General features: G+C 41.8%; 4 protein-coding genes across 14 annotated transcripts; 2 read left to right on the top strand and 2 right to left on the bottom strand.

The window, feature by feature from the left end:
• Positions 1–28,631: 28,631 nt before the first annotated feature.
• Positions 28,632–132,236, top strand: TEK (TEK receptor tyrosine kinase). 3 transcript variants are annotated; one of them, XM_033858007.2, is made up of 23 exons: positions 28,637–29,124; positions 72,384–72,695; positions 79,694–79,804; positions 80,680–80,832; positions 84,097–84,228; positions 84,704–84,844; positions 87,545–87,673; positions 90,982–91,133; positions 93,097–93,241; positions 97,919–98,080; positions 99,888–100,022; positions 103,744–104,031; positions 105,837–106,136; positions 114,131–114,285; positions 115,821–116,031; positions 118,339–118,449; positions 120,789–120,979; positions 121,530–121,643; positions 126,689–126,759; positions 127,721–127,761; positions 128,638–128,734; positions 130,288–130,387; positions 131,230–132,236. In XM_033858007.2, the coding sequence occupies exons 1-23, from the start codon at positions 29,073–29,075 to the stop codon at positions 131,302–131,304; spliced, it is 3,378 nt and encodes a 1,125-aa protein (XP_033713898.1). In that variant the 5' UTR covers positions 28,637–29,072; the 3' UTR covers positions 131,305–132,236. The 3 variants fall into 3 exon arrangements, with proteins under 3 accessions (XP_073662158.1, XP_073662157.1, XP_033713898.1); XM_073806057.1 differs by lacking the exon at positions 99,888–100,022 and having other exon boundaries at positions 28,632–29,124; XM_073806056.1 differs by lacking the exon at positions 79,694–79,804 and having other exon boundaries at positions 28,635–29,124; positions 80,698–80,832.
• On the bottom strand, positions 128,201–421,720 carry MOB3B (MOB kinase activator 3B). 4 transcript variants are annotated; one of them, XM_073806058.1, is made up of 17 exons: positions 191,605–191,713; positions 190,493–190,606; positions 184,946–185,038; positions 183,572–183,622; positions 179,732–179,885; positions 177,305–177,435; positions 173,359–174,524; positions 172,842–172,931; positions 170,297–170,504; positions 169,700–169,818; positions 151,725–151,821; positions 146,708–146,808; positions 141,951–142,066; positions 139,273–139,411; positions 136,549–139,175; positions 133,623–135,124; positions 128,201–133,257 (listed from the first exon to the last, which is right to left on the bottom strand). In XM_073806058.1, the coding sequence occupies exons 1-15, from the start codon at positions 191,678–191,680 to the stop codon at positions 139,029–139,031; spliced, it is 2,802 nt and encodes a 933-aa protein (XP_073662159.1). In that variant the 5' UTR covers positions 191,681–191,713; the 3' UTR covers positions 128,201–133,257; positions 133,623–135,124; positions 136,549–139,028. The 4 variants fall into 4 exon arrangements, with proteins under 4 accessions (XP_073662159.1, XP_073662161.1, XP_019790484.1 ...); XM_073806060.1 differs by lacking the exons at positions 128,201–133,257; positions 133,623–135,124; positions 136,549–139,175; ... (11 more) ...; positions 184,946–185,038; positions 191,605–191,713 and adding exons at positions 251,412–251,614; positions 345,021–345,637; positions 421,584–421,720 and having other exon boundaries at positions 190,494–190,606; XM_019934925.3 differs by lacking the exons at positions 128,201–133,257; positions 133,623–135,124; positions 136,549–139,175; ... (12 more) ...; positions 190,493–190,606; positions 191,605–191,713 and adding exons at positions 214,474–219,673; positions 251,412–251,614; positions 345,021–345,637; positions 421,584–421,720.
• Positions 416,310–416,933, top strand: IFNK (interferon kappa). The gene has a single exon (XM_033858009.2). It carries the CDS (start codon positions 416,310–416,312, stop codon positions 416,931–416,933), a length of 624 nt encoding a protein of 207 aa, XP_033713900.1.
• C9orf72 (C9orf72-SMCR8 complex subunit) lies at positions 421,583–464,009 on the bottom strand. 6 transcript variants are annotated; one of them, XR_004526986.2, is made up of 12 exons: positions 463,880–464,009; positions 458,685–459,172; positions 457,496–457,555; positions 453,935–454,030; positions 453,151–453,215; positions 451,785–451,857; positions 449,906–450,022; positions 446,795–447,030; positions 444,387–444,444; positions 440,183–440,282; positions 431,873–431,971; positions 430,532–431,566 (listed from the first exon to the last, which is right to left on the bottom strand). XR_004526986.2 is itself a non-coding variant. In XM_004318999.4 (11 exons), exons 2-11 carry the CDS (start codon positions 459,126–459,128, stop codon positions 442,609–442,611), a joined length of 1,446 nt encoding a protein of 481 aa, XP_004319047.1. In that variant the 5' UTR covers positions 459,129–459,172; positions 463,880–464,008; the 3' UTR covers positions 440,976–442,608. The 6 variants fall into 6 exon arrangements, 3 of the variants coding, with proteins under 3 accessions (XP_033713897.1, XP_004319047.1, XP_073662162.1); XR_004526985.2 differs by having other exon boundaries at positions 430,531–431,971; XR_012332475.1 differs by lacking the exons at positions 430,532–431,566; positions 431,873–431,971 and adding an exon at positions 434,612–436,257.
• Positions 464,010–504,389: the final 40,380 nt, after the last annotated feature.

Raw genomic sequence — 504,389 nt, 5'->3', positions numbered from 1 at the left:
ATAGTTAAGACAACTCTGTAGTCATTGAACTAGAACTGAACCAGTCTTTACCCAGAAAGGAAGTAGGAGGAAAATTGCCTATTCATTAGATACATGCATTTGCATTATAACAATGTGAAGTTTGGCAGAAAAAAATTTTGAAAATTTCTTGAAAAAAGCAAGTTTCTCAACTTCCATTCTAAATTACTCATATATGATATTTGGGGAACATAATTGAGCAGGATTTCTTTAAACTAAAACGTGTTATCTGAGGGAAATTCTTGACTAATGTCTCTTCCTTCCTCTCAGAGCTTTTCAACAAATCCAACAAGAATATTCTCTCTGCTAGGATAGACCTGGAGGCTACTATCTGCATGAACCGGCTCTTCCTCAGTCAGTCACATTGCTCAGTGAGTTTCATTCCTGTTAAAATAACACCTTGTAAGTCATGTGGAAAGAAGCTGCAGACTGAACAAACATGCTGAATAGTCTTACTAATGAACGTCAACATGGGAAAGCTAGCAAGTCTTTGTTTTTCCCATCCTTATCTTTATCAGTAAATAAACATGAGTTCTTTATACTCTTTTTCACTAATGGGAGTCCCTGATTTGGACCATATTCTGGTTTGTGTTAATGTATAGAATTCAGGCAGGGTGAGAGGATTAGAGCATGGAGTAATGCTGTTCACACTAGAGATGAAAGAAGATAGACGATAATAGAAGCTCCAGGGGCTCTTGCTGTCCCCCTGCCCAATTTCTCTGTTGTTCTTTCCTTTAGCTATATGATTCCAGCATAAACAACCTTAATAAATTAGAATGCTTAGGCTTGAAGTAAGAAGAAATCAAGATGGACTACTAGAGAGTACCTTTTTAAATAAAAGCAGGTTGTGTCTTTAAATTGCAGATTCATAGTTTGAGAACTGAGATTAAACATCTTTAAAAAGACCGGTTTTAATACAAAGGTAGAAAAGTTAGGAAAGACAGATAAACAAAATGAAGAAAATAAATTACTTCTGATCACACTAGTCTCTAGATGTGCATCTATGTGTCTTGTCACACATATCTATTTTGCATTATATACTTATGTATTTTTAATGAAATTAATATACTGTTCTTAAACTTACTTTTGCTATTTATAGTTTTGCAAACATTTGTTTGTGTCATTATATATTCATGTACAACAACATGTTAAATTGCTGCGTATTATTTTATTATAGGAATACTTTCTGAAAACAAACGCCATGTTATTGAATGAAGTTTAAGGGGTGGGGTTAAGTGTAAGCTTTGACTAAGGTAACTGAGATTGAATCACAGCTCCACTACTAACTTGTCATATGACCTTGGGAAGTTACTTAGTCTCTGAATTTCAGTTTCTTCATCTATAGAATGAAGTAGTAGTGCTTAACTCATAGGATTGAGTCAAAGTGTATGCAGGGTCCAAGGCTTTTGACACAAAAGGCTCTCAGAAAGGTGGCGTGCTTAGCAGTGTGCAAGAGTGCTTGTTTTCCTGCACTCTCACCACTACCTGCGTTTTCCAGGTTGACGTTGCACTACCTCATTTGTTTTAGTTTTTTTAAGTAAACCAAACTGCCTCCATTACTACAACTAGAAACCTTGTGTTTTAATCAAGAAAGCACAATGCAGAATGTGTTTTCATACTAAAAAAAGAAAACAAAATATTTTAAAAACTATTAAAAATATTTATTCATTATAACTTTGTAATAACAAAAGCTTAATGCTTACTGCTTATATTTAGAAGATAATAGATTATACTTTGCTGCCTCAATATCTTCTTTCATAACATATTGTAATGAATTGCTGCTCTGAAACCTGACTGTATAACCTTAAGGGGCATAGGAATAACCTGTGTATAAATAACCTAATCAGTAAACAAGGCTGTTCTGCCTGGTCACTTTATCCTCCTCGAGGTCAGAGTGATTACACATAAGGAGAAGCTGTGTCATGGGAGGGAAAATAACACCCATTGGAGAGTCTAGTATAGAACAGAGTTTGGAGGAAGCATGAGTCAGAAGGATTTGAGTGGTCTCCTACCTAAAAGAGGCTTAGACACACTAGATGAGCACTTCACAAGAAAAATATAAAAACTAAAATGAGATTTTCAAAATTAACTTGTTTTATTTCAAAATCTTTTTGTAAAACGGTATTCTTACCATGATAACAACATAGTAATACCATGGAAGAAAGCAAACTTAATTGATTAGAATTGTATTTGGCATAGGGTCAAGAAAGAACTGCTACTAGCCAAACTGAAATATTATTTTTGTGTTGTCACTTTCAACAGATAAACTCACCCTATTAGAGGAAGTCTCAAATGACATGACGGTGAAAATATTTGGAAGGCAGCTATGCTCATCACTATACCACCAACGCTAAAGGTGAAAATATTTATCTGATACAGTCCATGAGCTCAACCTGAATTTTTTTTTTTATCAAAGGAAATCACAGTTCATTTTTAAAAGCCTCTCTCAATCTTTAAACAGCTTCTTGTTAAAATGAACTTTCCCTCTGTTTACTGGAGTGAGGGAGGGCCACCTTAGAGGCCAACGATTACCACTCCATCCCCGCCCCAGCCAAGGACAAAGCAAGGACCTTGTGTCTCAGGATTAGGGGAAATGGTTAAGAAGGAGAGGAAGAGAAAATTGCTTTTCCAGCCTCTCTGACTTCCCATGTAGCCTACAGAGAAAAGCAAGCATCCCTTGGGAGGAAATAACAAAAGTGCCAAACAGTAGATGGATGGATGAAGCCTAAATCCCTGCAGAGTACCAGAGCTCTTGCCTTTGTAAGCCACATAAGCTCTGTCCCTTGCTCATGGTGGTTATCAGAAGGCCAAATGGACATTTACTACCAATTGGCCCTACCTCCCTGGGGGCCTGTAGCCTTGAAGATGTTCCTTGGCTCAGTTCCTTTTTCTGCCAGAAATATCAAAGTCAGAGAAGGGGGGCTGGTGAAGCTGTAAAAGTCCAGTTGCCTTGTTTCCTTTGTCTGTGGCACACTTGAGGTAGCCAGTTAGACCATAAGAGGTATCCATAAGAGACCCTAAGAAACAGCTAATTGAAAGAGGTGTCAGGTAATAGATAAGCAAGCTTCTTACAAAAGCACTCACCACTGTATTATCTCTAAGGTGCCCCCACGTCAGCCAAAAAAAATGATAAAAGGCCTCCATAAAATAAACATTCAAAGTTTCTGTGATCCAGTATCTTTTTATTGAGCACAGATTAGATTTCCAGGACAGGTTTTCTGTATCACATACTCTGATTTGTCAGACTTTTGATTCCTAAGAAATTTCTTGACCTCACTGTGCACTGCCATCCCCCTCCCTAAACAATAAGCTCAACAAGCCATATCTCTTAATTATCTTCTCAGTAAGTATTAAGGTATGACCTGATGAAAAGAATTTTTTAAAGAGTATATTGGATTGATTGTCTGGAATTCCATACCAAGCTAATGTTTTGACATTATGTGATCACAGCCTCAGAAATGTAAACAGAAAGGACATTTCCAAATAAAGACTGGAGAGGAGATTTAGCACTAACACATGGCACCTCAGTAAGGAAAAATCGCTGGAATTTTGACTGCCACACGGGTCAGACCCTTTGTCCTGTCATCTGACTTTATCCCTGTTTCATCCATGGTGCTAAAGCATCCACCATATAAGCATAATAAGTCATTTCTTTAACTTTCCTCATTGAAGCAGCCGTCTGCAAAGATTTTCCTCACTTACTAGAAGAAATAATCCCCCTTCATATAACCCAAGCTAGTCATACACTTCCTGTGGATCTTTCCTTCACACCTTTCTCTTCTGCTTGTACATAATGATTGAGGAATGCAGCATAATGGAAAAGGCATGGGACTTTGAGTTTGAAGAAGCACCCATGCAGCTCACTAGCTGAAGGACTTTGGGCAACTCATTCAGTCTCCCTGAGCCTATTTCCAGGGTTATTATGAGACTCACATGTATCTAATATGTGTGAAATTACGTTAGTGTATAAAATACTATATAAATAAAGTAGTAGTTACTATATTCCTTTCACTTGTACCACTACCTGCATGCAAACATCTGCATCAGTACCCATTCTTCCCTCTCAGAAGCATAATTGTCCCTTCTCAGAAGCATGTCTTAGAAGCATAGTTTCTAAGTCTTTCTAGAAGTCCCCTCTCTATTCAAGACTAGTTCCTACACTGGTGCTCATCATATCCAGTCCAGATTCCTTATGAATCTTCCTTTATTTTCTATCTTTCATCCCCTTCCTCCTATGGCTTTAGCCTTTCCTCCATTGATTTCATCCTCTCAATGCAGAAACACGTTCATCTTCCGCCCATTATTTTCACATTTGAAGTTCTTAAAAGACTAGTTTACTTCATACCCCAAGCTTTTTTCCAAACACTACTCCCTCTACTCCACTGAAATTGCTTTTGTTAACGTAACCAATGCTATCTTTTTTTTAAAACATCTTTATTAGAGTATAATTGCTTTACAATGTTGTGTTAGTTTTTGCTGTATAACACAGTGAATCAGCTATATGTATACATACATCCCCATATCTCTTCCCTCTTGTGTCTCCCTCCCACCCTCCCTATCCCACCCCACTAGGTGGACACAAAGCACTGAGCTGATCTCTCTGTGCTATGCAGCTGCTTCCCACTAGCTATCTATTTTACATTTGGTAGTATATATATGTCCATGCCACTCTCTCACTTTGTCCCAGCTTACCCTTCCCCCTCCCCATGTCCTCAAGTCCATTCTCTACATCTGCGTATTTATTCCTGTCCTGCCCCTCGGTTCTTCAGAACCATTTTTGTTTGTTTTTTTTTTTAGATTCCATATATATGTGTTAGCTTACAGTATTTGTTTTTCTCTTTCTGACTTACTTCACTCTGTATGACAGACTCTAGGTCCATCCACCTCACTACAAATAACTCAATTTCATTTCTCTTTATGGCTGAGTAATATTCCATTGTATATATGTGCCACATCTTCTTTATACATTCGTCTGTCGATGGACGCTTAGGTTGCTTCCATGTCCTGCCTATTGTAAGTAGTGCTGCAATGAACATTGTGGTACATGACTCTTTTTGAATTATGGTTTTCTCAGGTTATATGCCTAGTAGTGGGATTGCTATCTTAATTACTAAAGTTAATGGACTCTTAGGTTTTATTCCAGTAAAACTTCTGTGTAGGGTTTAAAATTAGTAACCACTACCTTCTTGAAACTTTGTCTTCCTTTGCATTTTGTGACATCATTTTCACTTAATTCTTCTACCTTTTTGTCTACTCTTCATTCTTTTCCCAGGCATCTCTTCTGCTTCTACAGGAGGCTTAGAGAATTTTAACTTGCCAAATTGAATTCTTTCTTCTTGGCTATTGGAATTATCTCAAAGAGTCCTATGTGTCAGGCTGATTTCATACTTTGATAATGATTTTGTGAATAAGATAACTATATAATGAAAATTGGATCGTGACTACTTATTTCCCATAGACTTCTAAAGTGTCACTAGATGTAGATAAATTTTAGTACAACTAATGAGTTCAGTTGTGGCCTCATCTAAAGGTAAAAAAAGCTGCAGTAGCAGCAATGAAAACAACAAAAACACCATTATTAAACATTCCCTGAATGCTATTGTTATTGTAAAGTATTGCAGTCATTTGAGCATCTTGTCCTCATCTGGTACTATTGGGCCGCAAGTATTTTCTTCTCTCTTTAAGGTAGGCACCAGGTGGTAGGAAGAACTTCTCACTCATTTCTACTAAACTATGAGGTCTTTCACCAGGCTGTAAGCTCCCTGCAGACAGGGATTATGTCTTAGTCATCTGCATCCTCTCTGCCAAGTGGACCACTTGGCACATAAGCTCACAGTAAATGCTTATCGAATTGAATTAGTTTGGGTGGGTTACACTAAGCCAAATTGAGAAGGCATGAGAGTCGCTTTGGAAAGCAGTTTGAAAGTGTCTTAAAATGGTAAACATAGAGTTACCATGTGACCGAACAGTTCCACTCCTAGGTATATGTACCCGGGAGACTTGAAAACATACATTCACACAAAAACTTGTATACAAATGTTCTTAGCAGCATTATTCATAATAGTCTAAAAGTGGATACAACCCAAGTATCCATCAACTGATGAATGGATAAATAAATTGGGGTGTATAAATATACACAATGGAACATTATTCGGCCATAAAAAGAAGTGTAGGGGCTTCCCTGGTGGCGCGGTGGTTAAGAGTCTGCCTGCCAATGCAGGGCACACGGGTTCGTGCCCCTGTCTGGGAAGATCCCACATGCCGTGGAGCGGCTGGGCCCGTGAGCCATGGCCGCTGAGCCTGCGCGTCCGGAGCCTGTGCTCCGCAATGGGAGAGGCCACAACAGTGAGAGGCCCGCGTACCGCAAAAAAAAAAAAAAAAAAAGAAAGTTTAGATGAACTTATAGGCAGTTCTCAATAGGGATTTATTTTAACAGCATGATTTTTTGGACACTTAGCAAATTATCAAATATTGTTATTTAATAGTGTGTGAAATAGGCTGGGTTACACAAAAAAACTTACATTGCAGTCTGCTACCTCTTGAGCTCTGCATGAAGCTCTCCCTGCCCCCTTCCCGGCTATACTCTGGCTCCCCAGGCCTTCCTCTCAACCTCACAGATTTCTGGCACTAGTATCAGCAGAGGAAAGACTGAGGATGAAGGCAAGTGGATTAAAACAATGGGGAAGGGAAGAAGACAGAGTAGGCGAAGTACCTTGTGACCTTAAAATAACGAGCCACATTTTCCTGTGTGTCTGGTGAACTGTCTTTAAAGACAATTCCAAAAAAAAAAAGCTATAAAAATGTTTAAAGGCAACATCCTTCAGCTAGGAACCTGCCCTACCAAGTTGGCTGCTTTGAAGCTCAACACACATCTGAATTTAACTGAAAAGCAGATTTCAGTACGTTTGGAAGGTGAGGAATGGGAGTGAGGTGAGGATTAGTCTTACTGTTTGAAAATCATTGTTTATAACTCATATTACAATCTATTGAAATAATTGATAAAAGAAGTAGTGTTCCCCCTGCTCTCAGCTATTATAAAAAATAATCAGGTCTTCTTGGTTGAGATGGAAATAAATTTCCAATTTTGTTTATTCAGGGTAAAACTCTGCTGTGTGCCTCTAAACTTTTCAAAAATTTTCAGTTTTTTACACGGAAGCAACAACATAGTGAATGAGCAGAGAGTGAAAACTTCATTGCAAGTAAGATTTCTAAGTAGCTGTGGTACACAGAATTAAGATTTTGATATCCTAATCCCCAGAACCTGTGAATATGTTACCTTACATGGCAAAAGAGACATTGCAAGTGTGATTAAAGATTGAGATGGGAAGATTATTCTGGATTATCTGGGTGGACCCAGTGAAATCACAAATCTCCCTTTGAAAGGGAGGCAAGAAGGTCAAAGCCAGAGAAATAAAACATGAGGGTTAGAAACAAATGTTGGAATGATGTACTTTGAAGGTAGAGGAAGAATCTATGAGCCAAGAAATGCAGGCAGCCTCTGGAAGCTGGGAAAAGAAAGGAAACAGAATCTCCCCAGGGCCTCTAGAAGGATTTAAACCTAAGACTTCTCAGACTTCTGACTTCCAGAACTGTAAGATAATAAATTTGTGTTGCTGTAGGCCATTAAGCTTGTGGTAATTCACTACAGCCCAGATTTATGCAACATATACCACAACCCTCTGCAATTACTTTTTCACCAATTATAGTTTCCATCCTCATACTTATTTGTCATAATTTCATTGCCAATAGCAGGAACTTCTAATGGTGTGAAGTCCATCATATGCGGAAAGCAAAACGTATCTGTATATATAAAGCCAAACATACCAGCAAGTAAGGCTGCCTGTTTTCATTTATCAAATTCATTCAACTAATGCTTATTGAATAAAGAAGTGAACAAGACCAACAAAATTTCTGCCCAGATGGAACTTACATCCTAATGGAGGAATAAACAAACAATGCAAGTTCATGTGGTGATAACTTTTCTTGGTAAATGTCAATACTGGCTGATACTGGAAAATTAAAGTGTCTCTTTGTAAACCCAACTGCCAAGTTCATGAACCCTTTACTACCATAAAATATGTTTTTCCTGAGGCATTCAAGTAAAACCTCCAGGGGTTCTTCAAGACATCTCATCTATTTCATATCAACTTTCTCAAACTTTATGGGATAATCAATTTCTAAAGTGATTAAAGGCATAAGTGAATACCACAGCTTCTGTCCCTAGGATCCATCTCTAGCCTAAATGTGGTGTTCTGACCAACATCCCAGAATAACCCAGGACTGTTTAGTCTCACATTGGCTCCAGAATGTCTGTATGAGAGGGCCTTAAGGATTGTAATTTCATTGAAAGTGTGGCTAGGAGACTTGTCTTAAAGCTGTATTTGACTAGCAAGCACACTGTTTATTTGGGGAATAGTGATATAGATTGGGAGTGGAATTCAAAAGCTTCCCCTAAGCTATTCTTTGGTACTGCCACTACAACACAGGTAAATAGAGAGCTGAAGAAGATCTAGTTACTGCCATGGGCAACTTGGGAGAAGTTCTGGTCCAAATGAAGGGAAGGTTGAGTTCAAGGGAATCAAAAAGCACAGTTAGCTAGACATATGGCATGTACCAACCAAGTTCTCTTAATGTGCTGCCTTTGCATTACTTGGGAGTAGAGCACCTCCCAACAAAATGTGGAAGTATACTTTTCTTACCTTTATGCCTGAAATAATTAACCAGTAACTATCTCAAGTGACTATAAGTGATATTTAATGGAACTGCACAGGTAGTTTCATACTATCTATGTTTTTGCCCAACAAAATTAAACTCCAAGTAGGAAGTAAGTCTACATGCAAAAACAGATTTAAAATTAAGAGACATCGTTCAGGGACTTCCATGGTGGTCCAGTGATTAAGACTCCACGCTCCCAATGCAGGGGGCCCGGGTTTGAGCCCTGGTCAGGAAACTAGACCCCACATGACGCACCTAAGACCAGCGCAGCCAAATAAATAAATTAAAAAAAAAAAAAAAAAAAGAGACAGCCTTCATTCCTTTATTTCCCTTAACTTTTATATTCAATTTAACAGCAGCTTCTAAAACTTCATCTCCAAAATATCACCTGTTTAGTCTATTTATTTTCATTTCTTTTATTATAATCCCAGTTCAAGCCACCATCATGTTTTAGTTAGACCTTAACTTTGTTCAGTTAAGGTCTAAGCAAAAGTTAAGGTCCCTTGCCTCTCTACAATCCATTCTTTAAGAGCAGCCATGATAATACTTCTGATTTTGTTGAAAAAATTTTAAAACTCAGTAAATACAAAGAATTTTACAACAAATGCTAGTGTACTCACCACCTGGAATTAGTAAGTTATTAATATTTTGTCTTTACATATGAATGACATTACAAATATGATTAAAATAGGTATTACATGTATGGTGATGTCGTGTTTGTTTCTTTCTTCAGCCCCATAGCCCAGAACTAATCACCGCCTTAAATTTGGTGTTTATCCCTCAAGGCTGTTTTTATACCTTTACTTGATATATGTGTTTATAAACAAAATATAGAATTGTTTTGTATGCTTAAAACATCTATATAAAAGCTATCATTCTGCACCTTCTTTTTTTCGACTGAACATTACTTTGTTGAAAGCTATCCATGTTTATTCTTACAAATCTTGTTTATTCATTTTAATTGCTGTGTATTGTATTCCACTGTATGAATAAAATACAACCTACTCTTCAGTTTTGCTACTGATTGATGTTTAGGTTGCTTTATATTTTTCTCTATTACAGTGCTCCAGTGAACATCCTGGTATGTGACTTTCTGTGCTCATGCATACAACTTTCATTACTTGGGTGTAGAATTGCTAGATCATAGGGTATGCATGCACATTTTCAGTTAGCTCTTTCCAAAGTAGTTGTGCTGATTTACAGTCCCACCAATCAACTCCTGAACTTGGTATTTTCAAACTTTAAATTTTTTCAAATTGTTGTTTTAATGGGATTTCCATGATGACTAGTGAGGTGAAGTATCTTTTCACGTGACTCTTGGACATTAATTTTTCTTCTTCTGTGAATTATCTGTTCATATCTATTACTTATTACTGTTTTAGATCCTAATTATTTACACCATATATAGTTTAGTTATATCTATATCTATATATTGATATATATCTCCCAAATATCTTCTCTCAGTCTATGCCTTATCTTTTCACTTTATGTAAGATGTTATTTGTATTTCAAAATTTTTAATTAAAGTAATTTTTTAAATTATTTCATTTATTTTTTATTTTTGGCCATGTTGGGTCTTCATTGCTGCGCGTGGGCTTTCTCTAGTTGTGGCCAGCGGGGGCTCCTCTTCTTTGTGGTGTGCAGGCTTCTCACTGCGGTGGCTTCTCTTGTTGCGGAGCACAGGCTCTAGGCGCATGGGCTTCAGTAGTTGTGGCACACGGGCTCAGTAGTTGTGGCTCGCAGGCTCAGTAGTTGTGGCACATGGACTCAGTAATTGTGGTGCACGGGCTTAGTTGCACCGTGGCATGTGGGATCTTCCCAGACCAGGGCTCGAACCTGTGTCCCCTGCATTGGCAGGTGGACTCTTAACCACTGTGCCACCAGGGAAGCCCCTAAAGTAATATTTTTAAAACACAAATTAGATCACAGTCTTCCCCTGCTTAAAACCTCCAGTGACCTCCCACTGCTAAACATTTTGCCTTGACCCACAAATCTGTTCTTCGTGATCTTGGGGAAGCCTTTTCTGATCACCCAGTCGAACACAGCCCCCCTCCTCCCACCCGGCAACACTATTTACATCATCCTGTTTAATTCTCTTCCCGGCACGTATGTTTTTATCTCTTCATGGTATGTTCTTAAGTGTTTGATTAATTCCCCCCACCACCACGCCCCGCTAGCCTACTTCAACCCAACTAGAATTTGAGCTTCATAACAGACAGGACTTTGTCTTTTTTACTGTGGTACCCACCAGTGCCTTGAACAATGCTAGTGCACACTTAGGTTTTTATTAACAAAATGAAACAATGACCTTACCATAATTCTGTACAGTTTGTAGTATATATTGGTATATAATAGAATGTGGACCCATCCTCAATAATGCTTAGAATAATGCTTTGTATATGGTAGGTTCTCAACAGATATTTTTTGATAAATGGATGATTGTTTTTGTCATTCTCATAAAATTCTGAATTAAGAAACTTATGCTCAGTGTTAGATAATAAAAAAAAAGTGTTGCATAGTGAACAAAACTAGATAAGCAACACTCATCATAGCATTTTTCTTGATGGGATTTCCTTCTTTCCAGATATACTGCATATCATAGAAGCCCTACAACCAGACTTACATCAGCTAAGAGGTTTGGGATATCACTACAACAGCCTTTCCAGGAGAAGAAAGGGTTACAATACAGAGGAAATCTGGTTTCAGAACAATGGGGAACACATATAGAATAGTGGTTAAGAGCATGGGTTCTGGAGGTAGTCAAATCCGGGTTTTATTCCTGGGTCTGCCACTGGTTAGGGTAACCCAGGACCACCTACCTTCTCTAATCCTCAGTTTTAGCAACTGCAAAATAAGGAAAACAATGTCTTCTTTATAGCATATAGATGAAATGAACTGATACAGTAAAGCATCTGCACAGTGCCTGCCACCAAAGTGCTCAATAAATAGTAACAGTTAATATTATTAAATGGAAGTTATTATATATTCCCAGATGTTATATAATGGAAATACAGAGATTTTAACTTTTAATGACATTTTAAGACTACAGTCTGGTTATAATGTACTGAGGAATACTTTTTCACTGTAAGAACAAATTGCCTTAGATGATTTACTTCCTGTCTTGACTTCTAGTTTTCATGGATGAATTATTATAGATTTGTGCAAATTTCAAGCAATATTGACTAAGCTTTTTATTTTTAAAAGTTCATTACTTTACTGATACATTTATATAAATGTACATAACATTTTAGATAATGCATAAATGTGATCATATACATGTTTTCATAGTGAAGTTTTTTTTAAATATCTCTCTCGCCCTTCTTGAGCCTCTTTACACCCCATTCCCATAGTAGCCCGTGTTAATAGCCTAATATGTATCCATCCATTTTTTTCTCTTGATTTATACAATTCTGTGCAAACCTATTAATTAATATACTTATATACCTATGCAAATACAGGGTTTTTTGATTATTAATTTAAAAAATGAGACCATATTCTCAAGCATGTTGCTTTTCTCACCCAGCAATGCCCAGAGGAACAATTCACTTGGGTATAATGTGAATTCATATTTTAATGGCAATACAATATTCTATGATTTAGATATAACATTATGTATTCAGCAATCCCCCAACTGCTGAGCATTCATTTTGTTTCCATTTCTGGCACTACAAATTGTGCTACAATAAACATATTTATATGTCTTTATCTACTGATGTGTTTATTTCTTTGGGACAGATTCCGAGGAGAAGGATTGCTAGGTTGGAGGACATGTTTATTTTTAATTTTAATAGATACTGACAAATCTTTTCTACCAACAGTAAGAAATGTAAAAACATTTTGTGTCACTTTTACAGAAAATGGCACTTGTACATCGTAGTGTTGTAGCAATAAATGTGACATCTTTTTTTAAAAAAAGAACAATAAACTTCTGGTAAGGAAGTTTCAAACAAAAGAAGCATTCCATTGGGCTATGTCCTCCTTTTTTAATTACTGTAATTGGGAAGTCGAGTTGGGTAGGGGATGGGGGCAGGGAGCAGGAGACTTGAAGAAGAAAGGGTGGTGAAATAGAAATCCTTCCACGTTTACTTTCATCAATAGGTGACTTTCCCCTCCGCAAGTGGGCTGTCCTAAAACAGGATGTCTGAGCATCCTGGTAATACACGGTCATATGGCTGTTACACACTTTTTCTTGCAAGTTCAGTGGCTTCGTATTCTTTTGGCTAAATGTTTTGTGGTGTACAGAATGCTGAAATATAACACTTAAACATTTTTCACTAATTTCCTCTGGTAAGAAGATAGTCCATCATGTGAAAGTTTAGATGATGCTATCAAGTCCTTCAGGAAGTTCAAAGTTAATTGCTCAGTTCACTAAATTTATAGTGTATCTTTGTAGGGAGTAGAATAAAATACCATCATTTACTTATTGGAATGAAAAACATCTTGATAAATTTATCAAACTGTTCCTGTTAATAGGAAGAACACTAATAGACGCTAGTTAGCATTTTGAAAATTTCTCCTTTAGTAATTTCCATGAGGAAATGTGAGTTCTGTGCATAGTAGATATATAATGAGTACGAAATATTTATATACTTAATTTGCACATTTACTTTAAAAATATGATAGAAAGATGAAAATTGGCTAAAAAGGAAACTGGTCAAAATGGTAAAAACTTAAAACTGTAAAACCTCTTTCCTACATATCAGCAGGAAAAGAGCCTGATTAATTCATGGTCAAGTGAGCTAATGACAGAAGATAGCATGAAGATGAAATTTGAAACAAAGTAGATATAAAATTTAAATTATTGCAAGAATAAATCAAACGCTCCTACAAATATGTTTCATTAAACATGAAAATATAGTTTTCAACATAATTTTGTCGAAGTATTCTTAGCTTGCTTTCTCAACACATTGAGAAACTTAGATAATGAGAATACTACCTTAATTTCTTATCACTTTCGTTTTCTGGCTTCTTGCATTATTGTACTTAAGATGAGAGCATTCTGGAAAATATTTATATTTTACTGAGAAATTTGTCAACTTTTAAAAGGACTAAGAGTCGATTTTACAGTTTTTAAAAAATATAACATTAACTCATAATAAGTGGTGATATGTTCATGAAAAAAGCGAGAGATTCTTACTCTATTCCTGCAAAAAGGGGCAGGATATGTAATATTCTTTTTCAGTACCGTTGGGATTGTCTTTCTTCGTCAGCTCTAGGTTTGGATAAGCTCTAGGCCTGGTCTTCATCAGGTTTCCACTGAACTGAAGAGAAAGGAGTGAAGGTACAACCAGGCATATCTCACAGAGTGGGAGTGGCTAAGAAGTACCATATCTCTTCTTTTAAGTCTAAATCTTCAAAGAGGATAATGATTAGAGGGTAGTTTAAACTATCAAGCCAAGGAAATGCACACACCTAATACCTAACTGTCAAAGGGACGATTCACAACTTGGTTGCATAACTGGAGGAGAAAAAGAATATTTGGGATTAGAATAAACAAACATATATACAAACAGTTGTACGAGATCTGACAAAACTCCAAGCGGTTCTTCCCATAATTTGGAGGATTTTTTAAGAAGGGTGCCTAGACATCCAAAGCTTATCTAATAACAACTCAAATTCAACACAAATCAAGCAAATTATCTTCCTAACCTGCTCCTCTGCTTTTGACGCCTTTTCTGTATGACAGAGCCTATTATCTGTGTTCTATTTATAGTTTGTATTGTGTTATTCTATCTGTATTTTTAGAGAAATCAGAACAGGAAAACCTCACTGAATTAATTCTAACAAATTTTATGTAATATAACCTCTCCAGACTTCAGTTCCTCATTTGTAAATGAGGAATCAAGCCATGTAGGTCAAAAGAATATAGAACTTCAAAACCAGAAACATCTGTTCATACCCCAACTCTGCCACTTACCATGTGTGTTGTCTTGGAAAATTTTAGCAACTTATCTGCATCAGTCTCCTTGTTTTTACATTTTTTGACTTAATGATTTATCTGATAATGTTTCCATGTTTGCTGACATATTGAAGAAAGTTAAATATTAGCTTTAAGAGAGCCATAAAATTAGTAGACATAGATTGCATAGCTTGTATATATTGTAGTGTTTAAAAAAAAAATTAGAGTTGAAAGGCTCCTAGGAAAGTGCTTCAATCCACTTGACTCTCTCCACAACCATGTTCCTGACTGCCTCTAGCTGCCTCCACCTGAAATGTCCTCCTCCCCATGTCCGTTATCTATTTTCTAGCCTCACTTCAAAGCCCAACTCAAGTCTCATCCTCTCACTGAAACCATATCTGAATATTTCAGTGAAAATTAAACAATAATTGAAATTTCTGTAATAACAATACTTAAGTTCATTATGTATTTCCACCCTTAGCAATGTATAATAAACTATTTGTTATCCACGCATGACTTGTGCTTAAATTATTCATTCTCTTATTTACTTCCTGTAAACTGATTGAAAGTCTACTACATACTCTGAGATCTAGGACTTTATGTAATGTTTCTTTGTAAAATGGGAATGGAAATTCCTATTTCTTAAGGTTGTGGAAAATTGAATAAGATAACATATATGTAAGTGCCTGGCCTGTGTTATGATTTAAATGTCTTTTTTCTTTATTTTTTGTCAACAGCTATTTTCTGAAAATTTTTAAAAAATGGACTTCTTAACTTGTTCTCAAAAATTAAGGATACCCTATGAAGAAAGCAGGTTTCTTTCTTTGTCAAAGGAAACATATTGTAACTACCCCGTCATTTTTATTAGAGTATTTCGGTATCTACTTGGAGATGTCCCTTGAAAAGGTGTTCTAACTTTATACATTAATAGAATTCCATGATCTAATGTCTGGAATACTGGGACAAAAATAGTAAGGAGACTCCTTTTTCCCCACTTCCTTATGTGAGGTTGTTTCATACAATTGTAATACAGTTCGATTCTTTTGTTACATTCTGTATGCATTCTGAGATCCCCTGGCCTTCTAAACAATTTTTAAAAATTTGCATGCAGTAAGGTTCACTCTTGGTTCAGTAAAGTTCTATGGGTTTGACAAATGCACAATGTCATATATCTACCATTACTATATCATATGGAATAGTTTCACTGCCCTAAAAATCTCCTGTGCTACACATATTCATCACTCTCTCCAAACCCCTGGAAACCACTGATCTTTTAACTATCTTTATAGTTTTGCCCTTTCCAGAATGTCATGTGATTGGAATCATATAGTATATAGCCTTTTAAGACTGGCTTTTTTAATTTAGTAATTATGCATTTTAGATTCGTCCATATCTTTATGTGGCTTGAGAGCGCCTCCTTTTTATCACTTAATAGTATTCCACTGTATGGATGTATCTGAATGTTTAAAAAATAGCATCCTGCTCTTGCTTCATGCATGCAGTATCTTTTCATGTATTTCTTTTTTATTGAAATATAGTTGATGTACAATGTAATGTTACAGGTGTACAATATAGTGAGTCACAATTTTTAAAGGTTATACTCCATTTATAGTTATTATAAAATACTGGTTATAGGCTTCCCTGGTGGCACAGTGGTTGGGAGTCCGCCTGCCGATGCAGGGGACGCAGGTTCGTGCCCTAGTCTGGGAAGATCCCACATGCCGCGGAGCAGCTGGGCCCATAAGCCATGGCCGCTGGGTCTGCGGGTCCGGAGCCTGTGCTCTGCAACGGGAGAGGCCACAACAGTGAGAGGCCCGCGTACCACAAAAAAATAAAAAAATAATAAAAAATAAATTAAAAAATATATATATTGGTTATATTCTCTATGTTGTACAATATATCCATATAGCTTATTTTATACGTAGTAGTTTGTATCTCTTAATGCCCTACTCCTATATTGCCCCCCTGCCCCTTCTCCCCACTGGTAACCACTAGTTTGTTCTATATATCTGTGAATCTGCTTCTTTTTTGTTATATTCACTAGTTTGGAGTATTTTTTAGATTCCACATATAAGTGATATTGTACAGTATTTGTCTTTGTCTGTCTGACTTATTTCACTTAGCATAATACCCGCCTAGTCCACCCATGTTGTTGCAAGTAGCAAAATTTCTCTCTTTTTTATGGATGAGTAGTATTCATATATATATATATACATATATGTATATATAAAACACATCTTCTTTATCCATATATATTTCTGATATTCATATAATCCTTTAAAAATTTTTTGCCATTTCTTTCTTCCTTAGTAGTCTCTGTTTCTGCCAAGATGCTTTTCCTCTGGCCTTTCTGTAGGCCTGTACTTTTACATTAAAGGCTTTCTGCAAATATCTGTTTGTCCTGGCTGGCTGTTTAAGAGTGGGACGTCAAAAAACTGACTGGAAGCTCTGAGCATGAGTTCAGTGTGTTGCACCTCTCTGCAGCAAAACTAGCGGAATGGTTTTGTTGGAGGTGCCCTACTGATATATCCGTTGGAGAAATATCAACATCTTCAGACTTATTCACTAGGGCTGGTCAGATTTCCCAGAGATCTGATGAACTCCTGTGTGGAGAATAAACTTTTGCCAGCCTTCTGTGAGACAATGGGTGAAGAAAGCCCAAGGTCTAAATTCAGTTCAGAACTTTAGCTTAATCCTACCTGCTGTCTACAACTGTATGGTCCAGAGAACCTCTCTTTTATACCTCCTCCAGAGAAAAAGACCTCTTTGACACCCCTGCCCCAGTCTTCTATGTGGTGGAAAAGGTATGTTTACTCCACTGTGTGGAGAGGAAGAGGAAATGCGTCAAGGATCTAACTGTTGTGTGGGTTTTGGGGGGGGTTTTGGAACGGCTTTATTGAGATATCTATGTACTGTACAATTCACGTATTTAAAGTGTATGATTCAATGGTCTTTATTATATTCACAGAGTTGTGCAACCATTACCACATCAATTTCATTTCATTTATTATTTATTTGAAGTATAGTTGATTTATAATGTGTTCATTTCTGGTGTACAGCAAAGTGATTCAGTTACATATATATATTTTTTCATATTCTTTTCCATTATGGTTTACTACAGGACATTGAATATAGTTCCCTATACTATACAGTAGGACCTTGTTGTTTATCTATTTTATATATAATAGTTTGTATCTGCTAATTCCAAACTCCTACTTTATCCCTCCCCCACCCCCTTTCCCCTTTGGTAACCATAAGTTTGTTTTCTATGTCTGTGAGTCTTTCATAAATTCATTTGTGTCATATTTATTTAATTTTATTTATTTATTTATTTATTTATTTTTGTGGTACGCGGGCCTCCCACTGCTGGGGCCCCTCCCGTTGTGGAGCACAGGCTCCGGACGCGCAGCCTCAGCAGCCATGGCCCACGGGCCCAGCTGCTCCACAGCATGTGGGATCCTCCCGAACTGGGGCACGAACCCATGCCCCCTGCATCGGCAGGCGTACTCTCAACCACTGCGCCACCAGGGAAGCCCTGTGTCATATTTTAGATTCCACATATAAGTGATATCATATGGTATTCGTCTTTATCTTTCTGACTTACTTCACTTAGTATGATAATCTCTAGGTTCATCAATGTTGCTGCAAATGGCATGATTTCATTTTCATGGCTGAGTAATATTCCATTGCACCACATCAATTTTAGAATGTTTTCATCACCTCATAAACAAGCCTGAGTCCTTAGCAGTCACCTGCCCGACCATTCCTCTCATCCTCCACTGCCCCCACTACCCCAGACCTAGACAACCACTAATCTACTTTATTTTTCTATGGATCTGCCTAGTCTGGACATTTCATATAAATGGATTCATACAATATGTGGTATTTTGTGACTCGATGCTTTTATTCAGCATAATGTTTTCAAGGTCTGTGCATGTTCTAGCATGTATCAGTACGTCATTTTTTTTTTTGCCAAAAAATTCCATTTTATGGATATATCATATTTTATTCATTTGTCAGTTCATGGTTTGGGGTTGTTTCTACTTTTTGGCTATTATAGATAATGCTGTTATGAATAATCATGTACAAGTTTTTATATGGACATGTTTTTATTTCTCTTGGGTATATACCTAGGAGTAAATTGCTGGGTCACATGGTAACTCTGCAGTTAACCCTTTAAAGAACTGTCTGCCTGTTTTCCAAAGTGGCTGCACCATTTACATAATCACCAGCAATGTACAAGTGTTCCAATTCTCCACATCCTAGACAATACTTGTTATTATCTGACTTTTCCATTATAGCCACTCTAGTGTGTGTGAAGTGGTATCTCATTTTGTCTAACTGGCTTTTAAATATACATTCAACTAGTCCTAATTCCACCTTATCCTCACTTCCAGAGGTATAGGTAGTCACTAACTTACCATCTTTTAGAGGTTCTGCAGTGTATATTGCTTTCCCCTCCACCAATCACTAAGCAGTAGCATGTCTGTGCTTGTTATATCAGGTAACTCTGGCTCAACAGTTTTCCAGCTTCTGAAATGTTGTGGTTTCTGCCTTCTCTCCCATTTTCTTTGGCTGGTTGGCTTTATATCCTTGAAGAATTCATTTACTCTATTTTAATGATTTTGAGAGGGAGGAGTAGTTCTGCATATGATTAGTTCACCATCTCTAAACTGGAAATTCGTTTTCAATTCTATTTGCCTATTGAAGTTTTTGTTTGACGTTTTGAGGAGAATGAGGTTTAACAAACATTTCTTGTTTCTAAAAGAGGCAATCGAGGCATAAGCCACACTTGAGTAAGACATTACGTTTGGGAATAAATGAAAACAGAAGTATACTTGAAGTATTTATGATGGTTCTTTTCTCTTATGATCATTTAAAAATTATATGCACAATTACTTATATTGTTTCATCTTTTAAATGAATCACTGAGATGCATTATTTCAAGCTTCATATACATGATGGCTATTAACTTCCTTTTTAAAGCTTTAAGAATATTAATAGTAATATTTATTTTGTACATACTCTATCCCAGGCACTGTGCTAAGCATTGTATATACATTATCTCATACAGTCTTTATAACGACCCCATAAGGGGAGTACTTTCAAACTGCGGTTACAGATAAGGAAGCAGAGGCTGAAATATCTAGTGCAACATACTAGGAAATGGTGGGCTTAGTCCTTTATGCTTGTTTTTCTTATCTCGAGCCTTGTTCTCAACAATATGCTGTGCTGTACTGGGGAGACCCTTGCGTATTCAACTTATAGACAGTCTAGGTTGGTTAAATCTGCCATAGCATGAATTGTGCGTGGGTCTGTAGGTATTATTAATATGTATCTACATTTTAAATTAAACATGTATACATGATTAAATAAGTTTTTGGTTGAACAGGATTTTTTCCTGCTTTGGATTTTCTGTCCTTTAAGCCAGGTTAAAGTATAGACAATTATCATCAATTAATATTATTAACTTAATGTGATGCGGGAATGCCAGTTTCAGAAGTCATTTCAAATATGGGCTTTCCGGTGTCAAGAAATTTATAGCACAGACAGACTCTTATGTCCCTGACTTAAAGCGTGTTTTGCCAAATGCAGGGAAAAAAAGACCCCCTTACTTAAAAAAAAAAAAAAGTTTCTATTTTGAGTTGTTTTGTTAAATTCTTCATTACAATTTTTGTTTGTTTGTTTCTGTATCTGACAAGAAGGACTATGATTGCTATCTCAGTGGGTGGGTGTGACTGAAGAGATGATCTAAGATAATCTAAGGTTAATTTTGTTCTCTTTCTCCATCTCTTTCCCATTTCACTGAAGTGATTAAGAGAAAGAGCTTTCAAGACAAAGGGAAAACTTATTATAAAGGCCCCAAGGCGGGGAATGGCTTATGGGGCTATGAGTTTAGAATATTCCAGGAACAGTGAGGAGGCCATTGTGCCCAAGTGCAGAGGGCAAGGGGAGGGCGGCTCCTATAAAATTGGAGAGGTTGGCAGGATGGCTCATGCAGGGTATGGCAGGCCGCGCCAAGAGTCCACAATACAGAGCCGATGAGTAGTCATGAGTCACAAAAGGCAGGGGCCTTCCATGGGGCAATGCCAGGCAGAAGAGAGTGCCTCATGACCCCACTACTTCATCCCCAAGGAAGCAAAGCGAGAGATTTGGGCCTGAGTGTCTAGCAGTTTTCCAGGCAGTTTTAGAAGTCAAAGAATTACGATTTAGTTATTTTACAGTGAGATGCCTGTATTCCTGACTGGCCTGGTGTGGGTAACTTCAGTTTCATCTGTGGACACATATATGTGGACATTATAAATCTTATATGCAAAAAACAGACTTTTCAGAGACCTTTTCCTGGACATTTAACCCATCAGTGCTAATGGCACTGAATTGAACAAACTTCTGCTTATGTAGGAACTAGTTAAACCACCTTTATTTGGTTTTCAAATAAAGGTATCAAAATAAATTTCTCCAAACTGGAATGTCTCCTGAATAGAGTTTAAAGGCTCTGTATTTAATGTTTCAACTCTATAAACCTTTGTAAAAATAGCTGCTGGAGATACATAGGATATGATTCCTGTTCTCAGGGAGCCCAGAGTCTAGTATAAGAGAAAGATGGGCAGACAGTTTTCTACAATGAAGCATGGTAGATTTATTTCCCAGTAGAGGCCAATTCAGCTTTTTCTACAGTTGTCACATGTGGTTGTTGATGTTTTTAAACCTGTAAAAAGTGTGGGTTATATCTGATGATGATGATACCGATCATCATTTTCAGGCATTATGCTAGATGCTTTACACAGATTAAATGTTATTTCCAAAGAGAAGCCACTCCCCTACCTTCCCCCATTTAGCACATGAGGAAACTAAACTTCAGAGACCTGAGTTAGCCCAAGGTGAAACAGCTAGTGTGTGGGGTCTGTGTTGAGTCCTAGGTTGGCGATTCTAAAGCCCCATACTTCCTGCTTTTCTACCAACTCCTTAAAAATTGGTTTCTGTGATGTGTATATGGATTGAATCAGAGACAATTTGGTAAGTACTTTACCACCAACCCTCTAAGGACATTTGCACTGGTTTTGTTTTGAATGGTCAAACTGTTCTCTGAAACATGGACCCTTCTGTATTCATTTACCAAAACTTCATTAAGTATCTGTGAGTGAAGCACTGTGCTAAATACTGGAGATACAAAGATGACTACGACATGGTCCTTGCCTCTGAAGAACTCAGCCTAGAAGGGAAACAAGGAATTGTAAGGCAGATCGACAGTACTTTGCTAGAGTCATTGCAAAACCTCTCTTCCTGCCTCTCAGAGGCCTATCACACTCCTCTGCTCATCTCCTTTCTGCATCTACTCCTTATGGTCCAGGCTGCTCTGCATGCCATCTGGGTGAGCTCATTAATCCCCATGGCAATGCTCAGATTTCTCTCATGAGTTTCATACCAATGTATCCACTGCAAACAAAGCATCTATCTGGACTTGGCTATCCCATACCCAATCCAAGCCCACGTATCTATAATAGAATTCTATATTGAATATTTTGTATTTCCCCACAAAAGAACTTCATGTCCTCTGGCCCTTTCACAGTGAGTACTACCAGGTTCATATTGTTATGCAAAACAGCAACCTTGGACTTATCCTAGTCTCCCTCCTCTCAGTCAACCCCAAACAGTCATTAAAATTAATATTTCTATCACTTTAACACTTGTCATTCTTTCTACTTCTGATGCAATTATAGCCTTAATTCAGACTTAACGATCTTTAAATACCACACTGCAATAGTCATCTATCATGAGTTTTCCTGGCTTTAATCTCTGCAAATGTAACATGTCTATTGCTCTCAGAGTGATCATCCTAAAATGAAAATTTAGTCATAGCACTCCTTGATTTAAAACCTTCTATTTCCCTTTGTTATAGACCTTAGTAGGGTATATCAAACCTGGACCCAGTTTGTTTAATGCACCTCGTCTCAGGCTAAGCCCTTTCTCAGGCTTATTTCAGCCTTGCTCAATATTACATTTCCCCTAACATGGTATAGTATTTTATACCTTCATGTTTTGGCTCAGACTACCGGTCCATTTGTCAGAAATGCCTGTCCTGCCCTCCTCCATGCCATTGTCATGGTTCACCTGGTAAACACCTTAGCTTTCAGTACCTAGCTCAAAATTTCCTTCTTCTGTATGGCCCTTTTAGGCTATGAATAATTAAGTAACTGTGAAGAACAGAGAATAAGTCTACTGTGATAAATTTCAAAAATTACCACAATATCAAAGTAGATTTCAGAACAATATTATCAGAGATAGAGACAGACATTAATTAAATAAATAAAGATAAGTGAGTCAATTTACAAAGACACATACAATCCTAAATATGAATGAACCTAACAAATAACCTTTAAAATACGTGGAGAAAAATTGATGGAATTTAAAGCATAAGTACAAATCCATAATTATAGTTGGAACCTTTAACATTCTGCTTTCAGAAACTGACATAAGAGGTAGAAAAGAAATCAGTAGGGATAGAGAGGACCTAAACAACTCTATGAACCAACTGGACCTAACTGTAATTTTTGGAATAATCCAACCACCAAGAGTAGAATACATATTCTTTTCAAGTGCACGTGGAACACTCACCAAATATACCATATTCTGGGCCATAAAACAAACCTAAACAAATGTAAAAGACCTGAGCCCCTGCCTAAGGGGCTTATAGTCTATCTGGAAAGATGCCATGTGTGCCAAGGAAATATCAGGAGAAGAAAAAAAAGAAAAAAAAGCCATGAGAATTGGTGCGTCATGTCCTCAAGGATCCCAAAGCAAAGACTACTACAACTTTTACTGCCAGTACCACCCTTTGGTATTTAACCACACAGTGTCTGATTTTGTTATTTAACTTTTCCTGTTTTGAGGCATTGTCACCATGGCTGGGATTGTATAATTGTGAGCTTCCAGAGCAGAGACCACATCTTCTCTCTGTGTCTCTTCCTACAACAATTAGTACAGTGCTTGCCACTTCAATGCTCAAAAAAAAAAGGTTTAGAGTAAATGGGGTTCAGAGAGGGTCAGGTATTTTCCATGGCCATCAACTCCGCTCCAGACCAGAGTGGGTGTTGCCACTTTAACTGTGGTGTTCTGGCTGAAGACCAGGACTTAATTGTTGATGACCCTTCCTTTTCTTCTAGCCACCGTTAGGTGCAGTGGTTTCACGAAAAAAGTTCACGAAAGTCCTTAAGAAGACAGATGTGATGACTCTGGAGCTTCAGTGCCCACAGCCCTGCAAAAGGCAGAGCGCCAGCGCTGCACTGCCAGAAGTCAACACCCCACCCTGTTTGCTCACCTCCTGGAGGCTGTGGTTCACCTGCATTCTGTTTCGTATTTGCCAATGGGTGTTTTAAGGTACCTCCTACTGCCCTGGGTCCACTGTCTCAAGGATTTCCCCCTAATCATCTTCATTTGTACATATATATTCATTTCTATAATGCTGAAATTCTAGAAATTATAAAGAAAATAAAAAGGATCAGTTTTTCAATAACCCAGAAATAGTAACTTTTAACATTTTGTTGTATATTTTATACATATATAAGTATATAATATATAAATATATATATATAGAGAGAGAGAATGTATGCATGTGTATAAATTTCATGCTGTCCAAACTGTTGTTTTTCCCAATCAATAATACAGCATAAACATCCTTACATCTTTCCATGTCAGTATGCTTCCATCACAACATTTTGACATTTGTATGGGATTTCTCCGTGTACCATGATTTATATTAATAATCCATTTTTGTTGGCTATTTAGATTGTTTCCAGGTTTTGATTATTATCAACAATACTTCTGTAATGCCCTCATACATAAATGTTGGGCACATCTTTTATCTGGGCTTGGGTTATATCATAAAAGTGGATTTTCTGGGCCAAAGGATATGCATCTAAGACTTGCTACATATTTGTGATCGTGGCCTCTAGACAGGTGGTACCAGCTTATAGGAACATTGTATAAGTTATTTTCCACACCTCTTCACATTTTAAATTTATCCATTGCTATTTTGATTAATCCATCTCAAAGACTTTCAATGTTTTCTGTAGATTATTTTTTCACATATTAAGTACAAAGGGCAGAGACTAGAAAATGAAATATCAGCCAAGTGCCTTGTTTCTCTGAATATTTTGTTTGCTTGTATATTGGTTTGTTTTTCTTTTTTGTGCTGCTATAAGTGTGTCTGGAAAAATCAAATTAAAGTAAGCTGAGTAAGCTTGACTAACAAGGAAGCCCCTTTCACTTCCCTGGAGCATGGCAGTGGGGTGCCCCCAGATCCTGATGTTATTACCACTATTTCGGAAGCACAATGATAAATGTCTGCATTTATCAGTGTCATCAAACTTTTCCATTATCTGTCAAAGTTTCATTGCAAATACTTTCCTAAGGTCTGGGCATACCCTGTTGGTGTTTGTGATGTTTGCCACATTTCTCTTTATCTACTTTTTTGCACGTTGTGGTCTAAAGATGAACTATGAAAAAAAAGAGCCAACTTTGCAAAAATTGGAGGCCAAGAGACCAGGATTCTGATACTACCCAACACTAAGCAAGTTACTTAGCCTGTGTGGGACCTTGTTTCCTCATTGCAAATAGCTCTATATAACAATCCAGGGGTAGTGTGGTGGTTGTAGATGGGGAAGAAACCCATAGAAAGCCTTTATTAAATATGTACTTGTGCCAGATACTATGTATATATTATCTCATGAATTAGGCATTATTGTCTTCCATTTTAAAGATGGGGAATCTGAGGTTCAGAGATGTGAATTAAATTGCCCTGGTCATACAGAGAGTAAATTACAGCTATAACATGTAATCTAGGTTTGCCTGTCTCCAAAGCGTTCTCAAGGTATGAGTATATAAGTAACAATGGGAGTCTGTTCATTCATTTCTTTTTTTCTTTTTTTCTTTGCGGTACGTGGGCCTCTCACTGTTGTGGCCTCTGCCGTTGCGGAGCACAGGCTCCGGACGCACAGACTCAGCAGCCATGGCTCACGGGCCCAGCTGCTCCGCGGCATGTGGAATCTTCCCGGACCAGGGCACGAATCCATGTCCCCTGCATTGGCAGGCAGACTGTCAACAACTGCGCCACCAGGGAAGCCCTGTTCACTCATTTCTTAATTCATTAATTATCTATTCAAGACATACTATGACCTTCCAGGCACTGTGGTCAGATCTGGGAATTCAGTGGTGAATAAATTAGATATGTTTCCTGCCTCATGAAGATATCAGTCAGCTGGGGGAAAAGAGACATTAAAAAGATGAAGACACAAATATATGATTACCAATAGTGATTAGTACTGTGAAAAAAAAGGACAGAGTGTTGGGATGGAATAACAGGGAAGACCTGATTTGGATTGAATAGGTCAGGGAAGACCTTTCTGAAATTGAGACCCAGAAGATAACTAGGTGTTAATCAGGCAAGAATGGGAAGAGCCTTTCAATATTTCTGGGTGGATGGAGCTGCTGAGGATAAAGAGCTGATCCAGCTGGTCCCCACCAAGGCTCTTCAGGGGATGAAGATGCCCTGATGATGACCACAGCCAGCTTTGTAGAGAAGGGTTGTGGCCATGTCCAAGTGTGTGGTATTTCCTTAATACATTATGTATTGGGGAAAGTCCTGTCCAGACATGGAAATGGCCTCTCCCTTCCCTTGGAAATCCTGGCATGCCATCCAGTTGTGCAACTTCCCAACCTGTTGCCAATCAGCTCTGCTGACCTATTGGCCTTGCACTTGGTAGTGAAGCTCATATTGTTATTCCTCAATAGGTTCTCCATGTTCTAAGATCCATAGGGCAGAAAGCTGGAGCAGAGCATGTCTGGACACTTTTGTCCACAAGTTATCTTCGCTTTACACCTGGAATTTACATGCCAAAGATTCAGACCTCCCACATGAAAGTTGCTTAGCCTTTTGACTAGCTGTATAATCATAGGCTCAGGAAATCCAGCAGTACTTGTTATATGGCATCAATATTCTGGATAACAGTGAGAAGGATTACATGGAATAATATTTCTGGATCCTGGAAGATGAAGTTAAGCTACATGGATCTTTGGGATAATGAAGAAATAAATTAAACTGAGCAATATTTCTGGATTACAGAGAGAAGAGTGAAATTGAGTCACTCAACCTGGTTAATGGAGGGAGGAAGGACCTGACTCACAGTTCTGGGTAAGAGATCATTCTGGATGATGTGGAAGGATGAAGCTGGACTGCTTTTGTGGATAACAGAGGCAGGCAGTGCAGGAAAGGACGCAAGGTAACAACACATTCAGCCCACAAGAACCAGCAAAAAGGAGAGAGCGAGAGCAATGATGGCTTCCTTGTTTGCCCATCAAGCACAAACAGGGGAAGCTGTGCCTGGGAAGGCAGGTTCCCTGGGGTTGGTTTGTTTCCAAGGTCTTCCTTCCACAGCTGCTCCACATGGCCTGGGGCCGGTGGACCTCACAAAGTCCCAGATACAATGTGCTTAAGTAGATCACTTTGGTGACCCCTTCAGGCTTTCACAGTGACGGATATACAAAGCTAACATCTTCTTTGAACTGCCCAGATGAAAGGTCCTAGGAATCAACCTGGAGATGCTGAGAGTCGGACAGTTTAGTCATTTAGGCTATGAGGTGTTACAATCAGAAGGGAAATTAGTCATATCCAGTCTAAATCCTTCACTTTACAGTTGAGGAAAACGTGGCCTAGAGATGGGAAGTGAATGGTCCAAAGCCTCACAGGCAGATCATGGCAGAACTAAACTAGAACCCAGAATCCCTGACTCCTAGTCTGGTTCTTTACGGCCAAACTTGAAGCCATCTCATAGGAATAGAGAATGGCATTCTGGAGGAAGCTTTTAGGACTGAAATCAGAGACAGAATGGAAAGACGAAAGGAAGTGAATACGTTAACACAATTAATGAAAGCCTTCTATGAATTAGACACAGTGCCAGATGTTTTTACGGATTTTTAAACCTCATTTAATCCTCTCAAAAATCCCCTTGATGGAGAGATTTTTGTCATTTTATAGCTGTTGAAACTGAGACTCACACTTTCAGTAACTTTTCTCAGACCACACATGGCTGAGCCAGTATTTGAACCCAGGTGTGCATGAAAACGCAGCCTGAGCTTTTTTACCTCAGCTGCCATCAGTTGGTTCTTGAGATCATCACTGATGTGATAAAACATGGGACAGAAATCAGGCAAGACTAGGAGCATCTGCGTTTTCCTGTGGTGAGTAGGAAAAAGGATCAGACAACTCTTTCCTCCGGCATGAAGGCGAGGTGATGACTGAAGTATCGGCTCTCTATGCTAAAGTCAGAATTCGTATTTTGGTGAAATTGTCATCTGGATAAATTTAGGGCCTCCGATTTCATTGCAGGTATGGTTACCCCAGTGGTTATTTTCCTTTTGGCCTATGTACTCTCTCTGCTCTTATGAATAATATTTTTATCCCAATCTAATCACTTATAGTATTTGGTTTTTACACAGGTTATTTTTAAAATTTTGGATACAATTTTCTTCTGAAAGTAAGTTGGCCAGTAACCACGAAATCCCTCTTAGTATTACTAAAACCCTTGTCTGCCAATTCTTTAAGAAATTAGATCATCTTCAGATGAATTGTTAATAAAAAATTAACGCGATGGCCAGTAGCATGGATATCTTTGGGCTCTTGGCCAAAAGATAAGCCATCTGTGTGTAAGAAAACAGGCTAACAATTTTGGACTCTGGTCTCTGTGGCCACAGTGAGCATTGACCTCACTGTTAATTACCCAAATTAATTGTTTTTAGGGGTTGTGTTCTCTCATCACGAAAACTTCTCTTCCCAATTCAAACCATGTGGGTTAAAACAAGAAAACAAAAGCCAAAACTGCTCCCCACACCCAAAAACCCCTTCTGTCAGGGCTCCCAAGTAGACCCGGGAGAGCCGTTAGAGGGCTGAGAAGGGCCAGTCATCAGCGCATACCATACATAGGTGGAGGGCTTGTTATTCTCAGTTTCCCGCCTAGGAGAGGATACCCCTATTGTTTCTGAAAGTGCTGACCAGGACCCACACTTCCAACTAAAATTCCTCTATCCCTCCAACAGCAGCAAAAGCAGCAGCAGAAGCAACTGCAATAGATAAGTGTTTTGATGAATTGCAAGATGGATAGGGCTTACAGTGCCCCCAGCCTTGCTGATACCAAATGCCTTTAAGATACAGCTTTTCCCATCCTAATCTACAAAGGAAACAGGAAAAAGGAACTTAAAACTCCCTGTGCTCAGACAGAAATGAGACTGTTACAGCCCGCTTCTGTGCTGTTCCTTCTTGCCTCTGACTTGTAAACAAGACCTAGTAGGACATGCGAATGGAAAGTCACAAACCTCTGGGTGTTTGAAAGGATCCTTGGGACCTCATGCACATCTGTGGAAACTGGATGGAGAGATTTGGGGAAGCATGGATTCTTTAGCCGGCTTAGTTCTCTATGGAGTCAGCTTGCTCCTTTCTGGTAAGGTTTGGCTTTATTATCTTTAAAAACTATATTTTTAACAGAGTTAGTGATTCTGGGCTCTCTCACCAATGCTTAGTGCTGGTTAACAAGGGGCAGCTGTGGCACAGGGATTGTTTCTCCATGAGTCTCCGTTTAATATATGTAAGGATTGACATGGAAAGTCCTTGTAGCATGAACTGATTTTTCTAGAGTTTCTCTTCTGGATTATTGCCCGCTGTGTTACCACAGACTCTGTGAGGACTGATTAGGTCACTTTATTTGAAGAGACGCGCTTACCATAGTGCATTATTTTACTGTTCCTCATTCTAGATTGTTTCCTTACTCTATAGAAAAAGAAGAAACCTGGCTTTACCTGCTTCAAAGAAAATCTTCAGTCATTAAAAAAAATATCAAATTCATGCTGAGAATGATTCGGACTCACTTAAGGCATTGTACAGATTGACATTTTTAAATGAGAACAAAAATGCTTTTCTATAAAGATTTCGTATTTGTATCCTATTTCAATCAAAGCAGTCAAACGCTAGGCTTTTTGGTTTTTATCTTATAGTTGGGGTCAGGGAGATTAGGGCTATATAATTTTTGTTTTATTTAAAAAATATTTGGCACATAGTAATTTGTAAAGTCTTTATTGGCCCAATGAAATGAAAGTTTAAGCAATTACCCAGATCACTGGGCACAGGAGAGTAACAAAACCTATTGTGGGTTTAAGGAATGGTTGGCTTGAATGTTTTTAGATTTAGGTTGTCTGTTGTTCAGATTCTCTAGATGGCGGCGTGGCTTATAGTTCACTCACCCTATGAGATACCTATGAAAGTGGTATCAAATCACAAAATACAAATAACAACTATAATGGCCATCAATCTCTCCCCTTCAGTTTGAAAGCATTTGAATGATTGTAATGAAAATAGAATTGATATAGGAAATGAATTTGGGAAAATTTACTGAACTTAATGGTGTGGGCTATATTATATTAGTAGAATTTGATCCAAGTATCCATAAGTATCTGCTAATTATTTTATATTTTTCATATGTTTGCAATATTATATTATTAAATATTCAAAAAATTAAGCAAATAAGATAACAGAATTGCATGTTTGTTCATAGCTCTTCAGTTTGTTTTCAGTGATCAATTATATTGAGGATTTAATAATATTTTAAGACTAAGAATGTGTAAACTGCTGAAAATGAAAGATTATCTGAGATAGTTTCAGTATGTAGAAATTTTTTATATTCATGTAGAAATAATGTTGATTTCTCCAAAAATATGCATCTTGAAGCCAAATAGTTATCATAATTCCATTTTCGGTTTGCTTTTTTTCTGTGTGACATTTATCAGTAACATGAAATCTGGAACTGCTTCTACATCAGGGATTATAGTCATGCAAAGCCCAGGGGTCCACAGCTGCTCTGAGATACTTTTTAGGTTAAATAATATACACACACAGAGACACACACACTCTGTTCTAATTCATCTTTTTTCCCCATAGTGACCATGTTATGGCACTTTGCAATATAGGCTTAGAAAAGATGTCATAAAATCAAACAAAAAAGTTATGTGGCAAAATAGTTACTCTGTGTCTAAACCAAAAGCACAGCACTAACTTAAGCAGGGTGAAGCCCAAAGAGAGGGGTTTCGTGCTCTTGTTGAAAGGAAGGGTAACCCCGGCAAAGTTGGTTTCTGGAGTAGGTCTCTTGTGCTAAATCCTAACTTAGATTTTCCATCTAAGCCTCCATGAATATGAATACTGAAGGCCTGATAATTGCAACAACAAGAATCCAGCATGATTATGTCTACAGGCATAGGATCCCATTCTTCAAACCAAACTCCACTGGTAGACTACAGTAATGGAGCAAGGGGCTCATGACTTATGGATTTCTCTCTCTAGTCTAGTGGGTTGTTCGTCCTTCCTTTTTTCTGAACAAATAGAACTGAAAAAACTATCATATTTGCCTCAGTGAAGGTGACTCTGGGTGGTAGATGCTAACCTATAAAAGGGTTGGAGGAGGTGTATAGTTTTTAGAAGGCTTCCCTCAAATCCACCTAGATTCTGGTAGATTCCCTTCCCAAGAGCAGATCATGGCCAATACCACCTTAGAAACAAGTTCTAAGAAACGTACTAGATTTTCTCTACTCTCTCATTCTCACCAAACCAGGCTGCTCTCCCAAAGAGAAAAACAAAATAAAACGAGTCACTCTTTCTGCTTTATCATAATATGTCCTTTGTGATCAACACTGATCCAATGTGAAGCCTCAAGTAGCATGCCTTCATGCCTCTTTCCTGTCTCATGTGACATTTTAAGTAACAACCTGGGTTCAGAGATAGTGGATATCTTGTCTGGAGTGGCAGAGGAAATTCAGTTATAAGGTCAGGGAAGTGGTCCCAGATGGAACCTCCTGATTAGGGCTGGTCTTAGAAGGCTAGTTATCAAGTCTGAGTAATCAAGGGTGGAGGCATAGAAGCTGGGAACAGAGACACACCTGGGAATTATTCTCAGAAGGAGGAGTTTTGCTCCCTTCTCAGATGCTCCCTCCTAAACATTGTTTTTGTTGGGAGCTCTCAGCATTTCCCTTTCAGCCTTACCCTGGGAGAGCTTCCTTCGAGAGTCTAGTCCTTCTAAGACATCTCTCCAGGAGGGAAGAACTCTTCTAATTTCATCCAGAAGACTATGCTATATCCTCTGGGGGATTCAGATGGGTGAGGTCCAGTTTTTTCTGACATTATCAATTCATCTCCTGGAGCTCTGTGTGTGATTGTGTCACCAGCTTATTCCCTGTAGATGGCTTATTGGTAAGAGCACAGAATCAGGATTCAAATAGATTTGTCTAGGCTGGAAGGGTGAACCAAACCCAAAAGATAAACAGATAAATGTCAAAATAGATAAATGTCAAGTTATGCATTTGGATTCAATAAATAGATGACGTCTGTTCAATGTGAGAGAGACCTGGTTTGCTGAGAGTTCTAGTGAATGACATCCAAGTTTTGGTGATACACAAAATCTGATGAATTGCAAGGAGCCAATTTATAGGCGCCAAAACATGCTTTACTTGCTAAAAAGGTAACACGTAAGCTGTAACCGTTTGCATAGTAAAGATATAGGGTCAGAATTAGAGATGGTAATCACTTCAATCTGCTGCTCAAAGCACATCCATTAAACACTGAAGACACTGAAAAGCTTGACAGCAAACATTGTAGGCAAATGGGAAGGTAAGTGCTTTAGAAACTTTGTCATATGGGAACATTTAGTCAGGAGAGAAGAGATGAAGGAGCAGCATTTTCATGGGTTTCCACATAGTAGACACCATAGATTGACACTGTATTTTGTCAGGTCTAGGATCCAGGGGTGGAGGGAGTTGCACAAAAGACAGAGTTTAGCTTTGTTGATGGAAACCTTCTAAAAACTGGATCACTATCCCCCTGGGGAGTGAGTTCCCACACTGGGGAGGGTTCGGGCATGTGTTGGGTGATCGATAGTCTTTAGGAATGTGAAAAGAAAATCCTTTTCATTTCACTACCTGTGGCTCCTCACCGACCACTTAGCAGGTAGATAAAGGTCAGAAGAGCCACTAGATCTTTGCCCACTGAAATCAAACTGAGTTTGTTTTCTGAATGTGGACCCAGATATGGTCACTTTATGCTGAATTGTAACTCAGTTAACATGCCTTAGGAGAAGAAAAACCACATGCACCTGTGCTATTATGACTCACTTTTGAAGACACTGCTCTATGAGGCTGAGGTGGATCTCATCAAGAAGGCAGGAGAAGGAGTTAAGAGTATAGATTGTGAAGTCACACACCTGGGATTAAGCTCAAATTGGATGACCATGGGCCAGTTATTTGATTGTTCCAAAGCACAGTTTTCTCATCTTTTACATTTGAGAATACTTTTTTCCCAGAGTTGTTATAAGCATCAAGTGTGATAATGCATGTAAAGTACTCAGCCAGGAAGAACTCTCTTAGTAAGTGAAGCTAATGTAATCAAAAGAGAAGAGTTGCTGTGAGGACCATTGGGCTCATTCAAGACCAGTCTAATGTTTTCCAGGTGTGGGGGAGTCACTTACTACTCTTAGAAGCATTCTCCTAACAGACTTCAACATAAGACAGTTTCTCAAATTTTGTGCTGATCTCTCCCCACTCAACAAGCCAGAACACTTGGCCTACTCTCTAGTGCTTTCCTTCACGCATCCCTGCTCACGGCTCTTCTACTTCAACCAGGCCCATCTCCACCATCTATGCATACTTTCCCCTTGGCTCTTGTTCATGCTGTTCTATCCATTTGGAAATGACACCCACCATGTTCAGTCTGCAAACAAAATTCAACTTAGTTTGCCTAGGCCAACTCTTCCTCGTGTTCTTCCCCTAATTCTGAGTTCCCTTCCCACACAGGCTGTGCGTTTGAGCTTTAGACACATAGGTTTAGCCCAGTTAACCTCTAACATTGTTGACAACAGATATTATTTACTTCTTATTCTCCGTAGTGCATGGAGTTTGATATGCCATAGTAAGAAAATTTTGGTATACCATGGCAGACCTGACAAAAAGAGGGAAATCGATTGTTGTTGTACAAAGGGCTTTTAAACATTGAAAGGATAACAATAAGAATCAATTTCATATATATTGCAAGTAGTATTCACTCATATCTTAAAAGGTTGGCTTATGTTAAATATTTGATGTAAATAAGGTCAAAAGAAAATCCCTTATTTCCCTTAGGTGTGAAACGTAAAAGATATACTCACGAAAGTGGGTTTAACAAGATTTTACATAATATTAGGTATTGTATGATTGTTGAATATTACTTTAAAGATACACATAGTTTTATTCAATAGACATTTATTGAGTTATTGCCCACCTTTCATTCATTCATTCAGTCACTTAACTATCATTTCAATCAATGAAGACATACTGAGGACTTACTTTGCACCCAGTACTGTACTGGATACCAGGAATGAAAAAAAGGATGAATTATTTTTTCCCCTTGCTACACTCACATCTTAGTAGGAAGGATGACTATAGGCATATAAATTGTAAGATGCTATGATAAATAATGTAGTAGGGGTATATCAAAATCTAGCTTCTCAAGAGCTATAAAAAATGTTTATTGGCTTCAATAATAAAAGCAACTTTAAAATCCAAATTAAACATAAATGGCTAAAAACATATAATGTCAACTTCATTAATTGCTAAATTTAATATGAATAAAATTTATATTGAAAATAATCTGTATGATAGATTTTCCTCACTTTGCAAGAACTCCTAAAAATGAATATTGCCAAAAATTATGGCTAGTGTAGTTATCAGTTACTCATAGCCAAATGATTTTAAAACTAAGTAGATAAAAGGGAAAAGAGAAGAAAGAACTTCCCATCAGAGGGAGCAGGTGGTGTGAAATAGCTGGGCAAGCTCAGGGAAGTTGAGTAAGTCTGGAATGTAAGGAGGAGGTGGTGACTTAAGGTTGGGTTCAGATCAGGAAGGGCCTCATAGGCCATTTTAAGTCATTTGTACCTCTTTCTGTACACATGGAAATTTAGTATGGTGTTTGTTCTATCATATCTGATTTATGTCTTGGAAAATTCACTCTGATAATATTCTGAAGCATGTATCGACATGGCAGAGAATTAGGCCTGGACCAATCTGGCTTCCCAACACTCCACGCAAGGGAGGCTTAGATGAAGAAGGGGTTTGAAAGTGTTTAGGAGGTGAAACTGTAGGGACTGGTAATTGGTTATATATTGGAGGTTGTGGGAAGTGGGGTGAATAAGCACTGCTCCCGGCTTCTGGTTTGGGTAATGGTTCTGCCATTCTCTGTGTTGGGAAACATGGCAGAAGGAACTGCTTGGTGACAGGCTGGCATGAAGCAAATAATTATTTTGTACATGTTGATGTTGAATTTCCATGTTAAAGGTGGATATGTAGCAAAATTTGGCTCTCTGGGTCTGAAGCTCAGAAGAAGAGGGTCGGGCAAGGGATTGAAACATAGAAATCTTTGTTTATGGTAAGCGAAGACACGGGTCGTGTACCAAGACTTATGTGAAAGGAAGAGAAAGAGCAGATAGCCAAGGGTTCTACGAAGAAGCAGTCAGGGAGTTGCCAGGAGAGGCAAACCCAATCAGATTCCTTCCCTGGGATTTCAGAGAATTGGTGTTGTGGTAGCTAAGGAAGGAGAAAGTTTAAAGAAGGGGACAGTAAGATGGGGAGAGCAGAGTGATAGCCTCTGGGCTTGGCATGGGGGCACAAGACTGCAGGTGTGTTATTTTACAGAGAGCCAGCTGCACTGACAGCATTACCGTGCCAGAACTGGAAGGGTGTCAGAAGATCAGCTAGCATCACTCCCAGCCTTCAAGAAAGGGAATGTCTAACGTTGCCTCCCTTATTTCTGGAATTTTAAACTGATAACTCGATTCCCACCGGTCTAGCCAGACTGTTCCTCAACTCGCATCACACGTGCAGAATGTTTTTTAGATTGAGCCTTGTGTGCTTTCCTCTACATCCTTCCCCCACCGCCTCCTTTTGTCCCTTCAGGATTCTGACCATCCTTCTCCCTGTGTTTCTTCCCGAAGGCTGCAGGGGCAGGTGTGGAGACATGGATCTGCCAGATGGGCAGAGTCCTGACTCTTTTCAACACATCTGTTGATTAGAGGGAGTGCGTTCCCACTGCCTAGTGGTACCATGTCTAACGTGGTACGCACATTACGTAACAAAGAGAGGGAGAAAACCTAAAGATGAGCAAAAGGAGCCCATTAGGCAGCCAGCTGAGGGGCATGTGGGTGGCTGCTGTTTGCTCTGCCTGCCCAGGGCTTGACCAGTGAGGTGTGTGTGGTGGTCACACCCATCTCAGCAGATCTGTCAGCTTTCCCGCTTTTGTTAGAGGGTGATATCATGCTTCCTGGGGGGAGCGCTGGAAGACAATGCTCGGCCACTTTCCTCCAGATACAATAGGCGGAGTCAGGAAGGCAGTATTGACATTGCTGGGGCTGGGAAGGCACTCGCTGCTCCGTGGCCGTCAGATGGTGAACCAACTTAACCTTGGCACACAGAGCCTGGGTTGTGCAAGGCGTCTGGCTCCAGAGCCAAAGGGGACTCCACCCTGGTGACAGGAGTGCTTTAGACATCTGGGAATCTGGGATGGGCTTCGAATTCTGATCCCTGTGTCAAAAACAACCGCAAAACAATAATAGTACCAGGAATAACAAAAATGGCAACCATCTGCCGAACGTCGCTATGTGCCAAGTGTTTAATATGATTTTTCAAAATTCTTCTCCTTTATTTTATTTTTAGTTTTGTTATTATTATTTTTGGCCGCACTGCGCAGCATGCGGGATCTTAGTTTCCCAACCAGGGATCGAACCTGTGCTCCCTGCAGTGGAAGCATGGAGCCTTGACCACTGGACTGCCAGGGAAGTCCTAATATGATTTTTAATATCTCACTACAATCTCACACAACAGGTATTATTATTTGTTTGTTTTGTTTTAAAAATACATGGTGACACTGAGGCTCACACAGGTTGTAACTTGACTAAGGTTAAAATGTTGTGGACATTCATTATTTGGGACTGCCTAACATTCCTAGTTTTCAAAAGCCACCATGCTTTCCCTCCATTGATGGGACTGCCAATCACTGATCAGAGTGTCCTGTCCATCAGAAGACAGCGGTCGGTTCAGATGGAGGGTGCATGACCCAGTAGGGCCAGATAGACTCTTCTCTGGGAATTTATGAGCAAGATGTTCTCTTTCTTCAGTGAAGACACTGTTTACCTGGAGCCGCCAGCTTCCCTTGGCACTTGAAGCTAGTATTTGATAGGAAAGAATGATGACAGAGACAGAGAGAACAGAACCCAGACAGGCACTCTGAAATTATCTGAGCCCTGGATCCAATGTTTTTAGATTGGAGACCCATCTCTGCCCCTTCCAGTTATGGGAGCCAGCTGGCTTTATTTGCTAGTGCTATTTTGAGTTGTTTTCTGTCTCTTGAAGATGAATAGTACTGAGTGACCACACGATCTCAGTAGGAATGATGGCAGCAAGAATTAAACTGAGGGCTTCTCTGGTGGCACAGCTGTTAAGAATCCACCTGCCAATGCAGGAGACACAGGTTCGAGACTTGGTCTGGGAAGATCCCACATGCCGCGGAGCAACTAAGCCCATGTGACACAACTACTGAGCCTGCGCTCTAGAGCCTGCAAGCCACAACTACTGAAGCCTGTGCGCCTAGAGCCCATGCTCCACAACAAGAGAAGCCACCGCAATGAGAAGGCTGTGCACCACAACGAAGAGTAGCCCCGGCTCGCCGCAACTAGAGAAAGCCCACACACAGCAACGAAGACCCAACGCAGCCAAAAATAAGTTAATTAATTTATTAATTAAAAAAAAAGAGTTAAACTGAGAATGACCTGAACCCAAATCCTGGACTCTTTCAAACACTTCACTGTGTTCCAGCTAGTGCTTCATGGTCACCTCAGGCTGGTTTCCAGAAAACGAGACTGATAACAATACTTATTTGTGTAGTTTTAGGGGAAGATTTTAAAAGATACTACTTAAAATTACTTAGTATGGTGTGGGTACATGATGTGCACTCAATAAAAATCAGATGTTCTTAAATTGTTTACTTCTAAACAAAGCTGGAGGATCTTATGTCACTTTATGCCAATCTTTTCAAAGCACATCTCCATCCATGAGGGCAGGCAACTCCTATTCTATGCCAGATGGAGCTCCCTGGCTTCCCTTGGGATAACTCAGCATTGGTACCCTAAGCCTGGCCTTGTCTCAGGGACAAAGAGAGAAAAACTTAGAGCTGTGCGTTCTTGGGTTTTTGCTAAAAATCTGGAGTGCAGGTGAGGGAATTCCTTCCCATGGCCCTACCAGCTGGCAGGATGGTGCTCCCGACTTTTCTCCTGCCAGCCCTCAATTTCCTGTTTTCTCAGGTCTTGACTAAACAGAGGCTCTAGGATGCTTTGCCCTAGATTGTTCCCACCTCATTTATTCCAAACCTATTAATTCCTAGTCCTTGAAAATTTTCTGTGGCATTGTCAATTCCCAGTGCAGTGTGGTTCACTTCAAGCTTATTATTGAATTTTTGGACCCGTCCTGGAGTACCTGTGTGTATGTGCGTGTGTGCGTGATCATAGCTCTGCTCATATTCCACCACCATCTTGCCTTTAATTCCTCCTCCTCTTAGTCTCAATTCCTCTCTGTGTCCAGCACCTCTTGAATCTGGAAGGCACTTTCTAATCTTCCAGAGTTGATTGAAATACCCCCTATTTTGCTATTCATTGCTACCACTCCAGAATCAAAGAGCAAGGTGGCGGTGGTAGTTGGTTGTGGTCAGCAACTTTTCAGGAGCCAGTCTTGCCCACCTCACCAGGCTCTTGTGATTCTTAGTCCCTCAGGCTACACTGGGGGTGTATTCCAGTCATTCCAGGATCTTTGCAGTTTCTAAAACTACACCTTCAAGCATCCAGGCCTTTGTTCGAGCCCTGGTCTGGGAACACTGTGTACCCTGTGTACACTGTCCCTTCTGCCCAGAATATCCTCTTCACTTTCTTTTCTTCACCTGACTTATTCATGCTTTGAGATTTATATCAAGTGTCATTTCTTCTAAGAAGTCTTCCCTAACCTTCTTGCATGGATTAGGTCCCCGCCTTAGCCTGAATTCCACCAAAACAAACAAACAAAAAACCCGTGGACTGAGGCAAAGGCATATGTGCAGGTAGATTTTTGGGAAGTGATCCCAGGGAGCAAGAGTGAGGGACTAGGGGAATGGAAGTGTACAAGCATGTGTTATCAGGTTGGCCACTGCCTCAAATGCCTGGTGCTCCAGACCTTTTGAGGAGCCTTATGAAATGAGACTCAAGGGCATTCGTCCATTGCTCTCCTCCCCTTTATTCAAGGGTCATATAGATGCAAGAAGCTGATAAACTACTGCTGGGGTCCTATGCTGTTGTGCCAGAGAAAGTCCCAAGGGAGGAAGTGAGATATCCCCCCACGGGCTTTGTGTGAGTTACTTTGATATTACACCTGCTCAAAGCTTGTGGAGCTCTGTTTAGCTGCGGCTGCAGAAGCAGCTGAAGCAAGCCCTGGAATGGGGAAGATTTGCATTGGTGCCCAAGAGGTGCTGGATACAGGCACCCTTGTTCTTGTCTCTGCCATAGTGCTTAGAATATTAAATTACAATTTACAGTTTACTTGATGGTTTGCCCACTAAGCTATGGTCTGTGTTTGACATATCAGTAAGAGAAATGCTTTAATAACTTGTTTTGCATTGGATTAAATGTTCTGACCTAGTGCTTTCCTAAGTGTGCTACCTATACTACTGCTGGCCTGAAAGATCATTTAATGTGGTGCTTGGAAGAACATTTTTCATTATAAAAATTATTTGTCTATATAGATGTATGTGTGTATGTATCATATCAGTCATGTAATTTAATGAGTACTTTGGCATTATTTGAGGCTAAGGAAAAAAATAGATGAGTTAATTTAAAGAGAATGGTTAATAGAATAATTGTACAAGGCTCCTATAGACTCAGCAAAAATCATGAAAATGACATATTCATCAGTGCAGTTTAAGAGACACCGCTCTGTCACTGAATGACAGAGCCAATCCTTTTTAGGACTCTTTTGTGTGTGTATGTTCAAATAAAAAATAGAAAAGTAATTTGGGCACATAATTAATACTATCCTAGTGACATGGACTAAGTGGAAGAGAGTCTCTTGGTGATCAACCTGTCTCAAAAGACTGTCTTGGACTCTAATATTGCTCCTCTCAGGAAACCTGGAAAGTGGACATTTATTAATAAATTACAGACAAGACCTAGTTTACATGTTGGGCATACTGAGTGTTCCTCAGAAAAGGCCCAGGTGCTTCCCTGATGGCGCAGTGGTTGAGAGTCCGCCTGCCGATTCAGGGGACGCGGGTTCATGTCCCGGTGCGGGAAGATCCCACATGCCACGGAGCGGCTGGGCCCGTGAGCCATGGCCGCTGAGCCTGGCATCCGGAGCCTGTGCTCCGCAACGGGAGAGGCCGCGGCAGTGAGAGGCCCGCGTACCGCAAAAAAAAAAAAAAAAAAAAAAAAAAAAAAAAGGCCCAGTAGTCAGCCAGGAAAATAGTAGGCCATGCCCAAAGTAGAGGAATGGATAGGTCAGTTATATGCATTCATTCAAGCTAACATTTACTGAGCTCTTTCTATGTTCTGGGAATCTGCTGGGCATTAGAGTTACAAGCATGGTTAAGAGAGGGCTCTGACTTCAGGTGGCTTTTAGTCTGGTGGGTGAGAAGCTCTGCTCTGTTAGAGGCAGACAGTGCATGTTGGAAGCATCGAGGCTGGAGGGAGTCATTCTGGAAGAGAACAGGAGTCTCACTAAGAGGGTGACATTCGAGAAGAATTACGCTTTGTGGAAAAGCAGGAGCGGAAGTGAGGAGGAAAGGTATTCTGGGAAGAGGAAAAAGCATGAAAAATGAGGAATAAAAAGTTTAACAAATGTTTGTGCAGTGGTTCTATGTGGCTACCCTCTAAGGTACAGGGAATAAAGCTAGGGAGGTGGGCTGGGAAGAAGGTAACTTGGTTTGAGGTTGGCTGAGTGGGTAGGGCCAGAGTCAGTTATGGGAGTTGTCAGGATATAGGATGAAGCTGTGTGAGGGAATGACACTGCCCAAGAAGAGGAGAGAGGGTGGTTCTGGGAACACCTCTGTCAAGGGCTGATGCGGGTGGAGGAAGAGGAAACTGAAGGCATTCAAAGAGATAAGCCAAAGGAGGAGGGAGTTTCAACTACGTAAAAACTTACAGAGGCAGGAGCCAGCGTAAGGAGAGAGACTAGAGAATTTAGCAACTAGTTATTGTTGCAAGGCATTTTCAGTGGATGGCAGGGCTTGGGTTGAAGAGTAAGGGCGAGGTGAGGAAGTGGAGTAAGTAAGCATAGATTCCTTTCTGAGAGATGTCCCATGGCACGGCAGCTTCCTGTTTCCACGTGCTTTTCTGTAAGCCTGATTCTAGGGTGATTTGGCAGGAGAAGGGGTGAGGTCTTCTCTGCCATTGTTGGTTCAAGGTACTAGGAGAATATGCCAAGGTTTGAAGGAAGTAGAGAAAAACCTCTTCCATCACAGACATTCTCTCCTTCCCATGGATGTTGTCCCCAAGTTGCCTGAATTAGATAATTATTTTAATTTCACAAATACATGGTAATGGAGGTACATGGAGGTACCACACACTGTTACCTGGAATGAGAAATATTAGAACGGTCAAAGACTCAAAAGATGATCTAGTCCAGTGTTATTGAATTGTTTTCTCATAATACTAATTCCAAGAGAATCATTGAATCCCCCCCCTTTTTTTTTGAGTATCACATGGAGCTAATGTTTGATACCTTAAGAAATGCTGGTTTGATTCAACCTGCTCATTTTATAGATGCCGGCACTGAGGCCCAGGGAGTTCAGCACTTTGCTCAAGCTCACTCAGCTCATTAGAGGCTGTCTCTTCACTTTAACAGAGAGTGTGGAAGGCAATATAAATTAGAGCTTAATGCATGTACTGTTTGGTCAGACTGCCTGGGCTTGCATTCCAGTTTTATCATTGAATTGGTTAGCTATTGCCGTGTAACAAACTACTCCCAAAACCCAGTGGCTCAACCAACATTTATTATCCCTCATAAGTCTTTGTGTGATTCGCGGCTCGCCTCATCTGTGTTGAGCACAGCTCTGAGGTTCTGCTTCAGATTGCAGCAGCTGGTGCAGCTCTGCTTCTTGCTGCACGTATGTGGGTTGTCTGGGTGACTCTGCTCACATGTATCTCATCCTTCTTGGATCAGCCCAGGGGATGTTGTTCTGATTGGTGATATTAGAAACACATCACCATTAGAAACAAAACAGCAAATGAGTCTTCTTAAGGCCTAGGCTGTGATCCAACACACTGTCATTCCCAAAGTCAAGGTTCGGGAACTACACTCTGCCCATGATGAGGCCAAAGCAAGGGTTTGATACAAGGAGGGCTGAAGAGCTGGGGCCAACAATTTGATCTACTATAGCCGCTACTAGCTTTGTGCTGTGGTGCAAGTTACTTGACTTAACCTGTAAAATAAGCATCGTAATAGCACTTACCTCTTGAGATTTTTTCTGGGGGTGGGTGGGGATTAAATGAATTAGTTCATGTAAACCATTTAGAACAATACTTAAACTTAAATGCTAGGTAAATATTAAGATCGTTACTAATTTTATCCATCCACCCATCACCATCCATGGGTGATGGAGGATATTTGGGGTGTTTGCCACCGGAGCAGCTATGGAAGGGTTCGGGTTGACTTGATACACTGGCTCGCATCAGCCATTCTCCACTAGCAGAAGGGCTCAAAGGAGTGACCTTCTGAAGGTCCTCCAGATCACTCATCTATAAATTCCTTTCTTTTGCTTATAAGTGCTTAAAAGGCAGCGTGGGCTGGTTTTGTGCTGCTTCGTTCTCCTAGCCCCCTCCACCCTGTGTCTCTCACACCCAGAGTCAGCAGACCTTTTCACACAAACCATCTGCCAAGAGGTGTGGAACTGGAGCCAGAAACACACAACAGCTGCAGGAGCTCAGCCGTATTCAGAGGCCTGTAGTAATCTCACAACAGTCCTAGACACAGCCCTGACCACTGCCTGACTCTAGAGTACATAAACCATCAGCAGAGTGTAATTCCATCGTGAGTAATACGTGAATTCTGCCAGCTGCTTCTGGAATCAAACAAAAAACAGTGTTTTTGCCAGCTGGAGGGAAAAAAAATCACCATTAATTGCATCACTGTCTTCTCAGGAAGGCTGGGAGAGCCAGTGACTCAGGCTAACTTCGCTAGAGGCCCTCTTCCTCTCCTAGAGGTCCATGAGTTCAGAACCCTCACCAAGCCCCTCTTTCATCTTCACCAGGTGGTGTTATGAGCACCGACTCTGGGGGCAGATGAATCTGGGCTGGAGCCCCATTCAGCAATGTGATAGCTATGTGACCTCAGGCAAGTCATTTTCACCTTCCTGTGGAAGGGGGATAATAATGTTACCGCACTGAAAAGTTGTGAGGATTACATAATACATGTAGGTCAAATGCTTAGCCAAGCGCAGGTTCATAAGAAATGCTCAATGAATATTAGCTATCGTTATTTCTTCTGAATCTCTGTGCCACTAGCTCTTTGCTCCTAGGAGCATCCTGTCTCCAAGATGCTGTATAAACGTTACTATGTTCCATGCCATCCCATTTCAACCTATCTCATTTCTTCCTAACCCATTCTAGTCTTTAACAGTTTTTGAGCTCCTACTCTTTGCCCAACCCTAGGTCAGCAGATATAAAGTCCGTGCTGCTACGGAGGTTCCTGTTGGGATGTGAGTTGCAGATAGACATATAGTAGATTCTTGTTATTCGTAGTAGTTGTATTCTGTAAACCACCAAAACTGGGTTAGATTTCTACCAGCTGCAACATTTTTGTCACCTGATCAATACATAAACCAGTTTTGCATTTGTTTCTTCTGCCAAAAAAGCACAAAAATGTGAAAAAGTGGCACCAAATATACCATCCAAAGGACACTGGTTTACAGTATGAGAGCCCAGTAGAACGATGCGTTGTTTCACCTCAGTCTGGAACAGATGCATCTGAGGACTCAGGGTTTTCCCTGCTTTGCACATGTGTTCAAGTGACTGGGAAGGCACCGAGAGTGTGGATTTTGAGGCTGTAAATAAATTATAGGCAAATTCACAGATATGGAATCAACAAATGATGAGGATCCACGGTTGATACAAATGCCTAAACGGCTCAAACTGCAATAACATTTCCATGGAAGTACAGGGGAAGCACAGGAGGGAAAGCAAGCACAGATTCAGTCTGGGGCAATCAGGGTCCTCTGGCTGGAATCAGACTTTCAGACGCAGGAGGGTGTTTCTGACAGCAGGCAGTAGAGGTGGAGGTGTGACGGGATGGAACCATGTGGCAGGGTGCAGCCAGCTCAGCCAGACGGGCTCGTGGGGGCAGGATTTCTGCCCCTCCAGCACTGCACTGTGTAGCCCAGATTTGACTGGATGGCCTCAAGCCTTTTCTTACTCTCATCCTCTTAGAAGCAAGACTCAGCACTCTGAGACACCAAACAAGGTCCTGAAACGATCCAACTTTGTCGATCAGCAAGTAACAGAGAGCTTTTGGTGGGTCAAAGGAGAAGATGATTTGTGTTGTCTAGTGTGCAGAATAATAAATTCACGAGCAGATGACTCTCTGGTCCTCCGGCTAAATTCCTCTCCAGCTCCTAGCCTCCTCGTTTCTCCTCCTTACCTCCCTCTGCCTCTACTCTTCCAGGCAATTCCACTTTCACTGCCGTTTGCATACAGCACTGCAAAACAACAGCCAGCTAGCCGTCTGGCCCCTTCTCCTCTGGAATCTTAGCAGAGGCCCTGTATTGTTACTCAAGCCTGGCTTTCGGGAGTTTTTACTACCCTCCATTCCCTACTCCAAGGGGATTATCCAAGTATTCATCCAGTAAACTACTTCCTCCATATTTTGGCACAAGCAATAAAGTACAAGGTCCCAGATGAGTTACCACTCCCAAACACTGCCCCTGCCGGTCATTCCTGACAGAATAAGGATTTTCTTATTGTGGACATATGATTCATGGTTTCTGCAGTTTTTAAAGAGCCTAGTTCAGGTTGTAGCCACAGTAGATATTCAATAACTGAATAGATTTCTGCTAATCTGATGCTTTGGGGGAAAAGATACATTTTTGTCATGTTTTCTTCCACAAAACTGATATGTAATGTTAATTACTGTAGTTTTCTTATATATTTCACAGCAAGGTTTTGTAATGTTCATCACATTAAGTTCTAAACATTTCTTCCTAATAATTCTCATCAAAAGATATTGTTTTCTAGAACCTACAAAAGAACGGATATATGTATATATATAATGGATTCACTTTGCTGTACAGCAGAAACTAACACAACATTTTAAATCAACTATACTCCAATAAAATTTTTTTTAAAAAATGGGGTTAGCATATACTGGTCTACCCTGAGTTTGAGGACCAAATGGAACTATTTGTGAAGATACCTGTATATGATACGTACAATAAATATAAGGTAGAATTCAAAAAAAGAGATTGTTTTCAAAACTTAACAAAATAATTATGAATTTTATCATGAAGAATGAACAGGAGGAATAGTTGAGAAAGTTCTGGGGAAAAAAAGAATAAAGAGCTTGGGAATAGCTCTACTAGATCTTAAGGCAGAGTATAATAGTGTAATAACAGTGGGGTACAGGCCAAGGGTATAAGCACACAAATCAACAGACTGGATAGGTCAGAACCAAATCTGAGTTTATATAAATTTTTTAAAATAAATTTATTTTTATTTACTTACTTTTGGCTGCGTTGGGTCTTCGTTGCTGCACGCAGTCTTTCTCTAGTTGCGGGGAACAACTTGGTTGTGGCGAGCAACTTGGTTGTGGCGCGTAGGCTTCTCACTGTGGTGACTTCTCTTGTTGCGGAGCACAGGCTCTAGGCACGCGGGCTTCAGTAGTTGTGGTTCGCAGGCGCTAGAGCGCAGGCTCAGTAGTTGTGGCTCACAGGCTTAGTTGCTCCGCGGCATGTGGGATCTTCCTGGACCAGGGCTCGAACCCGTATCCCCTGCATTGGCAGGTGGATTCTTAACCACTGTGCCACCAGGGAAGCCCTATATAAAATTTTAATATCCTATAAAGGACACAGATCAGTGGAGAAAGGAATAATAGCTCTGGGAAAATTAGTTTTCTGTTTGGAAAAAAAGAATTGTTTAAAAAACCCATCTGTTACCATATACCAAATTCCAAATGGATTAAAGAGTAAATGTAAAACAAATCAAGCCATCAAAAGAAGAAGATGGAAGTGAATATTTGTTGACTTTTCATATGGGAAAGGCCTTTTTATGTTTAAAAACAATGGAAGAAACCACAAAAATAGAAATCAATACATATAGCTTCATAAATATGTAAACTGTTAATCCAACCATAAGCAAAATTAAAAGGCAAAGAACGAAAGAAAAATACTTGCAACAAATATGCTGTATAAGAGATTAAAATATTTCCATAAAAGAAGCTTATTGGAATTGATAGAAAAATATCAAAACATCAATAGAAAAAAGAGAGGAACAAATAATTCACAAAAGGAGGAAATGCAAATGGCTAATAAGCATGTGAAAAAGTTCACCCTCTAAATTAAAATAAAATCAAAGTAAGATACTATCTTTGTATATCAACTTAGCAAAGTTTAAAAAACAAAAGAGAATACTTAATAATACATGGCTGGGGTTGGTTAAGTGTTCACTCTCATACACTGTAGCTTTTTAGATAAAAATGTGGCACTGTAAAGCAAAATGTTGTAATAAGATCTAAAATATTATCATAGGAGTAAGTAAAAATTCAAGATAAATTGTATTTGGTTTTTACCATACAAAAAAATTATATATGTTGGTTTCTGCAATTTCTCTTTATATATGTTCTGGGAAAAAAAGAAAGGATGTATATCAAAATGTTAACAAGAGTAACAATGTTCCTTTCTAACCATTTCTCCTTTCTCACTATGTTTGGATAGGCCTGATCTGGTGTTTTAAGAAGGATTTCATAATAAGGAGATATATTTTAAAGTAATTTATATTCTGAATGGTCTAAAGGACCATTAAATATATTATTTTTGTGGTTTTAGAGATACTCTGTTGATTTTTATTATTAAATTGTTATCACCTAACAGGATAAAAATAAATATAAAAGGACCCATCTTTATCAGGACTGCAATCTATTTTGAGTCATAAAATGTTTGTGATTGTAAAGATGTTAATTAATGCTGAGTTATTACAGAAAAGGGATTCCAGAAACAATCTCTTCCTTGGACATTTTTATTGGGACATGCAGATGGCTTATTGAAATAAGGCCAGGAAAGACAATGAGAAATGTTTCTTTCACAGTATTCAGTTGATTTTTTTTTTAAGTTTATTTCTTTTATTTATTTTTGGCTGCGCTGTGTCTTTGTTGCTGTGCGCGGGCTTCCTCTAGTTGTGGCGAGCAGGGGTTACTCTTCGTTGCGGTGCGCATGCTTCTCATTGCAGTGGCTTCTCTTGTTGCAGAGCATGGGCTCTAGGCACTCAGGCTTCAGTAGTTGTAACACTGGGCTCAGTAGTTGTGGCTCTCGGGCTTTAGAGTGCAGGCTCAGTAATTGTGGCTCACAGGCTTAGTTGCTCCACAACACAGGGGATCTTCCCAGACCAGGGCTCGAACCTGTGTCCCCTGCATTGGCAGGTGAATTCTTAACCACTGCACCACCAGGGAAGCCCTATTCAGTTGATTTTTAAAGTTTGGGAATAAAAACTACTATACAGATTAAAACTCTGGGTAGTTATTCCAAATTATAGCATTTGCTTTAGCTTCCTTAAAGATACATATTTTTCTGATCACAAAAATAATTCATGTTCATGTAGAAAAATTCGGGGACACAGAAAAACATTTTAAAAATCCAGCCACTATAGTTAACTCAACACACTTCTTAATGATATAGGATATATATCATATCTCTCTGTGTATATATATGTATGTATACATGTGTGTTTGTATATACAGAGAGAGAGACAGAGAGACAGATTTGATTGTTTGGTTTTAACATCTGTTAATTATCACCTTTAAACATAAACCCAGTTGTGCAAACTCCCTTTTGTCATGGGGACTGAAAGAGAAAAATAAAGGTCTCAACCACGGGATCATTGACCATAAGCCGGAAGAGACCCCATGGAAAGTGAAGTCACAGAGCTAACCCAAGTCTTCTGATGCTGCCACATTACAATCAAGTAGTGTATGAAACAAATACTTTCCTCTTATCCCTGGACCTCTTCTCATTACTTGACTTAACCCTGAGAGATGGAGTGAGGATTCAGGGAAGTGTGAGGGATGAGGATTTAAGTATCGGAAATGGGATTTGAGTGTCACACACACACTCTTTGTTAGTAAAGAAAAGCTATTATTTGTTAATAGAGAAAAGAGTCATGGCTTGTTTTTAGGGTCATGAAATAGTTGGGAATGTCCAAGAATGCCTGGTGTCAAAGGGCATCTTTCAACGTGGTGTGACTTCTGGCTCTGTCTTTAGCTCTCCCGTCACCATCTTCCTTAACAACCTTGGGAGCCACCGTCAACTGAGATTGAGTAAGCTGAGGGATGCAGCCCACCACTGCTCTCCACAGTCTTCCACCATGGCTTCCTTTGTAATTTTAGTGGCCATGTGACATGTCCAAACCCGAGAGCCAGTATTCTCAGCTTATTGCTGCTCTTTGGTATTTATATCAAAACTAATTACCTGAGTACATCTGATTTTCTACCAATCTCCCACTAGGCTGTAGGCCAGTGGCTTTCACACTTGTGTTATAGAGCTCTGGGTGTTCCAAGGAGGGGCCATGCGGCTGCCATAGCTGGTGAGGGTGCAGACTGTGCCTGTCCGTCTCTGGGCCCTACGCCTCTCCTTTGCCCCACCTTCACCCAGAGTAACTCTACTCTATTTAGTTCACATATTATCTTCTCTATGATATGACATTTGTTAAAAGTATGTCTTACACAAAAGCACTTTAGGGAACCGCTGGCATAAGCTGTAGGATTTGCTCTGGCAAAACAGCCCAGAGCTGGGAGTGATAGACCGGTATCATGTATGAGGAATTATTGGCTAAATCAGTAGTGGCTCAAAGTACAGGTCTTGAAACTGAAGTATGAGCTGTGGCAAGCTAGTTTGTTTCTTCTATTTGTTGTAGACTGGAAACAGGATAATCATGCCTATGTAAAGGCTGGTAAGGTGTTGAATGGAGGTTTGAGACTCTTCTAGGAGTAAAAGGGATGCATCTTAAGTCATGAACTTTGTAACATTGATTTTTGTCAGTGTTATGTTGAAGTTTGTTTGCTAGAGAGCAGAGTTTTGGGTGGATGAACTGTTATTGCATAGATATTAATATTATGTATACTTGAATTAGAGAGTTAACATCGTCTCATTTACTCTGTGAGATGTACTGCCTATAAACCTGAAGTTTGGGAATTCCTTGGAGGTCCAGTGGTTAGGGCGCTTCCACTGCAGGGGGTCCGGGTTCGATCTCTGGTTGGAGTACTAAGATCCCGCAAGCCTTGTGGCAGGGCCAAAAAAAAAAAAAAGAAAAGAAAAACCTGAAGACTTTTGGGGGAGATTATTGAATGTGTGATTATTTCTTTTTAAGTTGACCATTGGAGCGTTCCTCCCTTTCAAACGTTAAAATTTTGAAATTAGCCACACTAGCCTCAGCAATCAGGTTTTAATTTCAAGTACACGCAATAGAGCAAACATTCTGGCTTCCTTTGAATACATTGTACGTTCTACCGTCCAAGAACTAAAGTCAGTTTAATCCAATTTTTGACTCCTCTAGCAGCCAAAATTAGGAGAATCAAAAATTCTATTTGAAACCTAGGACTTTAGCAGATTAGTCACATTTTAAAATCCTGAATCCAGGGATTTTGGACTTCAGTTTGTAGAACACATGATCAATCTTGTTTCCCACTGATGACTTTAGACTATAAATGTGTGTCATTTTTAGATGGAGTCAGATTTCATCATTAAAAAAAAACCACAGATTAAAATTTTATGGCCTCTACTAGAAGTCAAGTCCATTTGAAGAGCTAACAAATGAAGATGGGAGCTTTAGCAGTGCAGCCCAGAATGCCAGGACTTGGATGGAATGTAGTTCCCGGCGTCCAGAGACCAATCAGGCTAACTGAGCTCATTTCTTGCCCATGTTTGTGTTGCTTCTCTCATGTGTTACTACATGGAAAAAAGGATGTGAAATACATTTTAAAAAGGATCCTTGTGCTACTCCACCATTATTGTGCTGGGTAGTATTCATTAGCTCACTCTCGGGACCTCATTTCCTTTGGATATAAGATGAAAATAATACTAAAAATGTTAGCTTTTCCCTGTGATTAGCTCTGCAGGCAGGATCACACCTCAGGAGGATACAGTTGTGACTACTTTGCAGAGGAGCAAACGCCATTTCCTCTTCATTAGTCCCACAACTTTAGAAAATCGTAAATCATTATCTTCACTGTTTATTGACCGTTCCACTATTTGCCACACACATCATTCATAAAACTTACAAAAGATTTTTTCATAGTGTGTAGATCTATACATTTATTAATCCTCAGTGACGTGCTTAGAGGTAAGTATCATCACCTCCATTTTCCAGATGACCAACCCGAGGCACAGAAGGCTACGTAATTTGTATATGGTCCTGTGTTATACAAGTAATACGTGGCAGATCTGGGGTTCACACCCAAGGTGATTGATTCCCTAGCCTCTGACCACACACTGCATCTCTCTGCTGCTCAGCCATGCTAAGCTTCCCAGCGCTCCACTGCAATGTGATCTGCTCTGAGATAAATATAACCCTGTGCAGGGCACATGGACACACAGAAGGCAGTTCTGACACCTCAGCATGATGAAAGACACTACTGTAAATCCAAGGCTTAGTGTGTAGAGCACAAGTCACTTGCTTTCCTTTCAAAGAATTCAATTTTTTAAATGTTTATCTTTTAACTTTGTGTATACAATATACCACCATCCAGAGATAGCCACGGTTAACATTTTCTAGATAAGATTGAATTTTATATCTCTCCCTGGGGAATTCAAATGCCCTCCTCCAGGTTTCCCCTGGAATTCCCAGTGCACTTACATTCCCATGGTTGCCTCCTACACTGAGCTCTGGCTTCAGTTTTGATTTAAGTAAATGCATGCACTCCCTTGCTCGCTTCTACACGTGTGGTCTCTGTTGAACTTGGTGTCAGCCTCGACATGTAGCTCAGCCTTTTACTTCAATTAAAAATAAAAATGGCAACAATTTTTTCTGCATGCAGACAGACACACAGGTACAGACAGACATAATCACAAACACAGAGGCATGCAGACAGATAAGGCATTGTGAGTATAACGCATGTAACTCCTGAGTTGAGAAAAAGATGAGGTTTGCACTGTGGCAATCCAAACGACTCCACCACGAATATCACACTAGCCTATTTATTAAAGTCCTTCAGCTGCCCATCATGCTGCTTGGCCTTTATCTTTTCTTCTTCTCTTTCTCTTTGTGTCACTCATTGGGTTTATGTTAAATTTATAAATTAATTTAGGAAGAATTATCATCTTTCCAAGATTGTGCTTTTCCCCTGAAGGATACAGAACATCTCTCCATGTCTTTAAATCTTTTTTATCTTTGGTAAAATTTCATAGATATTTTCATATAAGTCCTATACATTTCACGTTGGGCTGTTAAGTAATAAGTGATATACTAAGGCAATTGTGATACACTAAACCATTCTTGCCTTCTGAGGATAAACCCATAGTATCTGTAGAAGATTCATTTAATAAACTGCTGAACTGATTTGCTAATATTTTGTTTGGGATTTTTTGCCTTTTCACAAGTGAGATAAGGAGTAGTTTTCTTTTTTCAGCTATTTTATGTTAGGTAATAGGATTTTACTAGCTGTAAAGAACTGGTAGCTTTCTATTAAAAAAATTTTTTTTTGCATTACATAAACTCATCAGCAAAACCAGCTGGCCCTGTGAATTTTTGATGAGATAATTCAGGCTTCATAAGTTTGAGTTTAAGGATTTATATTTCCTAATCATTATATATACATTTTTCAAATTTATTAGCTGAGAATTATACATGAGATTTTCTTATGATTTAAAGCATCTTTTCCACAAGAGCTATTTTACTTCTTGTTTTACTCTCAGTTTTAGTTTCTAAATAGATTTCAGAGGCTTGCTGTTGTAAATTTTACCCACACCAAGGACCAGCTCTCGGAATTCTCCTTTTTCTATTTTTAAGTTTATTAATATTCTTATTTAGCGTTAGTTTTTCTTTCTCCCTGACTTTCTTAAGTCTTGTTAGTTCTTTCACAAATGTTTCCTGAGTACATTTCTTGGTTTTTTAAATACTCATTAACAAGAAAAGTGTTTAAAGCTATAAATTTGTCTCCAAAAGTAGTTTTGGACTCATTGTAGCAGTTTTGAAAATAGGGTTCTTAACAAGTCATGTGCTTTTTTTTTTTTTTTTTTTTGTGGTATGCGGGCCTCTCACCGTTGTGGCCTCTCCCGTTGCGGAGCACAGGGTCCAGACACGCAGGCTCAGTGGCCATGGCTCACGGGTCCAGCCGCTCCGCAGCATGTGGGATCTTCTCGGACCGGGGCACGAACCCGTGTCCCCTGCATCGGCAGGCGGACTCTCAACCACTGCGCCACCAGGGAAGCCCCCCTCATGTGCTTTTCAGTTATTTTTTTTTGAGAATTAATGATTATTTAGAATACTGCTTTATGATTTTTAGCGGGTTGATTTTCTTTTTTGTTGTTCAGTGATATGTTGTTAAACTTGATTTATTGTGTGTGGTGTGGGATTGTTTTGTTGTGATTTGGGATTATTGCAAAGACAGTTTCCCTTTGTTGGACTTCACTGAGGGGTGTGTGTGTGTGTGTGTATGTGTGTGTGTGTGTCTAGGATAGCATGAGTTACAGCAGGGCTGATATTCCACTGGGTAGTACTGGTTCATCTGTACCAGCTGTTAGAAGAGTGAAATAATTCTGTGCCATCTGGTAAATAACTGCTGCTTGGGTCTCCTAAGTTCCCCTTGATCTGCCACTTTGGCTGCCTAAGTCACTCCCTCAGGACCTCTGGACCACTTCACAATTCAGCAACTAAAGTGTTAATATCTGGCCCATCAGGGTCTTTCAGAACCTTTTTCACTACCCAGATCAGTGTTCATGGGCCCAGGTTGGTAAATATTTTGAATATCACCTCTGAGCCATGCCAAGTTAAGTTAAGCAGGTTCAACTATACCTGTTTGGTCTAAAAGGTCTACAAATATAAAATAGTGCATGTGATTTCAGTTGCCCTTTCACTTCATAGACAGCTTGGTCCCTGTTCTGTGGCTTCTCATGCTCCAGTTGTGACCCCCGTGTTTGGAGGTAAATACTTTTTGTGCTGCCTGGTTCCTGAATTCCAGCCAACTGCTTTATCTGGTTCTTATCCAAAGCAACAGTGATCTGTCCCAGTGCTGGAGGAAAACCTAGCTGTTATATTTGTGCATAGAAGATATACTTCCACATTATCCTTCATGACCGATTTAAAGGATTGTCAAGAGTAGTGTCATGTATACACAACTTTTACCTTTGCCACTGATCTTTAGGACTCTCACTCCTATTAAATGTGTTGCTCCATTGGATATACTCAATTTTGATAAGTACTGCAGGGGTGATTGGGGAAGAAAAAGGCATATTCCATATTTTAATGTATAGAGTTATATATATCTGAAAGATACATATATAACTACACATATGTCTAATTATTACTAAATTGTAGTTTGATTTTTAGTCAACTTCATCAGTCAAAAAAATTTTGTTAATTAATTAATTTATTTATTTTTGGATGCGTTGGGTCTTCGTTTCTGTGTGAGGGCTTTCTCTAGTTATGGTCAGCGGGGGCCACACTTCATCGCGACGTGTGGGCTTCTCACTATCACGGCCTCTCTTGTTGCGGAGCACAGGCTCCAGATGCTCAGGCTCAGTAGTTGTGGCTCACAGGCCTAGTTGCTCCACAGCCTGTGGGATCTTCTCAGACCAGGGCTCGAACCCATGTCAGATTCTCAACCACTGCGCCACCAGGGAAGCCCCATTAGTCAAAATTTGAGAGAGGTATAAAGCACAGAACTATTGTGCTTTTCTCACATTCTTTTTGCTTTTACCAGTTTTTTTCTGTATTTGATTCTATATGATTTATAGCACAATGATGCATAACCACTATGCTTTCATTATGGTCTTTACTTTTTATCAGTCTATGTAATAGATTTTATCCCATTCCATGCCTTCTATCCACTTGTCTGAAACTAATACTGTTACCTTTGTTTTCTTCTCTTTCATCATTTTTTTTCTTTTCATTTCTTGATAAGTTCTTTGCCCATATCTTTGTTTTCAAGGTTTTGTTTTAAGCATCATCTTGGAAGGTTTCATTTTTTCTGAGAGTATTTGTCATTCTATAGGTGATTTTAAATATCTTTAAATCACAGATAATATGTTTAATCTTAACGTCTGACATTTGGTTTTGTACTTTGATTTTTTTATATACTTTCCTGCTGTTTCCTTTTAGTCTTTTATTTTTTCCTGTCGTTTGCTTACTGGGTCTACATTTTGTTTACATTTATCTTCTCTAGTCATTTTTGGCGTATGCCTCCTGTTTTTTATTTTATTAGTGGTTTACCCTTATGTTTTTCAAAAACACTCTTTAACCTATACTTCTCTGTTTATAACAGTAAATAGTGAAACCATACTTTGAACATCAGTGTATCAGTGAGGGACTCAGCACATGTTAACTTTCTCTCCTCCTGCCTTTTCCCTTCAAATTCTTTGCCACCTTAATCCGGAATTTAAGATCCAAGTTACTTTTTACAGCATATATTTTTAATTTTAAGAGGAATTTCTGACATTAAAAATATTTTAACAATGAAAATTCATTTTCTCTATCTAATCCTATTGGTCTTTGTGGTTACTAGGTGCTGACAATAGGTAGATTGACAATCTTGGTTCTCTCTCTCTTTTTTTTTTCCCCATGTCTTTAGGAGAAAGTTGAGAAAGCCTACATCAAAGGTGCTAGTCAGATGTCATTTTAAAGCTGAGATCCAGACTTCATTATTAAGATATACATTTCCATTTCACGATGTAATTAATTAAATATCACCTCACATTTGGGTACCTTAAATTCCTTTGTTTTCTTTAATTTTGTTCACTAAAAAAACAGGTGTAGTGGGTTTGAATTTTCAGTTACAACAGTCTGCCGACTTGAACTTTATTTTTTGAACTGTGCAAAATAATAGAAAATAAGTTCCTATTACCATTGAGATTTGAATTGAATCTTGGAAGAGATTGGAATTGAACAGACAAATATATGTAGGGAAGGTCATCCTCGGCAGAAGGAACAATGTCATCAACGGCTAGGAAAGGAAAGCCTGTAGAGCATTTGGGGCTAAAGAGACAATGGCACCAAAATTTTGCAGGAGTTCAAGTGAGAGAGAATGAGGGTGTGAAAAGGAGTTGCATGTGAGAGATAGTACTGAGCTAGAATGGGCAGAATATGGTGATTATCCAATCACTGTAAACAGTGAGGGAGAGAGAGTTGTTGAAAATAACTCACAGTTTTCAAGGATCTGTGGTTAGAAAGGTGGAGACTTAAGAGATCAGGAGAGAGAGAAGGTGAAGAGAGGGGAAGATGCCGAGTTCATTCTAGACATATCGCAGTTGAGACGCCTACCTAGGTGAACAGGAGGCCTGTTTATAACATGTTTTATAGCTGGGAAGAGGTTGGAACTAGAGACCGAGACTTGGAACAGGTGATAACTGAAGTCTTGGGAGTTGGTGAGATCACTGTGAAGATGGAAATGGAGTCTTCCATAGTGCTGGTCAAGCTATAATCTCTGGGCTAAGGCCATGGCCACTTGCTGAGTCTTGGCAAGAAGGATGAATGGGAAATTAGATCCAAAGGAAAACTGCTATTTAAGATTCATAGGCTTACACTTTTCTACTGGGATGATCAAGGTACTAAGGCAAATGTATACCCAGTCAAACAGTGCATACATATGAAGAACCTACTGTGTCAAGCTCTCTATCAAGGAAAAGGAAGACATGAGTTCTAACACTGTTCCGGATGTTTTACATTTAAGATCTCATTTAGTCATCACTGTTGCTTATTTTGTCTAAGTCAGTTTCCTCATCTGTGATATGAGATATAAATGACTAATGCACATGGTCATTGTGAAAATGAGGTACAACAATGTATTTAAAGTATCCACAAGGTGGTAGGTACTTAATAATTTATAGCTCTTACATTACGACTAATAATTTTAGGAATTATTTATGTGTAACTGACACACCGCTATTGCAAAGCAGAACTAGCAAATACTTGATAGCAGTCATTTGCGAACTGTGCTTCTTAAAGAAATAGCCTGTCTAGGGAGGTGCCTGAGGAGCTGTCAAGGGTGGGGGGAGCAGGTACCAAGCTGGGCTCCTGTCTCCCTGCCGAGACACAGGAAGCATGGTTTTATCTGGTTAATTCTCAGACCTCAACACAAAATTTCATTTACATAAAGGGAACGACTGAAACATGAGCGATTCTTGAAACGCGTATAGACCTGAAGGTACAAGAGGAAGGAGTGGTTCTCAAACCCTGATAGAGCAGTGGCATGAGAAGACCCCCCACCAAGTTGTGGCTTCTGTAGATGGCTCAGTGGGGTGGTGGAGACCTGGGAGAATAAACACCCTGATCACACTCGCCTACCACCCTCCTGTCTCCATCTGGATCCCCCTTGTAGCTGAACCCAGTGGGTCACAGGTAACCTCCACAGTCCCAGAGCTGGGTGGAGGAGGTTGGAGAGCAGCTGGTGAAGGGCACCCCTTGTCAAAATGAAGAGAAGAAACGGAGCATGTCTTGGGCTTAGAAAGCGAGACTCTTACCCGATGGCGTTTACATTTTATACTAACTTTGACTTGAAAATGGACCCAGCCTATGCCAAGAGTATCTGACTCAAACATGTAATGAAATTCCCTCTTGGCTTTCATGTTTTTGGACTGTTTTCCCTCAAATGACTGCACAGACAGGCTCTGTCTCCTTGCTGCCAGAAAAGTCTCAGTCGATCTTAGATTGTCTACTTGGGAAGATAAAGGAGGAGCTGTTTTCCTAAGCCATTAGTGATAAACTCCCAGGCAGCTGCTGTATGTAGGATCGTGGCCTGTCACACTGCCATGCCTACTAGATATCTGTGCAGTCTGTAAGACAACAGCCTCTGCCCTGTGGCATCTGGGAGGCTCCCCAGAGTGTGTGAGAGCATGAGCTAAGCCTTGGAGGCTAAGCAAGTGTTCGCCAGTTGATGGGGAAATAAAAGAAGCATTGGAGGAGGGCTCATGCAATGCAGTTAAGCAGTATGGCTTGTGCAGATTCCAAGGACGATTCCTTGAGAAGAGCTCCCAACATGTTTGGAATGATGTCATTGCCACTGTGGCCCAAGGAGATGACACTAACTATGATACTCAGGGTTTTTCAAGAAGCCTCTCTTAACAAAGACACATAGATTAGCACCTCTTGAGACATTCAGGCCTGCAGTTTGATAGGGGAAAAACTGACATAAATTTTATAGTTGGAATTCTACCTGGCAAATGAATCTGTACTTTGGAAGTACGCAAGATTTTTTTTTTTTTGATGGAGGGGAGGGAATATGGCCTCACAAGCTGCTTCCCAAATAGGAGACTTCCAGTCACAGAAATAATTCAGGTAACGCCCAGAGGACAGTAGATTCCAGAATTGTAATAAAGGAATTCCTAAACTAAATGAAATGAGGCTAGAGGGTCCCTGAGCCCTCTTTCACTACTGAGCTAAGATCATGACCCCATTGGTTAGTCAGTGGTGGGGGTGGTGCTTCAGAATACAGAGCTACTGTCCTGCTCTAAGAGTAAAGTGAAGCAAAGTAGAAGAGCTATAGACTGTGCAGAGGGTCACTTTAAAAAAAAAAATTTATCGGAGTATAGTTCTCACTTTTATTTATTTTTTTAATACATGTATTTATTTATTTATTTAATTTATTTTTGGCTGCGTCGGGTCTTTGTTGCTGTGCGCAGGCTTTCTCTTGTTGTGGTGAGCAGGAGCTACTCTTCCTTGTGGTGCACGGGCTTCTCATTGCGGTGGCTTCTTTTGTTACGGAGCACAGGCTCTAGGCATGCAGGCTTCAGCAGTTGTGGCTCGCGGGCTCTAGAGCACAGGCTCAGTAGTTGTGGTGCACGGGCTTAGTTGCTCCGCGGCATCTTTCTCAGTTGCTTTCGCAACTAGGGCTCGGACCCATGTCCCCTGCATTGGCAGGCTGATTCTTAACCACTGTGCCACCAGGGAAGTCCCTAGTTCTCACTTTTAAAGATGAGGAAGAAAATGTAAGGAAGTTTCTCTGGTCCAGGGACACGGTGGGAGGCCTTTGGGCTAGGTCAGTGGTCTTCCCGAGGGTTAGCTGGCAGAGGGCCATGGAGTGACAGCTTGTGTCCATCTCTGAGTAGCCCCCTCATCTCTCTCTCCAAGGCTCCCTCCACACCACCAAGCTGGTTGTGAAACTGCTTTTCCAGAATCACTTGCATGTGCAGAGATTTGGTTTCCTGTTAAGGTCAGTCCTGTAAGAAAGGGGGCAGCAATCAAAGGATTTTAGAAGGAAACACAGGGAATCTTCCTTAGCTCATGATCAGCCTGTTTCCTGCTCATGTGGGTTTGAAGTGTGTGGGAGGGTGGTCACACAGCAGGACACAAAGCCATTAGAAGTTCTTCCTTCTGTGGGTGACTTAGCTCCAAGATGACTTAAAAATTAAAACAAACAAACAAACAAAAAAAAAACCCTTCCTCTGGGGCTAACACAGACCATATTTTCATACAGATTAACTTGATCAAACTGGCTTCATGTCATGCTAATACAGATAGCTCTTTACACAAATGTCAATGATTTAGGGTTTCCCTGGTGGTGCAGTGGTTAAGAATCCGCCTGCCAATGCAGAGGACAAGGGTTTGATCCCTGGCCCGGGAAGATCCCACATGCCATGGAGCAACTAAGCCCGTGTGCCACAACTAATGAGCCTGTGCTCTAGAGCCTGTGAGACACAACTACTGAACCCGCGTGCCACAACTACTGAAGCTCACGTGTCTAGAGCCCGTGCTCTGCGACAAGAGAAGCCACCGCAGTGAGAAGCCTGCGCACCGCAACAAAGAGTAGCCCCCACTCGCCACAACTAGAGAAAGCCCACGTGCAGCAACGAAGACCCAACACAGCCAAAAATAAATAAATAAATATTTTAAAAAGTCAATGATTTAGAGGTTATTCTCCCATTTTACAGATGAGGAAAATGAGACAGAACGTCAAGACCAAAGCTCTTAACTACTCCACTATCCTGTTGATGGTGCCAGGCTAATAACAATTCACAGAATTGTCACCTGGGTTTAAGATGTACTACTTTCACTATATATAAAATAGATAATTAATAAGAACCTATTGTATAGCACAGGGAACTCTACTCAATACTCTGTAATGACCAGTGTGGGAAAAAAATCCAAAAAAGAGTGGATATATGTATATGTATAACTGATTCACTTTGCTGTGCACCTGAAACTAACACGACATTGTAAATCAACTATACTCCAATAAAAATTAATTTAAAAAAGAGTCAGTAAACAAAGATCTTTTCAAGATAATTTACATCAAAATTTAGTCAAAGGAGCATTCTTGGACTTATAATTAAAATTCCAAAAAGAAAAAAAAGATGTTCTACTTTCAATTACTGTTGATTTCTTCAAATTCAACTTAAATATATTAAAAATATGCACGGTCTGTCAAACACAGTGCTTGGTGCTAGGAGCTAGAGATGAACAAACTAGAGGTCTTTTCTTCAGGGAGCTCACTGTCTAAGGAAGGAGACAGATGTGTAAATAATTAAGCAAAAAACTGCCATTAGGTTGATTAGTTGCATGTGTTTTTATAATAAAAGTCTTCATTTTAATATTACAAAAGAGAGACAATACTAAATATGTAAAACAATAAGTGAACATCTGCCCTTCCTCCTCACCCCACCCCTGATCCCTGAGCCTGGCAATTTCATTAGCCAGAAGTACCACTACTGGTGTGTGACTTCTAGGCTTTTCTCAATATTTTGACAAAAATGAGATCAAACATACTGTTCTGCATCTTTTCTTCACTTAATATATCAAAGGTATAATTCCATGCAAACATAATATTCAATTAAATGTATGAACCATCATTTATTTAGCCGTGCTCTCATTCATGAACTTTGTGTTGCTTCCAGTTGAGGCTGTAGGCTGCAGTGAATATTCTTGCCGTATCTTTGCATATCTGTATTGGTAATTATGGAGGATACCTTTTTACTATAATTTTAAAAATTAAAATACAGTTAAGTTATGTTGTGTGTACAGCTTTATGAGTTTTTGTTTTTGTTTTTGTTTTTTTTTTTTTGCGGTACGCGGGCCTCTCACTGTTGTGGCCTCTCCCGTTGCGGAGCAACAGGCTCCGGACTGCGCAGGCTCAGCGGCCATGGCTCACGGGCCCAGCCGCTTCACGGCGTGTGGGATCATCCCGGGCCGGGGTACGAACCCGTGTCCCCTGTATCGGCAGGCGGACTCTCAACCACTGCGCCACCAGGGAAGCCCCAGCTTTATGAGTTTTAATGCAGCTGCCCCCAAGTTAGAATAGAGAACAATTCCATCACCCCCTGAAATCTTTTTTGTGCTGCCCTTTTCAGTCACATCTCTCCTACTCCTAATCCCTGGCAACCACTCATCTGCTCTTCATCCTATAGGCTTACCTTTTCCAGAATGTTATATAAAGGCATTCATACAGTATGTAGCCTTTTTATATTGGTTCTTTTACTCAGCATAATGCCATATTGTTGCAAGTATTAATAGTCTAACCCCTTTTTATTTCTGAGTAGTATTCCGTTGTCTGGATGTACAACGGCTGTTTATGCGTTTGTCTGTTGAAGAACATTTGAGTTTCTCCAGTTAGGGGTGATTATGAATAAATGGAGCTGCTATAAACATTCACTGTATGAACATAAATTTTCATTTCTGTAGGGTAAATACATAGGAGTGGGATTGCCGGGTGATGTGATAAATGTATAGTTAACTTTATAAAAAATGATTAAACCATTTTCCACAGTGACTGGACCATCCATTTTACATACCACCAGCAGTGATTGAGTTACAGTTGCTACATATTCTAGCTAGCACTTGGTATTGTCAGGGTTTTTCTGAGCCTTTCTAATGGGTGTGCAGTGGTGTCTCACATGGTTTTAATTAGCATTTTCCTAGTGGATAATGATACTGACCATCTTTCTGTGTACTTATTTGCCATCCACATATCTTCTTTGGTGAAGTGTCTCTAATCTTTTGCCCATTAAAAAAATTGAATTGTTTGTTTTCTTACTGTTAAGTTTTGAGAGTTTTAAGATATATTCTGGATGTAAGTTGTTTGTCAGCTATGTTTTCTCCCAGTCTGGAGTTTGTATTTTGATTTTAACAGTGTCTCTCATAGATCAAAGTTTGAAATCTTGATAAAATCCAATTTATCAATGTTTTTCTTTACAGATCACACTTTTGGTGTCATAGCTAACAACTCACTGCCTAACTCCAACATCATGAAGATTTTTCTCCCATATCCCAAAAGTTTTATAGTTTTACATTTTACATGATCCATTTTCATTTAATTTTTGTAGAAGGTGGGAGGTTTTAGTTTAGGGCTTTTTTTTTTCTGGCATATGGATGTCCAGTTGTTCTGACACTATTGTTGAAAAGACTAAACTTTCCTCACTGAATTGTTAGAAGATCCATTTTTGATATGAACCAGTGTAATATGTGTATAGTTTAATCATTAAAAGAGTGGGTTTTGAAATCAGTGTGCCTAAATTTGAATCTCAGTTCTACCACTAATTACCTGTATGACAATGACCAAGTATTTAACCTCTTTTTGTCTTAGTCTCCTTTTCTGTAAAATAATCTGTAAAAGATAATCATAGTGCCTATTCCATAAGGTTCCACGAGGATTAAGTTATTATGTTACACACATGGAAAAGTGCCTGACATATAATGTGATGAATTAGGGTTAGCTTTTATGTAACTTTACAACTATAGATTTGCAAGCATGTCCCAGAAATGCATTTCCAAGGAGTATTAGAAATATCGTGACCCTTTTTTCCAATTTACTACAGTTGCCTATTTGTGTATCTTCCTCTGTGAATTACTACTGATTTATTAATTTATAGAATTTACTTATGTATTATACATATTAACTCTTTAAGTTTTATCCATAACAATATTTTTCCCATTTGGCCTTTTTATCTATTACACCAATGGTGTAAACCTTCCTGTTTATCTGCTAGCACTAGATATTATGACCCTCTCTATTGTTAGTTAATTTGATAGACGAATGATGAGATGTCCTTTTAGTTTGTGTTTTGGGATTTGTAGTCAAGTTAATTATCATTTCATATGGTAATTATTGTATCAGTTAATTTTTGTTGAGTAACAGTCATCTGAAAACGTAATGGTGAAACAACAAACATTTATTATATCTTAGATTCTGTGGGTCAGCTGGAAAGTTCTTTGCTCTAGGGTGGATTGGCTGATATCTGTAGTCAGCTGATGGCTTGGCTGGGGCTGGATGGTCTAGGATGGTTAATGCACATATCTGGCATTTGGTCTATTGGGCCTCAGCTGGAATGGCTCATGTGTCTATCATGTGGTCTCTCATCCTCCAGTGGATTAGTCTGGGCTTTTCCTCATGGTGGTCTCAGGGTCCCATAGAGCAGTAGGAGGGGGCAGGCCCGGGGAAAAGCACTTTTTGTCACATTTGCTAATGTTTCATTGGTCAAGGATAGTCTCATGGCCGAGCCTAGATTCAAGGGGTAAAGAAGTAGATTTCACTTCTCAATGGAAGGAAATGCAAATTATTGTGACCATTATATTTCAATCTACTGCAGTTGGCTATTTATTTTAGAAAAGATTTTGGCATTTTCTATAGTGCAATCTGTCAGTGTTTTCCTTTGTGGATTTGTGTATATTCATGCCTTTGGATGGCCAGACTGTAAGCTTCTTAAAGGCAGAAACCATATTTTATTCTTTTCTTCGTCCACAGAAGGCAGCATAGGGCCCAGCTCATAGTACTTATTAAGTAAGTGCTTATTGAATAAATTCACTCATCGAAGGCCAGGCTTGCTTGCTTGCTTATTTATTTATTTATTTATTTATTCCTTCATCCGCGATTATTGAAGAGCTGTTATATGCCAGGCACGGTGCTAATTGCTAGAGATACAATAGTGGACAAAGGGCAAAATAGAATTCTCTTGTGGTGTTTGGAGTGAAGCATTGTGACGGGTTATGGAACTTAGTGAGACATGGGTTCAAATTCTATTTGTCTGTCGCTGGGCATATTACAGAACATCTGTGAGTTTCTTTTTTTAACCTATAGAATGGAATATAAATCCCTTCCTTCAAGTGCACAAAGAATTCAAGCGCACGAAGTTTGTAAAACACCTTGCATAGTACCTATTACGTAGTCTGTAATAAACAGTGTTATCTTTCTTCCCGACACGGTATAAGCTGAAGCCTGCTGAGAACGCTAGCCCTCTTTCTTTGTCCGTCTCTTCTTAGAAATGATCGTGGTCCTGAACTTCTCCCATTACAGACTCACTTCTTTGGTTTGCTCTTCTGATAGCTCTCAGAGTTGTCACTTTAAGCTATTCTTAAATTCTTCTTCTCTTTTTTGTGCAAGCAGATCAACCCAAATTGCCTTCCTTATTGGGATCTGGAGAACAGGGAACTTAGGAGTTAAAGAGCTTGTTGAATTCTGTCTTGGACGATAGAGATATTTGGTTGTGGGAGTGAGTATGTACGTCTGTGCACATCTTTTGGCAGCAGAAGGGAGAAGGGAAATTGGCAGGTGATTGAAGCAGAAGAACCCAGAAAGAGAAGGTGGCCTGGCTCCAAAGATGGATTCCTCTCACACCAGATAAATTTGCTGGCAATGGACGAATACGATTCAATTAGAGAGCATCCCTCTCTCGGGGCGAAATGACAGGAAAGATTATAAGGCAGCATTGTAAGGCTTGCGGGGATTTACGAGGTGGGCAAACCTCATTTCTGGGAATTCCCACTCTCTCTGTCCTGTACCCTTCCCAGCTTTTTGGCTGCCTCTCCTCAATGTCTTCTCTCTCTTGGCCCAGTTTCTGCCAAGCTCCAGGATTCTTCAGGTACCATCCTGTCAAAATGATGCACATTCCAAATTCCCTCACATTAAAGGTTTGTCCATTTACCCTGCTACCCCGGGGTGACAGAAAAGGCCCTGGGGAGAAATTCACACTTGAGGGCTGGCTTTGCCATTAGCCTTTGTGTGACCACTGGCCAGTCTCTTTTCCATGGGCCTCAGTTTGCCCTTTATAAAGTGGGAGGCTTGCACCAGGCAATCTCTAAAGTCTTTTCCAGTTTAAACAACCCTTGATTTGATGGTGCCATGCCTCCTCCAGCCCCGCCTTACAGAAATGGAGTTTTGCGTGTAAGTGTGCATGGGTGCTGGGCATTTAGTGAAGTCACACTCTGTGGATGCTGTGTCTACTCCTGTATAAAATAGAAACTTGCTTGCTGACTGGTGGCAATTCTGATGTTCTAACTAGAGCATGCGGTATTTATCCTGGATGGAAAATTTCTGGCGTTCACCGGGTGGTGGGGTGGGATGCTGTCTCCTCCGGCAGTCAGTCGACGAGGATCCTGTTTGTCAGGGAGGCGGGGATGGGAAATGGGCATGCCCTTGGGGCAAACAGGCTTGGAGCAACTCCTGAGTGAGAGCAGTTTGTTGTTAGAGAGACCCAGCCTAGTCATATCAAGGGTGTCCTTGCCTAACTCCCAACTGTGCATGTAAAAAGTTAGCAACTTCCTTTGGGTATTTCCAGGCTTGTGCATGTTGGTATCTTTTCGTTAATTGCCCACTATCTTCTCGGAAGGAAATTTGAGGATGAAGTTATTGCTCAGAGACTTATTACATACATAAAAGTATCCTAGAAACAAACAAACAAACAAACAAAAGATTAAAATATTGAAAACATGCCTGGGGACGGGATTTCTTCTGGGAACACAAGAAGGGAGAGGAGACGCGAAAACTACTTTAACATAGAGTTGACACATAGAAATGGTGCCAGTAGTTCTTAGAATCCGATAAAAAGAAATTAGTGTCAACTTTAGGATGTTGACATTAACCAAGAGAGAACATTCTAGTGGTGGGTCCTATTAAACACTTACTCATTCTTCAAATCCTGCTCAGTAGTTACCCTTTGGGGGAAAACTTTCCTGACTCTCTTCTCATATCCCTTTCGCTTTGTTCTGGTAATTCCAACTCTCCTTCAGGTGCCAAATGTCACTTCCTCAGGGAGCCTTACCTGATTCCTAAACCATTTCTCCACACCAGCCAAGTTTGATTAAGTTCACTGTTATGCTATCCCATAGCACCTTATAATCCTCTCTCATGGTACCTATCATGGTTCCAGTGTTATATTTATTTATGTGATTGGTTTGCCATATCTGTCTTCCACATTTGCCTGTAAATTACATACGGGTTGAGATCAGATCTGTTTTATTCATTGTTGTGTCTCCAGGGTCAAATACAGTACCTTAGCACATGGGAGGTGCTCAATAAATTTGTTAACAGATGAGTAGACATATGAGTAATTTAATGAGTTTCATTTTTTTAAACTGAAGAGAATTGTCCTTTTCTGGACACCATAAAAAATAACTAAACCAAAATCCAAACAGCTCCACCAAATAATCTTGGATAGTTTTGGGGATGTCTTTGCTTCTTTGCTCATTGTCAGGGCCTTGATTTCAGAAATGCTTTTGGCCAAGACCTTATCAGTTCATTGCCAATCCCCTGATTTCAAAAATACTTTTGGCCAAGGTGTAGTGCTCATTGCCATTTGACATATTGAGAACTCTAAGATATCTGCTGCTGTTAGGAAGCTGAGACAACCAAGGACACCTTGGAAAAATTTGAAACATAGTCAATGCCAAACTTCCAAGAAATCATACAGACAGTTGTTCCAAAGACGTGATACGTTGTTCCAAACACATATTAGTGAAACTCCACCTGACAGCACAATTCTGAGGTAATAAGAAGCGCAAGGGAATAGCCACACTCTGCAGTAATTTAACCTGCTTTTTCCGCTTGGCTGGCAAGTGCTTCAAAGGTTGGGGAGCTGTGTTAATCAGAACTTGCCTCTGCAGCTGTGCTGAACTTGAATGTGGAGGGAGGGGCACAGCAGACTAATTGGAGTCAGCACCTTGTGAGGCAGGGACATGTATTTTCATTGCTATTTATTCATTTAACCTTTCATTTTCTTCATCTGTAAAAGTAAAATTGTTAAAAGTGATGACCTTTGAGGTTTTATATGTTTTATTTAAGCAAATTCCTTTCTCCCAAATGAAAATTTATGTGGAGCTGAAATATAAAACAAACAGATGAAAGTTGAGCTGCTCAGTGAGAGTGTGTATGTATGTGGGGACATCTGGAATGCGCTCTGTTAATTTCACCTCCGTCACTCTCAGAAAGATCTGGAATACCTTTTTTAGAAAATGAGAAATAACAGCTCCTTGAAACACAGTTTGAAAAGCATGACTGTGTCTCTCATTTCTAATTCAGTTTGGTTCTAATTCTATTTGGTTCTATGGGTGTAGATTTAGGTCCAGAGTCCTTTCTATGACTGTTTTTAAAGAAAGATATTTCCATGTCTTAGATGATGGGTTATTATTCGAAGTGTCATCCTAAATTAGAAATCAATCCCAGGAAAGAATCAGGGTTATCTTGAAGCAAAAGGACAGTTTTTTTGTTTGTTTGTTTTTTTGCGGTACGCGGGCCTCTCACTGTTGTGGCCTCTCCCGTTGTGGAGCAACAGGCTCCGGACGCACAGACTCAGCGGCCATGGGTCACGGGTGCAGCCGCTCCGCGGCATGTGGAATCTTCCCGGACCGGGGCACAAACCCGTGTCCCCTGCATCGGCAGGCGGACTCTCAACCACGGCGCCACCAGGGAAGCCCTAAAGGACAGTTTTGTTGTTCTCAAGGTTTGCAAACCAGGGACGCTGCAGAAGCCACGGTTGGGAGAGTCATAAGGGAACTGGATGGCCCTTGCAGCCTGACCACAAGTTTTAGATGATTGGCTGTCATCCAAGCTTCTCATTAGGGGCTTTTCCAGGTAGGACCTTAGCAGAATCAGAAGTCCTTATAGGGTTTTTTTGTGTGTGGTTTTTCTAAGAAAGAATTACGTGACTCAGTCCCAGGTCTGTCGTGACTGCCTGGCTCCGTTTTATTTTTGGTCCCTGTCAGCCACACCTGGTCCATTTTCTGTATTCCTTCTTAAGGGATTTCTCTTATTTTTACGTTTCCTCAGGGGGTGTTATTTTATTTTTACAGAAGCAATACTGAGTATAAGGAAACCTATATGCAGGGACTTCCCTGGTGCTCCAGTGGTAAAGAATTCACCTTCCAGTGCAGGGGACGTGGGTTCGATCCCTGGTTAGGGAACTAAGATCCCACATGCTGTGGGGCAACTAAGTCCACGCAACACAACTACTGAGCTGGCGCGCCTCAATGAGAAAGAGAAAATCCACACACCACAACTAAAGAGAAGCCTGCGCGCCACAACTGGAGAGAAGCCTGTGCGCCTCAATGAAGATCCCGCGTGCCGCAACTAAGACCCAATGAAGCCAAAAAAAGAGAAAAAAAATTACTAAAATTAAAAAAAGAGAAAATCTATACGCAAAAAGAAGATTTAAGCAGCATTTTGTGTTCACCACAGTGAGATTTAGTGAGAAAATGTTACTGCAAAATGTTAGATGCTGTTCAGTACGGCACACAGAAAACATAATGAGCAGAACAATGTTGTAGGATATTGTGCTTCAACTGTGATGACCAGTCATTTGTTAACCCAATAGCTGCTGTGTTACATTGGCCAGTATCTCCTTACAAACAAGAGACACTTTTATGCAAATATTGAAAAGTGTTTGTGAGATCTTTGCTGAGGAAAAATAATATCAATCCCCAAAACACGTTAAGATGTGTGAAATTCCATATGCATCTTACTTACGGCAGACTCTTAGTCTTGATGTTGAAGTGTGAATTGAACTAATTAATGAATTTGATCCAAGCTCTTCAGGCTGTGGTTGTGGTGAAACAACTCAAAACCGGTCTGCAGTAGGACTTGGAGAGGATAGTTTTGTAGTGGAAGAAAAGGTGTTGGTGTGGGGACGGATAGCTGTGCCAGCCCAGGTGGGCTCTGTCTCTTGGCGTTTATTCTCAGGAAAATGTCACCAACAGCAGATTCCTGGGTAGCATCAGTCACACAGTAGCAGTTACACCTTTCACTATGCCAGTAGCAGAACCCTTTTGAGAAGCCACAGGCTACAATTGTACCTGTGGCAGTAGGGCCTCTGCTTCTCTCTTCTTTTTGAAAGGTGAAGTTTGGCCACTCTCCTCCTCCCTTTTCTTTTCTTTTAACCAATTTTTTTCTCAGCATTGTGGAGCGATGTCACATTTTCTATTACTAGTCCAAAGTTGAGAGGAAAAGAAAATGCGTTATATGGATGTGATCCAAAAAGATTTGGAGTGAGTGTAGGGATAAATGATGAGAGACATATATATTTCTCTGGTTCTAGGTTCCCTTGCAAATGCACCTTTTTAAGGGAAGAGCAGTTAACATTTACTTTTTTACATTTAATTTTTATGTGTAGATAATATTCCAATGGTTCAAAAACATTGTATACATTACGTATACAGTGAAAAGTGTCGTCCCCCCCCCCCCCCCCCGCCCCGGTCATTGTCCCCCCCAATGACCTCATTCTCCCCTATGGGTCACCCTTGTTCTTAGCTTCCTGTATCACCTTCCAGAAATTCCCTGGGGCATATGCAAACAAGAACAAATACTGATTCTTGTTTTAGGAAAGCAAAACAGATGATTTTTAAAATTCATTCCAGGAACGTGGTAAGTATTTCTTCCTGTATCTAAAACTCATGTACAAAATTCTTCTGATATTTTATTGTAAGTGGCAGTACAAAGGACAGAGAACTCATGGGTGGAAGAGTGCTTCCTGAAACTGACATGCTGAATAAGGGTAGCAAAGTGTAGTCAAATCCAGACTCTCAGAGTATACAGTTTCCCTTTCTATCCCTGAAAGCAAAGGGAGAGAGCTGGGAGGAACAAAAGGAAAAATAAACTAGACCCATACCTAGAAATAATTTACAGATGCAGTGTGGTTGTCTTTTCAAATCAACTGCTTTTTCTATTATTTCCTAAAGTCATTAAATAAACCACGGCCAGTGCTAATGCAGTTCGGTGAGTTCAGAGCAGAGCCCTTGGTTTTGGCAAATCACTCAGCTGGCCCTAGAAATGGGGGTGGATCCCACTGGAGCTGAAAGAATTACAGTGTTTCCTTCCTCTTGATGACTCTCTCTGGGAACATGCCTGGAAGGAGTGAGTGTGGGAGATGAGGTGGTACTTACTCAGAGGCAGGGCTGGATGTGTGTGTGTGTGTGTGTGTGTGGACGGGTAACTGTGCTCTGGTGTTATTTTTGGAGGCTGTAATTCCACAGCTAGGTTTCCTAGCTCATTCTCTCTTGCGATGCTTTTCTTATCCTAACCTCTGTTCCCTCTCTTGAAATCCTAAAGTTAAACCAATGAGGCTAGAAGCAAGATAGATTCTTGAGGGTCAGGCTTGGGAACCCATTCTACTCAAGATTTCTTCCCTCAGCGTACTGAGTTAATATTACAAGAAAAATATTGCAACACCAACTCCTACTTACATTAAGACTTGACTTTGAAATTCTTCCTAGTGAATCAGGTAAAATGTAGCTCCTAATAGGATCATCCTCAAAACATCACTGTATACATCAAACATTGGCAAATGCCGTCAAAAACAAATTGTATGAGGACTTCATGGCAGGCACAATGCTTGGCATAAGTAGGTCTGGTAAATGAATACCAGTCTGCTCCAAATCCTCAGCAACCACTGATCACCTTTCTATAGCATTTTGTAAAAGCGTAACATTTGCTTTCCCCCCCTCATAAATTCAGTAATTATCAAAACAGTCTTTTAAATATGGGCAAAGGGGTCAGTTTAGACTCAGAAGGGCACTTTCATTTTTTAAAAAAATTTTATTGAAGTATAGTTGATTTACAATGTTGTGTTAATTTCTGCTGTACAGCGAAGTGATTCGGTTATACATATATATATTATTTTTATTTATTTATTTATTTTTTGCGGTACGTGGGCCTCTCACCGTTGTGGCCTCTCCTGTTGTGGAGCACAGGCTCCGGACGCGCAGGCTCAGCAGCCATGTCTCACGGGCCCAGCTGCTCCGTGGCATGCGGGATCCTCCTGGACCAGGGCACGAACCCGCGTCCCCTGCATCCGCAGGCGGGCTCTCAACCACTGTGCCACCAGGGAAGCCCTATATATTCTTTTTCATATTCTTTTCCATTATGGTTTATCACAGGATATTGAATATAGATAGTTCCCTGTGCTATACAGTAGGACCTTGTTGTTTATTCATCCTGTATATAATAGTTTGCATCTGCTAACCTCAAACTCCCAATCCTTCCCTTCCCCACCGCCCCTCCCCCTTGGCAACCACAGGTCTGTTTCTGTTTCATAGACTGGTTCATTTGGGTCATATTTCAGATTCCACATATAAGTGATATCATATAGTATTTGTCTCTTTCTCACTTACTTCACTTAATATGATAATCTCTAGGTCTATCCATGTTGCTGTAAACGGCATTATTTCATTTTTTATGGCTGAGCAATATTCCATGGGGTGTGTGTATATATATACCACATCTTCTTTATCCATTCATCTGTCAATGGACATTTAGGTTGTTTCCATGTCTTGGCTATTGTAAATAGAAGAGAACTTTCATTTTTAACCTCATGTTTCAACAAGTGGGAGCCAAGTGAATCAGTGAAACTGAACTAGATCTGGTATAAAATTTGTCCATCTGTCCGTCCATCCATCCATCTAGCCAACAAATATTTATTAAGTCCTCTATATGCTGAGAATAGGTAGAATATTCCTATGTAAATCAATGCAAATAAAACAGCTTCAATTCTCATTCTAATGGAATGTATCATCTAGGAGGAGAGAGATCAAATAAAATAATCACAGACTGTGGTAATCTTTATGGGATGAGAGTGTGTAGATATTATAGATAAGATAAGTAAAGAAGATGTCCATGAGAAAGGCATTTAAGCTAAGACCCCAAAGGATGAGACAAATTAGCCATGAAAAGAGTGGAAAAGAGCATTCCAGGCACAGGGATCAGCATGTCCAAAGGTTTTGAGGTAGGAAAGGGCATGGTATAGCTAAGGAACTGAAAGATCAGTGAGAATTTGAATTCCAGCTCTGACTTCAATAGCTGTGGAAGATAGAATAAGCTACTCAATCTTTTGAGCCCTAATTTCTTTATATTTAAAAATGAGATCATGGCGCATACTCCCAGGAGAAAATTTGATGAATATTAAATAAGATAACATGGAACATACTTGAATCACTTTACATCTACATAAAGGTCCCTGAGACTCCAGTAGCCCTCATCACCCGCTGTGCTTGACCTTTCTAGTCTCCTGATCATTTTATGTAGACTTGAGAAGCAACCATCACTGGAGCCAGAAAACAACCTCCATCCCTGGTATTTCCACATTCACCAAGAGGAGAGAATAGGCACAGATTCCATTTGCTTATCTTCGAAACTTTGGAAATGAGAAGAGAAAGGGAAATAGGGAGAGGGAGAGAAAGAAAGTGAAATGAGAGGGTTTTCTTTTTGTAAATGTGCTTTATCACTTAGTAAATAAATCTTAAAAGTCAGGTAGGATTTTCTTTTTACATTTGGGAAGATTTGAGGTTTGGGGCTAGGTGTTCAGAAGCAGAATAAAGAGAAATGAAATAATGGTCATTGAGTATCCTGTATATTGCAGACACAGTGTTTGGCAGGTGATGTAGTTTAACTCATTTAATCTTTACAAGAATTCTGCAAGACAGGTCTTATTAGGCTCATTTCAAAGATGAGGGTCAGAGGGAAATATAGACTTCACTCAGTCCCTCCCTTAGCTTGCGGAATTTAATGTGGAATCAGGCAATACTTTGATAATGATGAGAGTCTATAAAGTTAGCATATGGTGTATGTCATTGACATATTTCTTTAGAATACATTATTATTGGGGTAGAACCACATTATCATTAATTGATCAATAATTAATGATAAATAATGATAATGCCATTATCATGAATTTGTCTCAATTCAGCAAACGCTTACTGAATACTTAACTATGTCTCAGGCACTGTAGTGCATAAAGACACCTAGTGCACATCTCGTTTTGGGAATGGAGAATAACCGATAGTCCATTACAGCTAGGGCGTGCAATGGGGCAGCAGTGGTTAGCAGGGTCTAGGTGATGAAGAGTCTTGATGCCATGGTAAAGAGTTTTGGATTTTGTCCAATGAGAGATAGGCACATGATCAGAGTAGCATTTTAGAAAGACCGCTCACACAGTTATTTTTAGACAAGGCTTTGTAAACACCAGCTTATCCTGTGGGGCCATGTTAATAACCTTCCTCATACATTATGTTCCGTCTTTTCCTTTTAGCAACAGTGGACGGTGCCATGGACCTGATCTTGATCAATTCCCTACCTCTCGTGTCTGACGCTGAGACATCCCTCACCTGCATCGCCTCTGGATGGCGCCCGCATGAGCCCATCATCATAGGAAGGGACTTTGAAGCCTTAATGAACCAGCACCAGGATCCACTGGAAGTTACTCAAGATGCAACCAGAGAATGGGCTAAAAAAGTTGTTTGGAAGAGAGAAAAGGCTAGTACAATCAATGGTGCTTATTTCTGTGAAGGGCGAGTTCGAGGAGAGGCAATAAGGATACGGACCATGAAGATGCGCCAACAAGGTAACGTGCCCCTTGGTTGTGGGCAGGTGAGGTCCACTGAGACCCACACCCGCCTCTTGTCTTGACGGCTGCTCACTCAGGCTGGGGATGAGCTTCCTGAGAGCATTAGAGATGAGAGATGATCTAGTCCAACTCCCTCACATACAATCCTTTCACTAGACCTTGTGCCTAGTTCATGAGATGAAATGAAATCTATCACATGTTCTCCTAAGGACTCCATGGTCCTGATGGAGATAGGAACATGTTACGTGTATATAATATGATTCACAGCAATGAAGACAAGTGTCCACCGCCAAACTATGGGCTATTTTGAGTTTTCTCATTGATTTTTCATTTGATTCCTTATTTGTTTTCTTGGCCTCTGAGTATTCTTAACAGAAGTTAATGTTTTCAGAGGAGAAATATGGTAGAAATAAAACATTAAGGGAAACATCTCTCAATAACTCAATTTAATTAGTTACTTGGTACAGTGGTTATCTATTGACATAGTAATGCTGTGTAACACACGACCAAAGCCACGGTGGCATAATGATAATGACTCATAGCTTGTGAGTCTGAGTCAGCTGGGTTGATAGGTGGCTGATCTTGACTGGGCAGCTCTCTCATGTGTGTGGATATTGGCTGGCTCTAGGCTTATTAGGCTGGCCCTGGTTGGGCTACCTTGGCTCTGTTCCACGTGACTGTTATCCGTTAGCAGGCTAATGTCGATATGTTCTCATGGAGACAGCAGGGGTGCAAGAGAGCAAGCGGAAACACACGAGGCTTCTTGAAACCTAGCCTTAGTACTGTATACTCTCACTTCTGCCTCACTTTTATTGCCCAAAGCAAGTCGAACAGCTGAGCCAAAAGTCAGAATGGGAGGGTATTACACAATTACATGGCCACGAGTATGGATACCGGGAGGGATGAAGAATTGGGGCCCTTTTTTTCAGGCTACATGATTTAATTTTAGAAGAGGAGTACCCAGGCCCAGCTCACAGAACACCAGAACTTTTGAAGGAGGACCTTGAGAGCCTTCTGCAAAGGAAGAGTATTACTCCTTTCGGTGCCTCAAAAAGCAGTGATGTGATGGAACCCTTCTCCCAAAATAGAAGTGGGTCCTAAGCTGTATCTTTGGGCCGGTCCACCAAACTCATGGCAGTTGGAGGAGATGTCATTGTAAACATTATTTAATGACTCTGTTCTGCCCTAAGGCTCCCAAGTTTGGACAGGCAGGTAGACTTCTGGTGCTCTTGATGCTATCTACTGGGATGAAGGTACAGATTCCAGCAGAAATGACCTCTCCTTGTTCTGATGGAAATGATCTGGCCCCTCACCCTCAGTCCCTTTCTCTGGGTTGGTTATTACTAAAATGAAGGGGTCCTCACCAAATTAACATCATCATAACCACACGAGACTGTGGACTGAGGATGTGTCATTTCATGAGACAATGACATTGTGAGCTCTTTAGGATTTGATTTTTAATTGTAAAATTGATCCAGATAAATTATGCACCTCTGCACATTTCTGACTGTCAGCTTTTTATACAGGAATCTGTAGGTTTTTTAGATTACTGCTTCTCAAGGTTAAAAATGCTTATAAAATCACCCTAAGGGTCTTGTTAAAATGCAGACTCTGAGTCAGTAGATCCTTGGGGAGAGTCCTGAGATTCTGCATTTCTAACAAGGTCCCAGGGGATAAGATGTTGCTGGGCTGAGGACCACACTTTGAGTAGCAAGGGGTTAGAGTCAGCCCCTAGCTGGGGTCTACCTGAAAATATTTCTTTGAATTTGCTAATGGTGGTAATTAAAAAATTTGAAGGCAGCAAGCTCGTTTTAAGATCAAAGTGATAAAATCATTATTCATCACAAATGAGGGAAAAGGCCCTCTTAGCAAAACTATAACATTCACCTTTAAATGGCATCAGGCGAGTGGGAAAAGTGCACAACAGAAATTCCCAGGAATGCAGCTCTCTGATGAGGGAAGAGAGGTTGAACAAAGGGATGTGAGGTGTGCCAAAGCTATCGTGGCTGAAAAGTCGGCTCTGTTATTTTTCACATGTGTCATTGGGATCTGACTTGTGTAAAGAGTTATGTCCTTCTGCTGATATGCCCACATTCTGAATGAAGATGATCTGAGATTTGTGCCCCAGTGATCTCACAGGTTTGACATGAGAAGTGCCCTTTCTGGGCTGTCCTGAAAATGTATAAATAAGAATCCGTAGAGCAAATTAAAACAGAATATTGGGAGTCAAAAACCAACCGTAGGGCTTCCCTGGTGGTGCAGTGGTTGAAAGGCCGCCTGCCGATGCGGGGGACGCGGGTTCGTGCCGTGGTCCGGGAGGATCTCACATGCCGCGGAGCGACTGGGCCCGTGAGCCATGGCCGCTGAACCTGCGCGGCCGGAGCCTGTGCTCCGCGACGGGGGAGGCCACGGCAGTGAGAGGCCTGCGTACCGCAAAAAAAAAAACCAAAACAAAACCAACCGTAATGATCCCGCCAAAGTGAGAGTCCAGGTCAGCACAGGTAAAGCATAGTTTAAGTTCAGTTAAATGAGGCTAAGGCAGGCATGGATAGTGAGGAACAGTGAAGAGAAGATGGCTTTTAGACTCAACTTCACCTGAGTTTAATTCTTTACCACTTACCAGCTGTATGGCCTTAAGCAAGTTATTCAACTTCTATTGGTCTCATTTTTCATCATCTGTGAAATGGGTATAATAATATCTTCAAAAGCGTCTTAGGTTTTAAATAAGAGTAAGATGGTATATACAAGAAGCCAGCTCCCATGAGTGTAAGATTTGATTTACACAGTAGATATGTTCCTGAAAGCTCACTGTAAAGTGAGACATTGCAGAACAATTTACATAATAATAACAATAGCAGTTTGTAAATGGTGGGAATAGGATTTAATGCCAAGCGGTCTGGCTTCAGAGTCTGTATTTATTGCACTACCCTCTCTATATCACTCTCACTTACTTTAACCACCCACCCCAATTCTGAGCACTTGTTTTATAAAGTACAACAAACTCTAGTTGAAACCCCAAAAAGCAACCTAGAGCACAGAGATACGGGAGTGGAGGTTAGTCAGACATGGGTTTGAGCCTAGCTCTGCAACTGCTGGTATAACCCAGCGCAAATTACTTACCTGAAATCATAGTTTGCTCATTTGAAAAAATAAATGGGGATAGAGACTTTACCACGTACATTTGAGAATCAAATGAAATCACCAACATTATCTGGCTCACAGTAAATGTTCAGTAATTGTCATTATTTAGTGCCTTGGAATGAGCAGTAATTTAGTGGGACTATTAATTTTGCTACTCAACTGTGGAAAATGTTAATATCATCTTTTAACATAATTATGGAGGTTTAGACAAAATAGAAAAATAGGAAGTACTTTCTCTCCTGTATTTGAATAACAACATCATCTCAAGCTGTTGAACTGATTTTCTTTTGTTGACCATCCAATGGCTGAAATACGGTGTAAGGAAAGTGATATCCTTTATGGTGAGTCAAGAAAACCTCCAACACTGTGTCTTCATGACGCTCTTAACTCCCTGGTAAAACATCACGGGAACTCAGGAGTGCCCGCCTAGGGACACAGCAGGATAGGATAAACATCACTATATCCCTGCTTTGCTGCTGACTCGTGCATCTGGGGAGGAAGTGGAAAATCCATTTGAGATGTGCCAAAACACAGCTTAAATTGGCTCACAGGCTCCAAATGGCCAAAGGGATTTTTATCAATGGCATCATCCAAAAAAGTCAAAAGCAGTTTTTTCAAACCTCCCTGCACATTGCATTTGGGGATAGGGAGGTATAAATGAAGTTTGGAATGTTTTCACATCCGAAGATCTATTACAGAGTGTTCCATCAGAAGAAACCTAGGTTATTTTTCTTCCTCTTTTCATTTGAGAAATGGCTTTGCTTTAAGAACATCCAATTTCCCAAACATGATTTGTGAAGTTGACCGAGAGGAGCCATTTGTATCTAAATAACTCAAATGAGCATGTTAAATGTATGAAGAAAATAGGAAAATTTGAAATCGGATTCATTCATCTATTCTTTCATTCCACAGTATTCTTTTTTTTTTTTTTTTAGAATATGTTGGGGGTAGGAGTTTATGAATTAATTAATTTAATTTTGCTGTGTTGGGTCTTCGTTTCTGTGCGAGGGCTTCCTCTAGTTGTGGCAAGCGGGGGCCACTCTTCATCGCGGTGCGCGGGCCTCTCACTATCGCGACCTCTCTTGTTGCGGAGCGCAGGCTCAGTATTTGTGGCTCATGGGCCTAGTTGCTCCACGGCATGTGGGATCCTCCCAGACCAGGGCTCGAAACCGTGTCCCCTGCATTAGCAGGCAGATTCTCAACCTCTGCGCCACCAGGGAAGCCCCCCACAAGTATTCTTAAACCTCTATTTGTGCCACACGTGGGAAACACAACAAAGTTAACATTTCCTGAATACTTATTATGTGCCTGACATCTCCCTAGCAATTTTCTACACATTGCTATGTAATTTAATCATTACCAAATGCATATCTGATGAGGATTATTATGATTTCATATTAGTAGGTAAGTCTTATAACTATTGTAACTAAAAGCATTCATATACCTGGTTTCCCGTGTTGGACCTGGGAAGGTAAACTTGGGTCTGATCCCTGTGTTGCCTTTCAAAACCGCCATGAGCCTACCCTCCTGGAATGCTCAGCCTAGTTTGAGTGGGGCTGTAATGGGGAAGGACAGGGTATATGGAGGGCAGTATGACGGCACTTAACCTGGATTCCAGGATTGCGTAAGGCCCCTGGAGAAAGTGACATCTAAATGGAGACCGATGAATGAGTAGGACTTGCTGAGACACAGGGGAAAGGAAGGAGCAGAAGAGAAGGGAGAAAGTTCATGACTTGGACGTGAGTGATCATGGGATCTGTTTGAGGGACTGAGTACAGTTGAGCATGGCTGGAAGTGAGAGGTAAGGGTGCCGGGCCCGGAGCAGGATGGGTCTGGAGGGCTGATGTCTGGAACAAGTGTGGAGCTCTTGAGTTTGTGTCTCAACTTTCACATTTATTGTTAGAAGGCCTTGGGAAGGGACTTGGTCACCCTTAACTCCATCTCCACACTGACAGACTGTGGATATCTGGTCTTCACAGGGCTGTTATGAAATTATACAAAATAACAACGGGCGTAAAATGACATTATTACTCTCAGTTTTTATTTATCATTAAATTAAAGGAGACAACTGAAATTTAGCTCAATTATTTTTCATCCATGAGAAGCGTCTTTGTTTATAACTTTTACTACCTTCTAGTTTCTTCTCCACCGCTTAAGGAATAAGTGAATTGTGTTCGTAGTTAAGGTCTGTGAGTTAATTAATCAATCCAAATGATCTCAAGCAAGTCATCCCATAACCTAGGCCTCAGCAATCTCATTTCTAAAAGAAGGTGTTATATGACCTATGAAGGGCCTCTGGAGCTGAGCTACCTGCTTCAAATCCTGGCTCTCCTGTGAGCTTGCTGTGTAACTTTGAACAGGTTACTTGACCTCTCTGGACCTTGATGTCCTCATTTGTAAAAGTAGGATAATTGTAGTACCTATCTCCTAGAGATATTATGAAAATTAAATATGTGTGAAGTGCTTAGAACAATGCCTGGTCAATAGGGGCTTATTGTTTTCATGATCCAGTCGAGTCACGTGACTATCAGTCTATGCGTACTGTGTACAGGTCGGACTCCTGTGTCATCAGGAAGCCCAAGGTGCAAGGCTGGCTTGTGGATGTACTTTCTTAGTCCTCAGCAAAGAACGATCCACCTAGAGCCATGAATGCGGGAGGTGGCCAGCTGGGTGGCAGGGGAACTCTGGTGCGACTGTGTTCCGACCCCCAAAACAGGGAGCTTAAGAGGCGCAAAGTCTGAAATAATAAAAAAAACCACAGAATGGGGAAAACGTAAAGCCACACTGGAGTTGAGCCGAGTGGAGAATCTCAGTTCCTTTTCAGAATACAATGCTGAGCGAGAAGTCCCACGGTCAGCTAAACAATCTTCACACAAAGGAGCAGAAAATATAAACAAACCGCAGAGAAAGGAACAACAGCCTGAAATGGTCAGATAGTTCTCACAGGAGCCTGAGGGCATGTCGTAGAGAGCAACAGCTGTTCGGTTAGATTGCTAAATGAAGCACCTCCTCAGGTGAGAGGGAGCCCCAGAAGGCGGCCCCGAGGTCCCCTGCCTGCCTTCCCTGCCACTCATGGCCACACTGCACGTGTCACCACAGCGGCGTGGCCTTTGTTTATATTTGGGAAGGATCCTGACCTCTTCTAAGCACCCAGGGGTTTGGCATACATCATTTACTATTCCTAACAACCGTTTAAGGTAAATACTTTTACTCCTAAATTACAGATGAGGAAGCTGAGGGGTTCAGAGGTGAAATAACTGGGTCAAAAAGGTTCAGTAGGGCTTCCCTGCTGGCGCAGTGGTTGAGAGTCCACCTGCCGATGCCGGGGACACGGGTTCGTGCCCCGGTCCGGGAAGATCCCACATGCCGCGGAGCCTGCACGTCTGGAGCCTGTGCTCCGCAACGGGAGAGGCCACAACGGTGAGAGGCCCGAGTACAGCAAAAAAAAAAAAAAAAAAAAAAAAAAAAAAGGTTCAGTAAGTGGCAGAGGGTGGCCTTAAGCCCAGGACTGTCTAATTCCAGGGCTCACGGTGCTCTTTGATCTCCACCACTCTCCCTCTGGGTCCACCCCATGTCACTATCTGCACCACGGTATCTGTGTGGGAGTCTTCCAGGGCACTGTGCCCAGGTCAGCAGGCGCTGAGGAAAACAAGCAGATGTACCCAAAGCTCAGGTCCTTCTGAGCATGGTTCAGAGGCATCTTCTGCCTTCACAGTGTGGCTCTCTAAGCTCTCATGAAAACCAGCTGACTCCTGCCAAGTCATAGGCCTCATCTTCTGAGTCAAGGTTCATTTGTTCCTGGAAAAGATATATAACCTCATTTTCTCATTTGTTTTTTCTCTCTCTTTTAAAAGCTTCCTTCCTACCAGCTACTTTAACTATGACTGTGGACAGGGGAGATAATGTGAACATATCTTTCAAAAAGGTATTGATTAAAGAAGAAGATGCAGTGATTTACAAAAACGGTGAGTATGTGTTTTGTGTCATTCTGACACTGTTGTGCGAGACATCAGATAGCATAAAACATACTGGGTCATTATCTTATTGCAGTCTTGGGGGCAGATGTTTGAAGTAAAGCTACTATGATGCAAGCTAATCAGATTCTATGATAGAAGCTGTCTTAGGTAACATGTTTGGTTACTTAAGTAAATTAAAGTAAAGATTTTTACACATTGTACATTTACAAATATACAGTATGAACTATGAACGTACAAGAACTATGAACGTACAAGAAAGTCCCATCATGATGTAATATGTGGGGTCTCAAATTCTGCCATGTAAAATGGGATGCTGTTTGGTTGCAAGGCTAAGGAAATGACCAGAGTGAGCCTGGAAAGCCAACTGGCAGGGGTTCTGGGGGTCCAAGTGCGCAACCCAAATCTGTCTGGGTCTGACTACGGTTTGGCGCCACCTGGTGGCAGTTTCCTGACGCCGCTGGAATATTGATGGAGACTTCTGAGTTCTGTGGATGAATGACTTACAGGTTGGAGTAGTGATTCTAGTTATCTCTTAATTGATTAGTTGGCAAGTTTACCTGACGTTTTCCCCAGCTTTGTCGGTGTGCCTCTCCCTGCAGAAGATGAGAAATTTAGGCTACCCTCATCTTCATGTGTTTGGTGGTAGATCCTATAGACTAACCTATGTGCTCCAACACCATACTTTTCTCAACGTTTGGGAGAGCATTCGATAGTTCAGCCTTTTCATTCTTCTCCCCCCCATCTAATACGCTAGAGCACATTTTCTGTATCAGGCCAGGGAAAGCTGATCAAGTGGAGGGGGCAGACAAGGAAACAGGAGTGTTTGAGTGAGACCCATTGTTCTCCACTTTTCTCCCTTACAGGTTCCTTCATCCATTCAGTGCCCCGGCATGAAGTACCTGATATTTTAGAAGTGCATCTGCCTCATGCTCAGCCCCAGGATGCTGGAGTGTACTCGGCCAGGTACATAGGAGGAAACCTCTTCACCTCGGCCTTCACCAGGCTAATAGTCCGGAGTAAGTGATGGTGTGGTTGTTAGGATTTTTAGTTGGAAGTAGCAGAAACTGACTCTGGCTACTTAAGCAAAAACCAGGGATTAGTTGAAAGTATACTGAAGACTTTAAAAAATCGATGGAAAAGCTGATAAGCAAATTCCAGAAAAGATCTTCCAGGGAAGATCTGGGGCTCAGCACCGGGGAGGGTGGGTGGACTTTAGGAGGCTACCATGACCCTAACTTAGCTTCAGTGATGTTTCTTTTACTTCTAAATGTTGAACTCTCAGGATGAACAATCAGATTGGCCTGACACGTGTCAGGTGTCTACTCGCCTAGACCAATGAGCTATAGACAAGGGTGGAGCCACATACTACATACAGAATGGTAATCACTGTGAGCTGGACAGTCTTCCCAAAAGGTGTCTGCTACAGGGAGATGAGTTGGGCCTTCTGGGTTGGCCTAGTATCTAGTGAAACCTTAAGTCTCCTGTAAATCCCAACTTTCCAGATCATTTAACTCTCAAATGTGATTTCTGTTTTCAGGTTTGAAAAATGCAAGAGTTAGAACTGGTGAAAACTTCTCCCCCATTATAACTATCAAAGTGGGTAGTAACTCTCACCAGTGGTTTTTACAAAAATTGATCTATAGAAAGCAAAAAATTTGCCCTGAATTTTCTCCGGTTATGTTAGGTATTCATGATATTAAATGTTCAGGCCTTCAGGTCTGAGTACTAGGGATGCCCTGTCATTCCTCTCATGATTAGCATCGCTAACTTGTGAAGAGCACTTATTTTGCTTTGCATTATATTTATGCATTCATTCATTCATGCAACAAATCCGTGTTGATTATAAGTCTCTGCCAGGCATTGTGCTGGTGTTGAGAATACAAGGATAATAAGATGAATCACTGTCCCTTGGGTAATTCCCAAGCAGAGCAGGTACATACATAAATAGATAAACAGATACTACGATATGAAAATAGACATATGAAAAGTGTGGTTCATCTAGTTTGGGCAGGTGAAATCCCCTTTCATTCCTCTCTACTCTCGGAGAGTCTGAATGGCAAGGACACAGGTTGCATTCATTTCATTAAGATGGTCTCTCCAGTGCGATATAGCACCATGTACCAGGGGCACTCATAGTCTGGGGTAAATTGGCAGATTTTCCAGCAATATCAAAAACATCAAATGTCGATATGTGGTAAAAGGTTTAAAGCTTTTTTTTTTAAATGACAAAACAAACGTGACTTATCATAGATTTGAATTTTAAATTTCCCTGAAATTTTAAGATAAAGCAAAAGACTTCAAACACATTTTGATCTGCAGGTTGTCTCCTTTTCAGATGGCTAGAAGCACATTCATTCTCTTTGGCTCTTATTTCAATAAAACTGTTTGAGAAGCTCTGCTAATATCCAAAATCATTCTAAGAAAGTTTGAGTTGGGCCACAACCATCCTATTTAAAAGTACTTCCTTCCCTTTGACCTCTTTGTTGTTTACCAAGAAATGCGGTACAGTTGAAGGCATTTTGTTCATTTCTCATAACTGTAAGGTATCTCTCCAGGTAGATTTGAACCCTAGGAATAGTCAGTGCTTAAAGATGTGTATTAAAAATCATACTGGTTATATGTGTAGGATTTCTTTTCGGCGTAAATTCTCTCCATGGCAAAAGATTTCTCGAAAACATTAAGTTTATAGAATTTCTCTCTGTATGCCACGGGTCTATGGTTTCCTAAAATACAAAACCACGAGGCTTTTGAAGAAAATAACAGAAGCCTAACTGCATACTTGTTGCTTATCAAGGAACTCTTTTCCTGTCTTCTGCATCCCTCTAAGAGATCACTTTAAGTATCTCCTTGAGCTTAATCCCTTCCTCTTTCCCAGGATTAGGAGTGAAGCTGGGACTGGTCTTCAGATCGGTGCAGGGTTAGAGACATACTTTAATGTAACAGGAGAACCCTTTTCATCTCCAGTGTCTGCCATCATTAGTTTTCATCATGTGAAGATAATCTGTGCTCTGGCTCTCCAGAAATCACTAATTGTGCAGAAGTAGTTTTCCCTTTATATATTAAGGCACGTAAAGAGTAGCTTTGAGACATTTTGTAGCTTTATCAATTAAGTGGTTGCCTGTAAGACTGGGTCTGTGTTGACAGTCTTCCTGATTATTTTAGAGAAAATACTGTTAACTAGGAGTTCTTGGCAAAAATATTATAAGCTGTAGGCACAGGTCCAGGTTTACCACCGCGAGACTAATATTCAGGGACAAAGACATTAGTTCCTTTCAGAAGAAAAATTAAACTAAATTCCTGACCACAAACAGTCACCCTACCCCGCTCCCCCTGAGCTTTCCTTATCAGAAGGTATCCTAAATAACAATCTGAAATCACCAAGTGCTGGAGAGAAAGAACCAGGAAATACGAATCTAGAAGCATTTTACCATTCTCGTACTTTCAATTTTGTATCTTGCTTCATTTCTTATATGTTTTCTACCTGAAAAATATTTGGGGGCTACTAGCTCCTGCTTCCCCTTTTAGCTGTCTTCTGTCTCCACATTCTTTATTTTTTTTAATCTTTATTTTATATTGAACTATTTACAATTTTGTGTTAGTTTCAGGTGTACAGCAAAGTGATTCAGTTACATATATACATGGATCTATTCTTTTTCAGATTCTTTTCCCATTTGGGTTATTCTCCACATTCTTTACACTGGAGGCTCCCAAACTCTGGCACGCCTCAGAATTATCTGAAACACGTGTGAAGCATAGGTTGCTAGGCTACCTCCAGAGTTTCTCATACAGTAGGTCATTGATGGGAGTCTGGGATTTGCATTTCTAACAGATTCCCAGGTAATAGTGATGCTACTCGTCAGGGGTCACACTTTGAAAACCACTGCTCTTGTCTCTAACCGTAACTGCAGCTCTCCAAACATGCCGTGTTTTCCTCCCAACCTAGCCTTTGCCCAGAACACGCTCTCCAGCCTTATCTTCTTTGTCACTTAGTGGGTCCTGCAGATTCAACGCACATACCACCTCCTCTGAGAAGCCCTCTTTTATGCCCTATTCCAACCCTAAGGCAGAATTAGGTACTTCTGTCTTTGTCGTTATCATTATTTTCTATCACATGTCTGTTTCCCACATTGGACTCTTAGCTTTTAGAGAGCAGAGATTGTGTTTTATTTATCTTCGTTCACCAGTGCCCACTCACATGACTAACATGTATCAGGTGCTCAATAAAGCTTTGGGGAATGAAGTTGCTCCACTCACCATAGTCTTGTTTTCCTTAAAAAAAGGATGTGAAGCTCAGAAGTGGGGACCTGAATGTAACCGTGTCTGCACTGCTTGTATGAACAATGGGATCTGCCACGAAGATACCGGGGAATGCATTTGCCCTCCTGGGTTCATGGGGAGAACATGTGAGAAAGGTAAGTCAAAAGTGCTTGATGAGTAACCTGTGGATTTAAAAAGCCATTGTTGCTGGATCTAGAATTTTAGATCTGGACCCATTTGGGAATGGAAGCTAAATGGCCTCTGTGAGCCCATATGGTACCTTTGAGTAAATTCAAAAAAAGTGCCCTTTCTTAAAGGCTCTTTATTGTCAACCACTGAAAAGTTGTAATAAGTATACAAATCTACGACATCTATGGTGTGAACGCCTCTCCCTAGGTTTGTGCAGTACGCAAACTGCACTACTGGGGGCTGTGCCTGGAGTATCCTCTCTGTGAGGCAGTTTCATTATCTATAAAATGGGCCACAAGGGTGTGTTTACACTGACAATTCCACAGCTTACGTTGGATTATTTTCCATGTTCACTGGTCTAGGAGAGACCCTTAAAAAGAAGAATCTGCATTTTCAAAGGGCTGCATATTTGCCTCTGAATCATCTTTTTCTCACCCACAGCTTGTGAACTGCACACGTTTGGCAGAACTTGTAAAGAAAGGTGTAGTGGACCAGAGGGATGCAAGTCCTACGTGTTCTGTCTCCCAGACCCCTATGGGTGTTCCTGTGCCACAGGCTGGAAGGGTCTGCAGTGCAATGAAGGTATGTACCAGTCACACCCCTAAAGAGAAAAGGTTCTAGCAGGTATACCAAGGAGATCCAGCTTGCTGGAAATCATCATGTAGGACATACCTGGACTGCTCACTCAACTGTCTATTGCTGAATTACAGGGTTTTGAATCAAAGATATCTTCATCCAAAGTTAATTATGCTTTCATGTTAAGACTCTGGACCTCATAGAAAGTGCTTCTCATATACATCACCTGGGGATCTTATTAAAACAGATTCTGATTTCATAGGTCTGGACTGGGGCGTGAGGGTCTGCATTTCTAACAAGCTCCGAGGTGATGCTCTTGGTTTTCAGACCACACTTTGAGTTGGAAACCCATAGAAGATTTGTTATCTTCAGTGCATCATAAATATCATTGCTTTTAGGTCAGATCCAGGTAAGATTTGGGATTTGAAAATCGAGGAAGTTAAGGTCTTATCTTCCGTGGACCTTACACAAGCAATACTAACTTCACCTACTCGAAGATTCCTTCTACCCTTTTAAATATATATTTTCCCATTTGGTGAAGCTCAGAGGTATGTGTTTCCCATCTACTTTCCAATAAGCTTTTCACATCAACTATCACACAGTAACTTAACATGAACCTGTGGCCAAATATGCTAGACCTTCCCTAATGGATGCTAACCTGGTGGATTAGGCAGAGCTCAATGGTGTTTCAGTATTTGCCTCACAAAATCAGCTTTTTCCACAACTGGCACTGTTGGGAGCTGTGATGGGGTCTCCAGCCACTTGATAACAGTGCTCTAGGACAGAGCAGTTCAGTAGAAATAGAAACAAACCACATATGTAATTTAAATTATTCTAGTATCCACATTAAAAAAGTAAGAGAAACAGGTGAAATAATTGTAATATTTCAGTTGAAATAATTGTAATATTTCAGTTAACCCAATATATCAAAAATATTACCATAGCAACACGTAATCAATAGAAAAAATATTAATGAGATGTTTTACATTCCTCTTTTCATACTGAGTCTTTGAAATCTCAATTTGGATTAGCCATATTTTAAGAGCTCAATAGCCCTCCATGGCTATCAGCTACCATACTGGACAGCATAGCTCTAGGGGCTTAGAGTAAGAGGACAAAGAGGAGAGTTACACAAAAGTAAGCTTCAACTACCTGCAAAACCTCAGTCAGTTCCCTCTAAATGCTGTATCTGCCCCCCGTGGAACACTGAGGGAGCCTTAGCCGTAGAGGAATCCCACATGGTCTCAGAAATGTACACTTTAAAGTAAAAGGTGCCGCCGAGTAGGGGTAGATCCAGTTCCTCCTTAAAGACTATTAAAAAATCATACACAAATTTTAAAAAACATGTGCATATATGAAAACTTTGCTAGGGCCCAGAAGGGTTACATGCATGTGAGGAGTCTAGAACATAAGCTTCATTAACTTCATGGTGAATATGTCTCTAGACCCAGATTTATAGGAATACCTTTATTAACATTCCAGCCCACATCTGGCTCAAGAAATCACTAAGATTTTATGAATTGAGATATTTTAGTGTTCTCCCAGACTCCTTCCTTGGACCTACAATTACACGTATGTTAGACCTTTTGATATTGTCCCTTAGGTCCCTGAGGCTCCAATCGTTTTTTTCTTTTTCCCTATCTGTATTCTTCAGACTGAATACCTATTGATCTAGCTTTAAGTTCATTGACTCTTCTGTCATCGCCATTCTGTTGCTACATCCATACAGTGAAATCTTTATTTCAAATATTATGTTTTTCAGTTCTAGAATGCCTTTTTGGTTATGTTTTATAGTTTATATTTCTCTGCTGAGATTTCTAATTGTTTCATTTGTTGTGAGCATATTTTCCTTTACTTCACTGAGCGTAGTTATTGTAGCTGCTATTTCCAACATCTGGGTCATCCAGGTTGGTCTCTGTCGATTTTCTTTTCCCTTGAGAATGGGTCAGAATTTTCCATTTCTTCTTATGTTGATTGTATTTTGGACATTGTGAATGTTACATTGAGGAGACTTGGAATATGATATATTTCTCTGAACAATGTTGATTTTGTTTCATTATGTCCTGTCAGGCAATCAGCTTGGTATGACTCAAACTGCAAACTCTGACTCTCAGGCATCAACTCAAACTCAGTTCATTCCTTTTAGCCGTAGCTGGGTTGCTTCAAGTCTGCACTTAACATGTGTGGTTCTGGGGTCAGCCAAAGATTTGGGACTTCCTCCCTCGGCTCTTCCTTTCTAGATTTCCCCTCCCACTTTCCAGAGGCTGTAGTTGCTTTGACTCTGTCCTCTAAGATTCCTCTGTCTGTAAGACTACAGGTTTTCTTTGGAGTCCTAGCTTCCCCACACAATGTCAACTGTACCAACCATTAGACTAAAAGCTGACAATGGGGAGCACACCATTCTCATCTTCCAAATTTCAGTTCCCCTCAGAACCTGTGTGGTCCCCTCTGTCCCTCCTCCCATCACTCTTCAGTGCTTTCAGGTAGTTGTTTTTAAAATAGAGTTGTTATTTTTGAGAAGGGTGACCTGGTAGGAGCTTATTCAACTCTCCTGGAAGCAGAATTCCTCAACCCTTTAACTTCTTGGTAATTCAGATAATTAATACTACTTGGTAGCTTGGAGAAAAAAAGTAAAACTAGCCACCTATAGCCTGAGTTTTCCTCCTTCCCTATCTTAACACTGGTTTTTGATGTCTTTGTTTACAGCATGCCAGCCTGGTTATTATGGACCAGACTGTAAGCTTAGGTGCAGTTGCACCAATGGGGAGATGTGTGATCGGTTCCAAGGATGCCTCTGCTCTCCGGGACACCAAGGGCTCCAGTGTGAGAAAGAAGGTAAAGCAAGGTAACACTGTAGTCAGGGTCAGGTTCAGCATGTCTGAACCAAGGTCTTCTGGCATAATTCTTGCCCCACTAGCCCAAGATTCTTAAACTCCTTCTGTTTCCACCCTGAAGTAGGGAAGAATATATCCCATGTTCTAAAGGACAGCTTTCTGAATCTTTTCTATGGACTCTCACACTGGCCTTTCCACTAAGGAATAAACCATGTGTTCTTTGTAGCACATTAAGTGATAACTGGCCAGCTGAGAACTCTGCCTACCTCTTTTGCTCTCTTCTCTAGGACCAGCCTTTTCCCTGGATATCCACAACAGTGGAAGAATTATGTGGAAGGGATTTGGATAAAAAATATTTTTTAAAAGAAAGATATAATGAAAGGAAAAAAATGAAAAGTATTATCCTCAAAATGAAGTTTTAAATAATTCTAGTTCAGAATTACCGTAGAGCAGAAGTCAGCAAACACCCACAAACCAAATCTGGTGTACTATTTTCTTAAAATAAATTTATTTATTTCATTTATTTATTTTTGGCCTTGCTGGGTCTTTGTTGCTGCGCACGGGCAGCGAGCGGGGGCTACTCTTTGTTGCGGTGCGCGGGCTTCTCATTGCAGTGGCTTCTCTGGTTGCAGAGCATGGGCTCTAGGCACGTGGGCTTCAGTAGTTGTGGCTCGCAGGCTCAGTAGTTGTGGCTCCTGGCTCTAGAGCTCAGGCTCAGTAGTTGTGGCGCATGGGCTTAGTTGCTCCGCAGCACGTGGGATCTTCCTGAACCAGGGCTCGAACCCATGTCCCCTGAATTGGCAGCCAGTTTCTTAACCACTGTGCCACCAGGGAAGTCCCTTGTGTACTTTTTTTTAAAAACAGTTTTATTGAGGTATAATTTTTATACCATGAAGTTCATCCCTTTAAAACGTATAATTGAATGCTTTTACAGAGTTGTGCAACCAGCACCATAATCTAGAATGTTTTCATTTTACCAAAAGAAAGTGTGTACCTATTAGCAGTAACTCCCATTCTTTCCTCCTCCCAGCGCCTGGCAACCAGTAATTTACTCTCTGCCTGTACAGATTTACTTATTCTTGATATTTCCTATTCTATAAATGGCATCATACAATACACGGTCTTTTGTGGCTGGCTTTTCTCACTTACCATACGGTTTTTGAGTTTTATCTGTATTGTAGCACATGTCAGTATGTATCTCATTCCTTTTTAGATAGATAGAACATCTATCTGTTCTCATAAAAAAAAAGTATTGGAATACAGCCATGCCCATTTGTTTACAATATATCGTGTAAGGTTGCTCTTACACAACAGGGTTGAGGAGTTACCACAGAGAACACAGGGCTTGCAAAGCTGAAAATATTTATTACCTAGTCCTTTCAAGAAAGTTTGCTAACGCTTACCCTAGAATATACTTTTTAAAATCCAAAGAAGCATATTTTCAAAATTTAAAAATAATAAACATATATTACTTTTTCAATCAAATATAAATAACATGTCCAGTGAAATCTACACTCAGAATAATAAGACATTTATGGACTTCTGCCTGTGAGTTTTAAAAATCAGAGCAAATATGTGGGGAAATACCAACTGTTTTCTCAAAGACTTTAGCTTGTCAGCTTTATACTTTCTCCTCTTCCCCAGCGTTTGGACTTTGTTACAGGGCGGGAATCTGGGAGGGTCTAGGAAGGGAAGGAAAGGCTGTGGGCCAGAACATGGATTGAAAGTGGGCAATGAACAAGCTTAACGATTTGAATTTTCTGCACCACTTCCTCCTTTCTGTTCTAAGGCTGATGTTACAAAAAGTGTGAGAATCTCAAACTTAGAACCAGGTTCCGGGCTTCTGGGGAGCAGCTCCCTTTCCCTCACACCCTCTTCCACCCTCTAGCTGTTCTTCCACCCCCATCCAGCTGCAGAAACTGCAAGGGGACAATGAAGGAAAGATATGGTTTGAAAATGTCAAAGCACTTTGAAGAATTCCGATGGCAGTAATTGTGTAGGCTGAACAGTCTGGCAAATTTTCTAATCACAATCTCTCCAAGTCTGCAGATATATCAAGGAATTATCTTTGTGGCTATTAGATCCTTTTCCCTCCTGTTCCATACACTTTACCTGTTTCATTCTAGGCCTGAGAAATAGGATATCAATATAAAATATCAATATTGATGTGTTTACCTTGACCCACCGCTGATGTGGAGCAGCATGTAGGTGACGGCTGTTCTTTTTTGCTGGAAAGGACTAAGCCACTTTTCCAATGTTTCCCTTATTTGCTTTAAGTGCATCTCCGTCTCCTACATTCTTTACTAAGTGTTGGACTGTTTTCAGTCATGTCTTACATTTAGTTACACATGTTCCAAAATTCTCTAAGACCTTACAGTTCAGAATAAAATTGTTACATTTCAGAATTATTCATTCTCTACTCTGCAGATAACAAGCAAGGGCTCCTGATACCTTTGTTGATACCAGAGACATTTTTTCCTTTCCGTATTGGCAGCAGTATTTTTTATTTGGCTATTGATGGGAAATTGATTTGGGGGAGTTTTATTCCACTTTACTTCTTCGATGTAAATGTGAATATAATTAATCATCGGCCACTTGCAGACTTCCCAATTAATGAGACATCTCTCAGATATCAAAACTTGACATACTGTTGATCGGCAGTATTGGGGGCTTGCAGAGTGAAAGAAGAACTTTTGTTTTTGTAAAAAAAATTCCCTTATAAAGCAAGAGAGGGAGTGGACAGTAAGATCTGCAGAGATGTGGTGCTGATGACCTTTTCAATATTGAGACTGTATCTCCTAGGTCCACTGAGAAAGTACATCATTATGGCCAAAGAGTGTGAATTCTGGAGTCATAAAGATCTGAGCTTGGGCTTCCTTGGTGGCGCAGTGGTTGAGAGTCCGCCTGCCGATGCAGGAGACATGGGTTCGTGCCCCGGTCCAGGAAGATCCCACATGCCGCGAAGCGGCTGGGCCCGTGAGCCATGGCAGCTGAGCCTGCGTGTCCGGAGCCTGTGCTCCACAACGGGAGAGGCCACAACAGTGAGAGGCCCGCGCACCGCAAAAAAAAAAAAAAAAAAAAAAAAAAAAGATCTGAGCTTCAACCTGAACTCAGAGCCTCAGTCTCCTCATCTTTAAAATGGGAACCACAATAGCACCCACCCCACAAGTTTATTACGTGATGATAAAACAATATAATATTTGCCAAGTTCTTGCCCAGTGCATGGCTTACTAAACGGTAGCTACTTTTATTATTTCTATTTCTCCTGTGTTAAAGATTAGATTTCACAGTGCTCTTTCCTTCATTCAGGCATGCCAAGGATGACCCCAAAGATAGAGGATTTGCCAGATCACATAGAAGTAAACAGTGGTAAATTTAACCCCATCTGCAAAGCATCTGGCTGGCCGCTACCTGCTAATGAAGAAATGACCCTGGTGAAGCCAGATGGGACAGTGCTCCATGTAAGAGTTATTCTTTTTCTTTTTTTTTTTTGTAGAACAAATTATAGCCTTTTTAAAAATTGAAGTATAGTTGGTTTACAATGTTGTGTTAGTTTCAGGTGTACAGCAAACTAATTCAGTTATACATATATATTTCTTTCAGATTCTTTTCCATTATAAGTTATTACAAGGTATTGAATGTAGTTCCCAACAACAACAAATCCTTGTTGTTTATCTATTTTATATATAGTAGTTTGTATCTGCTAGTCCCAAACTCCTTATTTATCCCTCCCCTTCCCCCTTTTCCCTTTGGTAACCATAAGTTTGCTTTCTAAACCATAAGTTTGTTTTCTATGTCTATGATTCTGTTTCTGCTTCATACATAAGTTCATTTGTGTCATATTTTAGATTCCACATATAAGGGATATCATACGATATTTGTATTTCTCTGATTTACTTCACTTAGTATGATAAACTCTAGGTCCATCCATGTTTCTGCGAATGGCATTATTTCATTTTTTTATGGCTGAGTAATATTCCATTGTATAAATATACCACATCTTCTTTACCATTCATCTGTCAATGGACATTTAGGTTGCTTCCGTGTCTTGGCTACTGTAAATAGTGCTGCAATGAACATTGGGGTGCATGTATCTTTTCGAATTGTAGTTTTCTCCAGATATATGCCCAGGAGTAAGATTGCAGGATCATATAGTAGCTCTGTTTTTAGTTTTCTAAGGAACCTCCATACTGTTCTCCATAGTGGCTGTATTCTTAATCTGACCTCCTTATACTACTAGATATTTTCAGTGTAGCACTCACCCTGCTAAAGGCTGGATTCCATTCATGGCTTGCATCCTCCTAAGCTAGGGTGTTGTTAGCTTTGACAAAAAGCAGAGGAGAGTTCAGCATAACCCGTTTGACTCTAGATAGACCTGATCCCACACCTCCAATCCAGAAACTGTGATCCACGGAATCCCTTAGGTCTGAATACATACCTTGGGTCTCTGCCTCTGCACTTTGTCCTCACTGTTGGTGTCTACCACTGGGTAGGGTGCTATCACAACGTTCTTCTTTGCTGGAAAGGAATAAGCTACTTTTCCGATATGTTTCCCTTCCCTGTTCCAACAATCCCAAATGCAGCAGAGACAGGAACTACCTCAAATTTCTCTGTGTCACAAGTGATCTTTGGGAAATTGATGTATTTTCTTACCTAAGATTTTGAAATAGTTATCTTATTTTTCTCTCAAAGGTGACTGAAAATCAACTTGACCAGAAGGCAGGTCCAAATGACCTCTTGGGGGCAGGATATGTAGAATGTTCACACGTCAGATGTCCCTGATTCCACTCCAACAATCCTTTCGGTAGCAGAAGCCAACTGACTGCTTCCAAAATCTTGTTGGAGTATCCATGAGTTAGTGGAAGTCACAGCTACCATCTAGTGAGGGCTGACCATACTATACACATCTTACTTTACATTACCTGTCCCCTTTTTGCAGAAGTGGAAACTGACTGCGTGAAGTTAAGTAACTAAGGAATTGGTCAAAAGTGGCAGAGCTGGGATGTGAACTCAGGTCCACGTGTCTTCGGAGCCCTGACTTTTTCCACAATACCATACTCGGCAGCCCCTCAAACACTGTAGGAAGCCATTTTGTCTTCTCACCCAGCCATCTCTGTATTGGACCAGAAAGGAACAAATGTTACCAGAAGCAGTTTAGAAGGACTTTGACTCTTTGCTTGGAAGTGTTTGCCCCACTCTCCCAAACACACAAATACAACAGCAGGATCTGCGAGGGCATCAATCCAACATAAACTTTCAGGGCTACTACAATAGCTTTGGAAATAAGCCAATGCTTATACAAGCATTGCAATGATCTTCTTAATCTCCCCTAGAAAACTCCTTATTTAACAATGCGATGGGGTTAGTGTTCAGAACCTTTGTGTTTATACCTATCTAGAAGCTTTTTTTTTTTGACCTTTCCAGCCAAAAGACTTTAACCACACGGGTCATCTCTCAGTGGCCACCTTCACAATCCACCGGATCCTGCCCCCTGACTCAGGAGTCTGGGTTTGCAGTGTGAACACAGTGGCTGGGATGGTGGAAAAGCCTTTCAACGTTTCTGTTAAAGGTAAGGTCCATTTTCCAGGGAAAGAGCTTGTAACCTTGATGGTGCTGTGTTTATGTATCACTGGGTGCTACTTCTAAATAGAAATGCTCTCTGACCACTAAAATACCTTTTGGATGTTCTCCAGGACACTAAGCCTTAAAAAAAAAAATTACGTGCATTACAATGGAAAGGAGGGATTAAGTTTATGACCTTTGGAGTTACATAGCCCTGGGTTTGGTTTTCATTGCTAACAGCTAGTAAACTTGGGTGTGGCCCTGAGCAAATGAATCTGACCTCTCTGAGCCTTTCTTTATTTGTAAACACAGCTTAGTTTATCTACCACTCAGGGTTATTGCGAAGATTTGTTAAATAGTGGAATTGTGTCTGGCATAAAGTGTCTGGTAGTGATTTTATTTTGTAAAAAGTTTAACTTTATCATTCTCGTGACTTCCTATTCGCTGTAGAGAATAATTTGGAGAATTTTCATTTTGAGGACTACTCACTTAATATGAAGCCCAGGCTATGCTATACAATTAACATGAATGATTTTCTCCCATATTCAGAGTTCTGAATATTCTTCCTACTATGAATTAGTATTTCAAAATTCAGAGTTAAGTGGATGTGTGTACCTTTGAGGCTTGCAGGGAAGAAATAAAGTGGAAGTAAATCCAAGTTAGCTTGGTTGGTGTACAGAGATACAACAGGGAATTTTAAATTTGGAAGTTACTTTTTAATTCATTTAGACAAAAACACCTAACAACTCTGTGGTGTATATTCTAGAAAGGCACTGAGCTAAGTGCTCATTCATCTTATTTAAATTTTATGAGTACAATGTACAGTAGTATTGTTATCCCCACTTTATCATTCAAGAAACAGGTTCAGAAGGTTTAGGTAACTCGTCTAAGGTAACACATCTGGCAAACAGCCAATCTTAGTTTTGAACCTGGTCTTGACTCCAAACCCTGCATCATCTTTTGTAGATCATTTTGCTTTCTGAGACTCTTGTGTTACAGATAAGGAAGCAAGATAACAGAAGCTGATTAGTATGTAAACTACTTCACTACCTGATTAGGAAGCTTTGGTTGTTCCCAGAGGTAATTTCTGTAAATGAACTGAATGTAATTACCCAGAATATATATATTTTTAAAAAAGGGCAAGAACAGTACGAGCATAAATACAGCCCCACAGAGTTGGATTCTCTGCCCTGAGAACCCATATAAAACACCTCAGAATCTTTAATGTTTTTTTGGATTACTGGAAAATCCCAGATCTATTTTATTCAGTAGGACATTAACACGATCAAAATAATTTCTTACATCATACATGTTCTTGGAAGAAAGGAAATGGTATACAGACAAGATAAATTATGTTATTTTTAAGCTTCTTGAAATGTTTGCTGCCCATGAGAAGTAAATAATTATAAGTAAAAAACCATGTTGCCAAGATTCAGAAGAGTTACTGATTCTAATTTTTATTTTTTAAATAAAAGACACAGCACACAACATCAGTGCACAGAAACCTCTCTAGTTCTAAGTCACTGGTGCCTCTTCACGGTCATATTGACAGATATAAGATGGAAATAGCCATTAGGTAAATTAAGCAGTGTCTTTAATCATAGTATTTAAAAAAAAAATAGATACAGAGATACAGTTGCCCTTCAGTATCTGTAGGGGATTGGTTCTAGGACCTCCCTGGATACCAAACTCCATTGATGCTCAAGTCCCTTATATAAAACGGCATAGTATTTGCGTTCAACCTACGCGCATCCTCCTGTATACTTTGAATCATCTCTAGATTACTTAAACAATAATCCCCCCTTATCTGTGGTTTCACTTTCCAAGGTTTAAGTTACCCACGGTCAACTGCAGCCAAAAAAATTAAATGGAAAATTCCAGAAATAAACAATTCATAAGTTTTAAATTGTGTACTGTTCTGAGCAGCATAATGAAATCTCACACTGTCCCACTCCATCCTGCCGGGGATGTGAATCCTCCCTTTGTCTCGTGCATACCACCCATTAGTCACTTAGACGATGTCTAAGTTACCATATCCTCTGTCATGGTATCACAGTGCTTACGTTCAAGTAACCTTTATTTAACTTAGTAATGTGATGCTGGCAATTTGAATATTCCCTTACTGTGCCTAATTTATAAATTAAATTTTACCATAGGTATGTATGTACAGGAAAAAGCATAGTGTATATAGGGTTTGGTACTGTCTGCAGTTTCAGGCATCCACTGGGGTCTTTGAATGTATCACCTGAAGATAAGGGGGACTATTGTAACACCTAATACAATGTAAATACTATGTAAATAGTAACTATAATGTGAATACTTTGTTAATAGTTGCTGGCACATGGCAAATTTCAAGTTTTGCTTTTTAGAACTTTCTGGAGTTTTTTAAAATTTTCCCCCGAATGTTGATCTGCTCTTGGTTGAATCTGCAGATGCAGAACCTGCATACAGAAGGCTGACTGTACTAGACTTTACTACCAGAGTACATACTGGAGCAACCACTTTGGAAAACTGGCAATATATATTAAAGCTAAGCATACACCTACCCTGTGACCTGATAATTCTACGCCTAGGTTTATGCTCAAAAGAAATGAGTTCATATGTTAAAAACAAATAATCTTCAGTAATGTTCTGAGGAGTTTTATTCCTAATAGTCCAAATATCCATCACCATTAGAAAGGATAAGTAAATTGTGTTATATTCATATGTAATAGTTTGCTAGGGCTGCTGTAGCAAAGTACCCTAGACTGAGTGGCTCAAACAACAGAAATTAATTTTCTCGATGTTCTGGAGGCTAGATGATCAAGGTAATCTCACCTTGATCTGAGATCAAGGTGTTGGCAGAGTTAGTTTCTTCTGAGGCCTTGCTCCTTAGCTTGTAGACAGCTGTTTTCTCCCTGTATCTTCTCATGGTCTTCCTTCTGTGTGTGTGTCCTAATTTAATCTCCTTATAAGGACAACAGTCATATTGGATTAGGAATGACTGTAGACCTCATTGTAACTTAATTTCTTCTTTAAAGACCCTATCTCCAAATACAGGTACTGTTTATAGAGTGCAAGGGAGAAAGGAACAAGTCAAAAGAGACAAATGATATTGGATGAGGTAGGAAGTATCTAACGTGTCCCTTCATGATCCCTGCCTTGTGGAATTCATGACCTTGTGTAATCCCTTCCCGTTGCATGTGAGCTGGACCCAGCAACCCTCCTCTCATACAGGAAAAGTGATGTGCAGGCCTGGCTTCATGGGTTTATGACCTGTCCACACAGGGCCCTGCACTTGGTTTAATGTTCTGTTGTCTTCAACTTGAAATTTTATCTTTGAATTTCGTAAGTGAAGTCCGGTGACACAATGGAGCGTGCGCATGAGCAGAAGAGATAGACTCACTCTCTGTCTTCTTTCTTGGCCACCCCATTCCCATAAGTGCTCTCGATGACCCAGGGCCCAGGATTCTGGTGGACCTCTGACTCACGGGAGCTCAGTAAGACTCAAAGCAAGTTGGGCTACTTCTACAGTTGAATAAATGGGGGTACTGACAGCCTGACAAGATGTCCTTTCCTTTCAAACCAGAACTTGCTTAATATTGTGGACATACTATAAATCTGTTTATATACTGTGGCCCTTAGGAAGGCCACAAACCATTGTAATATCCAAGAATTTTTCTTTCCCCAAGAACCAATTTTCACCTTGTTGGGAGTGCTCTTTCAGTCCCATTAGGAATACATCGTCTTTGACATGGGGAGATTATTCTGGATTATCTGGGCGAACCCACTCTAATCACAGGAGTCTTTAAAGACTGTCAGAAAGAGATATTACAATGGAAGAAGGGTCAGAGACACATGACTCTGTTGTCTTTGAAGTTGGAGGAAGGGACCATGAGTCAAGGAATACAGATGTTTTTTAGAAGCTGAAAAGAAGGAAACAAATTCGCCCTTAGAACCTCCAGAAAGGAACACAGCCCTTGTTAACACCTTAATCTTAGCCCGGTGAGACCCGAGAGACAGACAGACAGAAAGACAGACTTAGTCTGGTGGTCTAGTAGGAAGACTGGTATTCAATAATCACACCAAATTACTAAGAATAATAAATTCTGAAAATTGCAGTGAAGGAAAATATTCTGTGGAAGGGTATGACACGTGAGCCTAACCAAGGTTCTGGGATAGCCCCTGTGAGGAACTCACATGAGAGCTGAGAGATGAATGATGAGTAAGAATTAACTGCAGAATCATGGGAGGTCTACAGCATTCCTTGCAGGAGAACAGCCTCAACAAAGAACCAGAGACAGAAAGGAGCCTGGTGCATTGTTAGTTGAATGAACTGAAAGGTCACTAGGACTGGAGGGTATTAGGTGAGGGAACGAGGAAGTTGGAGAGGAGGCAGGGGCTCTATCATCCCTGGCAGGTCATGGTATGAATTTTAGATTTTATTCGAAACGTAGTGGGAACCCATTGAAAGGTCTTGAGCAGAGGAGTGCTTGTATTTTAAGAAAGTACTTTGTGGATAGTGAGTTGGAGGGGCAAGAGCAAACCAGGAGATCACAGAGACGGCAACTGCATGGAATCTGAGCAGAGAACTCTAAGAGGGCTTTGTTGGGAGTGTAAAGGCACTCATCCTCTACCCCCATCTCAGAACAGCAGTAAAACCCCAAAGTGTAAGGACTGATCTGATTCTTGACACTTTATTTAGTTCTTCCAAAGCCCTTGAATGCCCCAAACGTGATTGACACCGGACATAACTTTGCTGTCATCAACATCAGCTCTGAGCCTTACTTTGGGGATGGACCAATCAAATCCAAGAAGCTTCTCTACAAACCTGTTAATCATTATGAGGCTTGGCGGCATATTCAAGGTAAGGTTTGGAAAGGAAAGGCTCCAGCTGGAGATGGGGCACCAGGAAAAAAAAATTTTTCCCCAAATATAGAAATCCTCTCTCCCAGTCCCAACCCTCTACCCCCAGTTAGGGGCTGTAGCAGTGGATTCCATTTCAGAGTATTCAAGAAGGAGTTGGGGGGCGGGGGGTGGTCCTCTGAGTTCTGGGGCTATCTTTTTGGAAGTCATGATGTAAAATGGGACACAGAACACACCTGTGTCAGGAGTTACTATCTGCATCAATATTTCCTTTCCAGGCTTCTCTGGATCTCTAATCTCTTTTTGACTCTATCTTGCTTGGTCATGGTGAAAGATACAAGTTTATGCCATGAACAGGGTAACAGGAAAGTCCGGGGCCTGCAGGAAAGGCAGAGACTTAATTTGCTTACACCTGAGGGGTGATTGTTGCTGCTGTATCAAGTTGTTTATTCTTTTTTGTATTTGAGTCTTGCCCTGCCTGCAGGCTCCTAACTCACAGAGATTTTGAGAGGAATTTGGACCAGAAAGTTTGGGCTGTGGCAGGAAGAGGAGGGGATGTGGGCAAAGAGAGGTACATGCCCCTCCCCCAACTTTTGGGGAAAAAAACCCAAAATGTAATAAAATGTCAAAAGTTCATGAAAACAGTTAAATGTATTTATTTGTAAATTAAATTTATTTTGAAACACAAATGACAATTCTGTTTGTTGCATGATGATGCAAAAATCACATTTTTTAAAAAAAGAAAGCTGAGCGTCATCTATTGAACCAGAGGCTTTAATCGCACCATCTTATAGCGAGACCTGCCGCGGTCATGCTTGTAGGGAATGTGCAGCCCGCCACCAATACTTTAGTCTCACGATGGCTGTGATTTCCTAAAAAGCGCCCTCTACCCATGAGATGTCGATAATCAAAGTTACAGAAAAGGAGAAGAAAAAGAGGGGTTTGGGCTTAATTATACTAGCTGATTTGGGTATATTGAATAATGTCTTGGTATCATTACTGAGCTCTTCACATTCTTTTGAAGATTCAGCCAAAATTCAGAATCCCAGCAACATAAGGCTGATTTGCTGGACTGCTGTTTCTGTTGTGGATGGCTAGGTATTTTTAAAAAGCAGCTTTTTAAAAAAGCATGGTGTTCATAATCCATCCTCTCTTTGTGGACATCTACGAAGTGGTCTTCTAAAAACCCTTAAACACAGTCCAATACGTTTTCTTACCGACTAGGAATTTATCATATGGTAAGGCAAAAATCTACCTTTGCAATATCCACGGAGAAACAGAATGGCAAAATAGAATAGCTAAGGAGAAAAGAAGCATGTGTCATTTGCTTACGGGATCTATTTTCAAGTACTTCAGAATGCTTCATTTGTTAGGACATGACCATCACAAGTTCACTGTCTAGTCATTGTAAGCATACCCTCAAAGAGTCTCTTCTCTTGATAGGTTGATTGCCATCACTCTAGGTACTTGAAAACAGAGGTTATTTTATATTATTCTAATTGAGTTTTTCCCCTAAATCTGATGGGTATTCCATATAGCTGAAGATTTGCGTGGTTTTACTCTACAAATGAAAAGACAAACACACTAGAGCAGAGATGTGTAAGTGGCACAGAGATACTTACATGAAAAAGCCTTATTTTCCTTCTATTAGGAACACTGAGGCCCTGAAGATGGGATTGCCTCTCTGTTCTCCTCAGACATTGTATTTTTAAAAACCAAACATTAGTTCACCTCACAATAACAACATTCCAGTTTAAAGAATGTAAAAGATTGCCAACTTAAGTTTCCTGAACTTTCCCTCTTCTCAGTGACAAATGAGATTGTTACCCTCAACTATTTGGAACCTCGGACAGAATACGAGCTCTGCGTGCAGCTGGTCCGGCGTGGAGAGGGCGGGGAAGGGCATCCTGGACCCGTGAGGCGGTTCACAACAGCTTCTATCGGTCAGTTGAAGCAAACAGGCATTTATTCAGGAGCTGGGTGGGTGGGGGAGGAAGGGGAAAGAGGAAGGAAGACCAGGAAGGGTGGTGGTGGGTGAGTGGGATGGTGGTGGAAAGGGGTTTGCTTTTGAATGGGTGGGAAAGTGACAGGAAGGCTAGCAACTTGGAGCCAAACTGGTCCTTTATTTGGGCTGCACTCCTGGTCTGTCTCCCTGGGGGAGGGAGTCTGCAGCAATCCACCGGGACAGAGAAGGAAGCAGATGACCCTTCAGGAAGGCAGGGACATCCCTTAGGAGTTGGGATTTACTTAGCAGCAACTGTGCTCCGTCTTGGCTCCCGAGTTTTACCACCAGCTTCCTGTTTCCATCTTAAGGGCCCAAGACAGGCTCTTGCCGCATATGTACTCCAGAAATCCCAGTTTATTTACTTTCGAAAGTAATTTCTAGTTTTTCGAAGTCATTCACGCACATAGTGAAAACATCAAATAGAATGAAAGGCTTTTACCTATAGAACAGCAGTTCTGGGCTTCCCTGATGGCGCAGTAGTTAAGAATCCACCTGCCAATGCAGGGATCACAGCTTTGAGCCCTGGTCCTGGAAGATCCCACATGCTGTGGAACAACTAAGCCCGTGTGCCACAACTGCTGAGCCTGCGCTCTAGAGCCTGCAAGCCACAACTACTGAAGCCTGTGTGCCACAAATCCTGAGCCCACGTGCCACATCTCCTGAGCCCACATGCCACAACTACTGAAGCCCATGCACCTAGAGCCCGCGTTCCGCAACAAGAGAAGCCACTGCAATGAGAAGCCCACACACCGCAATGAAGAGTAGCTCCCCCCCTCGCCGCAACTGGAGAAAGTAGAGTCCCAGAGTGGTTAATAACTTGCCCATGGTAATGCGTCAGGTACATTGCCATACTAGATCTTCAGACTTGATATCTTTTTGTTTCTCCTGGGAGAAGCAAAATATCCAGGTATTTTTTACCTGGGAGTCCAAAGGCATGATGTCCTTATCCCAGTTGATGAGTTTTCCTATTTTTCGTCCATTTACTAAAAGCAGAAGGATATGGAATGATTTAGTGAGAAGCTAGGAAGAACATCAGGCTCTTCTGCAGGGGTTGTGCATCCCTAACAGAGACTCTCCCCTCCACACTCCCCACCTAGTGTTCATCTGACCAGCAGCATCCTTAAAGAACCAAATGAAACTCAGTAGCTACTCTGATGCTTGTAGAAACATTGCACAAGTAAGGAATGGCTTCCTGGGAACCCACCAGGTAGTAAATACCAAAAATAACACTGGAGACTACATATGACTTAGAGGATAAAGGAATCTCCATGACTGTGATCCAAGGGGCCCCTCATATGTCATCAGGTTGCTGCTAAAAGGCGAATGGTAGTTAATTCTCTCTTAGAGCGGTGCTGATGAATCAAAAGGGGAAGGCCATAATCTGACTCAGATGGAAAGTATTTATGGAACAGAACATAAAACACTGCACAGACCCGTACTGTGCTGTCTTCAGCTCTCAGAATATGTTCCAGCCAGGATGTATTTAGAGATGTCTTGGAATCTATTTCAAAGTAGTTCTCAGGGGTGGGCGGGAAGGGAATTCTTGAAGGTTCATCTTTTCCCAGCATTTGAATTTTGCTGATGTTTGTTTTTAAATTCATTTGGCAGCTGCACTATTTATAAGTGTGTTGGTTGAGTGATAAAGGCTGGGAAGGCCGGGAGGGGAGGGGAGAGAAGATACTCTGAACACACGGCAGAGAGAGGGCAGGTTGGGAGGGGTGAAGGGTAAGTCATGCTCCCAAAGGGAGGGAAAGGACCATTTATGGGGTTGCTCCTCTGTACCAGGCACAGGCTCAGAAGGTTTACATGTTTGCTGCACACCATCAGTCCTCCCTCTGTCTGCTGTCATCGTAAGCCTATCTACCCACTCCAGGTGGCTTATTTTGGAACTTAAACTTTAGAGAAGAGCAAAAGGAGGTGACATCACCTCTCTCAATTTGCAAAGGTTATGGAGAAAAGACCAATAAGACCTGGAGCATAATGCCCAGCAGGTGGCAGGACCTGATTTCTGGTTCTCCCTCATCTAAGGGTGGTCAGAACTGACCAGTGAGAGTTCCTCTCCCATTGGGTGGAAACAGACCCTTCCTCTCACCTCTAACCAAGTTTCTCAACCTTTTTATTTTATTTTTTAATTTTTTTAAACTTTTTTTTCATTTTATTGGAATATAGTTGATATACAATGTTGTGTTAGTTTCAGGTGTACAGCAAAGTGATTGTTATACGTATATTCATTCTTTTTCAGATTCTTTATCTTATTGTAATTTTTTAAATTATCACCCTCTAAAGAACTTCTTAGATAGTTTTGTCCTTAAGACAAAATCTCTGTTTTGTCTTAATGTCTCTTCTGCCATGGATTGTAATACCACAGATCTGTTTATATATTGTGGCCCTTCATAAACAATTGTCATTATCTAAAATTTTCTCATACCCCAAGAACCAATTTTTGCCCCCTTAGGGGCAATAATGTCCCCACCAAGAATGCATGAATAGAGGATCACTATTCTATGTTTTGAAAATACTTTATATCTGAAGTTTAAAATATCAATATACTATTATTAACTGAAAATTTACAGATTCCTCCACTGTCCATTGGCCCAATATATTTTATGAAGGAAGGAAGGAAGAGAGAGAGAAAACATTTACAGAGCCCCTAACACCTTCCAAGCATTTTCACCTTCACTATCTCATTTCTCCTCCTGAGTCTGGAAGATGAGTATTTTCATTTCATGCTACATGTGAACTCGGAGAGGTTATGAATTTTCCCAAGGTCACAAAACTAAAGGGGCATGCTCCTGCCTCTTTGATTTCAAAACCCGTATTGTTTCTATTCAGTTACCTCTCTGGTAGCCCAGGTTCTTGGGGTCAGAGTTGGCGTGTGGTCAGAGTCAAACCTTGACGTGATCAGAGCAGTGCGAGGCCTGGCCCAGCCATCACAGTGTTGTCATGTCTGAAATTGTCCTTGCTAAGGGGAAGTAACCCTGAAATTGCTTTAAAATATATTACTCAAAATGGGAACAGAAACACTGAACCTACAACCCCAGAACATTGGCAAATCCAGTGTTTCCATTTTTATCAGTTTCCTTCCTTTTTCGCCAGCTGTAGACATGGTTTTTACCAAGTGGTAAGCAGAGTTTTGTCTCGTGTGTTTTAAGTTTTGGAGGGGCTTTTGTACTTTTTCCAATAAACTTTTAATCCCTTGGATGGCTATATCATAATTTATTAAAACATTTTCCTATTTTGAGCATTTTGGTTTCTTATGATTGTCTGTTATTATAAATAATGTTGTAATGGACATCTTCATGCACCTAGCTTTTCGCTTCCTTTGAGTTGTTTCTTCAGGATAAATCCTTGGTAGTCAGACTATACTCCCAAAGTATATGATCATTTCTAGAGCTCTTGAAAAATATTTCCAAGTTGTCCTTCAAAGGGGTTGTATTCCTGTCTTACAATTACTCAAGCTACATACTAGAATATTTTAAAGCTTTGCTATTCTGGTAGGAAAAAGGAAAAGTATTACATGGCTGCTAGCATGTGTTTCTTTGATAGCTTGTGAAAGTGTATATTATTCTAGGAGCCAGGGTTATCCTATAATGCTGTCCTTTGGGGCTGTTGTTACCTTCACCCTATATAAAAACAATGATTATTCTGGTTTCTCCTAGGTCTTCCTCCTCCAAGAGGTCTCAGTCTCCTACCAAAAAGTCAGACCACTCTAAATTTGACCTGGCAACCCATATTTCCAAGCTCAGAAGATGACTTTTATGTTGAAGTTGAGAGGAGGTCTGTGCTAATGAATAGTGATCAGCAGAATATTAAAGTGCCAGGCAACCTGACTTCAGTGCTCCTTAACAATTTACAGCCCAGGGAGCAGTACATAGTCCGAGCCAGAGTCAACACCAAGGCCCAGGGGGAATGGAGCGAAAATCTCATCGCTTGGACCCTCAGCGACAGTAAGTACCTCATGATGCCCCAGCCTTGCCTGAATGACACTTGGCTGCTGCCATTTAGACTTAACTCCCGTCACTTCAAGTCTGCTTCTTAGAAACCAGAAAAGGTAGTTAGCTGTGAATGGAGGCTCATTAGCGCCCCCCACCAACACATCAAATCATTTTAGCAACCTGTAATATATACGAACGCTTCATGTGTTTGGATTTGTGATAATTCAGGCAGGACTGTGCTAAAATTTACCTTTCCTTTCCATAGAGTTACTTATTAAGTAAATTAATAACATGAATAAGGTTTTCTAGGGCTTGTTGAATCTGTTATATGACAGTTTTTAGGATTGTTGCACACAGATGATGATTCATCTAATTCATCTAATCTTAAAAGCCAAAGAACTCTGCTTGAAAAATCTTCAAAACAGACAATTCTTGGCATTACAGTATATATATATATATATATATATATATATATATATATATATATATATATATATATATATACTTGAGAGTAATATATATTTGAGAGTAATAAAACAACTTTTCTTTCAAAATATTCTTCAGTTCAGGCTTCTCTCAATCTCATATTGGTCATTAAAAATGAGTTGGAACTTCTAGGGTTTCTTTGTAGAATTGAAAGCTTTTTCGTCATGAGCCAGAGAGTTCTATTTTGATTCACTGCATTAGAACTGTCTGTGCATTTTGGAGTCCTTGGAAAGACTAGGTGTTTCTGGGTCACACCAACTGTCACTTATGCTAGGGTCCTGTGGTCTCTTGCCAAATCCCAAAGTCTAAGGTTCTTTTCTGCCCCTGAGTTGCTACCTCCCCAGTAACAGGTGTGTAAACTGGCTCTTGTTTTTCCAGGCACTCTCTTCTTGTATCCATAACATGTGGGAGTCTCAACGGTTTTGTCTGTGTTTAGGGATGTCTTCTTCATCTTTAAAAAATTCTGACATTTAGAAGTTATAGGACAATGCAGAGAATAATACAACAAAAACCTACATTTCTACCACACAGAATTAACAACTCTTAACATTTTGTCATATTTGCTTTCAGCCTTTTTGTGGAAGTAATTCCACAATACAGATATATCAAAATCCTCTTTGACCATCATCCCCAATCTAATTCTCTCCCCCTCTCCCCACAGACAACCAAAATTATGAGTTTATTATGTATCTTTCCATTCAATGTTGTATAATTTTAATACATTAAGTACATCCATAAGTGTGCACATGCATATATAGTCTCCATCTTGCTTTTTGAATATGTCTGCTAAGTGCTTAACATATTTTCTAACAAGTGCTTAATACGGATAGGCCCTATGGACCAGTGGCTAACTACAGACTAATAGGAATCTTATTTCTTCTACTTGAATCTATTTCTTAAAAGCTGTGTGACCTCAGCCAAGTCACGTAACCTCTCTGAGCCTCAATACTTACAGTAAGATTGTTATGAGGAGTCAATGAGTTACTATATGGAAGGGCCTATATAAATGTCAGCTATCAACATTTTTCTGTTTTCCTCAGTATCAAAAACAGTGTAATAGCAGTTTGTGGAGTAACAGAATTTCCGAGGTCTTAATTTAGTTTAAGGATGGCAAATATGTGATGTGTGTGTGTTGCCATTTTCCTGTCTGCAGCCACTTGTCAAGTCTGCGTCGAGTCCACTACCAACTGATTGGAGTTACCCTCTGAGATAACACTTACTGGCCATTCATGGTTTATGAGCTGATATTAACTCTCTCTCAGAAGCATAATAATCAAAGAGATGGTAATGTATCTTAAGTAATATGTTGTTTGTTTGTTTTAAATTTCTAGTTCTCCCTCCTCAACCAGAAAACATCAAGATTTCCAACATCACAGACTCCTCAGCTGTGATCTCTTGGACAATCCTGGATGGCTATTCTATTTCTTCTATTATCATCCGTTACAAGGTTCAGGGCAAGAATGAAGACCAGCACATTGATGTGAAGATCAAGAATGCCACCATCACCCAGTATCAGCTCAAGGGCCTGGAGCCCCAAACAGCTTACCAGGTGGACATCTTTGCAGAGAACAACATAGGGTCAAGCAATCCAACCTTTTCTCATGAACTGATGACTCTTTCTGAATCTCAAGGTTGGTAGAGTGGACAGGTATTTACATAGAATTATTTCTAGAGAGTATCAGAAAAGCCCCACTGTCTTACGATATTTACCCCATATTCGCATCATGTGACATAATGGGCTGGTAGGCGTCACCATCTCTAAAGAGGTCCTTGGAATGAAAATGCCCCTTGGAAGGATAACCCGTTGATCTGTTATCTATCACGAAAACTTAGGTGAACTTAGCCCATCAGCACTCCCCATGCAGCAACTGAAGCTCTGACGGATATGAATGTGATTCCATGCAGAAGGAAGACAGAGGACCCAGCTTAGTGGAGACAGCCCTGCGTGGTGCAGTGGGCGCTCCAGGAACCACACTCCACTCTTTCTCAGAACGAACCCTCTTTTACCTTGGATGACACTATGGTAGTCCGAGTTTTCTCTTACTTTTCAGATCCAGGTTATTATGTTTCCACATCCACCGTTAACCCCCACTCCAGAGAGAATAAGCCCTTTGAGATAGAGATCGCTCAGAGTGCCAAGCACACGAGGCCCAGTGTTTGAGACTTTTTGAAATTGAAATATAGTTGATGTAATGTACAATATTATGTTAGTTTCAAGAGCACTACATAGTGATTTGACATTTGCATATATTATGAAATGATCACCACAATAAGGCTAGTAGTCATCTGTCTCCATACAAAGTGATTACAATAATATTGACTACATTCCATATGCTGTATATTACATCCCCGTGGCTTATTTATTTCATAACTGGAGGGTTGTACCTCTTCATCCTCTCCAGTGTTTGTGATTGGTAAAACCTGTTGAATGTAATTAGTGAAAAAGGACCCCGGGGGTGGGAAGAACTGCAGCTCCTGGAGAGCCTTCCCTCTGAGGTCTGTCTGAAATTGCACTTCCTTGCCCTCTGTGCTATACAGCTTGTGCAAGGGAATGTAGCTAGAGGGACATTAGAGGGAAATGGTGATTTCTGCAAATTTATAATTCAGACCAGAGTATTTTTACAGAAAATGTTATAGCACTAAAAACTTCTTGGTTCTCTTGGGGCCTACCTAGGGCTTAAGAAATAAAATCAAGCAAGCCCTGTTCTCAGTGCTGATTCTTTGGAACATGTTTGAAATATGCAAGGAATGATGGGTCTGCCAATTATAGAGAATTGTATTCAATAGTTTTCACCTGACACTCCTAATAAATGCATAATTTCAATAGTTACTTGTGTTTCGGTAAAACATGTACAGGCCCTAAATCCAAGTTATAAATAAAATACTAAGAAAAATTTTAGAACAAGAGGTAACAAAACTAAACAACCCTCATCATCCCATTTCAGACATCTCTTTATGCACGTATAAAACGGAGATAGAAGGAAAGGTAGCTAATCACAAAAGAATAATTGTTAAAAGATAGGATCATGCTCTACATGCTGTTTCTCATAAAAATACATTGAATTTATCTTTATTTGAATTTAAATAAGGGAAAGAAGTGGAGGGGTTATACCATAGTCTTTAATAGTTATTTTGACCTGAGCCCAAAACTTAATGGTTTTTCCTCTCTCTCTCTTCTTTCCTTCCTTCTTTCTTTGTCCCATTGGTATCCTCAGGTTTTCTCTATCAGCTTTTTTTTTTAACATCTTTATTGTAGTATAATTGCTTTACAATGTTGTGTTAGTTTCTGCTGTATAACAAAGTGAATCAGTTATATGTATATATATATCTCCATATCGCCTCCCTCTTGTGTCTCCCTCCACCCTCCCTATCCCACCCCTCTAGGTGGTCACAAAGCACCAAGCTGATCTCCCTGTGCTATGCAGCTGCTTCCCACTAGCTATCTATTTCATATTTGGTAGTGTATATATGTCAAGGCTACTCTCTCATTTCGCCCCAGCTTACCCTTCCCCCTCCCTGTGTCCTCAAGTCCATTCTCTACATCTACATCTTTATTCCTGTCCTGCTCCTAGGTTCATCAAAACAATTTTGTTTTTAGATTCCATATATATGTGTTAGCATACGGTATTTGTTTTTCTCTTTCTGACTTACTTCACTCTGTATGACAGACTCTCGTTTGTTTGTTTTTATGGCTGAGTAATATTCCATTGCATATATGTGCCACATCTTCTTTATCCACTCATCTGTTGATGGACACTTAGGTTGCTTCCATGTCCTGGCTATTGTAAATAGTGCTTCAGTGAACATTGTGGTACATGACTCTTTTTGAATTATGGTTTTCTCAGGGTATATGCCCAGTAGTGGTATTGCCAGGTCATATGGTAGTTCTATTTTTCATTTTTTAAGGAACTTCCATACTATTCTCCATAGTGGCTGTATCAAGTTACATTCCCATCAACAGTGCAAGAGGGTTTCCTTTTCTCCACACCCTGTCCAGCATTTCTTGTTTCTAGATTTTTTGATGATGGCTATTCTGACCGGTGTGAGGTGATACCTCATTGCAGATCTGATTTGCATTTCTCTAATGATTAGTGATGTTGAGCATCCTTTCATGTATTTATTGGCAATCTGTATATCTTCTTTGGAGAAATGTCTACTTAGGTCTTCTGCCCATTTTTGGACTGGGTTGTTTGTTTTTTTGATATTGAGCACATGAGCTGCTTGTATATTTTGGAGATGAATCTTTTGTCAGTTGCTTCATCTGCAAATATTTTCTCCCATTCTGAGGGTTGTCTTTTCGTCTTGTTTATGGTTTCCTTTGCTGTGCAAAAGGTTTTAAGTTTCATTAGGTCCCATTTGTTTATTTTTGTTTTTATTTCCATTTCTCTAGGAGGTGGGTCAAAAAGGATCTTGCTGTGATTTATGTCATGGAGTGTTCTACCTATGTTTTCCTCTAAGAGTTTTATAGTGTCTGGCCTTACATTTAGGTCTTTAATCCATTTTGAGTTTATTTTTTGTATGGTGTTCTAATTTCATTCTTTTACGTGTACCTGTCCAGTTTTCCCAGTGCCACTTATTGAAGAGGGTATCTTTTCTCCATTTTATACTCTTGCTTCCTTTATTAAAGATAAGGTGACCATATGTGCATGGGTTAATCTCTGGGCTTTCTATTCTGTTCCATTGATCTATATTTCTGTTTTTGTGCCAGTACCATACTGTCTTGATTACTGTAGCTTTGTAGTATAGTCTGAAGTCAGGGAGCCTGATTGCTCCAGCTCCTTTTTTCCTTTCTCAAGATGGCTTTGGCTGTTAGGGGTCTTTTGTGGTTACATACAAATTGTGAAATTTTTTGTTCTAGATCTGTGAAAAATGCCATTGGTAGTTTGATAGGGATTGCACTGAATCTGTAGATTGCTTTGGGTAGTATAGTCATTTTCACAATGTTGATTTTTCCAATGAAAGAACATCGTATATCTCGCCATCTGTTTATATCATCTTGAATTTCTTTCATCAGTGTCTTATTGTATTCTGCATACGGGTCTTTTGTCTTCTTAAGTAGGTTTATTCCTAGTTATTTTATTCTTTTTGTTGTAATGGTAAATGGAAGTGCTTCCTTAATTTCCCTTTCAGATTTTTCATCATTAGTGTATAGGAGTCCAAGAGATTTCTGTGCATTAATTTTGTATCCTGCAACTTTACCAAATTCATTGATTAGCTCTCGTAGTTTTCTGGTAGCATCTTTAGGATTCTCTATGTATAGTATCATGTCATCTGCAAACAGTGACAGCTTTACTTCTTTTCTGATTTGGATTCCTTTAATTTCTTTTTCTTCTCGGATTGCTGTGGCTAAAACTTCCAAAACTATGTTGAATAATAGTGGTGAGAGTGGGCAACCTTGTCTTTTTCCTGATCTTAGTGGAAATGGTTTCAATTTTTCACCATTGAGGATGATATTGGCTGTGGGTTTGTCATATATGGCCTTTATTATGTTGAGGTAGGTTCCCTCTATGCCTACTTTATGGAGAGTTTTTATCATAAATAGGTGTTGAATTTTGTCAAAAGCTTTTTCTGCATCAATTGAGATGATCATATGGTTTTTCTCCTTCAATTTGTTAATATGGTGTATCACATTGATTGATTTGCATATATTGAAGAATCCTTGCATTCCTGGGATAAACCCCACTTGATCATGGTGTATGATCCTTTTAATGTGCTGTTGGATTCTGTTTGCTAGTATTTTGTTGAGGAGATTTGCATCTATTTTCATCAGTGATATTGGCTTGTAGTTTTCTTTTTTTGTGACATCTTTGTCTGGCTTTGGTATCAGGGTGATAGTGGCCTCATAGAATGAGTTTCAGAGTGTTCCTCCCTCTGCTATATTTTGGAATAGTTTGAGAAGGATAGGTGTTAGCTCTTCTCTAAATGTTTGATAGAATTTGCCTGTGAAGCCATCTGGTCCTGGGCATTTGTTTGTTGGAAGATTTTTAATCACAGTTTCAGTTTCAGTGCTTGTGATTGGTCTGTTCATATTTTCTATTTCTTCCTGGTTCAGTCTCGGAAGATTGTGCTTTTCTAAGAATTTGTCCATTTCTTCCAGGTTGTCCATTTTATTCACATAGTTGCTTGTAGTAATCTCTCATGATCCTTTGTATTTCTGCAGTGTCAGTTGTTACTTCTTTTTCATTTCTAATTCTGTTGATTTGAGTCTTCTCCCTTTTTTTCTTGATGAGTCTGGCTAATGGTTTATCTATTTTGTTTATCTTCTCAAAGAACCAGCTTTTAGTTTTATTGATCTTTGCTCTCGTTTCCTTCATTTCTTTTTCATTTATTTCTGGTCTGATCTTTATGATTTCTTTCCCTCTGCTAACTTTGAGGTTTTCTTGTTCTTCTTTCTCTCATTGCTTTAGTTGTAAGATTAGGTTGTTTATTTGAGATTTTTTTGTTTGTTTCTTCAGGTAGTATTGTATTGCTATAAACTTCCCTCTTAGAATTGCTTTTGCTGCATCCCATAGGTTTTGTGTCATCGTGTTTTCATTGTCATTTGTTCCTAGGTATTTTTTGATTTCCTCTTTGATTTCTTCAGTGATGTCTTGGTTATTTAGTAGTGTATTGTTTAGCCTCCATATGTTTGTATTTTTTACAGTTTTTTCCCTATAATTGATATCATAGCGTTGTGGTCAGAAAAGATACTTGATAGGATTTCAGTTTTCTTAAATTTACCAAGGCTCAATTTGTGACCCAAGATATGATCTATCCTGGAGAATGTTCCATGAGCCCTTGAAAAGAAAGTGTATTCTGTGTTTTTTGGATGGAATCTCTTATAAATATGAATTAAGTCCATCTTGTCTAATGTGTCATTTAAAGCGTGTGTTTCCTTATTTATTTTCATTTTGGATGACCTCTCCATTGGTGAAAGTGGGGTGTTAAAGTCCCCTACTATTATTGTGTGACTGTCCATTTCCCCTTTTATGGCTGTTAGCATTTGCCTTATGTATTGAGGTGCTCCTATGTTGGATGCATAAATATTTACAATTGTTATATCTTCTTCTTGGATTGATCCCTTGATCATTATGTAGTGTCCTTCTTGGTCTCTTGTAATAGTCTTTATTTTAAAGTCTATTTTGTCTGATATGAGAATTGCTTCTCTGGCTTTCTTTTGATTTCCATTTGCATGGAATATCTTTTTTCATCCCTTCACTTTCAGTCTGTATGTGTCCCTAGGTCTGAAGTAGGTCTCTTGTAGACAGCATACATACGGGTCTTGTTTTTGTATCCATTCAGCCAGCCTATGTCTTTTCGTTGGAGCATTTAATCCATTTACATTTAAGGTAATTATTGATAAGTAAGTTCCTATTACCATTTTCTTAATTGTTTTGAGTTTGTTTTTGTAGGTCTTTCCTTCTCTTGTATTTCCTGCCTAGAGAAGTTCCTTTAGCATTTGTTGCAAAGCTGGTTTGCTGGTTCTGAATTCTCTTAGCTTTTGCTTGTCTGTAAAGGTTTTAATTTCTCCGTGGAATCTGAATGAGATCCTTGCTGGGTAGAATAATCTTGGTTGTAGGTTTTTCCCTTTCATCACTTTAAATATGTCTTGCCACTCCCTGCTGGCCTGCAGAGTTTCTGCTGAAAGATCAGCTGTTAACCTTATGGGCATTCCCTCGTATATTATTTGTTGCTTTTCCCTTGCAGCTTTTAATAATTTTTCTTTGTATTTAACTTTTGATAGTTTGATTAATATGTGTCTTGGCATGTTTCTCCTTGGATTTATCCTGTATGGGACTCTCTGCACTTCCTGGACTTACTTTCTTTCCCATGTTAGGGAAGTTTTCAACTGTAATCTTTTCAAATATTTTCTCAGACCCTTTCTTTCTCTCTCCTTCTTCTGGGACCCCTATAATTCAAATGTTGGTGCATTTAATGTTATCCCAGAGGTCTCTGAGACTGTCCTCAATTCTTTTCATTCTTTTTTCTTTATTCTGCTCTGTGGTAGTTATTTCCACTATTTTATCTTCCAGGTCACTTATCCATTCTTCTGCCTCAGTTATTCTGCTATTGATTCCTTCTAGAGTATTTTTAATTTCACTTATTGTGTTGTTCAGTATTGTTTGTTTGCCCTTTAGTTCTTCTAGGTCCTTGTTAAACATTTCTTGTATTTTCTCCATTCTATTTCCTAGATTTTGGATCATCTTTACTATCACTATTCTGACTTCTTTTTCAGATAGACTGCCTATTTCCTCTTCATTTGTTTGGTCTGGTGGGTTTTTACCTTGCTCCTACATCTGCTGCATATTTCTCTGTCTTCTCATTTTGCTTAACTTACTGTGTTTGGGGTCTCCTTTTCACAGGCTGCAGGTTCGTAGTTCCCTTTTTTTTTGGTGTCTGCCCCCAGTGGGTGAGGTTGGGTCAGTGGGTTGTGTAGGCTTCCTGGTGGAGGGGACTGGTGCCTGTGTTCTGGTGGATGAGGCTGGATCTTTTCTTTCTGTTGTGCAGGGCCATGTCCAGCGGTTTGTTTTGTGGTGTCTGTGAACTTATTATGATTTTAGGCAGCCTCTCTGCTAATTGGTGGTGTTGTGTTCCTGTCTTGCTAGTTGTTTGGCATGGGGCGTCCAGCACTGGAGCTTGCTGGCTGTTGGGTGGAGCTGGGTCTTAGTGTTGAGATGGAGATCTCTGGGAGAGCTCTTGTCAATTGATATTATGTGGGGCTGGGCAGTCTCTGATGGTCCAATGTCCTGAACTCGGCTCTCCCACCTCAGAGGCTCAGGCCTGACACCAGGCCGGAGCACCAAGACCCTGTCAGCCATGTGGCCAGGTATGCAGGGGGGAGTTTCTTGCCTTTTGGGAAGTCTGAGGTCTTCTGCCAGCGTTCAGTAGGTGTTCTGTAGGAGTTGTTCCACATGTAGGTGTACTTTTGATGTATTTGTGGGGAGGAAGGTAATCTCTGGGTCTTACTCCACCATCTTGAAGGTCCCCCTGCAATAGGAGCCTCCATTGAAGATGCTAAACTCCACAAGAGCAACAGGTGCAGAGGCTTTTTTTTCAGAGGTTTTGCAGATTGTTTTTGTTTGTTTTCCTTTGTGCTTCGTCTAGTTTCAGTTTTTCACAGGGTGCTTCATGCAGAGGCCTTGCATCCGGCACTTCAGATCAGAGTGCGTAGTAAGAAAATCTCCATCAGCTCCTTAAAACAAGAAACAAGCCAAAGCAGACCCTATGCTCTTTAGAGTTGCAGAGCTTTAAAGCTTTTCTAGGTGGTTAAATTGTGCAGGGAGGTTTAGTCACTTACCCAAAGTCATAGATCTAATTAGCCATTCTCACTCTTGCTCGGTAATGTTCATCTGCTTGGGCCTGTACTTGGAAGTGAAAGTTGAACAAAGGACAACAATTAGTGATTAGCATGTTGCCATTTTAAAAAAATGCCTTTTGCACATTTCTCTGAACTTAGAACAGCCCTGTGAGTCATCTCCATTGAGTTCCAGAAAATAAATGAGTAGCCCAAGGTCACCTAGCAGGGCTCAGGCTGGGCTCAGGCTGCCATTACACTCCCATTACACTGTGACTTCTCCCGCAGATGGTCTTGGCCTCTCTCTCTACCTAGACTAACCTGCTCCTTCTCCTGTGTTCTCCGGCACAGCCCCAGCAGACCTCGGAGGTGGGAAGATGCTGCTGATCGCCATCCTTGGCTCAGCGGGAATGACCTGCCTGACGGTGCTGTTGGCCTTTCTGATCATGTTGCAGTTGAAGAGGGCAAACGTCCAAAGAAGAATGGCCCAAGCCTTCCAAAACGTGGTATGTCTCATCTTCCTAATAGTAATAAGTGCAAGTCCACATATATGCAGAACCTTCATTTTAAAGATGTGGGTCAAAAATTTTACCTGTAAAGCAAATATTTCCCTTAGGCAAGTTTCATCTTTTCTTTGTCTTCCATTATGAAATGGGAGATAAATAGCATGACTATATGATTTCTTGTCCAAATCAGAACAATTCTAAGAATGAAAAGGTTGCTCTTAATAAGTATGCAGGAGACCAAGCCTAAAGCAGGACTACTGCCCCATCAGAAAGAGAATACAGTCATACTAGTAATAAGTCACCAGCGAGGGTAATCTTGTAATAGAAGGAACTGAACATTTTTGGTAATGAAGGGCATAAGGGTAACCAGACCTCAGAGTGATAGGTGATGAAGATTTGCACTAGACCAGTTTTCCCCACATTTCCCTGTTTCCAGTTTCCATTTTGTACCTCTAATACCTCTTTCAATTCTATTATCCCTCCTATATGTATGGATTACATATACGTGTGTATCTCCATTCCTGTGCACCCTTCGGTCTGCAGCCATAGTTCGTGGTGCTTGGCATGGCCTCTTTCTTTCATCTAGGAATTTTGACCAGTAAAAAGTTTAGAAAATCCTACTTTACCTATAGGCACCCTAGTTGAGTCCTTTGCTCTACTACAGCCTGAACATTTCTCTAGTTCGTGGTTTCAAGCTCTGTAAAATTAATCTGTACCCAACTTTATTGATTCTGTATATGAAACATTGAGTACAATTACATATTCCAAATGAGGTATACCTTCCTGTACGTGAGTCCCTGAGATTCCCTTCAGTACAGAACAAGGGAGGCTCTGTAATCCGACTCCTTGCCAGAGCTGGCTCAACTCAGGCTGTCCCTGTAGAGGAAGGACCAGCAAGGGGGTAGAGAGTGCTAGAGCGCATCATGGTACTGATGCTTTGTCCTGATACCATCAGCAGCCACTGAAACTCAGGAGAAAGGGAGACACCCTGTTGGGTTTTGCTCTAAGCATCAGTCATCTTGGGGCCAGTGTCTGCGCCAGAGTGGGCTTGAGAGATTCTGAGCTTTAGGAAAAGTTGGAGAGAGTGAGTAAGAGCCAAGAATAGACCAAGATGACGCTAGGAAACAAAGCTCTCACAGAGGTGTGTGCTGTGACTGACCCAGATAGGTCTCTGAGCTCTTTTCCAGATCAGAACTCAACACCGGCTCATTCCACAGCAGAGTAGAAACTCAAGTGTGACTAACTCAGGGATGTGCTATTTCGTGGCATACATGTTGTTATCCTCCCCTCCCTCACCTCTGCAGACATAACTAATTGATTGTGGCGTGCTTTGCCACTGAGGCCTGTGGTTGTGCCCATGCAGCTCTATAGGCAGCCACTTCATCCGAGTGGGCCTGTTCAATGAACCCTATTTCCGTTTTCATTCTAGAATTGGATACAGTATTTCTTTTTTCACCCAGTGTGGGTACCAATCAGGAGGTATTATGTATCTTAAAATTATGAAAAGTCCTGACACAAAACCATTATTTTTCTAGCGGGAAGAACCAGCTGTGCAATTCAACTCAGGAACTCTGGCCCTGAACAGGAAGGCCAAAAACAACCCAGATCCTACAATTTATCCAGTGCTTGACTGGAATGACATCAAATTTCAAGATGTGATTGGGGAGGGTAATTTTGGCCAGGTTCTGAAAGCTCGCATCAAGAAGGATGGGTTACGGATGGACGCTGCCATAAAGAGAATGAAAGGTCAGTGCTTGGACTGCTCGAGTCAGCATTTTACTAGGGTGGGGGGACAGCTTGACTTCCTGTTGAATCTTTCCTCTAAGGTCTTACACTCTTTAAACAAAAAATTGGCGTGGCGTCAGGTAGAGCTGTTATGTGCAACTGAAGGTGATGTTTCCTTTGAGGGTCAGGATGTAAACATGAAGGCATAAGCTATTTAGATACCACTGTCATGATTCCTTGGGATGTGAGAATACAGATTCTCTGTCATACCCTGCTGACTCTGGGGGAGCATTATTTTTCTTAATCCAGTGGTTCTCAAAACATCCGAATCACCTGGAAGGCTTGTTAAAAAACCAGATTCTTCAGCTCCACCCCACAGTTTCTGATACAGCAAGTCTGGCGCAGGGCCACAGAACTTGGATTTCTAATTAGTTCCCATGTGATGCTGATTCTGAGGCTTGGGAGACCACACTTGGCAAACCACTATCTTCATGGATTAATTGCATCAACATTCCTAGAAATATGGTTAGAAATGCATCTACTTGGGTTTCTCCCCCTCATGGTTCTACTGTATTCTAATTTCTGGGATGGCGCATGAAAAATCTGTGTTTTTAAGCTTGCTCAGTGGCTCTTCTGCACACTCGAGTTTGAAAACCCTTGATGTATGGTCACAGGAACTAGATCTTTTCCAGTTGTGTTCAAGACTGCTTGGGGGAAGGAAAAAAAAAAAAAAGACTGCTTGGGGCCTATCCATTTCATCAGATCTTCTGAGAAAGCAGAAAGACTTGTTCCCTGGCAATACTAGCTGTCTTCTCTTCCGGGTGAAACGACAGTTTAGAAATGACTGCGAAGCTGCACTGTTGCTTTTACAGCACACAGGCTTGAAAAGTGGCGTATTAGAGCCAGCAATGTAGTTACTAGTTTCATTGGGCAGCTCCATAGTAAGGACTCTCTGAGGTTGCTGATGGGTTTTCCTTCTTTTTGACGGCAATATTAAGCCTAAGATGACAATTAACCCTAAATCTTTTCAAATCATCGTTGTTTTCCACATTGCTGGAAAACACTATGTCAGAAAATGAACAAAACAGAATAAACACAGTATCATTTATGCTTAGAGACAATAATGTTTCTAACCCCCCCCCCCCACACACACCTCTTGCTTAGCACCCAGAAATCCCTTTTTCATTTTGCTACTTTAGTTACAGGGAGCTTTAGGAAGCAGTAAAAATAGTGAGAGGAGAGAGGGTGCAGAACTTGGTACCATCAGTGTTTATTGGCATCTGACCTGAGCTGATTGTCTATCTCATGCCCATGTGAAGAGGTAGAATAGCTTAACAGGGCACCAGGGCAGACACTTTTTGCAGGAAAAGTCATGCATGCAAAGAGGGCAGCTACTGACAACCTTATTATAAAGAGCTTTGTTTTTTAAATGCTTCCAAGGTATTGACCCTCAGGTCCCTGTGGTATAAACAGGGTCCTTGACTTGGAATTGCCTACTTGTCAGCCTTATGGGTACCCTTAGCCCATATGAAACAATCCCATCATTTCCAAGCATGTTCAGGGATGCACATGGCTACCAGCTCCCTTCTCACCCTTTCCCCCAATGTTATTTCTTCAAAAAGCCATAATAGCATACTGTCACCGACTCAAGGCTGATCAGCCAGTTGTGCACTGGCCAAAGAGCTTTCTCTTCAGCCTGACTGGTGGTTCTCCCTCTGATCAAAGTGCTAGCGGACAGATGGAATGAAAGGAACAGAAATAAATGCAACCGTTTCCTGACTACCAAGCAACTTCTATGAAAATGTCATTGAGATTTGAGTTTTTTCAGTAGGACTGGTTTATGAAAAAAGTAAAGTTATCATAATAAAGCAAGGTGCGTACACTACTGGTGATGTTTCACTACAACTTTGTTTTTATCCCTGAGCATATTTGTCTCTGGACGGTAGAGTTAGCTGGGAGAGCCAGAGTCTAAGAGCCAGATCATTTCCCTGGGTATTTGAGAGCTTCAACAGGAAAACTTCAGAGCAGTGGTTCTCAAGCAGGGGTGATTTTGCCCCCGGGGGGACATTTGGTGATTTCCGGATACATTTTCAGTTGGGCTACTGGTATCTAGTGGGTCAGGTCAGAGGTGCAGCTACACATCCTACTTTGTACAGGACAGCCCCCAACAATAAAGAAGCATCTGCATTATAGTCATCTCTGATTTCTATACAGTTTTCCAGACCTAATGGTGGCTGAGTGTACCTGAAGGTTCTGGGAAGCAGAGGGGGGACAGTTGTTTCTGAAGAGGTGTAACAGAAAGGGATCAGTACTCTACTTTCTTCCCAGAATATGCTTCCAAAGACGACCACAGGGACTTCGCTGGGGAACTGGAGGTGCTTTGTAAACTTGGACACCACCCAAACATCATCAATCTCTTAGGAGCGTGTGAACATCGTGGTAAGATGCTCTTTTCCTGTCTTTCCTGCCAGATTGTTTTTTTTTTTAAAAAAAAAAACAGGCACATTCCATATTGAAATTAGGAAAGACAGTCATGTAAGATTGTTATCTATTTTTTTTTTAAGTTGCAGTTTCAGTCTGAATGTCTGGTCCCATTAATAGATCGTGCTGAGATTTAGTATCTTTTTGAAGGTAGATCCCAAGGCTGAATCTTTTGGCCTCTGATGTGGTTCAGCTATTACTGCCCCAAAAGATCCATGGCTCCTACATGCCTCTACCTTTGCTAATCCAGAGGTTTTCTCAGCTACTACTAAGTGGATGGAGGCAGCCCTCAGCACCAGGAAGAGTGAAGTCGATTGGTTCTTGTTAGTTGCCTACCTTTTCATTTTCCCTCCAAACCCAAGGAACTGATATTCTGAATGTTAAATCTGTGAATGCCGTTAATCTACTGTAATGTGAAAGCACTGGTGATGCTTAGGTTAAAATAATAATAAGCTTATATCTAATAGGATCAATACTTTGTTTTTATCCAAAACAATGTCCTGTGCAATAACACTGAAGTTTTACAACTGTCCTATGTCACACATACTCTTAAGTCCAACTTATATGATTAATTCAAGTATTTACTGAGTATTTCCTATTGTAATGCGTGTAATTAGCTGTGAGTGAGTAGGTAACAAGAAATCTTTCATGGCTTTACCTCTGCTTGCTACCTGGGTTTGTAGGTCTAAATCTATGCTTAATCTTAATTTCTCATGGAAAAATTTGCTCCAACAAAAAAGCTCCACACAGTAATTATTTACAAACTTGACAACCTCTTGTTGACTTTGCAGCACAAATACCAACAATGGAAAAGAGACTACTTCCTTTTCCTCAATTTATTAAACTAAAAATACTGGTACTTCAAACAATATATCATTCTGTGATCCAATAAGGGTGTAATTCTGAAAGCCAGATCATGTCTCTTAGGTTAAATAATGAAGTAATGTCATTTATTTTTGAGCTATTTCCTGAGAACAGTAATCAGCATGGGACAGCAGTAAATGAAAGTTAAAAAAAAAGAAAAAGAAACCGACAACAACAGAAGAATGTACATCTTTTAAAATTTTGCTCTCTCGTCACATTATTGGTTGGCTCTTAAAATTTATAATTCAGTAAAGAAGTGAGAAAGCGCATTCACACCAGAATTGAAGTATATCTTTCCTTATAGTACAACAAGATTCAGTGCTAGATTATTTTGTTGTTGAGAATTTCACTTTCTTAGAATATCTTTGAAGTTTGAATTCATTCAACATTAAAAAAAAAAACCAAATAATTCACCTTTAAAAGACAGTAAAACCACTTTACTTTTCATGGGCTCCAAAGATCAATGTTTTTATCAAAGCAGCTTACATTTTATTAAAAAGGAAAAAGGAGAAAGCAATTTGGAATAAAGATAAGACACCGCACCATAGTTTCCTCTAGGAACTATTTTGTTTTATTTTTTTCCTAAAAGGTTGAGTTTTCTGGTTTCTGTAAGCAAAAATGCAATCCCTGACACTAGACTCTGCTGACTAGTGACCTACTCAGCAATATAGTGACTTATTCCAGATTTTAGGGAGGAGCAGAAGGCAGGAGAGAGAGAAATTACCTGGTGTGGGTCCTTCTGCTATGGATATTGAATCATTGTTTTTTGATTAAAAAAAAAAATAACCTCGGGCTTCCCTGGTGGCGCAGTGGTTGCGAGTCCGCCTGCCTGCCGATGCAGGGGACACGGGTTCGCGCCCCGGTCCGGGAAGATCCCGCGTGCCGCGGAGCGGCTGGGCCCGTGAGCCGTGGCCGCTGAGCCTGCGCGTCTGGAGCCCATGCTCCGCAAAGCGAGAGGCCGCAGCGATGAGAGGCTCGCGTACCGCAAAACAACAACAACAACAACAACAACAAAACGTCAGGAAAAGCTAGATTCATATTGGAATAACATGCCTGGCTCATATTAGGTTATTGATATTCAATATTGATTGAATAAAAAAATGAAAGGTGATGTGGACTAGCTGTCTTCGATCGTCTGGAAGCAAATGCTTTGATTTCATTCTACTAGTGTCACCGAGTAGGTGACAGGAAGCCCTCTATGTTTGGTAGAGGTGGGGAGGGGAACCCCGAGAGCAAGCACTTTAAGTATTGCAGGAATGATGTCACTTGTCTTCCTCCTGGCCCCAGCATTACTGAGGTTGGTACCACTAGATGTGTAACTTTACGATAAAACAGAGGTTTATAAGCGTTTCCCGAGAATCATAGCACATCTTAGAAATATCACAGCAGCTTAGGGTTAACGATAAAGTGGTGCTCTCTCCCTTCCCGCACAGGCTACCTGTACCTGGCCATCGAGTATGCCCCCCACGGCAACCTCCTTGACTTCCTGCGCAAGAGCCGAGTGCTGGAGACGGACCCCGCGTTCGCCATCGCTAACAGCACCGCCTCCACGCTGTCCTCCCAGCAGCTCCTCCACTTTGCAGCAGATGTGGCCCGGGGAATGGACTACTTGAGCCAAAAACAGGTTCGTCCTGAGGACCTTGCTTTGGACATCTTTCCTCTGAAATTCTCTCTGGAATCAGAGTTTAGATAAGTTTGTATATTTGTTTTTGGTCGCTCTCTCTTCCTTAATTCCTTCTTACAATCTTCTAACTTTCATATCTTTGCTAATATTCCATCTGTTTATGTAGAAGTTCATGCCCAACACTGACGGTATGTTTATCTAGTGACTCTCATCATGTATATTTGGTGAGGTGCCTTCACCGATCTTAGCTTGGCATGGCTCTAAATAACGCACAGTAGCAGAGGCCATTCGTGGCAGCTGGAAGATTTCATGACCTGGTTTTTCTCCCAGGTTGCTCCTCCAGAGACGTGTGGATCATTTGGCAGAATCCACTCACTGAGCATTTAGGAGAGGAACTTTAAGGGAACTGGATTCTGGTGACTTTTGAAAACCCCTTTTCACACTGACCTCTCTGTTTCCCAAAGCTCTTGCCCCTAGGCAAGAAACAAAATCGAGTGAAAAAGCAAATGCGATGCTGAAAATACATGATTTTTTTTTTTTTAAATTTCAGTTTATTCACAGGGACCTGGCTGCCAGGAACATTTTAGTTGGTGAAAACTACGTAGCCAAAATAGCCGATTTTGGATTGTCCCGAGGTCAAGAAGTGTATGTGAAAAAGACGATGGTAAGTTCAGAACAGACGCCGATGAGATCCTTTCCGGATCACCCCTCCCTCTCCTGATGTCGTTTCTCTTAGAATACCATCTTTCTGTGACGACTGAGGCCTCTGACCGTTTTCCCCATTGGATAATGCCCTGGCCCAGCAAACATCCTTTCTCATTTTTGATTCCTAAAATATGGAGGGTCCACATTTACCAATGAAGAAGGCCCTGTCACATGTGGCCAAGTAATTGAACGTGCAAGCCTAGTGCTGCAGGGACCCAGGTCTACATCCAGCCCAGACCCTGAGGTCTGGTCTCACTCAGAAACCTCTGGAGAGTTCCCACAGTCCCCTTTTGCACAGCAAACGTAGGAGGGGGAAAAAGACACTTAATATACCTTCTAAAACATCAAGGAAATCAATGAATGAGGTTCCTAAATCCCAAGGATGCTCTAGAGAGAAACTCGTAACTTCTAAAGGCTCATATAAGATTTCCCTCTTTGCCAAAAGTTCTCTGCTCACTTTTCAAGCCCCGATCAGATCCACTTTCACCTAATGATACCTAGCCTCCTAAACATTCATATTTTATCTTCAAATACGAGCTCCCGGGAGAACCTCACCACAGTGTTAGAAAAGAGAAGCTGGACTCATTCTGCTACTTTTGTCCACCCTAGAATCATAAAGCCCTGGACGTGCCACATTCCTGGACATTAGTGCTGTGCCGACAACATGCCACCACCCTCTGCTTGCCCTGAGCGGGTGGGCAATGCAGGGTGTTGGGGGTGGCACACCCTGTAGTCTTTGCACGTGTTGGGTAGGTCCAGTCCACTGGCCTGGCTCTCCCAGCATTACCCGGGCTCAGCTTTCTTGGGATGACTCCAGTTCTTATAATATATAGAGGGTCCTTTTACTTTTGTGGGTACCAAATTGCCTCCTAGCAAGGCTCAGGCTTCTGTGTTTATCCTCAAGCTCAGGTTTCCTTTCTCTTCAATATCCTTATTTTAGTTACTGACAAGATAACACAGAAATAATACTCAAGAATGCTTTCGAGAGGAAATGGTCCACAGTTCACAACCTGGACACGATTAATTTATTTTATTCTTTACCTATTGCCTTCCACAGGCATACATTCTTCTCCATAGTTACAATCACAGTGAACCTAACCACTTTGGAACTTTCCATTCCCTTTTTGGATGAGGTTTCGAAGGTAGTCTTCTTTGGTTCTTAGAGACCACCATGCCCCTGGTCCTGTATACTTATTAACATCAGCACTTTTTGGAAGCCAGAGATGCCTCCCTGAGGGCTGGTTTCCAGGAAATATTTTTTTTTTCCCTAAACTCTTCAGATTTGCCCCACTCAAAGCAGACTTTTCTCTGGGAAGGAGCTGGGCTGGTCTTAAAGAAGCAGGACCTACCACCACTCACCCATCTACTCTGGCTCTCCCCACTCCTCCTTAGAATCCTCTTACCTCCATCACAGAATCCCTCTCCTTCCTTCACTCTGGCGTGGGTGGGGCGGGGGTTTGCCCCAGGTGAGGGGAAAGAGAGGTTAACACAGTTTAGCCCCGTAATCCACGCATCTTATTTGGTTGCTTTCCTTAGGCCCCCAAAGCTAAGGTTGGTTTTCTCGGCATTTCATCAAGGGTAGGGATTTCTGTATCTTGGGGAGCTTAGGAGGAGTGCTTAGAGGGGCAGAGCACTGGTAGGGCTCAAGTCTATCTCCCAGTGGAAGGGCAAAGTGTGCAGTGGCAGCATGGGGTCTGGGGAGGAAAAGGAGAGGGTGAGGGTAGGGGAAGGAAAGAGAAGGGATTGGAGAGGAGCAACCTCCCTGCAAGAAGGGTGCAGTATAGCAAGATACCACCTGAGGGCAGAGGAGCCACTTTCTCGGGCGTTTTTTTTTTTTTTTTTTTTTTCCGGTACGCGGGCCTCTCACTGTTGTGGCCTCTCCCGTTGCGGAGCAGAGGCTCCGGACGCGCAGGCTCAGCGGCCATGGCTCACGGGCCCAGCCGCTCCGCGGCATGTGGTATCTTCCCGGACCGGGGCACGAACCCGTGTCCCCTGCATCGGCAGGCGGACTCTCAACCACTGCGCTACCAGGGAAGCCCTGGCCTATTATTTAAGTCAGAGATTTTCAATTCCTATTGCGCCTAGAGTCGTCTGGGGAAATTAAAAAAAATACAGATGCTGAGTCCTACGGCTTAGGTATGCTGATTCAATTATTCTGGGGAGGGCATCCTGCATCAGTTTTTTTTTTTTTTTTTAATTCCCCCAGGCGATGCTAATACTGGAAGTGTTGCAAACTAATGTACTTAAGTGATTTGGGGTTTTACTATCGTTGATTAATATTATCGATGCCGTCAGCATGGATTTATCTATTACTATAATGTTTCATGCTTGTGCTGGGTTTGGGGATAATATTCAGACACAGTGTTCTCCTTCAAAGAGCTCAGAGACACATAATGAACAATCGTAACAGTGGATGAGGCTGAGGAAAGTGCAGGTGCCATGGGAACTCAGAGGAAGCACACTGAAGCTTTACAGTAAATGTCAAATAGATATCGGAGATGTAAGAATGAGGTGGGTGACCTGGAGGACGTGGTATATACAAAAATCGAGAGGCAAAGGAAAGCATGGAACCTTGGGCCATTAAGTAATTCAATATGGCTGGAGTGTGATGCAGAAAAGAGGAAGAGTTAAAATGCTAGGCTGGAAGTTTCCAAGGGAGTGGAAAGTTCCAAAACGGTTAGGTTCACTGTGATTGTAACTATGGAAAAGAGCGTATGCTTGTGGAAGGCAATAAGTAAAAACTAAAATGCAAGGTTGGAGTTAAAACGCAAGTGGGGATAAGGTCCTGAAGAGCTTTGGATGCCAGCTAAGGACTTGGGGACTCACCTAAGCATCGGGGATCTTGTGACAACAGGGACATTAAAGAACTTTAAGGAAAGGAACCACATGGTTGTACTTACCATTTAGAGTGATTGTGGTGTGGAGAACAGGTCATTAGGGGGTGAAACTAGAGGCTGGGAGGTCTGTGGAGAGGTGGTTTCATCAGGCAGGAGATGATGGTGGCCGGCACCAAGGTGATAGCAGTAGGGACAGACACATGTGGGCAGATCCAAAAGCAGTCAAATAAAAAAAAAAGGAAGAAGTGTGCATGGAAATCAGTCATTAGGAGGTCCGGGGTCTGAGGTCAGCTGGTTGGGAGTAAATGAGAGCAAAGACCAAACAGGAAACGGAGACAACTCTTTCCATTCCATAGCTGTGAAGGGGAAGGGAGAAAACCAGGTGACAGATGGGGTGGGGTGGACATAGAGAGAAGGGAGGCATGGATGTTGAGGAGAACACTGAAGATGTAGATGTGAGAAAGGATCCTTTTTTAAAAAAAGAGCAGTTTTAGGTTCACAACAAAATGGAGAGAAAGAGGTACAGCGATTTCCCATATACTCCCTACCCCACACATGCATACCCTCCCCCATCATCAACATCCTCTGCCACAGCGGTACCTTTGTTACAGCCAGTGGACCTGCACTGCCGCGCCATAATCACCCGAAGTTTATAGTTTACAGCAAAGCTCACTCCCGGTGTTGTACATTCTATGGGTTTGGAGAAATTTATAACGACATATGTCTTTAATGACGGCATCTTACACATTTTCACTGCCCTAAAAATCCTGTTTTCTGCCTATTCACACCCCAAACCCGACCCCACCCCTAGCAACCATGGATCTTTTTTTGAGAAAGGATACTTTTATATGTAAACCTTAAAGTACAGGACAACCATTTGGGATTTATGGTCAGAAAGAGCTTCAAAATAGTGCCAGTAAATAAAGAACTGGGAGAGAATTTCACATTCAGGAGTAATCCTTGGGATCCAGGTCAGGGCTGGTCTCATGGAAGGGGAGTCTGGGAGAATGCCTGCTCTGGTTTTGAGGGGGGCTAAGATCCCCTAAATACTCCTGATTTTGCCCCACCCACTGGCTAATGTAAGCTGAAATGCCACTGTTAGAGCTTGGACAGATCTCTGGGAGGGAGGGATCCATCTCTCAGTAGGGTTCATATATTCCTGGGGTGGGTCGAGAGGAAAGGAACTCAAATTCATAGCAAATTTGAGGAAACTAGGAATAAAACTCAGAAGTCAAACTTCACATTTTCCAGTCCACATCTCATTTTCCCCAGCCTGGACTCAGTAAGCCAAGAAAGGGGGCAAACCTGGAGGGAGTCGGGGCCAGGCACCCAAAGGGTGGGCAAGTGTCTCTCACCCTGTCTCCAAACCCAGTGCACGTGGCACTGGCTAGAAGTCATCACCTCCTCTGTGAGTCACAGGTACACTCTTCCCTTTGGCCTGAAATGCTCTTTCCTCCCCCATCCACCTGATGGTGCCTACACATCTTACAGAACCGAACTCATGTGTCCCCTCCTCGGGAAACTCCTGCACAATCCCCTCCAGGCACACGCGGTCTCCTGGCATCACTTTAGCCTTTCCTGCGTTATAGCTTACTTCTCAGTTCCTAGGCCCGTCTCTCCTTTCAGACCTCTGAGTGCCTCTGACAGCCACAAAGGGAATAACTGAGTGACTAGCAAAAGGACACACACTGGCTTCCCTGGTGGTGCAGTGGTTGAGAGTCTGCTTGCCAATGCAGGGGACATGGGTTCGTGCCCCGGTCCGGGAAGATCCCACATGCCACGGAGCAGCTGGGCCTGTGAGCCATGGCCGCTGAGCCTGTGCGTCCGGAGCCTGTGCTCTGCAATGGGAGAGGCCACAACAGTGAGAGGCCCGCGTACCGCAAAAAAAAAAAAAAAAAAAAAAAGGGTGCACACATCGTTATTTTTCTTTATATGAAACTGTGGTATTGGCCCCTTGAGGTAAGTGGGACACTCACACAATTTGCAGGTCTTTGAATTTAAAAGCACACTTGTGGGTGGGACATGGGCAAAACAGTTCCTGAGTCTGCCACGCCTTCTGTCTGGGGGCCTCCCCGTGGACTTGGGTGAGCCCCAGCTTCAGGCCAGTGGCGAGCCTTGGGAAGGGGCCCTGTCCAGCCTAAGCGGCATCTCACCTCGTTCTCTCCAGGGACGGCTCCCCGTGCGCTGGATGGCGATCGAGTCATTAAATTACAGCGTGTATACAACCAACAGTGACGTGTAAGTAAAGCCTCTCACTGCTGAGGGATTTTTTTTTTTTTTTTTTTGTCCCAGAAAAATACCCATTCGACAGAGGTTTTAAAGAGAAGCAGGAATATCGTATCCGTCTGGGGAATAAAGCTAATCACTAATCCCAGGAAATCCCAGACTAAATGAAGCCACAGAGGGGACAGTTTTCCCTGGTGGCAGGCTTTGGGTTTCTTTCTGCATGTCGAGGAGTGACCTCAAGTGGTGAATTCCTCACCTCCAGAGGAGCAAGGGGCATCCCAGCCTTCCCATGGCTCCACTCCCCAGACTGGCCTCAACACAAGGACCTAGATCAGAGGTGGCGGCCCACAGTAGCTGCTGGGGGTCAGAGGTGGCAGGGATGGAAAGCAGACAGACACAGTGGGCACCATCTCTGCTTGCAGCCTGCGTGACAAGTCTCAGGCTGGCGGGGGACGGAAGGGTTGGGATTGAGGCCTGAGCCCTCTTGCTCAGGCTTCCCCTTTTCAGGAGGAAGAACTGAGGCCCAGAGTGTTACTGTGTCTTCAGTGTGTGCCTTTATCTGTTCTCTCACATCATCTCTGCATAACTTTAAGAAATGGGTGTCCCCACTTTTGGAAGAATACACTAAGAGGCCTCAGGAGTTCTAGTCACTTGTCTCAGGTCACACGAGTATCAGGTGGCAGCGATGGGATCGGACACAGGTCTGTCTGGCTTAGAAGCTCCTGCTTTCCACCTTGCGTTCTCTACCTAAAGCGAGTGGGAGCTCTGGCAGAGTTAACACTGTTTCCCTGTCATAATCCTTCCATTGGCCGAAGAGGAGATAAATGCATGCTGTGTGCAAGGCCCTAGCCTAGGAAACGGACGTGTAACTTTTCCTTTTCTGACCTAGGCTTAGTTGCCCTGGCTTTCTGGGCAGAAAGTTGACTGGGCAACATGCGCGCTGATTATTGGTTTCCCTTTTGTCCCTCTGCAGATGGTCCTATGGCGTGTTACTCTGGGAGATTGTTAGCTTAGGTGAGTATCCACGTCTACCTACCGCGTGAGGCTCTAGGCAAAGGGAGTGGGCCCCTCCCGGACTCCTTTACCATATACTTTCATGGATATCGTGTACGCGGTGCCAACAGACGCCACTTGGGAAAAGAACCTTAAGGGTTTCCATGTTTGAGTGTGTTTATTCCCGTGGTTCTCTTTATGAAAGCCCTGTGTCTAATGTCATATTTAATACTAATAACCTGGTGGTCAAGAACTTCATTCTGAGTTGTCTCTGCTTGTGCACAGATGTCACAGAGCTGTCGTAAGTTTCCTTCTACAACTTGAAGACAGTATATTATGAAAAGACATTTTCTAAGGCCATTTAATACCATGTGAAAGTGCATGCCCAAAACCAGAAAAAATTCCCATAATCCGTTTTATGAATATTACACATGAAAAAAACTGGGAGGACTACACAGGATTTAAAAAATGTAGTTTTCTGCATTATTTTTTGTATTTTCCACAATAAACATGTATTGCTTTTCTAATTAACACTGATAGATAAAATAGGAATTGCATAACATAAATACAGACTTCCAATTAGGAAAAAGATCCATGTCATTGGTACAGTAGATGTGCTATGTGTAGACAGACTTGGGGAAGAGGAATAGCACGGGAAGGAAGGAGACTGTGGTGGATCCTCTGCACGAAGGAGACGCCGCCCGGGAGCACGGTCTGTAGCCGAAGTCCAGCTGTGACGTGCGGTAGGCTTGCCCCGGAGGAAGATCACACCGGGCGCTCCGCATTGCTTGACACACCCCGTCTTTCTCCCAGCCCCTTGGCTGTATAGCCTCAGGGCAGGAGATGCTGCCTTCTGCATCCAAGGGGGCTTAGGGCGCACCGTTTCCTGTCTTCCAGGTGGCACCCCTTACTGTGGGATGACGTGTGCAGAACTCTACGAGAAGCTGCCCCAGGGCTACAGATTGGAGAAGCCCCTAAACTGTGATGATGAGGTGTAAGTCAGGCCTCGCCCGGGGCCATTTTATCCTAACTTTCCCCCTGTACCTTTCTTGGACTAACTCTAATGAAGGAGCTATATCTGATACATGTACATATGTTTACCTATATGTACACACAGGCACGCACACACGCACACCCCAGAGAGTCAGAAACAAGGGGGTTCTTGAAATGAAGACTGTGATGCAATGGGCAGGGAATAACAGCTTTCTAGGCATAGAAGTCCAGGAGGAATTTAAGGTGATGATTCTTGGTTGAATCTTAAGGTTGAAATGAGAAAGGGCAACAAAGACAGAAAAGATCTGAAATAAATTCATAAAATTATCCACGAATAAATGTATGAAACCTTGAGACTAACTTTGGGGACAGAGATTTCAGAGCTGTTATATTAAGGAAGACAGATTTTTCTTCATAAAATCTTACTTCTATGAGGATTATTTTCCAGGAATAAGTATTCTTCTCAGGGGAATAATGATTATCTTTAGTGATGTTGCCATTCCCAGAGCTAACCAATGTAGTTGCTGCCTAACTGGCATGATTTGAAGAGTGCAAGGCTCTAGGCTGAGCAAATCATTTACCATCCAGACCAAGCCTTTTCTAAGAGTGAAATAGGGTGTTATTATTGTTATGGTACAAGAGATATAAAACTAGACCATCCTGGGAAAACCTGCATGTATTTGAACCATCATTGGACAAAGTCCCTAAAATCCCACGTTTTGAGATTCATTCCCTAAGGAGTGATATTTTCAGCCCTTATGAAACTTCTGTTAAAGTACAAACTGTGCTATTGATAGAATCTCTCACACCCCAGGCTGATGGCTGAGAGCGCTCTGGGCACTACAGTTCCCCTCAGTCACTTGGTCAGCATGTGAAATCTTGAGCCCCATTGCCAGACGTGATTCTGTACATCTAGGGTGGGTCCCAGGAATCTGCATTTTAACAGTACAAGTAGTTCTGGCCACATTTGAGAAAGTACTGACTTAGACCAGCACTCCCTAAACTATGTGGAAAGTGTGAGACGTAAATAAATGACACAAGAGTTCTGTGATCAGTTATGTCTGGGAAGCTTCTAGGTTAAACCTGGTTAAAAAGGTTGTTTGTTTTTAATGGATGACTTCTCACGATTTTCCTGGGTCGATCCCTAAGAGGAAGATGCAATGGGTGGCATTTTGCAAATTTACTTGAGCACGGGGCCATTTAAAAAAATAAAACACTGACATTTTGAGAGGTGTGGTATTCCAAGGGACATGCTGCCCTAGACATGTAACTCAGTTCTTTCCAGATAATCAGAATAGCTGAGACCAAGATCCTGTGGGAATGGTACCTAAAGCAGGCACTAGATCTACTGGGAGAAGAAAGGGGACTTGGATGGGGAGATGGGAGGCCTAACAGAACCTTCCTACGTGCCGTACTTTTGTCTTTTACTGGCTAAGCATGATGACCATGCGTTGGGTGGCTACATTCTCTTTTTTGCCATACCCTACACCTGCACCTGGCTGTGCCTAGGCCTGAAGCACAGTTGTAGACTTAACCCTTTCACTGTTTTCAAAGGTATGATCTCATGAGACAATGCTGGCGGGAGAAGCCTTATGAAAGGCCCTCATTTGCCCAGATCCTGGTGTCCTTAAACAGGATGTTAGAAGAACGAAAGGTGAGTATGGAGATCAAATTCTACATAAGTAGAATTCATGTGTCCACTGTGGTTAATAAAAAGTTGATACAAGTCAACAGGTTCCCCTGAGCATGACCCTAGGTGCTATAGGGACATAAAAGATGTGGACCCAACTTTGAGGAAGTTACAGTTTTGGAGGAAATAAGATTCCTATATAAGATACAGTCACACACAGTAGAACAACATATAGAACTGGCTTATTCGAGCTAGAAGGAATCTTAAATCTCATCAGTCATACAGCCTGACCCTTTAATTTTATAGAGGAAGAAACAGACTTAGAAGGGTGAAAAGTGACTTGCCCAAGGACAAACAGCAGGTAGACAACAGAGCGTGGTCTACAGGTTACTACGGGGAGGGTCAGGAATTCTATCAAAATTTCTAGAAAGTAGTTGTCTATACAGATCTGAGGTTCGAAAGACAAATCTAGGTCAGGGAAGTAGATGTTGAACGTCATCAAAACCCAGTTGGTAATTAAACCAAAGATGTGGGTGAGGTCACACAGCAGGAGATGAGAAGCAGACAGAGAAAGGGGCCTTAGAGGATGTGGGGCATGTCAGGAGGGACCAGTGAGAGACCATGAGAAAGAGAAGCCAGAGACTGAAACAAGTGAGAGGAAGCAATCTTACTTGCAGAAGGCAAGGGATGCTTTTCAGGAAGAAAGTTGTTAAACACAACAGAGGGAATGAGGACAGAAAACTACCCCCCCAAGTATCTGCATTTGTGTTGAAACAAGCTAAGGAAACCGGGGTATTACTGTAACTGCCCCTGGCGGAGGCAGGACTGAGCCAGTTTGTGTCTCTGAACCACTCTTGTTCTTCTAGACCTATGTGAATACCACGCTTTATGAGAAGTTTACCTACGCGGGAATCGACTGTTCTGCCGAAGAAGCAGCCTAGGACAGACCATCTTCAGCTGTATATTCTGTTTCCGCTTCACCGGCATGAGAGACCCTTGAGACCTTGATGCCAAGCAGGCAAGCCTCTGTCAAGAGAGGTGACATGGAATATGGACGTGTATATAGATTGCTGTCTGTCTGGGACATTCACCGTAAGACCCCTGTGTGTGAATCTATAGTACCCTCTATTAGGACTGTATATACTGTGTTGAGTAAGAATGTGCTGGAATCAGAATGCCTGTTTGTGGTTTCATATGCAATAATATATTTTTCTAAAAACATGGACTTTACAGGAAGGTGTGAGAGTACAATTACTGTAGTGCATAACTCATTGTCCCAGATATTTTTGATATTTTTGATATTTACCTATATATTGGATGTTATGTTTTGCTGTGTAGAAGAAAATATTGTAAACCTGACCCTGATAGCACAGGTGAGAAAAGTAGGGGAAACGTATGAGTTCTTACAGGACATGGATTTAAGTCTGTACCTAAGCGATATAAAAGAGCTTCTTCTATCTCTAAATTTTCCCCCTCACCTGTAGAAGCCACCCCAATTTCATTCCGTAATTTGACAACTTTGTCAGGTGTTTCCAGAGCCCACAAGTCAGTCCAGAATGCTAACACTGAAAAACAGATTTAAATCTCGTTCCTTAGAAGCCTAAGAACTTTGAGAGAAGTATAAGTTTGATAAATTAATAGGATTTAGTTTTAGTTTCTTTGATAACATTGATGTGTTTATTAAGAAATTAAAATAGGAAGCTTGGAGTTAGTTATATTTGGGAGACATGTGACATCATATCAGATTAACATCCCTACCTGTATTGCACATTGTAAAAAGTTTTAGTTTTGATCATTTGTGAGTTTACCGTTTATACTGTAGGCACATGCTACACTGAGATCATATAGTAAGTGAATAAATGTCTTGCCTACCCATTTTGTCCAGGAATGTGTCTCATAGGTATTGCCAAACGTCTGTATTATACTTTTGAGAAAAACACCTTAAACACCTTAAATTATCATCCTCTACCTTGTTGGTAATATGCAGAGAGCAGTTGGTGGGTATATGCCACCAGACATATCTCAAGCTCACAAGATTAGAAACGTCTTCCAGAAGTATCCTACTGTCTAATCTGTTTTCTTGCACCTCTGGTAGTATTCCAATGTGAACTGAGGGCTTAGAACTAGAATCCCTTTTAATTGTGCTGCAATGTTAATAGTTCACCATACCGCATAATGGTCCATATTCCTGCCATCTGCTCAACTTTATGCATCAGAAACAATGACCAGGAAACTGTATTTGTCCCAAACGCTCTTCATCCACAACAGCATATGCAGTGGAGACACAACAAAAGCAAGACTGCTGTCGCAGCATTTATTTCATCAACTAAGTAGGGGCTCAAATGAAGAGCCATTGAAAGTAGGTCCAAATATATACATATATATACTATTTATATATATATGTATATATATATACGTATATATGTGTATATATATATGTATATATACATAAATAGTTCCTTTTTGCTTTTTACCCAAATGTTGTGGAGATACTCCTGACAGCTCTTGGTTTGCAGGTACATGGAACTGAACAAGAACAAGGATGATCTGAAAAATGTAGATAATGTCTTCAAATTTTGCATGTGGCTTTGGAATACACAATAACAGCTGCTTTTTCTATAACAGCCTGACCTTCTTGATTACATATATTTAAAATACTTTAAATTTACATCATTACAAATTTACTTCATGTCAGGTGTAAGAGATGACTAAGGAAGTACTTACGGTATCAAGAAAAAGGAACTGGACTTCGCTGGTGGCACAGTGGATAAGAACATGCCTGCCAATGCAGGGGACACGGGTTCGAGCCCTGGTCTGGGAAGATCCCACATGCTGTGGAGCAACTAAGCCCATGCGCGACAACTACTGAAGCCCGCGTGCCTAGAGCCCATGCTCTGCAACAAGAGAAGCCGCAATGAGAAGCCCGCACACCGCAAACAACGAAGAGTAGCCCCCGCTCGCTGCAACTAAAGAAAACCCGCGCACAGCAACAAAGACCCAATGCAGCCAGAAGTAGATAATTAAAAAGAAAAAAGAGAAAGGAATTCAGTGATACTTAAGATTTACTTGTAAATTCAAAGTACCAGAGCAGCAAACCTGAGGTGTTTACTGAGGGCACGTCATCACCATCAACTTGAATTTACTCCTGGCCCAGAGACCATACGATTGACAGCTCTGGGTCTCACCCCTACCCTTGGCAGAGAAACCTTTGTAGCTTTGTAGCATGTTAACGGCATTGATATTAAAGATTCATACTTACTCAAAGGTCAGTAGTCAAATTGAATAAAGTCATGTCATTTCCATGGGCCAGTTTCCACATTATCAAAAAGCAATTAAGAAGGAAAGAACCAACGCTTAAAGGAAATTAGACAATTCCAGTACTGGGTATATCGATTAGATTTCAGTGTGTTTAGAAGAGCCGTAGGACACTGCCTTAAAAAAAAAAAAAAACTCAGTGAGTTGTTGATATCAAAATCAAGTAAGAATACAACAGTTAGATTAAAAACACATTACACAATAGCCAAATGACCAGAGCTTTTATGTTAATAGTACACTGAAAAGCTTACATTTACTTCCATAGCTTTTGTGAGGAAAATTTCCACTTCTATTTCTATATAGATGATCTAAAGAAAACTTACAATTTTGTTAGGTAAAGATGTTTCTATCTCCAAGCAGTATAATGGTTCTAAGTATTTAGAGAGAAAAAGGAATTTAAGTAACCTGAGAAATGACCTTTGTGAAAGTCCTGGACCCATTACTTCAACTTCAAACCATCTTCCACTGTTATTTGTACACTGCCTACGAAGATGAGTCAAATTCCAAAAAAACCTAATTCCTTCCCCCGCTCTTCCCCAGTCACAACTTTAGAAATCACTGTGGAAATTTAACCTTTAAAATGTAATAAATAGACCTCAACAGTGCTTTTCCTTCTCCTCTTCTCTTTGAAAGTGTGGAGAAACCTCATGTTATTGTAGACCAAACTCTACTGCCAGCAGTGAAGGCCAAGTAGTCACGGACGCAATGCAGAGGTTTAAGATATTCTTGGGCAAAGTGGTTACTTCTTTCCTTTCAGGTCGTCTTTTACCTTCCAGAGTTCCATGCAGGCGGTTGCATTTTCACTTGAATTGTGACCTCCAAATAGTATAGAATATAAAATAGCACATTAGACATAGACAACTCTGTGATGTTACCCACGGATAGTCTCAAAACGAAGTCTTGCGTTTGAAACAAAATTACCACTGGCCACTTATCAATATTTCATTATTTCGTACCTAGAACAACCCCTACTGGTTGCTTTAGAAATGTTTTACATAAATCCAGATGAACAAGCATCTCCCTTTTTCTATGTGACCTGTCCTCAGTCATGTGGTCACTACATTGCTATGACTGGATAGCACATCAGTACCTTCTCCATGAACCTCGTTTCCAGGGAGATACACCAACAAAGTGACAGGTACCACTGAACGACAGCGATCTGACAAGAAGCCAGAAATAAGAGATGCTAGAAAAAGTACACCTCTCTAGACAAGGAGTGACCTTAGATACAAAATGACATGGTTTTAAAAAGTAGGTGGGACTTCCCTGGTGGCACAGTGGTTGAGAGTCCGCCTGCCGATGCAGGGGTCACGGGTTCATGCCCCGGTCTGGGAAGATCCCACATGCCGCGCAACGGCTGGGCCCGTGAGCCATGGCCGCTGAGCCTGCGCGTCCGGAGCCTGTGCTCCGCAACAGGAGAGGTCACAACAGCGAGAGGCCCGCGTACTGCAATAAAAAAAAAAAAAGTAGATGAAATCTAGCCAAAATATCAAGCCTACAGTTCTGGTGAAAATAATAAATGACGTCTGAGATTAAATGAGAAAAATCATATGGACCACACTTCTAAAATGGTATATTATTGTTTATTTGTGTTATTCTGAGAGAACTGTGGTATTATATAACTTTTCGAAGATTTTGTTTTACATAGGGTATTTTTTGTTGTTAGGTGAAATATTTTTGTGTCCATGGTTCCAGACTGTTTTCAGTAGAACACACTACAAATTTTATAAGAGCATTTTCTGGGAATTTGAGATACGAATATTTTTAACAAAGCAGATAATGTAAATTAAAGATTCTCTGCAAGATGGTTTTGGTTAGTGTCTAATAGACAAAGAATGAAAGAGTAAAGACCATAAAGTAAAATCTGTATTTTGTACAATAAATGACATGATCAGCGGAGCATCTGTAGAAACATACAGCATTATAACATAATTTTAACATACTCAAAATTAACTTCCTTCTCCCTCTTGTGCAAAAGTGGGGCCTATGTGGGTATACATGAAATGTACAGAGTAACTAACCTCCATTCCAAGCCAGACATGTATCTCGTGCATATCACAATGCCACTAACAGGATAGTTGGTGGCTGTACTTGTTGTATTTGATTAACTTGTTTAATGTTGGGTATTTTTCATCAGAAAAACCAAAAAGGAAAAAAGTTCTGAGAGCAAAACCTCTGTACCAATCCACTACAGAGCAAGTGCACGCATGAATCTATTGAATTTGAGCTGTACTTCTTACGCAACGCACGCTATTTACCCTGGGTGAGATAACTTGGACCCAATCAATTTTCGAATCTCTTTAGGCTTAACGAAAATCACATATGAAAGGAGGTACAGAGCAAAATTTAGAATGGAATTAGATCTCTACACCAACAAAAGTGTTTTTTTTTGTGGTACGCAGGCCTCTCACTGTTGTGGCCTCTCCCGTTGCGGAGCACAGGCTCTGGACGCGCAGGCTCAGCGGCCATGGCTCACGGGCCCAGCCATTCCACGGCAATGTGGGACCTTCCCGGACCGGGGCACGAACCCGTGTCCCCTGCATCGGCAGGCAGACTCTCAACCACTGCGCCACCAGGGAAGCCCCAACAAAAGTTTTATGCATGAATTCCAAGGTCAGGCAACTTGGTGAACCATGATGCAGTCACCAGTCTCAGTTTAATTGCTGTTTTGATGCCTGTGGAACATCTAGGACCATACCAGGCAGTGAGCATGGAACACTTTTTACTTAAGCAGAAGCTTTAGGATTCTCTACCCAAGAAGAGAACCCACAGGGCAGCATTTCAAACAGCAGACCTTTACCATGAACCTCCTGATTTACTCTAGTCAGACTTAGGATCCCGATTTTTATCACGAACAAGCAGGCTCTTACCATCATCCTGAATGATTCTCCACAGGTAGTCGGCCACTAGACTTTTAAGGGATCTTTTGTGAGGCGAGCCTAGCCGATGAGGAAACATAACTGTCGTGTCCACAGCTGAAGTATGAATTAACTGTCAAATGAAAGAGGAAAACTCTTTAGACGTTCTTCCCAAGGAATAAGGAAACTGATGGCAGTAACTGTAGCAGCAGTAACTATGCTACAAAACCAAGTGACATGAGCAGTTACAACAGGCCAGTCACTAGGCACTTAACTTGGATTATTTCACTACAACCTGCAGAGTAACCTAGCAAGGTAGGTATGTTATTGTCCCTTTTTACAGCCAAGGAAACTGAGGCTTCGAGAGGTTAAGAAAGTTGCCTAAGCTGAGTCAGCAGGGTAGAAGGAAATCCAGTCTCAGCAGCCTGACTTCCAAGTCCACGTTCCTACCAAGAGAGCACCACCAGGGGGAAGCATGAGCTCAGAGGTGTTCCAATAATTACTGGCAGGGTGAGGGGCGGTAAAGGGTGAGCCAGGCCCCTCCCACCTTGTGACTCAGCGGAGGCACGGGGACACCTCACTCTAGTGCAAGTCCCATTTCAGTGGTTTCTCTGTCCCTGGGGAGGGAGCATGGACAAGGATTAGTCCCATCTAGGTCCAAATCCCCTCTGCTTACACATGGAAAAAGGTGAATAAATTTTTCCTGATATTTAATAAAGTAGGAAGTAGTGATACAATAAGAGAAGGGTCAGATAACTGAGAGCCTAGACTGTCAGGTACCAGTTTGGATTCCTTGTTAGAAGAGCTGTACTTTGAAAAAGGGTTGAAGAAGATTAGCCTCAGGACAAGAGTAATTTAAAGACTGATCAAGAAGAGAGGGGTTGGGGCTTCCCTGGGGGCACACTGGTTGGGAGTCTGCCTGCCAATGTAGGGGACACGGGTTCAAGCCCTGGTCCGGGAAGATCCCACACGCCACCGAGCAAATGGGCCTGTGCGCCACAACTACTGAGCCTGCAAGCCACAACTACTGAAGCCCGCGCACCTAGAGCCCATGCTCCGCAACAAGAGAAGCCACCGCAACAAGAAGGCCACGCATCGCAATGAAGAGTAGCCCCCATCTCAGCAACTAGAGAAAGCCCGTGCGCAGCAACAAAGGCCCAATGCAGCCAAAAATTAAATAAATGAATAAAAAATAAATTTATTAAAAAAAAAGAAGAAGAATGGAAGTTTAATGTTTAGCACCTACTACCCCCCATCCATAAACGCTTTAAATTCTCACTTTTAATGTGTCAGCCACCTCCTGGACACTGGTTCCTGGCTGCAGAATACTGAGCACATGAAAGAAGGTGGTGGGGGAAATAGAGAAAAATAGAGAAATCTACGAGTAATCTGGGTGAAAGAAACAGACTGATTACAAGGAATAAAAAAACACAGTGGTTTCAAATTTTCTGGTCTGGGAGATAAGTGAAATAGAACGGTTCCTGGAAAATGGGAGAAGGAAAGTCATGGTGAGAAACTGAGTCTGAGACAAGCTGTCGCTGAGGTGACAGAAGGCCATCCCTGTGAAGAGCTTTCTTACAAAAAGCTTACGTCCCCAACTCTCTTTGCTCACACTTGGGTGGGGTCTGGTGGAAGCACATTCCAGTCTCATCTGTCACATGCAGAGACAACAGTGCTGTGTGAAACAACTATCTATACTAGGGTACCAGCTTTGCAGGGAAAGAGGTGGATACTCAGGAAAATTAAATGGCCTTACTGACATTCTTACACTAAAGAAGAACTAGCCCTTCTCGGCATGAAGGTAAGTCCTAGGGGTGGCTGAAACAAATAGTCAAGGTCCCCAAAGTTCTAGAGTTGCGCTGTGCAATGTGGTAGCCACCGGCCACACGTAACTATTAAAATTAAGTAAACAAAATGAAAAAATCGTTTTCTCGGTCATATTAGACACATTTTAAGTGCTCACTGGCCACATGTGACTAGTGTCTACCATATCGGTGAGTGAACACGTAGAACGGAGAGTTCTGTTGCAGAGCACTGTTCTAGATCGGGGGTGGCCACCAAACTCTCTCTTCCGAGTTCTAAATAGTTTAGGCTTGCAGGCCATACCACTTCTGTTATAACTACTCAACAATGCCACTGTAGTATGAAAGCAGCGACAGAAAATACATCCATGAGTGGGTGTGGCGGCTCTGTTCCAATAAAAGTATTTGCAAGAACAGGTGGCTAACATGGACCATAGTGTGCTGACACCTGTTCTAGAACATGGAGCAAAGAACAGACCATTTTAACCTGGAGTATTAAGGGGGAGATTTTCAAGTCTATCATGCCAAGAAAAATGAACATGCCATTTGATTTTGAGCCTACCTTACAGGTAGGCTTTATAAATCTACCTGACCTAATATGAAAAAGTATCTTCCAGGACGTGACTATAACCTATGAGATAAACGTAGTTTTACCCACTTGAATATTAAAGACAATGATCTGAGACCACGTCAAAAGAACGATTTTGGTTTCATCACAATTGATAATGGACTTTCGTTCTGATCTTGTTTAGCCAGATGACTCGGGCATCTTATACTTCTTCTGGTTTGTAAGAGTTGGACAAAGTCATCAGCATAGTGATTCTTATCTTGTTTTGTCTAAAAGGGCAAATCAAGCATCAGTGATAACACAATGATAATGACTACCACATTAACGCATACAGTTTTATAAGAACATGAGCCTTTAACTCTTTACCTTAAGTGCATAGAGACTACCTTCAAAGCTATGTCCAATTAGTACAGTGTCAGTGCTGAACAGGTTCAACAAGGTGGCTTGCACATCACAGATTGAGGTTTTCGTGTCCTTCGAGTCATCTTCAACCACACCAGAAAACCTATCCCAAGAAGACACACAGTGCATGTAAGAGTACAACTAAGTAGATTTCATCCGTTATAGTTAGAACACATTACTGACTCAACGTGACAAACATTTGATGAACAGAACAAAGATCTTATTGTATGTCTGCCAACTATCCCTTTACTAGGTTATATTGATAAAACCTAGTAAAATTTATAATTTGGATCAATCATGTAAGGCAGGGGGAGACATTATTACAAGTTCATAAAGTTCCTTTGTGAACTCTCATCTCTGTATAATCTGAGTTTTGTCAGTTACAGTTAAGTAGTCTATCTCCCATTAAGGCAAAGCTAAAGATGAAATGTGAGAAGCATGGAAAAGCAGAAGGAGCCCTAAGCAGAGTCTAGACAACCTGAGTTTGAGCTATGCTATGACTCTGCCATTTACTTATTATATTTGATTTTCAACAAGTTGCTTAGCCTTCTGGTTTCAGTCTTCTCATCTGTAAAGTAGGGTCAATTACCAATCTTAATGGCTTATAAGGACCCAATGAAAATACATGCAAACAGTGAAAATACATGCAGAAAATGGACTATCCTAGTGGTTTTCATGAAGCACATACTAAAAGTAAGTGTTCAGAAATGTGGCTACTGCTGTGCTTTACTGCAAATTAGGAGAAAAGAGATAAAAATACTGCAAACGTATTTTCAATGTAAGCTGTATGTTCATAGTACTGTCTCCTGAACAAAAGATACCTGGCTCCATCATCTGGCTTAGTTAAGGAATGTGATGCATAATCAAATATTTGAATTAAGAGGACATTATCATGGATGGAGTACTTGGGTTCATTTTAAAAGAATGCAATGCATTGAATCCTTTTGACTTTTTTTTGTGTGTGTGCGGTACGCAGGCCTCTCACTGTCGTAGCCTCTCCCATTGCGGAGCACAGGCTCCAGACGCGCAGGCTCAGCAGCCATGGCTCACGGGCCCAGCCGCTCCGCGGCATGTGGGATCTTCCCGGACCGGGACACAAACCCGTGTCCCCGTGCATTGGCAGGTGGACTCTCAACCACTGCGCCACCAGGGAAGCCCCCTTTTGACTTTTTCTTTTAAGATTCAAGTTTTTAATTTTAAAGCAAGACCTTCAGTTCTCATTTTGCTGCTATGAGTATCAGTAATTAGCAAAGCATTTCCTGACTTGTTCCAAAAAGGAGTTAGAAAAGATTCCGCTAAACCCATGGAAAAACGAGAACCAATAAGAGTACAGTAACTTTAAATATAGTACAATTTTGTTTGTCAGTTATAGCTCAATAAAGTAAAAAAAAAAAAAAGTAAAATATAAAATAGATGGGGCTATTAGGATATGGCCAAAATGAGTACGAAAAGAAATCAAATGAGGTCAGGAGAGAGATTAGTAACAAAATGCATTATCTGATAACAGCAACTTTTACTGAGTTTTTATGTATACAACCATTTTTATGAACCATGAGGAAATTTAGGTTAAAAAATACTTGTTAGCAGAATTCTTTATAATTATTCTCAAAATTTATCACAACAACTTTTAATTCACTTGACCACCTTGCCTTACTGTGCTCCAACATTATGGACGTACACATATATAATATATATTATGTATACTATATATACTATAATACTATAAACTACGTACTATAGTATATAATGCATATAATATACACGTGTATATGTGTATCAAGTCATATTTGTTCATCTATACATATACAAATGTATGTATATATGTGGGCATGTATACACACACACACACACACGTCATATTAAGTACCATTGGAGAATTTGTTAAAGAAAATTGAATAAATACAATCACACCAGTAATTAACACTTCTAAATTTTCATTGTACAATAAGATCAATGTCTTCTATTTTATATTTAAATAGATATATTTAAATAAATATATAAATATGTCACGTCATATGGCTTATGTGCCTTTAGGAAATCCAATTCAATTAATCAATGATATTGTTCGGTATTTTATACGAGGTTTTTAAAAATAAAAGGCACATCTGTATCATACTATCTCAAGTTAGCATTGCATTTGGATCAGAAACATGTCCTACTTGAATAATAATAATAAAATAGAATTTGCACTGAACCAGTGTTCTGTATGCTATATCAAAGCTATGTATACTCAGTGACACGTCTACAGGATTATAGAAATTTTCATCTAATGGGAATAGTATGGTATTTTCAGAAGAAACTGATTAATGATTGAATGAATAAATGAATGAATAAATAACTTGTTCAATATTTTTGTCTGTCTCTCTAGCCTCCTACCTACCATTCCAACATGTAAACACCGTGAGTGCTGAGGCCGTATCTCTCATTTCGGGTTGTTACCCAGGGCCTAATACAGGGTCTGCATAATTTTAGCAAGGTACTCAACAGAACATGAATAGTTTTGAATAAACAAATTAATTAAAAGAAAACAGTGTTAACTCATGCTCTGAAGTTGAATCAAATAAAAGTACCTAGGCTAAAACTCAAAGTACATGTTGAATGTTCTATAATTTCAAAAACAAACCCCTGTGTATAATGCATACCTAGTGTTATAGTCAATGACTTCTTCATCTGGTTTCACAGATGTATCATAGCCCACCTGGAGGCTGGGATCAACCACTGTCACTTGAGTAAGTTCCAAACCTTTGGCTGTATAGCGCTATAAAGACGGAAATATCAAATTTAAACATCATATTGGGCAAACATATTTTAACATCTTAGATATCTTAAAGGAATATTTCTAACTGGAATATACAATCTAACCCAATCATTCAGTTTTGGTAACAAAAGCCAGTGTGTGGATCTGACGGTCATATAAAAGATGTTCCAAGCTTTAATTTTTTCCTTAATGTTGGTAATATTTCTGCTAATAAAAATAATTTCATTTTCTTGGCATAGGCTTTACAATTATTTTCATTAGAGATCAGTGCTATCCAAAAGAACCTTCTGTGAAGATGAAATGTTCTATTTCTGTCCTGTCCAATATGGTAGCCACCAGCCACAAGTGGGGATTGAGTATTTGAAATATGGCTAGTATGACTGACGAACTAAATTTTTAATTTAATTTAATTTTTTATTGAGGTAACATTGTTTTATAACATCATATAAGTTTCATGTGTACAACATTATATTTTGACTTCTATAAACACTACAGCACGCTGCACCACCAAAAATTTTGTTTTCATTCATCACCATACAGTTGACCCCCTTTACCCATTTTGCCCTCCCCTGCTTCCCCTCTGGTAACTGCTACTCTGTTCTCTATACTGACACGTTTGTTTGCTAGTGGATACCATATTGAACAATGCAGTTATAAACCTTGTTGAATGAAAAAAAAACATTTGATTTCTAAGCCAGAAACAGCTTTCATTGTCTGCAATTAAAAATCGAAGCTTAGGGCTTACCTGGTGGCGCCAGTGAGAGGCCCGCGTACCGCAAAAAACAAAAAAACAAAACAAAACAACAACAAAAATCTAAGCTTAAAAAGTGAACACTTCCCTTCTATATCTATTAAAATTAAACTCCACAAATCTGCTTTCCAAATATGTCACAGGGAACAAAAATTTAATTTTATGTTTTGTTAAAGATGACTGTTCACATGATGTTTGACACATACAAAGCACTTTGCCATATATTAGTGTATCTGATTCTCACCATCACTGTTGGGTTATTATTAACCTCATAATTTACATATTGGAGCATCCGGGAGACTTGCCTGATAAGCAGTGGAGCTTCCGAGGTCTCATGATTCCAAGTTCTGTTTTTCCCCTACTGTTTAGTATTGATTCTCATATGGAAGAAGGTAACTCCCTATAAACATTTTACTGTCTCTATAAAAACAATAGCTTTTTAAAAATGAAAGCTTTTATGCTGATTTGGGGGATAACAGTAGTATTCATAACATTTTCCACCCCTGTAATTTCAGCAACGTAATGAGTAGGACAAGCAGTGATTATATATAAATAAAAATTAATAAGTAAAAGAAAGAGGATCGTGGGCCAACTCCTGGCTCCATCACCAAGTGCAGGTATCCCACCAAGTCACTTAACTCTTTTCAGCTTCAGTTGCTTCATCTGAAAACGTGTGAACAACATCGCAGCACTGTGTGGGACTGAGAGAGAGAGCCTGGGAACGTTCCTTACACATGCATAAATAAGGCAAAACATACCACCAACGTACCACCTCACAATTCACGGCAAATACAACGTGATTCCCGCTGCGGGGTGGGAACTTGACAAAAGTCTTCACAAAGCCTTCTAGGTTTGCTTTTTGGTCCTGAACATGAAGCTGAAACGAACACTGCCAAATAAGTTACTGTATGTTTTGGCAAGAGCAACTAAGCTCATAAAAATTTCATCAACTGAAAATTAGTGGATTATACCAAATGCTTATGGTTTCCCAAGGTCTGCGCAGGAGGCAGCAACTCTGGTTCTGAAACAAGCAGCATTCTGGGGAACAAGCCCTACCTTGGCGACCTGACACCCGGGGGATCGAAGGACACCTTCACAACAGCTGTACCGCCTTTCTGAGCTACCAAAAACTGCAAACCACACGAAAAGTAAAAATCAAAACAAGCAAGCTTGACAAGGCGGAGTGGCTAACTCCCAGAGCGTCTCACGCACAAGGATCTTTAAGACTGCACCATGCAAGCGATCTGATGTAAAGTCTAAAACTCTGCATGGTTGCTTTTCTAGCTATTATGTAACAAACAGGAAACACTGACTCCTAGAAGCCGAGTTCTCAGAGGCTGCACTTTGAAGGTGAATTATAATTACCAGTGTCTTGAATGCCTTTCTCCCCTTCCTCCCTTTGCTTCCCCATAACGTGGCCGGGCCCCTCAGCTCCTCTCCTGATATCACTTCTTTATCTTGCTTTAACTCTACCTCAACCATCCTTTCAAAATATTCTCCTCCCTGACCTGCCCTCTGTGCTGAAGCCCCTGGATGATGGGCTCCGGCTACCACCCTCTCCCTTCCTGCATCTGACCCGAGGACATCACCCAGTTACATAGACTGAGACCGTAACAAAGATGTTGTCTCCAACCTTGGCTGGACCTCTGAAATCCCGACACCCTCTTCTTCCACTGCCTTGGCCAGACACTTCGCACATTTTCACAGCAACAAGCCTAAGCCTTCATCTCTCTTTTATCTCTCTCACATCTTCCATCTCACCCGTACCCTTACCTACCCCAAGCCCTTCCTCCCTCTGGCCCAAGGTAATGTTCTCCCAACTGTTCCCTAAAATCCCCTCTGCCTACAGCAGGTTTTGCACCAGTTTTCCCATAAAATGTGGTTAGATTAATCTTCCTCAAGCACATTTTTCATTACATCACTTTCCTCGAATGCTTCACTTCTACATTGCTAATCAAATGCAGATTTCTCAGGCTGGCACTGAAGACTCTTGCTTAACCAACCTTCTATTACCCATCCAATCTTGACATCTCACGCCTTTATCTTACCTTCTCCTGTGATGAGAAAGGGAGGCTGAGAACCAGTATTAACAGAGCATCTGTTAGAAGCCAGGAATTGGACATGTCAGCTCACTAAACTGCACACAAAGCTCATTCTATGAATGTGGAAACAAAAGCTCAGAGAGCTTCCGAAACCTGCTCAAGGTCTCAGAGAAAGTAAGTGGTGAAACAGCCCAAAATCTCAGGTCCGCCGGCTCCAAAGTCCCATTCTGTTCATTATGCTGTGTTGTCTAGTTATTCCACACAGTAGTTAATCTGCTACTTTTATTCTCCTTCAGTGTCTTCCTATTTTTCTTCCTTTTTGGAATTTACAGTCTCCCCACCCACTAAAACTAAGCCCTAAACACTTAAGTCAAACTTGTCTGATTTACTTTACTATTGATCCATTATTCTTATATTGATTCTATAATTCAACACATCCACTGTTCCTCTCTACTTCCTCTGCCCTGCTTTATTTTCTTCATAGCATTTATTATAATAGCTTTCATATTCATTTCCATATCTACATAAATAATTCATCTGTTCACCCATCTATCCACGCAGATACTGACAGCCTGTATGCGTTAGGTACCATGCTAAGTGCTGGGGAGACATTCGGTCCCTCCAAGAGCTTGCAGTCTTTTGAAGATGGCAGATAAATCACTAAATCATTACAAAATGCAGTTGGGTGCTGTCAAAGGCAGTGACAGTCAAAGGCCCTCAAAGGTTGTGATAGAAGAGGGAGGACCTATTTTAGGTCACGGGGTCACGAAAGAACCTTGAGTAGGTCACATTTAAGCAGAGACCCAAAGGATGAGAAGGAACCAGCTGCGTGAAAAGGGGACAGCAGGTTAGAAGGCTCCAGAAAGTTGGCCAGTGTGATAGGAAAGAAACTGTGGAAAGCGTACAAGATAGCGGGCAGAGGCCAAATTCGGCAGGGTTGACAAAGTTATTGAAGAATTTTCATTAAAGCAGGGGAGTGATGTAAACAGAACTGTGATTTAAAAATTATTCCGGGGGTTGTTGGGTGAGAAGTAGCTTGGGGCGGGGGAGTGTTAAGACTGGGAGGATGCTGCAGTAGCTTGGGAAGGAGATGAGGGTCTTGTGGCCCTGGTGGGGGGCAGCAGAGGTGGAGAAGAGACACTTTGGAGGTAACAGAACAAATGGGACCTGGAAACTGCTGAGATGAAAGGGCGCACCAGGGAGTTCCCTGGCGGTCCAGTGGTTAGGACTCGGTGCCCTCAACGCCGTGGCCCGGATTCAATCCTTGGTGGGGGAACTAAGGGCGCTGGCATAGGCAGAAAAAAAGAAAAAGGGAAAAACAAAACAAAGGCCTTGAATGGGGGGGTGTGCACCGAGGGGAGACAGTGATGACTGCACCCAGGTTTTTTGGTCTGAGTAGGGAAAAAAAAACATCTGAGTTGACTGTAGGGAATTTACTGTGCTGGAGAAGAAATGGGGGCTGGGCTGGGGGAGAGGAAGCAGTTGTTCATCCTCACTCAGTGCAGGGCAGGGGCCAAGGAACTGAAGCCGTAAGCAATTATTCTAACGCTGGCCCGTGAAAAGCAGGTGAAGTCAGGAGGTAGTTGATTGACCTGAGGTCTTAAACAGGCAGAAGAATCATCACAGCCATACTTCTTGAGCCAGCGAGCTCCAAAGTTAAGAAGTGATGGTCGGGAGTAAATGTTTGTAATGGAAACTTTTGAATCAATACAGTTTCTCTTTACTGGACTGTATTTAACAAATACACATTGAACTGAATACTTTATTCCACTTTTCTCCCCATCGCTTTGGCACCGGCTCATCAAGTAAATGAAATGGAACGACCAGACACCTGCCTTTATGACTCACCAGTCGGCCAAAGTGGTAGTGACATTCCTCTACGCTGCTGTGTTTGCCTGCAGGAGTCACGCCATAGATCTTCCCACATCGACAGCACATCCTCCTAGAAGCTAAAACAGAACATGAAGTAGGAGTTATTCATGAATAGATTCGGGGCGGGAAATGAGGACCTGCATGCAGAGACTTGCCTTTGCATTCCTGATCCTGTCGTGAGCACAGACTCAGTGTGATCTCCAAGTAACAGGAAAAGGAACAGAATTATGCAAAGGGGTACGTGCAGGTGAGCTGCTTCCGCATCCGGGCTGCCACTGCTCAAACAGGCATTCTCCCACCTGCTTCCAGAGTCAGCCCAATGCCAGGGGATTGTGGTTTTAGCACCACAAGTTGACTGTCACCGACTTGATCTGTCATCAACTCTAGTACATAGTAACTCCTGAATTAGGACCCATGTCTTCCTTTTAGACACATAGTGATCTGTTTATTGTCACTGAGAGTGTATCTGGGCTTTTCACTAGACCCGTTTATGAATACTTGTTTTTATTAATGACCCTCAAACTGGCTCTGATGACGATGATGACAGCAACTCTTTTATTTGGGTGTCTGTTATGCGATGACGAGGCAGGCACTGCACCAGGCACTTCAGATGCACTATTTTAACGGATTCTCATAGCTACTGATGGGGCAGCTACCATAATCTCATTGTTCAGAGTGGGGAAGCCGACACTGGGAGAGCGACTCATGACTTACCCAGCACCCAGACCCAGATTCGCCTTTCTCCTTCAGAGCACCGGTTCTTAACTGTTAAGTGTACTGCCTTCCAATGAGAGGATTTAAAGAAAGGCCAATGAAAAATATTTCTATAACTGCATTTCAAACTCTGATGGACCTAACATTTGACAGTTGTGTTAATGTTAAATATTCTCTTGCTATCTCTTTTCTGGGGGGAGAGGGAGTGGGATAAATATATTAACTAACTATGCCCAGTATTTGGAGAAAATGCAAAATAGTAAGACTAATTGGAAGTCTTTTTATAAGAATTCCTAGTGAAAGGGTATGAAGTATATGGAACACAGCACTGCCTACATATGTCTAGGGGTAAACGCAGAAGCTCCAGAGTCAGACTCCTTGGGTTCAAATCCTGGCTCTACCTCTTATTTTCTGAGTGACCTTTGATAAATTATTTGACCTCTCTGAACCTTAGTTTCTTCATTTGTATAAATGGAGGTGGTAACAGTACTTACCTGAAATGGCTGCTAAGATTTAATAAAACTGATTACATAAATAAAGCACTTAGATACTGGGACTAAAATGAAATGGAAAGGGAAAGAAAATGAGATGCAACCATGTTTTTACCTGTAGCCTAATGATGCGGCCATCATTTGTGGCCATGGCTGGCCACAAATCTTGTTTCGATTAGAAAATGTCAGAACACTGGGACTTTTATTTTTCATATTTATTTATTTGGCTGTGCTGGGTCTTAGTTGTGGCACGTGGGATCTTCATTGTCGCATGCAGCATCTTCAGTTGCAGCATGGGACTTAGTTGTGGCACATGGGCTCTAGTTCCCTGACCAGGGATCAAACCTGGACCCCCTGCATTGGAAGCGCAGAGTCTTAGCCACTGGACCACCAGGGAAGTCCCAGAACATTGGGACTTTAGGGCTCCAGTCTCAGCGTGTAGAAAGGATAATTTTTGGACCCATATGCTTATGATCATTTACAAGAGTTTTTGTCATGCCTGGGTTTAAAAGAATATTTCCTGGTTTGTCAGCGTTGGGTTGGGGGTAGTTATTTTCACAGAACTGTGCTTCAGTTAGAAGGGAGCCTTTAAGATGTCTGTAAAGAATAATTCCTGTGAGCGCTAAGAGAAAAAGAAAAGCTGTCCAATAAAATTTAAATTGCTTTTTTTCCCTTTTTAAGTAGTGGTAGGGTTAGAGTCCACTAACCCTTTTATGAAATGCTAGGATTCTGATTAACATTAAGTAAGACAGTAGTCTAAAAGAATCCAAGTCTTCGTGTCCTTCAGTAACAGCCACAACAAATCAATATTGTTCCCTGGACCACGTGATGTCCTAAGCTTTGGGTGAGAGATGGGAAAGTTAAAATTATATCAGTAATAGCTGGTGCATATTAAGCAGGCTGAAACCTGTTCTAAGCATGTTGATTTAAACTTTACATTAAGCCAGAATGGCAAGTGAACTGACTTCATTTTTACAGATGAGTTAGATGAGGCTCAGAAAAGTAAGGACATATGACCAAAGTCACACAGCACAGTTGATACATAAACCCAGGCCTTCTGGCTCGAAATCTTGCGTAACAGTTCTTAATACTCACTCAGATAAGAAAAGTACAAAAGCTTACAAGCAGGAGACAATGGGAACCCTGACGACTCTCACAAAGGCAAGATAGCTCAAGGATCTCTTCCCAACACCAGTAACCCAGTCCCAGATCCCCTCACTCTAATGAGCTCTCGAGAAAGTTTCTCTAATTTATTACTTTAGCAGAATTTACTAGACATGCTTTAGCAAACTCTTTTGTAAAATGAAAAACTGTGTTATGAGAAGTATTAAGAGATTCTAAAAGCATCTACGTTGTTTCAATTCTTACATGAGGCTTTTTTTTTTTTTTTTCGGTACACGGGCCTCTCACTGTTGTGGCCTCTCCCGTTGCGGAGCACAGGCTCCGGATGCGCAGGCTCAGCGGCCATGGCGCACGGGCCCAGCCGCTCCGCGTTATGTGGGATCCTCCCGGAATGGGGCACAAACCCGCGTCACCTGCATCGGCAGGCGGACTCTCAACCACTGCGCCACCAGGGAAGCCCCTGCATGTTCTGTTTCTATGTGCTATATTTAATATGGGAAAAAGTGGGGGGAAGCTAGAATGCCATGAAAATACTAATCTAAGAGATCTCATATATTTTAATACATGTATTTAAGTCTACTTAAAGTGCTGTACATTAAAAAAATGCCATAAAGGAATTACAGATGAACAGTTTTTACATTCTTGAGAATGGAACAGACTTTCAAAACATGACACAAAACCCAGAAACCAATAAAAAAGAGATTGATTACACTTTGAAAATAACCTCTATATTATAAAAAAAAAGTATAAATAAGGCTGATGCACAAGTGACAAACTAAAGAAAATATCTGCAGTATTATTAAAAGAGAATATGAATAGGACAAATGAATAGGACAATTTATAAAGGGAGGGCAGAAGGATACAAAGAGCAAATTTAAAAAGAGAGAGAAATAAACATCTTCAACTTCGTAGTAATAAAATATATTAAATTAACTTTATTTTTTTTAATATACCTTCACACTCTGAAATAGGATAAATAAGAAAGTTTGGCAGGGTGTGAGGAAAACCACACACTCCACCATTAGTGGGCGATGTAAATGGACAAACCCTTTCTGGGGTAGTTAACAATATTTACCAGGGCTTCCCTGGTGGCGCAGTGGTTAAGAATCTGCCTGCCAATGCAGGGGACACGGGTTCGAGCCCTGGTCCGGGAAGATCCCACATGCCGTGGAGCAACTAAGCCCATGCGCCACAATTACTAAGCCTGTGCTCTAGAGCCCGTGAGCCACAACTACTGAGCCCGCGTGCCACAATTATTGAAGCCCATTGCACCTGGGGCCTGTGCTCTGCAACAAGAGAAGCCACCGCGATAAGAAGCCCACGCACTGCAACGAAGAGTAGCCCCCACTTGCCGCAACTAGAGAAAAGCCCTCGCGCAGCAATGAAGACCCAATGCAGCCAAAAATAAATAAATAAATAAAATTGGAAAAAACCACAATATTTACCAATTTTAAACATGCAGACCCTTTCTGCTAGCTTCTCTGTGTATAGGAATTTATGCTAAAGATACATACGCTCGGGTTTAAGTAAATGTTAACGTGTTAACATCCTCACACATATTTATCACAGAATTTATACTCAAAAAAAATGTAAGCAATCTAAATACCCAAAGGCATTTAGTTCATCTACATTATAGATTCCATATAATGGAATATGTATACTATAGGTTCTATACAACAGAATTTCATGCAGTCTTTAAAAAGTACCATACAGATCTAGATATGAATGTGGATTCCAGGTTAACTGACAAAAGACTTCTATGATACCTTACTGAGTAAAAAAAGTTAGACACACTGTATATAAAATGATTGTATTCATGAATATTATATATATCTCTGTAGTCATGTAAAGGAGGGTCTATATAAGAGATCTGGAAGATAGCTGTCTTTGACTGTTTTTTTAAAAGATGTTTTTCTGGGGCTTCCCTGGTGGCGCAGTGGTTGAGAGTCCGCCTGCCGATACAGAGGACACAGGTTCATGCCCCGGTCCGGGAAGATCCCACATGCCCGGTGCGGCTGGGCCCGTGAGCCATGGCCACTGAGCCTGTGCGTCCGAAGCCTGTGCTCCGCAACGGCAGAGGCCACAGCAGTGAGAAGCCCGCGTACCGCAAAAAAAAAAAAAAAAAAAAAAAAAAGATGTTTTTCCGTATTATTTGAACTCATGCCACATATTCTCAACTGGGGTGGTACTGCCCCCAGAGGAGTAAAGTTGGCTTTTGAGGAGTGAAAAAAATCTTAGATATTACTATAGTATGTGGCTCTACAAAAACCCAATTTAACTGATAAAATATTATCCCTCAGTACTTCATTTTACTGGGGGTGAAGGAGGTAGAAAAAATAGGTTTATTAGGGGGACAATACTGATTTTTAAAAGGTTGAGAAGTACTGATACTGTTCCACATGGAGGTGAATTACTTTTATAACCAGAAATCAAATTTAAATATATCACTGATAACCTCCTTCAGTGAGGTTATATTCACAACTAAGTTCAAGGCTAACTTGTTACTTTCAACAAAAAAATGCCACCTGCACGTTCGACTCAACAGAATATTTAAAACATACATCTCATTGAATATCTAAAAACAACGCTGTTAATGAAGAAAACAAATTCAGTGTCAGGTGTTAATCACAACTTTTTATCTTATCACTTAATTGAAAAGACATTACCTTGGTCTCTCAGCTTCTTCAGAGTATTTCTTGCTATGTTCACATACATATTTCGACGGCTACAGCATTCATAAATGGCCTTTTCTTCTATTTTAGCCTAAATCACAAAGTGAACAATTAAATGAAAATATTAAATCCAAAGTCTATGAACAATAAATTTCATTTGCTACATAATGGATAAATATGGCAAAATACTTATCTAACTCAAAAGACGGGGGGAAATGGTGCCACAAATAATAAGCAACTTATTTTACATTCTACGTTTATGTTTTTTGAGAAGAAAAAAAAAGCAAACTTAATCCCATGAATGTAATCCAAGAACCAGACACTTATCTACACAAACTAGAGACCACTGTATGTTTGCAGACAGTGCATGGTGCAAAGCCTCCACAAGCCTACAGTGTCATGAACTCATTTGATTCTCAAAGCAAGGCCCTAACATATCAGAGGCACATACTAGTATTCTCATTTAAAAGGTGAGGACGCTAAGGCTCAAAGTGGCTAAATAATTTGCTTAAGATCACAGAACAAAGAAAAGACATGATTCTCTTTTCATTATCTTTCTTCTATAAGTTACTTTCCTAAACCCATTAACTACTATTTTTACACCAAAACTCATTAAGATAGGTCAGTAAAAAGGGATGAAATGAGAGAACTGAATAAATAATACGTATTATATTACTAATTTACTGTACACCTAGTATGTACAGGTCTGGAATAAGCTCGTTCAAAGTTTTCTCATTTAATCTTTATTGTGATTCTATGAGTATCACCAATTTATATGAGGAAACTGAGACCGCAGGAAAGTCAGTATCTTGCTTACTGTTGCAGAGCTAGAAATGGAATCTGGGTGTGCTCAAGTTCCGAAGCCAAGACTCTCCTCACTACACTAAACCATCACAGAGAGAACACCATAGGGAGGTTGGAAGACAGTACAGAAGACAAGACAGGGATACAGAAAAAGACAAAGCTGGAAGAAAAAGGGTAACATTTCTCTTTAAGAGGCTCCTTTTTTTGTTTCTTTGCTTTGCCATTATTCTGTAACTTATACAGAATCCTAGAGGAGACAGACTTCCGGAATGGTAGGACAAGAACCTTCACAAACTGTCCCACAAAAACAATACAAATACTGGCAAAACAACTAAAACCAACCATTTCAAAACTTGGAAAATTAACCAAAGCCACAGAAAAAAAAACTGAAAATTGTCTAAGAGAAACTACTGAACCTCGGTAAGACAGTGGTGTCTCTAACGTTTTAGCTTGAGGCTATTCCCACCCGCCTTTCTCCCCAGCTTACTGGCATCATAGCTGCAAAAAATTGGCAGCCTGATAGCCAACAGAAAGGACAGAACTCTTTTAGAGCTACATTAAAGGCATCATCCCCAGAGCACAGTCAGTATTTTGTCCGAACAAGCAGCTTCCTGGAAAAATCTCTATCCCCAGAGTGCCGTGGGTATTTGATTGGACTCAGAGCTCAGCTCATGGGAGGAAAAAAAAAAACCTATCCCCAGAGTACTATCAAAACAATAGTAAATGGGTGGCAATATGGCAGCTACCTAAGGCTATGATTTCAGGTGGGTAAACAAGAACCTGACTAGGAATTTAAAAGGAAATCTTGGAGAACTAGATTTTGAAACTTTGAAAAGCTCTGACATATTTTTAGGGTGTCAAAGGTGACCCAAGAAAGATCTGGGAAAAGAGAAGCTCCCAATAACTCACTAGTGGCTGACCTTGAAACCCTGCACAAACAGCAAGTAAGAGCTAAGGCTGTCTTATAAACTGCAACAAGTTTGAAGGCATGCCTTCTCACATAGATCCTCTAGTGGGAAGGGATAAAAAGGGTGGAAGACATACAGACAAGGCATTTAAGAAACTCTTCTAACCAGTCATTGGCTGACCACTAAATTGTACTGACACAGGATGACTCCTAAAATAAATAATAAAAGAACTGAAAAAAAAAATGCCACCAGAGGACTTAAGTGTCCATACGCTGGAAGCAATACAGAATCTACAGAATTAGTTCAGAAAAGTCAGTAAGCAAGTAAGTAGCAACAAGAAAAACAATTACAAAAACCTAGCAACAAAATAAATACCTATCTGACCCTAGAGTTATTATGATACATTATTTAACTGTATAGTTTTCTACAAAAAGTCATGAGACATGTAAAGAAACAGGAAGGTATGCCACTAACAGGAAGCAAAAAAGCAGTCAAGAGAAAATGCTCCTGAGAAAGCCCAGATTTGGGACTCAGTAGACACAGACTTTAAATTAGCTATTGTAAATATGTTTAAAAAATTAATGGAATGATGTCTAGAGAATTAAAGGAAAGTGTGAAAATGATGTTTCATCAAATAGTACCAATAAAGAGAAATAAAAATAGAAAAAAAATTGAAGTTCTGGAGTTAAAAAGTACAAAAATTACATGAACAATTCACCATAGGGGCTCAACCACAGATATGAGCTAGCAGAAGAAATAATCAGTGAACCTAAAGATAGACCAATAGAGATTATTCAGCTTCAGGAGAAGAAAAAAGAACAAGATAAAATGAACAAAGCCTCAGATGCCTGTGGGACGCCATCAAACAAACATACCTACATTCACATAATGTGAGTTCCACAGGAAAAGGAGAAAGAGAAAGGAGCAGAAAAAATATTGAAGAAATAATTGCCAAAAACTTCCCCAATATTATGTAAAATATTAACCCATACATCCATGAAGCTCAACAAACTCCAAGTAGAACTTATTCACAGAGAGCCACACTTAGACACGTCACAGTCAAACTGATGAAAGTCAAAGACAAAAAGAAAATCTTGAAAATATCAATAGTAAGAGAAAAATGACATTATGTACAAAGGATCTTTAATAAGATTAAAGCTGATTTCTCATCAGAAACCATGGAAGCAGTGGAATGACATCTCAAAGTGTTGAAAGAAAAAGACTGTTAACTAAGAATTCTGTACTCAACTAAACTCTTCCTTACAATGGAGGAGAAATGAAGACATTCCCAGATAAACTCTCAGGGAATTTGTCATTAGCAGATCTATCCTGCAAGAATTGCTAAAGGGATTCCTTCAGTCTGAGAAGGACACTAGATGGTAATTTGAATCCACATGAAGAAATAAAGAACACTGGTAAATGTAACTTCACAGGAAAATATATGAGAATAAATATGTATTTGTTTGTAATCTATTTCTTCTTCATCTATTTTAAGAGACAATAACATAAAGCAAGAATTACAAAATTGAATTACAGGTTTTATAATATATAACGATGTAATTTATATGACAGTAATGGTATAAAGGAGGGGTAGAAAGAAATATACTGGAGTAAATTTTTGAATACTATTGAAATTAAGTTAGTTTTAGTTTGAACCAGATTGTCACAAATTAAGATGGTAATTGTAATCCTTACTATAAACATTAAGAAAATAATTCAAAAGATATAGTCAAAGAAATGACATGGGCATTTAAATGGTATACTAGAAAATATTTAACCCAAAACAAAGCAATAATTGTAGAGGAAATAGAAAGACACAAGACATAAAAATCACATTGCAAAATGGATGATGTATCAATAAATCCTACTTTATTAGTTATGAGTCACTGCATTAAATGTGAATGGATTAAACACTCCATTTACATTTGGAAGAATGGGGGGAAATATGGGTCAACTGTATGCTGTCTACAAGACACACACTAAATTCAAAGACCAAATAGGTTGAAAGCAAAAGGAAGAAAAGAGAGATACTTTGTAAGCACTAATTAAAGATAGCTGGAGTGGCTGCACTAACGTCAGACAGTATAATCTTTAAAAGAGAAATTGTCACTAGAGACAAAGAGAGACATTTTATAATGAGAAGAGTGTTAATCTATCAGAAAGACATAATGACTATAAACAAATATGCATCTTATACCAGAGCACCAAAGTACACAAAACAAAAACTGATAGAATTGGAGAAACAACAATTCAACAATCAGAAACTTCAATGCCACACTTTCAATAATGGATACAAGTCAGAATATCAAGAAAAAAATGGAATACTTCAACAAAACTATGAAGCAATTATACCTAATAGACATCTATTGAATACGCCACACAACGAGAACAGAATACATATACTTTTCAAGTACACATGGGACATTTTCTAGGGCAGATCCTATGTTAGGTCATAAAACAATCCTCAATAAATTTAAAAGGACTGAAATCATACAACGTATGTTCTCTGACCACAATGGTACTATATTATAAATCAACAGCAGGATATTTTGGAAATTCATTAATATGTGAAAATTGAATTACACATTCCTAAATAATGAACAGGTCAAAGGAGGAATAAAAGGGAAACTTAGGGGAGAGACCTGCCAGATGGCGGAGAAGACATGGAGATCACCTTCCTCCCCACAAATACATCAAAAATACATCTACATGAATCCTGGTAGGGGACATTAGACTTCCAAAAAGGTGAGAAAATCCCCATGTAACTGGGTAGGGCAAAAGAAAAAAGAAAAAAAGAGACAATGAAATTGGGACAGGACCTGCCCCTCTGGAAGGGAGCTGTGAAGGATGAAAAGTTTCCACACACTAGGAAGCCCCCTCACTGGTGGGGACGGGACGGGGGAGCTTCAGAGCCTCGGAGGAGAGGCAACAACAGAGGTGTGGAGTGCCGAGGGAGAATCAGTGCTGACCAGCACTCACCAGCCTGAGACACTTGTCAGCTCACTTGCAGGGGAACGTGGGAGCTAGGTGCTGAGGCTTGGGCTTCGGAGGTCAGACCCCTGGGAGAGGACTGGGGTTGGCTGCGTGAGGACAGCCTTGGGGGGGCTGGTGCACCACAGCTAGCTGGGAGGGAGTCTGGGAAAAAACCTAGGCCTGCCAGAGAGGCAGGAGACCTTTGTTGTGGGGTGTGTGAGGAGAGGGGCAGCCCTGTCAGAAGAGCTTCTCTCTCTGTGTGCTCACAGATGGTAGGGCAAAGCCTACATGGGCACAAGCGTGAGCTGTGGCTGTTATCTCGGACCCCAGAGGCTGCTGCCACTGCCACCAAGGGTCCTGTGTGCAAGGCAGGTACCTGCCCACAACTTCCCGGCAGCCGGTGCAGCCTGCCACTGCTGAGGGTCCTGCGAACCAGGGCCAACGTCCCCGGGAGAATGCGTGGCGCACCTCCTTAGGCTCTTGCAACTTCACACCAGCCTCTGCCACTGCAGGCACTCCCCACACATCCCAATTATGACTGCTATATCCCTCTCCCCACAGCCTGAGCAAGTGAGCCCTAATCAGCTGCTGCTTTCACCCCCTCTTGCCTGGATGGGGAACAGACGCCTAAGGGCAGCTACATGCAGAGGCGGGGCCAAAACCAAAGCTGAACCCCAGGGGCAGTGTGACCAAAGAAGAGAAAGGGAAGTCTCCCCAGGCAGCTCAGGAGCAGTGATCAAATCCCCGCAATCAGCTGGGTAAATGCTGCATCTGTGGAGTACCTGAATAGACAATGAGTGTTCCCACAATTGAGGCTGTGGACTTTGGGGACAACTGTGGACTTTGGGGGCAAGTACACGCAGGACTAAGGCCAGGTCAGAGTCTGAGCTGGCCCCACAGTGCCCACAATAGGTCCAGAGACCCACCTAGAGGTACCAGAGGGCTTCCTGGGGAAGCAGGGATTGTCTGTGGCTCACTAGGCGGCCAAGGACACTGACAACTAAGGCCACAGGAAAATACCACTACTTTTTTTTTTGGTTCTGTTCTTCTTTTTTTATTATTATTTTTTTAATTTAACTTTTTAATTTACTTTTCTTTTTATGCTTTTATTTTTAAAATATATTTTACTTAATTGTTTTACCTAATTCTACTGTACTTTTATATTATATTGTGTTTTTTGCTTGTGTTTGTTATTTTCTTTCTTTTGCTTTGTTTTCTTTTTTAACTGTATTTTATATTTTTCTATTTTTACTTTACTACTCTGTCATTTTGTATTTTTTCCTTTTGTTTTCATCTTTCATCTTTACATTTTATCATTTTTGTATTTGTTTTATGTTTTCAGTGCCTTTTTTAGTTTGCTTTCTGCATTTGATTTGTTTCTGCTTTTATGTTTTTGTTAGTTTTTAGTGTTTGTTTTGGTTTTGGATTTGTTTATTGGTTTGGTTGCTCTCTTCTTTGTTTTCTCTTCTTTTGTTTTTCTTTTTGTGAGTGCCTGTGTGTATGTTTCTTTGTGTGATTTTGTCTGTTTAGCTTTGCTTTCACCATTTGTCTTGGGGTTTTGTCTGTTTGTTTGGGTTCTTTTTTGTTTTTTCTTTATGATTTTGTTTTTCTTCTTCCTTTTCTTCCACACCGTGTGGCTTGCAGGGTCTTGATGGTCTGGCTGGGGATCAGGCCAGAGCCTTGCGGGTGGGAGAGCCGAATGCAGGATGTCAGACCACCAGAGAATTCCCAGCCCCATGGAATATTAATCAGTGAGTGCTCTCCCAGAGGTCTCTGTCTCAATACAAAGACCCAGCTCCACCCAACGGCCAGCAAGCTCCAGTGCTGGATGCCTCACAGCAAACAACTAGCAAAACAGGAACACAACCCCACCCATTAGCAGACAGTCTACCTAAAGTCATACTAAGCTCAAAGACACCGCAAAACACACCACCAGATGCAGCCCTGCCCATCAGAGGAACAAGATCCAGCTTCACCCACCAGAACATAGGCTCCAGTCCCCCCAACCAGGGAGTCTACACAAGCCACTGAACCAAACTCACCCACTAGGCACAGACAACAGAAGTAAGAGGAAGTATGACCCTGCAGCCTTTAGAAAGGAGACCCCAGACACAGTAAGTTAAAATAAGACACAGAAATATGCAGCAGATGAAGGAGCAAGGTAAAAACCCACAAGACCAAACAAATGAAGAGGAGATAGGCAGTCAACCAGAAAAAGAATTCAGAGTGAGGACAGTAAAGATGATCCAAAATCTTGGAAATAGAATGGAGAAAATACAAGATATATTTAACAAGGACCTAGAAGAACTAAAGAACAAACAAGCCGTGATGAACAACACAATAACTGAAATTTAAAATACTCTAGAAGGAATCAATAGCAGAATAACTGAGGCAGAAGAATGGATAAGTGACCTGGAAGACAGAATGGTGGAAATAACTGCCGCAGAGCAGAATAAAGAAAGAAGAATGAAAAGAATTGAGTAAAGTCTCAGAGACCTCTGGGACAACAGTAAATGCACCAACATTACAATTGTAGAGGTCCCAGAAGAAGAAGAGAAAAAGAAGGGGTCTGAGAAAATATTTGAAGAGATTAGAGTTGAAAACTTCCCTAACATGGGGAAGGAAATAGTCAATCAAGTCCAGGAAGTGCAGAGAGTCCCATACAGGATAAATCCAAGGAGAAACACACTGAGACACATATTAATCAAACTATCAAAAATTAAATACAAAGAAAAAATATTAAAAGCAGCAAGGGAAAGGCAACAAATAACATACAAGGGAATCCCCATAAGGTTATCAGCTGATTTTTCAGCAGAAACTCTGTAAGTAAGAAGGGAGTGGCATGATATACTTAAAGTGATGAAAGGGAAAAACCTACAACCAAGATTACTCTACTCAGCAAGGATCTCATTCAGATTTGAAGGAGAAATCAAAAGCTTTACAGACAAGCAAAAGCTAAGAGAATTCAGCACCACCAAACCAGCTCTACAACACATGCTAAAGGAACTTCTCTAAGTGGGAAACACAAGAGAAGAAAAGGACCTACAAAAACAAACCCAAAACAATTAAGAAAATAGTAATAGGAACATACATATCAATAATTACCTTAAATGTGAATGGAGTAAATGCTCCAACCAAAAGACACAGGCTTGCTGAATGGATACAAAAACAAGACTCATATATATGCTGTCTACAAGAGACCCACTTCAGACCTAGGGAAACATACTGACTGAAAGTGAGTGGATGGAAAAAGATATTCCATTCAAATGGAAATCAAATGAAAGCTGGAGGAGCAATACTCGTATCAGATAAAATAGACTTTAAAATAAAGAAAGCTACAAGAGAAAAGGAGGGACACTACATAATGATCAAGGGATCAATCCAAGAAGAAGATATAACAATTATAAATATATATGCACCCAACATAGGAGCACCTCAATACATAAGGCAACTGTTAACAGCTATAAGAGAGGAAATAGACAGTAACATAGTAATAGTGGGGGACTTTAACACCTCACTTACACCAATGGACAGATCATCCAAACATAAAATTAATAAGGGAACACAAGCTTTAAATCAGATAGCTTTAAATCAGACAAAAGAGATCAGATAGATTTAACTGATATTTATAGGACATTCCATCCAAAAACATCAGATTACACTTTCTTCTCAAGTGTGCATGGAACATTCTCCAGGATAGTTCACATCCTGGGTCACAAATCAAGCCTCAGTAAATTTAAGAAAACTGAAATCATATCAAGCATCTTTTCTGACCACAATGCTGTGAGATTAGAAATTAATTACAGGGAAAAAAACCCGTGAAAAACACAAACACATGGAGGCTAAACAATACATTACTAAATAACCAAGAGACCACTGATGACCTCAAAGAGGAAATCCAAAAATATCTAGAAACAAATGACAATGAAAACATGATGACCCAAAACCTATGGGATGCAGCAAAAGCAGTTCTAAGAGGGAAATGTATAGCAATACAATCCTACCTCAAGAAACAAGAAAAATCTCAAATAAACAACCTAACCTTAAACCTAAAGCAATTAAAGAACCAAAAATACCCCAAAGTTAGCCGAAAGAAAGAAATCATAAAGATCGGATCAGAAATAAATGAAAAAGAAATGAAGGAAACAACAGCAAAGATCAATAAAACTAAAAGCTGGCTGGTTCTTTGAGAAGATAAACAAAATTGATAAACCATTAGCCAGACTCATCAGGAAAAAAAGGGAGAAGACTCAAATCAACAGAATTAGAAACAAAAAAGGAGAAGTAACAACTGACACTGCAGAAATACAAAGGCTCATGAGAGAGACTACTACAAGCAACTCTATGCCAATAAAATGGACAACCTGGAAGACATGGACAAATTCTTAGAAAAGTACAACCTTCTGAGACTGAACCAGGAAGAAATAGCAAATATGAACAGACTGATCACAAGCACTGAAATTGAAACTGTGATTAAAAATCTTCCAACAAACAAGCTCAGGGCCAGATGGCTTCACAGGTGAATTCTATCAAACATTTAAAGAGCTAACACCTATCCTTCTCAAACCCTTCCAAAATATAGCAGAGGGAGGAATGCTCCCAAACTCATTCTATGAGGCCACCATCACCCTGATACCAAAACCAGACAATGATGTCACAACAAAAGAAAATTACAGGGGCTTTCCTGGTGGTGCAGTGGTTGAGTCCGCCTGGCGATGCAGGGGACATGGGTTTGTGCCCTGGTCCGGGAAGATCCTACATGCCGCGGAGTGGCTGGGCCCGTGAGCCATGGCCACTGAGCCTGGGTGTCCAGAGCCTGTGCTCCGCAATGGGAGAGGCCACAATAGTGAGAGGCCCGTGTAACGCAAAAAAAAAAAAAAAGAAAAAGAAAAAAAAAAGAAAATTACAGGCCAATATCACTGATGAATATGGATGCAAAAATCCTCAACAAAATACCCGCAAACAGAATCCAACAGCACATTAAAAGGCTCATGCACCATGATCAACTGGGGTTTATCCCAGGAATGCAAGGATTCTTCAATATACGCAAATCAATCAATATGATACACCATAGTAACAAATTGAAGAATAAAATCCATATGATCACCTCAATAGATGCAGAAAAACCTTCTGACAAAATTCAACACCCATTTATGATAAAAACTCTCCAGAAAGTGCACATAGAGGGAACCTACCTCAACATACTAAAGGCCATATATGACAAACCCAAAGCCAACATCATTCTCAATGGTGGAAAACTGAAACCATTTTCTCTAAGATCAGGAGGAAGACAAGGATTTCCACTCTCACCATTATTCGACATAGTTTTGGAAGTTTTAGCCATGGCCATCAGAGAAGAAAAAGAAATAAAAGGAATCCAAAATGGAAAAGAAGTAAAGCTGTCACTGTTTGCAGATGACATGATACTATACATAGAAAACCCTAAAGGTGCCAGCAGAAAACTATTCGAGCTAACTGATGAATTGGTAAAGTAGCAGGACACAAAATGCACAGAAATCTCTTGCATTCCTACACACTAACAATGGAAAATGAGGAAGAGAAATTAAGGAGACACTCCCATTTACCACTGCAAAAAAAAGAATAAAATAAGTAGGAATAAACCTACCTAAGGTGCAAAAAACCTTTACTCAGAAAACTACAAGACAGTGATGCAAGAAATCAAAGATGATACAAACAGATGGAGATATATACCATGTTCTTGGATTAGAAGAATCCACATTGTGAAAATGACCCTACTACCCAAAGCAATCTACAGATTCAATGCAATCCCTATCAAATTACCAATGACATTTTTCACAGAACTAGAACAAAAAATTTTACAATTTGTATGGAAACACAAAAGACCCCAAATAGCCAAATCAATCTTGAGGGAAAAAAACGGAGCTGGAGTAATCAGGCTCCCAGACTTCAGACTATACTACAAAGCTACAGTAATCAAGACAATATGGTACTGGCACAAAAACAGAAATATAGATCAATGGAACAGGATAGAAAGTCCAGAAATAAATCCACACACATATGGTCACCTTATATTTGATAAAGGAGGCAAGACTATACAATGGAGAAAAGACAGTCTCTTCAATAAGTGGTGCTGAGAAAACTGAACAGTTACATGTAAAAGAATGAAATTAGAACACTCCCTAACATCATACACAAAAATAAACTCAAAATGGATTAAAGACCTAAATATAAGGCCAGACACTATAAAACTCTTAGAGGAAAACATAGGCAGAACACTCTATGACATAAATCACAGCAAGATCCTTTTTGACCCACCTCCTAGAGAAATGGAAATAAAAATAAACAAATGGGACCTAATGAAACTTAAAAGCTTTTGCACAGCAAAGGAAACCATAAACAAGAGAAAAGACAACCCTCAGAATGAGAGAAAATATTTGCAAATAAAGCAATGGACAAAGGATTAATCTCCAAAATATACAAGCAGCTCATGCAGCTCAATATCAGAAAAACAACCCAATCCAAAAATGGGCAGAAGACCTAAATAGATATTTCTCCAAAGAAGACATACAGATGGCCAACAAATACATGAAAAGATCCTCAACATCACTAATCATTAGAGAAATGTAAATCAAAACTACAATGAGGTATCACCTCACACCAGTCAGAATGGCCATCATCAAAAAATCTAGAAACAAGATGTGCTGGAGAGGGTGTGGAGAAAAGGGAACCCTCCTGCACTGCTGGTGGGAATATAAATTGATACTGCCACTATGGAGATCAGTATGGTGATTCCTTAAAAAACTAAAAATAGAAGTACCATATGACCCAGTAGGACCATATCCTACTACTGGACATATACCCTGAGAGAACCATAATTCTAAAAGAGACATGTACCACAATGTTCACTGCAGCACTATTTACAATAGCCAGGACATGGAAACAACCCAAATGTCCATCAACAGACAAATGGATAAAGAAGATATGGCACATATATACAATGGAATATCGCTCTGCCATAAAAAGGAATGAAACTGAATTATTTGTAGTGAGGTGGATGGACCCAGACTCTGCCATACAGAGTGAAGTAAGTCAAAAAGAGAAAAACAAATACCATATGCTAATGCATATATATGGAATCTAGAAAAATGGTACTGATGAACCTAGTGGTAGGGCAGGGATAACAATGCAGACGTTGAGAACAGACTTGAGGAGACGGGGGGAATGGGTGGTTGGGATGTAGTGAGAGTATCACTGACATAAATACACTACCAAATGTAAAACGGATGGCTGGTGGGAAGCTGCTGCATAGCACAGGGAGATCAGCTTGGTGCTTTCTGACCACCTAGAGGGGTGGGATAGGGAGGGTGGGAGGGAGGCTCAAGAGGGAGGGGATATGGGGATATGTGTGTGCATATAGCTGATTCACTTTGTTGTACGGCAGAAATTAACACAACATTGTGAAGCAATTATACTCCAATAAAGATGTATAAAAAAATAAAAGGGAAACTTAAAAGTTCTTTGAGATGAATGAAAATGGAAACACAACATAATGAAACATATAGGATGCACCTATAGTGCTTAGAGTAAAATTAATATTGTAAATCGCTATATTAAAAAGATCTCAAATCAGTAAATTTGCCTTCCACCTTAAGCAACTAGAATTTTAATGGGAAACTAAACCCAAAGAATGCAAAAGGAATCAAATAATAAAGATTAGAGTGGAAATAAGTAAAATAAAGAATTAAAAATGAGATAATCATAAAAACTAAAAGTTCATTCTTTGAAAAGATCAACCAAATAGATAAAACTTTAGCTAGATTGACCAAGAAAAGAGAAGGCTCAAATTATTAAAATAAATGAGGGCTTTCCTGGTGGCGCAGTGGTTAAGAATCCACCTGCCAATGCAGGAGACATGGGTTCAAGCTCTGTTCTGGGAAGATCACACATGCTGCAGAGCAACTAAGCCCATGTGCCACAGCTACTGAAGCCCGCATGCCCTAGAGCTTGTGCTCTACAACGAGATGTCACCGCAATGAGAAGGCTGTGCACCACAATGAAGAGTAGCCCCTGCTCACTGCAACTAGAGAAAGCCCACACACAGCAACGAAGACCCAATGCAGCCATAAAAAAAAATAAATAAATAATAAAATCAATAATGAAAGAAGACATCATTATAGAACTTTCAGAAATAAAAAGAATTATAAAGGAATACTATGAACAACTATATGCCAATAAATTAGAAAATTTAGATGAAACAGAAGGGACACGTATAAAAAACCCACAGTTACTATTGCACTTAATGAAGAAAGACTGAAAGTTTTTCTCCTAGAATGAGGAAAGAGATAAGCATGGCTCCTCTTATCACTTCTATTCAATATCATACTGGAGTTTATGCCTAGAGAAATTAGCCAAGAAAATGAAATAAAAGTACCCACATTGGAAAGAAAAAAATAAAACTCTATTTATAGAAGATATAATCTTTCATAAAGAAACTTCCAAGGAACTCAATAAAAATGATTAGAACTAATAAACAAGTACAGCAAAGTTGCAAGATACAAGATCAGAAATCAATTGTATTTTTCCACACTTGTAATGAATAATTTGAAAATAAAATTACAAAAACAATTCCATTTACAATAGCATTAAAAAGATTAAAACACCTAGGAATAAGTTTAACAAAAGCAGTTCAAGACTTGTACTCTGAAAAACTACAAAAACTGTTGAAAGGATCTAAAGATCTAAATAAATGCAAAGACATCCCATGTTCATGGCTCACAAGACCTAATATTGTTAAATGGTAATACTCCACAAATTGATCTACTGATTCAGAACAATCTCTATCAAAATCCTAACTTGATATTTTTGCAGAAAATACAAGCTGATCCTAAAAGTTATATGGATATGCCAGGGACCAAAACGTTCTTGAAAAAGAACAACAAATTTTAATAACTCACACTTCTAATTTCAATACTTACTACAAAGCTACAGTAATTAAGACTGTGTAGTACTGGCATGAGGACAGAAATAGAGATCAAAGCAAGAAAACCAGAGCTCAGAATTTATGGTCAGTTACTCTTATATTTACAACTGATTTCTAACAAAAATGACACAAAAATTTAATAAGGAAAAATAGTCTTTTCAACAAATGGTGGTATAACTGGATATCCACATTCAAAAGAATGAAGTTGGACCCACTACCTCACACATTATGCAAAACTCAGCTCAAAACAGATCATACACCTAAGTGTAAAAACTAAAACTTTCCATCTCTTAGGAAAAAAAAAGAAATAACTCTTTGTGACCTAGTTTTCTTACATATGATACCAAAAGCACAAGCAACAGAAGAAAAATAAATTGGAATACATCATGGTGAAAAACTTTGTGCTGCAACTGATACCATCAAGAAAGTGAGAAGACAACCCACAGAAAAGAAAAAATATTTGCCAATGTTTTATCTAAGAGATTTGTATCCAGAATACATAAACAACTCTTATAACTCAACAGTAAGAAGACAAATAACGCAAAATATGGGCAAAGGATTTGAATAGACATTTCTGCAAGAAGATATACAAATGGCCAACAGGTATATGAAAGTATGTTCAACATCGTTAGTTGGTAGGGAAATGCAATTCAAAACTACAAATGAGCTACCACTTCATACACACTAGGATAGCTAGAAAGAAGACAGATAATAACAAGTGCTGGCAAGGATGTGGAGAAACCAGAACCCCTGTATGTTGTTGGTGGGAATGTAGTGATATAGTCACTTTGGAAAACAGTTTGTTAGTTCCACAAAAAGCTAAATGTAGAACTAGCATATAACCCAGCAATTTTACTCCTAGAAATATGCTTAAGGGTAATGTTACTGTTTGTCCACACAAAAACTTGTACACAAATACAAATAAACATTCTGTACAAATGTTTGTTATTCATAATAGCCCCAAATGGAAATAATCCCAATGTCCATCAACTAGTGAATGGAGAAATAAAATGTGTATATCCATAAAACAGAATATTACTCAGCAGTGACACATGCTGTAACGTGGATGACCCTTGACAACATGATGCTAGGGGAAAACATTACGCCAGTCACAAAAGAACCACATATTATATGATTCCATTTCCATGAAATGTCTAGAATAGGCAAATAAATAGAAATAGAGAGTAAATTAGTAGTTTCCTAGGGCTGGGAGATATGGAGGAGTGGGGGAATGGCAGATGAAGGGTAAACGGTGTCTTTTGGGGGCGATGGAAATGTATTTAAATTAATTGTGGCAGTGATCGCACAACCCTGTGAATATACTGAAGTTACTGAACTATATATGTTAAATGGATGAATTGTAGGGTATGTGAATCATATCTCAATAAAGCTGTTAATCAAAAGAATCCTTAAATTGACCCTTCCTCACTCCTAATGCATGAATCTCCTGTTGTGATGACAAGTTAGCTTATATCCCAAACACTCTTAGCAACTGGCAGCTCACTGTTTTGTGAATCTGTTTTATGGACAGCATATCAGTTACAAAGGTCTTTTTCATGTCGATCTGAAATCTGCCTCTTGTTTCAACCACCCATGGTCTTTTAAAATAACCTCCAGAGTCATCTGAATTCACCTCAGTCAGAGGAAGGGCAGCACAAAGCCCAAATCTAGTGCTCAGACATGTATTTGTCTAACAGTGTTTTAAGTAGAGATTTTAAGATAAAAATTATTGGAAGATTAGAAATCTGTACATTTTGAACTTGAATTTCCAAACTGCAATAATCAGATGGAGCCGAGAGGTATCTGCCCACCTTTAGATGGAACTTATTCTATCTACTAAGCCACCATCCTCACCACTCCACATTGGATTTTGAAAATATGCATGGGGTGAGAGCTACAGCTATTGCCACTGATCTGAAAGGTTTCAATTTGGGAAAAAGGTTTTGAGTAGGAACTGCAAATACAGGTGCTGCCAAGAAACCAGGCATGGCTTATAAATGAGTGTAGCAGGTATGCCTAATAGGGAGTGGTGGGGACTGTGGCTCACTAGACAGTACATAAAGGGGGAGACACAACTCAGATTAATAAACTACTTGCTTTGATATGAAATCTCAGGACTAAGACAGTTTTACCACTAAAAGTAACCAGGGGCTTCCCTGATGGCACAGTGGTTAAGAATCTGCCTGCCAATGCAGGGGACATGGGTTCAATCCCTGGGCTGGGAAGATCCCACATGCTGGGGAGCAACTAAGCCCGTGCACCACAACTACTGAGCCTGTGCTCTAGAGTCCACGAGCCACAACTACTGAGCCCATGTGTCACAACTACTGAAGCCTGTGCACCTAGAGTCCATGCTCCACAAGAGAAGCCACCACAATGAGAAGCCCGCGCACCGCAACAAAGAGTAGCCACTGCTCGCTGCAACTAGAGAAAGCCTGCACATAGCAACAAAGACCCAATGCAACCAAAAATAAATAAATTAATTTTTAAAAAAACCTGATGAATCTCCAACATAAAGAGTTTAATTATTAAAAAAAAAAAAAAAGTAACCAGAGTACTTTTTACAAATTACCAAGACCAGAAAAGTAATTCAAGAGGGAGAAAAAAACTAGGTCCACAGCCTGGCTTCAAAAAAGTAGTGGAGAGAAACTGAATAAAATTGTTTGCTAGTTGTGCCTCATGAGTTCTTTAGTCAAAGTAATAGTTACTAAGAGTGTGTGTGTGTGTGTGTGTGTGTGTTTTCTGATAAATTACATTGTTTAGTATTGACCTTGTTAAAAGCCTCATCCTGTTTTATAAACTCCCAAATACTTCTCAAAAAAGAGGTTGACATAGCATTGTCTTACTTCATCAGGTACTTTGGACGAGGATTCTGATTCTCCTATGGCCCTTTTCTGATGAGCCACTTTATGTTTCAACATCTTGTTAAATATAAAATTGATTAGAGAAAAGAAGAATACATGTGTGTTCTGTTTAACATTCCTACTATGTGTATGAAAGTATAACTATCTTAGCTAAGTTTTATATCCAAAATTAAATTTAAAAATAATTTCAAGTTTTAAATTCATCAGAAGTAGAGTAAATGCAAGGCATAAATTATCTATACTCACAGAAGGGAGAAGGGGGACAGCTGCCTGTATGTCCACCATTATTAAGGCTGATCTGATTACTCATCTAATCCCTTTGCTGTTTCCATATCCAGATTCTTAGAACCATGGTTTGGTCCTCTGATCAGCGTATAAGAAGGTGTGCAGTTTACTATTCTTTTTTTTATAAATTTATTTATTTATTTTTGGCTGCATTGGGTCTTCGTTGCTGCGCGAGGGCTTTCTCTAGTTGCGGCGAGCGGGGGCTACTCTTTGTTGTGGTGCGCAGGCTTCTGATTGCGGTGGCTTCTCTCGTTGTGAAGCACAGGCTCTAGGCACGCGGGCTCAGTAGTTGTGGCGCACGGGCCTAGTTGCTCCGCAGCATGTGGGATCTTCCTGGACTAGGGCTCGAACCCGTGTTCCCTGCATTGGCAGGCGGATTCTTAACCACTGCACCACCAGGGAAGTCCCAGTTTACTATTCTTAAAACAAATATATGTCCCAATGCCTTTCAGTTACCTTTTCATTAAGAGAAATGTTTGGACTTAAATTTATGACAATCTTTGCATGTTCAATATTAAAACGATCCCAGCTAGAAACAAGGTGAGCATTCCTTTTGACGGACTTAAAAAGACTAAGAATTCTAGGATGAGTTAATCTACCTCACTTTTAGGAGGGACAAAGCCTTAAAACTGACCGGTAGTTTTCTGCTAAAGAATATTTGGTAAAAAGAAAAAAAAATCATTGCCACAAGTAGGGGAAAATTGACTAAAGAGGAAAGGTTGTATTATCATATTACTAGTGGGCATTATTTTCTAAAGGTCTGTCTCTCTGTCTCCTTGTCTCTCTCACATATGTACACATATACACCCCTCACTGGATGTGGCTTGAAAGGCATATTCCAATGTAAAACTTTTCTCTGAAAAACTCTGAGGCAGCTTAAATTAATCATAGCTACAGATATTTTAGGTCTGAAAAAATGCCTAATGTTTCCAAGGATAGGAAAACCAAATTAACCAAAAGTGACACACAGGCACACATCCCATGATAATATGAAAATAACTATATCTAAGGGTAACCAAAAAAGGTTGAAATTTCTCTTCAATAGGTTTGGCATTTATCTGAATTAGGGGTCTTCGGAGAGAAGAATATACCCACTCTCCAAGGGGCTCTATATACAGGTATATGATGGTAATTAGAAATAAAATTCTTATCTTCAGACTTAGTTTATAGTACCTTTACAGGAAAAGAAGCAATACTTTCCACAGGAATGTGTGATCTGTTTGGCTTTGCAGTTGGATTTTCCTTTGAAAGAGCTACATCCCCATGAAGGCTGTCTGATGTACATGAATTTTCTAAGAAGTTTAAAATGAATGAGAGAAAAAGGAAAAGGTAAATTTTAATGTCATTAGTCTCAGATGATGAGTTTATTTCAATCATCAACTCAAAGTTTCACAATGCTTCATTTATAGGCTTGATCTCTCTCTCTCTCTCTCTATATATATTTTTTTTTCTTGAAGAAAACAAAATGCAAACACAAAAGGGTCCCAATAACCACCTCCAGTATAACCTAGAACAAATTTAAATAATTTATAAAGCAACTTGCTCCATGTAAGAATGCATGCAAAATACTACCTTTTATTGCCTAGCGTACAGAGATAAACAATATAAATGATTTAGATATCAAGCTAATCGTATTATTTCACGTAAAGCTCTAGGTGATTGACTTAACTATAATGGGGAATATATGGACTTGATAAGAAACATTTTTAAAATAAGGTAAAACCTCATTTATTAAATAAGTGAGTTAAAAAAAAGAAGATTTTCTCATACCTCCTGAGGCTTTCCTTTGGGTCTGAGAGGCTGGACATGCAAATGTATTTTTTTTCTGTTCTGAAGTAGCAGCAACAAAAGCCTGCCCACCCTTAATGGCAGCCATTATCTGCACTGCCTGTTGCTGGGCCTGAAGGATTCCAGTGTGACTAATTAATGGTGGGACTGGTCCCCTGGATGGGCTAGTGATCTCTTTACTGGTTGGAACCTATAGAGCATCAACATAAAACAAAAAAATCCTGATTTTAAAAATGGATAATTTCACTTTCCTTTTGCACAAAAGCTCTTTGGAATTGACTACATTCACAATACTACATGTAGTCCGATACACACATAATTGGAATATTCCCAGAAATAAAAAAACTGAACAATTTAAGCATATAATTTAAGACATTTTTTTCTTGAAATAACAGAAAATTAAATCTTATAAGAAAATGACACTTTGTATGCAGGTAAAAGTGGTAATAAGACATATCCTAATGAAGTTATTGAAATTCAAAGTTAAGAAAAGAATCCATTAGGTAACCTGGCAGGCGTATCAGGTGACCCATACAGGGAGAAATAGCAGGCTAGCATCAGACTTCTCCACAGCAACGTTCATTATGAGAAAAGAAGGGAACATATGAAAAAATGTTCAGCTTCACTAGTAATCAAAGAAATGTAATATAAACTAAGGAAATAAAATTTCACTCAGATTTACAGGTTTAAAAAATGATAATACCCATTTTTTGTAAGGTTTGTGGGAAGGGAACCCTGGAACACTGTGTAGGACTGTAAATTGTCACAACTCTTCTAGAAGGCAATATGGTAACATTTTTGTTTTTTTTTTTTTCGGTACGCGGGCCTCTCACTCTTGTGGCCTCTCCCATTGCGGAGCACAGGCTCCGGACGCGCAGGCTCAGCGGCCATGGTTCACGGGCCCAGCCGCTCCGCGGCATGTGGGATCTTCCCGGACCGGGGCTCGAACCCGTGTCCCCTGCATCGGCAGGCGGACTCTCAACCACTGCGCCACCAGGGAAGCCCGGTAACATATTTTTAAAATCATAAAAATCTTTATCTTCTTTTGCCCAGTTACTTCTAGTTGTGAGAATGTATTCTTAAAAAATTGCTGATGAAACCGACAATCATTTAAATATAAGAATTTGGGGGGAAGTTATATAGCACAGTAATGTGAAAACTAACCACCACATCACTTGCAATTAAAGAGAAACAAGGTTACCCTCCTAAAAACCTGTTTCATAAGAGAGAAGGGGAGAGAAACTAGTTTAGTAAATATAGTATCTGACCCCGGGATGCGCAGGTATTCACTATCTCCATTTCACAGATATGGAAAATGAAATAGAGAAATTAAATAATTTGCTCAAGCATGTTCAACTATTCTGTAAAGAACTGGAATTCAGGGTCTTATTTGCGACTTGGAAGCATAAAGTCTTTTTATGCCATGCAGAAGATTCTGCTGTCAGTATGTACCAAGTAAAAATAATACAGACACTAGAGCAGAGAAATAAAGTTTGGGTTAAATAGCACTTTTTAACACAAAAGTGTTAAAGGAATAATACTCGCTGCAGTGTTTGTACAGTTTCTTTACATGTCATAAAAGAACTTCAGCATTTATAATATAAATTTACAAGAGGTTCAAATTGCTTTGAAAAACTACCGTCAATTCCCCTTACTCACGCTAGTTAAGTTCTATAGAGTCCCGCAAACAATGAACTAGCAAATACTGAACCATTACAGGTGAGTATCTGGTCACAGCAGTTTCATCAACCAATGTTTCATAACCTTGTTATATGCGTGTTGCTGTTTAAAGATACTTCATTTAGTATATAATGCTGATTCATCAACACTGAATTTGTGGTCAACAGCACTAATAACTCGTGCCTGAACAAAGTTGTTTAACACACATACATTTTCTCTGTAAGGCACAGCACAGCCTTCTTGCACCAAGGAACACTAGACAGCACTATACTTGGGGACCATTTTAAATAACAAAATCACCAACAAAACACACAATAATGCAGAAAACATGGCACCAGACAGACGCAGGTAAGGACCTTGGTTAACAGTATGACAGCTGAACAAGAAGTCAGTGTTGCCTTGTTCAAACTTAGTTGGGAACGTGCATGTTAGGCGATTCAATTCAATTTTTTTGGCCACTGCGCCTGTGTACAGAGGACCACAAAAGCATGAGTCTTGATTTTAAAGTTACAAATTAATTTTACTGAAGAGGCAAATTTGCAAATACAGAATCTGAAAATAATAAGGTTTAACCATATTAATTTATAGTTAAAAGGTTATACAAAAACAACATACCTTCTCTTAATGAAAACGTTAGATAATGGGGGAGAAAAATGAAGGTTTCAGAAAATGCTTACAAGTAGGCAAGAAATTTATTGACTGCCCACTTGCGCCCCCTAGTGGATAATAGGATAACAAGTACTGGAATATACTTAAAGCTTGAAATGACAAGGTAGGTAGTTCATAAACTACTGAGAGAGACCGGGAGGGTGGGAAGTGGGAGAGAAAGAGAAACAAAGTGACTCACATCAAACTTGGCAGTGTGTGCAATCCTCCTTTTCGGTCCAGAAATGTTTTGGTAATATTGCATATCTAATTCCATTTGCTTTCCTGAAGGCTAATGGGAAAAAGATAAGACTTATCCAATTTCAGGGTAGTAAAAGCAAAGATATGTTTCCTGAAGAGCCACAGGAATCCAAGCTACAAAATGCCAGGCAAATTATTAAAAAATAATTCAGAAAAAATAATTTAATTTGGATAATCTGACATGCATAGATTCCTATAAAAGATACCTCTAATTTGGGAAATCAACTGTAAGTTACTGTACATAATACCAGGGTCTCTGGAAAATGTCAAGTCTGCAAGACATGATGGCTGGCCAATTACCAAGGTTTTGCCTTATTTTAATACATTATTAATCATAAGTATTAGAAATATATATAATAGATGTTATATATATTCTATAGAGTTTAGAATATAGAGAATATATATTTAAGGGAAACTCCTTTAGATTTAGGAAAAGGATTTTTTAAAAAGTGACCAACCTGCTTAGCAGTCTCTCCCTTACGAGCTTTGCTTCGTGTGAACTTATTGAAAATTCGAAGACATTCCTTCACAGTGTCATCAGCCTCAGAGGGAGTGTCATCTTCAGTACATTCCTTACCAAAATCAAATTCAACTAATCTCTTGTCTTCAAAAGTAGTGAAGTCTTGACTGTCGTCTTGTACTCTCAGAACTTTGTCTTTCACATGATTGTCTGAATAAGAGAACTGGAGTTGGCTTGGTGAGTATCGCCATTCAGTTTCTTCTTTCTGAGTATCATCAATTGTATTTACATGTCTTCTGCTCTTTGGATAACTTTCATTATGACTTTCCTTCTGTATTTCTTTGTCACTGAGAGGTGCACAAGTTATACTTCCTCCTGAAATACAGACATGCTTTTCCTCACCACCAAAGCTTTCCATCTTAGAAATGTGGTCTTTAACACCCCACAAGTTTATGTTAGTTTTAGTATCTAGTGAGGTTTTCAGGTGTGATTTTGGTGGTTCGAACTTGTTACTGTCATCATCTGTTTGTGTGGTTAGCTGGGTTTCATCTATTTTTTCCTCTTCTATACCACTGATCTGAAGATTTCTCTCCTCCAGGGGCGATACTTGTATCTTTTCATCCATATTCTGATATTTAAAGCCTCTAAATGGTTTAGATTTCTTAGAAGTAGGAATGATTGGAGGTACATCCATTACAAGGTCATCTTCATCAGAATCTTGAAGATTTATTTTAATTCGTATTGGTGAAACATAAGGTCTTTGGCTCTCCAGGGACTTGTGGCAATTTCCACCCACAGATTTCTTCCAGAAGTGCTGCCTGTCAGTCTCACCCTGCTTTGCTTTAGATGCCCCAAGCAGCCCTGCAGAATAATTGAGCAAGGGATCATATTCAAGGTCAGTTGCTGGACATCTGTGGTCCATCACGTACTTTCTAGGCTGACTCTCTTTGCTCTTTGACGGTTCATTCCACTGTTCTTTTGGGAGCAGGCTATTTTCAGGAAAACCTTGTCTCACAATTGTGTCACTCAAGGAGGCCACGGGGCTTTGCGATAGCTCTTCAAGCGCTAAAGTAAACCTGGAGAGCCTCTTCCGCTTTTCTGCAACCTCAGCCTTGACTGACTCGATTTCTTTGTTGATTCTTTCCAATTCTTCCATAGTTGTGCCTAGTGTTGTTAATGGAAGATGAGTTTATCTTTAAACATCACTTAAGATGAAATGTGGACTCCAGAATATCCTGGACAATGAGTTTCCTATCACAAGGACATTAACTTTTCCAAACCCAGCCTTAAATGCAGGGAATTGTTGACTAACAGGTCAGTTCCTGGAATGAGAATGTCAACGGCTATCACTGATTAAGTCTTTCAAATGTCTAGCTCATTCCCATGACATTAAAGTACATTCGTGTCTCATTACTAGAGTAACTATACATCTGTGAGATAGGCCACGTGTATACATATTAAACTGTGTCAAACGTGACACGGTTTGGATATACACGATTCACCTTATTATTTACCAAGCAGTGACAATTTGGTAATAGTTCAAATAGTCGAATGCCTCTTACACAGAACTGTACATAGTCTCACACACCAATATATCTCCTCTGTCACAAGAAAGTTTTTTAAAAACATTAGTTTTCTTAATTTAGTGGTTCTTAACATTCTCACTAAGGTCCCTGATATTCTACAGAATGCCTCAAACACCAAATTAAGCAAAACACACCCTTCCACAACCAACCAACCGTTAAAAAAACCTTAAACAAAATCAAAAAAATAGAACTCCAGGCCAGTTGGATCCACACTCCTGAGGAAACCCAGGATAGCGACAAGAGATCAGGCTGCTAGTCACGGCTCTTCACAATACCTGGCAGCTCCTTTCCTGACTTTTCACTAAGGAAATCCCCACCTCTTCCCTCTCTCCAAGATATACTTTCCTATGGAAATTATGGGATAATTTACATACTTCTCTCTTCGCCCAAACAAGAAATTTCAGATATGAGATGTCCAAATTACACTCGTTAAAACTCTGAATTTATTTTAGATAACCTACATGTTTTGATAACACACATGTGCTTCCTCTTTACACAATGAGCTTTCTCCTGGCTCGCTAGCGTTTCAATTTACCATTTGTTTTCTATTAAGAAATCAACTCTATTGCAATCCAAAACAACGTGTGTAACAAAGGTGCGGGGCATTTTGATGGAGTAGGAAAAAGGCGAAGAGCCGGCACAAGAATGAGGACTATTCTATGTTCCAAACATAAACAAATGGCGCGAATTGCTTTTTAAATAAACTTGGAAAGGGGAGTAAACTCTGGGTAACCAGCTAGAACTGCATTTTGGCATAAGCTGGGTTTTATCTGGTTGCCATGATTCAGGAAAGGCTATTTAAGCAGTGCGTTGGGATGCTATTGAAAAAACAAACAAAAAGCTGTACTTTCCCTCCATGTCAGAAGTTTAAAACTTTTTTGCTCCATCAGAAGCTAGATTTGGAGGGCAAATTTTGAAGTCTGAGGCACACTTACAACCTTCGCTCAGGCTACAGGTGATTGGAAACAGCTCCTTCTGACTTGTAAATCCTCTTCGCCACAACCGGGGTCCCACCCCACCCATCACCTTTCCCCAGAGCCCAGGAAGCTCCTTAGAGTAATTCCATACTGCGGATGGGTGACAGGAAGCGAGGATAAAACCACACAAGACCACGCACGTGCATCTTACTGTGCATGCCTTTCTAGGATCCCGCGTTCCCAGGAGCTGGCATCACCGGTCCGCACACGCCGGTCCACAGCACACTCCTCGCCCTGCCTCCCTGGCCACGTGACTTTGGCCCCGCCCCGCTCCCCCCCTCCGGAGCCTTGGGGGCGGGGTGGCCACCCACGTAGAGCCGGCCTGGAAGCTGAGCTCTCTGTTACTGGGGCGGAGATTCTCTGCGGATGACCCGCCTAAGCCAACCATCTTCCCGAATGTCCCTGGGACGCCCCTGCTCCACGGTTTCAGGAACTGTGTGACCACCCAAAAGGCTCTCGAAGAACGTCCTCAAACAGGATCTTGCATAGCACCCTCACTGCTCGGTATATGTCGAACACACTTGACGTGGGAGGGGCGAAGTAAGAGGGACTAAGGACTAGCCCTTAAGGCTCCTGAACCTGGGTGTGCGATGCTGGGAAGATTTACTCTTGGGAACTCTTAACAACTTGGTTCCTCGTTCGAAGGCAAGTGCTTGTTTTCCTCTTGCCCATAATAGCCACTCTATAGGAATTGCCCTTAAGTAGGTAGGTGGGAGTAAACAGCCCTTTTTGAGGGCTGGGGAAGAGACAGATTATGGGCATCAGAGAAAGGAAATGCAAGGGTGTTTCGGAATGGGGGGAAACGAGTTAAAAAGGAACTGGTTTTATTTTGTCCTTTAAGAGGAAACAAACACATCAGAGGTCCAGACAACCTGTTTAGGAAATCCAGGTTTAGTCATGGGATGGAGGGTCAGCAGGGGACAAATGAAAAGACACTCCTCCTCCCAGCACACATACACACCAGCCTGGGCTGTATGACCCTCTCCTCGCTTCTAGGCTAGGGGAGGGGGCAGAAGAAAGCGAACTTCAGTAAGGACTACCTGACATTCTTCATGCCCTGCCCCCAACACCATGACTGCACTTTACAATGCTACCTACAATGGTATGTGCGAGTAACGCCAACTGAGGATGAGATACCAATTTAAAAAATATATATAGTTCACATCCCTTTTGGCCCTTTTAGGCATAGTAAAGCCGTATTGAGTAATTTTCTCAAGGTACAGTACATTAGTACTGGAGACAACAGCAACCCTTACACCTCTTTCCAAGCAAGAAAATTCGTGGTCCCTTCCAAGGGTGGGTGGAGTAAAAAGGTGGGAACGGTTCGTAGCCAACCCCTCCCCAAGCCCACCTGACATTCTACCCACAAGCCTTTTCTCACCTATGGATTCAACATGGCTCCGCTGCGCTCCGAGCACCTCCAAGCTGCTGCCACGAGCTGCCTCACTCAGTTCCCACCGCATTTCCCGGTGCCTGAACTGGCAGCACAAACGCTGGCACCGACCCCCGGGGCTGTCAAAAGGGCATGGAAAATGGCAGAAGTAACCCACGGAGGGCAGCATGGGCTACTGCTCAAGGCCACCTCCTCTGGCTTCGAAAATTGTGTGCACTGACGGCAAAAGCACGCAAAGCTTAACACACACCCTGCTGCCTCTTCTCCAGCCAGGGTACCGCCTTATATAGTCCGTTGCTACTCGAAGGCGGAGCTTCGTAGCTTTCCCAGCCAATGGGGAGGTTGGGGCTGGCGTCAGGGGAGAAAATAATAATGATCTAGAGAACAGATGGTAGGGCCGCATCAGGTGGGTGTAGTGTGTGTCTGTCCTCCATGGGGAAGAAGGTTCATAAAGACCTAACCTACAGGTAGAGAAAACAATTTCCCAAGAGCTGAAAGGACCCTTGGATTAAGGAATCTCCTGCCTTGTGGATGCCTACCTTGTTCCTAAACAACATCCTTTGACTTATAATAAGTTTGGCTATTAACCTTCATGGATCATGGAGAGAACCTCAGCTGTGAAGCACATCTAAACTTTGCCTCTCTCTAGCAGGTGATCTTAGGCAAGGTATCTGACTTACCCGAGTTCTCCTTTCTTGATCTGTAAAATAAACTTGTCTTTCATAGGGTAGTAGAATTCAGTGTTCTGTAGTGTACCAAAGTGCCTAGCATAAGGTAGGTGAGAATTTAGGAGGACAAGTTCTTTCCCTTCCCATCATCAACACATATCCACAAAGGACCTGGTACATGTCCCTAAAATCCTTCCAGTTGAAACTGATTCCTAAAAGGGAAACAGTTCCCTATTCCATTGTTCTTCTTTGTAAACTGAAATACTCCTAGGATAGATAGGCTCATAAGTCACTGATGACTTCAATTAGTCTTTGAGATGTTTGCTTTTCTTTCAATAGCACATACTGAGCCTGGGTGCTTGGGGGAAGACAGAAGGAAGGGTCCTCCAGTTCTAAAAAATTCAGGGTCCATGGATCCCCCTCTAGGAAATTACAGGCTGGGATCCCTCCTTCCTTTCTTTTCTTCTGAAAAACAATGTTATCTCAAATGGTTATGGATACTTTAGAAGGTCCTAAATCTTACTGTCCTATGAGAGGACCCTGATGACTTGGAAACAATTGAAGAATGCTAAGAGTCTCTAGTACTAGTTTTGTCTCTTGATACGGCGCACCTGTTTTGCCAGTAAAACATGAACAGGTGTGTTTTTTTTGCTTTGGTGGTGGGGAGGGGCATAGTTAGTAGTGATTAGCCTGAAAGTCCTCAAAATGCCCCCAAGTAAGGTAAAAAACTAAATGTTCTCATTTTAAAAACAACCAGCCTAGAATGAATACTTTCCTTAAGTCACTTTCCAGGATCAGTTTTACTTGATGAAGTTTTCCACACCTTATTTCCTTCTATTTCTTTCCATTAAATAGTTTTTATAGCTGAGAGATTTTTTATTGAATATGCCCTCCTTTTAAAACACCAGAAAGTTCGAAGGTCTCAGCAGAGTTTCCAAATCATAACATGAGTGTCACCAAGCTATTTTTTATGACAAAAAAATTAAAGTTGTCTATTCATCAGTGGGTTCCTCTCTCTGTTCCTCACTCTGAAGTCTGACTCATCATTCATGCCTGTCTCATCGGAGCCTGTGGATAACATGTCCATTGTCCTAGATTTTGACCTTGTGTCTGATTTCCTAATTCTGAAGAAGTGGTGCCCCAAAATGTGCTGCTCTCAGCAGTCTTAGAGAAAGGTGTGTCTGATACGCCTTCTAATGGATGAAAGTAAGAAAGAGTTGCCAGCTCTGGGTTGATAGAGTATTCACCACTCTGATAAGCTTTTTTATATCTGAAAAAAAAATACATACATCAAAAATTGTTTTTAATTGTGTACGTTTGCAGCTTGGCTTAGGAAAGCATCTTAAAGTGATATATGAATTCTATCCAATGTATTAGCTATTTATTATAACACTATATAAATGAATGAAAAATGTTAGACCCTACACAGATGTGCTATTTAGAACAGAGGTCATAGCCCTTTTGTTTCAAGGCTATTAAAAGAGAATGCATTTCTAGATTCTCTATATCCTTTCCAATTGACTAGGGTTGTTTCTATCTCTAGATGACCATTTAAAATATTGGGAAAAAGTCCAAGTGGGATATTCCCTGAGAGACAGCCCCATGCTCCTTTCCAAATAGGGGAAATGGAGCCAAAATGAATACCTTATGAACTTGGGAGTCACGTTTGCCTAGCACTCTACTAAAGAGAGCAGGTTGGGTGTTTCCTCTCATGTGTTTTAAAGACTCCAGAGGTCTGTAGACTTACTTCATTGTCTTCATTTTGTACATCACGGCACTACAGATTGCCAAGAGGATGACAAAAAGGAAGAGAGTCATCAACAAGAGGCCCAGCATTAACTTTAATTTGGCTTCCTGTAGTTCTGCCAGGTAGTCTTCATCTGTAGCATTCACATCAGAGTCTGAGAGGAAAGAAAGAAAATGCAATGGGAAAGAGTGACTCTGTTCGGCACGTTTTCCTGGAGGAATAAGGATCGCAAAGCAACTGAAGAGAAGCCTTCACCACCCGGAGTCTTCACTGAATTCTCCCCGCTACCCTCATGCAATGCAAAGGAGAAGGCTATAGGCCACTCCCTACGGCCAAGTACTCTTAACTTTTTTACCTTTCCCCTTCACAGCAATCTTGGGGGAGCTGTCCTTTGCTCCATTTTCCAGGATCACAGAAGTTTATGGATTTGCCCTTGGTACATAGCTAATAAGTGGCAAAATTTGGTATCAAACCCAGGTTACCAGATGTTAAAATATGTATCAGACTTCCTCCCTGAATAATATAAAAGAAAAACAATTCAAGACTCTGAAGAGATTGCTATTAAAAATGTGATGAAATTACACACAAGGGATTAGTCCTTCAAGAGAGGAAGATGCAATTCTACTGTTGGGACATACGTTGACTTTCTTTTAAGCTAAAAGGATGATGTACTACAATGCTTTCTCCACAAGGCTTAAGAACTGAATTTGCGGGCTTCCCTGGTGGCGCAGTGGTTAAGACTCTGCCTGCCAACACAGGGGACATGGGTTCAAGCCCTGGTCCCAGAAGATCCCACATGCCATGGAGCCACTAAGCCCGTGCACAACTACTGAGCCTGAGCTCTAGAGTCCGCGAGCCACAACTACTGAGCCCGCATGCCACAGCTACTGAAGCCCACGCGCCTAGAGCCCGTGCTCCACAACAGAAGCCACTGCAGTGAGAAGCCCGCGCACCACAACGAAGAGTAGCCCCCACTCACCGCAACTAGAGTAAGCCCGCATGCAGCAACAAAGACCCAACACAGCCAAAAATAAATAAGTTTATAAAAAAAATGAACTGAATTTGCCATTTTATTACTGTGATCAAATCTAGTGTACTTGATGTTAAAGAAATGGAAATTTAGTTAAATTTCTAAAATACATTATATAATAAAAATCATGTCTGGATCCAGAAACGTCAAAAGTCTTTTTACTAAAGTAATGAAAATATATCTTTACTGCCAAATTTTATATCTTCCTAAATATATGTCTGACTTAATAGGCATTTAATGGTGACTTTAAATAACCATGTTGCTATTTCTCTCCTTTCCCCCAACCTCCTACCACCCAAAAGTTCCAATGGTTTTCATGATTTTCTAGGTAATGATATTTTGGTAATAAGCAATGACAAGCTCCCATGTCTAACTCTCTGATATTTAAAAAACTTGTAATTGTCCAAGTGCAATCCTAGGCCAAGGGGAGTGAAATGTACACAGTTGTCAATGACTGATATCTTGACTTTGAGGGAGATTATTTTGGGAATAAACAAATTAGGTTAAAATGGACTGTGCTCCTGAATTGCTTTGCTATTCCTTAAAAGGGTGTTTGTAAATAGGTGTACTTATAGTACATTTTGTTTATCAAGGTGGTGGTCAAAACTAGAGAAGGGTTTGAAATTCCTAACCACTGGAAATTATAGAAAAGCGAATTACAAGTTTGGACAGCTTTTTTTTTTTTTTCCTCTAAGCCTCAGTTTCCTCATCAGTAAAATGGAGATAATACCAACTTTCATGGAGTTGCTGTGAGGGCTGACATAATAATGTATGTATAGTGTAGTATGTGCTCAATACGTAATAGAAAATCAGTGATGCTCATTTTAATTACTTGAAAAGACAAAATATTTCTAAAGCATTTGTCATTACTGTATATCACTTTTCTAAACAAAGAAGACTGACTCTGTTTTCTTGATGCACTGAAAGGCAAGTGGCTGTACTTGTCAAATAATCCAGTACAGAATTGAGGTGACAGGCCTTAGGTGTATTATCAGATGCTATTTCTTTTTCAATGTCTTTTTGTAGGACAGAGGTTTGGGGAAAATTAATATATTGCCTTGTTATGAAATGGAACACCAATGGAAGATATCAATAACAGGGGAAACTGAGCAGGGGGAATATATGAGAACTCTGTACTTTCTACTCAATGTTTCTATAAGCCTAAAACTGCTCTAAAAAAGTCTGTCAATTTAAGACAACTGCATCCTAAATATTGTTCACTTGCCTACTCCTTCATTTGGTTTACTGTTTCAGGAATATAAGTTACAAAACAGGAAGATGGAAATAGTCATCTGCAATGTGGTCATTGAAGAACACTGTTTAGGAACCATAACTTTCCTAAAACTGTAAATGTCCTCTCTGGTATGATGTCAGCCACCATGCTACCTTGTTACATATTCTATACCTTACTGAGGAAAACAGTATCACCATGTAGACACTAAAATGTGTGAAAGTATTTATGTATCCCTTTAATTGAAGTATTTTGTTCTCACTTGGAATTGGGTGAGAAAATTGATCTCGTTGGTTGTCCTCATTGGTGGTTGCATTTATAGCTGTTAAAACAATAAATTGGTGTTACGGTAAACAAACTTCACTTACTTTTGTGTGTGAATATGTGTGTGTGTATACAGCTTATTCTCATTGTTCATGGTAGTCATGGTTAAGCTATGTGAGCACTGAATTAGTGAATACTGAACCATCATTGTTCCTAAGGGAAATACAGGGTTAGGTTCCTGTGAGCCTCTGGTCACTACTTTTCATCAACCAATCAATATCTAACCTTGTTTTATGTGTGTGTTTCTGTTTAGAGACACTTTATTTAGTATATACTGCTGACTCATCAACACTGAGCTCACAATCAACAGCATTATAACTCACACCTACATGAAGCTTATATAATACACACACTTTTCTCCTAAGGTACATCACAGCCTTCTTGTGTTTAGGAACATTAAACAGCATTGTACTACTATACTTGGGGGGCATTTAAAATAGCAAAATCGCCAACAGAAAGCACAAAAATGCGAAACACCCAGCACTAAGTAGACCACAAAAAAGGAACTTGTTTAAAGCATGAGAGCTGAAAAAAGAAGTCCTTTGTTCTACCTCAGCTCGGAACAAGAGCATCAGGCAATTAAATTTTTTTTGCTACTCTGTGTGTGTCCACAAATGACTGTGAAAGTTCTGCAAGTGGAGGGTTCCAGATAAATTTTAGATACAGGTAAATTCACAAATACAGAATCTGCAAGTTAGAATCCACTGAATATGGTATATATTTCACATTTATAACACATGCATATATGTGTGTGATAAATGAATTCTATTTATACATGTATGTATATATAGATGATATGCATGTTACATTTATACATGCATACATACAAATGCTATGCATGTTACATTTATACATGCATGATTGTACCTTTATGGTTTATATATTACTTTTATGCATGCATATATTTTGATATATACCTTGCATTCATTCATGCCTCTCCATGTGCATACTGCTCCAAATACAAAGAGGGATTATATTGAGCAAGAGCCTTATTTAACATTTTTAATCATAAAGTAAATGACTAGATTGCAACATTTGTAGGAAAATAAGAGTTTGGGGGAGAGAATCAGAAAATGTGTGACACTGATCAGATTTCTGGGTTTGTTTTGCATTTGCTATTACATGTGATGATGGCAGCAAAATGTTGACTTATTAATTCTTAGTATTAGAACAATTTACACTGATCTTGGCTTTCTTACAGAAGACTTTAGAAAACCAAAACATTTTCCCAGCTACCTAACTACTATGAGTTTACCTTTAGCTAACATTGTCCAAAATGCAGGCTCATTTGGACTCTGGATTGGTTCTGTTTAAAAAACAAAATAGAACATGATAACAAAATAAGGTAATTTGGCTTCAGTAAATTTTTGATAGAACATTCATTCGTTTGTTACTTTAGTCATCTAAAAGTTATACCTTGAGTTCCTATCATGTGCCAGACCCTGTGGTTGGCATTAAAGTTACAGAAATGAACAAGGTCTTATGCACACTCTCAATTTGGGAGACAGACAAGAATCACTGTTAATTATGTTGCAGGGTAATGAGGGCTTTCATAGAGATGCACAGGTGGTATGCACAGAGGGATCTAATTCAACTTCCAAAAGCCAGAAACACTTTGAGAGGGAGACGATGTTCCTGTATAGGCTCAGAGGACTAGAAATTGTTTGCCAGACAAACTATGTAAGAGAGAGGTCATTCCACTGTGAGCAAACTCAGGTGTCATAAGCAGGTTCGGTAAGCTCTGAGAGCTTCAGGTATTCTGGAGTGGAGAATGTGGGTGAGGAATGTGACCAGAGATGATACTGGCAAGTTCTTCAATGGTCAGATCATTTCAGACTTGAATGCCTGGTTAAGAACTTATAATATGACCCCAAACCTAGTAGAAAATTACTGAAGATATTTAAGAAGGGGCCAACCAGGATGATCAGATTCCTATATTTAAATATATCAAGAAAGTGAATAATATTAGAGTAATCATATGAGAAACATACTTGGATTGCATGAACTGGAGAACATAGGGTTTCATGTAATAACAGTCCACTGTCTTCAATTAGACCACTCCTCTTTCAAGACCTGAGAGGAGAGCCATCCTGGGTTGTTATTTTTTCACAAGTATTTTATAAGGAACAATTTTCTTGTCAGAAAAAGTAAAATGATAATTTTGATTTTGTAAACTCTCACTCTGAACTTTCCCCCATTAATAATCTTAGGAAACACCAACAATTGACGCTAAGCAGAGGCAAGTTTACTTCTCAAGCATGTGATTGTTATATCATTATTTTAAAATTATATTAAAATGTATTAAATATATTTATATAAATATATATTTATACACACATGATATTTTAGATAAATATATATTTAATATAAATATAAATGTAATACATTTTACTAAAATAAAGTTGTATTTTAAAAAGAGCTCACTTCCTATCACTTGTCAAGTAAATCTGAAAATTGAGTCTTAGATTTTTTTACCATTTAAAAGATTTTAGAGTGACTTTAAATTGTAGTAGTACAAATTCTTTAAGCATGTTATTACTTTACGAAATACTCAGATTAATGAAAGTTAAATTTTTAAGTCATATAATGATAAGCTCCAGGTCTGACTACAGTATTGTAACTTTAATACCGTGAATAGTTTTTTCAATAGGTTCTTTACTTTCTTCTTCATTGCTGACTGTTTCAGGAGGTGGTAATGTCGTTGCTTCATTGACGAGTTCATCTACGAAAAGGCATAATGGATTATCAGCATATAAAAATAATGACTCAACATTTGTGATTAGGCAATTTTTAAGCTAAAAAAAATAGAAGAAAAGGAGACAAAAAATATCAAAACAAAAAAAACAAAGAGAAAGATGTTGACATTTTCCTGAGATACCTTAAAGGAGGGGAAAGAAGAAGGCTTTGAAGAATGATGTTTGTATGATAATGGGTTGCTTGAGGTGGGATTAATATGCCTCCAATTTGCAAGAGTGAGGAAAAACTGGGAGCGTGGAGCCACAGGCTTCCTTTGACAGTATGGAAGATCTATTGGATGAGAGACATTGGCTTCACATGGCTCCCTGAACAGGCCTTGAAGTGATACTGTCACTTCAGGACAAGTTGGTTGCTGGTCAGGGTGGTGACATGAAAGAGTTGTAACATAAATGTCCTTGCAAACTGGAAACACATGCATGTTAACTACTCAAAACAGAGTTTTGGCCCTAAAGATTTGGGGCTACAAATCAAGGATTTTCAGGCCTGATTTAGTATATATCTCAGTCTACAATGTTTCCATCTGGAGGTATGTCAGCAAGAGTGTATTTGGGAACAATTGTGACTGAAGGACCATTGTTCTCCCCACGAAGTTGGCACTTTCAGTTAAATTGCTTCATACAGGAGTCGATAAAGTTCCATATGAAGTACAGGCAACCCCACTTCTAGGAAGATTTCTACTGAGCCTACAAACAGCACAGGTATCTTGTTGGCAAGGAAGGATGGAAAAAAGAATCCGTTACCAGAGTTGACACAGATTCAGGCAGGGCTGGAACAATTGGTAAGTAATCCTTTAACTCTGCTATGCAACCTTCAGACTTGATTTTGGAGAAAAATGTCTGGATTGTCTCACTACTGCCTAGCTCTCATCGTTTTAGGGACTAAAAGAATTGTTAGTCAAAATTTTTCTGGAGATTTCCATCTCCTTGGGGAGCTTGCTCCTCCAGAATGTCCCCACCATGTCAACATGTCTCCCTCTGTTAGGGCCCCTTTTAAAATGGCCAAAATTTCTTATCCCAGTACAACTTTGACAATCCTTTGGGGACCTGAATTATAGGAAGACAAATTAGGGTTTTGGAATCTTTTCCATGGGTCCTGTGGTCTTCAATAATCCATTTCCTAAGGGAATTTGAGGTACCTGGTCTGTTTAAGAATTGGCTCTGTATGTCTTATCCCAAATGGCTCAAGATGTTGTCTGCTGTGTGCAAGCAAAATTCCCATGAGAGGTTTGTCTAATTAATGTATGCCCTTGAAATGTCCCTATCCATTTATGCCCCAAATTTTGGAATTGCTCAAAATATTTCGTTATTGTCAAGTAGCTTTATTAATAATTAGGCATTGCTGAGTCTGGCTTTTCCCAATATTGAATATTGTCATAGCCAGAAATATGCTCTCTTGCCTTATTTATTTTCATCCCCTTTTCCTTGTCTTCTTGTCTTTCATAGATATGAGCTATTGACACTTCAAGGTGAAAGATGTGGTATAGGTACTTTAGAGACTTTTAATGGCCTCCAGAGTCACATGCTGGCAACAGTTTTATCGATCAATAGTTACACTTGGTGGAAAGATGCAAAAAAGAAATAACATTTGAAGCTGAAAGTGCAAAGCAGAAAGAAGTAAAAATGTGGGTTTAAGAAAAAACAATTTTCTAGAGTCCTAAATTTAGTTATTTCATTTTTCTTTCCACACAAACCAAAAATATGAGGCTAAGAAATATAAGAACATCCTTGCCTTCTGAATTTATCAATGCAATGGCTATGGTGGAGTCTCCCTATTTTAGGAACTAAGACTCCCTGACGACATTAGCTCCACTAAGATCTTTTTCCTACCCAATACGCTGTAGTGCTATTTTGAAATCTTGCTTTAAGGGTGCTTCATATTTGCAATGGTACCTTTCAGTACATACAGTTTCTTAGAGAGAAATTCAGGTCAGTTGCTGCTCTCACAGATATTTCAGACCGTGTGTCATTTGGATTTTGTGTTGTAAACACATCTAAAAACATACGATCAAAAATTATCAGCAGCTTGCTAAGTCACTTCTTGTTCCTTTTACATTTTTCCTTACCAGATTTTTTTTTCTTAAAACGTATGCACTAACTAATTCCAAGAAAAGAATAATAAAAGTATTTGAGACATTCTTCAGCTACAAAATAACAAGTGGGGCAAGGGTCAAAAATAAAATTCATGGGGAAAAAAAGCCAAACTAGTATCCTTATGCTAACTGACTCTTTCTGAAAAGAAATTATTAAGGAAATTACAAAAAAACATATATAGATGTATAATAGGTCCCAAAGGATTTGTAGATGTGTAATATTATCACTGTTTGTATTAACATTGTCAAATTTTAGCCAAGTAAGAAGCATTCACTTGCCCTTGAACCTTCTGTTAGACTGTAATAGTTCAGCTTAAAAAGCACATACTTCAATAACAATCAAGATCTCCCCAATACATTCACATTTACATATGCACATAAAGAATCCTGCTCTTAAGAGGTGTCAGTGAGGCTGGTTGTAATTCAAAAATAATGGACCTACCCACCCAACCAGAGTCAAAGTAAATTGGATCAAGATGCCAGACTGAACATTCATATGCATGTCTCCCCTTTCTAAAATCTCGTGAAATGACAGAAAATTTTACACACATGAATGTATATGTGTGTTTAGTATATAAATAAATATATTCATTTCCCCAACACACACACACACACACACACACACACACACACACACACACACACACACACTGCCATTAATTTTGAAGAATTTCTGGGCTAGATCTATGGAGAAATAAAAGGAAATCACAGCTCAATATTCATGTTATGAGTTACGAAAGTATAAAAATTAAAACACTATGGTATTTTTGTAGGGAAAGACAGATCAAAGAAACAATAAAAAGGTAGCAACTGACCAATTTCAAATGGAATTTAGATTATATTAAATGTGAGTTTCATATCAGTAGGGAACTAGTGTTAGACAACTGGCAATCCTCTTTGAAAAATGTAAAATTTTATGCATATTTTATGCCATATACAAATAATTGGATTTAAGACCTAAGAGTTGGGCTTCCCTGGTGGCGCAGTAGTTGAGAGTCCGCCTGCCGATGCAGGGTACATGGGTTCATGCCCTGGTCCGGGAAGATCCCACATGCCGCAGAGCGGCTGGGCCCATGAGCCATGGCCGCTGAGCCTGCACGTCCGGACCCTGTGCTCCGCAACAGGAGAGGCCACAACAGTGAGAGGCCCGCGTACCTCAAAAAAAAAAAAAAGACCTAAGAGTTTTAACCAAAATATAAAATTATCCAAAAATTGGGAAATAATTTAATATCTTGGATTGGATAAGGCCTACCTAAATAAGATACAAAATGAAGAAGAAATTAATCAAGAATTGATCTCATAAAATTTTCTCTGTGATTAAGATACCTAAATAAGTTTAAAGATAAGCAACAGCTTGGGAGAAAATACTTGTTACTTTTACCATAGAGAAAAGATTAATATACTAAATATAAAAAGAGCCCCTACAAACAAATGAAAATACAACCTAATAGAAAAATGGGCCAAGGATATGAACAGGTAAATCACAGAAGTAGAAATAAAAATGCCCAATAAATACAGAGAAAAATTCTCAGGTTCAAAAGTAATCAGAGTGCAAATTAAAACAGTAATGAAAAATTCTCACTTATTCACAAAATACGATTAACAATATTCATTGTATGTGATGTGATATTGTGGCGCATTCTTGGGGGATGTAAATTGGTAGATAAGTTTTGGAGTACAATTTGTGGTATCTATCAATATTTTAAAAGATTTATCCTTGATTCAAAAATTCCAGTATTAGGTATCTATCCAAAGAGAGATACATCCAAGTGTACATGAGAAGAATGTACGAGGGAAAAAACTGCACATAATCTAATTCTTTAATAAGATAGTGGATAAATTATGGAACATATTTTATGGAATAGTATATATCCATTAAAAATAATGAGGTAGATGTGAAAAGAGCTCTGGAGTTGTTAAATGAAAAAAGCAAGTCATAATATAATCCTTTAGTGTAAATATATGTGTGTGTGTGTAAGAAAGATTTTTTTCTTTAATCAAAATAATCATCAGGCTCTTGATTTATTTACCCTCTGGTAATTCAAAATAGAGGTACATCCTGAAAAGGAAATAACTGCATCATTTTGCATACAGTAGAGGCAGCCTGTGGTGAACAGACTGGACACCACTCCTGACTCTGCTTCTTCGTAGCTATGAAACCTGGCAATTGACCTCTCTGAGCATCAGGGATTTTTTTAACCTACAAAAGAGGACAGTGATTCACCAAAGAACATACAGAAATACAACTTACATATTATAATTTTCAAAGTACTTGAGTGTATGTGTATATCTTAATTGTATTTCTATTTTTTTCTTTAATTAATATTATTAAAGATTCCAGGATAATTAGATTTAATCTCAATTATATTTAATTTTTAACAAGAGTTTCTTATGAATTTTTCACATTTTACAATGGTGGACCTTGTAAGGACATGGAAAGAAAGCCCCATACGATGAATGGTGAATAAATTGAAGTTCAGTGGACCTTCCAAACATCTCAAAGTCATCTTGTTATGGGTTGAATTTTGTTTGCCCCAAAAAGCTATGTTGAAGTCTTAACTTTCAGTACCTCAGAATGTGACCTAATTTGGAATTTAAGTCATTGAAGATTTAATTAGTTAAGACAAAGTCACATGCGAGTAGGTGGGCTCCTAATCCAAAACGGTGTCATTATTGAGAAGAGGGAAATTTGGACACGGAAACACAGAAAGAACTTGTGAAGACAGATGCAGCGATTGGAGTTCTGCTGCTACAAGCCAAGGAACTCCTGGGGCTACCAGAAGCTGGAAGATGCAAGGGAAGATAGTCTCCTAGAGGCTTTGGAGAGAGGCTGGCATGGCCAAAGCTTTGATTTTGCATTTCTGGCTTCTGTGAGAACTGTGAGAGAACAAATTTCTTTTGCTTTGAGCCCCAGTTTGTGGTATTTTGTTTCAAGAAGCCCTAGAAAGCTGACACACACCTCCAAATAAATTTTGGTTAACTCACCATAAAATTAGGTCAATTGTTACTAATGTGAACAAATAACGATACTGCTAATGATAAACCCTATGTTAATTATAGACAATTACCAAGAGAATCTTATTAAACTTCATAACACCTCATGGAAAAAGTTGTAGGAGATAAGGATTTCATCTCATACGCTGAAACGTCTATACGGTAAGTTAAAATTTAAGTAGGAAATAAAATGATTATAGGATTATACGGTAAGTTAAAATTTAAGTAGGAAATAAAATGATTATAGGAGTTTTAGAGTTAAAATAAATCCAACCAGTCCAATCGGCTTTTGTATATGTATTGCTATTAACTTGAAAAGCTTACATTGTTTTATACCTTTATAATAATTGTCAGTTTTCTCATTAGCAGGAACATTCTCCTTATTTTCTTCTTCTACTTTATGTGGTTGTTCAGCCACAGGCTGCTCAGGTAAGGGCGTCATCTCAGGCCCTGAAAAAAAGTATGACCAGAGATCAGAAATATGTTGATTTCTTTGACCACTTTCTTTTTCTAACTGCATTTTTTCACAAAGGATTTGAGTCAGAGATTTAAAATCTAAGTTATACCATATTTCCAACAATCAACTTTATATTATCCTATAGGAAATTGCCGCGGATTGTTGGAGAGGGTGTGGAGAAGAGGGAACCCTCCTACACTGTTGGTGGGAATGTAAATTGGTGAAACTGCTATGGAGAAAAGTATGGAGGTTCCTCAAAAAACTAAAAATAGAGTTGCCATATGATCCAGCAATCCCACTCCTGGGCATATACCCAGAGAAAACTATAATTCAAAAAGATGAATGCACCCCTATGTTCACAGCAGCACTATTTACAATAGCCAAGACATGTAAACAACCTAAATGTCCACTGACATATGAATGGATAAAGAAGATGTGGTATATATGTATACAATAGAATATTACTCAGCCATAAAAAAGCATGAAATAATGCCATTTGCAGCAACATGGATGGACCTAGAGATTATCATACTAAGTGAAGTAAGTCAGACAGAGAAAGACAAGTACCAGATGATATCACTGACATGTGGAATCTAAAATATGCCACAAATTAACATATCTATGAAATAGAAACAGACTCACAGACATAGAGAACAGATTGTGGTTGCCAAGCGGGTGGAGAGGAAAGGATTGGGAGTTTGGGATTAGCAGATGCAAACTAGTGTATATAGGATGGATAAACAACAAGGTCCTACTGTATAGCACAGGGAACTATATTTAATATCCTATGATAAACCATAATGGAAAAGAATATGAAAAAGAATATATATGGGTATAACTGAGCCACTTTGCTGTACAGCAGAAATTAACACCACATTGTAAATCAACTATACTTCAATAAATTTTAAAAAAAAATTGCTATGGACTAATTTTCTAAGATAATGGATCATGTTTCTTATCTGCTATTTTGATGAAAGTTTTATATGCTCACCTTCATCGGTGGGATCCGTACCGCTAATCTCTGGGTGAAAAGCCCCGCATAAAATAATAAACAATATAAAATTCATTGGGAAAATGATGTGATTTATCCAGTGATCTACTGTGTCTCAGAGTTTACTTTCTGTTGCCCAGCAGGTCCTATAACTAGCAGGGACATTATGATGTCACTGCCAAATGGAGATCAGAATGCTGGGGAGGAATTTCCAAAAGCTTTGTGATTCAGTCTGATGTCTTTATCTTTGGTCCTACAATAGTTTTTAGGTGTTTTTTTTTTTTTTAATAAACCACTATAAGATTTTCTTTGAAAATTAAGAGTTATGTTTTCATGAGGTAATGTAAATTTTTGGTTCCTGGATTTTAAAGAACAATTAATATTGCTGATAGAAAGATGAGAACAGACCTTTTTGGTTTTCAAAGCATTTACAATACCGTATGCTCTTTTGGATAACCACAAAGTATCTCCTAAAAAACTAATCACATACCAAAATGCAATCCAAATGCCCTGCAAATTCTGGTTCATGGTCTATCTTAACTGTAATTCTTTTTTTTTTTTTTTTTTTGCGGTACGCGGGCCTCTCACTGTTGTGGCCTCTCCCATTGCGGAGCACAGGCTCCGGACGCGCAGGCTCAGCGGCCATGGCTCACGGGCCCAGCCGCTCCGCAGCATGTGGGATCCTCCCGGACCAGGGCACGAACCCGTGTCCCCTGCATCGGCAGGCGGACTCTCAACCACTGCGCCACCAGGGAAGCCCTTAACTGTAATTCTTTAGGGGAAAGTTTTTTGAAACATCCTTTTGGGGGGGTTTAAGACCTATATTCTTTATAGAATATAAAATATTTGTTTTGCTAAAAACATTTTATCAGTGAAACCCATCTTTTACCTCACATCATACAGATTGAGAAAATTATCTAACAGTCAGAAGAGGACTTAGGCCTGGATAATATTATCCATACATTTTTCATATAATAACTCATATAATAAGCAATAAAGGCAAGAAATCAAATGGACAATACCACCAATATTGCTCTTCATATTAAAGGATCACCTAACATCCCCTTCCTCAATTGTAATTATTATTGATGGAGTCTCTCAGCTCTAGACAATATTCATAATTAAAATGACACAAGCATCAGGAGAAAAAGTGCACAAGTTTAAAAAGACTTGAACGTTTTTTCAGTATAATGAAGGCTCACAAATGAAGTCCAGCCAGTGTGGCACTGACTGGGCATACCTGAGGTACTAAAGAGGAAACTCGGCAGGAGTCTAATTGCTTAAGAGGGTGAGAGGAAGCAGAGTGGACTTGTCCTAAAGGAAAAGATGGTTAGGATCACAGCCTCAGTCCTCAGTCAACCAAAGGGAGGTGGTCCTGTGTGTAGTACTGTTTTTCTTTTAGGTCCTCCTGCCCATTCTTCCGTGGGTGCTGGGAAGTGGAGAAGAGATGTGAGTAAAGAGCTAGCAGGCTTCTGGAGTCCGTTACTTTGGCATCTCCCTAACAGGGTGCAACATAGAAAAGGGGAGGTACTTGGAGCAAGCATGCCCCTGGTTGCCCTGAACCACTGCACAGCTTTGGCTGATGGAGCTCAGCCATGATGAAACTCAGCAAAAGTCAGAAGTTCCAGGGTTGGGGAGGAGGTGGCATCCAGTGGAATTACCAGTTGTTCTCTCTGCAGAATCCTCTTATATCCCTAGAATAGTTATGCTTATTTTCAGATGGGACAAACCCTCTCTACGTGTAATGGAACTGGTAGAGTGAATTGGTAGATTTTTTTTTAAACATTCGATTTTATGAAACTAAGTTTGTTGAAAAATTGATTCTAATTTTCCTTTGTCCCATGACCAGTACTCTTTCTAGAGTATATCACTAGTGTTATGGGTTGAACTGTGGCTCCCCACCCCCAAGTTCATATGTTGAAGTCTTAACCCTCCAGTACCTCAGAACATGACCCTGTGTGAGATGGGGTCACTGCAGATGTAATTAGTTAAGATGAAGTCATACTAAAGTAGGGTGGGCCCCTAATACAACATGACTGCTATTCTTATAAAAAGGGGAAAGTTGAACACAGACAGACAGACAGTCAGACAGACAGACAGACAGACAGACAGACAGACAGACACACACACACACACACACACACACACACACACACACACAGGGAGAATGCCATGTGAAGATGAAGCAGAGATGGGGATGATGCAGCAAAAATCGAGGAACACTGAAGACTGCCAAGAAACTACCAAAAGCTAGAAGAGAGTCACAGGACAGATTTTCCCTTACAGCCCTCAGAAGGAACCAACCCTACTAACACCTTGGTCTCAGATGTCTAGACTCCAGAACTGTGAGTCAGCAAATTTCTGTTGTTTAAGCCACTCAGTTTGTGGTACTTCTTTATGGCAGCCCTAGCAAACAAACACTAGATAAACTCTTTGGGTTCTTGGGAAGAGATTATGGAAACTAAAATTGAATGTCTCCTCACTGTATATCATCAGTTTAGGCTGTAGTTATCATTTCCATGAATGTAAATATTCTATTACTCAATAGAGTAAAAACTTATCTTTAAAAAAAGTGTATGTTTACTTTCTATATATTAAACTATATTTTATGCCTTTGAAGAATGCCCTAAGAAGGATCCATTGCTAATACTAAGGATGTCATTAGATATACTTTCTAATCTATGATTTTATTTTATTTCCTGTTTCTTGACCATGTCTGGATCATAAGCCCCTTCCATTTCGGTGTCTTCTCCAACAAGAGCACTGGGCCAGGAGCAAGAAGGAATATATTTGGGTCTTAGCTCCATCACTTACTACCTATGTGATCATGAGCAAATCATCTCTCTAACCCTGAATTTCCTCATCTGGAAAATAAGTAAATTAGATATCATACCAAGTAGATATTCGAGGCATTTACTGGGTTGAATTTATTTCCTGAATTTATTTACTTCATAAAGAATTTATTTACTTTCTATACAGATAATTGTTTTTCATGCCTAAAAGGATTAGCGCTGGTGAGATTTTCATATACACAGCTTTTTAAGAGGCATGACACACCAGTACCCTACTAGGAAAGTAAATACAAGTAGAAAAAGTGATGTAATAGAAGACACACAAACATTAAGAAATGAGACCATGTTGTAAAATGACCCCAAACGTATTTTAAAGACTGTCAGTTGAGTCACCCTAATCTTCGAGAGACTCCATTAAACGCAGGTAGTTCCACAAAACGTACATTAGTTGTTGCAATCCATGAACATAAGCCTCCAACCTTGCTTAAAATATTAATTTGAATATTACTTTCCTTAAATCTAAATAGTAAGTTTACACACAACATAAAATAAAATAAATGATTGGTTATATCATTGTAATTTTGTAAAACCAAGAACAATGAACTCTGCTTCATCAGAATGGTTAGGGAACTGAGGTTCTTTTTAACAGACTCTCAAACTAAACAGAAGTTACCATTTCATTCAGGATTGCTAATTTTCAAAGAACTAGAATCTTTCAATAAAATATAAGAAAGTTCTTTTGAACAGAATGTAATCTCTTTTCTCTCTTTGTGGGACTGTCAAGAATTTATAGTGCCCTCTGGGTTAAGTGAGAACCTTGATTATCAATGTGTACTTTTGTGTATCATTTTGAGTATCTGAGCTTCTTTTCCCCAGGTCCAGATCCTTTTTATTTATATTATTATTTTTATTTATGTAAAGCTCTTTTTTAGCTTCTAGATAAATAGAAATATTGAAGTAATGGTATTTTACTAACATGGTGACTCATGTAGTAAAAGAGAAATATCTGCTGATATTAAAACGTTGGGTTTAAAACCAGATCCTTCATTCACAACTTAATAGAAGAGGCAAGGGAAGACTGCATGGAATCTGGCCAGGCTGAAGTTGTTTAATTAGGTTGCTATTTAAAAACTGCCACTTAACCTAAGTCTTAAGGAGGTTGCTAATTAATAGCTATCCAAAGATTCAGGATAACAGGGTGGATGCATTAGGACAGAGGGACAAGAACATTGAGGCTGCTAAGCAAAGAGTGGAAAAACTGATTTACAGTGAGGTCTGGAAGTTTAACACTTCAAAGCTCAACAGTGCTGTGTAATAACGAAGTCCAAAGGGCCTGGCTTCAGATTGCTAAATTAGATTAGAGGGGAAGAAGAACATTGGCATTGGGATGTAAATTAAGTAAAATGAGAGACCATGATGTGTTGTCTGGGGCCAATGAAGCTCCCTAGGACGTGTAAGACTTGGAAATGAGAGGAACTGTGGGAAAGTGGTACCTTGGTCTTTCGTGAATGAGACTGGTGTAGAGAATGACAAGAGATGATGGTGGTGGGCAGGGTGGTAGAGAGTGGTATTGTTAAATGGCATAAACCTGGGAGGATAGGTGGTTTTGAGAGCACAAAAGTCAAGATATTGAAGAGCAAGAATGCCAACCACACCTCAAGGCACTGATATACACTGGGGTACATGAGATATAGGAGAAGGGGTTCTAGAAGGCTGCAGGGAAGAACCAGATCTCGGTGAGAAGTTGTACTCATACTGAATCTAGATGTTGTATTTATAATTTAACATTATAATATAAGCATTCTGACACACTTAATTTTAATATCTGTATAACATCCAATTCAGTGAATATTTATTACTTTTTTGGGTCATTTACCTTATCGTTGGTTAGGTTGTTTCCAGTTTTCCTTATTACACACAGTAAAGTAATGAGCATATTTATAGCTAAATTTTTTTCAGCATTTATAATGATTTCATTTAGATTGTTTCCTAAATGAGGAATTTCTACCTTAAAGCATATGAACATTTCCAGGCTCTTGATACTCACTGTTCCACACTCATCTTGGATTTTCCCAGCCCCAGCCGTGGAACCAAAACGTCATCTCTAAGAATACCTGGTTCCTTTCAGGGGACAATAGTATCCACATGCCAAGATCTGGACACTAGATGTGTTCATTGAATCAGAACACCACTGTGGTCAGGTCCTCTCAGTGGACAGAGACAGGAATACAGTGTATGTACAAGTGTATATGTGTATGTAATATACGCATATATATACATACATATACTTACATCTATATTTATTTCTATATCTATCTATAGCAAAAACATGGGTTCAAACAGTTACTTTAATTTCAGACCAACACCTGTTTACATATTTATAACCCCCTTCTTTGATGGTGAGAAACCTGGCTTCCATTATACTTAATGCAGTATATTTACTTGTTTAACTTCTCCCTCCTCCCTGTGGTAGAGAATCAACCTTCCATTGCTGCTACCTCCCTCCCGCTGCCTAGATGCCCTTCACAACCCACACAGGCTCTGACACCCTCTGCCAGGCTGCTCTCCCAGATAGATGACCTCCTCACCCCACTGGCCTCTGCCACCTCATGGTAGGCAGCCCTCCTACATACATGCCTGCCTCATTTCACCTGGGCTCTAATACACCATGCCAGGCTACCTCCCACCTCACCCCTGCATGGATTCCCTCCCGATCCTGATTCGGTTCCAGTATTCCATACCGAGCATCCCTCCTCCTACTCAGATGCCCTTCTCATCCTGCTTGAGCTCTGACACCCCATTCTGGGCCACATGGCTCCCTCCACCCCACCCTGGCACATATCCTACTGTGAGTGACCCTACCTAAGGCTTTGGGATAGTAATTTTCAGGAAGGTGAAGGGGGAAGTGACAATGTACCTACTTTCAAATTTAGTTGACTCAGAAACATTCAGAACTACTGAACTGTTGTTTTTTCTTTCTTCTCAATGGTCACCCTTGCCCCAAATCCTGCTCTAATTCCTTTCTCTCTGATCTTATATCTTCTCATTCAACTTGAAGTGATGATCCATGTTCACATCTTCAAAAGGGAAATTTACACAGTAAAAAGATTAAAGACACCAGAATAGGGTTTTCCTGGTGGTGCAGTGGTTGAGAACCCACCTGCCAATGCAGGGAACACGGGTTCGAGCCCTTGTTCAGGAAGATCCCACATGCCACGGAGCAACTAAGACCATGTGCCACAACTACTGAGCCTGCGCTCCAGAGCGCACGAACCACAACTACTGAAGCCCATGAGCCACAACTATGGAAGCCGTGCGTCTAGAGCTTGTACTCTGCAACAAGAGAAACCACCGCAATGAGAAGCCTGCGCACCGCAACAAAGACCCAACACAGCCAAAAATAAATAAATAAAGACACCAGAATGAATGAAAACTTGGGGGCCTCTAAACATACACTGAAGTTAAATGATCTGCCCTCCACAAAAGTGAGAATGTGAAGTTCACCTTCAAATGCAACGGGAATTTGAGCAGTGACCAAGCCTGACTCAATGAACAAGTTACCATGATATTTACACTTATTTTATGTGAACTTCAGCACATCTTATCCCAGAAAGGATTTTAGAAAGTTTATAAGAGGTACAGAAAATAACGGCATAACATAAAAATAATAAAATATGGGGTGGGGGAGATAGAAAAGCAAGTTCAGGGACTCAGTTAAGCAGGAATCAGCTTTAAAAGGCAACTGTAAAGTCCCATGACCATGTTCAAGGTTGGCATAGAATTGGGTCTATCCTTCATAGAAAGAGATAATACAAAAAAGAGAATCTTGTCAATTATATGACCCATGGTGTTGAGAGAAATAAGAAACTATTTCTCAGAGAGTGGACCCCTATTCTTGGTGTTGGAATCAGACAGGCTCATTTTCTTTGTGATCTGGCCCCTGTTTACTTCTCTGGCTGTGTCTGTGCCACCCACCACCTCCCTCTCGGGGCCCCAGACACCCTAGTGTTCCTTCAGTGCTTCAAAGAACCTGTTCCTGCCCGAGGGTCTTTTTCCACGGGGCCCTTTTGCTTGGAGGGCTCTTTTCCTTCTATTTGCTTGGCTGGCTCCAGATAAGCCTTTGTCGGTTGATTTGTTTGAAAATAATTTCTCCCATTCTGAGGGTTGTCTTTTTGCCCTGTTTATAGTTTCCTTTGCTGTCAAAAGCTTTTAAGTTTCATTAGGTCCCATTTTCTTATTTTTGTTTTTATTTCCATTACTCAAGGAGGTGGGTCAAAAAAGATCTTACTGTGGTTTATGTCAAAGAGTGCTCTGCCTATATTTTCTTCTAAGAGTTTTGTAGTGTCTGGTCTTACATTAAGGTCTTTAATCCATTTTGAGTTTATTTTTGTGTATCATGTTAAGGAGTGTTCTAATTTTATTCTTTTACATGTAGCTGTCCAGTTTTCCCAGCACCACTGATTGAAGAGACTGTCTTTTCTCCATTGTATATCCTTGCCTCCTTTATCAAAGATAAGGTGACCATGTGTACGTGGGTTTATTTCTGGGGTTTCTATCCTGTTCCATTGATCTAATTTCTGTTTTTGTGCCAGTACCATACTATCTTGATTACTGTAGCTTTGTAGTATAGTCTGAAGTCAGGGAGCCTGATTCCTCCAACTTTGTTTTTCTTTCTCAAGATTGTTTTGGCTATTCGGGGTCTTTTGTGTCTCCATACAAATTTTAAGATTTTTTGTTCTAGTTCTGTAAAAAATGCCATTGGTAATTTGATCAAGATTGCATTGAATCTGTAGATTGCTTTGGGTAGTATAGTCATTTTGACAATATTGATTCTTCCAATCCAAGAACATGGTATATCTCTCCATCTGTTTGTGTCATCTTTGATTTCTTTCATCAGTGTCTTATAGTTTTCTGAGTACAGGTCTTTTACATCCATAGGTAGGTATATTCCTAGGTTTTTTATTCTTTTTGTTGCAGTGGTGAATGAGATTGTTTCCTTAATTTCTCTTTCTGATCTTTCATTGTTAGTGTATAGGAATGCAATAGATTTCTGTGCATTAATTTTGTATCCTGTAACTTTATCAAATTCACTGATTAGCTCTAGTAGTTTTATGGTGGCATATTTAGGATTCTCTATGTATAGTATCATGTCATCTGCAAACAGTGACAGTTTTACTTCTTCTTTTCCAATTTGTATTCCTTTTATTTCTTTTTCTTCTCTGATGGCCATGGCTATGACTTCCAGAACTATGTTGAAAAATAGTAGTGAGAGTGGACATCCTTGTATTGTTCCTGATCTTAGAGGAAATGCTTTCAGTTTTTCAGCATTGAGAATGATGTTTGCTGTGGGCTTGTCATATATGGCCTTTATTATGTTGAGGTAGGTTCCCTCTATGCCCACTTTCTGGAGAGTTTTTATCATAAATGGGTGTTGAATTTTGTCAAAAGCTTTTTCTGCATCTATTGGGATCATATGGTTTTTATTCTTCAATTTGTTAATATAGTGTATCACATTGATTGATTTGCATATATTGAAGGATCCTTGCATCTCTGGGATAAATCCCACTTGATCATGGTGCATGATCCTTTTAATGTGTTGTTGGATTCTGTTTGCTAGTATTTTGCTGAGGATTTTTGCATCTATATTCATCAGTGATATTGTTCTGTAACTTTCTTTTTTTGTAGTATCTTTGCCTGGTTTGGGTATCAGGGTGATGGTGGCCTTGTAGAATGAGCTTGTGAGTGTTCCTTCCTCTGCAATTTTTTGGAAGAGTTTGAAAAGGATGGGTGTTAACTCTTCTCTAAATGTTTGATAGAATTCACCTGTGAAGCCATCTGGTCCTGGGCTTTTGTTTGTTGGAAGATTTTTAATCACAGTTTCAATTTCATCCCTTGTGACTGGTCTGCTCATATTTTCTATTTCTTCCTGGTTCAGTCTCGGAAGGTTACCCCTTTCTAAGAATTTGTCCATTTCTTCCAGGTTGTCCATTTTATTGGCATAGAATTGCTTGTAGTAGTCTCTTATGATGCTTTGTATTTCTGCGGTGTCCGTTGTAACTTCTCGTTTTTCATTTCTAATTTTATTGATTTGAGTCCTCTCCCTCTTCTTCTTGATGAATCTGGCTAAAGGTTTACCAATTATGTTTATCTTCTCAAAGAACCAGCTTTTAGTTTTACTGATCTTTGCTATTGCTTTCTTTGTTTCTGTTTCATTTATTTCTGCTCTGATCTTTATGATTTCTTTCCTTCTACTAACTTTGGGATTTTGTTGTTGTTCTTCTTCTTTCTCTAGTTTCTTTAGATTTAAGGTTAGGTTGTTTATTTGAGATTTTTCTTGTTTCTTGAGGTAGGATTGTATTGCTATAAACTTCCCTCTTAGAACTGCTTTTGCTGCGTCCCATAGGTTTTGGGTCATCATGCTTTCGTTGTCATTTGTTTCTATGTTTTTTTTTTTTTTACTTCTTTGATTTCTTCAGTGATCTCTTGGTTATTTAGTAGTGCACTGTTTAGTCTCCATGTATTTGTGTTTTTTACATTTTTTTTCCTGTAATTGATTTCCAGTCTCATAGCATTGGGGTCAGAAAAGATGTTTGATACAACTTCAATTTTCTTAAATTTACAGAGGTTTGATTTGTGACCCAAGATGTGATCTATCCTGGAGAATGTTCCATGTGCACTTGAGAAGAAAGTGTAATCTGCTGTTTTCAGATGGAATGTCCTATAAATATCAATTAAATCTATCTGGTCTCTTGTGTCATTTAAAGCTTGTGTTTCCTTATTTTCTGTCTGGATGATCTGCCCATTGGTGTAAGTGAGGTGTTAAAGTCCCACACTATTATTGTGTTACTGTTGATTTCCGCTTTTATAGCTGTTAGCACTTGCCTTATGTATTGAGGTGCTCCTATGTTGGGTGCATATATATTTATAGTTGTTATATCTTCTTCTTGGATTGATTCTTTGATCATTATAGAGTGTCCTTCCTTGTCTCTTGTAACATTCTTTATTTTAAAATCTATTTTATCTGCTATGAGTATTACTACTCCAACTTTCTTTTGATTTCCATTTGCATAGAATATCTTTTTCCATCTCCTCACTTTCAGTCTGTATGTGTCCCTAGGTCTGAAGTGGGTCTCTTGTAGACAGCAAATATATGGGTCTTGTTTTTGTATCCATTCAGCGAGCCTGTGTCTTTTGGTTGGAGTATTTAATCCATTCACATTTAAGGTAATTATCAATATGTATGTTCCTATTACCATTTTCTTAATTGCTTTGGGTTTTGGTGGGTCCTTTTCTTCTCTTGTGTTTCCCACTTAGAGAAGTTCCTTTAGCATTTGTTGTAGAACTGGTTTGGTGGTGCTGAATTCTCTTAGCTTTTGCTTATTTGTAAAGCTTTATATTTTTCCATCAAATCTGAATGAGACCCTTGCTGGGTAGAGTAATCTTGATTGTAGTTTCTTCCCTTTCATCACTTTAAATATATCATGCCACTCCCTTCTGGCTTGTAGAGTTTCTGCTGAGAAATCAGCTGTTAACCTTATGGGAATTCCTCTTTATGTTATTTGTTGTTTTTCCCTTGTTGGTTTTAATAATTTTTCTTTGTCTTTAATTTTTGTCAATTTGATTACTATGTGTCTTGGTATGTTTCTCCTTGGGTTTATCCTGTTTGAGACTTTCTGTGCTTCCTGGACTTGGGTGGCTATTTCCTTTCTCACGTTAGGAAAGTTTTTGACTATAATCCTTCAAATATTTTTCAGGTCCTTTCTCTCTATCTTCTCCTTCTGGGACCCCTACAATGCAAATGTTGGTGCATTTAATGTTGTCCCAGATGTCTCTTAGGCTGTCTTCATTTCTTTTCATTCTGTTTTCTTTATTCTGTTCCATGGCAGTGACTCCCACCATTCTGTCTTCCAGGTCACTTATTCATTCTTCTGCCTCAGTTATTCTGCTATTGATTCCTTCTAGTGTATTTTTCATTTCAGTTATTGTATTGTTCATCTCTCTTTGTTCTTTATTTCTTCTAGGTCTTTGTCAAACATTTCTTCCATCTTTTCAATCTTTGCCTCCATTCTTTTTCCAAGGCTCTGGATCATCTTCACTATCATTATTCTGAATTCTTTTTCTGGAAGGTTGCCTATCTCCACTTCATTTAGTTTTTTTTTCTGGGGTTTTATATTGTCTCTTCATCTGGTACACAGTCCTCTGCCTTTTCATTTTGTCTATCTTTCTGTGAATGTGGTTTTAATTCCACAGTCTGCAGGACTGTAGTTCTTCTTGCTTCTGCTGTCTGCCCTCTGGTGGATGAGGCTATCTAAGAGGCTTGTGCATGCTTCCTGATAGGAGGAACTGGTGGTGGGTAGAGCTGGGTGTTGCTCTCGTGGGCAGAGCTCAGTAAAACTTTAATCCACTTGTCTGCTGATGGGTGGGGCTGAGTTCCCTCCCTGTTGGTTGTTTGGCCTGAGGTGACTCAGCACTGGAGGCTAGAGGCTCTTTGGTGGGGCTAATGGTGGACTCCAGGAGGGCTCATGCCAAGGAGTACTTCCCAGAACTTCTGCTGCCAGTTTCCTTGTCTCCATGGTGAGCCACAGCCATCCCCTGCCTCTGCAGGAGACCCTCCAACACTAGCAGGTAGGTCTGGTTCAGTCTCTATGGGGTCACTGCTCCTTCCCCCTCGGTCCTAATGTGCACACTACTTTGTGTGTGCCCTCCAAGAGTGGAGTCTCTGTTTCCCCCAGTCCTGTCAAAGTCCTGCAATCAAATCCCACTTGCCTTCAACGTCTGATTCTCTGGGGATTCCTCTTCCCGTTGCTGGACCCCAGTTTGGGAACCCTGACGTGGGGCTCAGAACCTTCACTCCAGTGGGTGGACTTCTGTGGTATAATTGTTCTCCAGTTCGTGAGTCACCCACCCAGCAGTTATGGGATTTGATTTTATTGTGATTGCATCCCTCCTACTGTCTCATTGTGGCTTCTCCTTTGTCTTTGGATGTGGGGCATCTTTTTTGGTGAGTTCCAGTGTCTTCCTGTCATGATTATTCAGCAGTTAGTTGTGATTCCAGTTCTCTCGCAAGAGGGAGTGAGCACACGTTCTTCTACTCCACCATCTTGAGCCAAATCCAGGTTCTCCTGTTCTTATATAATGCCTTGAGCTTACCCTTGGAGGATTCATCCTGATGATAAGGAGTTATTTGCATGCAAATAATGTTTCCTGATAATCTCCCCTTGCTAGAATATAAGCTCTGTGAGACCCAGTGTATCTTATTTACTGCTGTATCTGCAGACCCTTGCACATAGTAGGTGCTAAAATAAATGCTGAAAAAAAACTTCTGTGAGGCTCATTAATGAATTTCATAGGACTGTTTTTTATAACAAACCATTTTATAAGCTGAAGGACTGAGTGATTTGGAGACTAAGTTGGGGATATTGGCAAAAGGCCATCCTAATAAAAACTCATGGAGAACGTGCTACAGGCCCGGTAGGATTGTGCTGCCCTGTCCTTTGTCCAATGGAACAAAGAGAGCCTGGAAATGGACCCTGGTGCATGGTTCTTACAGACCTGCCCACTCTGCTTCCTAGGGTTGTCCTTCCGTACAGTGAGGGCATCAGGCAGGAGAGGTGAGGCAGCACAAAACTGCAGGTGTATAGCTTATTGTTTACGTGGACAGTATCCTGCACAACAGGTCTGCAGAACCCAAGCCATCCTGAGAAACATCAACTTCTTAATACATAAGTGAAATTCTTTCCCTTAAGGTCTGATCCTCTATCTGTTACACAAACTCCTCCCAAACTCCTCCCTGACACTTTTGCTCTGCACCGAATTACTGTTTACTTTGTATGCATGTGTCTTTCCACATCATAATAACATTTTAATGGAAGGAGGTCCCATTGTCAGGGCAACCAAGGGGAGCACTTGCTCAGTTCAGGCTCTACTGTGACTTAGATTCCTGCTTGCTCTTGGCTCACCTCACTTGTGTGGTTGCAAGGAGGTCAATATTCTGCAGTTTCCTGTTCTTTTCTCCTGTGTCCTGATGACAAACACTCATGCCTCTGAATTAATTTACTTTATTACTCCTACTAACATTAATGCATTCCCTTCCTCCAGATGAATACTGCAGAATAGTGTGCCAGCTGCCTACAGGAAAGCCTGGCCAACACTTACCTTGTCCTGGTTCCATTCCAGGAGCTCAGAATGAGCATCTATCTACTCACAAGCTGCCATATCCTTTCTCTGATACCATGAAAAGGCCAATACCAGGAGAAATATATAGTGGTTAAGAGTCCTGGCATTGAGTCTGGTGATCTGGGTTCACATCTCTGCTCCTTTACTTACTATCAGTTGGACCTTGAGCAAAATATTTCATCTCTTTGAGACTCAGTTTTTTCATCAGTAAAGTGGGGGAAATGATGGCACTCACCCCATGGAGTTGTTATAATCACTGAATGAGATGTGGCATGTCAATCCCTTGGCACAGTGACTGGCACACAGTAAACAAAGCTTAGTTGTAAAGTCTAATGTCTTATTAGAAGTTTGTAAAGTAAGATGTGCCTTGAGAGAGGTCTCATAAAGAGACCACGAAAAGGGAATACAAAATACTACATAATACGATACAGTGTAAAACTTCCTTAAAATATTCTTTATCCAAATTTCTCCCCAACCCTCCTTTAGTGTTTCCTAAAATAACTCTCTTCTTTATCATCCCACAAGCTGCATCCAATCAGCCTTCCTCCACTCTTTAGTTTATTTCCCCTTCCACCTTCCCTCCCTCCCCTCAATTCATACCTATTTATTTTTTTGTAAGAAGTACCATGCCATTTCTTATTTAAATTAGTTTATCCCTCCCCACTCTGAGGTTATTTTAAAAATAAACCTTTTTGTCCTAGTTCTTTCACGATTCTTTTTTTCACACTTAAAGCTATGGTCTAGAGCATAGATTGGTAAATATTCTGTAAAGACCAAACAGTAAATATGTAGGTGCTTTTACTAAACCTGTACCAGAGGTGCTGTTTAGTGCAATAAGGCAAGAAAACAAAATAGAAAACGTAAGGATTGGAAAGGAAGAAACAAAACTGTCATTATTCACAGATGGCAAGATGGTTTACTCAGAAAATTTAAGAGTCTACTCAGTATTAGAACTAAGAAGAAAATTTGACCCAGGCCTTAAGGGGCTGGCAGTTTCACTCCTGTCTCTTGGAATATTAGCTCTGAAGCCTGGAGCTGCCACGTAAGGGGTACCTTACTGGAGACAATCCACGGTGAGGACCTGAGACTACATGCGGAAGGAGAGGGGCCCGGCTGAGCCCAGTCTTCTGGCCGTCCCTGCAAAGCATCAGGCACCTGAGTGACACCACCTTGGCTCTACCCATCAGCCCAGCCACCAGCTGAACCTCATCACGTGCCTGCCATCAGTGGAGCAGAATTGCCCAGCTGGGCCCTGCCTGAGTCCATGACCCACAAAATCATGAGACAGGATAAGAGAGGTGTTGCTTTTACATCACTGTGTTGGTGTATTTAGTTATTCAGTAACTAAATATTCCAATAAATAAAATTGGAACCTTAAATTCAAAGAGATCACTCTCTGAGCACAACCTTTTCTCCCGGCCATGCTCTAATTCAAATGCTCCCGCCCTCCTTGTTCTTCCACCCGATGGGACTCTCTCATTTCCTGTCCTCTCTGCTTCCTCTGTATCTGGCAGCCCTCTACCCTCTCAACTTCTTCAATATCCAGCTTAGATCCTATGAGTTTTATTCTGATCAAGGATTCAGTTCCAGGGATGGAGCCAATAATAGTTCCTCTGGAAACATTTAGAGAGAAACCCAGACCCAGACTCTGGCTAGCATGCAAACTATCCTTTTTTAAAATAAACTTATTTATTTATTTATTTTTGACTGCGTTGGGTCTTCGTTGCTGCGCACAGGCTTTCTCTAGTTGCGGTGAGCGGGGGCTGCTCTTCGTTGCGGTGCGCCGGCTTCCCATAATGGTGGCTTCTCTTGTTGCAGAGCACGGGCTCTAGGCGGGCGGGCTTCAGTAGTTGTGGCACATGGGATCAGTAGTTGTGGCTTGCGGGCTCTAGTGCGCAGGCTCAGTAGTTGTGGCGCACGGGCTTAGTTGCTCCGCGGCATGTGAGATCTTCCCGGAGCAGGGCTCGAACCTGTATCCCCTGCATTGGCAGGCAGATTCTTAACCACTGCGCCACCAGGGAAGCCCCCAAACTACCTTTATTGCTGCCTGTCTCCTACCTGAGATCACCTAGGGGTGTGGGTGGGGCGTACGGAGGCTCCTTAGCCATAGAGGAGGCTTGATTCCAGTTCTTGGTCCTCTAGGCAGGGGTGGGCTAGTGGCAGGGAAGGGAGGGTGAGGCAATCTCAGTAATCTTGAGGGTCTCAGGTAAAGGGAGCCATTTCCCACCTCTGGGGGCGGCCACAGCAGTTCTGTCCTTCAGGTCATGTGGAAGCAGTGGTAGCAGGTAGGGCGGGCTGTGTGCTCGTCCCCAGGCTGTCCTGGAAGGCAGGCTCCCTGTACTTCTTCTTACAGATGGTCAGGCCGGCAGGATCACAGGCGGAGTGGCCAGGCATTGAAAGGTTGTGCTACCCAAGCAATCAAGTGCCTCTAGGCATTCAGGTCTCGCCAGGAAAACCTGCCACCATCAGCACCAAACAAACTCACAAAAACAGCACGTGGCTATTTCAAACACCTGCGTTACAACCCCAGCGCATCAGCCAGCATGCCGCTGCAGGTGTAGACGCTTTCACTACGCTAGGGAAACCTGAAGGATGGGCTTTTATTCCCAGATCTACTCTTTCTCCTCTTTGGGTGTTGAAATGTTCTTTCTTCTATGAAATAAGGGTGAGGAGAGATGGTGAGGAGAGCATCCCTAAATCACTCTGTTGTTTCATATTAAACTTTCTAGGCTACGAAATCCAAAAAACGGAGGATGAGTGCAAGGGTTGTTGGCCATTCTTTCTAACTTGTGAGAAGACTGCCTCGGGGCCTCGCTAAAGAGTCTGGTTCCTGCTGGTGGTGGTGGGCTGCCAGGGAAGAGCACTGAGGGGTGGGGGGAAGGGGCACAGGTCTGGGATTTAGAAAGAGCAGCCTGGCTTCAGTTTGTGAAGAGTGGGAGGGGAGAGGGGATTTGGAGGCAAGGAGAGTGTCTCCTGGCTTTTGTAGTGTTTGGGGCACGAGGAAGGGGAGCCTAGGGACAGGCAGAGGCCGTGCCAGTGGAGGAAGAGGGGCCTCTGTGACTCTGAGGCTAATTCTCTTTTTTTAATTAATTGATTAATTAATTAATTTAGGCTGTGCTGAGCTGCATGCGGGATCTTAGTTCCCTGACCAACGATCAAACCCGCGCCCCCTGCAGTGGAAGCACGGATTCTCAACCACTGGACAGCCAGGGAAGTCCCTAATTTTCTAATAAGAGTTTGGTCAAATCTTTCCCCTAAGTTGCTGAATCTTATCTGCTATTTTGTCTTTCCATAATCTCATTGAAATAAATCTCCCCTTCAGGACAATCTAAGCGTGGTAGAGAAAAGGGCACAGTTTGGTTTCCAATTTTTCTGAATGAACACTTGCCGTTTCTGCTAGCCAGACTACATAGTCTGTTTTGGCAAAAGCTTTCCATTGGAACTAGCTGCTTTGTCCACTCCGTATTCACGGATCGGCTGTATTTGAACTCTAGCAGTTATCAGATGTCTCCTTCGTGTCCATAGATCTCTCCCAGCTGGCCTTAAGGCAAATCACATCTTAGTAGTTATCAGACGCGATTGGTACAAGGATGGATGCTGAAGAAGTGCACATAAATGGGGAAAATTATTTCTTCTCTAAGGGCGTCTGAACCCAGGGATGGGAAAAAGCAAAGACAGATGAGGGCACCCAGCCCAAAGCAAAGGAGCTGAGGCTTCCGTTCTCCTGCCCCAGTGAAATCTGCAAAATGACAGCATCTGTGAGTCCGTTACTAGGTTGACGAAGGGCCCTTGAGAGCGCTCAGCACTAGCAGGGAGGTGCTCGCCTGATGACTTGGGCTGAATTTCCCTATTTTCCAGTCTTGCCTGTTCCTTGGTATGTACTAGTCATCCCTGCAAGACTAAGTCTGATCAGAAAGGAAACTGTTTGGGGGACAACTGGAAGGTGTGAACCCCTCTGGATCAGAGGGGCGATTGTACCCCTGGCTGCTCTTCTGAAGCTGGCAGAGGCTGGGCTTCCGAAGCCAGGTTTTCTTCCCCAGGCAGCAGCTGGCTGCGCATCGGCAGCCGCTTGGGCATTAAGCCCACTTGTTTCCTCCCTTTGACCCATCGGTTTGACGATCTTAACTTTCAGGGGCATTTTCATCAGATTCACCCTTTCTGTTCTGTGCAGCAGGCATTCATCTCACCTGTGTAACTTCCTCATCGCTGCTTCCCCAGATTCCTCTGGGCTTTTCAGGGGTGACTCATGTTTTGACCCTCATGGTGAAAGAAGCTTTGTCACCAGGGTAGCAAGTGAACAAGGGAAAAGGAGGAATAACTTTTTAATAGCTGAAGTGTGTGTGTTGGAGCGATGTAACCTAGTGATGAAGAGCCGGGGGTCTGGAGACAGACTGCCTGGTTTCAAATCCCAGCTCCACCACTAACTAGCTGCATGACCTTGAAAAAGATTCTTGCCCCTCAACCTCAGTTTCCTCATCTGTAAAATGGGAATAATAACAATAGTATCTACCCCAAGGACTGGAGTGAGGATTAATTCAGATAATCAGAGTAAAATGCTTGGCACGATGCCTAGCACTGGATGAGAGCAAGGCCTCATCCCAGCTCCCCAGCCACTGCGCACATCTGCAACAGATTACGGATAGCTGTTGTCACCAATAGTTCCCTCAGGGAACAGTTGTGAGAAGGGGATGGGAGGAGATATGTCAAGTACCAAACACAGTGCTTGGCACAAAGTAGATTCTCAGTAAATTAATTCCTAGCCCTTCTTCCCCCCAAAATGTCCTCCTAACTCCCTTGAAAGCACTCAGCACACCCATTTGTTTCTAGTCCTTTCCCACACGTAACAGGAATCTATGAGCACCAGAGAATGTTCATGTAAAAATTCCCTTGTTTATTTTCTCTTCCTCTCGGCAGTGGGTGAGGGGCTTGGGTACCTTCCCTTCACGTGTCTCTATCTGAGTCGCTCCGAAGTCCTTTTTCAGTCACTTAGGAGAGAGAACGCAAATTTCAATGCAATGCCACGAGCCCAAGGGCAGCACAATCTTTTTTCCTGAATGTTAACGTGGCAATAACTTACAGCTTACAGCTCTTAGGAACTTTCTGGACTTGCAATTGCTTATTTCTTTTATTTCAAATCCATATGCTCACAGGGTTTTACTGAATTCAATGTCTAGATAATGCCCTGTTAGTACTTAATACCAAAGCTACACCCGGTGTTTTCTGCACAACCTCAGGAAGCCCACGCTAAGGTTGGAAATGTGTTAAAAATTCTTCCTAGGAGTGTGAAATGGGGTTCACCTTTTGAATGAATTTTCTTTTCCTTGGTTCAATTATTGCTGAATCTAATGATTTACTATTAAAAAAAAATACTCCCACTACTCACTCTTTTGACAAATGCTGCTATGTTTGGAGGTTGAATCATTTCACGGATAATATCCACGGAGCCCTAGGAACGGCAAGGTAAACGTCATTCATCTCATCGCAGCATACTAATTTCATCCAGCCTTAAAACATAGGCCAGCATTATGTCCTGACATATTAAAGATCTCCCGGTGGAACCAGGAACTTGTAAACATTAATGCTCTGCACGACTCCTGGTGACCTCAGAGGAAGCTGCATAAGTCAGGTGGATGGAATGGAGGCTGCTTTTCAAATTCAGTGTGTTTCCTATTCATTTCTAAATTAGCCCATGGAATACATGCATAAATAAATCCCTCAGCCGCTCTTTGCTCTAGCCTCTCGGCTGTATATTTCTAATAGTTCCTGTAACCACATATTTTACATTATGGCTGGAGAATTAATGCATTAATTTTTTTCATAGAGAAGAAAAAGCAAAAATTAACTGTGATAGTTTCTCAAATTTCTTATTGTCAAAGCTAATCTTCTGCGTTGGGTGTTTCTGTTTATTAACTCTTTTTTAAAATTTATTTATTTTTGGCTGTGTTGGGTCTTTGTTGCTGCACGCAGGCTTTCTCTAGTTGCGGCGAGCGGGGGCTACTCTTCGTTGCAGTGCGCGGGCTTCTCACTGCGGTGGCTTCTCTTGTTGCGGAGCACGGGCTCTAGGCGCGCGGACTTCAGTAGTTGTGGCGCACCGGCCCAGTTGCCCTGTGGCACGTGGGATCTTCCCGGACCAGGGTTCAAACCGGCATCCCCTGCACTGGCAGGCGGATTCCCAACCACTGAGCCACCAGGGAAGTCCTGTTTATTAATTCTTAAAAGTCTTTTTGTTTTCCTCTAAGGATGAGTGAAATGCATGCTTTTATTCTTCCCATTTCACAGCAGGGAGCAAGACCTAGAAGTTTCTTATGTACCATTTCAATTGATCATAGGAACACCCTGCTCCCAACCTGGGCGATTCCTCCTGGACTTGTGTCCCCTGCCCACTCAGGGACCTCATCGTGGCCTCTGGTCTTGGCCTCACACCACTCAACACTCTGTGGACCAGTTATTCTGATCTTCTTGGTGTCCCCGTTAGATCTGTTGTCCCACCTGATCTCTGACTAAGGGTCCACTCTGTACGTGTGAATGAACATCTTGTGAATAGAAATGCTTTCTGACCACAGCTGGACTGGTCACAGAAGCACTGCTACAATCACATTAACAATGGCCAGGAAAGAAACTGAAGGCTGAAGTGCTATATGACGTGGCCACGGTATCTATAGAGAGGAAGACCATGATGCCTCACGGTGGGGGGGGGGTGACTCCTTTAGTGCAGAGTGTGGGCTCTGGAGCAGCCCTGTGTGACGTCACTCTCTTGCTTGTGATCTCAAGCAAATTACTTAGGTAACTCTGACTTTAAAATGGGGATACACATAGATAACCCACCTCATGGTGGCATAGCTCATCATAACCCACCTCATCATGACCATTAAATGAGATAATCCAAGTAAAACGCTTAGCGTGTGCTAAGAGTATGCACTCAAATGTATACGTTTGGTGTTAGTAGCATCTAATATTACCATTATTATACATTGCTGTTAATTAATCTCCCTCTGACATCAGATCTTAATTAGGCACTTGTCTTCCATGTGAATTCATTCATTCATTCATTCATTCATCAAGGATCTATTGAGCATCTACTATGTGCCAGACACTCTCCTCTAGGTGCTAGGTATACATCAATCAACAAAACAGAGATCCCTGATGACATGGAATTTGTACTCTAGTTGGGGGAGACAGACAATACACAATAAACCTAGTAAATAAATTACACAACATAGATGCTATGGGAAAAAGAAAATTTGCCCAGAGAAAGGGGGACTGTGAGTCTTGGTGGGCAGGTGTGACCAGCAGAGGCCCCAGTGAGAAGGTGACATTCAAGCAAAGACTTGAGGGGAGAAGGAATTAGACATGAGGGTATTTGGGGGCAGAGCATCTAGGCAGGGGAATGGCCAGCGCAGAGGCCATAAGTATGAATGTGACCAGCATGTGTGACACCAGCAAGGAGTGGAGGGAGAGAGGGGAACTGAAGGCTTTTAATCCGAGGCTTTGAGCAAAGAAGGGACTATATTCTCATCCACAGACTGGGCAGGGGTGGGCGGCCCAGTTCCTCATGTCCAGCCAATGTTAACTTCTCCCACCAAACTTCATCCTGTCTAAAAGACCTCAGCATCTTTGCCCTAAGTGAAATAATTAGCCTTTAGATAAATAAACAAGCCACAATGTACGATTTTTCTAAATGCTGCTGCCTCTTATGGATGGATGTCCGCATGTAGTTTTTAGCAATACTAAATATATCATTGTAGAGATATTATATGCACAGTTATGGAGAAACAGTTATCCAAAATATTGTTTCTGGGTTAATAAGCAGGATTCTGTTGATACCTTTGTGCCTCTATGTTCTATATATTTCTTGAAAATGCTTACACTCTTATCCTTTGCTGATTTGGTTATAGGTGAGGTCACATCTCAGTGATATGATACGATTTCCTCCGGAGCAGTTATTCAACTTAATCTACTATGCAGTAATATTTATAAGCTCAATCAAAGTTTAATTAGATTGAATTGGATGTCCTCATTTGGGTTTTAGTTTATTAAGTACTGGGATTTTTTTTTTTTGTCTTCATTAAAACTCAGTTAGATGATGAATGCTGCATTAAAATAAGAAGTTTCCGTTAAAATAACGTGTTCTGTTAAAATCTACTTCACCATGAAATAGAAAACTCAGATAAAATATGTAGTTGTTATAAATGACACTACGATTGCTTCCCAATGACAGTTCTTTATCATTTTGGTCACTGTAGCAATGAAGTCTGCTTGGAAGCAAAGTTGAAATTTAAGAATTTAGGATATTGAAAGACTGCATAGATTTAATGATCAGCTTAGCTTCCACGGGAAGCAAACTTCTTATGGGAGTATCAATTTTGCTGTTGTTGGGTGGAAGGACTGAAGGCATCTGGTTTGAATTTATTGTCTTCTAAGACAGTTTTCCATTTATTATCATTAGACAGTTTTCCATTTATTATCATTAATACAATGTAGGTTACTAGGGAGAATATGATAATACACCAGGTATTCAATGTGTTTGGGGATACATTTGAAAATTAAAATAGTGGTTTCCTCAGGGGCCTCTCTAGACATGGTAAAGCAGGGGCTGTGACCTGACATGCCTTAGGGGAGTGGCAAGAAATGTACATGAGTGAAGCATCCCAGCGTAAGAGGACAGTGGTACATTAGAGAGAAACTCCATCAAAATGGGTCCGCCACTTCGCAGCCGATTCCTGAAAACAAAAGCCTTGTGTGGCCAGATTTTCTGATTTTGTGAGAGAAGCCAGAAATTTTCATGTGTCAAATTTTCCGATTTTTTTTTTTTTTTTTTTTTTTGTGGTACGCGGGCCTCTCACTGTTGTGGCCTCTCCCTTTGCGGAGCACAGGCTCCGTACACGCAGGCTCAGCAGCCATGGCTCACGGGCCCAGCCACTCCGCGGCATGTGGGATCTTCCCAGACCGGGGCACGAACCCGTATCGCCTGCATCGGCAGGCGGACTCTCAACCACTGCGCCACCAGGGAAGCCCAAATTTTCCGATTTTTAAACGTCGGTACTAGTTAAACAACAACAACAACTACAATCTTCGTAGGTCCAACAAAACACGCCTGCAGGACAAATTCCGTCCATAGCCCGCCTCTCTGTCACTTCTTGGGATACATTTCAGACAGTGGAACTGAGAAACAGAGAAACCCTTATGTGTGTGATTGAGTTCCAGAAATCTCGTTCCTCACTGCCCTGTGTCTAGAAATCACCTCGTCACAAACAGCTTTCGTCAGACATAGTATTCTATTGTTGCTATTAGGAACAGGGGCTACTTTTGGACTCATTTACAATGATTACACAGTGACTGTAAATGTACTAATATCAATAATATAGAAGTATATAGAATTTACATGTTTCTGCTTTTCCAAATATGTTAATATTTTAATCGTACATCAGTGTCCAAAAATAATTATAAGCTACGTAGGAACAAATCTAGGACCCCAGTTGCAGTTCATAACAATTCAATATACTACCCAAGGTCATACAGATAAGGTAGTGGCAAACCTGAGATTAAACCTCAGGTCTGTTTACTCTGCTTGATGAGTTTTTTCTATAATCTAGACTTATTACCTTTATATGTCAGGCTGTTACCAAACTTAATACTGAATCCTACTGCCAGAAAAAAGATGTACAACATTAATCTGTTGAGAAGCTACACGATAGGCATGACACCCTCCCGGGAAAATTTGTGATAGAATAAAGGAACTTCTGCTAAAATACGAATATGGGCATGTGTTCTAAAATAAATTTTGAATTAGTTTTGTGTAGAGTGAACCTTTCTTTTCATTTATTTGTTCCAGGATCATTGCAGGATGAAGAATATGCTTGTTAAAGAAATAAAACAAACACATAAAAAAGACAAAATAGAAGATGGTTATGTGTCTTTTATTTGTAACATTTGAATTCCTAAGCTCACATAAAACTGATTTCATAAATATCCTTTAGTTTTATCTTGCATTTTAATTGTTTTTCATTGTTAGTCTGTTCTTAGAACCAAACCCTTAATTTAATCACAAATGGAACTAAAAATATGCTAAATCTTTTTTCTGATGCAATTAGAAAAGATACTGAAAAACTTTGAAATTAGAACATTAAAAGCTAGTAAAACAGCTTAACTGTCAGATTAGAAATGGACTCTTCCCTCTAAAAGTTACAAAAATCCTTATTTATTCATTGAAAACTGCTTACCCAGAATTAATAACTGCCCAGAGGGAAACAACGTGTTATAAGTTTTTTTGTTGATATATTTTTAAAAGCAGGGAAAAAAACCCCATTAGTTCCAAAACACGCTTTGTTTCACTAATTCTAGGAGAGAATCACCTATTTCATTAAGAACGAAAATGATCAAAGCACAAAGGACAACAGTATTAACCAAGTGACACATCAGATTCCTTTTAGTGATTTTGCCTTTGTACACATTCCTTGGTGGCTGTACTTTTCCTATGATATTTCTTGTTCTCACAGTGTGATACCCATAGGGTGTGGAAGCGGTGTAAGGTTAGATACCATAGGAAGTGATGTGCTTCCATTAATGACCAGAATGACATAATCACCACAAAAAGATAAGAGAAATTCTACCCACGTCCCCTAATGCTTTGCCAATTAAAGAGGGGATTAAAACAAAATAACTCAGTGTGATCTTACAGGGAACGCTAAAGGTAGGAAGGAAGGAAGCTAAAGAAGAAAAGCAAAATGGCGGAACAGAATATAGATAAGGATTTAGTGCGGGCAAATACAATAGAAAAGAACATTTATAAGTGTATAAAATCAAGTCAAGAGTGAGCAAAGACACAACATAGTTTGGAGACAGCGTGCAGTAATTTCTTAATGTTCACTGCTAGGTACATCCATAACGCACAGTGACATGGAGAGCTTTGGGAAGGTTTCAGGCTCAAGTACAGCAATGTTAGCAGTGGGGCAACGAGACTTCCAAGAGAATTCCACCATTGGGAGATGATAAATGGAGGAAGGCTGAAAGACAACTGGTAACAGTCTTCAAATATTTAGTGGCCATGCAAATAAAGCTCTCATTTAGTATGTTTTTACTTATACAGTCTTTGGATCTTAATGTGGGATACTAAAAAAGGTGAGCTGAAACGCATAGATGATAGTTTAACTCAAGTTGAATGGAAGGATTTCAGATTGAATCTGGTCTGTGGGTTATACCAGAGGATGCTGCAGAATTTCTGTGCCTGAAGATCGTTGAGAGGAGAATTGGTTTTTCACCTGGAATATTATTGATGTGGTTTGGGAGGGTAGAAGGAATAGCTTAAGAAATCTCTCGAAGTTGCTTCCATTCATCCTGGCGCTCAGAAATGAGCAAACACCGCAGGAAGAGAAAATGAGAAATCTCAGAAGTAGAAACTGACTCCAGATGGGTATTTCTCAATTTTTTAAAATTATCATCCTCCTACAGAGCCTTTTTAGACATTTTATTCCTAATCATCTCCCTATCCCTACGGAAATTTAATACGACATATATACTTCACATCTGTATATGTACTATGGTCAGGCCATGACCCAGTGTAATATATAAGATTTCCTCCCCACCCAAATCAATTGTTGCACCCTTGGGCAATCACCATCAATGAAAATGCACGCTCTCTAAAATAAACCATCGGTCTGAATGGGAGGTCACTGAGGATGGGAGAAAAAAAAGTTATATATGTCTTAACTCTGGCTTCAGGGACCGCACAAATTCTCATTAGTCAGCATACTCATGCATTACCTGCAGAGGGAAACTTTTTGTGTCCTCTTCTGTTAAATGGGAAAAGATGAATTCTCTGTCACTGATATCATCTAACTGCAATGGCTGTAATCTTTTGGAGATCCTGGACCTCTTTGTGAATGTTAGGAAAGGAAAGCACATACGTACAGTCTCACACTCTATAAAATGTATGCACACGGAACTTCAGATCTTTATAATGAATTATGGGACTTTATAATGAATAGATCAGGCAGACAACACCTCAACCCACTGATCAAGCTTAATATTTATCATAAAAAGAGACAACTAGACATTATATGCTTCCTGATATGATGCAAAAGGAAAGAAACACATCACTTACATAGTATTCATGCTAAAAAATGTTTAACCTGAATCTAACAATGAGGAAACAATCAGAAAAAAATGCCAGATTGGGGAACATTCTACAAACAAACCAGCCAGAACTCTTTACTAACGTCAGTGTCATAAAAGACGCACATACGCGCACGCGCACACACACACACACACGTACACACACACCTCACACATACATAAAAGAAGGACTCTAATCCATTAACTAAAGAGAATGACAACTACGGGTATATGGATGTCATTGTAATCTTTCCTTTTTGAAATTTCCACTTTGACATTTCTCAAAAAAAAAAAAAAATCATCGATACATGTATTACTCAACTAAAAAAAAAAAAAGTGGGAAATGAGGGAGAGCGAGCCAGGTTAGGAGGAAGAAGCAAGATGTCAGTCTCAGACCCAGAGAGTAGGAGATGCCTGAAGAGATGCCAGGAGCTCAGATCTCCATTTGCCAGGAGAGGTACTTAGGATGTAGTCAGGCCAAAGAGATAAAAGATCGTCTGTAATGATTTTCTTCAGAATTTGCCAAACAAAGTTCTACGGGAATAGGAACAGTCTGTAATTAAAACCTAAGAGTGGTTTGCCAGCACTTACCCTAGCAGTGCCGATTAGCGCAGCGAGCAATACAACCAGGGGGAAATTGTTCCAAGAAGTTTTAAAAAACTCTGAATTTTTTTTTAATTGAGTGGAAATTGCATATGCACAAACAGTTAACAGAAAATAACCTTCAAAAGACTTCATAACAGAAGTCTTCAGAGTCCAGCATCCTACTTGATCAGGCATTATTGAAATACCGGAACTTAGTCCACTTTTTTTTTTTTTTTTTTTTTTTTTTTTTTGCGGTACGCGGGCCTCTCACTGTTGTGGCCTCTCCCGTTGCGGAGCACAGGCTCCGGACGGGCAGGCTCAGCGGCCATGGCTCACGGGCCCAGCCGCTCCGCGGCATGTGGGATCTTCCCGGACCGGGGCACGAGCCCGTGTGCCCTGCATCGGCAGGCGGACTCTCAACCACTGCGCCACCAGGGAAGCCCAACTTAGTCAACTTTTTAATGCAAAACTCCTGTGTTTTCCATTGTGCAGAGCTTCAGAGTTCCTCCCAGGGCCTGGGCTCCATGCTGTCATTTCTCTGTCTCACTGCTCAACACTCCCACGTGGCACTAACTGCATCGTGCACGGGTCGGGAAGACGGGCTCATTTGTCTGATCTCCAGATGCTCAGGACAGTCAGATATCCTTTCAGCCAAAAATGATGCTGAGAAAAATCTTCGCCTATCTTGTCCTCTCGAAGTTACTTAGGAAGCAAAAAAACAAAAAGCAAAAAAGGTACGTTTGTTGTTGATCAGAGCGCAACAATATGGAGAGAGGTAGCAGCACTTGGATTCCATGAGACAACTTTGACGAGATACAAAGCAAGGGTCGGTTTGCCGGGTTAGGTCAACACAGAATGCCACGGTGCCCAGACAGTTCACCCTTTCTGTTTGGACCAAGAAAGACGTCATGCCTTTCTAGGCTCTCGCAGCAGCTCCAAATGGTTTTAACACATTACATGCAATGAAACAAAATCAGAGCTGTTGAGTTATTCTTTAATCAGTATTACATTGAAATGCCCTAATACATTCTTATCTACATCCCTCCACCAACTGCTATTTTGTCGAATTCAAATGCTCACTGGAAGTATCATCACCCCCTAGTCATAGGCTCTCATGACCACCACGGTTTTGCGAATGAATCAGAGAAGGCAACATTGCTTCAGCTAAAAGTCACTTAGCTTTCAAAAGGCAGGATGTAGCACAGAATGATTCTGTCTACTGGGATAGAAACACTGGGAAGGATGGGAGAAGGAAGTTGGCTCCAGCTCCACCGTTACCTTGGCAACTGTGGCCCCAGCATCCTCCGGGCAGAAATTAACTTTGTGCCATAATATCATAAGGCAGAGGAAGGGAGAGCGCAGAGGAAGAGGAAGAAAACATCGGCTGGATCTAGAAGCTCAGAGGGCTGTCTGGGGCGATTAAGAATCAGTGGGCGGGGCATTTGAGCTACAGGCACCAAATGACCCATTGTACTTTTGTTGGGTTTTTTTTTTCCACTGAAATTTCAGTATTGTTCGAAGATAGCCACCACACCCTTTAATAATGAACAAACACTGCACTAATTTGGCTCAGGGCGTCTGCTGATCATTCTTGGTCATTTATAACTTCCTTTTATTTCTCTCTTCGGGGAAATCAGGGGAAAAAAAATATCTTGAACGGAAGAGACAAGGAATGGTGTGGTTATAAAAAGCACATTCTGTTGAGGGTGAACTGGTAACTAGTTAGCCTTAGGCTAGAGACCAGTCTCCTCCCTGCAATGAAAGTGTGCAGACCCTATCTGGGGCAAGACAAGCCGCCCCGTGGAGTGGTCCCTGGTCAAACTGCTTATGGGGGAAACTGCACTGATGCTGTGGGACGGACCTCCCAGCCAAGACCACGGCATCAGGGCCAGAGCCTGCAGGGACCGCACAGGAAGGCTTGTTAGAGAAAAACTGGCTGTGCGTCCAGAGCTCCAAAATTCACTGGGTACTCAGAAAACACGTTACAGAAAAGGCAGCCGGCTGACGAGACAGGTAAGTGGAAAAGTACAGGTAAGTATCTCAGTCTCAAAACCTGAATTCCAGTAAAGCTTAGGTGGCAGGTCACAGGCAGAACTGCGACACGCATGTAAGTGCAGAGGCTTCCTTCCTCCAGGATGGGTGAGGGGCCGTCCTTCTCTCCTGGCCAGGTCCACAGGTCACGGCTAGCAGCGCTCAGACGGTTAAGAGCACACGAGGTGAGCGGGGAACATCTCTCAGGAGTCACCGCCGGTCTCCAGCATGCCTGCTCCCGGAAGTAGGTGCGCCTTTTCAGCCAGGGAGGTCTCCCTCCTGCCGGCCCGGGACTCCAGGAGGAAACAGCTTTTCCTCTTTCTTCCGTAGGGTAAGATGGGGCGTTAGTGACACATCCTGCTCGTCATCTCTTTCTGGAAAGCAGGGGGAGAAGGATGGTTAGGAGTAACTATAAGCAGAGCAATGACTTGTTGAAGGATTCTGAAAATACCCTGGCAACCTCTGGAGCCTTTAAGCCAGAGGTTGCAAGCATGGCCCAGGAATAAGGCTCTGCATACAGATGTGTTCCACTGGCTGCAGGCTTTTTTTTTTTTTAAATCAAAGCAATGTTTAAAAACCTCAGCTAACTTGCCAAAATTCCAGGTTGCTCTGTGTTTTGGAAAAATTGCAAGATCTGGAGCCACTGGGCAGCTGAGTTGAGAATTGCTGTCCTCTTCAGATGCAGAATACACTCTCCAGTTTGCCCTAGTCTCCACCACTCCCAGCAGTCTCCCCATCAGGAGTGAAGTATCACTTACTGGTTGATATGATCATTGGATTTAGACGGCTGTTTTTCTTACAGTAGAGCACAATTTCTCTTTACGTAAGTTTCAATCAAAGATGAAAAAATGAAGGATAGGTACAAGTCGAGAAAAGTGGGAGGAAGGACATTTCTTAATAGAAATGAAGACTATCCCAATGTGTCTGACAGTCAACCACAACCAGCTGGCCTTTCTATAAATGCTCTTGTGGGCATTTATAGATCCCAAATGTGCCATCTGTTCTCCTTCTCTGGGGCTCTGCACAGGCGAGACCCTTGCCCGTGGCCTGCTCCTACCACGCCCTGCTCTCTGGGCTAATTGCCATTCATTTTCCCAACTCCAGCAAGATGACTCTGATCTGCCTGGGAGGCCTTCAGGCACTCCCGCCCCTCCCACTGTGCATCAGCCACGCCCCCCACCTGTGCCCACCCGGAGGCCTGCGTGCAAGGAGCCAGTTTGTACACCTGTGTGTGTGTGTGTGTGTGTGCGCGTGCACACACATGGGCGACGGGCATGTGGGTTAGCTCTACTTGTGAGCTCCAAGGTGTCAGGAAGAAGAAACCCTCACTAGCACAGTGCCTGGCACAGGGCAGCAGCTCCTCTTTCATCCTTAAGAATGTCCTGGATCGCAGGCTGGGAAGGAGACTTGTGCCTTGTGGCATTTAGGAGGACACGTTTCATATATTTTAGTTAGATGAATGAGCCGCTTCTGAGGTCCACCTGCTGCAGAGCTGACGCCAGCTGCTACCTCTCTTGCACGCTGACCCCAGCTCACCCTCCAGCGCCCCCTATCAAATAGGAAACATCTGAGTAACAGGAGCTTGCGAATAGGCGTGCCAGCTGCTCAGAGACTCGATTAGAAAACGATACCAATGTGCTGGCTAAAAAAATAACCAAATATACAGAACAGAATCTAGGTACTTTTGCACCCTTATAATATTAAGCAAGGCAATTATGTAGAGATACGTATATTGAAAAATTAAGTGACCATTTACTTATGCTCCGTACTTGTGCTATGGACCAGGTGCCTGGGAGATGAGGTCACTGTTCTCAAGGAACTACAGTCTATCAGGGAGAAAACAGTATAAAATACAATGACATAAATGTTAATATCTAGAGGAGGAGATGAGGCATGGTAGAACCCAATCCACCCATCCCACTCTGCCCTCACTACCACCCTGCGTGACCTCCCTGAGCCTTTGGGTCTTAGCTGAAGTGGCCCCTTTCTAGGGATACCCTTCCGAACCTCCAGGATAGGGCATCACCTCCTCTTCTGCTCTTCCATAGCACCCTTCTCCACAACCAGGATAGTCTTTCTGTTTCACTCCTGCCTCCTGGATTCATCCCTTGTAAGAGCCTGTAAGACCCACGGAGAAAAGGGCTGTGTCTGTGGTCTGTGCTGTGTCCCCAGTGCCTGGCAAGTGATGATGGATAAAATGTTTGTGCAATCCAGCAATGAATGGGCTCCCAGTGTCCTCATCTGTGAAGCAGACCAGTGATGCCTACTTGAGGTGAGTGGGAAGGTTAAAAAGTATTCATGGACAGAGTATGCATTCATTCCCTTTCCTGATCTCTCCAGAAGCACAAACATGGCAGCAGCCACTGTGTGCTGGGAAGACAGAGCCTTGAGAAGACTTCTCTGATAACGTACCCACTGAGATGGACTCCACAACCTAGAGGAGGAAGAGTCTGACAGGTGAGGGTGGGAGAAGGGGGACTGGAGAACAGGGGCTGTGGCTGGAGGGAAGCACAGTCGAGGTGGAGACCGCCAGGGATCTGATGCTGCTGTGGCTGGAGCAGGGGGGCCGGGACAGGATGGGGACGCAGGGGTGGGGAGACAGGTAAGCGCACAACTATTTGAAAAAGGACCCACGCACCTGGTGTGGGGGGATGGAAATAGATGATGACAACCTGAAAAGGAATTTGCTGTTCCTCTGTTAAGCTTCCAAAGGTTCTTGTGTTTTTGGTTAACTTTTTGTGACAGAGATGGGAAAAATTAGGTGGGAATTAGGTGGGAATACAAAGTGTGTGTGTGTGTGTGTGTGTGTGTGTGTGTGTGTGCGCGCGCGCGGGGGTGTGTGGGTGTGTTTGAAAGAGTGAGAGCAAGAGAGTGAAGGAGAGATCATGGGATGAAGACAACTTTGCCTTCATAACTAATTCTCATCATTATTTGCAATGGGTCAGGATTACAGAAAGAAAGGAACTAGCATTTGTTAAGCCCCTATGAGTTGCAGGTGCTTCAGGTGGTTATATTACTATCATTGCCTCTGTAAAACTTTGACAGAAGAGGAATTCAGGCCTCAGAGCAGAAGTGATGTGCTCAGGGTGAACAGGTATGGTGGACAGTGAGCTGCCGAGCTTAAATGGTAACAGTCGCTTCCATCAAACCAAGGTTTGCTGTTGTTTAGTCTCGGTGTCCCTCATGGCTCTACAGATAACACTTCATGTAACCCTTACCTGATCCCGTGAAGTAAGCTTTGCCATCCCCATTGGTCTGATGAGGAAACAGGCACAGAGACAGAGAATAACTTATCAAAGTCACACAGAAAGTGGCAGAAGTAGAGATTTAAATTCAGATCTATCTGGATGCAAAGGCCAGCTCTTTCCACTACACCACATGACCATGGTTTAAGCCTCTGAGACATTCTTATGAATATGCATCTGAGTGATATTGACTTATATTAATTAACAATTAATTGCAATCGTTCCTGAATTTTCAAAATGCCAAAGAGATAGGTTTTCTTTATCCAGACTGATGCCACTTTGAGTTACAAGTGCAATCGGTAAATACTAAAACAATTATGCCACTAAAAGACTATAGACACAAGAAATATGGAAGGCTTTTTTTTTTTTTTTTAAGGAAAGCAGAAGAGGGAAAAGATTGAGAGAGGATATGGGACTTAAGCAAAGCCACTGAGTTAGTCTGTGAAAAGCCAGGACCAGTGCTTTCCTCACCACACCGTGCAGCCTCAAATGCAGGAGAAAAACTGTTTACTATGAGGCCTCTTAACATTCTTACAGGGAATGAATGGTTGAAATAGGTCTGAAACTTGAGGAAGGACGGCTCAGTTGGATCCGCCCTGCAAAAGCCCACAAGCCTTCACAGCTGCATTCTAGCGATTTCCCACTGGGTGGCGCCAATGGGCTGGCTAAAAACCAACTGGTTCTGAGGAAAAAAACCCAAACCAAAAAAAAAAAACCAGACAGGACTTCCCTGGTGGCGCAGTGGTTGGGAGTCCGCCTGCCAATGCAGGGGACACGGCTTCGTGCCCCGGTCCCGGAAGATCCCACATGCCGCGGAGCGGCTGGGCCCGTGAGCCATGGCCGCTGAGCCTGCGCTCCACAACGGGAGAGGCCGCAACAGTGAGAGGCCCGCGTACCGTAATAAAACCCAAAACCAAACAAAAACCAGACAATATTGGGTTCCATGGCTTTCCTCTTCATCACAGCCCTCCTGCAGGCATCCAGCAGTGCCAACACACGTTCCTTCCTATCGGGGAGAGTGGCTTAAACAACTCCTATGCAGTTTGCTCTGTAGGGATGAATTTGCCATTGCAGGAGTTATCTGAACCCACCATGTATTAAGTCCACTAAAGAACTCCAGCAGGCGCTTAAGAGGTTTCTGCAGAGGTAGTGTGAATTTTCTGAGAAATGTTCCTAAAGGCTGTATTTGGCTTGTACGTGAAGACTTTTCAAGCACCCAGATTTTTAAAAATCCATTCTTAAGGAAAGAGTAAGGTCAGGTTTTGGTTGTGCTCAGTCGGTACCATTGCGGCAGAACTCGATTCTGCAAAGTCCCTGATTCCCGACTCTCAGCAGAACAAAGTCCACACTCTGCAGCCTGGCAAACAAAGCTGTTCTTAACTGGATCCACCCACCCTGCTCACCTCCTGTTGAAGCCCGGCCCACTCACCACACCCATCAGGCAAACTAGACTCCTCCCCGTTCTCCAACAGCTCCGGTCTGTAACGTTTCTAGTAGCTTCTCATCGGCTGTTTCTTCCATCTGGCAAATGTTTTCTGCCCTTCTATGCCTGGCAAACTTTGATATCCTTCAAGGTCAGAAAGGGTTAATTAGCTCCCTTCCCGAGTTCCTCCATCACTTTGCACACACCTGCATCACACTGCTTTCTACCAGCACAGGAACTCACCATTTCATCTTGCCTGAATCTGAACAGACCCTTAAAACTTTGTTATATAGTAATATACGATGAGGGATATGTTGGTCAAGTCACATAACAGTATGTATGGTTTGATCCAATTATATTAGGAAAAAATATAAAGTATGAGTCCAGCATGATAAGTTTACCTCTGGGTGAATGGAATAATATATGTTTTCTATTTCTGACATTTGCCTTTTACATATTCTCTAGCTTTTTAGATATTTTTAATATACATGTAATTTTTCCTAAAAAATAAGCTTCAGTCATTTAAAAAAAAAGAGAGAAGTAGGGGCTTCCCTGGTGGCGCAGTGGTTGAGAGTCCGCCTGCCGATGCAGGGGACACGGGTTCGTGCCCCGGTCCGGGAAGATCCCACATGCCGCGGAGCGGCTGCGCCCGTGAGCCTGCGCGTCCAGAGCCTGTTGCTCCGCAACGGGAGAGGCCACAACAGTGAGAGGCCCGCGTACCGCAAAAAAAAAAAAAAAAAAAAAAAAAGAGAGAAGTAGACCAAATCTCCACATTGAAATCATAGTTTTGGAAATGAAGTTAAAATGATTTTGCCTAGTCTTTGTGGGGAACGGTGGTGGTGGATGAAATCAGCATATCTTCTGCATAAGATACTCAGCCACTTCTGATCTAAAACATTTAAAATTAAAATAGAGATCTTTGCTAGCATTTGAAAGTTTTATTTGTTCGTTTGTTTGTTTTAATATACATGGAACAAACTTGTGTGAATTCTACGAGTCAAATCTTCCTCTTATCTCTCAGTGTAGCCATTTTGAGAACTGGCCACGGAGGGAATAAACCGTCCAGAGAAGTAAAATGATTTATTCCGTGTCACGCAAATAATTTCTGACCCGACCAAGACTACAAAGAAACCAACTGACTTAGCTTACTACACCATACCATCACACATCCCAGTAATCGAATTTTCACATGGAAGAAAGAAAGAAATGTGATGTCTGCTAGGTGTCAGTCATCATGCTAGCATAACCATATGAATAAGTTAACATTAGGAATGATAAAATGAGCTCCAAAAAGGAGTGACAAGATCACAGGATCACGGACTATACTGTTCAAGCTGGGATGACACCTGGATGTGATCTAGTCCAAGACCTTCATTCCAGAGATGTGAAGACCCGGCTGTGAGGGAGGAAGTGACTTGCCGAGGGTGGGACCACTGATAAATGGCGGCGCCAGGACTCCTGACCTGTGGACCCTGCACTCCATGTTGATTTCAGAGAGGCAACCTGTGTACACAAGGATTTCTTAAGAGTCACCTCAGTGTGCTTCAGGAAAATCCCTCTTGCATTACTGGCTCTCCTCCACGTAGACCTAAAACCTAAATGCCTCTCCACAGCTTTCAAACTAAGTCCCAACTCTAGCATCTAGCATTGGTGTAGACTACTCAACCACTCGGCCGTCACTCCCCAACTCTCCTTCTCTACCGTTGAGCCCACAGCAATGCCCCTCTATACGCTTTCCTTTGCTCCTCTCTTCCCAAAACACCCTTCTCCCAACTCCAGCATCCTTCGAGACCCTTGACCATTTCCCCCCCTCAGGAACACCATCTCCTACTCTCCCCACCCCGTCCCCAAGAAGTCTCAGGTAGTCCTCTTCTGCTTTCCCTTTGTGCCCATAGTACCTCTCACATTGTTCTATGACACTTTATCAATTCCTGGTTCCAGCAAGAGATTGCTCTGGAAGAGATGAACCATATCTTGTTTCTGTTTGGACCCTGGTGCACAAGGCCTGCCACATACAAGGGGCTGTAAAAATATTTGCTAATTAGACAAAAATCCAATGAAGATGAACAATTATTAGGTCTTAAAGGCCCAGTAAAACGAGAGGTAGAGGAAAATACAAACTGAATACCTACTATGGTGGAGGCACCTATATTTATTGTGTGTACTTCTTGCTCAAAACTCTGTGAAGTAGGCATTGCTCCTTCAAATTTACAGATGAGGAAACAGGCTCAGAGAACTGAAGTAACGTGTCCAAGTTCACGCGGCTAGCCAAGTGGAAGGATAAGGGTCAGATCTGGTTGCCTCAAAAACAAAAACGAGTAAGCAGACTAAATAAATCCTGTTTCTATTACTCCACTGGGAGGAGAAATAAAGAAAGGACTGAGGTTCTTAGTTTTTCTAGTGTTTTAACATATATTGGGCACAGAAGTGCTACAGCAACAGCATTTTAAAGCCAATTTCTTGTTTTTAATTCACCAACTTTCTGCTAATTCTGAGAAACAAGAAGGAGAAAGGGGAGGAGGAAATATTGGAAATAAAGCAATGATTTAGGAAGAACAGGACACAAAGGGACGAAAGGAAGGTGGGTATAGAAGGCGCAGCAGTGTGATAAGAATGAGAACACTGGGCCCAGTGCTTCGTGAAAATAACCTTTGTGTAAGCGGGTCCTTCCCACCACCAGCCACCATGAAAACAGGGTAGCTTGAAACACACAGCATATCGTTAGATGTGGCAGAAAGGGGGAAGTATTCAATCAACAGCCTCTCATCTAACAGAACATAGGTACACACACACACACACACACACACACACACACTTTCCTTCTCCAGTAATGGAGCTCCACCAACACATTTTAAAGGCACTATGTTAAGGTGATAGTTGCCAAAAAGACAAAGGAAAACGGTGAGTCCACCAAAAAGGGCCAAGGTGCGGGGCAGGGAGAGGGGGGCCGGGGGGAGGGGTGCTCCTTTTCTAATGTGCTTCCTCGTGACCAACCAGCAGCACAGCCTCAGGGCCCCCCAGTTCCCGGCAGCCCCCTAAGCTGGAGCACGGCCACCCCTCACCTCTCCTCAGCCTCCTCTCAGATGAAGACAGATTTGGGAAAGTGCGTTTGAACTGCAGCGTGAATTACAGGGACCACATTTCTGGCTGGGCTGGGGGGATGGGATATGAGTAAACCCTGTAACTGAGAAGACGTCTTCATTCCCGACAACTTGGTTAGGCCCCCGGGGGGGTTGGCAGCCAGGTCAGCAAAATGACTTTCTGCGCAGCCTTGCATCCTACAGATTCCACTTCTTAAAGACTTTAAAACCTCCAAGTTGTATCCATATTATCCATTTGTTTCTTTTGCTATTGGCTCTTTTCCCCTCCCCTAACAAGTGTGTGGATGGAAAATGTTGACCATCTCGAAAATTCCATTTCTCAAGGGTCTGCTCTCCCCACCACCCCATTCCAAACAAAGAGCTGCCGATGCCCATGCTAGGATTTCACCAGAACTACCCCTAACCCACCCGCCCCCTGGGGTCCTCAGCTCCTGACCATACCCATTTCCCTCTGGCCATCTTTCTACACCAGAGGTCAAGCAGATATTTTGCTATTTCCTTATCTCGGGATCTAACCCACGGGTAGCAAAGCAAGTCCCTTTGGAAACGGCAGTTTTCCTGGAGGAGCAGGGAGGATGAGAACCAAAAGAAAAGCGAGCTGGCATCAGCAAGGACGCTATGATGGTCAGCTGAGCCTCATGGGGCAACGTGGGGTGATTCCTGAGTGCAGGCAGGGACCAGGGTTCAACGAGGACTCTTCTAGCATCATGGCGCTGTGAGAAGCAGGGCCACACCAGTGTCAGAAGGACTCGAGGAACCGGCACGGGTGGCTTTAGGGAGGAAGTGATGCTGTGCAAGGTACTTGATGACGGGGATCAAAATCAGTTGTTGTCTTCGAATCATCCAGTTTGGAGGACTCAGAATTTCCCATGATACCATGCTGCCTTGTGATTCCAACGTGTAGACAAGGCCAAAGGCCTACACTCTCTAATCTCTGCTGGTATCATCAGCAGCGCAGGCTGGAAAGCTGCTGCTGAACATCCAGAAACGCACAAAACTTGTTTCCACTTCCCTCCATCTCCTACCAGAAAAAGTCTCAGCAAATTAAGTGACTGCAGGACTCTGGGACCTGCCCCCCTCCAGCCTTGCACACACCTTGCTTCTGTTTGTTTCTGCACGAGAGCCCCGTTTCCTTAGCCTGCCCAGAACACGCCCTGTGTAAGTGTCTCCGGATGGGAGACAGAGAACTCAGGGAAAGGGAACAGGCCTCAGGGGAAAAGGAAAGAGAGAAAGACGATCCCGGACGGCCCCAGGGCTGGGTGCTAAGAATGTGGCCTGGTGGTTAGCTCTCCCTCAGAGAGTGTCTGCCTTAGCTCTGAAGGGCAGTATTTCACTTCAAGGGGGAGCCCAGTAAAATACCAGGCTGTTTGCTGCAGGGAAATCCCTGGAACAAGAGAGAGGAGGAGAAAAGAAAAGCAAACAAGCAGGTACAAAACATCCCCAGCCACTCTCCTGCCCAATCCCTGTGGGACAGCTAGTCTTCAGAAGGTAGAAACAGGGGGGCAGCTCCTGCCACCCTTGGGCACAGGGCGGCCATGCATCTCACCCACCCAGAGGAGGCCAGCTCTCCCCTGCTGCAGTGTTTCTCCTCTCGCTTTCTAGAATCCACAAAGCTGCACCTATGACATTGACCTTTTCCCAAGTGCCTTGACAATTGCGGGGGGGGGGGGGGTGGGGGGGAGAGCAGGTAATTCCATGGGTGGGGCCTCCCAGGGCAGGACTCTGTAAGGAGCCCTCGGTTCTGCCCACACTGTGGGGCAGAGCCAGTGAGGATGATTAAGCCTTTGCCTACAGCAGGGCCACCCAACACGCTCCCCAGAAACGTGAGCCCAGTGCAATCTCCTTGGGTGAACTGGACCATTCAGAGCTGGTTCCAGAGATCGAGATCGCTGAGGGTCTTCGCTTGTGAGCTGCCCAGGAGTCTGCGTGGTCCCACCCCTGGGTGCAGAGCACTTCCTTCTGCCCTCAGGGCCTCAAAGCCCTGAGGGTGCTGCTCTCCCCTGTGATCCTGTGGGCCAGGCTTCTGGGCCCGGAAGCTTCTGTTCCTAAGAACAGACAGAGCACGGAGCAAAGACCAGGTGCCTTGGGCGAGAGTTGCGCACCTGGCCTGAACATTTTTAAAAACTTTTTTTCTTAACGTCGTTGTGTCTGTTAGACGGAGAAAGAATTCCAGGGGGAGACTGACACCAGCCACCTTAAATGATTTTTGGAACAAGGCTTTATACATATGAATAACTTGATGAATGAATAAATGAAGTAGTGCCAGGTCACCAAAGATGGGGCAGTAGTATCCCAGCCTTAATGAATCAACGAAAGTGTATTGTGCAGCTCACAGAGCAGTAGCTACACTTCCGGCCCTTCTTTCTATGCGCCAAACTGTGCTCAACGCTTTATACTCACGACTTCATTCAGTCCCTACAGCAGTCTCATGGGGTGAGTGGTACTATCCTCATTTTACAGACGACAGAACTGGGGTTAAGTACCTTGGTCAAAGTCACATCATTCATTAGGGTAGCCAAGGTTGAAACTTGCAAACCTGTCTTCCTAACCAGTCTGCTATGACCCAAGGCATCGCCCTGAACGGATCTTCACTCGTATCTGCGTGTGCTTTCAGCTGAGTCTTCGGGTTGGCAGCCTTATAAAACCAGCCCCTGCCGCCGGGGTGGCGGAGGGCAGTGTGGACGGGCCGGGGCCATGACCGGTGGAGCCGTCCGTGGGAGGCCCACGGCCAGGGCTGCGGACTTCCCTTGCTGGCATCCCCAGGTCTGAAGTCCTTTAAGGCAGGCAGGGCAGCCAGACTGCAAACGTTTAAAAAAATTCTCCCCGATTCAAGTATACACGTGATCCAACCATCACACAGAAATTAAAAATGTGCCTTCTGCATTCTCTTAGGAATGTGGGTGGCACGTAAGCCAAAAGAAATAAAAATAGAAACATGGCAGGCCAGACCACCCTACACAGGAAAGAAAAATATTTATTTGATTAATTCTGTTCCTCAACAGCAGCCCACATCACTGCCACAGAGGGCGGACCCCACGCGGGGGTGTGTGCACACGTATGCACGCCCCCACATACATGTATACACATGTATGGATGGATAAACACAGAGACCTGCCACCCACAGAGAATATTTATTCATACTCATGCAAGAATCAAACTGCTCTTCTTTCCCCAAATCCTGCAAACATTAAAAATAAGTCACATTATGTAAACACATTCAGTCTCTTGATTTACGCTTGTTCTTACAAGGGCAGAGCTGCACAGTTTTGGAGTTCTCTCCTTTAACCACAGGAGATGGGATACGGACGCACGGCGGGCTGCCTCATGGCGTATCATGAAAGCAAGAGAATGAATCGAAAACATTTCGTCATCACTGCATTTCTTGAGATCAACTCGGCAGACTGCTGCCAGCCCCCGATCTGCCACTCCGTGCTTTTTAACATCCTGATTTCTCTGCAGATCTACCAACCACGTCTTCCCCCATCCCATCCCGTCCCATCCCATCCCTCTCGCTGGTGCAGTGTTAGTTAACACTTGACCATGGCAGTGCATGGATCCAGCCTGATTTCTGCTCAAAGCGATGCTACCTATAGCCCAACAAGGCACAGTATTGGCCCTCTCTGGTGGTCTGCTGCTTCTCCCTCCTCCTTTCCATCTCTGCCTGCCCACCTCCTCCACAGCCTGGCTTGGGGTCCGACTCCCTGCCTCCCATACCCTGCATCTGTCAGCACAGCTGGACTGGTTTCTGGTAGATGCTACTTAAGCCCCTTGTTTTGGGATGAGCCACGGGTAACTCAATGCACGCACGCCCTTGGAGGGATGGGACAGATTTCAGCGTGGCCCAGTGCCCACCTCTCGGGTTGCCCGGTTCTCTGAGGACTGTTTGTGGGAAGGCAGGTAAGGAACTCCCCCCGCTTTGCTTCTGTCACTTGGCCTTTTCATGGGAGGCAGGGGTGGGGAGGGAAGAACACAGGCTGGGAAAGCATTCCCAGTCTAGGTTAGGCTGCAGGCACAGACTTTAGTTATCCTGAGAGAAGCTAAACGCGTCCAGCTCTGGACGACATTCAAAACGCCCTGACGAAGCATCATTTGTCATTTCGGGTGTAACCTGAAGTTCAAGGGCATGAGTCCTGGGAGGAAGAATGTACCGCCCCTGGGGAAAACAAAGGATTCCATAGAAGAGGGTCAGCCTGGCTGAATTCACCACAGGACAGAGCTTGCCATCGCTTAATAAGACCTCTACTGTGTGTCTGATGAAAACATACGGAGATTTTTCTTCCTCAGTCAGCCTGTAATTTAGGAAATTTGTAGTTTCTTAGCAATCTCATACTTTTGGTAGAAACAAAGTATTATGTGGATGGGGTAAATAGACATGAAACAAACTTAATTTTCATTTTAATAGAATAAGACCTATTGCTAGGAGTTTGACTACCACCAACTGGAACATGTTCTCAAGCTCCCGAAGAGAGAAATGTAGCCTCCCCAGAGCTTTAGGGCCTGATCGCCATTTTGTGCCCCACTTTGTAACTTTCGTCTCTATGGGGTGGTCATTGTGCTTCCCCTATGGAGAAACCGAAACTTGCAGAGGTTAGTGACGTGCCCGAGGTTACATGGTTAATACCTGGCAGAGCGGGAACTTAAACCAGTATCTGTCATTGACATCTTGTCCATGGGCCTTGGAATCCTGTTTTTCCTCTACTTCAGGGACCTGGAAATTGCAGTCCTTGGCCCCAATCCAATCCACACCTGTTATGTATGGTCCATAAGCTAAGAATGACTTTTACACTTTTAAACAGTTGAAAAAAAATCAAAAGAAGAGTAATACTTCCTGATGCATGAACATTACATGACATTTAAATTTCAATCCTCATCAATAAAGGTGAAGTTGGAACCCAGCGACACCCTCTGTTTAATGTGTTGTCCAGGGCTGCTTTCCCATGTCAATGGCGGAGCTGAGTAGATGTGGCCCACAGGCCAAAACACTCGATATCTGGATCTTTTCAGAAAAAGTTTGCTAGCACTGGTCTGCACCCCATGGGTACCTCGAGCAGTGGGACTCTATTGTTTTAAAGCCCATGTGGTTATAAACGGTCCCCCAGCTGCCTTTCCAAAATCGACCTGGTCATAAATACCTCTCCTATCCTGGGACAGCAGTGATGGTACATCAGTAAGACAATATATAAAATAGATAACTAATAAGTATAACACAGGGAACTCTTCTCAATACTCCATAATGACCTGTATGGGAAAAGAATCTAAAAAAGAGTGTATATAGGTATATGCATAACTGATTCACTTTGCTGTACAGTAGAAAGTAACACAACACTGTAAATCAACTATACTCCAATAAAAATTAAAAAAAAAGGAAACGCACGTGAGATAAGAATGGAGTAAACTCTGCACGTGCCTGACACCCTGATAACTAAACTTCGATAGCTATCAGCGTATGAGAGGAGGAAAAGGGCTTTTTTTCTTATTCTCAGATTCCCAATTAATGAACCATGAAAACAACATGAATTTTACATAAAGGGAATGTGCTTTATAGGAATAAAGTAATTTTTACTTCTTAGGCCTCCTTCCTCACTTGGTCTTGATATTTGATTATGAAGCTGCAATTTTAGACATTTTAGCAACAGAGGTCATGATGTGCTATTGTCCTCCCAATGTGTTTTGCTCTCAGTATAAGAGGAAGTTGCCCAATGTATTGAAAGGTGGTAGGTAGTACCACTGCTTCAGCTGAGGAGAAATGAAAGCAGATATCTTCTTCCTTTGCATACTTTTTGTTCCCCTTTCTGGCCTCTACTGCACATACTAAAGACCTGGCTTATATGTGAAAACAAAATAAAATAAAACAAAAATGAAAAACCATACCTATCAAGATGAAGATTTCTGGAGATGGATGGTGGTGAGGGTCGCACAACAAAGTGGGTTACTTAGTGCCCATGAACTATACACTCGAAGACAGTTACGATGGTAAACTTTATATTATGTGCATTTTACCATAATTTAAAGTAAAACCAACCAAACAACAACAAAAAAGACCCCACAGATATCAGTTTTAGAAAAAAACAATTTCAAAAGCTTCAAGGAAGATTTTTATAGACAATTCCATTAAGAAAATGGAAAATAAAAAATCCCCAGGGAAGGGGTTTTGAAAGATTTGAAGTTTTTTCAGGAAAAAATGAGCATTAGTGTGTGTGTGATTGCACACTTATGCTTGTGTGTGTGTGCTTTCAAGAAAACATTCATGTCAAAAGATGCTCAACATCATTAGTTATTAGAGAAATGCAAAGCAAAACTACAGTGAGGTACCACTTCACACCAGTCAGAATGGCCATCATCAAGAAATCTACACACAATAAATGCTGGAGAGGGTGTGGAGAAAAGGGAACCCTCTTGCACTGTTGGTGGGAATGTAAATTGATACAGCCACTATGGAAAACAGTATGACGGTTCCTCAAAAAACTAAAAATAGAGTTTTCATATCCAGCAACCCAACTCTTGGGCATATATGTGGAGAAAACTATAATTTGAAAGGATACATGCACCCCAGTGTTAATAGCAGTACTACTTACAATAGCCAAGATGTGGAAGCAACCTAAGTGTTCATCAACAGATCACTGAATAAAGAAGATGTGGTATACACACACACACACACACTGGAATACTACTCAGCCATAAAAAAAGAATAAAATAATGCCATTTGTAGCAACATGGATGGACCTAGAGATTATCATCCTAAGTGAAGTCAGCCGGACAGAGAAAGACAAATACCATATGATATCACTTCTATGTGGGATCTAAAATATGCCACAAATGAACTTATTTACGAAACAGAAACAGACACACAGATATAGAAAACGAACCTATGGTTACCCAAGGGGAAGGGGGGGAGGGGTATAAATTAGGAGTTTGGGATTAGCAGATATAAATCACTATATATAAAATAGATAAACAACAAGGTCCTACTGTATAGCACAGGGAACTATATTTAATATCCTGCAATAAACCATAATGGAAAAGAATATATCAATATATATATAATATACATATATTATATATATATATAACCGAATCACTTTGCTGTACACCAGGAACTAACACAACATTGAAAATCAACTATACTTCAATAAAAAATAAACTAAAAAAAAGAAAACATTTATGTCCAATTAATTATATTCCCTCTGTTATTGCTATCAATATTGGAAATCAAAATGTTTTCAAGAGTCCTTCTATGTAGAATAATCTCAATCTATTAATGCAAAATACCAAGCATCCTTGCACCAGAAACAGAAATCAGAATAAGGAGTAACTATGTCTGGGAACCTCTTAGAGCTCGAACATCTTTCACCAGTGACACCAAAGGAAAGAAACCACACCCAGTGAACACCTATTAAGATTCTCCTGTCGTGTATGTACAAAGGCTGTTGTACCCGCCAGGGAGAGAGTGAGCTCCAGAAAAACAGCAAACCACAACAGAAACCTTATCCTAAAAATGGAATTGAGATCTGAGTAGGAGTGCCAACCTTAATAAAAAAGTCTTCCTCTTCAATCATTAGGTCGTAAAACTAAAACCAGCCTATGTTAGATGTGGGCAAACTTCGTATTTGACTCCTGTGCATTTGCCAATGTTTTTCAAAGATTAATAAGATAAAATCCTTTGAGCGTGTGCTGTGAGTACTGTGGGACTTTCTGCCAGTTCCCCACGCTGAGGTGGTGCGTGGCGGAGTTTCTGAAGGCTCTACTGTTTGGAGGAAGCACATACAATAACAATAGCTGCTTACGGCCCGGGCCTGGCAGCGACAGAGTCAATGAGCTAAATGCCAACTGGAGATGACACTGGTCACGTCAAGTGAAGCCAGCGACAAAGGGACAGATGTGCTCTGTGTCCTTGCTGCCTGCTGCAGTGCAGTTGCTGCCAACCAGCCATGGTGATGGGGCTCAGAGCAGCATGGTGTGATGCTGACACCAACTCAGTCAGATGCCCACTGTCTCGTCTGCTTCAGACAAACCCTGTACACCCCCCAACACACACACACACACGCATGCACGCACACACGCACGCACACGCACGCACGCACTGATGCTTCACTTCCTATGGTTGGAAGTGCTGGGCTTTCAAGATAAGGGAAAACTCTAAAAATAACTCTGTAAGTGTAGACACTGCCGATGTGTGTGTGGCCAGGTTGTAATGGGCCAGACCCCTCCTGCCCACTGCAGAATCTATATAAGGCAGGAAGGCAAAAAGATGGCGCCTAGGCAAATGGCACTCGTAGAAAGAGCTTGTTAGGTCTGTAGATATAAAAATAAATAAAATAGGGGCTTCCCTGGTGGTGCAGTGGTTGAGGGTCCGCCTGCCGATGCAGGGGACACGGGTTTGTGCTCCGGTCCACGGGGATCCCACACGCCGCGGAGCGGCTGGGCCCGTGAGCCATGGCTGCTGAGCCTGCGCGTCCGGAGACTGTTGCTGCACAACGGGAGAGGCCACAGCAGTGAGAGGCCCGCGTACCGCAAAATAAATAAATAAATAAATTAAATAAAATACAAGAACTGTTTGAATCAGTTGCCACCGTTTAAAATCCTGGTGAGGGACTTCCCTCGTGGTGCAGTGGTTAAGAATCCGCCTGCCAATGCAGGGGACACGGGTTCGAGCCCTGGTCCGGGAAGATTCCACATGCCGCGGAGCAACTAAGCCCACGTGCCGCCAACTACTGAGCTTGCGTTCTAGAGTCCGCGAGCCACAACTACTGAGCTCATGAGCCACAACTACTGAAGCCCAGATGCTTAGAGCCCATGCTCCGCAACAAGAGAAGCCACCGCAATGAGAAGCCTGCACGCCTCAATGAAGAGTAGCCCCCGCTCGCCGCAACTAGAGAAAGCCCATGTGCAGCAACAAGACCCAACACAGCCATAAATAAATAAATAAATAAATAAATAAATAAATAAATAAAATCCTGGCGAGTTCACTAGGTTCTTTTGATTTGGAAACAACGGGTTTTTACCCTCCACACACCCCGTACTCTCCAGGGAAACCATTAGCTGGCGTTGCGTGGTGGCTCCTCCCACAACTTGCTTTTTCTCACTACCTGCTTGTTAACTCATCTTTGCTACCTGCCTGGCCTCTGAAGGCTTTGGGTTTGGGTCATCTAGAGATATGAAACTTCCTGAGGCAAGGGTGGTGTCTTTTGAGCTGCGCCAACACTCAGCACCACCTCTTCATGCACTGTCATCTCATTTGAGTCATTCAGCAAAGCACGTTCCTCGGGCTCAGAGAGCTGAGGTATCATGACATTGGTCTCACAGCTGGATGCTGTTGAAAGATGGACAGAAGCTTGGGAATCATCCCGCTGCTGCAGATCATCAGAACCCATTTGAGTCAGTGAGACCTCCTTAAGCAAAAATCCACCTCGAAAGGATTTCCTCAGCAGAGGCTGTGTCTGGGATTGGAAGTCAGACTGCATACGTTCAACCCCTGCCTCCCCAGACCTGTGTGACATTGGACAAGTTGCTTCACCTCCTTGCCTGACGTTCCTTCTCTCTTGAGTGGAGATAAAAACAGTATTTATCTCATAGGACTGTGTGCAGATTAAACGAGGTAATATATAAACATATCTCCTACAGCACCTGGGTCATAGCTTTACCCAAAATATTTCCCTATTATTATACCTTCAGAAGCTGAACATACCAAATTTTAAAAGTATATAGTTATTACAGACCATTACAGCATTCTTCTACGCTGAAATACTTTCATAAGACATAGACATAAATCACTACCGTAAATCTCTGTTTTAAAATAATTATACTATTAGAAATAAATGAAGTAAAGGGAAGGGCCGTGACAATCTATGTCATTCTGGATCCACAATGTGCCAGAACTGGAAGGAAAGCTAAGCCTTCCCTAATCCAGTGGATTAACAACTTCTTTTAGCAGCAGAAACCATTTCTTCAAATGCAGTCTCACACCGAAGCCATTAATGAGAGCAGTGTGGCAGCTCTGAGACCAAGACTGGCCTGTGACTGTATCCCCAGCACCTAGCCACGTGCCTGGAGCACAGGACCCTAGTAGCACTAAGGCTTGCGTGATGGGGGCTCTAACACAGGTGAGGTGCCAGGCTGAAAAGGTGAAGTCTGGAGGGATAGGCTTCTAGGGTACGGTGACGATTGCTGCCAGTACGGGGTGACAAAAACGCCACTGTGGTCTAGACAGGGTACCGGGTGTGGGGTTGATTCTGGGGGAAGGAATGGGGTGGGGAATAAGTAAGCCTGACTTAAGTAAACAAAAGTAGCAGGGCTAGATGCCATCTAAAAAACCCAAGATGAAGGAGCCCCTTTTCAGCCAAGCATCTTGTTGAACTCCAATCCTGCCCAGAAATCTGGGAACAGATAATGTTCGTTTCAAAGTGTGATGCCTGGACCACTTGCATCAGAACCGCCTGGAAGCTTATTAAAAATGCAAATTCATGACCCCCAAGAAGAATTACTCCATCAGAATTTCCAGTAGTAGAATCCATGCATTTACATCCTCCACGAGCTTCCCAGATGTTCTTGTGCAAAAAAAAATGTTTGAGAAGCACCATACTCCATCTCACTGGGGCTCCGCCACGGTGTCACCGAGAGCCATCGGGAGAGCTCTACTCTGCTTGGGCCCTACCCTTGGAGATTCGGATTTAATAGGTCTGAGGTGGGGCCTGAGAATTGAGGTGCTTTCTGAAATCCACCTTCCCCCCACCCCGCCCCTGGGTTGTAGGGCAGAGTGGTTTATAATCATTCACAACTGATTGCCAGAGGGGAGGGAGAGCCTCCTGTCTCCGTGACATGAATCACTTCCGTTATTACAACCAATGAAAATTGCCGATATTCTAATTGGCCCTTAGAGATAAGTTGCTACTTTTCCCTTCGGTTTGTCTCTTTAACCACTCAGGCAGCAGGAAGACAAAAGTTTTCAGCAAAGACCTGTCAAAACATTGCTCTCACAAACACCGAAGTTGCTTTTAAAATATGCTGGGGATGCATTTACCAAGCATACTTTAAAGTTTATCAAGGTATATTTTGTTTTTAATAAAATGCTTTATTTAAATGCACAGTTTGATGAGTTTTGATGGATATATGCTTCCAGGTACCACCTCAATTAAGATACGTAATATTTCTACCACCTCCGAGAAAATTCCCTCTTTACTCCTTTGCGATCAATCTCCCAACCCCACCCTTGGCCCAGGCAACCAATGATCTGCTTTCTAACACTGGATTAGTTTAGACTGTTCTAGAATTTGATATAAATGGCATCAAACAGTATCTACTTTATGCTGGGTTTCTTTTGCTCAGCAAAATGTTTTTAAGATTCATCCATAACATGAATTATTAGTGAATTATATTGTTCATTGTTTCTTCTCTGTTTTAAAAATAAGTGCATAGGGCTTCTGGGTACTACTTCCAGAGAAAGAGCAGGTTTCCGGAACAAATTGAAAGGGAAGTGAGAAAGTAAAGACCATGGGCTTCCCTGGTGGCACAGTGGTTAAGAATCCACCTGCCAATGCAGGGGACACGGGTTTGACCCCTGGTCCGGGAAGATCCCACATGCCGCGGAGCAACTAAGCCTGTGCGCCACAACTACTGAGCCTGTGCTCTAAAGCCCGAGAGCCACAACTACTGAAGCCTGCGCGCCTACAGCCCGTGCTCCGCAACAAGAGAAGCCACCACAATGAGAAGCCCGCGCACCGCAACGAAGAGTAGCCCCCGCTCGCCGCAACTAGAGGAAGCCCGTGTGCAGCAAAGAAGAGCCAATGCAGCCAAAGATAAATGAAAGTAAAGACCATCGGCTAGATCGCCTTCTTCAAGGAGCTTGGCCAGGAAGGCGAGGAGGAAATGACCACACTGAAGTAAGGGGAGTTTTCACCTGGGCAGGTGATGTCTGGAGGAAGGAGCATGTGGGGGAGGTGGCAGTCCTGAGCTGCAGGATGTGGGAAATGAGAGAAGAAAGGGAAATAAACTCAAGTGTCAAAGACAAACATCACCAGTTAAAAAAAATGTTGGTCTCTGTGGTGGTTTAAAAATATGTCCATTTTTAAAAAAATTTTTATTGGAGTATAGTTGCTTTACACTGTTGTGTTAGTTTCTGCTGCACAGAAAAGTGAATCAGCTATATGTATATATATATTCCCTGTTTTTTAGATTTCCTACCCATTTAGGTCACCATAGAGCATTGAGTAGAGTTCCCTGTGCTATACAGTAGGTTCTCATTGGTTATCTATTTTATACATAGTAGTATGCCCACAAATTCTTTTCTTTTTAAAATAAATAAATAAATAAATTTATTGGCTGCGTTGGGTCTTCGTTGCTGCACGCAAGCTTTCTCTAGTTGTGGTGAGCAGGGGATACTCTTTGTTGCGGTGCGCGGGCTTCTCATTGCGGTGGCTTCTTGTGTTGCAGAGCATGCGCTCTAGGTATGCAGGCTCAGTAGTTGTGGCTCGCAGGCTCTAGAGTGCAGGCTCAGTAGTTGTGGCGCACAGGCTTAGTTGCTCCGTGGCATGTGGTATCTTCCCCGACCAGGCCTGGAACCTGTGTTCCCTGCATTGGCAGGCAGATTCTTAACCACTGCGTCACCAGGGAAGTCCCATAAATTCTTAGATATTCCTCTTTTCAAGAGAGAGAAAACTTAATTTTCTTCCCCTTTCAGTGTGGGCTGGACTTAGTGACTCACTTCTGATGAATGGCAAGTGGTGGAAGGGTGGTTTGTCACTTTTGACACTAAGCCTTAGAGATACTGTAGCTTCCATCGTGGTTGCCCTCTTTGGGGTCAGGGAGCTCTGGGAGCAACTGGCAGGGACCTAACGTGGTGAACAGTGAAGGGACATCATCTCTCAAGGAGAGGAGGCTTGCAGGACGAGCAGGACTTAGGAGATGTGGAGGCCGAGAGACTGGCATGTACTTATAACCTGGAGGTGAAGGGACATGGCTCTTTCAGGGAACTCTAGGAAGCTCCCTTTTGAAGCCATCTGTGTCTCTCTCTTCATCCAGATCTACCTGTATGCATTTATTCTAAATTACTGGTCCAGTTACACTCAGATTCACAACACAGTAGGAATCTACTAGCACTAACCTCATGAAACTCATACTGATTAGTACCGTGTTCTAGTTTGACATTATGGCCTAACTGGCCTTGTTGGTGGCTTGGATAGCTAACCTTTATGCACAAAATTATCTCATGGTAAGAGATGTCCTGAAGACCACACAGTGACTACAGAAGTCCTTAGGATAAGGACTGCTTATAACCTTATCCTCATGCTTTTATTGTGGTAAGAGAAGATATATTGTTATATTTCAGTAAGTAAAACCTTCCTGAATTCAAATCCCAAGCTAATACTCATTTGACAAAGAATCTACTCTTGTCTGCCGGGAAATTTGAACTAGTCTAGACCACACATAGCAGACAAAATTTGGCAGGCTTATTTATATATGGGCATCAAGCCATACTGACTGTTCACACGTTTATTCAAATGCTCACGAAGATAAATTAATTCCTGCTGTGACTGACATTCTGCAGCAATTTCCAAAAATGCAGACACAGTGAAATGTAATTATGATTTGTAATTGATTTGTAATTTACGAGCGTTCCTGAGGCGCTGAGCAGCCCGAGATGGAGACTCCGACATGAGACCTAGTGAGAAACACTGAGCATACCGTTTTGAGTTTTATCTGTTTTTCATCTGTAAACTGGGAGAGAAGTGGTCTAGCAAAGAGAAGCAGACCATAATCAACGCTTAAAGAGCTAAATGGCAATGCCTCATTGAGGCAGCAGGGGGACAATTCTGAACACATCTGGCAGCCACTGGTGGGACAGGGTATTAACAGAGTATTGTAGGAGGTAACACGTGAGGCTGGAACCTCTTAGTCAGTGGTGTCCGACAGAACATTCCATGACGATGGAGAGGCTCATTATCCAATACAATACCCACTAGACATACGTGGCTTTCGAGCTCTTGAAAAGTGACTAGTAAGATTAAGAAACTAATTTTAGTTTTTATTTAATTTTAATTAATTTAAATGTAAATAGCCACAGGTGACCAGTGACTACTGTATTGGACAGTGCAGCTCTAATGAATGTGGTTTCATGGATTCTTTAAAACCAGGAGCTTCTTGAAGAATGGAAATGTATCTTACACTGGTGCTCAGCACATGTCTGACATATAGTAGGTTTTCAATAAATGCTTATTAACAGATCCTCAGTAGCTAGAAGAGGGCTGCCTTTATAATACGGAACGTAGATTGTTTAAGACTGTTTAGTTAGTATTTCCCAAAGGGTATTTCAAAGCCTTAGACCCACAAAATGCTCTGGAAAGAAAGAACTCCCTGATCAAATGTATCTGTATGTTCTATATCTTGCTTGGGGGATTAGGATACATGACAGGGTACTAAAGAAACTGGAGGGCTTCCCTGGTGGCGCAGTAGTTGAGACTCCACCTGCCAATGCAGAGGACACGGGTTTGTGCCCTGGTCCGGGAAGATCCCACATGCCGTGGAGCGGCTGGGCCCATGAGCCATGGCCGCTGAGCCTGCACTCCGCAACGGGAGAGGTCACAACAGTGAGAGGCCCGCGTACCGGAAAAAAAAAAAAAAAAAGAAACTGGAATAGCTTTATTAACTCACTGTTTCCCCTAGTCATTTGACCATGAAACCCCATTTTCACATAATACCTTTGACATCCCCTAGAACTAGTAGATTCTGGGAAAAATACTTTGGAGGATGCTGAAATAATGACAGGGTAAGAGGAAGACTTCCAATGAATTCCTTGAAAAGTAGGGACCCCGATTTCTAGCACATGGTCAGCAGATAATAAATATTTATTGAATGGTCTAGAAATGTCTCACTTCCAATCAAAATCAGAAGCAGTCTACAAACCATTCCCACTCAGCAAAGGTAAAGAAAGAAGGCAGAGTGTGGCTGGCAAACCTAGGTATTCTCAGGCGGCCGTATTGGGTACCTGCCGAACTAGAAGATAATCTGACATGTATGAATTAGGGGTATGTAATAGCAAATTGGAACAGAAATAATAAGAGTTATTGAAATATACTAATATTTTAAGATCCTGTACTTTAAAAATTTAAACCAAGCAGCTAAACACTGAGAATTTGCTGTGATTTAGAATATCAACCCCCATAGAAAGGAATGACCAATCCAGAGATACAGGTGGTGTAAACGAGGATGAAGCATGGGTCCCTGGGGATAGGAGAAGAGAATGGTCCTCTCTGAGAAGAACAATGATGAAACAAGAACCTGACTGAGACCAGGACAGAAACATTTTCCTTAGTCACTTCTGGTCTTTAGTTTTGCTAGTGCCTTAGTAAGAAGGGATTGGAATTAACTCTAGACCCACACCATAGTTTCAGCTAAAAATTATTTGTAGTTATCGTACATACACTTACGCTTAAGTTTAGTAAATTTTATATATAGGGCTTCCCTGGTGGCGCAGTGGTTAAGAATCCGCCTGCCAATGCAGGGGACACGAGTTTGAGCCCTGGTCTGGAAGATCCCACATGCCGCGGAGCAAGTAAGCCCGTGTGCCACAACTACTGACCCTGAGCTCTACAGCCTGTGAGCCACAACTACTGAGCCCACGTGCTGCAACCACTGAAGCCTGCGTGCCTAGCGCCCATGCTCCGCAACAAGAGAAGCCACCACAATGAGAATTTCGTGCACTGCAACTAAGAGTAGCCCCTGCACGCTGCAACTAGAGAAAGACTGCGCGCAGCAACGAAGACCCAACGCAGCCAAAAATAAATAATAATTTTTTTTTAAAAAAAACACTGTATATAGACCATTCTTATGGTATGGGTTAATCTCTTTTCAATAAATCCTTCCTATTCTCTTTTGAAACTTGAAGTTAGAAAAAAACAAGAATCTCTTCAGATCTAGTTAGGTAAAGGAATCTAGATGGGAGAAACTCCAACCAAAACCGTCAGTCAAGATCATGGTACCCTCTGCAGTGAGGTGCCCAGACAAAGCCTGTCCCTGCAGGGCTGGATGCGTTCCATGTGTGTGATCCACAGACTTCGTCATGTGCTTTAGATCTGCCCACTTAAAACAGAGGCTTCAAAATGAAAAAAGTGTACCTATTATAAAGATAACGTCACCTCAGTGTTTACAAAGATGCTGAACTCCCCACTCCAGGAGCGATCACCCCACATCCAGGGAAAGCTTAATTGTTTAGCCCATGTGATTGTGCACATCCGCCTCCAACTACATTCACAGAAGGGATGCACCAACGCTAGCCTGTTCCTCTGAGCATCTCTGTCACCTGCGGACCGCCTTGCTCCTCTGAGCATCTCTGTCACCTGTGGACCACCTTGTTCCTTTAAGCATCTCTGTCACCACAGCTCTGAGAAGGGGGAGGAGAGGGCACAGCCAGAGACGGGAAAGAGCTCACTCAAAACCCTTGGTCCTGGGCACACAGGCCACTTGTCATGTTTAGCTTTGGTCTTTGTTGGTAAGGCCTTTTAAAGCATAAGGTTTGATTTTTCTGATTATTATAAAAGTGATGCATGTTTGTTACAGAAAACTTGAAAAGTCCTAGTAGACACATATACAAAAGTATCACCCAAGAGAGTACTCTTGACTCTTTTTGCCATATTTCCTTTCTCTATGATTAGATGATTCTAGTAGACATACTAATAGACAGACATATGATTAGAGTGATTTTCCAATACGGTTTTGAATCTTGTTTTTAATTACTTAATATTATGTGTTGTGATTTTCCCATGGGCATCGTATTCAACTCTAATTGATTATATTTTAGGCCCTGAAATAAAGCAGACCACATCTCACCCCTGACCCAGTTAAAAAACAAAACCAAACCAAAAACCAAAACCCCAAAACCAACCATCTCCCATCGTACAAACCAGAAGCGAAAGCTCACTGGACATCAGCAAAAGATGAATAAGTAGAACTCACAAAGACATGCAGCTGACCTTGCTCCATTCCCGCTAAGGCAGCACAATGCCATTCATTGAAAATAATCCCACATTCCTTTGCTATTTTTCAAACTGACACTTTAAAATATGTCTGCCAAAGCTCCTAAAATGGTCTCTGGCAGGCTCTCCCATTCAGCTCTGGGCGTTTCGGTTGCCCTGAACGACCACCCCCAGCTGATGCCATGCTGGAGACAGACAGACAGATACACACACACGCACCACCTCACTTGACAAAGTCCCACGAATGCAAACTCAAGTCCAGCGACCCTCTGTGCCAGGTATACCCACTCTGCTGGCGTGGCGGGCTTTCATTCATGAAACTTCACTAAGCAAAAAGGAAAGTCACCTTGGACCAAAGACAATAAGGCTGTTGACATACCGTGTCAAAGATCATAGTCTCAGTAAGTCAAGCCGGGGGGGGACTCTTGATACGATCTCGTGGATCTCGTGGAAGACTGAGGTCCAGAGATATTAAGTGCCTTGCTCAGCATCAGACAACGCATGTGGTAACATAATAGTGGAAGCATCCTTGCAAAGGCCAAACTGCCAGGCTTCAGACTCCCAGGCTGAAGCTCTTTCTTCTTCAATGCCTGGGTCCATGTTGGAACCATCTGGCTGAAAGTGAAAGAACCCGCCTGACAAGAAGCAGCCCAGAGGCCTTTGCACAGATGGTGTTTCAAAAGAAAAGATCCTTTCAAAAGCCCCACAATGGCTCTTCATTGCTGGCTATTTGGGGGAGCAGCTCTGGCTCATGTGACAGGCTCTGCTTCTTTTCACCGTCCTGACCTGATCTGGCCAATCCTGGCTACTGCACTCACCCAAGCAGCTCCAAGGGAAGCGTGGGCACGACCTGGCCACCTCATACGGGAACGCAAGGTCATCACATGCCTGGGCTTAGATGGGCTGTGCTGGGTCTTTATGAGACAAGGCTTTCCAAGTCTTTGGTCTGCAAACTGTTGTTCATCCATCTGGCCCTGAAGTACCCATTTTTGAAGCAGTGGTTTTGGTGCTGAAGCCTAAGATCATTTGGTGTGTGAACCTCAGTCATTAGCCAGCAGGCACTGCCTACAAACTGGGGGGGGTGGGGGAAGCTTGGGCGTGATAACATGGCAGTAACGAGAATAACGAGGGAGGTTGAGAAACTGCCCACCACACCTGTTTGAAGTAAAGGTAATAAGTGTGGGGAACAGAGGAAACAATTTACGTGAAGAATGTAAGGGAACACCTGGAACTCAAGAAATGGAGCTATCGTTTATTTCCACAGCCACATGGTAAAAACTCAGTGATGGGGTGTCATACAGGGAAGTGGGAGGGCTGAGGAGTGAAGATGAATGAGGCTGAGTTACTTTTCTTTCCGTGAAGCCCTCCCGTATGAGGAGTCTCACTTCCTTCCCATCTCCCTCTCCAAGGCTTCTTTCTTCCTTACCCCATGCAGCAGTGGGGAGTGTACGGCTGGGGCCAGGGTGGAGGCACGGAGGGAAAACTCAAAATTCAGAAACACATCACAGAGCTGAACAGTGTTGTCCCCGCTTTGTTCCACAGATCACAGTCTCCATATGATGTCAATGAGTGATGACAAAAGAAAAAAAGATTTCAGCAGCTAAATGGGGGGCAGGGGGCGCTACACAAAACCGAACCAGTTTCTTCACTGGATGACTTCGCAAGGCCTTTGATCTACGATTGTCCGTCGTGAGTCTTCAGGGGTGGAGATGATGTAGCATTTCGAAAACTCATTTGATCAGGAAAAGAAAAACTTGTTTTCACTGGTTATTACTCGGGACTGACATTTTGAGGAATACTCTTGGCCAGTGCTGGTCCTTAGATCTTTCTTCTTTGCTTTACTTTCCCACCTCACTGAGCTGACCCCACCCCCCATCCTAGAGACTAAGAAGGGATGATGTGCTAACAATAGTAATTTTCAAATTTGAGAGTAATTGTCATCTAGAGTCGCGCCCCTCAGAGAGTGGTCTGGGAACCAGCAACACTGACATCACCTGGGAGCAAAATGAATTGCGCTGCAATCAGGGGTACCGGATCAGAATCTGCAGTTTGGCGAGATGCCGAGGTGATTCATACGCACACTGAAGTTTGCGATGCAGACCGAGGGTGCTTGGTACTGGGCACTAACCTCAATAATTCTGATTTGGGGTATCCAGGGTGAGGCCCGGGTACGCACATTTTAAAATACCACTTCCAGGACATTCTGATGCAGCTTGGTGTGTGGACCCCTAATGAGAAACACTGACTTAATTAAAAAGCTCCTATGGCCCAAGTGCCCTGCTACAGGGTAACCGAACAGCCCTGTGCTGCAGCACCTCTCAAGCTAGGTGATGGTATAATCACTTTCATTGTTAGAAATAAGGAAATGGATCCCTGGAGAGAGAAGGTGAAACTGCTGGACCAAGGTCACCCAGGGGTCAGCAGGTGCCTTAGGGTGAACAAGGACTCTCCTGTCTTTCCCCCCCTGCCTCACCAGGCTCTCTCGTCTTCCTCCTCCCTCATCTGCTCTGTATTTGCCAGCTTCTGTGTCGCTAACAGCCCTCTGAATCTGCTTTTGTTTTCAGTGAAAGGCTAACAAAATACTGCTGCTCTCTGTGCTTGCTAATGATAATCCTGATTAGCTCCATTCTGTCAGCTGACTCCCAGGCTGCCCAGGGCCAACAGCAGCCTGCTTATTCAATCAGGGCCTGGCCCATTTGCTAATTATCATTTGGGCTCCTTTTCTCCAACTGTGAACTTGCTCGAGTTCAAGTCATCTTCAGCTGTTGCATTTACATGAAAAATAGATCATTTGTCACGTCTATGCCTGTCAATGCTCCAGCCTCCCCCTCGCTGTTGGAGACCAAATGAAATCATGTATTTCTCTGGGTTCCCAGGCTGCTGCTGACCAGCAGGTCCCAACGGGAGCCATGAGGCAAACCCTGTGGACAGATGGACGTGCTGGCCTTCCTCACTGGGCTGCCAGGGTGACCTCTTCCCAGCTTCTGAATTCCAAGCTGTATTTCCCCTCAGAGGCCTGATAGGGTGACCAACTGTCCCCCTTTGCCAGGGACAGAGTTTTCCCAAGACATGGGATTCTTCTGTGCTAAATCTGGGAGGCTTGGTCACTGTACACCTGGTCCACCAGGACACAGTGTGAGAGCATTCAACATCCTCCTAGGTGATATAGTTGGAATCTGGATCGGGGAACTGACGGAGCTGGGGTCCCAGCTTTCTCTGTCAGGCCTGAGGCTGCACCCCTTTACTGCTCTGCACCTTATTTTGCTTTTAATCTCTACTGCTAATCCGCTAGCACGAAGCTTTATTTCCAACTGTGGATACGTGGAGGTCTGCAGGCATGTTCTGAGATGAGGGTGGCACCAAAGAAGGAATGACTAGTGTGTAATCCCTTTGAACGGGGATCATCCTCAAAGTACTCTTCCGGATTCAAAAACACCTAAGCATTTATTAGGTGCTTGGCAACACAGGCAATACAAGCGTATGTCCCGTTTACTCCCAGCCCTCAAAGAGTTGACAATCCTGTGGGAGACACTAATACAAATACAATGAACTATATCTGCTACAAGACTACCTAGGGGATCCCCAAGATGGCAAAAGGCCATGGGAGCTGGGGAAGGGAGAATTAGGGTACCTCTGCTTACTATATGACAGCCACTGTACATGCGTTATCTCATTTAACAGCCAACACTTCTTAAGCACCTATCGTGTGACTAACCCATTTAGTTTTTACAATTCTATTATTATACCTATTCTACAAATGAGTAAAATGAGGCTTTGGAAAACCGTGCTCGAAATTGCGAGTTAGTGAATGAAGGGTCCAGGGTTTGAACCCAGAGAGTCTGAGCCTTGTGGTAAGCACTGTCTGAGACTGAATCTCCTACCCCTGTGGGGTGCTGTACCCTCAACACAACCAGTGCGTTGGGCACTCAGCCAACATCAGACAAAAGTAACAGGGCCGGCTGAGGAGCATGGCTGTGCGTGGCGGGAACATGGCGGAGAGAAACATGAGGGGGGGCTTCTGCATCCTACACTGCGGAATCCCGAGGCATGACATCGGGAATGTCCCACTGGAGGTGTGGCGACTCTGGAGCTGCTGAGGAAACTGGCCTGACAAGTGCTGCCCTTCTGACCCCTAGCTGCATTAGATTCTAAAGAAGGTACTAGAACATGAAGCCAAATGCCTGACTTTCATCATCCTTCAAGGACCAAAGATGAGTGACAGTCATTATTTTATATTTTTTTAGACTGCATTTGTCAATTCTCAAAAGCTTATCCTTCTTATACAATTAGAACATCTGAGCAACTTGCCTTGCATATATAGGGTACTTGATATATGCAAATCAAATACATATGTATTGATTTGATATAACAGGACTGATTTTAATACTACAGCATTGCAATAGTAGACTTGGAAGTTAGGTATTCCAGCACTTTCAATATTCTTAGTGGACATTGAACTGTGGTAAGATAATGACTGTCTTCGGAAACATTCTCAATCTTTTTCTGTTACTTTATAGGTATTGATTTGTGTAAAATGAATACATAATTTCAGACAGTTAAGCATTAAAAGCACTTGTTATTAATACGTACAAGCATTGAAATGAATCTCCCTGTAATTAAAATGAACAAAACATAAAAGTAGGCTGTTTCAAGCAAAATTTAAAGAACTATAAGCTTCTGGGAAAAAAATTGATATCCCTTCTTGCTCACACCTACTGTTAATAATTCCTGGTTAATCCAATCATAGTTTGTTCCCCATTCCCCAAAATAGGCTCTTATCTCTTGATAGAGTAAATGGGTTGTTCCAGCCCTTTCTGTGACTCAGACTTCAAGTCAGTTCCCGGCACTGCCAGGTGTTAGAATCCCTGGGGCCCTTCTTCAGTTGTAGAGAATACAGTTGACCCTTGAACAACGTGGGGGTAAGGGGCCCCGAACCCCCATGCCATTGACAATCTGAGTATAATTTATAGTTGGGCCCTCCATGACTGAGTTTCCTCTGTATCTATGGGTCCGCATCCACAGATTCAACTAACCTTGGATGCAGTATACAGCGTATAAGTGGACCTGTGCAGTTCAAACCCATGTTGTTCAAGGGTCCGCTGTAACTGAGAGTGCTCTGATGGCAAAGGAAGGCTTTATCTACTTGTTAACTTACACTCGGCTTTGTCCTCCAATGGCCTTCTTGCTTCCGTACGTAGATAAGAAATTAACATTCAGCTCTCTCCATCAGATGTTTCTGCTCCTTTAACTCAGAGAAACCCAAACTTGAGTGCTGAGGAGAGCCTCTTCCTTCCAGTGGACCTTTAGGGAAGGTGTCCCCCCTCCACCTGAACATGTCAACTGAAAGCAACTGAACCAAACTCCCCAGAATGAGACCCATGTTCTCCTGGAGATCAGAGTGTTTGCTCCACCCTCTTCATTCACCTGCCCCTATCCACTCTGTCCTTAACATTTTCTGAAATTAGCTTTATCAACTCCTTTCAGGCCTTTAACTCCCTTTTGCTGTTTGCACAACCTTTTCTGTTTACCCACAACAGCCTTTATACAAGACAAATGAGCAAAACCTCACCATGATTATGTTCTAGTTTCTTTCCACACTACTCGTCCAACTGAATTCAGAGACAACTTAGTTCTTGCCAAGAGCTTTCTAGAAAGTGGTTGTGAAAGAAAATGAAGAAAATAAATGCTTTAGCCAATGATATATCTCACTTGTACCCAGCGAGTCTTGCTTTGTTCCACAACTCTTGAGTGACACACAGAAAAAATGGGTTTTTTGCCATGTATTCGCAAAGCGTAATTATAGATTTCAAGTTGAGAAACTCTAAAGGTGATATGTAAAATTCCCCAACATCTTCTTTGCCAGATACAGGCACTCTACTGTATTAAACATGTCTTTTGGTTTTTGCGTTTTGATTCTTGAATGCCCCTTCCAGGGCTAACCAATTTCTAGAGATAGTAGACAACTCATCCTTGAGCTGTTTACTCACCAATCAACACAAACCAACCAATCCAGAACCCACTTTCCCAACCACCTCTGCTATGGCCTCTTAGGGCTAAAATCCCTTTGGCCTAATCACCATAGCACCAGGTGATCAGCTAGGGGTAGCCCCCCTGCCCCAGAACCTGCTGAAATTACTCAAATTAGTCCATGTTTAGCCTTCTTACCCTGCCTCGCCCATTCCTTCCCAGGGAAACCACAAGAAAGGCTCCTGCCCGTGTTGTCCCTGACTAGTCTGCGTCCTTCCCCATGTGGTCCTCATACCGTGGTATATACCCCCTTCTCTTGGGATCTGTCAGTAAAACAAACTATCTTTTCAATGGCAGTCATGTCTTTTTTTTTTTTTAATTAGTTTTTATTGAGTAGAGCTGCTTTGGCAGTCATCTCTTGACCTGTTGGCCTCACCATACATAAACAATTTAGAAAACCTATATTTTAAAAACATGTACTTCAAGAGAAAGGAAGACAGGCTAGCAAAAGACCGGTCTGGCCCCTGTGCTCAGGCCGTTGTTCAAATGGAGTTGGATGAAATTTAGTTGTTCTGTCAGTTATATTTAGCAAAACTGCCACTTTTAACTGTTTCAGGAAAAAAGCATGATTTTACGATAAAGCACTGATTATACTGGATAAGACGGTACTAGATAGAGTTGCTAGGGAGAGCTGTGATGAGGGTACCATAGTATGATATATGTCACAAAAGATGTAGGGTTTCTAGGGGCCCTTGACTTCCAAAGCACAGTTTGAGTCCTACTGTAAAGATAGTCTATAAAGAAAATGAAAGGACTCCCCACTCACTTAAACAATAATAGTAAAGTTTTTTTAACCAAGTGTTCTAGATTCTCATATATTCCATTAAAACTGCATTGCAGGAGATTCAGTATGAAAAGCAAAGTCCCCATGATACTGTATTCTCATCTCGGGCTCACCTCTCTCTATATCTCTGGAGTAAAAGCTACTCAAAAATAGTTTAACTTGACTTTATGTATCTAGAAGGTGCCTCCCAGTAGGTACTGAATATTTATTCACTGACTGAAGAAACGTTTCTTACTTTCTTTGGAAAACAGTGTAAGAGATGACATAGAGCTCAAAGATGCCCATTTAAGGGGTTAAGTGAATAGGTGACTGGTTTTGGAGCTGAGAATTAAAGCTACTTCCTCCGGCCCAAACCATGACAACCCCAGGGAGAAATGTAAGACCTCCGTTTGATGGCCGCGCACATCTTGGCATCTCCTGCCCTTTAGCTGGCCTCTAACTCCTGTCCAATTCTGCAATCCTCTGGTTAGGAGCTGGCCATCAGTTTGCACGGGCGAGGCAGTGTTCTGTGACAAGTGGCTGAGCTCCTGGGGTGACCTGGGTGCCGCCACTGCACAGTGACACTTACCAAGGGCTCCAGCTCCTTGCGGTCTATGAGGTTCATCTCAGTGACGAAGTAATAGAAGTGTTTGTAGCAGGTGTTGACGTGGGCCTCCGCGCCCATCACAATGACCCGGTCGAAGTGGTGGATGTAGACGTGTACGAAGACCCGGAAGAGGCGACACAGGATCTTCTTGCAGATCTGCAGGAAGTTCTTTGGGAAGGGAACACCTAGAGAAAGGGAAAAAGGGAACAAAACCATGATGGGGAAGCTCTGGCAGGCCCCGAGCACACGTGTGAGGCTGGAGAACAGTCCTGGACCCGGGCTTCTGGGCCAGCCTGCAAATGCCCAGCTGCATTGGACATTGTCTGAAAAAGTGGCTAAAATGGTGTTAAATTCAAACACCAACAACCACGAAAAGACCAAAAAAATGAACAAAGAGGGCCAGGTTTGTTTCTTTGGTTATATCTTTTTTGGTGCAGATAAACGCACAGAAATATTTATTTTTAGATAGAAACAGGCACTCTCGCTTCTTGCTTTTTTACTTTTCCCACTTTTTAGAGCCCAGGGAAGTTCCTTTTCCTCTTATCTCTAATGTAAGAAAACTGGTAGAAGGAGGGCGATGATCCAGGGAGACTGGCACTCCTTGACACAGAGTAATAGGGAGCAGTGAGGACTGCAGCAAATTAGAAAGCCGTTTCTCATCAAAGGAAGCAGCCGCTGCACAACTCAGTCAGTGGTGGCCAGATGGCGACAGAGGTCCGGGGCTACGAGATCTGGTTTTGCAAGATGATTCAGAAATCTGGGGTTCTATATGAACTATCTGGAGTTCTTTTTTTTTTTTTTTTTTTGCAGTACACGGGCCTCTCACTGTTGTGGCCTCTCCCGTTGCGGAGCACAGGCTCCGGACGCGCAGGCTCAGCGGCTATGGCTCACGGGCCCAGCCGCTCCACGTCACATGGGATCTTCCCGGACCGGGGCACGAACCCGTGTCCCCTGCATCGGCAGGCGGACTCTCAACCACTGTGCCACCAGGGAAGCCCTGGAGTTCTATTTTTAAAATGATAGCAATTAACCTGACATTTAAAAAAGAAAAAATACAGCAGGTCAAAACAAAACATCTTCCTAGGATAACTCGGCCTGCAGACTACCAGTTTGCAAATTCGGATCCAAACGTTTTCTGAGATACACTGTTTCTGAGGTGCGCAAATGCAACAAAACTTCATGGAAACTTCGCATTATACTTATTGTCCCCTCATCTCCTTGAGGGAAGGTAAGAGTTGGGGGTTGTTTTTCATAACACAGACTGGGTGAGGGGGCAGAGGAATCTCCCAGATTTCCTGTCTGATGACCACTACTCCCAGCTTGGTCAGAGCAACAAATAGGAGAATCCCAAGCCCACTTCCTTTCTGCCTCTCAGATACGGCTTAAACTCCTGGTCTTTACTCTGTTCTTAAGTAGTGACGTCATGGATTCCAAAGTTAAATACCTTTGAATTCCTATTCCGCTCCTTTTCCAGCCGTAGGACCACAGACAAGTTATTTACCCTCTCTGAGCTTCAGTTTCTCCATATGTAGGATGCAAGTAAAATTGCCAATTGTCCTGAGGATTAGAAGTGACACCCCTGTGACTTTTGTTTTTTTGTCAGTTAAGGAGGAGTCAAAACAAGGCCTTTTTTGCATGGCCAGGAGTGTCAGCATGACTAAAACCCTCCTACAGCGCCCAGGACAGAGTAAGCGCTTGCTAAAGGGAATGACACCTCCCCGGCCCCCGCTCTCTGCTTTGTAGATCTGGAACATCTAGCCGTTGTTATAAGGCAAGTAATTACCCTTATCAGGAAAAGGCAGACATGACCACCAGCCTCTTGGCAGAATTGCAGAGCTGCGCTCAGGGCATGTCCCTGGTCCCCAGCAAGCCTGGAGTTTTGCTGTCCGTGCCTCCACAGGGTCCCAGTGGCAGCTGTCTGGTGAGAGACATTCTGTAACGGGATCACCTGGGACACCGAGGACAGGATGAGCGACGGAACACAGCTGGCAGCTGGCAGAGGCAGGAATCTGCCTCCCCAGGGTCCGGCACTGATATTGGCTTTTCTTCCAAAACAAAGTGGCAACATATCAAATGAACCCAGGGAGAGACTTGCGCACAGCTTGGCAGCTGGCTGTCTGGGCAACAGATGCTGGGGGTTGGGGGTGGGGTGATGTAAAGCTGGCCAAAGGTGGAGGGCAGCTCCCCCCAGAGCGGATAGGTGTTTTCTCTGCTGAAGGAGGGGCCAGTGAAAACCACTGCTGCCAGCCTGGGAGACGGTCTAGAGGCTTCAAAGAAGCCTGAGATCCAGAGGTGATGGAATCCCCCATTATCCATATTCAAGTGTTGATTATGTTCCCATCAGAAGGGGAGTCCTGGAACCACACGGACGCAACAGCAGAGGTTGACATGTGTTACTTTTGCAACCTGTCCGTGATGTAGGTTTTACTAGTCCTGTATCACAGATTAACTCGCTCCAGGCCACTTAGGTAAACAGTGGCAGGGCTGGGATTTGGACCAAGTCAGCCTGATTCTAAAATCTAACAGATCTGGTTATGTTTGGAGTGTGACTCTCTCTGCCAAGGATAAAAGCACAGCTTAGTGCTAAATGCAACGAGGCATCTAGAGATTACTCTTTGGTGGCACAGAAACATAATTTTAAAAAAGGAAAGGGGTGAGGAGAGAAGGGTGAAAGAAGTCCAAACCCTTGGGAGCCACAGATGCGAGGTACTAAGCGGTCAGCTAATACTCTGAGGCCCCCAAGCAGAGATGTGTTTTCTCTGCTGGTGCCTTAGACCATGGACCTGGGACTAAGGGTAAAAGCCAACATTTACTGAGCGCGTAACAAGTCTAGGTACTATTATTGTTTCCATCTCATAAATGAGGAAACAGACTCAGAAAATTAAGTAGCTTACCCGGGTCACGCAGCTGGCAAATGGTGGAGGGGTTTGGACCCAGGATTGTCTAACTCCAAAGCCCATGAGTACCCGCTACTCTGAAATCTGGAGATGTTGCTCTGGGACTCTGCACACACTTCCAGCTCCCAAGCCCTTCCTTCCTGGGTGGCCTGAATCCCCCCAGGGGCGTTCACCTTTCACGTCACCAGCTGCTAGGGGACATCGGGGTGGGGGGTTTCAGCTGTGCCCTTTCGTCTGCTTGACCTTTAAAGCCGGTGCCCACACCCCACACACACTGACTGAAGGTAAGGCAAGATCTTGGACACACCAAGGATGTTCATGGCACTTGTTGGGTCCCTCTAGAGTGTCCCCAATCTGCATCCCCCTACACCCCTCAAGTCCCTACGTCTGACCAGCTTTGAGCTCTTGGCTCTGCCCTCCATTCCACACCTGGTCTCTGGCCTTGCCTTTGACCTTGAACTTGGTTTGCTCTTGCCCCTCGCATTTGGGCTCTGGCTGGGAATGATCTTCACGGTATAGAGAAGAGCTGGTTTTAGAGTCTGGAAGACCTAGATTAAAATCCTAGCCCTGTAACTTACTAGCTGTGTAGGCAAGTGACTTGATCACTCTATTTCATTACAAAATGGAGAAAAACATTTACTCTCTAGGGTTCTTATAATAGCATCTGTAATGTGTCTGGCACGTGGTGGGAACTTTGAGATGAAGTCCTACTTTTGTTATTTCCCACTTGAACTCCTTGGGTAGGTAGGACCCCAGCCTCAGATCTCTTGTCTCTGGCTGCTAAGTTGGCCCTGACTCTTCCACCATCCCCTTCCTTACATGTAATTCATTCTTCAAAAGTGAACATTGCAGGGCTTCCCTGGTGGCACAGTGGTTGAGGGTCCACCTGCCAATGCAGGGGACACGGGTTCGTGCCCCGGTCCGGGAAGATCCCACATGCTGCAGAGCGGCTGGGCCCGTGAGCCATGGCCGCTGAGCCTGCGTGTCCAGAGCCTGTGCTCCGCAACGGGAGAGGCCACAACCGTGAGAGGTCCGCGTACCGCAAAAAAAAAAAAGTGAACATTGCAAATGGTTCAAGTAAGGACGTGCTCAGCATGCACCACAGTCACCCCCAGGCCAACTTGGGAAGCTGAGAAGTCCTAGGCTGGATTCGTAGGGAGCCTAAGAACCCTGGTGGGTTCTCTGCTAAGCCAGAGATAAAATCGCAGCTCATAGAGTGTGGGGTTAAGAATAAGACAGCTATGTGGCATTTGGGAAATTCATTCAATATTATTGATGGTTCAGGGTCCAATTCTACAGTTTGTATACTATCTTAGTCCTTTTCTCCCTTTCTCTCCTGCCTTCCAAGTGTTCAGATTTGTGTGTGTGTGTGAAAACTTTAAATAAACCATCAGAAGGTGGGAAGTGGAAGAGATCACCCCTCTGGATGTCCACCACTTTGGTGGACCCTGGAACTCTCATCCTGTGTAACTGGCCTCACGGAAGCAAGACAGGGTAAGACTCAGTGCTGATCTACTCCTTTCCCTGACAGGCTCCAGAGGGACCAGTTCATGAAAATTAATTTATCTGAGGGTTTCTTGTCTTCATGGTGCCGGTAAGGAGTATCTAATCTCCATTAAATAGCCACAGAAAAATGAACCCTGAGAGAGGCCAGATATGTGTATGTGTGATGTCATTTATTCCCAGTGAAATCCTGAGCAGTGATGTTATTATTTTATTTATTTATTTATTTATTTATTTATTTAATGTAACTGTGGCTTAGTTCAGCTAAAGTGTTTGCCTGTCCCCACAGATAAAAGGATGTAGGGTAGAGGTTTGGCTCCGACAACTCAGGCCCTTTCTTTGGTGTCCTGCAGTTACAGCTCCATGGCACAGCAAACCTCACTGTTAAGATGACCATTTTTTGACCTCCACTGAGCTCAGTACCTGGCTTGCAGAAGAAGCTCAAAAAAAATGTTTGCTTGTTTTCGATAAATCCAGGCTAACGGTAGGAAGAACGATAGGCTGATGAACCATCTCAAATGGACACTGGGCTTGTTATCACGGCAGCCTGAACCTGAGGAGAACATGCAAGGCTCTGGGCAGAGGGCAGCCTATGTGTTCCAAGGGGCACCAATGACGCAGCTCAGGACTGTATCCAACCCCGTCCTTTTGTCCCTCCTGTTTCTTTGAATACATAAGACACTGGGGACCCTCCACTTTTGTACTTCCCAAGGTCTGTGTTAAAAGTGACTAATTCTGGGAGGTCCTTAGCTAAGAAAAAGAGGATCGTGAGGTCAGGTATACTTGTCAAAATGCTGCTTTTATAAATGTTTGCAATACACCTAAGCATAGTAAAGGATCTGAGCATTCCTGTAGCCAAAAGTCCTATTTAACTCTGGAAGCTCCTTTTTCCTGTAATAGCTATTGGTTTAAAAGAGTCTGTAATCAGACTTCCCAGGTTTCATTTCTGGCTCTACTACCTATTAACAAGGTAGCCATAGGCAAACGGCTTAGTATCTCTAAGCTGCAGTTTCCGCAACTGGAAAGAAACAGGGATATTTATGTTATCTGTAGCTCAGGGGGTTGTCATGAGGATTAACTACACACACGTAAAAGGCTTTGCTAATACTTTGCAGATAGGAAGCACTCCGGTGCACTGTTAGTTTTAGTATCTCATTGACCAAATGTTCTTTGTAACATACTTTGGGATTAAATTCCTCCTGCATATTTTTCTTCAGGAGGGCAGTCTTGGTATTAATCCATCAGTCCTGAACGTGCAAAGAATTTAGAGTGGTAGGTACTCAATTAAGCCCTGGATGATATTTGGCTTTGCATTATTTTCTACAAATTTCTCATATTTATGTCTTGTATTACTGTAAGTTCCCTGAACAAAGGGACTGTTTTATACTTTGATTCTATCTTTAAAAGCACCTGGCACAGGGCTAGGTAGGGAACACTCATCATTCAAAGTTGAATCATAAGAGAGCAGTGATCTTATTTAGTCAAGATGTGAATCCATCATCACCTATTTGGGGGAGGAAAAAAGCCTACAGCAGAAATGATAGCTTTTGCCAGAGTCTTGATATGGTCCTGGCTTGCAAGGCTACACAATGCTCTTCTATGGAGGGGAGCTCTGAGATGAAGAACATTTTCATCTAGCCTAGGGGGCGGGATGAAAGAATCTGAAACTCCTTTTTTTTATCATTAAAACCTCCCTTTTTTACCTTTCAATATAGTTCTTCGGGGGGGTGAGAGTTAATTTTCAGTCACTGTACTCAATTAGAAAGTTAATGCCAGACAATATTAACCAGAGTCATAACTGAAATAGATGGCATATCTGAAGGGTTTGGAGTTAAACTTTGACTAGTCTTATAATAACCCAGACAAACCTTCCGACAATAATCTCAGACAGATATGTATTGATCATATAGAAAACAACCTTTAGGATAGGTTAGAGAGGCTTTTTTTTTTTTTTTTTGGCCATGCCATGCAGCATGCGGAACTTGCCAGACTAGGGATCGAACCCGTGCCCCCTCCATGGAAGCGTGGAGTCTTAACCACTGGACCGCCAGGGAAATCCCTATAGAAAACAACCTTTGAACAGAAGGTCTCGACATGATTTGCAAGCACGATTGATCTCAGAGCCTCCCCTTCCTCTACCCTACCCTGAGCCACAGCCCCTGACTCTCAGATTCAAGCTGGGAAATTTCAGACTCCAACAAGCTGGCTCGAGATGAGAAGACGTGTTCAGATGAGCTTCACAAAGAGGTGATAGACATCTGGGTGCTCAAGGATAGATCTGGATGGCTCGGGGCAGGCTGTGTGGCTTGGTCTCTGCAAATGGGATCAGTGTGCTGAAAACGGGACCAGGCTGAACTCAGATTCCAGAATGAGCCCAGGGAAGATGCCTGGGCAGAGGTCAGAATCCCAAACCAATCACTCACATGTTCCAGCAGGAATTTGCTCAACAATTAGACTCAAAGCAAGACTAGAGTTTGCTAAGTTATCGGGCCAAGGAGGAGGCCAGCCAGAGAGTTGGGGTGAAGGCGGAGGGTGCAGTGAGCTTGTGGGGCTTGGAGCCCCTCTTGAAGGCCCGACCAGGCAGCTTCACGGCTCTGTTTCTGCTGCTGGGGAGGACCTGGTACTCAGCCGGGAACCAGCATCTGACAGAGCCCTGCTGAGTTTATGAATGTGTCTAACCACAAACTTTCTCATCTCCAAGCCACATTGAGTGCGAGAGCTAAATTGAGCATGGAATATAATCATTTCTCTGGGGCCCCATGCGGATTTGCCTTTCATCTCTGACTCGGTAACTATCCTTTCTCCCAAACAGAACTGAATAAAAATTCCAGTAATTTCTGAGCTTCAATCCATTTTCTTTCTTCCTCATCCCCTCCCCTCCCCTCCCTTTCACTTAGCCCCCAAATGCCCCATTCAATCCTTCCTTTTCAGGCACCTCTGGAAAAAAAAAACAACAAGAAGTTGTCTAAATGGCTTGTGTTTTTTTCTTTTATCCTGTTATGGAAGCTGCAAAAGGAGAGAGTCCCTCAGAGAATGCAGAGATGCTATGACAGGGCCACAGTTGGGAGATGGAGGTCCCAAAGTCAAACAAGACCCAGGCGGCAGTTTCCAAGCTAGCTGCTGCCCATTCTTGTTTTCATGGTTTTTCTCTGTTTTCTTCTGCAGAGAAAGCCAGATGCTTAGGGCTGAGCACCTGGTCTCTGACGACACTGGGTTGAACCTGGGCTGTGGAGCTCTGGAGAGCACGGCCTCAAAGCCTGTCTACAGGGACACCAGAGGACCGGCCCCAGAACATCCCAGGTTCCACAAGCAGCTGGCAGACATTCCCGCCTGTCGTTCACCTAGCTAAGGCCTCTTCCTTCTGTACAGCTCAGCTGAAAGCCTCCCATCATCCCCAGACTCAGGTTGCCTGGCATGTGCCATCTGCTCCTGTAACTCTCCTGACGGCAACTGCACACTGATGTGTGTGGGTACCGGCTCAGGTCTGCCACCCCCTCCAGACTGTACGCTCCCCGAGGGCAGGGAGTGCATCCATGCTCCTCCCAGAAGGAGGCTTAGTGCCCAGAGCGGAGGTACACCAAAATCAAAGCTCAGAAAGGTGCGGGGACTGACTGGCCCGGGGTTTAGAGCTAGTCTGTGATGGAAAGGGGTCTGAATTCAAGTCTGTCTGATTCCAGAGCCTATGCTCTTTCCACTCTGCCAGGAAACTGGATGGGATTCTTACGGCTCGTTTCATCTCTTGCCAATCCAATCGGCAGAATTGGAGAAGCCAAATCTGTTAAAAGACGAAGGTGGAAAAGGGCATATTGGCTCTTACTTCCCCAAGGGCATGTGTCATTCGTGGACACTGGTTAAGCGTCTGGCTCTGGTGTCAATCACTGGTTTCAGATTCCAGCTGTGGAACTCCCCTGACACTTGCCCGGGAGTGAGTTTGCTAACTTCTAATTGGCTCGGTTTCCTTATCTGAGGAATGAGGATAATTATACCTGGTATTTGGTGAGACTGGGAGGATTAAACACGGAGCCCAGGGCCAGCAGGCTTTCAGAGGCATTCGGCAAAAGGCCGCTGATGTTATTACTGCTTTAAAAGGTGAGACTCTTCCTCATTAGAGTCCAGGGTGGGGGAGGGCTAATGAAACGGCACAGATGGAGCTGCCTTTTCTCTAAAGGACAAACTCTTCCTGGAAAGCAGATTTGGACCCAAGGTGATATATGGAAACAACGTGTGAACTGTCCGAGGAGCTTCCACGTGACACGGGATGAAGCCTAATGCCTTGGCTAATCTAATCCCTTGGGGACCTCAATGGCATGTCAGTAACAACAACCAGAAATGCCTATCTTGAGCTCCTTCACACTGTCACTCCTGTCTGAGAGCATGTGTGCTGTCCTTTTGGTCTTTGGACGCCAGTACCAGGAGTGTGCATGTGAAAATCCCTCTACAAGTCATAAAAACCACTCATTCTCAATAGCTCATGAATAAAAACAACATCCCACACACGTGGGAAAAGAAAACAGGCCTCCTCCGGCAGCGTGGCTGAGAACATACCATTTCCAAAATACTTGCAAAACAAAACACAATTGGATCACAATGAAGAAAGAAAAAGAAAGAAAAGAAACCTTAACAACATAGACCCATTTCTTAAAAATCCTCTGCTCATAGTTTATTCTCTTGACCATTCCATCCACAGTCTCCTGCCTCCTGCAAAACGTATATATATATATTTATCTAAAGAAGCCTCATACTCTTGCTGATGAAAATTCAGCTTTGGAGGACCGATCCTTCTAAGCAGATGTTTTGTGTTATCTCAGTGCATTCCTCAAGAAAGTGTCTGTACACCATGCCAAGGAAAACAATCCTGTGTAGCAAGACTTTGTTCCTCTGCCTGAAAAAAAAAAAAAAGTCCCCAAACAAGCTGACAGCTGCAAATGGTTAGAAATAAACTGGCTACTACTCTCTTCCCCAGCTCCGTCTGCCCAGTCCCAGCTGCCCCTCGCCCCAACCCCGAGTTACCCTCGGACCCATTATCACACTGGCTGGACCAAAAGGAGGGAAAACAGAATAGCAAGTGATGATACGTTCTAAACAGACTGTTAATTCTTTCAGACGTGCCATTTGCGAGGCGGAGGAAGTGCTGTTTCAGCCAGCCAAAGGAGCCTGCCTGTCACCTGCCCCTTCTTGTCCCCAGTGCCACTTCTCTGCTGCTGGAAGCTCCTTCATTTTTTTTTTTTTTTTTTTGCGGTACGCGGGCCTCTCACTGTTGTGGCCTCTCCCGTTGCGGAGCACAGGCTCCGGACGCGCAGGCTCAGCGGCCATGGCTCACGGGCCCAGCCGCTGCGCGGCATGTGGGATCCTCCCGGACCGGGGCACGAACCCACGTCCCCTGCATCGGCAGGCGAACTCTCAACCACTGCGCCACCAGGGAAGCCCTGGAAGCTCCTTCTTATTCGCATCCCCATCTCCAGGTTGGCTGGCTGCCTTCCCTCGCTCTGTCCTGGCGTGGAGGTGGAAGTACATCAAGAGAGACCCAAGAAGACCTGAGAAAGGCATTCATTCACTATGGATTGGCAATAAAAGCCATTAAAGATGAACTCTAGCTAGTTCAGACCTGCCGCGTTTGCTGAAAATCAAATGGCCCAAATGAGACAGAGTGAGCTGAGAACATGGTATTAATGAACCTCATTAGAACTGGAAAGTCAGACAGAAGCACCAGCACTTTGATCATGAGCCCCAGTCAGAGCTTGCAAATGACTCAGCCTCCTGGTCGTGGATGATCTGTTGTGAGTATTTTCACAAATAAAACTTTTCTTTATTCACCAGCAGAATCTTTCTTCCATTATGTGCAGGGCAATGAAAACCCAGCCTTGTCTGAGATGTGGTGTATATGTATATATGTACGTGTATATACACATACGTATACACAATGGAATATTACTCAGCCATAAAAAAGAATGAAATAATGCCATCTGCAGCAACATGGATGGACCTAGAGATTATCATCCTAAGTAAGTCAGACAAAGACAAATACCATATGACATCACTTATATGTGGAATCTAAAAAATAATACAAGTCAACTTACTTACAAAACAGAAATAGACTCAGACATAGGAAATAAACTTATGGTTACTAAAGGGGAAAGCAGGGGAGGGATAAATTAGGAGTACGGGATTAACAGATACACACCACTATATGTATAATAGACAACAAGGATTTACAACAAGGATTTATTTATTTATATTGAATATAGCCCAGGGAACTATATTCAGTATCTTCTAATAACCTATAATGGAAAAGAATCTGAAGCTGTACACCTGAAACTAACACAATATTGTAAATCAACTCAGGTTAATTTTTTTTAAATACAGAAAAATACACACAAAAAATACACACACACACACACACACACACAGAATACCAAGTCTTGTCCAAATAGTTTCTAATCTATAAACTTCTCTCCAGCCCCACTGCCGCTTCCCTAGCTCAAGCCACCATCACCTCCTGCCTGGTTGGCTGTGGCTCCCCCTTAATGGAGCTTCCTTTCTTTACTCTTGGATTTCTTCTCCTGTCCCCAGGCAGTGGCCTCTGAAAACCACTGTGCTATGGAAAGATCCCCCAGGGAACTGCTATTGGCCCACGTTTAACCTTGTCAAGTCCAAGGCCATAAGGCTGCAGTGAAAATTAATACCCATTTAACTCTTCACACCTAGCAGATCTCAGATGCATCTTTCTATTAACTTTTCACCCATACTGGGAAAGAACACCTCCTCAAATTGTATTTTATGTTTATATCGAAGCACCTATTTTCATATAAATAAAAAACTATCAGGTAGGTCATTTTCCAGAGTTACTAAAGTTTGAAATAAGCCAGGATTGATTGAGAAACAAACAATCCTGGGATACATGATTGGGGAAGGCAGGGGAGAGGAAAAAGATAGCAAAAGTAATCCATCCTTTTGAGAAACGCCGGATCCAGAAAGAACAATGATTGGATCCAACTTGAGGGGTGCTTTGCAGAGCCAAAAGGGAACAGGAAGAAATTGATCTGAGGCAGGGATGTAACTGTTGGGGGATCTTCTCCAGACAGAAAAGGTGTAAGAAAGGAAAACTTGCCAAAGAAGTTCAGAGCAGACTCTGGATGCAAAGACCCACCCTGCATGAGGCTGAAGGGGATGAAAGTGGATGCAGATGACTCTTTGCATCTGAGCTCGAAGGGTTCTGGCAGGGACTGAGAAAAATTGGTGAGTCATCGCATTTGCATGTAAGACCCAATGAAGTTACGTTAGTGGGTTAGGGATGAAACCAGAAACGTAGCTTTTAAATCTGATCACTGCGTCAAAGTAGAGCTAAATTCATGGTCTGAACTGTATATCTGTAAAGTACTTACTTGAATATGGTCTTAACCAGAAATCACTTATTCAAATGCCTTCAAGGGTCAGAAAGGGACATAAAAGCGTCAAGTAGGCTGGCTGTAATACAATAGGGAATGGCACAGACTGTGACAACCTGGACAGTGCTTTATGCAGGAAAGAAAAAGTGTCTCAGCCTCAGCTAACTGTGTTGAGCAGGAATATGGGCCCAGGATTGCCAGAACTTCTGGTCTTTCAAGAGAATCGGAAGTCTAGATTCTAATGTGAACTCTCTTCATAGTTAAATGTTGGTAGTTTAAAAACATGAAAAATTTTTAAAAAACATTTTATTTTTAGTGTAATTTATTTTTACATAGTTAACTCAGCCTGGAAAAGTTGACTGTCTATGACAGCTTAATTTTTAAATTTTACGGTTAAAAATTTTTAAATTTTACATTACATTTTTAATTTACATTAAATTTTTTTTAATTTAAAAAATTTTTAAATTAAAAAATGTCTTGGTAGGAACGCGCACCTGCAACCTCCAGATCTTAGTGTCCAATACCATTCTTCAAAAAGGGGAATCAGGGCCCCTTGGAGAAACAGCTGATTCTAGGGCTGGGGCAGGAAATGCAACAGAACACTTTGTAGCGCCAGAAAGAAAGGGAGTCCTCGATAAAAACACAACAATGGAGGTGTGTCCAAGGGACCCTGGAGGCAACCTGAAAGAGCTCCTGCAAGGCCAAAGCTGGAATTTGAGCAAGAAAATAAATGGAGTAGTACTAGATTATAACCGAAGGTATAAAATAAATACCCACGAGTCCAGACTGATAGAAATAAATGATTGAATAAATAAGTGGGGAACAGACAAATTGCAGCGGAATTCCGAAAAATTTACGTAGTTACTTTCCCCTGAAGAAGGTGGAACTCCTTTCCGTAGCCTTGACTGTGGGGTATGCCAGGTGACTTGCTTCCAAAGAGTGCAGTTTGGAAAGGGAGGTGGGAAGAGTAACTTTAAAATGGAGAAACCTGGCAGACACAACGTTGGCCAGGTAACTAAGGTCAATGCCATCACTGATTAGTTTCTTGGCATATACCTTTGATATGATGTGAGGAAAATGTCACTTCGGCTCTGTGGACTTCTGACCCAAAACCCATAACCCCAATGGAACCATGAGAAAAATATTAGACAAACCTAAATTCAGGGACGTTCTACAAAACATTTACCAGCACTCCTTTAAATTGTTGAAGTCCTCAAAAACAAGTAAAGTTTGAGAAAACGTCAGCTCAGAAGGGTGTAAGGAGACCTGACAACGAAATGTAATGTGGTATCCTAGATGGAATCCAGGAACAGGAAAAGGGCATTAGGGAAAAACTTCTAAAATCTGAATACTGTGTGGAGTTTAGTTAATGAAAATGCACTGATGTTAGTTCCTCATTTGTGACAAATGTCTTATACATGTAACATAAGATGTTCCTGACAAGGGAAACTGGATGAGTTATATGTGGAACTCTGTCTTATCTTTGCAACTTTTCTGCAGATATAAAACTCTTCTAAATACAAAGTTTATTTATATTAAAAAAAGATAACCACTCTGTGGGCCAAAAAATATTCAATAGGGTCCAGGGGCCATGAGTTTGTACCCTTTGGTTTATGCACTGACAATTCTACGTTTCCTGATAACACTCTCCGATCAGAACTGGCTACAAAATTTGCGGAGGCCCTTTTTCAAAAATTATAAAGAATTTCAAGATGGCGACAGCAAATATTAAACCAAGCATGGGGCTCTTCTGCGGGCAGGTCCTGTGTGACCATACAGGTTCCATGTCTGGGAAGCCAACCATTTCTGATACACAGCATAGCCCAAACAGAGCTATCCAGTTAGTAGTTATCCTTGCCAGATAAAACTCCCAGCACGTACTCTATTTGTCCATTAACTGATGTTAAAAATTAACAAACACATATATTTGGGGATGTGCTAGATATTAGAAATTTAGCAATAATCAGAGGAGCTAAATTAGACTGATAAATTATAAGGTCCCCTTATAATATATAAGTGAACCCTGGCACTGATCGGACACTCTTGAGGTTCCTCCCCTCACTCTCTCTAATTTCTCCTGTTTCAACTGCAACACTATTTACTATAATGGGACTTCTGAAGAAAGTGCATTTTTAAAATTATAAAAATGTGGAAAAGCTTCATGAGGTTATTTTATAACATTTGCAATTAAAAGTTTCCAGTAAGTTGGCTCCTGAGAGAAACTTAATTTCCTGAGCACCTAACGGCACCAGATATTAACATATGTTAACATCATTCATTACCAATCAAACAAGCCAACAAACTCAGGAGTTGTTTCCCCTACTTTGCAGATGAGAAAGTGGGAATCACCTGTAGCCAAGTGACACAGGTACTAGGTGATGGAGCTGGAATCTCAACCCAGATCCGTCCCACCGCAAAGCATATAACACACCCTCAAATAATACAACTAATACACCCTCTACCTTCATAATTCCTTTAAAATTATTTTAAAAAATTAACCTCACCTTCAAGAACGTACCTCTGAATAGTTTTACAAATCCTCAACTGAAATAAATTACTGTAAGGCCATTAGCCAATTTTAAGGTCCTTAATGAAACATGACTTTTGAGAAGAAAAGTCTGAGAGTTCAGGACATTTGTCTTTTGGAATTTGGTGGAGGTGGACAGGAAGAGGATGCAGGTGACTAAAGCAATTGCCTCTCTTGGACTTGAGATTCTGAAGCAGAGGTGAGAAACTGTCGGCTGCAGGCCAACCTTAGCCAGAAGGCATGTTTTCTTTGGACTACATAGTATTTTTGAAATGCTGCCAACATTTAGAAATTGGGAACTATGATGCAAATATTAAGAAGTCTGGCTTCTCTTGGAAAAACTCGAAAGACCTGGCACTAGTGGACTGAAATTCTCACACGGCAATAACTAAGTGATGTCTGCTCCCTGTAAACTGGAGATGCTGTACTTCCCTGGGCAGCTCCATTCATTTCATTCATTTACTTTGCCAGCCTAGACCCTTTAAAGAAAACATTGTGTTTCTCTATGTGGAAGCAGGTAGTTAATACACTTTGTTTTGTTTTGTGAGGCCAGGTGAGGCTTGGTTGCATAGAAAATATCTATTGGCTATACTAGAAAACCATTACCCTAGGAACACCATCCTAGGGTACATAATACTTACGTACACCGTCCTAGGGTACGTAATACGTCCCTGAGTACGTAATACTTTCAGATTCCATCTTCCTTCCAGGCCCCTCGGAGCCCTGCAGTGGGACCGTCCTCTTTCTAAAGTGCTCCATTTGACACAAATGTGCAGAAGGTATCATTTGCTTTTTTTCTGAAGGCAACACCACTGGGCACATTGATAGACAGACTCCTGGGGGTGATGGAAGCAAATGGGTTTGTGTTTTGCAACCCTACATCTTTTCTTTGGTAACCTTCCTAGGTGGTCCTCAAATTATGCAGGCTTGACTTTCTTACTGCCTGCATATTTACACAATACATGGACACCGCTAAACCCCCTTGGCATGGCACATTTGGTCTATTCTACATTTACTACCTACTGTGGTACCTTGGTGATGTCACACAGAAACACTGTCAGCCAGCTGTCACTGGAGGAGAGAACAAAAGCCCCACCCCATGCATCCTGAGAGGATCCTAGAAGCTCCCCCCGCCCGACCACCGCTGCCCATCCCCATGACAACCTTGCAGAGCAAGTGTCCCCTTGTCCAACGGCACCTCTCCCCATTCCTAGGAAGGTTCTCACATGTCCTGGCCCCAAAGGCATTAGCACTCTTTGGGACTGTAATTAGCAATTCTTATATGTTTTCGAGTTCTCTGAAAAAATCTCCTAACTTATAAACCTATGGTTTGTGTTTCAGACAGGTATTTGGGAACATAAATTTATAAAAGTAGGTGACTGCCTCATTTCTTTTGCTCTAATCATATGAGTAATGTTTAAGAAAATTTAGAAAATGCTGTCAAGTAAAGATACCATTACGACCCATAATCCCACCAAGAAATAACCACTGGTAATATTTGGTATGTAACCTTCCATTCTTGTCTCTTTGCATATATATAATATATAGTTTTTAAAAAGTAAGATTAGGGCTTCCCTGGTGGCACAGTGGTTGAGAGTCCGCTTGCCGATGCAGGGGACGCGGGTTCGTGCCCCGGTCCGGGAAGATCCCACATGCCGCAGAGCGGCTGGGCCCGTGAGCCATGGCCGCTGAGCCTGCGCATCCGGAGCCTGTGCTCCGCAACGGGAGAGGCCACGGCAGCGAGAGGCCCGCGTACCGCAAAAAAATAATTGTGGTCCCTGGACCAGCAGCACCGGCAGTCACTGGGAACTTGTTAGAAATGCACATTCCCAGACCCCAAGTTAGAGACACTAAATCTGAATCTTTGGGACTAGGGCCCAGCCATCTGTGTTTTAAGATGCCATCCAGATAATCCTGATCTGTGCCGATGTTTAAAGAGCACTAGCCTAGAATATTCCTTTGTGCATATTCCTGGCTCAAGGATACACAGCCTGCTTAACCAAACAGGGAGGCTCGCTGAAGAGTCACAGAATCTGGTTTCAGACTGGAGTCTAAGTCTCTTGCCTGCCACTTGCTAGCTACGTGATTTTGGGCAAGGGAATTAGCCTCTCTGAGGCTCAGTCTCACCTCATTAGGTTGTTGTGAGGATTAAATCGGGGGAAAAAAAAAAAAAGAAAGGTGTTTTCCAACATAGGTACAGCTTGATAAATATTTGCTATGATCATTGCCCATCAGAAATACCATGATAGTTTTCAGGAGGTCAGGAAGGCAGCTTTGGAGGTAGAGGAAGCCAAATGATCTGGAGGTTGACCATCCAAAACAGATGTTTATTCCCCGACTTTTCTCTAGTACAGTCTTGGATTTAGATCACACCAGCTGTTGGTGTGAACAGATGAGTCTCCCAAGATGAGACAATAAATCATTCTCCCAGGAGATGTCTTCAAACCGTGGAAGTGCTGAAGATATATGGCTAGAGACGTGGGCTTGTGGACCTGAAAACTGCCAGGGGTGGGAGGAGGGGCACAGGAAGGGGACCCCGCCACCACCTAAGCAATGTTTTCAAATGGCAGCCATAAAAGCATCTGAAGGGCTTGTTAAAACACACATTGCTGGGCTGCACCCCAGAGTTTCAGCGTGTTTGGAGTGGAGTCCGAGGTTTCGTGCTTCTAATAAGTTTCCCGGTGATGGTCATGCAGCTGGTCGGACCACACCTTCACAGCTAAATTGAAACCTAATGGAAGTGAAAGGCAACACTGAACTCTGCCCTATAAAAGTTTAAGAAAGGAAGTAATGTTCTCCAAGACTTTCACATTTCCTCTGTAAAATTTAAACTCCCCTGATGTACTATTTAGATTTGCCTCGGACAACTTTACAGACATGCTGATGGCCACGTTTTCATTTGAACGCTAGGTCCTTCGCAGGGGATTGGAGAGGTGGATGCACGGGCAGCCTCAGCCTTTGGTCCACCCTCATAGGCAGTGGGAGGGTGAAAAATCAATCATTCAGTTGTACCTCCTCCTCCCAAGAAGCCGACACATATTAATCACTTAGTATATACTAAGTGCTTGTATGCACATGTCATCTAGTCCTTTCTCCAATCCCGTGAGGTAGGTATTACTTGTATCTCAGTTTTACAGATGAGGAACTGAAGCTCAAGAGAAGTTAAATGTTGGACTTCCCTGGTGGCGCAGTGGTTAAGAATCCACCTGCCAATGCACGGGACACAAATTCGAGCCCTGGTCCAGGAAGATCCCACATGTCACGGAGCAACTAAGCCCGTGAGCCACAACTACCGAACCTGTGTTCTAGAGCCCACAAGCCACAACTACTGAGCCCGCATGCTGCAACTACTGAAGCCTGAGCACCTAGAGCCCGTGCTCCACAACAAGAGAAGCCAACACAATGAGAAGCCTGAGCACTGCAACAAAGAGTAGCCCCCGCTCGCTGCAACTAGAGAAAGCCCACGCGCAGCGACGAAGACCCAATGCAGCCAAAAATAAATAAAATAAATAAATTTTTTAAAAAAAGAGAGAGAGGTTAAATGTTCTGAACACACACAGTACTAAAGATTTGCAGAACTCAAATCTAAAAACCTTTGCTTTTCTCTTTCTGACCCACACAATGGGTAGAAGAGTCCTTGCTTGTAGGCTGAAAACCACGTGCACGGTTGGGAACGAACCAGGCATTGTTGGATCTGAGCTGGAGTGGGGCTGAGGTCATGGGAATGGACTTAGCATCAGGAAGTGGGTAAAGGGTGCACAGCCTAGATTCCTGCTCACCTGCCCTCCAGCAAGCTCTGGTCGCAGCCTCTGGAAAACTGAACAGGAGGGAGAGGTGGCCTTGACCCCATCCAGTTCCTCACACACTACCCTCAAGGATGTGGCTAGGATGATAACATCCATCCCCAGTGCCACCTCCAAAGGGACACTGCCAGGGTTTAGTTCCAGGAGCATCAGAACCACGGGTCAGCTTAGGTGAATGACTAGGGGGATGAGGGCTGGGGATCTGGTGTGCCAGAGTCTCTTCCCCTCTCACCCTGCTGGCTCACTCCCTGGTTTTCTGGTCCATTCCTCCAGCCGCTGCCAGTCCTGATTCACTCTCTGACCCAGAACCACACCTGGGGACCCACGTGCGTCTTTGGGGATTATATGATTGGGTAGGGACGGAGCCTGGTCATAAAGTGATAAGGGAAACTGAGGTCTTATCATATCGGGAGGCCAGGAGAAAACTGGAAAGATCAGGTTCAAACACTGAAAGGCTGTCATTTGGAAAATGAATGGGAGAAGAAAACAGCAAGCCACTCACCCAGGGCCACAAAGCTAACAAGTGCGGGAGAGGAATTCAAGCCCATTTCTTTCCGACTTCAAAGTCTGTTCTCTTTCCACTACTCTATTCTCTTTTGATGGCTGAAGGCAGTCCCTTTCTTCTTCCCTTCCTTCTTAAGATCAACAGGAAGACACACTGTTGTACTGCCAGAGGTGTCCAAAAGGGGGATTCATTGCCTGGGGTGGTGGTGAGTTCCCCACTCAGGGAGATGTTCAAGTAGAGGCCACTTGCTCGTGTTGTTAGAGGGGATCCAGGTTAAGAGAAGGTGGTTTCCACTACTGGTTGCATATGACAATCACCTGTGTTTGTTAATAGGCCAGATTCCCAGTCCCCCGTCTAGTCCCCTGGGTCTCAGGTGCAGCTCAGTTATAGCTAATTTTTCAAAGCACCTTCGGGGACTCCAATGCAGCTTTTGGGAATCGTTGGGGTCTCCTTCAACTCTGAGATACTATGACCATAGTGACCGTGGTCTAAGAGAGGGCCAGCTGTGAGGTGTCAGTGCTGGTGTTAACGGCGACAACTATACTAGCTAAGTGTTGAGTGTTGACTCTGGTCCAGGGCTGGTGCATTACTTCATTAAATACCCCACGAGGCAGGCACTACCTTCATGCCCATTTCACAGATCAGGAAGATTAAGTTTCCTGCCCAAGGTCACACCACAAGTGGGTGGAGGAGCTGGGCTGTGAGTTCAGGCAGGCTGGCTCTAGATCTTCTCCTCTTAATCAGAGGAGGGGAAGGCACCAAAGGTGACCTGATCCAAAGCCATCCAGTCCACAGGTTCCATCCAGTCCGCAGGTTCTGAATAAAACCCACCAGCAGCTAATCTCCCAAATCACAAAAGTTCCAGAGCACAGAAATGACCAAGAGAGTGAAACAGACTCTCAGACTATGAAATGACTATAACAGCTAAAAGTGTTGCAAAACTCTCAACGTATAAATGATAGGCATTTCTTTGGTCTTTGGTGTTGTATTCGACTTTTAACATTTAAACTTTTCAACACAGCACGAGTGCACCCCAGTAATTCCTACTGCTATTCCTTCACTCAAAAACAAAACATGCTCCTTAAAAATGGTTTTATTGGGTCCTGGAATGTTCAAACAAAATGACATTAAGTATATTGACACGGTTAAAACATTAACCCTAGTGAAACTCCTGATGTGCTAATTCAACAGAGCCTGCCCAAGCCTTTCTGGGAAAAGCTGGGTCACCTGCTGTACCTTGGCCAAATCCTCACCCACCACGTGGCCTGGAGGCCAGCTTTAGCACCAGGAGTGCGACTTTAGTGCAGGGACTTTCTCAACCAAATATGTTCTATTTCCTCCCTCAGGGTCATCTCAGTCTTAGGAGAGTCAAGGGCAAAAAAAGGAGATGTGATGTCTATACTCTGAGTGCTGAACTCACAGGGGACTTTCCAGGTTACATGCCCTATTAAACTAACCCTCTCATTAAAGTTGACTCTGGGCAAAACTTTGGGAGGAACAGAGGAGGTCTTCTTACTGCCAAGCTCCTCTCCCCGCAGCATGGCTAATTACCCTTGTTCTTGCTTCCAGCCTAAGGTCCTTAAGCTATTCTTGCTTTTTTTTTTTATTTTTCTTTGTGGTACGCGGGCCTCTCACTGTTGTGGCCTCTCCTGTTGCGGAGCACAGGCTCCGGACGCGCAGGCTCAGCGGCCATGGCTCACGGGCCCAGCCGCTCCGAGGCATGTGGGATCCTCCCGGACCGGGGCACGAACCCGCGTCCCCTGCATCGGCAGGCGGATTCTCAACCACTGCGCCACCAGGGAAGCCCCTATTCTTGCTTTTTAATGATCCTCTCTCTCAAAGTTCCTAGCGCTTTGTGAGAAAGGTTAAAACTCACTGGAAAGAGTTGTAACAGCTTGAATGGAGTCAACCGGTCGGAGACGTCTGGGACTTTCCCCTCTGCCTAAGGAAGCTCAATTTATCCTGGGGCTGGGAAGAGGCAGAGCCGAGGTCACCTTTTCAGACCCAGAAATCACCTGGGAAACCAAGTCACAACCTCTCACCAGGCTCCTGCTCAATCGGGGTGACCTTTGGAGAGGCTCCTCAGCTGACATCCACGAGGTGTGGCTGAGATCAGTGTGTCTCAAACTCTTCACTGCGGGCACTGAGGTGCTGCCGAGCTAGCGGAAGGAATAAGAGATCTCTTCTCCCACCTATCCATCCCTGTCGATGTTCAAATTCTATGTAGGATTTCACTGGACAAAATTGGGTGACTTTCAAGGTCCCTTCCAGACCTAACATTCTATCATTCTGAGACTCTATTTCCCACTGAAATAGACAGCTGTCTCCCCAGCCCATGCTGATCTGAGGACTGCTAAAGGGTGGACACCTCTTCCCTGGAGTCCTGGGGGTATAAGTCTGTCCCTGCCAAGTGACTAGGAAGATGCCTCATTTTCTGCACATCCTGGCATCACACGGGACCCTCAAAGTCCCTGGAATTCTGCCAAGTGCCTATGAAAACCAAGCCAGATGCAGACAGCTGGGGTCTGGGTGGAAAAGCCACTTCAAGCAGCATACCCCAGGCTGGGCGCCTCAGGGCACTGGCTGATTTGTGATGGAATTAAAGACGTTTTCCAAAATTTCAGCTATGGCCCCAGAATGTTCCAAGCCCATGAGAAGGTCATGTGAAATTGGTGAGGGTTGGGCATAACCTGATAAGAGTGGATGTTCTCTAGTCTGAAGCCTTGGAGTCAGAAAGCTCTGAGTTCATAATTCTGATGCCCCTCATTCCAGCTCTGTGGCCTTGAGCACATGATTTCATCCTTCTGAACCTCAGCTTTTTCATAGGTCCAATGGACAATGAGACAGTTTGGCACAGTGTCTGGCACTGTAAATGTTCTTACCAGGTCAATGCCTGGGCTGCCTTAAAATGTGATGACTAATAAAATAAGCCAAAAAATTAAGGGGCTCAAAGTTACCCAGCTGTGTGGATGGATACCCATTGCTTAAGGTATCAGATCAATTCTCTTTCTACGTGGGCTTCTCTGCCTAAAGTCCCAGGCTCCCCATAACACGTGACACAGATTCAAATGTTTCTAGCTATTCCCAGGGGCCTGATTCACTCTTTGCACCCAGAAACTGGAAAGCGTGTGTATTGTTCAGAAGATCAAGACTAACCATCCCCCAAGTCCCCCACCCTCACTCCTGTGACTCAGGGCGAGACAACCGCCTAATAAATCAAGGCCCGTTATGAGCTCCTTCAAGCTGATTCACGCACATAGCTCCTTGGCTCCTACCTGGGCAGAGAAAAGACAAGACTGAGAATTCCCTGGACCTTGCCCTCCCAGGACGTGATAAAAACCTGACACGTGAGAACTTGCCGTGATCTGTGGTTCTCCAGTGTGCCATGAGAGATGAAGGGACCACTCATAATGTTATTCACTACAGGGCAGAACTGGCAGAAAGAAGGGTGCTTCCTGACGTTCCCCAGGGATGTGACATGACCAGTGACCCTATCACCCCCCAAACCTATTCAAAGCCCCCAAACAATATCATAGACTTCTAGGGCTTGGTGCTGTGTGGTCTTTATGTGTTAAACATACAATTAAACGGGTAAAACTTTAGTAAGGAAGGTACTGGGGGAGGGGAGAATACATTGATGAATAAGACAATAAGAGAACAGTGGAGCAGATGGAACAGATGTGGAGGGAGAAGAAAACGTCCATCAATTTCACCTACATGTGCCCGGAACCATTCAGGTCCTTTACAGCAGCGATCCTCAACCTTTTTGGCACCAGGCACCGGTTTCGCGGAAGACAATTTTTCCACGGAAGGGGGGTGGGTGGGCGAGGGGAGGGTTGGTTTCGGGAAGATTCATGGGCATCACGTTTATGGTGCACTTTATGTCTATTATTATTACATTGTAATATATAAGAAAATAACTATACAACTCACCATAATGCAGAAGCAGTGGGAACCCTGAGCTTGTTTTCACTTGCCACTCACTGATAGGGCTGTGATATGAGTCTGCGAGCAATTGATTTATTATGGTGTCTGTGCAGTCAAACCTCTCTGCTGATGATAATCTGTATTTGCAGCCGCTCCCCAGCGCTAGCATAACCCCTCAGCTCTACCTCAGATCATCAGGCATTAGATTCTCATAAGGAGCGCGCAACCTAGATCCCTCGCGTGCACGGTACACAGTAGGGTTCGAGCTCCTATGAGAATCTAATGCCGCCGCTGATCTGACAGGAGGCGGAGCTCAGGCGGTGATGCAAGTGATGGGGAACGGCTGTAAATACAGATGAAGCTTGGCTTGCCGGCGCTCGTTCACCTCCTGCTGTGTGGCCCAGTTCCTAACAGGCCACAGACCGCGACCTGTCCGTGGCCTGGGGGTTGGGGACCCCTGCTTTACAGGAAAGGCGGGAAGGTGAAGCCGTAAGAGTGTGGATCTGGGACCCAGCCTGCCCACATTCACATCCCAGCACATGGTCACTTGGACGAGTTATGTGATCTCTCGGCGCTTCGGAGGTAATAAAAGAACCTCTCCCACAGGACTTCATGAGGATGAAACAAATTCATATATGCTGGCGCTCTCACTACAGAGCCTGGTGGGTAAGCTTTCTTGTTTCATCTCTCCATCTCATTTTGATCTTCATGAGGCCGGCGGGGTCCAAATTTTACAGTTGGAGAAACTGGAACACAAATAATGTATCTAGGGTCACGGGGCAGTAAGTGGAGGTTTGCGAATTCAAACTCGGGCTCCAATGATTCCAAGTCCCTTAGACAAACAACAGTGATTGACGAGGGTTTTGTGACAGAAGTGAGACAGCCTGTCAAAGGGGTGGACACAATGGGCCGCGGAGTCTCCAGAGTCAGGTCCAGAAAGGCAAGCAGGTCATTTACATGTGGGTGGGGGTGTAGAAGGACACCTAACCGTGGAAGCCGATTATTCTCCTTTTTAATCAGGACAGAGCACCTCTGTAAAGCTAGTAAGCTGGTACCTTTAAAGAGTATCTGGGAAATAGGTACCTAGGTACCTCTCTTGCTCAGGTGCTGGCGGACTGCATTCTTGATTTGCTATTGGGTTGGCCGAAAAGTTCGTTCGGGTTTTTCCGTAATGGAACTTTTCGGCCAACCCAATATTTATACTGTACTCTACCCCAAACATAGTGGGCATCTAGCAAATTGTTATGATTACCCATATTTGTTACCTTATGCTGGCCTGAGCTTAAATTTACATGTACTGCCCAGCCTTCCTTAAAGTTTGTCCTCATGGGGTTAGATGCTCCTTAAAACGATAATGTAAAGCAGGGGTCCCCAACCCCCGGGCCGAGGACCGGTACCTGTCCGCGGCCTGTTAGGACCCGGGGACGCACAGCAGGAGGTGAGTGGCAGGCGAGCGAGCAAAGCTTCATCTGTATTTACAGCCGCTCCCCATTGCTGCCCATCACATTACTGCGTGAACTATTCCCCCCACCGTCACCCCTGCCGCTCCATGGAAAAATTGCCTTCCACGAAAGCGGTCCCTGGTGCCAAAATGGTTGGGGACCGCTGATTTACAGGACACCAAAGTTAAAGGAAATGCTGTGTATTCTATCCCTTTCCAGGAAAATTTCCAGTGTACATAAGCACCATAAAGGCTCTGAGAAATTCAACACTAAAGAAACCTGCTCTTTTTAATGCAGGGTTTCCTAAACCTACTTGGCCACAGAACCCTTTCCTAGATAATAGAAGATTTGGGGCATACTGAAATTGCTCAACTGAATTTTGACTTTCCTGCAAGCAGGGGATAATTATTCTCACTTTCCAGGTAAGGAAACAGAAACTCATCCAGTGGCTGGCAGAGCCACTGACACAAGCCCAAGTCTTTGCCTCTAAAATGAGAACACTCACATTTCCAAAACACCACACTGGAAAAGTCACCATCCCAGACACCATGTCTTTTGCTTTTCAGTTTTTAAGTCTATAGGTAAAACTTAATGTTAGAAATAAGTGACTTGGCCAAAACCACAGAGCTGCTTAGGAGTGGAAAAGGGACTACGCCTACGTTTGCTAACTTCTTAAAAATCTCTAAACATAGAAACAAGCTACCATCAGTTGCCATGAATGGTTTGAGTGCACCCCTGCCTGAGCTAAGACATGGACCAGCAGCTGACATGCTGGCATTCAGGGTTAGTTCCAGGAATGGAACTGGGAGATCCTGTCCTTTCAGAGTTCAACAGCACAGATGATATCAGTCCATTCTTCTTGGCAATCAGCTGCTCACACTGGACTGATGAAAAAAAAATCTGGTCATTGGGTAATAAAATCATCCTCATTAAAACGATTGTTCTGCCTTCTTCCATAGGAAAAAACAGTGGAAGCCAACGTGCTTTAGCACTGGAACTCACCCACAGCAACGCTCTCTCCATCAACACCTCCCTCCAGCATTTCCCTGGCACAGCTGAGCATGGGACAGAAGCCTCCCCCAGGCCTGCCAAGTTCCTCCTAGCAGAGCCCGCCCCCAGAATTCTGCCCAGAAGTAGCGTCTGAAACAGAGGTGAGTCCTTCGGGCCATACTGCACAGCCTGTGCCCGGGAAGGGGAGCTTTGGTGAAGGAGGGAAGCTGACCCTGGTCCTCAGCTAGCAGCCCCCAGCCTCCAGCCCCTCTGCCAGATGATGTGTCACAAGATACGAAGGTTAATCAGGCAGCCCCTGTTAAGAGCAAGCGGGATGAGCATCTGTGGACCGCTAAGGGATGGAGACAGGCATCTTGCCCTAGAAATTACCATCAAGCCAAGACCGTTTAATTTCTGCTGCACAGACCTGCCACAGGGCAGGAAGCAGGACGTGAAGGGGAGGAGAAGGGAGAAAAGGGAGAGTCTTTAGAATATGTTTCCCTGAAGGTGTTTTCTAGCTGAGTTTCGTCCATGGGGTTTACCACACTCCTCTGAATTCTTACGTTCACATTACATTTTTTACTTTTTTAAAAAAATTTTTTCGCCATGACACTTGGCACGTGGGATCTTAGTTCCCTGACCAGGGAACGAACCCAGGCCCCTGGGTTAACCACTGGACTGCCAGGGAAGTCCCTCACATAACATTTTTTTAAAGCAAAGTAGGACATACAAAAGGACAGTGATTATTTTTTTCCCAGTTCATGTTAACTCAATAAAAAATGTACTCATCACTTCCAGAGTGTCAGGCTCTGCGTTAAGGACCGTGAGACAGTGACAATAAGATGAAGAAGGTAGGCCAGGACTGACATGGTTTTGAAACTGTATTCTGCAAGTGTTACAAAGGTGCCTGAGGGGCCGCAATGGGGTGTGTGGTGGTAAGATGCTGAGAAGCAGGGTCCTCTCGGGCTCACCCGCCCTCTGGCCTCATTCATCCTCTCCCCAAATTAGGTAGCTCCACTTTGATCTGTTCTCTACGTTTCTTTGCAGGGAGAGCTGTTGGGAGACCTCATTTCCTGATGTTTAGAAGCCCTTGGGAATATGTGAAGGCCCTTCCTGCAGGACCAGTCCGGGACCAGACTCTTATTAAGCATGCAAAGACAGATGCCAATGTTGATTGCCCTAAGGGGTTTCTGGCAGAGGAAACATACTTATGGTTCAGGGTTTGCTGAGCTAGGAGCAAGCTCAAGTGCTGGCTGGCCAGGTCTGGCACGGCCTTAAGCACCTAATTGCTTCCCTAGACAGTCTGCTGTGGCAGCTGTTGGGATAAGCCCCAGGGCACCGTGAGGTTTGGGTGCTTCTGGTGTCAACCATTTAATGAAGGGTGTCTCGGGCCTAGTAAGGTTTTCAACCTTGCAAGCTCCAGACACCTAACTGCTGTACAGACAAGCGCAAGAAGTAAGTACACGGACAGTCCATCCTGCCGCTGCGTTTCCTTAGGCACGTGATGGTCACGGGCGGAAGACAGCACGTAGCGGGTGTTAGGGGCCCAGCAGAGTGTGGGAAATTCAAGTCCTGGCCCCGCTAGTGCCTCACTTGTGACCTGGGGCAGGTGACTTCTCTCTTTAAGCCTGTATTTTCTCAACCGTAAATCAGGGGGCAGTGATTGTTCCCATCTCATGGGATCTAGGTGTTAGATTATCCATGTAAAGTGATAACATAGTAGCTAAGTACCCGATACATCTTGGACATTTTTAGTATTATTATCATTATCATTGACACATCTGAGAGGAACAGCTCAACAACGCCCAAGGAAATGTCCCTTCACAGCCATAGCCCATTTGATGGACAGGATCCGCAAGCAATGCTTGTCAAAATGAAAACGAAAGCAGATTGAAGCAACTGCTGTGTTGATGGGAATTCTCTGTCTTCTCAAGAACAGCATGAAGATTTTTTTTTTTTTCTGATCCTAAGATGCATAAATGCAAGAAACTCCTCTCCTTAGAGAAATTCACCAGATGGAAGTTCTTTCCCAAGGAATTTCAGAATCTATCAATGTAGCACAAACGGGGTCAGGTGTTAACCCTGTATCAACTGTCATCACAAACTGTCATCACATTCTTGATGGCCCCGAAGGCCCAGTCAGCCCGAGTTTCACTGATGTTTTATTAGTTACAGGAATTGCATTTCAGAACATGTTTTGAAGGGAAATGTCATGAGCTTATCTTTCCAGGGACCAAGGCAGCAGTGAAAGAATCCGCTCATGACTCGTGTTACATCCTTCATCTAAGTGCATTTCCCTCTGCTATTGACGTGCTCCTGGAGGAGTTTTGGGAAAGAGTGTGAGCACTCATCCCTACTACATCACGAAAACTCAGCACACCTGTAATTTCACAGCTGCCTGCAGTTGCTACAGTGACGGAAATGTTTGTGTTGGCCTCTCCAGGCAGTTTGGAAATAGCAGCAAAAAGTGGAGGAGTTACTTCTGGGTACCAAAAATAAAGTTACAAGCCTGTGAAAATGAATCCCTGTGACTTAATGAAATCTGTGGCTTAAAGGTGTGTTTGCTAAGAAAATTGAAGTTAGATGCCTTCTTTAAACAGAACGAAAGGGGGTAAATGGATGAATAAATGAATGACTGTTTACTTGCGGTATTTATCATTGGTGGAAATTATAATTTCTCAAATACTTGAAACTATGGGAATTTTCTACCAAAGAGACTTTGTAAATTTAAAAGTCTAATTAATAATAAATATTAAAGATGATGCATCTTAGCAGGCAGATCATTTTACACCCACCTGACCCCGTGTTCTCTCCCATCAGATCCCCCATCCCCATTCCTTTGGAAAAACAGTCAAGTTATGAGGATGGACTTGGGTGGGGGTTAGAGTTCCTGGGTCTGAACCCAGCTGTTACTTAACTATCTGTGTGATCTTGGCTAAACCTTTACACCTCAGTTTCCTCATCTATAAAATGGGGATGATAATAATACTGCCAAAGTCACAGTGTTGCTGTGAGGATTAAGTGAGTTAATATTTTTAAAATCTATAGATCTGTGTGTATGGCACATTTCTGTATATAAGTTAGCTGCTATTACCATTATATTTATCATTATCATAATTTCCATCAGATTCTCCCATCCTTCCTCCTACAGGCTGCCCTAAAGTTCCCTACGTCAGCAACATTTACAGGAACATTTTCAGGCCAGAGGCGTCCTCTCCAGAAGATCATTACAGCAGCTCCTTAACCAATGACCTGTATTAACATTTCAGATTGATTGAAAGTCACCTGGAAAGACAGGGAGTTCTGAGAGGCTGGGATAGAAAAAAGTCCTATTCAATTAGGAATACAGTTTGTCCTGTGGCAAGAGGAACCACAAAGTGGTTAATATGTTGAAGGAGGGTCTTCTTAGGGGAGTGCTTCTCAACTGAGGATGATTTTACACCCGGGGTGACATCTGGCAATGTCTGAAGGTATTTTTGGTTGTCACCATTGCGAGGCCAGAGATGCTGCCTAACTCTCTACAGTGCTCAGGACAGCCCCGTAGCCCCAGCAAAAAGTTATCCTACCCGAATGTCAATAGTGCCAAAGTTGAGAAACCCTAAACTTTGGTAGATCTTGGATCGAAAAGCACCTTGGCCGCCCAGAAGCTTCCATCTTGGTTGGATATACTGTGAACCTCCAGCTACCCAAGAGGTAGTCTAGTTTCCAAAGGCACCTGACCTACTTTAAAATGGTTTACAGGGGATGGTGCTCCTATAGTGCAGGAGTAATTTATTACCAAGCACTCCGGGTTCCCGGAGAGAGAAGGCTGAGGAGTGGGCTGCGTTCCTGAGCACCTAGAGAGTTTTCATTTCAGCACCGACCAGGAGGCTGTGGCCTTCAGTCATTTTAGTTCAAGCACTGAAGCATCTGCACGTAGTAAGTCCTGAGCCTTCAGAGATGGTTCTTCTTCAAATTTAACATGTCTAAAGCATGTCCAACTAATTCCTTTTCTCTCCCTCCCAAACATGCTCCTGCCCCAATCCTCCCCATTTTCGTAAATGCCTTGACCACCTTCCCTGCCTCTCAAAAGAGAAACTCCAACAACATCCTTCACTTCTCTTTCCCTCGCCCATCCATTCAATCTTCAGGCAGATCCCACTGCTGCCACCTCGATACAGACCTTGAACGCTTCCTCGCCTCTTGACTGCCACTGCCCTTGCCTGACCACTGTGAATAACTCCCTACATGGCCTCCCCATTTTCATCCTTGACAATTTCTAATTAATCCTCCATACAATGGCCTGAGTAATCACTTAAAAAATAATAATTAAGGGCTATGACTCTTGACATCCTTTGATAGCTTATCACTAATGCTTCAAATAAAATTCAAACCCCTGACCATGGCCTGAAAAAGCCTTATAGGAGGGGTTCTCAAAGAGTGGTCCCCAGACCAGCAGCATCGGCACCTGGAACTTGTTTGGAAATGCACATTCCCAGGTGCCACCCCAGACCTACTGGATCAGAAACTCTGGGGGTGGGGCCCAGCGATCAGGGTTTTAACAAGCTCTCTGGGGGACTGGGATGCGTGCTGGAGTTTGAGAATCATTGCTCTATGTGATCCGGCTCCTGCCTACGTCTCCCACCTCATCTCGTTCGCTTTCCTCCTTCCTGATTACACTCTGTCAAATGGGCATCTTGTCAATTCCTTGACCGTGCCAAGGTCTTTTCTCCTTCAGGTCCTTACATAGCCTGCTCTTGCTGCCTGGAACACATTTCCCATCCCTCTTTTCATATCTCCTACTCCGGTACTTCCTCTGACCACTCTTTCTAATGCAGATTTCTGTTTCCACCTTTAATTCTCTGTGGCTCAGACCTAATGGTTTTCTTCCCAGTACTCCCTATCACTAGTTGTTTCCTATTTTTATTTTCTGGTTTACTTGTTTTTGTTTTTTGGTTGTTTTTTGTTTTTGGCTGCATCCCATGGCCTGTGGGATCTTAGTTCCCCGACCAGGGATCGAACCTGTGTCCCCTGCAGTGGAAGCGTGGAGTCCTAAGCACTGGACCGCTGGGGAAGTGCCCTGGTTTACTTGTTTTTATTTGGCTCCTCCACTAGTTGTAACCACCACGAGGACAGGGCATGTCTGTTTTGTTTGTTAATGTATACACAGTGGATACTGTAGTGCTTGGTACATAGTAGATGATCGATATGTTAGAGGCTTGAATTCACGCATTACCACCCTTAAGGTCTTTCCAGCAGAGTACAGGAAAAGAAAATATGTGGCATCTGTCCTCACTCCACCATCTGAATGAGGCAGACATGGCTATGTGGTCTCCAGAGTTTTTCCCTCTTACACCTGGATATGGCCTCAGAATTTTTTATGATACCTTACTCTAAGCATCCAGTAAAAAAAAAAAAAAAAATCAAAGTTGTTACTTTCAATAGAAGTGGAAGAGACAAGTATATCAAATCTCTAAACAATATTTCAAATAATTTAATTACTAGTATTATTTATGTACCAGACACTGCACTAACATTTCACAAGCACTATCTTAAGTCACATGAACACTACGTAGAATAATTATTATTCCCACTTACAGACGAGAAAATTGAGTTGTAAGATAACGTCATGTGCCCAAGTTCCCACAGTAAGTGGTAAAGAGAGGCTTTAAACACAGGACGGTCTGATTGTGACACCTGAACTCATTGCGGAATCCTTTCCCTACGGTGAGCATAATAGATGGTACAGGGCATGATATACCATACAGGACTGAGGGCAAGCACTGCAGCCAGGTTAAGGTAAAGGTGTCAAAGGGGGTCCAGGGGGACTTCTGAGGCATGCGTGAGTCAAAGGTGTGGAAAACAAAGAAGCAGGGAAGCAAAGACTCACCCTGTTCTCACTTACTCCTTTCCTAGAAGATGTCTGAGCTGGGAAGAGAAGGACTCCAGTGAAATGTGCTCAGATCACAGGAAGACGTTCAGCTGAGCATGTTCTGTTCAGAGCTGCTGCTGCTATCCTCTCTCATCTCGGCCAATTCTTCAACAATAATCTGTTTTGACTATTGACAGGATACGTGCTCTCTGGAAAGTTTATTTGTACACATGCCTACTGGAGTGTGGTGGGCAGTGCTTATAAATTCTCCTGGGGAAGGAGGCAGGGCTCTTTTAGCTACACTCGAGCCCCAGCTAATCTGATTCATCTCTCCTGGGTCAGTAATCGCTTCATGTAATGAGCTAGGTTACTGTTAAGAAGTCTGAGTTCATATGAAAAATGGGATGGCAAGAAAACGTTTGGAAACCATAAATTATTAAAGTATTTTGAGAAAAGTAAGTTTATACTAAATATCCTCTCTGAGTGTGATCCAAACAAAAAAGAAAAAGAGAGAGAGAGAGAGTTTCTCAGCTGATTTGCACTGAAGGGAAACCTGCATCGAAGTAGAATTTATAGCACAACTTTTAGTTCCATGGTAACTGACTGATGTCACATACAGGATGGAGACTTCCCCGATGGGCCCAGGATTCAGCTTTGGACGTATCATATGTTTAGTTAAGCATAAAAGTGATTTCAAATTTAGGAAATGAGTCTTTTTTTTTTAAGATTAATTTTACTTAAATTGATTTTGGAAGGAAGTGCTTGAAGCAAATCAGATGGTTCTTTTCCAACACTGTAATCAGAAATGGATGTAGAAATCTCATATGATTCACAAAATTGAGCTTGACAGGATGCCATGTCTCTATGGAAAGAACAAAGAATTCTCAGCGCGGAGAAGAGATAATTTCATATGATCCAGTGCCTTTATATGAGAGTTCCTGCAAGTATTATTCCCAGATGAGTAGAATCAGCGTCCCCTCAAAGGCTGTTAAAAACTCAAATTTGGGTCCTATCCAGCACTACTGAGTCAATCTTTCGGGGCAGGGCTCTGGAATCTGCAATTTTAATGTTTCCCAAAGAATTCTTAATAGAAACCATTTCTGGTGGAATCTGAACAAAGAAACAGGAAATATTCCTTTATCATATCTGGGAGCACGTCATGGGAGCATCATTACAGCCTGATGAGAAATAAAGGCCATAATCACATACGGCCTAATGGCCCATAGCCTATGAGGAGTATAACAGGGTGCAAACAGGGGCATTTAAAATATTTGCACGTTTTACTTTAAGGGAAGCAAAATGGTGTAGCTAAACTTCTGGGTGTCAAAATCCAGCAAAATTGTAAAAATTGGGCAAGGGGAAATCAACATAAATTGTCTCCTTTATTTTGTCAACAAGAGCAATTTGAAAAGCCCCACCAACTCTATAATTTCATAAAAGAAAAGGCGCTTTTAACACCAAAAAAGAAATAAGCAGGAAAGACGTAATCTCAGAACAAAGGACAGCATGAGGCATTTGATACGATGTCCTTATTTTCTTCATTCTCATTTTGTCACAGAGAACACTGACTCTGGCACTGACATTTGGGAAGCTCTCAGGTAGTGGAGAGACCAGGGTTTCATAAAGACAAATACCAGTGCTAAGCTCTGCCCCTTGCTAACTGTGATTTGGGCATCACGTGCATGACCAATTTGTCTTTTGTCTTTGTTTGTTCATCTATAAAACAAGGATGAACATCATTGTGACCATTGCTGACCTAACATGGATTAATCAGCTGCCGCATGGAAAGGATGGAAGGGACTCAAAGCTGCCCTCCTCCCTTGGATTTCTCTTCCTATGGCTTTGCAATCTACCAAGAAGCCTGTTGGATGTGAGATAAAAAGACTTGAGATAAAGACTTGCTTGAGATAAAAGGGAGGAAAAAGGGCTGCTTCATTAATTGTTCCCAGCTTTTATGTCCCTTTTTTCTTTTTTAGCTTCTCTTGCTTTCGATTATGACGGAATTTCACATTAGACAGATGCTCTGTTACTTGACTGTTACCAACAATCTGAAACTGCAGTTCTCTGCTTGGTTTGTCACAAAATGCAAGGGATGCAAGTAAATCCCTGCCAAACATCTCTGAAGTGTCTTTTTCCTTTTTTGTTTCTGTTATGCCTATTTATGAGTAAATTATTTCTCCAAAGCAAATACAGTCTCTGTGTCTATCTAGAAAGTGTGCAGAGGTGTGTGTGCTGAGAGACAGCGAGAGCGAGAGAGAGAGAGACAGAGAGAGAGACAGAGATAGAGACAGAGAGAAGTGGAGGGTGAGAAGGAGGGCTGATGTGCTGCATGACTCCAGGACCCCAGTCACATTGTATCCTCTATAAATGATGTCCCATTGTCAATCACGTCCCAAGGGGTTGTACAAAATGATGGACCCAGACAGCGAGAGCGAGAGAGAGAGCAGAGAGAGAGAGAGAGAGAGAGAGAAGTGGAGGGTTAGAAGGAGGGCTGATGTGCTGCATGACTCCAGGACCCCAGTCACACTGTATCCTCTATAAATGATGTCCCATTGTCAATCACGTCCCAAGAGGTTGTACAAAATGATGGACCCAGGCAGGGGGACACACACAGATAAATATTATTCCACCAACAGCTCAAACACAGCCCTCCAAAGAATTTAGTAAAATAGTTTCATAGCTAATGCTTTTTGAGTGCTTTCGTACCAAGCATTGTGCTAAACACTTGACCTGCACTATCACATTTTATCCCTCACGATAACCCTGTGATTATGATCCCCACTTTCTCTGTGAGGAGACCAAGTCTTAAGTGGTCTCCTGCCTACGATCACCCAGTTAGCTGGTCAATGGCAGAGGAAGAAATGGAGTCCATGTCTGGAAATCCAGAGCTTAAACTCCATACCAGTTTGCTAAACCACCCCTCCAAGCAGGAGAAAACAGAGAACGGAGATCTTGTTTAAAACTTGCAAATCTGAAAGGAGGGTTGTTTCCTCTTCTTTCCTTCCTGTTAAGAAGCAGTTGGCCAGGGCTTCCCTGGTGGCACAGTGGTTAAGAATCCGCCTGCCAATGCGGGGGACACGGGTTCGAGCCCTGGGCCGGAAAGATCCCACATGCCACGGAGCAACTAAGCCCGTGCGCCACAACTACTGAGCCTTCGCTCTAGAGCCCACGAGCCACAACTACTGAGCCCACATGCCACAACTAATGAAGCCCATGTGCCTAGAGCCCGTGCTCCACAACAAGAGAAGCCCGCACACCACAATGAAGAGTAGCCCCTGCTCGCCGCCCGTGCACAGCAACAAAGACCCAACGTAGCCAAAAATAAATAAATAAGTAAGTAAGTAAATAAAAAGCAGTTGGTCAGCTTTGGCTTATGGTTTACCTCCATGAACACAGAAAACAAAAGCTTTTTGGTTGTTTTTTTTTTAGGTAATTAGTGAGCATTTAACACATGTCAGCTGTAATTATAGCAGAGTGTACCAATTTATATTTCCCACAACAGTGCACCCATTTTTCTGTGCTCTTGTCTATGTCTGGTATTATCACTCTAACAAAAGCTTTTTGGAATAGCTCGTTCCTCAGTCCCCAGAGCAATGATGTCTCTGTTTTCCGTGCAGGGGCCTTTCGTACTTGAGGCTCTCTCAGAATAAGTTAGTCATTGTATTTCCTAAAGGGATGACCTCTCTTTCTTCAAGAAGTAATCGCTCCTGCCCTGCTGAACTGGACAGAGGGCAGTAGCCAAATATCCTGTCGTCAAGCGTCCTCCAGGGCAACGCTGGTGCGTGGTCCTTGTGGAAGTGGCTCTAATCTGTCACCGTATGCAGCTTTGCTAAGACTCACTTTATGAGCTACCACCAAGAGCTAATAAAACATGTCAGGAAGTCCCTGTAAGCTGTAAAAACATTTCCAAAGGTCACTGCCAACACTCTGGACTTCAATGACTTTTGAAAGGAAAAGAAAACAGAGGCAGAGGCGTAGAGTTCCAAAAGACAGAACTACCAAAAGAAGTGGCCCCAAATGGACCGTAAAGGCCGACATCTCCACGCTACATTGGCCATTGAATAAACTCTGCCCAGAAGGTGTCTCGATGAAAAGGTTCCAAAGCCAGCAAAGGGTGGTGGGGATAACGACAAGGAAGGAAAGCAGGACATCCCAGGCTTGATCTCACAAGAGGGGACTTTCCTTTCCTTCGTTATTTAGATTCAGTGCGTGGGGCATCTAACAGCCAGATTTACTTACATTTCCGGCACCTACAATAGACTCCTTTATAAGTAATGGTGTAAGTGACAGAAAAGTGATGAATTTTAGATTAACCCTAGCATATCAGGCATTTTTCTTAATAAATGCTTTTTTCTATTATAAAAGTAAACATACTTTTAAATGAAAATACTAAAAAAAATTAAAAAGGAGCAATAATCATGTCATGTTAAAAGTTTCACATTTTATGTTTTGGGAGCCATGCTTTGACATTTGGGATGACCAAGAGTCAGTGGTTCTCCTAGTCTAGAAATATTAACCATCATCAAGCATTCCATTTACAGCTGATGAACAGGGCCAGGCCCAGAGGAGACAATAATATTTTTATCCTGGCTTAGGAAATTTTAGACTTGAAATCTGAACTCAGTTTGGGGGGAAAAGGTCATCCGTGGAGTCAGTAAGTCAGGGCGTCATCTTGTAGAAGCTCAGCACAAGAAGACCGTCGATTTGCTAGTCGCCCCAGAGTGAGGGGCAGGTTCTGTCCTGCTTCGGAGTGGCAGCCAGCCTGCTCTCGTGCACAGACTGTAGGTGGCTGTCCTTAATATTTTATGACAGGTTTCAATAGGGAGTGAACGGGAGTCAATTTCCTAAACATTACGACAGCTCAGGGAACTAGTCAATAACCGGAGATACCAAAGGGCTGAGCTGATCCTTCCCATTTGTCTTACTCTGTTTTCTTTCTTCTCTCTTATTTGCTAAGACAGGTAACATAGACCAGTAACAGGACTCCAGGCCCTGCAGCCAAATTGAGCAGAGCCGACTCCTGCTCTGCCCTACCTGCTTCCTGACTTCAGGCTGGTTCTCCTGCTCCTCTTAGTAGCACCTACACAGTGGAGGTAATGATAGGACTGGCCTCAAAGTGCACTTGGACAGTTCAAGGAGATACGTTTTTAAAGCTCTCAGCAAGCAGCTTGGGACCCAGTGAGCATTCAGTAAATGAGGGGTTCACCACATTGGGTGGCTGAAATGGGAGCTCTTGGAGCACAGGGGTCATGTCTCTTATTTCAGTTCCTGAGCACCAGGTGACGGGCACCCAAGGCGGGCATGGGAGGTGGGGGACTTGGGCTCAAGCAGGAGTGAATTCGGTTTGATTTAGTTCACTTTCATTTCCTGGTATAGTCTCCCTATTTTTTTCTTTTCCAAAATAGTAAATCACGTTTTCCCTTGATTCAAGCAGCTGTATTGTTGACAGCTAGTTGAGGCTGTCCAATTCTTTTATTTTCTTACTTGTTCTAGAAGTATTTATCTTTCTTATATTAGTTTTGAGAAGCAGCATTCCTTTCTCTCTTCCTCTTTTCATAGCTTTCCTCCCGGGGAGAACTGCTCTCCCCTCAGTTACTGGGGTTCTGGTGAGTCTGTCAATCTGTGACCCCCCAACCCCATGCCTACCCACCCCAATTGTCATATACGCAGGATCATCATTTCGCACTAGGGTTACCTGTTTCCTAATAAATCCTTTTTCCTACTCTGGTTCATCAGAGTCCGTTTCTGTGGCTTGTAACTAAAGGGCCCTAACTGATAGCTATCTTGTTCCTTCCTTTCTACTCAGGTTTCCTTTCTACTTCATGGATGGTTTCCCATATGTCTCCTTGACCATCTACCAACCAACTTAATCTCCTTCCGTGCCGAACATGGCAGCATTTAATCCATACAGTGATAAGGGTGACATCACCCCTCTTCTAGTAAGTTCAGCCTTCCTCTTAACTAGCACAGTGGCTCCATGAAGTTCAGTTACCCTCAAGCAAACCTGAGTTTTTGCTGCACAAGATGTTAATGTTGGCATCCTAAGCACGCTAAGATGTAACTATTATCAACTTAACATGGTAATGCACAAGGAGAAGTAGCCGTCAGCTGCTCTATTCATTTTATAGTGGCAGAAAAGGAGGAGAGCCTTTTGTCCAAGGCCAAACTACCAGAGAGAGGACAGATGAGAATGCAGTCTCCCGATACTTGGTAAGGTGCTGTCGTCATCTTATTGGGCCACCTATAAGGAAATACTATTTTGGACCCAATCCAAATAAATGTTCTTTGTGAAGTAGAAAAGGCCTTTGTCACAGGACAATAACATCTACAAACCAGTCTCATAATAAAGACGTCTAAGAATGGTTCAAAAGAAACGGCAGGTAGGGAAGAAAGGAATGCAGGAAGAAGGGAGAGGGGTGTTAAGGAAAAACGCCTGATACTATTTCTTCTACAGGGTCCTCCAAAACGGAATCACTCCAAGTTGTCTGCCAGCCAACACATAGTGAACTTTTATGTGCAGTGAGCTGTTTTAAATTTGAGGGTTCTCTGCACACACAAAAGTAAGCATTGGATAATTGACCCAGAGCAATGAACCAATCAAAGAGTTCTTTATTTTAAATTCATATATGAAAAGTATTTAATTTTCTTTTATCCCCAAGGAACAAAAAATCATAGTCTCTGAAAACTCCCTGAATGATCAAGTGAAGGAAGTGGGAAGGGATATACACAGGCTTTAGAAATGCTGTGCATAACACATGCATAGTTCCGCAAATTGTTTGTTGATAACATTGTAGAAATGTCATTATCCCCAAGTGTGACCACTGAAGGCACATGGAAATGATATGTGTCTTTAAATTTCTATGATCTAAAAATCTGTTCTGTTGCAAATATTTTCTAGACAGAAGTGTTGGTCATCATAGCATCTAGTGTATTAATTAGCCTAAAAATGAATGAAATTAGATCTGTACACTTGACTTCAACCACAAAATTAAATGTCTGTACAAGACAGTTGTAATTGACAAAAGGTAGGGCAGATACAGCTCTCTGAATTTTTTTGTTATAGGATCTAACTCAGAGAACTTCTAAATTCAGGGCTTTGAGAGATGTGGTTAACTGTTAAACACATAAACCAGGCTGGCTGTCAAAGACATGTCACCAGGCTCCCACCACACTTCCAAAGCAGACATCACCAACTGACCGCAGTGCTCATTTCCACTTAAGCCAGAGTCCCAGAATCTTCTCAACACAGTAGAACAAACAGCCATAGCGAACAGGGAAACACAAAGAATCCTACTTACCATTTCTCTATTAAACTACGCTGGTACTCATGCCTGCTTATTCAGTAGCTGGAATTTCCATAGTTGTTATTTAGTAAGTTCATTAATTATGAACTTACTAAATGTATAATGAAGAACCACATGCATCAGTTACAAATGGCTCTAAAAATGTGCAGAATGCCTGGGCCATTCATTTCCTCTGATTCTCAAGAGTACACAGCTGGGCTCTGAGGCTCCCCAAACACTTCAATTATCTACCCTAGCACTTTCCATAACATCTCACCCAACCCCACGTCTACAACTGGAGTAAAAATATCATCAAGTAAGAGAGAGTAATCGTTTTTTACATTTTCCAGCTCAGAAATGGATTTCTTTTCCTCTGTTCAAGACATAGCCCCTGACCTCTCCAATTTCATATCCTCCCCGAAATAAAACCCGCATGGCTGGTCTAGGATGAGACACTATGATTATGAGTCTTATAGGATTATTCAGCCTCCTCCACCCCAAAAGGTAAAGATTGATATCTTAACAATCTCATTTAATTCAAGGCTTTTCTTGCATTGAACCACAGCACATTTGGAGCTAATATATGCATTAGAAAGCAATAACCAAATAAATGAAAATCAATAGGATCTCCACTGATTATTACGTAAAGCAATACATTACAAGGGAATAAACCAATAACGCTTCAATATTTTGAATTTTCACTAATTCTGAGTGATTATCTCCTCTCCTTGCTCTGATGAGTATAAGTGTGTAAAATTTGACTACATCCTTTTTCTTGTTAAAATACACTTTTTAAAAAGTTTATAGAACCCTCAGAAGAAAATAATAATAATAGAAGCCTCCTGCTGAGAATTGCTTTTTATGACCAGATATTTTATAATTTATAGTAATTCTTTATGTGCAGGTAAGGGCTTCCGAAAGACTTGATATTTCATGAAATTAACTTGTTCTTTTAGAGCAGTTTAAATGTTTTCCCAGCAAGTGTACTTTATACCAGAGTTTCTCAGACTCGGCACCATTCACACGTGGGGCTGGATAACTGTCGCGAGAGGCTGTCCTGTGCACTGTGTGGACCATTTAGCAGAATCTACTTACTAAATGACAGAGCAGCCTCCCAGATGTGACAACCAAAAACTGTCTCTAGACATTGCTAACTGTCCCCTGGGGTGCAGAATCACTCCCAGTTGAGAACTCCTGCTTTAGGGTATTCATCTATTGCTTACTAACCTCCCCCATTTTTTGATAGATGATCCAAAGATAAATGTTATGGCATACCTCCTCCCTATTCAAAAGATTACCCTCCTGGATTATCTGAGTACAAAGCAAAGCAATTTTACATTCAATCACACAGCATCCCTGGGAGGAGTTCGTGTGTTATCTTCAATTCATTGTTGAGGAACAGAGTCCAAAGTCATACAGTGAGACAGGGACATGAGGTGTCTCCTGAAATGTATTCCCCTCCCATCCTCCCTCCCAGTATGGGCAGAGGGATCATCACCTCATCTATTGCCTTCTTTCCTGGGGGAGGCAACATGTGCGCTGGAGGATTTAATAGTTCAGAGCAAGAACTAACAACAGCAATCAAGTCCTAGGTAATTTGGGGCAAGTTATCTCAGCTCTGAGAGCCTCAGTTTTCCTGTTCATAAAAACGAAGATAGTAATTCCTGGTTCTCGAAGCTGTTGCTCAGACTTGAAGAAAATAGTGCACATAAAGCATTTAGCACAGAATCTGGTATACAGGTGTGCATGACAAAAGCTAGGTCTTTCATTCCCTATTTATGAGGAATCTCAAACCAAGGCCACCACATGGTCCCATCTGGAAGCCACGATGGAGACCAGAAGAGCTGGGTGCAAGGGCACATGTGCCCCCCTCCACGGATTTGGATGAACTGGGGAGGCTCAACATGTCTGAGAGGCAGAAGACATCTTTGAAGCGGAAATACTCACTGTGTAACACTGCCAAGTCTTTCTACAAATAAATAATTGCGTGTCACTAAATGTTCCGAGGACTTTTTAAAGTCATGTACAATCTGAATTAAGGAAAAGAGACACCTCACATAAAATTTCTCTTATTGGGCTTCCCTGGTGGCGCAGTGGTTGAGAGTCCGCCTGCCGAAGCAGGGGACATGGGTTCGTGTCCTGGTCCGGGAAGATCCCACATGCCGCGGAGCGGCTGGGCCCGTGAGCCATGGCCACTGAGCCTGCGCATCCGGAGCCTGTGCTCCGCAACGGGAGAGGCCACAACAGTGAGAGCCCCGCGTACCACAAAAAAAAGAAAAAAAGAAAGAAAAAAAAAATTTCTCTTATTTTCACCTCGCCATCCCCATCCCTGATGCCAGTAGGTTGAACCGCATGGAAATTGCTGATATTCGACTATTTTTTATCTGCCAAATGGCACTTTCTTAGGGATGAGTCTAAATTTTTGGAGCGGGGGGAACAGACTACTTCAAATACCTAAAATGTTAGGTTCTCAAGTGGAGCTCAAAGAACTCATTCTTGGTTACGTTTGGAAAATTCCGAAGACGCCAAGCCCACGTGAGGTGTACTATTATTACGGGTGAACATTCTATTCTTCATCTTTCTTTCATAAACCCAAGAGGCTAATTTACAGAGCTTTCAAAAGACCCTCCAATAAAAGAGGCAGGTGCTTGATCCCAAATCCCAGCAAGGCTCTGAATTAATCAGAAGAAGAAGGAAGAACTCACCTGAAACTAATGCTAGGCTGTGACATAAAAGAGATGGCATATGTATGCTATCCTAGGGCAGGACAGGGAAGGGGTCACACGGCACACGACGGCAGGCAGAAATACAGTTCAGACCATTATGGGTTTGGGAGTAGTGAGCATCCCATCCTCCAGCTCACCCCTACCTGGATGCCCACGAAGGGGCAGAAAGTGCTGGAAAGTAGGATTAGAGCTCCAGGGAGTTGGCTGAAGGAGGCAAGTCACCGGATGGTCGTTCGAGAGTACTGCATATGCCGACGGTACCATGACTGATGTGGTCTGGAGACCCTTCCAGTAATACAAACCTTGAGAACGGTCTTGCACACCAGTCAGGAGGACAGAGTGATAGAAATGCAAACCTGTATATTCCATCCTAGTCCTTTTTCCAAGCCTCACTCCCTTACCTGACTGCCCGCAGATCTTCACCTTGATCTCGTATCAGGATCTGAAACTGAATATGTCCCTAGGTGAAATCATGCCCTCCTGCCCATTCCTGCCCCTGTATCATCTATCTTGATCAGTGCTATCACTACTGACTCCACCTCTAAAGTGGAAAACTTTCAAATCGAGCTCCAGGTTCTTTTTCATTCTCTGCACACATTTAAATAATTTTGTTCCAAGCGTGGCTTCGGCTCAGCCGCTTCTCTGGCTCCCAGAGCCACCACCCTGCATCAGGTACTTACGGCTCACCTGGACAACTGCGGCTGCCTCCCGCCTACCCTCTTCATCTCCCCTCACACCAGCCTCTGCTCCAAACTGCCTCGAGTCCTCGTCCCCAAAAATGAGCCTTAAAAACTTTACATTGGTTGCACGTTGTCCACAACACGTTTCCTTGGCTTTTTTTTTTTTTTTTTGGCCACTCCACACGGCACGTGGGATCTTAGTTCCAGGGGTCGAACCCATGCCCCCTGCAGTGGAAACGCAGAGTCCTAACCGCTGGACTTCCAGGGAATTCCTGTTTCCTTGGCTTTTAATTAAATGAGAATAATACATATAGATGACTGACTTTGTCTCTGGTAGAGAATAATGAATAATACTTATAATAATTATCAATTACACTGTTAATTGTAGACACAGATATTCAAAATCTGGCCCCAACCTAGTCTTATTACTGCTGCTCACCCAAGACATTCACTTCCCCAACTGTACCGACTTCTAGTTCCATGAACTCAACAGACCAGTTTTCAATGCCATGATTTGCACATTCTGTTCCCTCAGCCTGGAATGCCTGCCTCCCTCCCCACTTTCTTCCTGAAATGCCAGGCAAATAGTTACTCATCTTTCAAGACTCAGCTCAAAAATCACCTCCGAGGTGAAACCTTCTCCAAAATCCTCAGGTGAAATTAGTCATTCCCTTTTCAGAGGAACACTTTCATGTCTCTGTTATAGTAACTCCCACATCTTACGGTGATGCATTGGTTTGCTGTTCTGTCCACGGTACAGTGTGCTGCTCATCTTCATATACCCAGGACCTGGCACGGAGCCCGAGTTTGAGAAGGTCCATGTAATGCTGGGTGAAAGGGATGGCCAGTGGCTTGAGCATAATGATGGTTCTTCTGGTGGTACATTAACTGTAGAAAGACAATTACTTAACGGGGGCAGCTCTTCTTGTATGCTTTCTATTCCCTCTTTCAGTGTTTCTTTAAGGATAGAATGACATGAAATATCTAGCTTAGCCTTCTGTGGAGAGGGCAGATGAATCTGAGGCCTAGAAGTAGGACTTCATGGGGTTCCTCTGTTCCCTTTAGCTGTGATACAAATTACCTGCTTTGAGAACTTGTGTTTTGATCTGTCCATTACAAGGAAGAGAAACCTATTCAAGCGACTTAAGTAAATGAGGCACACAAGTCACACAGCACAGGCCAACCATTGGTGGGTCTGGCTCAGGTCAGGTGTCCATCCTGGTCCAATCATCTGTGTCAAGGAGGGATGGGAGTCACATGGGCAGATGCCCTCTCATCTGGGGCTTTGAGCAGGGATGCATGATCTGAGAAGAGTCACAGGCATTATAGCCGTCTCCAAAGGTATATATCCCCAGGCCCCCTCTTGCCCTACACCCTCATCCTCGATACCTGCGGTCTACTAGCATCCACAGTGCCAGACAGAGCACAATTAGGTGCAAAAAGTTAAACCCTCTTAGTACAATAATGAGGAATTAAAAGCATGAAAGAACATCAAAGCAAGGAAAGCAAAAGAAAAACATACTGGTAAGCCGAAAGTTAAAAACGCACGTTGAATTTAGCGATCTATCTCTTATCTGATAGCAGATTTTGAAACATGGCAACCACAGTGATGCTGGGGGCTAAACTTTATTCCATCTCTCCTCCACGTAACAGGTGGGCATCATGCTCTACCGCCCCCCTCCAATGGCCTGGCACACAATATACAGTATTTCTATACCATAGAGAATACAGCACGAAAACTAGAGTCAGACAGACTGAATTCTGCCACTTCTCTGTGACCAAGAGAAAATCACCTAACCTCTTTATGTCAATGTATACAATGGATATAATAAAATCTATACAATGGATACAATCTATACAATGGATATAATAAAACCTACTTTGCAGGGTTCTTTTGAATATTAATGTTGATACTTACAAAGTACATCTTCCTATGCTTGGTATATAGGGAACAATCAATAAACAGTATTATGGTGAATCATACGAAGTTGACATTTTGGTAGATCAAACTGATATTATACGCTTCCTCTCTCAGAGGACTTTTTTCATAATTATTGTGTAATGGTATGTTTCCAACGTTAAACTACGAGCTCTTTGAGAGCACAGACTCTGCCCATCTCACTTCCCACATAAGCACTTGCCAGACAGTAGGTGTTTCATCTCTATTTTTTTAATGAATGAATATTGGTGACGATTGTTAAGACTGCCTCTATCTGGGACAATATAGTTCTTTATTCCATTGCCTGGCAAACAGTAGGGACACAATAAATGTTCATTAAAGGAGTGAATGGGCGAACAAGCAAATGAATTTCAAGCCTAAATATAGAAAGTCCAAAGAGACTATCAATCAAGTAAAACTGCTAGGAAGCAGGGTGCTGGTCGTGGCCGTCACAAAATACCAAGCGCCTTGACTTCCTTTCCACCTTTCCAGCAGGCTGTTTGGTGCTGTGGAGACACCGTCAGCATTCACTTGGTCCCCTGGGCCTCCAGGCAGTGAGAGAGGCAAAGTGCTGAGCTGCAGCCTGACAAGCAGGAAAGTTTAGGACCGTCGTGTGCAGCTTCCAGAAGCCTGCTGGCTTCAGTCTGCCCAGAGACAGCCAACAGCTCGCAGTTGTGCGATAAGCCTTTGTAGACAGAGGAAAGCCCCCCAGCCCCTCCACCCAGGCACTCTGTGTGGCTCATGCTACCTAAGGCAGTTTTTTGTCCGAAGAACATGCTTAGTTGATTCCCTGTACCCCTCATCCAACATTTAATCTTCTCTAGAGGAAAACAGATTAGAAGGGAGAATAGTCCGGGAAGAAAAACAAAAGAAAAGAACTGGTGTGTGGCCCTAGTGACAACCAGGAGAGCAAGAAAGAGCCTGGATTGATTGAGAAGAAAGGAAGGAGGGAAGGGAAGGAGGAAAAGGAAAAGAAAAGAAAGGAAAGGAAAAAAAGGGGAGGAAAGGAAAAGGAAAAGAAGAGGGAAGAAAAGAAAAAAGAAAACTAGTTACAGTGAAAACAGAAGATTTCACCCAGCCATACATCCACCTTTAAAATGTCAAGTTATATCTCTGGATTTTAGAATGAAGTCACTTTTAGAAGAGAGGAATGTTCTTCCTGGTTTTGACAACAAATAAAGGAGGAACAATATATGAAAGGTAGAATGTAGTTACATTTGGAAGAAAATCAGTCACTTTCAATTATTTAAACTTCAGGAAACCACAAATACACAAGCGTGGGGAGAAGGCAAGAAGTGAAGAATAGCCAAGGTCCACAAAGACAAACACACCAACGTTATCTCGAAGGTTCTCCAACACGCTTACTGCCTGATCCGCACTTTGTGTCATCTGGCAGGTCTGGGGAAGACAGAAGTGCCCGGCATTTCACATCTGAGATTAGAAGAAAGCCTAGAGCAGAACATCAGGGAACCCTGCCCAGATGAGGTTAAGGATTGTTGCTGTTTCTCAGGATTCGGGAGCTGGTCTTTTCAGCTCAAGCTACTGTTAACAGAAGTGTTACCACAGGATTATAATGATGGGTTTTGTTTGGTTATAAAGAGGGTCTGAGTCGTCCATCAGAAGAAGAGGAAACAACTCCCTGAGAGGTGTGGAGTGACTCACGCTCCCGTCTCGCTGGAATTCCAGTGGTCCATGGATGCAGGCCAAAGCGGGGCCCTGGAGGCCTGGAGAGCTTTGAGATCCTGGAGGGCAGGAGGGCCAGTGTTGGACCCTGCCTCTCCCTCTTCTTGGAGAAGCGCTGGGGGTGGGGAAGGCAAGGACGTCTTGTGCTCCCCTGGCTGCTCTCCCACCCTGGCAGACTTCCTTCAGCTCCAGAAGCACTGGTCACTTTCCCCTCTCCTGCAGAGCATGAAACCGGAAGTGCTCAGCTGCACAGAATGGGGACTGACTGGGCAAGGGGAATGTGGGGAAGGGCCCCAGGGACTATCTCTGGCAAGACACTGGGACCCTGGGGATGCTTACTTGCTTCCAATATTGCTTCCTCTCAACTTCTTTCCTCGTCTTTTCTCCCATTCTTGGCTCTGATCCTGAAACGTGAGCTCTATATTCTTTGACAACCTGTCATACCTACTTCTGGCTCCAGGGCCCCAAGCCCTGCTGCTGCCAGCCCTAGCTGGTACCCTCGCTGAGTGCTCACAGGCTTCCCCATCTCTAGAGGCTGTTTCTGGGCATTGAGCATGGTGCCTGGAAGGCCGACAGCTGACCAGTGCCCCAGGGCGTCCGGGTGATCTCTGGTCAGGGTTTACACAGCAGGCTTGAGTCTGAGCTTCTGAAAGAATGTGGTAAGCACAGAGTAGGACTTGTTAACCTTCTACCCCACGACAGCTGTACAGATCAATACAGAGGTGACTCGGCCGCTGGAATAATGCATGCATCACTTCTGAAACATCCCAGCAGGCTCCAAGTCGATAAGACAAACCACGCCGGGGGGAAAGCAAAAGTTCTCCTCCTCCTAAGAGAAATCTGCTTGACACTAGCCAGCATCCATTCACTAGACACGTAACAGAACAAACAGGATGTAGACTCCAGCCTGCCTGAATTCCCAGGAATCTACATTTCTGCCCCCAGATGGAGATGCATTTTCTATCAACACCTGAGCAAAAGGGGAAATGCCCAGCTTTCCCCTCCTTCAGTCTACTTACTCCTGGACCTGGGATGTTAGGGTTCCGTTAGCATCTGGTTACATGAAGCTGCATTTTCCCAATGTGTTATTATGCGTCGTGAAAGCATGTGGGAGCGCTAGCTGCAAGACCCACTGTCAGTCATGGGTCATTAATCTCCACTGAGTGTTCCTCCTGCTGTGAACTCTCTGTGCCTGTTCTGGCTTAAGGTCCTGCTGGATGGGAGGCATCGAGAGGATGCCTCCCGGTTCTTCTCCCTCTGCCTGGCCCCCCAGCATCGCTGCCGGGGTGCGCATCTGCTCTGGGGAGCTCTGGGCTTAATGGAGTTTTGCAGCGCTTCCCCTTCCTTCCTGCTACAAAGCTTTGGCTTAGCACCAAAGCTGCCCAGATCCCTGAAGACATGGCACCCTACCTGCCTCTTGAAACTCATCACCATGCTGCAGGCAGTGCTCAGCACTGGCCTATGTATGAAGCCCCCTGCTTAGTCATAACAAGCATCTTACTACCATTTACAGAGTGTCTACTTTGTGCTAGGCAGCGTGCAAGTGCTCTCTAGGCATTGCTGCATTTAATCCTCACATAACCCTGGCAGAGGGCACTATCTTTCTTCCCATATTATGGTTGAGGAAACAGAGATCTAGGTTATTAACTTCAGTCAGGTCACATAGCTAGTAAGTGATGGAGGTAGAATTCGTCCATTCATCAGGTAACATTAAGCTCTTATTATGTGCCAGTCACCGTTGTAGGGACCAGGGATATATTATTGAACAAAACAGCCTAAAATTCCGGTCCTCATGGAACTGATTTCCTGCTGGGGTTTAAGCTCAAAGCTGTTTGATCTCAGAGCTGGGGTCAAGCTAGGGTTAAATTACACGACACTAGTTCAGAGGTGGTCACAACCACACAGAAAGAGTTGCTTTAAAAGGTTTGATCATAACCACAATGAGATAACACTTCACACCCATTAGGATGGCTATTATCAAAAAAATGGAAAATAACAAGTGTTGGCAAGGATGTAGGGAAATTGGAACCCTTGTGCACTGTTGGTGGAAATGTAAGATGGTGCAGCCATTGTGGAAAAGAGTTTAGCAGTCCCTCAAAAAGTTAGACAGAATTATCACATGGTCCAGCAATTCCACTTCTAGGTATATCCCTCAAAGAATTGAAAGCAGGTACTTGGACAGATACCTGCACATCAGATACCTGTACACAAATGTTCATAGTAGCATTATTTGCAGTAACCCAAAGGTGGAAATAACCCAAATGTCCAGCAGCAGATGAACAGATAAACAAAACGTGGTATTTACATGCAATGGACTATTATTCAGCCTAAAAAAGGAATGAAATTCTGATACATGCTACAACAACATGGAAGAAGCTTGAAAACATTAGGCTAAGTGAAATATACCAGATGCAAAGGAACAAATATTAGATAATTCCACTTATATGAGGTACCTAGAATTGGCCAATTCATAGAGACAGAAAGTAGAGTAGAAGTTACCAGGGGTTGAGGGGAGGGAGGAATGGGGAGTTAATGTATAATGGGTACAGGGTTTATGTTTGGGGTGATAAAAAGTTCTGGAAGTGGATAGTGGTGACGGTTGAATCACACTGTGAATGCACAACACAGTGAACGCACTGATTTGTACAATTAAAAATAGTGAAAATGGTAATTTTTATGTTATGTGTATTTTACCACAGTAAAAGAAATATCAATAGATTTTTTAAAAAATTTTGATCATGAAAGAAATCAGCCTAAGAACGAGAAGACATCCGCCAATTATTGGGGGTTCTCAGGGTCTGGAGCACATGCCTATTCATTTCGTCATTTGATTTCAAAGTCAACAAACATTTCTACCCCAAGACACGTAGGAAAGAAAAGATGCCAGCTTCCCGCAAGGCCTCACTCACCTCATCCTTTATCCAGCGGGGGCCATTTATCCCTAAACGTACAGGCAGTATAGGGCAAATGTAATAAATACAGTTCGACGAAGATGACAGCAAGGGAATACTGGAAACGGGCAAATTCGAGTCATCCGGTTCAAAAGAGTTTTTAGAGGCACCTGGCTAGGCAACTGCGTAGAAAAGAGGATTTTTGAATTTCTGGAAATTCTTTCTTTTTTAAGAGCACATTTGCTCTTGTGATAAATGCATATTTTGCATCTTTCTGGAAATAAGTACAGGCAAGCTGACTACTCAGGGGTTAACACTCTGACCCCAGCTTTGCACCTCCATTGTTGCCTGGTTGGTCTCTGGGCCAGGCACATCTACAAATAACACACAGATGTTTCCAAATCTTCCACATTTTCTAAGGTGAACATCACTAATCTGTAACCAGGAAAGAAACATAATAGCTTCATTTTAAAAGAAAGCCTACTGGCTTGGAGGAAGGGATACTACTGCAGTGGAGAAATCCAGCTCTATCTTGGTCCCAAAGAAGGTTCAAAATTTCTAGAAAGGAGCATTTAAGTGGTGAAATCAGCACCCTCTAATTTTTCTAGCAAAGCGCTTGCAGATTTGAACTAAACTTTTGGGATTAAAGTGTGGAGATCAGAAGCCAGTGTGAGGCCTTGAATGGGCAAGGGAGGCTGGAGGCGCAGGACAGTCATCATCAGAGTACACACTGTACCTATTTTTACCTATTTTTAGACTTTAAAAAAAATTATTTATTTATTAATTTTGGCTGTGTTGGGTCTTTGTTGCTGCGCACGGGCTTTCTCTAGCTGTGGTGAGCGGGGGCTACTCTTCATTGTGGTGCACAGGCTTCTCACTGCAGTGGCTTCTCTTGTTGCGGAGCACGGGCTCTAGGTGCATGGGCTTCAGTACTTGTGGCACGTGGGCTCAGCGGTTGTGGCTTGCGGGCTCTAGAGCGCAGGCTCAGTAGTTGTGGCACACGGGCTTTGTTGCTCCGTGGCATGTGGGATCTTCTTGGACCAGGGATTGAACCCATGTCCCCTGAGTTGGCAGGCAGGTTCTAAACCACTGCGCCACCAGGGAAGTCCTTATTTTTAGACTTTTAAAATGTCTGTGTATACTTCCTCGCTGATCGCCCTCAGGATTTGGCAGAGTCTTTTGAAAGTTTGAAACCATGCCAGTTGTATTAAATGAACCCACAGGAGGGGCCTTGCTCACACTTGAGGTGTGACAAATATAAATCAGTAAGTAAGTAAAGGAGAAGGATGAAAAGGCAGAGTACAGGGGAGTTTCAGGGCAGTGAAACCATTCTGTTTGCTACTGTAACGGTAGATACACGCACTATGCCTTTATCAAAAACCATAGAACTATAACATAGTGAACCCCAATGTAAACTATGGACTTTAATTAACAGTAACAAATCAATTTTAGTTCATCAATTATAACAAATGTAGCACACGAATCCGGATATTAACAATGGGATAAATTGTGAGGCGGGGAAAGGGTCAGACCAGAACGCCCCGTATTATCTGCTTAATTTTCTGTGAGCCTAAAACTGCTCTAAAAAAAAAAGTGTTATTAATTAAGGGGGGAAAAGGCTGCCTATTAGCCCCAAGTAATTTACTATTCATGGTGTTTTATGCAATCTAACAAAGTAATATGAAACAATTCAGATAGTATGTGGCAGGATACCATGGAGTAAAGGTTATGAAAAAAAGTCAGCTTTGCCTTGAAATCTGCCTTTTTGATTAAAAATAAATAAAAACAATCAAATAAAACCAAGGAGGAGCAGAACCCTTATCCATGTCTAGTAACTCAGAATCCCAGGGAGCAGAGACAGGCTGCTTGGCCAGGTTCCTTTCCTCACTTTTTCCAAAGCAACGTCTTAAAAAATCCTAGTTGGGCTTCCCTGGTGGCGCAGCGGTTGAGAGTCCGCCTGCCGATGCAGGGGACACGGGTTCGTGCCCCGGTCCAGGAAGATCCCACATGCCGCGGATCGGCTGGGCCCGTGAGCCATGGCCGCTGAGCCTGCGCGTCCAGAGCCTGTGCTCCGCAAGGGGAGAGGCCACAACAGTGAGAGGCCCGCGTACCGCAAGAAAAGAAAAAAAAAAGTAAAAACTCCTAGTTAATGTCTAATAAGTGAGGGGACGGCTTCCTGATGAAGCCCCCATCTTCCCAGATTTAAAAGCATTATCACCACACAACAACCCCTTCTTGACATGTATTCTTTTTATATACTTCAGTGCCATGAGGAAACGTTCAGCACCACGAGTCAATTTTCTTTCTGTTTCTACAGCTTTTAGGGCTTCTTTCTTTACCTTTCCTCTGTTTCCTCTCCTTTCCTTCTTTCCTTTCCTCTAAGTTAAAGTACCAACTTCCACTTTCCCCAGAGCAAGTCTTATGGACTTACAGCCATTAATCAAAAAGGAAGGCAAAGTTTTTATTTCTGTCACAGGAAGAGAATGAGGACGATCAGTCCTGAGGGCTAATGCAGCATCACCTCAGGATAAAAGTGAGGGTTACAGCCATCCTGCTTTAAACAGAAACGGTAACCCTGGCAGGTTACCTTAGCTTATTACAGCCAGACACTAAGTCATTAGCCTGCAGCTGTCTATTCCTTAGTTAGATTCTGAGGACGCACATACACAGCCCATTGGTATATATACTCTATGGCAGCCCTACTTTTGGGGAAATCACCCCTCTGTGGCTACAGTTGATTGAACCACGTACAGCAAAGAATGTTGCTCACAACCTAGTTCATTAAGTCATTAGCCACTGCAGTCACTAACCGACAGTGCACCCGAAAAGGAATTCAGGATGAAAAACAGGATGAGGTACTCTGTGCTTTGGAAAAATAGACCCCTCAGACAGGTGTATGTATATCTCAGGAACAAGTTTTTTTTAATAAATTTATTTTATTTATTTATTGTTGGCTGTGCTGGGTCTTCGTTGCTGTGCGCGGGCTTTCTCTAGTTGCGGCAAGCGGGGGCTACTCTTCGTTGTGGTATGCAGGCTTCTCACTGCGGTGGCTTCTCTCGTTGCGGGGCACGGGCTTCAGCAATTGTGGCTCGAGGGCTCTAGAGCACAGGCTCAGTAGTTGTGGTGCACCAGCTTAGTTGTTCCGCGGCATGTGGGATCTTCCCAGACCAGGGCTCGAACCCGTGTTCCCTGCATGGGCAGGCAGATTCTTTTTTATTATTTATTTTTATTTCTATTTAACATCTTTATTGGAGTATAATTGCTTTACAATGGTGTGTTAGTTTCTGCTTTATAACAAAGTGAATCAGTTATACATATACATATATCCCCATATCTCTTCCCTCTTGTGTCCCCCTCCCACCCTCCCTATCCCACCCCTCTAGGTGGTCACAAAGCACCGAGTGGATCTCCCTGTGCTATACGGCTGCTTCCCACTAGCTCTCTATTTTACATTTGGTAGTGTATATATGTCCATGCCACTCTCTCACTTCGTCCCAGCTTACCCTTCCCCTTCCCGGTGTCCTCAAGATCATTCTATAGTAGGTTTGTGTCTTTATTCCCATCTTGCCCCTAGGTTCTTTATGACCATTTTTTTTTTTTTTTAGATTCCACATATATGTGTTAGCATATGGTATTTGTTTTTCTCTTTCTGACTTACTTTGCTCTGTATGATAGACTCTAGGTCCATCCACCTCACTAAAAATAACTCAATTTTGTTTCTTTTTATGGCTCAGTAATATTCCATTGTATATATGTGCCACATCTTCTTTATCCATTCATCTGATGATGGACACTTAGGTTGCTTCCATGTCCTGGCTATTGTAAATAGAGCTGCAATGAACATTGGGTACATGACTCTATTTGAATTATGGTTTTCTCAGGGCATATGCCTAGTAGTGGGATTGCTGGGTCCTATGGTAGTTCTATTTTTAGTTTTTTGAGAAAACCTCCATACCGTTCTCCATAGTGGCTGTATCAATTTACGTTCCCACCAGCAGTGCAAGAGTGTTCCCTTTTCTCCACACCCTCTCCAGCATTTATTGTTTCTAGATTTTTTGATGATGGCCATTCTGACCACTGTGAGATGATATCTCATTGTAGTTTTGATTTGCATTTCTCAAATGATTAGTGATGTTGAGCATCCTTTCGTGTGTTTGTTGGCAATCTGTATAACTTCTTTGGAGAAATGTCTATTTAGGTCTTCTGCCCATTTTTGGATTGGGTTGTTTGTTTTTTTGATATTGAGCTACATGAGCCGCTTGTAAATTTTGGAGATTAATCCTTTGTCAGTCGCTTCATTTGCAAATATTTTCTCCCATTCTGAGGGTTGTCTTTTCATCTTGTTTATGGTTTCCTTTGCTGTGCAAAAGCTTTTAAGTTTCATTAGGGCCCATTTGTTTATTTTTGTTTTTATTTCCATTTCTCTAGGAGGTGGGTCAAAAAGGATCTTGCTGTGATTTATGTCTTACAGCGTTCTGCTTATGTTTTCCTCTAAGAGTTTGATAGTGTCTGGCCTTACATTTAGGTCTTTAATCCATTTTGAGTTTATTTTTGTGTATGGTGTTAGGGAGTGTTCTAATTTCATTTTTTTTTTACATGTAGCTGTCCAGTTTTCCCAGCACCACTTATTGAAGAGGCTAACTTTTCTCCATTGTATATTCTTGCCTCCTTTATCAAAGATAAGTTGACCATATGTGTGTGGGTTTATCTTGGGCTTTCTATACTGTTCCACTGATCTATATTTCTGTTTTTGTGCCAGGACCATACTGTCTTGATTACTGTAGCTTTGTAGTATAGTGTGAAGTCAGGGAGCCTGATTCCTCCAGCTCTGTTTTTCTTTCTCAAGATTCCTTTGGCTATTCGGGGTCTTTTGTGTTTCCATACAAATTGTACAATTTTTTGTTCTAGATCTGTGAAAAATGCCAGTAGTAGTTTGATAGGGATTGCACTGAATCTGTAGATTGCTTTGGGTAGTAGAGTCATTTTCACAATGTTGATTCTTCCAATGAAAGAACATCGTATATCTCTCCATCTGTTTGTATCATCTTCAATTTCTTTCATCAGTGTCTTTTTGTTTTCTGCATACAGGTCTTTTGTCTTCTTACGTAGGTTTACTCCTAGTTATTTTATTCTTTTTGTTGCAATAGTAAATGGAAGTGTTTTCTTAATTTCACTTTCAGATTTTTCATCATTAGTGTATAGGAATGCAAGAGATTTCTGTGCATTAATTTTGTATCCTGCTACTTTACCAGATTCATTGATTAGCTCTCGTAGTTTTCTGGTAGCATCTTTAGGATTCTCTATGTATAGTATCATATCATCTGCAAACAGTGACAGCTTTACTTCTTTTCCTATTTGGATTCCTTTTAATTCTTTTTCTTCCCTGATTGCTGTGGCTAAAACTTCCAAAACTATGTTGAATGAGAGTGGTGAGAGTGGACAACCTCGTCTTGTTCCTGATCTTAGTGGAAATGGTTTCAGGTTTTCACCATTGAGGATGATACTGGCTGTGGGTTTGTCATATATGGCCTTTATTATGTTGAGGAAAGTTCCCTCTATGCCTACTTTCTGGAGGGCTTTTATCATAAATGGGTGTTCAATTTTGTCAAAAGCTTTCTCTGCATCTATTGAGGTGATCATATGGTTTTTCTCCTTCAATTTGTTAATATGGTTTATCACATTGATTGATTTCCGTATATTGAAGAATCCTTGCATTCCTGGGATAAACCCCACTTGATCATGGTGTATGATCCTTTTAATGTGCTGTTGGATTCTGTCTGCTAGTATTTTGTTGAGGAGTTTTGCGTCTATGTTCATCAGTGATATTGGCCTGTAGTTTTCTTTCTTTGTGACATCCTTGTCTGGTTTTGGTATCAGGGTGATGGTGGCCTCGTAGAATGAGTTTGGGAGTGTTCCTCCCTCTGCTGCATTTTGGGAAAGTTTGAGAAGGATAGGTGTTAGCTCTTCTCTAAATGTTTGATAGAATTTGCCTGTGAAGCCATCTGGTCCTGGGCTTTTGTTTCTTAGAAGACTTTTAATCATAGTTTCAATTTCAGAGCTTGTGATCAGTCTGTTTAATTTTCTATTTCTTCCTGGTTCAGTCTCGGAAGGTTGTGCATTTCTAAGAATTTGTCCATTTCTTCAAGGTTGTCCATGTTATTGGCATATAGTTGCTTGTAGTAATCTCTCACGATCCTTTGTATTTCTGCAGTGTTAGTGGTTACTTCTTTTAAATTTCTAATTTTATTGATTTGAGTCTTCTCCCTTTTTTTCTTGATGAGTCTGGCAAATGGTTTATCAATTTTGTTTATCTTCTCAAAGAACCAGCTTTTAGTTTTATTGATCTTTGCTCTCGTTTCCTTCATTTCTTTTTCATTTATTTCTGATCTGATCTTTATGATTTCTTTCCGTCTGCTAACTTTGGGGTTTCTTTGTTCTTCTTTCTCTAATTGCTTTAGGTGTAAGGTTAGGTTATTTGAGATGTTTCTTATTTCTTAAGGTAGGATTGTATTGCTATAAACTTCCCTCTTAGAACTGTTTTTGCTGCATCCCATAGGTTTTGGGTTGTCGTGTTTTCATTGTCATTTGTTTCTAGGTATTTTTTTATTTCCTCTTTGATTTCTTCAGTGATCTCTTGGTTATTAAGTAGTGTATTGTTTAGCCTCCATGTGTTTGTATCTTTTACAGACTTTTTCCTGTAACTAATATCTAGTCTCATAGCGTTGTGGTCAGAAAATATACTTGATACGATTTCAATTTTCTTAAATTTACCAAGGCTTGATTTGTGACCCAAGATATGATCTATCCTGGAGAATGTTCCATGAGCACTTGAGAAGAAAGTGCAATCTGTTGTTTTTGGATAGAATATCCTATAAATATCAATTAAGTCCATCTTGTTTAATGTATCATTTAAAGCTTGTGTTTCCTTATTTATTTTCATTTTGGATGATCTGTCCATTGGTGAAAGTGGGGTGTTAAAGTCCCCTACCATGGTTGTGTTATTGTCGATTTCCCCTTTTATAGCTGTTAGTATTTGCCTTATGTATTGAGGTGCTCCTATGTTGGGTGCATAAATATTTACAATTGTTATATCTTCTTCTTGGATTGATCCCTTGATCATTATGTAGTGTCCTTCTTTGTCTCTTGTAATAGTCTTTGTTTTAAAGTCTATTTTGTCTGATATGAGAATTGCTACTCCAGGTTTCTTTCGATTTCCATTTGCATGGAATATCTTTTTCCATGCCCTCACTTTCAGTCTGTATGTGTCCCTAGGTCTGAAGTGGGTCTCTTGTAGACAGCATATATATGGTTCTTGTTTTTGTATCCATTCAGCCAGTCTATGTCTTTTGGTGGGAGCATTTAATCCATTTACATTTAAGGTAATTATCCATATGTATATTCTTATTACCATTTTCTTAATTGTTTTGGGTTTGTTATTGTAGGTCTTTTCCTTCTCTTGTGTTTCCTGCCTAGAGAAGTTCCTTTAGCATTTGTTGTAGAGCTGGTTTGGTGGTGCTGAATTCTCTTAGCTTTTGCTTGACTGTAAAGGTTTTAATTTCTCCATCAAAGGTGAATGAGATCCTTGCTGGGTAGAGAAATCTTGGTTGTAGGTTTTTCTCTTTCATCACTTTAAATATGTCTTGCCACTCTCTTCTGGCTTGCAGAGTTTCTGTTGAAAGATCAGCTGTTAACCTTATGGGGTTCCTTTGTATGTTATTTATTGTTTTTCCCTTGCTGCTGTTAATATTTTTTCTTTGTATTTAATTTTTGATAGTTTGATTAATATGTGTCTTGGAGTGTTTCTCCTGGATTTATCCTGTATGGGACTCTGTGCTTCCTGGACTTGATTATCTATTTCCTTTCCTATATTAGGGAAGTTTTCAACTATAATCTCTTCAAGTATTTTCTCAGTTTCTTTCTTTTTCTCTTCTTCTTCTGGGACCCCTATAATTTGAGGGTTGGTGCATTTAATGTTGTCCCAGAGGTCTCTGACACTGTCCTCAATTCTTTTCATTCTTTTTTCTTTATTCTGCTCTGCAATAGTTATTTCCACTATTTTATCTTCCAGGTCACTTATCCGTTCTTCCGCCTCAGTTATTCTGCTATTGATCCCTTCTAGAGAATTTTAAATGTCATTTATTGTGTTGTTCATCATTGTTTGTTTGCTCTTTAGTTCTTGTAGGTCCTTGTTAAATGTTTCTTGTATTTTCTTCTTTCTATTTCCAAGATTTTGGATCATATCTACTATCATTACTCTGAATTATTTTTCAGGTCGACTGCCTATTTACTCTTCATTTGTTAGGTCTGGTGGGTTTTTACCTTGCTCTTTCATCTGCTGTGTGTTTCTCTGTCTTCTCAGTTTGCTTAACTTACTGTGTTTGGGGTCTCCTTTTCGCATGCTGGAGGTTCGTAGCTCCTGTTGTTTTTGGCGTCTGCCCTCAGTGGCTAAGGTTGATTCAGTGGATTGTGTAGGCTTCCTGGTGGAAGGGACTAGTGCCTGTGTTCTGGTGGATGAGGCTGGATCTTGCCTTTCCGGTGGGCAGGTCCGCATCTGGTGGTGTGTTTTGGGGTGTCTGTGACCTTATTATGATTTTAGGCAGCCTCTCTGCTAATGGGTGTGGTTGTGTTCCTGTCTTGCTAGTTGTTTGGCATAGGGTGTCCAGCACAGTAGCTTGTTGGTCATTGAGTGGAGCTGTGTCTTGGAGTTGAGATGGAGAACTCTGGGAGATTTTTGGGCAGGCAGATTCTTAACCACTGTGCCACCAGGGAAGTCCCAGGAAGAATTTTAGTGAACCCAGATCCTTACATCTTCCCATACATAGAAAAGGACTAAAATCATTAATTGAGATATCTGTTCCTTGTGACTAGCAATCATCTTTTATTGAAATGTGTGCTTGACTGCAAGTATTCTGTGGCCAAAAATTGTATATATACTAGCTTCTCATCCTACCTCTTTGGAGCAATTCTCTCAGAAGCTACTGAAAGGCTGTTTCCTGGGCTATTGTCCTCAGCAAGGACCCTGAATAAAACTGAAACTCACAACTCTTATACTGTGTGTTTTCCTTTCGGTTGACAGCCATGAGTGGACCAAGATGGACCGTCCATTCATGGTTCCTCCTTTGAAAGGGTCACTCTGAAGAGTTAGCTTTATCCATTTGTAGGGCCAAATAGCAAGAGTCTATTGGCCTTCTAACTAAGTGATAACATTCCTATCTTCTGTCTCCTGTTCCCTTCCTGTGCTTTGACCCTGGCAGGGTCCCAAATGGCAGTCAGTAGTGGGAGAAGAAGTAAATGCCGGAACAGGAGTGGAATCCTGCTTTATTTCTATTGATCCACTCCCCTGAGGCAAACAGCTCAATTGTAACTACCTTAGCATGGCAGAGAGGTGGGGGCAAAGCTAGGGGCAGAAGTCTTATCTTTGCATGTTATGATTACCTTGGATTGGACTCATTCTCATTACAGAATTGGGACTTTTTTGTGTGTGATCTAAACTGATGTAAGATTCTTATCACCTGAGAGAGACTAGAAAAGCCACGGCCTGTAAGAATTTTATCCAGGAACAATGGGAGGACCACCATACCGAATATATTTTTTTCAAAGGTGAAAAAGAATAAAGTCACATTTGGGTTACAGCATGAGTTATACCCACTAGAGAACCAGTTATGTACATGGCTTTGGTTTGTTTTAAAAAACTTACTCTTGGCTATTTTGAAGAGAATGGATTGGAGAGGGGGCAAGAGTGGAGTTGGGAGACTTAAAATTGGAGGGCACTGTAGTATTCTGGTTGAGAGATGATTACAGAAATGGCAATAAGGAGAGAGAAAGAAACCCGACACACATCGGAAGGTACAAGCAGTAGGACTGGAGGATAGATTCAAAGTGGGGGCAAGGGAGAGGGAGGCATCAAGGATTTGTCTAGGTTTCTGAGCAACTGGGGAGAAGATCTTGGCCGAACTGTGAGCTGGAGAACCCTGCAGGAGAAGCAGGTTTGGCAAAGGAAGGAGAGGAGGGCCCCCTAATAAATCCAAACTTTAGCAAGTTGCTGAGGCTAGTTTAGAACAGTCTTCCAAAGAGCTCTGGTTTCTTTGAGGTGTCTCAATGAACAGAAGGCCAATGCTGGAACCTGAGATGCATTTTTAAAACTGACATATGTGTTGGCTAGAGTCAAGCTTTCATTTAGCTTGGGAGCCACAAAGTATGCTGTGACATCTCTGCACCCTGCTTTGCTCTATAAATCTGGGCTGGGTTCTGATGGAGAAATACATATGGTCTCTCTCACTGCTGCTTCCCAAGGGAAGGTCTTGCTTTTCAAAGCATCAAATGTTGGCTTACGCTTGCCGACAGAGGCCAACATCTACAGGTACCATTTAATGGCTTCAGAGGACCTCAGAGCATGACTGGGAATAACCATCATCCCTGGCAACAGGCAGAGAAACTGTACATTCATTTCCCAGTGTTCAGGGCAGAAACAACTGTCTAAAGCTACAAGGTCTCGGTGGATGCAAGCAGCTGGGAACCCGTGGGGCTCATTCATCTTAACACCACATCGTTACAGATGCTTGCAGCTGCTGAGAGCCCAGTCCGACACTCATGGCCTCCATTCATCTAGCACTGGGCAGTGGGATGACCCTGAAGATTCCCCACATGAGGCAAGACCCACCTCCAGCCTCAGCAAAGCTAACATGGGGATTAGGTTTAAAACATCATTCTTGAACGAAGGGCAGTTTTTCTTGGCTCCTCTACTGAGGTTATACTCCCTATGGCCTTGGATTTGGCGATAAAGAACCAGTTACACATGGTGTGATTTTCAAAGTGCTGCCTCACTACTTAAATCAGCAACATAAACATGAGATGACCTAGTCACAAGTTTTCTTCCTCCTCAATAAGTCAAATGCATGTAGGCCTTCCAAGCATCTGTTTGTAGGAACTGCTGTTCAGATCTCCAAAATTCTTAACCAAAATGAGGAAAAACAACAACAACAACAACAAAAACCTGCGAGAGACTGAACCAGTCTGACTGCCAAGGCTGAACAGTCCTCTAAGTATGGTTTTTAAGTCCTTTAGAATGAAGGAATTTTTATAAGACTGCTTTATGTGTACGCACAATCTGTAAAGACAAAATACCAGTTTTTTCTCAAACCTAGGCAAAAAGTGAAATTTTACCATTTGCTTTCAGAAAAATTATGACTTCACTAATGTCAATTTCCTTGGTTTGAAAATTGCTCTAAGGTTATGAATATGTCAACATTAGGAGAAGCTGGGTGAATGGTATATGGAAACTCTATGTCCTATTTTTGCAACTTATCTGTAAGTCTAAAGTAATTTCACATTAGAAAACAAAATTTTAAAAATTAGAACTTGGTTCTGTAGTCTCTGAATTTTCCCAACTATGACTTCTTACTCGAAAAGTGTTCTAACCCATCGGTAAATATATATTTATATATGACCATCTTTGGACGGGATCATGAAAAAATAAATGAGGTGGGCACATACATTTTACGTCAGTCTAAAGTTTGCAATAATTGACCCAACATGCCAGCAGAGCATCATCAGCTAACTGTGTAAGAAAAAGCCTCATTTTTCACTTTCAGATGGAAAAGGTCCTGGCTGATTCCAATGGATTTGGCTTTAGATCTGAAAACCACTGCATCCTCTGGGGAAAACCAAGCAGATGTGTGTCTGCTTTGCTGAAGTGCTGCCTTGCTGAGAAAAATACAGTTTCATCACATCTGGTTCTAAATCGCAAGATGAGTGGATTCTATCACTCATAAAGATTTTAATCTTCCGTTTCATGCACTTATTTATTTAGCTAACTCATGATACAAATATAGGATCAGATTTACTTTTCATATGCTGTCACCACTGAGTTATCTATATTTAAACTTGGTTGATATTTGGACTTGCAATATGTTTTTATCCTCTAATTATATGACAAAAATGTATTTTGTGTTAATACGCTATACTGATAGATAAAACTATTATGTAGCATATACAAATATTATTGGATTCTGAATAAATTTAATAAACTGTACTCACAGAAAAAAAATCAAAGATTTCTATTAAGAATTAAGATTTCCCTTCATGACCCTGAAGGACCTCAAGACTTATTCTAGGTATGCTTAAGAATCAGTTAATAAGAGAAATACAGTAAGTGGCATATCAGAGAAAAATGCTTTTCTTGGACTTGAATACAAGCAAATTTGGTGAAATGGCAATAACAGAGGGACCTCAGAGAACATTTGGTCTAATCTCCATGTTTGGGGATTTTAGGAAATTTAAATGACAGATGCTGAAAATCTGGGGCTGGTGTAGGTTACTAGACTTCTTTGACAATCTGATAAAGCTATAGACATTCTACCTAGAAAGTGCATTCTTAAACACTTTGGATATAATTTGGAGGGGTTTGTGGAACCCATGGAGTATTTTTTTTCTTTATTTTTGCAAAACAAAACAAAAGACAAGCACCACCATAAATCTGTAAATGTGTTTTTGACTGAATAGGCAAGGGAAAACTAAAGAAAGATATACACTAAATTGTTATCTTCAGTTACATCTGGAGTTTGGGATTGGGGTGGGTTGGAGAGAAAGAAAGAAACTTAATTTTATTGGAACTTTAGACACTGCTATTGGTTAACTTATTAGTACCAGGACATATTACTTTTGAAACACAAAAGCAGGAAATGAAGGAGTGAAGCAGGGAAGGAGGGGTGGGTGGAGGTTGGAGGGAGGGAGGGAGGGAGAGAGAGACCCTCTTTGGAATGAAATGATAAAGTAAGGTTTGAGTGATCTGATTGCAGCTCCTCTGCTGAAAGCCTTGTACCCCAGGCTCCAGGACCCAATAGCTCTTTTCTTTGGGAATTTACAAAACACCCTCTAAGCCTCTAGACTCCCTCTCAGAGTCCCCAGTGAGAAGGAAGAAGCCAGTACTTTGGACTCTCTTTACTATTAAAGAGATGGTGAAGGGAGCCATGTGTACTGAGCTCCAGCCAGGCACTTCGCATATATGATCTCCTGTGATCCTTACACAGACCCTTTGGGGAGAGAAAATAGGAAGGTCAACAACATACATCACTGACCCAGAGCCTGACGACAATAATAATCTCATCTATTCTGGGAGGCCTTTACCATACATGAGGGGTAACCTTGCACCCATTTTCCCTTCACAGGAACTAGAGGTATTCTCAGCTCCATTTTATAGGTGAGAAGTTGAGATTGCAGTCAAAGAGCTAGTTGAGAGCAGGAGAAATCACGCCCATCTTTTTGCTCACACCCACTGCTCCTCTCAAAACATGCTTGTTCCCCACGCAGCAGCTGGAGTGGTTCTTTTAAAAATCAAGGGAGATTACTTCACATCTCTGCTTAAAACCCTTCACTGACTCCCCATTGCCCTTAGAATAAAATTCGAAAACCTTACTGAGGCCTTAGATAATCTGACTTCCTTCAACTCTCCCCATCTCGTCACTGTAGCCACGCCTTCTTGCTGTTCCTCAAACTTTCCAAGCATGGTCCCACCTCAGGGCCTGGGCACTTGCTCTTCCCCCTGCTTGGAGCGTGCTTTCCCCAATGTCCAAGGACTCTGTCTCTCATGCCATTCAGATGTTGTTCCAATATCACTTTGCCGGAGTGGCCCTTCTGCCATTATAAAGCAGCATTCTGTCACTCTCTAGTTACTGTTCTTCACAGCACTGATCACCAGCTGACATATTATAAATGTGATTACAGTGTGCCTCTCTCTTCCACTCAGCTATAAGCTCAAGGAGAGTGAAAACTTAGTGTTCATTATTCTCTGAATATTTATTTATTTATTTAGCTGCGCCAAGGTCTTAGTTACGGCACGAGGGATCTTCGCTGTCACATGCGAGATCTAGTTTTCTGACCGGGGATCGAACCCAGGCCTCTTGCATTGGGAAGCGCGGAGTCTTAACCACCGGACCACCAGGGAAGTCTCATGGGACCCTTTACTGCAGTGCTTGCACCTGGATAAATGTCCCCTCGAGCAACAGAATGCAAAGAAACTGTAAGGGCGTAGAAATAACTGCACGCATGCACAGTTGGGCCAAATTATGAACAAGATACAAAAAGGCCAAAATCCAACTGCCACTTCTGAGGTGCCAGGAGAAAAGCCGGGTACCACGCACGATCCCTGTACACAGCACCACCAGGGGGGTGAGCAGACCACCAAGCCACCCCTCCAGTCTTACCCATTGATCCGCGCCACCCCCAACCCCATTTAAGGCACCAGCTCACCCCAGCTCCAGGAGTGAGCAAGGGAACCCGTTACACGTTTTCACTCCCTCCTGCTGCAGCATGAGTCTCAACAAAGCCTTGTCTGAATTCCTCATTTGGCCTTTTATCCATTTCTATTGATTAAAGAGTCCAAGAACCCAGGTCGGTAACATCCCCAGTAAAAGTCAAAAAAGTGCCTGGAACCTGACAGGGGCTCAATCAATATCTGCCGAGTGATTGAATGAATAAATGCATAAATCAGTGAATGAACGCTACCTCTCCTCGGGGCAGTAAGTTACAAATGGAAAATGGTGGGACTGAATATTCAATTCAGCTTCAAAAACCTAAGCCTGAGCCTGCTCTCCAAATAGACGGCTGGCTGAGCGATTTACACTTAGCTTTCATTTCCCAACATTTCCTGAGTTCATTCATTTAATCTTTTCTGCATTAAAATAAATCAAGTGCCCGTCATTTCACGCATAAATTAAATTCAGTCCAACTCTACTACTTACTTATAGAGACTTTTACAACAGAGGTATTTGGTGAATGAGAAATACGCTGCACACTTATCTTGGTGTCGTTTCTCTAATTCTGCTGATGTAGTCTGACCTAGGTTAAAATTGGGCACCCTGAGAAGTTAAAGATATTGGTGGAATAGAACCAAGGCATCATATTTAATCAAGACAGCTGAAGACAGATTTTATCTTTTTGTTTTCACGCTTTTGCAATATGTAGTTTTATATTTTGCCAAAAAATTCAGGGGGAGTGATGCACTTCTTAAGCTTTTTGTATGACAATCCTTGTGAGATCAGCCTCTGATGAATATTAATAGCTTTGAAAAGATTGGATCTAGAAGAGATAATCCTAGGACTGGTTGAAGGATTCAACCGAGGACTTCACTAATTCTACTTTGTACATCACTAATTCTACTTTGCCTGTAAATTGCAGTTACAGAAACAATTTGTCAAGAAACACTGTACATGATTTTTTTTTAATTATTAAATGTACTTATAAAATTTTAAAAGATGTACCTTGAAAATTAGTTTTCTATGTCTTGAATCTCTAGATAGAAAAAAGATGGAGGTAAACTGCTGCTGGGTGTTGACAGGGTCAAGAAAACAGTGCTGTTCAATTACCATCTGCAAAGAAGTAGTATAAATAATCCTAATACTACTAAATAAGCATGAAATCTGAAAATACTACAGAGTTGACGTCTTGCTTGTGTTATGCATAGAACCAGAGAGACGACATAGGGAGTCAGAATGCCTGGATGCTATTCAGTCCAACAAATACTACCGGAGCTAATCACGTGTCAGGCACTGACCCTGCCTGTGACTTGGGGTCAGTCATTTTACTGCTGTGGGCAGTTTCCTCATCTGTAAATTGGGCGTAAATCCTGCTCTACTGACTTTACATCTTAGTGATGAGAATCAAGGGTGAAGAATGAACTGCTAAGCATGACAAGTCTTCTGGCTGTCGTTGTTATTATTACGATTACAAGTAAATACAATTTCACCTGTTCTGTAGATATCTTTGGTTCTTACACATAAGATAGTAAGGACAATAATTTTTTTTTCTTTTCTTTTTTGTTTTGGTTTATCATAGATTTAAATCACTTCGTGTTCCAAGCAAGCAACAATTGATCTGACTATTGCTTGAAGACACTCTCACCTCTACTTATGCCCTGATCTTTGGAGAATATATGAAGTACTTAGTACGCAATATTTAAAGAGAAAAGACAATAAAGTTGGATTTATTATTACTGATTTCTGTTCTTCTTTTTAGAAAGCATAATGCTTGGGTCATAATATTCATCACATGTGTAATATCTTGTTTAACATCTGTCTTCACCACTGAGACTAGAAGATACGTGAATTGTTCACCAGCTCAAACACAGGGGCTTCACAAGGTAGACACAAAATACACACAATAAATACTTGTTTAACGAATGAGTAAGAATCTAACTCAGACTCTGTGCTTATAAAAGGAAAGTATCAAATATGAATCTAGAACTTACTACATGCCACCTACTTTCTAAGTGTTTTTGTATATATTAACTCACTTAATCCTTACAACAAATATATGAAGTACGTGCCAGGATGGCCACTTTACAGGTGAAGAAGTGAGGACCCAGAGAGGTTAAGTAACTTTCCTAACGTCCTATAGCTAGTAAGTGGTAGAACTAGGACACAGATCTAGAAGGCTGCTTCCAGAATCTGTACGCTTTACTCACTGCACTGATACAGGGTGAATGTCTGTGGACACTGTCTGTGTATGTGTCTCAAAGCTCCAGCTTCCTGACAGCTGATCATCACCCACATTGATTTAGCCTCTTGACATTCCCTATGTCTATGTATGAATGTCCTCTTAGATAAGAGAAGGAAAATGGGAAAAGAACACTTAGAAAGGTTTTTGTGGCTTATCAAAGACGCTAAGACTAAAGGAAAATGAGTAGGCTGATTTAGAGCTTCATCCCAAACAGTCATGACCATGTAAAGCCAGGTCCCAGGGCATGATGGCCAGGGAAAGACAGTTAATGTGGGGTGAGCTTAAACTGAAGGTCCAAAAACAATACTGAGGAACATGTTAAGTCCTGAGTGAGTCCTTCTTTCAAATGGCTTTTTGCCATCTTTCTCCCATTCTGCTTCATTTCTCATAGATTCTGATGTGAATCAAACCCCACAACTCTAGGAAGATGAACTCCGAGTGATTTCTGCCATTGCCAAACCCACAGAAGGAACCACCAGGGATTGGTCACAAACTGCTTTGGAACCCAGGACTGCAGCTCAGAAGGCTGGGAGCACAGCAGAGTCTTGGAAGATCATCATATGGAAACCTACAAAAGTCAAATTCTGATTATGGGCTTAGTAAGAACGTGCAATCTGGGTTGGCCACCAAGCAAGGCACATATCAGACTGGAAAGCCAATCTGTGAATTGATACGTACATGTTAAGTTCCTACCACTTGCCACAGATTGGGCCTCCAGGGTTATAACTGGTATATCCATGGCAGCCATCCATGTTCATGCCCATGAGAACCAGAATTCTAGAGAGGGCATCCTAGGCTTCCCAGGCCTGCTTCCTGCCGCGCTTCTCACTACAGCTGCATTTCTGCCCTGAGGTTCTGCTCACCAGCCTTGAAATAAATTTCTCCCCCACCACCTCCAACTTATTGTTTGTTGGCTTAAACTGCTTCAGGATAGTGTTTCTTGTTACAAAAAAAAAAAAAAAAAAAAATCCCTATTCAAAGTCACTGGGGACAGATTTGGTTCTAGAAGTCAAAATTTTTCAGAATTTAGAATGGTAACATGGTACATATACTGCCTGTTACATAACACCCCCGGCAGGGCCAGGGACAGCATCTTGGAATCAAACATGTTAATATCTTCACAGTGAAACATAAGAATGTTCATGCTAAGTTAAATAAATAAAGAATATAAGTAGCCTCATGCCAGATGAAAACACTTGTGGTTTTCAGACCTTTTCTGGATTCCAGAATGGCTGATAATGGGTTGTAGACCCATATTTATAACCCGAAGTCCAATACAGTGGGCTTTACAAACCTGGAAGTGGTCAGGGTGGAGTGGAAGACAGGGTTCAGTGTGTCTGTCAGAAAGCCTGCGGGCTTTTTCATCAGCCCTCTCCTCACTTCATTTCCCTTTCCTCAGCATCCTCCCCCCAAGGTATTCTCAAACTTGATGGATTTCAAGCATATATCTTACCATCTGTTCATCAGTCAAACTGCAGCTCAAAATGTGGGACTAGAAAAGGCACAGAATAAGGAAGGAAGACTGATGGGAAACTGACTTGTCCATTAGACAGCAGAGCACTGGTACATCCAGCAGGAGGAAGAGGCTGATCTGTTTCTTTATGAACATCTTTTAAAAGTCTGATATTTACTCAGTGCTTACCGTAGCAAAGGACCACGTTAAGCCCTTAAATATAAAGTCTCATTTCATCTGTTCAGTAAATTTTAGGGGGTAGGTGTTATTATTACCCCATGTGATCTGTGAGGACACAGTGACTTAGTAAGTTTAAATAACTTGCCTGTAAGCGGCAGAACTGGGATTCCAACCTAGACTGTGTGGACACCGGATCCCACACTCATCATCTGTTTAATGTTGTGTAAATAAAGTCATCTACACTGAGTGGGTACTCAAATCCAGTTTCCTCAGTTACAAGCATCACTTAGGGAGGAAAGAAGAGTCATATACTTTGTTGTTGTTTTGTTTTCATTTTTGCTTGGTATGAACAGGACAGGAAGGTGTGTGTGTGTGTGTGTGTGTGTGTGTGTGTGTGTGTGTGTGTGTTTGTGTGTGTTCATAGGTGGGGAGGAATCTCATGGAGAAATAGTTTTTCAAACCCTCATTGGTTGACATACCACATATACTGGCAGCACTTGTGCACAGAGATCCAGGCAGGTGACCAGGATGCTGTGAAGTGAATCTCTCATTTGGGCACATAATTCCACTCCTGCGGGGTTCGTGAAGCTGACTTGAGAACATCAATGCCATTGCCCATCACGGACCTCTAGTTCATGTCTAGGCAACAGCTGCTGCTTCTTCAAAAGAAATCCAGGCTCAGCTGAATTCCGATCTCAGAATAATACATGACACTTTCCACTCCCAACTCAGAATTCAAGGGGAAAATGAGCTGCTCCAGGATCCCTAAGATTCATTTCCCAGCGTGCACTATTTCCTCTTCTGCAGCCTCCTACACCTAGAAGGGAGGCCTGGCTTCAATCAGAATAGTCTCCCCTCCCCCAAGAGTGCTTTGGAAACAAGCTCTCCAAGTTCATTACAAGCTCAGAGAGGTGGAGGGGAATGGGCAGGGACACTTGATTTTTCTTGCAGAATCCCATGCCTGTGTAGGCAAGACAGAATCTGCAAGCACACACTGGATTATCCTAGATGCCAATTTCAGCAGAGGAGTATCCAAGTTTGCCACAAGCAAGGGCAGAGTGAGTGCTACATGCTCCCCTACAAGCACATCTGGGCATTCCAGGGCAAGGAGAGCAGAAAGCCTCCAAGGTTTGACTTCTTGCCCATCTGGAAGAGTGGGTAGGGCAAGGAGTGGTGGAGTTCAAGGTCACTTGATGCAGCCCTGAGACATTGCTGCTTCCTTTTTTTTTTCCTAGATCCAAAGCTAAGCCTCTTTGGTACAATCCACAGACTTCATGTTCCACAAAAGAAGAAACTTCAGTAACTGATAAGGCACCAATGTGCCAGCATCCCAAAAGAGCACCTGGTTATCTCCTAGGTAAAAGAAAACGCCAGTAAGAGTGAACACCTCACCTGCCAGACAATTCCTAGGTGGCCAGCGTCAGACATTCCCTCAGAGTGACTGATTTGAAGAGAGATGTCTACACAGACAAGCATGACCTTTTCACAGGCAGCTGCCTTTCTGCCCCAGCTCCTCAAATGGTGCCTTAATGTCAGTCTAGGAGTCGTGTCTTCCATAATTAGGTGTGTAAAAGACACTAATAGGGACTTCCCTGGTGGCGCAGTGGTTAAGAATCCGCCTGCCAATGCAGGGGACCCGGGTTTGAGCCCTGGTCCGGGAAGATCCCACATGCTGCAGAGCAACAAAGCCCGTGCGCCGCAACTACTGAGCCTGCGCTCTAGAGCCCGCAGGCCACAACTACTGAGCCCACGTGCTGCAACTACTGAAGCCTGCGCTTCACAGGGCAGGAGCCCATGCTCCACCACGAGAAGCCACTGCAATGAGAAGCCTGCGCAACGCAACAAAGAGTAGCCCCCCACTAGCCACAACTAGAGAAAGGCCGTGTGCAGCAACGAAGACCCAACGCAGCCAAAAAAAAAGTCGCTAATAAAATCTCAGGTTTCCTAGCTAACTTGAGAGATGAATTTAATCCATTTGCTGGCTCTTATCCCTCTACCCTCAAGTTCAAATGCATAAAAGGAATGCAGAGAACAATAAAGATTCTGTTCATATTTTTTGCCTTGTCTTTGATCTAGTTGGGAATCTGTGTTCCAACACTGGGTGGGAAATGAATGCCACTGGAATTTCAATCTACCTGTCCAAACTTATTTCCCGTCATGCCTTTCAGGAACACTCACAGAGGTTGCCCTACCCACTCTTCTGCTTCGTTGGTTCAGTCTTTGCCCTCCCTCCTGGGGTCAGGCTCTCCAGCGGCCTTCCCAACCTAGCCCACCTGGCCCCATGTGGCCTAATAAGTTGGTTATTACATCTGTGGGTGTGGCCACCTAGCCTTAGCCCAGCCCACCATTTCTGGCTCACAGAGTCGTACCCCAACCCACCTCCAGTTTAGTAGCTCCATGTCACACTTTAGGTAAAATCCATCCTTTAATAGCAGCCACTGCAAACTGAATGTTTGGTCTCTATCCTTCTTAAGGGCTATCTATGCATTCAGCAGCTATTTATTGAGGGGGCCATAGAGTAGGCACTGTGAAAGGAGACATCGTGATGGAAAAACAGTGACCTTGTGATCAAGGAGCTCATGACCCAGTAGGTCTGTGCCTCTCACTCTTTGATGTGCACAGGAGCCACCTGGGGATATTGTGAAAATGAAGATTCTGTTCTAGCAATTTGATATGGGATGGGGTCTGAGATTCTGCATTTTTAACGAGTTCCCACGTGACCCCAAAGCAAATCATACTTGGAATACAAGGTAACAGGAAAGTGAATGGGCAGGCAGAGGGGGTGCCCACATGGATACCTCTAACTTGGTCAGTGATATTGCAGCTGAGATTCAGGGGATGAATAGGAGTTGGCCCGAAATAGATGGGTTTGGTCTGTGTGGGGAAATGAGGGGTGGCAGAGGCAAAAGATAAAGTAAAAATGTCCAGTTTCCATTCACTGCAGTCCTAAAGGCTGAACAGAAGGAAGTGTTTCAAGATGATTTATCGATATGACTTATTGTCAGGGGAGATGCAACCTATCAAAGGTGATGGCTTCGGGGCATGTCTAAAATGACTGGGTCGTAGGCTCCAGGGCTCCCGGCCCTGCCGAAGATTCCTGTGCCCCAGTATTGCCACATATGTAGCATACTCAAGGGCACCGTGTGTGCTGGGACAATGGGCATAGCAGGGTAGATAAAGGACTGGCTGGGCTGACTTTGGCCCTGAGTCAAATCCTGGAAGCTTTGCCAAGCTCTGAGGAAGGATAGAAAGTCTCAAGAATGTCTGCGGCTAGGTTTCCCACCACCTGGTAGAACGGGGACTGTACTCAGATATAATTAAATTAAGGAAAATAAACATGACATTCCATGGATACTCCATTCACACTGAAGTCTGTGATTCACACACACTTCAGAAGTTTAAGGAATTCAAAATGGTTTAATCTGTAGGTGACACCATAAGCCGTTAGGAGACACTCTGGCTTTAGGTTCACACTACGGATGCCAGGGCACAAAGGGAAAGGCCCAGAGTAACACTCTGAGTGATTCTCACCAGCCCTAGGAACACCTCTGCTACACTCCCTTCAACTAACAGGTCTTGGTTGAGTTTACAACTTCAGAACAACGTTCTAAAATGAACCACTTGGAAAGTCCAGCTCGACACAGAGGTCAACACACCAATGAACTGCATAGGCCCTCAATGAGATGTGAGATCTTTGAAAATACCCCCATGGGAGGAGGTGGTATACACAGAATGACCAGCAGTCATTCTGGTCACTGTAGACATCCGCTGAAACCTGGTCTCTGAAGTCATCGGAGAGGCAAATAAGGGGGGAAACTCTTCTGTAATATTCTAAGCCCACTCAGAGCAATTCAGAACGGGAAACAGTTAAGAGAACGATATATCTTAAAACAATGAAAACCAACAGAAAACATACTCTTGGCAGCCAGAACATGATCCGTTTTCTCAGTCCGCCGTGGCAGTCTGTTAAGGGCAGGAGAGGGCTGGCTCTGGAGGGTTAGGACTCTGGGAAAAGGTGCACTCAGATGGATGTGGTGTCTGTTTCATGGATTCAAGCTTAAGCCAGCTCACCAGTGTTGCCCCTTCGCTGCAACAGGATTCCCTGCGGGGCCCCAAGAGTGTCACTTGACTTGTAGGAGCTCTGCAGAGCTGTTCCTTAAACTACCCCACCTGATCAACCTTTCTGGCTGTAGGGAAACATCCCTACTTACTCCCTGACTAGGTACCCTCACCATCCTCATCTTCAGCCAGGCACACCTTCTCAGGGTAGATGGTGAGGCTTGGAGAACGTGCTGAGACCACAGACCATGAAGGGCTGGATCTGAGCCCCCCCCACCCCCGGCCTCTTCTTTCCTTCTCAAGCAGCCTCTCTTGGTCTGTGACTCCTTCCTGACTCCCAAACAACAAGAAGGAAAGCAGGCCCTAGGGGAAATTATAGGCGGCAAGTGTTTACGGAGCATTTCAAACTGTGTTTCTTGAAGCTTTAAGGTTCCACTTCATGAGTGAAAGAAGCTACTTCATCTTGGAGGAGTGGGGGTGAGACTCTGAGCCTTTCACCCACCACGGCAGCCAACGCAGATCCAATTTTACTCATCTTATTTAAGGTTCAAGGCCTTTTGTTGGTTGGTTTGAAAAATATAAAAAGGCTTGAAACCAAGAAAACGGTGTGTCCCTATCAGTAACATCACACCATATGTTTTGTAGTTACAACAACTAAAGGGTTGAAGTCAAGACAAAAGCAAAGTGGGTCCAAGGTGGAATTCAAAGGAGATGGAAAATGTCTACAAGAGGTCATCACTAATTACAAAAGCTCATTGGACCAATGATTTTGCCTATTAAGTGAGGGGTTTTGTGGTAGCTGTTCTTAAGTATTTTGTGTGAAAGTAGGCACAATGACTCCTGGTTCCTGCCACGATAATGTTAGCTTTCGGAACCCCTCCCCACTTCAGAACAGTAACCACATGGGTTCTGTCCCACAGTTTGTTAAGCTGCCGTCCTGCCTGCCAGAAAAAAAAATTTCCCAAAGATCAGATTTCACCTGAGACTCTTAGGCCCCAAGAATTTGGCCCCTGCTAATTCAGCAGTCATTTCTTCAATAGGTTCCTCCAGTTGAAAATGGCTGGGATTTTGTGCATGGCTAGCAAAACTGACTTCCGGGATAAGGGGAAAATTCAACTTTTTTTTTTTTTTTTTTAAAGAGAGAAATTTTCATTTTTTAAGATGACTTTTCCACCCCGGAAAGGACATTCTCTATATTCCCAAAGGAGCAGATGCTGGATCACCCAACAATGAGAAGATAAACAAACAAATGCCAGGAATCACGTCCAAAGAATCAAAAGTTAAACAAACAACATTATTTTCCTCACTTTACTAGAGATTTGTGGTTTTATTTCAGTTGTGAAATCGAACTCCTGATCTCCTTAGAGATCTAAGTGATTTAATCACCACGTTTGCAGAGAGATCCCAGAAAGAACATGGAGACGGGGAAGGGGACAGACTAATCCTCCTGGCCGCTCCTTCCCCAGGCTTCACAGAATTCAGAGGGAGTGCAACCCCGTAAAGAGGACAGTACTTTCTAGAAAGACAAGACTTCCCTTGGGAAGGAAAGCTTGACCTCGAGTGGCAACAGGAGCTGACTACTGTGGAGAGAACATGAGGGCTAGTGATGTAAATCTTCCTTGCACACCAAAGTGCAACACCAATGACTGACAGCCACACAGCCCCTGGGCCTCTCCTCCCCACTCGCATCTTCTCTCGGGCCCCCTTCTAGTCTGGTGACATTCGTGGCGGTGACTGGGGGAGGTGTGAAGCTGGAAATGTAGTGATTTTGAAATGCAAAACTCTTGAGGCAGCCCCAGAGGAAGAGAAAGAACATTCTTTTCCAAATGACACCAAGCAGCCTGAAGTCAATTTATTTGCTCGGAAAAGGTCAGTAAAGTCAGGCTTTTCCCATTCAAAACTGTACACAACCGATCAACATGAGAGATAAACACAGTTCCATGTACCAAGAGACCCAAAACATGCACAAAATTCCCCCCAACTCTCTAGGGTACCAGGCATGTGTCACACACACAGAAGAGATGAGTCTTTGGGCATCACAGTGCAGGGCAGTTTAAAACCGAGCTAAATCAGTTTTTTAGGACTGGAATAAATGAGCCCTAGACTGGAAAGAAAAGGTAACATTAGGAACAGTCCAACATCCTTTAGGTAATGTGCTTCACAAAAGCAAAAGACATCAGGCAATCAGCTGCCGTTTTCAGAAAAATAATGCTAGGAATTGCACAGCTAAGAGAGAAATTAATTAAGGGTGGAAGGCAGTCTATTCATAAAAACCGGTCCCAGAAGAAAGCAGTGGAACGAAGCTTTTACTCCCAGTCATTTCTGTAAAACTTATTTTGATCAACCAGCCAGATAGGAGCCCTCCTTCCGTTGCAATTCTATAAGATTTCTTTCTCTCTGTGAACTGAATTTCTTCCCCTGTAATGCAGAGGGAGTCATAATTGCATAACAGGATTGTTGCCTCATGATATACTAGAATAACCTGTACACCGAAGAGTTCTATTTAGTATTGTCATATTGGTACAGCTTTTATTTTTAATTTTCACTTTAAAGTGGTTAAGTTCAAGGGCAGGGAGCGCTTGGGGCAGTTCTGTCTGTGCCCTGCAATGCCTCACCCGGGCCCGGCCCATCGTAGGCATTCAATGCCTCTTTTGAAATGAACTGAATCCCAGCCAGGGTTGCACACCCCTGACCCTTGTCATGCCCTCAGAGCAGGCACTGTCATTGGCAATCCTTTTCCATAATCGAATGTCAGCACTTGAGAGGACCCTGGAAGTCGTCTAGTTTCATCCCTTTCTACCTAACAATACTGAGAAAAATACAGAGTTCCCAACTTTTAAATAAGGGTGGGATTCAATTCTAAGCTATGCATTAACTGTTGTCCCTGGAGGATAACCTTCCTCCGCCCTCTCGACTTTATACTCTTTTGTGCAGGAAAAGGGGGTATCTCCAATTAAGGCTTCAAGGAGATGAGGGAGGAAAAGGAGAAAGGAGGCTAGTTTCCAACCTGTGCCCAAAACGCAAAAAAAATTCCCGATTATAACGAATGCTCAATTCATCTGGGAGACAGAGAATAATGCTAGGGAACAGGACCAGGGACATCCTTTTCTCTTCTCTGAGAATATTATCTTTCCTTTAAGAAAAATCAACACTTTCCTTTCCTTTCAGAATTTTTTTTTCTAAGTCACATTTGCTCTACAGACATAGAAAACAAAGCGATGGTTACCAAAGGGTTTGGGATTAACATATATACACTACTATATATAAAATAGATAAACAATAAGGACCTACTGTATAGCACAGGGAACTACACTGAATATTTTGTAATAACCTATAAGGGAAAAGAATCTGAAAAAAATATATATATATGTATAACTGAATCACTTTGCTGCACACCTGAAACTAACACATCATTGTAAATCAACTACACTTCAATAAAAAAATAGATAAATAAAATTAAAAAAAAAATCAGATTTGCTGATTTTTCAACCAGGCTTCTCCAAAATTTTAAATCAGAAATGGTTCCAGTCCCTCTCTCCCTTCTTTTCTAGCTCTAAACGCATTTTCCACACACGTCTATCCCATTGCTGTGCCCCTCACCTGTCTTGAGCGGCAAGATGATTTTAAACTGAGAGGCAGCCACACATCTGGACACATAGCGGTGAAATCTCTGTCAGCTGTTCAGTGGGAATGGGGGTGCAAAGCCCACTGACTGTCACAGAAGTCAGAGATGCGAAAAGTCTCTCAGAAAAACCAACCTTATGCCTTCTGCCTTAAAAAAAGAGAATCATTCCTCTCACCTCATCATACAGCCAAGGATACCAAAAAAAGCCTGCAAAGCCCCATCTCCACCCTTCCAGTTAATCAAGTCTGAAAAAATTCCTGGAAGCAGAACAACTAAGGGAGGTTGCACTATGAATTGTCAAGGGCTTTAGAATTCCTGTGATTTACAGGGGAGAATGAAGCCGTTCTGCGCATGTTGAAGGTGCACGGGGTTCTTAATTTATGGTTTAGGAGTTGCAGGCTGTACTACAGCAGTAAGCCTACTACGCTACTGAATCACTGCCAAAGGTGACCTTTACTGGAGCCTCCAGAGGTCAGGCAGTCTTTTCTCTGCGAGGCAAAGAGTTCTTGGCTTCCCAAGGCTCTTTTCGTTGAACACAAAAGAAAACCACTTGAATGAGCACAAACTAATGCAGGCAGTTTGATGGAAGGAAACAAGGGCAGGAAATGTCATCCAGCATCACGAGGGAACGGCAATGGAACTGGCAAGTCAAAGCCCATAGTGTTTTCTTTTGTAAATAAATTTATTTATTTGCTTTTGGCTGCGTTGGGACTTCGTTGCTGCACGCGGGCTTCCTCTAATTGCAGGGAGCGGGGGCTACTCTTTGTTGAGGTGCGCCGGCTTCTCATTGCAGTGGCTTCTCTTGTTGCAGAGCACCGGCTCTAGGCGCGCACACTTCAGTAGTTGCGGCACGTGGGCTCAGTAGTTGTGGCTCACGGGCTCTAGAGCGCAGGCGCAGTAGTTGTGGCGCACAGGCTTAGTTGCTCCGCGGCATGTGGGATCTTCCCGGACCAGGGCTCGAACCCATGTCCCATGCATTGGCAGGCGGATTCTTAACCACCGCGCCACCAGGGAAGCCCAAGGCCCATAAGATTGATCCATCCTCTCTGAAGACGCATGGTAGCTTCCCGTCTGCTCGCTCCTTCTCCTTCTGTAGACGGATGATGAAATAAAAATTCCTATTCTAAGGCAAGTCCAGGAAAATGTAAAACATAAAAATTTTTCTCTGCCCTTTGGCCTCCTCTCTCCCCTCAACTGTGCCATGTGTGTCTGCATTATGCATTGACCGGACCCTCCCACTGGCAGAAACACCTGCTCAGCCATAAAGAACAACCTTCTCGTAGCACCACCAAGATAACTCCTTAGAAGGGAACCTTTCATAATCTAGTAAGGAGCCACGATGACCCAAGACTCACTACTCACTTTGTACACATAGACCTGGATTGTGCAAACTATCTGTGTCATTTAATGCACAGCCCTCTGTCTCTAAAACCTATGTAGATAACCGTGTGTTGACCTCTAACAGGCAGAACAGTTCTCGGGGCTTTCTGAGAAGCTGTTCCTGGGTTATAATCCCCAATTGGGCTCCAATACAATTTTCTATTTCTTTCTTAGATCGACTGATTAAATTTTTGTCGACTCCGACCTTCTCTGCTTTGGGAACTAGGAATCATGGGAGCTGGCTGGGCTCCGTGGGCCCAGACGTAGATCTGAATGTCTGTGGGAGGACAATGCTGCCTTACAAGTGTTTCTGACTCCCCTGGACTGTGGCCTGCGCCTCTCACTACGTTGATCTACGAAGTGCTTGTCTTTTCTGCGCTGAACTCACTTAGCCTTTCAGCACCCTACTCTCTGCAGCACTCTCTTTCCTCTGCTCCTGTGACACCACTCTCTCCGGATTTCCCTCCTAACGCTGACTTCTCCCCAGACTCCTTTATCAACATGCCCCCCCCACTGAGTGTGATGTCCCTCAGGGCACTGTCCTAGACCTTTGCTCTTTAGACTTTAGACTCCCCGCCCTAAGTGATCTCAGCCACACCTACAGCTTCAATACCCTTTACTTGCTTCACCTCTTTCCTAAGTTCCAGACCTGTACATCCAACTTGCCCGGTCCATATTCCTACTTGGATGTCTCAGAGGCACCTCAGAATCAACTCAGCCAAACTTCCCAGCCCCTCAAAACTCCTCGTCCAACATTCTCCACTCAGAAAACGGCTCTACTTAGTTGTTCAAGCCAGAAACCTAGGAGTTACCCTCTATTGCTCCTGTTCCCTGCTTTGCCTCCATCACCCATTCTCCCTCCTACACCTCTCCAATCCATATAACCTCACACTTGCGTTTAAGCCCTCACCATCTCTTATCTGGACCGCTGCAATGAGCTCCTGGCCGGTTTCTCTACATCCATTCTGCCCCTCCCTCGTTCACTACTTTGAAATTTTGAGTCTTACCACGTCACTCAGCTGACTTCAGAGGCTTCCTACATCAGTAAAATGAAGTCCAGAGCTCTTCTCGGGACCTCCATGATTTCTTGCATGGTCTCCAAGGCCCCACTACCTATGTGAACGCATCACGTGTCACTCCTGCCTCACTCACTGGGCAGCCCTCACATTTCCCTTCTTTCAGTTCTTCAGAGATACCAGGCTTTTCTCACCTCAGAGCCTTTGCACGTGTTGCTCTCTCCTTCTGCCCACACCACCTCCCTACCCTGCCCTTTCCACCTTGCTGAGTCCCACTCACCCCTCCAGTCCCATCTTAAATGCCCCCTCCCTCTAACAGCTCCCCCGTTAGAGATGCCGTATGTGTGTTCGAGAGTATTTGTATGCCTTCGTATTTTGTATATTTGGCACACTGCATTTCCCTCTGCCAAACTTTCACACTTGTAATGATTCATTTCACTCGTTCATTCATCAACTTACACAGAGTCCCTGCTTGTGCCAGGCACTGTTGTAGGCACTGGGGTTGCAGCATAGAATGGGAGAGATTCCTGCACTCAGGGAGCTTCCATCCTTTGTAATGTTTCCCTCCACTATGTGAGTTTTAGTTCCTCCAGGAGAAGGTCATGCTTGTTTTGCTGGCCGCTATGTTCCAGTGTTCAGCACACTAGCACACTGTCATGTGAATATTCAGTAGACATTAGCCAACTGTCGGATTGGCTTACTGAAGATACTACTGGGCACATAGTAAACAAATACATGTTGAATCAGACAAGTTCATTCAAGCAATCATGTCCACAGAAAAAGGTAATATTTCAGATTTATCGTGATGGTTTTCATTGTATCATTTTATTTTTAGTAAAAAATTATTGGTTCTCTTATTCCTGTTAACCAACATAAATGAATAAATGAATAAGACAAATTATTTCAGAATGAAAATAAAGTTAAGAAAAGCTAGGATGGCTGGAGTCCAGTGGGCAGGGTAAATGGTGCAAGAGGAGGTGGTCAGAAGCCTGCTCACAAAGCAATGATTTAGGACTTTTTTGTGGTTTCAGTGGGGAGATATTGGGGGTTTTTGTTTGTTTGTTTGTTTGTTTTGCGGTACGCGGGCCTCTCACTGTTGTGGCCTCTCCCGTTGCGGAGCACAGGGTCCGGACGCGCAGGCTCAGCGGCCATGGCTCACGGGCCTAGCCGCTCCGCGGCATGTGGGATCTTCCCGGACCGGGGCACGAACCTGCGTCCCCTGCATCGGCAGGCGGACTCTCAACCACTGCGCCACCAGGGAAGCCCAATATCGGGGTTTTTAAAGGAGACAATAAACATGATCTGATTTATGGTTTTTGAGAAAATGACCCTCTGCTATGTGAAAAACAGGCCAAATACTTTTGGCCCTCTTGGCATTAAGACCTCTTAGAAGACCAAAGACCACTATAGGAAAAAATAAAATTGTTTTGCTGTTCACAAATCTGACTTCATTTGGGATTATTACATAATTTAAAAGGTATATGTTGACTTTAGTCCTTTTTGGTGAGTTTCAAGTCCTCACCTCCAGCAAGGGGACAAGTCTCTCATTTTACTGGACATTAGCCAGTTAAGGGGCCATAACTCTTATCAAGTCTGTTTGTTTATTAACATGAGATCTATTTATTTACTAATCATTGATAAATATGATCCGTTTGATGGACACGTAAAAAGAAAAAAAAAAACAGTAGGCTCATTTCTGATAAACATCTCCCTTCAACGGCTACAAAGTACGTAATATTGTCACCAGAGCCTTCCTTCTGAAATTCACCGATGCATCTGACATTTGTCACACTCATTATTTATGAGCAGTGATCTATGCAATAGAAGTGAGAGTCATCCTTAGGGACACATCTGCCAGTCTTATATTTGAAACTGCTTCTCTCCAAGGAAAAAGAAGATTTCTGTTTTCTTATGTCATTAAAAAAAAATGTATTGAGGTAGTTTTAGTCCGGAGCCTTCTTAAAGCATGGGATAATGACTCTGCTAAATCCTACTGGAAATAAAAACACATCTAGAAGCTATGGAAGAACAGAAGTCACAAGTCTGTTTCTTAAATTAAGGAGATGGCCTGCTGGACCAGATGAATAGGGGCCTCTTGATAAGATGAAAGATATACCAGATGCATTCTCCTTTTCTTATTTAGTTGCAACACCATTAAGACATTGTGATGCAAGTCAGTTTACCTTCTAGAAGCCACATCCATAGACAGCAGTTAGCAGTAACTGAGTACATAGCCAAGAGCACTGAAAATTCTTTTAAGTTGGTGCTTTTAAGGCACCAACTCTTAGCCCCTCAGCCTTTTGACTCCGCTTCAGTTTGGGCAAAGGAGCAGGCCATTAACCTTAGAAAACACCTAAGCAGTAAGTTCAGGGCATTAGTGGCTAGAAGGGAATGGGATTCAAAGCCCTCTTCCTGCTGGAGTCTGGGAGCCCTCACTTGCTCCCTGCTAAAAGCCTCCCAGCCGGAGGCTGCAGCTGCAGAACTTCTGCTGCTGCGTTGGTGGGAGGAGGCCCTCTTCAGTGGCAGGAGGTTGAGGAGCACTGATAGACCCACGGAGACGAGGCAGGTGCTTGAGGCAAACTCAGGAGGAGGTAACCCAGGGAGCCCTGGCAGATGGCAGGGTGCTGGGGCAAGAGGGGGACTGGAAGAGGAATTAGGGGCTGGCAAATGGTCTGCATGGAAGGGGCTAGGATCAAATAGTGGGGACGCTGTTCCTGGTCTGGACACCAGAAGTAAGACTCTAATACGGCACAGCTGGGCGACAACGTGGGACACCAGTTTACAAATATTGGGATACCAGGCAGAGCCCTAGGTAAGAATCCACTTCCCAGTCTTGGAATTCGGGGTATGGGGTTGGCCCAATAAATAATACTGGGAGAGTCCATCTTGCCACTAAAACCTGTGAAGAAGGTCAGAGCCTCTGGTGGGTCCGAGCCTGTGGATGGGGTTAAACACTCCAGCTGTGGGAGCAGAGCACTCTGAGGGGTGTGGAGGGGCCCCCAAGGGGCAGGCACAAGGACCAGGCAGACCAGTCTTTGTATCCCACCCCTTAATACAGTACTTGGAATAGGCAGATGCTTAATAAGTAGTTATTGCATTATAAGCCCGAACCTAGTTCTGAAACGTAGCTTTTTCAAGAAACTCATCCTTATGGATCTATTTATTGGGTCATTAAAAAGGTTCACTTTGGGGCTTCCCTGGTGGCGCAGTGGTTGAGAGTCCGCCTGCCAATGCAGGGGACACGGGTTCGTGCCCCGGTCCGGGAAGATCCCACATGCCGCAGAGCGGCTGGGCCCGTGAGCCATGGCCGCTGAGCCTGCGCGTCCGGAGCCTGTGCTCTGCAACGGGAGAGGCCACAGCAGTGAGAGGCCCGCGTACCGCAAAAAAAAAAAAAAAAAAAAGGTTCACTTTGATAACATCCCCTTTTCAAACTGTCCTGGAAAAGGTGACACTGTTTTATCTGAAAAACTTGAGCCCCACATTTGGCCGTATTTCTCGCGAGCCTACAGTGCCCCATGGGCCTTCCTCAAAGGCCAGCTGCTGGGGAACACGGCGGGGAAGAGGTGAGATGTACACCTGTGGCACCTGAAACAACATTGAGCCCAGTCAACCCTGTGAGTCATCACAGACTGATAAGGGCAGCCAGATTCCATGACTATTTTAAGAGTCAACATGTTTTACAGCTAAAACAATTTCATGGGCCCCAAAGTGTCAACTGTCTGAGGGATGGCAGAGAAACCATGGCTGAAAAGTCCACCCCTGCAGCAAGTCCAGAAACCTGCCTCTGACCCTGCCTGTCGAGGGCTCAGGGCCTCCAGGGTCCTAATTTCTGAGAGCCTCAATCACTTACTGGTATGTGCAGCTTCTCATATGGGAGAAAAAACATAGTAACTACTATGCAGAAATACAGTATTGACAATATTGTTAGTAATCATGTTAGCTGATATTAATCAAACGTTTTCGACATGCCGAGCCCCATGTATTACTGAGTCCTCACAGCAACCTTATGACCTAGGTCTCGTGGTGTTACAGGAGAGAAATAGGGTTAACAGACCAAGGAGTGGAAAGGGAAGGCAGTAAAAAGGGTCAGAGGGACTGCACACTGGACTGAAAGGTAGAAGTTGAAGACAATTATATTGTTCTGCTCATTTTCTCAATGTGGAACCCTAGGGCATTATAGGTAGCTAGCAGGCATACCCTCATATTCTTTTATTTTTTCCTTCTTTTCTTCCTAACCAGTGAGATTTTCACCTTGGGCGCACACACACACACACACACACACAATCAGTCCTCACTACACACATGAAAATTATTGAACCACCTTATCTGTCTCACCTTATTTCTTTTTTTTTGGCTACGCATGGGCTTTCTCTAATTGTGGCGAGCAGGGGCTACTCTTCATTGCAGTGCATGGGCTTCTCATTGTGGTGGCTTCTCTTGTTGCGGAGCACAGGCTCTAGGTGCGTGGGCTTCAGTAGTTGTGGCACGCAGGCTCCGTAGCTGTGGCTCGCAGGCTCTAGAGCGCAGGCTCAGTAGTTGTGGTGCATGGGCCTAGCTACTCTGGGGCATGTGGGATCTTCCCAGACCATGGGCTCAAACCCATGTCCCCTGCATTGGCAGGCGGATTCTTAACCACTGCGCCACCAGGGAAGTCCCTGTCTCACCTTATTAATGGGAGCGTTTGTCCCAGTGACAGTCTCCCTAGTTTCAGCAGACCATGAGTCAAACCCACATATTTAAGGCACAATGAGAAAGGAGCAAAGCCATGACTTGAAATATCTTATTTCATCCAGGCAGGATTTCTTCTGCAAAGGTCTCATGCATTGGTGTCATACAGAAGTCAAACGTTTTCCTTCTTCCAATTTATCCTTTCGTTTTTCTCCTCTCTCAGTCAGTCTTTGAATATATTTCTGTCTTTGTGTTTATGCAAAGACATGCATGCACATGCCTAGAATGTGATATCTCAGAGGTCCCTGGTGTAGGGAAAAAACACAGTGGAGCCAGAAAGACTTGCTACAGGTCTTTATAAGCTATATGACCTGGGCCTCTCTGAGACTCAGTTTCCTCCTTTGGAAAAGAGGTAAAAAACACCTTTCTAAAGTGGTTGTAATGCACCTAACATATTATAGATACTCAGTAAATGGTAGACATCATTATTACATCAACTGCATAATATCAAAGCAGGATATGATATAATTTGCTCAGAAAGGCAGGTATGAGATTTGCCTCTGACAATCAGCAATAAAAACACATTTCATTTGGCCTAAGATGTTGTATAAACCCCATTCAAAAACTAGTCTGTCCACGGAGGGTAATTATATTTGTCCATTGGGGGTCGAAGCAATGTGGCCATGTCCATCTAAAGCTGACGGGTGGTCATCTCCATCAGTGTCCCTTGTCATGGAACTCAGTTAATGCTGAATTCAATTATTCACACTGATGGAAAGAGCAGAATCACAGATAATCCAAAAGAGCAACTACTGTCTAAATCATTCATTTGCTTTCTTTTTCGTAACAGCTACCTTACATTATTACTTAGATCTTGGCTAATGTCAGCATTCTATAAGAATATGTATCAGGTGATGGTGAAAAGAAACTCATAACCTCTGTCACCCAGACAGAAAGCTCTCCTTAACTTAAACAGTACCGCATAAAATTTGCAAGGCAACTGGTGGTGTTCTACCACCTGGTATTGTATAGCACAATAATTATATCACAGCAATTCCACTCAAATTTTAAAATACTTCCTATGTACACATCAAGGACCACCAGTTAAGTCTAGTCTAGTCTGAACTAGCTCATTAGGTTAGTGTGGTCACAATGTTAAGGAAATCAGAGGGTGCGTTTTTTTTTTCAGAGACTAATTACCATCTTTCTTTTGGTGGTCCTACAAAAGTCTGTGACAGGGCGCCTGCATGACTCTGAACACTAAGGTGAAAAGCCATCAGTACTGCTGGGTAAATGCCACAGAGACATGTGTCCTACCGATCAATGTGCCCTAAGAATCATCTTGTCTAACTGTCTTATACTATCACAATGTCACCAATGATACAATCATGATACAATGCTGTACAAGGGACACTGTGAAACCCTCAATGCAATCTTAATTTGTGTTCATTCAACCAAAATCGTCAAATGCCTACTAGGTACAAAGGACTGGCCTCCTCATTGCTTTATCTACAACAGTGGTTCTCAAAGGATTGTATGCGTCCCTGGGGGTCCTTTCACAGGTACACAAAGTCCTCCCCTTCCCAACTACATATCTGTGCAAAGCTGGACTTGAACCACAGATTGAAATGCAGAAGCAGATAAGAGAGTCCAATTGTTTTCTATTAACTTAGACATTAAAGAGATTTGCAGGGACTTCCCTGGCGGCTCAGTGGTTAAGAATCCACCTGCCAGTGCAGGGGACACGGGTTCGAGCCCTGGTCTGGGAAGATCCCACGTGCCGCGGAGCAACTAGGCCCATATGCCACAACCACTGAGCCCACATGTCATAACTACTGAAGCCCACGTGCCTAGAGCCTGTGCTCCGCAACAAGAGAAGCCACCATGATGAGAAGCTCTTGCACCGCAACGAAGAGCAGTCCCCGCTCACCGCAACTAGAGAAAGCCCGCACGCAGCAATGAAGACCCAACGCAGCCAAAAAAACAAATTAATTAATTTTAAAAATAAATAAATAAATAAAGAGATTTGCAAAAAGTAAAACAATGCCACTCTTCTTACTCATTTTTTTGTTTGTTTTGGGAAACAGTTATTTCTCATTAAAATGTTATTTATGTTAATATGTGGTGCATTTATTATTTTTTTAATGAATTAATAAATATTTTAAAACTTCCCTAGTTTTAATTTCTAATATGATAACAATTGATAGCTATAACCCACATAAAACAAAAGATCTTTAGAATTTTCAATAATGTTTAAGAGTATGAAGGAGTTCAAAGGCCAAAAAAATTTGAGGCCACTATTCTACATCTATCTTACTTAAATCTTACAGCATCCCAATTCCCTTTCCCAACGTTGTCTTTACAGAACTCATCACTACCTAAAATTATTTCATACGTTTATTTGTTATTTATCTGTTTTCTCCATATGCCAGTCATTCACTTATTTGCTCTCAGATCCATTCCCTACATAGGTTTCCCAGGCCCCTTTACCCCGGCAGGAGACTGGAGGAGGGAAGCAGACACCCAGGTATTTCTCGCATGGTCCTCCTTGGCCTCCAGCAGTGCTGCATCTTCTCCTTGGTTCCAATTCTGCTGAACAGGCCATGCTCCCAGCTCCTGCGGCACAGCCCCAGCTCCCAGGTGCTAGTCATCTCCTCCCCTCTCTTGGTCTGTCCAATCCTAGGGAGTAGGAACTTGCAGCTCTTGTGATTACACTGGTACCTCACCATCCCACTTTGACATTTCGGCTCTCCCCACACTTTGGGGAAAGGAACTTACCTCAGTTTCTTCATTTGAAAATAGGGAAAATGATAATGTCGACTGGGGCTGCTTTGGGGATTAGAACTAACATACACACAGGGAATGACCTCAGAGTCCAGTGGTTAGGAATCGGTGCTCACTTCCAGGGCCCAGGTTCAGTCCCTGGTCGGGGAACTAAGATCCCGCAAGCTGCACAGTGCGGCCAAAAAAAAAAGAAAAACACATAAAGGACCTCGCATGCTGTTGGGCCCAGAATAAGTAATAAACGTTAGCTAATGTTATTATTATTACTGTACTTAAACTTTGGAATTACTGCCTGACATAAAATATGGAATCTATTGATCTCAGCGAGGTATTCAAGTCTTGATTATTAACTGGCATTCTAATGGATGTGAAAGATTATTCTTTTTCCAAGATAACTACTGTAATTATGACATGATCAATAGCTTTTCTCAATTTTTATTCCAGTTGGAAAAGAAATTTACAGCGAATACTGCAGGAGAAATTCTCCTATGTCATGAAGCATTACAAACTGCAATAAATCAGTGGTCTTCCCTTTTTATATCACCATGAAAAGTAATAAAGCCCAAATGTATTCAGCACTTAATTCTCGACCAGGAACTCACTAAGAGCCTTGTGTGCATTATGACACTTAATTCTCACAACATTACAAAGTGGGTATAATTATTAATACCCCTACTTTCCACATGAGGAGACAGGCTCAGAGAGGGTCAGGGCTTCCCAAGGTCCCAAAGCCATGAGAGGAACAGATTTGAACCCAGGCTGATGATGAAACCTTACCTGTATACTATTTTTAGAAAGCAAAATAAAGCCATCGTAACACAGTCCATGTGTTGTGACAGTTACTGCTCACAGGGACTCTGGTACATATCATTAACATATTTGCTCACACTTCTTTTCAAAGACACAGAAAGACAGATGCCCTCAGCTGTAGGCTTGCCCCCACCCCCCACTTCGGGATGGTGAAATATGAATGGTTTATCTGAAGGCTGAAACTCGTAAATCCCCAACGTTCAACAACTTTCTTCCCTCTGTTCCTGGAGGCCATGGTAGGATTCCCTGGCTGGGCCAGGCGACCAAGAAATGTTGAAGGAAGTCACCCACAAGTAATTCTTGGTGGTCCTAAGATGCTGAGGTTCCACTGCACTGCCACACCAGGCATTAGGGCTCTCTCGCTTCAGCTGGCCCAAAAACCAGGCAGGAGCCAGCTGTTGCTGGCAGAATCCCGGGGGTGACGGCAGAATGAACGCTTGACTATCAACTGGAGATTCTCCCTTAATTCACCACTGCTCTCCAGTCCTAGGATCCCGGGCCAGACAATATAGAAACACTGAAAACCTATTGCTTAATGTGAAGAATGTTTCCTTTCCCTGAGAGAGAACTAACAACTCCAGTTCGTCTCTCCATGAAGACAAACATTTTAACTTCCAAAGGCCTGCTCTAAAGATCAATTAGACATATCACTAAGGAGGTATTCACACACTAAAAGGATTCTTTGCCAAGCTGTCTTTAAAATTCTCTCTGAGAAATGAAAATATCAGCCAAATGACAGAAATTCAACTGCCTCACAATTTTCAGGAAGCTTCTGTTCTGTAATATGAACTATACAGCATGAGTCAATCAATTTACACTTACGTAGTAGTAATTAGTTCACCATGTGTCTACTTGATGCAGAGCGTTATGCTGGGTGCTGCACCCCGTAGCAGAAACAAGAAGGTGGGATTGGCTTTGTGCAGGCCTCATATGCTATTCATGTGAACATCTTCTCAAGTTCCATCCGGGACCCACCTGGTTCCAGCCGTCAAGGCCAAGCTAAACATCCCATGAATGTTTACTATTTCTTCTAAAGGTTCCATAAGATATAGCAGAAGATGAAGGGCATGTGAATCGACTCCACGGCCAAATACTTGAAAGAAGTATGGGTTTTCATCCTACCTTCTTTCCTTTCTTACCTTAATTCACCTGACGAGTCTAATTCATCACACTGATACCATGTGATACTGAGGGGATAACATCGAAAGCATACCTAGTCTCTGTCTCCACACTGTGCTAAGTATTTTAAATGTAGCACGTTATTTAATTATCTCAACAGTCCTATGAAGTAGATCCTTTTATATGCATTGTACAGATGAGCAAACGGGCCCAGAGAGTGAAAATTTTCTACTAAAAGTTGATAACTGGGATTCAAACTCAGGTCTAACAGAGACTAATGCTTTTGATCCTTTTTACCAACACCCCACCTTCCCAAACTGGCTCATCTTCCCACAGCATCCATTTTACCAGAAGACTTAAGAGAAAGACATGATTACATGAAGGAAAACATGGATAGAATTATCATTCAGAATATGAATTTAGCATGAGTTTTTTTAAGATGAAACACCAAAACGTTCTTATATGCAGAGGCCTTAACAGATACTACATGTCCTAAAACCTACAAAGGTCTTTTAAAAGAAAAGCTTGAGATTCACTCTCCACACGTGGAGATCTAGGGCAGGACAAAAACTCAACCTCTCTTCAAAATGACACTGTTTAAGGGTACCTTCTCTATCTAGAGGAGAGGCAGAGACTGGTGGGGAGGGCAGAGAGAGAAGGCCTCTGGTGTCAGGGCCGTGCTGATACGCCCTACTCAGATAAACAAAAACCTGTGCTCTTTAAATGTCAGCTGGCACGTCAGTGATAATCCAGCGTGCTCTTGGGCATCTCATCCTCACTTCAAGTGGCTTATGCAACTGTTCCTTCCAACTCCATGTCTGTTCTGGACAACAGTTCTGGTTAACTCATTTTTCTCCATCCCACTGCATTGCCGGATGCGTTTCCACATCCCCTAAGGCTTAGGTGCTGAGCTGGCTTGCCTATCCACGCAGCACTGACCTCCGCAAGGCAGCCTTCGTTGACTAAGGTAGGGCACCATGTCCACAAGCACCAACCGAGAGAAAGCAGCATATACCCCCCAACCCCCATTACAGCCTTTATTTTTCATCTCTGTTTTCCACTGAGTATCATATAGCCCAGTTCCCTTCCCAGCTGATGCTGAGATGTAACGACTTGTCATTTGAGATATGGCTCATAAAATTACACAGCACGAGTAATGGAGACCTCAGTGCAGGTGGGGACAGCAGGTAACTAGCCTTAACTTACAGGGCAGTCTCTAGGCCCTCTGGGCTCCCCTCTCCACTCCTTTTCTCTACTGCTTCTTAGCACACTGGTGGCCCTCACCATTTTCCAGAGGTGTCTCTTGGGATTTGTTGAGTGGGGTGGTTATTTACCAGTGTTCTTATTAACTCAGCCACCAAGTCACTGCAGTATTGGGTTAACAAGGCGGAAGTAGGGAACTGTGTCCCTCCACAAGACCATCAATTCGCCGGCGGCCAGCGGGGCTGAGGAAGAGTGGAGTCAGCTGTTTCTGCATGGTTTCCATGAATAGACGACTGAATACACTAGGGTAGCATCAGAATCTAGAGAAGGCAAGTTCTTACCGCGAGCAGAACTTTAAGAGTTCCCATCAGGGCTTCCCTGGTGGCGCAGTGGTTGGGAGTCCGCCTGCCGATGCAGGGGACACGGGTTCGTGCCTCGGTCCGGGAGGATCCCACATGCCGCAGAGCGGCTGGGCCCGTGAGCCATGGCCGCTGAGCCTGCGCGTCCGGAGGCTGTGCTCCGCAACGGGAGAGGCCACAACAGTGAGAAGCCCACGTACCGCAAAAAACAAAAAACAAACAAACAAAAAAAGAGTTCCCATCAGTAAGGACCCAGTTTGCATCGGATGCACCGCCCTGTCTGTTTTCACATCCTTCCCTGTGAATGCTGGGTTTATCGTAGGACATTTCCTAAAGAAGATTTAACATGTGATGCAACAGGTAGGGGTAAATCAAGGGTATTGTTGATTCTGAGCGAAGAACATCACAGACACAAGATGTTGGAGTAGCTGAGAGCACAGCCTGTAGAGTTGGGCTACTTTGGGTCTGAACCCTAGCTCTGCTTGTGTGACCCTAGGCACGTTACTTCATCTTTTTCATCTGCGAAATGGACCTCATAATACCTGCCTTACGGGGTTATTTTACAGATTAAACGATATGATGCAGGTAAAGCGTGGAGGGTAGTATGTATTCAGAAAATTGTAGCTTTATTATGATGCCTTCCCAACGAGTAAATTCTTAGGGGGCCAGTTTATCAGATCCCAAAGGCAAAACATGTTTCCAGAGTCTTAGAAAAACTTGCCAGTTCAAAAGGCGATCTTGGAGGCTTCATTCCTGGGCACTGAGAACTATTTCCCCAACCTCTTGAGAGGTCAAATCCAGGGCAGCTCACCCAGCACTGATTTTAATGAATGGCTTGTGTCAGATGTGACTAGTAAGCTCTCTCCCCTCTTCCCCAGCTAACCTGCACCCAGTCTCTGCTGAGGTTTGCCGGACTGACACTGGACGTGGGCACATTCAGTACGCAGTCTTCTGAAAACCAAGCAAAACGATCCTTCCCAGTAGCTTTCTGTCTAAAGGGTTAAGTGTTCATCCCTGACACCAGGAGTTGGTCTAGCTCCTAGAGAAACACTGAAATTTCCCAAAGTCTTGGAAGGTATTTATGACCCCCCTCAGAGAGCAATTCAGCAACGATTTTTTAAAAATCATGTTGATTCTCTTACAATGTGTCTTGCTTTTTTCTGGGGATACCGTTCAGAAATCATCTAGTGGGATCCAAGAGTTTTGGTTGACAGTTAAGTAGAAACGTATGCAGAGAGAGGCAGCTGACACACGTTTGTTTTTTAGCACCTCTTATAGGGGCTTATGGCTCTGGGCTGGGTGTTTTTACTCACACTGCCTCATTTAATCTTTACAACAGTCCTGTGAGATCAGAATCTTTACACAGAGAAACGCAAGCTCAGAGGTTACGTGTTTACCAATGTCACACAGTATCTTGTAATAGCAGAGCTAGTCTCTGTCTACAAGCCCAGGGCTAGTCCTACCACACTGTAAATATATTTTGTTGACGTACATGCTGTCTTACCAGTGTTACATAGATTTATATAAAAATAAAAAACCAGGAGGGAGACAATAGGAAAAAAAAGTTAAAATTTAAAGGCTAATTATAGACTCGGTTCCCCAACATCCCATGTCTGAAAAGCTCATCCCTATGGACATTTTTATAGCCTTATGTTTCCTGCCACAATATTTTGAGAGGATGAAACTCAGCTGTAGTCTCATGGACACACTCCTCAGGCATTTCAGGGGTGATTATTTAAAATAGGGGCAGGGCTTCCCTGGTGGCCCAGTGGCCCAGTGGTTAAGAATCCGCCTGCCAATGCAGGGGACAAGGGTTCAAGCCCTGGTCCCAGAAGATCCTACATGCTGCAGAGCAACTAAGCCCGTGCGCCACAACTACTGAGCCTGCACTCTAGAGCCCGCGAGCCACAACTACTGAAGCCCACGTGCCGCAACTACTGAAGCCCATGCCCCTAGAGCCCGTGCTCCACAACAAGAGAAGCCACCGCAATGAGAAGCGTGCGTACCACAACGAAGAGTAGCCCCCGCTCACCGCAACTAGAGAAAGCCCACGTACAGCAACGAAGACCCAACACAGCCAAAAATAAATAAATAAATAAATTTATTTTAAAAAAGAATCTTATTTAAAAAAAATAATAAAATAGGGACAAACAGAAACAAAGAAAAGAATCAGTTCTTTAAAATTTATACCGAAAATCAGCTTTTCTGAATTTTTTCCCACCCTAGACAACCTCCTAAAACCATGATTGAGAAGCCTTTCACCACGTGAAGGAAATTTGCAGAATACCGATTCATGCTATAAATGGTAGTGGGTGACAAGGGCATAGATTTTTGGCCACTTGAGCTCAAACCCTGACTTCTAAATGACTGATTAGCTGTACAACCTTGGGAAACGCTTTGCTTGTTTAAATGTCAGCTTCCTAACTGGTAAAATGGCATATTTAATTCATTCAGTTATTAAAAGAATTAAGAAAGATTAACGGTAGCATGTATAGCGCCTGGCACTTAGCAAACTCAATACATGTGAGTTCCCTCCTGGCTTCTCTCCCTTCCTTTGCTTCCTCTGCTTGCTCTCCCCTTCCCTGACACCCATTTATTCTAAAACCATAGAGGTAGGTGAGATCATGTCATTATTTTTTAAATTCCTCCTGCTCAAAGACTTTTTAAAAACATGAGTTGGAGGAGCGCTAAGTTTTCCACTCCTTTTTTTCTGTCAGATGTGAGATTTAAGTCCTATTATATAACAGAAAAACAGGGAACCTGGGGGCTAGAACATAAAAATTATTGTAATTAGACAGGCAATGGAATTTGAAAAAGTGGGTGGCTGTGCTTTCTATTTTTCAAACGTTACCTCTAAAAGTGGCTAAAGAGATACAATCAAAGAGGAGGTGGCCCTTGCTTCTGAAGTTACTTCTGTCTTGGGAGGGTTTGCAGGAACATCTGTTGGCTTTTTAACAAAGGAAGCTGGGAAGGATCAAGGGAGACTGGAGGAGACTCTGGTTCACGAGGGAGCCACATCTGTTTGGTATTCTCCCAACTGAGAAGGCTCGACTTCTGAAATAGCCCGGGTATCCGAGTTAAACCAGAATCCAGAAACAGATGAAAGTTTTTCTTTCCTCCATGTTTCAATGGTAGAGATCAACAGCTGTTTATATCCTTTAATACCTAACTAAGGGTGAAGCCTTCACATCTGTCTGTATTTTCCGGTTCTAGTTCCTCGGATCACAGTGGGGAGGAGGGGAAGTTTCAAACCCTCCCAATTCCCAGGCAAGAAGACAGAAATATGCCCAGGATTCAACGCCGTAATGTGAAGCAGAACTCCCAAATTTCTCATCCACCCAGGGTCTGCTGTTGGCTGGGAATTCCTCTTTTACTTTATCCTGACAGACATCTTGATCATTTCCATGATAATGACTCATGGCAGCAGGAAGATCAAAAAGAAGGAAAGTAGGCTGGAATCAGGGGGAGGAAGAAGAGGAGGAAATGAATTCTCATAGAGAAAGCGGCTCCTACAAGGCAAGTTCTTGCAAAGACAGCAACAGTATTATTGTCTGAGGACGAATAGCAGAGGTGAGCAGGATACGAATGAAGACCCTCAGGGTGATGGTGGATGGTGGTGGTTTTTACTGACCCCTAACATTTTAACCTTGGAAAAGTTAAACAGACAAAATTAAACCCTGTGGAAGGCAAGGTACGGGAAATACCCAGGAATGGTGATAAAGAGATTCAGAGACATTTGTTTAACTTCACTTTGATCACCAGCACCATACACTTTATAAAGATTATTTTTCCATCCATCCATCCATCCATCCATCCATCCATCCATCCATCCAACAACTTATAAGGCACCAGGACAGGACTTAGTGCTGGGATATTCAAATGCATAAGACACATTCTATAATTTGAAGGGGCTTATATTCTAAAAGATGGCAGTCTTCACAGAGGAGATGGTATAAAGTTCATTTTTTTAAAAAAATTTTTGGTCATGCCACACAGCATGTGGGATCTTAGTTCCCTAACCAGGGATCGAACTCGCGCCTCCTGCATTGGAAGCACGGAGCAGTCTTAACCACAGGACCACCAGGGAAGTCTGAGATGGTATAAAGCACGCATAAGAATTCACTAGAAGGGGATTCCAAAGGAGAGAATGACACGGATAAAACCGGAGAGGTAAGAAACAAACTGTTCCTGGGGAGGATGAAAAGCATTCTGGGTGGTTACAATAAACAAGAGGGGTGGGAGGAGCTTACCAAAAGTACAGATTCTTAGGCCTCACCTAAGAGATTCTGATTTAGTTGTTGAGGGGGAGGACCAAGGAATCTGCATTTTGAGAAGAAGGTCCAAGTAATTCTGATACAAAGAAAAGTTTGACAACTCTATATAGATGAACATTTCCCAAAAGATGCTAATAGTGTTCCATTAAAAAAAAAAAAAGAAGAAGAAGGTACCAGGTTCAAATTAAGATACACTACTTACTAACATATTCTTTTCTTGGAGATGTATAATGTACATTAGTATATTTAAAGTCCTGCAGTAAAGAAATCAATTTCACTCTGCATTTCCCAAATTTATTTTTCCATGGGAGAAAAAAGAAAATCACAGTGCACCTATTAAGAGCTCCCAAAACACTTTTGTACTGTGCGGCACAGATTGGGAAGAGCTGAAATAGAGGATTCTGATCAGGTGAGTGTTCCCCAAGCACGCTGAATGGCTAAGGAAACCACCTAGAAAAAGAAAGCAAAGTCAATCGCTCTGGGGGATCTGGCGGCATCCCGTGATTTCCTCCAAGCGAAGTCTAAAATCACCTATGATGTTCTATTTTCCAGGGAGATGGCCAGAAGCTTCCTCACTCTTAAGTAACACACCAGGCTCTGTGATGTTATTTCTGGTCAGCAACTCTATGTGGTAACCACAACTGCCAGAGAGAACAGAAGTGCCCAGAGTTCAAAGCGTCAAAGAAACAGAAGGGGAAGGGCAGCAAGGAGGGATCCTTGCCCACATTTATTTACCTTTACTGCTGTCGTATGTTCTGCAGAGTCATTGGCAGTTGCCTGTAATGCTTTTGGAAAAGACAAATTCCTCCCAGCTCCAGAGGAAGCCTCTGACAGTCAATGAAAGTGCAAAAAGACATGAACCTAGGAAACTGCTACTCCTCCAAGGCGCCAATTATACAGCCAGGGGAGTTTCTGAAACCTTCCTTCTTCCTCATATGCTGGTGAGCCAACCAAGGGGGGTTGTGCGGCCATACACCCCAGTCCCTGCCCTAACAAGGGCAGCAGAAAGTATGTGAGGAAACTGGACAGGTCAACACGAGGATTCTGAGCAGATTGGTTTGTGTGCTGAATGTTTCAAGATGGACTTACTGCCCTAATCAATTTATATACATTTTTTTTCTGGTATAAACATAATTACTTCCATACAGCCCACTTCAACTTTCCATATGCCACATGGGGACACACATGCCCCATCTAAAAGTGATTTCACCAATGTGTTTCAAACGCTTCTTTCTTTTAATACCCCAACTATCTCAGAGCTTTTCAATAATATTTTCCAGCAGCATAAGTATTTTTTCAACCATTCCACAAATAGTTCCTGAATGCCTAAAAGGTTCCAGGGCACCATGCTAGGTATCACAGGTACATCAGTGCAAAGAAGAGAATGCTCACCCTTAGTGAACCTAAGGCCCTAAAAACTGAATTCTGAATTCAACCTGCCAGGCTTGCAGATTCAATGATCAGCAGCATAAAGAAATATAAGAGATAGGAAAGGTCTGGTCTCTCCCCTTGAAGAATTTTATGGCTCAGAGCACAAAGCAAACAAAAGCATTTGCATTTCAGGTGTCCGGGTTGGTCTATCAGCTACACAAGGGTCCAGAGTTAATAGTACAGACTGAAATTAATACCTATGATCAGGAGAGGGGAGAAAAGAATGCCAGGATCTTATTTCTCCAAAATGCTAACTGCCTGTTTGCTTGATTCCCAAACAAATCCACGGATTCTCACACTGGGATTTCTTACCCTGAGAGACGAGTACCAATAATTGCACCAGAGTTAATGTAACTAGCTAGTTAATTAGCTCCAAATTAAAAATTTTACCAGGAGCTCTGGGTGGGTTCGGAGTCTAATCCTAATGAAGCCAATAAGATCAAATCCAACTTTTCATCAAGCCAGTGTTTCCCACTATTTAGGTCTACAAAATAATTCTAAGTGGTCTACGAATGATTTTTTTTTTTCAATAAGGTCCTTAGATCCAGAAAAGGAAATTGCTGCTATGTGAGTGATGGAATTTAGGGAAACACTGATATAGGTGCTATCCGGCATTCAAAGGCAGTCCCAGAAGAAGCCCCTGCAAACCTTCCAAGCTTGGGTGGGAAGTGACAAAATAACCAGGAAGCTGGTCATGGACTTACCCACACACGTTGGAAATATGTCCTCATTGTTGATCTGGACTTCAATCCAATCCATGAGAAGGTTCATGTACTGGGGGGCTGGCAGTGCAGTCGGCTTCTTGTACTTGAGGTCATCCTGCCACCGATACTCGTATTTGGGGCCCCCTGACATCACAGGGCAGGTCCGCTCAGTGCAGAACTCACAGATGGTACCGTAGATGAGGTTGATCCGATTGAAGAAGTCCACCACGTGCACCGCCACCCAGTCATTCTGGTCCTCCCCGCTGGGCAGCTGCACAGCTGCCCTCAGGTCCACGCCTGAGTTGAGGGATGCCTGAGCCCGTTTGTGGAGTTCAAACCTCTGCGTGCCAGGTTCAAATTTCCTCTTCGGCCGGAAGGTCTTGTCCTTGTTGAACACCTGCTTCAAGGCTATGGACATGGCCTTCTCCTTCTCTTCCTTCCCCCTGCAGGAAGCAAAAAGGCAACTGGGACTTTTCAATGAGAGATCACAACCCAACAGGGTTTTCCACTGCCAGCCCTCTGGCCCCAGTCTTGCGGTCTGCAGCTTTCAATCTCTTTTTAGACAGCCCCTTCCATCTTCCTCTTGAATGATTTCCAGGGGAACCTCATGTTTCTTCCTAAAGGCAGGAGAGAAAAGGGTCTCATTAGTGTCCCGTTTGCATTTAAGAAATGACAAAGGCTTAGACCTGACTTCCATCTCACTTCTAGCTGTGCCCACTTCCATCCAGGTATAAGGACATGGAAGTGAAGCCAAACCCCTGAGAATCCAGATTGGTGATCAAATCATATGACCAAATAGCCAAAGGAGGAAAAGTATCACACCCTTTTTCTTCATGGCCTTGATCAAATCTCTGGAACTTTTCCCTGTGTGATCATAGTTTCAATGGACTGCTCCAAGGTGTTAAGGATGAGCATGTTAGTCAATGACACATCCCCATATGCTCCTTTTTAGAGCATCTGCCCCACCCTGCCACTTGCCCCTATTGAGTAAGCATAAGGACACTACCCCCATCCTCCTGGATACAGCTGATTGGAGCAGGGGTGGCTATCACACCCAGCGGGCTTCCCCGGGAATTTCGAATCAGGATCCAGCCTTTGTTAGGCTTTATCCCTGAGAAGTGATGAAAACTGGGTCTGCCTGACGCTATTTGCAATAGCCAAGACATGGAGACACGGAATCAACCTAAATGTCTATCGACAGATGAATGGATAAAGAAAATGTGATATACACATACACACATATATACAATGGAATACTACTCAGCCATAAAAAAGAATGAAATAATGCCATTTGCAGCAACATGGATGGACCTGGAGTTTATTGTACCAACGGAAGTCAGTCAGACAGAGAAAGACAAATACCATATGATATCACTTATATGTGGAATCTAAAATATGACACAAATGAACTTATTTACAAAACAGAAACAGACTCACAGACATAGACAGCAGACTTGTGGTTGCCAAGGGGGAGGAGGGATGGGATTGGGAGTTTGGGATTAACAAATGCTAACTATTATACATGTATAACTGAATCACTTTGCTGTACACCAGAAACTAATACAACATTGTAAATCAATGATACTTAAAACAAATTTTTTACAAAATTGGGTCTGCTTGAGCCCTATTTGGACCATGTGTAGTACAGTTGAGAAAGCTGGTCTGCAGAGAGGGGAGGGAGGAAAGGGGGAGGTGTTGAGGAGAAGAGGGGGAAGAAGTGAAGGAGGAAGAGGAGAGAAAGAAAGATGCCATACGCACAGACAGAGAAACAGAGCCAAGGGCACAAGTGACCACAGGCAGAGGAAGACAAAAGAAAGAGAGACAGTGGGGAGAGAGTAGCTTCTTTTGTTCTTGATAGCCTTATAGGAACTGGTTCCATTTCCTCTTGAAGCCTAGTTGTGTTTCCAACCCTTGGGACATATACATTTTTCTTGAATTAGTCAAATATCCCATTTTACTCCAGCTAACTTGAGTGGGTTGTTTCTTTCTAAGACCCCTAACTATGACAGCACTTATCACCCTTACAACATGCCATCCTTTATATCCTAAATAGTGCTTTGAGGCACTATCTGATACAACTTTCTGTGATAACGCAAATGTTCTGCATCTTTTTTGTCCAGTATGGTACCCACTAGCCACATGTGGCTACTGAGTACTTAAAGGGTGGCTAGTGTGACTGAGAAACTGAATTTTTCCTTTTATTTCATTCTAATTAAATAATTGATTGACTTAATTAATTAATAATCCAAAAAGCCACATGCAGCTAGTGGCTACTATACTGGACAGGGCAGCTTTGAAGTCTTCAGTGCTCTCTTCTCCATCACCTCATTTGACCCTTTTAAAATTCTGGTGTGATTTATAGCAGATTCAGAATACGTGTAGTAGATTTGTAGTAGGTATCATTATCCCTGGGTCTCCAAGAGATAAAATTACTTGCTGGACAAGGTCCCATAGTGAGTAGGGACACGGCTAGGATCGAAATTCACTTTTTGATTGCTAGCAAATGCTCTTTCCACGTAGCCTTACGTTCTAAAAAGTGATGCTCTTCAACCTGTCCCTCCTGCTGGTTCATGAAGCCCCTTTACCTACAGCTTCCATCCACGTATTCCCCAAAGACCACAATTATCGACTGGCTGGAAGTGCAGACGATGTCCTGTGGCCTGGAAACAGAGAGGAGATCACTGATCCATTCATGCGTCAAACCCTAGCAAAATGAGCCAACAGCTGTGGCCGGAGTCAGAAGAGTCCATCGTGGCATCAGTTAAAATGGACTTGAAGCAGGATCCACTGATCCACTCCTCTGCTACGCCACACTCAGACACGGCTCAGTGATGCATTCAACCTTAAGTTATTCCGGCAAAACAAAAACCAAAACCAGCTAAGACATTCCGACTGCCTCTCACAGGCTCTGCGCTTCACTCAGAACTGCTGATTATTCAGCTGAATGCCTCTTCTGGCCACTCCCTGCAGCCTTGGTCGGCTCCCTCCCTCCCTCTTAAGCCCACCCTTCTTCCTATTAGGTTTTCACTGCAAGGCCATATTATCAGTGAGGTGTTCTTGTCCCTCCTCACCTGGCCTCGAGTGTACACACCCTCTCAAAGAGATCGGAAAAGCGGGTCATGTGACACCCTGCCTTTGGCTGTCTGTGAAATCACATTCATGGTACTTCAGAAGATCACCAGGAAGGTTATCACCACACAAACTCTGCACACTGTAGCAATCTCTTCTTCAAAAGAATACCATCCCAGGGGCTTCCCTGGTGGCACAGTGGTTGAGAGTCCGCCTGCCGATCCAGGGGACACGGGTTCGTGCCTCGGTCCGGGAAGATCCCACATGCCGAGAAGCGGCTGGGCCCGTGAGCCATGGCCACTGAGCCTGCGCGTCCGGAGCCTGTGCTCCGCAACAGGAGAGGCCACAACAGTGAGAGGCCCGCGTACCGCAAAAAAAAAAAAAAAAAAAGAATACCATCCCAAAGCCTTAGCCTGCCTGAAAAGAGACTTAAGAAAGCCGAGGGCCCTCAAAGAGCATTTCCAAAATAAAAATATAAGCTAGAGGTTGGGAAGATAGGGAAAGGAGGACGAGAACGTTTATTTTCTCTTAAAAGAGACAAGTCCCTCTGTATCGCAAATGTTTAATTACCCAACAGCCACCCCCTCATGTCTCCAGTAAACAAGACTTGCTGTTCTGTTATTCTGATAATGAGGGTACCATCAATCAATTCCCACGGTGCTCAGAGCAATCTCATCACCTTACATGACCCTCGTTATCACTAATTCTGCTGTTTCCCCGGGACCTGGCACGTCTGGGTGCACGGACACCAAAGTGGAAACCTTCCTCTGTACCAGTGCCAGGCTCTCATGGACACTACCAAGTCCCTCTGGCACCTCTGTTGAGAGCGTGTGAATGAGACAGATAATCATAGCAAATCCCCCTAATCCCAAAACCCACCAGTGGCTGGTACTCACTAATATTTAAATGTAAAAAAAACCTTGTTTGAGCTTTGGGAATTTTTCTTCCAGAGATACTTAGAAAACAAACTTCAAGACATCAATCTCTTGAGATGGATGGGTGTTTATTCAAACTTTTAACCAGCTTTAAAGTCACTCTTCCTTTTTGCTCCTGTATAACAGGCTTACCTGAGGGAACAGTCATCTTTGTAAGTTTATTTCTCAACAAAGTCCCTTAATGTGCTGCTCTTGGCTACCATTTATTAAACTCTACTATGCACCAGATTTTTACGTATATTATTAACATTTTAATCCTCACTACAACTTTGCATGATGGATGATTTTATGACCGTTTTATATAAAAAGAAATTGAGGCTCAATCATATGAAATAATTTTGCAGAAATCACAAAATTAGTAGATGGTAAGGCTAAGTGTTGAATCCAGACCTCTCCAGTACTGAAATATATATGATTTTTTTCTCACTAAAGTTGCTTTAAAATCTCATGAACATCCTTATGTTTTCAAAGCCCCTTCACAGGTAGATGTCAAAGCCCCTCACAAGCCTGTGAAGGAAGCTAGAACAGGTGGTATTATTATCTGCATTTTACAGATGAGGAAACAGAAACTCCCATCTCCTAACGCTGTCCCCAATGTGTTCATCATTCTAACATGCTCAGACACGTCTCTCCCGGTCACACTTTTCTGTCTAGAATAACGTTTTCTGGAGAAGGGATAGGTTGGTCAGTGGGCCCCTGTGTTTAAAGACAATGGCACTCCAGGATGGATAAAAACAAATTCATCACACCACTGAATGACTGAACAAAGAGGCATGTGTCTTTATCTGAGCGTCCGACGCCCTACTGAGGCAGGTACACAAAAGAGTTTTGAAGTAAAAAGGCAACAAGAAATCCATCTATATGGGGATATATACGTATACATATAGCTGATTCACTTTGTCATACAACAGAAACTAACACAACATTGTAAAGCAATTATATTCCAATAAAGATGTTTAAAAACAAAAAAAGAAATCCATCTAACCTTACTTTCAACCCAGAGCCCCAGCAGGACCCTTGCCCATAATTGACACTGTAGGCTTATTACATGGTTAGAGCAGTGCTTCTCAAATGTGAACATGGGATCTTGTTAAAATGCAGGTTCTGGTCCAGTAGGTCTGGAGTGGCGCCTAAGAGTCTGCGGGCCTAACAAGTTCCCAAGTGATGCCAAATCTATTGGCCCACGGATGACACTTTAAGTATCAAGGCCTGATCTAACTAAGAGAGCTTGCTAGAAATGCAGACTCTCAGGCTTCTCCCGAAACCTAGTACATCTGAACCTGAATTTCAACAAAATCTCAGAAGTATATGCTTTAAGGAGTACTGGGTTAGTGGGCTGCCCTACTGGCTGGGAAAGGGGATGACTAAATAAACTTCCGTTTGTTGTTTTGTCAACAGTTTGCTTCATAAACCTAGTTATCAGCTGAGTGTGCCTGCGTGTATGTGACAAAAACAATGAGAGACTCAGTGTTTTGAATACAATTGCCTTGACAGATAGTGACAGTGACCAGGTCTCTTGATCTGCATTGATTTGGAGAGCACAGCCCCAGAACCCAGGAGCTTCCCAGCGAAGACCTTGTCATAAATGCCAGGTGAACTGTGGCTGCTGCTCCTGCCATGGCAGCCTCAGGCACAAAAGCTGCTTTGGCTAAAGAAAACGTGGGACTAGCAACGGCACTGTCGTTATTCTCTGTCTTTGTCCAGTCTCCAGAAAGAAAAGAACAAGTCACCAGCTTTGCCCTGTGGCTAAAAACTATAGCAAATTCTATGTTATGAATAACACCCACTACAATGCTGGTTCTTAAGAAATGTTTGAAGCTAACTGCTCATTCAACCAATAAACCTTCACTAAAGGGCCAGGCATCAAGGACACAAAGTTAATTAAAACTTGGGCCCTGCCTTTGAAAAGTCCACAGCTTGCTGTCTAGTTTTGAGGTCAGTTCATGGGCTTTTGCTTTTTTAGCTGCAAAATTAAATGCCCCAACATGGATCATGATGGGATTCCTTCACGGTATTACTCAGGTTAGGAATGAAAAAGACAGTGAAGAGAAAAATTCTCTTAGATTTCAAGTAAACAGCATACATTTATTCAAATAAACAGCATAAAATTGACAGGCGCTCCATGTGTTCTCCATATTTTCTGCTAAATAGATCAATTATAGCAATAAAACATGTGCACTATAAAAATATGCAGAAAGCATTCAGCTGGGCTGCAAGGGAATGTTGACAAGGTAACTAAGCAACACTGGCAAGAAAAGTTCTTATTTTTCTTTTCCTACTGATGTCTTCTGACTTATTAGTTGAAAAATCAAAGACTCCTCACCAAGGATAAGGAAGAAATGAAACAGCTCTCCCATCCACTCCTGAGAGGTGCGTCCTCTTCAGCTGTGACCACCTCTAGAGACGTTGGAGGTACAGAAGGGCAGGCAGGACAGAAAGTAGAGGGCCCAGAGAGATATTAGTGGGGGAAAGGAGGTTTAATGTCTCCTCTGTGGGATGAAGCACTCCTCCTGGCAGGGCAATTCACTACAGGAAGGCCATGAGGAAAATGGGGGCCCCAGAAGGACCCCACATGAGGCAGTCCATGCCATCTTCATTGCTGGGGTCCCAGGAGCTAGGATGGTGCCTGGAACAGAGCCGACTTCACTGAATGTTTGCTGAATGAATGAATAAATGACAGTGAATGAAGAACCCTTTGCATCAAAGTGAAAGGACAAAAGTGAAACCACATTGGACCTCCTACCTTTCATTATTTGGGGACTCCACCTCAAACTGTAAGTTCACTGCCTACGCACTGAGGTCAGATATTACCAACTGCTGGGCTGTCCTGAAAAGTCAAGACATCTGTCCAACTTCTCTCTCAAATGGGCTGTTCTTTCCCATGTGTTACCTAAAATTCCAGCTCTTCAGAATTAAAGAATAACTCACCTGATTTATTATCTTCCCACTATTTTTTTCTCTTTATGGCTAGAATAGTCCATGGAACCCTCCTCTCACACTCCAAATATTGAATAAAAGTAGATTAGGTTTTTATTTTAGAGGAGTGTGTGTGTATGTGTGTGTGTGAAAATAAATTCAATATCATCTAACCTTCTCAGGCTCCAATAAAAGGACTGTGCCTAAAAAGTGACTCTATCAACCTTTATGTAGTGTTTTACTCCTTCCTAGTCATTAGGTACTGTCTTTGCTCACAAAACAATCCAAAAATTGGAGAGATTCCTGCCTGAGAAGCCGTCTTGCCTTTTTCCTTTTTTTGGTCCAACTAATCTACTTCCTCAACTTTGAGCTGCCGTACTGTTGCATTTTAGACTAGTTGGGAGAGATAGCGCTGCCTCATTTTAAACTTCAAAGGCATGTATGATTTCAGAGCTTTAAAATGCCCAGGTTATTTCTGAACACAGATGAAATCAGTACAAACAGGTGCAGCCTTACAGAAGTCTGTTGCATAACCATCACTCCCTATCAATTTCTAGCTCTTCAATATCCATTCAAGTTGCATTCTCATTGTTTCATTTGCATATTTTAGTCACCAGGGTGGACAGTCTAGCATTAAAAATAGTAGTAAATATTCCAAAGATGAAAATATTGCATGCAAGCTGGTATACTGCAGTGGCAGCAACAACAGTGATTGATCAATGCACAGGTGTTTACAGCAGAGACCCACAAGGATTCTTCATTTCACAGACTCAGAAACATCACCATTCAGAAGAGGACATTTGGTGGTAAGAAAGAGTAAAAAGAGTGGAAGGATAGAAAAGGGTGGGATTTAGGGAATTTCCCGGTGGTGCAGTGGTTAAGAATTCACCTGCCAAAGCAGGGGACATGGGCTCGAGCCCTGGTCCGGGAAGATCCCACATGCTGAGGAGCAACTAAGCCCGTGCGCCACAACTACTTAAGCCTGCGTACCCAGATCCCGTGCGCTGCAACAGGAGAAGCCACCACAATGAGAAGCCCGCGCACTGCAACAAAGAGTAGTCTCCGCTTGCTGCAGCTAGAGAAAGACTGTGCACAGCAATTAAGACCCAACGCAGCCAAAAATAAATAAATAAATTTCTAAAAAAGAAAAAAGAAAGACCTATTTGCTTAGTTCACAGTTTTTTAAAAAAAAAAAGAAAGAAAGAGAAGAAAAGGGTGGGGTTTACTTGGTGTGGTTAAATTTACCATATACTCACACTGTGCTGAAGAAAAGACAGACTTTTAAAAATATATTTTCTTAAAGAGAATAAAGGTCTCTTAAATAAAGTCCTTCCTGAGCCCAGCAGAGACTGGCTTAGATTCCCAGTAATGAGGGAGATGGCAAATCTCTGGTTCTACCTTGCATAGGGTTGATTCAATTTTACCACAGTTTTAAAAATAAATAGTGAAAGCAAAATTATTGCAAGATAAATGCTCAGTTGACCCATTTAATATTCATGAAAGGCATCCTAATTATTTTAATAATTTTTAAAGAAAAAAACTTCTCCAAGTTAGTAACCACTTGCTCTCTATTATTTCCAAATCTTTCGGCTAGCTAGAGAATACTTTTGTGGTTAGAAAAAAAATCTTATGATTTGAGACCATAATACTTAGGCAGGTGGCAGTAGAGAAATGGAGGATGAGGCGGTAACTACAGATAGAGTTAATTTAATTGCTGAAGTAAAAAAATAAGGCAGATAAAACATGTATTTTTACTTTGTAAAGCAAAGGTGTATACCAGCTGGTGTGATGTCACTCAGAACCTCCATCGGATACTGGGATAAAGGTCATTGTCAATTATCATTTCCTTCTTTCTCTTTGAGACAGGATATGCCAATTCTTTCTTGGAAAAGTCTTGCTTTAAAGGAAAAACATTCAAATTCAAGGAAGTTGGTTCCTGTAACTATCAACAGACTTATTTACTTTTAGGCACTCTAAGTGAATTTGAGTCTCAGGGTCTGGAAAATTTTTATCCCTGGCACTATGGAAATTTATGTATGCCATCTGGAACCACTGCAAGAGATCTTTGAAGGGGGTTAGAGAACACAAAATGCGCTAGAAGACTGGAAATTGGAAAATCCATTTCTAATTTTCAAAAGAATACTATTTTAAGCTTGGTGGGATGGGTAAAACTAACACCAACTGCAGGCAAAATTTGGAGGCAATATAGCCCAGTAGCTAAGAACATAGCATCTGCAGGGTTGCTGTGGGAATTCCAGAGGGCACATTAGTTAAATGTTTGGAACACAGCAGGCACTGAGTAACGTGGTTGCTGCTATCATCGTCATCATCCTTTGAATCATATTATGACTCAAGTTTTAACAGAGTCAGATTCTAGAGATAGCAAACAGCCAATGAGAATGTTAGAATGGTTAAAATTCTACTCAACCTAATTACGTAAGAGTAACAATAACTAACATTTATTTATTGTGCAATTTATTTAAATAGAAAATTATGAGTTAGGTATTATTGTCCCCATTTTATACTCAGGGAAACTTGAGATACAGTGAGAGTAAAACTTGTCCCAGGTCATAGAAACAGTAAGTGGCCAAGCTGACTCCAAAACTCTCAACCCTAATTTAGACTGCCTCTCTAGACAGGTAGCTCACAAAAAAGACCAGAGGAACTTCTACGGCACATCTAAGGGGTTAGGGAAGAGGATGGGAGAAACACAGACCTAGCCCTATGTAAACGGTCATGTGCCAACCCCAATGATACATATTTCTTGAACTTTTGTGGTCTGGAGTCAGGTCCTGGCAATGACTCTGACTGGCTACATCTTTGGACAAGACACCCTTTATGAACCTCAGTTTTGTTTTCTTTAAAAATAAAGGTAAGGGCTTCCCTGGTGGCGCAGTGGTTAAGAATCCGCCTGCCAATACAGCGGACATGGGTTCGAGCCCTGGTCTGGGAAGATCCCACATGCCACAGAGCAACTAAGCCTGTGCACCACAACTACGGATCCTGCGCTCTAGAGCCCTCAAGCCACAACTACTGAGCCCACACGCTGCACCTACTGAAGCCCGCACGCCTAGAACCCGTTCTCCGCAACAAGAGAAGCCACCGCAATGAGAAGCCCGCGAGCCGCAACAAAGAGTAGCCCCCGCTCGTGGCAACTAAAGAAAGCCGGCGCACAGCAACGAAGACCCAACGCAGCCAAAAGTCAATAAATAAAATAAATTAAAAAAAATAAAGTTGTGCACCACAACTACTGAGCCTGCGCTCTAGAGCCCCCAAGCCACAACTACTGAAGCCCGCGCACCTAGACCCCGTGCTCTGCAACAAGAAAAGCTACTGCAATGAGAAGCCTGTGCACCGCAACGAAGGGCAGCCCCTGCTCGCTGCAACTAGAAGCAAGCCGTGCACAGCTAAGGAGACCCGACGCAGCCAAAAATAAAACAAATAAAACATTAAAAAAAGATTCCCTAATACTTATAACACACTTAGCTTAATATTGTGAAGAAGTTCTTGTATTTCTGCATGTAATAAAATTTAGTGCAATATTATTTCATGAATTTTGATATACCAGGGCAAATTACATGCTGCATGCCCTCCCAATAATCTCTCAAACACTTGTTTTGAATGGAATATAAAAGTTTCTCCTTTAAAATTTTTAAATGCTTTACATTTAATACAATACGTTCGGTTTTAACCCAGCTATCATCTCTGTGTTGGTAACAGAATAACTTTCTCAACTGATTAGAACGTTACTCTTGTTATCAAACAGTGATCCAGCTGGAGGATTTAGGCTGCATCCCCTGAAACTCTCGAGAGGGAAAAGACAAACATCTACCTGGGAGCTTTTCAACTCGAGAGGGGAAACAGATGGACAGGAGGATAATGCTGCGATAAAACTGAGACAAATAATTAATGATGCTATCCTCTCTACGTTCTTGAACACATCCACAGCTAAAAAAGAGGCTTGAAATAAAACGGAATCAAACAAGTAATTGTAAACGATGTGGCCACCTGGAGGACTGCACAGAGCCCTACCTTTAGAGTCAGAAAGAGGTGGGCTTGAGTCCAGACTCTGCCCCTTAACGAGTTACTCTCCTGGGCTAAACCCTCCCTCTTTGAGCTTCAATTTCTTCTTTGGTTAAATGAGGGTACTAACGCAATATCACAGTGTGTTTGGGGGATAAGTGAGACAGTGTGAGTAAAGATAGACAAATTTCAAATGTTACATTTATTAACCCAGATTTCTCATAGTATTGGATTTCAAGTGGCTTCATGATCAATAGGGGTCCCAAGTATAACCTGGGCTGTTCTTTGACATCTTCTCCATAAGACGTGACCCTCAAAACTGTACAAAATCTTGGAAAGTTTGAAGGAGAGATCCATTTCCCCATTCTTGGTTTTTATCAGGAAGAAGTTCCCCTAAGGATACAACTGGCCTTTCTCTGTCCTTGTACTAACGTTACCCCAGGGGAAGTGGAGGTACTAACTCATGTAACTGGTGAATTTGAGAAGAATCAACCGGCCACATGCTCAGCTGGCTCAGCCTTCCCTCCTGAGAGATGCCTGCCCTCAGGGAGTGTGCTATTTACTGCTTCCCCAAAGCCCCTTGTCTCCAGTGCTGCATGGGAAAAGGGGGGTAAATCTAGGGTTTTGATGTGAGCAAACAAAGTTCACTAACAGACCTACAGCTACGTCCTATAAGCAGTAAGGCTGATCTGTTGTTACTTCAATCAATTTCTACAGAAGCCATTTAGAGAAGACTGGTATTTGTTTCGAGGGCCCTTATGGAGATCCCAATGTCATGTTGTGCCCACAGGCTTGCCTATGCAAACGTAGCTTTTTTTAGTAGAGCTGCACTACGACATCAATTCGAGGACGGCCCTGTTTAAGACATACCTTATTTATCTGCAGAAGGTCTGTGTCTGCACACCAGGCATCCACAGTCTCCTCAAGGGTTGACTCAGACAAGAGAGACCACCCATCACAGGGCTCATCTCTCCCACATACTGTGCAGCCACAGCTGTGGACAGTGAGAATGCTAACAGAGGAACCTCTCATCTGCGAGGTGTTTCTAAACATTCCACAACAGTCAGTGAGTACCGGGCGTGACAGCCCCAGGTCGAAGGTGGCTACCATCCAGGAACAGTATACGGCCAGCCTTCTCCACGGGGAATCTAAACACCTCCACCCAGATAAGGCTTCTCCCTTGTCCAGCCTCATGGCCTCAAGCTTCTCTCTGGATTAACTTCAACCTCTGGTATAGTAAAGGGAAAGAGGTAGAGAGGAAGGAAGAAAGGGACGGCTCACCATCTCTGTCCTGTGACTTCTACATCTTGTACCCACCTCTCTCTCACACTCACACGGTAACCTCACACTACACTGCATCCCTGTGCTCACACATCTGGCCCCTCCATCGGTCTGGGAGGGCTGGGATCCCACCCTAGACTTCATCACAGCACGAGGACCTAGCGCAGGACGGGGCACAAACAGAAACTCAGTAAGTTGTGTGGTTGAACTGTGTGTCTAAATTATTGCTAATCGAATGGTGCACAGATACAACAGTTCCTTCTCCAGGTGAGAGGGCCACGCTCCCAGAATCATGATGAGAGGATGATCAACAAGAGAAACCTTTTCAGAAAACAGATACTTCATTCGAAGATCAATAGCAGCTACCAGATGTGCAGTTCCCCAGGCCAATCTAAACTGTGCCCACGTTTTCATTTTCCAGCATCTACTGAAAAGTCAGCTCCTTTGGAAGGATGCCCAGCCTTAAAAGAATGTTTCAAAACTCATTGTAGATCTCTGTAACCATCTTTGCATGGTGCTGCAAAGTCCTTTACCTGTGTGCTTTGTTTAAAAACTAAGTTTAAAAAATATACCTCAAAGGAAAAATAATGGGGAAGAGAGGAGAGCAAGCAGCTTGGGGAATTTTTTTTTTTAAATATAAGAAGAAAACGTATCACATCACCTCCTTTAGTGCCAACTCTACTTCTGTGACTTTGGTGACCATCCCCAAGCTTCTGCCTCTGCTGCATCCACCCTTTGCTGCCCTTCCCAGTGGGACGTGGAAGCAGGCATCCTGGCCCCTAAACTGTCTCCTTAGATCATCCTGCACAATACCTTAAACTCACGCTCCTCAAGCCATGACCCTGCCACCCACCCCACGCATATGCTGGGGAGGCCTGCGAGCGAGATCACTGCTGGGAGGTTTCATAGCGGGAAGAAGTCTCGAAAACCACTTAACTCAATTCAACCTCTTAATGTATTAAACACAAAAACAGAAACAAACACACCTAATGCCCAGAAAGGTGCCAGGGTTCTTTCCACTAAGGCAGGAATCTCTTAAATGTTTATGCAGACCTGACACCTAGCTGCCCTTCCAAACTGCCCCCAAGTTCACAATAACTATCTCTTTCAACACTTCAACACAAACCATATATATATATATATATATACACACACACACACATATTATATATACATATACACCCACACACGTGTATATGCTTTTATGTATAGAAAGTATATATACATGTGTGTATATATAATATATACATGTGTATCTATATATTATACATACAGTTTTTTTAATTCCCCTGGTAGTTATTAAGTCTTTGTTTTCTTTAGCAACATAGACGTTTTTCCCCACATGAAGTCTTATGCAGGACACAATTATATAAAAATAGAGAAAAACTCTCTCTTCTTCAGCTGAAGCAGGGAAAAGGGCCCTCACTCTTAGTCTACCCACCCTCAACAGGCGCTGAAGGACCTTCAGGTGTGGCTCTATGAATCAGATGACTCACCTGACCCCTAATGCCCACCGCACTTGTCAGGGACTAAATTTCTGCCCCAGGCCTCTCCTAGGCTTGCCCACCTGCAGTCAGCCTTCAGCCTGCAAGGCCCGGACATCTGTCACCCCTCCAAGCAGCCTCTCCTGACTATGCTGTTAGAACTGACTGTTGTTACTCCTTTGCTCCCAAAGTTTTGAATGTGTAACTGTTCCTCTGTGCCAAACAGTCTGGACCATTCTTTATTCTCACACCTCACCCCCACCTCCCTGCCCATCTACCATGAGGGCCCACCCATCCATCTGGCAGCCCCTGCAGGTTCATCAGGACAAGTTTCAAACCCAAGCTGCCACGCCGGGGAAGGCTCAGCCCACCCCTTTGCCTCCTCTCCTGACCCTTCCCAGATCTGACTTTTGTTTCTGCTCATCCTTTTTCTTTTGCTGTGGGAATTTTTTCCCCTTTATTTATGTATTTATTTTTTATTGAAGTAAAGTTGCTGTACAATATTACATAAGTTACAGATGTATAAAATAGTGATTCACAATTTTTAAGGGTTATACTCCATTTATAGTTATTATAAAATATTGGCTATATTCCCCATGTGGTACAATATATCCTTATAGCTTATTTTATACCTAATAATTTGTACCTCTTACTCCCCTCCCTCTGTATTGCCCCTCCCCCTCGATTGCACTCATTTTGAACACTTGATTCTCAACAAATGTTTATGGATTTGACTGGCTTTTCTGTATTCTCCACTGTTCCCCTGCACTGCCTCCCATTTGTTCTTTTTCTCTTTCATTTTTCCCCTCTTGAGCCCTGGGGACTCTGGTAGAGGTGGGTGACTGCTGAAGAAGAAAATACGACCCCTACTTGCCCAGAACCGTCTGTCCACTGACTATTCAGTTCTCCCTGGGCCTCCTGGGCACCCTCGGAAAAAAAAAACAGGAAGACCAAAATAACCCTGGGTGCTTGTTTAAAATGCAGACCCTGGGGTCCCACCCCTCACTTTGCATATACTGACTGATGCACTTCAGTGTTTGAGAACTCCCTGAACTGGAGAGTTTCACACACTAGGCCTGGCTTACCATGGAGTCCACATGGGTCAACAGCCATTTATTGAGGAGAATGGGTAGGACAGAAATGTGTTCACCTGAAGCACTGAAGGTCCAGCAATAAGAACGACAGAAAAAGTCCTTAGGGGAAAGGAGGGCTAGCTGAAATCACACTGAGCATGGAGAGTGCGGCCCTCCCCCTGATTGGTCCACCAGCTACACCACTGATGGCGAGCCTGGTTAGATTCACCACCTCCTGTGTTCTGCGTCTGTGGGCCCCCGTATGGTGCAGAACGGTGGTGAAGTCAGTGAGTCTGAGATCAGACTGCTGGGTTTGACTCCCAGGGCTCTTGAACTTATTATATAACATTGCTAAACTTTAGTTCCATATGAGAGCTAAGCGACATTATCCAAAGAAAGCATTTGACCCAGCACGAGGCACAAGGTAAGTTTGTAATAAGCACTAGCTTTTCATTCCTATCATTAACATAACGCTTTCTTGACCTTATGCATATAGACATGTGTCCCCACTTCTGGACAGCAAACTCCATAGGCTTTCCACCTTCCTTCTCTTATAAACACACTCTTACTAGATTACACCTCGAAGGATCGCGGTGGTAATGGAATAAGACAGGAGGTGAAAAGATGTCGGCAGTGGGTCTAGCGCACCGTAGGCTCTCAGTAATGGCAGTGGCTGTTGAAGAGGCTGACCTACCTCGACCAGTTCTGGAAGTGAGGAACAGCAGGAACTTCCTCCTCGGGTCTGATGCTCTGACACCTCCTTCCACTCACTAGGCACAGGAGCCTTTCAGGAGGGCAGGAGCCCTGTTCAGGAGGCTTCTCCAGGGACCACATGGAGAAAAGCGGCCAGAAAGCCTGTGTTGATTGGACATTTATGCCTATTATGATAGGAATTCGAACTCTCTCAGGGCAGTACCAGAAAAACTCATCCTGAGTCCAGGGGTGCTGTTTCAATACCAAATATCTTAATTCTGACTTTCTTATGTAACCACAATGTGTAGACTTGCCAACAATATAAAAATAGAAGACAACCCAAAAAAAACTCAAAAGAAAAAAATCTTCTTGAAGTTTCTAAACCAACTTGCATGGAAACATTTACCCCACAAAAGGGTGACGGGTATAAATTTTTTCATTCATTTAGGGGAGTGGTTTTTGTTCTTCCGGTTTTATTTTTTGGGTAGGTTTATTTATTTATCCCACACTATTCTTTAATGACAAGTGAGGGTGACACCACTCTTCTTAAAAACAATGAAAGCGCAGATTTAAAAAAAAAAAAAAAAGCCCTTAAAAACCTCCAAAGGCGTGGGGGAACTTTTGCTCTGAGACGTGTGCTGCTCAGGCCAACGGCGGAAAACAAAGGCCTTCAGCCAAATGCCTGCGGTGAGGACTTGCTTTATTTCTGGTCCAAGCACAGAGGCCAAGAAGCCACATCCACTGACTCCTTTTTCATTTAAGATTCTACATTCACCAGTATGTCTCGTTGAGAAACCCTCCATTAGAGATTTCCTCTATTTGTTCAAAGAAAGAAGAGGAAAAACAGAAACACAGCCACCACTCCTAGAAAAACAGCACCCGCCTACCGCCCTGCAAGAGACCAAAACAGGTGTTTGATACTATTGCCTTAGACTGCATTTTATTTTCTTTAAACTGCGTTTTATACTTAAGGAAAAAAAAAAAAAACAGTCGAAAGCAACTCCCTGAGTTTAAACAGTTTTTGATTTTACATAAGAGCTAAATGACTCAAATTCCTTTTGGAAGAAGGTGATGTAGCAATCTATAAAAACCCTGATAAGCATAACCACAAACATTTCTCCCACCAATTTTAGCCAATTAAAAAATATATAGTAAGTCTTGAATCCTCTTCAATAAGTGGTGCTGGGAAAACTGGACAGCTACATGTAAAACAATGAAATTAGAACACTCCCTAACACCTTACACAAAAATAAACTCAAAATGGATTAAAGACCTAAATAAAGCCAGACACGATAAAACTCTTAGAGGAAAACATAGGCAGAACACCCTATGACATAAATCACAGCAAGATCCTTTTTGACCCACCTCCTAGAGAAATGGAAATAAAAAAAAAAACAAAAAAGACAAATGGGACCTAATGAAACTTCAAAGCTTTTGCACAGCAAAGGAAACCAAAAACAAGACGAAAAGACAACCCTCAGAATGGGAGAAAATATTTGCAAATAAAGCAACTGACAAAGGATTAACCTCCAAAATTTACAAGCAGCTCATGGAGCTCAATACCAAAAAAACAAAAAACCCAATCCAAAAATGGGCAGAAGACCTAAATAGACATTTCTCCAAAGAAGACATACAGATTGCCAACAAACACATGAAAGAATGCTCAACATCATTAATCATTAGAGAAATGCAAATCAAAACTACAATGAGATATCATCTCACACTGGTCAGAACGGCCATCATCAAAAAATTTAGAAACAATACATGCTGGAGAGGGTGTGGAGAAAAGGGAACCCTCTTGCACTGTTGGTAGGAATGTAAATTGATACAGTCACTACGGAGAACAGTATGGAGGTTCCTCAAAAAACTAAAAATAGAACTACCATATGACCCAGCAATCCCACTACTGGGCATATACCCTGAGAAAACCATAATTCAAAAAGAGTCATGTACCACAATCTTCATTGTAGCTCTATTTACAATAGCCAGGACACGGAAGCAACCTAAGTGCCCATCCACAGATGAATGGATAAAGAAGATGTGGCACATGTATACAATGGAATATTACTCAGCCATAAAAAGAAACGAAATTGAGTTATTTGTAGTGAGGCGGATGGACATAGAGTCTGTCATACAGAGTGAAGTAAGTCAGAAACAGAAAAATAAATACCATATGCTAACACATATATCTGGAATCTAAAAAAAAAAAAGGTTCTGATGAACCTAGGGGCAGGACAGGAATAAAGACACAGATGTAGAGAATGGACTTGAGGACACGAGGAGGTGGAAGGTTAAGCTAGGATGAAGTGAGAGAGTGGCATGGACATATACACACTACCAAATGTAAAACAGATAGCTAGTGGGAAGCAGCTGCATAGCACAGGGAGATCAGCTCGGTGCTTTGTGACCACCTAGAGGGGTGGGATAGGGAGGGTGGGAGGGAGACACAAGAGGGAAGAGATATGGGGATATATGTATATATGTATAACTGATTCACTTTGTTGTAAAGCAGAAAGTAACACACCATTGTAAAGCAATTATACTCTAATAAAGATGTTAAATATATATATATATAAATATATATAGTCAAAGACTGAAAAACAGAGTTCCACAAAAAGAAGACTGTCACATTAAAAAAGGAAACACATCTGATAGCCACTTCAGCACATCTTAAACGCAGATTTTTACATAACTGATCAAGATAGAAACCGTTTGCAAGTATTTAGATTTTAAATCACAAGATGGCTGGTCCCAGACCCTAGAAATTGAGAGTGATTATGCAATGAGCCGGACCGAATTTCCTCTCCCCTAATTTGCCTGAACCCGGCAGGGTTTCTAGAAAAAGACAAAACCTGACAGAGCAGGGCAAGGATGGCCAAGGAGCCCTGATTTACTGCAGTTTGAAAGGCCGCTCCACTCGGGTTCTCATTTCTGCAGGGAGTGCAATCCACAGGACTGGGCTCGCTGTACCGAGTCAGCCACACGTTTTTCTCATCTAGCGGAGTGATCTTGTGAAATGTGATCACAGCCTGCGCAGGCGCCTGAGGGGAGGGCAGAGGGGCAGGGCAGTGTTGCCCCAGCACGAGGAATCACTCCAAGTTTGTTAAGCTTTGCTCATGCAGCACCGGGCTCGCAGGAGGGCCCAGACAGGAAGGAGGCAGGGCCTTGGCTCTCAATTTGTCCAGTATGAGAAGCTTTCCAAGCGGGCAGCACAAGCAGAGGTGGAGTTGCTGCCCTGAGAGCTAGGCCCCTAAACTGTTCTACATCCAAAGAGGGCCTCGTGGCTTGTGGGGACCTGAAAGTGGAAAATCAGGCCGGAGCATGGGGAATTCCAGTCCCTTCTCCAGCCAAGGGGCTAGCCACAAACAGGGAAGGTCCATGACGGCCCCATCAAGATGTTCCCTAACATCATCAGAGGTCTGGTACTCCCCCCAGCTCCGCACCCAAGCCCACCCTGCTCACAGGAGGAAGGCACCTGCGCCTGCATTTGGGAAGCTGTCAAGAGAGCCTAAGCTTTCCGCGGGGGCACCCGCCCTGATGGCAGCCATCCACACTTGGCACACCTTTGTTTGGTCTTTATAATAGTCTCAATTTAGAATGTACTTAATTTTATAAAGCCAGCTAAAATTGTGTGGGAAGGAGATAAAGCAATTCTCCTGATATCGGCTTTCCCTCCAACCTATCCAAGTAAACATGAGGGTCCTTTTTTTTTTTTTTTTTTTGCGGTACGCGGGCCTCTCACTGTTGTGGCCTCTCCCGTTGCGGAGCACAGGCTCCGGACGCGCAGGCTCAGCGGCCATGGCTCACGGGCCCAGCCACTCCGCGGCATGTGGGATCCTCCCGGACCAGGGAACGAACCCGCGTCCCCTGCATCGGCAGGTGGACTCTCAACCACTGCGCCACCAGGGAAGCCCGAGGGTCCTTTTAAGTAAAGGTGCTTTCGGACTAATGAAGAAATAAATGTACACATCATCATTCCATGGCCTACCAGAAACTCCTGAGGACAGAGGATTTAGAAGAAATGATTCAAGTGGAGTTTCCGTAGTCCTCATTGGCCCCATCTACCCTCCCCTGGTCTATCACTCTTTCATCTCTCTCACCAAGGCTGGCTCACTCAAGCCAGCAAACAAGTGAAGGCAATGACGTTTCTCAATGGCAGCATACCCAGGGCAGCATACCCTAGACTAGTTGCCATGATGATGAGAATGGCATGTATCTGCTGGTTAGAACCTTCCTATCATTTATGTGACAAGACACACAGCTATTTCCTGTTGTGGGAAATTTTGGAGGGGTGAGAAAAAGGAAGACAGGAAGGGAAGAGAGACTCCTGACAAAATCTGGCAAAGGCTCTTTGAGGATTTACAACCTGTCCCTCTCAGGCAATAGCAAATAGTCCCATCAAAATGAACTTTGGAGTAACACTTTTGAAAAGAAGTCTTATAGTGTTTTGGAATTTTATTTTATTTTATTTTTATTATTATTTTTGGCCACGCCATGCGGCTTGCAGGAATCTCATTACCCGACCAGGGATCGACCCTGGCCACGGCAGTGGAAGCCTGGAATCCTAACCACTAGGTCACCAGGGAACTCCCTATACTTGGAATTTTAAAATATGCATACTTCTTCATTCAGCAAACCCACCTTTAACAATCTTTCAAAAGACAAATATGGGGGCTGTTGCGGTAGGCAGACTTCTAAGGTGGCCCCCAACGATCTAAGTAAGCCTCATGGTATCGACAGCACTTGAATAATCCTCTTTGCCTGAGTAAGGGACCTACTGACTTACTTCTAGTGAATAGAATACAGCAAAAGGGATGGGGAATGCTGCTGAGATTAGGTTATAAAAGACTGTGACTTCCGTCTTGCTTGCAAATTCTTCCACTCTCTTCTGCCTGCCTACCTTGACGAAGCCAGCTGCCATGCTGTGAGCTCTCTTTTGGAGAGGACCACAAGGCAAGGAACTGAGGGTGGCTTCCAGTCAATAGCCAGTGAGGAGTGAAGGCCCTCAGGCCAACATTCCATCAGGAACTGAATCCTCCCCACAACCACTGAGTCAGCGGAGAAGCAGATCGTTCCCCAGTGTATCCTTGAGATGACTAGCCCCAGCCTACACCTTGCTTACAGCCTTGAGAGACATCTTGAACTGGAGAGCTCAGCTAGGCTGTGCTCTGACTCCTGACCCAGATATACTGGGAGATAATATACGTAGTTGTTTTTAAGCCACCAAGTTATGGGGTGTCTTGTTACGCGGCAAGAGATAAATAATATGACTTTTAAGCATCACCGTTTACAATCACACACAAAAAAGGGAAACAACCCAAAAGTCCATCCTGAGGGAGCTAGTTCAGTCAAGAATGAAACATCCATACAAGAAATACTGGGCAGCCCTCAAAATGTAATGAGGCAATATATCTGTATTGAAATGGAAAGAAGTCCACGAAAAGGAAAAAGCAAGTTGCAAAACAACATGGAACTTTTAAAACATAGCAGAGATCTAGATTTTGATTCCTGGAATCTCCAGACAAGCTCCTCATGCAGTGTTCCCATCTCAGAAAATAACAACTGTAGTTATCTAGTCGCTATAGGCAAACAAACAAAAGCAAAAAAGAAAGGCGAGATCATTCTTGACTCTTCTCTTTCCCTCTAACTGCTTATCTAATCCATCAGTAAATTACACAGTTTACCTTCAAATTTCCACCCCTCCCACACTTCTCACCACCTCCACAGTGACTTCTCCCATCCAAGCCACCATCCTCTCTTTCTCAGGCAGCTGCAATGGACCTGACTCGTAGCCCTTGCTCTTCTGCAATCTATTTCCAGATAATAGCCAGAGTGATACTTAAAAAAGATGAATGACATTAGGCCACTCCCCTCTCTGAAGCCTGTAAAGTTCCCTATCACAGTCAAAATAAAAACCAGAGTTGCTATGTTGGTTCACAAAGTCATGATCTACAGATCTGGGCCCTGGATATTTCTCCTTCCTCTACAAGTCTCCCTCTCACTTATCTGCTGGGTCCCCACTGGCATCCTTGATGTTCCTACAACACACCAAGTTCATTTCAGGGCTGTATTAGTTGGCTAGGGCTGCCATAACAGAGTACCACAAGCTGGATGGCTTAAATAACAGAAATTTATTGTCTCATGGGTTTGGAGGCTAGAAGTCTGAAATCCAGACGTTGGCAGGGCCATGCTCCTTTTGAAGGCACTAGGGAAGGGTCTCATCTATGCCTCTCTCCTTTCTTCTATGGTTTGCTGGCAATCTTTGGTGGTCCATGGCTTGCAGACACCATCACTCCGATCTCTGCCTTCACCTTCACATGGTGTTCTTGTCATGGGCGTGTCTGTCTCCAAATTTCCTCTTTTTATGAGGACACCAGTCTTAATGAAGTAGGGGCCCACCCTAGTCCAGTATGACCTCATCTTAACCAACTGTATCAGCAATGACTTTATTTCCAAAGTAGGACACATTCTGAGGTGCTGGGGGCTTAGAACTTCTACATATGAGTTTTGGGGGCATACAATTCAACCCATAACAAAGAGCCTTTGCAATCGCTGTTCCCTTTTCCTGGAAAGCTCTTTACTCATTGTGGTTGCCATGAGGACGTGCTTCACAGCCATCCAAATTACAAGGAGCATAACTGACCAGGAGTCATGGCCACCATGCTCTGAAATCCATCTCTGCATTTGTGATAAAGTCATACTGTCCACAAGCTACTCCTGGTCAGTGACTGGGCAGGGCAAGATTGCCAAGGCAAGCCTATTCCTGGGAGATGAAAAATTCACCTGATAGGGAACTTTGGCTCAAGCGCTCTCCCCCAGCCTTGCCAAACTCTCTCAGAACAGCATAGAACTCTAGGAGGCTTCCCCTCAACCTTCTGTCCTCCCTGGTCTCAGACTTGCATCATAATCTGACACCTGGTCTCAGACTTGCATCATAATCTGACAGCGCTCCCAGATTCTTGCCAGGGCTCTCCCCATTTTCCCTCCTAGTCTGAACAGAGCGCTCAGAAAGGCCCTGAACTTGACTGAATGCTTTGCTGTACCTGACTTGAAATCCTTAATCAGTTAGTTTTTGAAAAAGAAGACTCACATTTGCACTTTGTACTGGACACTGGTCTTGTTCACAGGGGTTGCTTTAATAAATCTCTTGCACGGCTAATCCTGCGTTAGTGTCTACTTCTTGGAGGACCCAGACTGACACCCCAGATATCAGCATGACTCTTTACCACTTCATGTAAGCCTCTGCTCAAATGTCACCTCCTCAGAGAGGCTTCCTTTGCTGTCCTAAATATAGCACACTCCACCCAACCCAGTCTCTCTTTCTCTCTCATTATCCTGCTTTTATTTTCTTCACCTCCCTCTGATTTTACTGTATCTTCTTATTTATTGTTTGTTTTGTCTTCCCCTTGAGAATGTAAACCACACAAAGACTTGTTTTGTTTAGTGTTGTACCCCAACACCTATAACAAAGCCAGGCTCATAATAGTAGCCAAAATTGTTTGTGATAAATTAATAGAGTTTAAAAATCATATAAAAATCACCTAGATCTTCTTTCAGTTCCAAACATATATAAAATATAACCTAGTGTGACCATCTTGAGAATGTACTTCACAGACCTATAAAATATAACTTTTTAAAAACACAGGCCATAAATGAAGAGAGAATCCGAAGCCAAAGCAGGAGGCATGAGAGCAAATGCTGCACTCACCCATAGGGGGGCTGAATCTGGATACAGCTGCATAGGGGCCTGGGGCTGGAATTTTAATGCTCAGGTGAGGACAGGTAATGTGGCCTGGGCCCAAGCAAGGTAAGGGACTGGAACCGACATAACTGCATACAGTCAGAATTCTTGAAAACCTGCCTCTACATGAAAGTAGGAGCAGAAAAACTACCACCACTCCCTAGTAACTCAGGAAAGAGGCCAGTAAGTGTGTATTCTGCCCTAGTCTCAGGGTGAAAAAAACGTATCTCATGAAAAAACAAAACATCAAGCGTGTGCCATGTACAAGTGTGCTACCCAGATATACACTGTTTAAATCGTGCAAGAATCCTGAGCTGATAAATTACGATAAAAATGTTCCCAGGACCAGAGAAACCTTTGCAGGAGCAAACTCAAATTGCCCTGTAGAAATGTCTTCATAACTCAGGACTCGTAAGATTCCTTCAGAATAAACAAGTCCTGATGAACAAACCAGACAAAGAAACAAACCAGTCAGAGGGAGAGGCCACATACATAACAAGCAGAATGATTAGCACCTCAAGAACTGATGGTAATAGAATAATCTGATGGAACTATAAACTAAATACGTTTAAAGGTATTTTTAAAGTAAAAGAAGGAATAAAAACTATACTGAAGGAACCAGCCTCTATGAAAAAAGAAAGGACAGCTTTGGGGAAAAAAAAGAACTAAATAGAATTTTTTTTTTTTTTTTTTTTTTTTTTTTTTGCGGTACACGGGCCTCTCGCTGTTGTGGCCTCTCCCGTTGCGGAGCCCAGGCTCCAGACGCGCAGGCTCAGCGGCCATGGCTCACGGGCCCAGCCGCTCCGCAGCATGTGGGATCTTCCCGGACCGGGCATGAACCTGCATCCCCTGCATCGGTAGGCGGACTCTCAGCCACTGCGCCACCAGGGAAGCCCCTAAATAGAATTTTTAAAATGAAAAATACAGTGCTAGGTTGAATGTTAGTTACAGCTAAAAAGAGAACCAGTATCATGGAAGATGGGTCTGAGGAAAGTACTGATAATGTAGTAGAGAGAGAGAAAAAAGAAATAGAAAAATGTGAAAGAGAGTAATAAGACATGGGGAGTATAAGACATGGAGAGCATTTTATTTGAGAAAATAAAATATCCTTTTAATTGGAGTTCCAGGAAGAAGAAGTAGGATAGGCAATATTAAAAAGATAATGGCTGGGAATTTAATAGAAAAAGTAATACATGTGATGTTCATTGGAACCATCACAAGTCCCAGGTAGGATTCAAAAGAAACACACACACGCATACACACACACACACCTCAGAACCAAAGAGAAAGTCATGAAAGCAGCCAGATAGAAAAAGAGGTTACCAACCTAATAATGGCAATTAGATTAGCACAGGAGTTTTCATCAGTGACACAGAAGCAAGAAGATACTGGAATAACATACTCAAAGTGGCAAAAGAAAATAAATACCAAACTAATATTCTATAACTAAATTCCTGCTCAAAAATGGGGGTGAAATAAAGACATATCTATACAAAGAAAAGAATATCCAATTCACAGAGGCTCCCTGAAAGAAAATATTAAATAATAATAATACATTTCAATTTAAAGTAAATTAAACTAAGAACAAAGTAAGATAAACAATGAGCAAAGAAGATAATAAAAATAATAATAAATTTATAAACACCCATACTATTTAAATTTTTTAAAGATTAATGGAGGAGAGAAGTTATAAACACCTTGGAACTAAAATATTAGATAGCAATCATATGGAAGTATGGTTACCTTAAAGTATTTTAAGGTCCTTGTGTTGTTTGGTAGAAGAATAGCAATTTTGAAGAATAAAAGATTTTAAAGCTAAGCATCAGATTATAATTTTAGGGGAGATGAGAGTGGGGATGGGGAAGAAGAAATGTAATGTATAACTTCCAAAGTAAAAGTGGGGAGGAAAAGGAAAAAAAAGAACACTCATATGAGATGTGTACAGATACATAAAATCAGAAAGAATTTGCCATGGGCAGATCCTCATTAAAGGAAATTTAAAGACTGTAGTTCAAGCCAAGGAAATTGATCACAGATGAAAGACATATAAAAGAAGCTAGAAGAAGGAACTGAGCGGATACAAGAAGATACAAGATATAAGATCCCAAGCTATAAGGAAGTTAAGAGGACAGAAAGTGGTCAATATATAGGCAAATCGATACAAGCATTGACTCTATAGAAGAATAAAAGAAGCAATACCTTGTGGGATTTTTAAAAGAAAAGAAATATATAGACTCAAAATATACAAAACAACTAGCATACAAGGGGGCAGAAATGGGAAAGGTGTTGTTCAGAGTACTGATCGCTTTAGATTTTGGTAAGTAAAAGATACAAGCTATAATTACTAGGTTAACCACTAAAAGGATAAAAAACAGATGGTATAATTTTCAAAGTGGTACAGAAAAAAAAAAAAGTGGAGTGAGACAACAAACTCAGTCAACCCAAAAGAAGACTGGAAAAGAGAAAAGAAACATAGAACTTGGGGGACAAATAGAAAGCACAAAAGACTCTGGCAGACATGAATTAAAATATATCAGTAACGACGACAAATGCAAGGCCATTACATTTTCCAGTTAAAAAAATGGTAAATTTGAATAACTCCTGGGGCAGGCGAAGTCACATAAATGAGTAAACAGCAGGTACAGGAAAGCCACAGCTCAAATGAAAGGGTAACTGATACCTCCTCAGGGCAGGGGAGACAACAGAGTATAGTAGGGCCTGCGGTAAACTGGTGAGAGAATATCTGTCTGAAGAAGGCTGTTCTCCCGGATTGCTGCCATGTGGGAATATAGCCCAGTGCTATGTATGTCAACTTTCAAACAAAGCTGGAAATTCTGAGTTTTATGGGAAATCTGATTTTTAAACATAGGCTATTACTTTTTTAACAAAGCAATCCTTGAAAAAAAAAAAGAATATCCTATTAATTCAGTGAATGGAAGAACAGGAAATAAAATGAAACAAGCAACCAAGCAAAGAAAAAGCACAATAAATAAAATGAAGAAACAAAAACATAAAACAAAAGAAAAAAAGGGCCACCTCTGGAAGCCTTTGCAGCACAAATGGAAGTGATGGCTTCTACTAAACACCCACTGTGATCCACACCCTGTAATTTCCATCCTGTTCAACCTTATCATTTGGCTGAAGAGACCTAACATTAAAGGATGGGAAAAACACTGAATAATCCAAACATAAAGTACACGGAGCACCAGTGGTGACTGAAAACTCCAAATAATGTCTAGATGTTTATTCCATCAGTTCTGCTTACACCAAGTCTCCTCTGGGGCTTACTGGATACCTGGGCTCATCTATCTGTTAATAAAAATAGTGATGTTAAAAGATACCTGAAAGGATGGAGGAGGAAGCAGAGAAGGGAAAAGAAGAATCAAGGACGTTCACCTTATGTGACTCTGAGTCTGCTATTTGAACCAGTTCCTGGAATGTCAGTTCTTCCCCATGGCCTGTGAGGTAAGGGCCCAAATGTCCAGCGTGGCTTCCAAGGCCTTTCAGACCTGGCTTATTGCAGCCCCTGTCTCCACACCTCTGCCCAGGCAGCTGCCCCTGCCAGGATTCCTGTAGTCTCCCCGTTCACACATCAGACCAAACCCACTCCCAAGTGAAGCATTCTCTAAAGGTTGCTTAAGGTGCCTGATGAAATCCCTGCATGAGGAATACATCGCATGGCTATTTTTTTTTTTTTTTTGCGGTACGCGGGCCTCTCACTGCTGTGGCCTCTCCCGTTGCGGAGCACAGGCTCCGGACGCGCAGGCTCAGCGGCCATGGCTCACGGGCCCAGCCGCCCCGCGGCATGTGGGATCCTCCCGGACCGGGGCACGAACCCGCGTCCCCTGCATCGGCAGGCGGACTCTCAACCACTGTACCACCAGGGAAGCCCCTCATGGCTATTTTTAAACTTAGTCGGGCTCTGCAAAAATATGTGGAATGAGGCAAAGACAATTGTGTTCATCATAATTCCAGAAGGCCTGAGGGTAAATGCATTGGCCTGATGGGGCTGCTCCCAGCAAGGGATGCCGCTACGGTTGGGACTGGACTCTTTTCCTGGAGGTTCTTGCCTGTGGACAGGCCTCCTGCTGAAGCTGTCTCACCAACCGGAAAGCAGAGCTACAGTGCCTATGGTCTAATCTCTATGGGCTGTACCTAAATATTCTAAGGCTTAGAAGAGAATACAGGCCTTCCCTCATGGCGCAGTGGTTAAGAATCCGCCTGCCAATGCAGGGGACGCGGGTTCGATCCCTGGTCCGGGAAGATCCCACATGCCACAGAGCAACTAAGCCCGTGCGCCACAACTACTGAGCCTGCGCACCACAACGAAGAGTAGCCCCCGCTCGCTGCAACTAGAGAAAGCCCATGTGCAGCAATGAAGACCCAACGCAGCCAAAAAAAATAGATAGATAGATAGAAATTCACCAAGACCTAAATAAAAAAAAAGAATACAAAAAGAAAAGCATACAAATTAGCAAATGCTTAAGTAAATGTCTATAAATATATGATTTTTAGTTGTTAATTTTTAAATCTAATATTCAAAGATACTTTATTCTATATGGTAAATTACATTGTCTCACTTTTTTTTTTTTTTTTGCGGTACGCAGGCCCCTCACTGTTGTGGTCCCTCCCCTTGTGGAGCACAGGCTCTGTATGCGCAGGCTCAGCGGCCATGGCTCACGGGCCCAGCCGCTCCGTGGCATGTGGGATCTTCCTGGACCAGGGCATGAACCCGTGTCCCCTGCATCGGCAGGCGGACTCTCAACCACTGCGCCACCAGGGAAGCCCCATTGTCTCACTTTTTAAAAACACGTGAATGCGTAACTCCTGAGAAATCAGAGCAATCATGAATTGAATGACTTAATTATAGTCAGCTTCAAAAGCCAAATTATAAGAACGCTTTTCATTTCTTGCAGCAGAAACTACACTTAACGTGGGCTGTGGGCACACGTTGAAATGTTCGGCATGTGTGTGGGCAGAAGAGGACTCAGGGCCTCAGAAAGAAGGCCATGAAGACCTGGTCCCGTGCACAGTTGGAAGGGACGCGGAGGGCTGATGGGACATGAAGCAGGGCAGGGGGCATGGCAGAAGGCTGGTCATGGCTGAGGTGGGTCCCTCCTCTGCCCCCCACCTCTCATGAAATCATTAATAAAACTACAGGCCCAGGAAAATGCTGATTTCCATTGGATTTCTTGCAGAAATGGAACAAGGGTAAGGCTCAGAATCCAGGTAGGATTCTGGGTAAAAGTGAGGAGCCTGCATGATTCAGCAGCAGGGGCAGAGAAGGAAAAGGGGGGGCAGAGGAGGGGTGAGGGGGGCAGAGAAGGAAAAGGGGGCCAGAGCAGGGGTGAGGGGGGCAGAGAAGGAAAAGAGGGGGCAGAGGAGGGGTGAGGGGGGGCAGAGAAGGAAAAGGGGGGCCAGAGCAGGGGTGGAGGGCCATGTTGAACTCACAGTACCAGGAACTGGGGTTCAGGCCAAGTTCCCCCTAAGCCTTTGAGGGGCAGGAGTGCTCCAATGAGACATGTTACCTGCATTTCATGATGGACGCTCTTCTGAAAAAGCGCCACCAGTCAAGATTGTCTGGTGCTAAAGACAGATTGGAAATAAAAGTGATCAGGCGTCCTTCATAAGGGCTCACCTTCAGAGTCAAGCTAATGAAGAGAGAAGGGGGAGGGGCTAGACAGCAGAGAAGCTCTTGATCCAACAAGGTCTCCCAGGGCTTCCACGAGGCCTGCTGCCTACCAGGTGCGGGCTGAGGAGGCGGCCTTCATGTTTCCAGTTAGAATGGACCAATATTAAAACCAAAGTGGAACAAAAAACCTGGGTGGGGCAGGAAACCATAGGAAGTGCATGTTTCTCCCTGTGCAAAGCTGATGGGTGGGAAGCAGAAAACAGAGCAGACTAAAGTCCATTATTGTGAGCTTATTTTTACTTTAAATAAAAAACATAAAGAACTTGGAAACTATTTGCTGTCAGCCTCCAACTTCGAAGTCACTCTAACCCATCCACATTAAAGGGCCACCCTAAAGGCTCCCCTGCAGCAGTCCCAGGAGGATTCCCTTTTGTTTGGTCCAGAGGTTGTTCCTGCTGCATTTCAGGCCTGCCCACCTCCTGAGCCCTGTACCTGCCCTGTGGGCTCGATACCTGCACAAATCAATCCCTATGCCCCGTCCATACATTTCTTCTCTTGCTCTCTCAGAACTCAGGATCCCATGCATCCTGGGGCTTTGTCTGCAGGCACTCATATCCAGGTATTGGGCTCACGAGGGGACCAGCCAGGTGGTCCCCTATCAATACATCCACACAGCCAGGTCCAGGTGCCCACCTTGGAAGGGCTAGCCTGGGACTCTGAGACATACAGTGACAGTGACCATACACCTCAGCCCATGAAAACTTGACTCAGCCTTTAACAACACATGAACCACCCTGGAAAGTCAGCCTTGCTGCTGTGTTTTTGAACAGAACACTCATCCAAGCTCTAGACTGGCATTTTCCATTGCCAGGTGGACAGTTTCAGCGGGATGTCTCGTTGGCATCCGGTCCGCATGTTGATAACATGCCAATAACAATAAGGACCATAGTCAATACTCCTATATATCACTTACTCTATATTATTAACTATTGTTAACCATAAAAGTACAAACTCCCTGAGCTGTTATTCAAGCCTCTTTACAATAAAAGGGTCCAAAACCTACACTTAACCTGTCTAATCAGTATTTCTTGAGCACCTGCTACGTCAGGCTGGGTTTGCTGGGGTGAACAAAACAAACATAATTCTTATCTTAATGGAGCTTATAATCTGGTGAGGGAAAAGCCATTAAACACACACACACACACACACACACACACACACACACACACACGATATATAATTACAACTTGTGCTGTGTGCTAAGAATAGCAGAGCAAGTGTTACAAGAGAGTACAGTGGGGCAAGGGCTAGTTTAGATGCTGGGCCTAGAACTCTGGTTTCCAAGTCAATGCTCCACTAAGCATCCTGGAAGCAATGAAGAGAAATAATTTCCTGTATCATGGGCAGTCACGTCCCAGAGGAACAGAAGCAGAACTGGATCAAGCATAATTGATGCTAGTCCCGTGGCATCCAAGCATCAGGGTTTCATGTTTGATTATACCTTTCACCTGGCCTTCAAGGTCCCACATTCTGACTACAACCTAGTTTTCCAGCTTTGTGCCGGTTCTGCAGTTCTAAAGGCGAGGAGTAGAAAGCCAACGGGGCTAGTGGAAGAGGAGAGTGGTGCTTTTAAGAATATAACAGCAGTAAGGAAAACGTAGCACTTGGTCTGTTTGAATTGGAATGAGAGCCAAGGCAGCTTGAGAGTCCTCAGTGTAGGGAGACAATTCTCCATGTTGTTTCTGCAAGTCTGATCCCCAGACTATCTCTTCTGGAATGTTCCCCTTAGCAAACGACCTAGGAAGCTAGAGACAGTGTCCCCCTGCAGATCAGAGGGCACATTTGTTTCCTGATCAGCAGAGTAAAGACGGGGAACAACCCCAGCCCAGAGAAGATCTGTCTACACTCCAGGGTAATAAAGATAATGGCACTGTCTCTGGAGGGGAGGATGGGTGGGTCCCCCTATAAAATTGGGGGTTTCCTAAGTTCAGTGCTGCTGAGCTGGGGAATAGGCCCCTGTGTGCACAGCACCCACCTGGGCCCACATCCGCATCACCCCCATGGGACCTGAGGGGCAAGGGGAACTCATGTGAACAGGAAGTTCACACTGCCTGAGGGACCACGAGTCGTCAACTACCTAGATGCTCGTGATCTAGTAGCTCCCCTCTCTAGTCTGCTACTTAGGGACTTTTTGGTCTCTTGACCCTTAGGAGCACGAGTTTGAAGATCTCCACTCTTGTGTTTGCTGTTGATGACTCAACTATTTCCACAGGTTCTCCACGTACATCTTTCTCACTTCGATGCTGTGTATCTTTTCTCTGCCTTATAACGTGGTTTCTGCCAAATCACGGTTTCTGTCTTCTCTGATTTGGTTTGCTTATGGCCTTTTAGGTGCATCCTTTCAGCTTTCACTGCTGTCTGATAATCTTCATTTCCAAGGTCAAATTCCTGAGGAAAATAACCTCTTGCGCCAACCTGTCTCTGATGGGACAGAGATTTTCAAGCCAGGCCAGTCCATAGGTCTGTTAACATGCAAACTGGCTCCCCTTGAGTCAGGGGATGATTATTTATCTGTTGTCTTTCAGCCTCACAACCGCCCTCCTTTACTCTGCTCTGTATCACCCCTGGGGCTGGAAGTCTGCAAATGACTTTCCCAAAGTTCCTTACCAACTGGTTTCCTATTATGTTGTAAGCATGGGAGGAGAGGAGGGAGAGCATCAGGTAGAATAAAGACAAAGTCTTCCTGAATTTAGTTCTTACAGGATCCTAACCATCCCACCTAACTCGGCTCAACATTCAGCCCAGCAGTTATCAGGGTACCGTGCAAACATGATTTTTTACACAGAGATTCAAGATTGCTGTCACATCTACAGAGAGTTCATAATACACCCACTGAGTGGCACTGACTTAATCACACAGGGCGCTCTTTTGCATACCCAGCAGAACTGCATGACATCGTGGTGGGCACACTGGGGGAAGCCCAGCTTACAGAACGCACGTTTCAAGGCTGCCAGTGTCCGCTTACTCGCGCCAGGGTTAGGAGGAGGACTGGCCTAGGGTCGTAGCCATCCTATGGCAGGGGCTCAAAATCATTCCTACTTATTCTGGAAAGACTGGTAACTTGCACAGACTAAAGGGGCGAGCCATGATGTTTCAAACGTCTGGTGGGGATTTCAGATAATTTTGATTCCCATCTTCATTTTGGAAAATTTAGATGCTGCCACCAGGTTTTCTTTCCAGCCATCTTGGGCGTGTTTTTCAGTTCTTCTCTGCTGTTTCACACTCACATGTATCTTTCTGCCCTAGCACAGCCTTTTGTCAACAGTATTCCCTTTTACTCCTCCTGGTCTGTCCTCCTCTTTCACTTGTGAGTTTCCTCCCTTGTCATTTAAGCTTTCTCAGCTAAGCACAGAAACCCAACAGAAGCCTTTTGTGTGTGGGGATTCCCTCCCTCCCAGGCAGTTCTGAAAGCAACAGGTGCCCCTGCAGAGGCTTCGGTTGGACCTTAGACCTATACCCAGCAGCTGCTAATCCTGGGCTCTCACTCTTTTTTAAAAGCAGTAAAATGGACTTCCGTCAAAACCAAGTGTGCTGGAGGTTAACTCTCTCATCTTGAACTCAGGCCACTCTTGCCTCGAAATTTTCCAAAAACACTAAGCTCATTTCTCTCACCACGGGAGGAGAAAGACTATGCCGCTGGTACAGAACACTGCTTACGTTGGAGGTGGCATGGATTTCCCTAATCAGCAGATACATGCAAAGGGCATGTGTGGGTGGGGTGGGAGTTGGAGGGTTCTTTGCAGGGTGCCAGAGCTGCAGGTAAAAGCATACATTTCCCTAGCTGGGAACAGGCCCTGGAGAGGGAACAACGCCACACCAGATGAGAATCTATTTCCCCTTTGTCCATGAAGGCATTAAGGCTCAATATCATAAGAGTAATGTCCACCTGTAAAAGAATACACAAACTAGATTCTCTATACTATCAACACAGATGTATCTCCAAAACAATCATGAAAATTAAAAAAAATATATAAAACTTGATTTTATGTTGTTTATGGACTCATTCATATATACAGTAAAAGTAAAAAAAAAAAAAAAAAAAATGCAGGGGATCGATGCTTACCAAGTGCAAGAGTTGCTACTCTGGAGAGGAGTAATAAAGAATGGGGGTGCAGCTTTAGATGTATCTGTAATGGTTCATTTCTTTAATAAAAAGAGAGATCTAAGCTTTTGCAGCAAACTGTTTACGTCTGTAGATGTAGGCTGTGTGCATTTAGGTGTGTACCATATTATTTTCTGCATATTTCGGTTTGTTTGAAATACTTCAAGACATAAATAATTAAAACATGAGAAACGAGGATTGTACAGTGGCATTCCCCAAATTACACACCTCCCGTTACGCTCTGGATGATGAGACTGATAGAGAAAGTCATGAAATCACATTCACTGAAATGTAATAGAGAACAAAAGACAGAAGTAGGCACACATCTGTTTCAAAAATTATTTAGGATCCACAGATTCAATGCAATCCCTATCAAACTACCAATGGCATTCTTCACAGAATTAGAACAAAAAATTTTACAATTCGTACGGAAAGACAAAAGACACCGAATAGCAAAGCAATCTTGAGAAAGAAAAACAAAGCTGGAGGAATCAGGCTCCCTGACTTCAAACTATACCACAAAGCTACAGTAATCAAGACAGTATGGCACTGAAACAAAAACAGAAATATAGATCAATGGAACAGGATAGAATGCCCAGAGATAAACCCATGCACATATGGGCACCTAATTTACGACAAAGGAGGCAAGAACATACAATGGAGAAAAGACAGCCTCTTCAATAGTGGTGCTGGGAAAACTGGACAGCTACATGTAGAAGAATGAAATTAGAACACTACCTAACACCATACACAAAACTAAACTCCAAATGGATTAAAGACTTAAATGTAAGACCAGATACTATAAAAATCTTAGAGGAAAATATAAGAAAAACACTCTTTGACATAAATCACAGCAAGATCTTTTTTGACCCACCTCCTAGAGTAACGGAAATAAAAACAAAAATAAACAAATGGAGCATTTTTATCATAAATGGGTGTTGAATTTTGTCAAAAGCTTTTTCTGCCTCTATTGAGATGATCACATGATTTTTATTCCTTAATTTATTAATGTGGTGTATCACATTGATTGATTTGCATATATTGAAGAATCCTTGCATACTTGGGATAAATCCCACTTGATTATGGTGTATGATCCTTTTAATGTGTTGTTGGATTCTGTTTGCTAGTATTTTGTTCAGGATTTTTGCATCTATGTTCATTGGTGATATTGGTCTATAATTTTCTTTTTTTGTGATATCTTTTTTTGGTTTTGGTATCAGGGTGATGGTGGCTTCATAGAATGAATTTGGGAGTGTTTCTCCCTCTGCAAATTTTTGGAAGAGTCTGAGAAGGATTGGTGTTAACTCTTCTCTAAATGTTTGATAGAATTCGCCTGTGAAGCCATCTTGTCATGGACTTCTGTCTATTGGTAGATTTTTAATTATAGTTTCAATTTCATTAGTTGTGATAGGTCTGTTTATATTTTATAATTCTTCCTGGTTCAGTCTTGGAAAATTCTACCTTTCCAAGAATTTGTCCATTTCTTTGTGGTTGTCCATTTTATTGGCATATAGTTGTTTGTAGCAGTCTCTTATAATCCTTTGTGTTTCTGCAGTGTCAGTTGTGATTCCTCCTTTTTCATTTCTAATTTTATTGATTTGCATCCTCTCCCATCTTTTCTTGAGGAGTCTGGCTAAGTGTTTACCAATTTTGTTTATCTTCTCAAAGAACCAGCTTTTAGTTTTATTGATCTTTGCTATTGTTTTCTTCATTTCTATTTCATTTATTTCTGCCCTGATTTTTATGATTTCTTTCCTTCTATTGACTTTGGGTTTTCTTTGTTCTTCTTTCTCTAGTTGTTTTAAGTATAGGGTTAGATTGTTTATTTGAGATTTTTCTTGTTTCTTGAGGTGAGACTGAATTGCTATAAGCTTCCCTCTTAGAACTGCTTTTGCTGGGAACTGTGTCCCATAGGTCTTGGGTTGTCCTGTTTTCATTGTCATTTGTTTCTATGTATTTTTTTTACTTCTTCTTTGATTTCTTCAGTGATCTCTTGGTTATTTAGTAGCGCACTGTTTAACCTCCAAGTATTTGTGTTTTTTACAGTTTTTTTCCTGTAATTGATTTCCAATCTTCAGCACTGTGGTCAGAAAAGATGCTTGATACAATTTCAATTTTCTTAAATTTACCAAGGTTTGATTTGTGACCCAAGATGTGTTCTATCCTGGAGATGTTCCATGTGCACTTGAGAACAAAGTGTAATCTGCTGTTTTTGGATGGAATGTCCTATAAATATCAATTAAATCTATCTGGTCTATTGGGTCATTTAAAGCTTGTGTTTCCTTATTTATTTTCTGCTTGGATGATCTGTCCATTGGTGTAAGTGGGGTGTTCAGGTCCCCTACTATTATTGTGTTACTGTCAGTTTCTCCTTTCATGGCTGTTTGCATTTGCCTTATGTAGTGAGGTGCTCCTATGTTGGGTGCATAAACATTTATAATTGTTATATCTTCTTCTTGGATTTATCCTTTGATCACTATGTAGTGTCCCTCCTTATCTCTTGTAACAGGCTTTATTTTAAAGTCTATTTTATGGAGCTCAATATTAAAAAAACAAACAACCCAATTAAAAAATGGGCAGAAGACCTAAATAGACATTTCACCAAGGAAGACATACAGATGGCCAATAGGCACATGAAAAGATGCTCAACATCACTAATTATCAGAGAAATGCAAATCAAAATTACAATGAGGTATCACCTCACACAGGTCAGAATGGCCATTATCAAAAAATAAATGCTGGAAAGGGTGTGGTGAAGAGGGAACCCTCCTGCACTGTTGGTGGGAATGTAAATTGATACAACCACTATGGAGAACATTATGGAGGTTCCTTAAAAAACTAAAAATAAAACTATCATATGATCCAGCAATCCCACTACTGGGCATATACCCTGAGAAACCCATAATTCAAAAAGAGTCATGTACCACAATGTTCACTGCAGCACTATTTACAACAGCCAGGACATGGAAGCAACCTAAGTATCCATCGACAGCTGAGTGGATAAAGAAGATGTGGCTCATATATACAAGGGAATATTACTCAGCCATAAAAACAAACAAACTAGAGTCTGTCATACAGAGTGAAGTAAGTCAGAAAGAGAAAAACAAATACCGTATGCTAACGCATACATATGGAATCTAAAAAGAAAAAGAAAAAAAAAATGGTACTGATGAACCTAGTTGCAGGGCAGGAGTAAAGATATAGACATAGAGAATGGACTTGAGGACACGGGGTGGGAGGGGGAAGCTGGGGCAAAATGAGAGTAGTATCCACCTATATACACTACCGAATGTAAAACAGTTAGCTAGTGGGAAGCAGCAGCATAGCACAGGGAGATCAGCTCGGTGCTTTGTGATGACCTAGAGGGGTGGGATAGGGAGGATGGGAGGGAAGCCCAAGAGGGAGGGGATATGGGGACATATGTATGCATATGGCTGATTCACATTGTTGTACAACAGAAACTAATAATTGCTTCACAGTATTGTGAAGCAATTATACTCCGGTAAAGATCTATTTTTAAAAAAATTATTTAGGAATGGTCTGAGCCATCCTGCACACAGAGTACCCAGAGTGCTCTTTCTCAAGCCCAGATCTGATCAGGATCCCATGCTCAGGGTCCTCAAGGGCTCTCTATTGCCTTCCAAAGCATGTCGCCATGGCCTAGAGGACCCCTTCTGATCTGGACCCTGCTCACCCCTCCTTGAACTCAATGCCACCATATCCATTCCTTTGAACTCAACACCCAGTCAGAATATACTTCTCAGGTGCCCCCAGAGCACCACTGTCTGATTCCTGGGTGTTTGAGCATGCAGCATCCTCTGTCTGCCTTGAGCACTGTCCCCCTTTGGCACTCCCTGACCCCTGCCCTTGGCTGCCTCCCACCCACTCTTCGGTTCTGACATAAGACCCACTTCTGGGAAGCTACCCCTGCCTCCCCAAATCTGAATTAGGTAACTTTATTCTGTACTTCCCAAATCATAACTCTTATCACGATGGAAGCCAACTGCCTGGCGGTCTCCTTTCCCACTAGAGAGAGAGCTCCACCTCAACAGGGACTGTATTCTGCTGTCCTCTGTATGCCTCGCACATGGCGTAATGCCTGGCACCCAGGAGCTGTCCGTAAATATTTGTCGGTGAGTGGGAGAGTGCATGAGTGACTGGATGAATGAATGGATCTAGAAATGGGACTAATTAGCTTTCCTAGTCACTTCCAACCCAGTGTCAAAGGGCCCAATAATCGGTTCATTTTCTAACAAACATAATAATCTTAGTGAAAATCTTTCCACCATTTTTTGTTTTCTTAAAATGATCACGTTTTAGTTCATCAAATCTCGCAGGCCAGATTAAAAGCTATCACGGGATTATTCAAAGCAAAGGCTATTCAAAACTGGTAGACATTGGGGCAAAGAATAAGATAACATTTTACAAATTTATTATAATAATAACCTCCCAGTGATTACTCTATTAATTCTTTACGGTAATGTAACAAGACATCAGGACCAACAGCACAGCTAAAGCTCGAAAGAGGGAATGTGTGTCTTGTGCTCACCATTATGAAACAGGAATGCAGCCAAACTTATGCCACTGACACACTTTCCCTCTGTGCTGTACATAAAAAGTATCACCTGGCTGGGCCTCTGCAGACCGGGGTCCTCTTATTTAAGGTCTCTGACCAACATAGAATTCCATGGCATTGCTTTGACACCATCTGGTCCAATCCCCCTACTGCAAGTGACGAAACTGAGGCCCATGTCTTAGTGAATAAACAGGTAAAGAAGACCTACTATGTGTCAGGAGACGTTCTAGGCCCAAGGGAGACAGGATGAATGAGACACACAATCTCTGCCCTGAAGATGCTCGTGGTTTAGTGAGGGTGGTTCAAACACAAACACATACACACACGTGCACAATCACAATCACAATGACATATTGAAAGTATTATCTTGTGTGTTTGCAGAATTATGAGTTTGCTCAAAGAGGAAGAAGCAACTAAGAGTATTTAAGAGGACTCAAGAAAAGCTTCCCAAAGGCGATGAGATTTGAACTTGGTCATTTAAAGATGAGTAGGAGTTTGGTAGGAGAAAAGAAAGGGCATTCAGGGCAGAAGAAAAAGCATATAGACAAAGACATAGTGTGAAAGCACTTGATCTGCTGGGGGAGAAGCTAGTGGACTTACCGGATGGCAGTACAGAGTGGGGAGAGGAGGTTTAGAGAGATTACATTATGGCCCTAAGGTTTCATAGTAGAATAGCTCCAAGGCCCACCTAACCTGGTTTCTTGACTCTCCTTCTAGGGGTCTTTTCACTGGACCTTGAGGCCTTTACTGCCAATGAAATGTAGCCATCTGAAACTACGGTCATATTTAATAAATACCATCAGATGCTGTGGGCACAATGGGAAGCTCAAGGGGAGGCCAGATGGAAGCACAGAAAGTGAAATAGGAGGAGGATTATAACAACAATGACAACAACCAGCACAAAAAGATTATTTATCGAAGCCCCAAATAGCACATCATATAGCAATTTTTTTTAATTTAGAAAATTAAGAATACCTGGGCAGAGGAAGATGATAATAATAATGATAATAATTGCAACAAATATTCCTTGTACTTTACACTTTTAAAATCCTCTTTTACCTATATTATTTCATCACAAGAATAAGCTCATTATATAGTATGAACAAAATTAATATGTGGTCCATGTAAAAAGAAGATATATTAGATATATTATTTGTAACTGTTCATTTGAGGCTGTCACTGCTGTGAAAATATAAAACGGATGCCTTTATGCTGAGAGATTTGGCACCAACTCCCAGTAAACCAGAAGGTTAGAAAAACAGAAAACAGAAGTGTATCTATGCTCTTTATTAAGGAAGAGAATGTTTTCTTCTCAAATGATGAAGTTGTGCAAGAGAGCACAGCAACAGGCTCAGAAAAATAACTGCAGCATCTTTTTAGGACACTTTAGGTCCCACTATAATTTTGCCAGAGTAAAAGGCATATTTTCTTTCTAAGAATAGTCACTGCCCATCAACCTGCTTTTGGAGAGTGGGGGAAAAGACATGTATCAGGATGAACCATTCTTTTTCTATATGCCAGATTAGAAAGGTAATTCCTTAAAGATCAATATAAGCATTTTTATATTTTATAAGTATCTTTTTTTGTTTGTTTGTTTGTTTTGTTTTTTTGCGGTACGCGGGCCTCTCACTGTTGTGGCCTCTCCCGCTGCGGAGCACAGGCTCCGGACGCGCAGGCTCAGCGGCCATGGCTCACGGGCCTAGCCGCTCCGTGGCATGTGGGATCTTCCCGGACCGGGGCACGAACCCCCGTCCCCTGCATCAGCAGGCGGACTCTCAACCACTGTGCCACCAGGGAAGCCCCCAAGGGAACCCCCTATAAGTACCTTTTATTTCACATCATCACTTTTATAGGCATACCTCCTTAAACTCCAGTCTGAGATACCTAAACTGAACATAGTCTTCTCATCCCCCTGCCCCTCACCACCCCGACTCAAATTGAGAATCCCTGCAGCGAAGAAAAAAGAACTTCGCAAATGAGATTTGAGAGCGGAGGAAGGGAAGCCCATGACCTATCAAAGGCACATTGCAGAGTGTTTTTTTGTAAAACTGAAAACACTGCATGTGCGCATATCTGTTTGTGTATGTTTGCATGAGGAAGGAGAAAGGTGTGGAACAATTCGGGCCAGTCCATGGAGGAAATGGGAGGAAGGAAGTGGGAAAGAAAATTAGAGGAGAGATTATTAACTTTTCTTCTTGTATCCTCATAATGTTCACACTTGTTACAATGGTCATAAAATGTCATACTTTTCTTTTAATTGAATAGAAAAAAACTGAAAAGAAAAATAGAGCCCATGGATTTTTTTAAAAGTCTTTAAAAAGTTGATTCACTAAGCATTCCCTGAGTAAAATGTATCCCATAGCAAACAGTCTCTTAAGGCCCAGGTATCTGACAGGTAATCTGCCAGCCAAATACCACCCAAATGACCCCCAAGGTGGAGCCTACCAGAAGATTTTCGGAGACATAGTTCATCTACTATCTAGCCCCGTAAGTAAGCAGACCAGTGGGGTTCGACCACTGACCCAAACTGCATTTGAGAACTGCAAGTTTAGAGTACTTATTAATTGTATTTGGAGTGGAAGAGTATTAACTCCAGTTTTAGACTGTTTGGGTTAAGTGTACCAAATTTCTCTTATGAAACTGAAGTGACAGATTAAAAAAACGAAGTGTAACACAAGCTTTCAGGGAGGTGTGTCTACAGTACTGGGGAGTCTGTGTGGGTCCTGCCGGGGAAGGAGCAAGCCTTTGGAACCAAGCAGTCCTTGGTTTGCGTTACTACTTGCTGCGTGGCCTTGGACACATCCCTTGGCCTCATGAGCTTCTGTTTCTAATGTGCAAAACAGGGATAAGTATTCCTTTCTTGTGGGTTGTAGAGAGAAGTAAGATCGTATACTTAAGTCACTTAACAGTCACACTGGCAAGCCACAGACACAAAAGAAAGGGAGCTATATTACTAAATTATTTCATCACTCACTGAGCTCGTGTGGGCTCTCTCTGCTCAGACTTTTAAGAATATACATTTGTAATGGTTCCCCTTCCCCATTCACATACCAGTTTAAATCATGTGACAAAATTTGGATCCTGGAGATCTTGTTAAAATGCAAAATATTGGGTTGGCCAAAAAGTTCATTTGGGTTTTTCCATAAGATGTTATGGAACATTTCCATAAGATGTTATGTGTTTCCGTAACATCTTATGGAAAAACCCAGATGAAATTTTTGGCCAACCCAATACTATTCAATAGGTCTGGATGGGGTCTGAGATGCTGCATTGCTAACAGACTGCTAGGGATGTGAATGCTGCTGGTCTGGGTACCACAATTGGAGTAGCAAGGCTCTAGGGTGAAGCAGTTATAAACTGAAATAAAATAAATTAAGCTGAGGGAGATGGGATAGACTTTGAGGCAGTATTAGCTACTCTATCCATGTGCCTGTACACATGGAGCACACTTCCACTGCAGCACTGAGCACACTATCGGGATTCTCCCGTCTGCTCTATGGGTCGAGAGCACCCATCCTTACGGCCTCAAGTGTTGCTGCACTCAGTTCAGATATTCAATCCAGTTATGCATCAATAAGTGAATGGATCCATGAATGTGGTGAATGAATGAAATTCAAGGAAATTGCTGTTGGTTAATATATAAAAGTCTATATGAGTCTGAACTTCATACTTCTTAACTGCTGGGCTAACTTCACTTAAAACTAATGTTGTTGGGATTAAGTACTTTATCTAGTTTGATAGTCATGCAAAAGAACCACCAGGAAAGGTTAATCCTGTGCATTCACCCTAGAAATATAAAGTTGAAAGAGTTTCCTTTATGGTAGAAAAGAAAAATCCAGAACTCCCCTCTCTCAAGGGAAGTCTCCTGTCCTCCGGGAACAGTAACTACAATTCCAAGTACCTCAATGGGACAACATCTCTTACAAAACCATCATGCTGGTAACACATTATATTATAATGAGCCTAGATTCTCTTTTAAGTCATGTGATAGCTTTATACCTCTACTACTCTAGGTTATAGGTTTTCTAAGTAATTAAGGATCACTAAAAACAAACAAAAAGCCTGCATTGCTTTTATTACAAAATACAACAAGTTTTCCAACTGGGGCTTCACATCAGTATCAGCTTGTACAATCAAGTCATGTAGTCTTTACATTGTTTATCTTACTGCACAGATAACTGGAGATTAGATTTGCCAAGGAAACGACTGTAGCAAAATCTGGTTTTCTTGCTAGGAGTTAGAAACCTCATTAAACCAGAAGGACCACTAAAAATTTAAGTTTCATTAGACAACACTTGGAAGCACTTGCCCAAATTTGATGTATTTATATAACTGATTTTTGTTTTTGTTTTTGTTTTTGTTTTGTGGTACGTGGGCCTCTCACTGCCGTGGCCTCTCCCATTGCGGAGCACAGGTTCCGGACGCGCAGGCCCAGCGGCCATGGCCCACGGGCCCAGCCGCTCCGCAGCATGCGGGATCCTCCCGGACCGGGGCACAAACCGGCGTCCCGTGCATCGGCAGGCGAACTCCCAACCACTGCGCCACCAGGGAAGCCCTGATTTTTGTGTTTTTTTTAATCAGAGCCTCAAGTTCTAATTCAATTGGTCAGCTCAGGCCTGTCTTCTTAGGGCTCTTTTGTTGCAAATTGGGACATTGTGTGTGTGTGTGTACAGTCGGTACAATATCTACTTCTAAACGTCTCCAGATATGTTTAAAATTTTAGTTCTACAGCCAAAATGTTCAAAAAATTGGGTGTGGTAAGCTGTGAGTCATCTTCTCAATAGAATAATGGGATTTCTATAAATATGGTACATTACATTTACAATAGGGAAAACTGTAATTACGCGCATCTTTAAAATTTAGCTCTGACGTAATCAACTCACTCCAGGTTGTCAGAGGTACTAGTTTTTGTCAGTACAGGAATCCACCTATTCTAAACTGAATCTTTCTCCTGGGGAGCCTACAGCACACACTCTCCCTAAGCTTACTGGAGAACTTTTAAGTCATTCTTTAATTAATGCTTTCAGCACCCCTGTGACCTCATTATGCCGTTGTTATTAAGCATTTGATTTTCTTGGTCCCAAGAGTTCTCAAAGCAAATACATGCTCCCCAGCAGACATCTATCTTTTCTTACAGAAGAGTTGGTTTCCCATGCACAATATAAAACAAATGCTAAATAGCATGATGGTTAAGAGGTCCCAGACTTTTTCCAAACATTTTCATAGTTGGCAGCATTCCCCTTTCCTTTTCCTGAAAGCCGAGAAACCTAAGTGGTTATTCTTCTTCATGGGGTAAAAATATCTAGGTAAAAGCAGTCAAAGGATATTCAGAGCAGCCTCCCCATACGGCATCCTTAGAAAAGCTCCCTATTTGGGGCTCCCATAAAATGCCACTGGGAGATTAAATTCCTACAACCTTTCTGGAGGTCACCATAAGCCCAGCTATACCCTTTGACTCCCAAGTCACTTTTGGGTATTTTTCCACAGAAAAAATCATAGATGTGCAGAGAGCTTGGATGTGAAAGCTTATGAATGTCTGTATCACAACACTGTTTATCACTCAAATTTGGAAAAACTTATCTTTCCAAAAATAGATCAGTCATAGGGTATCCATATAGTGTAATTCTATAAAGATTTTAAAAAGCTTTAATGTAATACGTGATATGAAAATATGTATGATTTAGTATTACACATAAACAAGTAGATAATGAAATAGCATATCTAGAGTTATCTCCATTTCCTAAAAAAATATACATATGTATATGACTGAAAAGGAATAAATGCAAAAGTTAACAATAATTAAACAGTAAGGTAGGGTGATGTTAAATTTCTTTGTATTTTCATGAATTTTTGTAGTTCAACATTTACACTAAATATGTATTATTGTATAATACTTTTGTAATTAAAATATAAAATGTTTTCCTCATTTTGTTCTCTTATCAGCATGACTATAGCCTTCATACATGTGAAATAAATTAATCACTAGATTCGTAGGAAATAAACGGGAATAAATAAAAGTCAGTGAAATGAAGTTAATGTACTATATAGATTTGGCATTCGCTTCTTATATTTATTTATTTTTTATTTTTTTAACATCTTTATTGGAGTATGATTGCTTTACAATGGTGTGTTAGTTTCTGCTTTATAACAAAGTGAATCAGCTATACATATACATATATCCCCATATCTCCTCCCTCTTGTGTCTCCCTCCCACCCTCCCTATCCCACCCCTCTAGGTGGTCACAAAGCACCGAGCTGATCTCCCTGTGCTATGCGGCTGCTTCCCACTAGCTATCTATTTCACATTTGGTAGTGTATATATGTCCATGCCATTCTCTCACTTCGTCCCAGCTTACCCTTCCCCCTTCCCGTGTCCTCAAGTCCATTCTCTACGTCTTTGTCTTTATTCCTGTCCTGTCCCTAGGTTCTTCAGAACCTTTTTTTTTTTTTTAGATTCCATATATATGTGTTAGCATACGGTATTTGTTTTTCTGTTTCTGACTTTCTTCATTCTGTACGACAGACTCTATGTCCATCCACCTCATTACAAATAATTCAATTTCGTTTCTTTTTATGGCTGAGTAATATTCCATTGTATATATGTGCCACATCTTCTTTATCCATTCATCTGTTGATGGACACTTAGGTTGCTTCCATGTCCTGGCGATTGTAAATAGTGCTGCATTGCCAACACACACATGAAAGGATGCTCAACATCATTAATCATTAGAGAAATGCAAATCAAAACTACAATGAGGTATCACCTCACACCAGTCAGAATGGCCATCATCAAAAAATCCACAAACAATAAATGCTGGAGAGGGTGTGGAGAAAAGGGAACCCTCTTGCACCGTTAGTGGGAATGTAAATTGATACAGCCACTATGGAGAACATTATGGAGGTTCCTTAAAAAACTAAAAATAGAACTACCATACGACCCAGCAATCCCACTATTGGGCATACACCCTGAGAAAACCATAATTCAAAAAGAGTCATGTACCGCTTCTTATATTTAAACAAATTTCTCCCTGTAGATTCTCTACCAACTAGCTCCAATTTCTAACAGCTCATCCTTTTTCTGAAGCAGTTCAAGGATTCTTCGTAAATCCAAGACAGTCAAGGAAGTAAAATGTGCAAAGGAAGCTGGCCTTGGCACAACGGAGAGGGGTGGAAACCATGAATATGAATGGACGGAGCTTTCTGACAACAGGATAATGGGAGGAGGGAAATGCTATTCAGATGCCAGCTGCCAGCTCCCTCTCCCTGCCTGTCACTCCCCTGCTGCCCACCGTCTCCTCCCAGCCTTGATTCTCAGCCCATAAGTACGCTGCGGTGCTTGTAGCCTTTGTGGCGTTCTCACACTCCAAAAGCACAGAGGATAAAAAGCCACAGTGTTGAAAGCTTGTGCTTCAGGGAGTAACAACAGTGCTAAAAGTGCTTAAGAATACCTTGCTACTTTTCATATCAATCACAGCATTTGCCACGCTACTCCCCAACCTACTGGGAGGTACAAGGGTGAGCTCTGTTTAATTAGCTTCGGGAATCTTACGAGCTGTGCTAGACCATTAATTAGCGGAGTTGTAGGAATAAGTGTGTGATTTGTGTGATGTGTGTGTTGGGGAGGAGAGGGCGAGTTAGGCCACGGTCTTGGGAGACCATTTGCAAACGCACCTTTGGACAACTTAAGAGAAAGTAGGAAGTTAGGAGAATTCGCTTCTTACTAAAAAATGTTGAAGGCAGCAGTACCCTAAGTTTTTGTTCTGGTACTCAATCTCTTTGAATACAAATACCACTTAATGATGCTTAAATTATTTATTCTCAATGCCAGAATTTTCTCATCTAAGCCAACAGAGAAAACTGTGATTTGTACGAGCAGGGTCTCATACTCAAATGCTTTTAGCTGTCAGGCAGATAAAGGACAAACAGGGCCAGGGCTCATGTGCCAGTTAAAAGTGGTCAGGGACTCAGTACCAGCAGCAGTTGCTAATGTGGGCATAAAGACCTAGAATTGCTGGATCTTCTGATTTTCCAAGAGTAACTGGAAATTCAAATGTTTATGGAAAATCTGTGTATTTTTACAAGTTGACAACTAAAAAGAAAAATCAATGCTTTCTAAGCACAGACAAAACATCTCTGAGGACCAAAATAGGCCTGTGGACTGCCAGTTTGCAATTTCTGATTCCAAAGAACAAGATCTTCACATAGGATTTTTAAAGTGTATATTACTAAATTTCTCTGTATATGTATAAATGACCATCCAATGAACAGACTAGAAAAGAATCACGAGGGAATGTCCCTGGTGGTCCAGGGTTAAGACTCTGTGCTTCCAATGCAGGGGACACAGGTTTGATCCCTGGTCAAGAACTAAGATCCCACATGCTGTGCAGTGCGGCCATAAAAAGAAAATTAAAAAAAAAAAATCATAAAAAAAAAAATCATGAACTTAAATTCTAAACTGCCTGACCAACTTACCCTAATCAACTTCCTAAATTCCTCTGGTGTGTGTTTTCCTCCTTTTGTTAAAATAGGAGTAATGGGGTTTCCCTGGTGGCGCAGTGGTTGAGAGTCCGCCTGCCGATGCAGGGGACATGGGTTCGTACCCTGGTCCGGGAAGACCCCACATGCCGCGGAGCGGCTGGGCCCGTGCCTCATGGCCGTTGAGCCTGCGCATCCGGAGCCTGTGCTCCGCAACGGGAGAGGCCACAACAGTGAGAGGCCCGCGCACCGCAAAAAAAAAAAAAAAAAGGAGTAACGTACTAAGGTTTTACAATTTAAATATTTTACCCGAGAACTTACAAGAGCAAATGCATTTATTTTTACACCTCAGAGCTACTAATGACTTATTTCTTTGGGGCATTTAAAAAAAAAAAAGGAGGAAAAAAGGAAAATCACACAGAAGCCAAGGGATGAGACTGGAGTTCTGTCTCCTCACAATTCAACAATTAAGAACCTTCTCTAGGGCTTCCCTGGTGGCGCGGTGGTTAAGAATCCGCCTGCCAATGCAGGGGACATGGGTTCGAGCTCTAGTCCAGGAAGATCCCACATGCTGTGGAGCAACTAAGCCCATGCGCCACAACTACTGAGCCCGTGAGCCACAACTACTGAGCCCGCATGCCACAACTACTGAAGCCCACGCACCTAGAGCCCATGCTCCGCAACGAGAGAAGTCACCGCAATAAGAAGCCTGCGCACCATAACCAAGAGTAGCCCCCGCTTGCCACAACTAGAGAAAGCCCGCGCGCAGCAAAGAAGACCCAACGCAGACAAAAATAAATAAATAAAATAAATTTTAAAAAAAGAAAGTAAAATTTAAAAAAAAAAGAACCTTCTCTAAAGGGATGAGTAAGAAAGCAAGCCTATTAACCCTCTAGGTTCATGAAGCAAGTCATCATGTCAACCAAGTACTATTCTAATTGTCTTGGCAAGACAAACTCAGGTCCTTACTTAAAACACATGGAAAGGAAATGTGTCAGGTTAAGACATTTTTATCTCTTTAATAACTGGAATATTAATCACATCTAATCCAAAGTGCATATTAAGATGAGTAACTCAAACACTGTCCAATTTAATAAACATTCTCAGTTTCCTAGGACAGACACGTTATTATTTACAAATTTGCTTTCCACTCATGCCATTTCTCATTAGAAAGGCGACGTCCGGTCTGTGAGGGAAATGAGTCATACTGGGCCACTATCCCACCTTCTGAGGGACAAGTCAAAGCAGGAAACGATTGGCTTTCTGTGTGTGTGTTGGTGTCAGTACAGGAAAACTGTGTATTCTAATACTGAACGATCTCAACATTGGGGCATCATTGTTTTCTAAATATTGTTTGCAACTTTCAGAACCATCTTATATTGGACAGAATTATAATTTGCCCTTAAGTTTGATATTGAAGTGATTCATAACATACAGCTATCACTGAATGTTGATGATGAATTTTTCATCGAAAGTCAAGCTTTTAAGATAGTCTCATGTTAGATTTCTGTTTATTTACACCTAACTTAACTTCATCTTGTTCTGAAATGCTGTGGCATACTTGACCTGACCTCAGGATTGTGGAGAACTTCCAATGATTGAAAAATCACCATTAAAGGGAGTATACCAGAAACCAGACATCCAGCACTGAGTTGCCAATTCCCTTTAACTGAGTCTGGTTCACCTTCTTTAGTTTCTGCCTTTCTGTGTCTCAAGTTCTCTGTACTGGGAACAAAACTGTGACTTTTTACCTATAAGGTATCTTGCGAGGAATGCCAAGTTCTTTGCAAAGCTGCCTTATTATGCAATCCAAATAACAGAAAGCACAAACAGGAGTCTTACTGAACACATGGAAAGAGTCCTCATTTAAAACTCCAATTACAGCAATAGGACCTTTCTATTAAAAAGGCACTATTGGGACTTCCCTGGTGGTACCGTGGTTAAGAATCCGCCTGCCAGTGCAGGGGACACTGGTTCGAGCCCTGGTCCGGGAAGATCCCACATGCCACGGAGCAACTAAGCCCCTGCCCCACAGCTACTGAGCCTGCGCTCTAGAGCCCGCGAGCCACAGCTACTGAGCCCGCGTGCCACAACTACTGAAACCCACGTGCTTAGAGCCCCTGCTCCACAACAAGAGAAGCCACCACAATGAGAAGCCCGCACACTGCAACAAAGAGTAGCCCCCACTCGCCGCAACTAGAGAAAGCCCGCATGTAGCAACAAAGACCCAATGCAGCCAAAAATAAATAAATAAATAAATTTATTAAAAAAGAAAAAAAGTCACTATTTATGAGATGAGGACTCCACGTTGAGCAAAGTAATGTACTTCCAGCAAGGGAAAGTGTCAGAGAATTGATTGCTTTAGGGCAGCCTTTCATTTTTTGCTTTATAAAAAGAGATGCTGCTAGACAAAACGAAATTGTAAAATTGCAGTTCAAGTTTTACCTTTAGCCCCCAAGGCTCTTTCAGGAAATGCACACCCTCAACCAAAAGGACAAAGACTGGAATCTAACCCTGTTTGCCTTCTACTCGTCTGCCACCAGTTCAGCTCTCTTGTTTCTTCCAAACATACACCATCCCTCCCCTACCAAGTCGGTAGATCTCTGGTTTCCAATCATTTGCTAAGCATTTTGTTGTAAGCTCTTCTTTCATACTTCACTGCCTGCCATCAGGTCAAATGAGGTAATGAGAGAATTCTCCACTTCAAACCCAAAACAACCTTTATATCAGCAGGTCTAGCCATATAGGACCTAGACCTACCTTGGTGGAGTCACTGGTCTGTGTCTCCTATACAATATCAAAACCAAAGAATATTTACACATTCTAATTCCACCATCTCTTACCCATTCAAGAATATGCTTGTTTGAAGATTTAACTGTCCTTCATTTTCTTCCTGAAGTATAGGGTCTGGACAGACAATTACCTCTTTAACTTGCCATGTTACATTCAGCCTGAATAACTCAGTACATCCCACTGGATTAAAGGTAACTATTGAATATCTTCTAAAAACAACAAACAAACAAACAAACAAAAACCACCCTTCAGACAAATGAGGGCTATTGGTGGAAACTCTAGTCCAGAGATGGCCAAACACACACCTTCCCCGGTGCACAGCCATCAGCCAATCAGACAGAGGCTCTTTCAGAATCTTCCCTAACTCAGCATCTCCAGGTCACTGCTCCTGATGGGTCAGACTTGGTTCTCTGGATGAAAAGCCTTTGTCAGGTGGCCTCCAAACCCTCAGTCCACCAGGATGCAAAAACTAAATCCTTATTACAGCCAGGAACATCTTTAGTCTTTTAAGGAGAACATCACAAGGAAGTAAGCACAGATCTTTTTCTTTTTTTTTCTCTCTTTCTTTTATTAAAAGTGAGTGATGTTGGGTTTTTAAAATTTATTTAAATTTTGGCTGCACTGGGTCTTTGTTGCTGCACTTGGGCTTTTCTCTATTTGAGGTGAGCAGTGGCTACTCTTTGCCGTGGTGTGCAGGCTTCTCATTGTGATGGCTTCTCTTGTTGCGGAGCATGGGCTCTAGGCACGTGGGCTCTAGAGCGCAGGCTCAGCAGTTGTGGCTCACGGACTTAGTTGTTCCGCGGCACATGGGATCTTCCCAGACCAGGAATCGAACCCGTGTCCCCTGCATTGGCAGGCAGATTCTTAACCACTGCACCATCAGGGAAGCCCCTTTTTCTTTTTTTAATCTAGTATTTAAGCCTAAGCATTGAGATCAGCAAGTATAAAACATGCTGACAGCCCTTTGTGACAAAGTCCTCTATTATCCTGTTCATCTCTCTGCTGATTTCTTAGCAGCCTCCCTCAGAGATCTGCCGACCTTTTTTTTTTTTTTTTGGAAGGGGTGGGGTGTCTCAAAGCCCCTAAGTGTGAGCTGATCAGTTATTTCAGAGAATGACAGGTGCTGACCCCACTGTTTCCCAATTCAGGGAAGTGGGAGCCAAACTCCAGGCATCTAATGGTTTATGAATAAAGAGCTAGGGGTGACTAAACTGGAGAGAGAACCTGATGTATGTGTGGGGCCTAAGAATCAAAAGGAAAAAGGAGGGCAGGGGAGGAGCAGGGAGTTGACCAAATTTCACTTTTCTTTACAAGGTACCTACATTTTACTAGAGGGAAAACTGACCACAAAATGTCAGACCCAGCAACTTTTTATTTCATGTTTTTGTCATTTTCTCCATCTGCTCCAATTCAGAGTCCAAGTGCCCTAAAAGGCCAAAGCAAGACTAGAACAAGACTTCAACTTCTCTCAAATTGGCAAGTTACCATAAATGAACATGCAAGTGGAGGCAAACTGGGCCCAGCAGCCTGCTGCCCTTCACTCTGGGAAAAGGGGGGTCCTGGCTCAGAAGGGGCCCCGCCTGCCCCCTCCAGCAGTCCCAACCTGGCTCAGCAGCCTGAGAGCTCTCCCGTGCTTCGGTCTCTTCTTCCTGATTACTTTGCCCCAGATTCCGACTTGAGCATTGCTAAAAATAGTGATCAGACTCCTCTAGAGTTTGGCCGTCTGGTGGTACCAGAATCGTAGGCTAATCATTTAGTGGACCCTATAATGTGCTGCCCAGATGCCTTTAGGGCAGGAGCATTTATTCCCACAGTTGCAGGGAGTGTTGGAGGCTGCCAGCTCTCAGCCTCTTCAGGAATTACAGGTAGTTAGAGCCACCTTGCTGGAGGGAGTTGCTGGCTAGGGTCTGAGCAGAGCACATCCAGTGGCTAGTTGGCGGAGGGACATAAGGCCTGGCCCCCTGCCTTCGTGCAGCCCAGTTCCAGAACCCCCATGCATCTCAGTCAACCTCTCCCTCTGCCCAGTTCTGCTGTTCTCACTTCTCTGCCAGGCGTTGTTGTCATAAGCAGTTCCCCATAAATCCCCTACATGCAAATCGCAGGTCTCAGAATCTGTTTACTGGAGAACTGACCTGTGGTCATCAGAAATGAGGTACAAAAAGTTCCTCGCTAGCCTCTGCTGCAATTTAAATGCATACATTGTTTACTGACAGCCCTAACCCTGTATCAGCCACATTCAGTGGATGAATGAAGGCACGGCCAGGCTGACCGCCAGTCCAGCTGTAACAACTACACTGCAGAATTTGTGCTATAAGAGCAACAAATGCAGTCCTCATTTTTGCACAGTTCTGATATGCATGCATTTCAATGACTACGGTTTGGTTAAACAATACCAGTCCCACAATAACCCAGTTCAGATTTCAGTTACCACAGTATCTTATAGCAGTAATTGCATTAAGGACAGAGAGGGCTGCTTGCTTTTCCATCCACAAATCACAATGTAAATAACAGGTGCACATCATGACCAGTGAGCCATCACATCATTTCATCCAAAGCTTGTCGGTGATTGGTCACTGGACATCTAAGCAGGACAAGCAAGAGCTGGAGTGATGTTTGGGCCCAGGGGGTTGGGGAGGTGGAGGAAGGACAGCAAGAAAGCAGGGCCCCCTGGCCAGAGGGTGGCTACTTACAGGCCTCTCCCTTGAGTGTTAGTGTCCTGAAGGTCTGAGAAGGGTAAGGCAGTATGTTAATCCATCCACCTTCAAGCACAGGAAGGGTGGGCCCAATATCAAATCCCAAGTATTAGTGTCCTATTGTTGCTATAACAAATTTCCACAAACCTAGTTGCTTAAGACAACACAAATTTATTATATTATAATTTGGAGGTCAGAAATCTAAAATGGGCGGCAAGGCTGTGTTCCTTCCAAAGGCTCCAGGGGAGAATCCATTTCCTTGTCTTTTCCAGTTTCTAGAGACTGCCCACATTCCCTGACTCACTGCCCCACATCACCCTGACTTCTGATTCTGTCCTTGAATCTCCTCAGACTCTCAGCCACCTGCATCCCTCTTATAAAGCCTCCTGTAACTACCTTGGGCCCATCCTGATAAATCCAGGATAATGCCCTTTCTCAATATCTTTAATTTAACCACACGTGCAAAGTCCCTTCTGACATGTAAGGTAACATATTCACCAGTTCTAGGGATTAGAATGTGAAAGACCTTAGGGGGCCATTATGTGGCCTACCACACCCCATCAGGCTTTTCCAAACGATGGGTGCTCTCATGAACAGTGACCCCCATTTGGCTCCTGGAAAGGCAAAGCTGCCTGCAAACATCTGTGTCTGGAGCTGGACCCCCTGGGAGAGGGCAAGAACAAAGAAATGATTTAGCCTGGTATTTTGGTCCTGAATCAGCTTTGCTCAAAGACCTGCTCAAGCCACTAGTCCCTAGATACCTTCTACATCAAAAGGTTCCCCTTTTTTTTTCCTGAGGTATAATTTATTTAAAATATACTCATTCAGAATGCATAGTTAAGGGTATTTAGACAACTATATACACCATGTAGTCATTCCACATCAAGATATAGAACATTTCATTTTATAATTTGTATGGAAACACAAAAGACCCCAAATAGCCAAAGCAATCTTGAGAAAGAAGAATAGAGCTGGAGGAATCAGGCTCCCTGACTTCAAACTATACCACAAAGCTACAGTAATCAAGACAGTATGGTACTGGCACAAAAACAGAAATATAGATCAATGGAACAGGATAGAAAGCCCAGAGATAAACCCACACACTTATGGCCACCTAATCTATGACAAAGGAGGCAAGAATATACAATGGAGAAAAGACAATCTCTTCGATAAGTGGTGCTGGTAAAATTGGACAGCTTCATGTAAAAGAATGAAATTAGAACACTCCCTAACACCATACACAAAAATGGATTAAAGACCTAAATGTAAAGCTGGACACTATAAAACTCTCTGAGGAAAACATAGGCAGAACACTCTTTGATATAAATTGCAGCAAAATCTTTTTTGATCCACCACCTAGAGTAATGAAAATAAAAACAAAAATAAACAAATGGGACCTAATTAAACTTTTGCACAGCAAAGAAAACCATAAACAAAACAAAAAGACAACCCTCAGAATGGGAGAAAATATTTCCAAAAGAAGCAACCAACAAGGGCTAATCTCCAAAATATACAAACAGCTCATGCAGCTCAATATCAAAAAAACAAACAACCCAATCAAAAAATGGGCAGAAGATCTAAATAGACATTACTCCAAAGAAGACATACAGATGGCCAAAAAATACATGAAAATATGCTCAACATCACTAATTATTAGAGCAATACAAATCAAAACTACAATGAGGTATCACCTCACACTGGTCAGAATGGCCATTATCAAAAAAATCTACAAATAATAAATGTTAGAGAAGGTGTGGAGAAAAGGGAACCCTCCTACATTGTTGGTGGGAATGTAAATTGGTGGAGCCACTATGGAGAACAGTATGGAGGTTCCTTAAAAAACTAAAAACAGAGCTACTATTTGATCCAGCAATCCCACTCCTGGGCATATATCCAGAGAAAACCATAATTCGAAAGGATGCATGCACCCTGACGTTCACTGCAGCACTATTTACAATAGCCAGGACATGGAAGCAACCTAAATGTCCATTGACAGAGGAATGGATAAAGAAGATGTGGTACATATATACAGTGGAATATTACTTAGCTGTAAAAAGAAATGAAATAATGCCATTTGCAGCAACATGGATGGACCTAGAGACTGTCATACAGAGTGAAGTTAAGTCAGAAAGAGAAAGACAAATATCATATAATATCACTTATATGTGGAATCTAGAAAAATGGTACAGATGAACTTATTTGCAAAGCAGAAATAGTCACAGATGTAGAAAACAAACTTATGGTTACCAAGGGGAGAAGGGGGGCAGGTAGGATGGATTGGGAGATGGGAAGACTCATTTCCTGGAGAGCTGAGTTGTTGTGGGGCTTTTCCCCCTTCCTCTCCTTTCCCTCTCCTTGACTTGGCTCTCAAAACTGAAGGGAAGAAAAATGACCAGGAAATAACGTGTCACCAAATATACTCATGAGCTTTGCTTCCCTCTGTTACCTGTCAAATCAAAGACTTGGGCAGATTGCCACATGAAAACTACAACGCTTTCTCCTTCTGGCAAATGGGTTGTTATCATCAAAGCAGACAAAAGGGTAGTCATTGCCTCGTTATTCGTGTGCTCCAGGCTGTAGTTCTGGAGCTCTACTGCCTGGGCTTTTTGAGTCACTGCGGTCTGTCTCAGGAATCACTGGAACTTTTGGGGGAATCACAGAAGGAGAGTCAGAAGGAAACGTGGCCATCACCCATTTGATTTTCTCCCAGAATCCTGGAATCTTCCTTTAATAGCTCTAATTAAGAGACTCTTCCTTTAAATGTCACGTATTTTACAACCAGCATCTACCTTTCAACCATTACTCACCTGAACAAATCTTCTGTCCAAGAGGACTGAGTAACTCGCCAAGCCCAGACCAGGCTATGTGCCTCCTCCATGTGCCTGAGATGCCTTCTCTCATCTATCACATTTTCCAATAATAATAACAGGAGACATTTACTGCACGCCTACAGCATGGTACGCACTGTGCCGGGTCATCCTACTGCATCTTGACCACCGTCCTATGACGTAATACTGCTACTCTGTAGACAAACGCACCAAACTATCTACCGGGCGTCTGTATTTACTGATATCATTTACCGAGTGTTCTCCGTATTTCAGACACTGAAATGCCAAGCACTTTACATTTTTATTACCGCATCTAGGAGTAGAAGTTATGGTTACTCTTTTACAGGTAAAGAAACTGAGCCTTTTCATCTATTAAGCTAAGGAATCCAAGTGTAAGGATTGACCAAGAAGCCTTAGCAGGACTGTAGGGGAGACTAAAGGGGTACGTTCCCTGGGAATATGGCCTAGACACGTCTAGAAGAGTAAATTCATAGAGGGGGCCTGCATCATGAAGAGCAGGAAATCAAAACTTTTATTATTTCATGTTGAAGGCCATTTTTCTAAAAATAAATAAATAATAAAGATATATTAAACTATTGACACATACAGAAAACAATAGAGAGATAAGGCATTAGATACTCCTCACTAATGCATAGAAGATATCAAATGGGGTCTCAGATGAGCAGGCAGAAAACTGTGCTGAGTTTAAATTGAATTTGCCACCAGGATAGCTCTTTGTAGGCAGAAGAATAATACTAATATAAATCTTAAAACCATACAGTATGGCGCAGTGGTTAAGAATCCGCCTGCCAATGCAGGGGACACAGGTTCGAGCCCTGGTCCGGGAAGATCCCACATGAAGCGGAGCAACTAAGCCCGTGCACCACAACTACTGAGCCTGTGCACTAGAGTCCACAAGCCACAACTACTGAGCGGGCGTGCTGCAACTACTGAAGCCCACATGCCTAGAGCCCATGCTCCGCAACAAGAGAAGCCACCACAATGAGAAGCCCATGCACCGCAACGAAGAGTAGCCCCCGCTCGCCACGGGGGAAAGCCAATGTGCAGCAACAAAGACCCAACACGGCCATAAATAAATAAAATAAAATTCAAAAATTAAAAAAAAAATCTAAGTCTACACAATCAAAACTGTCGAGTGACTAATACAAATGTCTTTAGTTTTTTGGGTTTTTAAAAAATTTTTATTTATTTTATTTTTGGCTGTGTTGGGTCTTCGTTGCTGCACGCAGGCTTTTCTCTGGTTGCAGTGAGCGGGGGCTACTCTTCATTGTGGTGCACGGGCTTCTCATTGCAGTGGCTTCTCTTCTTGCAGAGCACAGGCTCTTGGTGCCCAGGCTTCAGTAGTTGCGGCACGTGGGCTCAGTAGTTGTGGCTCGCAGGCTCTAGAGTGCAGGCTCAGTAGTTGTGGCTCACAAGCTTAGCTGCTCTGTGACATGTGGGATCTTCCTGGGCCAGGGCTTGAACCCGTGTCCCCTGCATTGGCATGCGGATTCCCAACCACTGTGCCACCAGGGAAGCCCTTCAGCTTTCTTAATGTTCATTATTCACATAAAAGATACATTTATTCATCCAATTAAAAATACATATACACACACACTAAGAGATATTGAGTTTTGTAGTTCTAATGCCAAGCCTTAATATCAATATATATTTGCTACACACAGGCAGGCAGGAAGGAAGGAAGGAAGCGGGGATAATTTCTAGTTCCCCCAATTTAAAGAAACATCAAATAAAATTATCAGCCCAATAAATTTATGAAACACCTTTTAGTGACAATATGTACTTTATTAATACCTTTATCCTCCCTTCAATGGGATTTTAACACATCTTGTGAAAAGAATAAACATGAAAATTTCAAGTGACTTACTTGAGGACAGCAAGAAGTTTATGTAATAATAGAAAAAGAAAAGGGAGAAGAAAACAAAAAATGAGGGGCAAAAAGCATTTTACAATATAAAAGATATGAGTTTTTCATACTCCTGTTTAAAACGAAAGAAACCACTGGGGTTATGATGCGATCATTGTCACTGTCTATGTTGCCTAATAAAAGAGTAATCTTATAATCCTCCACAGATACAATGTTTCACTGGAATTTGGGCATTAGATTTACATATTTTCTAGTATTATCTTCTTCTTTTTTTTTTTTTTTTTTTTGCAGTACGCGGACCTTTCACTGTAGTGGCCTCTTCCGTTGCGGAGCACAGGCTCTGGATGTGCAGGCTCAGTGGCCATGGCTCACGGGCCCAGCCACTCCGCGGCATGTGGGATCTTCCCGGACCAGGGCACGAACCCGTGTCCCCTGCGTCGGCAGGCGGACTCTCAACCACTGCGCCACCAGGGAAGCCCGTATTATCTTCTTTTTATGCCCAATTTAAATCACAAAGTACATTCCCCTAAACACTGGCTCCTCAGGATATTAATAAGTGTGACATATTTTTTTTAAGTACGTGGTCAAATAAGTTTGTTATGCCATGGGTTAAACAAGCTTAACAGGTGTCTTGCTGTAAGACTGTAGAGACTTTTAATATGCTCATGTACACTGTGAGTCTACATTGAACATACAAAGTTTCCTAAATTTCTTGAACCACAGTACTTCTTGTAAAATTAGTGTTTCATGGAACCAACTTTGGGAAAACAGATTTGAGTCCTTTCTGCACCTGAAGATGCTGTGTTGAAATTGCTCCAGCCCGTCTTCTAACAGCAGGATGCTCTGGGCCGACGCAGAGCCTGTCTCTGCATCAGGACCCCTCTAGCTGACTTGAGCTAGGAGCCTAGCTTGCTTGGTGCAGCCCCAGGACGCTCGTCATAGTCTGCTTCTCTGCGGAGACCCTGCCGGGCCCCAGCTCTCGCCCCTTCTCACAGGGCCAGCAGCGCTTTTCCCTCCCTCTGTCACAGAAGCCAGAAGTGCATTCCAGCCACACCCTAGAATCATACTTGCCTGGTCTTCCACGTCCAGTCAAGTTGCAGGGACTCATAAACAGCATCCAGAATCTACACTGACCACATGGAGAGGGAAAAGGTCTTGCCCTCCACAGGCAGGAAAAGGGACCCGAGTGTGTTCGACTTATTTTGTCAGAAGTCAGGAGCCTTGCAAAGTCTTTTCTCAAAGAAGCCTTTAAGACGTTAAGGCTATGACAAATTTTCTTCTCTATTAAAAAAAAGAAAGAGGGCTTCCCTGGTGGCGCAGTGGTTGAGAGTCTGTCTGCCGATGCAGGGGACACGGGTTTGTGGCCCGGTCCAGGAAGATCCCACATGCCGCGGAGTGCGCTCCGCAACGGGAGAGGCCACGACAGTGAGAGGCCCGCATACCGCAAAAAAAAAAAGAAAGAAAGAAAGAAAGAAAAACATGATATACTCAAGACACTTATTTTCACTTAAATACAGTCTAACAGAAAATCAGGCAGACCTTAGTTTTGTGTGGCCCTTGCCAATTATGTAACTTTTTGTAGCGTGGGTTCCTCAAAACTATAAAATGGGATCCTGTTGGATTCTTTTGATGTTAAAATGAAATAATGTATGCAAACACGGTAATACCATGCTTGATGGATGGTTAATGCCCAGTGTAGTGTTAGCTGTGGATAGTACTGAAGGATTGTCTTCTACATGTTGGCCCCCATGGGAAATAAGCTCCATTTGCTTTTTTTTTTTTTTGGCTGCATTGGGTCTTCGTTGCTGAGTGCGGGCTTTCTCTAGTTGAGGCAAGCGGGGGCTACTCTTCATTGTGGTGCATGGGCTTCTCATTGCAGTGGCTTCTCTTGTTGCAAAGCACGGGCTCTAGGTGAGCAGGCTCGGTAGTTGTGGCACATGGGCTTAGCTGCTCCGCAGCATGTGGGATCTTCCTGGACCAGGGCTCGAACCCGTGTCCCCTGCATTGGCAGGTGGAATCTTAACCACTGCGCCACCAGGGAAGCCCTGTTTTTTTTTTAAAAAAAGCAAATGACAGTATCTTTCTACAAAAATAGATTTCTTGTAAGGAAAGCATGCTTTTTTTAAAGACACAAATTAATCATTTTTCTTCTTCTTTGTATAAGCCTTAGGGGAAAAAATGAAAATCTTCTATTTCAACAGTACTTCTTCTACTCTTCAGAAAATAAATAAATAAATAAATAAATAAATAAATAAAAATAGAATAATAAAATAGAAAAATAGAAAATAAAAAATAGAAAATAAATAAAAAAATAAATAACAGATTAGAATCTCTTTCTTAACTTCAGAATTGTATGATTATATTGATTATATTCCATTATGATTTGACTCTAGATAGTAATCCATGATTTAAATTGATCATGAAACACATGATTTTATCTAAAAATGTTAAAACGTACAGGGATATGTATTTGTTTTGTGTATCAAGGGACACTCAGAAACTTAAGCCTCAAGCTAAACCTGCGAAATTCAAGCTTCAATCCCAACCCAGGTCTAATTAAGTAAATTATTTATTTTGTTGTCTGAAGTATAAGGGACTTACCCTAGTTTAAGGCCATCCAGTTAAAGATGTAATGCCAAATGAGATTACTTACTGGTTATCAAAAACCTACCGGTGTTATTTCAGTAAGGACCTTATAATGGCGTTTCTGGAAAACGGCCTTTGGTGATCACAGATGTTAGCCTGGACCCAAATACCTCATAAGCAGCTTCTCTCAAATCATCTTATTCTCTGGAAAGATGAATGGCGTTTCTGGAAAATGGCCTTTGGTGATCACAGATGTTAGCCTGGACCCAAATACCTCATAAGCAGCTTCTCTCAAATCATCTTATTCTCTGGAAAGATGAATGGCGTTTCTGGAAAATGGCCTTTGGTGATCACAGATGTTAGCCTGGACCCAGATACCTCATAAGCAGCTTCTCTCAAATCATCTTTTCTCTCCATCTCCACTGCTTCTACCTTTATTCGGCCACCACAACTCTCACCCAGCCTGCTAAAATATCTACTCTCCACCCGGGTTCCCTGCTTCCATTCTTGCCCCTTCTCCAAACTGCTCCCAACAAGGAGGCCCCAGAGTGATCTCTTTAAAGCACAAGTCATATGACACCACTCTCTTGCTTAAAATTCTTTCATGTGTCTTCACTAGTCTTAGAATAAAATTGGAACTCCATCATGGCCTGCCATGTCCTACCCAATCCCAACATATCCTAGGACCAACCTCCCCACTCCCTTCACTCCAACACAACCAGTCTCCTCTGTGTTCCTTGAATATCCCAAGCTCTTTCCCATGAGAGCTTTTGAACCTCCTGTTCTCACTGCCTGAAATGCTCTCCCCTCCAGCTCTTTACATTGCTGATTTTTCCTCACCCTTCAAGTCTCAATTCAGTCATCACCTCCCCAGTTACCCTCTTACCCTGTTTATTTCCTTCATAACACTTATAACACCCTGAAATTTTATTCTTTATTGTCTGAAAATCTGGACACTCTATGAGGACACGAACCGCTTCACCTCTTTTTCTTTTTTACTATCTTGTTTCAGTCATCTTATCCTCAAAGATGAATAGATGGATGGGTGGATGAATGGATGGATGGATGAAATTATAGGCAATAGATAATTACAGCATGCTTTGTCCCATGGACCATTCATGAGAAACTGTTTTATCACATTTGGCAATGAGCATTACTGCACTCTCCCAATGGGGATGGGTATAGGGCAATGCCAATTTCTGCTCTCTTAACGGTATCACTCCTGGAAATACAAAGTTTTAGCTCTGAGACCACCCATATGTGAGTTCTTTTCTTAAATAAAAAATGCTTGAGTTTGCAAAATTAATAGTCCCAAGAGGATGTCTTAACGTTTAATTATCTATAATATTTGGGGACACAAGGCTGTCTTCACTTTGAATGTTAAGCTATCCAACTTACGAAGAAGCTCTTTCAGGAGAGAAAAAAGTCCCCGCAATGCAGAGTAAAAACCACAGGCTGCTTGCTTGGATTCCCACATCCAGAACGAGCTCCCTGAGAGGAGTGCAGCAAACCAAGCCCACGACCATGTGGAAGCCCAGCGCACACTTCACTTTTGTTTATGGCACTGGGTCAATCTGACAAAATAGTTGTTTTCCCAGTTCTGACTAAATGGAGGAGAGTCAGGCCTGGAAATAGTTTTCCCCAAAGTTCCTCTGTACATATAATAGGAATTGGATCTGGGCAGGGACTCTGGAAATGTCAGGGCAGTCTCTCCACACTGAATGCCCTGAGAATGCCAACATGTGTGACTATCCTTTTCCGTCCTTTGAGCCCTGATGAAGAAACACTGTCCCAATCCAGAACTAATGAACTCCTTCTGCAGCTCAACATGAGAAAACTCAACAAGCCCCTGCAGAAAGCCTGCAAGAACTGTGGCCTGGCAATGTGACATCTGCCTACACGGAGGGAGGTTACAAGACTCAGCCCTGCAATACACGTGGTGGTGATGGTGGTGATGGTCACTCCCGTAAGGAAGTTGCTGGGGTCTTTGCCCAGGATGTCCCACAGCATTCTCTTCCAGAAGGCCTGCAGGACAACTTCCCCCCAGGACTCAGTATCAAGAAAAGCTTTGCTTCTACTGAGGATTTAGCTTTGTTTCTAGTTTGTTTTATCTTTTGGATACTGTGGTTACTTTAACAGGTCTTCTTTCCCCTTTGCTTCTAGAAAGCCCAGGGACAGATTTGCAACTCTCTGCCATAATGACACTAGACAAGCATGCTTATGTTCAGACTGTACCCCTGATTTCATCTTGTTTTCTTGCTCTTGTTTTCTCTCAACTCTAATTTCTTTAACCATTTTTCTTTTTTTTTTTTTTTTTGCTGTACGCGGGCCTCTCACCGTTGTGTCCTCTCCTGTTGCGGAGCACAGGCTCCGGACGCGCAGGCCCAGCGGCCATGGCTCACGGGCCCAGCCGCTCCGCGGCATGTGGGATCTTCCCAGACCGGGGCACGAACCCGCATCCCCTGCATCGGCAGGCGGACTCTCAACCACTGCGCTACCAGGGAAGCCCTAACCATTTTTATTCTCTTGTATTATATATATTTATAAGCTGCTTCAAATCCTTGTGGGAATGAAATACATACAGACGGTGGATTTTACACCAAAACTTTTACAACCCTAGACCTCGTAAAAATACAGTGTGGCCTCAGACAGACCTGGGTTTGAAACCTAATTCTGTGGATTTCTAGATATGTGATCTCAGGCAAGTCATCTAATACTTCCAAGCTTCCATTTCCTCCTCTTTAAAATAAGGGTAATAATACCTACATTGTGTAGTGGCTATGAGAATTAAAGGTAAATTATATAAAGAGTTGGTACTTAGTAACTGCTACATAAATAGTTTCCTTTATTATTATTAATAACTATGCAGACTGTTACCGAAGAATACCTAAAGGCAACGTCTGGAAGACATAGGGACAGACAAAAACATGGTGAATGTCATGGGACTATGGAGGCAGACACTGGAGTGATGCTTCTCCAAGACATGGAACACCAAGGATTTCCAGCAACAACCAGAAGCTAGAAGAAGCAGGGAAAGATTTGTCCCTAGAATGTTTGGAGGGAACCCGGCCCTGATGACACTTTGATCTTGGACTTCTAGACTCCAGAACTATTAGAGAATAAATTTCTGTGTTGTAAGCACATTGTTGTTTTGTTTGTTTGTTTTTTTGTTTTGGGGATTTTTTTGGCCACACCACGCAGCACGTGGGATCTTAGTTCCCTGACCAGGGATCCAACCTGTGCTTCTTGCAGTGGAAGTGTGGAGTCTTAACCACTGGGCTGCCAGGGACATCCCAGCCACGTTGTTCCTGGAAATTTACTACAGCAGTCCTAGGAAACGAATACATTCTCCAACTCCTGTAGCCCCAAATGGCAGAAGTGAAAAAACCAAGCCAACTTTCAACGCAGTTGACATCTGCCGAGAACTTACAGATACACACCTGGCAAGTTCCATGGGGGCATATGCTAGAAAAGAACAAAGGGGGGAAAGCGGGAGGGAGAGGCTTTGGTTTCAGGCTTAAATGAATGAATTCCCCTCTCTGAGCTTCAAGTATCTCATCTATAAGATGGGGTTAGGTCTAGATTAATGATGGCAAATACAGTTGAGTTGAGAATGGCTGTCTTAGAGAGCCATTATGAGGAATTATCTAGGTAGAGAGGCAGATAAAGAGTCAAAATACTCCATCCTCATTCTCCTCATGCCTCTGTGACCATCCTCTTCAGTTTCTCCTTCCACTGCCCACTCTTTAAATGCAGGCTATGCTTAGGGTTCTGAAATTGGCTCACACTTCTTTTTGCACTCTACATGTCCTCTTTAGACAGACAGACCCATTGATTCATATGGTCTTAATTATCACCCACAGCTTCTAGTGATAATTTCAAATCCCTCTCTCCCACCTGGATCAGTCTCCAGCCCTCATCCAGACCCATATATCCAACTGCCGAATGGACATCTCCACTTGGCCATCCCATAGACAACTCAAAGTAACCCATCTATAACAGAACCCATCAGTTGTTCCCCCGTAAGCCTGCTCTTTCTCCCATATGCTACCTCTTAGTTGGTGGTACCACTGTATACCTAGCTAAAAAAACGGGGCTTCACCCTGGTCTATTTCCTCTTTCTCCCCCTCCCACTCCAAATCAGTCACCAAGACCTGCCAGTCTTACCTCCTAGATAATTCTCTTCCTCTCCATACCAACTATCACCATGCTAATTCAAACTCCCACCAGCCTTTGCCCTTCAAGACTCAGCTCAGAACAACAAGGTCCTACTGTACAGCACAGGGAACTATATTCAATATCCTATTATAAACCATAATGGAAAAGAATATGAAAAAGAATGCCTATATATATGTACAATTGAAGCACTTTGCTGTACAGTAGAAATTAACACAACATTGTAAATCAACTACAGTTCAATAAAATAAGTTTTAAAAAAGACTCAGCTCAGATATCACTGCCTCCAGGAATCTCTGCAAGGACAGGGACTATATATGTCTTTTCTACTCCTGTACTCCTGGAATTTAGCATTGTCTTTACACTCTAGGCAACAGATAATGATGATGATAACGATGCTAACTATCATATTGACCGCTTACTATGTACCAGGCACTGTTATTAGCAATTTACATCTCCACAACCACCCTTTGGGGTAGGTACCCTTATTATCCCTATTTACATATGAAGTTCAGGAAGTTTAAATGACTTGCTCAAAGTTACACAGTTCTACCAAGAGGTAGAGTTATTGAACCGATCTCATACAGTATACTCAGAAGATAAAATAGTGACACACGTACTTAATTGTTCAATAAATATTTATTAAGCATATGCTATGTGCTAAGCACTGGAGATATGATGGAAAACAAAGAAAATAAGTAAATGAGTCCAGAAATAAATTTCAGACATGGGGGAAACCTCTCAGGAAACCCATTCCAGGTTTCTCTAGGGCAACCACTTTAGTCCTGAACTGACCTAGGAATCTGGGAAGCCTAACAGTCTTTATTTGCAGAATTCTAAGTAACTTTGTAGAAATATTAGGGGTGTCAGACAACTCAGGGTTTCCTCCTTCGCTAACTAATACCTCCCTCACAGAGCCAAAAAGCCCTTGTGAAGTACCAGAAAGAGCTTGAGTTATAGCATCCTTGTCTGACTTCAAATCAGAGAAAGCCTCCAGAATCCCCTTTCTTATGGCTGCCGGAGGGCATCTCCTCTCAGTGGAAGCAGAGCGAAGGGAGCTCTCTGCTTACTAATTAAAGACTTACAGTGATGGCCTTGAGGCCAGAGGACCTGGGTCTCAGTCTGACTTTGCCCCCAAGTATCACTCTGACCTTGGGCAAGTCACTTTACCCCTCTGACCTCAAGAGTCTATCTCTCAGTGTCCTTCCAACCCTGCATTCTATGATATAGAGTCTGCACTTCACAGGCTACCTAGGGGCAAGGGTGTTGTCAGGAAGAAAAGAGGCCCCTCCCCACTGCCCATAGCTCTAGTAGATTATTCCAAACACTATCCTCAAACCCAGGCATTGCTCAGACCAAAAAAAAACCCTAAAATTTGGGGCATGTGAATCTTCTGTCAGTCAAAGAAAAGCCCACTCGGGACTTCGCTGGTGGCGCAGTGGATAAGACTCTGCACTCCCAATGCAGGGCCTGGGTTTGATCCCTGTTCAGGGAACTAGATCCCACGTGCATGCCGCAACTAAGGAGCCCACATGCTGCAACTAAGGAGCCCACCTGCTGCAACCAAGCCCCAGCGCAACCAAATAAATAATAAAAATTAAAAAAAGAAAAAGAAAAGTCCACTTAAATTTTTCCATAATAATACCTTTCTTTGCTCTTCATAAATGTCAGGAAACCTTATGACCACATTCAAACTGATAGTTATTAAAAGAAGCCACAGTCCTCATCTCTGCCACGGCAATTCCTTTCAAAATATTTATCCAAGGGCTTCCCTGGTGGCGCAGTGGTTGAGAGTCCGCCTGCCGATGCAGGGGACACGGGTTCGTGCCCCGGTCCGGGAGGATCCCACATGCCGCGGAGCGGCTGCGCCCATGAGCCATGGCCGCTGAGCCTGCGCGTCCGGAGCCTGTGCTCCGCAACGGGGGAGGCCACAACAGTGAGAGGCCCGCGGACCGCAAAAAAAAAAAAAAGAAAAAGAAAAAAAAATTTATCCAAGACAAGACGACATCTCTGTCCATCACTCACTCCACTCTTGTTGTTTTTCCAGACTACAGGCACACTCAGATATGGTCTGGGAAGAAATCCACATCTACTCAGTGGGTAAAGGGGAGCGTTATTCTGGTAGGTGACCTCGCTCATCTGAAATGCTTACCACCATCTCAGAAGTGAAAGCCCCATTAGGGTTCAAACGGACCAAGAGAAACAACAGTGGAATAGGATTCAGATGGAAGCCGTTCTGATAAACCCCAAACTGAGGGTAGGTTTTACTGATGGTGCATATTTATTCACTTACATACTTATTCCACCACGTTAAATCTCTATTTATCTGGGGTCATTTTCTAAAAGGTAAAATTATTCCTGTGTAGGAAGTTACTATGTGCATAATCTGAAGCTGGGCTATAAAAGCGAAGCAGGGGTAAGTCTGTCCACTGAGCCTTCAAAAGGGTGATATAAAATGACAGTTACCAGGAGCAATTAATACAGAGAAGGGGCAATATTCAGAGGAGCGGGGGAAGGGATGATTTTGGAAGCGCTCAGTTCTTTCAGCACAGGTTAATACCCGAACTTGAGAACCATAAAAAACAAATCACACGGCCTTCTTTTATTCAACAAACATTTGATGTCTTTATGTAAGAGGTGCCAAGTATACAAAACTGAGTAAGACACACGTCTTGTCTGGAGGGGAGGATGTATGAGTTAACCAATCAACACAGACCTGGGACTTCCCTGGAGGTCCAGTGGGTAAGACTCCACGCTCCCACTGCAGCGGGCGCAGGTTCGATCCCTGGTCGGCGAACTATATCCCACACGCGTGCGATCACCAAGAAGTCCACATGCCGCAACTAAACATGCCGCAACAAAGATGCCACGTGCCGCAACTAAGACCCAGCACAGTCAAAATAAATACATATTTTTAAAAGAACAACTAGAACTACGTGATACCACCAGAGTAGAGGTACGATGGTGCTCATGACCTAACCAGCCTCGGGGAATCCCAAAGACAAAAGCAATGGAAGTAGGAGGGGACACTGAACGAATGCTTGAGCTGCCATCTACCATTCTGTGAACTTCTCAAGTTTCCCCAGCACCTGAATTTGTCCTCCCCGTATCTCTACACCAGAAGAACTAAACCACCAAATAACTTCCCTGTCACTGAGACATGGCTTCATTATCTTCCCTTGATCATCCAACAAATAACTATTGAGCACCTACTATGTGCAGGGTGTTGTGAAAGGCACCTGAATCTGTCTGATCCAGGTCTGATGAGCCATTTATACTGGGCTTCACATTCACAAAGGGTTTATAACATAGATTTTTCAAATGATATCCAAATGATATCATATATACAGTCACAGGAATACACTTCCAGGCTTGAACTTCAAAGCATATCACAATTTTTATAACCCTGTTTCGGCAATTTTTAAAAAATACATACAAGTCCCCCTACTCCCATGCCACGTATCACCCATGGAAGTGGTCCAGATGTCTCTGCATCTCTGTGAGCCCTGTGGGCATTCAAGAACGAGCAGCAAACAAGCCAGTTGTTGGACATGCGCTCACAGAAATTAGTGTTTAGTGGGGAGACAGATATCAAGTAAGGACATACCAAACTGATAACTGTTGTTACCGCAGGGGAGGAGAGAGGCATGACGGGAGGCAGAGCTGGCAAGCAAAGCTTTCACTTTATCTGAAATGTTTAAATTTTTACTATATGGACACATATCCACGTATTACTTGTGTAGTCACTATAAATTTCTATATCAGGTACGTCATTAAAAGAAGAACAACCAAGTAAAGGGACTAGAGGACCAGGGAAGAGGGGACCCCAATATGGGAGGCAGTGGGAATAAGTGAAACACCCAGTTATTAGAGCTTCAGGGTTGGTCTGGGCTAAAAGAGCTGCACATGACTTTGTGGTGACCACTGTCTGCACGCCATATGGAAAGCACTGACAGGTATGGACACAAGGTTTCCCATCTCTGAGCTCCTTCCCGGGCTCAATCATCTTCTGACCCCACAAACAGAATGACTGACTTTCATGCCCTTAGTCACATGGATGACCCACATGTTACTCTCACCCTGGTTCAAAACTTGCCTTTTCCCGGAGAGCTATCAATCTTAACCATACGATGCCAAATGTCTGTGAGCTGAGTCACGGCTATCTTGTCTAGACTGAAATGTCTCATCTCCATTTTGTCAAACAAGTTGCGTCTTGCCCATTACTGTTAACCATGTCATCCACATGTCAAATTCACACAGTTCCACTGACAACAGGGCAGCCCCTGCTAATCAGCTTTCCCCCTGAGGAAAGTGTGACCACATAGAAATGATCGAGAGAAATGAGAGCAGCTACCATGTTAGCATGTGAAAATATAGCCCACAGTTTCAGACAGGGCAGCTGTGACAGACAAATTCTGGAATAAAAACGATTCCTTACACTGCCATTCTTTTCACCTTTCTAATTATATTTTGAGATAGAGTCAGATGGCATGGCTTTTACAGAACAGAGGCATGACCAATACTGATCATGCAATAATGCTTCTGATCACAACAATTATGTGAGAGAGTACGTGTGTGTGCTATTCTGTCTCAGTGTGGCAGGTACCCTCTTCGGACTGTGCACAGTTGTTAGGGATGTGTGCACAAGTAAAACCAGCACAGAGAAACACAATCGAATGCCCTCCTGCATAAGGTGGACAGCTAGCAGAGGAAAAGCTTCCTGCAGAGGCCTTCATGTCTGAGTTCTGCTGTAAGAGGTCAATGGGAGCCGGCATGGTGGACAGGGTTGCCAGATAAAATACGGGACGCCCCATTAAATTGGAATTTTAGATTAAAAAATTAATGATATTTAGTAAAGGTGCATTCCAAACATTGCATGGGTCTTCCATATTGTTGTTTGCTAAATCAAGCAATTCTAATGGTGGAAGAGGGGACAACAGGCATGTCCATCATCTTTCCTTTTTCGTCATGAATATGGTACATGAGGAATGAGGTACACGCTATAGGGAGGACCTATGAATTACTCCTGTACCTAAGACACTCAGAACATACCTACTTCTCCAACCGTGGACTCCTTGAGATCAGGGACTATACCTTATCCCTCCTTCTTCAAGACCTAGCCCAGGGATTGGCATGCGGTAGACGCTAAAAATAGTTTTGAATAAATGAGGATACAATATGGAATGACAATAGAGGGAGGGAATATGGGGTGAGGGGGATAAGATGACAAAACTGTACATGGCAGAAAATACAGGGACCTTCAAGACGGTTGACAATGGCCAAATCTCCAGCCACCTCCATCACCCACAGGCAGAACCTCTTAGCACAGAAGGTCAACTGAACAATCTCTTTGCTTGGTTAGTACGTTTGAACTGTCTCAAGCACGAACTATGCTAAGCACCCTGGGTGGGTGGAGGTGGGGGGCACACAAAACTGGGAGATCAACACTTACACAATTATTTACTTTACAAAGCCAGAATTAAGGAGGACAAAGTACTGTAGAAGCCCAAAGAGGAACAAGCAGTTCTGACTGCGACAATTCAAAAAGCTTTAGGTATAAGAAGTTAAGTGAGGTATGTAAGAAGGTCTGGCCCTCAGAAGAGATTTGCATTTTATAAACTCTGTGTGTGTACGTATGTGCAATAATAAATATATGTATTATATATATATATACATAAACCTATATTCTTTATATGCAAAGTTGTAACAATACTACACTGAACTCCCACGTAGTCTATATTATTCATATCAACTGAATTAGAACTGAATCTCAGAGAAAATTCACATCTCCTTTTTAAAGTACCCTAGAACGGAAATGTTTACATAAATAAAGTAGCATTGATCCTGCTGCAGACGTATAATATCTCTTTTTTTCAATATATTTTGTTGAAAAATAGTTTACCTTATTAAATAAGAAATACTTGCTGCCTATAGAAAACTTTAAAAGTCTAGGTAAATAAAAATACAAAACTAAAAATCACCCGTTATTTTTCTAGTCAGAGATAATGACTCAATATCTGTAGCATATATACTTCTAGATTTCTTCTGTACATATATGCATATGTTTATATTTAACAAATAAGACTATATACTACCACGTAAACTTGTTTTTAAGCTACGAAGTGTATCCATCCGAGTAACCAAATATATTCCCACAACATAATTTTTAATGCTTGCACAGATGTCTTCTACAGATGGTTTACTTAACCAAGTACCTACTGCTGAACATTTAAATTGTTTTCAGTTTTTTGCTGTGATGAACTTCCTGACAGCTAAGTCCTTAAAAGACATCCACCATTATTTCTTGGAGATAAACTCCTAGAGGGAGAATTGCTGAGTCAAAGATTATGTACGTTTTTAAGGCTTTTGATACACGGCACCACCTTGCTATCCAGGAAGTTTGTGTCAATTTATATTCCTGTGTAAAAGGGCCCATTCTCCTAATTATTTTTCTAAGTTAGTCATCCCACAAAATATCTCTGTGAAATCAGAATTTATACAGAGAGAACACATAGAGTAACATTATGTAGCAGGTTTTCTTCTCATAGTAAACCAGTCCAAAAAGCCAGGATTTTAAGAAGTCTCACTTGTCTACAATTAGCCTTTGGTGTAGCCAGCTAGTTTAAACACAAACATTTTAAGCAATTTTGCAGTCCAAGTCTGCCATATTTATGGAACGGTGGTTGCTTACCATTCTAAAATGATTTTATTGAAAATTAATGCATTTCTTTTTTTAAGGTGGTAATTAAAGCTAACCTTATTTAATGACATCCCATTTCACATTCCTGGAGAAAGAAATTTTCTTTGACCATAACCAGAAGAAGGTTATCTGGTCAAACAGGGTGAAAACCATAAGTGGTGGACAGCCATTATTACCACAGTAATACTGATCCAGGTGGGAATTAGCTTGGCTAAAATGGGTGATCACCTACTCATATACCTCCTCAAAAACAAACAGGAACAAACAAAAAAAAATTTTCCAGCATGCAGAACCTCTAAACAAGAAGGAAAGACAGCTAAGTTAAAGTTCTAAAATACTGTCTAAACCATATCTAAAAGTTAAAAAAAAAAATGCATGATACTACAAGAGAGAAGTTAATGAGGCAGAAAAATATTCCCCAATATACAACCCTCTGGAGAACTTCTAAGAAAGAGATCAGATCATACAAAATGCTATGCAGGGGTGGTAAGCACTGGTTCAGGTTTAACTAAAGGACAGGACAGTTGGAGAGTTTCAACATTTCCTAATGGCAACAGAAAACTAAGCTGGCCTAGTCTGTTCTGTGATAAGTGCCATGCTCAACGACCCACTCTGTTTTTCATCTTTTTTGAGGCCCAGAAAAGTCAAATAAAAAGAGAAAATATCCAAACATAGAAGTTTAATTTAAGGACTTCCCTGGTAGCGCAGGGGATAAGAATCCGCCTGCCAATGCAGGGGACAGGGGCTCGAGCTCTGGTCCGGAAAGATCCCACAGGCCGCGAAGCAGCTAAGCCCTTGCGCCACAACTACTGATCCTGCGCTCTAGAGCCTGCAAGCCACAACTACTGAGCCCATGTGCCGCAACTACTGAAGCCTGCACGTCTAGAGCCCATGCTCCGCAACAAGAGAAGCCACCGCAAGGAGAAGCCCAGGTACTGCAACGAAGATCCAATGTGGCCAAAAATAAAAATTAATTAATTAATTATTTTTTAAAAAGCTTAATTTATCAAGATTAGAAACAACCTAACCTATGTTATGTTCCAGTGGTCTTGCAATCAAATAATCATAGTTATTTTGTCAACGTCTATGATTAACTCAATGAGAGAAGATGTTCGGCTACAGGGTCAGGTAAAAATATTTCCTTGGAGGATTGCTCGCTCTTATGTAATAGTGTTAGGTAAGTAAGTGTATAGAGTCCCAGTTTTCAGTTCTTTCTGAAACAGTCTGCATCAGGCTGGTTCTGATGATTCTATAGTACTGGGATGGATCACCCAGGCACCTAAGATAACACAATGATAATGCTTTGCTCACTTCTCTGAAAGAAAGAAAAAAAAAAAAAAGATTGCATTTCCAAAGTCAATGTAGTCACCCAAAGTCAAAAAAAGCCTCAGAGGCAAAGGGGCTGAAACCCTGAGTACCATAAAATGACGAATGAGAAAACTCCTCCCCACTGAAGATACCCAGGTGTATAAAAGGCACACGAAGTAATACTTAAGACCTAAAACCTCACTCACTGTCAACCTTGAGTCTTGTGGATTTTTCAGCTAAGGGGGTGAGGAAAAACAATGAGCGCCGAGCCCGATGTGATTAGAAAGTGTATGTGGCCGGTGTGCCTCATGGGTCTGTTTGTCACCGGCATCCTCTCTCTGGACTGTAACTTGCTGAATGTTCACCTGAGGAGAGTCACCTGGAAAAATCTGAGCCTTCTGAGAAGGATGAGCAAGTCATTTCCTATAGAGTGTCTAAGAGAAAGCAAAGCTTTTGAGTTGCCCCAAGAGATCCTCTCACACACCCAGCCTCTGACGAGGGACATCAAGGAGGCCTTCTATGAAATGTCCAGACAGGCCTTCCACATCTTCATTCAAGACACCTTCAAATCCACTTGGGAAGAGAAACACCTGAGACAAGTCCAAATCGGACTTGATCAACAGCTGCAATACCTGGAACAATGCTTGGAAGAAGAGGAGGAAAACGAAGACATGAGAGAGGTGGCAGAGGATGAGCGGACACAGTCAGGAACTCCAGTCCCCCAGCTGAGAAACCTAGAGCTGAGGAGGTATTTCAACAGGATAGACAGGTTCCTCAAAGATAAGAAATACAGTCACTGCGCCTGGGAGATCGTCCGAGTGGAAATCAGAAGATGCTTCTACTTCTTTAATAAATTCACAGCACTACTCAGGAGGAAATAAGGTATATTCTTAGAATTCAAATTCCATTTCTCTCCAAAATCTCCTTTTCCTTCTCTTCCTCCTTCATCCTCTGTTTAAGTATTACTGTGCTATTCCAAGGCTCCCCTCGGTTGGACTGGTGGTGGTTTAGGTAATGTTCACTGTTTCTGAAGTTTGGCAGAAAGAAAGTGATGCTAACCACCTCCTGGGTGACCAAGAGTCTTGTTAGGAAGTCCTGAAGACAGTTTTAAAGGAGGATTCCCCCTCCACCTTCTACTCTCTGTTCCTCTTTCCTTTTGCTCTTTCGTACTTGCTTTGCTCTGTCTCTCACCTTTGAACTCCACCAAAACAATGGCTAGAGGACACGGATCAGAGAATATTGAAAAATGGAACACCTCAATGACTTAATCCTCTTGCTGCCAAGGTTGTTTATTCTAGGAAAGTTCAGCACGTTAAAAGAGCTTATACACGCTCCCATAGAGTTAAAACCCTTCCTGTCTCCCTACTGTTAAAAAAAAAAAAAAAAAAAATTGAAATTTCTGGCCCATTTGCTTCTCAACTTGGTTTAGTTAAAATGATACAAAGTTTGTGGCTTGGTATTTTATTATTTTAAGAGAGTGAAGATCCATGGTGATATTGGATGGTTGAATTAGATGCCTATGATTTAATGCAGAGAGCATTGTTCATTCCTAATGCATACAGTGTGATTTTTATATCTAAAGGCATGGAAAATGCTACAGAAAAGTTTAATATCTGCCTTTCATTGTTTTTTGTTTGTTTGTTTTCTGCCTGGAATGAAATGTCTACAGTCAGACTATGGAAGAATTTCAGATTGGATTTTCCCAATTAGAAAGCCACTTTCTGTCTGTTAAATCAATTTAATAATACATGACACTTTAATAAACTTTATCTTTTTGAAAGTTATTTTGTACCTAGATTACCCAGATTGTTTACTTAAATTTTCTTGTGTGGTCCTTCATCTGTATTAATTCATCTTCTAGCTGAAATGAATCTTCTCTTCCTCTCTCTCCTCTACCCCATTTCAGAACCATCTATCTTCAAGCAAGAATTAACAGCGACTGTGGCTACCCAAATGCATCAAAGAGGGTGAAATGTACCCGGTTCAGCTCTTGGAAGGCTTCTCCTGATATTACTTTAACAGCACGCTGCTAAACTGTTCAGATTCAAGATTCATCCAAGTACAGGGCTCCAACAATGTAGTCAAACTGAGAAAGTCTTATGATAAAATTGAGGCAAATTCAGTCCAAAAGTTAGAAGAAATGTTTAAAGGCACAAGAACTAGATACTGGTTATCAGTGGAAGGATCAGACAATAAAATGAGTTAGTATAATCCATTTAGAAAAAACAACTCATCAGTAGTAGTTCTAAATTTTAAAAAAGCATTACAAGCTATAAAGGAATTAGGGCATGCAAGCTACTGAGCAGAAAGTATACACTTAATATTTTCCATGAATTTCTCTAATAATGCCTTTGCATGGTCTCCCTTGTAACTCCACTGGGACCGTGTCAGTTACTTCAGCAAGTTATGGTTGCAGTCTTGCTAAATGCTTGCAATGCAAGAAGGAAGAGAATTGGCACTTCCAGTCAATAAAGATTGTCTGATTGTACTGGCAGGGGCAGGAGTCAGACAGGATGCTTTAATTACGAGCACCATTAGTCAGAAAAAGGAGAACACTCTCACTGAAAAATAGGTAAGGACACAAACTGGCACCATCACAAAGAAATACTAACAGGCGATATGAAAAAATGTTTAATCCCATTTATGATTAAATAAATTCAAAAGAAGACAATAAGATACGCCCCTCCCACCATTCTGGCAGAGATAAAAAAGAGTGATAATATAGACTATCAGTGGGGTATAGGGTATAGGGAAAAAAACTCCTGTGTATTGATGGGGAGAGGTTAAACTGGCAAAAGTTTCCTATGGGACAATATGGCATCTTAAATATCCTTAAAAAGTACATTAATTCCTTAGACCTGGCTATCCTATCTCCAGAAATTTATTCCAAGGAAATACCTGGATAAGATTGTTTAATGGAGCCTTGTTTATAATATCCCTCCTTCCTCTGTTTTAATTTTCACCTCTCTGTATTTTCTGGTTTTTTCTACAATGCTGGGGAGGGTTTTCTTTTAATTCTAAAATTAAAGAAACTGTACAAGCTTATCTTTCACTGCAATTACCCTGTTTTCCTTACTGGAGTAGACTGGGACAGACACTGCCCTTTCACTTTGTTAATGATGCCCTTAGACACTTCTTGAGCAACTCAGGTCCTTCTTGTTTTTCTCCTGCTGCTGCTGCTACTAGTTTCAAAGGAATCCTTCCTTGGGGATCACTTTCATAATGAAATCTTTGTAAAGTGCCTTCTGATGCTTCAAAGATTTTGCTTGCTTTCTTTTGTTGTTCCCACTGGTAATATTCAGAAGTCACTGGAGAAAGTGCTGTATGTGTCCACTCTCCTGACTTAGTCTCCTTTGTTCTTCTTTATTAAATGGAAGCTCAAAAGTTCTAAGTCCAGTAAAGGGAAAACTTCTGGAACTGGGCAGAGGCCAGTGTGCAGTTTCTACTTAAAATGCTTGAGTGGGTACATCGGTCACGAGTGTTCAGATGGAAGCTTCCTCCCTCCCCTGTCTTGGGGCAGGGATCAAATGGTGGAGGATAAAAAAAGGGTGTAGTTGAGTCTCCTTGGAAGGGGACTGATGGGGTGTCAATCAGACAGAAAAGGCTGACACCAGTATATGTAAGACTATGTGCAGGTATAGATTCCAACAGGTATACAGACAGTCTCCTCTCACAGTCTAACCGACTCTAGGGGCACCAGCTGGGGGCCCTGCCCTCTGAGTGTCTACTGTGCTCCGGCCCTAGCTCTTCCCCCACCCCGCCCCCGCCCCCGAGGTATAGTTGATTTACAATATTATATTAGTTTCAGGTGGTAAGTCCTAGTTCTTTAATAATCCACAGTCATTAAGAATAAGCACCATGTGTAAGCAAACAACTTGATAGGAAAGGCAGAGAAACAGGGCCACTATAATCTCACAGGCGCACTCACAGGAGAACTCTGTCTCCAGACACCGATTCACAAGGCCTGGGTATCGTGAACTCGGCCCTGGCAGCGTCTGCACTGGGTCCTCCGGGTCCGCTTTTCCTAAATCCCGAGAGGGGACCGGGACTTTACACTTGGAGCCCTGTGCGAAGACAGAACTCCAGGTTCATTCTGGAGGAAGCCACTTCACTCCTGTTTCTAGACAAAGTCTCGAGGCTTCCTAGGTTATTTGCATATCTCCATTCTCTTTAAGGCGACTCGCCTGCCCTTCAACCCTTGGAAACTCGCAGACCTCAGAGCCTTAAAGCTGTCTGCCTACCAGAAGTGCCCTGATCCCGTCCCGCCGCCTGGCAGCGGGCCGGCCACACGCCTTTAGGCGGAGATCGGAATCCACTGGAACCCAGCAAAGGACACCCAGATTGGGGCGGAACCTCGCTTCCACTCTCTGCCGAAAGAGGCACCCATCCCGACCTGCGCTCTTCGGCGCGCTGGGGATAAGACCTGAGAAATGCGCCCAGGGCCACAGGCACCCGAGGAGGCGGGGAAGGAACAACTTTCCCTCCGCCCTCTAACCGCAAGGCCCGGGTGGGGCGGCCCCGCTGGGGTCGGGCTCCTCTCCTTCCCCAGGCGGGCTCCCGGGCGCGAGCTGGCCGGGTGGCTGGTGTGGAGGCGGGGGGAGGAGGACCCGAGGGGCTTCCTTGTCTCCCGAGCCCCGCCAGATGTGAGAAAGGCAAACAATAGGGGAAACGCGGAGAAACAAAAGGCTATTCGCCACGGTCTCAATTGGCTCTGTCGCGTGGTCCCTGCGGGGCGGACGTCTGGGAGGGGTCAGGAAGGTGGGTGAAGGGGGATATTGAGGAGTTTGGGGTCTCTGGTACTTACTTGCCAGGCGCCGGGAGTCGGCCCTTTACCCTTCCAGGGGGGTCCAAAGGCAGGGAGGGGCAATTAAAGGAAAGTTGAAGGGTTTCCACCTTCTTCCTCAGTGCAGGGAAAGGGAGGGGCTGGGATTCCAGATATTTGACAGTTGTTGGCCCAGGGGTTCGGCAGGATTTGTACGTACTTTTCACACCCTCTCCCTCCAAAAGGCAACCACAGTCCCCGGGGCGACCTCGCCGATGGAGCGGAGTCCCCCTTCGCAGACCCGAGCCGAGCCTCCTCCTTCAATATCAAGACGCCCTAAACGTGGTCCCCCTGCCCAGGCGCACTTTTGTAAAAGTTTGTCTTCCCGCCACCCACTGCCCCGCACGCACCCTGCAGTCATCTGCAACCCGGGATGGATTCGGGGACAGACTTGTACCCCGAAGAAGATCGATATTTTTGACAGATCTTTTAAAATCAAGGCCCCGGAGCCCGGGGTGGACTCTTGTTCACACCCGGGAAGGGCGCGGGAGGAGCCGGCCAGAAGCCAAGACGCGGGCAGGGGTCTGACGCGGATTCCAGCCCCGGAAGCCAGCGAAGGGCTGGCGGGGAAACGGGGTCCGCCGCCTCCCGCCCTCCTGTTGCACCCGCCCCCAGGTGCGCCCCGCACCTCTACCCTCCTCAGCGCGACCCGGCGCGAGCGGCCGCGGGCTGCGCCACCTCCCCTCGCTTGAAGCGAGCTCTCACTCACCGTGGGGTTTTTACCTTCTGCCCCGGGGCCCTGTCGGCTCCCCGCGCCGGGACAGCTGCAGGCGGCGCGAGAGGAAGAGGATGAGCTCGGGGCAGGAGGGGCGACGCTCGCGAATCCAGCGAGGGGCTCCCGGGCCAGCGCGCGCGGTCTCAACGAGCGCGCGGGCGAGCGAGCGCGGGACTCCAGCTGCAGACGCCGCCGCTCCAAAGCAGCCCCCACCGGCACCCGGCGCGCGGCTACCATGCGGACGCGCGTGCGGGGACCCCCTGGCGGTCGCCCGCGGAATGGCAGCTCCGTCGGGACGGGACGTTAGGTCGCCTTTGGGTCATCTTCCCTCCGGAAAGAGGTGGGGAATGGACAGTCTGAGCAGGGCTCCCGGCCTTGCGGAAAAGACATTGACCCTGTGGCCAGGGCGGGGAGTAGGATATCAGATCAGAACGGGTGCGTTCTGGGTCCACCAGGGCCACATCCAAGGCACCTAGAGAGGAGGAAATTGCTTACCTTCTCCAGGATTTTCTGACTTGTTGAAAAATGCTGTGGACTGCCCGACTGAGGAGAGCATTAGTCGTTGGAAAATACTTTGAGATTCTAGCAATTTGCTAGAGCAAGCTGGGAGTAATGGAAAGAGCATGGACTTCGAAGCCCAACCCACAGCCTGCCACTTTCTATTTGTGTGATCTTGGTCTATGACCTCTACCTTGTAGTATCTACCTTGCAGGGTGGTAGTAAAGGGTAAAGTAAACATAGAAAGTATTCCTAGTTCATAGTAGGAGTCATTAAATATAAGCTTCCTGAGGAAAAGAATGAGTCTTCCACATCTTTTAATTCCTCGTATGATAGCATCTTAGTGCACATTGAATGAGAAGTACCAAATGACTAAGTATTGCATATTACAGTTCTTACTACACACTTCAAAGAAGTATGGAAATATATTGAGCAGAAACTAGAATACACAGAGAAAACATCCCTCCCGCAAAAGTTGTTTCCACAACCACCAAGTGAGACCCTCTAAAATCACACCCATCCTTTGCAATATCAAGTCAATTCTGATATTATAAGAAATATTTAATAAATAGTCATGGTCTAATGATATCAACCCTGGATTGAATGATTTAATTCTGTGTCATTTGGCAATGCAAAGATAATGAATATTGTGAATATAAAACTCAAACAAGAGAAGAAAAAATGGTCAGATACAAAAACCCAGCCACTAAGCAATGTTTCTGTTCATTGTTGAGTCATGCAATCTCGTTTCCAAATTGTCTCAAACCCCATTCACTGCTTTCAAGTTCCTTTTGTTCCTGGGCTCCATGGCAATCAGACAGCACTTCATCATCCATAACAATCAGGGTAGAAGTGTCTCTTAATTACTCTAGTTTACCTTTAATAGTCCTCCTCTCGTACTCACTTGTCCCTAATTAGGAAGAGGCTGTTGCCTGCCCCAGAATTCTCATTACGTGGTCTTTTCTGTTCTGTCAAGAAGAGAGGAAAAATAAGGCTTCCTGTCTCAGAAATTAAAGTCGAACATTGAGATCCAACTTCTGCCCTCGAAGATAGGGTTCAAGCTCCAGTGCGCAGATGAGCAGGGCATGTGCAGGGCCAATAAGGAATTGGATTCTAATCAATAAGCATGAATGGAAGGGTCTCTGCCTCTCTCTTTGGGTTTCAGCCTTGCCTGTAGGGAAAAGAGAACTTTCATCCCACTTCATTCCCTTAGTGGCCCATTCAGTGGGGAGAAATGGTGAACCTGGTGGTTGGGAGGAAGCCTTCGTTATTTCCTCGGTAACTTTAACCAGTGAGTGGGAGCAATATAATGAATCACATCCTATCTCTCACCCACCCTTGATCTAGCTTCCCTGCCTGTGACCTGGTGGCTGGAAGAAGATGGCTCAACCTTCAGAATCTGCTCTGAAGGGCCAGCATTTTAAATTCAAGCCTTCTTTGGTCCTGCTTCTTTGTCTATTCAGGCTACTAAAACAAAATGCCGTAGACTGGGTGGCTTATAAGTAGAAATTCTCACAGTTCTGGAGGCTAGGAAGTCCAGGATCAGGGCACTGGCAGATTCAGTGTTTGATGATGGGCCGTTTCCTCATAGACATCTTTTCTCTGTGTCTTCACATGGCAGAAAGGGACAAGGAAGCTTTCCCAGGCCTCTTTTATAAGGGCACTAATCCCATTCATAAGGGCTCTGCCCTTGTGACCTAATCACCTCCCAAAGGCCCCACCTCCCAATGCCATCACCTTGGGGGTTAGAATTCAACAAACGAATTGTGTTTGGGGGGACACAAACATTCAATCTATAGCATCTTGGGCTACATCTCTTCTCCAATCTGGCTTTTATCAGAGCCCTGTATTGTACAGCAAACTGGCCCCATCATGATGTGAAGTAGATATTGTTTCCCACTGGCTATTATTCCTTATGTGTATGTGTCTTTGCTCGTCTGGAAAAGTACTCTGAAGGAAAAGAATGGGGGAGGGAGAGGATTCAGATATCAAAAGTTCACCCACACTGAATGGATTCTCCCTGTCAGACTTGCTCACACTGCTGTCTTCCCCCAACTCAGGGAAGGGCCAGTCCAACCTTTCAGTTGCTTAAGGCCCCGTGGAATCTTCTTTGACTTTTCTCCTTTTCTATTCCACCTCTACTCTATCAGAAAAACTCATTGGTTTTATCTTCAAAAGATATCCAGGGGCTTCCCTGGTGGCGCAGTGATTAAGAATCCGCCTGCCAAATGCAGGGGGCACGTATTCAAGCCCTGGTCCGGGAAGATCCCACATGCCACAGAGCAGCTAAGCTGGTGCACCACAACTACTGAAGCCCACTTGCCTAGAGCCCGTGCTCTGCAACAAGAGAAGCCACCGCAGTGAGAAGCCCACGCACCACGCACCGCAACGAAGAGTATCCCCTACTCTTAGTTGCTGCGCTCGCCACGTGCAGCAACTAAGACCCAGCACAGCCAAAAATAAATAAATAATTAAAAAGAAAAAAAAAGATATCCAGAAGCAGACCTCCGTCCACCGCCTCCACAGTTACCATCCTGGTCCAGCCACAAATACCTGCAGCCTGGAATACTGCAATAGCTTCCTACCTGGTCCCTGTGCTTCCTCCCTGCCCTGCGTTTGTTTTATTCTCAATACAGCCGCCAGTGTAATTCCCTTAAAATGTATGTTGCCTTTCGTCACTCTGCAACTCAAAATCCTCCTGGGCCTTCCTTTCTTACTCAGAGTAAACGCAGCACAAAGAAGTACTCCTTTATCTCTGACTTTGTCTCCCATTACCTTCCCCATCACAAATTCCGCTCCATCCACACTGCCCTCTTTGGTTCCCACCAATGCCAGGTAAGCTCCTACCTTTATACTTGCTGTGCCTTCTGCCAGGAACACTCTTTACTCGGATACTTCAAGGCTTACTACCTCACTTCCTTCAGGTCTTGGTCAGAAGTCACCAGAGGGCCCCCCTTTCTGCTCTATTTAAAATTACAGTCAACTGCCACCCTCAACACTCCCTCTCCACATTCCCCGCTCCAATTTTCTCCATAGAATTTATCGCCATGCGATATACAATATATACACTGCCTGTTTTCATTTTCTACGGCTGCTGTAACTAATTACCACAAACTTGGTGGCTTAAAATAATACAAATTTATCTTACAGTTCTGGAACTTAGAAGTCCAAACTTAGGTCTCATTGGGCTAAAATCAAGGTAGCAGCAGGGCTGCAATCCTCTTTTAAATCTATGGGGGAAAATCAGTTTCCTTGTTTTTACTAGCTTCTAGAGGCCACCCGCATTCCTTGTCTCATAGCCCCTCTTCTCCTTCTTCAAAACCAGCACAGGCAGGTCAAATCCTTCTCATATTGCATCACTCTTGTATTTCTGCTTCCTTTCTTCTACTTATGAGGAAATGACACTGAACCCATCCAGATAATCCAGGATTATCTTCTTATGTTAAAGTCAGCTGATTAGCAATGTTAATTCCACCTGCAACCTAATTCCCCTTTGTAGCTTAACATATTCACAGGTTAGGGAGATAAGGAAGTGGACATCTATGACAGCAATTATTCCCTCTACGCACTGCCTTACTCTTTCCAGCAGAATATAAACTCCATGAGACAAAGGTTTTTATTCTGTTCGGTTTATTGCTCTATCCCTAGACCAGCTCAATAAAAGTATAGAAAATGTATAAATACTTGCTATGGACTGAATTGTTGTCACCCACTCTGTGCCCATCTCCATCCCCCCCCACAACCTACCGCCCAATTCATATGTGGAAGGCCTAATCCTCAGTGCGATGGTATTTGAAGATGTGGTCTTTGGGAGATAATTAGTGTTAGATGAGCCCTCATAGTGAGATTAGTGGCTTACATGAAGAAAAAAGAAAAGACAGAGATTGCTGTCTCTCTGCCATGTGAGGACATCAGTGAGCAGGGGCCATCTGCAGGACAAGAAGAGATTCCTCACCAGGAATCAAATTGTCTGGCACTGTAATCTTTGACTTCTCCGCCTACAGAACTGTGAGAAGTAAACGTCTATTCTTTAAGTCATTCAGTGGTATGGTATTTTGTTGCAAGAGCCTGAACAGACTAATACAGCACTCAATAAATATATATTGAAATAATTAATGAAAATACCTCACTGTAGGCATTGCAAATACTTAATATCTATTAAGCACCTACAATATGCCAGGTACTTGCTAAACACTTTACATGGAATATCTCATTTAATACTCAGAAGATCCCTAGGTAGTAGGTACAGGTGAGGAAATTATAGGCTAGAAAAGTTTGAATTAACTTGCCCAAGGTCATGCAGCTAGTACATCATGTAGGCAGGTTTTAGACTGGGCAGTGTGACTGAAGCCCATGGCCATAACCCTCACACTTTCTCGCCACTATCACATGGCAATGGGCAACCCTGGCTCTTGCCCTCGAGATGCTTACAGTCTAGTAAAAGTGACAAGAGAAACACAAATAGCAATAGCACTAATTGGAGCATAGAGATGGGACAGATTCATTCTGGGTGGAGCTGATGGTAGGGAGCTTCAGGGAGGACGTGGCATTTGAGCTGCACTTAAGACGGTGGACCTTGCTGCAGTCAGATGGAAAGGCTGTTTCAGCTAGAGGGAGCCACAGCAGTAAGGACACAAGAAGGGAGAAAATGCTAGGTGTGCTCTGGAAACCAAGATACAGCTAGTTTTCATGCAGTTAGAGGATAAGGGCTGGGATCCCGAAAGCTAGGCTAGAGAGCAAAGGGATTTAATGATTTCTGTTAACAGTGCTTAATGGAGAAAAATCACCTCAAGGAGCTTCCAAAGTAATGTCTGAAGCTGTAACTCAAAAGGCAACAAGTAGAAGAGAAAAATGAACTTTTGAGAAGAGAAAAATCACTTTTCTTTTGAGTATAATGTTTTCATTAGACTGTTAACTCTGTTTGCTGCCTTATAAAAGGGCAATCATGGACCTATAAATCTGAGTCCAGGGCACAGACTCAAATATCTGAGACTCAAAAGGTTCTAAAAGAGGGCAAAAATGGATAATGAGAGCAACCGTCCATTCCCGACCTTCGGACAAGTATGGTTTTCACCACTTCCGTTTCACAGATAAAGTAACTAAGGCTGGAAGGATTAAGTGACTCACCCAAGATTACACAACTAGTAAAACTGGGACATTGATTCTGTGTCTCATGACCATTAGTGTTCTGTGTGTCCTGATACCTAAGTGGAAAAGGCCACAAGGGTGCATTTGTCCCAGATGACGCTGTCAGCGTTTCAGCTGTTTCAGATAATCCTCTCCAGGTTCCTATGGGACAAGACTGAGGAATTTGGATGGGACCACTCATGAATCTCACTTCCAAGCTTTTCTTGGGAAAAGAGAGAAGCCAGGATCATCTGAAGGATGAATTATAGACAGACAAGGTGCATGGTAATTAAGAGAATAGTCTTCAGAGTCTGAAAGATCCATGTTAGCTGTGTCTAATCTCTCTGAGTCAGCTACTTCATTTTGTAACACGGGGTAAGTAATATAAGTAATCGTATGGACTCAGTGAAGGGTTGCATGTAACGTGCTTGGCAGAGTGCCTGTCACTGTAAGTGCTGACAGATAAGTGCTCGAAAACACTACCTTCTTTTCTTTCCAGCATGTCGTTCTCACACCACCCTCGTGTAGCCCCTCCCCCTTGAGGGTAAGAGATCCCAGCACCCAGCATGTGTTATATTCCACACTGAATCCAAAAGACTCACTATCCCTTGGGATGACATCTCCTGGAATTGGGAACAAAAAGAGACTATTTCTGGTTAGGTTGATACAGGGTGAATAACATTCACATTCCTTGCTCAAGTCAGTGCAACTTATTTTTCATCATTTTCAGTTCACACTTTATACATTCTTGGGAAGAGGAAAGCCCTGCTGGTCTTCAATCACGTGTGAGAAAAGTCCCAGAAAGATTCTGTTGCCAAACCACTTCGTCACAGCTTCCTCTGAGAGGGTACCAAAAAAGCGAAGGGATATCGGGAAGGTGTCCCATAGCAACGTCACAACAGTCAGATTGCAATAGAGTAAAAATGGAGAAAGCATGTTTGCCTAGTCATTGATGGACTTAGACCCATAATCATGTTGCTCTGCAGAGCAGAACTCAGAGTTCAAGGGCTACTCCAGTTAGATCTGGTGAGAGGTAAAATTTTGGGAAAATTCTATTCATTTTGGCCGAGTCTGATTACCCAGTGTCATTGTGCCGCTAACTGCGATTATTACAGGCAGCTTACTAACAAACAGTAGATGTTCTCAGAGTCTTTCCTTTCATCCCAAGCAAAGACAGTTTGCAAATCTAAGTGTCTACGTAACAAATCAAAAGTAAGGAGCACTTCCGGCTTACCTACTTTGATTTTGTTTTCAAAATTCTGACTAGTCACAAGGTTGGAGGAATTGTCTCAAAACTTTGTGGGATCTGTAGTACTAGCATTTATGTTAATGAACGTTGGGTCCTGGAAAGAAATGTGCATGGCTCCTCCTAAGCACTGAAATAATGGTAATTCAAACAATGTATATATTGGGTTGGCCAAAAAAGTTCATTCGGACTTTTCCGTAATATCTTATGGACAAACCCAAATGAATATTTTTGGCCAACCCAATATTTCAAGCAATTTCAAACCATGACAAGAATCCATGTTACACATGTTATCTTTATAATGACACTAGATGTCTATAGTCATTTTCGGTGAAATCCACATTAGACCAATCCCTTTTATTTTTTATTTTTATTTATTTATTTTTTTTGCGGTACGCGGGCCTCTCACTGTTGTGGTTTCTCCCGTTGCGGAGCACAGGCTCCAGACGCGCAGGCTCAGTGGCCATGGCTCATGGGCCCAGCTGCTCCGCGGCATGTGGGATCCTCCCGGACCGGGGCACGAACCCGTGTCCCCTGCATCGGCAGGCGGACTCTCAACCACTGCGCCACTAGGGAAGCCCTAGACCAATCCCATTTTATAGGAGTGGGACTGAAGCATAGAAAGGTCATAGTCTGAGGACTGGAAAGAACCTATGATACTGTTCAGAGTTATATCAGTGCAGCTGAAACAAAGATGCAGTTTGGAATCATAATGGACAATTACCTGCAACTCTATACGAATAGAGTGCGTATTCTTTCCTAAGTCGTTTTAACATCAATTTTATTGAAAGGAGACTGTGATCTTTCTTTCTGTTTTTAAGATCTGTTTGTACTTTTCACAGTGACCCAATACTCTTTCAGATCTTCCTAATAGACTGTGGGTTTGGGGTTTTTTAAATCATTTGAATCTTGAGTGAGGGACTCTTCTTCTCAGGACATAAGCTTGACGTTTTTGCTGTGGCCTGACACAAGCCAGGTGTGGTACACTTGTGGTTGGCCTCAGCACTTTGAGTAATTGAGAGGAACTGTCTCACCATTAAACAGGTCAGCTTAGATATGATCCAAGGAGGGAGAGTTGCCACGAATACCAGCATCTAATGTAGTCTTATCTGAGGACACCGTACGTAGTCTGGATCCCCAAAGTCAATTTAAGAGTAAGATTTGAGGACCTTTCTCAAGTGGGAAAATCAGACCGTTGTGTGCTCAGTGGATTTGGGAAGTTGTGCTTCACAGTGATTCATACAAAAGGGCACAGGAAGATAGAGAAGAGGCTGCTGTGTCATGGGTGCTTCAAACTTGATCACAACCCCCTTCCCTCTTCCAAACAGGAACATAGCAAGGGTCTCAAATAGACTTTCTCTTGAAGGGGGGAAATCACTACAGTACCTTTGTGTTCAGTGCCTACCCACTACCATGGTTGATAAGTCAGTCATTAACTCCCAACTGCCTTGTATGGCAAACCAAGAAGCCGTCTGTGACTATTCAGCTCTCCTTGCATATCTGTACAAAGAAATGAAAGAAGTAAACTTTCCACTGTCAAACGGAAGGTGCGTGGAGGAACCTCTCCCAACCAACCCCTGCCCTCCTGGCATCAAAAATCAACAAGATTTTCCTTTTTACATCATAATTAAGGCAAAAGGCAAAACACAAAACTGAGGGCATCACTCATTCTGCCTTACGTTAGCCCCCAGATGTTTACCTACTCAGGACCCTATTTCCTCAAGATTCCAATTAGATGTGATACACTGTTCAATATTTAATTTCCTCCTAAGGAGCTACCTCATCATCTGGAAAGCCTCTTGGGTTGAATAATTATTTAATTTCTCAATGGCCTCCAGCCAACCTCAAATGTGATAGTGTTTCATGTCCAATTAGATGAAAGAGACTTGCCCTGGGCATTGAACAGCCCAGATGATGCTCTTCTGAGGAAACACATCTCTCTGAAAGGTTTTCAGGAAAGTTTCATTTTAAACTGGCCCTGAGTCTTACGGTCTAATTCCCAGCAGAGTCCCTGCTGGATAATTTCCTTCCTTCTTTCTTTTATTTATTCTTTCCTTCTTCCCTCCCCCTTATCCCTCCCTCTTCCCGTCCTCCTTTCTTTCTTTCCCTTCCTTCCTGTGTTACTTTGTTCCAGAGAGGATTTATGACAGCTAGGTCACTCAGCAAGATTTCCACCCAACGTTCCAGAAGAACAAATCTCCTTTTTTATAAAATTGAATTACACTTTCATTCCCTTTCCTTGGCTTTTTGCTTTCCTGCGTTCTTTTCTGTTTATCTCAGCAGATGCTAAATCAGGTTTTCACTTGAAGTGGTTCCTCACTGCTACTCAGACTGGGGGTAGAGTCCTCACCAGAAACCCAAAGGAAAGCACAAGTGAAGAGTTGGAAGGACCTTAGAGCTGGTTTGCCTCAGCGTCTAGTACAGCTCCAGAACTTTCACAGGAGACGGAGGGCAGGGGATTCACATTTATTGAGTGCCTATTATGTGCTAGGAGCTGTGTTGGGCATCTTCAATTATATTAGCTCCTCTTATCCTCACAGTGACCTTGGCTGGTAGGTATGAGTCAGCTTTATACTGGCCTTTCCTCTTTCTCCTTTCAGTCAGCCTGCTCTCTCACTCCTGCTTGCAATCACCTCCCAAAGAAACTGACTGCCCTCGAGTCCTTGTCTCAGGCTCTGATTTGGGGGAGATCCAACCAAGATCCTTGGGTTCCTGGTAGACTGGAAATGAAGACCATCTTGTGGGCTGATTAGTAAGGGAGAAGGTTATCGTTGTGAGGTCTGTAAGAAAATGGGCTAAACCAGAGAGAGACCGTGAAGCAGAGTAAACAATTCCAAGCCAGAAATTCTATTACGAAAATTTCCCTTAAGTAGAGCTTTCTTTGCGAAAATCTATGCAAAGTGTTCATTCAACATGCCTGGGAGACAATACATCAGAACATTAACTGTTTTTCTCTTCTGAGTAAATTGTCAATAGAAGTTCCCCTCACTTCTTTTTATCTCAGTCTTCACTGCGCCCTGGGGAATCTCAATTCCAGTCATTGGAGATAATGACCTTTTTTTCCTTCTCCTTACACCAGGTAGAAGACACAACCATCATTCTCTACCTGGAAGGTAGCACAGCATGTTAGTTAAAATAAGTTGTGGGCAGTAGAGGCAGGTCAAGTTCTAGTCAGCTGGGTGACTAACAGGTTTCGCTGCAGAAACAATCTTCCGAAGTTGGTGGCTTAAAACTGTAAGGTGAAGGTCTCGCTCATGCACCATGCTCACGTTGGGTGGATAGGAGTGGGTGGGGGACTCTGCTCCCATGGCTCCCACTGCAGGACCAAGGCTGGGGAGCGGCCACTTTCCAGAACGTTAATGGTCACTGTGGCAGAGTGAGAAGGAGGCAAAGCTCACAGCGGTTTTCTTACCTTCCATCTGAAATCGACACACGTCTCTGGCTCAAATTTCGTTGGCCATTCGGGTGGTCATGCCTGAGTTCCACGGAAGGCGAAAGTACTATCCAACTCCTCGGTGAGAAAAAAGAGAGAGAGAGAAAAGCAGAATACTTGTGAGAAATGTCTGTCACATTTGGACAATCATTTAACTTAAGTTTCAGTGTCCTTGTGGTGGACCTTGGGGATACTCTATCTCCAAGGTCGTTGTGAGGGTTAAATGAGAAATTAGCACGTAGCCATTACTCAATAAATGTGGCTTATTTGACCATGATCCTTTGTATACCTGAAATATAGTATTAAGTTTTACTGCAAATAATAGCAAGTTCTTTAACCCTTTTCCATAAATTGCATTTTCTAGTCTTTAAAAATGATTCCTGTGCCCTTTCTCTGAATTTCTCCAAGTTCTGTCTGTTCTAAGATGCGGATTCCAGCACAGTGCTCCCAGCATAGAAAGGACCTCACTACTACTAAGAAATGAGAAAGTACTTGTTTTTTCTTTGTGGAAGGGGAGCTATTCAAATATAAAATGAGGATCACTGTATTTATTATTTATAGCAAGTATTGTTCTAGAACAGAGATGAAACTCTGCATAAGTTCATTAGAACAGTACGGGTCTCATCAGAAAGAACATATTATTATGATGTTCGAAAAACTCAGGCTGGGAATGAAGTTACTATAAAAGGATGGGCTAAAAAAAAAAAAAAAAAGTATGGGCTTCTTTGGCCAGTATGTGATTACCGTTTCAGTGGAACCATTATCTTGTCAACAGACACATGGTAAAACCTGCAGGGTCTTCCTCTGACTTCATGAGAGTGAGTAGCCTCTGACTTTCCCTAGGGAAGGCAGGGTCCTGGTAGGGTCTGAGCAGGGGCCTGACGCACAGGCTGTACTCACGCCCCGCCCCCGATCCCTCATCATTCTAGCTTTTGGTTGGGAAAGCTGGCATTTTGGGTATCTAGTCATGAGACTTTCTCATTTTCCCACCCCTCCCACCTCCCCCACCTTTTTTTTTCACATCATGGCCATCGACTCCTGCTTTTATAAGGTATTTTTTTATTCTGGAAGAATTTGGGCCAGGGACTCTTTCTGTTCAGCAAATGGCTTGGCTCACGTGGACTCTGGGTTTGTTTACGTTTTTAGGACCTGCTGTTGCGAAACCCTAGTTTATGTTATGTAGCTGGGTGGCTTTAACCAGAATGAATTCATTTGCTCAAGTTATTTTTAAAATGTGCTTTTTCCTTCCTTAGCATATTAGAGAAGCTCTAGTCTCTTGTTTGTGTGGGTCTAGGTCAGAAAAAAATTTCCGAGTCTATTGCTGGAAGCCAGAGAAAATGTCTAGCCAAAGTGGTTTAAGGGAGGCTCTCAGCTTTGAACAGAAAAGCCTCTCCTCCCTGAATGCTGAGTTGAAGCACGGAGTGAGTGGCTGGTCCCGGGGCTGAAATCCCTGATGCTTCCAGAACCGAGAAGGTCCTGCAAATGAGTCTCAAACTGCTCCTACAGGTGTGTGGGAGGGGGCTTTCAGGTGGATATCCACATGGCAAGAGACAGCGGCTGCAGCCAGGTGGAGCCCCCACCGCCCAGCAGCAGGGAGACTGCTTGAGGCGCTGGGGCTGTAGAGACACAAGCCCTCTACCTCCTCGGGCCACATGGGCTTATTCATCAGACTACCTTGGAAACATCTTTTGTGCATGCATGGTTTTTCTCTACTTTTTTAAAAAAATATTTATTCAAGTATAGTTGATTTACAATGTTGTGTTAATTTCTGCTGTACAGCAACGCGATTCAGTTATATATAAGTATGTACATGTTTTTTCATATTTTTTCATTATGGTTTATCACAGGATATTGAATACAGTTCCCCGTGCTATACAGTAGGACCTCATTGTTTATCCATCCTGTATATAAGAGTTTGCATCTGCTAACCCCAAACTCCCAATCCATCCCTTCCCCTTGGCAACCACAAGTCTGTTCTCTGTATCTGTTTCTCTTTCACAGATCAGTTCATTTGTGTCATATTTTAGATTCCACATATAAGTGATATCATATGGTATTTGTCTCTTTCTAACTTACTTACTATGATAATCTCTAGGTCCGTCCATGTTGCTGCAAATGGTATTTTCATTCTTACTTATGGCTGAGTAATATTCATATATTTGTGTGTGTACATATATATACCTCATCTTCTTTATCCATTCACCTTTCGATGGATGGTTAGGTTGTTTCCATGTCTTGGGGCTATTGTGAATAGTGCTGCCATGAACATACGGGTGCATGTATCTTTTTGAGTTATAGTATTGCCCAGATGTATGGCCAGGAGACGAATTGCTGGATCATGTGGCAACTCTGCTTTTAGTTTTTTGAGGAACCTCCATACTGTTTTCCATAGTGGCTGCACCAATTTACATTCCCACCAACAGTGTAGGAGAGTTCCATTTTCCTCCACACTCTTTCCGGAATTTGTTATTTGTAGACTTTTTAAAGATGGCCATTCTGGGGACTTCCCTGGTGGTCTAGTGGGTAAGACTCTGCGCTCCCAGTGCAGGGGGCCCAGGTTCATTCCCTGGTCGGGGAACTAGATCCCACATGCATGCCACAACTAAGTCTGCATGCTGCAACTAAGACCCGGCAGAGCCTAAATAATAAATTAAAGAAAGAAAAGAAAAGAAAAAGATGGCCATTCTGACCGGTGTAAGGTAGTACACACATTGTAGCTTTGATTCCTTGCAAACATTTTATTTCACAACTGGTTTTTACATATAATTCTTTAGGACATAGATTCCTACCTTTGAGGGGAATCAGAAACCCCTCTGAGAATCTGATGAAGGCTATGACCCCACCACCCAGAAAAATATACATATGTACAAACTTTTGCTTAAAATGTCAGTGGTACCATTGGGATAACACCCAAGAACTGCCAAGAGGGGTCCATAAATCCTATTGCTTCAGAATTTGGAGAAACTTCAAAACTGAGATTAACGGTATGTGGATACCATTCATTCTTTCAGAACCTGCTGAGTTCCTGTTTCATGGCTGGTACTATGCTGGAAGCTGGGGACACAAGGATATATAAGACAAGGACCCAGCCTCGTGTGTGAAGCTCACAGTCTAATGGAGACAAACAAACCCATGATAATGGTGATAATAATGAGTTAAGTGTTATGCTAGGCCTACAGGCATAGAGACCTACAAGAGCCCTGAACGGAGGGTAACTAATTCAACATATACTTAATAAACGTATAAAGTGCCAGACAATTAGGTGTAACCTAGTGCACAGACATGGTCCTAGCCTCAAGGAGCTTAAAGTCTGGAGGCTCTAAATCCAAACTTGAGGGAAGGGACTGGAAGAACAGGACACCAGACACAGGTAAATCCTGATGGACAAGTAAGTCCATCCAGGTGAAGGGCAGCGAGAGCAGTGATGAGAGTAAGGTGGGTGGGGAAGTACAAACCTCATCAGGGCCCCTGAGTGAGGGGATGCGCGGCGAGAGAGAAGGGTGGAGAGGTTTCCTATGGTCAGATCCCAAAGGCCCTTGTGCTTCACCCAAGGATGGCAGGCCTTCTATTGTGTCAAAGCTTGTCACGGAGGATTTTTTTTTTTTTTTTCCGGCACGCAGGCCTCTCACTGCTGTGGCCTCTCCCGTTGCGCGGCACAGGCTCCGGACGCGCAGGCTCAGCAGCCATGGCTCACGGGCCCAGCCGCTCCGCGGCGCGTGGGATGTTCCCGGACCGGGGCACGAACCCGTGTCCCCTGCATCGGCAGGCGGACTCCCAACCACTGCGCCACCAGGGAAGCCCACGGAGTGTTTTTTTAAAGCAAGCGAGTGAGGCCAAAGAGGAGATGATATTAGAAAGATCACTCTGCCTTCTGTGGAGAAAACGGATTGGGGCGGGGGAAGGGCATGGAAAGGAGGGCGGTTAATGGGTGAAAAGATCAGAAGTGGGGGCTGTTGATTTAACGTGGATGAGAAATAACGGCAGTGGAACTAGAGCGGAGAGATTTGAAACACAGGGTGAAGCGTCCAGATAGTACCTTTCATGGCCTAGAATGACCTTCTCCGTGGGCGACACTCTACTCTGTGCGATCAGGCAGTGATGGGTTCACAGTAATAAAATAATCTGGCTACTAAGGTGGTATCACCTAGAATCACAGCTGTAGCATTGTTGTGGTTTAAGAATCAGATATGGGAACTTTATATTCAGTTGCTTAATGATGCTGATAATGACACGGATACCACTGACAACAGCTGCAACTAGATTTTATTGTTCACTTGCTCTGTGCCCGTTACCCTTTCAGGCGTTCTGCATGTATCAACCCACTTATTTTTTCAAACAATCCTGTGATGTAGGTTCTTTTATTCCTGTGGAATAGAGGAGGATATTGAGGTAGCACGGAGACGTTCAATACCTTGCGCAAGGTCACACAGCCAAGAAGTGGAAAAACAGGGATTTGAGCCTTGAGGTCTGGTTCCAGGACTCACGCTCCTATCAGCTCTACTCTCTGCCTATAATGATAGCTATAGTGTCTTTTCCCATAAAAATCAGTATGAGCATTAAAAAGGAGTTTTTCAATTTGCTCTGAACACTGTAATCACAAAAAAAGGTTTCCATGCCACTCATGTCCTCTAGAAATGTAGTAGAAGAGGTACATGAAGCAAAATGCTGGGTGTGAACGTTTTTTGCAGATTCAGGTTCCAAAGAACAGAAAAGGAGAAAAAACAAACAATGGTGTTTTTAAACAATGAATGCTGTTTTCCTTTAGCCACAAGAGGTTTTAAAACTTGACAAATCCATTCAGCTTTCAAAGCATTCCACATTCCCCACCCACAGCAAATGCCAGAAGGTGCCAGTTTGAGCCAACTCTGAGCTCAGGAATGATTTTCTAAATACTGGATCAGATTTCTTGAATGTCCACGTTCCACAAATGGATACTTACCACTGTCCTAATGGGTCTGATGAAAACTGCTTAGCAATTTATCAAGCTATTCATTTAAAAAGAACATTTCAGCAAGAGATGAGATAGTGAGACACAAATGCAGAAACAGAAAATGACAAGGTCTTACTACTTTGAAGGGACTGAAAATCACCGCCTTAAGATCTTTGAAATTTTAGAGCTGGGTCGTGCATAGGCTGAGTTTTAATGGACTCTCTGGGGGAAAAAAAGCTTCTGATTACAAAAAGAAAGTAATTTCCTTATTTTGCAAGAACTAATTGTTTTTGGAGAGGACAAAGAAAATAATATTTAATAAACTCAATATATTCATTGAAGTAACTTTTTTAGAAGCACGCCCTGTGCCCAATACCATGCTAGACACTGAGATACAAAAATGAAGACATGTATCTTGTTGTCTAGCCTAGTGGTGGAGAAAGAGAAGCAAAGAAATGGTATAACAGACGCAACAAAAGAATGTACTAAGAAGTAAGACAGTGAAAAGTGAGGTTAGAGGGATGAACAGAAACTGTGTTGCAAAGATTTGGGACTTAGATTTGTGAGTGATGTACAGCCACTAAACAGAAGTGATCATCAGATTTAATCTTAGAAGGATCATGCTGTTATCAATATGAAGAATGGGTTGCAGAGGGGAGACATCAAAGGCAGGATGAGTTCCAGTCTTCATAAAAATCACTCCACTACATTCTGATACATCCCTTTCTGTTCTCCAATCCATTTCCTCTTATCCCCCAGACACATGATTTAGAAATTATCTAATCTTTTAAAACTACTATTTAGTTTCCAACTATTTGAGGTTTTCCCAGATATCTGTTATTGATTTCTAATTTATTTCCACTGTGGTCAAGAGAACATACTTTGCAAGACTTGAATCCTTTTATGTTATGGAGACTTGTTTCATGGCTCAGAATGTGGTCTATCTTGGTACACATTCCATGTGTTCTTTTTTTTTTTTTTTAAATTAATTTTATTTATTTATTTTTGCTGTGTTGGGTCTTTGTTTCTGTGCGAGGGCTTCCTCCAGTTGTGGCAAGCGGGGGCCACTCTTCATCGCGGTGTGCGGGCCTCTCACTATCGTGGCCTCTCTTGTTGCGGAGCACAGGCTCCAGACACGCAGGCTCAGTAGTTGTGGCTCACGGGCCTAGTTGCTCTGCGGCATGTAGGATCTTCCCAGACCAGGGCTCGAACCCGTGTCCCCTGAATTAGCAGGCAGACTCTCAACCACTGCGCCACCAGGGAAGCCCCTCGATGTGTTCTTGAAAAGAATGTGTAATCTACAGTTGTTGGGTATGGCTATGTTCTATAAATGTCATTTTCATCAAGTTGGTTGATAGTCTTGTTCAAGTCTTCTATATCCTTACTAAGATTTTTTTTTCCTGTTAAGTCTTTCATTAAAATTGAGCCTATGCATAATGTAGCTCTAAGATCTGTCTTCTTATTCTATCAAACATTGAAAAAGGTTTTCAAATCTCCAACTATAATTGTAGATTTGTCAATTTCTCCTTATAGTTTTATCCGTTTTTACTTCAAGTATTTTGAAGCTGTTATTAGGATTTTTGTGTCCTCGTGCTGAATTGACTCCTTTAGCATTGTGAAATAATCTTTATCCCTGATAAAGGGATTGCTCTGAAATCTACTTTGCCTGATTTTCTTAATTTTTTTTTATTGGGGTATAGTTGTCTTACAATGTTGTTAGTTTCTACTGTACAGCGAAGTGGAGTTCCCTGTGCTATACAGCAGGTTCAGATTAGTTATCTATTTTATACATATTAGTGTATATATGTCAATCCCAATCTCCCAGTTCATCTCCCCCCACCCCTGCTGCTTTGCCCACTTGGTGTCCATACATTTGCTCTCTACATCTGTGTCTCTATTTCTGCCCTGCAAACCGGTTCATCTGTACCAGTTTGCCTGCTATTAATATAGCCACTCCTGCTTTCTTTTGATTGGTGTTAATATGGTATATCTTTCTCTACCCTTTTACTTTTAATCTGTCCTTTATTTTCTACATGTGGTTTTTGTTGGTAGCATATAGTTGGGACTTGTTTTTTTTATCCAATCTGACAAGTTCTGCCTTTTAATTGAGGTATTTAGAATATTTATCTTTAAATCTCTTGAAAAGATAATTGGCTGTTTAAGCAAAAATAGTAAGCGTGCAGCTTATAGCATATGTAGATGTAGAATGTGAGGCCCCAACAGCACAAAGGCAAGAAGAGAGAAATAGAAGTTTTTCATTGTAAGGTTCTTAAACTGTACGTCATGTGGTATATCACTTGAATGTAGACGGGTATGTTAAAGATGTATATACTATAACCCTAAAGCAATCACTGAAATAAAAGAGTTACAACTAATAAGCCAACAAAAGTGATAAAAGGGAATCATGAAAAAAATACTCAATCTAAAAGAAAGTAGAAAAAGAAGAAAAAAATAACAAAGAACAAATGGTACAAATAGAAAACAAATAGCAAGATGATAGATTGAATCTAACCATATCAATAATTACATTAAATGTAAATGTTCTAAACACCCTGATTAAATGGTAATGATTGTCAGATTAGGTAAAAGAGCATATGAAACACTCATCAGGTACTGAGCTAAGTACCTTACATAGTCTCACTAAGTCCTCTTTTTTTCTTTTAATTTATTTAAATTTATTTTTGGCTGTGTTGGGTCTTTGTTGCTGCACGTGGGCTTTCTCAAGTTGTGGCGAGTGGGGGCTACTCTTCGTTGCGGTGCACAGGATTCTCATTGTGATGGCTTCTCTTGTTGCGGAGCATGGGCTCTAGGCACATGGGCTTCAGCAGTTGTGGCATAAGGGCTCAGTAGTTGTGGCTCACGGGCTCTAAAGCACAAGCTTGGTAGTTGTGGCGCATGGGCTTAGTTTCTCCGCGGCACGTGGGATCCTCCCAGACTACGGCTCAAACATGTGTCCCCTGCATTGGCAGGTAGATTCCCAACCACTGCACCACCACGGAAGCCCTCATTTAGGTCCTCTTAACAATCATGAGGTTATCATCATGTCCTCATTTCAAATATTTAACAAATGAGCCTCAGAGAGGTTAAGTAACTTCTCCAAGTAGCAAAGCAGGGAATCACACTTGGGCACTGCAGAGTGCTAGTAAGCCTGTATGTAATACTTGCTTCCTTCCCCTCCCTCCAATTCAACAGCACTGAGTACCTGCTACATGGAGGAACTGTCCCAGGAGCTGTGCCACAGGACAACTCTGGTAACTGTTTGGGATGAAATCCAGCTTAACCAACTGAGTGACCACAGGCTGTGTATTATACTTCCTTAAGCTCTAGTCTCCTCATTTGTAAAATGGAATTAAACATACCTGCCTCATAGTGTTGTTGCGATGATAGATTCAGAAAGTCCAGTGGACAGTGTGTGTCACGTGGGGGTGGTGAACTGCTTTTGGTACTTTAACCTGCACCCTGCAGATGACACAAGAAATATCAATTGGTACAATTCCATGTAAAAACCAAAATAGTATTAGAGAAGAGTGACATTCACTGTCTTCCTGTTTGACCTGCAGCACTACAGAGATAGACCATAGAGGTCTCATTTTTAACTTCCAGCATTATATGAAGTTTGGGTTTCTTCTCTGAGAATCTTAGCAATGCAATGAATCAGTCTTCTTCTAGAGAAACCTTTCAACTCAACTATTACATTTATGAATTAATTTTGTTTTCCTGGAGTAAAACTGTCAATCTTATTTGTTTTTCAGATTAAGGGGTTTAGATTCCTTACACTTTCACTTTCATACTGGACACCTATACTGGGGACCTGGAAGGAATAACTTCAACTTAGATTGTATTAATATTATTATAACAATAATTTAAAAAAAGAATTTACACAAGTATTATCTTATATCTGATATATTAATATAGAAATTAAAAAGTCAAAATGCAGTCCTGGGAGTTAAGCAGACAAAAAAATAAAAAACAAAACAATCAAACCACATATAATTCCAGCATCACACAGAACCTTTAAATATATTTTCTTTCAAAAGAGAAAATCAATTTAAAAAATTGTTTAGATACAACATGACTGTCAGCAGAGCAGGAAGCCAATCAGTCTTTCAATATCATAGCACTGCTTTTCCAAGTAAATAACTGAAAGACACAAAATTTCAAAGATCTTTTATTCAAAATTCTCCATCTAGGAGAAAAGATATATAACAATGTGCACACATGCTTTAATAACTTATTTCACTGTACAACTTGCATCCCATACAATGGTACAATAAATCAGCAAAAGAAAATAATTAGCACTTAAATAATCTATCATGTAAATAGCACTGAATACAGCGTTCAACAAGGTGGAATCTGTACATTTTTTCATGACTGAGCCAGAGCATCTGTCAATCTAGTTGAGTATGTGTCTAAAAATCGAGATGTCTACACCTTTATTAGTGATGTGAAAGGCTATTAGGACCTATGTTGGTTTGGGTTAAATTTGGTGGGCGAGGGCAGAGGGGCTCTATCACTTTTATCCCTTTCTTATAAATACTTTTTCTCTTTAAGTTACTTCCACAGTTTTAAATAAAAATATATTTTATGCTTGTGTATACTATTTTGTCAATACTGTTCTAGCACAGAATTATGTTAATTGGTTATTTTATAGCTAGCAAAATGGTCCAAGCACATTAAGGAAACAAAAGAAATTGACCACTTAGTTCTGCCAAAGTAGCACCTAGTAAAATAGCATGTCAGTAACGTTTCTCCTGCTAGTCCTCCTACGATGCAGGCAAAGAGACGTGGCAACAACTTCAAAAACATGGGCAGAAATTTAAGGAAGAAGATACTATTCTTGTTCCTGAAAAAAAATCTTACTAGTTAGTATTTCTCTATTGCATTTAATAATCTCAGAGTTATAATGACTGCTAAATCAAAGGAAGACTATACAAGAGGAAAACAAGATAAAAATGAGAGACTAGTGAAATCTGAACTTCTTCCAAGAGATTATATTTTCCAAGAAAAACAAAAGGCACAGGAGGTATACATTTCAATTTGGCTCAAAAATAATGAAAATTAACTGAAAAACTTGGCAATAACTACTGAAACATAAAATCCAATTCTCTACATTTTCTGTGACAGAGCTCAACAAACAAACAGAAAAACACCCTGATTGTGGTTCACCATAATCGGGACTATACATACTGCCTGACGTTTCTACACAGGCTGAATCCCAAGGACTAAGTCTGCAAAGTAGGATCGAACAATTGATTTCAATAAAACATCTGCTTGATCAATATTTTCCTTCTAAAACTTAACCTATGTTCAAGCTAACTTCCTTTTGTGGAACTGAAATGATTTGAACGCTCTAATTTTTAGCTGATTGTAGAAGTATTACAGTAATCCCCCAAACCAAGGAACACCAAGAGATGGAAAGTCAACTAGTATTATATCTGTGAAAGCTAACTCAGATTTCACTTGGATATTTGTAAACCATGAATCATAAGTTTCAAAAAACAGTAGCTGTGGTCAAGTTTATATCCTATATCTTTAAAAGATAGCAATAATATTTATTATAATTGTAAACATACGTCTGTCTCCCAAGAGAGCACATCTAGGAAAAGGTGCATTTATTGTAACTGCACCTAACATCCCCTTACAGGCTTTCTGTGACAACTGCAGTGTAACTATCATTTGCTGAGCAGGACTCTAGGGCATAACCCGAGGGAACCATGTCTCCCAATACCACGGAGCTACTTTACCAGCAATTATGATCGGGACGCAATATTAACAAGTTACACATTTAAAAAGTCATTAGAACATCTCGTTCTTGGACACTAGTATAGAAAGGTCTTCCAAAGATAAAGGAATGGAGGCCTGGTTTAATTTTCTCAGCTAGAGCCATTATTATGTTAAGATCGCCCTCTGCTGTTAAATCAAGGTCTATCTTCAGGTTCCGAAGCGATTTAAAGGGCTTTTTCCCCTTCTGCCTACAAATAATAATAAAAAAGAAATTATAATACAGAAAATGTCCAAAGGGAACAAAACAAAAGCAACGTATGAAGGTTTTTCTTCCATTTAGGAGTCTGACTTACGTATCATCTTCTATATATTTTATTAGTGTCAAGGCTTTTCTGTGAAGGACGAGCAGAAACTGTGCAAGGAAAGTACTCCTGAGAGATAGACCGGGTTTCAAATGAAAGACCTGCAGGATAATGAAGCGTTTTTATAAATAATTTGCCCCGTTCTACTTATACACAGCATGTTTCTGTCTCAGCGCTGACAGTGCCTGGCAGATAACTCACGTTAGAGCAGCTAACCACTTCCACAGATGTGCCCTGACACACAGGAGGAGGTGGAGGTACGGGTCTAGGAGTGATCTAACAGTTCTGTTTAAGAATTGACTCAAATTTTTCCTTCTGCCTTAGACTATATTCGTGTTCATTTTATTTATTATTAAAAATCATGATATAAGTTACTTCTAGCTGTGTTAAGTTTTCTCTGCCCACATCTTCAAATAAAATTGGAGCTACCAGAGGTGAGCCATGCTTAGACTATGGGGTTTTTAAAATTTATTTATTTATTTATTTATTTTTGGCTGTGTTGGGTCTTTGTTGCTGTGCGCGGGCTTTCTCTAGTTGCGGTGAGCGGGGGGTACTCTTCGTTGCGGTGCTCGGGCTTCTCATCGTGGTGGCTTGTCTTTGTTGCGGAGCATGGGCTCTAGGTGCGCGGGATTCAGTAGTTGCGGCTCGCGGGCTCTAGAGTGCAGGCTCAGTAGTTGTGGCGCACGGGCTTAGTTGCTCCACGGCATGTGGGATCTTCCTGGACCAGGGCTCGAACCCATGTCCCCTGTGTTGGCAGGCGAATTCTTTACCACTGCGCCACCAGGAAAGTCCTAGACTATGGTTTTGAGATATTCATATTTTTCTATTCTGGGGGGGTGGGGGTACATGTGTAGTGGTAGAAGGATTTTATTTCTGCTTGGGAAGCATGGAATTACATGACTTGGAATTATCCTTGAACTTTGCAATATGTCACAGACCACAGACCTGGATCCAAAATTCCTAGTCAACCTAACGATTATGTTATTTCAAAGCTACATCTATGACACTATTTCTTGGCCTGATCCCCAGAAAGATAATTATGACAAATCTCTGTTACCTTAAGAAATAAGACCCATATAATCTAAAATTTTCTTCAAAATCTAGATTTTTTTCAAAGGAATGAGACAATAAAGATGCTATCATGTAAATAAGTTTTAAAGACATTTTTTGCTCAATTAAGGCAAATAAACATTTGTACAATATCCCCCTTACCAAAAGAAAACACCCTTGGGTTATAAGTTAGTGCTTAGAATTAAAACATTTATTATTTGAACTGGGGGATGCTGCATCTTTAATTGTTAATATACAGGCTACTCCCCTCTAACAATTCAGAAGAAAAATAATTTTGACACTTTAGAAAGATCAGAGACTCTACAAAAGGACTTAATTCTAAATTATATTATAGGCAGTGTGGGATATATTGAAAAAGAAAACATGTCATACCATTCACTCTGACAATCTCAGGTTTAACATTTACCTGATCCAGGAAGGCTTTTACTAGAGTGTCTCTGTGTAAGACATCTTGAAAAATATTCCTATGAAGAAAACAGGACAAATGTTGAAATGATTTCCACAACCTCTCACACCAGCCAATAAATTAAATTCTTAGAAGTGGGATTATAAACATATTTATAAGAATTAGATATATATATTTGAAAATATAAAATACATACTCATTTTAACTCAAGGATACATTTGTCTATTACTGGAGTTTGTCAGGCCACAAAGTAATTATTTTCTCTTAAATAGTATAAGCGGTCCCAGGAAGGGTATGTATGTATCTATCATACACATTATAAAAAAATACCAATTGCCTTAGGCAATTAATAAATATAATTACCAATTCCTGCCATCTCAAAAATATAGAACAGCAACAAAAATAAACACATACCACTACCACCAAAAACCAAAACAAAAGGTTAACTTCACATACTAATAACTTCTAATAAGCAGTTTAGGAAGAAAAAAAGGTAAGAGGACGAATGCTGGGAAACATTCAGGTGGGATTAAGGAACACACACAGATGGTTATCTGCAACGTCTTGATCACTGGGTTTGTATCCACAAGCCCATCATCTGGCAAGTAACATGAACCAGCTACCTAAGAAAATGTTAGCTACACTGGCAATGAGCAGAGTAAGAAGTTAAGTTGTAATTCACAGTGGAGATAATGTTTATCTACCACACAACCTAGGATATAGTAGGTTCTTAAAAAAGACTGTCCCTTTCCCAACCCTCTTTGATCTTTTCTCTTCTTCCTTCCCTTTCCTTGCCTTCTACTTCCCTAAGGAATTTACTGGGATGCTAGGTTATACTCAAGTCAGAGGGTAATATAACATTTACTAAGGTAAGTAATTTTTAACTGAAAAGAAAGACTGAAAATAGCAGGGATCATCATATAACTGACAGGAGTAGCAGGGAGGGAGGTGTGTGTGCAGAGGTAATAGGAAAGTACCTAAAATTTCCTAGTTTTAGCAGATGGGTGTTCCCTACTACAGAAGAAGGAAACTCAGAAGGGGGAAAAATCAGCATTTCACAATTACTGGCTGTCCAACTGGTGGCCAGTGTGGGCACTGACAACAACCTTTCTCTGGCTTTGGAGAGAGAATTCAGCTATTTAAGTCTAGTGTTCTGAATATATCTGTTTCATAAATTGCTTGTATTGGTCATATGTGAATTAGGTGAAGCAAAGTGTTAAAAAATTCCCCCAAAAGCGCTCTCCAGGAGCCCACCAAAAAATAGAAAAAAAAAAACCCCAAACACTTTAGGAAAGAAGAAATGCTTGAAGGATCAGATTAATTTTGAGAATTTTGACACGTGTGCCAAAATTACCTATATGTGAAAACTTCGGGACCTGAAATTCTTATTGTTTTGTTTTCTAAACCAATTCCCCTACATCTTTCAAAGGACTCAACAAGAACACCAGAGAGCTGGGAAAAGCTGGGTCCTAATGAAGCCATCTTTCTGCACCTAGAGACACACGAGGCTGGGGATTCCTTGGACATGGTGTTTCCTTACTATGCTTTTGGGCAACACCTTCTGTCTGACTATTGGTGCTTCACATGTCTGTTGCCTCAGCTCAAAAGTTTTCTTCAAGACACAGGACAGGGTTGCTTGCTCCAATTTTACTGCTGCCTTATACACTCAAACCTGGATTATACTAGTTAACATTTATTGAGCACATTCTATGTGCCAGGCATTTTAAACTGATTAAAGAGAACCATGATAGTATACTACAATTTCTTTTCCTGATTTCAGAACAACATTTAAGTGTTTTATAATTCAGATTTATCATCTTTTTTTTTTCTAGTTGAGTCCACATTCAACATATTATCATTACTTTTTTTCTTGTTAATTTACTGATCAGACTTTATGGTAAGAAATGAATAACACAATATAAAATGCAAAGTAAAAGAATGCTCTATTAATATATTTTGACAGTTTTGCCATATTTTATATTTATATATCAAGGAGAAACAGACTTAGAATTACCTCTTTAGTTAATAAGGTTCAGTTAATCAGCCTTTTATGACTCTTACACACTAGTCTATAAGCAATGTAAGGAGCTGGGGCTGTCTGGCTGGCCACTATTAACCTTAGCACCAAGTACTGCGCCTAGGGGCTCAATATACATTTGTTAAATAAATACTTAAATACTTATTTTTAAGGACTAATCTAACCTATCTTATGGGAAACACAATTATATTAAGAAAAGCTGACATTTAAGAAAAAACGCTTGATTAACCAAATACTTCTTCCAGGATAATTCTCCTAGTAATGTTTCTTTCCTTTTAAGCAACAAATTGTTTGTTTTCTTTCTACTCATAAAAGATACAGTTTCCTAATATTGCTTAATGACAATATCAAAAAGCAAGGCACGACATACAAATCAGGAGTGAAGCTTTCGTCCGTGTAGATGATGGTATCCTGAGCCATGTCTTCTTCTGAAGTGGCTCTCCAGAATGCTGCCAGCTCTGATCTCATGTATCTACGCTGATTATAAATATGTTCGTGACAGGGTGGCATCTGCTTGACGGTGTTGACGTCCACATCTATGTGTGTGGTGGGATAGGGCGCGTACATGACTTGCCGGAAGGGAAGCACAAAGCTTCCAGTTGAATCCTGTTATAAACGAAAAGAAAATTTACTGAGAGAGGAACCAAGATGGCGGAGTAGAAGGATGTGCTCTCACTCCCTCTTGCGAGAACACCGGAATCACAACTAACTGCTGGACAATCATCGACAGGAAGACACTGGAACTCATCAAAAAGGATACCCACATCCAAAGACAAAGGAGAAGCCACAATGTAACAGTAGGAGGGACGCAATCACAGTAAAATCAAATCCCGTAACTGCTGGGTGGGTGACTCACAGACCGGAGAACACTTAGACCACAGAAGTCCACCCACTGGAGTGAAGGTTCTGAGCCCCACGTCAGGCTTCCCAACCTGGGGGTCTGGCAACGGGAGGAGGAATTCCTAGAGAATCAGACTTTGAAGCCTACTGGGATTTGATTGCAGGACTTTGACAGAACTGGGGAAAACAGAGACTGCACTCTTGGAGGGCACCCACAAAGTAGTGTGCACATCAGGACCGAGGGGTAAGGAGCAGTGACCCCAGGGGAGACTGAACCGGACCTACCTGTTAGTGTTGGAGGGTCTCCTGCAGAGGTGGGGGGTGGCTGTGGCTCACCGTGGGGACAAGGACACTGGGAACAGAAGTTCTGGGAAGTACTCCTTGGCGTGAGCCCTCCCACAGTCTGCCATTAGCCCCACCAAAGAGCCCAGGTAGGCTCCAGTGTTGGGTTGCCTCAGGCCAAACAACCAACAGGGAGGGAACCCAGCCCCTCAGCAGTCCGGTGGATTAAAGTTTTACTGAGTTCTGCCCACCAGAGCAACAGTCAGCTCTACCCACCACCAGTCCTTCCCATCAAGCCTCTTAGATAGCCTCATACACCAGAGGGTACACAGCAGAAGCAAGAAGAACTACAGTCCTGCAGCCTGTGGAACAAAAACCACATTCACAGAAAGACAGACAAGATGAAAAGGCAGAGGGCTATGTACCAGATGAAGGAATAAGATAAAACCTCAGAAAAAGAAAATTTACTGTCTTTTACGCCAAAAGGTACGAAGAGCTATCTTTTAATTAAAAAAAAAACAACTGGCTTTAACTTAGCAAATACAGCTCTAGAAATTTATCCTGGACAATGAATCATGATTGTGTGCCAAATTCCAGTGATGTGTGTGTTACAGCACTGGGTTAGATAGTAAAACGCCAGAAACAACCTAAGTATCCAAAAGAGAAGTGATTAAATAAATAAAAATGTTTTATTGTTTAGCTGCTAAAAATTAAGTTGCCAATGTTTATGTGTTCCTATTGAAAGATGTTCACAATACAGTGTGAAAAAGGAAGTTAAAACATGCGGAGTATAATCTAATTTTTTGGGGGGGAGGGGAAGATATGAAAAAAACACTAACAGAAGAAAAAAAGACCAGAAAGATATATGCCAAATATTAACAGGGGTTATTCATTGGATTATGAGATTACAAGTGACTTTTTACATTCTTCTTGATTATCCATATATTCTGTTAAGTCTCAATGAATATGTATTTTTACAGTAAGTAAAAAATGTACTTCTTTCCAGGTATAGTCACTTGGGTAGCCAGCTGCCATATAACAAGTACCTATTGTTATAATGTCAAAGTATTCTCTGGGAAGCTATACAATTTAAACTTGCGTGGAAAACTCTTAACAAATATTTTTTCATTAAATTATAGTTTCAAGTTTTCCACTATGCATTTGGTATAGGTCCCTTTTAGGGATAAAATTATACAATAAATGAGATGATGCTGAGGAAATAAAAGTACTAAGTACCTTATTATGCCTTTGATAGGAGAAGTTCTAATTTTCAGATTTGTACAATTCAAATCAAAAATGAGTTCCCTTTAAGTAGTTTCTGTATTTAAACAACACTATTATTCTCGGCTCAGAGCACGCACATTATTGAAAATGTAAAAGCTGAAAATAATTTTTATTTGCAACAATTTTTAGGATTTTTTTCTTTCATTTTACTATGCCTATATCCTCAAGAAAGCATTCACTCTGAGAGACTCACATAGCCATTAGGAAATCTACTTCTTCGCACCTTTGACTATAATTGAAACATCAATAACAGATTCAATAAAGTGAAGAACAATTCCCCATAATTATTGAAAATAATTGCTAATTTATCTGTTTTGCTCCTTGAAGAGCAGACTCAAGTAAATAAAGGAAAAATATAATTTTTTCTTTTGTATATATGTGTGTGTATACACACACACACCCCTACATACATCCAGGAATTGCTTGAGTCCTGTACACTGTTTCAAGATAGGAAGCAGCTTAACATTTTTTTCAATAAATGAATATGGTACTTTAAACATAAAATGGTAACACAAAAATTCAAATCCGTTCAGTAAAAAATGAAATGTTCCCATTTAGTTACGGAACCTGATTCAAGCACATATTAAAAAAAAAAAATCCTGAGGCCAGACAGGCAGCTACAGGAAACCAGAGAGAAACACAAAGAAAGCTATTCTGTGATGTTTCACAGATACTAACTATAAATTCATATGCCATATACTCCATGTTCAGACCTGTGTAAAGGAAGTCAGCTCCTTGGCATATAAACATGAGACACATTAAATGCTAATGTTCAAAATATATGTATAAAGATTCTCAAAAATGATTTAAAAAAATTGGGTTCGGGCTTCCCTGGTGGCGCAGTGGTTGAGAGTTCGCCTGCCGATGCAGGGGACACGGGTTCGTGCCCCGGTCCGGGAAGATCCCACATGCCGCGGAGCGGCTGGGCCCGTGAGCCATGGCCGCTGAGCCTGCGCGTCCGGAGACTGTTGCTCCGCAACGGGAGAGGCCACAACAGTGAGAGGCCCGCGTACCGCAAAAACAAAACAAAACAAAACAAAAAATTGGGTTCACCCGTGATAAATGGAAACTATACCTTTAGTAGGCCTTGTACAAAGAGCCCTGACTCGTATTTAAATGATGATTCTGCTTCACATAATCTGGAGCATTTTCTCTCTGCTGGAGTCAGAAAAAGGCATAATGTTCTTACTATCTGTAAGTGAAAATATTTTAGCATTAAAATATGAAGTAAAAAGGTCACTGGTTTGCTTATGAAAGAGATCTGAATAGAAATTTCAATTGTTATTGTCAATAAAATCTATTCTGAGAAATAAGTATTCCACAGTCACCTGGAATAGTCTATGGGATATCACACTTGTTGCTTAAAATAGGTATTCTGTGGTCAAGTAAGTTTGGGAAATGTTAGTAAATTTATTGTATGGTATCTCAAAACCTTTAACATTTGAATACATATTGTGACTCTCCAGGTGACTGAAACAATATGCAGACTTTTTCAAACTTACTTGACCATGGAACCCTTATTCCTAATCTTATATTAGGAAATAATGACCTAATATAATTATTGATTGTATCTCCACCCAGCAACAAGTGTATTTCAAACAAGTAAACCGTTTGGACGAGAAAACTAAATGCAGTTAAATCAAGGAGAATTATGGCTTCTGTTAATAGTTCTATATGTAAAATCCCATTACAATGAATATCTAAGTGCCTAACTCCTTCAACAGAATGAGAATTAATTCTTTCAAATTTAATTTAAAACAAGCAAGCCATTGGTTGGGGATTAGAAACCTGTCATTCTAACAGGATTTGATCATAGTTCTATTAGGAAAAATAAAAAGCCATCTAACTACCTTGGAATTCAGACTATATTCAGAGTTTTTATATTAGAACAGTGGTTTTCAAACTAGTGATGGCAACCTTTTCTTAAATTAAAAAGAGAAAAGATAAAAGAGAAGTTATTAAGCTAGAAGAGGATGTGGGATGAGAAAAATGTTTGAAAAACAGAGCCCCAACCATAGAGGCTTTCTCCCTCCAAGAAGCAACTGGGAAGGCCCTGTGGAACCTGAAGGCTTTGGAGGACACAAATTGAAAGCTACCTTCCTTGGGTAACAGAAATAATAATAAGTCACTAGATGCAATATAATAACAGAGGTAAGCTAAACTGTCATAAATGGTTGTACCAGAAATATAATTTTGGTAAATCAAGGGTCAAGTAATTATACAGGGTAGCTTATTATATTACAGAAAAAAATTATAAATATATTTGTCAAGCAAATAATCATTCCTAATATATTTCCTGTGTAAAACTTAGAAAAATTAGGTTTGCTTAAATTGATAGATATGTGCACTTTTCTGTCTCTAATTAATCATCAGTGAAGAAAAGTACAAAATTCCTTAGTTTATTACCTAATGCTTGGAAAGGTAACTGTTCATTAATTATTTATTAACTCATATAGCACTAAAACAAATGGTCACAAATGTTACTGAATAAGATATAACCTCCATCGATCACTTAATAGCAATAGGTCCCTAAAAGGAATAGATTTAGGGGGAAAAGCAAGATAGTGAAATCAAGATGAATGATCAGATACCATTTCTTTGTAATTAGTACCAAAAGTACATGGCTATCTTCACATTTATTAAAGATAACATTAGGAAATAGAAGACAAATATTTTTAAAAACATCTGACCTTAAAATATTCTCAAAACCATTTATACAGTACTGAGACAAGTATTTATGAATTACCACAATGAAACTGATAAATGACTTCCTATTCAAACAGTTTACTTTAAACTCATTTTTGCCACAGGGTGTCACAGTAATTTGGTCAGATTATATTGCCTCCTTATACTATTAGATCATCTTGATGGCAACCTAACCTTTAAATTACAATCCATAATATGTTAGCAGTTTTAAAAAGTCAGATCGTTTGCTGGTTTATAAAATAAATTACCTTATTTACTTTCTCCGCACTGCTACCTACTACAACAGAACAGCCACACGTCTGCAAGTGGGAGCTGATGGCACTATAAATTGAAAAAAAAAAAAAAAAAAAAAAAGATTAAAAACACTGACTGTAAAACAATTTCACAAACTAAAAAAAAAAAAATAAAGTGAGCTTCAAATAACTCTGAATAGCTTTACATGATGAACACCAAAACTCTGATTATAATGTCATCTTTTATTTCTATAGTACTTTGCATTTTCCACCACATGCCTCTCACAGATTCTATTTGAACCTTAAAACAATGCAGTTAGTAAAATATTACCATTTTATCGTGGAAGAAACTGAGGTGTAGAGAGGTTAAGTGGTTAATTTAAAGTCAAATGGGATTAAAAATAACATGAATGGCTGACACTGATCAGAATCAGGACTAAAGAGCTCCTGATTCAAGCCATGTAAGGCCTGGAGATTAAACAAACTCACACCTCTAAGACTCCATCATGAACCTAAAGGAGAAGACTGTAGACATAAGAGCAAATACTTTATCCTTTCACTCCTTATTTTTTAAAATAAAATTTTGTGATAATCTGTAATTGTAAAGAAACACTCAAGTAGGAGATGAGATTATACATGTAGACGCAGTACTCAGTTAAGGGACTTAGCACATAGGCACTCAATAAATACTGGCTATTATTATTGTTATTATCGTTTTCTTAGAAGAAATATAAATAGAAAATGTAAGCTATTAGCTATTATTATGTGCTTATATGTGCCATGCACTGTTTTAAATGCTTAATATGATTTATCTCACTCAAGGCTTACAACAATCCTATGAAGTAGGTACTACTAATATTCCCATTTTATAAATGAGGTAATGGAAGAACAGAGTTCAGGTGGCTTGCCCAGGGTTACACAGCAGTAAGCCAGGAAGTCTGGTTTTAGAGCTCACACTTTTAAGCACTGAAATCTGTTGTAAAATGGAAAGGATCGGTACAAATATGAATAATTTTCTTTTCTAGGCCGAAATAAGTCTATCCACAATGCAACTTAATTCGAAAGGATTCTTAGTTTCAGCTCTAATGAGAAGAAAAACAAGAAACCGGAACCAAACAAGGGTCCAAGAATTCTTGCCTGAGTACTACGGAAATTCAACTTCTTTAAATATTAAATACAGTAACATCAAATATATCATAGGCATGTGATAAGTAAAGAAGTAACACAAAACTAAGCAATAGTTCAAATATGCATTTTTGACCCTAGAATAATGAAGCTAGGCATTCTGTTATTATTTTCTTCCTTCCCAATTTTGTCACAGGTGAGCGTAAGATGTGCATCTGCTTCACCCAGCTTTTACAAAAAGAAACAAAATTCTTACTTGAGAAGAAAGCCTTCATGACAACTGTCACCAATATCATCATCATTGAGAACTGTATCAGCTATCTAAAATGAACCAAAAAAAAAAAAATTTATTCTGGCTGTAACAAAACGCTGAAATAACACTTTTAATAGACAAGTTTTCTGAAGTCTAGGCTCAATATAACACACTGCCCTCATTTCTGAGCATCACAAATCCCCATAAAACAATCTGCGTGCATCACTATAAACTTGCAGAACAAATGATGTGAAAGCTGGTCAGACAGCTTAAGCAACAATGTTTACAAGAACAATTTCCTCTTCTGAGCTGTCACAATCAGGAGACACATCTTAATTACCAAGTCAGGGAGCAACAAAAATAGTTTCCTAAAGATTTCTCTATACATGCATAGTGTGTAATTTCTAATGTCCTCAACAAATGAATGATTAAGGAAATCAGATTAGTGAAGGTGAGTGAACTTCCATTAACTGCCAGTGATTCGCACACTGCTTTGTTACAAAAAGTACTGCATTAAATACTGACTGATTCTCTAAGGTCTGAAATTCTCCCGCTTAGGAAATGCAAAAGTGGAGAAATTAACTTCATGAATTTAATTTTATCATATTACCATTACCGACCAAAAAGCCTCTGGCCATAAAATTCGGGATTTTAAGTGTGTTTGTTAAAGTGGCTAATAATTCATATGAACAGTATATATGACAAAAAAATGTATATTACTAAAATTAGAATATTACTAATACACATCATAGTAATATCCTATTTAACGTTACAAGTGAGAACTTACATCTATTTCTTCAGGGACACTGTGGGATTTCATAGATGAGAGCAGTTCCATGACAGGAATTACCTCTCCAGTAAGCATTGGAATAATACTCTGACCCTGCATAAAAAAGTAAAATGACGTGAAGAAAAATCACACAATATAGGATAAAGTGGGCAATAAAAAACTGAAAGCAAAGAATAACACCCTTTGATAGAAATACTTGATAACTTGTTCAAACAGCCCCAAACAAGTCTAATACTCCAAAATATTTCTATTTCTAAAGGATTTACATGCTGTTTAAAACTCCTTTTCATTCTTCCAGGAATAATTTTCTTTTTTTCTCTTTTTTTTTGGCTGCACCATGCGACATGTGGGATCTTAGTTCCCCAACCAGGGATCGAACCCATACCCCCTGCATTGGGAGAACGAAGACTTTTTTGTTGTTGTTAATTAAATATCTTTATTACGGGAAAGTTTCCCATATCCCATAGTATGCCTAGAATATGTTACTCATTAAAAGTATACAGTTTTTTTTTTTTTTTTTTTTATTGGGGCTACAGTTGTTTTGCAATGTTGTGGGAGCATGGAGTCTTAACCACTGAATCGCCAGGGAAATCCCAGGAATAATTTTCTTTAGTCAGAATGGAATCATTGGTTTATCATTTACACAAAATAATTAAATCACCACACCAAATTTAGAAAGGTTCTCCTTTGAAATTTTGAGATATAAGAACTTTTGTTAATCAAAGGTCACTGATGCATTTTATATTAAAAATAAGGAAAGCCAAGCATAAAAAGGCTTTGAAATCCTCAGCAGATAACTCAGTAGTAAAGTGTGAATCAATACTCAATCTCAGGACTTCCATGGTGGTCCAGTGGTTGGGATTTCGCCTTCCAATGCAGGGGGTGCAGGTTCGATCCCTGGTCACGGAGCTAGGATCCCACATGCCTCGCGGCCAAAAAACCAAAACATAAAACAGAAGCAGTGTTGTAACAAATTCAATAAAGACTTTAAAATTGGTCCACATCAAAAAAACAAAAATCTAAAAAAAACCCCTCAATCTCTACATTCATAATAAGGTATAATCTACCCAAATGCAAATCAAAGTCATAACATGTATTTTTAAGAATCAATAAGGCAGACAAATTTCCTTCAGTGTTCTTTCAAGGTAATGCTACTACTTATTACATCTCAAAGATGTAATTTTAAAACCTGCAGTTTCTAGAATGAAATTGAAAATTCAGTACAGAACACCACACACATAAAGTGTCTCAAATACGGGTGCTCCCTCATTTATTCACTGCCACCACCACTCCCCCAAAATGTTTTGCCCATCCTGAATATGTAAACTTTTAGAGGCAGATGAAATTGTCATATGTCTATCAATCTTTAGCTACGCATGTTTTAAAATCACCTATTATTTAAGATCTAACAATAAAACTTTCCCCCTCATTCACGTTTTATGAAATGATTATATTCAAACTCTTTACATGCATATTCAAATTAGAACCTCTGTCATCCTTGCAGTCAGTCCATTTTTTGAGTGACCAAACCTAGTTTTCAGAGCCCCTTATCATATAAGTTGCTTCAGAATTTAAATGTGATGCTGTCTCTGGAAATTTTATCCTAATAGGCCCCCTTGCATCACACAGGAGGTTTTATTATTTAAAAAAAAAAAAAATCCATCCCTGTAGTAACTTACAAACATAAAACCACTCATTGTTTTTGCTTTTCAAAGTGATTTTTTAAATGTCTGCTTACAATTACAACAATCGACACATGCAATTCAAGAAGATTAATAACTGAAGCTGCGTTAAATTTGCTTCCTTGTAAAATGATTTTACCAGATGACAGCTATAAGCATCTAAAACTAGCACTGATTAAAGTTGTTTTAGACTAAGTATCCTCCTCAAACAGTATTTATTGTTCAAAATAAAGTCACTGCAAGCACATGATATGAGATTTGCAAGAACTCGATTATCAGGTGACTCCTCCTTTTCAGAAAGGATAGTTATGGGAAAATACCTCCCCTTAGGTGTAGGCATATATAGTATGTCATACACAGCATCTCAGACATTTATCATCATAAGCAAATGGCTATGCTCATTGAAGCTTAACAACAATGACAAATCCTAGACAGCTGAACACAGAAGAGGCTCTAAAAGAAAATGCTTCCAGTTATTTCCTCCTTGGACTTCTCTAACTTGAACTTTTCAGCAGGTGAACGTTTCCCCTTTAAAAACCTCCAGTTTGTCCAAGTATACTTTCCTCTTGACATAGAAGGGATAGGATAACATTTTCAAGAAAAGCCCTTAAATGAGAAATAAACCTAAATGTTAATAGTGGTCAACTTTATAAGTACAGGTTTCTGGTTTGAAAAAAAATCCCAGAAAAAGTAGAATTTTACTGGGTCTTAAATTTCGTTATTTTCAGATAACTCTACTAGTTACTCCGTAACTAGCAGGTACATCTAGAAGTTGGTGAAATTCATCCCATTCCTTGGCACCCTGCTTACTGACCAGCAAGCAAAGGCTGGGCTTCTCTGAGTAAAGGGAAACATTTCCTTGTAAGTCTTAGAACTTGCCCCATAATTACCTCCTTCTGACTTTTGTAAAAGTTATTTACAAAAGTACAAACTTAACAATTTTGTAAAGAAGATCATTTTATAGGGTTTTGTATTTCCCTTGTTCATGTTCCTGTATTTTGACAAACTTTTAGAAAAAGTTATTGTTTAAAATATCATTTGTCTCAGGCAGGCTAAAGAGAACCAGGGAGAAGGCTTGTTTAGACTGGAGTTTTAACAGAGGAGCAAGGAGGGTGGCCAGAAGCAATGAAAGTAAAAGCAAAGAACACTTTTTCCTTTGGGGATTGCCTTCCAAACGCCTCTGCCCTAGGCTGAAATGTTTGCAATTAATTTCCATAAGGGAAGCCATACCCTTGCAATCATGCTTCTCAAACCCTGGTGCCTGCTCCCTAAGGATGTTCAAAACCATGGGATAAACACAGCATGTTTTCCTGGAGACTTGATACCACTGGAAGCCCAAGTGGTAAGAAGGTGAGGAATATCACCGGCAAACTGTAATATTAAAGCAAAAAGATATATCACGGAATACAATGAGTTTTAAAGATACAACACGAGGCTTCAAAGAAATATTATGCTTAGAGCTGTGTCTGTACCCCCAGATACTTTAGGGGCACTCACTCTCCTGTTACAACTACTTCTGTGGAAATGTTTGAGAAGGAATACCTTAAAAAAAAAATAAAACTCATATAGAATTTTAAATTTTTACTATGAACAAGTTATCCAAAACTTATCCCATGCAAACAGAAAAAAAGGGAAGCAAAATATTAATTTGTGGATGCAATTATTATTATCCTTTACTTATTTAACTCTTCAGGTCTAAGATATGGAAATTTTCATCCAGTTTATTCCATTTATCTCCATAAAGATTCTGTTCGTGCTCAGGCTCACTCTGTCAAACTAGTATGTCTTCAAGGCCTTAACAGAAGCAGCCCTTAGCTTTATACAGACATATGTAGTGGGTTTGGCAGTGTCTTGTAATATGCAATCTGCACCTTACCTGATCTTCCATTCTCTCTGTGCCTTCCAAGATGATCTTCTGGACATTTTCTTGCCTTTCCTGAGAGAGAGAAAATTCATTAAAATAAAAAAAAAACACAACATTTTGATACTTGTTTATTTTTCACAATACAGTTAAATGGCAGACATCTTCTTGGGTAATTTAGTTCATGGTAACAACATGTTCCACTTTAGGGCAAAAAAAAAAAAAGGGGGGGGATTAACCCAACAAATCCATGCTCTCACAGACAATACGAAATAAAATAAAAACACCCTTTTTATCTGCAGTTAAAAACAGATAATGTGACAGAAAGAGTCAATGTAACATCTGTGTAGTTTCACAAAGGAAACTGATGATTTGTACTTTTCAAATTAGATAAGATCCAGACAAATCTAGTGACTATACAGCTTCCAGATTTTAAATGATTTTCATAAGCACGTGAGAAGAAAGGAGGCAAGCCTGCAAACACAGTAAAAAAAACTCTTCTTTTAAAAGATACTATTTTTCCTTACTATTTGGTAAAAGCCTTATAAAATCAGTAAGGCGTTAGTGGACTTCCATGTTAGTATCAAACTGCAAAGCAGAAAGGAGAATTAAATTTGTTCTTCTCATCTGCCAAAATTACAGTATATGGAAATATAATTATCATTATATATTAAACTATAAGATTAGGGGACAACAATGATTTCCTCTACCTCAATCTACAAAATTAAAAGGAATATCTCCTGAAAACCATTTGGTCCAACGTCTTCATTTTACAAATTGGGAACTTGGCAAAGAAATTAAAGGGACCAAAGGTTATTTGGGCAAAGGCTTATGAAACTATTGTTCTGAACTGCTTACGCCCACACAGTGGTAAGTGAAAGACAGGGTCATGCAATGCAGAAACAAAAAGCTTTTAGAGTCAAAGGCTCCCAAGACAAATCCAGACTCTAAAACTTATGTTTCCTTATTTCTCTAAGCTTTGGCTTTCTATTTACAATGTGAAGCTATCATCTCCTACTTTGCAGAGTTAGAAGACCACAGACATCAGCCTAAGATCTACCGGTACCTAATAGGGTAGAAGCAAATAACAGCTCCTGTTTGAACTTAATTGCATATAATTTCTAAAAATTAGATAAAAATGTATCAGGAGGTAAACTTTCAGTAGCTAGGTTGGCATGCTTAATACGCTTCCAAACCCACTCACCTTGTGCATCCATATCCTTCCCTTCCGGATAATGTGTGTTAATCTATCCACACACACTCTGTGAAGTGGGAGATAGAAACTCAGCTCCGTCTGGGGAAGTATAATTGATAGTCCATAGGTGCTCCTATCCCCATTCCAGTTTCCATCGAAGATTAATGACACAATAATTACTCCTTTTTCAGACAAGACAAAAAACTTTACGTCTATCGCCCCACTCTCTGCATTTCGAAGGATTTCTCCATTGAGGGTATGGTTGGCAAGAAAAGTTATTTCTCCATCGCTTAGAAGTAACTGTTCTGTCTTTGGAGCCCAGATGTGCCTTACTCTAGGACCAAGAATATTGTCCCAGTAAGCAAAGGTTGCTGCTAATAAAGGGGATTCACCACTTAAAGCAATCTCTGTCTTGGCAACAGCTGGAGAAGGTGGTGGACAGAGAGTCGACATCACTGCATCCCAACTGTCACATTATCCAAAAGCTCCAAGGTTATCTAAACAATGACAAACAAAATGAGTGATTAGGTTCAGCGATTTTAAGCCATCCACCAAAAACGCATATTTTGGGACTGACATATATACACTACTATATATAAAATAGATAACTAATAAGAACCTACTGTATAGCACGGGGAACTCTACTCAATACTCTGTAATGACCTATATGGGAAGAGAATCTAAAAAAGAGTGGATATATGTATATGTATAACTGGTTCACTTTGCTGTACAGCAGAAACACAACATTGTAAACCAATTTTACGAAGAAATAAAGGGCATTCTAAGGTCAAAAAACCCCCAAACCCTCAAATGATTTACGTATATGTGGTTTTCTCCTCTTCAGTCAAAACGATTTGGAAGCACGTCTCCTACACGAAAGAGACATTAAACTAGCATGGCAGGTGCATATGAAGTGTTTGCGATATGATGATAATGTACTACCATACATAGTAACATGCCACTTATATTCAGGGCATACACTTAGAAATCCAAAATAATAATGGCCTTAAAAAAAGCCTCTGAACATTAACATAAAATATTATATACTAAAGCTCATAGAACAGATCCTCACTGTTTCTAAATATCCAGCCTATATGCAATTCTAATATGATTGGATATTTGTTTCCTAAACCATAGGAACTAAAGAGAAACAAATTGAGAAAGGGAGGGCTCAGCTAGAGACCATGACACTTCTTGTGGGCTGAACTACGTCCCCCCAAAATATATGCTCAAGTCCTAATAACCCCCTGTATCTGTGAATGTGACCTTATTTGGAAATAGGTGTAATCACGTTAAGATGGGGTCCTAATCCAATGGCTGGTGTCATTACAAGGAGAAAGATTTGGAGACACACAGACAGGGAAAACAGGGCCATGCGAAGACGAAGGCAGAAACTGGAGTGATGCAGCAACAAGCCATTAAAGTAATGTGAAGGATCGCTGGTAACTATCAGAAGCTAAGATGAGGCAAAGAACGATTCTTCCGTGGAAACTTTAGAGGAGCATGCCCCTGCCAACACCTTATTTCAGACTTCTAGCTTTCAGAACAGAGAGACAATACATTTTCCTCATTTTTACATCACACAGTTTGTGGCACTTCACTACAGCAGTCCACACCTGACAGGAGAAAACCTTAAAAGCTGCTAAGAAAAGGAAAAAAAAAAAAAAAGGCAAAAGCTTGCAAGAATACAACAATCTAGAACCATAAGAGAAAATAAGCAAAAAGTCCTCAATGCACTCAATGATGCTCTTTGGGTAAAGCCCAATACTGGTGTCTAAAATGACAGATAAATACATTTAATATGCTATTCAAGACAGCAGCGTAGCCTTTTATCATTGCAAAGAGAGTTATACTAAACGGGTAAAAAAGCTTTAGTTATTTAAAACATGTAGAGAACTAAATGATTGGATGGGCCCGGTCAACCTTTCAATCTACTGAGAAAACAGAGAAGAGGAACTGCCCAAGGTCACCAAGCCAGGCTGGAATCCAGGTCTCTTGTATATCTTAACCCACCCCATTGTATCACTCTGAAAGTGTACATTCAATGTGATGTTAATGTAAAATGAATCATTCCTGCCTAGTGTTAAAATTGAATACCTATGCATATTCAATACCAATTTCATTTAAACAAGTCTAAAATTGTGGAATCTATTCGTCATATAGTGGTAAAGGATAGTAGTTAATAATAGGTGAACTATGATATATCTATCTTTGCCTGTATGCTTGCTTTGGGAATTAACATTTTATCTGTAACTAAATTCATGTCAAAGTAAACCATTTTACTTAAAATAAAGAATTTGATCTACATCTTGTCAGGAGAGTTCAGAGACTGATGAAAAGCAAAAAAAAAAAAAAACCCAACAAAAAACGACTCTAATTTTAGAGTACTGTATGAGCACTTTTATCATGATGTCAAGAACAGTTATACAGTGCTTGGCAAAACGCTTTACAGTAGGTATGTGGATATGTGCAGAAATGGCTTAACACAAGAACAGTTCTTGTGTATTTTTTATTTTAGAAATTCACTTAGGAAATATTCACTTTTTTAATGTGTTATATCAATTTAATAGATTTAAGAGACTATACTGGGTATAAGTTGTATAGTTTGTTTAAAATATCCACTGTTATGGATACAATTTAAACAGTCAGTTTATAATGACAGAATATAGGAATATAATCTGAATTGAAACCGTAATGATGTTATGATAGTTAACAATAGCAAACTGGAGGCCAAGGAGACGAATTAAGTAAACACAGAGCTATAAAATTATATGGTAACATATTCTTCTTTTGTTCTTCCTTTTTGGATAAAAAAGGTGAATAATCATAAAGGCAATACTGCTACTCAAACATTTCATCATTATGTTGAAAATAAAAAAAACACTTCCTTAAATGGAATTGAGCCCTGGAGCAAATATGGTTAGATTATGGGACAACTTTTTACCTGATTGTGAAAACTCAACTATTATAGACCACTCAACTATTATAGACCACTAATTACATTCAATCTCATTGCTAGTATCATTAGAAAGAGAATAAGGGACAAAGGCTATGTTGAATTGTTTAGCTTTAAATCCTGCCAAAAGTCACAGAGGAGTACACTTAGGAGAGTAGTAAAATGAGTCTACTAACACTTAGAGTCATCATCTTTGGTAAAGACAATCCATACATACAGACATGGCTCAAAAAAATCAGTTCAAAACCAAGAGTCTTTTATCTATATATCTTATTTACATGCAGTGCTGGCTACACCAGACAGTTATCAAACAAAAGCCGTAAGTGTTTGAGGGAAGCCAGGATTCAAATTGGGTGACACAGTGGCTTGCCACACTCCTGTAAACAAAAAACAGGGTTCATGAGGATGTACCCAATATACTTGCTGAAAATCATCCAACATATGCAGATGTAAAGATTATACTAATTATCATCTGTTAAAACTGTTAGCACAGGGGTAGTTTTGAAGTTTTGCTTTTTCTTAAACCTTTGCTAAAAATCAGCCATCTCTTCTCTGATTGATATTTAGAAAGTTGGTTGGTCCACTGCTGTTGCAAATCAGAATTCAACCATCATAAGGCCCACACTTCTTGTAACCATGTTTTCTGTTTATTTTCTCCCAGCTCTAAGAGAAGCAGGATCCTAAACCAGCCCACCTTCCAAAACAGGAGCTGCCCAGACCAACTATTAACAGTGATCTGCTTGTAACACCAGATAGTTCGCAACACTTCAAGACTCAGAGGTTAAGTTCATCATATCACTATCAGGCCATCTCTCACAGCTCCAGTTTCTCAAACAGGCAGGCTAACCTACTACTCCTTAGAATTCCTTAATTAAAATAGAGCCCAAGGGCAGGCTTGAAAGATAGGCGTCTCCTCTGGTTTTCTCTCTCTCTGAAAGTAAATTCTGAACTGCTAACAGGGCCAAAGAAAGACACTATTTTATCAACTTTAAAAGGTGGGGAAAAAACACTTTAGCCCCCATGTAACTGTTTCCTTGGAGCAGGTTAGTCCTGGCATAGTGCACAATCTGCAATGTGGTCTATCACTTCTCTTGTTTTTGTTTCATATGTGTAAAGAGAACAGGCATCATGAGGTAGTTTCCAACTGATTCAGGGCTTTCCTAGACTGCCAAGGTGCTGGCAACAGTGTCTGTGTCACATAACACCATCATACTTCAAGTATTCTGACTCCATATTATTAATTCCCCATATATTGTATTCTTGCTTCTGTGATGTTCCCTTTATGTTAAAAGTTTTCCAATGTCTAAGATCGTATCTAACAGTATTTTCCAATCTCTTTGTACAAATTAAAGTGCCAGATGTATTGTGTCCCCTTGCTCTGAATCACAAGAGAGATGAGAACAGTTTGAATTGAAATTTATCCACTGGCCACAACCAGACTGTTTTAACGAGAGCCTAACAAACTTCATTGTTTCTGAAAGGGCCATGTCTCTCGGGCAAGTGCATGACCTCCCGGTCTCCTGAATACAGAAGCCTGGTGGAGTTCACTGGGGCCAGTCAGACCCTGAATGGTCACAGCAGACGCGTAATCAGTGCACTTCTTTTTGCAACCGATACCATCAGTCAAGTGATGCCCAAGTCATAATGGTCAATTCTTTTAAGTAAGTCTGTGTATCCTCGGAGAAGTGAAGTAAGCAGGTCATGAACCACAGAACGGGAGCAAAAGACAGTCTAGAATTGCTGCCCAAATTTACAAGACAACAGCAATCCTTAGAAACTTCAACTTCTGTAGACTAGTAGTATTACCCCACGCCACGCCGCTTCATCCCCTCTCGGACCCCGACTTGGTACGGAGCAGCCGCGCGCTGCCCGCCCTCTGGTTTTCCCCGGGCCAGGCCTCTCGGTGCCCGAGGCTCCTTTCCCTTGAGCCCGCGGCACAGGGGGTCCGACGGGTCCTTCTGAGTGTCACGCCGGGACCCCGAGAAGGAGCCAGCTCGGGGACTGTGGGCGGAAAAACGGACCGACCCCTATCCCCCTGCCTCTGCGCCGCCACTGCCAGAAAGCCCGGATGAAGGCAACTCCACTGGTCGCCGGGCTGAAATTCCCGATGCCGGCTTTCGATCAGGGAAGAGAGCGGCAAAGAGAGGACCAGCCGAGCAGAGCCTTGGCGAGAGCCTCCGCCGCCGCCCCCGCGCGGTCCAGGTACCCGGAGCCCAAACAGCCACCTACACGCCGGCTTCTCACTCACCTACGCGCCACCGCCTGCGCCTCCACCGCCTCCGCCGCCGCCGCCGCCGCCGCCGCGGGCATAGAACCGCAACCGCAGTCCCGCCCCCGCGGCTCTGGCCCCGCCCCCGCGCGCGTTGCGTCCGCGAACCCGCTTCACGCCGTGGTCGTTTCCCGCCTTGTGCTCTTCTCCTGGTAAATTTTATCAGTTCTTTCCTCATTCACCCTTAGCGAATACTGTGAGAGCAAGGGGAGGAGAGAAAGGGCGGGAAAAACAAAGCCACACACCTCCTAAACACACCCCCTGCTCTCTCTAGGCCCCGCCCCCCAAGGAAGAAACCGGGCAGCAGGGATGGCTGACGCGCGAAGCGCCATCTTTCACGCGGGCGGAACAAGTCGCTGTTGCTGCACTACCATTTCCTCGTGGGACACCGTAGGTACGCCTTGGTGTTTTCGAGATGCGATTATACGTAAACGCACGAGGTCTGCGCAAGGCGGGGTTCGGGGCGTACTTTCTCTGTCCCTTTGCTCAATGGCGCGGTCGGTAAATTTAGCGTAAGCTGATAACCAAGATAGTTCCGTTCTTAACGGGGAGGACTTCTGGGCCCCAAGAAAGCAAAGAAGAGTTGGTGGTTGTGAATGATTTTGTTTGTGCTTGGCAGGTAGCAGGCGCTCAACAAATATTTGATGAACGAATGGATTTGGGTTTTTTTAATGACACAGTTCAGTACGCTGTAACTTCACCCCAAGCCTCGTTAGGTAATTTTCTTTCCTACAATATATAGTCACGACAATTTTGTCTTCTTTACATGTAAGCATTTTCTCAAGGATGATTTTCATGTCTTTAAACATCCTATAAGCTAGTTGCACAATGTGGATGAGTTGGGTGGGTTTTTTTTTTCAGCTTTGAAAATGTACTTTATTGTTTTGTGATGTGCTGTAAGATTTTTTTTTTTAATCTCCAGTTAAATCAGCCTTTTGGTCTGCAAGTGTATTTTCAGGTTATTCGCTACAGATGAGTGGCACTTAACATTTTTCATCTTTAAAAATCGCGTAGGACATCTTTATCATTCAGAGGAAGAAATACACAAAATAACTCCCTCAAACCTATACCCTCTGCAGAAATAGACCCTTTACCTATGCTTTATGCTTATATCAAACACCAAAAAATCTACCATTTATCTAGTTCCTACTGTGTCTTTGGTATTGTGCTTCTCAGCCTACATAAAGAATTACGCTCGGGGCTTCCCTGGTGGCGCAGTGGTTAAGAATCCGCCTCCCAATGCAGCGGACATGGGTTTGATCCCTGGTTTGGGAAGATCCCACATGCCACGGAGCAACTAAGCCCATGCGCCACAACTAGTGAGCCTGCACTCTAGAGCCCACGAGCCCCAACTACTGAGCCCACGTGCTACAACTACTGAAGCCCACCTACCTAGAGCCGGTGCTTCACGACAAGAGAAGCCACTGCAATGAGAAGCCCGCGCACCACAAGGAAGAGTAGCCCCCGCTCGCCACAACTAGAGAAAGCCCGCACGCAGCAACAAAGACCCAATACAGCCAAAAATAAATAAATAAAATAAATAAATTTAAAAAAAAAAGAATTACACTCAATCCTCCTAACACATTTAGAATATAGATATTATCATCCCTGTTTTACAGAGGATATGACCAAGTTTCAGAGAGATTATTTACCCAAAGCCACTTAGCTAGCTGATTCAGGCCAGTTTTGTGCAGTTCCAGAGCCCACTGGGTCCTGAGGACACCAGGCTGGTACTGAGTGGATGACAGCCTTTCTCAGAATACCTATGGGGGACAGTACCAACACCTCCAGTTCAGAGTAAGATTGGGACTCAGATTAAGTGCCTAAGAGAGGAATACAGTGCCAAGAACAGTTTTTCCTACTTCAAAATTCTGCCTAGGGACAAAATTTCCCTTGTCTCCAATTCTGGTTTTGTGCAATATCAACCCTAGAACAACTATGCTTCCTAAGAGAGAATCAAACACCAAGGTCTAAATTCTGCATGACCATGAGAATAAGATACATATTGAAAGTGGCTCTGCATGCATGATGCTTTGTAGTGAGTGAATGTGCATTTTCCCCCACACATCTAACTGAACGATTGTTTAGGCATTGTGTAGCAGTAGCTTGTATGTCTTTCAATGGATCAGAGCAGGAAAAATCCAGTCGGAGGGAAAAAGTAGTTGTGACTTAATACTGTGGTTCAGAGTATTTTCATGCTCAAAGGTGTAAAATAGGAAGACAGGTATCCTAGCACACATTGCTTCTTCAGGAAACCAAAAAAAAAAAATGATGTTAAGTATGTAGTCATGTGATCCACACTAGCAGCACCAAAGGATGGCTTGGGAGGACTTTAACCCTTAACCCCTCCAAATTCTGTTCATCAGTCCAAATAAACCACCCCAAATAACTATACTGTTTAAGTGAAAATAGGTTTTGCTATTGAAACATATCTTCAAGCAAGAGCCCTAGTTCCCCATTTCCAACCAGGATGATAGGCCTAAGACCCTATTTAGAAATGTTTGAGCTAACCACCAATCCACATATAATTAATGAGCAAATACACAAAAAGGCTTTACCCTAGGGGAGCCGTGGAGCACATGTTGAAGAGCTTGGGCTCTGGCATCAGAGTTGTTGTAAGTATTGTCTCTGCCCTTGATTAGTTATGAGACTTTGGGCAATACTTAACTTCTCTGTGCCTCAGTTTCCTCAGCTGCAAAATGGCAAGCAGAATAATTTCCGGAAGGGTTGTTGTGAGGCTGACCTGAGATCAAGCAAGCTAGTAATTTAAGACAGACAGTCAAGAAATTGGGGCTCTAATCTCAGTAACTATGCAGGGATAACAGAAGCAATAACAAATTACAAACCACGTAAGCAATGTACGTATTTATAATTCCAACAAATAGAATGTCAGAACTCAGAGAACCTTCTTGCTACATCACGAATGTCAGTTATGGTCAGAAAGCCTTTTCCCCATCCTCTTTTTATTAATGTATTTCAGAAATGTGTTATGTGTTGCTTCGGAGCTGGAGCTGAGGACTTGTTGATTACCTCCTATTTACCAAGATTACAGCAAATTAGATTTAACTGGTGAACAATCTGACTTTGGACATGGAGGAGGAATATTGCTGAATAAACCACAGTGAGTTTAATTTCTTTTAAGTAATAAGATTTTATGTGGTTGCCTTAATCATTTCAGACTTATCAATATGCAATTTATGTTACCTTTTGGTTGGAATATGAATGACCCAACACCCAACTGTGGTACTTCCAGTTGGAATCTTGGTTCCTGGATATATCAAGTTAGTGAGTTAGTGTGATATAAATGGTTTAGAAAGCTGTAGTGGGTCCATGATTGGAGCTAACAGTCTATAGTTCTAATAATGCTCAATGTAGGCAGTGCCCCTGCAAAGAGAACATCATTAGGATCCAATATGTATTTCTTTTAGGGTCCTCCTGGGACTCACCATTCTATAAACAAGTCAGTAGGCCCCTCAGTGGGAGGAATCACATTCTTGGCCAGGTATTAACCTCTGTTCCTTCCATACTGGTGATCTGCAAGCAACAGTTGTGAGTGATCTAAAGCCTCAGATAAAGAGTCTTCAGGGGAAGAAATTTCTAGTTCACTGCAGCCCCATGTAACACACAGCAAGAAAGACAAGAAGTAGGAAGACAAGCTGACCATTTTCGAAAATCTTAAGACAAGATCATTAGCTAATTTATTATAGAAGACAGATTATGAAGTTTTAGCTTGATGAGTTTATCATATGTTTATGGAGTTTGGGTGGAATCAGCAGTGCGCAGTGGTGGTGTTGGTGCTGCCCTACTGGAGGCCTGAGTTGCAGTGGACCAGGAACAGATGAGCAAAAGCGCTCTCAACTGCAATGACTCCCTCACTAGCCATAAGCTTCCCAGACCCACCTCAGAATGTGCCCCGGAGCACATCTGCCTGTGGTTACCCCTCTGCTTGCAACTCTCAGCATGTTTTTGTGTTTATACCTGCACTTTATTGTACTTACTAGGATGTTGCTTTGTAAGTAGGTTCCTTATTTCCCGTGTGACTTCTGCCTCTCAGCTTTGTCCCAGGCTATCTGAGACCCAGGGCAGTGTGCTTACAGTTTCATGTTCCGACTCCTTTGTTTTTAGCTCATATCAGATGATGGGCAAATGCCAGGTGGCTGATTGAAGCTTCCCTCCAACTGTTATTATCCTTAGGTCAGGCTCCTGTGGTGTAAGTGCTTCTTTTTGAAACTAGCTTTTGTCTTTGTTTAAGAGTCGGGGTCGTTCTGTTTAAGGATCAGGGTCACTCTGATTTAAAGTGGATGAGGAGCTGTGAAGGAGACCGTTTCTTTTTTGTCATCTGTGTCATTTTTCCTATCTCCCTTCTCCACACTATTTCTTTAACCCAACAAAGAAATATAAAACCACAACTAATGTCTCTGAGCCAAAATCACAGGTCACTAAGTTTTTTTTTTCAATAAGTTACAGGTGTACAATATAGTGATTCACAATTTTTACAGGTTATACTCCATTTACAGTTATTATAAAATATTGGCTGTATTCCCCATGTACAGTATATCCTTATAGCTTATTTTGTACATAATAGTTTGTACCTCATAATCCCCTACCCCTATCTTGCCCCTGCCCCCTTCCCTCTCCCCACTGGTAACCACTAGTTTGTTCTGTATATCTGCCTCTGTCAGGTCACTTAGTTTTAAAATGTTTTAACACCTGGGCAGTTTTGACATTTATTCTTTTTCTTCTTCAAAATCATTTTGACCAACTTGGTCATTTTTCTTCTGTGAACTTGAGGACCGACTGGCCTGTAAACTTCCACAAATAACCTTTGTGAGATTTTTATTGTTGTTGCATAGAATTTATAGATCAGTTTCTTGTCTTTCCATTTATGAACATGGTCTATCTCTCTACTTACAACTTCTCTTGTACTCGTTAATTAGGTTTTATACTTTTCTCAGAAAAGACACTTTACATCTTTTGTGAGATTTTTCGGAGTTATGTTGTAATTGTGTTGCTATTGAAAATTGTTTCTTCTAAAAATGACATTTTAAATTATTTGTTGCTAGTGTTCAGTTTACACTAGCTTTGTATGTCCATCTTGTTTTTGGCAACCTTGCTAAATGTTCTTATTGGTTGTAAATAATAATTAAAAACAACAAAACAAAGAAGTAAGCCTCAAACAAAAAGGTACTAGTCATTTCAATTTCATGGTCTTTAACTTTCAGTAGCTGCCCATATTTTTTATAGTGTCCAGGGTCCTTAGTATGGCTCTCAAGGCTCTCCCCAATCTGCTTCCAGCTGACTTTTCAAGACTTCATTCTTACTGCCCTTTCCCCTCATTGCTTTCTGATGCACGAGTGTTCACTGTTCTGTAACCACTCAGTTCTCTCAGCCTGGAATACCCTTATCCTTCCAATTCTGTGCGAGGAAATCTTGTTAATTGCACCGCATGTTGCCTCCTTCAGGAAGGAAAAGATGTGTCTTGTGCACCCTTAACTTCCACTATTAATATAAAAACTAAACACCTTGTATTTATACTTTACATGTTTAGGGCAAATAATGGTCATATAATATTGAAGTTAGAAACTTTTGGAGATGGTTACAGCAACACAATGTAGGGTTTAAAGGTATCAGCTTTTAGGCTTGAATCAACCAAAGCTTGAATTCTGGCCCAACCACTTTGTAACCTTGGGTGAGTTACGTAACATCTTTTTTTGCTTTTGTTTTTTGAAAAAGGGTTTCAGAAATAGGTTATAGACTAAGAATTGGAACAGGAGATTTTCAATATCATCCCACGTCACAAAAAAGCATTGTTTCCTGACATCATGAATTTGGCTCTGTCACAGCAAACAGCAAACTGACCAAAGTCAAACAGGTGAGGAGGACTTTGTGCAGGCTACTGCAATAGGGAAGAGAGACAGAAAACTCCATTGAAAGAGAAGTTGGGAACTAAGGAGCCGGCAAGCCACAACTAAGGAGCACATGTGCTGCAACTAAGGAGCCTGTGGGCTGCAACTAAGGAGCCTGCGGGCTGCAACTAAGGAGCACATGTGCCACAACTAAGAAGCTGGCAAGCTGCAACTAAGGAGGCCACCTGCCACAACTAAGACCTGGGGCAACCAAATAAATAAATAAATAAAATATTAAAAAAAAAAACCAAACTGACATGGTACTTGTAGAAAAAAAAGAGTTGGGAAAGTTTTTAAGAGCTGAGGTCTTTAAGACCTGAAGGGTAATCTTAGGTTACCTATATCTGTTAACTGGCAAAAGGAAAAGCAATCATTCCCTTATCTTTATGACAGGAGGTAGTTTTACAACCTGGAGCAAGGCTGCCTGCCTACTGAAGGTGGGCTCCTACCCTCCTAAAGAGACTGGGAGATGGGCTGCTATCTTCCTTGATGAATATATTTCAAAGGTATGATCCCAGAAAGACATTCCGTGTTGTAAAACTTGCAAGAGGCTTTTAAAAATTTACATCTCAGAAGGGAAGATAAAGAAGTGACAAGTTTTCTAATGTAAAGACTCTAAGAAAAGGGAGATCGGGGCCTAGAGTTAGAGAGAAGCCAGTTTGAAGTTTAGTCGAGCTGATGGAAACATTAAGGCCATCTTCCCATCTTAATCAACTCATAACAGCGTTACTCCTTCAAAGTAGAATGAGGGAGATGGAATCCAGTTATGTTCCTGCAAAATAGACTGTTTCTGAGTATAGGGGTGGGGGTGTGTGTGTGTGTGTGTATGTGTGTGTGTGTGTGTGTGTGTGTGTGTGTGTGAGAGAGAGAGAGAGAGAGAGAGAGAGAGAAAGGGAGAGAGAATGAGATGGAGATAGAGTTATTTTGAGATAATGGGTACTGCTTCCAAATAAATATAAATCAGAATGTTAGTAAATACCAGCAAACCAAAACAAAGCAAAGAGCCATTGAAATGATTAGAATTCTTGAGATCCAGAAAGACTTAAGAAAATTTTCCTTTATATGTACTAGATCTGATTAAATTAATTACTAAATAATGTATTTGTCAACAGGTATAAGTTTTTCCAACAATCTTTTCAAAAAAAAATTACCATTTCTTTTTCAGTCTATCTCCAAAAGAAATGGTGTGTCATCCAATCTTAATGTAAGCACTGACTATACCACAAAGAAGGAAGTAAATTCAATGTCATTCTTTTTATTCCCCTCTGTGGAAATGTGTGAAATATCTCAACATAATATTTAGTTTGACAAAGATGCAAACATTTTCATTGTTAAAGTACATCTATTTTAAGTGATGGTGACTTTTTTTTGCGTATGGAGAAAAGTTGATTGTTTGAATTGTAAAAGTAGAACTTCTTGATGATAGAACACCAAGGTTAATGACATTATCCTTTTTACAGACCTCAGTTTATATAGCAACACACACAAATATGTTTGTTTATTTATTTGTTATAGGTGATGGTCACAATTTACTAGGCAATAGTACACTATTTTCTTATGTTTCTTAGTAATGCACTGTGTTTATTTAATCCTTTTTTAACCTTCAACCCACTTCGCCCATTTCTCCCACTCTCCCCCACTCACCACCTCTGGCACCCACATAATCTTTTCTTTGCATCTATATGAGCTTGTTTGTTTGTTTTTTCCAAGATTCCACATATGAGATATAATACAGTATTTCATTTAGTATAAGGCCCTTAAGGTCCATCCATTTGTTGCAAATGGCAAGATTTCCTCTTTTTTATGGCTAAATAATATTCCATTTTATATATCCACAATTTCTTTACCCATTCATCCATCGATGGACACTTAGGTTGTTTCCATATCTTGGCTATTGTAAATAATACTGCAATGAACATGGGGGTGCAGATGTCCTTTTGAGTTAGTGTTTTCATTTTCTTTGGATGAATACCCAGAAGTGGAATTATTGGATTATGTGATAGTTCTATTTTTGATTTTTTGAGGAACCTCCATACTGTTTTCCACAGTGGCTGCATCAATTTACTTTCCCACCAGCAGCACAGGAGGGTGCCTTTTTCTCCATTTCCTCATGAACACTTATTTCTTGTCTTTTTGATTACAGCCATTCTAAACAGCTGTGAGGTGATATCTCATTGTAGTTTTGATTTGCATTTCCTGATGATTAATGACGTTGAGCATTTTTTCATCTACCTGTTGGCCATTTGTGTGTCTTCTTTGGAAAAATGTCTATTCAGATCTTCTGCCCATTTAAAAAATCAGATAGATTGTTTTGCTATTGAGTTGTATGAGTTCTTTATATATTTTGAATATATACACATATATTTATATGTATCTTAACCCCTTATAAGATATATGATTTGCAAATATTTTCTTCTGTTCACTAGGTTGCCTTTTCATTTTGTTTATGATTTCCTTTGCTGTGCAGAAGCTTGTTAGTATGATGTAGTTCCACATACTTATTTTTGCTTTTGTTGCTTTTGCTTTTGCTGTCCGATTCAAAAAATCGTTGCCAAGACCTTTGTCAAGGAGCTTACCACTTGTGTCTCCTTGTAGGAGTTTTATGGGTTCAGGTCTTATGATCAAGTCTTTAATCCATTTTGAGTTAATTTTTGTGTATGGTATAAGATAGTGGTCAAGTTTCTTTCTTTTTCATGTGGCTGTCCAGGTTTCCCAGTACCATTTATTGGAGAGACTGTCTTTCCCCATTGTATATTCCTGGCTCCTTTGTTGTAAATTAAATGACCATATATGTGTGGGTTTATTTTTGGGCTCTCTATTCTGTTCCATTGATCTGTGTATCTATTTTTATGTCAATATCATACCGTTTTAATTACTATAGCTTTGTAATAGTCTGAAATCAGAGAGCATGATACCTCCAGCTTTGTTCTTCTTTATCCAGATTGCTTTGGCTATTCAGGGTTTTTTGTGGTTCCATACAAATTTTAGGATTATTTGTTCTGTTTCTTTGAAAAAAGCCATTAGAGTTTTGATAAGGATTGCATTCAATCTGTAGCTTGCTTTGGGTAGTGTGGACATTTTAACAATATTGATTCTTCTAATTAATGAGCACAGAATATCTTTCCGTTTGTGTCTTCTTGAATTTCCTTCATTAATGTCTTATAATTTTCAGTATACAGGTTGTTCACCTCCTTGGTTAAATTTATTCCTAGGTATTTTATTCTTTTTTTTTTTTTTGCGGTACGCGGGCCTCTCACTGCTGTGGCCCCTCCCACTGCAGAGCACAGACTCCGGACGCACAGGCTCAGCGGCCATGGCTCACGGGCCCAGCCGCTCTGCGGCATGTGGGATCCTCCCGGACCGGGGCACGAACCCGCGTCCCCTGCATCGGCAGGCGGACTCTCAACCACTGCGCCACCAGGGAAGCCCCTTTTATTCTTTTTAACGCAATTATAAATAGGATTATTTTCTTTATTTCTCTTTAAAAAAAATAAATTTATTTATTTATTTGTTTGTTTATTTATTTATTTTTGGCTGTGTTGGGTCTTTGTTGCTGTGCGCAGGCTTTCTCTGAGCGGGGGCTACTCTTCGTTGCAGTGTGTGGACTTCTCATTGTCGTGGCTTCTCTTGTTGTGGAGCATGGGCTCTAGGTGCGCAGGCTTCAGTAGTTGTGGCACGTGGTTCATGGGCTCTAGAGCTCAGTCTCAGTAGTTGTGGCGCATGGGCTTAGTTGCTCGGCGGTATGTGGGATCTTCCCGGGCCAGGGCTTGAACCCATGTCCCTTGCATTGGCAGGCAGATACTTAACCACTGCACCACCAGGGAAGCCCTCTTTATTTCTCTTTATGATAGTTTGTAATTGGTGTATAGAAATGCAGCAGATTTTGTGTATTGATTTTGTATCCTGCAACTTTACTGAATTTATTAGTTATAATAAATAATAATGAGACAAAGATGGCATTACATGATGATAAAGGGGTCAATCCAACAAGAGGATGTAATAATTGTAAATTTTTATGCACCTAATATTGGAGCACCTAAATATTTAAAGCAAATATTAACAGACTTAAAGGGAGAAATGGTTAGCAATGCAATAATAGCAGGAGATTATAATATCCCATTTATGTCAATAGATAGATCATTCACACAGAAAATCTATAAGGAAACATCAGCCTTAAATGACATGTTTGAACAAACCTATATAGAACATTCCATTCAAAAGCAACAGAATACACATTCTTTTCAAGTGTGCATAGAACATTTTCCAGGCTAGATCATATGTTAGGCCACAAAAAGGCTTAATAAATTTAAGAAGGTTGAAATTATTTAAAAAATCTTTTCTGCCCACAATGGTATGTAACTAGCAATTAATTATACAAAGAAAACTGGAAAATCCACAAGTATGTGGAGATTATATAACATGCTGCTGAAAAACCAATGGGTCAAAGAAGAAATCAAAAGAGAAATGTAAAAAAATACCTTGAAACAAACAGTGGTAGAAATACATCAAAATTTGTGGGATGCAGCAAAAGCAGTTCTAAAAGGGAAGTTCATAGTGATAAATGCCTCCCTCAAGAAACAAAAAAAGACTCAAATAGGGCTTACCTGGTGGCGCACTGGTTAAGAATCTGCCTGCCAATGCAGGGGGCATGGATTCGAACCCTGGTCCAGGAAGATCCCACATGCTGTGGAGCAACTCAGCCCATGTACCACAACTACTGAGTCTGCACTCTAGAGCCCGCAAGCCACAACTACTGAAGCCCATGCACCTAGAGCCTGTGCTGTGCAACAAGAGAAGCCACCACAGTGAGAAGACCACGCACCGCAGTAAAGAATAGCCCCTACTCACCACAACAAGAGAAAGCCCATGTGCGGCAACGAAGACCCAACACAGCCAAAAATAAATAAATAAAATTAAAAAAAAAAGACTCAAATAAACAACCTAACTTTATACCTCAAGGAGCTAGAAAAAGAAGAACAAGTGAAACCCAAAGTTAATACAGGGAAGGAAATAACAAATATTAGAGCAGAAATAAATGAAATAGAGACTAAAGAGACACTAGAGAAGATTAATGAAACTAGGCGCTGGTTCTTTGAAAAGATAAACAAAATTGACAAATCTTTAGCTAGACTCACCAAGAATAAAAGAGAGAGGACTCAAATAAATAAAATCAGAAATGAAAGAGGAGATGTTACAACTGATATCACAGAAATACAAAAGATCATAAGAGATTGCTATGAACAATTATATGCCAACAAACTGGACAATCTAGAAGAAATGAATAAATTTCTAGAAACATAACCTACCAAGACTGAATCATGAAGAAATAGAAAATTGGAACAGATCGATTACTAGTAAGGCGATTGAATCAGTAATCAAAAACCTCCCAACAAACAAAAGTCCAGGACCAGATGGCTTCATGGGTGAATTTTGCCAAATATTTAAAGAAGAATTAATATACCAATTCTTCTCAAAGTCTTCCCAAAAAACTGGAAGAGGAGGGAACTCTTCCACCTCATTTCATAAGGCCAACATTGCCCTGATACCAAACCTAGACAGGGTTGCTGCAAGAAAAGAAAATTACAGGCCAATATCACCGATGAACATAGATGCAAAAAATCCTCAAAAAAATATTAGCAAACCAAATTCAACAATACATTAAAAGGATCATATATCATGATCTAGTGGGATTTATTTCAGGGATGCAAGGATGGTTCAACATCTCAAATCAGCCAATGTGATGCACCACATTAGTAAAATGAAGGATAAAAATCGTATGATAATCTCAATATATGCAGAAAAATCATTTGACAAAATTCAATATCCATTTATGATAAAAACTTTCAACAAAGGGATATAAAGAGAACATACCTCAACATAATAAAGGCCGTATATGACAAGCTCACAGCCGACATCATATTCAATGGTAAAAAGCTGAAAGCATTTCCTCTAAGATCAGGAACAAGACAAGGATGCCTCACCACTTTTACTCAACATAGTATCAGAAGCCCTAGCCAGAGCAGTTAGGCAAGAAAAAGAAATAAAAGGCATCCAAATTGGAAAGGAAGAAGTAAAACTTTCACTATTTGCAGATGATATATTATATGTAGAAAACCCTAAAGACTCCATCAAAAAACTCTTAGAACTACTTAACATCTTTGAATGTCGTTTTTTCCTCTTGACTATGGTATTGCTTTGAGGATTAAAAGAGATGATCTATGCAAAATGTTTACCCTGATACCTGCCACATGGTAATTGCTCATTCAGGTTGGCCACTAATATCATATGGTAGATACTCAATTGGCATTTGTTGAATAAATCTATTCCCAATTCCTAGTTTACAGATGCAGATATTGAGAGGGCAAAAAAGAGACCTTCTCAAGGTCATACCTTTAGTTTAGGGCAGATCTGTAACTAACACTTTTGTGTGCTAACAAGTAGGTGTGGGCTCTTTCTGCTTGATCAACATAAGGTGAACATAAGTTTATCTCCTCACTAGACTAAGCTTCCTGAGGGCAGGGAGCTTCTCTGATTCACCTTTGTCTGCCCCTTGCCTGCAAGCACAGTGCCTTGCTCATGTTAGATTCTCAGTAAATGGTGAATACAACTTAACCTAAGAAAATTCCCATCAGGAACAAGGATAAATTAAGAAGATTCCTTTAATCAGTGCATAGATTTGACTTTGAAGAATTTTGCTAAGCTCCAAATATAGCACATTATCAGGTGATCTTAATAAGGAAAAGCTTAACTTGAATGTTACTGCATTTTTAGGTGACACAAACAGGCCACTTGCATCAAGATTTCTAGATAAACATTTCTTATACTGCTAAGTGAAAAGGATGAGAAATTCAGACACGTCATTTTTAACCGGTAATTGTGCCCATGGCATTAATCACCAGTTTAAAATTTGATTATGAAAGATGAGAAAGTATTGCCTTTACGGAAGTAATGGAATTTGATGAGTTGTTATCATGAAGGTTAATTAGGAGTCTTTGTGAGAGCAAATAACTGAGTCACAGGCAGTAAGTCTGTTTTCAAAAACATAAAAAGGAATGAGTTATCATGTCATTGTTTTTCATCTTAAAATATGTAGAGAGATATTTATCTTTTTAGTAGCTTGCCTGGGAAATTACAGTGTCTTTTATTTTACCATAATTAAGATTTTGCAAATTTTCATATAAATTATAAACATACAGACATGCATAAATCATTTAGTATAGAACAATAAACTAGATGGATAGATGAGAGGTAAGTTATTACTATGAAATCAGAGTAGTAGTTCTCTCCAAATTTATTTTCCTGCCCCAAAGTGACATTATTTGCTTGCCCACATTCCATGTGCAGGGGTATAAAAGAGAAATAGTGCTCAAACATTGCTCATTGCATCTCTTGACTATCACCTGCTTTTACAAATAGTGCTTTAAGAATGAAAATGCTGTATGATAAATGGCATAAGGATCTAATTCTAAAGCACTTTTTCCACTAATGAACTGTACATTATAAGTCAGGCGATATGCACATTTCTTTTCTGAACACAGGGGAAAAAGAAAATAAAAACAAGTGACCCCTTTGATGAATAGCAAATACCTAATACCCTTCTGGTTTTGCTATACCAAGATCCAATTATCTCCCACATTTCTTAACAGTTTTTACAAACTGCTTGTGTATTCAAGTAGAATTACAAGAAAAAAATCCAAATGAAAAAAAAAAAGAACAAAAGTAAAGTTACAGTCTGTATGATTTTAAAGCCCTAAATAATGTCATTGTGAAAAAAAACACCATAAAAAGTGCAGTTCAAATTCACAGTTGGTCTAGGGTACCTTGTATATGGGCCAGCTCAGTCTGCCAAGTGCTTGTTAAATTAATTATCATACAGCAGCTTTCACTCTCTAAGTGGAACTCACAGAAAATGTGCTTAGAGTGGAGAAATGTAAATTGGCTTATGAGGTAATTTTATACTCTAGGGATAGATTTTTTTTTCATTACTTCATGTTGGAAAAGGTTCATTATTATTTATAAAGCCCCAAAGCCAGCCCATCTCCAACCTCATTGTCACTTTCTGCATTCGAAACACCACTAAATTCCCAAATGAGTAGGCTAATTCTTTCCTGACAGAGCCATAAAACTTGCTTGGGGTATTACTAACTTAGGTGACAGCACTTTATTCAAAATAATTCTTATTCTCCAGGAAAAGCATTCATACACTTTATTTCTATGTGGCCATAACTCTGGTGGAAGATAAGTAGGCTTGTCTCCTGATTATCAATACTGAATATTGTTTCTTTGAGCACCTGGGTCCTACGATGATGGGAGCTACTCAGGTACTTCAGAGTGCATGCTTAGAAGACAATTAGCGTTCTACTTACATTTTACGTGTTTAAGATGCACTACTGAAAAATGTTATTTTTCAAGTGAATTTGATCAACTAGATGATTAAATGGTACATTAAATATAGTATGCTGTAATGTCCTATTTTGCAATTAATCTAAACATTGTTAGCTAATTAATTATTTTAAATGCAAAAGTGACAAGGTTTGTTTAGAACCCAATAACAACAACAAAAACATTACTCATTGTCTTGATGAGTTCAGCAATGGGACGTTTTTCTCTTCTGATCTAGAAGTAATTTTCCTTCAGTATTTATTTAGCTCTATTCTACACTATTGATAGTTATCTCTCTTTTTTTAACTTCTATATCTGTGTATGTTTTATTTTATTTTTTAAATTAATGTATTTATTTTTGGGTGCGTTGGGTCTTTGCTGCTGCGCGGGCTTTCTCTAGATGTTCTTCGTTGCGGTGCGCAGGCTTCTCATTGCAGTGGCTTCTCTTGTTGCAGAGCACGGGCTCTAGGTACGCAGGCTTCAGTAGTTGTGTCATGCAGGCTCAGTAGTTATGGCTCATGGGCTTAGTTGCTCCATGGCATGTGGGATCTTCTCGGACTAGGGCCCGAACCTGTGTCCCCTGCATTGGCAGGCGGATTCTTAACCACTGCGCCACCAGGCAAGTCCCAGTTTCAGTGTTTTGATTCTTTCTTTGATAGTTGAATTGCTTATGTATTTCCATGATGCAAAAAGCTATGTTTTAGCATAAACCTAAAATAAAATTGCATATTTTCAAAGTTATCTGTTAATCCCCAAAGTCTCCGGGGCACGCCTATTAGGCTGTGGTAGGTCAGGAATTGGGGCACCTGCGGCCGTGAACGGACAAGCAGGATCATCATGGGGCTAGGTATTGAACCTGTGAATCTGTGATAAGGTGTCTATGACTGTGTTGCTCAGGCCAGGAGGTGACGCCAGAATTAGGAGGGGGACTGAGGTCTTAGCCAGGTTGAATGGGAGGGGCATCCAGTGAGAACAAATATAGGACTTTGAATGAAGTATAAGACACTGCTCACCAAAAAGCAGGCAGGTTATTTCCAATGTTTTAGCAAGTTAAATCTGAGAACAGCATGCTTTAGAAGAGTCTAGTCTATAAGTGTGGACACAGTCCCTTCTGCTTGAAGCTGCTGTGGGATTGTATGCCTTTAAAATTTAAATTAATAGCATTCTTTTACAGTTTGCTTTTTTCCCATCTCAAGATGCTTTTGAGATATGTCAGGATAATACATATTGTTTGGGCGTAGAGAGAAACAAAGTAAAAGAATAATGCAGACACATACCCACTGGGAGATGGAGGGGAAGGAATACAGAGGGTGGGAGTGGAGCTTTAAATCTGGGTTTAAATTGGTTGCTTTAGTCTCTGGACTTTCCTATATATTTTATATCTTTTAAATTTTTATTTTTAATTGTGGTAAAATACACATAATATAAAATTTACCATCTTAACCATGAAGTGTACAGTTCAGTATTAAGTATACTCACATTGTTGTGCACCCAATCTCCAGAACCTTTTCATGTTACAAAACTGAAACTCTGCACCCATTAAACCAGGGGTCCCCAACCCTCGGGCGCGGACCGGTACTGGTCCGTGGGCCTGTTAGGAACCAGGCTACACAGCAGGAGGTGAGTGGCAGGCGAGTGAGCGAAGCTTCATCTGTATTTACAGCCTCTCCCCATCACTTGCATTACCGCCTGAGCTCCACCTCCTGTCAGATCAGCTGTGGCATTAGGTTCTCATAGGAGTGCGACCCCCCTACTGTCAACTGCGCATGCGAGGGGTCTAGGTTGTGTGCTCTGTATGAGAATCTAATGCCTGATGATCTGAGGTGGAGCTGAGGGATGATGCTAGCTCTGGGGAGTGGCTGCAAATACAGATTATCATTAGCAGACAGGTTTGACTGCACAGAGACCATAATATATCAATTGCTTGCAGACTCATATCAAAACCCCATCAGTGAGTGGCAAGTGAAAACAAGCCCATTGATTCTGCATTATGGTGAGTTGTATAATTATTTTGACTACCTTCATCCAATTCCCCCTCCCTCCCACACCCCTGCCTCTGGTAACCACAAATCTGATCTCTTTTTCTTTGAGTTTGTTTGTACGTTTGTTTGTTTTTGAAGTATGTTTGACCTACAACACTATGTTTGTTAATTGTTTTGTTTTTTAGATTCCATATATAATTGAAATCATACAGTATTTGTCTTTCTCTGACTTATTTCACTTAGTGTAATACCCTCTAGGTCCATCTGTGTTGTTGCAAATGGCAAGATTTCATTCCTTTTTTATGGCTAAGTAGTATTCCATTGTATATATGTACTACATCTTCCTTATCCATTCATCTATTTATTGGCACTTAGGTTGCTTCCATATCTTGGGTATTGCAAATAATGATGCAGTGAACATAGGGCTGCATGTATCTTTTCTAATTAGTGTTTTTCTTTTCTTTAGATAAATACCCAGGAGTGGAATTCTTGGATATATGGTAGTTTTCTTGTTAATTTTTTTAAAATAAATTTATTTATTTATTTATTTATTTTTGGCTGTGTTGGGTCTTCGTTGCTGTGCACAGGCTTTCTCTAGTTGTGGCAAATGGGGGCTACTCTTTATTGAGGTGCACAGGCTTCTCATTGCCATGGCTTCTCTTGTGGAGCACAGGCTCTGGGTGCGTGGGCTTCAGTAGTTGTGGCTTGCAGGCTCTAGAGTGCAGGCTTAGTAGTTATGGTGCACGGGCTTAGTTGCTCCACGGCATGTGGGATCTTCCCAGACCAGGGCTCAAACCCATGTCCCTTGCATTGGCAGGTGGACTCTTAACCACTGCGCCACCAGGGAAGTCCCTCTTTTTAATATTTAAGGAACCTCCATACTGTTTTCCATAGTGGTTGCACCGATTTACATTCTCACCAAGAGTGCAGGAGGATTCCCTTTTCTCCACATCCTTGCCAACACTTGTTATTTTGTCTTTTTGATGATAGCCATTCTGTCAGGTGTGAGATGATATCTTATTGTGGTTTTGATTTGCATTTCCCCGATGATTAGTAATGTTGAGCATCTTTTCATGTGCCTGTTGGCCATGTGTATGTCTTTTTTGGAAAAATTGTCTGTTCAGATCCTCTGCCCATTTTTAAATCAGGTTCTTTGTGTTTTTGAAGTTGAATTGTACGACTTCTTTGTATATTTTAGATATTGATCCCTTATCAGATATATTGTTTACAAATATCTTCTCCCATTCAGTAAGTGGCCTTTTCATTTTGTTGGTAGTTTCCTTCACTGTGCAAAAGCTTTTTAGTTTGATGTGTTCCCATTAGTTTATTTTCGCTTTTGTTTCCCTTGCCTGAGGAGAAATTTCCAAAAAATATTACTAAGACTGATGTCAAAGAGAATACTGCCTCTGTTTTCTTCTAGAAGTTTTATGGTTTCATGTCTTACATTTAAGTCTTTAATTCATTTTGAATTTATTTTTTTGCATGGTGTAAGAGAGTTGTCCAGACTGATTCTTTTGCGTGTAGCTGTCCAGTTTTTCCAACATCATTTATTGAAGAGGCTGTCTTCTCATTGTATATTTTTGCCTGCTTTGTCATAGATTAATTACCCTTATAGGTGTGGGTTGTTTCTATTAATTTGATTACTCTAGATGCCTCATATAAATGTAATCATACAGTATTTGTCTTTTTATAATTGGCTTATTTCACTTAGCATAATGAGTACAAGGCTCGTGTGAGTAGTTGCATGTGTCAGAAATGCCTTTCTTTTTAAGGCTGAGTAATATTCCATTGTATGTATAAACTACATTTTGTTTATCCATTCATCCATCACTGGAGACTTGGGTTGTTTTCACCTTTTGAAAGCTATTATGAAAATGCTCCTATGAGAATAGGTGTACCAAATATCTCTTTGAGACCTTGCTTTCAATACTGAATAGTGTAATTGCTGGATCCTATGGTAATTCTGTTTTCAGTTTTTTTGAGGAAATGCATACTATTTTCCACAGTGGCTGCATCATTTTACATTCCCACTGATAGAGCACAAGGGTTTCAATTTCTCCATATGTTTGTCAACACTTATTATTTTCTGTTTTGTTTTGTTGTCTTTGAATAGTAGCCATTGTGATGGGTGTGAGGTGATATCTCATTGTGATTTTGGTTTGATTTCCCTGATGATCATATATCTTTTTTGAAAAGACTGTGTTGTGGACTAGGGTGAGGGAGATGAGTGGAACTCAGCCAGTGCTGAGGAAGGGGTGGAAGAGACATGGGCCCAGTTGGGCAGGGAGAGGGGAGAGAGAAAGGCTGAACCCTTCTGTGTGCTCAGCAGATGCAGAGGTCTCTATGAGTGATCAGGACCAGAGTGAGCTGAGTGAGGAAAGAAATGGGGCAGAGACTGGAGGCATTGCCTGAGATAAGTGAGAAAGAATAGTGCTGATGCAGGAAGGGCCAGGGAAGCACTGTAATTCCTGGTCGTTAGTTATATTTTCAGTGAAATTGAGTTCAAGGGTGTTGCTTGGTAACTGCCAGTAACAATTAGGCTCCTTTCATAAGTAGAAACCAGTTAGCATCTACTCTGGGGTGCTTGGATCCATCAGACTTGTATGATGATTAAGTTAATGAAATAGTTTGGAGGATAAAAAGGTGTGTACTGATACCCTGTCACAGGGTCTGTGCGTGGGGGAGCTGGGGCAATGACTTGTCCCTGGTACACGCTCTGTCTTCTGTGTTCTCTGAAGAGATACACTTCCACTTGTCCCTCAGAGACAAAATAAACGCCTAGAGTTTACCAAAGAATGAGTATTTTTCAATCAGGAGGGAATTGGCTGCTTCTTGGTGGGCATTGTCTCTAAGGGTTTAGGAGTTGTATTATCTGTTGCTGCTGTAACAAGTTACCACTAACTGGATGGCTTAAAATAACAGAAATGTATTCCTTCACTATTCCGCAGGCCAGAAGCTCCAAATCAGGGTGTGGACAGGGCCGCCCCCACTCTGAGAGTCTCTAGCGGTGAATCCTTTCTAGCTACTTCCAGCTTCAGATGGCTGTTGGCATTTCTTGGCTTCCTTGTCTTGTGGTCACATGGCTCCAGTCTCTGCCGCTCCAGTCCCACATCACATTGTCCTCTTCTGTCTTTTTAAGGGTCATTTGTCGTTGAATTTAAGGACCACCTGAGTAATCCAGGATGACCTCATCTCAAGACCCTTAACTTAATTACATCTGCAAAGAACCTTTTCCCAAATAAGGGAACATTCTTAGCTTCCAGGGATTTTGACATGGACGTACCTTTTGTGGCGGAGGCATTATTCTACAGGAGTATAGAGCCTTTGGGGGGAATAATAGCCCTTACCCACTGACATAAATATACTCACTCTGGCAGTGGGAAGAGATATTGGGGCCTGCATGCCTTTGTTCAAATCTCTAACAGACATCACCCAAAGTCAGTGGTGGAGTAAGTAAATTTGGCACCTGAGTCAATTTAATGTCCCCACACGTGTTGGTAGGTGGTAGAATTTCAAACACATGTTTGCAGTGCTCCCATTTTGACTGATTCCCAGGGACATAAGGCTTCTTCTGCTCCATCCTTTACTCATCGCCCCTGCCCAAAGCCCTACCCATTCACTGTATCCTCTCAGTTCTGTGTTGGGGGCAGGAAGCGTGTCATACTTATTGAGCCTTTCCGGGTCCTCAGTAACCAGGGAAAGCTGAGACAGAGGAACCCAGCATCGATACTCTTGCAGTATCTCATTGGAACCTGCGTAATGAAGAAAGTCCTTCCCAGTTGTGGGTGTCTTCTGAATGCTGCCACGCCAGGGCCAGTTATGTGTGTAAGGACAGTAAGTCTACAATTTTATAGAAATGATTTCACATCAATAGAAACATCATTATACAGCACAAGATCCATATTTCTGATTATCATGCTTAGTGATATTGTCTGAGAATGACCAGAAACTGTCATTTATATAGAGCTGTGTTCCATTTTGATAATGCTAGAGAACAGAGAATGACTTGGGAGAACATCAAGATGAATGTTTCTAGGGTCAATATTTACCCCCTAGTCAATGTAATATCAAATCCACTAGTACAGTTTACTCGAAGGGAGACTCAATCCTCCCACCCCCATTTTTTTGGTCAAAAATAATATATTATAGGGAGTCCTATGTGTGTTTCATTTACTTTGTAAACTTTTTAAATGGAAGAGTATAACACATATTCAGAAGTAAGCACAGTTCATAGATGCACAGCTCAGTGACTTATCACAAAGTAAGCACACCTGTGTAATCACCACCCAGGTTAAGAAAGAATATTAGCGGCCTCCCCCGCTCCAGGAGGGACCTTCAAGCCCATTCTCTGTCACTAACCCCCTCCCGTCACCTTCTCACTGAAAGTAGCCACTGTGTTGACTGCTAACAGGTTTGTTTTGCCTGCTTTGGAATTTTATGTTGCATATATTCTTGAAGCCTTTTTTAATCAAAGCATCTGGAAACTATTCCTTTCATGACGTCCCATGTCAGAGGTAGAATAATTGTTTCTTTGTAGGTAGCTCTGTCAGGAAGATGAATAGCTAACCCCATAAATCATTATCATAAAAACATTTATAATTTACATGAGACGTCAGCATTGAAGAATAACATCATGACCTTGCTATCTAATACATGAACACAAATGGAATTATTAAATACAAAGATAAATGAGCACCGAAATTTTCAATTTATGAATTAGCTGGTTTTCCTTGCTCTAGACTTTCTCTCTTGATAGTAAGGTGACTCTAACCCTAGGGACATAGTAGCATTCTTTTGATCATTTAAAAAATTTTTTTCTGGGGGCTTCCCTGGTGGCGCAGTGGTTGAGAGTCCACCTGCCAATGCAGGGGACACGGGTTCGAGCCCTGGTCTGGGAAGATCCCACATGCCGCGGAGCAACTAGGCCCGTGAGCCACAATTACTGAGCCTGCGCGTCTGCAGCCTGTGCTCTGCAACAAGAGAGGCCATGATAGTGAGAGGCCCGCGCACCGCGATGAAGAGTGGCCCCCGCTTGCCGCAACTAAAGAAAGCCCTTGCACAGAAACAAAGACCCAACACAGCCATAAATAAATAAATAAGTAAATAAATAAAATTAAAAAAAATTTTTTTCTTTCTACTAACATGTTCTCTTGTTCAAATGAATTTTCCATAACAAAATGTTTTAGTATTTAACAGTTTAAAAAAGAAATGACTTCAAAGCCAATAATATGTAGAGAGGCTTATATTTGGTGACATACTTCTAAAATGAAGACTGACCCTAATTCCTGTGAACCCATGTGAGCATTATATTTACTCAATTCCAAGGGGAAATCAGGTGTGAGATGCAATGAAGAAGGAAAAAGAGCGACCACATGGAATGTACCAGTCAGGTAGAAGGTATCAACCAGTTTCAGAAATGTTGAAATGTGTGTGCATTGGCGGAGAAAGTACATCTTGGAATTCAGGAATTATATCAGTGCCATTTGCTGATGATATCAGCAGATGATATTGGCCAGAGGTGGTTTGATGTTGGTAGAGTTTCCTCTAGAAATAAAAAATTGGAAAAAAATCAGGAAGTCACTCTGGAAATTTGTATTGCTGTCCATCAGCTGCTACTGAGGGTAGGAATGAGATACCCTTTAGAGGTAATGGGGACATTTGTGCAAAGTGTCATTTCAGGAGTTCTACAGAAATGCCACTTGCCATCAAATGTTTGTCTTACTGTCTACCCTTCTTTCCTGCCACCTTAAGAACCATCCACCTTTTGAGTCCTTCTTTGAGTACTGTTTATATAAGATGTCTGGGAAGGGAAACGGGCTCCTGGGTTTCTCCCCTAGCTTTCTCTTACTTCACGTGCATGACTTAATTGTATGTGTTTGCTAATTGTCCCTATTAAAAGCACAGATCCTGACCTTGAGGGAATGAAGTGCAGGATAGATACCTCTTAATTTCCTGACTGCTGTCTTAGTTTACTGAGAATAGAAAACTCCCTTCAAGGCCTGTGAGTGCTCCCTTAACACAGAGGGAGTTTCCCAAGAGTGTCGAAGAGAAAGCCCAACAGGCCACGTAAGCTATTTCCCTACGCTGTAGGTCTAAGTTTGAGTACTACCTCTTTTTCATGAGGTTTAAGGAGTGATCAGTACGAATAACTTATCTGAAGCTGTTTCACTTTGACTTACCAGTAAATGGATGTATTTAATAGTGTCATTTGCCATATTCTTGTAAATATCCAAGCTATTACTTTCTTAATATTTTTCTTTAAATCAGTGTTAGTTTTTCAGGAGTAATTTGTTTTCAAGGAAGATTTTATTTCACTTTTATAAATGGAAAAACACTATCACTTCTCATAAATAAAAGTTACATATTAAATAAAGGCATATCTTTAAACCATCTCCTACTTTGGGAAATGGCTTAGAAGAGTGAATTTGGGGTTTTGGAATCAGAGGACAAGAGTTCTCATCTCAGCTCGGCTACTTACAAGTTCTTTGATTTAGGGAAAATCACTTAACTTCTTAGAGTACCAGCTCCTCAACCAAAAAAAAAAAAAAAAAATGGGGGAAACAATACTAATGCCCTTTGCAAAGAGTTATGAGGATTAGAAATGACACAGAATAACTGGCACATTTTAAGGGTAGTGACTCAGAGGTCGACAACTGTTTTTATAATTACGCCCTTGGTATTATTAATCTATGAACTGGTTGTTTATCCTTGCTTTCTTCTGCATCTTTGCCTTCTTTCTCTAAGCAACATTGGCTAAATCAAGTTACAAAGGAAAACAGGTGATTTCTTTTACTTTTAAGCCTAAAGTCAAGCAAGTATGTGGCAAATGGAGTTCACCTGAAGTGCAAATGCCCATTCATGCGTAGTGGTGCCTGGATCACTTTATCAAGAAGGGTTGTGATAACAGTGCTGTGATTGAGTAACGCTGGCTGTGTGCTCCAAGCGTGGGAGGGGAGAAGGCTGGTGCTGCATATCTGACAACCCTCAGCTCCTGCCTCCTTTTCACCAAGCCCTCATGGCTTGCCGGAATCTAGATCTTGCAAGGTACCTTTATTTCAGCCTGGACTGCTTTCTCAAAAGAGCCCCCAAAGTCACTTCAAGTACATCATACTCATTACGTCTATTTTCGACCCTGAAACAGTCTGCTAGAACAAAGCCCTCTCGGGTTCTTTTGATTCTATCACCTCTTTCCCAAAAGAACTCACCTTCCAGTCCGGCTAATTCTTGTTGATGAGAGAGAAGAGCCGCCCGTGTAATTATGACTGTTCTATCACTTTCCTCGCTCTGTGATAATCATAAAGGTTTAGCAGGGACTTGCGGTTCCCCCTTGCTGGGGCAAAGGAGAAGTTCGTGAAGCCTGCGCTCCAGTTAGTGCTGAGGTCTCTGCAGCAGCTTGCCGAATGCTCATTTACTAGGCTCTGCAAACAGTTTCGGGCAGTGCTACCAGGAGTGACACAGTGGAAAATTATGGAACATGAAGAACTACTTAGGACACTTCCCTTTTTTCCAGCTCACACTCTGAAATGAAGCAGTACACAAATCATTAAAACAAGAGCAAAATTCTTCTTCTGGGGTTTAAGACTCTGTCCTAGTAGGAAAAGAGCACTCTAGAAAGAAACTTGTCAAAGAATGCTTAGAAGAACTTAACTTTTTTTTTTTTTTTTTTTGGTACGCGGGGCTCTCACTGTTGTGGCCTCTCCCGTTGCGGAGCACAGGCTCCGGACGCGCAGGCTCAGCGGCCATGGCTCACGGGCCCAGCCGCTCCATGGCATGTGGGATCTTCCCGGACCGGGGCACAAACCTGCGTCCCCTGCGTCGGCAGGCGGACTCTCAACCACTGCGCCACCAGGGAAGCCCCAGAACTTAACTTTTAAATGATATTTTGATGCCAACAGATTCTAAAAGCTGACATCGACGTTTCTATATTTGTCCATTACTGTTTAATACGATAGGTTAAGTGTTTCTTCAGGGAGCTTGGGTTGTTCACTTCCAAGAAGTGAGAAGATACTTGTTATTTTCCTTACTACTTCTCTTTAGAATTTGCATTGCTCTTATTGTCCAAAAACTGCTCCTTGGTAATTTTTATTAGTAACAAACTCATAACCTGATTGGCTTTTCTTGAAATGGAGGGTATTGAGAAGTCATTCAGGATATAGATATGGTGCTGATGGGATCAATTAAAATGAGTCATAGCCCAGGGAAAGCTGTTTTGTGGAGCATTACAGTGTGACAAAGATGAATTTAGAAATAATCGCTTGTTTTATGACCACATTTCACAATCTTGTTCACCCAGATATTTGTGACAGTCACATTCTGGGCCAACATAAAGGGTGAGACAGAGGAAGACAAACCGTCAAACATTACGATTTAAAAGGAATTGATGTTTATGGATGAGCGCTTCATCATTTCAGAGGGCTTTTAAGGAAAGGCATCTTCTTTTATAGACGATGAAAGGGGACTGTTAATTCAGATGGCATCATCCAAAAGCTTTTCCACACCTCCTACTTACTCTACTTTCCATTTTCTTATTCTCCTCCCTATTAGAAATCACAGCACCTCTGTGCAATTGCATTTGAAAATGGCAAAAAAAAGGCCAAGGTTAATTGGATGTGTGAGAATGTGCTGTTATTTTTTTATTGAATTGAGTGGCTGAGCTGTATAGTTTTGTGGTATTATTTGGGAATCTGAATTTAATGACTATGTGAGAATGTTCTAACATGATGAGAGGTTTAAGTAACTCACTATTGGAATTTTCTTCCTTAACTTCAGCTTTCATCCAAAATCTTCTTTACTCAAACTCTTTCAAGGGGTTGCCTTATTTCTGAGGAACTCCGCCTGGCTTTAGAGACTCAATCTCCTTGCCTCCCCTCTGTCTTTCTCCTCCTCCATCCTCATCAGGCTTTCTCTGTAATCTTCCCCAAAGTGCATCTTCTCCTCCTCGTGTTCCCTTTCTTCCTTCTCTCTCCACTTTCATTCCAGCAAGCCATTTCCCAGATTTGACTTGCCTTCTACTCTCTCTGCCTCTCCAAATTCAGCAAGACATATTCAAGGTCCATTTCTGCCAGCGGACCCAGATTACTCCATCCTCTATAAGTTCCCATTCCTTTGAAATACAGCTTTTAAAGCCATGTTATCTAATAGAAATAAAATACAAACCCTATATGTCATTTTACACTTTCTGGAAATTTAAATGAATTTTAGTAATACATTTTATTTAATATTTCCAAAATATTTTCATTTCAGTCTGTAATCCATTTAAGATTATAAATGAGACATCGTCACTTTTTTTCCTGTCTTAGGAATCTGGTTTATATTTTATTCTTGTAGCACATCCCAGTTTGGACTAGCTGCATTTCAGGTACTCTGGGTGGTGAGTGACTACTGTATTGAGCCGTGCAGGTTTTAGAATCTGTACTATGTTCTCCAGCTCTCAAACGTGTACCTCCTTATTTCATATCTTTTCACCTGGACCAAATTGCAAACAACTCCTTGGAGTTGGAGGCCACATTTTATACTTCCTCTGCCTTCATACTTCATTCCTGAGTGGACTGTAAGCTGTTAGTAATTGCCTATTGATGGATTGGTAATATTATTCTTATCTTTGACCCCTGTTTAAGTAAAACTTACTTCTACTACAATGTCCTCATACTTGAAATTTCCTTCCTCTTTCCTATATATACATGATTCTATTATCATATTACCTCTGTTTTGTTAGATTTGAAGCTTTGGGGGTATGTTGGATGGGATTATAAGAAATAGATGTGCATTTTTTGCAGTTCTATTGCAGTAGAGAGCAGCATTTTCACAGAATACTCATCATTCCGACAACTCAGGCAAAATAGGATTTATAGCTGAAATCAATGGAATTATTGTCCCCATTGTTCTGTTTTACTTTCCTAGCAGAGACTGGCCAAAAACTCACAAGAGCCTCCTGGTCACGGGACCCAGCCAGGATGCAGAGGCTCTCCAGTTTGGTTACATGATGGCAAAAACACAGTTTTACAAGCTGAAACCAAATCACCAGGATGGAAATAGCTTGTAAAATTGCAGGGAGGGAAGGTTGTGGGGAAGAGATGGAAACCCTAGAGAGTACCAGGGACAGATGGGGGATCTGAAGTAGGGGACAGGATGAGGACGGTTCCAAACTCTGTCAGGGATGCTAAGATGGGGGGCAGCAGCAGGAGATGACACACCTTACCTATTCCACGATTTTATGAACAATGTACTGTTGTGTATTATTTCTAGACCTCTCATCAGTTTAATTCAAGGCAAAGGTCTCAAAGATAGAATGCTGGAATTATAACTCTAGAACTGTGTCAATAAGCAATAAATCAAAGCCCACGATTTTTCTCATCACATAAAATTGTCATATTAAAGTTACAAACGTTATCTCCATGCAGTCTAATGGTTAACACATCTTACAATCTTTATTAAGAATCTGTCAATTGGTTCCTACATGACCTAGTTATTTAATTCTAAAGTCTTGTTTCTGTTTCTTATTGGTAATATCAATCTTAGTTCCCTGTTGAATTTCTCTGCATATGATAGCAAATGTATCTGCTACTGGACAGAATTGCTTCGCTGGGCTTAATTTTACATTTTAAAAATTTCCACATTTCATACCTTTGGTACCTTCACGTGTTAGTAGAACTTTGACAATAAGGTCTTACTATCACAGCCAATTCCATGAAAGCAGAGGTACAAGTCAGGACCCCCATGGCTTCAAATCAGGGGCTTGGGAGTTTACTGTGACTGTCAAGCTTCTGTTGCTGACATTTTTCTCCCAGGACTGAGCATGCTGCCCATGGCCTGGACGACTCTCTAATCCAGAGAACAGGCCTGGACATGTGTACGCTGACGTCTGAGGGGCCTGGGAAACACCCCTGTCTCAGTGCATACATACTAGCCACCTGATGCCCGGCGCTCCTCAAAGGCAGCTGTCCTTTCACTTACATATTTTGTCAATGGCAGTGGAAATGCCCACAGGTGAAAGGTTTGGCTTCGTAGTAATTTATGCCCGTGTTTGGTAAAGCATAGTCTGCAGACAGAGCCCTGTGGTGATTATCTTTTTCTACATTATGTTTGCTTCGATCTTACTGCTTGAAATGTAATTTTAAGTTTCTTAAAGCCAATAATAAAAAATTAGGACTCGTATTTTGTATGTCTTTGATTTTTAAATTTCATTTTCTAGTAATTTGTTTTTATTGTGTTTTACGAAAGTGCTGGTCTTCTTCTTGGTCATAGAGAATTTGAGAAACACTGATTTTATTCTTTAGTGCGTAGAGGTGACACGAGATTTTTTTTTTCCGCCCTGAGAGTAGATTTTGATAGGGGACAGGAGAAAGGTGACACAGAGCCCTGGAGGGAATAAAGGAGAGAGAGTAATTGTTTCAATGAAAAACATGGCTGCCCTCATTATTTTGCCTGAGGCTAGCCCCTGCATCTATTAGCAAATCGACCATTCTGCAAGCTTTTATTGAATGTGGAATGTGTTCTATATTCAAGGCATTGTCCTTGGTGCTGCCTTTTCCTCTTGCTAAAGCTCTAGGCCAGCGGTTCCTCCAAACTTGGCTGCTGTACATCAGAATCGCATGGGAAGCTTTATAATACAAAGTATAGGTTCCTGGGCTCCACCTGAAAACCCACTGAGTCAACATCCTGGTGGGCGGCATCTCTGAAGTTGTATCTTCAAAAGGTGATTTTGATGCTTGGCTTGAGTTGGGTAGCACTACTTTAGCCCTTAGTCATCCCTTGAAATGAGGTAAAGAGAGATCAGCAACTACTAGAATATGAAAAATGTAACAAAGCATTTATTCAGTACTTTGTTCTCCACATGATGAATACAAAGAAGTTGTACTAGCCAGAAGAATACTGCTAGATGCTATAACCAGAACACTCACATCTCAATGACTCAACATAATAGAACTTGATTTCTTGCTCTTACGGCATCCAGTACAGATGTTCCTGGTCAGCTGTTCTCCTGGTGAGTACTTCTCAAAACAGTGAATCAGAAATCCAGGCTCTTTAAACTTGGTACCCAGCCATCCTTAGCACATGGCCTCTAACTTGCCCATGAAGGGGAAAAAACAGGAGGATCATGCCTGAGGGATATTTTTTTTTAAGATCAGACCTGCAAGTGTCATGTATTCTTTCCTCTCACATTGCCTGTCTAGAAGTAGCCATAACACCTCAATTAGGTGAAGGGGAGCAGAGAAATCTTCCTAAGTATCCAGGAAGGAAAGGAAATGTTTTGGTGAATACATAGTGTTGTCTCTTCCACAGAAGTGTAAAGTGTAGTCTTTGTTAATACTTTAAGCAGTTTTATTTCTTCCAGGGTAGTAGGAAATAAGACCACTGAAGAGACATAGTTGAAACAAATACAAGCTCATTTCAGTAGTTTCTATGAAGAGATCTACAAAGCGTGCTCTGCTCTTAATTTGCCATTCCAAAGAGTAAATGGTAATACAGGCATTTGATTTTGTATTGTAAATTATATCATCAGTACCTTTAATAAGACATGTGTATTGGCCACCTCCTCTGGGGTCTCCAAATGCTGCTGTGGCCATCATTCTCCATTCTAGATATTTTGAGGTCAAGTTCTCTTTTGATCTACCTCATACTGTCTTTGATCAAGATTCCTCAGTATACAAAAGGATAAGCAGTACTGTTAGAGAAATCAGGGAGTCTAACTCTGTAAAATCTGATTAAATCATGTAAAAAATAAAATCCCCAAACTTGAACTCATGAATTTTGCAGTATCTCTGGGAGATAAGTCATCATACTTGAAATAATAAGTGTATAATATTGTATATAATAAAATACTAGTATGAAAGTTGGAAGAGCTTACAATCCCAGGAGAGCATAGAGAAAACAGAGGTCTGTCAGGCTTGAAAGATCTTGGAAGACTTTATTGACTTTATGATGACTAGTGACAGTACAGGAGCAAGCTAGATCTTAAGTCTGAGCACAAGTGACTTATGCAAAGTCTTTCCAGATGATCTCATACATTATCTTCCCCAGTCTCCTCAAAGTTCTATCCTTTCTCATTACCATTACATTCCATCTCCTATAGTAAGGTCCTCAGGAAAGTTTGGCTGGGAGAGGGTAGGAATCTTTATTTGTATGTTATATTCCATAATAAACAGTACTGCCCGTATATTTATTTGGATTTGAATATCTTCAATTATTCTAATTTTCTAGGTGCCCAATATTTTAAAATTAACATTGAACCTTGTGGACCTAAGAACCAAAAAAAGAGGAAGAAGGGAGAGGCCAAGACCAGAGTGTCTTGCCTTATAGTCTGAAGCCCTTGAGTTGGGTATAAATATTAGTTTTCTGTAAGACTTCTTTAATATTAATTTTCCTCAGACTTATGTAATATCAGTTCTCACTGATACTTTCTCATTTTTATTCTTAATTATTCCTGAGTTGTTATTTACTTTTGGACCAAAAATCTGGATTCTAGCTGCATCCTACTGAAGGGCTCTTTCTTGAGCCCATTTGCTTCCAGCCATTAAAAAGTCTAGTATGTTAGCCCCTCCCAGGGCCATCATCTCCTTTACAAATCTTGACTGCTAACTGATTCCTTACTTGAGCAGACACCAGGTATTTGGGTGTTTTAATATGTTCTTTCGGTAAACTTTTTTTCCCATTAATCCTCTTATCTAGTGCCAGATGACTCTGGTCTTTCAATGGCACGTCCAACATATGTTGTACTTCTTCCATCAGCTCATCAAAGTTGGTCTCTGGTCACTGCATGCATGAGGACACTTGAAGGAAGATTGTCCTTTTAGACCTCATAATAAGAAAGCCTCTTGTGAATTCACTTTTCTAGTGTGGTGGTTGATATGTAAGTCTGAAGACTTGGCACACACAATCCAGTCTTGTCCAATATAAAGGAACTTAAAGCTCAGTGAAGTTAGGTGACTTAAGCAGTCACTTAGCTAGTTAAAAAGTTAGGTGAAGCTATAACCACCAGGCAGTCTCTAAATCCAGATGTAAACATTTTATCGGGTTAAGAAGATTGGCCACTTAAAATGGTTTTCTCTTATTAAGATTGTGTGCTGAGTAATAATTACCCTTCTGAGTAATTATCTTTTAAAGTAATTACACTCCTGGGATATATCCCTGGGAAAATATAACTTAACAGAAAAAAAGTTACATGTACAGCATTATTCATTGAACCATTATTCAAAATGGCAACAATTTTTAAATGACCCAATAGCCAATAAGAGATGAATGATTAAATAATTGATGATGCACTCAAATGATCGATTATAATGTAGTTGTTGAAAATGATAATTGATGACTTTATAGCAACTTGAAATAAAGTCTGTGATACAATGTGAAATTAAAATATCAGGATACAAAGATGTGGGTTTTCCCACCTAGTAAGACAAAGATTCACTAGGAAAGGGAGGAACCATGGGAAGCAATCAGAGGATGATGAGGTAAGGCATAAAATCTGTCATTTCCATGAAGCTTGAAATATGGACAAATGAAAGGCAAGAGAGGCTGGAAAGGTTGCAGCGTGATCCACTCATTAGCTTTAATGCACCAGCATTGTTGTAGATCCTGTGAGGAAATAGAGAGAGAGGGTTTTAAAATTGTTCCTCCGTGGATACTTGTCTATACAAGATCACGATTTCATCGAGAGCTCTTTGTAAACTTGGGAGCATTTCAGTTATTAATATATTCAGTTGATATTTGAAATTCCTCAGCAAGGTGCAATTTATCTTTTAAAATGATAGTCTTTTCTAGAACACACATACTGCACATACAGTTACCAAATATTTGAGTTTTAGCAGTTTTTAGGCCTGCTTTCTGCCCTTGAACTGAGTTTTGGTTAAATTGAAATCTATCTTCTTTAATAGCAAAGCAGAGGCTAGGCATACACCAAGGACTCATTATTTTGCCACTAAACAAGTTACAGAAATAATATTTATTAAGCTCCTGGGAGCATGTGTTAAGAACAAAATAAGTTACTCAAAAGATGTTGTGGTTTTACAAGTAGCATACCTTGACTTTGGAAGTGGACGGGCAAGGTTGTAGCACAGAATCAAAGGTCTAAAGGGGGCTTGAGAAATCCTATTTTCCATTACCTGCTTTCATGCAGAACCTCAGCTAACCCATCCAGAAAAACAAGACCCTGGTTTTAATGATACTCAGCGAGGCATATTGTAATCATATTGAGGGATGGCTTTGTGAATGGACAATAAATATGTCTGCATATCGGTGTTACTGCATTTGAAAAAAACATTGCTTAGCTATCGAAAAAGGCTCAAGGGTTAAAAAATGCCTCTGTTAGGCACTGGCTCTGGGGTGGCAGCTTGTTTTTCAGGATTTCTGTGGTCTATGTGCAGGGAAGCAAAACAGACTCATATCACAAATTGTGCATACTGATAACACACACGGATGCTTATTATTTGTATTAATAAAAATAACAAAACTGCAACCATTTCTACACAGGACTCCATAATTAACTGTAGTTTTATCACCAAATAATGTGTTAAGTATCTTCAGAACAGCTTAGAAAACCTAGTAATCTCACTCATTTGCTTATTTAATAAACATCTATTGAGGCTCTTTTATGTACAAAGTATCATCTTAGGTACTTTGAAGCTTATATACCACAAAAAAAAGGTCCCTGCCCTCAAACAAACTTGAGGTTGGGGAGGAGACACAAATAACACAAACCAAGGAAATGTGTAATAGAGGACTGAAAAGAGAAGCAGCTGAAGCTATTAGGAACCTTGAGATTGGCCTTATAGGTCAAATGTTCTCCTGGTAAATATAATACATTCATTCTCTCAACAAATACTTATTCAATGACTTGTGCCAGGCCCTGTGTTGGTAATGAGTGTATAATGGTGAAGACAGATTTGATCCAATTCTCTTTACACTTACAGGAGCTAGGCCTGAAACAAATGATCACGAAGTAAAGCCAAAATAAAATTATCTCAGGAATGCTCAGCTGATTTCTGAGAGTGAGAACCTCACTTATCGTTGCCAGTGGATTGGAGACTGAATCAACTTCTCCCTGAAGCCTGGCAAGGATGTAAGTCTTTTGTGCAACAAATTTTAATTGGAAAATGATACTTTAAGGCAGCTTCATAAGCACTAGCTTTCTGCCAAAAGTTACTATTTAGGCTGTTCTACTGCAGAGAAAAGGGGAGAAAAAACCCTTCAAGGTTCACCTTTGTTATTACTGTACTTTGATCGCTTTACCATTAGAAAGAACCTATCCTCTTTTTGACATGGTGGCTGATTATATAAGTAAGTCTAGAAAACATTCAATAATTCTCATTGCTCTAGTCTATTATACCATACATTATTGGCCTCTTCCCATGAACGATAATATGTGAAAGTCTATGTCATTATCTATAGTGTCCCATTTAGTCACATTATCTGTAGCATCTCCTTCTTACTATAGCACCACTTCATACTCCTGGATGCTGATTTATAGTGGATGCACTGCAATGAAATTGTATTTAAAAATAATGATCAAAGCCAGGAGCATTACACTTCAACGCCTCACCTCTCAGAATACCTGAGCCTCTTCCCTTTCAAGATGCTTCATTAGTGTGTATTTATTATTCCCAATTACACTGCTCGCAGCGATCATGTATTAGTTTTTGATCCAAGTAATTTGCCGCACAAGTTATCTCATAGAGGGATTTGAGATGATCCCCAATGTAAACTTAAATAGTTAACTCTGGGTTATCTGTATTTATGGTGATAGGATAGCGTGAATAAATCAAACTCAGAGATAATGACACAAATGTAACCCTGAATCATTGATTCTCAAACTCTGCATCAGTCTTGGGAACTCTTTTCATGCCCGATGCTGTGCATTAGCCTGATGAAAGGAGAGCTACTTTGATTAAAAGGAGGGTGGAAGCTGGAAACTCCTACTTCTCTAGGCTGCAAGGAACCTCCAAGGAGCCTCAAGGCTTCTCAAAGTTCTGAAGCCTCTACCACCGGCCAGGGATCCTCAAAGCATGTGACCCATGGGTCCCAGTGGGCCTTAGGCTTCCTCCTGATGGGTTGTGAAGTAATCATTTTCACAAGAACATAAAGCACGTTTCTGTAGATTTTAATCTTCCCTGTATGTCGCTAAAAGCTACTTAATTGTGATCTATCCCTGTGTTATTATAAGATACAAAAATTTGGTACTGTGTACCCTCTCCATTATTTTTGCCTTTTTTTCTTTTTAAATTAAATTAAATTGTTGAAGAAAAATAACTGAGTTCTTTCTCTATTCAGAAGTGGAAGCCCAAATTGTAGGTGGATCTCAGGTCTTTTAGCCACAAGGAAAAAATGTTTGAAAATCTTTCCCATCAAAATACATTCAATTTCTTCACTGTCCACTCTTGGCAACAAGTAGACAAATGAGCATGTTTTCATTCCAGTACATTTTTTTCCCTCTGGAGGGATGGAGGTGTGAAAAGCCAAATTGTGGATAGCTGGAGGGAAAAGTAGAAATAGCAGCAAAGGGCCCTATTAATGGAAGTAGTGATACGTGAAAGAGCTTTTAGATGCAGAGGACGCAGATGTTGTGTAGCAGTTTATTGCTCTTTGTGTTGTGCAAATTCAAAATCAGCAGGATGTCACGATCCAGTTCCTGCCTATCTCCTAGCCTCTGTAGTCCTACCCTTTGCATAGCCTAAGCTTCCTGGACCCCCAGACACAGTATCAACCCTACCCTCATCTTAGGAAGCCATCCTGAATATAGCCAGGCGGGGCATAAGTGGCTGCCTCATACTCTGACATCTGCATTACCTTACTCTTCAAATTCTTATCCCGTTTTGCCACTGATCTGAAAAGTGGAGCTTCTCTTTGCATAGTGTCACAAACCTTCTAGAACCCTGCTACTCAAAGTATGGTTCAGGGACCAGTAGTGTCAGCATCAGCTGCAGTCTTCTTGGGAAATGTAGAATCTTTAAGCCCCATTGCAGACCCACTGAATCAAAATCTGCATCTTGACAAGATTTCCAGGTGACTCCTATACACATTAATGTTTGAGAAGTACTGGTATAGAGTGCATTTCCTTCTCTTTCCATCCTAGTGGCTGCCTCTAGCCTTAAACCATTCCCAGGGATGCACACCTCCCCAATGGTGGTGGCCAGTCCACCTGCTTATCTGTTCTTCTCAGGACTGCCTACTCCCAGATTGGCCATGAGGATGTATTGGGCTCAGCTCTTTCAGTACTTTGCCATCTTGCCTCAGATAGTGTTTCCCCTGGTTTGCCTTCAGGTGTCTGCCTTGATGACTTTCAGGAACTATTTATATGTCCAACTGGAATCTCTTCCAGTACCTGGAGCTCTACATCCACCCAGTGCCTGCCTACCCAGTCCACTGCTCCTGAGTATGTTAACCAACTCATACTCTTACCTAAGAAACGTCTTTAAGCCAGTTATTAACCTGAAAAATTCCTTTAAAATGATTTTCTGAAGTTCTGCAGTGATTATCACGTAAAAAGGACTAAATAAAGTTTCATAAGTTTTTAAAAATGTGTTTCTCAGGGGGCTATTCAGAATGCAGATGAAATATATGTGTATGTAGAACTTGGCTTTAAGGATATTAAAGTAACTTAGGTATAAGATGTAAATAATTAAAGAGTAAAGCAACATAAAGATAAAAATAAAAATATCCGTAGGATGAAAGATAACAAAAACAGAGATAAACAGACAAGCATTAGTCTGGGAGAAAATATTTGCCACATATATAAAAGACAAATTATTAATACCCTGAATAAAGAGCTCATATAAATAAAAAAGAAAATGATAACAGCCCAAGAGCAGAAAACCAGAGATGAATAGGCAATTCACAGAAGAAGAAAAGCCAATGACCCATAAAACAAAAGAACAAATGTTTAACTTCATTAGTAATTTGGAAAATGCAAATTAAAACAATGTGATGTTTTTATCCCTCAGATTGGCATTAATTAAAAGTACTGATTGTAGAGGGAAGAGATCAAGATGGCAGAGTAGGAGGATGTTGAGTTTACCTCCCCCAGTGAACACATCAAAAATACATCTACATGTGGAGCATTTCTCACTGAAAACAACCTGGAGACTGGAAGAAAGACTCATATATAACCAAGCCTGTAAAGAAGGATCCACACAGAGTCAGGTAGGAGGGAAGGGCAAGCAATCAGGTTGGGACCTGCACCCCTAGGAAGGGACACAGAAAAGGACAGGGTTTACATGGGCTCAGGGATCCTCCCTGGGATGTGAGCAGTTTGAACCATGTATTGGGCACCCTAGCCCTGGGGTCCAACACCAGGAAGATGAGTCCCCTTAGCTGGTTTGAAAACCAGCAGGACTAACAGGAGGGCTGTAAGAAACCTAGATTCCACTTGTGAAGAGCATGCAAGTGCTTGCTTACTCCCGAAACAAGTTGAAGGAAGCAGATTGAAACAAACTGCCGGGGACTCCAGCCAGTTTCCTGCAACCATCCCAACATGTGCTCAGCTACTTTTGCTTCGAGGAGCAACTCCCCAGTAGGGCAAAGGTGCCCATTGCCAAGGAGAGTGCATATTTGTAGGGAACAAAGCCAGCTCAGACCTGGCACAGCATCTAAATGGGGTGAGGGCAGCCATTACTGACATTCATGGAGATGACAGATTGGGAGTGGTCTGGAGCTCTAACTGGTGTGCTGGGACCACCTCAGCACATGCCCCAACCCATGCCGAGTGCCCACTCTGACCTCTCTTGACTCCAGCATTGCTCCCCTCTGGAACAAAGGTGTGATGCTGGAAGGGGAGAGAGCACATGCTTAGAGGGAATGGAACCAGCTTGGACCAACCCTTAGGGCTTCTGCTTCAGCACCTTGGGACACACCCCTGCCCCTGATAGGGTGGTGTCGGCCACTGAGCAGAGGAGAAGGCTGCACTCACACCTGGCTCTGGCTTTAGTCCCTCCACCATGAGCCCCACCTCCCACCAAGGAGATAGCTACCAGCACAGCCTGAAGGAAGATAGAATTTATGCTCACATCAGATCCAGGTCTCCCACCAAAGCCAGTGGGATGTGCAGACAGTATAGGGATACTCCCACAGAAGGACACCCCTTCAAGACCAGGATAGGTAACTGTTTCACCTAATATCACAGAGACAGAGAAAGTTAAGTAAAATGAGAAGACAGAGGCATTTATTTCAAATCAAAGAACAAGAAAAAAAAATCCCTGAAAAAGTAACTAATGAAACAGAGAAAGATAATTTACCAGATAAAGAGTTCAAAGCCATTAGTAATAAGAATGCTAGCTGAACTAGGGAGAAGGATAGATGAATACAGTGAGAATTTTAACATGAAACTAGAAAATATAAAAAAGACCCAATCAGAAATGAAGAATTCAGGACTTCGCTGGTGGCACAGTAGTTAAAAATCTGCCTGACAATGCGGGGGACATGGGTTTGATCCCTGGTCTGGAAAGATATCACATGCCACAGAGCAACTAAGCCTGTGCGCCACAACTACTGAGCCTGAGCTCTAGAGCCTGCAAACCACAACTATTGAGCCTACATGCCACAACTACTGAAGCCCGTGCGCCTAGAGCCCATGCTCTGCGATGAAGAGTAGCCCCCACTCGCCACAACTAGAGAAACCCTGCATGCAGCAATGAAGACCCAACACCAAAAAAATTAAAACAATAAAAATAAAAAATAAAAGAAATGAAGAATTCAATAGCTGAAATAAAAAACACACTGGAAGGAATGAATAGCAGACTAAGTGATACAGAAGAAAGCACAAGTGATCTGGAAGACAGAATAACAGAGATCATACAGTCAGAAATGCAAAAAGAAAAACAAATTAAAAAAATGAAAACCATTTAAGAGCTCTCTGGAATAACATTAAATGTACCAACATTTGCATTATAGGGGTCCCAGAAGAAGAAGAGGGATCAAAAATGTATTTGAGCACTTCGTTATAAAGCAGAAATTAACAACCATTGTAAAGCAATTATACTCCAATAAAGATGTTTAAAAAAATGTATTTGAGGAAATTATGGCTGAAAACTTCCCATGTCTGATGAAAGATGTCTTTCATCAGACATGTCTGAAGAAAGAAACAGACATCCAAGTACAGGAAGCACAGAGTGTCCCAAACAAGATGAATTCAAACAGACCCACACCAAGGCATATCATAATTAAAATGGCAAAGGTTAAAGATAGAGAAATCTAAAGGCAGGAAGAGAAAAACAAAGAGTCATAGACAACGGAATCCCCATAAGAGTATCAGCTGATTTCTCTGCAGAAACTTTGCAGGCCAGAAGGGAGTGGCATGATATCTTCAAAGTGCCGGAAGGAAAGAACCTGCAACATAGGATACTCTACCCAGCAAGATTATTATTTAGAATAGAAGGAGAGATAAAGAAATTCTCAGACAAGCAAAAACTAAAAGAGTTCATCATTACTAAACATACCTAAAAGAAATGTGAAAGGGTCTTCTCTAAGTGGAAGAACTAAGAGTCTGTAGGAAAGGGAAAATCCCACTAGGAAAGGCAAATATGTACTAAGGACTGAGGATCAACCACCAAAATAAGCCAGTATGAAGATTAGAAGACAAAAGAAAAATTGTAAAAGCAACTATAATTACAATAAACAGTTAAGGAAGAAGCATGGAGATGTAAAATATGATATCAAAAACATGAAAATGTCGGGGGGGGGGAGTTAAAAATGTAGATATTTTTAGATTGTGTTTGAACTTATATGATTACCAGTTTAGAACAAGTAGCTATAGCTATAAGTCAACAGATATGAATCCCACAGTAACCACAAATAAAAATAAAAAAATACAACAGATACACAAAAACCAAAAAGAAAGGAACACAAGTATACTACTAAAGAAAATCATCAGACCACAAGGGAAGAAACAAAAAGAAGAAATGAACAAAGAAGAACTATGAGAACAACTGGAAAACAAGTAATAAATGGCAATAAATACATACCTATCAATAATTACTTTAAATGTCAATGAACTAAGTGCTCCAATCAAAAGATAGAGTGGCTGATTGGATAAAAAACAAGACCCTTCACTTCCTTGGTGGTGCAGTGGTTAAGAATCCGCCTGCCAATGCAGGGGACACAGGTTTGAGCCCTGGTCTGGGAAGATCCCACATGCCACAGAGCAACTAAGCCTGTGTGCCACAACTACTGAGCCTGCACTCTAGAGCCCGTGAGCCAGAACTACTGAGCCCGCATGCTGCAACTACTGAAGCCCATGTGCCTAGAGCCCATGCCCCACAACAAGAGAAGCCATTGCAATAAGAAACCCGTGCACTGCAACGAAGAGTAGCCCCCGCTCACTGCAACTAAAGAAAGCCCATGCACAGCAATGAAGACCCAACACAGCCAAAAATAAATAAATAAAAATAAATAAAAAATAAGACCCTTCTATATGCTACCTACAAGAGACTCACTTCAGAGCTGAATAGTGAGGGTATGGAAAAAGATATTTCATGCAAACAGAAACAACAAGAAAGTGGGGATAGCAGTACTCATATCAGACAAAATAGATTTTAAAACAAAGACTATAACAAAAGACAAAGAAGGACATTATATAACGATAAAGGGATCAGTGCAAGGAGAGGACATTACACTTGTTAACATATATGCACCCAATATAGGAGCACCTAATTATATAAAGCAAATGCTAATAGACATAAAAGGAGAAATTGACAATAATACAATAATAGTAGGGGACTTTAACACCCCACTTACGTCAATGAACAGATCATCTAGACAGAAAATCAATAAGGCAACAGTGGTCTTAAAAGACACAATAGGGGGCTTCCCTGGTGGCGCAGTGGTTGAGAGTCCGCCTGCCAATGCAGGGGACACAGGTTTGTGCCCCGGTCCAGGAAGATCCCACATGCAGTGGAGCAGCTGGGCCCGTGAGCCATGGCTGCTGAGCCTGCGCATCCGGAGCCTGTGCTCTGCAACGGGAGAGGCCACAACAGTGAGAGGCCCGTGTACCGCAAAAAAAAGAAAAGACACAATAGGGACTTCCCTGGTGGTGCAGTGGTTGGGAATCCGCCTGCCAGTGCAGGAGACACTGGTTCGATCCCTGGTCCGGGAAGATCCCACATGCTGTGGAGCAACTAAGTCCATGTGCCACAACTACTGAGCCTGCACTCTAGAGCCTGTGAGCCACAACTACTGAGCCCATGTGTTGCAACTACTGAAGCCGCATGCCTAGAGCATGCGACAAGAGAAGCACCAAAATGAGAATCCTGTGCACTGCAATGAAGAGTAGCCCCCACTAGCTGCAACTAGAGAAAGCCTGCACACAGCAACGAAGACCCAACACAGCCAAAAATAAAATAAAATTAAAAAAGCAAACAAAAACATGAAACGTAAAAAAAAAAGAGACAATAGATCAGTTGGACTTAATAGATGTCTACAGGAAATTCCATCCAAAAAACAGCAGAATATACATTCTTTTCAACTGCAGTGGAATGTTCTCCAGGATAGATCATATGCTGGGCCACAAAACAAGTCTCAACAAATTTAAGAGAATAGATATTATATCAAACATTTTTTCTGACCACAGTGGTGTGAAACTAGAAATCAACTACAGAAAGAAAAATGGGAAAAGAACAAATATGTGTAGAATAAACAACATGCTACTAAAAAACTGTTGGGTCAATGAAGAAATCAAAGAGGAAATCAGAAAATACCTTAAGACAAATGAAAATGGAAACAGAACACTCCAAAATCTGTGGGATTCAGCAAAAGCAGTCTAAGAGGGAAGTTTATAACAATACAGGCCTTCTTCAAGAAACTAGAAAAATCTTAAATAAACAACCTAATCTGCCACCTAAAGGAATTAGAAAAAGAAGAACAAATAAAGCCCAAAGTCAGCAGAAGGAAGGAAATAATAAAGATCAGAGAGGAAATAAATAAAATGGAGATAAAAAAGTAGAAAAGATCAATGAAACCAAGAGCTGGTTTTTTTGAAAAGTTAAACAAAATTGGTAAACCTTTTTCCAGACTCACCAAGAAAAGATAGAGGACTCAAACAAAATAAGAGATGAAAGAGGAGAAATAACAACTGATACCACAGAGATACAAAAAAAATAAGACAATGCTATGAACAGTTATATGCCAACAGATTGAACAACCTAGAAGAAATGGACAAATTTCTAGAAAGAAACAATCTGAACAGACCAATCATGAATTTGTAATAAAAGACTCCTAGAAGAGAACATTGGTAGA

The sequence above is a fragment of the Tursiops truncatus genome, chromosome 6 (assembly GCF_011762595.2).
Source record: "Tursiops truncatus isolate mTurTru1 chromosome 6, mTurTru1.mat.Y, whole genome shotgun sequence".
In the NCBI taxonomy this organism is placed as follows: Eukaryota; Metazoa; Chordata; class Mammalia; order Artiodactyla; family Delphinidae; genus Tursiops; species Tursiops truncatus.
The sequence above is the reverse complement of the archived record's forward strand: the minus strand, read 5'-3'. Positions and strand labels throughout refer to the sequence as shown.

Bases quoted from the DNA above. Each gene is read 5' to 3' on its own strand.
- TEK (XM_033858007.2), top strand. From the start codon at position 29,073: ATGGATTCTTTAGCCGGCTTAGTTCTCTATGGAGTCAGCTTGCTCCTT. The intron at 116,032-118,338 runs GTCAGTGCTTGG...CTTTCTTCCCAG, and splicing joins TGCCATAAAGAGAATGAAAG to AATATGCTTCCAAAGACGAC. The intron at 118,450-120,788 runs GTAAGATGCTCT...CTTCCCGCACAG, and splicing joins AGGAGCGTGTGAACATCGTG to GCTACCTGTACCTGGCCATC.
- MOB3B (XM_073806058.1), bottom strand. From the start codon at position 191,680: ATGAATTTTATATTGTTTATTATTTTATGCGGGGCTTTTCACCCAGAG. The intron at 139,412-141,950 runs GTATGCATTATA...TTCTTGGGATAG, and splicing joins GTCATTGACTATAACACTAG to GTTTTCTGGTGTGGTTGAAG. The intron at 139,176-139,272 runs GTAAAGAGTTAA...TTGCCCTTTTAG, and splicing joins GTAGTCTCTATGCACTTAAG to ACAAAACAAGATAAGAATCA.
- IFNK (XM_033858009.2), top strand. From the start codon at position 416,310: ATGAGCGCCGAGCCCGATGTGATTAGAAAGTGTATGTGGCCGGTGTGC.
- C9orf72 (XM_004318999.4), bottom strand. From the start codon at position 459,128: ATGTCGACTCTCTGTCCACCACCTTCTCCAGCTGTTGCCAAGACAGAG. The intron at 450,023-451,784 runs GTAATTTATTTT...TTTCACTTACAG, and splicing joins GTGCGGAGAAAGTAAATAAG to ATAGTAAGAACATTATGCCT. The intron at 447,031-449,905 runs GTATAGTTTCCA...CGTTTATAACAG, and splicing joins TTGTACAAGGCCTACTAAAG to GATTCAACTGGAAGCTTTGT.